Source organism: Poecile atricapillus, chromosome 18 (genome assembly GCF_030490865.1).
Source record: "Poecile atricapillus isolate bPoeAtr1 chromosome 18, bPoeAtr1.hap1, whole genome shotgun sequence".
In the NCBI taxonomy this organism is placed as follows: Eukaryota; Metazoa; Chordata; class Aves; order Passeriformes; family Paridae; genus Poecile; species Poecile atricapillus.
Window position 1 is genome coordinate 6,151,009 of NC_081266.1, and position 512,697 is coordinate 6,663,705.

Below are 512,697 nucleotides of genomic sequence, written 5' to 3' on the forward strand. Positions count from 1 at the left end.
CTGCCTGTAATTTCCAGTGTGCAGTAACTATTGCAAAATGCTGAGATTTACTGATCAGAGAGAAGAAAGAACCCAGTCCTTCTCACTGGCTTGCTTTGTGTAATGAAATAGCACCTCCTCAGCTTCTTCACCCTGACTGAAACATCCCAGGGGAGATGCCAATGGGGCATTGGCCATCGCCCCAAGGGGAGTTCCACCCAAAGACAAATTCCCCAGCAGAACTGAAGGAATGTCAAATTAGCTGACCTGACGAGATGAGGGGGAAATTTCAAAACCAAAACGTCTCTTAAATAAGCTTCTTTTAATTATTATCACCATCTGTTTATTTATACAAATATAAAATATATTTATATAGATTTATATAATATAGATTTGTTGCTTTGGCGGCTCCTTTCATTTACAGACGTACTGGTCGACGATCTCTGTGCACTTTTTACACTTGACATAACAGCACCAGTGAAACTTGCAGTGGCAGCGCTCCACCTGCACGCTCTTGAACTGGTCGTAGCCCCGTCCGCAGCACATCAGCTCGCAGCCATCCATGCCCTCCGAGGTCTTGTTGCACAGCCGGCCCTGCGTGCCCAGCGAGCCCGTGGTCTCGTTGCGGAGGCAATAGTCCGGGCTGGGGTCCACGTAGACCAGGTCCTCCTGGGTGGGCATGTTGAAGCGGTTGTTGACCAGCTCCAGCTTGCCCTTGCGGCTGATCCTCATGGCCGCGGCGCTGTCGTACTTCTCCTTCAGCAGGTCGCCCACCTTGCGGAAGTCGGCCAGCTGCAGCCAGCAGGTCTTGAGGCTGCACGAGCCCGACACGCCGTGGCACTTGCAGGCCACATCTGCCAGCTTGTACACGGCCTGTGGGGGAAAGGAACGCCATCAGGAGGAGGAGCTGCGTTTGTTCCCGCTGCACTGGCAGCTGCCTTAATTACAGCGAATTCATCGCGCCTCCAGAACCGCTTTGATTATCCCGCAATTTCTGTTGTTTCGCCCTTCAGAGGAGACAGAGGTCTTCTCCTCCCCCTGTTGCGACTGCTGTGCTGCTGTTCCCTAAATATTTCTATTTCTGGTCACGCTGCCTGCAAACACGACTTCCTCACCCCACCATCTTTCCCTCTGGCAGATTTCTGGCTTGACAGCAGGGCCAAGAGCAGGAGAGAAAGAGAAGGAGCCCTCTTTGCGTGGACTCTGGAAATTCCCCAGCTCACAGACCACCAGGGTGTGGCGTGTTTTTCCCGTTCAGTGCTGCAGAACACCTGGGAACCAGCCCATTTCCTACCGCCCGCACCAGGAACCGACGCTACCGTCGCAGGGATACATCTGCATCCTTTGGAAACCAGCCCATGGACCCACACCCTTCCCCTCCATCCTCCCAAGAGCAGCTCATCTGGGGGGTGTCCAGAGAGGGGCAGGCAGGGGTGGTGCTGGACAGATGGACACATTTCCCTGGAAGGCAGCTGGAGAGAGCCGGGAGCCCTCGCTGCCTTCCTGCGCCATCTCCTGCCTGGCTCCCTCCACCAGCAGGGCACAACAGCCACGATTTCCACAGCACACCCAAGCTTCCCGCCCTGGCTCTCCCCAGACACTTCCAGCTACATTTTCAGGAGCCTGCAGATGCATCATACCCCCTGAAAATCCAGCATCAAAGTTAGCAAAGAGCCTTGAAAGTTCAGAGTGTAAAGCACTCATCGGAGCGAGCGCAGGATGTGAAGGGAAAGGGTGTTTACTCTCCTCCTCCCCTCTCTAGCTGGGAGGTGAGAGAAATACTGAGAAATCAAAAAAAAAAGCAAGGAAAGGAAACTGAAATGCAGGTTGGGTTTGTTCTTCCCATTCATTTCAGAGCCAGGTACAGAAGTGCAATGCTTTGGGAGCTGACAGAGCTTGCAAAGATCCCCTCCCCATCAGAGCTACTCTGTGCTACAGCAGCTTGATCCCCCAGCCCTTGGCTCCTCATCCTCTCACCATCAGGCTCACATCTGCTCTCCCAAGACCATCCTGCATCCTGCAGTGCTTTTGCCAGATCCCACATGCCAAGCAGAGATGTTTGGCATCAGCTGCAAAATTACCACCAGCTGTATCTGGTGGGGGAGAGGGAGGAACATGAGAACAAAACAGGGCGCTCTGAAAGAGATGGCCATGTGTCTTCCAGCCAGGTTTTCTGCTGGAAAAAAGCAGCCAAACACAGAGGTTTCTTTTTTGCCTCACTCACTGACACAGAAGGAAGCTTCCCAGCTCCCTGCTTTCACGTGCCAAGGGGATTAAGGCAATTGAGCATACTGCAAGCAAAACCTTCTGCCTACAACAACGTTCTGGACCAGCAGGGAGAGGTCAGAGTTCTCCTACAGCAACTGGTTGCTCCTTGCCCAGCTAAATGTCTACTGCTTTTGACAGCTAGTGAAGATTCAATTTGGCTTAATGGCTAAATCACATGGAGGCCAATCCAGCTCCTGAGAAAGTCAATGGAGTGAGTCCTTGAAACAGAAAAGCTTTAGTTCTGCTCCTCAGAGCTCAATTTACCAAGGCAATCCCTCACGGTGCAATGTAACAGCTACAAGCTGGGAGTCTTGGATCAAACTACAACTGCAGAGGACCAACCACACCGTTACTTAAGGATTCCTGCTCTACTGTGAGCAGACAGGCTACAGCTGAATTTCCTGAGCACCAGACACTCACTATATCCTCACTGCACTGCCAGCCTGCTTGTTATAAGCCTGTGTTAGCACTTTTTCGTTATGGTTCTGTCAAATCCCAGGCCACTCATGCCTCCCTTGCCCTTGCATGTGTTTTTATAAAGTATTATGATTCTGCCTAATCCTGGGCTTTGTTCCTTTAGAAAAACACTGCAACCCAATCCCCCTCAGTTAATGTCAGGGGAATGAGTTCACTCTGACTTGGCTTGAGGCAACTGATGCTCAAAACATCTGGCCCACGTGGGCAGTAGCTGCTGTGGGGAAGGCGAGCGCTGCCAGCGATCACAGGTGAGCACACGGTGCCACTGAGCCCCCCCAGACTCTCCCACTCTCCCCCTCCACTGCCCAGATGAGGAGAAAGCAGAGGAAATTGGAGAATTCCTCCCCAGCCAGGCTGGGGTCAAGGTAAAGAATAACAGACCCCACATGCAGCTCTGAGGGCAGGGTGTGATCGATGGCCATGCCACCTAAACAGGTCGAAAATGCCTCTAATGGAAAAAACCCCTCCATAAGCCCAAGGTCTCTTCCAATTCTTTTTGTGCAGGAATGGGAACAGGAGGAGAACAAATGGGTCATTCCTATGTGGTCAATTAGGCAGACCCCCTTCCCCAGGCTCTTGTGGCAGTGGCTGAAGTGCCTGCTGAGTGAGGGCTGCCATGTGCTGACTGCATAAACAGCCTGGAAGGACAGACTGCCACAGCCAGACAGAGCCACAGATAGGGAAGGGGGGCAGTAGGAGAGGCTAATGGAGACCAACTGGAAGAAAAGACAGATGGAAGGAAAGGACATGTTGAGATAACAGCCAAAGACAAACAAACAAGAGCAATAAAGCCAGAAGCCACTGGCCCAAGGACTGCAATGTGGAGTGAAGGGGTGATGGGGTCAGGACTGCCTGAAAGATAAAAGACCTCTGATTCCCTCCTGTCCCCCCCAGCTCCTTCTGAGAACCACAGAGAGAAGGGACAATCCCCTCTCCTGCCACCAGAGCTCCTCAGGATTCAAGAACTTTCTCACTCATAGGAAACTGAGTGAAGGGACATGCCAAAAATCTGCCTGTAAATCAGAAGGCATCGGCTGAAACCCTGGCTGTGAAAGCAGGGCGAGGCTGCAGTGGGATGGCAGCTGGTGCTCACTGCTGGGTGTCCAGCAGTCCTTTCTTCCAGCATAAACTGGTGGGAATGAGGGGTTACATATGCACCTTCCTGCTTACAAAACCAGTATCTCAGAAGTTTAGGAATGCAGGACTAGACAGGACCCCCTGGGTTATTAAGCATGATCTCTTGCTATTGTAGGCACCGCTTCAAGTAACATTTTCCCTAAATGCAGAGGATGCCCTTCTAAAAGCAATTAAGTTTTCAGCCACCATTATTCTTATTGCCATTCCAACAAAAAATATCTTTTTCTGATTTTCAGCCTATATGTATTTACTTTATGCCCATTTGCTACTGTGCCAAATTGGCCTTTTGCTTACAAAGTACTTTTCCTTCCCTGTTATTTCTCCCATGAACACAGACATCAGTCATATCCTCCCTCCACTTTCACTTTACTAGGTTAAATATGGCAAGCTGCTCTAGCACACTTTCTTAAGAAAAGATTCCTATCCCTTGGGTCAGCCCTAACAAGCCTTTTCTAGTCTGAGGTCATTTTACTTGGGAATATGAGAACACACAATACTTTGGGGCCTCACGAGAGCCCAATACAATGGCATTAGTATTCCCCCATGCTGTATAAAAAGCCTTATGTCTGCTGTGTTACAGGATATTTACCACCTTCCAAGCCACATTGCATCTGCAGCCATTTGCAGCCGACTGCTGCCACCAATTCTTTCCTGCTCTTGTCCTGATGACTAAAGATGTGTCTCATACGAGGTCTCGGTGTTGTTTCACTGAGTGTCACCAGCTGCTGTACAAAATTCACATCCTCCTCTCTGTAGTCATAATATCTGCCACCTTTGCATCAACAGCAAAGTTCATCAGCCCATTTCTAGCGCCTGTGTTGAGGCTGAGAAACAAAAATCCTCAGGGCAAGTCCTTGATGAGCTCTGCTAATTAAGCTCCATTAAAATCAAGCTCCATTCTTTCACACAACTTACTGACGTCTTTCCTCCAACTGGTTTCTTGTCCATCTCACAGCTACTGCAACTTTCATTTTATTTCCCAGTTTAACCAAGAATTTCCCAGGGGGGAAATACCTCAGATGTTTCACAGAAGTTCACATCAATGAGGCCTATCAGATCTAGTCTGCTTTTAGAAAGTCAGTGATGTTCTAAATGACTGAGGGATCAACCTTTGGAAAAAAAGTCTTCTCAAATGATTTTCTATTTTCCCCTGAGATATCCAAGGCTCTCCACTCCAACTCGAAGCCCCAGGCAAAGCACTCACTCACGTTGGGTACCAAAACTTCTCTGCCTTTAGACTCAGCCCCATCCTCACTGGCTGTCTCCTTTCTTCTCTGATTTGCAAAGTTTAAAAAACTTTTGCTGTTTATTTTATTAGCCTTTGCAAGGTCTGACTCAGCATGATTTTTCCTGTTCTCACCTCCTCTTTCCACTTCTTGACCTCTAAGACAGAGCTTTTTGTATTTATTTGCTATCTTTTCCCTTCATTCTTGGTCTTTTCCTAACAGCTTCTTTGTGGCAGTTATTCATTCAGTGAGGTCTGGATATTCTTTCTACAACCTTTTTTCTCTTGTTGGCATGCAGAGTTGTAATGGCTTTAGCATCTTTGACTTGAAAAAGTTCCAGACCTCCTCCACATCCATTTCCTAGGCTGAGCTTATTAATCAGCTCCCTTAGTTTATCAGAGTTTGTTTTTTTGGTTGTTTGTATTTTTTTTTTTTAAATCCACAATCTTAATTACGCACTGGTTTATACTTCCATTTAATTTAATCTAATCTAAAATGATTTGTGCTCATTTAATCTGTTACTGCAGTTCACCTGGCACCTCAGACTGGGGGCCAGACTCTGTCTCTGGACCCCTCAATGCTGCTGGGATCTCATGTTCACTCCTTGCTTTAGGCAGGGGATTTATTTGTAGTAATCCAAGTTCATGCTCCAGATATGTAGGATGTCCAAAGCAAGAAATGCAGAAAAGAATGTCACACTCCACCCCACACAGCCCCCATCTCTAAGCAAATGCAGAGCCTCTGCCCATCCAAGCCAAAAAAAAACCCCAATCCCAAACCAAAACTCAGCTTTCAAGTTTTTCACCTACTGCAAATTTAACCAATTTGATTTTGCAAAGGAAGCATGAAGTACTTGCAATGCTTCAACCTGACACACTGATTTCACAACCAAAAAAAAAATTGAACAAATCATCTTTGGTGTCAAAATGAAGCTGAAATTACATGCAGCAAAGACAGACATCCAAAGGAAAGGGAAAGATAATTCAGTAACAATTAGAAGAAAGGGCAGAAAATCGATAAGGAAACTAAGGATGTCAGTTAGGAATGTGCAGAAGAGCAAGACTAAGTACACTTAATGGGATTTTTTTTAACATGAATTAGAAATAAAATTAACCTTTGAAAAGCTTACTTCTAGGGAAGAATGATAAAAATTTAAAACACCCTGGGGAAAATGCACCAATGTTCAGGTTAGTATTCCTGTTCTACTTTTGGAAAGAGGCAGGATTACACAGCTGCACTGCATATGAATGATGCTACACCTTCCAGGCTATTAATCACAGACACAGGAATTGTGTGAAAAGCAAAAGTGCATACACTGAATGCATACAAAAGGGATGTGGGAAAATGGGAAAGGGTACACTAAAGTGACAGGAAAATGATTTGATGGCTGATGAGAACCTCTGCAAGTGAGAGAGTCTTCAGTGCTCTATCTAGTTTGTCAAGAAAGAATGGTGAATAAATGACAGTAGATAAATACTTGTATGCCAAGGAAATTCTGATTACTAAGAGGGTTTTGGATTTAAGCTGTACAAGTCAGAAAAAGAAGTGACTGGAAGCCGGTGCCAGCTAAATTCAAATGATCATTAGGTTCAGAGCTGAAAGAGTGATTAATGCTGGTATCATACTACAAAGGGAAGTGATGGATTCTCCATCCCTAGGGGTCCCCAGATCAAAACTGTGAATCTTCTCAGATAATGTTTGTCACCTAAATGTGAGCTATTTATTGTGCCCAGTACCAAGGTAACTGAGCAAGGCCTGAGTTTCAGAGATAGCCAGGCTCCTGGCCTTATATTCCCAAAAATCTAAATGATGGTGGCAAAGACAACTCTACATGCCAGAAGTTCTTTTCACCGCCAGCCTGTCACTCTCACAGCTCTGGAAACTGATTTCTTAGACATAAACCTTAAAAATGGGCTGTAACAGCACCCAGTTTATTTGGAAAGGGCTGAACTGTCTGCATATGTGTGTTGTACAGTATCTCAAGAGACCCCAAATTTAACTGGTTTAGCTGGCAATGGAAGCCTGACCCTGGAACACTGTCAATATTGTCTGTAATATTCACAGAAAACGCGTCTGTACGCTTTTCCTGGGGCATGGCTGGATTATCCCCCAGCAAACCCCCCGGGAATGTGATCTCCAGCCACCCCCAGCCTTCAGACCCTGTCTCTGAGGAAGAGGAAAGAGGAAAGAGGAAGAGGAAAGAGGAAGAAGAAGAAGAAGAGGGAGAGGGAGAGGGAGAGGGAGAGGGAGAGGGAGAGGGAGAGGGAGAGGAAAGAAGAAAGAAGAAGAGGGAGAGGGAGAGGGAGAGGAAGAGGAAGAGGAAGAGGAAGAGGAAGAGGAAAGAGGAAAGAGGAAAAGGAAGAGGAAGAGGAAGAGGAAGAGGAAGAAGAAAGAAGAAAGAAGAAAGAAGAAAGAAGAAAGAAGAAAAGGGAGAGGGAGAGGGAGAGGGAGAGGGAGAGGGAGAGGGAGAGGAAGAGGAAGAGGAAGAGGAAGAGGAAGAGGAAGAGGAAGAGGAAGAGGAAGAGGAAGAGGAAGAGGAAGAGGAAGAGGAAGAGGAAGAGGAAGAGGAAGAGGAAGAGGAAGAGGAAGAGGCCAGCACTGCTCTTACCCTGCGGCCAGCCTCGTTGTTCTGCAGGTTCATCAGCATGCGCGCCTGCTCCTCCGATCCTCGCACGTAGTTCTTCTCCCTCTCCTTGGCATCCACGAACTCCTTGGCGAAGCGGTATCCGTACTCCACGTTGTCCCCGCAGCCTCCCCACAGCCAGTCCCGGGGCAGGTCCTTGGGCCGGGCGGTGCGGCTGCAGCCGCAGCTGGACAGTTCTCCCTCGCGACACGCGCGGCTGATGGCGTTCACCACCCCTGCCGCGCTCACCGCGTACGTGAACGCCGTCTCCCGGCTGCCTGGGGACACGGGGGGGGACACCGGGTTAATTCACAATATGGGAGGTCAATTAAATGCAAGCAAATCAAATCGCATTTTATGTTTTAGCTTTTCTATTTTTCGTATTCTGCGCTGCCCAGGTGTGGAGTTTTGAGCTTCGTGTTCAGTGTCAGTGAGCTCTCTTCACAGACAAAACAATTCCTTTTCCAGCTCCATGCCAAGGACAGTCTTTACAAGTTTCAGTCCCAAAAGCAGGAACAGCGCTGGGCTGAAGGGAGAAAACAAGGATGGGACTCCATAACCTGGAGCTGAGACTGGACAATGAACCCTGATATGCAGATGGACCAAAACTTCTAAAAATGTGAGCCCTGGTGAGCAATCATCCATTTTGGGACCATTTTTGGTCCTTCTTGGGTGTAGCCCTGGCCAGGCTCCTGCACTACCCCAGATGTGTCCTTTAGGGACTTTCAATAAAACCCTGCTTTATCCTGAACCCTGTCCAGCCTCTGCTCCAGGCCAGCCCTCTCCAGGCATCACCAGGAGCACACAAACCACGGTGTGTGAATCTACTGGGATCAAGAGCAAGGGCTCCATCCCGTTCTGGATAGCAATTCCAAAGGCAGGGATTGCTCATCCTTGTTCCCCATCACTTATCCTTCCATTCTAACCTGGAGGAAACCCTCAAGCAGCAGGAGGGTTCTTCACTTGCTGAAAATACAGCCACGTTGGCATTTGCCAATTGTTCATTAAGAACAAGTAACGAGGCTGGGTCTGTGCAAAAGGAGCACTCTGGTTAAGCCAGTTATCGCTCTGGAATGGCTTCATTTAATTGGGACATGCAGTCTTTATGGGCTCCTCTTCAGTGAACTTATTTTAGTTTACAGCTGAAAATTATTTGTAGGCAAAGTGATGGAAACTCATTTTTACACTGCAATATCAAGGCAGGATCTCTTCCACTGCCTGCAGAAGCACGGTGCTGGAAGAAGTAAAACTCCCATGTAGATCATAATAAAGGAAAAGACTTTCCATTAGCAGGTTTTCCAGAGACTGCCCTGCTTGGCGAGCATGCCCTAGGCAGCCCAGCAGCAGAGCTGAGCGGCTGGATCAGGTCTCCAGCTCGGTGTTCCTGGCAGGGATTGAGCCTCAGTGTGAGTGTGAGCACAGCCAGGGCACTGCATGAGGCCAAGCCCCAGGAGTGCTGAGTGTCTGCACGCAGGGAGAGGGACAAGGAGGCAATCCACACCCTGCCACATGTCCAATAAATAGCTGAACCAAGGCCTTTGGAACCATTGTGCTCATCACCAAACTTGCAGGTGATAAAGAGAGCAGCTGCCAAAGCTTCATCAGGATAAGCAATCTAATTGTGAAGGGCTACTTACACCAAACCCCAGCAAGATGCTCTCAAGGAAATTTTAACGACTTCAAAGGGCAGATCCTCAAAGAATAGTTTATCACCAGCTCAGGAGGCTCTGAGTGCCAGCTCCCTCAGCGGGTCCGAGCTGTCACATTTGGTGTGCTCTTGTTCCAATTTGCATGTGCTGACAATCCCTAATTAATAGCAGCTTATCACCAGCTTAGTGCTAATGACCCAAGACAAAGGCAAGGCTGTAAATGGCATCCACCTCGCAGAACAACTTTTGATTTTTTTACCCCACCTAAATGAGAGATGAACACTGGGGGTTTCTGCTCTGGAACACAAAATGCTACAGGACACACCATACAGAAGGGAGATCCTTCCTCGCAGGTCATTGGAAGAGAACTGTGCTCACCAAACCTCCCTGGCCCAAGAAATACAGAGGATGTGACTCCTCGTTAAGGCAGCTCAGATGAGACTGGCCCATAAGGGAATTAGGGTTAATTCTTCAGTAGCCAAAATCAAGCTTTTACTCATCTGGTTTGTGTTGCACGTTATGGGTCTCCTAAGGTAAGAGTCCAGTGTGCAGTTTTGCCCCTACCTGCATGGAGAAAGCCCTGAGGACACACCAATCATCCTTTTAAGGAGAGCACTCCCCTGTCTGTAGAGATTAAAATACCTGCAAGGAAAGGACCTCACACCGTGACAGCTCGTTCAACAGAGCCTGCATGGCTCCAGGTGCTTAGCATCCTTACAGCCTGACAGGGATCCGGGAAAAGACACCGGGATTTACACTTTTACCGGCCGGATTTCAACTGGCTCCACCTGTCAGATGGAGAATCCCACTCAGACACTGCATCTGCTCGACTTCTTCAGGCTGCTGAGGACAGTGGTGGGACAAGAGGCTACAACAAGTCACAGCAGGGTGAGGGCTTTTTACATCCCTCCTCTTGCTGCCCACGAAGCAAACGCTTGGAAAAGTACTTGGGTATATAACCCAAATACTGGGTATAACCCAAATACTGGGTATAACCCAAATCCTGGGGTTTTCACTCGTCCCCTCAAAGTTCCGCCCAGTCCCGCACCTCTGTGCTGTCATCTCAAAGGACTGGGCTGTTATTCCCGAATTTGTTCCGGCCTCCGTCCCGTGGCTGCGGGTCCCGGGAGCCGTGCCCGGCGCCGGGGAGCTCTGCGGAGCTCTGCTGCCCTCCTGTGCCCGCCCGCCGGGAGCCGCGGCTGCTCCCGGGCACCGCATCCACATCCCGGGCACATCCCGGGCACCGCATCCGCATCCCGGGCACATCCCGGGCACCGCATCCGCATCCCGGGCACCGCATCCACATCCCGGGCACATCCCGGGCACCGCATCCGCATCCCGGGCACCGCATCCCGGCACAGCATCGGCATCCCGGGCACCGCATCCCAGCACAGCATCGGCATCCTGGGCACATCCCGGCACAGCATCCACATCCCGGGCACTGCATCCCGGGGCACCGCATCGGCATTCCGGGCACACCAACACCCCAAGGCACCACATCCCAGGGTTGCAGCCCCCGGCCAGGGCTTGGCTCCCACAGCCCCTCTGGAGCTGCTCCAGAAGGAAATGGGAGAAGAACGGACCCCGTACTTTAACTTTTTTTTTTTTTTTAATGAAAATGTTTTCGTTTCAACTCGTTGGTTTTAAAAGCGTTACCCTAAAGTTTGCAGATCTCAAAGAAAAACAAGGAAAAAAAATTCTCTTTGTTCTCTGTTTTTATGACTGTCTTTCTTTTTCCCCCTTTTAGCATTTGAAAAGACAGAAGAGATAAGATCTTTGGCTCCAGAAATGACTGGACTAACCTGGAAATCCCAGCCTTGCATTTAGGATTCTGCTGGAGGAGATATACTCTCTCCACCCCTGAGGAAATTCTAACATGACCTTTTGGGGTGCTCTGTGCTCTCCCCCTCATAAATGTAGCAGTGAGGAATGTGTCTGTATATAATGCATCGAGCTACACACACACATCTGCAGTCTAAAATCTGCATTGACAGACCAGGAAGCAACTTTGGAAGGGTAATTTTTTACATCATTAAATATTGTTATTGAATAAACCACATTTAAGAGCTAAGAGCAAGTCTCATAACAACACAAACAGGAGAAAACAATGCTCCAAAACTTCAGTGCCCCTCCAAAAGCTTTGTGTCACTGGACTGCCTCACTGCCATGAGAAGCATGAAATGAAGGTGTAATGATTAAACACAGCCCAACCAGCTCTCCTGCTTCTGAGCTGAGTCAAGTTCTGTGAAGGGGGAAGGAAACTGATCTTCCAGGTTTCTGAGGGAATGCTCTCACACGGATCTCCCAGGCTCTGGCCAAGGCAGGTTCTCCTCCCCTCTCACAATCCAGTGCAGCTCCAGAAATCATGTCATACACGCCACGCTCGCATGGGTGGGTGGGCAGCGAGGCTTGCTGGCACACTGTGCACCTTCTGGGTGCCTCTTATCTCCTTTCCCCTCCCTCTCCACAACAATCTGGCATGGCTGTGCACTCTTGCAGATATTCTGCTCTCCAGGCCTTTCTCGTGCCATTGGCACAGAGTACAGAAAAAGGGCTGTGGTCCAGATTTGGGGCTCAGAGGTTGAAAACAGGAGACAGACACACAGTACAAACCCAGGGAAAAATGGCTTTATATCTGGCATAACCTAGGAGATTGAAAGGTTTTATCTTCTTCCCCAGTGTGGAAAATATATTTGCTGAAATGATGAGCAAAGACTCATTATGAATAAGAAAATGTAAAATCGGAAGGTGAAGCTATTAGAAAGGAGAGGCAGCATCTCCCTCCACAGCAGCTCATCCCTGACACAAACAGCCACGAATCACCAAAGATCCAGGAATACCCCAGGACACCTTCAGTGAGATTTTTCTTTTGTGCAGTCTCCTGCTGGAGTATAAACATCTGAACGTGCTCTAGCTGAGCAGAGAATGGTTTCCAAACTGCTGGCATAGGTTTTTGGAGAGTGGGCAACTGCAGGCAGTCACCTCAGACACTGCCATCAGCACATTCCTGCCACAGACACAGCAAATGCACACACAAACCAAGCAGCAGGAGCAATGGTCACACCCATCACACACCCACAACACCTCTGCCTTCACCAAAACGTGAAGAAATCCACTCCCAATCTTAACTCAGAATCAGATTCATTTTAGAGAGGAGAAATCCTCCCACTTCCACTATCCACTCTAGTTCCTTCTGCCTCTACACATTCTGATTCCTCCTGACAGCTTTTCATCCTTCAGCTCTCTTAGTTCACCCTTCTCCACTTGTGGACCCTCTCACAGCACCAACCCAGAGCTGCAGGAAGCTCCTGGAGAATGAGGATTGCTCCAGAAGGAGAGATTCCTATTTTATTGCATCCCTATGGAGTCACAAGCAATTCTTTGGGGATTTGAAATTTACACCATTCTTTAGGAGAAGTTACACGTGAGGGAGTGACATCAGAAAGGAGAGATGAGAGTGTATTTTCTGTCCTTTGGTGGATGAAATTTCAGTTTTTATCCCTCAAAGTACATGTTTTAACAATCTGAGATTGCATGCAGCCCCATCTGGCCACCACCCTTGCTATCAGAAAGTGAGAGATCAAGGATGCACAGATGCCTTGGATGTGTGACAGGAACTGGAAGTATGTGTCAGGAAACAGCATTTTCCAGAGAAGAACTCTTGGGGTATGAGCTGGGCAGAAAGGGAGGACTTAGAATAGCTCTGGTTAGGGCTGAAATAGGAATTCTGCAAGATGGAGTAACACGTGCAGAAATATCCCTGGAATTCTCTAGGAGGACACACGAATTTCAGGATCAAACGGGGGAGATCACAGGACTTTGTGCCCTATCGCCTGAACGCCCCAGAGGTATTAAAGGTGCATCTCTTGGTGTCCTGCTGCTCCTGAAGCTTTTTTGAGAGTGAAGCCAAAACCAGTGTGAGCAATACCGGGGGTACAGGAGCTGAAGGTCTTTTTCCATCCCTCGAGCTCACAACCGAGAAATAGTTCTGATTCTTCAGTGTAAATGATTGGCTTTGTGGGTGGGAAACGAAACCTTCAGACAGGGGCTGTGGAGAGTGAGTGTGTGTGTGTGTGTGTGTGGCTGTTTTAACACCTTTTCTTTATTGGCCTGCCTGTCGGACATTTCAAACCCAGCCCGGATTTCTCAGTTTCTTGCCATCAGATGATTGCATTTCAAAAGGAGCTGGGACAATGTGGCTAGGTCACACCTCAATTCAAGTGCAGCAATGGCCTGTCAATGTGCCTCTTACGGCCAGCAGGGCAGGAATTATAAAAATCTCTTAGGTTTACACAGAAAGTGGCAGTAAGGGGGGAGTGGGGGAATTTCCATGCGCGGAGGGTCCGTATTTCCCACATCTCAGGGCTGCATTCCCTGTCCGAGATGCTGGGAACGATAACACGGGGCCATTGTTCCTGCCTCCAGCTTCTTCCTTCACCACCTTTAAAGAAGCACAGCGAACTTTTCCTGACCTTCCCGTGCTCCCCCCGAAAGAATCGCTGTCCCCTTGTCCCCAGCCCAGGGGTATCGGTGCCCCCAGGCAGTGCCTGCACACCAGGGAAGGGGAAAGCTCCTTGAAGGCAGCTCCAGGAGCCGCCCCTGGGGCTCATCACTCCTGCGGGTGTATCTGGAGGTGCAGGGGGACAACCCTTCTGAATTTCCAGGTGCTCCTACCTATTTTCATGACCCTCCCAAAGACAGAAGTGTTGTCCACCGTGCTGCAGTTCCACCGCCGCTGCCGAAACTGGTACTGGCACTCCTTGATGGCGCTGCGGGCCCCTTCCCCGATGAACACCATGTGCTCCTGGTAGAGCTGGCAGAGCTTGCGCTGCCCGGGGGACAGCCCCGGCAGCTGGCTGCACACCGGCTGGGCGCCGATGATGTACATCTCCGGCCTCTGGATGGGGTTCATGGCCAAAGACCTGCGATGAGAAAAACATCCCAAGGGAGTCTGGAGGGAGAGGCCAAGCGCCCGACACCTCTCGCCAGCAGCCCAGCCCAGCCCAGCCCCGCTGCGGAGCCCATTTCTCGTGTCAGCCGCCTCCCTCCGCAGCTCCGCCACATGCGGGGCTCTCCAGGGCTCCAGCGGCAGCAACACTGCTCGTCTGTGAGCCGAGTTTAAACACCGAGGCCGGGATGGGGAGGGGGCAGAGGGAGAGCTGAGCACTTTCCCCGCAGAAGAAAGCGAGCAGCTATTTTACACAGCGCCAGCGAGCGATGCCTGCCTTAGAGCCAGGCTATTTTCCGCTCTTCGGGGGAAGGGGGCTCCGCGGCTGCTCCCAGCGCTTTTGGCAGCGGCTGGGAAACCTTACCCATCCACTCCCTACGCATTCCCCACATCCTAGAGCCCGGACGGCATTTCAGCGAGCCCGTACAAAAGGAGCCCAGAAGCGCCTGGAGGAGAGGGGCAGCGTCCGCCACTCCCGAAACTGGGCAGGGACAGCGGGAGGGGGAACCCTGCAGAGAAGGGAAAGAAACAGGGAGGGAGGGAAGGAGGGAAGGAGGGAAGGAGGGAAGGAGGGAAGGAGGGAAGGAGGGAAGGAGGGAGGGAAGCTCCCGGGGCAGGAGCTGCCGCACGGCCCCGGACGGTCCCGGTCCCCTGTTCCCGGTCCCCGGTCCCCGGCCCGCGGCGGACAAAGGCGCCGCCGGCTCCCCTCACTTACCACCAGGAGTTGGCGTCGGCCACGGGCGAGGTGCAGCTGCAGAGGAGCGCGGCGGCGAGGGCCAGCCTCGGGCCGCTCATGGTGGGCTGCGGGGGCAGCCCCCGCCGAGCCGGCCGCCGGGACGGGGCGCCCTGCGGAGAAGCGCCGAGGAGAAGCCCTGGAGCGGGGCCTGCGAGCGGCGGGGGCGCGGCGAGCTCGGCCCGGCTGCCGCCCCCTCCCACCCCGCAGGACCCTCCCCCGGCCGCCGCCTCCCGGGGGCTCCGGCGGCGGCCCTGCCTCCCTCCCGCCCCCGGCCCCGGGCAGGGACCGGCTGCCCGAGCCTCCCGGAGCAGGGACAGGGGTACCCGAGCCTCCCGGGGCAGGGACCGCACTACCCGAGCCTCCCGGGGCAGGGACCGGCTGCCCGAGCCTCCCGGGGCAGGGACAGGGGTACCCGAGCCTCCCGGGGCAGGGACCGGCTGCCCGAGCCTCCCGGAGCAGGGACAGGGGTACCCGAGCCTCCCGGGGCAGGGACCGCACTACCCGAGCCTCCCGGGGCAGGGACCGCACTACCCGAGCCTCCCGGGGCAGGGACCGGCTGCCCGAGCCTCCCGGGGCAGGGACAGGGGTACCCGAGCCTCCCGGGGCAGGGACCGGCTGCCCGAGCCTCCCGGGGCAGGGACAGGGGTACCCGAGCCTCCCGGGGCAGGGACCGGCTGCCCGAGACTCCCGGGGCAGGGACAGCGGTGCCCGAGCCTCCCGGGGCAGGGACCGAGGTTCCCGATGTTCCCGAGCCTCCCGGGGCAGGGACCGAGGTTCCCGATGTTCCCGAGCCTCCCGGGGCAGGGGCTCTCGCCCTCCCGGCCGTCGGGAGCGCTCCCCGGAGCTCTCGGCCCGGAGCCCCGCGGCCGCAGGTGTGCGGGAGCATCAAAGCCCCGCTGCCTTTGTAGTGCAGAGGCGGCTCGGAAATGCTGCCCAGAATCGCCTCCCCAAGGGCCCCATGGCCCCGTGTCCCGCCCGGGGGGTCTGCGAGGATCGGCCGGGCCGCCAGCCACGAGTGCGGATAGGGCTGGCACCGGAGCCTAATGGCTTTAGGGGCAGGGGAGGTGGACAGGAGAAAAGCTTCAAAGGCTCCCCTGGTCCAAACTCCGCTGGAATGGCCGCGAACCTCAAAGGCAGGACAAGCAGCTCCTCAGCCCTGCCCCGGACACGGGCAGGAAGCAAATGCGGGCATCCCGCATTGTGCAGGTATTTCTGACCTGAGAGGTGCTCCTCTCACCCTGCCTGGCTCAGGTGTAGGGAAACAGCACCTCAGCACACCACCACTGCTGCCTCCATCTCCACAAGGCTTCCCGCTGTCCCATCCCACCCTGCTCCACACGGTTCCCACCTTTCCTCCACGGAAAAATGCCCACCCCAGCCTTCTCAGCAGGCTGAGCGTGCAGATCCCCCCAGGCTGTGGGGTACAGGGGGTACAGGGGGTACAGGGGGTACCCGGGTACCCAGCCTTGCCGTCTGCCTCACCAGCAGCACCCGAGACATGAATCACCAGCCCCGGCAGCTCAGACTGCTCAAGTATATTTTTTATCGAATTCCTTGCACCCGCCACGGTGGACTTGCTGTGTTTGTTTGCAGCACGCTTGGCTTCCTCCCCCATCCAGATGTGCTGTACCTGCAGCTGGTGGCCCATCTCACCTGGCAGGCAGATGTGGGGCTGCAAGTGCCAGAATTAGCCTCGGGACAAAAAAGCCTTGTGTGACCCGGCACCGCAGCGGGAGGGGAGCTCTACTGCTCGGGCACAGCGGGATCCATGTCTGAAGAAAACAGGGTGACTTTATTCCCATCTTCTCTATCCTCCCTTCTCCTCCCCCAGCCCCGAGCGTGACGGAGGGGTGGCGAGGTGTGTGTGTGTTTTGGGTCTGTTTCTATAGGGAATAGACAGAATGGAAAGTTTATCTCCCCGAGTCTGGGGAGGAAGGAAGTTGTGTATGGATGAATGGCTTTTCCATGACAAACAATGAGTCTGCACAGACATGGTGTGATGTCACCTAAAGAATTTCCAAGCCAGCCTCAGATACAGAAAACCTTTTCGCTGGCAGAGAGGAGAGCGTCCCACCTTTCCATCTCATCACAGCCAGAAAGAAGAAGTAGGGCAGGGGAGGAAAAAGAAAAGCCCTGGCTGTCTCCCACACGCACAAGGCATGTGCCATGTAAATAGATGACACGATGGGAGAAGTGCATCTCCAAGCTTTGCCCTCACCCTGCGGATTCTGAGGAAGGAGTAAACCGTGGCGAGGCGCCCGGCTGCCTCTCCCAGCCAGGAATGTGAGACGGCAGCAGCTGCTGAGGCAGTTCCACAAATCCAGGTGATGTCAATGGCAGTGTGAGCTTCTCTGAGCACATGTAGCCAGGACACGGCAGCACGCACCGCTGGCCCACCGGCAGCACCGCGGCCTGCGGGGAACAAAAACCTTCCCAGCCGGGAAAGCCTGGGAGATGCTCACGTGAAACTTGCTCCAGAAACACATGGCACTAATTAAATATCTCGTTTCAAGCATTAATATGCACAGGCAGACGATGATTAACAACAGTGAAGTGTTATGAATACTGCTGGTAGCAGCTTGACTGCCAATGAGCACGAGAAGCGCTTGAGATCTTGTTTTGAAACACGGGACCCAAGTATTGCTGTATGGGATAAGATGGCTTATCCAGCCAGCCTAATATCCTCTCTAAGGTGGCAACTAAAGCAGTTCCTTCAGCAGGAGAGTTCTCAAACTCTGAATCCTACCTAAAATCTGCTGCTGGTAAGAGCAACAGCCATTCAGCTCATACGTGAATTATGGAAGCGAGTCCTTTTTGAGGTGCTGGAAATAATTTCTTTGCTGGCTGTGTTTATGAGTTCAGATAAAGTGATAACAGCAGGTGAGGCATTGCTGCAGGGATTTAGCCTCAGCCAGCAACTTCCACACCAAAAGCTGAAAAGCTCTTGGCTGGTGGTCTGAAGAATGTGGTCTTCCACTCTTGCGCCTGTTTCTACTTGTCACCAAAATCCTGAATGAGAGGTTTTGATTTTATAAACAAAAAGCTTGGGTTATCTTTTGAGCCCGACTGCAGGGCTGGATCAAACAGCTTTGTGAGGTTGTTTGCCCAAGCAGGGCTGGGTGGCAGATATCAGGGACATTCTGTGAGGATCAGAGGTGGGGTGAAGCGGGGCTGCCGTGGGCTGGGATGGATGGAGCTGGTGAAGCACCAGGTAGGACAGCCCAACCTCACTGCAGGTGGAGCAGCCCTTCTGGCCACCATCCTGCCCATCCTTCCCCATCCAGGTGACTCCCACCTTCACCCCAAACCATCCTTCCCCTGCAGCAGCCCACTCACACCAGCTCAGACCACTCCTGCTACTCTGGGGGATGAAGGAGCAGGAGGAAGAACTCCGAAAGCACAGGTTGCTGTAACTCCTGTGGGAAAAGGTCCCATCCCACCCCTTCCAGTGGACATGGATCACTCAAAGAGCAGAAGAGAACCTGCTCGAGCACTGCAGATGCTTGTACCCAGAGCAAGCATCACCTGGGCCAAGTGAGGAGCTGTTGCCTGAAAACAGGACATGAATCTCAACCCTCAGATAAAAGGTCTAATGCCTCTTAGAGGGCAGAGCAGCGGCAGCAAGCCTTCCTCTTCCTAAAGCCTTGGCATTCTGCTGCATTCAACAGTCTGCTGCCCGAGGCAACTGTCTACTGTGCTGGCTGCCTGCCTGAAATTTGTACCTGTGTTTGCCTTTGTTCTCTTTTCAGAGGTGACAAGTGTGCACGAAGCATAAATTTACACATCCAGTTTCCAAAGGTGCATTGAAGCAGTTGGAGAGCTCTCACTGCTTTCCCAGCACTGTCCCTGCCATGTTTGCTGCAGGGAAGCTGCAGGACTCCAAGAAAGGGAGGTCATGTCCATGAGATCGTTTTTGCAAAGATTTGGCAGAGCCTGCAAAGGGTTGAACCCTCACTGGAAGACAGCTCTGACAAATGAGAAAGGGAGGGTTACTCATGCAAATTCCTTGTCCTACCCTTATTGTTTCTTAAAAACTCGGGATGTCCCCAGATGTGACCCAGATCTTTATCGAGTGAAAGGAAACATCACTTCCACATAACTCCAGTGTTCCTCATTTCTGCAACGTGTCTGATTTCTTCTGCTCTGGGGAGAGCTGGACATACATTCTTCCTCCAGTGATCAGGAGCTTCTTTTGAGTTCCTGTTTACTCTTGCAGCTTGACTGCAGCTCAATGCTTGCTTTGAATGCCTCGCAGTGTCCAGTGCATCCAGAAACAGTTACTGCTTTCTCTGACACAAGGCACTTACTCCAGATGTGAAGGATGCTCACTGGAGTAGAGTCTCTCTGCTTCAGGAGCCAGTAGAGATGCACTGCCCAGTGTTGTGTTTAACCCCTCTTCCTCCTCCTCCTCCTGCTGCTGGTCCCAGCTGGTTCTCCTGGGCAAAACATCAGCTCTGGGGTACCCTTTGGCCCAGCTGTGTCCATTCCCAGCTCCTCCTGCACCCCCAGCCCATTCCCTGGCAGGGTGGGGCAAGAGGCAGGAAAGGCCTTGACTGTGCGAGCCCTGCTGGGCAATAACCAAAATATCCCGGAGTTATCAGCGCTGTTTTCAGCACTAATCCAAAACACAGCCCCCTACCAGCTACTATGACGAAAATTAACTTCAGCCAAAAGCAGCACACCCAGGAAGGAGACTTTCCATGTGCTGCTCCAAGGGGAATCCCTGCCCTCTGCTTGTGTGCCATGGAGCTGCTGCTGCTGACAGCATCAGGAGATGTATCAGAATGTCCTGCTCTCCATCTGCTTCTGGCAGACAGACTCTAACCACAGCTCTTACTAAGACTTCAGGAATCTCATTAAAGTCACATACTTGCCCATTCAGCTGAACCAGTTTTAGAGGGAGTGTAGATTAAAAAAAAAAAAAAAAAAAAAAAAAAAAAGAAAGAAAAGAAAAAGAAAAAAAATTAAAAAAAAAAAAAACCGAATCACTTGAAGCTAAATTTCAGTCTTCACACAGAAACCTAAATCATCTTTTATCTCACCACTCCCTGACTAGTCTGGTTCTGTGCTGTTCCCCTGCTGCCCTGTCCTCTCTCAGCACTGTGCCACCACATCGCTGCACTGGTGTCAACCTTCCCAGATCTAAAGGTGTTTATTTATTTGTACTGCAATTATTACTTAACCAGCACCTGGAGCCACCTCCATAGGTCCAGACACAGCTGGGCTGTTAGAAAAGATGTAATAAAACCTTCTTGAAGTATCCCAGCACATCAGTCCTTCATGCCTGCCCTTTTGCCTTGCCTCACTGAATTGTCACGCACTGTCTGTCTCTGCTGGAAAAGCAGATTATTCCTGTTACATCCTGCTTGTTTCTTTTGGTGCTTACAGGCTCGGTTTTATCTCCTGATGTGCTCATGCACTACCTTTTCCTGCATCTCATCACCTGTCACCCCTGCTGACAGATCCAGATTTCCTTTCACCACTACCTTGCTGTCCCATTTTTGCATGGCTCCCCTGGCCAATGGCATCCAGCCTGGCTGTCACCAGGGCATGTAGTGCAGCAAGTGCCAAGATATACCTGCCAGTCCCAGCACACCCAGTGACAGCTGGCCCTGAAGTGCCTCACCAAGGACAGCAACACTGGAGGAAGCTTGCAAATAAAGCAGAAGTGCTAGACAACAAAAGTGGCCAGATACTGAACATTTTCACCATTCAAAACCAGAATATGTACAAAGGATAATTATTCTATGAACAAAACCATTTCTCAGCTACAGAATATATGTATAGCCTAATGAACAGTGTCATTTCCAGCACAGGGTTTCATGACAGGCAATGAGCTCACTTGGAGCAAGCCCATCTCACCCAGTACAAGAAAAAAGCAAACTCCAAAGATTAATCAGGACACGATCCTCCTTCCTCTCAAGGGGATTCTGTGGTACTTGCACTCACTCTTCCAGCAGATTAAATCTGAGTGTTGAGCCAACCTGGTCCGCTGAGACCAGCACAAGATGTCCCAAAGAAAAGTGCAACAGACTCAGCAAAAGCTGCATATGCTGAAACAAAATTGATTTAGATTTTTTGAAATGGAGAAAGAAGCACCACAGCCCCATCCCTGCAGGTATAAGGCTGTCTGGAAGATCTCCACATCCATGATATTCCCATGGACAGATCCAAGCCATCCGGTTCCACTTTACATGAGGAGGTTATTTGCATGCTGGCAGCCCCAGCTGAGAGCCAGAGTCCTAAACCATGTCTAGCCCAAATTCTGCACTTCTCGTTCCCACGACTGCTGAAATACCAGGGTTTCTGGGGCTGCAGCAATCATCCCTAATCACAAACTGAAACCTTCTCAGCGTCCTCTATTTGTATGGGAAAGCCCCATAAGAAATTAGACCAGTTCTACTGTGCATAATTATAAACCCAACAAATCACTAGATACAGATATTTGAAAGGAGCACCAGGCATTTTCCTCTGCTGACCGCTCAGCAGCTTATTTAAGATGCCCACGGTGTCACAGCTCCCTTGCCAGACAAGCACCCCATCTCCTTCAATTGCATTAATGATTTCACCTTCAGAAAATGTTCCCCAGGCCCCCCCAAAGGAGCCACGGGGGTCAGGTTGGGACACAAGGCCAGGCAGGATTAGGAAGCCCAAGCTGCTGCTCCCCAACATCAGATTGCCAAGAATGAAAGACTCCATCCCTTAAAGGCCATTTAGCTGACGTCTAGCTTTCCCAAATGTTAAATTTACACAAAGGATTAACCATCCTAGAGGGGAGTAAGATGTGAGAAAAGTGAAGAACATCCGTCCCTCCTTTGTTTTCCAGAGGCCAGTCCTGACCATCCTAGAGGGGAGTAAGACATGAGAAAAGTGAAGAGAAGAACATCCATCCCTCCTTTGTTTCCCAGAGGCCAGTCCTGGGAGCTGGTGAGCTCCCTGCTGTATCTGAGCAGGGCACAGACCCCTCAGGCAGTGACAGGAGGGCAGCTCTGCTCCTGCTGGGGGAGCTGATGCTGCTGCAGGGTTTGTGTGAGAGCTCTGGGCTCAGCCCATGGTGGTTATGAGCACACACATCAGCCCTCCTCGAAGGTTACGAAGCACAAGAACACAAAGTTCTCTGACAACATCAGCAAGGAGGCAGAGCAAGGCTATCCAAGTCAAAGCAACTTCTCTGCAGAGATTTTAGGACAGGCCAGGGGATGGAAAGAGTTGGATGACTTTAAGTGTTCTCTTCCTCACTCTGAGCTTGGAGAACACAGTGCACCTTCATCCTCCCTAAAGGGGTGTCCAGCTCCCCCAGCCCCCGTGGAGCCATCCCAAACTGAGATTTATGTCTCAGCATCTCACAGGCCTGGAGCTCATTTTTGCCCTGGAAGTATGTTCCTTTCAGCTTGTTCCCTACTCTGTAAGAATTACATCAACTGCCAAAAGAAATCAAATATTCAAAGTACGGTTAAACTGCTGCTGCAGTGGTTCTTAATTCTCCAGGAGTGAATGACTGGAGGAAATGGAGATTCACTGTTTGCTGCTGTGCCTTGGACATTCTGCACCTCAGTGCAGGTCACAGCATCAGATCAAGACCCTCCTGCCAGTTAAACCACAGCCAGCAAAGCTTGACTTGTCCATTTCCAAAGGAAACAATAAACCATTGGAATAAATCCAAGTTCATTATAATTTTTCTCTTTCCAAACAGACTCTTCAAAGAGGTTCTTACAAAGTCTAGTCTAATAAAAATAATAATGGCCAGCTTTTCCTCCACTCCAGACTTGCAAAGCGAGCACATACACCCATCCCTTAGACCCCACAGCCCTGAGAGCCACTATTTTTCCTCTACCTCACAGAAAGGGAAAGAGAGGTGCAGGAGGGGGTGAGTGACAGGTTGAAAACAGGAAATCTGTGGGGCAGATTTACCTTCATTCAGTAAAGCATTAAACCAGGTGCCTGAAAGCAAGAATATCCCTACTCATTTTTGCTGAATTTGGATCAAAATGAAAATCTGCTTGCTTTTTCCACTCTTTCAACCATCAAATATTTCTGCCATCAATTAAATGACGTTCCTGCTCAAATACAGTGGGTTCAAATACAGAACATTTTGGGAATAATGCCCAAGTGTATAATTGTATCATCTTCATAGTTCTCACAGTTTCCAAACCAAAGAGGAAAAACCTTTTTTTCAAGCATGCTTACTGTGTTTTATATTAAAAATAAACTATAGTAAAGGTTGAAGCACTATAAATAAAGCCCTGCCTACATCAGGAGGTTACACCCATTTAACCAATTTCAGAACTTATCTTCTATACCCTCACACTTCAGTGAAGGAATTTCCTGTTAATTCTGGGTGCAACAGATTTCAGCTAAACCTATTCAAACTGTCTGGGGAATAGACTGCATATACATTTGTACCAAAAAGGAGATCATTTTATAACTCAACCTCATTCTAACATGATCACTTATGTGCAATTTGAGCTGCAGAAAATAGAGGTATCCTGTTACAGACCTTGTTTTAAGTTCACTGCCAGAGGCTGAGGGCACAGGGAGTGAACATCAGACTCCAGGACAGGAACTACATCAAGCTCTGATGATGCCAAAGCCCCTCTGTTATCAGGGCAAGGCCTGAAGTGCAAGAACACAACAGCAAAGAAGGGAAAAAAATAAAAATCTATGTGTTAAAAAAAATGAGAACAAAGCATTAGTTTGAAAGATGGCTCTGTGTAAAATTATCTGGTTTGTAACAGATGAGGTTTCCACTCTTTGTGCTAGCATTTGCTGCTTTGTAAATCCTTCCCAAAATGGAACAAAAGAACAACTGGAAAAGTAACTGAAGCCTCTAGAGCAACTTTACTCCAATTTGTTCATTTTCATTGACTTTGCCTCAGTTTTCAAAGCACATTATACAGATATTTTAACTGCCAAAGCTATCCAAAAGCTTTCCAAAAGAAGTTGTGGTTTTTTTTCCCTGTTTCTCTCGCCAGCACGAACTCTAATGTGACATTTTGGTACAGACTCTAGAATAGCATCCATCTCCTCCTCCCACAGCTCTGCCTGCCCAGCAGGGCTAACCAAAATCAAAACTTGCTTTACATCAACACAGCCAGTGCAAGTTGTCACCAGACCGACTTTGCACCCACGGCGAGGCTTTCTGAGCACATCCTGCACTCCACCAGTGGCAACTTCATCCTCCAAACAGCTCAGCCCACACCTAGGCTTCAAAACAAGGAATCAGATTTCAGAGGTGCCTGTGAAAAATTGTGGTTTTTCCTTTTCTGCTTCAGACATGAAAAATGTTGTGGCCACCAGAAACGTAACTCCAAGGGGTTAAATTATCTGGTGCTTATCTAACAGCTCATCTCCTCAGAAAGCAGTGCACAAACCCAGGAATGACTGGCACCAGAGAATTTGGCCCTGAGTTGTTCTGAGAGTGTAACACCCACATTCTGCAGCCCTTCAAACAGGGAATTAAAAGTCTCTGTTCCCACAGCAGGTGCAGCTGGGCTGGAGGAGGCTGCCCAGTTCAGACCATCACCATCCTGCAAACCTCACAAAGGCACTGGGATATTCTGATGGCAACCAGCTCTCGGTCCAGTTTGCCACGGGGAGCTGAGGGAGGGCAGGAATGCTCCCTTTGCCATGGCATGGCTTGATGTCATCTTTGAAATTCATCTTTGAAATTCATCTTTGAAATGTCATCTTTGAAAGATCACACCCCTACAGCATCCTGCAGCAGGGCTCAGAATCACACCTGCAGAAGGGAATGAGCAGGAACTGAGTGATTCTCATTCCTGGTGGAAATTCAGAGAGAAAGGTGTTTTCCTAGTGCTTGGAGGAGTGAGGCTTTGGCCTCTCCTCTGGACATCAGGCCAGGTGTCCTGCAGGGACACAGTGCCTGCCCCACTCTCCATCACATCTTCATGCTAATGGCACTCTCTGGCCACACTTTCCATAACATCCTGCATAAATTTATATTGATTTAAAATTTATATTCATTTAAAATTTATATTAATTTAAAATTTATATTAATTTAAAATTTATATTATTTTAAAATGTATATTAATTTAAAATTTATATTATTTTAAAATCTATATTAATTTAAATTTTGTATTATTTTAAAATTTATATTAATAAAGAAAATATTTATATTAAAATATTAATAAAATAATATAACAAATAATAATTATTTAATAATAAAATATTTCCATAAATATCATGCATAAATTTATATTAATTTAAAATTTATATTAATAAATGAAATATTTATATTAATCGATAAAAATAATAAGAGAATACAATAATAATTATTTTAATAATAAATTATTCTCCATAATATCCTGCATAAATTTATAGTAATTTAAAATTTATATTAATAAATGAAATATTTATATTAATCAATAAAAATAATAAAATAATACAATAATAGTTATTTTAATAATAAATTATTTTCCATAATATCCTGCACAAATTTATAATTTAAAATTTGTATTAATTAAAATTTTTTATTAATTCAAAATTTTGATTAATTTAAAATTTATATTAATAACGAAAATATTTATATTAATAAATAGAAATAATAAAATAATAAAAATATTTATTTTAGTAATAAAACAAATTGTTAAAATAGTTATTAAAATAGTAAAATATCAAAGATTTTAATATTTTGATAAATATTGTAAATATATATTAAAGAATAGAAATATTAGTAATAAAATATAGTTATAAAATATAGTTATAAAATATATTGTAATATCTATATATTAATATAAAATGTTAAAATAAATTATTTCAATAATGAAATAAAAATAATTAAAGTTTCTATTAATAAATACAATATTTATTTTGCATAAATATCCTCCAGAGAAAACATGTAAATATTGTCACCATTTAGTCCATGCTCACACTAAACCTTGTGCAGAATTTACCACACACAGCTGGACAGTCCACAGGAGATGGCTTTTTTTAAGAGAAAGAAATGTGTTCATTTTTCCCTTGATGCTAAAGGGGAAACATGCACTCAGTGGGAAAAATCCAGGAGGGAGAAATTCTTCCAACTGCCACTCAAATAGAGAAAATTAAAATTATCTATTTTACATTACAATCCAATATTTACAGTCCTGGAGATTCTTTCCCCAACCTCTCTGGCAATATTAAGTCTACTGGACAGGACTAGGCAATTTCTGTAGGTGGAACATCTGGAAAGCAACCTTTGCTTTTTTGGACAACTACAAAGTTTTTACAAAGAAAAATATATTTATCCTGCAGAAAAACCCCAGTGTACCTGCAGAGGAGATAGGAATTGCTTGTCTTGCAGGAGGGGGAAGCATGGGCCACTGCACAGGGGCTGAGAGGCTCGGCTGCTGCACGAGGAGATGCTCACCATCCTCGCAGCAGGCAAGGTGTAGGATGAAAGAGGGAATTGCCTGAGTCTCTACACTGCAGGGGAAGCAAGAAATCCTATTAAGGATTTATGCTGTTCCAGCAAAATAACTTCCTCACTTGAAGCAGAAGCAGCTTTTTCTCTGTCGTGACTCCGCTCGTGCTGACAGCGCGCGGTTCTTCCGTCCAGCGCCAGCTTTGTGCAGAGATTTGGCATCGGGGATGGGCCAGCAAGGATCCTACTCCTGCTCTCAGGTACAACTTCATCTGAGATGCCTCTGAGATGCACTGCTTTGAACAGCCCTCCTGTTTCTGAACACGTGTAGAGAGGAAGAAGTTATTTACTACATGAAGGGGTCTGAAAATACAGCGATGTTCACATGCTAAAATATGTATAGACAGGGCATGGATGGTTCTGAGAGGACAAAAATGTTCTAGACATGGTATGTATGGGTCTGAGAGGACAAAAATATGTTCTAGACACGGTATGTATGGGTCTGAGAGGACATTTCTGCGTGGTGTGTAACAATTATAATGTGTTTTCATTTACACAGTGTCTCCTCCACGCACAAGGGAATGTAACAAAATGTAACTAAAACCACATATCCTTACAAATAAAGGGACAGAGAGAGAGTTTCACATAAAGGTTAAACAAAAAAATCTGTTTAATGTCACTTTGGGGATTACAGGAACTGGAGTAAAACAAACATCCAGAAAAAGCTTTGAGGGGTTGCTTCAGGAAAAGCACGTGTGTGCCACCACATCTGAATATTCAATATGTCTTGCTGGGACAGCTTGGGGAAAATAGGAAGCTGGAAATTTTCAGTGTGGGAATTAGATGGAAGAATGTGAACCATTCTAAACAAAACAGAGTGGAGTTGCCAGCTGACTTGCTCAAATGCCAGTGCTCTCTAGGATCCCTTGAAACAGAGCTGGGGACCGGCCTTGGCGCTCAGGGAGTGGGTAGGGAGCCAGGAGATCTGGGCTGGATTCCTGGCCCTGCAACAAACCCAGCATGTGACGCTGGGAAGTCATTCAGTTCTCAGTTTCCAAAACCTGATTTCATGCCTACACTCCTGGGCACCCAGAGCGAGGCAGCGTGAGCCCAAACATCCCAGATTTCAAACAAAGTCCAGCCCCAGGTGCTCCCTCCCCATCCATGAAGAACACACAGTTTGGCATTGGTTCCACCATGGATGAAGCAGGGCTAAAAACTACAAAGGAACCTGAAATGCTACAAAAATCCAGGTATTCCATGATTAGATATCTTTTGCCACAGGAGAGGTGCTCTGGATATGCAAAGGACCATTATTGAGTTACCTGTTGCTTCCCACATCCTGTGGCAACTGTTGCCATTCTAGAAATATTTTCACTATTTCAATAGTCAATTTCAGTCAATCTGAAAACAATTTTCAGATTTCAATACATCTCAAGACTTTTGTTTATGTTTCCTGCTTCAGGGCACCAAGGAATAATTTTCTCACAAAAGGATTCACGGTCCAAAAGGAACCTAAAGAATACAGATCAGGATTGCTGGCAAAAAGCGTGGAACACTGACAAGACTAGGAAAATACTAGATCTCAAGGGTGAAATAGTGGGAAGAAAGAGGCTTTTCCACATAATTTAGTCAGTATGTATGTTGGGGGGAATAAACCCAAAAAAACAGAAGTAAATGCCATATTTCTAGCTTATACTTTTCTGTTTAAAAATAAAAATTGGAACCATCAGAACTAGAGAAAGCTGTATTCTATTGTACATGAGGGAGTCTGATCATGCTGATTAATTTACATTACACTGTAGGCAAAGGTTTATTATGTTTTGTTTTTTTTAATGAAAAGTGTAGACACAAGTTGAAAGAACAAGTGTAAAGCACAGATTTTGTTCTACATATTTATATTTCCACCTCCAGCATGGTGAGCTTTATATTTTCTTCCTGCCCTGCTTGTGTCTGCCCTTCATTTTACCCCTGCATTTCCAGAGAGGATTTCCAAGATTTTTGTCCTGTACAGATAGTTAACACGTGTTGGTGAATTTAGCTGCCTTAATGGGGTTTTAGAGTTTCCAGATGAACACAAGAACAGAAGCAGGAACAAAAGAAGTTTCTGAAAGGGACCTGGTCCCTTTGCAACCATTTTTCTGTGCATCCATTACACTTGCACCGGATAACTTGCAGAAAATCAGGGGAATTTAGCACAGTTTCTGCGTGGTTACTTCTAGGAATAAAATGTTACATTAACCTTCCTCTGGCCAGAAATAATCCAAATTATCCATTAAGTATCACATTGTATTTTGTATTTTAGCCTGTCTTCCTTTTAAAACTGCATTTTCTAACTCTCACCTTTGTGCAAAACTCGAACTGTGAATCTCATTTTCACAGCGTGTTTCCAAAACAGTATTGCCCTATTTTCCAGTTTTCCTCCAAGAACTTACTTCAGAGCCGGTGCTCATGAGGCAGGTGACATAACTTGGTCCAGTTCAAGAGAATTGCCAATTTTAGAATGCCATTTACTACCTGAAAATGTGCTGGTGGCCACAGTCCAGAGAGGGAGGAGTCAATGGTTAAAAGTGATGCTGCAGTAATCCACGGGTACAAAAATCTTTTGTTTTAAGAGCCACGTTTTAAAACCTTTTGTTTTAAGAGGCCATCAGTGCCCTCCCAAAGTGAGCTTTCCCTCTTGTGAGTTTACCTGTCACACCACTGTGAAATATGAATTACCTGTCCCTGGACACTCTGGTGAGGTCCCTGTGCAAGGTTTGACTGGAAAGCCCAGGGACTGATGTCTTTTCTTCCTTGCAGCTTCTGACAGAGAGCACAGGGAGAAGTTTCCCTGGCACCCCTTAGCCACGAGCTGGCCAGTATTGCCCCATCTGCCCTGCCTGCAGAGAGCAGGCTCAGCCAAAGGCCACAGCCTCTCCCCATCCCAGGCTGAGCTTGTTTTATATATTTATATTTATATAAATATATATTTTTATAAATATAAATATATATTTATAATATATATAATATATTATATATAATATATATTGTATTATATAATATATAATATATAATAATATAGCTCCAGCTGGCACTGGAGCTCCACACAGAGCATCCATCCATCTCTGCTGGGTTTTGGACGACACAGCTGTTAGAAAGGAAGATTTCACAGAGCTGCTGCTGTAACAGGTACCACACAGCATGTCAGCCACACATGTTTCTGCTGTGACTGCAGGGGCTGTCCCTTTTAGATCAAGTTGTAGAGGTCACAGAGTTCAATCCCCAGGAATGGCTTATGAAAGCAATTACCACCTGAAAGGTCTCTTTGTTTTTGTGCCACTGCTTTTAATAATAACGATTGCATCAGGTATTTTCTGCCATCTCAACCTTCTTTGGTACTGCTAAGGAAGGAATGACAAAGCCCAACACTTAAAATAGCACCCAATACAACGAACTGCAAACACAGGTTTGAGGTTTTACATGCTGCCCTCCCAAAGCACTTTCCCTTTGATGATTTTAACCACTTTAACAGCGAAGCTGGGAATACAACCCCGAGCTCCCCCACTTCACACCCTCTGACCTCATGACATGGAGTTATGTTCTTGTCAGCTACTGACTGACAAGTAAAAACACGACCTGAAGAAAATACCCAAATCCCAAAGGCTCAAATCTATAGCTGGAGTCTGCACTGAGACATTAGCTCTGAATTTTGCCCCAGCATTTAACCACGTATCCACAGTACATTGTATTTTGACTAAACCACCCAATTCCAGGAAATACATGCCAGATGAGAATTACTTTGTGCAGGACAAACCACGTAGTTGTAAAATACAGCCTCATGTAGCACCTATTAGAGACATGAAGCCTGCAAAGTACAAAAACCCACTTTCCTTTTCAGGAAAGCTTCATAGTGACCTAGTCTTCCAAACAAAGCTCAACAGGCAAAAGGATCCCAGTATTACAATTTCCAAATAACCCTCTGATACATTTTCTTTATATTCTCTGATCAAAGAATGAAAGGTCACAGCCAGCATGAATTCCAAAGGGAATCCATTCACTGAACACCCTAGGCTGATTTATATATGAGCGGATCCATGCACACAGGTATGGACACATGCAATGCAGAATCACTCAAGAGTTTGGTTTGGAAGGGACCTTAAAAGCCACCTAGTCCAGCCCCCTGCAATGAGTAGGGACATCTTCAACTAGAGCAGGTTGATCAGAGTCCTGTCCAACCTGACCTTTAATGTTTCCAGGAATGCAGCAGGCAGCACCTCTCCAGGCACCCTGTGTCAGCGTTTCACCATCCTCAGTGTAAAAATCTTGTATCCAGTCTAAACTGACTCTCCTTTGGTTTAAAACCATGAACTGTTGTCCTATTGCAACAGTCCCAAAAGGACCCTTTTGGTTTCATTCATACACAAAAAAACATTCCCCAAACTGAATTTGAAGAAGCTCCACTAAACCAACTTTAAACCTGGTTTAAGACCATGGATTGTATCAAACTTGGTTGATTTTTGTGGTCATGGTTTGAATCTGATGGAGAAGATCTGGAGGCCAACTTGTAAAGGACAACTATAGGCTCATGGAGTGTGGCTGCATCTAAGTTTAAATGGTTCAAAAGAGAGAGAAGGGTTAGCTGGGCACAGGCTTTATTGTCCAAGCGTTTTTGCCTCACTTCTGTCCTGCAGTCCCAATGGCCACTGCCCTTAGGCAAAAAAATCCCAAAGGCTAAAAAGATTCCTGTGGGCAAATTCACAAGTTCTTCATTCCTCAGCTGAAGCTATGAAAAGGCAGAAAGCACATGGAATAGGGTGGGGCAGAAGAAAAGAAAGGATAAAGAAGAACTCTGTTATCTCTTAAATTTGAGCCAGAAGTTACTCTGCAAACTGACAGGCAAAAGCAACAAACAAGGGCAGGCTGAGATGGGAGCTAGAGAAAGACCTGGTAGATGTTACACCCAACATGCAATAAAAGATGCAGGACAGACAAGAGTGCAGCTTTATCAGCATGAGCTGCTTCCAATCATAGAAGCCACGAGTGAGTTATGTGGATCCTCCTGAACCCCAGCCAAGCAAAACTCTACAGCCTCCACTGAACACCAGTATAACTGGGGGGGAAAAAAAGAGAAGCATTTATCTGGCAAGTGCTTTCTAAAAGAGAGCGTGGCTGTTGGGAGCTGCTCGAGGGGCTGGAATGCTAGAGATGGTTCCAGGGGTATGGAGCAGCCATCAGAGCACATAGGAGTCAGGCAGGGATTTTTAATAAAATGCAGTTTATCACACGGTGATTACCACCTCCTATTTATACCACATGAGATCATGAAAAACACGGCACATATTCCTTTACTGCTGGAAACACAAAGTCAACTGAACAACCATGTGACAAATTGGCCCTTTTTCATGCACTTTGTTCTTTGTCTTTCTAAACCTCTATTTCCAAATATCTGTCACTTACACTGAGAAATGAAAATCTGCTAGAACAGTAATTTCTGTGCCCTCCTCTCCCCCAGCTCAACACTACAGTAGATTAGGAATACGAATCCAAATTCCAGGCTGTTCCACTCAACATGTAAACCTTAACTGTTCACAAGGAAGGACAGATGGTCTAAGCACATAACACGTGAGAAAGAGAACTTCAGTCTCCAGAAAATGCATCATCTATTTCCAGCTTCTGCTGGCTACACACAAGAGGCATTACAGACACAATGTGCCAAGACATGAAGAAAAAAGTATTTCAGGTAAGCTTTTCTGCCTTGAAGAGCACACCTTTCCCTACTCCCCTTCAAATGTGGTTTGAAAGGCTTAGGGAGAGGAAATACCACATTATTTCCATGGCAAGATTCCGCAGCTGAACTTGGGATAATACGGTGAAAGCCTTCATCAGCACTCTTTGAGAATGACTTGTAGAACTTGCTCGTAGCTTTGCCAGTTGTGAGTAACACAATCGCCAAGATCCACCAACACTTCTGTGTCCCATTTCCTTCACACGTTGCCTGATGTGTGCTGGACTCAGCCTTCTTGTGAGCGATCCCGCTGCCTCCAGACAAGGAATCCCTGCCACGACAGGCCCGTGAGATGCCACACCTTTCACCTGCTCCTCACTCCATGGAAATTCCCCTTTTCAGTTGCCATGCTCTACAACTGATCTGAGCACAGCCAAGCTGCAGAGAAAAAAAATCTATTGCCCCTAATCTTTTGCTTATTAGCCCGATGGCTAACCGACCTCCAAACAGCAAATATATGTATTTCCAAAAATAGTGCTACAAAGGTAGTTCATACAGTACAGCTCCTGTGTGTGACTGAGGCTCCACAATCACTAAAAGCAGGTTGCTGGATCACCCAGGAGTACAAATTTCATCGGGATCGGGCCAAGGCATGTGATCAGGCTGCTGCGGAACGAGCCAGAGCGCAGGATGCGGGGCCAGCGCCAATCCTGCTCTGGCCACGTGCCAAACACAGGGGTGCAGACGATACCTGATCTGGCTGGAGCTGAGCACACTGACACCTGAGCCGGCATAAAGTCTGCTAGTAAAAAGTTAACCTGTCAAAAAACTTCTTGAATTAACTTGAGCAGGCAGGGTGAATGAATAGCAGGTCAGCGCTTCACATCATGTGGCCAGCCCATTTTGGAGCCAATAATAGGAGCTGTGCTGCTGGCTTTTGTGCGCTGCCAAACCGCAGCCTAATGTCGATAGTGATGTTTATATGCATGGGGAACTCGGTGCAGGATCAGGGCCTCCGAGTCCTTCAACTCGCACTGCCTCCAACTTAAAGCAAAAAGGAAAGAGAAAAGCAGAGTGAAACCTAAATGTTTCACCTCCAAGTATTCACCAGAACCTGACAATATGGAATCTGTACGTGAAGGCAGAGCCACGACTGCTTCTGTAGCAGATAAATTTAAATGATGATTAAAATAGAACCTATTCCTTCGTGTTAGTGGAGGCATCAGTACAGCAAACACATCAGTAACTAGGATGATTTAGCGATCCAGACAGTATTAAAAACACACCCTGTCATGTTGAACAAATGCAAACTTTATTTTTTCTTTACAAAGAAAGGGCAGTCCTGCTCTTCTGAAACTGTTTTGAAAAGCCTTCCCTGATCTCTGGTAGAACTTGAGCCATTTTTAACACTGCTGCAATACTGCCCAGTGTTGAGATCTCCACAGTTACCATTACACAGGCTACAGACACATAGGAAACACGGTTTTCAAACATTCTTTCTTGAAATTGCTGGAAGTCACTGGAAATTACTTGGTTTATGTGACTACTTCAACGATTTTCAGAACTAGTTCAAGGAGGCCATTAGCTGAAAGCCATTTTGAGATTTTCCATTCCCCATTACAGAGGCCCTAAAACGGTCTGTGCAGAGATGTACAGCAACCTTGACAGCTAGCCCGCTCTCTGAGCTGTTTACAGCCCTGTGCTATCGCTCCCGCAGGCATGCCCGGACACAGGCTTCCCAAACTTTGGTCCTCAAGGCTGTCACACCGCCTCACAGACTGCAGCAGCCGGTGATCCAGCAGGCAAGGCTGGGACAGCCATCCGCTCTCCCTTTGCCACCTTCTGCAGCTGTACAAACCCCTGTTCCTCCTCATGGGACCCGGGGCTCCCAGAGAGCTCCAGGAGTTACCAGCCAGCCCAGCATGGCCTTGGCCAGCCTCAATGCAGAGGTGGCCCAGTGGCAAACGCGGGTGAAGTGAGGGGGTGGCTGGAGCATGGCACAGTACCGAGCTGGAGTCTCCAGCTGAGCCACGGGAGATTTTAGGTCGGACATTAGGAGGAATTTCTTCACAGCAAATGGTGATTAGACACTGGAAGGGACTGCCCAGGGAAGCGGTGGAGTCACCGTCCCTGGAGGTGTTAAGACTGGATGTGGCACTGGTCTGGGTGACAGGATGGTGTCTGGTCACAGGTTGGAGACGATGATCTCCGAGGTCTTTTCCAAGCTGACTGAGTCTGTAATTCTGTAAAGCAGCGCTGCTCTGCATCCCTGCCACCACTGTCCTGGTGGGGACCTGTCACCCATGGGTGGCAACACCGCACCCATCGTGGCTTCTCTGCACTGACAGGGCAGGAATTAGGATTAGTAATGCATTAGGGAAAGTACTGCCAGCAGGTTGAGGGAGCTGATCCTGCTCCTTTACTCAGCCCTGGTGTGCTGCACCCAGTTTGGGGCTGCCCAGTACAAGAGAGATATGGAGCTCCTGGAGAGGGCCCAGTGAAGAGTAAGATAGATCATGAGGGGACTGGAGCATCGCTGTTATGAGAAAAAGCTGAGAAGATTTGGCCTGCTCAGTCTCAAGAAGAGATGCCTGAGAAAGGACCCCATCGATGCCTGTAAGTGTATGAAAGATGAGTCAAGAGGATGGAGCCAGGCTCTTCTTGGTGACACCAAGCAATAGGACAGGAGGCAGGTATAAACTGACAAGAGAAAGTTCCTCCTGAAAACAAGGAATAACTTCTTTCCTGTGCGGGTTGCCCGTGCATTGCACCGGGCTGCCCAGAGAGGTTGTGACTTCTCTCTCTCTGGACACTCCAGAACCGTCTTGATGTCACTCTGGATGCCACCCTGTGCCATGTGCAGGAGTCGGGAGTGGCTCCGGTGAGGGCTGAGGGCGCAGGGGCCGGGTCCCGGGGAGCGCTGAGGGCGCTGAGGGCGCAGGGGCCGGGTCCCGGGGAGCGCTGAGGGCGCACGGGCCGGGTCCCGGGGAGCGGTGAAGGCGCAGGGGCCGGGTCCCGGGGAGCGCTGAGGGCGCAGGGGCCGGGTCCCGGGGAGCGCTGAGGGCGCAGGGGCCGGGCCCGGGTCCCGGGGAGCGCTGAGGGCGCAGGGGCCGGGCCCGGGTCCCGGGGAGCGCTGAGGGCGCAGGGGCCGGGCCCGGGTCCCGGGAGGGCGCAGGGGCCGGGTCCCGGGGAGCGCTGAGGGCGCAGGGGCCGGGCCCGGGTCCCGGGGAGTGCTGAGGGCGCAGGGGCCGGGTCCCGGGGAGCGCTGAGGGCCGGGTCCCGGGCCGCGGTGACGCCCCCGGTGGCGGCGCGGGGCAGCGCGGCTCGCGCGGGGGCGCCCGGCGCTGTTTCCAGGGCGACGGCCGGCCGTGTTCCGGACCGTACCATTGCGCAAGCGGCGCGGGTGGGGGCGGGCGGGGGAAACAGGCCGGGCCCGGCGCCGCCTCCTCCCCGGCTGCCTCCTCCCCCCCGCCTGGCCGCGCCTCCCCCCTCCCGCGGGCCGGAGCGGCGCCGGGCCCAGCAGCGCGCGGCGCGGAGCGGAGCGGGCGGGCCCGGAGCGGCGGAGTCGGTACCGGCGGCGGGCGGGCCGGGCCGGGCCGGGCCGGGCCGCGCCACCCCCTGCCCTCGCTGCCTCACCGCCGGCGCGGGATGCGGGCGGCGCGGGGCCGCGGGCTGTGAGCGGCGGCAGCGCGGAGACAAAGGGAGGCGGCGGCGGCGGCGGCGGGGCTCGGCGGCCGGCGCTGGGCACGGGGCGCGGGGGCCGCCGCCGGGGCGCGCCCGCCGGGATGCGGCGCGGGGCGGCGCGGCCGCGGCAGCAGCGCGGCGGCGGCAGCGGCGCGGCCCGCCCGGCGCGGCGGTAGAGGCGGCGGGGCCGGGCCGGCGGTCGCGCAGTAGCGTCTCCCGCGCCGCCCGCGCCGGCGATGTGAGGGCGGCGGCGGCGGCGGCGGCGGCAGGAGGAGCGCGGCGCGGAGCGGAAGGCGGGCGGGCCCCGGGCGGAAGCGGGCCGGGCCCGGCGGCGAGGGGCAGCAGCGCGGCGCCGGCGGGGGCGGCCGGGCGCGGGCGGGCGTGCGATGGAAACGCACATCTCGTGCCTGTTCCCCGAGCTGCTCGCCATGATCTTCGGGTACCTGGAGGTGCGCGACAAGGGCCGCGCGGCGCAGGTGTGCACGGCCTGGCGGGACGCCGCCTACCACCGCTCGGTGTGGCGGGGCGTGGAGGCCAAGCTGCACCTGCGCCGCGCCAACCCCTCGCTCTTCCCCAGCCTGGCGGCGCGGGGCATCCGGCGGGTGCAGATCCTGTCGCTGCGGCGCAGCCTGAGCTACGTGGTCCAGGGCATGGCGGACATCGAGAGCCTCAACCTCAGCGGCTGCTACAACCTCACCGACAACGGGCTGAGCCACGCCTTCGTGGCGGAGATCAGCTCCCTGCGCTCGCTCAACCTGAGCCTCTGCAAGCAGATCACGGACAGCAGCCTGGGCCGCATCGCCCAGTACCTCAAGGGCCTGGAGGTGCTCGAGCTCGGAGGCTGCAGTAACATCACCAACACCGGCCTCCTGCTCATCGCCTGGGGCCTGCAGCGCCTCAAGAGCCTCAACCTGCGCTCCTGCCGGCACCTCTCCGACGTGGGCATCGGGCACCTGGCGGGCATGACCCGCAGCGCGGCCGAGGGCTGCCTGGGCCTGGAGCAGCTCACGCTGCAGGACTGCCAGAAGCTCAGCGACCTCTCGCTCAAGCACCTGGCCCGCGGGCTGGGCCGCCTCCGCCAGCTCAACCTCAGCTTCTGCGGGGGCATCTCGGACGCGGGGCTGCTGCACCTGTCGCACATGAGCAGCCTGCGGAGCCTCAACCTGCGCTCCTGCGACAACATCAGCGACACGGGCATCATGCACCTGGCCATGGGCAGCCTGCGGCTGTCCGGCCTCGACGTCTCCTTCTGCGACAAGGTGGGAGACCAGAGCCTAGCCTACATCGCGCAGGGCCTCGACGGGCTGCGCTCGCTGTCCCTCTGCTCCTGCCACATCAGCGACGAGGGCATCAACCGCATGGTGCGGCAAATGCACGGGCTGCGCACCCTCAACATCGGCCAGTGCGTCCGCATCACCGACAAGGGCCTGGAGCTCATCGCAGAACACCTCAGCCAGCTCACGGGCATCGACCTCTACGGCTGCACCCGCATCACCAAGCGGGGCCTGGAGCGCATCACCCAGCTGCCCTGCCTCAAGGTGCTCAACCTGGGACTTTGGGAAATGACTGAGAGTGAGAAGGTCAGGTGAGAGGAGGAGGAGGGTGCCCCGAGACCTCCATCTCCTCTGGAGGGACTCACTGACTGACTGACTGACTGCTGCAGAGGAGGAGAGAAAGAGAGAGGGGCATGCACAGAGACATGCTACCCACGCACTCTGGCACCGCAGGGAGGAACACAGAAAAAGAGGGTATATCCTCGACCCTTCTGTGCTGCCTACCTATCCTTGCTGTGGAGGAGGAGGAGGAGGGAGGGGGAGCAGGAGGACAGAGAGAAAGCACCTATCCATTTTCCAGGTCATGCCTCAAGCTCCGTGCTGGGGAGACAGAGCTCTCCCTTCCCACAGCATCCTTCCCTGCGGAAGAGGTAGAAGCCCACACTCTTATGCACTGGGGCTAGAGACACCCCTCTTTATCCCCACTCCCACATTCCATCCCCTCAAGCACTAAGGATGGATAAAGAAAGACCCTTGTTCTGCCATGTATTCAGAATAGATTATTTTTGGTTTATATAAAGGAGAGTGGGAATGGAGATGGGAACAAAAAATAGTAACAGCAGAAAAGGCTTCCTAGCTACACTCGTGTACCCAGCCACCCAGTCATCCTGCGCTGGGCACAGACACAGCTTTTGATAAAACAACCATTCCACCTCTGTGCTTGCCCCCCCCTTGTCAACACATTTGTGACAGAAATACTGCTTCCTAGGTACATTGATTTTTATTTTTTTTTTTTTTTTCCCCTTTTAAATCTCTCTTCATTCTCCAGTTTCATATTATTCTCTGCTGTGGGTGGATACAACCTCCCACTATTCCAGTTCTCCACTGCACTGAGACTAGCGATAGCTACAGCCTCCCCTTTTGTCAGTACGTTTCCATGTCATCCTGCACTATGGGTAATGGAAAAGTCCAGGCACTCCATGCTCTCTCCCCATCTCTCCACTGGAGATGAATTAATTCACCATTTCCTCCTTCCCCTGTCTCTGTGGGGGCTGGACACAGACCCCCCTCTCTTAAGCCCTCCTGTGCACTGGGGGACACAGAGAGTTACTGAGACTTGTCTTCCCTTTCATCCTTCTCTCTTTTTCTCCCCTCCTCCTCCTTGGCAACAGGGATAGACATATCCAGCCACATATCCATTCCTCTCTGGGTCGGGGGTGAGCAGGTAGAGAAGGGAGTTCTAACTCCTCTCTACCTGGGGGACATGAGGAAGAATCTCCAGCTTCATTTCTGCTTCATTTGAGATACTGTGACCTGTTTTTATTTTGAAACGCATAAAAAAAATTACTGCTACAAAAACAGCCTCTTACTCTCCCATCTATCCCTTGCTTACATCCTGTAATTGATCCCAGTTTTCCTCACTCATTCTCCCCTTTACAGTATTCATTTTCTTACATGGTTTTATTTTTAAAGACATATGAAGTTGCTGTTCTTGTGGATTTTTAAGTACATTTTTTTTCTGCTGAATATATTCTATATATATAAATATATATATGATGTCTGGCTACCTCGTTTTAATTTGTTACTTTTTTTTTCCCCTCCTCAAAAGCCCTGGAATTCTTACAGGAAAGAGATTTTGAGACTGAAACATTTTTGTGCCTAGACTGGAATAATGCCCCATGGGTTTGTTCTTATTTTTTGCCCCTCCTCTACCCCCACCCCTTTTTTTAAATTTTTTTTTAATTTTTAATTTTTGTTTTTAGGCTTACCCTACTGTGTCCCACCTTCACATTCTGGTTGTGCCTCTCCCTCCCTCTTCACTAGGAACTGGGGACCCAAACTGTGCTTCTGCATTTTTACTCTTCTAGCACAAATATGTAAAGTGAGAATCCATGCTGAGGATTGGGCTACTGTTAACAGAAATATGTAAAATGCAAGTTTGTTTTTAAAAAAAAAAATTATATATATGGATATATGCAAATGTTTTCCCCTCCTAAGCCATCTACAAAAGGTCACTATGCCAGGCTTCTTGTTTGTAGGTGGAGAGGAGCAGAGCTGGCCTACAGGCCCCAGGGCTGCCATGTGAAGGGGAGGAGACTGAAGTTCATCTGTCTTAACTCTGTTCTGTCAATAAAATGGAGCTGGGTCTTTAGATTATTTTTTAATTATTATTTTAAAGAGGAAGAGTAAGTTTGGGTTTTGTTTTTGTTGTTGTTTTTTTTGTTTTGTTTTGTTTTGAATATCTTGGCTTTTTTTTTGCTTATCTGTTCAAAATCTCAAATCCTCCACAGTAACAGGCCAGACCACCGAGTTAACGCAAACCCAGAGACCCCTATGGATTAATTGTACTGTTTGTGAATTTGTATAAAAAAATAACAAAGATCCTCTTAAAACATTTTATATTCTTACAGTAAAAGGTTAAACATATTTATATAATAAAAGAGGAAATATGAAGTATGTTTTTGAAAAAAAAAAAAAAAAAGCCGTATCTGTGTTGTCTGTGCTTATTGAAGACGTGAATCTGTTGGGTTTGGTAAGAGCAGCCTTGTGGCTGATGGTGGGATTTGGGGCTGGCTCTGCTGAGCGATGGAGGAGGAGGAGGAGGAGGAGGAAGGAGGGGAGCCCAGTGCCTCCTCCCAGGCAGGGTGTCAAGTAAGAACACAGTGAGGAGCTGGTGAGGATGGCCCATGGAGTAAGATCACCATGAGGAGTTGGTGAGGAAGGCCTTTGGAGTAAGATCACCATGAGGAGTGGGTGAGGAAGGCCCATGGAGTTAGATCACTGTGAGCTGGTGAGGAAGGCCGATGGAGTAAGATCACCATGAGGAGTTGGTGAGGAAGGCCCATGGAGTTAGATCACCATGAGGAGTTGGTGAGGATGGCCCATGGAGTAAGATCACTGTGAGGAGTTGGTGAGGAAGGCCCATGGAGTAAGATCACAGTGAGTTGGTGAGGAAGGCCCATGGAGTAAGATCACCATGAGGAGTTGGTGAGGAAGGCCCATGGAGTTAGATCACTGTGAGCTGGTGAGGATGGCCCATGGAGTAAGATCACTGTGAGTTGGTGAGGATGGCCCATGGAGTAAGATCACAGTGAGGAGTTGGTGAGGATGGCCCATGGAGTAAGATCACAGTGAGGAGCTGGTGAGGAACGCCCATGGAGTAAGATCACCATGAGGAGTTGGTGAGGAAGGCCCATGGAGTTAGATCACCATGAGGAGCTGGTGAGGAAGGCCTTTGTGGTAAGATCACCATGAGGAGTTGGTGAGGAAGGCCCATGGAGTTAGATCACTGTGAGCTGGTGAGGATGGCCCATGGAGTAAGATCACCATGAGGAGTTGGTGAGGAAGGCCCATGGAGTAAGATCACAGTGAGTTGGTGAGGATGGCCCATGGAGTAAGATCACCATGAGGAGCTGGTGAGGAAGGCCCATGGAGTAAGATCACCATGAGGAGCTGGTGAGGATGGCCCATGGAGTAAGATCACCATGAGGAGTTGGTGAGGAAGGCCCATGGAGTAAGATCACAGTGAGTTGGTGAGGATGGCCCATGGAGTAAGATCACCATGAGGAGCTGGTGAGGAAGGCCCATGGAGTAAGATCACCATGAGGAGCTGGTGAGGAAGGCCCATGGAGTAAGATCACCATGAGGAGCTGGTGAGGAAGGCCCATGGAGTAAGATCACCATGAGGAGCTGGTGAGGAAGGCCCATGGAGTAAGATCACCATGAGGAGCTGGTGAGGAAGGCCCATGGAGTAAGATCACAGTGAGGAGTTGGTGAGGAAGGCCTTTGGCAGGACCAGCCATGGCCGTGAGGGTGCTGGCACATCCCTGGGGACAGGCCCGGTTCAGCTGCCGAGTCTGAGGGCAGACTGAAGTGCTGGAACTTGGCTCAATCGACTGCTTGCTGATCGAGGACAGCATTTGTGAGGGGGGAAGAAAGCCTGTGTATCTTTTATTTTTTTAAGCTACAGATAAATTGCATGGTGGAGGATTTTTCAGTGATTTAAAGTGTGGATGGAAGACCCATCAAATAAAACCATTTCCCAGCAGTGCCAACCACCAAAAACCCTTCTCCTTGTAGACCTGGGAAATCTGAAATATCTTGGTTGATTTCCACTGCCCAGCCGAAGATTAAAGAGAAAGTAAAAAGCGGGACCGTGTTTATAAAAAAAAAAAAAAAAAAAAAAAAGAAGTTAGAATAATCTAAAGTGTCCTTTGTCCTCCACCATAATCTTTCTCCTCAACGTGATGACTTTTAACCCGCTGCGGTCCCTTTTTAGGCTGCCCGACGTGGGGTGTTTTATTGTTGCGGGAGACGGAGCTTAAGCGGTGTTGATAGGGCACAAAGCCCGTCTCCCCCAGCCCGGCTCGCCCGCTGCCCCCTTGCTGCCTCCAAGGAGGGGAATGCGAAATGGTGGAAGAAGGCAGAGCCATTGTTCAGCAAAGTTAAAAGAGGAGCTGTCCTTGCTTGCTTGCTCAGTCATGCATACTCAATCTGGCCGGGCCCGGGTCCCTATGGAAAGGAGGAGGGCGATTCTTCCCCTCTTTTTAACATTCCTCTCCAGGCCTGGCTGTATTTAAGCTGCTTTCCTCCGCGCCGAGGAGGAGGGAGGGGGATGGTCTGAAGTTCCTGTACATTTGCATTTTAAGCACTTCCAGCGCTGAGCTGGCCACTTTGTTCGCCGCTCGGGCAGCCCTGGCTGGGTGCAGCTCCAGGTGGGATGTGCTCCCAGAGGAGATGCCCTGCCCCACCTCTGCCCCCACAGCTATCCTGCCTGAAGCTGGACCTCAGCATGCTCCTGCTGCCAGCTCTACCCACCTCACCTCTTTTATGTCAGCGCTGCATTTCAAAGTGCCTGACTCCAGCCCTCATAAAATGAAACGCCATCTCTGAATCCCAAGGACCTGGGCTATCTCAGGGTCTGTGCTTTGGGACGTGTGTTGTTCTAGTCCCTCCTTTCCAAGACTTCCAAGCTTTCTGCTGGGAGTCCATTCACAAAAGGTGCATTGTTCGCTTTAGGGAAAGCCACCACAATTGGATCTAATTGAGCCTGACACTATATCCATCTTCCTCTGCTTGGAAGGAGGTGTTGGGTTCTGTCCTTCCTGCTTTAAGAAAAGCGATTACAGTAACTTCTTGATGGCAAAAGAGCACGTATGTATGAGTGTTACAAACAACAGGAATCCCAGATCAGGTTCCCATAACAGCTGAAAACGTAATTGCTGCTGGGGTTATGCAGCCAAGGATGGGGAATGATAAACCTCTCATAAAGTAAGTTTGTTGCTGCTGGGTTTGGGTGAAAATGGCATCTCCTTATTAAGCCCCATGCTCACAGGGATAACAGTGGGACATCTGTGTTTCAATGTAATGTGTGTGCTCATAAGCTCCGTAATCAGAACTAGAATGGGTTTGTTTTTTTCCTCCCTAAAAATTCCCCTGAACTTCTTCTCTCAACTTAGGAAAAAACCCAAACCAAAAGCACTGCCCACATGGCCCAACATCCTCTTTTAAGTGAACACAAGCCAAAGGAAGTTGCCAAAACCAAAGCCCAGTTCTTAGACACCCTGGGCTGTTCCCGTAGATGGAGCAAGTGCTCCTCATACCTTCCTCTCATGCTCCATTGTGCCAGCACCTCCCTGGACACAAACTGCAGCCCAACCACCATAGACCAATTGCCACATAACTTCTCAGTATAACCAACCACTCCTGAATTTTTGAATTGGCAACTGGGCAACCAGGGTAGACAAACCACGAAAAACACTCCAATATTTGGGTTGGAAATGAGCTGGAAGTCTCCTGCCCGTGTCAGTGAGCTCAGGGTGCTCCAGCAGTGGCTTTGGTGCCCAGCAGAAGCGGTGGGGCAGCAGGGCCCCTTGCCTACACCTGCACCAGGCAGGGCACAGAGGGTGACCCAGGGACCCTCTTTATGGAGTGGCAGCTCTGAGGAGCAGAGGGGCCACGCTCAAGAAGTGGTGCCAGAAAGCAGAGCAGAGCAGCAATGATCTGGAGGAGGGATGAAGCGACTGAGCAGGAGAGGAGGCGGCAGGGACCGAGGGGCAGACGCTAGCTTGCAAACCACAGTGAAGTCCTGAGTGTGAGTGGGGTCCCTGGGCTGCTGCAGCAGCTGCCCCCCTCGCCAGATCCACGGCTGGCTCCTCTCCCTGCAATACAGGAGGAAAAGCAGGCTCCACCTGGGTCCTACTGCCCTTGGACTAGCACATGGGAGGTCCATGCGTGACAGATTTATACATTTTATACCTTCCCGCTGCACACTGCGGGTTGGGCTGAATCAGTTTGTCATGGTGGCTCTGGGGTCCTTTGTTCCGCGGTAATAAATAACGGGGTCACGGGGCAGCTGTCAGCCAAACCACCTGGGGCCTGCGCTACGGCCACAGACGTGATCTCCGTGCTGCACAGCATCGGGCTTGCCACTCAACCTGCCCTTTGGGGGTCAGGGAAGGGTTAAAATGAGACCTGGGTGGCCAAGACACAGATTTTGGAACCAAAGCTAGAAGTTAGCACAGGCTGCCATAAACAGCTCAAGGGGAGATGTCCCTGGGCCTGGCAGCCTCGCTGTGTACGCGTGTGGGATGCTCCAAGCAAAGTGAACCCTTTTTTTGTTTTCTCTCTCTCCCTCCTCTACCTTAAATGCCACTCTTTCAGCCAGCAGCTCTTTAACAGTGCCTTCTGTGGAGGAAAAAGATAAATGGATAAACTCGATTGGGTGGTGCAGGCTGGACCCCTCAGGACATCGGCGAGGCCCCGCGCCAGAGCTGCTGGCTGGGCTGCACTGACACTCCCCGCCGTGGCCAGCCAGCCAGGCTGTCCTGCTCAATTCCCCAGCCCCAAGCTGCACGAAAGAAAGAGCTGGAGAGGGTTCATCAGGCTCCTGTGCCAGAACTTAAGCCTCCAGCCACATTTGGCAGGGACGCTAGTGCTTCTCCCCCTTCTTTAATTAAATTTACCATATGCACTAGCTCAATGACAGCCCAAACTGAAATCGCATGATGGAGATTTTGAAAGATCCGAATCTGATCTGTCCCTGCAAGATGAATGGAAATGGGATTTTCCTACAAAATTTCCTAAAATCTGGGGTGTTTCTTAGAAAAAGGTGTCCAAACTTCAATACCAGTGCCTCGACACATGCCCTGAGCCAGTGTGTCCACATGAGAGGGTTACTGAGACATAAACCAAACTCATATTCTGCTACAGAAACTCAGATCTAGAAATGGGAACCTCCTCCTAGTTATTTTCCTTTTTCTGAGTCTTGTTTCTCTGGGCACAGTCTAGTGATTTCATGATGAAGCAATTTCCCCTCCCAGTTTTGGGAAAAGAAAAAAAAAAAAAAAGAAAAAATAAAATCCAAAACAAATTTTATCTGAGCTTGGTCCTGTTCATCCCTCTCCTTTGCCTTTTTCTCTCCCCAGATGTCCCAGCTTTACAACCCTTGGATGCCTTTAGGGGTTTGGCAGCTGGCACACAGCACCACAGAGGCACAGAGATCCCAGCTCTGCAGCCAGCAGCCTCTCTCCTTGCTCAGTGAGCTGAAATGCCAATAAATCCGTGCCATTATCTCCCTTGGTGACAGCTGCGGTGGCACTCCTGGCTCCCCAGCTTCAGCGGGAACCAGGTGCATCCTTCAGTGTCATAAACTCGGGGGTAGAAGCCTTGTGAGGCAGCGGTACCACAGGTGAGCTGGTTCCCTCTGCTCCCCCGGGCTCCTGGAGCTGCCAGGGATGCAGTGGAGCAGATCTCCATCCGCTTGGCCCAGGCCCCCTATGCAAATTGACCAGAGGTGACGGGGATAACGAGATCCCTGGGGTCACTCGTCTCCCTAGGAAAACCAGGAAAACAGATGGAGAGCAGGCTGCTGCCTGTGGTGCTGGCGCGGCCCCTGCAGTTGCACGGGCTGGGCGGTGCATCCTCATCCTCATCCTCATCCCCATCCCCACCCCAATCCTGTTCCCAATCCCCATCCCGATCCAGATCCCGATCCTGTTCCTCTTCCCGTTCCCAATCCCCGTCCTGATCCAGATCCTGATCCTGTTCCCATTCCCAATCCCCATCCTGATCCTGTTCTCATTCCTGATCCCCATCTCCATCCCCAATCCTATCATGATCCCGTCCTGGATCCCCAACCCAATTAACATCCCTATCCCCATCCCATTCCCGATCCCATTCCTGATCCCCATTTCATTTGCAATCCCGTTCCCAATCCCCATCCCCATCCCCATCCCGATCCCGTTCCCGATCCCGATCCCGATCCCGTTCCCGATCCCGATCCCGATCCCGATCCCGTTCCCGATCCCGTTCCCGATCCCGATCCCGATCCCGATCCCGTTCCCGATCCCGATCCTGGAGCTGCAGTGCGCGGCCGGCCCGCCAGGCGGCAGCATTGCCCGCCGAGTGCCGCGCCCGGCACCGCGCGGAATTATCCGCAGTTAATGAACGGCTCCGCAGCCGCGGAATTATCCACAGTTAATGAACGGCTCCGCACCGCGCGGAATTATCCACAGTTAATGAACGGCTCTGCACTGCGCGGAATTATCCACAGTTAATGAACGGCTCCGCAGCCGCGGAATTATCCGCAGTTAATGAACGGCTCCGCAGCCGCGGAATTATCCACAGTTAATGAACGGCTCCGCACCGCGCGGAATTATCCGCAGTTAATGAACGGCTCCGCAGCCGCGCGGAATTATCCACAGTTAATGAACGGCTCCGCAGCCGCGGAATTATCCGCAGTTAATGAACGGCTCCGCAGCCGCGGAATTATCCACAGTTAATGAACGGCTCCGCACCGCGCGGAATTATCCACAGTTAATGAACGGCTCCGCACCGCGCGGAATTATCCACAGTTAATGAACGGCTCCGCACCGCGCGGAATTATCCACAATTAATGAACGGCTCCGCACCGCGCGGAATTATCCGCAGTTAATGAACGGCTCCGCACCGCGCGGAATTATCCACAGTTAATGAACGGCTCCGCACCGCGCGGAATTATCCGCAGTTAATGAACGGCTCCGCACCGCGGAATTATCCGCAGTTAATGAACGGCTCCACAGCTGCGGAATTATCCACAATTAATGAACGGCTCCGCACCGCGCGGAATTATCCGCAATTAATGAACGGCTCCGCAGCCGCGGAATTATCCGCAGTTAATGAACGGCTCCGCACTGCGCGGAATTATCCGCAGTTAATGAACGGCTCCGCACCGCGCGGAATTATCCACAATTAATGAACGGCTCCACAGCCGCAGAATTATCCATAATTAATGAACGGCTCCGCAGCCGCGGAATTCTCTGCAATTAATGAATGGCTCCGCAGCGCAGCCACGGAATTATCTGCAATTAATGAACGGCTCTGCACCGTGTGGAATTATCAGCAATTAATGAATGGCTCCGCACTGCACAGAATTAACGGTAATTAATGAACGGCTGTGGGGCTGCCGGGAGCCTGCTCTGCACCTACACGCGTGTCTTAGGGGTCACCCATGGCACCAAGTGGGAGTGCTGAGAAATCAGATGGGCTAAAGGGCTCACCTGTCCAGCCCTGGACAGCTGGGGCAGGAGGTGCAAAGGGATGGGGAACTTCAGGCTGCTCATCAGCACTTGGCAGTGGTGCCCAGTCCTGAGGGTTTGCACGATAAACCAAACTGGAAAGCCACACTTGGTGTAGCTGAACTGGGAGTCAGTTATAGAACCAGTGATGGTTTGGGCTGGAATCCAATCCCCCTGCCATGGGCTGGAACACCTTCTGCTATGAAAGTTGCTTAAAGCCCGATCCAGCCTTGTCTTGAACACTTCCAGGGACTGAACATCCACACTTCTCTAGGCAACCCATTCCAGGGCCTCCCCACCCTCACAATAAAGACTTTCTTCCTAGTAAGTAATTTAAATCCAACCTCTTCCATTTTAAAGCCACCCTCCCTCGTCCTATCACTACATGTCCTAGCCAGAACTCCCTTTCCAGCTCTCTCATGGCCGATCTAGGTAGTGGAAAGTGCTCCAAGGCCTCCCCAGAGCTTGCCCTTCTCCTGGCTCTACAACCCCAACTCCCTCAGGCTGTCTTCACAGAAATGCTTCAGCCCTCCGACCACTTCCATGGCCCTCCACTCCAACAGGTTCATCTCCTTCTTATGCTGGGGTGTGCATAAATGCTCCCCATCCTGCAGGAACTTCACAGCCCAGCCTGAAGAGCTGCCTCCTGGAAACCATCCATCCTAGACTTAGCACTTCTGCTCTAAAACTCCATCTCTTGACATCTATAGCTTGACAGCAAAAACAATATTTTTTTTTTAAAGCATGTATGTGTGAGAATGGTAATGGAGCAAGACCAAACTTAAAGTAATACTTAGATTATTTTATTTCAGTTTTGTTGTGCAGGGTTTTGCTGTGTTGTTGGCACAGTTACTCCACTGGATACCTCTGTAGTGATGAAGGTATCTGGAGCTCTATGTGTGTGTCCCTTCTAGCACATAAATTTAAACAGTTTTTTATCCAGTTCTCACACTGCTGCTACAGGTACAGTGATGGTGTCTTTTTCAGAAGCATATACACCTTATAATTCACAGAGTTTTAATAATTAGCTTCTGCAGACTCATGACATACACAGACATCAAAAAGGGAAAATCAGCACTAATGGGGGAAGAGAGGTGGAAACAACCTGACTAAGGTGATGTCCCAGATCCGTGCGTGGCCAAACAGTGCCTGGCGTCCACCCTTTCCATCTCCAGTCCTGTTGTTTCTGCCATTTGGAGCAGCAAAAATGGAAATGAGTTTTCCAGCCCAAGGTAGTCCTGGAGAGGGAGGGTCAGGACAAAGAACATCTTCCTCGTCTTCCACACCAGACTCACTCAGCCTGGAAACGCTGGTGCACAGGTGTGGGCTGTGGAAGAGCAGCAGGAGCCCTTCCAAGAAGCCATTTCTCCCTCTCTCTGTGCAAACTCCTCAGCTGCCACAGCTTTTATTCCAGGCAATGGGCAGCCTGACCCAACAAAGTCAGAGCTGGCAGCCCTGCAGGGACACGTCCCTGCACACCACCAGGTACGGCACTGCTGCAGCCCTGCAGCCGCTCCCCGGACATCTCCCCCAGGACTGGCCCTGCAGCAGAGACCACCCATGTGGATCAAAGGCACCACACAGCCCTGAAGGCTGCAAATGCTCTCTCCTCTCGTGTCTCCCTTCCCCAGAGCTACCTGTCCATTAGCACTTGCCCAGACCACACACCGAAGGCCAACCGAGCAACAGCGACTTCTGCCCTCCACAGCCAGAGCACAGGGCACGAGGGCTGGTGCTGGGCTGCCTGCTCCCTTCCCCTCACCTCCCCTGGGCTCCAGTGCAGCGAGCCAGGAGAACACCAAGGGGAACATGGGGAAACACCATCTCCCACCCACACCTGCCAGGGAGTCAGCGGGGCAGGGACGGCTGCATGTGAGCGGCCGGGTGTAACTTCCACCCTGTCCCTAGTGCCAAAAACAAGCATGTTAAAGCTAATCTACCCCTGTCTCAGCTCAACCGCTTTTCTGTGACTAAGCCCCTTAAAATGGTTTTACTAAAATCCCCTTTTGATGGAAAAAATCCCAGCTGGAAGTTTCGGGCAGCAGCACAATGTGCAAGTCTGCGTGTCCCTTTCCCCGGCTTCACAAAAGCCTCTAATCGAGTGGAAAATTTGCTGGAGGCCAGAGGTTTAGGCCTGCAATTATTTTTTAAGGGATTATCAGGAGAGAATGGCGGTACTTCTGACCCTCCCTCTCTTTGTGCTCTGCTCTGTGCCGCTTTCAGATGGACTCAGCCAGAAACCTAAACCACCGCAGCTGGATCCAGCAAAACCAGGGCTTGGCTGGGCAGCTTGCCTCCTCTCTGTCTCACAGGACACATCCCAGACTCCAGGTTACAGGAGTCCCACTCCAGCAGCATGCAATGAACAGAAGTGCTTTTCCACAGAAGCAACACTCTCAGATTCTTTTTTTTAAAGGCAAGCTTGAGAAAAAGCAAACGATTCCAGCCCCGTGAGCCTCAGTGGACTGAAAAACCAAGGAGCCAGGAGGGATGAGGTCCATTGGACAGGCTGAGCTTTGGCTCTGCAAAGCCATTATGTAGGAGGTCTTACACAAGTTCCTTGCAGCAAGCTCCAAAAAAGACCTGGCACGGAAGATGTGGACACTGTAACACCCAGCTTTGAAGGGCTTTGCTCCAAGGGTGTGATGCCTTAAGTTTTAGCTTTTCTATTTTTCGTATTCTGCACTGCCCAGGTGTGGAGTTTTGAGCTTTGTGTTCAGTGTCAGTGAGCTCTCTTCACAGACAAAACAATTCATTTTCCAGCTTGATACCAAGGACAGTCTTTACAAGTTTCAGTCCCAAAAGCAGGAACAACGCTGGGCTGAAGGGAGAAAACAAGGATGGGATTCCATAACCTGGAGCTGGGACTGGACAATGAACCCTGATATGCAGATGGACCAAAACTTACAAAAATGTGAGCCCTGGTGAGCAATCATCCATTTTGGGACCATTTTTGGTCCTTGGGTGTAGCTGTGGCCAGGCTCCTGCAGTGCCCCAGGTGTGTCCTTTAAGGCCTTTCAATAAATCCCTGCTTTATTCTGAACCCTGTCCAGCCTCTGTTCCAGGCCAGCCCTCTCCAGGCATCAGTTCTGGCAACCACGAAGGGACAGAAGGCATCTGGAAAACCCCTGGAGTGAGGAACACCCAGCTCCTGATCCCCCACTCCTGCCAGCACTCCCAGGGGTGCCCAGCTGTGGTCCAGAAGGCATCAGGTGGCTCCTGGCTTTGAGGTGCTTTCTGTGACCTCTGAGACAGCCAGACACCACTAAGCATCCAAAACAACTCCTTGCTGGGCACCAGGGGCAGGCAGAGGAGAGGCACTGCAGGCTCTCCTGCCCGAGGGGCTCTGTGCCTTGCTCAGGGCTCCCAGGAGCTGCCTGTGCTCACATGGGGCCCAAAAACATGAAACTGCCCCATCCCACCTGCCCAGCAGCAGGTGAGCCATGGCCAGAGGCAGCAGCAGGGCTCCTGCTTCCCAACAGCAGCCCGAGGAAGAAGGAGAGCTGCTCTAATTCCTGCCTCCCTTCCCTTCCAACCCATCCCTTCTGGAGAAGGCACAACCACAGGAAAACAGGCTGCTCTTCCCTGCTCCCATGCAAGCCACAGTGTGGATGGTTATTCCAGGCTTGGAGCAAGAAAGGAAACATGTGAGGGAAGCAAGGGCTGAAGAGCTCTCAACATGTGGCATCGAGCAGCTGCTGGCTAAAAGGGAGAAGCAGGTTGTGCTCCCTGGGCTTTCCTGTGTCGGATGTTTCGAGACAAAGTGGCAGCTTTTAAGTAAAAAACTCTGCACTCAAAGGGTGTTAAACCAGAAATTATTTAAAAACCCCAGACAAGCACAGAGGAAAAGTCAAATGAGGCATTCGTGGAATTATGATGCCTCCAGGAGCTAGGTGGTGCCTAAGCTTGGGATTTTGATTTTGCACTTTTGAGTGCTGCACTTTTGAGTGCTTTTTGATTTTGCACTTTTGAGTGCTTTGTTTTGGTTTTTACTTGGATCAGGGTTTTTTTTTGCCCCTCTCTACCTCATACTCTCCACCCACATGGACACTGTTTCTGTAGGATTTTAAGACAGTAAGATAAAAAGACAAATGGCCAATCCTGCTCAAAATTGAGGCTGATGTGCTTTGGAAATACTGAGCCTGCCTCTCCAAGACAGCTTGTGAACTCCAGCTGTCCCAGGATAAGGAATGCACAGTCACCAGTAAGCAGCAGCTTGGGATGTGACCTGTGTGACTCACCAGAAGTGTAAGAGCAGGTGAAGAGTCAGCTCCAGCCCCAAATTCTCACCCCAACAAATGGAGCAGCGTGCACAGTGCCACAGCAGAGCCATCCTTCACCACCTCCAGGGATGCAGATCCTCCCCCAGCCTGCTGCTCCTGGGTACCACTGGTGAGCCCTGCTGTTGGAGTCCTTCTGCTTACACCAGGTCTGCTGGCCACAGATAACCTTGAAAAGCCCTGCTTAGAGCATCACTGAAACACCACAGGCTTCCAGAGGTCAGCATTCAAATTCTGCACAGAGGTAGGATCACATATACTTGGATCATTTCTGAAAAGGGTTTATCTTACTTGTATGTAGCCAGCAACCCCCTTACTCAACCACTTCCAGTTTACTTCTCATCATTTTTCATCCTATCCACCTCAAATATTTTATTTTTTCCCCCAGATTAAGCTGTGTTTTTAGTGCTCTCCATAGCTGGCAGCAGAAAAAAAGCTGAGTTTTCAGTTTCAGAGAGGCTCTTCTGTCCTGGATGAACATTCCCTTCCCCGAGTGCTCGCACTCAGCTCCCTGCAGAGGCACCTCAGATGCTTCAGCTCCACCTCTGTGCAGGTCAGCCTTGTGAAGAGCCCAGTTATCATGCTGCACAGTACAGGTGGATTTCTAGATGTATGATAAACATGCCTGGAAACCATTCCTATCCTCAGCAATATCTGTGTCCCACGGGAGGTGAAACCAGCATCCCAACAATGTCAAGAGATTTACCCCACCAGGAAAGGTTTCACATGCTTCAACATTCTAATATTGAGAAGGTATATATTGTAATAAAGATACAACCTGTCACATGTTCTCCTGTGTGTTCATTTCTGTCCCCTGCAGACAGAAGGGTTCCCAAACACATCTGCAATTACTGCTCTGGAGCTGAGCTGTGTCAGACAGAGGCTGGGTGTTGAAATGACTGTCTCTATCTTCAGCTGCACACTGTTACCAACATTCAGAGGAGCTGCTGTTTCCAGAAAGGAAGGACAAGTTGGTATTATTACTATTATTATTATTATTATTATTATTATTATGAAAGCTGGGGGGTTTCCAGGGTTGCTAGTGTGCCAGCAGAGGATCCAGAGCCAGAACATAATCACGACAAGAGAATCTAAAAGTGCCTGAGGACCACCGATGCAACATCTGCGTGTCTCATGCACCAGGTGTTGCTCCCTGGAGCACAAAATTTGGACACACACTCAGTGTGCCACTCCTACCAGCTCCTGGCTCCCACCAGAACAAGCTCACGTGCTGCCTACAGCGCCGTGCAGAGCCAGCCCCAGCTCACAGAAATCTGTCCTTCACCAGGAATATGAAAATGGTGTCAGTGCAAAGCCAGCCCCCAGCTGGGAACTGGCAGGACACACTTGAGGCATCACACTCACGGGAGAGCAGGAACAGAAAAACTGCTTTACCCACAACTACCCCAAAACTACAGGCACTTTAAAAGACTTCAAAGGAGGCACACAGAGAAGTTGGGGGCTCCAAGACAGACACAGATTCAGAGCCCAGGAAAGAGGCTGCAGAGAGGAGCTCATCCCAGCACTGAGTGGCACACTGCACACTGAGGAGCTCTCTCTACAGAGGTGAAAGCACCTAGCACAGCTCTGGCCACTTACTCCATGGATCCTACACACTTAAGGATGGGAATTCATCTCCTTTATGCATGAGCTGTTCCCAAAAGCTAAGGCTGAAATCCTGGCAATAGTTCCCCACTTTCTTTAAAAGTGAAAGAAAAAAACTCCCACCCAATACAACAAAGAAAAATAATCAAAGAAAAATAATCCCAAGTCAAGAGTCTCCTGCAGCACAGAATGAAAAAGTGCTTACTCTTCTTCAGGAACAGATTACATTCCTTATATCAGGCTGAAGGTGGCCAGGGAATGGGATTCAGCACATGGATGCACTTCTGGAGGATCTTTAATAAATATGCAGAGGGAAAAGCTCTGTCAATACAAATCCTATGGAAAATATTGCTCCTGCAGACAGAAGAGAGACCAGTTCTGTTTGTGTACTCAGGCACTGCATATATGAAGATATTTTAGAGGCCTCTATACTTAGCCAGTGTGGTTTCAATCTCTCCCAGGCCAGAGGTAGCTGTGTAAGCATATAGTCAGCACTGGCTAAACAAGTACTTTTGAAACCATACTATTATTACCCAATTAGTTAAAGAAGGTCTTTTGTTTTTTGGGGTTTTTTTTGGGTTGTTTTTTTGGGTTTGTTTTTTTTATTTTTGAGGAGAGGAAAGGGGAAAATCTAGACTTTAATATAAAAGCATAAAAAAGCTCACAAAAGAACAAAAAAAACCCCAAAAACCCAAAACAAAACCCCATCACCCTTCTAACCCTTAAGAGTGAGATGTGTTTTTTTCAACATCTCCTTTCATTTAACTGCAGCCAGATCACTCGGTGCTCCAGGGCCACCAGGGTCCTTCAGGAAGCCACGTGTGTGACTCAGGCAGAGCAGCTCCATCCTCTGAGTCAAAGCTCCACACGCCGAGGGCGCTGACCTGGTGTCTTTCAGAGGAAATAAATGGGTGCCTGACCACACTGGTGGTTGCTAAAGACAACACCAAGCTTTGCACAAACACTGGCGTTTGGCTACGTGACCGCTCCCCGTGTGTGTAATTACACCTCTGCCTTCCTCCCCGCTCTGTCCTGAACGCTTTCAATGCCTGCTGTGTTTCACCCAGCCCCAAATGCAACCTGGGGCTTGGAGGAACAGCTCCAGCACCACCCAAAATGAAGGACCTGCAACTTTCCTGCTGACCCCACCTTTGGTTGGCTGCATGACCTAAGCATGTCTCTCCTATCTTCTCCTCTCCCTCGCTTTCCCCACGTGCAAAAGGGAGATCAGGAGAAGAATCTCTTCTGGAAAATGCACTGAAAGACACTGGTGGAAAACCCTGTGCAAGAGAGCACCACAAAGGTGAATGATGTGATTGCACTATTAATTAGGTCTGCTGATTAAACATTCTGGGACCTTCTTCAGCAGAAAGGGCATTAGGAAAAATAAGGAAGATTTGTAAAGAAAGAAATTAAGGCTTTGGATTTGATATAATCAAGACCTGTGGTCTTTCTTTAATCCAGGAGAGCCTTGGATTAAGGACCAGTCAGGTATTTCCCCCTTTGATGTGAGTGCTGCCTACTCTACAGGAAATTCCCAAAAGGTGCTGAGCATTAGCAGCAGGTTTTTTTCCATAGGCAACTCAGCTGCCTATAATTACCTGAAGAAAAATTCATCCTCTCCTTCCCTAATCCCAGGGCTCTGATCACATTCTACATTTGCTCTGGGGACTCCGCTTTGGAGCCAAGTGACATCTACAACGCAGAGTCTGAACAACACACCCGGATCTGACATTTAGCACAAGCTTGCTGAAGGTTCACCAAAAGCTTTGTGATCCTTCTCAGCACAACTGGGAGCAAGTCTGGCACTGCATCTTGCAGCTTGGACAGGCAAAAAATGTGATCAAACTCAGGAGCTTTGACCAAGATGCACTTGGAGAGTTTTGGTTCGGTTTAGGCACAAGCCCAGTTCCAAAGCCACGGGCTGGAACAGAGCAGCCAAAGGATCTGCACCCGCCTGGAAAGGTTCAGCTCAGCACAGGTGACGGGGACTCAGAGCACACCTGGCCACTACCAGCACAGAGACAGGAACAGCAGCACTGGAGCTCAAACAGGGACTCAGTGCTGAAGCAAATCCCACCCCCATGCAAGTGGTTTGCTGCTTTGAGCAGCTCCAGAGCTCACAAATGGGATTCTCTGGGTGAAACTGCACAGCAGACCGTGCCTGAGGAGGACACTGTGCATTCTCCACATCCATGGCATCAGATAAAAGCCAGCCCAGACTAACACTCCCCCACCCCACAGTGGCACTGCAGGGTGCCAGGTCCTGTGTGTCCCCTCCAGCTCCGCTCCTCACAGCCCACGGTGCCAGCAGGAACCGGGACACCGGGAGCACAGAACCCAGGTATTTGGGATATCTGCTTCTGAGCACCCTCTGCTGGGGGTGACAATTCAGAATCCCCCAGTGATGCTGGCAGGGTACCTGTGATCCCCCAGCCAGCTGCTGGGAGCCTGCCCGGGATGCCCTGGCACACACAGAGTGCTGTGTGAGGGCACTTCAGTGCAGAAAGCAGCTGAAATCAAACCAGGAGCCCACAGACACACCCACCACCGAGAAAACTCAAAGCCAGCAAAAGCCTTCCCTGCCTGCCTGGGCTGCTTCCAGCTCACTGAGTCTGGAGGAAACACGCTGCTGCAGGAAGATGCCGCCAGGAACACCCAAATGCGCTGTTCCCCAGGAGGATGGAGCTGCCCCGGCCCTGATGATGGAACATTTCCTCCTGCACAGCTCACCTGCCCACCACAGCGCCAGGTGAGAGGCAAAGAGACAACTGAGACAGGTGGTTTGACAAGATGGGCAATTGTCACCTTGAATCTGCAGTCCAGGAGGAAAACTTCAGCAGCCTCCTGTCCTACATTGCAGCCTGCAGGTGACTAGAATTTGTGTCCCCCTCTGATGCCAGTAATCATTCCGTGCAGAGATGCTCTGGAAGGCAAGGCTTAGGCTCTCTAAGCTAGTGTCCACTGCCAGATGTCTCAGAGGAAGGCACTGGAGGTTTACAGAGCCAGGAAGAGCTTTAAACTGGCTGCAGCTGCAAGACTGTCCAGGAGAAGGAAGCCCCATACCTTCTAAATGAGCTAGAATAAAATTAATAAACTGTGGGCAGGATTTTTATCCATAGATCTAATCCTTTCTGCACTCTGCTATGTTCTCAGTCTCAATTATTTATGTGCTGCAACGAAAAAAATAAGTTTCACGTGTGTCAGATGTTTTATTTCAATTCCACTGGAAACCTTGCATTACATAAAAGTATACACAGGAATGCCTGGTTTACCTCTCTGTACTTCTAAGTTTATATACTTCTGTCATGTTGATTTTTATGACTCTTTGCTCTAATGAAGGATGCATAATCTTTTTCAGTCTTTCCACACCTCCAGGCATTTTCATCACCTTGTTCTGTTAAATATTTGTAGCAGGGTGATCAGAAATGAGTATTTTATTTTTAAGACCCTCTTGTCCGTCCACCAAGGAGATCCCATCCCCATCCCCATCTCCAGCAGGCTCCTCCTCAGCCAAGGCCAGGAGAGAGATGGAGCAAGCAGGGCTTCTTCCACCCTTCCCCAGTGCAGAATTCAGCTACTGGAGGAGCTCTGTGCTCCCTCCCGTGCCAGCCAGCCTCAGCTGTGGTAAGGCAAGCGAGAAGGCATCAACCCTGCTCCCTGTGAGGAAACAAAGCTTCCCACTCATTCGGGAGCAAAGTTAAAGGTGCTCATTCTGAGGGACTTGCGGCGTGGGCAGGCACGGCGCAGCTCTCCAAAGATAGCTCCAAAATAACCTGGGAGGATCCCAGATGAAGGCTGGGTGTCTTCTTACATCTGTCTGGTTTCCGAGATGGAGTGTAAACAGCGGCACATTAGCTCAGATTAATTACAGGCTGCCGGTGTTCTGCTTTCATGTAGCGAGCTCTGGGAACATAACACCGCTGATAATTAAACAGCGCCTGCCATCAAAGGGCTCCAAAGCTCTGCCAGGGCTGCTGGGGTGGCACACAGGAACAGCAGGACACAGGAACACAGCAGGCTTGTTTGGGAAATGAGAGATTTCTACTGAAACTACAGAAGGAATCATCACGTGTTTTACATTAAGGACTGTACAGTCAGACCAGGGCAGGATCAGTGCTGGGAGACCTTCACCATTTACACACTAAGTTTTATATCCCATGAGAAAGGTAATTTCTCCCATGATATGGCTCCCTACTTTTTTTTTTTTTCTTTTTATTATTTTTTTTTTCCTGGAACAATGGCTCATTAATGACTGAAAAATAAAATAAAAAAAAAGTTATCTCCCACTTTGTTTTCTGCAGGGTGAAAAAATACACAACCAGAGGTAGATGCCAAGAGAGAAAAACTCATGGGAGTGGAGTTAATTCTCTGTGTCACCACATCCCCTCCTTCCCCAGCTCCTTCCACACACACCACCCACTGGTTATGTGAGATTTTGTGCCAGGCTCGCCAGCGTAGCAGTGTCAACACTGGGCTGGACAGTCAAACCTTCCCTCTCTTGTGCCATATCCCATCTGGGTTACCACATCCCCGCTCATTTCCTTTGCTGCCCCTGCTTTTTCCAGACCCAAAGCTGCTTTTCTGCTCTTGCCCCATCCCCTGGAGTCAATGCCCACCAAGGTGAGGGGAGCCCACGGCTGCTTTGCAGGTGGGATTGACACACTGAAACACACCCCACATCCCTTTAGTATTCCCAGAGTAACCCAGAAACTCCAGCTGGAGCAGCAGCAGCACTACCAAAGAGCAATAACAGCATCATCACACAGGGTTTCACACATCCTGCCCTCTGTGCAGTGCCAGGGACCCATTCAGCCCATTTCACCTTGCCCAGATTTAAGGATGCTCCCCAAAACCCACTGGGGCTGCAGCCTGCCTGCTGACAGGAGAATTCCTGGCCAGGGGGACACCCACAGCAATGGCTCGAGGGGCAAGGAAGGGAGGGAGCAAAGTTCACACAGGAGGAGCAACACTGATTTTTGAATGGTTAATTGCATGTTGCTGTGGTTTAGGTAAAAATCTGAAGTGAGACACACACTGCCATGCAGCATCTCCTCACCTAACAGAGGCATCTTCTTGACACTGTCACAGAGCTGGTGAATCAGAGCCATGAATATTAAAAATCATGAATATTAATATATATCATGCACATAATGTACATGAATATATTAATAAATATAGATATAGAGATATAGATTATATAAATATTTATATTTGTATGCTTTTATGTTTATATAAATAATATAATTATTTATATAATTATATATAATCATATAACTAATTATATTATTAATTATTATTAACTATAACAATTATATTAATACCATAGATTAATATTATATCTATATTATGCACAATATCCACACCCACAGCATTTGATACAGCAGCTATAAGGCACCAAGCAATGAAGTACAAGGAGACAGAAAGCTGCCAATTTTCTACAATACCTGCCAGTATTGTTCAATTATCTACCACCTTCCTATGAACCATGGACAGCCAAAAGAGCAGGACCAGAGCCCACAAACAAAGCTAAAGGAAGGTGTTTCTCTGCTCTCTCACACTCCTAAATGATGCCTTAACTTTTAGCTTTTGTGTTTTTCCCTAGGTTGTAGTCTTTCATAGGAAATGTTGGTGAGCCCTCTCCACAGAGCAGGTAGACAAGGTAAGTTTCAGTCCCAAAAGCAGGAACAACGCTGGGCTGAAGGGAGAAAACAAGGATGGGACTCCATAACCTGGAGCTGGGACTGGACAATGAACCCCGATATGCAGATGGACCAAAACTTACAAAAATGTGAGCCCTGGTGAGCAATCATCCATTTTGGGACCATTTTTGGTCCTTCTTGGGTGTAGCCCTGGCCAGGCTCCTGCACTGCCCCAGGTGTGTCCTTTAAGGCCTTTCAATAAATCCCTGCTTTATCCTGAACCCTGTCCAGCCTCTGTTCCAGGCCAGCCCTCTCCAGGCATCAGAGTAACAGAGGATAAACCAGACCTGGGCTGCTTTAAATGAATTGTAATCCTGTGGACACTCTGCTGCTCACAGCTGCAGTGTCCAGGTAAAGCCACCAAGGGAAGGAGCCTCGCAGGCTTCACAGAAGGCACAGTTTGCTCTGCAGCCTGTGCCTTGTGCTGCAGGAATATTCTGGCCCCAATGTGCTAGGTGCTAGAAAGCACCTAAATTAATCTGTCCTCCTAGATAAATGCAAAATCTCACACTCAAGTGTTTTCTCACCTCCTTTTTCAGCAGGACAATCACACAGCAGTACTGGCATTCCTCTCACTTACAGTGGCATAAGGGAGAACACCAAAACACATCCTCAGCTGCCAGGGATGTGACTGCAGCATGTCAGTGTGCAGGCAGGTGAGCCTGGAGAGCTGATGGAGGAAGAGCAGGAGTTTCCACCCTTTGTCACTTTGCCTATGTCCCCAAGAGCCCCAGCAGATTCCTGTCACCAGTGCAGCCACACTTGCCCTGCTGCTGTTGTTTGGGTGTGCAGAGCTCACAGCGAGCTCAGGTGGGCTGTGTCCCCCCCAGCACTTCCACACATCAGGAATATCTTCCTTTCTCCTGAAATCACTCCCATGCACTAGCAGGAACAGCAGAGGAGGACAAAACAAAAAGAGCCAGAAACTGCAGAACCCCAGCCTTCTTTAGTCACCAGGCTGCATCTGTTCCTCACACATTTCGTGGAGGGATCCATTTCTGTTCACCACCAGTGCGAGCCCAAGGGCTCCAGCTGCCAGCGTGCTGCCAGCACCGGGGCTCCTTCTGATATATTTAGAGCTCACAGCACCACACCAGCTCCTCTACTCATTAAGCCATGATATTTGAGCTATGACTTTCATTGCTGCTCTCAAGGTAATCCGTCTGAACGAGCTCTCAGACTGTAAATCTGGTTGCCGAGCAAGAAAAATATGGTTGCCCCAATGTGATTTTGTTGCCGTGATGAGCCTGGCTTTTTATTTAGAGAGCAGGTTTATGTCTGTCTTGCAAGGACAAACTCCTGATCAAGACTAAAAATCTGAGTGAGACAACTGACCAATGCATCTGACCCAAGGCTGAAAATAAAAGCTGGCTTCCCACCTTAGTTTCCAAGTAAAAGCCACCAAATGACGCAGCACCCCATACTGCATTTCACAGGCAGCACAGATATATTTAGCCCAGAATGCCCCTCCCAAAGCACAGTGTGGGGCACAACTGGCTGAGCAAAAGCCAGCCAGGAACACAGGAAAATAAACCAGGCAAACCATCCTCTCCTGCTCGGGAGCGTGGCTCTTGTTCCCTTGCTTTGCTTAACGTAAACAAACAAGCAAAACCCCAAAACAAGGAAACCTCGCAAGAGGAGTTGTATTTTCAGGTCAGGCAGCAAACCCAACCGTTGTAATTAGGTCCTGGAAATTAGCACTTTAATTTACTTGTGTTGTTGGGTGTTCTTTGTATTTCCACCTCAGAGTCAGGGAAAACCAGGATCTGTCCTTTCCCCAGAGGCTTGTGAGAGAAAATGATGTGAACAGCACACGAGCATCACTGCACTGGGCATGGAATCTCCTTTCATGGATGTGAAAGTGGAGAACAGGCCACTTGAAGGCACTTGGGTGCCTGAAGGGGCACCCTGGCTGCTTTTGGGACCTAGAAAAGTGCCCAAGGGCAAGGAATTTTAGAGGTGTAAAGGCAACTAACCTGCAAATGACTGGGTGTATTTCAGAAGACACCTCCCCTGCAAGATGGTTCCAGGGGGTCACCCCAGGGCTGTGGGAGGTTTAGAAAATAAATGTAGCTCTAGGAAGCTGAGGTTGTGCCCTCAGGGCCCTGGGAAGGGATCTCCTCCCTCCAACAAATCAGACAACAAAGGAGCTGAACTATTGTGATCAGAATGCCAGAAGGCAGTGGCTGCTCAGGAGCATCCACAGGCAGGGTTTTGGCACCAGCTGGCTGTACCAGGTGAAGAACCAGAGATGTTTCCAGGCAGAAAGCTACAGGAGGGCTGTCTGTCTTCTCCAGAAGGGCTCTCTGCCCCTCAGGAACACAGAGCATCCTTTTGGCTTCCATGTGGGGCAATCTCCTGGTCCTGAAGGAGAAATTACACACTGAAGTCTCAGTCATGCAAGACCTCTCGAATCAGGAAAATGATCCATTTGAATCAAGAAATCACAGCAGAACATAACAAAGCTGCATGGACAGGAGTAGCTTATCAAGATCTGGCTTTAGATCAAGCCTTTGGGAAACTCTCACTCCCAAGGATGAGCTTTCAGTTCCGAGCCGGCCCAAGCAGAGCGCGATTCCTCAAGGAGCCCTCAGTGCAAAACACAAACCCATTCCTCCTACCGCTTTCCCCATCCCCAAAAGGGAGGCAAGGTGGAGCCAGGGAAGATTCATGGCCATGATAAGCCTTTAATGTCTGAGTAACACTACAGGCACAGAGACTTTTGATTTCTCACACTTGCACTACCTCATCCTCTCCTGTGGATTTAAGAGGCTGAGCAGAGCGGCTGTCTCCTGAACCTTCCCCTGAATTGTGCTCTCTTCAGGCCTTGGATCCACGTCCTTCCCTCAGCCAAGAGAGGCCAGACACAGCTTTTTGCTCATTTTATTCTGCCCCAGCCATCCAGGAGAGGAGGCTATTCTTTAAAGAGGTAGAGAGTGAGCCTGGGGTATGGTTGGAATTACTGACCCTGGGCACCACGGTGAGATGTGAATAACCCCCCTCCTGTGGGAGAGCTGAGGAAACCTCTTCTCCTTACCAAACTTCTTCAGGAAGCATGGATTTTCTCTCATTAGAGGTAAAAAATAGTTTTTAAGGTTGTGTGTGTTTCACTGGTAATGTCTATCACCCAAACACAGAAGAATGACTTCTTATCCCTGGCTGGGTGAGTGCAATGCTCGGAACCAAATTTCTGATGCAAATATTTGAAGTTAAGATGTCAAAATTCACTCCCTTCGGTAGTGCCTGCTTTAGCACTCTACCACTGCATCCACAATGAAAAATCACTTGTTAAAATACAAAGAGCATGGCAAGCTCTTCAAACACAATCAAACAGCACTCTTCCTGCAAATATTGGCCAAAAAGGTTAACACACTCACCTAGCCCATCCCTGTCCCGGAGATGTCATGTTTGTAACAGTCCCACCATACACAAGGGGAGGTTTCTGTGAGAACCAGGCTTTTTCTCCTTCAAGAACAAGTCTCCTGCTCATTTAGATTAATTGATTTCACACACAGTTGTTTATGTGTGTGGCCTCCCTTGATTTTCTGAGCTCTCCTCGCTCCAAACAAAACAGCTTAGGGATGCAGATGGAGCCAATTGCATTTGGGAAGAGGGAAGATAACACCTCAAAGCCAGACAGAAAAGGACATTTCTTGCTTCAGAAGCTTTTCTTGCTTTGACAAAAGCCTGCTTGGGGGGAACACCATAAAACTGCTCCAGAAATACTGCACAGAGCAGGAAAAACCTCCCCACAGGGCTGCAAACGGGGGAAAGCAACTTCTGAGCAGGAAGATACACGGCAAGCTGTGAGATTGCAAACAACAGACAAAACTGTCCTAAATTTTAAAACATCCTGATTTCATAGAACAGCTTGTAGCTAGGCTGGGAGAGCACCAGGATCCTCTTTTGTGCATGGAATGTGTATCAGGCAGCTGTGCAGGGCACTACCAAATGCTGGCTCAGAAGGAAAATTTATCTTTGGAAAGAAATGTGAATATTAATTTGAAAGCACAACACAGAGCAAGAAAGATTAACTGCCCTCAGCCTCTCCAGCCATGTGGACACACCACAGGTTCAATCTGCACTGAATTATAAGTCATCACTGACAAAGTACTGAAGTAGCCAGCCAGCAGAACCAGTGGAAATATACTTTTGTGGATCTGGTGAGAAAATAGAGCCTCAGTTCCCCAAGAAGGGCTGGGATTTCAGCGTTTGCCTGCATCCCAAATAGGGATGAAAGGCCAAAATATGACACTATTTCATAGTAGGAACAACTCCAAATGCTCCTGATTTGAAAATCAGGGTGGGAAGGAAGATATTATGGATAGAAGCAAAACATTCAAAATGTTTGAACAGAATTTTCTCTGTTTACCAGCACAGTACAAATGTATGGGCCCTGGAATTCTGTCTTCCATTTTGGTGCCTGCTGTGCAAAAAATAAAATAAAATAAAAATACATGGACAGGCTGGAGAGGATCTAGAGAAGGGCCACAAAGATGGCAAAAAGAGTGGGAAACCTGTCAGTGAGGAGAGGCTGAGAGAAAAGGGCCTTGGGAAAAGAAGGCTTAGGGGAGATCTTGTCACCATATTCCAATATTTAAATGGTGGCTACAGAGAAAATGGAGACTCCCTTCTTACAAGGAGCCACATGGAAAAGATACAGGGTAATGGGTACAAGTTACTCCTGAGGGAGATTCCAGCTGGAACAGAAAAGGGAAATTTCACACAATGGAAACAATCAGCCATTGGAAAAATCTCCCTGGGGAAACGGTGGATTCCCCAACATTGGACACTTTTAAGACTCGCTGGACACGGTGCTGGGCCATCTTGTTCAGACTGTGCTTCTGCCAAGAAGGGCTGGATCAGATGATCCTCCATGTCCCTTCCAACCTCTTGTTCTGTGATTCTGTGAAAATTCAATGTTGATCCAAAATCTGAGATTTTGGGGTGTTGACCTGAAATTTAAACTCTTGTTCTGGATTTCAACATAGAATGACATTTAAGTGGAAATGTCAATTGGAAACAGAAATCATTAGGTTTTGAAAACACCACTACAGAAAAGCATGTTTTTCTTCTGAAAATTTCAATTTAGGTCAAACCCATGCTTTTTTTCTGGGAGCTTTTTTCCCCACTTTGCCAGCTCTGTGTTTGTTTGCTGTGCTGCTCGAGGACCGGACATTTGCTCCAGGCATGTCTGCACTGGGGTTATCCACACTGGAGATTCCTTATAGAAATCCAGGAATACACCTGCACCCAGACTTTCTTAGGAACCTGAACTATTACAGAGTAATTAGCTATTTTAATTTAGGGAAATGGTCCAAGGTGTCAGGTGAGTAGCAAACAGAAACTCATTTTGCACACAGAGGAGGAGTGGGGTCTGCAGATACTTCTGGATGCCCTCCAAAACATCTCCTCTTCATCAGCATCCAGGATTACACACCTCTCTCCAAAGGCTCATGGACAATGATGGATAAATCCTTTTGCAAAGCCTGGCTTTGCAAAACCTTTGAGAGGAAAAGGCAAGCAGGCCTCTGGAAGCACTAAAATGCCTCTAAAAACTCATTTAATATTTTTCCTTCACAGGAACAAACCCTACAAACAAAAGGCTAACTGCAACCTCAGTAACCCAGAAGATTTCTGAGCATCTTTGGGCAGATGTGCAGCAGTCCCTGTGCAGGAAGAAGCAGCCAGAGCCTGCTGAGGAAGCAGGGATGATGCCAGAAAGCAGCATTCCCTGCTCCACACCCACAGCACAATTTACAGGGACTAGTCACCCATGTGAGGCTCACACTGCCACTCGTCAGGGTGGCCTGGCAGAGCCAGCCAGCACAATGCTGAGCTGTGCCAAGCCTTGCCAAGGCAGCAGCGACAGGAGCAGGTGAATCTGATGTGGAGATGCTGGCACTGAGAGCCAAAGGCGTCGGCACACGTGCACAGAACAGATGAAGGGAAGAGTGAAATGTATTTAGGTGCAGTCCCCACTGAGCAGACCAGCAGCATTTGCCTGAAACCAAATGGAGAACAGGTCATGTTCAAGCAGCTCTGGAGCTTTTAACATCCAGCACCTGCGAGTGGATGGACTTTCTGGATGTCATCCTACAACTTGGGAATGGGCATTGCTTCGGAGCTCCTTCAATGCCAGGCTGAGTTTAAGAAGCTGTGACCACCCCATGGCAGCCTCTGACACCTGTCCCAAGGTGTCAGTGAGGCACAATTTCCACAATTTCCCTATCCCTGCTCCAGCCCCCAGCACACACATCCTCTTGCACATCTCTGCCAGATAATCCTTCCCTGGCTGTGGATGAAGGTTTTGGGCTTTGTGAAGATCGTCTCCTTTTTTTAGCAGGAGGAAGAATGAGTTCCTGAGGATAACATTCCTTGTTGCCTCAGGGGGGTGCAGGAATTAGCAGGTAAAGCTTTCTGTGCCTACTTTGAGGCATCCTGTGGTGGCTGACTTCCATCTGCTCAGCTGGGATGGACTGCACGAAGCACCAGCTTTGCCAACTCACATCTCACCCAGCTTTACCAAAAGCAGCAACAAACTGGCAGAACTTTCTGAAAACATTTATTATTTAAAACACATTTCCTAGTTCAGCCTCATCCAAAAGCTACAGTAAGGCTTAGGTAGCACAAACTAACTCTGTCTAAACTTAACTGCTGTTCCTATTGCTTCTAGCTTGGTTTTAAGTTTGACCTGAAAGCATTACCTGGCCTCTCTAAGCAGGACCTGGTCCAGACTTTCAAGGTTACCCCACAAAACTTTTTTTAGTTCAAGAAATTAAAAAAAAATAAAAAAATACAAATTTCTCCCAACACCCCAGTGTCAGCTGTGCTGACAAAGATGCCTCCATGGTCACAGCTGTGCCCACAGAAAATGCTGTGGCTCCCCTTCTTTCATGGGCTATGGCATAGACACAAACTCAGACAGTAAATTGCTCCTGGTGTGTGAGCCTGACCTAATTGGCACCATTTGCTTGGAAGATAAAGAAGTTTTACGTTAAAAGTTTGGGTTGTTTCCTGCAATGGGGTTTTCTACCACCGGGGTGAAACTGCTGTCGTGCAGAAATACAAACCCTTACATCTTCTCAGTAAAAAACAAACAAAGCCAATGCTGCACTTACCAAACTTATCCAGCTGAAAAACCTCCTTGCCATTCATAAAAAAAATGATTAGGAGTTCATTTTGAACACTGGCAAAACTCCCAAAGAGCTAGTTAGGAATAGATGGAAATGGGGAATAGTTCTAAAAACAGAAGAGAAATTGGGACAGGTAATTGGTGATAATTCACAGGAGCACCCCCTGTAAATTATCACCAATCACCAGCCACCCACAAGGCTGCAGATGTTGCTGAGAAACCTGGTTTGTGCACACTTCCACACACGGGATGTGTGACAGAGCTGACATTCTGCTCCAAAACCAGAAACTTCCATCAGAGTCAAAAAACAATGGGGCTGCCCCATGAATATCTGCAGCATCTCAGGGTAAGACTGGAAAGCTTCAGTCAGTCTGCAAAGATGCAAAACTGGGCAAAATTGACAGTGATGACAGCCCCAGGACACTACAAACCTTCCCAGCTGTGACACAGAAACGATAATGGCAAAATATTTACTAAACAAAAGCCTGACACCCTGCCAGGACCAATATTTACAGTAATTATTAGCAAATCTGGGCCATAGAATATAATAAAGGAACCTGTAGGATTGTTCAAGCTGTAAACAGAGAGGAAGGGGGAAAAAAAGGAACTTAATTTTCCTTTGCACAGTATCAATTTTTTATGATTGGAGACAATTTTGAAGCACTCAGCAACACCTCAGGGAGTAATGAACCCGACAGTCACAAAATTATTTTTTCTGAAAAATGTTCCATTAATGAAGACATCCTTGGGCTCATGTGTCTCTCTCGACACTCTGTGATACATAACAAAGCTCAGAGAAGTTTTCCAGTTAAGCAAGGGAGACTGTCATTTAATTTGCTTTACAGCTCCAACTTGTCCATAACAGAGGTGCTACAATGCTTCAGGACTCAGTTAAACAATGATACCAAACCAGCCAAAAAGTTAAGTACAGAACAACTGGAAAGGGAAGACAAATTTAGAGAGACCACTGAAATATTAGTATTGCTGTGACTTTAACCCTCTGCCCTTAATGATGGATAAACACAAATCTGAAACACATGTTCCACCCAATCACTGAGTCTCCCTCACCTCCAACAGTGATGGCAGAGTTTACAGGTATTTTTCCCTCAAATCCTTCAAATAAATTGAGGCTTAAACTTCCTATGTGTTCACAAATCTCTCTCTTCATAAAGACACAGTGTTGCTCTGCTTTTCTTCCCCCGAGACAAAAACTATCAAACCCTTTGAGCCTTTCCCACCAGCTACTTAAAACCACAAATTAATCTAAACCAAGAGCTCTTTACCCATCCCTGCACGCAACAGTGCCATGAGCTCTCTGGCCACAGACTGATTCCCAGGAAAATTCACTCTGTTTGAGCATCCCTGGTACGTTCTGCATTAATTCATCTCGTTCTGTTTTGCTCCAGAGGCCGAGATGAAGCAAAATGGACTTAGTCACTTGGAGTAATCAAGTCCAGACTACTCAAGAATGCCCAAGTATCCCAAACAGCTGAACCTCGGGGAAAAACAGGACCTTTGACAGCATTTGGAGTTGGCTACCCCAAATCAGCAGTCATGAAAGCCCTGCCTGCCTTACCTTAGCTCTGAATATGGGAGTATTAAAGCCCAGGCCACCGGGTTAGCTCAAAGAGGGGCCGAGGAGGGCTCAAACCATCTCTGTCATGTGGCAGAGCACAGCATCAGCTGCAGGCATGCCTGGAGAGAGAGCTCACGCACAGGTCTCCTGCAGGACACCAAGATTTGATCCCCAGGGTTTTATTTAGATGCAGAAGGCTGCCAGGCTGGGCTGCATTTATCGTCCCAAACTCAGAAATTCTGAAGAAAGCCAATTCTACCCAGCCCGACAGAAACAGGAGCTCCCTTTCCTCTGCTTGTCCCTCTCTCCAGCTCCTCTGAGGATGAGGGGCACATCACCACTTCCCAAAGCAAGAAAAGCCAGCTCTGAAGTGAAATAAGGAAGATGTCCTTGCAGGGATGAACCCCACTGCTGGATCCCTGTGGGGGCAGAAAGAGGCTCTGTCCCTTCAGAGCAACCACAGCCAGGGAGGAAAACTGCGGCCTGCAGCGGGACAAGGGGAGATTTCCTGAAGCCCGCTGCAGAATAAACACTCCGAGATGAGAGGACAAGGCACCCTCCAGTCCTGAGGGCTGTGCAACCAGATTTAAAAATAAATCTACAAGAGGCAGAGCTGGCTTGCTCAGGACCTTGAAAGAGCCGAGCAGAGGGAGCGAGCAGCAAAGCTGCACCCGAGGCGGGCAGGAAAGGCGGCAGCAGCCGGAGCCACAGCCCGGCCACAAGAGAACAGGTCGGCTTAGGAGGGATGAAGCCGGCTGGGGAGTTAAATTTAGCCAGGTAAACATTCCGAGGGGAAGAGATGGGGATCACACAGCCCTGGTGTCTGGCACTGCGGCCCCTGGGGACAGCCCTTCAAAGGGCTGCTGGGGGCTGCGGGGCCAGGGGCTGGCAGCACACGGCTCTGTGGGCATTTCTGCCCCAGCATCTTCCTGCCTGGCAGCATCCCCAGCAAGCAGGAGAGCTGTGGAGAGAAGCTCTGCAGCGCAAGGAAAGGTGCAGATGCTGGGTACACGGCGTGCAAAGGGACCTTGCCAAGGAAAGGTACCGGGAACCCCAGGCAGCAATAGGGGCCACGGCATCAGCGAAGCCATCTGGGTGTCACAGCCCTTCCCAGCTCCCTTCTGGAGGGCAAAAAACGAGTAAAAGAACCAAAACCAAGGAGTTAACCTTGCGAACTCAGCCAGCCTCTGGAGCCTGAGCCATGCTGAGCCCACAACCTGGAGGGACATGCAGTGCTCCCCCTGCCCTGCAGCCTCCTGCAAGCCACGGGAGCTCAGCTCTGCCCTGCAGCTCCAAGGACGATGAGGAGGATGAGGGCAGCATCCCTCAGACAGGCACAGGGTGCCATGTGTGCTGTGCCAAGGGCAGCATCCCTCAGACAGGCACAGGAGGCCATGTGTGCCATGCCAGCAGCTGTGCAGGGACAGCATCCCTCAGACAGGCACAGGGTGCCATGTGTGCTGTGCCAAGGACAGCATCCCTCAGACAGGCACAGGAGACCATGTGTGCCATGCCAGCAGCTGTGCCAAGGGCAGCATCCCTCAGGCAGGCACAGGGTGCCATGTGTGCCATGCCAGCAGCTGTGCCAAGGGCAGCATCCCTCAGACAGGCACAGGGGCCATGTGTGCTGTGCCAAGGGCAGCATCCCTCAGACAGGCACAGGGTGCCATGTGTGCCATGCCAGCAGCTGTGCAGGGACAGCATCCCTCAGACAGGCACAGGAGGCCATGTGTGCCATGCCAGCAGCTGTGCCAAGGGCAGCATCCCTCAGACAGGCACAGGGTGCCATGTGTGCCATGCCAGCAGCTGTGCCAAGGGCAGCATCCCTCAGACAGGCACAGGGTGCCATGTGTGCCATGCCAGCAGCTGTGCCAAGGGCAGCATCCCTGCTCCAGGACCGCTGTGCCCAGGGGGAACACGGCTGCAAGGACCCTGCTCCACCTGGCTCTGAGCAGGGCAGAGCCTGCCTGAGCTTCAGCAAGCCCCAAGGCAAAGCTCAGGAGATCCCAGGGTCTGCTCCCATCTGGAATTTCGTCCATATGGCCCCAGCCAGTTGTACTTGCACTTCAGTAAAGCATCCCTTCCACAGCGACACCCCATCTTTATTGGAAGGTTGTAAGAGCTGGAGAAGCAAATGCTGCCTTTGGTGGTTTGTTCTGAAGGTTAATCACCCTGCTGTTAAAAACACCGCCTGTTTCTAACAGAATTTCAATGCCCAACCACATGCCTCAAGTTCTCCTCTTGAATTAGAAAGCTCTCCAAGCACCAGCTCCTCTCAGAGCTGCTGAAAGCAGTCACGTATCCCACCATGCTACATCTTAATGTTCTTTCTGAAATCCTACCCAGATTCCTTAAATCTCCCATTAGAAAAGGATTTTTTTAGTCCAGGAGAAATTCCCCTGAGTCCTCTCTGCACCGCCTTCAGCTTTAATAAAGCCTGTGTGCCTTCTCCCAGGAAGCGAAGCTCCCTTTCTATGCAAAAGTGGAATCAAATCACAGACTGCCCTGTCTTACATAACATGCCTTGGCTGTCCACATCCTGATTTTACAAGTACTGAGTTCAAAAGTCTCTCTGAAATGCTCTGTGTGTGTGTGTGTGTGTCCAATTTATTTGGAAATGATGAAATGGTTTTCATTCGAACTTTGATCAGCTGCTAGGAAAAAAAAAAATCTTATGAATAGAAACAATTTATATTCATTTAAATGAGTAATCATGCAGTTTTCAGAAAAGAGCTGATTTCCCTGTGTGCCTTGAAACCCAAACCCAACAACTTCAGGACAAAAGAGTCAAGATATGAAGCAGTCCAGAAACAGAGGGGCCTACTGGGCTAGAGAAAGGGACTAATAGCTTAAAGGTAACTTTAAATTTCACAGTATTTGATCTCTTCCTAAAAGAACAAGCTCCTGGAGATTCGCTATACAAGAATGTTAATTATTCTTTAAAACATAGTACCCCAAACTTTCTAGAACCAGCTCTTTCCAAATTTCTATATTTTTTTTTTTTCCCCAACTGATGTAATGAAGTCTGGCAGACTGGGAGGGAAAGGGCTGAGAAAGAAGACTTCTCAGGGCTGGGAGCCTGCAGCCACAACTTCAGTTTCAGCTTTCCTAAACAGAGATCAGTCACATGTGGAAGGACATTTTCAATGTCCAGGCACCAGAGACAAGGGGAAGGACACAGGGGCTGCTCACAGCTCCTGAGAGGAGAGGTGTGCTGATACTGAAGGAGCCTGGGAGTGTCTCCTTTCCCAAGGGAAGGGATCTGTTGCAGACACTCCTGGGCACAGAAATGTGAGTGAGCAACAGAGCCTGTAAGCAGAGGAAACCCAAGGCTGGAGTGGGGCCAGCTCACTTCCCCAGCTCTGCCTCCTGACCTACACTGGCAGCTCATCCTCATGCTTCTCTCCTCAGAGACTCAGCTATTTTCTCCAAAGAAAGACAAAACCCTGAATAGTTGGGCTATAGCTTCTCTGCACACGTGGCAACTCATCCCAGACCTTGGATGTTTGGGGTGAAAAACATTCCACCTGAATTCCTGCAGAGCCCAGCCTTCACCTTGGCTAAATCCATCACTTCCACGCACAGGATCCTGGTTTAGGAGGAGTCTCTCTCCTGCCAACCTTGAGAAAGCTCACTTCTTTCTCTTTTGGGAAGAGGAACGTGCACCCAGCTTGGATCTCCATTTCCAGCTTTGTGCCAGGAGACAGGCACCCGCAGGTGGAACTGCCACCACCCAAAAAAGCTGTCCCTTCATCTCACATGTCCATGCCAGCAGCACACGTGGGAGGAAAGGGCAGTGACAGGCTCACACCTGGGCACTGGCGTGGGGAAGGAAGGTGGGGGAGGCACTGGAGATGTGCACGCACCAGGAGGGCTCCAAAGGGACAGACGGACAAAGGTGAGGGGAAAGGACAGAGAGACACCTTGTGTGTGCCCAGTGGAGTGTGGGGACAAGGACCCTCATAAAGGGCACCAAGAAAGAGCCCTCGACACCCAGGCAGATGAGCAAGCATCGATGCACACAGTCCCCACGTGCAGGTGATGTGGAGCAGAGCACTTCACACTAGAAATGTGCAGGTGCACACAAGGAACACGACACAGCAAGGTTTTGGATATGAAGAAACTGAAGAGCTTAAGTGCCAGTATACAGAAACAGTGTACAGTGTGTGAGAAACAGCTCTGTCCCAAAAAACCCCGACCCCAAAGGTGAACAGGTGAGCAGATGGGTGCAGGCAGCAGGGCAAGAGTGATGATGATGATGATGATGATGATGACACACTGTAGCACAGCCAGAAATGCACTAAGAGGCAGGTGAAAGTTGGATAGAGACACTTACAGGGACACTCACCTGATGGCAGAGGAAAACTATCAGAAACATGGGGCAAAGTGCATGAGAACACACAAAAATACATTTGGGGAAGTTGTTTTATCTGTACCACTAAGGGAAGTATTGCACCACAATTCCCAGAACAAAAACCAAGTTTCATTAAACAGCGTGTCTGTCACAGACATAAATGGGATGCTCATGCCCTGGTGCTGTGAAACGGGGCACACTTCTCATCTGTGTTTCCAAGAGCACCAGGACCCTTCCCCACGCCTCATGCCATGACTCGTGCTGGCACATGCAGCCACCCCACACGCTCACGGGTGAGAGGGACACCGTGGCTGCTCCCAGGAAAGCATCCTCATCTGACGGCAAAATCCCTCTGCTCGCAGCAAGGTCCACCCCACTGGAGCAACATCTGTTTTGTGAACTCATGTCTGTCACGCCTGAGGAACATCTGTTTCACCGGCACAGCGTCTGCCACCCCGGAGAGCATCCCTCTGGCCCCAGCGACATCCCTCATAGCAGAGGGCGGCCCCTCGCAGCCCGGCAGCGTCTGTCACGACACGGCGGGTCTCTCCCGGTGCGGTAACACCAGCGAGGCCCCAGCCCCGCGCTCCGGGGGCTCCTCCGGGGGCTGCTGCCCGGCCCGGCCCCCGACGGTCCCTGCCCGCGATGGTCCCGCGGGGGCTCCGCGCAGCCCGATCCCCGCAGCCCCCGCTCGGCCCCGGGGCTGGGCGGCAGAGCTCGCCCGCCGGGCTGGGAGAAGCGGCGGAGCCCCGCCGGAGCCTCCCGCCCCTTCGGGGGCCGCGCAGGGAGGCGGCCGGGCCGGGACGAGCCGAGCCCGGGGGTCCCCGGCGCCCGGCGCGGCCGAACGCCTCCCCCGGCGGCCGGGGCCGCTCCTACCTGCATCTCCCGGGCGCCGCGGTCCCGGGCGGCGGCGGCAGGTGAGCGGGCGGCGGGCACGGGGCTCCGCGTCCCGCCGGGCGGCGGCGGCCGGAGACCGCGAGGGGACGCACCTGCCCCGGGGCCGCCGCGCCGGGCCGAGCCCCCGCCGGCTGCCCGAGGGGAGCGGGGACGCTGCCGGCGCTGCCCTCCCCGCGGCGCCGCCGGGCTCCGGAGCGGCGGCACCGAGCGCGGCTCCCGGCCGAAGTTGGCGGCGGCGGCGAGTGCCGGGCCCGGGAGGTGCCGGCGGATCCCGGGGGCTCCGGCCGCCTCCGCCCCGCCTCCCCCCGCCCCGCGCCCGCCCCCCGCGCCCTGCGCCCGCCCCGCCGCGGGCACCGCCGGCCTGGGGCTCGCCGGAGGGGCCGCACGGAGTCCCCGCCGGGCCCGGGGCCGAGCTGCGGAGCCGCTGCCGTCGGGGGGGCGGGGGGCCCGAGCAGGGGGGCGATGGGGACGGAACGGCGCGGCCCGAGCGGGCTGGGTTCCTCCCCGGCCGGCAGCGCGGCCCCCCCCGACACTGGGGCAGGGACATCCCGGTGCTCCCTCCCCAGCTCTCAGCGTCCGGCCCGCTCCGCCGCCCTGAGCTGCGGAGAGCTCCGGAGAGCTCCGTGCCCTCCGCTTCTCGCTGTGCGGGCTGACGAGCACCCTGCTCCTGTGGCTCCGGGCCCAGGAGACAACGTGCCGGGAGCCAAAACCCCTCCGCTACGGGCTGCGGGCTTCCTGGCTTGACTTTCTTTGACTTGGTGCCCTGCTGCCTCATCCCAGAAGGGATTTTTGGCATCTGTTCGCTCCCAGCGCGGGCGGGCGGCTGGGCTGCAGTGAAGGTGCGAATGAGGCAGAACCCGGTTCGGGGATGTTGTTAAAACAGACTGGCAAAGTTTGGCACAGGAGACAGCGCACGAAGCTCTTGATGGGGCTGGCGCTCAACAAGCGCATCCATCCCTTGCCTGCAACACCAGGAATCACACTGGGGGCTGTCCCCCGCCCTCCTCCCCATAAAACTTCACAGATTCACTGCCAGATCCCGTTCTCACTTTTCCTGGCAGAAGCAGGGAGTAGCTGCACAGGCATTAGCGGGATCACCGCGAATTTATGTCGATGTAACTGCAGGCGGTGCCCAGCCCCCGGGACTGCCGGGCAGCTCGGTGCACGGGGGGAGACAGGATTTACGTGCCTGGTCTCCGAGCTTGGTGGCAGCTCTGCAGCAGCCAGAAGTTACACTTGTCGTGTGCGGGTCCCCCATCTCTGGGCCCCACATCGTCAGGCATCCCAAGTCCCCACACAGCAGGAGCTGCAGAGCCTCACAGGCAGCGCAAAGAGCGCCTCGCTGCTCCTACACGTGCACACACTCACACATAGAGGGATCCAAATGGAATTACATCGGGGAGGCATTTGGCCCCCTGGAATTCCTCAGGTTTCTACTGGCTCGGGACAAAATGCAGCTCGAGACACCCACCCCGACACAAAGCATCTTGTTTCAAACAGTCCATTTGGGTTCAGAGTGGAAATAGGTGAGCATTTTTAGAGGAGCAGGTAAGTGTTTGAATACAGGCTGCACACTGCAAGTAATTGAAGGCTCCAACTGTCTTAATTTACGACCAAGTGCGCCAGTGTTTCCCATCACCGCAGTCATTAATGGCCCTTGCTTTTAATGGGAATAGGAGATAGAGGAGGTACAGCTAGAGGTAAATAGTAACCCGGTGTTTGTGGCAGGAAATAAGGAGCCATTGTCCTCAGCGCTGTGTAACTAGAAAGATAATAGTTGCTACAGCAGATGCCAACTAATTAGAGGGCAAAGGAAGACTTGAAATTGCATCTGGCTGCAGGAACTTTGAGGTGCCATGTTTTCACTCCCAGGAAGAGCCTGTTTGCCACACGGGCTGCTGTTCCCTGCTTGTCTGTCAGACTCCCAGCTTGCACGTAAAGGCTGCACAGGAGAGGCAGGGTGCTGCTTTGGGGACCCAACAAACAGCAGGGACCCCTCCTGGGGACCTGGAGGTGTGAAGGGGAGTGTCACAGAGCTGAGGCTCCGTAACAAATTGCTTGGTCTGTAGAGTGACAGTGCTTTTGCACATTTGGTGCTACAAGGGACAGCTGGCCACAGCAGGTCAGCAGGCCAGAGATCCTCATCCATTCTCATGAGAATCCTCTTGGGGCTGGCACTGCTTCCCAGCCCAGGATGGTGTCTTACAGCAGGGCTAGAGGGAGCAGACAGGGAAGGCAGCACTGGCAGAGGTGGATGGGCAGCTCTGGATACCCGTGTTCCTTCAAACCTTCAGCTATGGGCCGTGTGGATTATTCCAAAAAGAGACCAGGTTACTGAAATACCATACTGGCCTCAGCGTAGTCTGTGAGGAAGACGTTTATTCCTGCAGCTTTATCCATCCTTGATGTCTCCACTCTGCTATGGGGGGATGAGGAGGGCCACAGGGAGATACAGATGTGTGTGTCAGGGTGTGCTGGGTGCCAGGAGGGGCAGGAGGGACAGCTGGGCATCTGGTCATCTCCAAAACTGGGTGGGAGTGATTTCCCAGCTGGCCGCTTGGAGGGCTTGAGAAGAGGTGAAGTGTCCTGAGCCAGCAGGAACGAGGTGCACGGCACACCTCAGAGGTCTGTGTCTCACAAGAGGGATGCCTTGGCAGTGCTGCCACTGCTGAGGACAAAAAACCCCACAGAATGAGTTGTTGGTGTTGGTGTGGGTGGGTGACAGGAGACCCCCAATTGCTTTACCTTACCATGTCCTCTCTGCTGAAATGTCTTTGTATTCTTCCTGGAAGGAAAAACATTGATTGCCTTCTTTTATCCTAGTCTCCCCCCCAAGATTGCTTTGTCCTCCACCAAAACACCACCCCATGGATGCCATTCCATGGTTTTTGTCCCCTGAAGCTATTCCTCCATCTACAGAGCAGGGCAGGTAAGAGAAGGGTGCTTGGGGTGATCCTTGCTTGGTGTTGGGAGCTGCCAGTAAAGAGGGGCTCCTGTCTCGTCCCAGCTGCCAAAGGTGCTGTCCATGTGTTCTTTACGTGGCCCAATATGATTAAACCCCTCTGATTTAATAGTGGGCAGGATCCACAAGTGGGTCTGGGCAGGATGTGGACTCTAGTCTGTGACCAGAGTCTGGGATGTGACTAATACTGGTGGGAGACACTGCACAGCACAGCCAAGGAAGATGTTCCATCTGCTCCGTTGCGAACAGCAGTTTAACCTGCACAGCACAAGCTGTTTTATTTCTCTTCATCTCACTGCAACATTCCTATGGCTCCAATTGTCCTCATGCTCCTCCTGCTCTTCTGCTACAGCAGTGGATCTTGTGCCTCTCCCCTCACTGGTCTCTGCTACCAGTGAGCAGGAGGAGGATGGGGAAGAGCTCAAACCCTTTGAGATGTGGAAACGCTAAGCTCACTCTGCAGAGGAGGAGAGCAATTTAAAATGTATTAAGGAATATGAATCCCTCTCAGTTAAGGGCAGGACCCTGCAGAATACACTGAGAAACAGAAGACCTTATCACTGGAAACTCAGCCACGTGGCTCCAACTTCTCTTAACGCAGGTGTAGCCCAGCCTAGCAGTCCTGTGGTGCTCATAAGCTCTCATCTCTTGGGAAGTTTTTTCCATCCCTGTTGCACCTGCACAATCATCTTCCCCCTGGCCAGCCCATCCTGTGTGCTCTCTCCATCCAGGGTAGGGCTGAGGCTGAGATGATGCCTATCCTGGGACAGCTTTCAAGGAGAAGGAATAGTCTCCCTTCTTCTTTCATTGACATGCACCTTTTTTTGTCCCTTACCACTTGCCCCTGATGGGGGCAATCCCTGTGCTGGGATTACTACCAGTAGTAGAAGCAAGTGAAAAGAAGTGAATTTGTGAGGAGCTGGACACGTTTCCAGCAGTGAGATTGTTATGAGTCAAGGTGGAATTCGCGGAATAAAAATCTGGAAATGGAAAAAAAAAAAAAAAAAAAGGAAAAAGAAAAAATCTTGAGCTCCTGCCAAAGGAGAGCTCGTTCCAGACAAGCTACCTGATCTGACCTGCCTTGCAGGTGTGAAATCCTTCATTGACCCACCCCCACATTCCCTACCTGCCCCTGCAGACACCGAAGGAAAGCACGGCCCCGTTCCCGGCCTGCCCTCGTGGGAAGCAGCCACTTTCCTCGGAGCGTCAAGCTCATCACCTGAGAATCTGTGGCACTCCACAAAAGGAAATATAGGCTGAACTTCTGAAACATTTTCTAATGTTGACGTCTTTCAAATGATGGAATTGTCTCCCCAGGGACACGCGGATGCTCTGCTCCTTGAGTCAGAGGCAGGACCCGACAAAGCAGGGGAGGCGTTGGGAGCCTCCCTGCCCCTGTGCCAGGGACAGACAGCGAGGGGGAGAGAAAATAAATTAGATGACTTGAATCATTTCCAGCTTTAATTGCTATGATTTTGCAGTAGTTTTCCCAGCCCCAAGTATAACATTAACCATCAAAGAACGATTTCACTCACGGTCAATTAAACCAGGATTCATCTGGCTTGACATCACCGAGAAAAATCCATCCTGGACCCAGGGACACCCTGCTGAGAAAAGACAGGAGCCAGACAGGGGCTGGGCACTGGTCATCCTGTGGGATAGGGAGAAGCTGCTGCCTTATGGGTGGACATCTCCAGGCGTTCTCTTCCCTTCTGCCAGCGCAGGACACAAAGGGAATGCGGCAGCTGAGCAATGTGCAAACACCTTTCCTCACCTCAGGGATGCACTAGTAGGGTCCCTGGGATTGATCTCCCTGCCTGGACGGTCCTGCTGGCTGGGGGCTGCTCCAGAGGTCAGATGGAGACAGCCTGCAATGCTGGCTGCCATGTGCAGCCCTGCCAGAGCCAGGCTACCTCTCCACGGTCCGTGGCTACATGTCACCCTCTGGCCCTCCTGGTCCTGCAACACACAGATCTGGGAACCCATCAGGGGGTTCAGTGTCTGGAGCTGTGCTCCTGAATGCCAAGAGCTGGAGAGCAGGCCAGGGAATGGCTCTCCCACGGCTGCAGCTCTCCTCCTTGCTCTTCCTCCCCAGTCCTGGTGCGAAGGGGTGAGCCAAGCCATCTACTGGGTTTAGGAAGCCAAGAGATGAGATAACCAGGGAAGAATCCGGGGTTTAAAGGATGCAGCAGTCACCAGGCTGGCCTGGCAGCCGCAGTGGGGTGAAGCCCTGGCTCGCCTGTCTCCACAGAAGCTGGCAGCAGGGCTGGGGAGAGCACAGGGAGTTCAGGTCTCCTCATTTAGCCCTTTAATCATTAGACAGGCACTCCCAGCAGTGGCTTCTGTGGGCTGGCTGGGTTAAAGTGTAACTGCCCCCCTCGGCGGCCCCCAGCAGCACCGCTGGCCCCAGGGAGCAGGGCAGCTCCCAGGCAGCCCCAGCAGCCCTCACTGCTGCTGCAGGGACAGCCCGAGCACAGGCTGCTCTGGGAGAGCTGCTCTGCATCCCCTGTGGCCTAGGGATGGACAGGGCCCTGGCAGCTTCTGTTCCAAGGAGCTGGGAGAGATCCCCAGTCCCTCCCTCCTGTGGGCAGACGAGTGTCACCTGTGCCATGGCACTGCTGGCAAAGGGGACAGGAGGTGGCCCTGAGGCCAGCTCAGGCTCCCAAGGCCTGTGCCACCACAGCTGCGTGCTTTGGGGAGGCACGGGGCCACGGCCATAGCCAGACAGTGAGGTAATCTGCCCCTCAACTCCCCTCCTCTCCGACCAAGTCCCTCAGTCTCTCCTAGCTGGCTTAAACCCCGAGGTGAGGAGTTGTACATCCTTTCCAAAATTGTTATCAGCATGAGTTATGACAACTCTGGATATTCTTGTTGTCCGTTCGAATGGCCCATCCCGCTCTAAAGCCTTCGTTCTTGGCCTCCCCCGCTTCCTGTGGTAACGAGCTCCGCCGTGTAATTAAACACGGGTGTGCTGCTAACCTGGGATGGGCTTCAGCAGGGGCCACAGCACGTGGCTGTGCAGCAGAGAGCAGCGAAACCCAAAGGGGATGGTTGCCCTGCCAGCCCTCTCCCTCCAGATTAGCGGGGTGATGCTCAAGTCCCACGAATCTGGCAGGAAGACGTCTCCCAACAGCTGAGCATCCACAGGTGGTTTTGGGGAAAGTGCACACAAGGCCCTGGCTGGTATCTGTCAGAGATCTTCTGTTCCTTCCTTCCTTCCTTCCTTCCTTCCTTCCTTCCTTCCTTCCTTCCTTCCTTCCTTCCTTCCTTCCTTCCTTCCTTCCTTCCTTCCTTCCTTCCTTCCTTCCTTCCTTCCTTCCTTCCTTCCTTCCTTCCTTCCTTCCTTCCTTCCTTCCTTCCTTCCTTCCTTCCTTCCTTCCTTCCTTCCTTCCTTCCTTCCTCCCTTCCTCCCTTCCTCCCTTCCTCCCTTCCTCCCTCCCTCCCTCCCTCCCTCCCTCCCTCCCTCCCTCCCTCCCTCCCTCCCTCCCTCCCTCCCTCCCTCCCTCCCTCCCTCCCTCCCTCCCTCCCTTCCTTCCTCCCTCCCTCCCTCCCTTCCCTTCCTTCCCTTCCTTCCCTTCCTTCCCTTCCCTCCCTTCCCTCCCTTCCTTCCCTTCCTTCCCCCCACCTCTGGCTGGATCTAGCACTGATGAGGTGAAAAGGGGATTATTCTCCTGATGATCACTGGGTTTACACCCCACAGAGCAATGTCAGCTAAAGGAGGAAACAAACACAGTTCAGATATTACATCCAGCTTTCCCATGGAGACGTGTTGGGTGCTGCCAGTGGAGAGAGGCACAGGATGGGTGAAGAGGGTCCAGCCTCCTCTCCCTGCCTGGCCCCACAGGCTGCAGGTGGCCATGGAGGGCAGAGCCCCACAAACCCCAAAGCTGGGGTGAGAGCCACTCCCTGGGCTCGCTGGGTGTCTCTGCGTCCCTGCTGGCTCGGCACTCCTGTCTGTGGGGCCAGCCTGACGCCCTGCTGGCCCTGGGGACACACAGGTGACGCAGCTGGCTTCTGGGGAGGGTGGCACGTCCTCTGTGGCCTGGCAGCTGGAAGGGAAGGAAATGAAATGTGCTGAAACACCAAGCCAGGAGGGTGCGACCAGTGCTGCCCTGCCACCAGTGCCACCAGTGCTGCCAGTGCCACCAGTGCCACCAGTGCCACCAGTGCTGCCAGTGCCACCAGTGCCACCCTGGCAGCAGGCAGCTGAGGCAGTGCCAGAGGCTGCTGAGCTGGGAGCAGCAGTGTGCAGAGCAGGATGGTGTTAGGAGGTGTTAGGAGGGCAGCAGGCAGGGAGATGTGTGATATGATGTGTGATACAATGTGTGTCTGCCAGGTGTGCGGTGGCTGCTGCTGCCTGGGAGGGTGTCACAGCCTGGGGACAGGCGCTGTTTACAGCACATTTCCTGGTTTTATTTCTGGGTCCCACAAATCCCAAACTGGAGGGTGTCAGCGAGGCTCTGCAGCTCCTGGCTGTGCTGCTCTCACGTCCTCCTGCAAACCAGCCTGGTGACAATAAAGCCTTTGTATGAAAACCACTGTGTTTTGTAGGCTCCAAAGCGATGACAAATGCCTTTGCTTAATAGTCTCACCTTCACAGTGAGAGCTGAAGGGAACACAAATATAATCCCTGGACACTGTGGCTTCTAAATAAATAAATTTATTAATTGACTGATAGCATGGGTAATGTATGGGCTTGCACAAACAGCAGCACTAAAACACACCAAGTAGGCAGAGATGGAAACTTCACTAACCAAAGCCCCAGTGCAGTCACAAGATACAAAGAAGGAAGAAACCACATGGCAATAAATGGTTTTCTTCCAAGGCACTCAGATGTTGTCATGAATGTGGTCCTGGGGCCCAGCCACCAGAAAAAGGATGGATGTGCATGGATACTGATGCTCCCATGGCACACACAGCCCTTGGGCCACCTCAAGGGCTTGCTCATGAAAAAAAAAAAAGTGTCTGTGTGCATTTGCACATTCAAGAAACTAAAGATGTAGAAACCAATGAGTTCTAGCTCAGAATCCTGTCATGTACTTTTGAAAAGGTAAAGCCAGAGTTCCCTCATGTAATTTAAGTGCAATCATGTATGTATTCTGTATTTTCTGTGGTTGACATCCTGAAGCAATAACTCTGAATTTTCAGCTTGAGACATGGATTTTCCAGGATGTGCACAGCACCTACCTGCCAGCACCACCTGTGGCAGCTGAAGTTACACCAAATCACTAAATGTCTCATCACATCCTGGGACTGTAATTATACACAACTGCAAAAACCCAAAGAAAAACTCCCCCAAAAAACCCAAAGGAAAAAAATCCCCCAAACCCAAAGAAGCCCACAAAACCAGAGGACACCATGATTCATGCCCCAAAACGTATTTGCTCATGTGCTTAAGTTCTTGTTTTTCACTCAGGAGTTTTTTTGTGGATTTGATTCTTGTTTCTGAGCCTTTACTGTTCTCTGAGTCTACATTTTTCTTTATTTCCCTCCAGCAATGAGAGCTGGAATTATTTTCTTGGGTTTCTTTTTTTTTTTTGGTAAATGCAGATGGGGACTCCCTTTCCATCACAGAGCTTCAGGGGCTGTGTTTGGAAGAACCAAATGCCATGGAAGATCGTAACCTTGTGTTTTGACACCCTTCAAGATGCGGCTTGTATAGAATCCCTTTCACAGCAGCATGAATGATGTCAGGCACAGAGATCTGTGGAGAGCAAACAAGCTCTTGTGAGCTCCAAAGCTGCCTCTTGTGGACCTTCACGAGGATATAAAATTGGGTTTTATGGGGGCCTCATCATTCATTGTCTGTGAGTTACAGGAACCTTCCCAAGCACACGGTGCCTAAACCCCCAGGCATGGGAGCTCCATTTAGAGGCCTGAACTGCAGCTGGTACGAGCAGACAGAGCAGGGGGAGCTGCCCTTTGACACATCTTTGCTTGATTTGCTGTGTATTTTCATATATTTCCTCAGCTCTTCCGTGTTGAGAAGCTGCCAGCAGTTAATGGAGTCGGTGCTGCAGCAAGGCCCAGGTCAGGTCTGGCTCCAAGCTGGGCATCAGGTGTTGGCTGGCAGTGACTCCTCACACATGCCCACACCTTCCCGAGGGATCTGCGACGCCCTGGCTGCCCAGCGCCCGCAGCACGCCCACGGCGACAGCCCCGCGGCTGCGGCCTGCCCCAGCTCGCCCAGCTACTGCTGCAGATTGCCCAGGACGGGCCCAGGCCATGGAGCTGTGCTGAACGAGGCCTCCTGCCAGGAAAACCAGCCCAGGGAGAGCTGGCGTCACCCTGGCCGAGCGCCGTCACCGCGGAGCAGACGCGCAGGGAGGCTCTGGCTCAGCGCTAGGCCGGTCCCTTTCTGCGCCCATCCAGGGCTGCTTTCATGGTGAACTCATGCTCCTGGCTGTCACTCACTCACTCAGGCCCTGGTGGCGTGTGTCTGCAGCTCCATCGGTGGCTTTGAGCTGCTCTTCTGAGCATGGAGCATCGTGTCCGGGCTCCTGTGGTCGGGAGTCATCGCTCCATTAACGGGGGCAGTCAGAGCCCCTGACCCCGAGGGTGAGGAGCAGCCTTTCCCTGGCACCCTGAGGTGACTGTGCCTGCCTCAGGCTGCTGGCCAGGCTGCAAACCTGCCATTGCCTCCACATCTCCAGCAGCCTCCATCTGCAGAGTGCTCATTCCCTCTATGGGGCCAGCAGCTGCTGCCCATCCCTGGCACACCGGGCCTGGGGGCTGAGCGGCCAAACCCTCCCCAGGCCCATGAGGAACCGGGGGGACAAGAATCCATCCCTCCCTGCCACACCAGGGACGGCTGTGCACATGCATTCCTGATGGGAGATGAGAACTTGCATTATAATTAGCTGGCAAATCCCAGTTTTTCATTTCTTCTGGGTTTTTCCAGGGTGTAGTGAGGGATCTATTTTGGATGAAAGGTGTCATGGTGCTGCCAAGCTGACAGGAGAGGAGCCTTCAGAGGGCACCAATCTGTAGTGTGCAGTGATGGAAGGTTTTGAATGCACAAGGGGAAAGGCTTTTTATCATCTTTCTTTTATCTGTTTCACACTTCTCATATCACTGGGGCAGGAAAAAGAGGCCTCTTACAGTATTGTACTAGAAATGGTCACAAAGGAGTTGGCAGGAGACACCAGCTTGTTCCCACCACCTCCTCCTGAAGGAGCACCAAGTGCTTTGGGGCAGCAGTTCTTGTGTTTGCCACGCCTGCCAGATGTCTGAAGGCTGTCAAAAGTAACCAGCAAACCCCTCCTGTGTAACTGCTTTGGATTAAAAAATAACGATGACAGAAGCGGGTGCTGCTTTGTGAGACACGCGGAAAGTTGGCAGAACTGAAAAATTGGGCACTACTGCCTCAAAGCATTTTGCTGGTTTGTCATCTGAGGAGACAATGGGAACCATGGAGCTACCACTGCTGAAAGGACATCATTCTCATGGATTTATACACAGGAGAGCAGCTCCTCAAATAAATTCCTTGGTAGAGTCAAAAATATTGCAAAGGAGTGGCTCAGGTGTCAGACTGGGTGAGAGAGCAGCAATGCAGACACCCATTTGTGATGCTGTGTTACAGCTGAACCTCCCTGCCTTTGGTGGGTGCCACGAGCCTCTGGCTGCTCCTGCTGCTGAGCCCCAGCTCTCACTGAAAACCACCCTACACAGTCACCACTTGGATTGGGCAAAACATACCCAAATCCAAAATATCCTACTTTTAAATGAAGGATATTAGCAAAAGTGACAACAACAAAAAAATCTCTATCTCTATCTCTATCTCTATCTCTATCTCTATCTCTATCTCTATCTCTATCTCTATCTCTATCTCTATCTCTACCTCTACCTCTACCTCTACCTCTACCTCTACCTCTACCTCTACCTCTACCTCTACCTCTACCTCTACCTCTACCTCTATCTCTATCTCTATCTCTATCTCTATCTCTATCTCTATCTCTATCTCTATCTCTATCTCTATCTCTATCTCTACCTCTACCTCTACCTCTACCTCTACCTCTACCTCTACCTCTACCTCTACCTCTACCTCTACCTCTGTCTCTGTCTCTATCTCTATCTCTATCTCTATCTCTATCTCTATCTCTATCTCTATCTCTATCTCTATCTCTATCTCTATCTCTATCTCTATCTCTATCTCTATCTCTATCTCTACTCTATCTCTATCTCTATCTCTATCTCTATCTCTATCTCTATCTCTATCACTATCTCTATCTCTATCTCTATCTCTATCTCTGTATCTATATATCTATATCTATATAGATAGAAATGAATTGAATATATTGAATATATTGGATAGATAGAATAGATAGATCTATTCAATCTATATATTGATATATATCAATATATCTATACAATATATATCAATATATATTGATATATATCAATATATCTATATATAGATAATGTATCTATTGATAAATATATCTCAATATGTATATTGATATATATATGTATTAATATATAGGAGGAGCTTTCTCAAACTTCACTCACCACCACCACCACCATACTCATAGCAACTATTAATGTTAAATTAATTAAATCATAGATGAATGGCATGAACTGCTGGTTGAAGTCATGTGAGGACTAAAAAAAATCAGATGCTGAAATTAAATTTACCTCCTTCTGCCCTTTGCACTCAGTCTTTGAATCCCACATGCAAATATTGCACGTTGTCCAGTCACTGAGTATCTGATGCAGCATTTTGGAGCTCTTTGCAACTGCAGCCTACAAGTGTCTGCAAACACGAGCCCCTTCTGATGTGACAGTCACTTCAGCTGTCAGGTATTCTCAAATATTTCATATGGGACCTTGGAAAGGCTTGTGGTGCTGCCAGGAATGACCTGGCTGGGAAAGTCCATGTGCTTTGTAGACAATAAGGAAGAACTGAGGAAGAACATCCATTTAGCTCCACTTTAATGTCAAATCCCATCTCCAAGTCTTTGAATTCCTGACAAGCCTCAGGCACTCTATGGTGTCTGATCACAGTTAATGCTCAGCTCTGTGGCTGAAGAAACAGAACTCCTCTTTGCTAGGTGAAGAGTTGGATTGTCAAACCCACCAGAAATAAGTGGGGCAATTACAGGTCAGACATACGGGCATGGGGAATTGCTGGAATGCCCAGGGAGCAACAGCACATCAGGAGCAGCCCTCCTAATGTCTAAGCTACCAGCAGCATGAGGGACAATTTAAAGAACCAAAGTACTGGGAGGCTTGTGACAAGATCTGCTGCTCTTGGGTGGCAGCAGTGGTGGGGTTTGTACAATCACCAGTTTGAAGAAATCGATTCATCCCGTACACTTAACAACAGAAGCATCAGGCAAAAACCAGTTACATAAATACCTCACTGAAAATGGCATCATGGACACATGAGGCATGAAGTCACGTAGATTTTCTAATTTGCCACTGCAGGTTTGGTGCTCCTGAAGCACGGTTTCCAGCGGGCAGCTCTGTGTGTTTATCTGGGATCACACAGATGGGCACAGACACATAGATGCACACGTGCACTTCAGGGCACTGGGCTACAAGAGGATACACTGCCTAGAGCTAAAACCAGCCTCTGTGCATTATATAAGAAAGCTTAAGAGCGTTCATATACATTCCAAGACTTGTGGTTCCCCCAAATGGTGTGCCCTTACAGAAAATGAAGGGTTTACTCAAGCTGGACAAAAATCCTTCTAGGATGGATTTGGAGCTACAGCAGCCACCCATCCTTTTTAGCAATCCATAAAGAAGCCAAAGGTTTTTTTAACTTGTCACAAGATTTGTGTCCACAGACATTTTTGGAGCTGAATTCCCACTGAAGTAAGCGACAGCTTCACACAAATGGCCTGCAGTACCTGGGCCTAAATATTTAACTTCTTAGTCAACCTTCTGGAACAGTTTTAACATTTGCAGTTGTAAACATTGTGGAAAGCTACTGCTCATGTACTTAAAACCAGATGGACTTAAAGCCCACACCCTGAGAATCACTTGCTGAAACCCCACAGCTACACCCAAGCTGGTCCCAGCTGTTCCACTTACGTTTTACAATACATCACCAGGATATTCAGAAATAAGCTCTACCAACACAAGGTGTAGGGCTCTGTTTGCTCAATATGCAAAAAAGTTGTTTGCACCTAATTTTAGTATATCCACCTACAAAACATTTGGTTTCCCAGGTCATATGCCCTGCTTGAGTTTGAGGGTTTTTAAAGACATTAAAGAAAGAGGAGGTTTCCTATTTTCCTGAGGTTTCTAAACATCCTGAAGCCCAGTGAGAAGACCTACTTGATGTCTCAAAATGCCACTCTAAAGGTCACTAGTCACATACAGATCATTAGCACGGGCAATTGGCTTTAATTACTCTTTTGGGGTAATCTTTGGGCTGGCTGATGCAGCCCTACAGCTTCAATCCACATAAGCAAAAGGCATCAGCAGTGCAGCAGATCCTGTCAGAAACAGGAGATCCTAAATAGGTAGGATCCACTTCTCCCAGTGGATTGCAGATGTGGTTTCAGCAGTTTCCCTGACTGGTGTGATTTAGAAAAACAGGTTTTCCCAAGTCATCCTGGCTAGGGCACTGCAGAAAGACCATATTTAATCAGGAGCCTGGGCAACACCGAGGCTGTGCACACCTCTATGAACCTATCTGCAAAGGAAAACCTTTCAAATCTGTGTGTGTGCTTAATCCCAGGGCTGACCATTTGCTGTTTCCACTGCTGCCTTGCCTGTTCAGTGTCACAGTAGCTGCAGTCAACACAGACAGTTCTGTTTGGATGCCTCGTGTTTTACTGCACAATGCATAAAATGTAACCTGATAACGCACAAAAGGCGTTTGGCATCTTCTCTTTTCAGCACGAACAGTGTTATTGTTCTGGGCCATCCAAAACATGAGTCAGCCTGCGGGGACATGGCCCTGCAACTCACCCAGCAGCAGAGCCAGCGTGGGCTGCAGAGCTCAGCTCAGCTCTCCCTGCAGATGTGCTGCTCTCCCTGCAGATGTGCTGACCCAGACCCAGACTCCTGCCCTTTCACTGCTCCTTTGGAAAGGACAGGTCCTTCAGCAGTGGTGTTCGTGCCATTAGCAGGCTGGTGGGTACCCTGCTGTGCAGTAACTGGTTAAATTTATGTGGCATGTGGTTTCATTCAGCTGATCTGGACTGTGCTGCAGAAGCCAGGCACACCCTGGCCTGACAGGAATCACGAATCCCCTTCTCAGCCAAAGACGCTCGAGCGAACATAAACCAGACTGGGAACCAAGGGGCTGATGGACTCTTCCTTTCAAAGCTCCTGAGACCCTTAATCCCCATGCATCCTTTTTCCACACACTGCTTTACGTGCCTGATTGAAGCCCAAGTGATTGAAATCCAACCAGCAGAGGGGAGGGGAGCGTCCAGGCACTGAGATCAGGATGCCTGTTCCTGTTACACATGTGGTCACTTGTACTGAAACAACGAGTCAGGACCTCAAGAGCCTCATGAAATGATGAATCGAGGGAAGGCAGAAGGGACAAGGCCAGCAAGAAAGTCGAGAGAAAAACTGGCTGTACAGACAGACAAAAGGAAAAAGAAACGGAGAGAAATTGGTTAGAAAGTGTCCCAGCTTGGGGAGGTCTGTGCTGTCAGGGCTCGAGGATAGCTGCGGAGAATCTGGTGGAGTGTGTTTAGCATGGACATTGTTCTACCAGTGGGACCCAGTGTTGCAATGCTATTCTCTTTAGAACAGTCAAAACCAGCAGAAAAATGAGATTTTTATGGTGACATTACTCAGGCAATTTCCCATGTCATCAGAACACGTCTGGAGACTGGACACCGGGTAGAGCCCATTTCCGCCAGCGCTGCAGGGAGCACAGCTCATCCTGTGTCACAAAGCCACCACTCTCCTCTGCTCCTGAGGGACAGGACCCACATCCAGGTTTCACCAGGAGCATGTTCAGCAGGACAGCCCTGCTGGCCTTTCCACAGCAAGGCTTTCTGGGCACGTTGCTCTGGAAGATGCGATCCCCACGCTGACTCAACACGGGATGCACATCTGGAATTCAGTCACCCATTAGCAACATTTAATCACTGACGTGGAAAACAGGCAGGAGAGACAAAGGGGACGGCTGACTGCAGCAGCAGCTGTTTTATCTCCACTCACCTGATCTGTGAGGGGTACCTGGGACACCCCTGGGATTGCCAGTGCCTCACCTTCACCTTGCAGGCAGCCCCCGCTGTGCCCATCAGCCCTGCCAGGGACGTGGTGCATCCAAACCCCAGCACGCTCGTCCCCAACAACTGGGACCTCAAGCTTGGTCTCAGGGAACAGCCCTGCAGCCACTCAGCCCTCCTACCTGTCCTCCCACCCTGGGCACGCAGGAGAGGACACCAAACAACACACACTGAAATCAAAACACGGCACAGAATTTTTAAATAATTTTATAATTTCCTGATGAACTTAGTCTGTGAATAAAAAAAGAAGAAAAAAAAAAAAAAAAGAACAAAGTGTTTATATTATCAAGGCAAAGTTGAATATAACACATTTTCTTTGCAATTTCATTATCCTGTCAGTAACATGACTCCAGCAATAAAACACATACAAGTTGAAGGCAGCGTGCGCACTTGCATCACGGACACCAATGTCTCCCGCTGCTGTCATTTCCAAAAGGAATTCAAGTACACTAGATCCCATCCCTAAAGCCTGCCTCCCCCTCCACTAAAGTGCAACACGTCTCTTCCAAAGCAAATGAGAGATCTGTGTGTGTGGAGGGCACGGAGCATCCCACAGAACCCAACTCCACAGATGATTTGTGCAGCTCTCCTCATTCGCTGCCTTGGAAGGAAACGGCAATTTACTGTTTTAGTGGGCTTGGAGCAGCATGTTGGGCTAGCACAGAAGTTATTCCCCTGTTTGTGGTCCCATTGGATTCGTCCTCCTCCAGCATCTGAACAAATAAAGGCATCTTACAGGAGAGCCTCCCCAGTTATACTGTCATGAGTGTGGAATGAGGGGCCAAATGCAGCCACCCCTGGGCAGGGAGGACTTGGCCTTGTCTGCAGAGGGTTGGGAAGATGGGGCAGATAAAATGAACAATGTCTACTTTTAAAATTTGGCTTTGAATTTGGTTTTTAAGGTAACCCCATTTTATAACAAATAAGAGTATACATGACCAATGGATCCATTTTTTGCTAGTTTCCAAGTGGAAGAAGCCAATGTTTTGAACAAAAAGCCCTACCAAAGCACCAAGAGCCTAATGGGAATACCTGCTTAAAAGCAAACCACATGGACTTGATTTTCAAGATGTGAACCTAGCTTGCAAAATGGGGACACACAGCATATGGTTAAGTTTGCAAATAAAAATACATCTGCTTACTGAAATTCTTTACCTGTGTTGATAGCTAAAGCCATTTGTCAGGGGTTTTTTGTTAACTTTACACGCCAGTTTAACCTCATGTTGCTCCTTTCAAGCAATGCAAGTCTTTGGTACAACCAGAGCAGAAAGTGGCTGCTGGTCTTTTCCTGCCCCACAACGCTTGGGTACCAACACCAGAGGCAAGGAAATCCAACCTTGAGAATGAACCTACACAAAACTACCTGCACTAGCTGATCTTCACTTGATTGTGTCCCTGCCATAAGGGGTGGGATGGAGAATACAGAACATTTGTCCAACGCTTTTGGCCAGTGGTTCCCATTTTAGGGGACAGCTGGTGTTGATAACTGTCACCAGAAAAGACTGACTTCCAAAATACTGTTTCATTCTGCCCATTTCTGTCTTACACATGTACAGTATAAACCTGGGAAAGCAGGAATTCATACAGGGTTTGTAACATTTCCTAAGAGGCCAAGCTGTCTTGGACCTCAAAAGCCTGTGAAAGGCAACTGGTTATAATTATAAGCCCACAAATCCTTTTCCGTACAATCCTGAGAGGAGGAGTCATGGCTTTGTTGCTTCTTTACTTGAATTCCTTTTAATGAAATTTATTTTTATATATTTTTTAAAACACATCTTTTTCAGTTCTACTACTATCTTTTTTTTTTTTCAATCCGACAACAGACACACATTGTTGGTAACTGCCCCAGCCTTAGGACCACACAGACAATATCGACAAGCAGAAAACAAAACAGGAGAAAAAAACACCCCTGAAAAAGTCAGGGGAGATACTGATGACAGGGTTACAGCACTCACCACACACACTGGAAAAAGTCAGGATTTCTGAGTTTATGCTTTTGACACTAAAAAGTTTTGAAACAGTTTTTCTCTTTTTTTTCTTTTTTTCTTTTTTTTTTTTTTTTTTTGTTTTAAAAATAGTCAGCGGACACAGCCATTTTGTTCAGAAGGATCTGCTGTTGCATAAGGTTCCTTCCATTTTTTTGTGGAAAAAACAATTAAAAACATCGTTGTGTTTAAAAAAACCCCCTGACACTCCTCTTCCTCACCACGTGGATGAGAGGGGTCAGCAGAGTTGGCCCCTGGTGCCCCGTGCCCGACCCTCCCACCCCGCTGGGGCAGTGTTGGTTATCCACACTGAGTGTTGGTTATCCACAGCCTTCCACAGCCTCTCCAGGTCCCTCTTCCAGTGCTGGCGTGGAGCTGAGGAGAGGCTTCCTCTCAGTATCAGATGCCTTGATTGTACTTTTCCCTTCAGCACTTCACTGGAGTCATTCGAGGGACGTACATGTTACGTATGGAGTGACATTTCTGCTTTAAAAGGGTATCAGAGCATGACTCTACATCCTTTGTAAAGAGCCCTGCAGTGGCAGCGATTGGCAATTAGTACAGGAGTGGGGACTCAACCCTGTCAACCCTCTTCAGATGTGAAAATTTCCCAACAAATTGAGCCCTAGCAGCAGAACGGGTGGGAATTACAGGGAAAATGAAAAGAGGTACCCCTTTGGTTCAAAAACCGGGGTTATCTCTGCAAGATCTATGACATTTATGCTCCCTTGTGCAAATTTCAGAGCCCAGAAGTACCAGGAAATTTTCTAGAGAAGGGATATTCCAGCCGTGCAACGAGAAACAGCGCACGCGGTTCCGCGCGTCACGTCAGACCTTCTGTCCCCAGGACTTGGCAAAAACTGGATACTCCAAAGAGGGTTTGGCATTTTCTGGAGTGAAAGCTGGTTAAAGGCAGTCAAAACAAGAGAGAGTACTTGGAGAAGCTTAGAGCTTCATCTGGGAGCATGCCAGGTAATTCTTCTTCCAATGGCAAACAGTGCTCATGTCCTCACCCTGCAATTCTAGTGTTATGTCCTTTTAGTGTTTTACATGAGGTTGGATTCAGAGGAAAATATGGACTTGGACTGGTGGATAGCATGAACAAGTGTGGTTGCAGTGTCAGCTTTTGCAGTGTACATTGGCTTCAGGCTTCAGTTATTTTTTAGCCCAAACCCTGCCAAAATGACCTTATTAATTTTCTACAAACAGTTCCTAGAGTCCTTACATCTCTCAGCTTCTCTACAAATGAAGAGAAGCTCAGAAGGAAAAAAAGTAGTATCAAAGCAGCTGAAACTTCCACTGCTCCTGGAGAGAATGGAACTTCATTCAACAGGAGAAGAAGGAGCAAATTTCCCTGGGGTCCCTGGGAAGGGCCCCTGATTTCCTAGAGCTGCTGCACTGCAGGACTGCTGTGGTAGGAAACTGCATCTGCCTGGCTGCTGACACTTGGGAATACGATCCTAAAAGAGCAGTGGTGGGTTAGGCAGCTGGATCAGCACTGCAGGGTATGCCACATAAGGCCCTTCTCCCATGTGCCTCATATTCAATTCCATGATGGGTTATGAGAATAAAATCCCTTTGTTGCCTTAAGGCCAATGGTGTGGCACTCCATACGAGGGAAAAGAAAAAGCTTTCAGTGGTCATGTTCAGCACTAAATGGTGGCCAGCAGTACCTCCCAAAGCCCAAAGCTCCTCGAGCTGTTCACCACAGGATCTCTGTTGACACAGGATCAGAGAGATTACCTGAAACAGTTCAGTGGAGATCAAGTCGGATCAAGACTGTTCCTGAAGGAGATCTGCTCCCTCCCTGAAAGCACTTTACAGAGGTCTAAGATCCATCTTTAAGATGGGAAGCCTACAAGACCTAGGAGATAGCAGTGGTTAACAAGAAAATCGCCAGGGCCCAACAATTCAGATGGAAGGAACAGCAGGTGTGTGGCTGGCAGATAAAGGACCAAATGGCCAGCGTGAAAACCAGCCAGGCTTGACGAATCCTCCCTGGGAAGAGGCCAGGAGATGTGTAAACAACGAGCTTCACCGGGCTGCCGACGCACAGATCCTGCACGCGCTGCCGTGACAGCACCGGGCCTTCAGCTGGGGCACTTGGAAATACAGAAATGCAGCCACAAGCTGACTTGGAGATGCTGAGGGAGCAGCAGCACTTCCCTGCCATGTGTGGGCAATGCAGGAGAGCCAGGGAATTGAAATAACAGCCTGAAGTGATGGCCCCTGGCTCCCATCCCCTCCCCCTGCCTCCAGCAGAAACGCTATCAAGGAACATCTCAGTAAGAGGTTTACAAGCAGGAGTCATTTGAACCATCGATAAGGGAAATTCCACAGCTTCTCACAGAGGAAGGATTGTTTTACAGCAGGGAACCAGGGCAGCTGGAGGTTTGACCATATAAGTTAATGAGAGAGTCAGGAGGGGTGGCGGAGGCCGATGATGCTGGGCTGATGGCTCTGATGCTTTTACAGGCGGCATTAAATTCCTTGAGTGAGTAATTAGGGGTGATGAAGAAAAAGCAAGAGGAAAGATTTCAAAACAACAGCTCCTATCGAAACGTGCTGACTCAAATAATGGGAGCAAAGGGGTGGTTGTGGCATGAGGCACGGCCCAGCAGTGTGTACAGTCACTGTCTGCTGGCCTTCCGGCATTCCCCCCCTTCCACACATTCAGCTTCCCATTACTCTCCTCACAAATGACACACAAAAAAGGCTTCAGACACAGGCTGCTATGACAGGAAGAACTAAAGCTAGCTCTCCTGATTTGCAAAGCACTGGCAATTCCAAAGTTGGAAAAGTTGAAAATTGCCTCTTCTTTTGAGACATATTCCTAGACACCCTGGCTATGAATGCAGCTCCTTCTGCCGAATTATTACAGTAGAATCAATGGGGATGTGATTTATTTTAAATAAGATAATTCTCAATAGAGTCTACATAAGGTTTTAGTTTTTCCCGATTTTCAGTTCTTGTTTGGAAGATCTACAGGGTACATCTTCCCTTACTCAAACTTTTGCTGATCTCCTTTCTGCTGGAAGCCATTGGTCACTTCTAAAGATAAAAACAAGGTGTGGAAGACCTACAGGAGAGCTGTGCCGTGGATCTGAGAGAAACAAGAAATGCAGTTTTCTTGAAAGGGCCTGCAACATTTTCCTTAGCTAACAGCTTAGTGATTAAGCCCAAAATATAGTAAGCCACATGGAATTAAACTGCAGGCTGTGAATGGGAGGTTTACTGAGAGGATCCATAATTAGCTAGTGACTAGAAAACCAGGATTTCTTCCACTGCTGTGTTGATATTTGGTCTCCTTTTGCCTTCCCCTTGCTCTCTGAAGTGAATATGAGCCAGCCAAAGGGAGCAGCTCCTTTAAGGAGCACGTGGGGACGTGTTACAGGGTTCTGTCCTGCAGATGCCCCCAGACACACATAACCACTGGCAGCCAGGAAAAAACGTGTCTCTCCATTAATGCATAGCCCAAGAATGAACACCCAAGTCCTACCCATAAAATAGGATTTCTGACTTGCTACAATGACAAACTGACCTGGGATTTCAGGTCATGTTACCTATCAGCAGGAGCTGTAAAGAGTGTCAAAGGTGGATGGGAATAGAACTAAGGCCTCTCATACACACAGAAGAATTGCACTGGTTTAAGTAAAGCTGTGATTTTACACCTATCTACTCAGCTGGGTGCCAACTCCAGCAGAGATGCTCCTCTTCATAAGGGTTATTGCTCTGAACTCAAACTCAATGTAAGCTAAACAAAAATAAATTAAATTATAATTATAGTAAGGACTATGCTACTGATTTACCTAACTTAGCTTTAAAATTCTACTTTTAAGCTAAATGATGCAAATTTCTCATTTACAGAATGCCTAAGACTATTCTGATGACAGCTAGTGTTCACAGAGTTATGGCCTGAAAAACTGGACAAACTATACAAGTTAAAGCTGGGAACTGACCTGTTGACCACACCTGCTCCAAGGGAGAGAGCTCTCTATAAAGTAAGAACTTAGGAGACACAGAACTATGATGAGAAAACTCATCTAAAACCCCCCCCAAAAATCAACAGATGAAAACAGTTACCTCAAAAAAAATGCCCCACCTAGCACTTCAGAGTCAGACCAGTGAAGAATCAAAACCCAAGTTAAGTAAACAGAAAGTACCAGTATCCCTACCTTTCTCCTCAGCTGCTAGATGAAACGACTAACAGGAGCAAGTAGGGAAACTTTCCTCTCCTCACTCTGTTATTTAAGAACATAAGAAGCATTGAGACAGGCAGCAAGACCTGAGCTAGCTGATGCTGGCCAGCCATGAGCCATAATCAGGGCACACTCAGGTTTGGCTTTAGCACTATGAAATTCAGGCTTTCAGCTTTCATGAAAATAAAAAACAGGAAGAAGGAAAGAAGATAAGAAGGAAAAAGCAATGTATTAATGAAAGGTGAGGGCTACTCTTCTGCAACCTCATGGAGAACTAGAGCTGCTTGTGTTCAGCGGATCCCCTCTTCTTTGCTCAGTAGACTTGGAAGAGCTCTGCTTAGCTGTATCCAAAAGTCACAACCAACAAAGTCACTGAGGAACTGGGTTCTAAAGTAGAAAGGCAGTGAGAAGATGAATACAAAAATGGCTGATTAATCATAGACTGGAAGAACCTAGAGAGCATGAAGTTTTTAGAAGGGTTTTTTTTTGCCTTTGTTTTCTTTGTCAAAGGTGCACCGGAAGTTTCTGTTCCACGTTCTGTCTTTCACATTGCTCTCCACTGCCACGGCTCCGTGGACTGGCTGGGCTTGGCTGCTGGTGTGCTGCTCCGTGGACTGGTGGCCGAGGTCAGGAGGACTCCTCCAGGGCGTTGACGACCTGCTCCAGGATGTCGGGGCAGTGATCCGCGATCTGCTGCAGGATGGCGTTGGCGAACTCCTGCAGCTCCGCGTTCTCCCTCTCCCCCTTCTCCAGCTCATCGTGCAGCTGCAAGGACACACAGACACACGGTCACCACCATGCCTGAGCTTCAGCTCTCCTGTTTTCCAGGTTCTGCACTGCATTAGGATGGAACTCTGAGCTTCACATAAAGTGTCAGCAAGTTCTCCTCACAGCTCAGGCAGACACGACAATTTCCAGCCCCAGAACCGAGGACATCATTGCAGCTTCAGGCCCAAAATGTTTAAACAACAGTGAACTGAGGGGAGCAACCTGGGAGGATGAGAATTCATAACCTGAAACTGTAATTGGAGAATTAACCCCAATATGGACATAGACCAAAACTTAACAAAGTGTGAAAACTCCTGACCCAGGGTCCATCCTGAGTGTAGCCACAGCCAGGCTCTTGCACTGCCCAAGGTGCATCCTTTGAAGGATCTTTAATAAATACCTCCTTTACTCCTTTAACAAGGAATAAAATACAAAATGCTTCTAGAATCATCTCCAGCCCACTGGAATTCAAAGCTCCTTCAGTTCTGAAAGCCTGTCCTGCTGCACTGCTTTCACCTGAGCAGGGATGGCCACAAATCCTCCTCCACCCTCCCAAACACCCTCACAGGCACATCCAGAGCAGCAAACACTGATCCATGGGCAGAACCCACATTCTGCCCACCACTGACACCTGAGCTTTCAGCTCTCCTGTTTTCCAGATTCTGCACTGCATTAGGATGGAACTCTGAGCTTCACATAAAGTGTCAGCAAGTTCTCCTCACAGCTCAGGCAGACACGACAATTTCCAGCCCCAGAACCGAGGACATCATTGCAGCTTCAGGCCCAAAATGTTTAAACAACAGTGAACTGAGGGGAGAAATCTTCAGCATCACCTGAAGCTGTAATTGGAGAATTAACCCGAATATGGACATAGACCAAAACTGATCAAAGTGTGAAAACTCCTGACCTGTGGTGATCTTGAGTGGAGCCACAGCCAGGCTCTTGTACTGCTCAAGGCAATCCTTGGAAGGGTTTTTAATAAATATCCACTTTATTCCTTTAACTCTGTCCAGCCTCAGCTCCAGGGAGCCTCTCAAGGCATCAGCTCCCTGCTCTGAGATGTGCTTGCTGTGGGACAGCCCTGCCCAGCAGGGAACTAACAGAGGTGACACATGCTGGGCACTTCCAGCACCCACATCTTCCCTCAGTAACTCCCTCACCTGAAACTGAACGCTCTCCATCCTCTTCATTTCACTTTTTCATTCTACAGGTTTTGTCACCTCCTCAGTAAAGACCATGCCCACATGACTTTACTCCTGAATACATTGTTCTATGATAAATGTAAGAAAAACTTCCTCTCTAGAATGTTTTTCTGAAGGCAGCCATATCCCAGCAGCAATACAGCAGCTTGCCAGTGTATTGCTTTAAAGTTTGACTTTTATTCATGAACAATGGCATGTTTCATAGGTCATTGCTCGAGAATTATTCCTGATATGAAATCAATAGGAATGTCATATAATTGTACATAATGCACCCAGAGTTAACCAGAATTCTCTTTTTCCTGAGGGATTATTAATTTTCAGAAACTCTCTTTCCTAACTCAGTCAGAAGATGACTCCACACAATTGCTGTGGAACATACACGATTTTTGTTTACTAACTCTGCATTTCCTGTTGTGTCATTTCGTTCTTCAGATCACTATAACTGGCTCAGAACAGGACCCAGAATTTCAAACTTTATATTATTCACTCTGTCTACAGTTTATAAACAGTTTCTCCAACAAGTGGTGTCCCAAACTATGTCACACAACATATGCAAACACAGCTTCCAGCTTTGAGCCTAATGCCATTGCCAGATTTAGGGGCCCAGAGAGTCTCAATAAAGAGCAGGAAACATCTGCCTTCAGTAACCTGTTTAGCTGCCCAGCAATTGATAAAGTCCCTGCTGGCCTGTGAACTGTGCAAAGTCCCGAGGAGAGCTGTAATTGGTGTAATTTCAGGGATTCCAGTGCTCACAGTGCTCTAAGGACCTCAGGGGAGAAGGAGAAGCAGCATCCCTTTCTAGGTCAGGTGATATGGACAGACAGACTGGATAAGCTTTCAAGCCCTGCCCTGTACTTTATACCAAAAAGTTCTTCTATTTTTAGTGAATAAAGTATATTCCCTATGAATACAAGCATATATGTAGGAGGTACTTACACTTAAAATTCTGAAGCTTATTTCCAGCTTCTTTGTCACTTTGAGCTGCTGTGAGCAACTACCTTATCTTGTTTGAACCTTCTTTTAAATTTTGCATGGTTTTTAAAAATGTAATGTTATCTGTCAGTCCTGTAACATTTCTTGTTCCTAACTGATTAGTATTTTTATTGGAACTCTACTATGTTAATACATGACATGGAAAGGATGTCAAACTGGCATTTTTCGTGCCTGAAGGGATAACTGTTCATCAGGATTCAAATTTCTTGATCTGTGTTTTGCACTCCTGTAACACTGCTCAATGCAGGTTTTAAAAAGAGAAAACTATCAGGCAGCAGCACAGCAGGGGTCATTTTACCACTTTAAGATCACAATGCCGTGGCAAAGGTTAGATTTGTACAATTAAAATTCTAATCAGATACAACAGCACGTCTCTGTTTAGTGATGGTATCAAGCAAAGCACAGCAGATTGCTTCTGCAAGGAACACTGCTTCAAAACAAACAGCCTAAGAACGACCATGGAATAAATAAAAATGCTTTTTAAGGAAGTTATGGTGCAGGCTTCTGTAGACAAAAGTGTGAGAAAGGAAATTAAAAGGGCAAGCGAGCTCCCCTGTTCCCTCTCCTAGGCAGGGTAGCATATAGTAAATTATATATATATATATATATACAGTAAATTACTGGGGCTCTGCAGGCTGAATGTTGGTTTAATGTGCTCTCATGTGCTCATGTAGTCACAGAACAGCCAGAGGAACCCGAGAGGGGCTCCTGCCAAGAATCACAATGCAAAGGCAACCTGATCCCACTCTGTGGAGTGACATGAGCTGGGGAAGAGAGGGAGGGGAGCACTCTGGGGGAGAAGGGGACCCAGCAGTGACCCACAGTGGCTCAGGAGCAGCAGGGTGTGGATGGTGCTCAGCCTGCCAGAGGCACTGGCAGGAAGCTGCAGTGCATGGAAAAGCCCAGGAATCTCAGTCCAAGCAGGATGGAGAGGCTCAGAACAAGCAGGCAGGAGTGGTGCTGGATGTTAAAAGCCAGGGGATTGGGATTCAGGGAGTGCCTGTGGGGTTGTGAGGCTGGTGAGATGCCAGGTCCAGCAGCCTGCCAGCCACCCAGAATGGTGCATTCCTGGGAATGCTCTGAGCCCTGAACTCAGAGACAGAGCTGCCTTGTGCCCTCCTGGGCCAGCACAAGGATTGCTCCTGCCATCCCCCAGAAGGATGGGAGGCTGGAGAGGTGGGAGAGAGCAAGAAACAGGAGAAACAGCCAATGTTATCATTCTCCTCCTCTTGTCTGGCACCTGCGAGGGTCCTGGGCTCCCGGTCCACAGGAGGAGAACCAGGAGAGGGCAGTGTTAACAGGGAAAGCAGAGATCCTGCACCACCAACACCTGCCCAGCCAGCATCCCTCTTCCCTGCCTTCCAGCCAAATCCTCCAGGTGAAGCTCCAGGAAAGGACAAAGCAACTAAAATAATGAAATAGAAAAGCACCTGCAAGAGACTGAACTTCAAAACTGAAAGAGGGTTGGTGGGCAAGGGAGAATCCTGAAGGATGTTGTCTTCAGTGGGGCCATACTGCAACATCAGTGAAGTCTCAGTTTCTTGCTCTACTGGTCAGCATTTATGTATTTATAAGATGCCTTATAAAATCAAAATAAGCCCAACAGAATAATTTCATGCCAAAGGCAATAAATCAAGTGCAACCAAACAAAAGTAACCAACTTAACCAGAGGAAGAAAATATTTCCAAGAAAAGAGTTTTTGACCATCAAGAGCCCAAAAGGAGATGGCTCTGAATGCTAAAGGCCAGCAACAATATTTTACAAATCAGCACAGACAGAAAGCCCACACAGCTGGCTGGCAGATGTCTGTGCTGAAACATCTTTGGAAAAATAGCAAAGATAGCCTTGAGTTGAGTTTGCTAGCTCCACAACAGCTAGATTTAATAATGTGATTCCTACTGCAACAAAGACATCTTAATTGGCTCTGTGGCTGGTGGCAGCATCTCTGGATCAGGGATATCATCTCCACTGATGTCACTGCTCTCACAGCAGCACGCCAGGCCTCCTTCAGCCCAGGGAACAGACACTTCTCAGTGCCATAACTCGATTCACCTGCATGTTTGGAAGTCCAAATTCCTCTGAAAGTATTAATATCAGTCCTGGTTTCCTAGATTTTTTTCTTGTGAATTCAAGCTGACATGTTGTTATCTTCCCTATGCCATTTTTCCAAGAAAATAAAGAAATGTAAACAATCCTTTTAATTTTTTTTTTTTCTTTTTGGCATTTCCAGTTGAGGATATGAGGAGATTCACATACTTGTCTCACAGAAATGAGCAAAAATGAGAAGGCAAAGCCAGATATGTTCTTTGTCCAGCTGATAACAAGTTAAGAATAAACAGCTCAGAAAGAAAAGGACAGCAAAGACTGCAGAGGTGCTTCATAGTATTTATCTTTGGACAGAAGAACAGAAATAGCCTTCAGCATCTCAGGGGAAAGAAAGCTTGCAGATAATCTGCAATAGCTTCAGACACTTTTCAGCACTGCTCCCTTCCTTCCTGGGTTTAGAGCAAGCCATGATAGGAATAATTTTCCATTTATAATTAAACTCCATCACTGAAAAAAAAAAATCCCTAACAATTCACCATGAATTTAGCTTCTCTGCTCCAAGATATTTCAGAACTTATTTAAAGATTAGCAGATATTCAGAGTTGCATGAAGATAACTTCACAGTTAAGAAATAGGATGCTAAGGTTTTATAGGTACACTGGGGGAATTGTGCAGAACCTTTCTGGCCTCTGCTTTTGCCATAATGCAAAGAAGGCAAAATGAAATTAAAAATCAAACTGAGATCCTTTAAAACTTATTTATACTCCCCAGTGTGATTTTTACCTCATTAACAATTCCACAGAAACACTGATGACAAAAGGCAAACACAGATAAATTGTATATCATCCTGGGCTATGGACAGTAAAGATGAATAGAGAATATGGAGAGCTTGTAGAGCAGCACAAAAAGTGCTCTTTATGTAGAGCAGCACAAAAAGTGAGTTAGTGGAGAGCTCCTATAAGGATACAACACCAAGATATAGAATTATATTCCTCCAAAGTTCAAGTGTTTCTGGATCAGGTTATGGTTAGTCTGAAAAATACACTCAGAGCTTAAAGGAACACAAGTAAGCATCAATAAGAAATTTCACTGATTTAATCTAAACCTTTGTTTTGTCTCAAGTTAAACTTCACTGTAGCTCAGGTAAATTTTGCATCTACCCACACAAACCAGTGTAAATATGTGTTTGATGCAGTGAGAGCTAATTGCATATAAACCTTTATTTCTGAACTATATACCTATAAAAGAGCCAAAAGAAAGGGTTGTGAGTATGGAAATCCAGTCTGACAAATTTCAAAACCAAAAAAAACCAAACCATTTTTAATGTCAACCCTTTAATATTTCTGCCCTATCTGGAAATTTGGGGTTTATATCTTTCAAAAGATTTAAAAAACATGCATTTAAAAATAGAAGTAAGATTTCAAAAGAAACAGTTTTGTCTTTTTAAATAATATCCACAATGCCATAACATTGCCCATTTTTATTTGTGCATGGAATTACTAATTTTAATCAAAATCTATACTAGCCATTACTAACATTAACTATTCCTAACTTGAAAAGAGATAGAGAGGCAAGCAGAATGCACAGCTCAGCATCAGGAGATGCTGCAGAAAGCTTTCACAAGGACCACAGGGTATGAGCAAGGCCTGGAGTAACAGAACTTGCTGCTGAGAGTAAAACATGAGAGAGGTGAACTGCCCTGGAGAAAAGCAGGGAACAGCTCGGGGTGGGAGCTCCTGCTTCAAGTGACACCACTCTCATTTTCTGACACCCCACACACACACAAAACGCTCAGTGGTGTCCTGAAATCAGTGCTTTTCCCTTTAGATCTCATTTCAAGTTAGGAATTGTTAATGTTCCTGATTGATAGTGTGTAATTTAATTAATATTAGCAATTTCATGGATAAATAAAAATGAATTATATTATGGCATTATGGACATGGCTAGCTTACAGATAATGTTTGTGATTTTAACCAGTATTTAAGAACTATGGCACTGTTCTCATCCTCACCCAAACCATAATAAATATGTTTTATATTGCATAGAAAAATTTAAAATGCTTTAAAATGCAACAATTTTAGAGAGTTCCCATATCCATTGCTTTCTCAACCAAACTCAGGAAACAGACTTGCACATGAAGAAGGATATAAATTGTTGCAATTATTACTTCTAATTTCTAACAGAGACCAGAAGTGGACTGTTTAACTTTAAAATACATTATGCATTCCCATAAGATTACAAATTAAAAATAAATGACATAAATCAAGTGGGGGAAGATAACAAGTTAATAGAAGAGCAGTCAGAGATGGAAGACAAGGGTAAACTCTGAAGTAATAGAGTAATTTAGAATGACTAAATGCAAATCATAGCAGAGTAATTTCTTTACAGAAACTAAGTAAGCTGAGTAATTCCTCATAGATGACACAGAAGAACACAAGCAGAATCTGAGCAGAGAAGTACACAGGATGTTTATAAAATGGTTATTCGTAATTTAGAGTGAAGTTTATCCCACTTGCAATATTGCGTGTAAAACAAATCAAAATACGTGTTGAATATTTTCAGAGTTTAGCAATCGAATGTGCAGTTTTAAAATGAAATTTGACAGCTACAGATACGAGGTTTGGTGTCCTTTTGCACAAAAAGCTTACATTGCTCTGTGGAGACCGAAATGTGAATTAAGTGCAAGGTAAATGTTGCTCCTTGGAATGGAGCCATGAGCATTGAGCTGACACAGCAGGTTGTGAGTGCTGCAGTGAAGTGACATTATCACCTTCCTCCCTCCTGAGCTCCAGGCAGCCCAGCAGAACCAGCATTCCTGATTCCTTGGGAGAGGATTAGTGAGCAGGAATCCCTAGCAGGTCTGTGCTTTGGCTGAAGCTGGTGCACAGGGAGAGGGAAGAAAACCTTCCTGCACAGTGAAGGCTCTTGGATGATCACAGAGATTTTCCACAAGTGCCTCTCTCTGTAACTCCCAGCAGGTGACTTCTGAGACAGCCTCTGATGGAAATGCACCTGCCCAGCTGTCCAGGACTGCACTGCTGCCCAGGTCACGCTGCAAACCTTCCAGAAACACCTCTGGGGAAGGAGGGAGTGTGCAGGGAACAAACCTGGGGGCCAGCAGAACCCCCAGCAGCCTGAGGAAGCCAGGATGTGCTGGATGTGGCTGCAAAGAGCCTCTGATGGCAGGAGCCAGGGGGAAAATGCCTCCTACTCCTAGGGTTAAAAAAGTTATTTTAATTGTATAACTCTTCTGTTGGAAGAAATAGTTTTTCCAAATATCAGTGCAGGACCTATTGAAAATAAGGAATTCTCTGTAACACAAGGTTCTGCACATTTACAGCTGGATTTGGAAAGAGTGCTGATAGTCCTTAAGCTGTTAACAAACCTCACACTGCTGCCTGCTTCTAACATCTGGTTGCTCTGTTTCTTTTTCTGTTTTCTCTTTACTTTCTCACACTGCTGCCCCTCAAGCCCAGTGCACTGCACCACCTCTGACACACTCAAGTGAGGATTTTCAGCAAATTCCAGTTTCTACTCCACTCTCTTCTTCTGTACAGGCAAGAGCAAGACAAAACCAAAACTATAAATAAAAGTGTGCACCATGTAATTATGTTCTTAATGCCATTTCCTTTCATTGAGGACTAAAATTCTGCACTTGCAGGCAGCTATCTGAAATGTGAAACGGAGCAGCAGTTCCACAGAGCTCAGGGATATCAACATAATGATACCTCTAGGACAAAGGGAAAGAAAATATGGTATTTAAGAGAAATTGCTAGGATAATGCAATTATTTATAATGAATGAATGGAATTTTTATTTCTTAGTGTTAAGACTTGGGACATTCCCCTTTCTTTCTGGTAGCTGCAGTTTTTTAATAAGAAAAGTCAAATAGGACAGAACTGGTTGAAGGATGACAGTTCCAGAAACAGTACTGAGTAGCTTATTTGGGGACATTGGGTCAGAACTGACTCAAAGGGACATTTTCCACCACAGGAATAATTTAATGACACGGTTCTGAGCACTTTAGAGTCTTTACTGTCCACAGCTTAGTCTACTATATTATTTTAGATTAGGTTTTGAGACACCATATACTCCTAAGTACTGGCTTCAGTTCTTCACTACAAATGGAGCACAGTTTTACCACAGTAAGTCAGCCTTACAAAATGTCTTTGATAAAATGCCTGCAAAGAATGATCCAGTATCTTGGCCCCATAGCTTGATTACAATCAATCTTCCCCAGGGACCTGGTCGCAGCCCCAAGCCTGACAGAGTTCAAGAAGTGTTTGGATAATGCTCTCAGGCACCTGCTGTGATTCTTGGGAATGTTTTGTGCAGGGATAAGAGTTGGACTGGATGGTCCTTGTGGCTCCTTCCCAACTCAGCATATTCTGTAATCACTTGAAGTCCCTAAGGAATACCACTGAACTTCATGGTAGTGTCAAGACACTATTGTGCATAAGAGGCATTGATATCAGTCAAACTTTGAGACTACAAAATTATTTTTGTGGCAATAAATTTGCCTTGGATCCATGGTGTTGGTGCTGGAGGACACTTTTCCAACAGCTGTTTGTACATTAGTTTCCATGGCTCTCCGTGGATGCACTGGAAGAGTGGAAAGGTTAAATCCATTTCATACACCAGTTGTATCTACCAAAAAGAAGCCACAGAAAACTCCTGCTGTTCATACCTGAGCCCCAGCAGGTGTGAAAGATGCACCCACCAAGTAATTGGCTGTGATGAAACACAGCAAACCAACCTCTGGCAATGAAAGCTGCTGCAGTGGGAAATAACAGCTCCAAAAGCAGCAGTAGGAAAATGAATTCTTAACTATTTATAATAAAACCCCCAAAACAACCAAACCAGACTGGGTAATCTCATTGGTGAGAAGTGGATACGTTGGCATCACGCTTAAATATTATTGGTGCTGGTTAAATGTATCCTCCCTAATCACGTTAGCACTTCTTAACATTCAAGAGGATTAATTTTTTCCCACTGAGGCTTGTAAAGCATTATCTACAGAAGATCATATTAGAAGGGACAGGAGTGAATTTAATGCACTGGATTTGAAGTAATTTACAAAACTCATTAAAATTCCAAAGATGCAAAATGGGTGTTCTGTGATGGGCTTCTGCAAATCTGGAGAACTGATTCCCACCCCCCATGGGAACACTTGAGGCACAAAGGAAACTCTGCAGCTAGAAACAGAAAAGCTCCATGGCTTAAATGAGAAGTCTGCTTTGTAAATTGAAATATATCATTAGTTTGTGTTTTGCAACTGAAGCTTCTGAAATACCATCCCAGTGAGTATGGGAAAGCAGAAAAGACAGCTACATTTTATTTTAGCTGACATTATTTATGCTTGGGAATCGTGAATGGAGAAGTAACTTTAAACAACTGTGGTGACTGCACTGCAGAATTAAGACAATAATGTGAGGGGGTAGAAAAAGAATTCTTTTCTCTTTCCAGAACAACTTAGGTAATTCCCTTTTTCCACAATTTCTCACAAAGCTTTCTTTACTGTGTAGCCCATAAATGTGGCTAACAGACTAGCAAAGTTTTAATGGGAAATATTATTTTTGGGATTACTATTCACAAGAACTTGACATAGAAAGCCTTTCCTATCTTCTTTACCCACATCTCTTGATCAACTAGATCCTGATCCCCACAGATCCTGATTGTATACAGCTATAATTAATGAGGTAATTTATATCCAAACTTTGCCCACATCCACTGTCATTTTCAGAGGTGCCTCCCATACATGTGACAGGTTTTGTCTCCCACTGCTTCATCCCAAATCTGACAGACAAGGTGGTTCAAAATAATGTGTCTTGTGCTTTGATTTATACCATAGGAGCTGTAAGGCTTTAACAGAGGAGGATGGCTTGCATAAAACTGAGGAAATTTTAATCCTGTATCAGTGATTACAGAAGGCAGGAGGCTCTGAAGGGAAAGGGAATGTGTCATGCCCATAGAGGCACATCACTATCAAGGGAGGCACAGGGCACATGCTGGATCAGTAAATGGATGAAGACAGGTACAGAGGGAGAGCATGACTGTCTTGTACCATCTCAGCCCTGTTACAGACATATTTATCTCCAGAGGTCTGCTCTTTCTGCATTTGCAGACATGCTTCTGGTGGTTTCCTGCAATTTGGCTGCTCTCTCCAATTTTTGAATCAAAATTCAGTCTTGAGTCAAAAGTTCAAGGAAATTAGTTTTAAAATCACAAAGGAAGAAAACCAGAGCTGAAGTGTTCAAGATAGGCTCAGGATATGTTCACTGACCCACAAAAATCACCTTTTAACTGTGTAGGCTATTGTGTACACTGGATAGAGTTTGGTATAAAACATATGAAAGTGAATAGTGAAAGAATTGGCATTATAATCAAAGTCAGGGTTAAAAAGACAAAACTAGTCACATTTAGCTCTGGTACAAGTTCCTTGTAGTAGTTTAATTTAAAGAAAAAAAAAAGGTATTCAGGAATATAGGACTAGAAAGTTAAAGTAAAAAAAAAAAGTTGAAAAGAGAAATAGGAACAAATTAGAAAAAAGGTTGTAGTGAATGGTGAATTACAGTCCAGAAACAAGAGACAAAAAACTGCCAATGAAGGGATTAAGGAATGCAAGACAAGCTGGGAGGGAGATTATTTCAGTAGATGACTTATAACTAGACTGACAGCCTCTTCTGGAGACTTCATCTGACAAACTCTTATTAAACCCTCTCAGTTCTGTATTCCAGAACTCCTGGTAATATACAGTTGGGTTTCTGAAGTCACTGTGTATGTGGATATAAACATGGGTGTGTCACATCCAGCACACTGAGTCCAAAAGGTGGGTAAGCAGTAGAAATTACTGGCAGAATATTTTGTAACATGGACACTGCATTCACTTATACAAAACCACTCATAAAAACGCGTCAATTAAAATAGAAATGGTTTACAGAACTAAAGTAAGACTTAAGATCTTGATGGCTACACTGAATTATAGAGAACAGCTAAAATTTAACAGTTAAAACATGGCAAAAGCGATATCTTGCAATTTGATTCCCACGAGTGTGGAGATGCATGGCTCCAAGTACGGATAAAAGAGCAGATGAAATTCCATAATAAATAATAAATCAGAAAAATTTATTATTATTATTTATTAAAAATAGATTAAAAAAATGACTGCCTCCTTTTATCAGCTGAAGAGTTGATCTTTGCTACCTGCTCTCAGCGCTCAGCACGCGGTGACACTGTGGACGCGGTGTCAGCACATTTTGGCGCGGCACGCGAGCAGAGGCTGAGCGGGCAGGCTCAGGTCCTTGTGAGGAAGCTGAGGCCACCAACTCACCTGTTCCTGGCTCATCCTGCGCAGTTCCCTCTCCCAGGCTGCCTGGTCGTTGTCCAGGTGGTAGGAGGCGGGCGGGGTGAGGCCCTGCAGGATCAGGGGGTCGCGGTCGTGGCACAGGGCTGTCAGATGGCCGATGTACAACTTCAACTTGCTGCGGTTCTGCTCGAGTTCTAACAGGGGCTGAATTATCTGAAATAAGAGAGACAGACAGAGAGCACAGCCTGAGACCCAAGCAGTGATGAAGGCAAAGATCAGCCCCTCAGTTACAATCCTGCCCAGCTTTCAGTGGGAGAAACCTGCCCACTCTTTCCCTGGTCCGTAACACACCGAGCATCCAGGAGGAAACCACACTCTGAAAGGGTGCAGTGATGACAGCTGAGTGATTAGATGGGGAAATAATGGTGATATGGGTGAAAAATGAAACAATGAATGCATTAACTCTACTGATTACCCAACAGTACTTCACTTTAACTACTTAAAAGAAGATTTTTCTGACAAAAGGTGTCTGTCCACAACTCGTTCGTAAGGCAATGTCAATAAAGATTTTTAGCTCGTTTTGCCAACAAACATTTCACTGCAAATTAAGTATGCAATAAACATGTTCTAAAGAGAATAGTTTCAAATTATGCCAAAACACAATTCTAAGACGATCACATCTCTGCTTGCAGAAATTGGATAGAGACATATCTTCACCAGAAAGTTAAAAATTTATTTTCTATAATGTTTTATAAGGTACAGTCTTCTATAGTTTTGAAAAGGCAATGACTTTTATTATACAAGCCAGATTCTATGTAACAAACCAAAAAACTGAAATCAATAATAAAGTACTATTTTATTTCATTATACTTTACCCAATCTGAATCTAATCACTGTTCCTCAATGCAATCCAAACTAGAGTCATCCAGCTCCCATAAAAAGTATCTGAAGAACCATTTCTCATTTTTTTAACAAAAATACAGAGCTCAAGTGCGTAAATACTGACCGGGATCCTCCGCTGTGACCTTCCACAAGAACACTGCCTCATTTGCTCTGGATGTTTGTGGGCACATATTCAAAACCTCAGTAATGCAAACCTCTAAGGTTTGCAGCTGATGAAAAATTAGGGAAGAGCTGGGCTTAGGGCGTCCTTTCCATAAAATGAGGTGCAGGGCAGGGAGAGCTGGGGAGCCTCCCAGGCAATTTCTGTTTGAGCTCCCAGGCAGAGGCTGCACCTGCTGGGGACAGCTTCAATAGGACACCTCTGACCCTGCTAACGAAGGGCTGAGATAATCTCTGACACAACAAAACAAGGTGCTGGCATTACTTTCAACAAGGACTCGGGATTTGACCCCGTTTAACAAGGCTGGCAGGGCTCACTAGTTTTGTTTCCAACGCTGTTTTATGTGGATTAGTTTGTGCAGGCTGTGAGGATCTGGGAGGCATGGCTGAGCAGCTAGCTAATGTCAGGCTCTGCGTCCTGCCAACCTCTGCAGCCCCCACCAGCACATCTGCCATGGGACAGGAGACAGGAGAGAAACCTGAAAGGGAAGGAGAGAGCTCACGTGCTTTAGTGAAAGCCATGGAGCCTGGGGCAGCCTCTGGTTGCAGATATAAACACACATAAATAATGCTTTGTTTTATCAGGATGGGATGAGTGGACGAGGAGCTGGATGGAGAACTGGCTGAGGGCCGATCCCAGAGGGTTGTAATTAGTGGCACAGGGTCTAGTTGGAGGCCTGTCATTAATGATATTCTCCAAGGCTCAGTATTGTTCAAATTATTCACCAATGACTCGGCTGAAGGGGCAGATGCCTCCTCAGCAAGTTCACTGCTGACACAAAGCTGGCAGGAGTGGCTGATAGCCCAGAGAGCCGTGTGGGCCCTCAGAGAGACCTCAACAGGTTGGAGAGATGGGCAGGGAAGAAGTGTCTGAAATTCAGCAAAGACAAGGCCCTGTACCTGGGGAGGGATAAGCCCATGGACCATCACAGGCTGGGAAGCAGCTCTGCAGAGGAGCTGGGGCTCCTGCTGGACAACAAGCTGGCCATGAGCCAGCAGCGTGTCTTTGTGGGCAGCAGTGTCCTGGGGTGGATTAGGAAGAGCTCCAAGGGAAGCCTGGAAGATCCTGCCCCTCTGCTCTGCCCTGGTGAGGCCATACTGGAGTGCCATGTCCAGTTCTGGGCTCCTCAGCACAAGGAGCTCCTGGAGAGGGGCCAGGGAAGAGCAGCAAAAATGCTGAGGGGACTGGAGCATCCCTCTTATCTTATCAGGACAGGCTGAGGGAGCTGGGCCTGGGCAGCCTGGAGAAGACTGAGAGGACCCCATCAGTGGCTGAGGATCTGCAGGGAGGCTGCCAGAGGATGGAGCCAGGGTTTTGGCGGTGCCAGGCAATAGGACAAGAGGCCATGAGCAGACACCGATGCTCAGAAGTTCCACCTGAACATGAGGAAGAACTTCTTTCCTGTGCAGTGACCGTGCACTGGAACAGAATGTGCAGAGAGGGTGTGAAATCTCCCTTTGGGGAGATGTTCCAGAACCATCTGGAGGCAATGCTGTGTCCCATGTGCTCTGGGGTGGCCCTGCTTGAGCAGATGTCCCACTGTGGTCCCCTCCAGCCTGACCCAGTCTGTGATTCTGTGACTGCAAACTGCAGCAGGGCAGAACACTCTGCTGTCCTGTACACAGGGCAAGAGCATTTTAACAGAATCAACAGTTACATTTTACTTCCATCACCAAGTAAAACTGCCTTTAGCCAATTACATCCATCAGCTTTGGTTATTTACTGAATGCAGTGACTAATGTAACTAATTCAGTAACCATGCACCCCAATTTCAGATAATATCTGTTACCAAGATTCTGATCTGAAAATGGATTGCCTGTGCAAGTGAAAACCAGTGATGCTTCTAACTTAATGGATGGCTTTCCTATCTTTCTTACTATTTGATTTGCCCACAGAGGGTAAAATGATGGATTATCACACCTTAAGAAAATACTGTTCTGTAAAAATGTAACAGTCAATGTCTAGATAATAGATAATAACTAGCCCAATCAATGTAGTATCTGCCTTGTATTCATTTCAGATACCACAATCTCTTTAGTATCTGTCAGATGTGCAGATTCCAGTCTGAAAAGGACCTGTCTGGGTAACTTTCCTGGCTACTCTCTGTGAACAGAAACCCTCCTTGATGAAGAGAAAGCAGAGCTATCTAGCAAGTAAGAATGGAATATTTTCATCCAACAGTTGAATTTGACTGCTCAGGGATAAATCCCCTTTCCAAGCACATTCCTCCTGCACCCTTCCCCCTTTTACCTCGAGCTGGAAAGAGGCCAAATGAGGCGTGTGAAAGTTCTTAACTAGCAGCCCTCCCAACGCTGTTCACAGATCAATCACTGCCCTCACTTGGGATCCATTAAACGCTGCCAGTGGAGTAGGAAGTGCCCTGGTATCTGAATTCCTGCCATATCTAACTGGAGCTGGCCCTGAGCAAGAGGCACTGAGCTTCCCACACAGCACAGCTGCCCTGCCTTATCTCAAGAGGGTGGAAGAGCATTGGCTAAGTGGAAAAGCAGGGTTCATAACCCACATGGTGTTCTCAGGATCAGCTCAGAGCTGCAGAGCTTTCTAGGAAAACAGTGGGTGAACAGACCAAACCCAGGAGTGTCTTCTAAAGCAGCCCTGGTTCATTAATTGCCCTGATAGGTTTAGGCCATCCTCATCAATGTGTGGAATGGAGTCTGCTTAATGTACCCTCAACCTCAGAATATTGCTAATGGCCAGCTAGGTTTGACAACATCTCACTAAAAAAGGCAATCACTACAGCTCTGAGGCAGAAACGTGGAATGTTGGAGTCAGAGGCACAGAGTGTGTGCCCTTATCTCTGATACCTGGCTCTGACATCCAGGAAAACACTGAATTTCATATCACACCCTGAAAACGACTGTTAAAGTTAAATAGAAAAGCTAGGAGTGTAAGTGTGTAAATTAGAAAGTTTTCTTAAGTCACTGGGTGAAAAAGTTAAAGTTTGGAGTTTAAATTAGTTTAGAGAACAGAAGATGGAGGATTTAGGATGTTGTCTCTTGTCCTTCTTTCCTCTTCATCTTCTTCTTCCAGAGGCTTTTGGGTAGCAGTAGGTGATTGGATAGGTAAAAAAATGCTGCAGTGCAGCACACAGGTGTTGGATCATTGGGTCACTTAGAAAAACAATTTACTTGGCATTTGTTAATTGGGTAAATGGACATATGAAAGACCTTGAAGATCTCTGATGGTCATTTTGTACCTTTCTATCTTAGTGCACGTAGCTCCTTGTACTCTGTATATATTTAATATAGATAAAAGAAGAATAAACAACCAAGTCAGAACAAGAGAAAACTGCCTCTCCATCATCAATCTCAGTCCAAGGGGAAAAGAACCCAACCATGAATGTCCTGTCAAGACAGTGGAAAGCCTGAGAAATCTCTCATGCAAACCCAACCAACCTCAACTGACTAATAAAGATATTTGAGAACATATTCCAAATTTGACTTGAAAACAACACGTTCAGGTTTTTGGAGATTTCGTACATTGTTTTAAAATCTCTATGACAAATGTGAATCTAGCTGTAGTTTTACACGTCATTGGGGCAAAAAAGCTTTAGAATGAAATGAGATTGCTTCTTCACTGCTAGTCCTACTGCTGCTGGACAATGGTCAACTGAAATGTGGGTAACTGAATTTCAAGTTTTATATGCTAAATCTCTGCATTTCAATACCTATCTATGCAAGTACAGTGTGTACTGGAAGTATGCAAAAATACATAGGTGGTTATTTGGAAAAGAAAACCAGCAAATGTCCACAGACATCTGCAGAAGAAAGAGTGAGTTTAATCAGTGTGAAATTCTCCACAAGCACCAGCTTTAAGTGATTCCTTCTCCAGGCAGAAGGGTCAATGACCTGGTCACCTTTCTCCCTGCTAACAATCCCTTTTTCTCTGAAGGAACCAACCACTTTTCTTTTTCAGAACCAAGCAATTAACTTTATTAATTTCAGAAAATATCTTCTAAATTTCTACTTAAAAGAACCTGCAGCTGCCATTTTGAAATAAAGTCTTAGAGACACCCCTAAAAGCCTGCCTGTCTGCAACTGCATCACTTGACCTTGTAAAAGTTATCTCCTTACACAGCTTTGCCTTACTTGTCAGAATAATTCATCAGTGTGGAGGTTGATCATGGATCAACAGCAGTTATCTTTGAAAAAGAAGGGAGAAAATAGCATTTTTTGACACAGCAAGGGCTATAAAGTGCCATATTTACCTTTGACATATTTACATTTGCTGCCATACCCCCCTGTTAACCCAACTGCTTTGTGTGCACAGACTCTGTGTACATACCCATCACAGAACCCTACAACACAGGGTGATGCTGCTAAGTGGTCTTCATTTTGCAATCAATTAATTCAAAGATTAATTCAAAAGAAAATACCTGAGAAAAAAAAAAAATCCCTGGAAGTGCAGCTAGATCAAGAAGAAAATAAAATAGAACTGACAAGAAATCTCAGTTGTCAAAGTAAACAATGACAGTGTTTTTGTTATTCAAGGTGCCACAAAGAAGTGTAGGTGGAATAAATCTGAAAGTTTCCAAGGAATTAAGTAATTTGAGAAATGATCTAGCTTGCCAACCTGATCTACACACTGTGAGTGCTCATGGTAAATCCTGCACAGCACAAATAAAGAAGGAATTCTGAAAAAAAATCCAAGCAGAAACCCAAAGCACCACCAAACACCTCCTCAAAACTTCAGACTGGACATAACAAATATATTTGGGAACACAGTGCAGGTAGTCCTTTATCTCCTATCAACCACATCCACAGGAGAGTGGAAAATTAATTTCAAACTTTGTTACATACAATTGCAGCTATGCTACCCACCAAAATCTACTTCCCAAACTACCAGAGCACAGGAGAGGATGGGGCCAAAGATTGTGTAAGCACATATGTTTGTTAAAAAGGAATTATTTCAAAAGGACCTGACAAATCTCTGTATACCTCCCTGGATCTGGGTTTTATTATAGATATTGCCAGACAAGGATATTTTGCCTCTACAGCTAAATATCTTATAATGAGAGATATGAAAATAAACTAAGATAGTGAGTGACACAGTCTGGAAGTATTTGCATGGCAAATTGAATTATGCCTTCTTGCTCAGACCATTTGTGTTTGTTTGGCAACAAACAGAAGGGTTCAACAATAATATTATAACCACTGAATGCAAAGGAGTTTTATGAGGCATGAATTTGGCTCAGAATGTGCAAAGCTTTCCCAAATTCAGAGCAATTTATCACTGATGTCTTCCCTTCATTATTTTAAATGGAAACAGAAGAAAGTTCTCCAAAAGACACGTCTTGACCTCAGTTCAGTTCAGCTCAGTTCACTGATACAGAGAAACTTGGTTTCTTCAGAAGACCCCCACACAAAAGCTCAAGGACAGGCTCAGTATTCTTTAGATTATTTTAAAGACAAAAATAAAATAAAATAAAGGATTTAACTCTAACCTTCAAAATTTTCCCCTCATAAACCAGAACAATATATGTGAGGAGCTAAAAGAGATTCTGGCTATTTTGACAGAGCTGTCTTACTCAGTTCCTTTCTGACAGAATCAATTAGGAAATCATTTTTATATAGCAAATTATTTTTGAAATTTTTATACACCATGAACAAATCCCATGGATTAATGATTTCCAGAGTTCACCCTCTTCACCTTGGGAAAAATCCAGACCAGAAAAAAATAACAGAAAAAAAACAAACTGGGGAAAGGAGTTTTGTCATTAGCTCCCTGAGTTTAAATAAAAACCTTTCCCCATCATGTAGGTGAGGCAGAGAATTGCAGAGGGTTGGTTGGGTTCCTAAAGCACTCAAAAAGAGCGAGTAGTGCTAAAATATTTTTATACATAACAAATGCAGAAGTGCTTTCCATGACACTGGCAACTTGCACTGTGCACACCTCACACCTCTTTATTATTAAAATCTTCATTTGAACACTTCACCCCTGTAAGTTGTGTTACTTTTGAATAATAAATTAAATTATAGAAAGCTGTGAAACTGGGTAGTCAGTGACAATTATCATCAAGGAAAAAAAGGAGTCCCACAGCAAGCAAAAATAATTTAACTGCAATGTTTGCAGCTTGGATTTAAACAGCATTCTCCTGATCAAACCTTCCTAGGTGTAACTAGGCAAGTGTTGATTTCGCAGAACCAGTCAGATTTTATGCTGATTCCTTCTCTACAAAAATACAGCAGCTAGAAGATAAGTAAGAACAACCTGCTTATATTTTTATTGCACTCAAGCTTTCTAGGTCTTGTGAATGAGCAAGTACCCACATTTCTTGGTGTGCTGTATTCTTCTTGTGATAAGGGGTAAAAGGAACTGTGCCCACATTTCTTGGTGTGCTGTATTCCTCCTGTGACAAGGGGTAAAAGGAACTGTGCCCACATTTCTTGGTGTGCTGTATTCCTCCTGTGACAAGGGGTAAAAGGAACTGTGCCCACATTTCTTGCTGTGCTGTATTCCTGCTGTGACAAGGGGTAAAAAGGAACTGTGCCCACATTTCTTGCTGTGCTATTCCTGCTGTGACAAGGGGTAAAAGGAAATGGTACCCACATTTCTTGCTGTGCTGTATTCCTGCTGTGACAAGGGGAAATAGGAAATGGTGCCCACATTTCTTGCTGTGCTATTCCTGCTGTGACAAGGGGTAAAAGGAAACTGTGCCTTTTTTTGTCTGACAGCAGGATGTGGCAGCACGGTGCTGGGGAGCGTGGCCGTGGTGATGCTGATGCACCAGGGCTGTGCTCTGCTGTCTCCCTGCTGCCAACACAAAGCAGGAGGTGTTTCCCAAGTACCAGAGAACACCATCAGCTTCTCCTGTTCACATGAACTGTAACCTCCCTGTCTGCAGGTGACAGCAAGCTCGGTGCTCTCCAACTCTGGGTCTTCATTCTGCCGTGGCAGCTCTCTACCTGCTGAAACCTCCAAAGCAAAGACTTGTGAAGGTTTATCTGCCTTTAGGAAGTCTTTTTTCCAAAGCAAAGACTTGTGAAGGCTTATCTGCCTTTAGGAAGTCTTTCTGGAGTTGCAAATGCGAAATCCCATGAATAAATACACCTATTTATACATATATGTAGTTGTTCTTACCTAAAAGTTACTGTGACAATCAGATGTAGCTGGAGAGCCCACAGTGAGTACTGTGAGATGGAACTGGAAATCCTGACCTGTCCACCAGTCATCAGCAACTTCACCAGCCAGGAAAATGCAGTGTCTAAACTGGCTCCATGTTTTTATTTTAGTTACCATTCTCTGGAGCTTGTTTTCATAGTTAATACACTGGAAAGCAGGTTTGGGCTCGATTCTTCTAACATTGTTCATCTCCCCTGTCCCTCAGTTTCTTTCTTTCTAAGTGACAGCTGCTCATCCTCTGAGTGTCCTGCCTAGGAGTGCCAGAGCTCAGAATGGCTGGGAGATATTACAGAATATCACACAAGCTGCAAGGAACAACTCTCCTGGAAGTGGCCAGAAACAAAAATGTTTGAGTGCAGAATCCCTACTTGCTACAAAGACCAAGCCACCAGTAGAAGATTATGTTCAGCTGCAAATCAAAAGGGAAAATAAGACACAGACCTGGCATAATCTCATCTGGCAGAAATGAATGATGGCCCTTTTGCAATTGTTTTGTTGAAAAGCACAAATCTCTACAAAAAGAAACCAGCCATCTGTTTTGAATGTTTTAGACTGTAAGTATCTACTTGTGTTTTTCTTTGATCTGTAAGAATAATAGGAAGACAGTGATACAGTCCAGTTACACCTCTGTTGTGAGTGTTTAATTCATCCCAGAGCTGCAGATTACAAAATTCCATCTGGAAATTTTAGTTTTATCATTGTGGGATCAGAAAGAAGATGAACAATGTACCAAGATCAGTTCTTTTGTGCTCATAGATATAACATTCTTGGACAGAGAATATATTCTTCTGACAGAAATTAGTTATTAAACAGCAAAATAATAGCTTTAGGGGAAAAAAAAGCTAGCAGTAGAATTGTTCTCCAAAAGGAAAGGACCAGGAGTGGAAGCTGACTTTGTCTCAAGGAAAACATTCTTCCCAAACCCTCCTAAGGATAAATTTGTTACATCATCTTATTTGAGTGCATCACATTAGGGTTCTTACTAAAAGGTTGCCCACCCAAAAAAGGGGAGTGAAGAGCCCTGATTGTCACCAACATCTGGTGACAAAAATGAATCCAGCCTCTCTCTCTCTGTCAGGACAAGTTTAAGCAATGTAAGATTATCTCATGTAGCTGCCTTCAAATTTTGCACAGGGTATGTCTCCAAGGCAAGCACAAGACACTTTCACAATGCTTTTACAGCCCTGGATGAAGAATTGTAATAATATCATTATTGTACTACACAATTAGTTTATAGATTTTTAGAGAGGGGAAGAAATGACTCTTCAGAAGACAAGAGATGACAGTAAAGAACAAGAGACAGTGGTTGAAAGAGCTTTGTCCAGCATGCTGGAATGGCAGCTCCTAAAAAATATGGGTTATTTTCCCTTTTTTTGGGAAGGAATAGGATCTTGGAAAAAAAATAGGAAGTAGTAATAGAGTCAAACACAAACCTAACATAATTTCAGGAACAATTTCAAAATGAGGTATTAGAATCATATCATATCACTTTAACAAGACAATTTCCAAGTATCTCACAGTAATAATACCTAGCACTTACTCAGCACTTCTCCCAGGCAGAACCTGCACTTTTACAAAAACTTCAGCTCCTTTTGCAATTAGAGAATTTGAGACAGGGAGAAAGAGAACAAGTGAGTGGTTGGAGACGGTGCCAGATATGAATTTATCTTCTGAATCGTGGTCTAGAAGTGTGTCCAGTAAATAACAATTTAATATGAGTCAGGAATGAAGGCCTGGTGGTTTTGACCATTTTGCATCATCTAACAATTAAAAAGAGCATATTGAAAATAAATCTAGTCAAAAGGCTTATGAGGTCACAGTGTAGTGAGTGACAATATTGAGAAGCTCAAAAGTGACAGCAGGACAAGCAGTTCCGTACAAAATGTGTCTTGTGGAGAGGAGATCACATTTATGTAGTGAATGAATGCTGTGTAATTTAAACATGAAACTCACCATGGAAAACCATTTACTTCACTAAAAGAAATCAGAAGTTTCTTCACTAAATTTTACTTCACTAAAATTTAATCAGAAATTAAAAGAAATAATGTAGAAAAAGAAAAATAATGTTCTCCTCCAGCTTCCCAAAGAATAGACACTTTTAGTGGTGTAGTGATCCCAATGAGAACTTCACGTGGTTTGACTGCTCTGGCAAAGATTACATTAAGCCTTGAGATTAGCCAAATATTTTCCTGTAATGATTTACCCCCTCTTTCCACCACAGACATCACCTCTGAAATCTGAATTTTGTGAGTGCCCTCAGTGCCCAGCTCACAGTGTTTACTGCTTCTGAGTTAAACCTGCTGAGCTCGAGTATCAAAGAAAAATGTCACAAAGAAAAACCATTTTTGTCTTACAATATTTTTACAGTCATAGGAATTGTCAATATTTTCATCATCTTGAAATATCCCCGTTGTTATGCACTCCAGTTCCACGCTAGCTCTTTGACCATTCCACTGTTGCTCTAATAAGCATAATAATATTTTTATTTTTTATTTTTACTGGATGAAGCAGATTTCTGAACCACACCCACTCTTTCTCCCATTTTAGGGAGCACAGCTGTGCTTCACAAGACAACTGGATGAATTGAGCAGCTTGGGAAATTTCTGTATGGAAATTTTCTCCTTCCCCCACGTGGCACAGATTTACAAGAGGATACACCCACACACACACCTGTCTTTTTACATGTATTAGATCTCTTAAGGTGTAAATTCTTATTATTCTAGATCAAAGGGAGTAATAACTAATTAAGCCATTGGCCAGAGCACTTTGGCATGTGAGAGAGACCCAAGAGCATCCTCATGTGAAAGCACACTGGAACTGACTGGGATGTGGAGGGGGATAGAGCTCCATCTGGGGAATAAAAGGAGTCATAAGAAATCCAGACAGCAAGGAAACGAGCCCAGTGAAAAATGCAAGGAAGGACTATTTCAGGGTGAAAGATGGTATTTACACTGAACTATAAACTGAAATGTAAACTACCATCCTCAGAAATGACAGGCAGGGTGCAGATGTTTATGAACAGTGCTCCATTTCAGGGGACCTCTACCTGATAATGCTGTCATGTACAGACTTGGCATAAGTAAATATTAAATTCAAGTCAATTCCAGAATGCTGGAGGGGAAAAACCTTAAGACCTAAACCATAAAAATAAAATAATGTAGTTAATTATTGTACATAGTTTTTTGGTCTCCATTTAATCTTCAGTATTGACTGGAGCCGATTCCATCCACAGACCTGAAGGAACCTTAAAAAACAAACTTATTGCCAAGTCCCCTGCTATTAGTTACATTTTATCATTGTAATACATAAATTTAATTTAACACATGGAGGTTAGGGACTCTGTAACTTACATCATCTTAGCTTTTACAAAGAGAATAAGGGCTTTTTTTTTTAAATGAACATGGAATATCACAGTAAAAACATGTGCTCTGTTGGGAATAACTGGTTTGGGAAGCATCCATCACCTTTACACCCTCCCTGCTGATGTATGCATGACAGTCTCGAGGCTGACAAGTTTCTGGGGTGTGTGTGGAAGGCAAGGCTGCTGGCTGACTCTTTATTTTGACTGGGATGCTCTGTAACAGCTTTCCTGAGGAAAGTGCCTCCAACTGGAGAGAGAAGCTGTATTTAATGTCAGCCACCCATTAATTCAGAAAACTATGAAGAACCATACTCAGAGCACAGCTGCATTCTTAAATGCATCAGCACATGGGAAAGACACAGATCTTTCCCTCAGTGTTTCCTACACAAACTCCATGTTTGCTCCAGAAGGAAAATCAGAATTATTCCTACCTTCATAGTGAGTGTCCTCATCCTTTTCATCATTTACTTACCTGATCTCTCCTGTTTAATTTCTGTGCTTCAGCTGATCTTTTTTACAAGCATTATCTCTAAAGCATTTAACAACATCCCCGAGAGCACAACCATTGCAAGAGCGGTGATTCAAAAAAAGAATGTGAAATCAACAGCGAGTGGAAATTAATGAAGCACTTTATCAATTTGTCCACTAAAGAGATTTTCTCAGTTCAAACCCCAAGGCATGAAATTCAAGTTTGACACTGTCACAGTTGGATTAAATTTTTCAGATGGTTTGCTTGAAAAGAGGGATTTGATCTATACAGTCAGACAGACTCTAAGTCTGTGGTTAATTGAGCGAGTGCAAGAGATGAGAGTTCCTTATTCTCTCATGAATGTTTTACAAATCTAATACAAAGCAACAATTTTCAGAAATTCAAGAGTCCAAGACTGCCACAGAATTTTTCAGTTTTCTTTCAAATAGCTGATACGAAAAAAATCAAATTCTTAGAAAAAAGTGCACAGAAACTCGTGTGGAATATTTGTTTCTTAAAAGGATAAGTGAAGGAGGAAAAAGTTTCATGTAGATTTTTAAAATACTGACATCAGTCCTTTAAAACACCTCAAGTACTTCAGAGAAATGTATTCTGCTTTAAAACTGCTACTCCAAGGCATAAATGAATCCCATGTACTGTAGTGTCATAGTCAGTATTTGACTCCTGGCCAGTAAGAGGTTTTTTGCTAAAGAACAGGCGTGAGGAGAAAGGCTCTGTCCTCTCTAGTGTCCTCCTTTTTGGAAATGGGAGTCGTTGTGGGGACAATTTGACAGCAGAAAAGAAAAAATTGTGGACACAGAGAAACAAAATGCACTTTAAATGAAAAACAGCTCCTAATTTCTCCCCCATTGTTTTGAAAGAATGAGGGAGATGGAAGGGAGAGGAAGGTTAAGGGGATATTCCCCTTTGCCTTCACATTTACAAATAATTTGTACTCCTGGTCCATCTAGAGAATCCTGTATTGTGAGTTGAGAAATATCTGTGACTAGGTAGGACAGTGTGCATGGCAGCAATCTCAGCAGCAGATCTCAACTTGCTTAAAACCTTCAGGAGGAACATTGTCTTCAGGAGGAACATTGTCTTCAGGAGGAACACTATCTTCAGGAGGAACATTGTCTTCAGGAGGAACATTGTCTTCAGGAGGAACACTATCTTCAGGAGGAACATTGTCTTCAGGAGGAAATTACCTTCAGGAGGAACATTGTCTTCAGGAGGAACATTTCCTTCAGGAGGAACATTACCTTGAGGAGGAACACTGTCTTCAGGAGGAACACTGTCTTCAGAAGGAACACTATCTTCAGGAGGAACATTACCTTCAGGAGGAACATTGTCTTCAGGAGGAACACTATCTTCAGGAGGAACATTGTCTTCAGGAGGAACACTGTCTTCAGGAGGAACACTGTCTTCAGAAGGAACACTATCTTCAGGAGGAACACTGTCTTCAGGAGGAACACTGTCTTCAGGAGGAACATTGTCTTCAGGAGGAACATTGTCTTCAGGAGGAACATTGTCTTCAGGAGGAACATTGTCTTCAGGAGGAACATTGTCTTCAGGAGGAACATTATCTACCTCAAATCCAATTCTTTACCAGCCAGAATGGAAAAAGCACACACAGGTTTGGCTGTGGTGCAAACTGCTTTGAACAAGAATCCGACTGAAAACGTTTCCTCCACGAGGTCAATGCTAAATGATATGAAAGACATTTGCTGTTCTCTCGTGCTGGCACAGAAACTCGATTCCATGCCCTGGAAAGTTCTCCCCACAGCAGGGTGAAACAATGATGGGATGATTAGAAGAAGAGAATCACAAAGTGCACACAAGCAGGTGAGAAACCCCTTCATGCACAGCCAGGGAGCAAGGGGAGGGAGCACAGCCAGGTCTCACAAGGCACACGAGGGAGGTGTGGGAGTGACTCTGGGAACTCTGCTGTTGGCAGGAGAGGTTGGTTCTCACCGTTCTGAACAAAATGGCTGAGCTAAGAGCATCTGACTGGTTATGCCCAAATACCCTCCTCCTCATCCTACAGGTGCACAGGTGGCAGTGGGAGGAGAGCCCCAGAGCAGCATGGGAATGAAAGAAAGACTTGGTTAGTATTTAAAGCACATTGGCAAGTACAAACAGCAGTACAAAGCAATTCCTTATGCAGTATTCCGAGCTACCTCAGTTTCCTTCTCTCCCCTGCAGGCTTTGGCAGCTTCCAAAAATACCCCTTTGCAGAGGGGAAATGCAGGCAGAGCCTCTTCCCAACCCCTCTCTTCCCTACTGCCCTTCCCTGCAGGGTCTTTGCAAGAATTTCTGATTTTAGAATATCTAAATTTTATTTTGTTTTTACATATTACCTTTTCATTTCATCTAGGCTGCATTCATCTGCGAGCATGTACCAGTTACGAGCTGGAAATGGCTTCAGCCCTTTAGATTGCAATATAGAAACAACAGGTATTCTAACATTCGTGGCAAATTAAGAAAAATTAATTAAAAAAATTCCTAAGAAATTAGGAAATCCTTTTAATCCTCAGTATTAACGATTTCACCCCTCTTGAAAAAGGAGGGTGAAACAGCAACACCTTCCAAGCACACTGCAGAAAATTCAAGCCAGTCAACATAAAGTGGAGGAAGGTACTAATTAACATGCAAAGGGAAGCTCCCTTGATAAAGGGAATTTTTCTGTTAGTTTCTTTGGATGCAGACATGAATGGAGACCTTTCAAGATCTCTTTTTGCAGGGGGAATAAGCAATTGGCTTTTGCCATTTTCCTCTTGTACTTTACTCATTATTTCTGTGTATCATTAGGCTGGCATTTAAAGGTCTAGAGTGAGATGCTTCCCTTCAGATCTCACCAAATTCTACATGAGTCAGAGGGCAAAGAGAAGCATTCCTTCACTCCATTGAGGCAGTGATTAATGATGGCTAATATTTTAATTAAACTGCAGTGGATGAGATTGCAGCATGGGATGTGCAATTATGTTGGTATTTTCTGAGCTGCCCAAGGGATGGTTAATCTCTCTAATAGTTAGCAAGCACACGGCTGTGCTTTGTAAATGCCACAGGAGGTTCCTCACTGCTTTGGAGATGGTAAATTGATTTCCCTTCAGCTCATGGCCCATTGAGTTTGGGAGGGAGCAGTCTGTGCTCATTTGGCACGGGGATTTCCTCGTGGGGAATGGAGGGAGCTGCTGGTGTGCAATCCACAGATCAGAAAGCTGATCCCACAGCAACATTTCCTGCTGCTGGAGACAAGAAACTCTCCTGGGCACTCCACACACTCAAGCAGTGAACCTGAGCTACTAAAACCTGAATATGTCATACAGGACTCGAGTCTCGCATTTCAGGAAAGTTTTTGTTCCTTTTTTACATCCCTCCTCCTCTCCACCCACCTAACAACAATTGGTACCAGGAACTGTTCATTCACATTTCAGGAGCTTTACACAAAGCCAACACAACAGCAACATCCAGTTCTGGTTTCTAACTGAGTTCTGAAATGCTACTTTTGTTCTGAGGTACTGCAAGCATGTCAGGGAAAACTGCTTATGACACAAAAGCATCAGCCCCCACAGTAAAAATTACTTTAAAAACAAACAAACAAACAAACAAAAAAAATAGAGACATTACCTGGTCAGGGGAGGGCTTGTGGTTGGTTTGGTTGGAATGGGATGAGGATTTGAGGTGGTCATCCTCATAGTTGTCAGCCATCAGCTTCATACGGTTCTGAGTCTATTTAATAAAAGCAAGAAGAAAGAATCTCAGTCTACCCTCTCATGTTATCATGGGGACTGAAGGGAGCAGGGTTCTCATACAACTGCATATCCAGAATCCATACAAGACACATGCCTGGACATCAGCTGGAATTACCACAGAGAATTGGTAAAAGCAATGCAGATGTATTCCAACCTGTTCCATTGAAGGCGGAATTAATTTTGCAATTATGTGGATCATTTGACTTGTACCTACTAAAACTTGTGCTGTACAAGAAATTAATTTCATCTTATAGAGGAATAGATCCTTCTTCACTACAAGATTCTTGGGATTACAGTTCAGACACCAACTTGGGGGAGAATTCAACGAAAATGTGAGTTAGGTGTCCCTAAATCAATTAAGAAGCTCCCAATGAAGCCCTCAGAAAGCAGTGAGTTTAAAAAATCAAAAAGTAAACAAATTAAAAACAGGTTACTACTTCAGAAGTCCATCTAGTTTCAATATGCAAATCAGTTTTCAATTGATATATCAAAGAACAGAAAAATTCTGAGACTGGTCAGAAAAATATGAATTATACAAAAGCTAACCTGTGAGGAAATGAAAAAGTTAATAAAATAGATATTGGGGAAGAAAAACTGTCATAATGAAGGCTTATAAAATTAAAACCAGGACACAGTCAAGTAAAGAATTAGCAAAGTATGGAACAAGTTTCTTTGTTTTTCTTCAACTTCTTAGGAAATTTCAAGTTCCAGAGGAGATAGGAGCTTTAAAAACACAAGATAGAAAATAAATTGTGTAAGAATAAATGGAATACCTGATTTTAACAATACCATTCTAAATAAGCAATTGCAAAGAACATTAAATACATGACCTGGCTGTGTCTGCAAAGGAGAGTGAGACACACTTTGTGCTACCCTGACCTATATTAGAAATGATACAGAGCAAATTATCTACAGCTAGACAAATGAAATCATCAGAGAAGCACTAAAATTAAATGTCTTAAATGAAAGCTCAAAGCTGATAGAAATGCCAGCTCTTGATTCAATCCCTTCATAACTCTACGGTTTCTCACTGAAAACTCTAAGTTTAATGAGCATCTCGAGGCTAGAGAATGTAGATTCTACTTGTGTCTATTCAGATCATGAGACAGAAGGTCCAGGCTTTGAATCTGGATTTGATTTTATTTTGGAATAATGTAACAAAAGCTAATCGTAAATTGAGCTTAAGCAATAAGCAATTTAATCATGCAAAATTTTTATATTGTTTGCTCTGCTTTGTCAAGCAAGTTCTGAATTCCAAGTCTGACTCATCATTCATAAATCACTACTTGAAACATGCTACATTAATCCTTAAACAACCAGTTTATTGTAAAGGCACTTTCTTAGTGTTTATTATTTATTATATTTAAGGTTGCCTCGTCAACAGTTTCTTCTTTGCAATGAGAACAATTGATTTGAAACCATTTCACATTTCCTTGGAAATTTATTGTTTTGATAATAAATAATAAATTCTTACATGACTTTCAGTGTGTGTGTGTGGAGAAAATCTATTGAAACCCAGATGTTTAGCAGAATGCTAGTACAGCACATTAACCTTCCTGAGAGAAAACACAGCTCTCCTCAGCTAGAGACAGCATGTTTTATATTATGTGAGAAAAAAAGCCCCAAACAAACTGTGTTAGCTGGTACAGGTAGAGAAGAATATAAACATTGCAGAGAATCACAGACTGGGTCAGGCTGGAGGGGACCACAGAGGATCATCTGCTCAAGCAGGGCCACCCCAGAGCACATGGGACACAGCATTGCCTCCAGATGGTTCTGGAATATCTCCCCAAAGGGAGATTTCACACCCTCTCTGCACATTCTGTTCCAGTGCACGGTCACTGCACAGGAAAGAAGTTCTTCCTCATGTTCAGGTGGAGCTTCTGAGCATCAGTGTCTGCCCATGGCCTCTTGTCCTACTGCCTGGCACCACCAAAACCCTGGCTCCATCCTCTGGCAGCCTCCCTGCAGATCCTCAGCCACTGATGGGATCCTCTCAGTCTTCTCCAGGCTGCCCAGGCCCAGCTCCCTCAGCCTGTCCTGATAAGATAAGAGGGATGCTCCAGTCCTTTCATTATCTGTGTCCCTCTGCACTGGGCTCACTGCAGGAGCTCTGTGTCCCTCTTGTCTTGAGGAGCCCAGAACTGGACATGGCACTCCAGGAGTGGCCTCACCAGGGCTGAGTAGAGGAGCAGGATCACCCCCATGCTGCTGACAGTGCTCTTCCTAATGTATCCCAGGACACCCTTCCTGGCTTCCAGGACACCCTTTTTGGATTCCAGGGCACCATTCCTGGCTTCCAGGACACCATTCCTGGCTTCCAGGACACCCTTTTTGGATTCCAGGGCACCATTCCTGGCTTCCAGGACACCATTCCTGTTTCCAGGACACCATTCCTGACTTCCAGGACACCCTTCCTGTTTCCAGGACACCCTTCCTGGCTTCCAGGACACCCTTCCTGGCTTCCAGGACACCATTCCTGTTTCCAGGACACCCTTCCTGGCTTCCAGGACACCATTCCTGTTTCCAGGACACCATTCCTGACTTCCAGGACACCATTCCTGTTTCCAGGACACCATTCCTGGCTTCCAGGACACCATTCCTGGCTTCCAGGACACCATTCCTGGCTTTCAGGACACCATTCCTGACTTCCAGGACACCATTCCTGTTTCCAGGACACCCTTCCTGGCTTCCAGGACACCCTTCCTGGCTTCCAGGACACCATTCCTGTTTCCAGGACACCATTCCTGACTTCCAGGACACCCTTCCTGGCTTTCAGGACACCATTCCTGGTTTCCAGGACACCCTTCCTGGCTTCCAGGACACCATTCCTGGTTTCCAGGACACCATTCCTGGTTTCTAGGACACCATTCCTGGCTTCCAGGATACCATTCCTGGTTTCCAGGACACGCTGCCGGCTCATGGACAGCTTGCTGTCCACCAGGACCCCCAGGGCCTTCTCCTCAGAGCTGCTTCCCAGTGGGTTGGTCCCACCTTATCTCTGTCGAGCCTGGCTATGCCCTGTCCCAGTTCAAATCTGATTTAAAGTGAGCCCTGCTGAGTCCTGAGCCAAGACCCCTTTTCCCTTCAGGTCCAGGTGGAGCCCATTTGCTGCCAGGAGCTCAGTGTTGTATAAACTGACCCAGGATCAAAAACCACAAAATGCTGCTGTTTACACCGGTCTTGAAGCCAGGTGTTCATCTGCACGACCTTCCTGCCTCTTGCTCCATCACTCCCTGCAAATGGCAGCAAGAACAGAACACAACTCGTGCTCCAGATCCCTTGGCCACTTTTCCCAAGGCTCAGAGGCCCCTTCTCATTGTCCTCATCCTTTCTGACTTTGTTGCTGCCCGCTCAGAGAACCGTAGGAGGGTAAGAGCCGCTGGGCCGTGCCAGGCCGGGATGTTCCTTGGTGATGTGATCCCCAGGCTCAGGGCAGCCACACGCCTCCCTCTGGGCTGGGCATGGCCAGCAAAAAGCACAGAGCCCCTCAGAGAGAATTCTGGAGTCAAAAGGAAGAGGTTGTGTGCTTCTGTCACTCCACTCCAGGTGGAACAAGCTGCTATCAACACTGGGCAGCAGCTATCGAGAAGTGGCTGATGGAATTGGGCTGGTTCAGCCTGAAAAAGAGGAGGCTTCTTTAAAATTGCTCTGCAGAAGGAAATAGAGGGCATGAAGCCATTGGAGGGGACAGGACAGGAGATGACAGATGTAAAATGGAACACAGAAAATTCTGATTAGAGATCAGGGAAATTCTTTTCATAATGAGGTGCACCAAATGCCAGAACAGGCTGCCAAGAGACTGTGGCATCTCCATCCTTGAAGATACTGAAAATGCAGCTGGACAAGGCCTTGAGCAGGCTGCTTTAATTAGTGATGTTCTCTGCTGGACACAGAGGTCTACTCCAACCTAAAACATGCTGCAATTCTTATTATTTGGAATTTCCATCAGATCATTTGAGAGCTCAACTCTTCAGAAGAAGAGGGAGACACAATCCAAAATCCCTCCTACTTGCCAAGTCCGGTTTAGTTGCTTGGTTCCATTGCAGCCCTTTGAACATTCAAACCCAGAACATTCCCTGCAGTGTCCTGCTGATGAAACCTATGGGATCAGTTCACCTAGAAGGACATTTTCTATGTTCCCCCTTTAATTCAACCTGAGCTCCCACTGCAGCTGTTGTTCATTTCAGTGTGCATGTTTGTGACAAGTCTTGGCAAGAAAATGCCAAAATCAGTATTGTGATTCCATTAAAGGAACTAATTTATGCATATATTGTTGGAATTAGGCAAAAAATCAAAAGGTGGAAGAAAAGCAGCTTATTTCCTGATGGATATCACACTAAGAATTATTTTCCAGCATTTAAAGTCCAAGCAGTGTTGCAAATACAATATGTGATATTATAATATTTTTACAATTCTTCTTATATCAAACATATAAATAAAAAGCTTCTGCTTAGGGCTGGACTACTAATGATAAACTTTTACTTAGAAATTTAAAAAATAACTGTGAGTTTCTCTCCTATTGCTCCTCCACAGGAAAAAAAAAAAAAAGTCCAAAAGGATGGAAATTTCTAGAGCAAATGGCTGTTGTAACGATTTAAAAACAAACCATTTACTTTTCTGTGGGGAACCACTCCAACATCCTGCAGTCCTGAGCTGGTTTGTCATGGTGCTATTATACAATCCTCTCCCACCTCATGAGGTTATGGCTCAGATCCTAGGGCAAGCATTTCTACATCGCTGTAAAAAGTATCAACAACAAAGTGGTTTAACCACGGGGTCCTGTGAGAAAATAAATGAGCAGTGCAGACAAATCAGTTGTGTCAGGAGTGCTTTTGTCTAAAACCTCCAGAGCTGGAAGCACAACTAGCAATGATAGGAACAGGATGTCAGATTCAAATTTTGCTTATAAAAAATACCATGTGCCCCTGACAGGTACCTTCTTCATGAATGTGCAGAAAAAATGCTGGAATGAAGGAAAGTGGATAAAAATCCACAACCCAATAGGTTTTGTGATTTTTTTTTTTCCAGAAGGTACCTTCATTTCACTTTTTTTTTGGACAGATTTCATAAAATTACTTCTGGCCCACCAACTGTACCTTCCCCAAAGCCCCCACAGCTTGTCAAAGCCCTTAACAATGCTCTTCTTTTCTTCCAAAAATCACCATGAAAAAGAGCAGTCCCAAACCCTTCAGACTGGTGTAAATTCTCAAAATTACTCCAGAGCCACCACACACTCTCCAGCCCCTAACTGGAATTACTGTGGAGGCCTTGGCTCTGCACACCAGAGTCTATGAACTGCAGATCTAAAGCATAACATCTGCAAGGGGTCTAAAAAACTCTCCAATCTAAACTGCATCTAAAAAAAACTTCAACTTCCCCATGTCATATATTAGACTTTAACCTAGAAATAGCAGATCTTGCCCACCCCTGCCTTTTTGCACCCCAGAATTTCTGCAATTATCCTTTTGCCTATTTGATACATTTATTATTAATGCCTTTTTTACTTCCTGTCATTATTTAAATATTTCTTCTTCCTTATGCCTTGCTACAGCAGGCAATTGTATTAAAAGAAAAAAGCACCAGGAGAAAACATGAGATAAACCTGTTTTGATTATGAATGTGAACAATCAACATCAGAACTTCTTTAAGCATGCTCTCGCTGATTGTCTCATGGTCCTGTCATGATTTCACTGTATTTTCATTGTTTTTTTTTTTTTTACCATATAGTTCACTGTATTCTATAATTTATAGATCCTGTATTCTATAATCACTAAATGTTTGGGTAAACAAGGAAATTACCAGGTTTAAACTGTTTCTAACACAACCAACACCTGAAAACTTTCATTGCAAATTGCACATTGTACACTATTTTACCTGCCAAAACTGTAGCCATAGTTAATTTTTACAGAATCACTCAGTTCCTCCTTCATGGAGGTACTGCTGCAAAGCACAACATGTAGGTTGCCAAAAGTAAGTTATTTTATGTTCATTGATGTGCACCTCAGCACTAAAGACCAAATTAATAGATTTTATCACACTTAAATTATTACATGACAAAAACCAGAACTGATGCTGATCCACGAAGTTTAGGGGAAAGTCAGAGACATACTCTGCAAAACAGCTGGTAAAGCCTAGAGGAGTGCTGCCCAGGTCTGACAAACTCTTTATTGTGGAATCCCACATATAAATTTGAAAGCCACAGATTTCACTCCAGCCATTGTTTATAATACATTTTACAGAATGTTTTTATTTGAAAGCTTGCACGAAGCTGTGTGTTCTAATGAGAGTACAAACCTCTCCTAAGCATTTCTGCAGGACAGCTCGTGTTCTGGTACCCATTACCCTGGAAAGCTTTGAAACCACGTTCTGTTCATGGGGCTCACACATTTCTGTAGCTCTAGAGAAGCTCTCTAAGAACCAGCAGATAGCAGCTCATGAGCTGTGCATTCTCCCTCTAATCCAGACTGCTTCACGTGCTCAGTGCAGAAACTCTCAGAGTTTCCATCAAATCTGTTCCTCCACCATGAAACCCAGCACAAACCATGACATCAGTGACTCTTTTCTCCTTTCCTGTAGACTATTTGCGTGGGGTAATTTTGGTTTTGCTAACCAGTCTAAACAAGCTTTATTAATCCTTTAATGTAGAGTTTAAAAAACCCCACGTTAAGTAAATATTAATATAATGACTGTACTTGTGACAAATGAGTATGTGGTGGAGGCAGTGTGTCGGTGCATCAAAGGAGTTATCCCATTTTAATCTCAGTTGAATGTTTCACTGGAAGCACATGCAAAAGCAACAGTCTAGAAACATTTTTGTCACTAATAACATAAAAAAACAAAGGAAAAACTCAGGTGATTGTTCTTTCAAAGTGTGGGCCAAATTCAGTATCTCTGAAAATTATGCACTTGTGGAGGCTTTCAGATAGTTCTTTTCTACTTGTTAGAAACCTGCAGTGAGCCACAATCCCTGTTAATGTGCAACCAGCTCTCTGCTGGAATCTGGCTGTCAGAAACAGAGAGAATAATCCCTGCTATTCCAATATGATGTCCTGCATGACTACTTTATATCTACACCTACATAAACATACTACCTTGAGTCCATACCCACCCCAGACATACTACCTTGAGTTCAAAGCTACTCCAAACATACTACCTTGAGTCCATCCCCACCCCAGACATACTACCTTGAGTTCAAAGCTACTCCAAACATACTACCTTGAGTCCATCCCCACCCCAAACATACTACCTTGAGTCCATACTCACCCCAAACATACTACCTTGAGTCCATACTCACCCCAAACATACTACCTTGAGTCCATACTCACCCCAAACATACTACCTTGAGTCCATACTCACCCCAAACATACTACCTTGAGTCCATACCTACCTAGAGCCTTAGGACTCTGAAAGACTCTTAAAGTATTTAACTCTGTGCCCCCTTCCCACTCGTGATACTTAGTGAAATGAAATGGGAGACATTTCTCAAATTTGTAAAGAGATGGCACACACATCTTTGTAAGGTTTAGAAGACACATCATTAGTTAGGCTTGGCTTTCCTTTTGGCCTGTGTTTAAGATTAGAAACTGAGATTTCTCCATGAGCAGCAAACCAGCACAAATTTCAACTGCATAGACACGAAACCCATTCCTGTTACTGCATTTCTGTGTTTTTGGGAGCCCAGCAAAGAGTGTGTGCAGCTGCTGGGGTTTGTCAAAGCCTGCAGGATTTAACACAGTTCTACCTGAGATGCTGCCTTCTGCATTGGCTGCTGGCAATGTTCCAACAGTGTTCCTTTATAAAGTGAAAGACTTTATCAGTCCAGCTCATTTCTATGTTTAAAGATGTCATTTTCCTGTTCATCTCCCCACATGTGATAATTACTGAAAAGCTTTATCTTGAAGAATTCGTACTCTACAAGCCTTTGAACTAAACTAAAGGAGGCAGATCATCTAGATATGGCATGCTCTGTGAGACTTGACATACATAGACATATGTGGATGGGATTAAAAATAAACTTGGAACTGAAATTTTCCCTGCACAGGAATGTGTCTCTTGGAACTTAGCTCCTTAGGAGATGAACAAGCTAACCATGGAATTGCCCAAAATGACAAAGTTTATTGAAATCAATTGCTCTGATTCCTGTATGAAGAAAACCAGTGACACACACACAAAAAAAATCCAGATCAGATCTGTATTTGGGATTCCTTTTTGTGTTATACCATACAATCATGACAGTATATGTTCCTTTAGCTCTCTTTTACTCCCTTTAGAGATCCCTCAAGATGTGTTTAAGATCTGCCTTTCTCAATTACTTGCTCCACAAAGGCTGGAACCTGCCCAGTCACAGGTTTGAAAGGAAACTGAAAATAAAAAAGATCTCCTCTCATGGTTAACTGCTCAGGAACCAGCCAAATGTGTTATTTCTCTGTCATCTTTCCACTGCATGTAAAGGTCTTAGGCAGAAATATCAAGATACCCTGTATCTTGAAGATGTCTGAGCAGGTGCTGTGGTCTGAGGACATTTACAACCATACAGGAAAACTAATTTGTAGAGAATGGGTGGGCTATGCAGCAAGGACCTGCATTCAGGCAGGGTCAGCAGAACAAATGGTAACCCATAACAACACCCTCAAAGAATCCTGGATCTCTCACACAACAGAAAAACCAAGAAATCATTGATTGAAACTGATCTGAAGACAGAACAGCAAACAAAATGAGCTGCTGTTTCAATTCTTGAGGTAAAGTAAGAGAACTGGTTAAGTTCACATTCCAGTTTTGAGCAGATAAAATCACTAGGTTTAAAATAAGCAGGTATTTTTTGGGTTATGAGCCTGCCCTGTGGTGCAGTTTGTCAGGGCAAATCTGATCTTGATTCCATGTCATGGAAGAGAAGGGTCTTGCTGCAGAAGAGAATATAAGATCACTATCTTCTGCTACCACATGCCCCTAAAACAGAAAAGGCTAATTGATTTAAATAAGCTTAACAACTGGGGGTTTTTGTTAATTATGCTGCTACATCCACTCTTGGACTATTGTGCAGTCTTCACTAGTTCTTTAATCAGTAAAGTGATTTCTTTTGCAGACAGCATGGCTACCCTTGAAGAGCATGTGAGTCCACTCTACTACCCCTTTTATACTGACTAATGAAATCTGCATTGCATTTGTATTCTCCATCTTCTAAGCATGGCCTTCAACCCTGTAACAATCCCTCTCTGCAGCCTGCCTCCCCCGTGGTGTCTCCAGGCAGGACTCAGCTGGGAGCAGTGTGAAAGTCTGTGTGTTCTGAGTGGCCAAACATTGGTGTGTGCTACAGCCAAACCAAATCCAGCCCAGCTCCCTCCTCCTCACCTTCCCCTGGGTGGGAGCTCTGCTGCGGGCTCCTCTGGCCTCCAGACAGCTGTGCATGTTCATTCAGCTCCTGTCAATTACCAAATCTTTGAGACTTCTTTTCCTCTGTCAAATTTGGCTGAAAATGGTCAATAAATGGGAAAGTTACTGGGTAGGAACTGCAGCTCAGCTAAGGAGATGGATGGCACTGTCATTTGAGCTCCTTTTCTGTGGAGTGCAAACTGATGCATTTTGTTGGAATTGTAAGAGTCTGGCTGTGGACTCTCAGGATGTCCTTTCACTAAATGCCACACAAAGTGGAATTTTTTGGTACATGCCTTTCTTTTGGATTCTGGGAGACTGACCTGCTAGAAATTCTCCAGTGGTTAGCATTAGCTCATGTGTCTGCTGAATGTTTAATAGATACAGTTTATTGTCTCTTTAAACTCCTTTGATATTTACCACTAAATACAACCCATTTTAAGAAAAAAGTGAAATGCTACTTCTCCAACAATGCAAAAGGAAATACCTATCTCTGCCATGGTCCTCATTAATCAATCTGTTGAAAACTTCTGATTGTACTTTCCTCCTTGCTCATTTTTCCCCCCCTCACTGTGTATTTGTGGGTCCAAACCAAAAATTTAATCTGATGTTTTACAGAATAATAGAAAAGCACAGACAAAAAAGCAGTGAGAAAAACAAGTTGAAATGTACTCTTCCTAAAAACTTTGATAGGTTGGTAACATGTTTTACAAAGCGAAATGTAAAAGGTATCTCAGGTTATGCTAAGGTTGAAATGCAAATCAACAATTTACTGATCTTGTGATTACTTTGATCTTGTGCAATTTAAGCATCAACACTAAGCACTACAGGTAAGGTTAGAAATCTGCAGACAACCCCCCTTAAATTACCTATGTTATATCCTACAGAACAGGAAAATATTTCCATCAAATATGGAACAAACTTTGCTCGACATTGTTGGTGGGACTCCTGTTTTGTTCTATTTGCCTGAAATTTCTCCTTCTCTTTTAACTTCTGCTTCACTCCACACCCTGCTCATCTTACCCTCAACTACCTTACTCTGTTCCCCTTTCCTTTGTTATTCTATCTGCTTCTCCTTTCCAAAATAAATCCACTTGCATATGCTCAACTTCACAAAGCTGCCCATCTAACACAACCACTTCAGTCACTCTGCTTTTGTCTCAGTCTTCCTCCTGGCCTCAAACAAGGAACTTTCTCACTCCAGTGGTATCTGTGAACCCCAGCTCACCTAGGAATTTCCATACAAGATGTATGTTTGCATCCTACCGCAAAATCTTAAAAGCTCAACAAAAATCATTTGTGTATCTACACCTTTCCTAGCTGAAGAGATTTGGAAGTCTTACAATCTTTGTCTATTGTGACTGTGCTGTTACAATAAATACAGCAAAAGAATTCTTTTACCCAGCAAGTTTTAATTTTGGAAAGTATATGCCAGTGTTTTGACCACAGACCTTTTATTGTTACATTTTTTTATTGTTCTGTGACTACAACTGCATTTGCCTGCAGCTTCAAAGAGCTGTTAATAGCAAACCCCCCTCCCCTCTATACATGCTGTTCTTGGCAAAAAAAAGGAGTTATGTACAGATACAAATTCCTAGATGCTAAAGTGATGGGAGCTGCTCAGCATCATCTCAGCACAGACTGTCTGTGACTGCCCAGAGCCCAGCTCTGGGTGTATACACCAATGGATCTGTGTCTACATCATATAAACAGTGTTGATAGCAACTTGAAAAAAACACACACAGAGAAAACTCAAGACTATTTGAGCTTGCTCTGAAATTAATTTTAAAAGCTGTTACGTATAAAAGAAAAAGAAACCCCGGTATTATTCTTTTTGTGCTTTGCTTTCATCTTTGAATCCAGGCAAAAATCCTGCATGCTAACTGCTGGAGGGAAGAGTTGAAAGGGCATTTCCTTTGACAACCAGCAGAGCTTTGCTACCCCCAGCTAAATAAAAGTGAAGAATTTTTTCTGCACGGCCAATTATTAGGTTTGACGTGCACCTAGAAGTGCCCTGCCTCATTATTCCTGTCTGTCTGTCTGTCTGTCCTGTCTGTCCACACCATGTGTGTGTGGTCTGCACACACAGGATTCCTGTCCATCCTCACTGTCCCTGGCCCACTGGGACAGGGTTCCACACACCAGCACTGCAGAGCTGGACAGATGATTCCTGTCCCTCCCTCTGCTCTTGCACTCACTACACAACCAAGGAGAAACACAATAAAACAACATTTATATTTTTTTTCCCTTGTTATTCCAGCAGAGCTTGATTTTTCCTATTAAATCTGCATCAAAGCTTAGGTACTAAGCTGGAGAGGCTGAAAAAACATTCTGATTTTCTATTGTATTCGTGCCAAAATCATTCTTACCAAGGAAAGAAATTCTCTTATTCTCTACAAAACTGATGGCACACTGTGTGTAGAGATGTGGCAGCTTGGCCAGCTGCATTTCTCAAAGGTGTCTGCATTCCAGTATTCCCATCTTTGCCTGCTCTGCTCCTAATCTGTTGTCTTGTGTGATTTACATTATACAATGCCATTACACATGGGTAGAGGCCCACCCTATGGGCACCATAAAGCACTCTGTAAAGCTTAGGGAAAAAATCAGAGAATTCTCTCTGCTACAAGACCACTCCAAGAAAAAAAAAGATCTGTGGAACAAGATGAGAAAAAAGCCAGTCATACCTCTGGTGAGTTTTTCTTAACAATCCTTTTATTGCTAAGTCATTAAAGTTAAGATAGGTGATTCCACTTGTTAAAGAGCCCTGACAAAGCAGAGGAAGAAGCAGAAAAGAATGAATGGAAGGACAAGAGCAACCTTGATTAGTTGATTAGAAGACCTAGGAGGAAACAAGGAAGCCTTCATATTTTTAAGTCCTCTTTATATCACAGAGCAGCTTTCTGGCTAACAGTGGAGAAGGACTGGCTGGTTGTGGTAATCAGGAAAGGGGGGAAGAGAAAAACCTTTCTGTAATCTGATGGTGATGAAAAGGTCCAGGAAAATAAGGAATTTGTCTTAGTCTGCACTTCCCAGTCTGTGGATCCTTCCCACTAGATCTGTGAATTTTTCATTTTCTAATGCAGAAGAACACACATCTTGCATGCCTCCATATGAGACAGAGAAGACACTTGAAAGATGATCAAAGATCTGTGTATATATAAGTAAATATATTTCCCCTTAGACAAAATAAAAAAAAAAAAACAGGGAAAAACTACAATGAGAAGGTACAGTCCTTAATACTTCCAGAAAGCAAATAAACTTGTGCAGGCTTCCAAGTTTTAAACAACCTGTGAGTGTGTATGTTCTTAAGGATCACTATATTGCTTTTATTATTTTTTCAGCACCATTACTGTCAGCAGCTGGCAGAGCTTTGGGTTGCCAGCTGTAATAAAGGAGGAGAAGCCAAGGTTGCATCTGCTGGTGTTTAGGGGATGGAGGACTGGCCTGGTGTCATAAATTATGGTAATGTTTCATGTTAAGGTGAAAACAGTGAGAAGAGTAACTTCTGAGCTATTAAAAGGATTAAGAGTGGTAGACTGGTGAAACAGAATGTTTAAAAATGTTAAGTTTCCCACCCCAAGCAAAAACCCACTGTAAAAACAAGAGATACCTAGGCTGTTCAAGTCCTGAGGAAAAACTTGCCTGGAGTCAGCTGTGAGACCTCCATTTATTTTTTGTTTACTCAGCTACAGGAAATATTTGTATTCACACTAAGACAGGCAGACATTGGTGGTAAACAAACAGAAAGAGAAGAAAGGACTGGGTTCTGTGACTGTAAAATTGTACTCAAATAAAGAGAACAAAGGCTCTAATAAAATGGCAACCCCTTAACCAGGGCTGTATTGAACATAAAAGGCCTCTGCTTCCTCCAGGCACCAGCCCTGGGAGGAGAGTTTAACATAAATTTGGGAGTAGAGCTTTACAAGAGTTGAGAGATGAACAGTCACCTCTACTACTGATCATCTAAACTTCTACAACATGTAATTGCAAAGGTAAATGACTTGCATTTGAAATTGAGGGTACATAATCAGCAAGCTTTTCTTATATCCACATGATAAATGTTTGATTATGCCAGGTAAAATCAGACAGCAATCTTTAGATAGCTGAGTTTGAGACTTACTTTGTCTTCATGAAAAAATGTGGACTAATCCCTAAAAACACTTGTTGCTACTGCAAGGACTCAAAACCTTTGGTGACATCCTCAAGGCAAAAAAGGGCACACAGAAACTGTGCCTTTATTCTCTGTGTTCCATATAGAATATTCTGTAATTCTGTGTTCCATTCAGCTGCTCAGGGACAGCTGAACACAAGTTCCCTGAAGAGATCTGCCAAAATCACACATTCATGTTGAACAGAATTGTCTCCAGACCTCCAGTTCAGCACAATCTCCATCAGCTTCCTCATCTTGTACCTTTTGGAGACGGCAGCTGTTTCCAGACTCCTCACAGCTCCCAAGTTGGGAGACAGCAGAAAAATCTCCATCCCCTCTTTGCATTCACTAATGGCAAGTGGCATTTGTGCAAATCTAAGGAAAATCTGCACACTTTTTCTTAGGTCATGAGTATTTCTTCATCTTAGAAAAGGGCTGCAGAAAACAACATGTACTTGTTGAGGAATAAATGCATCATTCTTTTAAGACTTGGACTCTTCAGAACATAACACGAGGAATTTAACAGAACTGAGAGGAACCTGAAGGCACCAGCACCCCTCCATTTGCAATTTTTAATTTCTATTTCTATTATTATAATAGAATTATAATTTCTAATTTCATAAATCTGCCTCTCATTTTGACAAACCTGCTACGCTGTCCTATCAATTTCCACAACGTGGTATGTAAATTAACAAAGGATTATTATCAAGAAACTACTCCTAATTAACAGCATCTTAGATTTCCAACTGCAAGATGAAACCTCTGTTTTCCCCTGCCTTAGCCATTCATTTGCCTGAGATATGATGCACTGGACCAGGCTCAGTCAGACAGTTTCAGAAAGGGAAATGATTTTCAGAATTTAATGATCTTAATACAGTGGGTGAGAAAAAAATCAGTAGTCTGAGAGATATTTCAGTGCATAAGCTCCAAAATACCTGAGATCACTGTTCATCAACAGTTCACTGTTTACTGAAGCTGAAGTTCATTCCATGCAGTTAAGACTTAGTTTTTTCCATTATCAATTTTTAAAATGGTGAGGATTAAAATTCTCCTTTGCAGTCTACGCATTTCCCTCTTTTCAAGCAAAAAAAGAGCAGTGATTTATTATGTTACTCCCAAAATAACACAGCAAAATCACAAATATGCAATATATTCTATCTTATAGATCATTAATTTTCATTACATATTCTAGGTGTACAATTCTTTCCATCATTCATTCCTCCTCCAAGTAAAGAACACATCACTAACACATTAAGTCATACAACTGTTAATCTGTAATCTACTTGAAACCTTCTACATATTTAGTTTATGAACCCAATCACTCACCTCATATCTCTGACTTCACCTTCTCCTTACATGTTTTTGGAACACACCTTGAATCATCTATCACCTCACCAGTTACAAGTCTTACACAAATTAAAACCAATAGCAAAGCTGGAAAAATGCCTTTCAGCTTTCTGCCACTATGTTTTAACTGACTATCAATGTGTGAATTGGGTTTTTTATGTGATGTCACAGGTTCCTTAGGCTTTTCATCCAAAGTAACCACAAATAAAGTTTTACTTTATAGCTTTAGAATGAAACTGTTTGGTGTGTGGCATGCTCCCTGAGGAGTAATATTAAATACAGGGAGAGATAAGCATAATGTACCAAGTTAGCAGATATTGAATGGAGATTTGGTGAAGGGACACGTGTCTCCTAGACAATGTCAAACAGCCCAGCTGAACGGGAATCATTTAGCACAGAAAAACCTGCATCCCATCAGTGAAATACCTGTAAGGATGCTTACACACCCATCTTCACCAAATTCAAGCAATTCAAAATCCTCCTGAAGCTGAAATTTTGATGTGAAATTTCTGTTTCTTCACACACATTCAAAAAAAAAATAAAATCTATTTGTGGGTTTATCTCATCGTGACTTTTTATACGTTTAAGTGGAATTCTCCCTGTCACCAGCACTGCAGAGTTGCCCAAACAATGGGTCTAAATGATACAATTTAAATGTAATCATAACTCACTGTGTTTTCCGGTCATCCCTCAGACATCATCAGTTCAAATACCAAGAGAGATGCCAAACCAGCCCAGCCACAAGGAGCCATGGCTGGAAAATCTCAAATATTTTACTCCTGAGGCACATCCTGCCACTGGACAACAATCAGGAGCAGTTGTGGATGGGTCTTTCCCAGCTACCCCACAAACCATGGGCAATCCTGAGCTGTTCTAAACCACTCTTTCTGAGATTTTGCATCCATCTCATGACTCATCAGCCAAGAGAAATATTGTCAGGAACTATGTTCGACATAATATCTGCAGCAAAGGGACAGGATGAATTCCATAACTACTCTGTGGAAGGTATGTACCACAGAGAGCTGCTCTAATATATTCTCTTTATTTAACTGCAGACCATCAGAGCAGTGGTTCAGGCCACAATAACTGCAGGAAATCACCACATGGTGCAACTGTGATGTCAAATGACCATTTTCACATTGCACCAATACCCAGCAGCACCATTCACAGACCAAGGAATGATTATTTTTCAGGCCCAACTTAGATCTTCTAGTGCAGGCTTCTGAGGAAGCGAGCTCAGTGAGCATTCTCACCTCTTTAATAGTGCTAATTATTAAAGTTAATAATCCCCTCTCCCAGGGGAGGCTTAACTATCTTCCCTGATAATCAACACCAGCAAGTTGGTCACTTACAGGAATGGGATACTAGCCTAGACTTGTCCAGCAATCCTGATTTTCTAGAAAGAGGCAACATTGCTTAAATAATTTCCTATAGGAGTTCTAAGCCTTGAATGAGAGCTAGTGTATATGTGGCACTAAATGCTGTTGGTAATTATCCAATTAATTTAAATTAATGTGTGAGTTTTTAGTCACTTAAAGAGCTGTAAAACTAGAATATGAAAATCTTAATATATTCAATAAATGCAGGTATATTTCTAATGGAGTGAAATATGTTTTTAAAATCTGAGTTCAAACTTGGGAAATATTAGTTGTATTTTAAAAAATGTTACAGATGTCTAGAAAGAAAGGGTACCAAGTACTGTATTGTTCCATAATACTTCTATAAATCACCAAGCCCTCTCTCTCAGTGGGGTAAAAGCACCTTCCCTCCCCAGCAATCCTACACAGACCTAGAAAGAGACTTAGAGACTTAGAAAGAAAGTTAGGTTTGGAAAGCCCTGGGAAAAGCAGGCCCTGAGAAATATGAGGCCTTGTGCTTGCTAAAGATCAGGTCAAACTGCACCTGTGTGGTCAGTATATGATAAATGATAGAATTGTTAGATGTGATTAGATATAATTATTGTTTAAAGAACATGAGGAACAATGTTAGGGGGCTGGGGGGATCACGAGAAATCCGTGCTTGGGTAAAAACAATGCTTACAATAGAACAATGTAAGTTTAATAATTAATATGTAAGTTGTATAATGATAGAGTATAAAACATGTTCAGCTCAAAACCAAGATGGGTCAGATTTGTGTATGTGCACCCCTGACACCCAGAGCTCTTCAATAAAGCACCTTCATATAATCATTTGTGATTATGTGTGTTCCTGAATGCTAACACAGAGAGCAGACAGGGCTGTTTGCAGCAGGTCCAGCAGGCACCAGAAGATGCTCTGACACTTCCAGCAGGCACCAGAAGATGCTCTGACATGGTTCCAGCAGGCACCAGAAGATGCTCTGATGCTTCCAGCAGGCACCAGAAGATGCTCTGACACGGTTTCAGCAGGCACCAGAGGATGCTCTGACACGGTTCCAGCAGGCACCAGAAGATGCTCTGACGCTTCCAGCAGGCACCAGAAGATGCTCTGACACGGTTTCAGCAGGCACTGCCCTCCCTGGCATGCTGCAGCCAGCCACAGCCAGGGCTCCCTCGAACACACAATTTTATTTAGTCATTTGCAAGAGGCAAAGGGTGAAGGTGGAGGAGGAGGGAGAGAGGAAAGAGTGTAAGTAATACCAGGGAAAGATGAAATGCTGCCCCAGCAAAGACTGCTGACGCTGCACCGAGCGCTGTTCCTGTGCTAATAGATGATTAAAAATGATGGGAAAAAAGTCTGGAACACATGGCAGGGAGAAGGTGCTTTCTTTTAATCTGTGAGGGCTCCTAGTGCTGTGCTCCAGGAAGCAGTGCTCAAGGGCATGACAAAGCCTTGCTTTCTGTGCCTGCTGTCAGGGTGCTGGGGTCAGCTTCTGGCAGAGCCTTCCCCCTTGACAGAAACAATTACTGAGGAGCAAAGCCTGGCAAAACAAGCAGGGCTGTGATTGATAATCTGGGTGTGTTACAGCCCTTCGACAAAAGCCACCATGCCTAAATTTGACAGCTGGCAATGCTTGATGAGAGCCAATTAGTGGATATATATTCACTTCAGCCAGAAGTTTCTTCAGTTTCTAGTCCAACAGCTTCCTGAATAGGAAGTGTACAGAGTGATTTCCCCCACTTCTGCATGCTCACATCTACACTGCCAGCACAGCTAAGAATATTCTGTAATAACTACATATTTTGGCACCTTTGTGCATTGAACCAGTGAGTGAAAAGCTGCAAGTGACCTTCCAGACACTGCTGGTACAAGAACCTGGAAAAAGGTGACTTTACTTTGACTGGATAGTGAGGCTGGGACTGCACTGTGAATCTAACAACTCCACTGCACGTGATAATCATTCTTGAAATGCTTTGCTGTTCCTTGAAAAGCTTCTGGCAAAGTACATTAATCTGTTTGCTCCTGCTTCAAATTGATTAAGCTGGCATTCAGAGAGCACCAGAACTCAGAGTACTTTCTGTTCTGCCCGTGAAGAGATCTCTGACACGGCACCTTCAAGCTCCTCTGCCTGTTCTGAGCTTTCTTACCACAAAAGCTTTCTATCCCCACTTGTACATCTATTTTCACTCTTGCCAGTGCAAGTACATGGCTACAGTGGTAAAGAGATCAATGAACAAAGATGGATCCAAGAGCCCTGAATCTCATCACTCATTTCAAACATTGACTCCTCTTCCTCTGCTATGAAGAAGCCACCACCACCACACTCAGATTACATGAATATTCCTAGAGTTCCTACTGACAGTGGTTTGAGAGATGCCTCCCCTGACTGAACTGGAACCTTCCAGAGAGCAACAGGGGCTCTGTCCCAGCCACACCACGTGTAGGTAATTAGCTAACCAGGTAATTAGCTGCAGTGATTGTACCCTTGCTAACAGGGTCATCACTCTCCCCACACGTGGCTCCAAGTCAGGAGAGCTGAGGTAAAGCCTCCCAACCTGCATCACTTCATGGGGCAGGGAGGGAACTGGGCATGCTGAAACAGCTCCACAGCAAGGGGAACACATCTGTCTGTCTGTCTGTCTGTCTGTCTGTCTGTCTGTCTGTCTATCCCCTTTCCCTGTTTCACTTCTCTCCTTAGGAACAGAAATGGCTCCAGCCACTGCAACTTCAGCTTGGAAAAGTTCACAGCAGAGGAGTCTCAGGTGTCAGTGTGCAGGGTTTCCAGGGAAACAAGTAACAGTGGAAAAATATAATTTTGGGGTGAGAAGCTACTCTGGAATCTACAATTCTTTCCTTTTTCTCATGATCCCATAAACCACATTAACTTGGGAAACCAGTCTTTGCAGTAACTTGGCCTCGTAAAGGAAGGCAGTCAAAATCTTACAGGGAAGAGGCACAAAGTGGCACAGGAAAAACCGCTTTGGTACTTTCTTAGATAAAATGTGCATTCAATATTGCATAAATACTATTATTACCAGTCAATTATTAGTTATTTGACCATTGCCAAATAAATCCTCTCCATTTGTGGGAATGTTCAATAACAGACCCTCAGATTCATGCTGGCCCTCAGAGGAAGGCACAATCTTGATGAGGATACAGAAACAGAAGGGAAAAACAGATATTAAAGATTCCTCTGAATGGCAAGGCTGACTACAAAACCCACACTTAGAACAGCATGGGGCTTCTTATCTCCCTTTATTAAAATAGAGAATTTTTTGAACTGAATTTTTGAGTGAATAGAACTCAATAGAATGAGTGAACTTTTTGAGTGAACAGAAGAGTGTCTACAGCAAGAACATGATAGGTGGTAAATTCTTTTTTCTATGTCCCTAATAGAAAAAAAAACCAGCAATGAGCTTAAATTGCAGTAAGGGACATTACATATAATGATGAAGACAGATAAGGTATAAAAAAGACTTCCCAGGACTGAAAGTCTCCTCCACCTAAAGTCTTTAAGAACAGATTAGAGGTCTAACTGGATAAATCAACTCTGCTGCACAGAGCTCTCTCCTGAGGCCACACTATTCACTATTTTTATCATTATATGTATTTTTATCATTAACAGTTTGCCTGACAAAAGAAAATGCATATTTTTGGAACACGTGGAGAAAGCTGAAGCTGGGTGGTTCTCTGAGCATGCTGAAGTATAGAATTAAAACTCAGCATCTTCTTAAAAGACTGAGGAACTGGTCTGAAAGTAACTTTTATTTAGGCATAGGCAGCATAATAAACCACATGTTGTATTAATCTAACCTGAAGTCACACGATTTCAAATGAAAATCTTGAGATCCTGTCATGAGTAACATTGATTCAAGCTAGTTTCTGGTAACTTCTGCTATGATGATGATGATGATGATGATGATGATAATAATAATAATAATATTGAAATTATGTAATGATGTGAATATGGCTGTTTAAAACAATTAATTTGAATGATAAGCCAAGCTGTCAGCAAACACTAATACTGTTCAGAGCCTCCTAAAGCTTAACACTTCACATTTACAGCATGGCAGTGACAGAGGTGCTGGTCAAGTCAGGCACCCACTCTGCACAAACACAGACAATGACAGTCTTTGCTGCAAACAGCTCCTGGCAGGAAATCCCAGCTGTTTAAGGCTCAAAGCCCACGGGCAGGAAAACCTCAGCCCCTCCAGTCACAGCTTCCCTTCAGCACCCCAAACTGCAGAGCAGCGCTCTGCTCCGCTCCAGTAAATAGAAGCTGCTATCAAGACTTAGCTTGATGAGGAAAGGGATAAATAAAAGGCAAGCAGGCAGTTTTCTGTCAGCTGAGCAGCTGATAGAGAACTCTCAGAGCGGGGCCCTCTGTGTGCCACATCTGGAGCTGCTTACACAGCTCCAGCTCTCTGCTCCGGCAGCCGCCGCCTCTCCAGGAGCTCCCCACGGACACACAGCCCTGGGAGGAATAACTGGGACCACATTAGCTGCTGACCCTCGCCCTGCAGTGGCCCTGCCTGTCTGATGCCAGAGGAAATCCCTCATCCAAGCTGACAACCAATATGGAACAGGCAGCTGCGTTTGCTGCTCAACGCCGAGCGCCTCGTTAGGAAATGGGCTCTGTATTGAGGCACATTCCTGCCATTCAGAGCCTAGAAACTCTAAATTAAAACAACATTGATGCCATATCCTCTTTCCAAAATGCTTCTCTTCATCCAAACTTTAGTGCACGTACTTAGAGAAATTAAAGAACCAAAATGTCTTTGGCAGGGCTCCTTCCCCGTGCGAGCGACCAGGAACGTGACAGAGCTGGGAAAGGAGAAATCAGCAGAGCCCTCCAGATTCTGGATACCCTTCCCTTGATGGACCTGTGTGTCTTCATGGATATTTGTAATTAATTAATTAATGAAATAATGAAATACATAAATAATGAAATAAATAACAAAATAATGAAATAATGAAATAATGGAATAATGAAATGAATGAATGAATGAATAAATAAATAAATAAATAAATAAAATTAAGAAGTAAATAAATATCACGGGAAATCACTGGAACAAGTTTTTGGTTTTTGAGTGTTGTACCTTTCCACACTCTAAGAAATGTCAATTAACAGCAAGCCAGCTGATGGGATTACAGGTCTAACTGGATAAATCAACTCTGTTGCACAGAGCTCTCTCCTGAGACCACACTATTCACTATTTTTATCATTATATGTATTTTTATCATTAACAGTTTGCCTGACAAAAGAAAATGCATGTGTTTGGAATACATGGAGAAAGCTTATGAAATGAAGTCTAAGAAATGTCAATTAACAGCAAGGCAGCCGATGGGAACCAGCAGAAGCAGTGAAAAGCCACGATACAAATCCTGCTTTTCACTGCTGTCCTACAGCTCTGTGTCAGAGCTCTTGGCAGCCTCTGTTCCCAGCAGGGACACCCAGCAGTGCTGCTCCATCCCACAAACCACCCCTTCCCACCTTGCTCAGCATTTCCTACACACGTGGACACGGGAATCTTTCACTCAGCTGTGCCTGACCACCAACACAAAGAGCTCTAAGCATTTCCTAGCAATGGCATGGACTGAAACACCAAATACTTATCAGGGGGCTCAGCAGCTCTGAAACACGAATGACTGAGGTCAGGATCCCAGCTCTGAACCCAAAGGGTTGAATTTTGGGTTCCACAACTGCTTTTCAAAGTCTTCCAGAATATCTTGATTTGTGGCATCACTCTCCTTCCTTGAACAGCTGTGTTCAATACATCTGCGAGTCTGAAAGACTTTTCATTCACTGTTTCTGCTGTAAATTTCAGAATTACAGCTAAACTCTTAGGAAGTTCCTGAAAGGTGACACGGTTCTGTGGAGCTGGCAAGCACAGATGGACCCTTGTTCTCCAGATGCAGAAAGGGGTCCGTGTAGAGGAGGCTTAAACTGAGGAAGCAGCAGAGTTGTTTTGTTGGAAAATATGAGGCTGGTGACCTGGAACAGCTGAAGAGGAGTGCAAGGGCCAAGTACACAGAATATTTGCAAAGCGTGTAGAAAAATGAGATTCCCCTTGACTACATCAGGATCCTGTAAAATCTCACAGCCATCTCTTCTGACCCATCTCCTGTTTCTGGAGCTGTCAAAATTGGTGTGATTTGAATTTATTCAGAAAAAGTACATCCCACAACTACTGGCACTGAAAAAATAGATGGAATTTTTGATTCTCTGCAACTCATGGAGGTGGTGAGTAATGCTCTCCTGTAATAAGCAATGAGGAGTTTTTCTATCCATGTGTTGAAAGCTGCACACACACACACAAAAAAAAAAGGATATAAAATGACACATCCCTAAAGCACAGGATAGAATTTAGGGAGGATGTGTCAAATCTCTGCTTGGTCACATAAATATTTCTCAGGTATGCTTTAAATATAGTTTAGATTGTTTATAGGTAAACATAATTGGAGATTATGGATGTACTGGAGAATACCTGTGATTTTATACTACACATAAAACTTTTATTTGTACTACTCACAGCACAGATGTGTTGAGGAGATTGCTTTCTGCTTTCTTCATTATTTTTAAGATTAAAATCTTAAACAAGCTTAAACAGTGACAAGTCTTTATAGCTGATGGCAGTTTTGGAAACAGAATCTTCAAAGGCATTTCAACAGTCCAATGAATTATTTGAAAAAGGACTGTTGCTCCAACCTCAGATCATATCTGGTCTCACTACATACCAAGAACAATTTCAAATTATTCTCCTTTGCAATTTTCGTTTTTTGGGAAATTAAACAGAAAATTGGGAAATTAAATAGGAAATACAGAGAAAAACACTTAGAACTGGCATCCTTAAGGGAAACTGCCACGACTTTTTAGGAAGAGTTTATGATGCTGTAAGACTTATCAGCACTGAAGGATAACAACTGGAACTACAAATGTTTTAAAAAAATCATTTACCTGAAACCTAAGTCATTACAGATAAGCACAATGTTGATATGTTGATTAAATACACACAAATTTTCAGCAGAAAAAAAATCACCACAAAATTCAGATTGTTCCAGGTACTCACAAAAGATAATCAGAAGGACACTGGGAAGGGCAAGGGACATGAAAGCACCTGAATTTAAGCTCAGGACAACAAGAACTAAGAAGAAGTGCTAATTTCTCTTAGAATGAGTGGTACCATAAATTACAGCTGCTGCATCAACAATTACATGAACAAAACAAGAACCTGACATTGCTGTGACCACTTCTGATTCCTGTTTCAGTTTTCGCCTGGCTGACCAGGGACAGTAATTATGACTGTTGCTCAAAAGTAAATAATCCAAGACTTTAACCTGCACTTCTTGCTCATTCTGAAGCTGGTACACAGCACCTTCAAAAATACTGTTCTTAAATTAAACCATAAATAATTCTCTTAAACAACATGCTAAAAACATGTAAAAAAAACATGGTAAGGTGTAAAAAACCCCTTAAAAACATGTGAGTGTAACAATAATCTACTGGTGTTTGCTAAGGAAGAGGCAGAGAAATCCCTCATCACACTGCTGACCTGTTTTTGTCTCACAGTCTCTGACAGCAGCAGAAATCACCTGGCTGACAGATGAAATGTTGGACATAAAACTTTATGAAGATGGAAATGGTGGCACTGAAGAAGTTGATACTGGATTGGCAGCAGCAGATGTGCTATTACGAGGAATGTGGCAAGGGAATAACTCAGGAAAAACCCAGCAGAAGTGCTGAAGTGAAAAATCTACACAGATTTTTTCAGATCCTAAATCTCCTATTGCCAGGGATGCCTTTTGCTTCCTCTGTGTTTTATTGGCCAAGTACTTTTCCCATTGCATTTGTTACTGGAATGTAATACTAAATGCTTGAACAGAAACACACTTTTGCTAATTGTTATGCCAACACAGAAAGATCTTAGAAACAGGAAAAATCAGACATAGGAAGGGACCAATCTCCTCACAAGCACAAGACCTCCCAGAGTTTTTTGGGGTGTTCTCATGTTTGTCTCTATCCCAGTCAGCACAGAGGACACCTGTGGCTGTTGCTGGAGTTTTTGGCTGTCCCTGCTGTGCTTGAAGTGTGGTGATAAATTGCACTGCAGCTCTGGCCATATCCCATGCAGAATGGCTGTGCTGCCCCCCAGAATACTGAAATGTTTGATTTGATCAATCTCCTTCTCAGCAAATGAGAGAATGATAAAGGTGATTAGGAAGAAAGGTAGGTACTCTTCTTGGGTGTCTGTATAAAGATCTGGAAATTTGAGACTCAAGGACTGGAATGGCCTCCTTGAAGCATTATGTTGTACACATCTTTCTCACTGGCACAATGTGTATTTGGTTTCATTCCAAAACCAAGCAGTTTGGCTCTTGGGGAAAAGATGTGTGGTTTGCTAGTGTAGGAATGCAGATCAACTTTCAAAATGCAACTCTTTTGCCTACAGTATTATGAAGTGGTGTCAAGGATGTGGGGCATGGTGCTCCTGCTGCAGTCAGAAACCACAGGAGAGGCTGAGAGCTGCAACATTCATATTTGAGCTCTACAGCTGAGAGAAGTTTCTCCCAAATAGGTTTCTTCCCCAGCACAGCAACTACAAACCCCCAAGGGAAGTATCACTGCTTTGCCCTGAGCCTGTGGCTCTGCAGGCTGCAGAGGACAATAACCAATGTCCTCCTCATTCACAGCTTCCTCCACATCCCATCACACATTTACCACTCAGGCAGCCACACAAAGGAACTTCCCTCCACGCCGAGCCCAGCAGCTCGTTTGGAATTGTTATTTATGCACTTGCTGGCCTAACACATGACAGGATTATACATTATTAGTTCCATAAATCAAGATAATAATCCCACAGCAGATTATGAGCTGGGTTTTTTCCTGGCCCTCCTGTACCCACCTGCTGCTTGAGCTGTTGCACAAGACGGTCTTTCTCTCGTTTCAGTGCAGCCACTTCATCCTGAGTCTTCTTCTTGGAGGATGAAAGCTCTAGCAGAGCAATATTGGCATCTTTTTCACTAATGGCAGCAAGAAGGGCTTCTTGTCTGAAAAACAAAACAACAAACACATTATTATCCTGCAAAACTTAGAGGACTCCTCTAGAAAGATTTGGATATGCCATCAATGCTGTACCAGTGTGCAACTCTGAAAAGCAGGAATAAATATTTTTGTCTGGGCTACACATCTGTTGGTGGAACAGCAAGTCAAAACCCACACACCTCCCCCTAAACAACTGTGCTGATACCAAATTGCAGCTTGCAGGGTAAGAAAAACACATTTTGTTCTTCTGCTCTCACCTTCTCAGCTTTTAATAACTACCATTTATTATTACTTTGGCTGAACATTTTCCCATACTCTTTCCCTCTAGCAGAAAATTACAAATAGAATTCAGAAACATTTTATACATACTGGGAAGAAAGGAGACAAAGATAATCACCCTAACTGTAAAACAGCAGTTCTCAAAGGAACACAAAGGATTGATTATATTAGGGAAAACTTTTTATGTCCTTTGACCTTAATTCTCTAGCTGGTGATGTGCAACAGGATTTCAAAGAAAACCTTGGCCTTATTGCCCAGTAGTGTTGGCTTGTCTCACCTCTCATCACCTTGCAAAGAAGGAATAAAATGAGGTCCTAAACATGTGGCATCATGCAGGAGAGATGAGAGAGACAAGCCAAATACTGCACATTTCTGATCTACATTTCATCTCAAAAGAAAGTTGTAAGAGCACTTCAAGGTTTGCTGCAGCCCTCAGTATCCAGAAATTCATTACCAGGATCCCAATTGAAACCAGTGTCTCTAAAATGTGAACAAATCATGTATTTCAAGAGGAAAAGGGGCATTTCAACAGACACAATTGTTCATCTAACAGGACAGTGGACTTACACAATGGACTTTCTGTGGCTGGAATTTCTCTCTGGGTTTACACAGGTGTTTCTTGTGCAGTCCAAGAGAGTTAGCTTGCTTTAAATGAACTACCAGCATATCAAAAACCTCACAGATCCAGTGTAGAGAGTACTTGGATCCTGCCTAGATCATATCTAGAAAAACATTATTGCTTCCCTTTCAGAATGTAATACCATAGAGTAAAGCAAATTTTTTTTAGATACTTTAGGATAAAGTATTTTAAATACATTTGTGCTATGAAGAAATAGAAATATTCTGGTGACTTAATGGAGGCAAAGAGTAGAAGAAAGGAAAAGGTGCACATCAGATTCCCAGATGGAGTGTCAAGATTGTAGGTGTGGGAACGATGGATAATGGGCATGTGATTATTGCCATTTTGTTTCTGCTGCTTTTGCTTTATGGAAAAGTATCCAATTTTGGATGTCTGCCTGAAACATGAAAAATACCAATAGGGTGAAGTGACAGAACATGATCCATGACCTCTGCTTTTTTCCAGCTATCGGTATCCTGGGAAAGACAGGCTGGCTTGGAGCTCTGGTCATTTTCACTTGCTTTAGAGTAATCTGTTTTGATTATAAAGAAACACTTATTCTTTTAATAGTAAGCCCCCAATCCTCGCTGATGATTCAGGACCAGAGCCAAGAATATCTCCGTAACTCTATCTATGGGGCCATTACTCTGGTATGGAAATTGGAGGTGCCTCAAATAGCCTGTAAGCCATATACCTCCTGCAATCAAATCCTTTGTTGCCCATCTCTGCTCCCTAAGTGCCAACCCCAAGGCCAGGAAAATGAGATATGGATAGCAGTCCATTCCTTTTCCTTTCTGGTGAAAAATCTTTGCCACCATGTCTTAGAGGAGAACTTCCTCCTGGCCAAAACTCCAGCGCCGTGCTGTGACAGGAGGCTGCTGGTCAAGAAGTGGAGAGAAAGCCTCTGTGGCTTTCTGACTGTTTTCTGGAACTGAAACAAGGTGAGGTTTGAGCAAAAGGAAGAAAAATACCCTGTGGTAAGTGCATTGTAGTGCATTTTTCACTCTAGCAGGATAAAGGTGAGCTGCTCCACGTGGGAGAGGTGCAGGTGTCACAGCCAGCTCTGCTGGAGGGGACAGGGCTGCAGTGGCAAGCTGTTCTCAGCAGAGCTTGCCAATGATTCCAACACCATAGAAAGGGCATTCTACCAAGCAAAAGACAAGGCTTCTGATTAAAGAGCGTGACAAAAGTGACTTATTTCCCTTCCTGAGAGCTTTCTCCCAGGGGAACATGCTGTGAGACAGCTGATGTGGCAAGGGGGAGAAAAGGGGCTGCTGTGTGAAGGGTGGTGGCAGCATGTGAACAATCCCATCCATCAGCACTGTGCAGACACTCCTGGAGGCTCTGGCACTGCCACAGCCTTGGCTTCTTCAGCAAAATGCTTCTCCTCAGCCCACAGCATCCTGAAAGGTTCTCATGAGCAGGCAAAACGTGCTGCACATCCCAAGGATGCTGATCTCCTGAAATGCTGGCCAGGGCACTGAGCAGACACAGCTCACTTCAGCTAATTCAGGTATTTCAGAGGCTGGTACTAGTGTAGCTGTGCCAACATCAACTCAGCAGGGGCCAGCTGAACATTTATCTCTCTGCAGCCCCAGCTGAGCTGCTCGGGCTCACAAGGGGTAAGCAGACTCTGTCACAGACTGAATCCTACCAAACAGAACCTGAAATGGAAACAGAAAAATCCACTGAGAACAGGTCCCACTTTTACTCCAGACTGGACAAAAAAGGGAGATGAGTTTTTTCCTTCTGTCACCAGTGAAGCCTTTCACTGAATGTGGATCATGATGGATACAGACTGCAGTGGTATCCAGAGCAGTAGCTTTCATTCCTAAGAGATATTTGTGGATACAATCTCAAGATCAATACCACCATTATTTTCTCTGTTTGCAGTCTTCAAAAAAGAATGCAAGGAAAGATGGGCTTGCCTTTTTAAAATAGATGGCTACACAATAGTTACAGGCCAGGAGAGCACAGAGATTTGACAACACACACAAAAAATAGTGGGCAAATGCATATCTCCTTCACCTCTTGAATAGAAATGTCTGATTTGGGGAAGATAACTGGGCAATAATTTACTATTACACTCCTGCTAATTACTAATACTAATAGAATCAGGCTGTCTTCAAATGGGTTTCTATGGCACTTGGTTTCAGGAGACTACAGAATTCCTTCACAGCCCTTTCCTAGTAAAAGAGAAGAATCCTTTTGGTAAAACACAAGAGGAGGTGAGCTTTAAAAAGCAGTCTTGTACTTTGCAGTACTGTTCCCAGGGTCATGGCACTGGAATATTTATCAGCTGTATAATTAGAAAGAATAACAGGCTGTAAACAGTGCTGAATTAATGATGCTTCAAAACATGAAAACTATACATATTCATTAAAGGAATATGTTTACATATGTCAGGGAGATCTCTCATTCCATATAGAAATGTTATAAATATATTATTCTATAAAATTTTATTTCAAATTATGAAATGTCTTCCTATCTGGAGTATTTCTGAAAGTGTGCATGGGATAACATGAGAGCAATATTGATATCAGCAGCAGCTTTGATTTTAATGTCCCAGAGGAAATGGGGTAATTCCATCAGCCCTAGTTGCATTACAGGGATCAAATCTGGTTTCCTTCTGACTGGCATGAAAGCAAAGTATTTCGAGGTCTGACAGCAATTTGAGGAGCTCAGGTGGCTACAAGCTCACAGTGACCCAGTCAGTTCCTTCAACAGAGACTGCTGCTCTTCCATGAGCAATGATTAAATGTTTCCATCCTGGCATTTCAAGAGGAGCTGCAGTTATGGCTGTTGTGCCTGTAGTACTCAAGGAAAGATTCTCCTGTTTCATCAGCTGCTTGCTCATGGTACCACAGAACAACAGAGGTGCTGCTCCTGCAGGACTTGTCTCTCTTGTCTGATTTTTGTCCATTTGCTCCAAGCCTACAGAAAATGCTGCTGAAAGCTTTGAATGCTTTCCTGGCAGAGACACCTGTCAGACTTACCCTGGTGAATCACCATCACAATAACAACTGTATTATTTGCATATGAATTAAAAACCCTCCCACAATGAGACAACAACAGAAAGGACTCACAGGCAGAGAATCAGATACAGCAATGAGAGCTGGACAGACACACAACAGCTCAGAACATAAAAGCACTGGCACAGGGCATTCAGTAATTTCATGAGTTTAGCAGGATGACAGGGTTTGGGTGGCTCTCACTCAATAAACTCTTAGAAAGTAATTAGGAGTACAACACACCAAACCATGGATTCAATGGGACATCATCCTTTCCACCATAAACCATGTTTTCCTCTACAACAGCACTTCTGAACTGCATGATTTTTCCCTTTTTTTTTTTTCTGGTTATAGGACATCTTCAGAAAATTAAGAAACTGTCTTGCAGTACCCCAGAGGGAGAAGACAGTCCTTGCAGAGCTCTGGGTATCAGGATTTGGTTCTTAAAAGTAACCTTGAAAAAGGCAATTATACCAGAGAATGACATTTCATGATGCTAACAGACGAGTAACTCAATATGCAAGCTGCCAAATTCTGCACTGGCTGTAATTTCTGCAGCATTTAAGATGCAGCTCGAAGTATCCCAGAGTGAGCAAACTTTTATCCAAAAGAAACAGCAGCTACCTCTTACTGCAAGAGAGTGGGAAAAAATTTTTACTTGGCAATAGGTACTACCTGCTTTTTTTAATTACAGCTGGGAATAATCAAACCTCAGGCTGCAAATTAATTTCCAAAGCACAGCCTTAAACCTTCAGTCAAAAGGGATAATACCACACTCCTTCCATTGCAGTACTTGTTTCCTGAATCAGAATGTCACCTTTGCCTGGCCTGGCTGGCACATCAGCAGCTTGTCTAATCTCTGGTCTATGCTCTTACAGCTATGAAAACACAAATTCAGAATTCAAGCAAACCAAATGAGATGAAAACAAGAACTTTTTGTCATCAGAAAATTGAAGCTCCCCAAATGAACAGATTTCCACTGGTCTCTTCAATGTCATTGCATACATGTGACCACAACTGGAAAACAAGATAAAAATACAAACTCTTGGTGTATGCAGTTGTGTGGTCACAAAAGTGATGTCCCTTTAATTTTCCATTAAAAGATTGGCATGATAATAATCAATATGAATTCCACCACACAGGAAGCATTACCACTTCTACTGCCCTTGTTTAAAAAAAAGCTGCTGATTATATATTTAGACTTTCCTACATGTATTTTCTCTAACATCCCAATAGTCTAGAAGCACAGAATCCTTACTAGGATCAATAAGCAATGCTTGCAAAAGTCCTTTCCCTCAACATGTTTGATAAAGTCACAAGTAGTCTTATAAATATTTTATATTACCTTTCCCATCAGTGTTTTAGCCCTTCTTGTACTTAAGCTTCCATCTTCATTTTATCACTTTGGCACCAGAGGTAAAGATTTGCAATTCCTCAGTCCTGCTCATGTCTCAGCTCTGAGCAGCCAGAATTGCAGTGCCAGCTTATCTAGAAAAAAATCTAACACTTTCACAGAGAACTTTCAAACCCACTGCTAATTTCCTGAACTATTTTTATTGACGAATAGCTCTGTGAAAAGCTGGTTGCTGCACATCACAGCTGCTGAACTGGCAGTGCCAGAGCCTTCCCCAGGTGTCTGTGAGGAGTGGAAGTTCCCCAGGATGGCACATTTTAGAAGGAACTTTCAATCCTGGCACCCCATTTATGGGGGGATCTGTCCCTATGAAAGGCAGAATTTTTTTCCAGACAATCTCCCCTGTTTTAGCAGCCTTCAGAGCAGAATGTGGATCAGAGCAGCAGTACTCACAAGGCTCTCGAGCTCCCCAGAGCTGGCTTTGCTGAGAAGGGAGTCCTGACACGGGCGCTCTCTCCATCTGCAGTTTACCAGCAGTGCACACAGAACACAAACCCAAGGCTTGTTTCTCATCCAGGCAACAGAGGCCACCAGAATTCATCCCCCAGCTTTTGAAAAAAGACCTTATAAGAAAGGCAGCTCCAATTTCTTTTCCTGGGACATGGTGAAGCACAGGTTGAGCTTTAGCTGAGCTGGTGGTTTCACAATCGGCTTAAGCTGACACAAGACAGGCTCTTGTGGCAAGAGATGGTTCTGCCCTCCCATTCCCAGGTTCCTGCCCCTCCCTGGTGTCAGCAGCACTGGCTGTGGATCCCTGCAGCCTGAGGAACCAGTTCCAACCCTGGATCAACACCACGAGCCCAGGTTCCTGATCCCTGGAGGAGCTGCAGCTCCTCCTGACGCTGTGACACTGTCAAAGCCTTCCCTGCCACAGCCAGCACTGCCAGAATGGAAGAATGGAAAATGAATCATGGAATTCACACTGATTATAACATATCAAACAACCACAATTGCTACAGAGAAAACAATTGTCTTGATGTCTTTGTGAATCTGGCCCGGGTTGAATGATGGTAGAAGGAAATTTCAGCTTTATCAGTCAAACTTTGACAGCAATGCTGCAATCTTACTGTGCTTCTGATCACGTCAAAAACTCCAGTCATGACTTACAACACAGCTGTTGGAAGAAAATGGTACAGTCTTTGCACTCAAATCAAACAGATTTGAGATCAAACCTCCTTGCTGAACTCCTAGCACGTTATTTCTGATGAGTGTGATTTATCTCACTGCCACATCCACTCATTTCCACTGCTGATGTTCTGATCATACCTGCCTTGCTCTGTATTTTATCAGCTCACTGGAAAACAAGGCAAAGGCATTAACTTAGTTTTGGGACCAAATTCATACTATCCCTATTCTCAGTGCATTGTGGTTCCACTCCCTTTCCCGACCTTTCTGTAGCAGTGGCTATAGAATATTTATTATTTATTTTTATTTCTTTTGGGAGGTCTCATTCAGCATGAGTTTTCACAATTCTCACTTTATTCCTAAAATTTCTGCTTCCCTTAAATGTCTCTTTCTCTTGACCAGTTTTTAAGGCTGCTGCCAATTCCTTTTTGGATACAGATACACAGCTTTGTAACTTTCTTCAGCTTTTACCCTTTTGTTTGGGATGCAAAGACCTCAGAGTTTTTGACTTTTAATTTAAATAAATGCTCTGTTTCCCCTACATGAGCCTCCTGTATTCCTCTGTCCAATTGTTACCTAGTAGTCTCCATTTTTCAGTCTATTACTTTTAAATTGAAAACTTCACTTTTCTAGCATAGTTTTTTTTATTTGAATACAGGTTTTATCAATTTGTGACCACTACAGCTGAAGTCAGTTTTGGTGATAGTTTCTTCTCTAGTGTCATCACCACTTACTACAATCCTGAAGTCTCACACCATCACATCTTGGTGATCCAGTCATTATTAACAAGCCTGGCAGTTTCTCTGATTTGTATCCAGTGAATAGACACATACTACTAAAACACATTTCTCCATTATTACTTACATTTAACACATTATACCTAAAATCCATAGCAGGATACCATCCACTCTCTTTGTGCAACTTTTATGATCCTCACATTATTTTGACTCAAAGTTATGCTATAATTTATACTCTCTTTTATTTCCTCAAAACCTCCAGTATAATTAATTTACAACACCACTACTTTCATTTTTACCTTTCCTGAACTAGTACCCACATTCCAGCTCTGAATATTACTCTATTTCTCACCAATTGCTGTTATCCCTGTGACATCCAGTTTCATGTTACATACCAGATGTGCAGAGCTGCTTCATTTTGTTGTTCTCTTACAAGCATCTAAATATTCTTCCACGTGTACCATTTCAACAAATTTTTTTTGTCAGAGCTCTGGATTGCTTTCATTATTAATTGTCTGACTACAAACCTGGTAACTTCCACCTAACTCTTACTCCTAACTTCCTACTCCTTCTTCTCTGAGGGTTCTTTTGTATATTTGGTCAAGCTTCTTTTCCAGAACCACTTTGATTTCTAAAAAGAAGCATTTACTTCAAGGTCAAACCTTTTTATATTAATTCTGCAAAGGATGTGTTTGGGCTTTGGTGGCAGTAACAGCACCACTAATGCTGATTTCTATTCCATCCTAACTCGAACTCTACCTGTATTTCAGTCTTCTCTGGTTGCTGCTGCTGCCCAGGAGAGGGATTAAAAAAGGAGCACAAGAAATGCCAAGTGTCTGGATAAGGAGAGGAATAGCAGCATCAGGGGAAGCAGAGGCTGGAAGCAGTTCCATTAAACACCGAGGCATTGCTTTGCCTCCTGCTCCTGGTAGCTGCTGCTTAAGTAGTGCCAAAAGAAGTGTTTCTAAGCAAGCAGGACTTGTTGAAAGGGTTGAGGACAGAAATGGAGCAGGTGTCAGGGGCTATGGATAAAATTTGGATATATTTAGTTCTGTAATTGCAGCAGAAGGGGCCTGAGAGGTTTCATTTAATTTCCTTTTTCAGATCCAGGTCTGAAAGCAGGTGTAGCTACTGGCAGTCCCTGAGTGCAGATTTGTTTGAATGGGCACTACAGCATTTCCTGATGAGTTCTGAAGATAACTTTCCAGATGCTTGAAGACACTGGCATTCTACAGGAACTAGGGAGCATCCTAGCACCTTCCTTTCTGGTTTTACCTCTCTCCACTGCCTGCTCTTCACCAGATGAAACCAGAGCTGCATGCAGCAAAATGTTTAAGGGGCTGAGTGTGTGTGCTCTGCTGAGCCTGACCTAAACCATGCAAACAGATCTTTGAGAACCCTTCAGCAGATCCCTGCTCAGCACAGTAATGATACCCTCCCATCCAAAGCCTTTTTCCATGTACAGACCTAAAGAGTTTTACTGAAATAAAGAGAAGCTCAACCATCTCAAAGCAAGCTGTTAGTGCCTGACTTGTAATGAGACACAAGGTATGTGAGCCTGCACAGAAAGTGAGAGAGCAGGTCATTCAGATGTGAGGAAATTGGAAAATCCTCAATGGAGCACATTCCAGCAACCAACACCTTTTCAAGTGAACAAATCTGAAGCTGTGTTTATGCTGTAGTTTAAACAAAAATCCCGCCCAAGCTGCCCTACTGAAGAAACATGATCACAGATAAATTTACAGATGTAACTCTCAGCATCTTAGAAAAAGTAATAAACCTCCAATTTCAAGGCTATGAAATAGAAGAAACAGAATTAAACCAGCTTGTATCACACAAGAAACTGGCTGTCATGAAAACCTGTCTATACTACAGAGAAATTAAAGTTCCCCAACCTTCCTCTAAGAAACATCTTGCTTATTTTGGTAAAGTTGACCTTTCATTTATTGTACAATTGTTAAGAATTGTCATTTGGTGTCTACTCAGTTATTAAGATGTGTGGCAAGGTTTATTTCTTGCAAAAAAAATTTGCTGTATTTTAAGATGTTTAAATTTTATCTACTTTATTAAAAACAAACAAAAAAATAAATAAAAAAGTAAAGGGGCAGAAAAATAACTGGAAGGCAGGGTGAACATGTATGACGTGGGCAACTTTTAATCCTGAAACTATCCTTAAGAAATAGGTATTTTGGACAGAAATAAAAGTTTTGAGCATTTTCTGAAGAGTACACACTCATGAATTTAGAGGAAAATACCAGGATGCTTCACGCAGAAAATGTATTTCAAAAACTGAAAGACCAGCACCAAAGCAAATTTTTAAACTAACAATTTCCAAACACAAAACATGTAAACAAAGTGTCAATTGGAACAAAAGTTGGCTTGGCAGAGCTGAGAGTCAGGAGCTGCTCTCCACTCCTGACATCTGAGATTCCACCAAAAGCACATCCCTTAACTGCCTCTGTAAATGCAAATGCTGCTATTTCCCAAAGAGCACATCTGGCAACATCTGTGAAACTGCAACATTCTGAGCTAAAAGAGAGGGGTCTCTTTCTTTTGTGGTTGTTTATTGTTATCTGAAAGGAAAAAAGGGGATTACCAAAGACTTGCACGCTCCTTATTTCTGCTGGGAGCGCCGCGACTGCGCCGAGGTTTCCATCTCTTCGCACAAGGAGCTGGGAAGGAAACACCTGAGCACAAGAGGATTCCCCAGCAGACACAGAGGGGCTGGCAGCCCCGAGCAGAGCTGCCTGCATGGATTTATGGCAGCCTCCCAGTCCATCTGCTTGGGAAGGGGGAGGATGGGAAGACCATGCGCCGCTCGCATTTTTGCCATTCCTGCTGCGGTATGGCGAGAATAAATCACAGGGCTGAGGTCAGAACAGCCAGCCCATAAAGTGATTCATGGGCCCAGCAGCACATTCCCCCAGGACTGTGTACTTTATTACAGTAAACCTCAGAACAAGATACAATTTCCTGTCTCAAGGAGCAGCCTTTAAATCAGGACACCTGGACAGCCCTCACGGAACAATGGGGCTGAGCCTCTCCTGCCTTCACCCAAACACCACCTTCAGAGAGCCCACGTTGCTGTGCTGACAGCACCATGGGCAACACACTGATATAATCCTGTTCTTCAGCCACAGCTCCCCACCCAAGGAATAAATACTCTCCATATGTTGTTTTTTTCACTCCATTTTAGCTTTTAGGTCTCTTCTGCGCTGTAAAAAATGGACTCAAAACGTTAAGGCAACAGAGGAATTGAAAGGGAAATCATTGGTTTCTCTGTTTGCAGGCAGACCCTGGAACTGGGAGGGTTTTTTTTCTTCTTTGGAAGCTGAAGAATCTGACATGCAATTTAGGCTGTAATATGGATGTTCTCACTGTGATCAAGGGCTGTGATCTGAGATTTGGGTTTGGCATCTGGAAAGAAACTGAGGTGGTGACAGAGATGATGGTATTGTCAGACTCCTGAGAAATCTCCCTCCCAGCTAGGAGTAACGCTGCTCTCACACCACAGGTTACGTTTCCAGGGGAAAGAGAACTCATTTGGAGGCACAAAACAAAGCAGTGGGTATTTCCCACTCTCAATATGCTGTGGAGTGGGTATTTCCCACTCTCAATATGCTGTGGAGATGGCTCCTCTGAACATTCCAGGCTCCCAGAGCTTGCAGGAGGAACAAGCTGCCAGGGCTGCCTGGGGTTCCAGCTGTCCCCAGGTAAGGTCCAGGTGTGTCCTGGCTGCATTCCTGCTGCTCTCCCTGCAAACAACACTCCTCAAATGGGAGCTTTGTGTTCACACAAAACAGGACAGAATAAAAACTTGCTTTGCCTCCTTCAGATCCACCATGGATCAAAAAACCAGAGCTAAACTCGAGTGTGTTTTTGTTCACTACGCATCACTCACGACTAAGAAAAGGGAAGAGAAGCTTCCCTTGGAGCATTTAAAGGCAAGATTTTCCTGCAGCTTGGATGGCAGGAGGTTATTCTGTACAATCACTGGAAAAAATCCTGGTAATTTTTACTCTTCAAAGTTCTTTTGGATCTTAAAACTCCATCCATAACAAGGTAACGTGTCCCTGGGAAGCTGCTTCATGGAAAACAGACACACCTGAAAGATGTTCAGAGGACAAAAACATGAGAAAAAGTGATAGAGCAGAGGAAGTTTAGGGAAAATTTAGATGGGAATTCATCAAATACTGTAAGTTAAGAATGCTATTGAACTGGTCAAACTAAAAAAAAAAAGAATAATCTAGGTAAGGAAAGAGGAGAAGGATGGATAAAACAGATGTAAGCAGCAATAAACCCATCTGATTTATCCAAGACTGAACCTCCTGAAGCTATTTGTTTCACTATTACTTTTCCTCAGTTGTGTGGAAAATAACTTCTTCTACCTGCTTATTTTATTTTGTTTTATGCTACTTAAAGCATCTCCTTGACTTCTGTGGATTGTTTCAGAGCTTACAGTAGGCAGAATTAAGGCTCATTGATTTTATCCTTCCTGTACAGAATAAATATTTACATCATAAACAGTTGCTCCCAATAATTGATTTTGGGGGGGCTTAGGAAAAGGACATCCACTTGGGACTGAAAGCCATGAGGAAATGGCTGCTCTCCTTGTGAGTTTGTCCCAGTGGTAAAGAATTTCCACTGTCACAGTCTTATGTCTTTCTATTTCCAACCCTTCTGTTCTCAGTTTCTGGATAATGATCCTTGTTTTGACTGTCTCTGCTTGAATAAAGTGTTTTAATACTATTATTATTTTATTTTCTAGATATTTCTATACAGAGTCTTACAACTCTATCAATTATCCTATAACACAGAACTAAAATCTTCATTCTATTCATACTCCTTAATCCTATTTTTATGAAGCCAAAGTCCTTTTTCTGCCAAGATCACACTTTTTTTCCATAACATGGCCAAACCTTTTCCAAGTCACTCCTTTCCAAAGAGTGCACGTAGACCTCACATTGTTCTGGTTTCTGTGCTCCATGTTCAGTGCACTTTGTGTAAATGAATTTCCTTGCATTAGGAAACCATTTCACTGGCATGTCTGCTCTCACCATTAGGGAACACCACCCCATTTTCTGTTTCACCTCCACTGTCATTTTCCACTTGCTTCCAGGTCATTGATCTAATCATTATCAGCATCAAGCCCAGCACAGAATCTGTTGAGCTCAAAAATGAACGTTTTAAGTGTAATGGGAAAATGCAGAGAGCCAATGCTCACTTTGAGCACATTGTCCACACAGGTGACATGAAAGGACTCTGAGCAAGGGCATGGAGTGACAGCACAAGGGGTGATGCCTTCAGACTGACAGGGTGGGAGGAGATGAGATGTGAGGAAGATATTCCTCACTGTGAGGATGGGCAGACCCTGGCACAGCTGCCCAGAGAAGCTGTGGATGCCCCTGGGTCCCTGGAAGTGTCCCAAGGCTGGGCTGGATGGGAGCAGGATGGAGCCTGGGCTCGTGGAAGGTTTGGAACTGGATGATCTTTAAGGTCCCTTCCAACCCAAACTGTTCTGTGTTTCTGTGATAATGCTGGGACTTGGTCTTCTGCAGAAGATTAATTATACTTCATGCAAAAAGTTACTTACATTAAACAAGGTTGGGTTTTTTTAACCAAACTTCAGAGATAATCAAGGAACTGTATCACATTTTTTTGGCATTACACATCTTACACAAAGTAATTGGGCTGGTATTAATTAAAAGCCTATTCTTTATGTTATCAGAATATTTTATCAGCTTATTCATCACTCTGCTCATGAATTGTAGCAGTTAATCAATTCATAGCACGTTAGCCACCCTCTGCCTGTTCTTCTGCAACACTTCCAGGACTTCAGCATTTCCATAACTTCTAGAATTTCACCAGAATTCCAGTATTTATTAAACCTTCAAGGAGCCAAAATTCCCTTTGGCCAACTTCTCTAGTGTTCTTAGATACCAAAAACAGTGGCAGGCTAACCCCCAACACATGTGTAACTTCTTCAGCAGCTTCTTATGTTGGAAAGAGAAATATGGAATGCCACAGTGCCTTTCTAAGAAGAGAGGTAAAACCATTTCTGTTCTAGTCCTGTTAGATCCAAATTAATAATAATGTTACAAACCAGTAAAGTAACATTTTAGGCATACTGCAAATACTTCAAGTGGCCCAATAAACTGGAAAAAAAATCTTGATTTTGTTTTTTTCAGTAATTCTAATTATGCTGGCTATGTTACTATCAATAGTAAGCAGCAGTTTTTGCTAATTGAACAGGGATTTTTGAATGCTGGCATTAAGAAAAAAAAAGAGGTCTTTCATCACTATAGCAAATACAAATGGTTTCCCTTCTGAAGCCAAAGACAAAATTACCACTGACTTCATATAGTAAGAGCTGTATTAAGGGACCAGACTCTCACTTCCTTCCAAGTGGCTTCAAATATTCAATGAAAGTTCCCAAAAAACTTTCAGCATTTCATCTATCTACTTAAAAACACACATAAAATCATACTTAGTAAAAAGCTCCAAATATTTTACTGTTGCAAAGTGAAATTTGCAGACATTGAGATACATAATTTTAGCTCTAAATGCTTCTGGGGATGCTTTAGGCTGTGTCACTGTTAAATGAATGTGTGCAGGTTTGGCCAAAGGACTTATTTTTCATTTCATCTTCAAGACCTTATTTACATGAGCCAGTATCACATTCAGGGACTATGGCAGGACAGCACCTTAAGTTGCTTAGCAAAATCACCTTCAGCTAGAGCAGAAATTAGCACAGGCACACCCCTAAAAATCTTCTGGCTAATCATTTGCAGCAAAGTGCTGAACTGTGACACAGAGTGGCTTCAAGGGTGGAGTGGAAAAGCAAATTTTGATTTTTAGGTTCTGTCTAGAATGTGTCATCTCCAATCCTATTTTAAAAAAATCTGACAGCTAATATTTTTCTATTACTATTCTATTACTATTCTATTACTAACATGATTTCACTGCAAAACAAAGTAAGAAAGCAAAAGGAAATGCAAGCTGTTTTTTTTCTCACACACATCCTGCTTTTTTACTTACTGGTGAGATAGGAACAGAGGAAAAATAAAGGTGATTAAGCAGAATAAATGCAGAAATGAGAAACATCTCCTCTGTCCTCTCCCCTTGAAGGCAGCACCCTATATAATGTAAATAATTTTAACCATTTCACAGCTGTGTCCATCAAGACATCCATTTACAGTCTCTTGACCCGAGAGCTCGTTTGTGCAGCGTGCCAGGGATGCCATGAAAAGCTGAGTGAAGACTCTGGATGAGCAGGTGATGTTCTCTGCTTCCAGCAAACACCAAGGGAACCTTTTCTCCTGCCCTGCAGACAAGCACATCCTATGAGAGCATTACCTGGGGAGAGGCCAGCACCGCCCAGCACCAGCCCTGCAGAGGGATTAACACCTCTGCCATTCATGTGGCTGCAGAGCTGGGCTGTGCTGCTCACAGACAGCAGTGCCTTCCCTCCTGCTGCCAGGGAGAGCTCCTGTTCCCTCCTGGTGCCAGGGAGAGCTCCTGTTCCCTCCTGCTGCCAGGGAGAGCTCCTGTTCCCTCCTGCTGCCAGGGAGAGCTCCTGTTCCCTCCTGGTGCCAGGGAGAGCTCCTGTTCCCTCCTGCTGCCAGGGGAGAGCCCCTGTTCTCTCCTGGCTCCCAGGAATGCTGTGCCCATCCCCTGTTCTCTCCTGGCTCCCAGGAATGCTGTGCCCAGCCCCTGCTCTCTCCTGGCTCCCAGGAATGCTGTGCCCATCTCCTGTTCTCTCCTGGCTCCCAGGAATGCTGTGCCATCCCCTGTTCTCTCCTGGCTCCCAGGAATGCTGTGCCAGCCCCTGTTCTCTCCTGGCTCCCAGGGGATGCTGTGCCCATCTCCTGCTCTCTCCTGGCTCCCAGGAATGCTGTGCCATCCCCTGTTCTCTCCTGGCTCCCAGGAATGCTGTGCCATCCCCTGTTCTCTCCTGGCTCCCAGGGAATGCTGTGCCCATCCCTTGTTCTCTCCTGGCTCCCAGGGAATGCTGTGCCAGCCCCTGCTCTCTCCTGGCTCCCAGGAATGCTGTGCCCATCCCTTGTTCTCTCCTGGCTCCCAGGGGATGCTGTGCCAGCCCCTGCTCTCTCCTGGCTCCCAGGAATGCTGTGCCCATCCCCTGCTCTCTCCTGGCTCCCAGGAATGCTGTGCCCATCCCCTGTTCTCTCCTGGCTCCCAGGAATGCTGTGCCCATCCCCTGCTCTCTCCTGGCTCCCAGGAATGCTGTGCCCATCCCCTGTTCTCTCCTGGCTCCCAGGAATGCTGTGCCCATCCCTTGTTCTCTCCTGGCTCCCAGGAATGCTGTGCCAGCCCCTGCTCTCTCCTGGCTCCCAGGAATGCTGTGCCCATCCCCTGTTCTCTCCTGGCTCCCAGGAATGCTGTGCCATCCCCTGTTCTCTCCTGGCTCCCAGGAATGCTGTGCCCATTCCCTGTTCTCTCCTGGCTCCCAGGAATGCTGTGCCCATTCCCTGTTCTCTCCTGGCTCCCAGGGGATGCTGTGCCATCCCCTGCTCCCTCCTGGCTCCCAGGAATGCTGTGCCCATCCCCTGTTCCCTCCTGGCTCCCAGGAATGCTGTGCCAGCCCCTGTTCTCTCCTGGCTCCCAGGAATGCTGTGCCCATCTCCTGTTCCCTCCTGGCTCCCAGGAATGCTGTGCCCATCCCCTGTTCCCTCCTGGCTCCCAGGGGATGCTGTGCCAGCCCCTGCTCTCTCCTGGCTCCCAGGAATGCTGTACCAGCCCCTGTTCTCTCCTGGCTCCCAGGAATGCTGTGCCCATCCCCTGTTCCCTCCTGGCTCCCAGGGGATGCTGTACCAGCCCCTGTTCTCTCCTGGCTCCCAGGAATGCTGTGCCCATCCCCTGTTCCCTCCTGGCTCCCAGGGGATGCTGTACCAGCCCCTGTTCCCTCCTGGCTCCCAGGGGATGCTGTACCAGCCCCTGTTCTCTCCTGGCTCCCAGGAATGCTGTACCAGCCCCTGGTCTCTCCTGGCTCCCAGAGGATGCTGTGCCAGCCCCTGTTCTCTCCTGGCTCCCAGGAATGCTGTGCCCATCCCCTGCTCTCTCCTGGCTCCCAGGAATGCTGTGCCATCCCCTGTTCTCTCCTGGCTCCCAGGAATGCTGTGCCAGCCCCTGGAGAGTCTCTGGATGGGGCCATGCTCCCAGCAGAGGTCACTCTGAGGGGAGGAAAGCAGAAAGAACCTGGCTGGAACAGACACCTTCTTCACAGAAAAGCCTCTCATTTATGTTTTCGGTCTCGCACGCCTCACTGCAAAGGGTTTTGAAGTAGTTAATTTAAAAATAGAGCAGGAGAGGCAGCTCTAGAAGCAGAAATAAAGTACCCACACTAAATATAACCTATTCCAGCCTACAAAAAATACTGCTGGGAGTAATGGCCGAAAAGACTCTGGGAAAAAGAATGTTCTAGGAGGCTATCACACTGTAACAGCTTTACAACATTAAAGTCAATGGCTGCTTTTCATTAATACAGCTGGTCAATATTATTCTGTTTAAATTAGCATTTCACTGTTTTTGATGTCTTGAATTAGCTGCCTAGCTGTAGACATTTTCTCTTCCTTTTCCTCAGCTGAGACTCCTGGAAAGAGGGAAAGAATGCTGCCTACAGAAGAGCTTTTGGTTTCTATTAAACCCTTCCAGAGCAAGGAGTGATGTTGGCATAAACCAGAGCAGTTGGACAAAATAAAATGGCAGCTGAGAAGAGATCCCAGGCTTTCCTAGCAGAGGATGACTGTGTGACCTCAGACACTGCATTGCTCCCTCAAAAAATGTGATTTATGGCTGATGAGCAATGTAACCAGTATCAGACAATGTGCCTCCCCAAAGGACACAGACAAAAGCTGTGTTTAGATTAACGTACTCTCCTTAATTTTCCGTGTACTTGAATCACTCTGAGCCCTCAAATATTCTGCAGCTCTCCAATTATGAAAAAAACCAATTAAAATCCAACAACTTGTTCAAATGAGTGTGTATGACACACACTCCATGCATGGGAGTTCAAACAAGCACATCCGAATGGGACAATAACCCTTCCTAAATCTAAATGGCATTTTCTTACAAAATGTGAGAACTTTTCCAGGTTCAGAATAAATAAAGGAGGTACATCCATGCTACTCAGTAATTTTGGGAGGGGAGGGTGTGGGTAGAAGGGGGTTTTCACTGCAATTTAGTTCCAAAGCTTGTTTGCACAGGGCTGTGCTGGCCTGATGGTGGCTATTCATAAGAGATCCCCAGAAGAGCTGTAAAGTCTGCCTAGAGCCCAGGTGCTATAATTGCTGTCTGTCAAAACAGAGCTGTTTTCTCAGCAAACATTTCAGAATGCCCAATGCTAAGTTGATTAGTTAGTGGGTTTCTGGGGAGGAGTATAAGGATGATGGCTGAGAGACAGAGCAAAACGGATGACTCGGAGACAAAACATGGATTTCATTAAAACACTCCAGAGAGCGTTTAATTACTCCAAGAGAATTCCTGCCATTGAAAGGGAAGCAGGTCCTAGGAAGGAGTTATTGCCACTGATGTCTAATTCCCACTGCAAGGAACACGAATCAGAGAACCAGAGAGGTGTTATCAGTGCAGAATCCGGCTCAGAATGGCTCTTCCTACAGAGACACCATTCCCATGCCAGGGGTGTTATCAGTGCAGAATCCAGCTCAGAATGGCTCTTCCTACAGAGACACCATTCCCATGCCAGAGGTGTTATCAGTGCAGAATCTGGCTCAGAATGGCTCTTCCTACAGAGACACCATTCCCATGCCAGAGGTGTTATCAGTGCAGAATCTGGCTCAGAATGGCTCTTCCTACAGAGACACCATTCCAGAGACACCATTCCCATGCCAGAGGTGTTATCAGTGCAGAATCCAGCTCAGAATGGCTCTCCCTACAGAGACACCATTCCAGAGACACCATTCCCATGCCAGAGGTGTTATCAGTGCAGAATCCAGCTCAGAATGGCTCTCCCTACAGAGACACCATTCCCATGCCAGGGGTGTTATCAGTGCAGAATCCAGCTCAGAATGGCTCTTCCTACAGAGACACCATTCCAGAGACACCATTCCCATGCCAGGGGTGTTATCAGTGCAGAATCTGGCTCAGAATGGCTCTTCCTACAGAGACACCATTCCCATGCCAGGGGTGTCTCCCTTGCAGCTCTCCCAGCAATCTGGTGAGGCACAGGAGCTTTGAGCAGCACCTCCACCTTCAGCAGACCTTCAGCAGACTGCTCTGGGCTGGCTGTGGGGAGAGACACACTTGGATCCCCCAGGTTCCAGCCACACAGAGCCCTCTGAAGCACAACATCAGCTCATCTGGTGGAGCTGGACACCTGAGCTTGTGAACCCTGGGAAAAACACAAAATGTTTTTGTGTTTCCCTGTTGTGTGGAAACATCAGGGCTGGGAGAGGGGGAGCAGGAGGAGCTGGCATGAGAGAAATGGGAAGGAAATTAGGGGAACACAGCACAGCAAGGCTTCAGCCATCTTCTGCAATTAAAGAAACTCCTCACAGACCCTTAACACAGCAGAAGGCATTAGGGGTGTGCTCAGGCTGTGACTTACACATCCCACCTCCACAGCCTGATGGAACTCATTGTTGGAGTCTGGAATACAGAGTGTGTGCCCTTGTTTCTGATACTTAGTTATAAGATCTAGAAAAACACTGAATTTCATATAATATGAAATATTATATGTGCTTTTTTAGAGAAAAGTTACACTCATCCACGAGCACAGCAGCCCCTTACAGACCCCTTCAGGAAGGGCTTGGTGAAGCAAGTTCATAAAGGCTCTTCCTGCACTTTATCTGTGTTTTCCATTAGCAATCACTGCTCCTGAACATGCACAGAATTAAAGCATCGTCATCTGTACTGCTCAGGTTACATCAGTGTCAGCACTTGCTCAGAGTCCTTGGCTTTCAGGGCTTTGGAATTCTGCCATCAAGCTTCCCCTCAGGCATGGCAAAGTGTGGCTCTGCCCATCCTCCTCTCCCAGGCACCTTCACATAAGGATTTTTACAAAAATCCCTCTGCAAGCATTAAAGATGCTTTTGTTTTTTCTCCAACTAGAAATCTCTTTGATTATTACTGTTGCTATTATATTTGACAAGGGTTAATTGTCTCAAAATGTACATTAAATGATACAACTAAAACACAGCACTTTGTTAAATCCAGTGCAGCACAAGTTCCTGCTAGAGTGCACCTCTTTATTTTAGTGTTAGCTGCCACATCTAAGACTACAGAGGGCATGAAAATGGGTAATTACAGGGGTAGCTCAAATAGTAAAACCAAAGAACAGTAACTTTTCATGATCACTTAGGAAAAAAATGTTGAATTGATAACAAACCTTAAGCACTGCAGTAATTTGAATAAAAATTCTAATGATGCAATGGACTGATATAACAATTTCTGAGATTTAATACTGATTAACTAATTTAATGATTTTTAACAACACCCTGAGGAATACAAAGCTAAAATATTTTTCTCTATTTTCTATCTCACTCTATTTTTTTCAAGCTACCAGTCATTACAGAGCACTCTGGGAATGCACCTGAATGAAGCAGACATTGTGCCAAAAGGCCTTCAGCAAGCTCTCTGGCCCACTTGAAAAGGCATTTATTTATGTTATTGCTCCCAGCTTTGCCTCAAACTGGCTGCCCAAGCAGAATTCACCACCCAGAAGGACATGCCCAGGTTCCCTCCACAGCTCCTAAGCCATGCACCTCATATGGAATCAGTGCTGGGCAAAACGATGAGGAGCACAGGAATGAACAGAAGAACAAGAGAATCCCTGTTTTGCTCCCAGGAATTTTTTTTTATTTTATTTATTGTTAATTATTTTTTTATTTATTGTTCCCAGGAATTTTTTTTTAAACAAAAAAAAAAATTTTGTTTAGGAATTAAAACTACTGCAGAGAGAGGATCCATTGTAGAATTGGGATCCACAGCCCATGGGTGCTCAGAGGACGCTCACCTGACCCAGACAATCACACATGATGGCAACTGCAGCGAGCTGAACTCTGGAATGAGAGTGTCACTGGAATGGTGACCCATGGGGACAGGGCTGATCACCTCACTGACAGCTGCTTTTTGCCAGCTTGCTCTAGAACCTTCCCCAGGAGCTGGGAGGTTTTGTCTCACAACTCCAAACCCACCCCTAGGGTGCCTGCTGCAGTAACCAGGCTGTGTGATGTGTTTTGGGATGACTTTTCATTTCCTCTGCAGAAGGAAATACAAAACTGGGACACTTTACTGACAATACTCAACAAGGTCCTCACCTCATATCAAGCTATTTTGAATATTTTCTTTTTTTATTATCTTGATGTTGCACTTCTAATCTTTATGTCATTAAACCAGCTCATACCAGGTCAACAAATTGTTTTCCACTTTAACAAAGTGCAGAAGACAGTTTTGCATTTAAAAAAGGAAGAAGGACAGGTGGGCTCTGCAAAGTCTCCTTTGCACATCCAACCAAAGGTGGGGTTTAAAAGTTAGTCCTCTGCATTCCAAAAACAAACACATCAGATATAGGGAATTGCCACAGGAAATACTCTGTTCTTCAGGGTTATTTTCTAGATTAACCATTGGTTTATTGATTGATTCTTAAGGATTAAGCCCCCTCAACTTCCCCATTTTGCTTCAAACCATAGTGACCACAAGTGCATAACAGAAGCTGTTCCACCCAGAGGGATCCAGCTGTTCCAGAAGGATCAGGAACAGCCTCTGAAACACCACACAGCTGAGCCTGGACTGCTGTGCTCACCAAAACCAAGCACTGCCAAAATCTGCAGCTAATGCCACTGTAAAGATGGAAGACCTGAGGAGCAGTCAAATTATCCATCAGTGCAGTGGACTTGGTAAGTGCCCAAGGGCATTTTTCAGTGGGATAGGAGATTATGCAATGCAAATGCAACTCAATGGAAAAACTGGATCCAATTAGAAATACAGGATTTTATTAGATAGTTTCTAGCACATGTTGAAGAACAATAGTCTAACTTGTTGATTTCTGTGCTAGAATTTGTTTTTCTTCCAGCTAAGTTGCATGCAGACATTCCTCTTTTTGAATCTAGGGGCAACCACACTGCTAAAAATTATCTCTGTCTCCTTTTGTATGAAGTTCCCAAATCAAAGTTACCAGGGTTGCACATTGCATGATAACATCAATATGTCTGAAATTGAGCCTACAGCTGACTCCTGAACTGGCACAGGACCTGAGGGCTCCAGATTCAACACTGCAGTGTTCCAGAATCAAATACTTTTCTGTAACACACGCTGTGATGAAGACCTTACAGTACCTGCCAAGAAGCTACAGGATTCTGGATTTTTGTGTCTCTCAAAAGAGACAAATAACAGACTTCATGTGGCTCTTGATGGATATCATTTCAATCACAGCTTAGGGCATAAAAAGGTGGCCAAAATGAATTATTGAATTAATGTCTTATCATCTAAATGGCTGCCACCCACACTGATCTTTCTGTCTAATCCTGTTTTAGTGGTGTCACCAAGTTCATTGCCTTGCAAACAAACACAACCACGCCACATAACCACTTTCAAGTGCAGTACAGCTCCTCTGCAACCACTAGCTACCAGAAGATTTCCATAAATTCTAATTCCATTTCCAGGACTCTAACCAGAACCAGACTGGGGCCCAGAGCTTGAATGTAAAAAGATTTTCTGAGGCTTGATGCACAAGAAATTCAGAGCTACTCTCCCTGAGTTTGAATTTGTAGTTAGGAATTTCCAGTCAGAATCACATCATGCTGCAAGTTGTGGTAGCATCATACATAACATGGGGAACAGCAGGTAGGAGAACTTTTCTTATTAATTTCCTTGAATAATCTGGATTCCTTTGTAGTGGAGAGGTAATAAGCTCCCAAATACACTAGAACTCTTGACTGGCACGCAAATGGAAATCCCTCCATATGTTCAACAGCTTCCAGTGAAAATTACACAGCTGAAAACATCCTACACAAGAACCTGGAATACTGCAGCAGCACCTCTTAATTACTAAAATTGAATAGATGCAAGACTGGGCTCCAGTCATTTCTGAAGCCCCTCTGGTATGATGGATATAAATTCTCATGTTCTTACATTTCAGCAGACTAAAGGATTTCTGTGATAACCTTTCACAGCCCAAAGATGCTTCCTCTGGATACAGCTTGCACTGCCATTTGTATTCACACTAACAGTAGCAAACAGGATATGGTGGGGAAAGTTCACCCTGCACAAGCTGAGATGCCTCACTGCTGCAGCCACAAGACAATAAAAGAGATTGGTTGTGATTTTTACAAGTTCTGACAGCCAATTCCACTACTGCTGGCTGGCTCATAGGATTTAAATATCTGCATCTCAAGTTTTATAACTTGCCTCCCTAAGGAATTCCTAAGCTTCTTTCCAGAGACTGTTTAGAAGGGAAAGCATTCACTTTGGAAAAGACAGGTCTAATGCCCTTACTCTGGGGGCTCTGGTTTTGGCTTAGTCCCCTCTGTTCCCTGTCAGACACAACAAGAGTGAAGCTGATTGCTGTGAGTCAACAATTCTAATCCATAAAGTTCAAACATCAGGATGCCAAGGACCAGGCTTCACTCACAAGCATTACCATGTCAGGCTCTTGTTTCCTGAAATTAATGGAAAAATCTGAGGTAAAGCAAGATAAAGTTACAATAAGGAGGAATAAAAACGTGATTGCAATTGTAGCAAAAGGCAATCAGATAGATATTTCCATTATAGGGAAACTTAAAGCAAAGAATCCCTGTGTGATCAAACTTCTTAAAAACTGTTTGTAGGCACTTCTGAAAGAACTCCAAATCTGCTTCCTCCAATCAAGCCTTGCTGTTTTCAGCAGCAATCAGGGTAATTGAAGCGACCTCAACTCCAGCTAACCACTTAGATCTGATCCACTTTGACACTTGATAATACACAGAAACATTGCAAGAGGCAATTCTTAGGAGAACCAGGATTAAAGCCATATGACAAAAATACCTGTAGATTCTTAGTGTTATACCACACTCACCTATGGCACAAACTGAATTCTGCCTCTTGCCTTTCTAGGCTAAAGTCCATGATTTTCTCGGCATCTTCCTTGAACAATTCCGAATTCATTTGGGCTCAATTTTGTCTCCTTAATTTCAGCCTTTCAGACCTCAGTGCCATGCTTTTCTCTTGGTTGCATTTCTTCAGCTCTGTTATAAGCTGTATCACAGCCTGTTGGCTCAGTCACTCGTATTTTGCCAGCTTTGAGAATTACAGTATTAAGGATATTACACAGCACATCCCTATCTAAGCTCATTCCAATATCCACTTATGGAGCTGTTGTCCAGGAATGTGTCTGAGCCACATTTGATCCTGCAGACACTGTCTCCACAGTGCAGACTTCTCTGTGGCCACAAAGCCTCAGGACCTGCTGCACAAAGAAGGGTTTTCCCATATTTTAACCATGTTTGACACTTAGCAGAAGAGCCTGCCCGTGTAGCTCTGACCTCCTGTACCAGCAGCCTTGTCTACATCTGTGCAAGAGTTAAAACCCAACATGGAAAATAAATTCCTTCTTCCCACGAAGAAAACATTCTCTGTCACTCAGCAAGTGGCACGGTAGTGCGTTAGTAAGCATTGTTACGCTCTCGTAATTTCCCTGTAACGAAAATTTTAAATATCATTTGATGCTCTATTAGGTATCCATGAGGAGGTGTTGGCAGCTGAGGGATTGCAGGAGCCTCTGGGAGAAGAGACCAGGACACAGGCGGTTCCTGGTGGCTCCAGAGGATCCACAGCAGGACACTGCTCACCCCTCAGCCCAGCTGCTGAAACCACACTGTTCCATTTCTGGGAAAACCTCCTCTAAAAAGGGCAAAACCTTTCACAAAGCACAGGCAAAGGAAGGGGCATGGAGGAAAAGGGTGAGGAACAGCACTGGGAGGAGCAAGATGAGAGAAGGAGGAGGGGAAAGAGGTGCTCCAGGTACAAAACACAGATCTGCTGATGCCCACGGCCAGCCCATGCTGGAGCAGAGAGCCACTGCTGCCCTCTGAGAGCCCACACGAGAGCAGAACTTCTCCTGAAGGACTGCAGCCCCACACTGCTGCAAGGAAAGAGCTGCCTGCCTGCAGAAGGCTCTCACAGACAGTGGATGAAATACTGTGAGGCTACTCTGCTTGCCCTGCTAAATTTGGGGGAAAAGTTGGGATTTGGTGAGACACTGCAGCAGGTTTCTCAGAGAAGCTGTGGATGCCCAGTCCCTGGAGCTGTTCTGGGTGTGGCTTGGAGCAATCTGGTCTAGTGGAAGGTGTCCTTGCTCATGGCAGAGGGGTTGGAACCAGATGACCTTGAAGGTGCCTTCAAAACCAACCTTTGAACCCTCAGAGAAACTGTGCTGACCATACCCAGCCCATCCCTCCCTGCACAGAGACAGCAGAGGAGTCTGAGGGCTGGGCTGCAGGAGAACATGGCAGATGGCACTGGAAAGGTGTTGTTTGATTGTTAGACTTGGTTTCTCACTACCCAAACCTTTAGTTGGCAAGACATTCACCTTCTCCATGCTGAGTTTGTTTTGCCCATGACACCAATCACATCTCCCTGTCTTTACCATGATGCATGAGCCTCCTCATCCTATTTTCTACTCCTGTTGTGTTGAGGAGGGTGAGGAGTGAGGGGCTGGGTGGGAGTTTGGCCCTTAGCCGAAGTTAACCCACCATAGACATATTTTTATGTCCCAAGAGCAGCTTAGAAATGAACTTGTAACACGAGAAGGAAAAGTCTCATTGGAAGTAAGCCCACACATTCCCATGCCAGAGGTGGCTCTTAAAGCTGTTGGTAGAATTCTAGCTATGAATTTGGGCTCAGAAGTGGAGTTCCTCAACTCTTCAGGCTGGAGAAGGAAAAGATCAGCTTTTATGAGAAGAGACTGATTGCAGCCATGGGCATTATGGAACGTGAAGAACTGTCACCACGCCCCCTGCACAGAAGGAAAACTGTGCTGGATGAAGGAAGATGCAACTGAGCCAGCAGGGAAGATCAGGGGCACCTGCTCTTCAAAACAGAATTCCCAAAAAGCAGTGAACCACAGCAGGGAAGTGCACTCAATTTACTTTCTACCTGTTCTATGTATTCAGTAAGGGAATGTTATTTCTTAAATGCTGCCTCACCCAGCACCTCTGCCATGAACTGTACTGAAAATTGTGGTGTCAAAAAATTAGCTTCAATTCTAGCATGATACCAGGATACAACAATCATATTTTTTTTTTTTCCCTGCCAAAAACATTTTCATACTCTTTTTTCCTACTCAGCCAAAAGAAACAGTGATTTTGGCTCTATGCCATCACAATAATCAGCAATACCAAGAAACTTAATCACAATGGCAGCAATGTCAATAAAGCCCTGGAAGAAGCCAGAGGTTCTGTACAACCTGATTCAAAAGGAAATGTTTCCTAGGCTGAAGTGCTTCCCTTTAGCTCTACAGGATGGCATGAAACATGCTCTCACTCTATTCCCAAACTTCTGTGGAAAGCAGCCACCCAGGTTCTGAGGATCTTCCAGGACTGGAAAATCATTAAACTGAGAATTGGTAAGAAACTGAAGCAGATTGGAATGGTCACTGTGCAGGATCAGCAACTCTGACACACCCTGACTTGTGAGTATAGTCAACAAAAAAGAGAAGGGGGGAAAAAAAGGACTGAAGGAAAAACAATTTCTGGGTAGAAAATAACTTGGCATTTTCCAAGCCACAGTCAAGTTTAAAAACGGTGCTGGTTTCCTTGAGAGTAAAAATATGGGAAGCTTAATCTGAATGGTCTGTGAAAGTTTGATGGTATTCATCAACAGAAGTTGCTACCTAGAGTTCTAAGAGATGCTTCTAATCAACATACAGCAGCTTTTCTACTTGATTTTTTCAAAAATCAAGCTGTCCTAATTATCACAAGAATTAGAAGATCTTACCTGGAAGCTATAAACCCAGAAAATACTGAAACCAAGAGACATTAAATAGAAGATCAAACTGAATAATAAAAGTGAATGCCTTTACACCCAAGTCTTGCATAGAAGAAATTTGGAGGTGACTTTTGATTTTTAATGTAGTGGCTCCAGTTTCCAGAGTCTGCTTCTCCATAAAGTGAGAAGAGGGAGAAGACAAGGCTCATAAGGATAATGTGATCAGGATGACATCAGTATCATTCTGAAATCTACACAACAGTTGTTTTTCTATGGCAAAAATTTCTTTTGTGCTCTTTGTATCAAAATGGTTTCTATTTTAGACATGAATAGACACGAACATATCACCACCAAGTGAAAGTAATACAAAATAAATCCAGTAGTATATCCTTACTATATAATCACAGAACAGATGACTGAATTTTCATCTGTCCAGACAAGAACATTTCAATCTGTTGCTCTGAGATATTCTAGGAGAAATTCTGACAATGCTGATCTGATCAAAACAGAAAAAAATCCCTTTCCTGTGACAGCTTCAAGGATGCCATTTGGTAACCTTCCACCCTTTCTATTAGAAGAAAAGGAACATTTTAAGATAGAATGGCTGTAAGATTCTTAGCAGCTCTGCTCAATGTCACTCCTGGTTTTATTTGAGGAAGACTCTTGAGAAAGGGCTTCATGGGACAGATTACTTTTTGAGATTAGTGAGCAGTCACAAACCACACCTCATTTTATATCCTAAAATTTTGATTTTGAACAAATACCCTTTCCCCTCAAAGTAAAAAAATGAGAAAACATACATCATTTTTAATTAAATTGAAAACTACAAACTACATCCATAATGCACATGACAGAGACTGCTTTTTGCCAGTCATAACAGTCCAGGGTGCCAACTCCTTGGTACTTCTTCCACATATATCAGGTTAAAAACTATTCCCTCCTCCCTTCAATCACAACATTCATGGTACAGATGAGTAAGGAGGGATTTTTTTGGTAGCAAAGAAGGTTTTTGGAGCCCTGGTCACACCAGATGATGGGCACTGGTAGAGCCAGCAGAGCACCTTGCCAAGTAAAGAGGGACACATCCAATCTGAAATGACTGTATGAGCAGGACTATTTGCATCCCCATGTTTTCAAACACTGCTAAAAGTCTATGTGAACAAGGCAGATGAAGTAAGAAATTCTGAAATTCCTGAGTTTCTGCCTCTGAATAACGGAGACATCAAATAAAGAGTATGAAAATATTTACTTCAGTCTTTCTGACTGCTAACAATTAAACACACAAATTAAGTTTTTTTGATACAGTTCCCAACATCCCTCACATCCAATCCCACCCATTAGAGTTGCTGTCTTTTCTCAAGGCTGAACTTACAATTTTTTTCCTTTTTGGATTGGTTTGTACCTACAGAATCTATTCCTGCAATTGGCATGGGCATGCCCATGAATGCAGACATTGATACAGTCGTGCAGACACACACATGCAGAGACAGCTCAGGCCTAAGGCTTAGGAGAAGAAGCTGTATCTCAATTTAAGTCATATTTATAATGACAAAATTGCATTCAGTCTGAGGGTCACACTAACGATTGTGCTGAGTTAGCCCTTTTGGTAGGATCAGAAGGGGGGCAGGGGAAGAAACACCTTTTACCAAAATAGTTAAAATGCTGTAAAAAAAAGAAGTCAGTCTATGCAGCCCGGGCCTTATAAGGAAGTGTTTTTAAACATTTATTTCTTGAAACACAAGGTTTCAATCAAGAGCCACCGGAGACTCTGGGGTCACGATCTTCCCCCTCAATGTTCTGCACAAAGGTCAGAGAGGTTTTCCCTCCATGAATGAAGCTGCCTTCCAAACACTTCAGCCACGGAATAAACAGCTTCCAACCCAGCCTGCAAAACTCAGCATTGTTGTCCACAAAAAAGACAAACTCTCGCTAGGATATTTCATGCTCTTACTCTCTGCAGACTCTTTACAAATTAAAGGCCTGTAAAATCTTGAACCTTTATTAAGTCTGTCAGCAACAAGTAAGTTGAGAAGAACACCATATGTCAATGTAAGAAGCCTGGTGAGTGCCTACACTGTATTCCTCAGCTACCCAAGCAGCTCGAAATGCTCCCTACACCTTGACACGGCAGTAGATGTGTTAGCACAGACAAATAATGAACACTCACGCTTGGCATTAGCTGGGCTGGTGTCAAATGGGAAATACAGTGAGCTCACAGGCAATCTGGAATGTGTTCTAATGAAAGACAGAGGTCTAAAGAGAAAGTAAGAAAAACAAATTCTTTGTAGCATTTAAAGCAACGAAGGGAAAACACAAAGCAACGCCTTTAGGATGTACCTCAGATCCTGACTGGGATATTTCAGGGATCATTGGATACGGTCAAAAATGTTAATAAGTGGAACTAAAATGGAAGGGGTGTGCTCTGCACAACCTCAGATGGCATTTTAAAAGAAGTTATTGTGCATCCTATTGTCCAAACCCTCTTGTTGGTGCCACCGCCACTGCTGGAGCTGCAGACGTCGCCGTGCGGATTTCTCCCGCGATAAGTTACGCTACTGAAACTGCTCCAGGAACGTACACTTGTTAATTTCGCTTTAGATGGGTTCTATTAAAACGTGAAAACCTTGGCAAGGAGCGGGGTGAGACTTGCCCACTGTCTGGGTCCCTTTCCCACCCAGCCAACAGGGCAGACTTTTTAGTTCATTATCACCTCATCAGTGCTCCTGTCAGCTGCCAGCAGTGAGAACTGGACTAAGCCACTCACTAATTCCTGGCCCTCCTGCCTCCACTGGAGCAGCAGTAAATCCAGAACAGATGGATGCTCTTTAACCCTCTCAATCCAGACACTTACTTTAATCAGGCTAATCAAGCCACCCAGCTCAGAGTGAGGAGTGACTGGCAGAGGGAGGATGAGGTGGGATGGAACTGCTGCAGATCCTGAGCAGAAAACACCACCCTGCATCTCAGCACTGCTGATAAGGGACACAGCTGGCCAAGGCAGAAGGTCAGGAGCAGGAGAAACCTTCTACCAAGAGGGAAAGCTGAAGAGGGATGGGTTATAAAGCAGGGCAAGTTCACCACACAGAGATCTCAGCCCTTTACCCAAGCCATGGATGAAGACCCGAAGGCAAGGGGTGGATTTTGGTTTTGCAGCTGGAGTCGCAGTTCAGGCCACTCCAGCAGCTTGCTGACACTCATCTCCTTCCTTGACATGAGACATGAGATTCAAACCTTGCCTCGTGCTGTCTGAGAGTTATGGATTGCCGCTTCCGTGCACTGAGCCAGCAGAAAAGTAACTTCAGAAAAATGTGGACATTTTATTGCTGTGGAGCGTCCCAAAGCAGTGCAGTGGAGCTCTGTGGGCTGCAGGAGGAGCTGGGAGAGGGGAGCAGGAGCAGATGGCTCTGCAGCTCAGCCTGCCCTGCAGTCAGACCACAGCTCCTCATCTTCCCAAAAATGTATTTTCAGTCTTGGCCTGCAGACCGCAGAGCACAGCTTCATTCCCGCAGCAGGGCAGGACCAGAAACTGCATGTGAAACTCAAAATGCTTCTGAAAGTGGATTTCACTGTATTGGAACATCAAGAGAAACTCTTCTGTTTATTTGCATACTCCTGTATTTCAATAAGACCTAAACAACTGTGGAGAATGTGGCTAAGTGTAATATTCAGATAGACTGAATTTTTTTTTTTTAAGATTTTCTGTATGATTTTGTATTCCATAGTCTGGCACAGAAGGCACAAATGAAAAAAAAATAAAAAAACATTACAGTGTTCTGGCATCTCTGATAGTTTCATACACTTAAAGGCTTCAAGAAAACCTTCCCTGAGTTATGAAAAAAAAGCAAGAAAAAGTAGTTGTATATTCATTTTAGAGTCTGGAAACCAAAAAAGGGTCTTTGGCTAAGGTAAAATTACACATCTAGAAGAAGTTATGGATGCCATTTAAAACATGCACTTCCAGTCTTGCCATTCTGTAGCACCTTATGTATAAAGAAGGAAAACAAATTCAAAGTGCAGTAACAAAATGATGGCATTTTGTTACTTTTGCAAATGATGCAAACCCAAAGCCCAGGACAAAATCCCCAAGTGCTGGCTCTGAATACAGATCAGCACATGGCATGAATTATTAGGAGCATAAATGCAGCTTCACTGTCCCAGTCAGGCTGTTTTAACCTGAGAAGTTGTGTGATTGCAGCCTCTCTGCTGTGCCTTTCCTACATGTACATGAAATAGAAGAAGAGAAATGAAAGAGTCAATTAGCCTCTTGCCCTGTACCATGTAAACAATGACTCCTGTTTACCCCAGGGCCCAAACTGAAACCACTTTCCTGAAACCAGGAGAGCTTGACAGGAACAATATGAAAAATAAAGCTTTTAAAAAAAACCAAAAAATATTTGTTTTACCACTTTTACAAAAATGCTTGATTGAACCTTTTAAAACCATCCTGCTCTTGCATCTTTCACAAGAAAAGTGTGTCCTTAGCAATTTTTTAAATTATAAGCCATACACACAAATTTCGATCTAAATCTCTACAAGATTTTGCATTTACTTTTATAACTGCCAACTTTAAAAGTTATGAATGAGGAATATATAACCTCCCAATTATTAACCAACACAATGAATTTAGTCACAGAATTGGCTTTCCATTTTGTATCATTTTGTTAAAATTTATAATTTTGCTCTTTAGCTAACACAGAGCAGCATTTGCAGGATTAGACAGTGGTAGAGAACAGAAGAACAGTCAGCTATGTGGAAGAGAAAAACTGTTTTGGCAACTGGCCAATGAAACCAGAAGTCCCAAACAACTTTAAGGACCACTGAAAAGCTTAGTAATTATAGAAAAACACATTCAAAGCTGGCTTCTCCTTAAGGATGATTACCATAACAATCAAAAAGACAAAAACATAGCTGAATTTAGTGTAACTGTGAAACAGGCTGGGAAAATATTTGTGCATGTGGCTGTCACAATTTTGTGAGTTTCCAGTGAAAAGACAATTGAGGACCAAAAAATTATCTAGAAAAAAATGTTAGAATGACATTGAGAGCTACTGTTCTTTGTTAAATAATAATGTGCTAAAATTACACGAGAAAGAAATCCTGATGTAGGTTTGGGTTTTTTTTTTTCAAGTACATAGTTCAGCCCTGCAATGAGCTATCAAACACATCCTCAAAGGAGACAGGGAAAGACTCAGCTGTTAGCAGTGTTTTAGGAATAAAATATTCTTCCATAATATGAAGAAGAAACATTTCATTAAAAGACCTTTCCAGCCTTGGTGATAGTGACTACCCTACCCTGAAACCAGAGCCTTCTGATTGTTAAAACATTGTTTATTCTCTTTGTTATTTTCCTTTTTGCATGTTTTGAATATTGTTCATTTTCTCTGTTCATTTTTATTTTTATTTTTTTTTGGTCAGAACAGAAAAGCAGTACCTTTATTCTCTGACTCCAGTATTTATAAATTCTCAACAATGACCAGGGATTGGATAATTAAGTTTCCACCTTCCCAAGCCCACTGGTCAGGCAAAACATCCATCAAAAGACATTTCTTAGAAGGAATGTGTTTTTATGTTTGTATAATTATATATTATATAAATCAGCAAATGAGGGATCAACAGGTGCCTCAAAGCTGGCAATGAGCTCCTTTCTGTTCCAACACACATCTTGTGTGTCTTAAAAAACCTTTTTTGGAGTCCAGTGTAAATCACAGACCACCACAGGTAGGCAGAGGAAAAGGTTCTGAAGATCAGCCAGAGAAAAGGAAGTGGAGACTTGGGAAAGATAGAAAAGAACCTCACTGTGGATCTCCTGCTCTCTGTCCTATTCAAAACAATTTTCTATCATGAGCAAGAAAATTAATTTTAATTCTGCCCTTTGAACAACACTTGAGTAACAGAACTTTGTTAATTTACAACAACAAATGAAATCTTATTTTGGGAGTGCAAGATACAGTTGAATTACTCGAGTGTGGTCTGAAAGTCACTCTACTACAAGCAGCTTAGACAATTCATTCATGCCAGTTGAATTTTTCTGCGTTGAGTTTCCCTTATTCCTAAATAAGATAAACACTTTATTTATTTTTTTTTTAAACAAAGGCTTATTTCAGGAGTTAACATGGACTTTGCAACTGCTTTAACATCCCCAGATGGGAAGTGCTATACCCTGTCAAATATCATATTGAGAACTGAGGGCCAGAGCATAAACTGAAATTATAGAAGGCTGCACAATTTAAACAAAAAAAAAAATTTAAAAACTAAAAATTAAAAATAAAAAGATAAAAAATAAAAAATAAAAATTAATAAAAATTTAAAAATAAAAATAATAAAAAATAGAAATAAAAAATTAAAATTAAAAGAAAAAAATATTAAAAAAGAATAATATTATTAATAAAATAATAATAAAATAATAAAATTAAAAAATAGAAATTAAAAAATAAATATTAAAAATATTAAAAAATAATAAAATAATAAAAAATAAAAAATAAAAAATAAAAAATAAGAAGTAAAAAATAAAAAGTCTATTTCTAGAATGTGGAGAGAAGTTATTGTAACCCATTCTGATCAGCAAACTCCTCTTGTTCATTATAGGTGTAGGTGTGCATTTCCAAGTCCCAACAGACTGTCACCAACCTCAGCTGAGGCGCTGGGAAGTTCAGTAATGAAATACTTCCACTGGGCTATCCTGACTCTTGCCTCAAATCAAAACACAATCTTTATATTTAAGACATAAACTAGAAAAATGGGCAGTGCACAAATTCCAAAGAGAGGAATGAGAACTTTTTTTTTTTTTTTAATTTTTGTGCATTCCTACAGTTCATATTTTTAAAAGGTTTTTTTCTAAGACTTGTAGGATTTCCTTGGGAATAGAGCACCTGAAAGGTGGATTTTGTCCTTTACTGTGCATGTTCCAGAGCAGCCATATCAGTATTCAGAATGGGAATGGAAGTTTAACTGAAAATCTCTGCCTGTTGGTCATGAGGAGTTAAATTTTCCATCTTTACCAAGCAGGCATTTCATGATGATAGTCTGCTGATTTATGTACAATTGCTTCCAAACTGACTTGGCAGTGGGAACAGGGGGTAAAGCAACTCTGAAGAGCTGAGGCTTTTATTCCATGCATCAGACTACAACTTGACAGCTCTTAAAAAGTATTCCTACCTTGAAAAGACATTACATTTTCATTAAATCATTAATCTGCTAAGAAACAGAGCTTATCAGAGCCTACAGAAAATTAACTGTACTTATTTCTAAAATAAAAACCAGCCATACACTAGGCAAGTCAAAGAAAACACCAGTGATGCACACACATTGCAGCCATGGGAGTGTCTGCACCAGGAAAATGTGCAAGCACAGCTGGACTAAGGCAGGTGGACTCCAAAAAGCATTAGGCATAACTTCCTACACTACTTACATATTAATATCACATTGCTACTTTGAGAGTCAGTAAGAAGAAAATGAAAGTACAGCAGAGATCTGTTAAAAGACAGTGCATCTCCCACTTTTGGGAATAAAGCTTTTGTGCTATTTGTAGCACTGAGATGAAAACCATATAGCTGCCCAAAGCAATTTCTGTCCCTCTAAAATGATTTTCATGACAAGCAACAAGTTCTGTCTCAGGAACAGCAACTAAAGATGAAGTTCTTATGCTCAGCTGTATTTAAGTTGCACTGGGATGGTATTTGCCCATCCAACAGAACAAGAAATTCAGTATCTGTATAAAACCAGGCAGTGAGGATGAATCCATGCAGGTCATGAAGTAACATGGAGCACCCTGTCAGCCCAAAAGAAGAGCCCCAAAGGTGTGGAGAGAGCTCTTGTGAGCTGTGCTGTGTCCAGCACTGCTGCCCTCCATCCATGCATGCAGGGAATGCATTCATGCTTCGTGCTGCAGTGGAGCCAGGAGCTGCAGAGCTGCATTCCCTTCCTGCAGGGAAAACTCACTGGGACATCATTCCATGATCCCTGCTCTGTAATGGGCCAAGTGCTGCACTGACACCCTGAGCAGCTCAGCCCCAAACCTTCCCCTTCCCCAGCACTGAATTTGCATTTCTGCCTCCAAGTGCTGCTTTCTTTTGGCTCCAAAGCCTCACCTGCAGGGTTTCATTTCTCTGTTCCACACCTTGCTGCTGGTTTTCCCTTCCTGCACAAAAGAACTTGCTCCAGTGCCTCTTCCACAACTGCTTCTTTGTAGTAAATGAAAGCCTCAATAATTGCATTTGGATTGTAGAGTTGATTAATTTTGACTTTGTTTAATTTGTGGCCTTTGCTGAGATCTTTGGGGCTGAGAATTAGGGAGCACACTGTACCACTGTGCTTTGGACACAAGGGCTTTGCCAATTTATTTCTTGCCTCATTTGTCACAGAACCTATGAAACTGCAGTCCAAAGCCAGCTTCATATTTCTAAAGGCAAGGCAAAAATGGATTTGTTTTTATTCTAAATTAACATCTCCCGGCTAAATTAATCTTAAAACCAGAACCCTCAGTAACCATGAGACTCTAGTGAGCAAGATAAATCCAGAGATCAGCTCAGCAAAACAGAGCAGATTGCTTCTCTCCAATTACAGCACTGAAGTGGCAAGAAATGCACACTCAACTTCAGGTACAGACATATAAAACAAAAAATGAGGATGTAGAGAGGATCTGTATGAGAACATGTTAGAAGAGAGAAATACATGAAGAACTCTGTATTTTACATGCACATTTCCCATGAAACATTTGTGTCTCAAACTGTTAAGACATCAAAAAACACCCCACAAACTCAATATCTTCAGATTTTAATTCCTGAAGTTTTAATCACTAAAGTTCTGTGGCTATAGGTGAACAAGTGACTTCATGTTTTGCTTTTCAGTTTACTCCTTTGAGGAACAGCAATGGCATTTCTCTGTTTTTATTTAAAAAAGATGATTTTGAAATGCAAAATCCTTCAGTGAAAAGAATTAAACTAAAAAACACTATTATTATTTTATAATAATATTAATATTATAATAATATTAATATAATTATAATATTATTAATAGTCAGATTAATAATATTTTTGATGGAAGTGTGGCTAGATGAGATAAAGGCTTTTTCCAACTATAAGAAGATATCCCTGGCATTCTTTATAACCATTTCAGGTTTCCTGCCTAATGAGGGTTTGAAAAGCAGCAAAAGTTGTGCAGCTACCTCAAACCAATTAATTGAGTTCTTTTTATTCCTTCCAATAAAAAAAAGAAGTTTCCTTTGCATGGAGAATACTCAACATGAATTACCTACAAAAGCAGTTTCTCTTCAGAAATGGAATCTGCAAGCCAAAGATGGAATTAAGAGACAGAACTGAGCCCACATCACATGAGGAACAAGCTCAGGCACATGACACATTTTTACAGGATGCATTTTTCATTCTTACAGACATTCAGAAGGGAAATGATCTGTGCTGAAGAATCACAAAACCAGCAAGATAACACAGACTCCATCCCCCACTTCACCCACAGCACCTTCAGCTCTGTTGAAGATATTTGTGATATGCTGATGTAAAAACCTTCCTCCATCCCCTCTTCCCTTTACTGAGATCAGTTTGAATTCTCATCTTGCTCCCCAGATCCCCTGAACACCCACCATGGCATTTTGGCACTTCACACCCTTTGGTTTTGGCTTTTATAATAAAAAATATAAAAATATATTTTTTATTATAAAAAATAAAATACTTTTTATGTTTTTTATAAATTTTATTTATTTTTTATTCTTTTCCAGCTACCCACTCACTGACTTCACAGTGGTTTAATAATGAATACAATCCCCACCACCCGGTTGATTTGTCATGATTTAGTCTCAACAATGTCTCTGCTATTCAACACTTTACTATTTTCTAAACATTTCAAGAGATCTTTGACCATTTACTTCAGTCCTTTTGTGATGAAATCCCTCACTCCTCAAAGCACCTCATCTTTTCACAACAGTCTCAGGTGACTAAAATATTTATCCATGAAATTAAACTTAATGATCAAGCTAGTTGATTGTATAGCAAATATAAACTGTATCATTTAGTTTAACTTCATATGCAAAGTCTGATTCCTAGATTACATAGTGGCAATAAACTATGTTTATTAATGTGATCCTGTAGTTTTCAATTTAACATGAATTTTAAAGCTGTAGAAGGCCAGAAGACTGAAAGGTCTAGAGAGGTGCAGAGAAAGCCACAGCCATTTCTATTTAGTGCTTGAAGCAGGGCTGAAAAAGGGGTTTAGGAAACACCTAAATTAGCATTGTGTCAAATGATTTTTGAGAATTCCCTACATTCCTTTATGTTCCTAGTAGAGGAAGATAGCTCTCCTTATCCTGCAATCTGCAGAAAACTATTATAAACTACTGAACTGGGGAGAAATTACTTAATAATAGTGACTTTAATAGTTTTCTAAAAGAAAGACAATTTCATCTTGCTTAGTGCCATCCTTTAGGATTTGTGAATGAACAGTTCTGGTCAATTTTCATGTTTTTGGCTGCAGTGAAGTGGAATCACTTTCATTGCACACAAGGTATCACCAGACAAACCCAAACCAACAATCCTGAATCCTGTCACTGTGGAGCTTTCTCAGAAATTCCAGACCTGCAGATGATGCTTCTTATTTTGTCTAAAATCAAAATCAAATCAAAAGTGTTGTTTTGGGAAGGGAAGAAAACCAAGAAGACACCACGGATATTCCCACACAGTATAAAGACAAAGACTGTGTGTACTGCCAACAACTTGACTCAAATCTCCAGTTTTTCTTACTCAACTCCCACTTGTTGCCCTGCAGGACTGCAGGGAAGCAATTACTTGCTCCAGACGTTATTTCTGTAATTAAAGCAAACTGACCTCACTTTTTAAAAAAAGCAGGAATTTCTGTTCCACTCCAGAAAACAGAGTGGGGTTAGACTTTGCCTTACCTACACCCTGCAAAGCTCCACTGTTATTTTAAACCCAATAAAAGAGTGACTTGCACATGCACAGTGACCATGGGAGCACATCCACCCTTTGGGAGCTCCCTCCTCCCACCCTGAGCTGTGCTGACCATGTCTGGATGGGATTTACAATTGCTCAAAGCTACTATTGTTCACACTACATTAAATCTACAATATATGCAATGAGATACCATAATATTTTCACTTGGAACTTCTATTAACCCGCAACTTGACTGGATTTAATGAAATATGTAGTGCTCACAGAGTTGATTTATATGCATTACTATTTACAGTTCATGTTTATAAAAGAGGAAAAAGCACCCTAAGGAACTCATGGTTCTTTTGACTTGAACAGAAAGGAAAAAGTGCCTGATTTGGTTTAGCTCAGTCACACCCCTGGAAGCTCCAGAATCTTACAGCTGGATTAGGGATGGCGACAGGAATCACTGATGCAGCTGAAATAGCCAGCATAGGAAATCTACTTTTGCTATCAACCCTGAGCCAAAACATTCCTGCACATTTTAAAGCAAAAATCACCGTCAGATTTATGCTTCTTGTGTATAGAATTATGCACAAACCATGTCTTTGCATGCAGAAAACTTGGAAATGTGTCAAGTGTTCTAGAGCTAAGTGGTGTGGAGGATTCATAGTTCCAAGGGAAAATGACACAGATTCCCTTGAACAGAGAAACTTTTACCTCTGGCAGAACTTTAGAGTGTGTTTAATGGTACAAAATAAAGGCATACAGAATCAGTCAGCAGAAGGGAGTATACTGGTACCCTTGTAGCTATCTTAAAAGCAATCTGTTCTATATATTAATCAACATAAAGCCATCACTCTCCCTATTCCTCGAACAATTTAACAGTTTCTCTAGGAAAAAAAAAACAATTCTTTTTCTTTTAGACAACATGATCTGCATACAGCTTATGCTAAAAGCAAACTTTTACCAAAGCAATGCCCTCTGGACAGTAAAAAACATGAAACTTCCTTGTGCTGCACCTGCTCCCTAAGATAGTTTGCAATAATGACTAAGAAAACTGAGAGAAGACAAGAAGGGCATTCATTCTCTAGAGTTTTGTGTAAGCCTAAAAAGTCATACATTTTAGTATTCAGTATGTACATACATGCCAAGGGCTCTATTGATGAGATCTTTCAGAGCAATTTCTGTGAGAATGTTGTAATTTCTTAATAGAAAACGAAAGCATGACAAAACCTCTACATTTTTAACACCGAGGCTAAATTTTTCACATTCTCATCTGAAAGAGGTTTAATTTTCTTTCACCATCTAGAAAACTATGATCACTTACACTAAACCCAGCCCCTGGAAAAATCCATCCAGAAAAAGAATCTCCCAGGGAAAGGCATGGGAACAAGAGCACAGTGTAGCTGAATTCTCCAGAAGTTAATGACTGGATCTCTTTTCCTCAGCTCCTCCCTACAACATCAATAGTCTTAGAAATTACAGAGGGGAGCAAAATGCTTTAACACCACCTGGTGTAGTTTTCAGCAGTTGGTTTTGCTTCCAGGCCTGTCATGGCTCATTAAGATAGTACAGTACTTTCTGTCTGCAGGATTGTTCTCAGGGAACTCAGAATTCAAGATAAAATGGGATCCAGAGGTTTTATCACAAGACAGAACAGGACTGTGACGCATCATGCCAAAGTTTTAGTGTCTGAAAAGCTACAGAAGGAAAAGATTTCCAAGGCAGGTTCAGAGAAACAACAAACCAGTTAGAAAAGGTAAATATAACTTCCCAACATGAGCACTCTGCAGGCTCGTGGACAGCTCATGAGGAGAAAAGGACTTTATTCCTAATTAAGGACTCATTCCTTAATTGCCAAGAGAAAAACAAGAGTGAAGGAAATGATGTTTCACTCGAGTTTTCACCTGAATTTAAAAAATAGTAACAAAAGCCACCAAATTTGCAGGTAACCATGATCTTTCATTAAACTTCGGCCTCAAAAGTCACACAATATATCTGCATCCTGTATTGCAGCTTTGCTATTGCATTCTGTACCATTCACCTGGAGGTTAACAGCAGTTCCAAGGCCAGTCCATTTCTAATTATTTAAATGTGAGGCCTGTAGTGTTTTGTAATTAGAAATGGATTCTTTTCCATATTTCAGACTATTTCAACTGGAGCAGTTACAATTTAATGGGGAGACAATATAGAATTAAAATAAACATATATGATTCAATATTTTATGCTTGAAAAGGACAAAACTAAATTTGCAAAGGACAAAACAATGGTAACAGGACACTAGCATGTTAATTTTCACTCTGTGCCCTGAAAAAGACATTTTAAAAGAAATTTCCAAAGCTAATAGGAGGAAAAGGGACTGACAGGGATGCACTTGCTCAGCTTTGCCCCAGACAGTGAATCCTACAGACACAGAGTGCCCCCTGTGGGATTTAAACAACTGTGTCAATTAATCAGTTCCCTTTGGATTCCTTTCAACTTCAGCTTCCCACTCATACCTCCAGACAATGCTGCTTTACTGCTGGGCAGATGAACTTTTCAGAAGATAAACAACCTCAGCTTCCCCTGATTTCATTTTCAGTTGTGAGTGCTCATGTACATGCCTTTCTATTTGTCTTATCTGAGAGCCAGACAATGAAAATGTGGATTTCTCCATCTAGCAAGTATTTTTCAGTCATATCATGCAGAGCTGTAGCAGAGGTGTGGGTGAAGAATCTTCCAGCACAGCCCTGCCCAGGCTGGCATCTCATTTTCATGAGCATCCCTCCTGTAGCTCTGAGATGAGATGAAGGCATGCAATAATGCAATAAACTCATTAAACTGCACAGGTCTGGCTCATTTCTGATCACCACCTACACTCTCTATCAAAGAAACACTACCTGTGGGATGAACTCATCCCACTAGAAACTACTGGGATAACAACTCAAAAGAGGACTCATGTACAGTCAGGCAAGAAATCAAAAGATGTTTTCTGACAGCTTGGTTTTGAAACATAAATTATTTGCTGTGATAACAACTGATTCATCTCCAATATCCTTGATTATTTTTCAAGAAACAAGAGGATAGTAAATTATTCTCAGACAAGTAATAATCCTTCTGTAGTGAGCCAGCAGGATGAAAGAGTGGACTCTGAAGAGCCAGCTACATTATGTAAGCCTGCATACCTTGAATTATAGGGCTAGCAGCAATTGCAATTAGCAGGAGAAGGCATAATTCAGGCTATTGGATCATTTTCCAGGTCTGAAAGAACAGCTTGAGAAATGCCCCAAGTGGGACTTTTCAATCCTGAAGGAAGACCCTTCTGACCATAACAAAAGGCCTGTCTAGTAAAAAAACCCTGCAGACACGGTGTCTGTTCCCCTTCCCTGTAAGTGCAGTGTTTGCTGCTGCAGATTTGGCAGTGGCATGAGCTTGGCCTCAGATTAGACTGTTTGTGCTTGGTTATTTTCACACACTGCCAAAATTTGCTGACAACACCAGGGGAAAAAAAAAAAAAAAAAAATAAAAAAAAAAAAGGAAAGTAAAACTGGTGATTTTCAACAGTTTATAACTCAGCTCAGCCTAAGCAGGTTTTTATGGGACAAAGAACAGAGATTTCTCTGTAGACAGCACTTTATTCCTGCCTAATTTAAAAGATTTGCTGTGAATGATGGAAACATTAGAACTTCTTAAAGAAAACATAACAAAACAAAAATCCTAGCAGTTCACTAGTATTTCTCTACAGTAGATCAGATTTGGTGATATAAATAGAGACCATTATCTGCCTCTCTCATAATTATTCGCAATAAAGTTTTTTTAAAGAAAATGAAAATATTAGACTTAAAGGAAGAGGGCTTAAAAATACATAGTATTTCTTCAAGGAGTGAAATTCCTTGCTTGGAGTAATTCACACTTGAGCTATTCTAGTGCCACACTATTCCCTAAGGAGTGTGAAATGATCTTCTCAGGGTTACAGAGTCAGTAGTAAACACAAGTTCTACTCCAAGAAACAGCATTTTAAACATGTATTTTCACTAGCATTATATCTAACAACTTCCTATTGAAACCCAGAGGTAACTTTCTGCAGTCCCCTTGTTGCTTTAACACTTTATTTCACTGTGTATCTAGAATCTCCTCAGCTGTTTTTCTTGTCTGCTCCCCAGCCCCATGAGCTGATCAAACACCTTGATCAAATCTCAAATTTAATCAGTGCTCCTTTGAGCACCTCAGACTTGTCCCATTCGCTGAAGCATGCTCTAAAACTTAGGAAACAATATTGCTTCACTGTCCCTTTGAACACCATCTGTACAACAGCTATTTCTCTCCTTAAGAGCTCCAAAAGCAGCCAATTGCTTCACAAAACTCACCACTCATTCAATTCCTGTTGTTTTTCAGTTGAAATAGTAATAAATACTTCAACAAAAGGAGAAAAATTTTGCAAAACTAGAAAACAAATGAGTGCTTTTCCTAAAGGACATAGGCTGGGAAAGCAGGGCAAGAAAGAATACACTGGAGTTTCTGTATATAAAAGAAGATATTTAATTGACTGGGAGTCCTCAGTAGAGACTTGTTTGCAACAGAGTCTCATGGTGAGGGTGAGTTTTTGAAGTTTGGATGCCTTTGGCAGCTTTATAGAACTTTAAGACAGAGCAGCTATGAGTAAAACACGCTCAGCTAGTTAACCATACAAATGTAATGCTTTTTCCATCTCTCTCTCCATGTGCTGACAGCATTACCATTCTCTCCAGTGTTCTTCCTTCTGAGCTACAATGGATCTACCAGCTCATGCAGTCCCTGATACCACATTTCACTGCAAAAACTTTCCAACAATAACTTACACAGCTAAGAGAGGTCATCATTTAGAAGTGAGTAGTTATATTAAAGGATCTCCACAATTCCAAATACATTTCAGGATACAGAGTACACTGCGTGTAGATTTTAATGAGGAGGTTTGGCAGAGCAGTTTGGCAGAAGAAAGCACTGTCAAGTGACTGGATATGGGATACATCTCCAGTTGCTTTGGATTCCCACATCACCTCAAGAGCTATTCTTCCCATCCCCCCATACAGCAACTCTCAAGGCAGTCAAATTTATAGCTCAATAAATTTTTTTATTAAAAATAAAAAGTGTGGCTTTTAAGTACTGCAGTCTTCCAACATCCTTATGCCAGGTCCAGATCAAACTGTTGTAGCTGAATATGAAGCTGGGGAAGCTTGGCCCACTTTATACAGCACTTCTAAGTTAAAGTTTCAAGATCTAAGCCACCTCTTTCCATTTTGTAACAGCTGTTTTTCTATCCTTTCATTAAATTAAAAAAAAAAAAAAAAAAAAAGGAAAGGAAAGAAACCAGTGTAGAATAGTTAAATAAATAAATAATGGCTCACAAAACCACAGTGGAGGAACCACTGCTAGCCCTGCCAATAAAAATGTTCCTTCTCTTCAGGGCTGGCTAAACAACTGAAAGTGTTTCTAATGAACTGCTGGCAGCACTATCCATCATTGCACTAAATGGATTCATGTCTCCCTAAACTGAGGGTAACTATTTATCTGTAATGCAGAGTCAGAAATGAGGAAGTATTTAAGCCTGAGAAGTCTAATCCCTCTCTTCTCCCCAGCTCCTCAAAGCTTGGTTTTATCCAGGCTTCCTTGTGTAAGATGATTAGAAAAGTTTGACTGTTAGAGAACTTCAAACTGCTCCAGTGCTAATGAACCATCTGCACGAGTTTGAAAAATCCTTGAGCAGACCAGACATCTGCAGTCTGATTTTAGCATTACAAACACCTGACATGATGTTTATCTTCTCCCTCTTTCTGTTGTCATTTGCTACACTGACTTGGCACCTTACCTTGAAGCAGTTACAGGCTGCTCAAAGCAAGATGGCACTTTCATTAGACACAGAAAAATCCAGTCCCAATAGCTGCTTAGGATCTTTGAAGATGCTGTTGTGCAAATAACAGAAGCCTACTGTAAACAATGAAAAGGAAGAAATGTTTTTGAGCTCTGGAGGGAGTGTGAAAGTGATGTCAGCAATCTCTGGAGGTCAGCTCTGAAGGCTTGACTGATCTCAGATCGCTGCTATCTGCAGAGACCTACCCATGCAGGGGCTGTCTTTAGAACAGGGATCACAAAGAAATGCAGAGACACCAATAAAACACACCCACAAATAATAAAAGAAGACACTTACTTCATTTCTAGGACCTCCTCCAAATGTTTCCTTCTCTCAGCTCGGAGGTTGGTCAGGTGGGTTTCCTTCTCAGCCAAAGACTGTTGTGTGGAGGACAGCTTTGCTTTCATGGACTCCAGCTCCTGTTTGACCTTCTCCATAGCCATCATCAGCTCTTCTACCTGAAACATCATTGGAGAAGACAGGAGGAGAGAAGAATTGATGTGAGCAGCTGGAACTTACTGAATGTCCCAGGTAAAGTGGAGCAGAAAGGTGAGCAGGGCACAGATCCAGGGCTGTGGACAGGAACAAAGCACACTTGAATAAAGCACAGCTCAGGAGTCAGCTTGCTTTGGTCACTGCAACACAACCACTGCAATACAAACCTTCACCTCCTCTGTATTTCTGTTTTAGATGCAGCTCAGGGAGAAGAGGATGGCCTGTGAATGTCAACCCTGGCCCACAAAAATACGAGGTATTAAATGAAACACGTTGGTAAAACAGCCAAAGGATTAAAAACTTCCACTGTAAATGAGGCCTAAAGAGAAGCTACACATGCATTTCAAGAACAAAGGTAACATTTCTGAAGCAGGGAGAGGAATGGGTTCCCATAAAAATGTGAGGCCATTTCCCTCAAGATACCATTTGAACAATGCTTTTTAGGCACATGTTGGGATTTAGCAACATAAGACATTCAAAGAGTTGCTGATGGCAGAGGAGTACAGCAGAACAATGCTCTTACCTTCAGCAAACTGCAAAGATTCAGAGTCAACATGATTATAAATTCTGCCATACATTTTCCACAAATGCAGTCATTTTATTTTACACTCAGAACATGTTCTGTCTCAGGTGAAATTTATTGCTTTCACGCAAAATCACAATACATGCTTTAATCCAGCTACATATAGAATTTAAAAACTTCTGGATGTGCTTTAATAATTTTATAATAAAGCTCAATGGCACACATTACTTTCACTGACTTCTTCCATGTAGGTTTTCTCTTTCCATCACAACCAAGTGTTCATAAACAATTTTATAATGTGCTTTTAATGGGAGAAATTCAGATGCTACCTCTGTGCAAAACCAAATAGTTGTATAAATTTAGTATGCAAGCACAGCACTAAATTGCCTTTAAACCCCCCCATAACAATCAACTCGTGATCCATCCTGAAAGTGAATTATTGAATTTACAACAAGTTCAGTTTCTAATTGTATGTTTTTACAGGGAGAGTTGAGTATGTCATTTGCTATGTAGGTGCTGTAGGAGGGAAGTATGTAACATGCTTTAATAAATGCTGTACTCCTAAAGGCAGAGCTAATGGCTCAGGACAAACATGGATAATAAGACTGGTTTTCATCCTCAATTGGTGCCAGAGCAAGAAATATTGCAACTGAGAATTAGGAGATTTATAAAAATCTAGCATAGACACGCTGCAGTGTTTACTGCAGAAAGCCTTTCTACTTCCATTCAGATGCAGCTGCCAAAAGGTGGTATTTTTATGCTTAGCAAACTAAATTAAAAAAAAATTAAAATATGCAATTATCACAACCTATTCAAAATGAACAGCCAAGAATTCATCTGGTAATCACCAGACCAAAGGAGAACCTCAGTGAGAAGCCGTCCAAACTGGCAAGCATGGATATAATAACCAAACTTTCTTTTTTTATTAGTGTTTAGTGCACAAAACAAGATCAGAAAATCTGCCAATTTTTAAAACTAAGGGAAAACTCCATAAAATGAAATAGAGAAAATGTATCAGGAAAGAATGCAAAGAAGAGCTGCAGAAATAATGAATAGCAAAAATACTGCTGGGACAGAAGCTGATTATTAAAAAATGATGGGGTAATGAAGGTGCACTTGAGCATCTGGAGTATGAGTTTCTGCTTCTTGTGGGTGGATCAGAAATAGCCCCACAAATTCCTACCCAGATATTTTCCTTTAAAGAGGCACACCAGCTCTAAACCCCTGGGCTTGAACAGAAACCCACCTCCCATCAAACAGCCCCCAGCCAAGTGCAGCAGACAAAAGTGTCAATCTGTCAGCTGCCAAGATAAAACAATCTCTGCAGCAACATCTTCTCCATCAGCAGATCTGAAATATTTCTGACAGGCTTCCTCCCCCTGCCAGCCCTCAGGGGCTGTGATGCTGACACCCAAGGACTGCTCTGCCTGATCTGTGACAACTCTGAGCTGTTTGGAAAACATGAGCCTGATACCAAGGCTCCCAGGGAGAGGTGGCAAGGGCTGACTCTGTCTCCTATCAGTGCTTACTGCAGGTACTTTAGCTCCTGCTCTGTTTGATAACTCTTTGGATTCTCAGGTTATAGTTCCTATTTCTGCAGGCCAACAGAAAATTGATCTAATCATGTATTAGGAATGGCTGGAATGTGAGGAGCTTTTAAACTGTGCCAACAGCTTGGTTTACAGAACTGTCATTACCTTCCAAGCTCTCCAGCAAGGGCCATTTGTCAAATAATTCACTAAAGACAAAGTTCACCAAAATAGCGATGATTGTATTCACAGCAAAGACTTCATTGTTCAGATTCATCAGCTTGTAGATAGTCCAAGGGCCTATTTCAATTAAACTGCTACAAAACAAAACATTTTATTTGGCAGCTTCTGAATCTTAGTGCAGACCTGTCCCAGTAAGGAGTCCTGTGGGAAACGATGGAGGAATATTCACCAGAAGCAAACTACTTCCAATGCACATCTAATTTAGCCTACACAAAAAACTTCACATCTACTCTTGGATTTTGTCCCCTGAGAGCAGATAATTATATAATAAAGACAAAATATTTGCCAAAACCAGAGCTCTTGGCACGCTGAGGCATTTTCAGAGACATGCTGTTGACATTTTCAATTTAGCTGTGGGTAAGCTCGTGCCCTGTCAGTCGTAGCTGGAAAGTCTCCACCCATTTCAGAAGATGCAAAGAGTGAACTCTTGCCACTCTTTGCTCAAATGACAGTATATAAAGTAAGGTGTATCTTCAACTTAGCCACAATTCAGTTCTCTGCAGACAGGCCAGAAAGGTCTTCATGTATTCTGAGCAGAGAACTTCAATGGAGACTTTATTTGTTCATTGTTTTTAGGCCTTAAGTGACCTGAGCAGGTGACAGCTTATCTTTAAGGAAGAACATCATGCTGAAATAAGCTTCCATTAGAGGAAAGATTTCCTGAGAGACTGAACAAACTATGTGAAAGAAGGTAAAGAATGTCAATTAGATCAGGATGGGATTCAGAGCAGCAGAAAAGGGAAATGTCAAGGCAGGACAAATAGTTTGCATAGAATTGTGTCTCCTTCCTTAGGAAACATGAAAGCAAGGTGGAGAGAAATGGCAATGCAACAGAAGTTCATCTATCATGTCAAAGAAATTATTTAATAACAAAAAAAACAATTCTGAAGCTCTTTTCAGGATTCTATCTACTATCTTAACCTCTCTGCTCCTACAGACTTTTATTTCAGGCTCCTGCAAATGCAAATCAAAACCCAGCCTTTTGCACAGAGCCATTATCCATTATCTCCAAATATTGTGGTTGCAGTAAACCTTTCTGGCCATTGGGCAATGTCAAGCCAGGGGCTTGCAAAGAACTTGGTGAAGTTCCCCAAAAGCCAGCAAAAACCCAGCAAAATTGAGAAAGGGGCTGTATATACAAAATATTCCTGAGGCTGGAAATCCTGCCAACCTCTGCCCCTGGGATGATTTCTGGTGATCAGGACAGGTGAGCTGCAGTTCCCTCACCTGCTACATGAGAACTAATGCACTGCTAAGAATTCCTGAGCCACAATTGATATTTCAGGCCAGGAAGAACGCTTGTATCAGCTGATGTGCTTGTTACTGTTTGCCTCAGAAGATCAGAGCCCAAAGACTGACCTGAAGCAGACAGGTGGCTCACTGATGGCACCTCAGCATCCCCAAACACTTCAGCTTCTTCACATCACAATGCACCTTTTTTCTTCCCACAGAGAGCTCTCCTCAGTGATAAAGCATCACCTGAAGATAACTTTTCCACTGCACAAAAAACTGGAAGAGGCTTCTCTAGCCCTCTTAGAGGATAGTTCTAGAGATTAATTTTCTGCTTGCAGCTTTTTAGAGAAGCAGAGCAATCCTGGGTCATGATCCAAGCCACAAATGCATCATGAATGATGGTAACACCATGTCAGTCACTACAGAGGGACTGTGCCAGCCTAAAGAGACAATGGCAGAGCCATCAGAGTGGAGGAAAAAGAGCACAATGCTGTGCACTTGAAAAAACACTTGGAGGGGCAGAGGCTCTGTCCTGAAATGGTGACCCATGCAATCCCTGTTTAGAGACCAAGAATGAGGAAAAGGCTAAAGAATGCCCTGCACAAAGGAGAATGTTCCAGGCTCAAGTGATGGGATATGAATCCATCCAAATCCACATGGATATGACTGGCATTAAAGACAGCAAATCACTGGTGCACTATCTAAAATACACTTTGTGTCAGGTGAGGCTTTTTCTCACCTGAGGATTATCAGTCTTTACAGAAGACACTGTGTTTCTTTTTTTGGTTTTCATTTTTGCACAGAAGGGTTTGGGTTGGCAGGGACCTTTAAGGACCATGCAGAAAAACCCTCCTGCCATTCCCTTCACTGGATTAATGAAATCAAAGCCCCATCCAACCCAGCCCTGATAATTCCAGTGATGGCACATCCACAACTTCTCAGGGCAATCTCTTCCAGGGTCTCACTGTGCTCATTATGTAGAACTTCCTCCCTATGTCCAGTCCAAACTTATTCTCTTTCAGTTTAAAACCATTGTCCTGTTATCTAGAGACCTTGGAGGAGAATCTCTCTCTCTTTCAAGTCCCCTTTTTATACTTCAAGGTTGCAATGCAGACTGTCCAGAGCCTTCTCCACACTGAGCAGTTGAGTTTCCCAGGCTTTCCTCACAGTAGAGATGCTCCTCTGACCATCCTGGTCCCCTCTGGACCTGCTCCAGCAGGGTGGTGTCCTCCCTGTGCTGGGGCTCCAGAGCTGGGCTCTCTCCAGAGCCAGAGGGGCAGAATCCCCTCCCTCTCCCTTCCCAGCCTGGAATTTAAACTCTCAAAAAGACTCTTACACTGAGATCCCTGCTCCCAGGCTGCAGATACAGTGTTTTAGGTCAAATGTAAGAAACACACTTTAATATTTAATTGCATTCCTGGAATCAGAGTTGTTTTTATGCTTCTGACTGAAGGAAAGAAATTCCAGTTCTTTCAATATCCATACAGACACAGCAGGCTATGGGATAGCTGTTTTGATATTTGTGATTGTGTTCAGAAGTTCCAGGCAGAATACAAAGTGCTGAACCTTCAGAGGACACAGGTACCAACCAAACAGGTCATTTTCCATGATCTGTGTATAAATCAATCACTAGAGATCTTTTCAAAACCACCTCAGCAGGCTCACAAGTATATTTAAAATTATTTATTTGCTAAACACAGACCTGTTTTGTATAAACAAGGAATTAGCATTGCAAGACAAAATGCAATAGGAATCTGTAGTTTTGCCCAAAATTAATTAGGCAAGCAAAACAAAAATCTTGCAGTTAAAAGTCAGTAGAAAGAATTTCAGAAGGACTGAAAAAATAATTAACATTTCTCAAAGTGTCACTCTCAGATGACAGTCTCCTATTTATCTTCAGCTCTTGAGGTTTTAAAGCATTGTTTATCTCACTATATACATTGCTGAAATGATAAAGGGACTGCAAATTTCTGCATTATCTTTTACTTGGTTGAACTGATTAGCCTGCACAAAAGGCAAAGAAATAGACATGAAAAGAAGGACAAGAGATCTGGCTCCATCTGAACTTGTTTGGATCCCAGAAAAATTTCCTAGAACAGATGTTAAGACATGGAAAAAGCACAGGCCAGACTTGGGACTTAGGCATGTAATTTAACTGCCTGCAGTAACATATTACAGGGAGAAAGCTCTGAGTCTGACATAACTTGGACTGCCAGCAGGACCAGATGGTTTGCTTAAATCACAAGCTAATAAACCTTTACACAAAATAAGAGGGAAATGAATTATGGTTTCATCATAGCCCCATTTTCCTTAAAGCAGTAGGGTGGCTTTAAGGTACTCCTAAAAACTACATCCAAGACACTTAACTAAATGCTTGGCTATTCTGAATTGAGGGAACAAAATTCAAACTCCCATAGATATTGGGAAAACTGTTAGGCATAGCTTTTTCAGAGCTAAAAATATCAGGGGAAAAGGAGAGAAATCAGTAAATAATAACAAGAAAAATCTTCCAGCAATGTCTGATTTGTAAGGCAAGGACATCCCTCAAGCACAGAAGAGCTGAAAGCTCTGCCCCACTGACAGCAGAGGGGTGCAGAGCAGGATGGCTCTGTCCCAGCACACAGGCTGGAGCTCTGCCTTCCATTCAAGCCCCTCTTATTCATCACCAGTGCACAGGATGCAGTAATTGAGATGTTTCTATCCATCACTTCTACCTGCACCTCAAAGGGGAGGCCAGAGCAGGCAGAGTCACAGGGAGGAGGATTCTGTTTGCAGGAAAGAGGGGAGGGAGTGCTGAAGCTGTGAAAATGGCTGGTGGATTACCACTTCTCCAGGGTCTTTTGAGCATCTGTAATATACAGCAGTAATTTTAGGGATGAACTTTCTCATTCTGTACATTACTGTGTGGCTTCCTTAAGTCTTTGTGCCTTTGTTTTTTAGGTGGTTTGGATTTTGGACATCCAGCATCCCTGATAAAATTGAGTGTCTTGGTGGCTTAACTGGTGCCACTGTTCTGCTCTTACCTTATTAAATGGGGAAAAGGAGAGGAGCAAGATAAAGAGAACAAAAGCCTGTGCTCTGAAAAGCTGCAGGATACTGCAGATGAATGCGATTTTTCTTATCACTGTGCAACTGAGATATTTAGACAGCTGATGGCTCTTATTTCCATGAGCTGGTCTCCCAACAAAAACTTCATTATAACAAGAGCATCTGATAATAAAAAGGAGTTAATGCTCTCTATTGCTCCTTGCTGTCCCCACTGATGGCTCTAGGCAAGGAAGAACACCGATGAGATTGAGCAGAGACATCTGCCATGACCGTGTTCCTCCTGCAGAAACCACACAAACATCAACAGAAGCTTCTGCCAAGGGGTTTCTCACTCCAGGATTCATCAAGAGCTTTTTGCTCCTACAGCCAGAGTGCTGAGTTTTTGTGTGAAGAAAGAGGAATCAGGATTCCCAGATGTTCTGAAAAGAGAAAACTCCAAAGCCTTCAGGACTCAGTGAGTCACAGCTGTGTCCTGTTAGGGTGTTTGGAGGTAGCTTTGACAGTTCTATCTCCTAAATGTGGGCTACAACCTACAAAAATAGGCAACAGCCTCCTGCTGGGACAAGAGCTCCTGAGAAGGAAACAGTAATTGCCTCTGCTGAACACAAAATATTTGAGTCAGGCCTTGAAAAAAAGCAAGTGAAAACTGAATTCTGATTTCTACTGAGGAAAAGAAAACTTCGTTTGAAGACTGTAACAAGTTACAATTCTATTTCCACATTTTCCTCGAGTGAAACCATTATCCAACAAAACATTCTCATTATGTTTTTTAATCCACACAACCATACCAAAGGAAGCTGTCCTGTTTTACTTTACATGGATCTACAGTCTCAGGAAACTGCTTTGTGTTTACCTTCCATGGCTAGCAATTCCCAGCCCTTGGGAATACAGCAGCAACCACCAGGAATAACAATCCACCTTGAAAAAAACTGGATTTTGATCACCTTTTAAAAATCTCTGGATTTTTAAAGTGCCCCTGGAATGCAGCACACGGAGCAGATCCTGTGCAGCACTGCTCACGCTCGTTTGGCACAATTTATCACACCCAAACAAAACTCCCTGCTTAATTCCATGGTTAATTCAAGATATTCCAGCCACAACTCTAAACATGGCCACCTTGGAAAGAAATTGCCTTTTCTCAGCTTACATCTGCTGCTGCTAAGGTAGAAGCAAGACTAATTGCCCAAGGATTTTGGCAGGTTTTTAGCAGCTTTCTGCAGAGCATGCTGATTGCCATTTTGCTGCATTTTAGACAGTTTCAGGTTAACTAGGATATGTCACTATGGCAGACAGTTTAGACCTAACTGAATAATATTCAAAGTAAATATTTAATTGACAGCAGAGACTGTCAATTTATATAGCCCAGCTTGATTTTTCCAAAGAGAAAAATTCTGGGATGATGTATTAACTCACTACAAGCAGTGAAAAACTGATTCCACACACAACTTTAACACTCTTTTCCCAAAAGACATTAAGGATCATGAACATAAATAAATGAAAGCACATGCACTGCCATGTGGAGGCTGAACATGTGGCAAACTGAAGAATCACAGTCTCATTGGCAAGCTCAGGAAAGTTTCCACCACTACAAACCTGTGGAAGCAGATCTTTAGCATTGTAGTTAACAGAAAGCAAATAGCAGAACCTAACTGCAATAAATAACTTTAAATATTTCTATAATAAATATAAATAAATATAATAAATATTAATATTTATATGTAATATTTATATTATATTAATAAATCTAATAAATTACTTTAAACAAATAAATAAAGAACTTCCACTATTTAGAGCCAACTGAATTCAGACTGAAATTCAGTGAAGGGTTGAAGGAATCAGATCAGGCAAACAGCAGTACAGGAAAGTCTGGAAGTTTTTGTGTGAGTAGGAAATATTTCAAAATGAAGAGAATTTCATCCTCAATTTCATGAACCTCAAGCTTGCCACTCTTCTGTGTTTCTCTGTATAGGAGAATGCTCTGGAGAGGAAAACAATTTCTGTTCTTGCACTTCACGGATTTGGGGGAAAAATCAATTATGTCAGAAAAAGAACATATATTTTCCAATTTATGAATCTAATGTTCAAGTCTAATGGGCTTTTCTAATGCTTTAACATACATATTATTGGATCACGCTTGCATTTAAGATCCCAGAGAATGCAACAGGAAAAGAAATGGAAATGGAAAAAGCACAAGACAAGCTTAAACAAATATTAACAAAAGCATTTGCCTGCTTTTTTACAATTTTTACAATTACAAGCAAGCATTAATGTAACCAAGCCTGCAAGAATTTGATTTTCTCTTGAGCCACAGCAAACCAAATGCTGTCCAGAGGTAGCAGCTCAAGAAAATAATGTAACAGGCAGAGAGATGCCAAGATAGAGCTTTGTCTAGAACACCTGACTTAGTAAAAGGCATCATGTGGAATCAGTATTTATCTATTAAACAATAAAAAGAGATAAAAAACCAGACAAAAGGATCTTAAAATCAGCACTTGCACCAAATTTATATGGAACATTTTCCGTCAGCATTTCTCATTTCATTAAATGAAAAGGTGAGTTATGTGGAGGAATGCTCAATGTATATTTTGCACAGAGGTTAATTATGCTTTCAGTGTCCCCAATTCTCCTGAAAGTCGTCAAATTTTGACACTTTGCAACCTTAAACGAGAGCAACAAATTAAACAAAAACAAAGTCATCATCCCTGGAGGAATTTAAAAGACAGGTAGATGTGGTGCTTAGGGACATGGAAAGTGGTGGCTTGGCAGTGTCAGGTTCCATGATCTTAAAGGTCTTTTCTAACCTAAACAGTTCCATGATTCTAAAAGATTTACAAGTTTTTTTTGTCCCTAATGTTAGAAAAAGATCTCTGTCTCAAAGTCATTAGGAATGATTTTCTAGTCATCATTTCTCTGTTCATTCTGCAAAAAAAGCCTCCCAAGCCCCCAGCTCAGCCCAGCTGAACACAACTGAGACAGAAAAAATTCCACTCCTCTTCCACCTCTTCAAAGGCACATTACTGAATGCAGAGGGAATTACAAACCCAATTACCTCTCCCTTGCAGGGAGTGGGACTCAGGACAAATCTGTGGATTTTTAAAGGAAAAGGTTATGTAATCCATTGAAATATCCAGGGAAAAGAAGCAACATTAGGGAGACGCAGAGCTCCTAAAACTCACTGCAAACATTTTCACTGACAGGGACCCAGTGCAAACCTCAGTTACACAAAATGCTTTCTCTAACCAAAACAGAACAATCAGACAGAAGAACAGAGTAAATCTCTTGGAAAACAATGCTAAGATTATACTTTGGGCTGACACTGACTTAAAAAGCTCTTCAAAATTTTTATCAGGAAAACAAACCATAAATTTTTAGCACAGAATTTTACTTAATATGAACTAAGTACTCGAATTACTTTGCACATGTACATGTATACACACACTCAAAAGCCAAAATGATTTTGGCAGACTTTTACAGAAAAGAGCTTTTCAGAAGATATTCAAGAGAAGTTCAGCCAAAAAAATGTAAACTCCCTAAAAGAATCTTAGGAAAAACCTCCAGCACCTTCACCCCCAAGCCATACCTTGGATTGCTGCCTTGATCTCCAGTCTCTTAGTTTATCAAATTTCTCATTAGGAGATACAGGAGACAAAAACATTCATTAAAAGCAAACTGTCCAGCATGTATTACAGAGCAATCAGAACTCTGACATTTCTGTGGTGCTCAGAAAACATCTACAGGTAAGTGGTTCCTGAGAAATTCCACTTTGTGGTTTTCATTTACAGGGACCTGCTGGAAGTAACTTTGTGTGTCAGAATTTGTGCTGTGAAATAATTCCAATTATTTCCCAACATATGTGAGAAATATTTCAGATCAATTTCAGTAACAGAATGCTCAGAAAAAAAAAAAAAGATGTGTTTTAATTTGTTTTGCATTTTTAGAAGGTACTTGACAGGACAGCATCCAATATATGATAAATCTGTTGTAAATGTAGTTTCTAGTCCATTCTTACAATGCATTGTAGTCTAAACTGTATTTTCCAGGGAGTTAAAACCAGAGTGGTGTTGAATTCAACCATTCAATTCAACCAGGTACCATCCAAAACCTGGTGAGAATTCCTGTACAGTGACTCACAGGTGAGACAGAAAGCTCCTGGAGGCTCTGCTCTACATTCAAACCCTTGCAGAGCTTGTATTTACAGCAGAGAAACAGGAGAGGACTGGGAAGGAGGTTCTGGTTGAGTTATTAACCTATTTCATCTTCATTTTCCTTAACAAACACATACCAATTTGGAAGTAGGCATATGTGAATTAGAGACTAGAAGAATTCAGAATAGAGAATTTCAGGAGCCTTTTTATCAATATATTTGACATGTAATGTGTACCTGCTGAAATAATTTATAGACACAGTAGGAGAAAGGAATGAGAGTAAGAAAATACATTTAAAGAATACATTGCTTTTACAATATTCAGTCTTATTTTTTCCTTAAGAAAGGAAAGCAGAAAAATCTGCCCTGTGTAGGATAAAAAGACACAGTTTATGAACAAAGATAGCTATTTAAGCTCATTTAAAATGTCCTGCTGAGAACTTTAAACTTCAAAAAACATTGATGGAAAGTGTCAAGATCAGACTGCCAACTTCAAAATTTCAGTTTAAGTAGCTACTGAAGGAAGGAGGGAATGATGAGGTAATGGCCATTTTTTTATGTGTTTATTTGCCATTACATTTTAGGGTAAGGAGTTAAATGTTAGCTGATACTATACAGAGTATAATACACATTTAAGCAGGAGTATATATTCACCAGAGAACAGAGCTGCACTGCTATCAGCAGGAATGTTATTTAAATTTCTAAAATCTTCTGCTTTTCCAATCTGAAGGAAATAAAATAAGCCAGAGAAATGTATGTTGTGGTCAGGCAATGCACCATCTCACTCAAAGAAATAGGAGCCCATTGTAGAGGCTGCAATAAGTTTCTGGTAAAAATATTTTTAGTAATAATATTCAGTAACTCCTGCCTTCCCTTCTCAGTCCAGCCCCCACAGGTCAATGATTCCTCAGCTGTCAGGAGGTATTTTAGGTCAGAAAACATTTGTGAACTATGCCCTCCAAAAAGGAGGGCTAAAAATGCCATTTATCCTAATTTGTGCTCCTTGAGACAAGAACCTGCCAGCAATCATTGATCAACATGGAACCTGAACTTGTGTTTCACAAAAAGGGTCCCACTCTTCCATGGAGATCAAAGCAGCTTTCCAGGGAAGCAGGAGAAGGGAAGGTGAGATGCACCAGGACAGTGAACAAGACAGGGGCCTCTTGTCAAAGAAAACTTCCAAGAGTTTTCCTCAGGGAGCAAAACTCCTGCTGGATTTCTGAGCAGGGAAAGACTTCTATGGAATTTCCTTCCCCTCCTGAGGAACATAATGATAGCTTTTCTAAAATAAACTCAGATTTGGTTAAATCTTTGCAGAAAGAGTGCCTGAATCTCCATTTTCCATCTCTAATAAAAAACCCTTTATGATAGAAGTGTTTATCTGAGAAATCCTACCTGCAGCCTTATGGGAGCACTTAAAAAGCAGTCTGCACTCACCTTCAGAGGGCTCAACTGGTGGGCCCAGCCACAGGACTACATATTTAGGTATTTCCATAGGTGTTTACATAGAGAATTCAGCAGGTGAACCATCAAAACCAGTATTATTCAAAAGAAACATCCATCTATGCAAGACTGCCTCGTCTGCCCTGTGTATGGCAGGGTCAGCAGGGATAATAAAACCATGCCAAATTCAATGCTCCCAACAGGAAATGCCCAATTTCAGTTTTGGGAAAGATGAAAGAAAGATCAGGTTTAAAATCCTGAAATAAACAGAAAGCTTTAGTGAGCAGGAGACATCTTGCATCCACAGATTGTTAACACAATCTGTGTTAATTGTAAGTTAACACAATTAACCCACTGGCACAGTTGATGCACACTGACAGGATATTTCCAAACACTGCATTAACCAGAGGATAATTTTAATCTAGAAGGGATATATGAGCACCATGAAAGCCAGGGGGGCTCTGTGGACACTGTCATTGAAATGTGAAGCCTATAAAATAGCATAACAACACACATGATGAGGTGATGGAGGGTGGGATCACAGCACCAGGTGACACTGACACCACCAGATATCGGGGCAGAGGCACACACAAATGAGATGTCCTCATACCTTGAACCACCTAAAGCCAAAATGGTTGATCTCATGCACTGATTCATTAAAAAGCTTCAGACAGGCAGTGAAGTGGCAGAATGGTAGAAAACAAGGTAAACAAAAGAGGGGGAAAAAAAAGCATGCAGTTAAAAGCAAATTACAATCAGTAACAACAACAACATTTTAAAAATCACACACATCACTCACACTTGGTCTGAGAATATTCATAACCTATTTTATGGTTTGTGAAAGTCCATTTTTTCTTCACTTTGCCACTGACAGTACATGGAACATGGAGTCTTGCATTTTAAAACTCTAGTATTACCTGTGTCTATCTTCCAAAATTCTACAAAGAACTTCCACAGGCCATAATAAAACAAAGAGGACATTCCTTAAAAGTAATTGAAGGAATGTGCACTGAAAAACATTTGAAGGGAAGTCTCCTCTGCACCTTGGGAAAACAGCTCCTTGCCACCACTCTCAATACACCTGGCAGCACTGAACTGACAGCAGAACAAAATCCTGAGGCCAAAGTGGGGCTCAGCAGGTCTAGAACAAGACTCTGCACATCCTTTCCCATTGTGCAGATTTGTTGCTCACATTTTAAAAACCATAACTGGTCTGAGGTGCACTTTAATTCTTTTTTATTTAATTTTAATTCTCTTTAATTCTGTTGCAGTAAGTCCCTGCTCTCATAGATGTCAACTTTTTTTTTCTTCCAATATTGCTGCTCTCATTCCATCCTCCCTCCTCCTCCTCACTCCTGTATGCACTGCTACATCCAAATTATTGTCCTTTTATTGTCCTTTTTTATGCTGTTACCTACCATATTCCATCAATCTTTACCCACAAATCTTCCTCATCTTGGCTCTCTTCCTCTGTTCTCAATCTCCCTCTTGACCCTGATGGTTTATTGATCTTCTGGCTGTGCATTTCCCTTCCTCATTACACCCAATTCCAACAATCTATTTGTTATATTTATATATATAAAATACATTTTTATAGTTATATATTCTTTATATTCTTTGAGTTCTAGGTGCTCAAAGAGAAGCACCAGCTTCTAGGTGCTCAAAGGATATAAAAATGGTCACTTTGTCTTGAAACTAATTAATTAAAATATTGTAACACCTAGGCATGAAATCACATAGCACTTTGATGACTTTTGTGCCTCATCACAGAACCCAATGCTTTGTCAGGTGTTTTCCTTTCAAGGAGATCTAAACTTTGAAGTGGCATTCAACAGGCGACATTTCTATTTCATGCTATTTTTTTAAAGGCTACAAGAAGTTTGTACATTCATTCAAAGTGGGTTCCATCACACTGTCTAGGATGCTAAAATACAGCAACCAGAATTATCCTCAGCACATCTCTCAGCAAACAGCTGAGCTTGACTCCAGCTCACAGAGAAACAATTCAGGAAAACTTGGATTTTTACTTCTTTTTCATAAAGCCTGTGATACAAGAACGCATGACAAGAAAAAAACTCTTAAAATGTTTTAAAGTGCACTTGATCAGAGGTGTTGTTAAGTAAATAACAAAGACAAAGGAGATTCTTCCACTGAAATGCAATTACCCAAATGCTCCTGTTTGCTAATTCCTGTCCTGAGGAGCAGTGAAAAACACTGAAGAGGCTCACAAAAAGTAAGAGTTTTCAGCTTCTGCTTCACAAGCTTTATCAAAGCCTCATGGATTTATCCATCCCTTAGGGTGTGTTTTCTGGATGATCACTTACCTGAGCTAAAATCAGGCATGTCTGTGATTCTTCACTTCCCAGTGGCACAGAATCAATTAACACCTGAAAGCTTCTGCTGCTGCCTTCAGTACACAAATGTGTATTTTCTGTGTGTGTGCTTGGCTCCAGCCAAGGGATTTGTCTTTTTAAACAGCTGCTTTACAAGTGCAAGGAGATTGTGCTCCATAAACACAACCAGGCTAATAAAAACCATTGTTTTTCAAATGCATTCAATGAACAAGACAGTAAATGTAAGTAAACCTTACACAGAGGAAGGCAGATTTCACAGGCAAGACAGAGCAGGAGAGTCACTACTCACACCAGCATTTCAAAAGCTCAGGACAGGTTATATTTTGATTTTAATCTCAGGAAAATCTTACCTATGAAATACAGTTTTCTAGGAAAGCTTTGCAGGTTTTATGAGCTCTGTTACCTAACAGTGGGACAGACACACGGGATCAGCAAAGAAAGCCAGCTGTGTTTCAGGCAGAAAAGCAGGGAAATTAGTACTTTACTGTCTGGTTACTTTCCTAGGAGGGCTAGCAGTGACTTCACAAGATTGCAGACCTGTTTCTCAGCATTGATCCTGGCTGACTCCTCTTGTGCTAGCACCATTTCCCGCTCTGCAGTTATCTGAACACTTTCTCTGAGTGCCTCTTCCAATTCTTCGATGCGATCATCCTTTTTACGCAGGTTGTCCTGGAAAATGACGGGACACGAGGTGAAGACCACTTGTTTGGAAGCACAGCCTTTTAACCAAGCAAGCTTTAAGCCAACCAAAAACGTGTTTCTCCCTCCCAAGGCACATTGCAGGCAAATAATCTTCCCACAAAGGAAAGAATGATGAAGGGATGCAAGAGGAAGAGGAAGATTGCAGTAAAGAGAAGGAGAAATCCAGCAAAGTGGATATACCACAGTCCTGGCAGGTTATACAGCACAGAGAAGCAAGGATTGTTGGAAAGTAAGGATTAGTAAGCAGTTGTGGAGAAGCAGAGATGCCAGAAGTGGCAGGAAGGTGCCAGGTGCTCACACACTCTGCAGCAGGCAGGGCAAGAAGGGAAACTGAGCTTTGGAATTCGCCATTTCCACGTGAAGAGGGAGGAAAGCAAACATTGACCCAACAGAGTTTTCCACTGTTCAGATTAAGTCTTAAAGGAAGCTTTACACCCAAGGCTCTCTAGGAACTATGAAGGATTCATCTGGGCTGTCTGAATCTCAGACATTCAAGTACTCCCTAAAAACTTAATTCTTTGATGAAGAGCATCTTCACAGCTGTGAGCTCAGATGTGCCTCATATGTTCAGGCCACTGAAGAAAACTTACTGCTCCTCAGAAAACAGCTTTGATTGGCTTCTACAAGCAGCAGAACTTAAATATATATATATATACAAAAAAAACCAAAAACGGTATTGTTATTTGTGAAGGAGACTCTCCTAACTTTAGTCTCGCAAGGAAAATAAATGTGTCCCTCTTGCTTCTGCAGGAGAATACCTGGAATGCCCTGGACTATGAATGCCCTGCACCATGAATGCCCTGGACCATGGCTGCTGACAAATCCACTGCAAGGGAGCAGCTTGACCCAAGATTTCTGCATTTCTTGTCTTGCAGATTGGTTTAGATCACAGGGTTCTGGTGATCTAAATGATACTAATGCATACTGAAGTTAATACGTGGATTTTTAGCCATCCCAGCAGCAGTGGAAGAATCAAAAATGCTTTTATTTGTTGGCATCTCGCTCTTTGTCAGATGTACCCCTTTTGGCTTCTGTCCTTTTGTATTTAGGATTTTAATTTTCCACTTACACCAGAAGAGTTTTGAGCTATATAAAGAATAAGGAAAAAGAGGACTGACTCGGAAAAAAATTGTCTTTGCAACCTTCATGATGAAAAAATTAGTCACTGGAATGTAACAAACAAATTTTATTCCTTGATTCCTGCTTTCTAGCCCCATACCCCCAAAGGCAGCTGCAGGAAAACCATTTCTGACAGTCTCAAAACCGCTCCTTTCAAGGAGAGAGTTCAAGCAGAGATGCAAAGGTTTCTGTCAGGCACCACTGCCCTGCTAAGAGAGCAAGGCTGCAGCTCAGCCACCAGCACAGCAGCAGGAGCTGCCAGGCTCTGCAAGCAGAGCAGCTTTCTGCTCAGGGGCACATCCCAAGGTGCATCCACAGGGAAAGAAATTGGTGTTTTCTAAAGGAACAAATGGAGAGATCTGCATTTCAAAAATAGGAGTGGCTTAACGTGTTTTTGTACTTCCAGAGTCTTTCAGGAACACTGATAGCATCTTCCAAAAGTACTTTATGGTTATGAGAAGCAAAAATGAAGTCTCATCAAAAAAATGAATAACAAGGTTACAAAAAGCTCTGCAAGGAATACTGACCATTTCAGATATAGGGAATATTTATTTGCCTATCAGCATGGCAGAGTAATTATGAACTTTACTCCTTGATGCATCATTCATGGACAGCCAAGTGAATGTCAATTAATAGGAATGGGAATTGTACATTTGAATAGTGGCATTTAAAATGGAAACTCCTTTAAAATAAGAATGCAGAATAAAACATTCTAACACATCCAGTCTTCATTCCAGGCAAACATTTCAGAGGTGAATTCAACACTGTATTAACCATGACACCATACAGTGCTCTAGTCAGACAGGTGAACTCTTGAGGGACAGGAGGAAGAACAACTGGTGATACCAAAAATACAGTGCCACATTACCTGCATTTGAAAAATCTATATTCACACATAATTACTTTCCCTAAAATAATACATAAACTTTTACCTATCTGATAGATGGTTACAAGTTAAAAATCCAGGCTGACTTGGAATGAACTGCCTAGAAATGGTGAATTTTAATACCAAAAACCCACCCAGTAAGGAAAGACTGAGTACAAGGTTTTCCACCTCCATTAGTGCAGCATAGCCTGAAAAGACTCTTAAAGAGTTATTTTGTTTTTCAGCCCATTGATTTGTGACTGACTGGTATGTCAGTGACTTTTTAAAATAGAAGCTGCTGTCTCATATTAGTAGATAAACCTGAAGTCAGCCCTTTGACACACCATGTTTATCCAACTGTTCAGCCCTGAACTCTAAAACAGGACAGGCTCATGCTGACCTGTGCTGCTTCTTCTTTCCTCCATTTCATTACATGAGGTATTCTACCTTTATTGTGATAAGAATTCAACTCTGGAAAAAGATCTTCTATCATTTTGAACTACAGTTATAACATTTTTCCTACAGTGATTGTTCCTCTGTAGCAATCACACCTTTGAGCATCACACTAATGGCAAATCTTCCTGTATTTTGATAAAATATCAGAATTATAAACAGTGACAGCCTCTTTTCAGGAATCTTCTACAGATGACTACTCAGAAAGAAAAAGTTATCACCTACCTGTACAGGAACTGCATTCTTTAAGGTTTATTACCCACCCAAATGTTTCTGTGCCCTCCTTCCCTTCCCTCCTGCATCCCCCGTGCAGGAGATTGCTCAGCACAGCTGGAATTAGACTGGGATCCAGGAGACAGCTCTGCCTTTATGCTCACTGGTGGCAGCACACAGAAAATGAAAAACCCATTTGACACTGTGGGAGTGCCAAGAGTTGAGGCACAATAAAAATTTTTGCTACCTATGCTGTGATGCAGCTGCTGATCCGCATGCAAAACTAATTCCACACGTGCCTGTGGGAAAGGCTGAAAGGAAAAGGAGCTGTGGCTCACACACATTTCTGGGCTTTTCCTTTCACTTCAGGAAGGAAGGGGTGGGATGGCCAAGTGATGCATGTTAGAATGATCTATCAATTTAATCCATCCTGCATTGGTGTGATGTGTAATCTGCCACCATGTGTTATGGGGGTGCCTGAAATAGGATACAGGCTTTCACCAAGGCATTTAGGTTCAATTAAATCTGAGCTATCCTGGCAAACTTCATAACCATTGTCTTCAACTACACTCACAAAGATCTTTATGGCCTAATTGCACTCTTGGAATTAAGGTGGATTTCTCCAGTCAGCTCTTGGGGAAGATTAGTTAACAGTTTGAGAAGGCAATGAAATGATTCTTTTAACTGCTGAAAGTATTTCTAGGACTAGAGAATCACCTTGATAGGGAAAGCATTTTATCATTTAGCCCTGTAAATAATGCAGTAGCACATTTTACCTGTGCACTTTCATAGATCAGATGGGAAGAATGCAATACTGGAACTGCACTAGGAATCAATTCCATCTTAAACAGTGAAATCATTACATCATTACCAGCCTTTATTCCTCTGAACTACTGCTTTTGCTTATCATGAATTTCCTCAAGAAGCCAGGACCTAGATAAAGAACTTAATGACCTCAGTCCATTCCAGGTAGAATAAAACTCTCCCTAGAAAGAAAACCCCTCCTTTGTGAACTGACCTTCCACTGGGTAAGAACCTGGAATTCAACATTGAACATTTGGAGACAGTCCATCCAGAAATGTTAAGATTTTTTCCCAGTTAAAAATATGAGGGCCTGATAAACTGTAACTCTAAAGTACATGCAAATGAATATGAAAAATGGAAATCTTCTTCAAAGACTTTTCAAAATCTTCCATAAAGTTCCCTTGCTTCCTCTTTTTGGCCATAACCAGGACCAAATAAGAAGAAGAAAAATTGATTCTACTTATAGTTAGCCCATTTCTGAGAACTTCTGGTTTGCAATCTCAGGAATCTACCAAAAGATGCCAAAAGACTTACAAAATTATTGAAGGTGGGTTTCTGCAGCGTTGGTTGAACTACTGAACCCAGAAGGAAAGATACTACACCAAATACCAACTCTTCAGAAGAGGACAATTGGTGAAAATAAATCAGTTAGTTAAATAAAGTCTGCTTTTCTCTGAAAAATACCTGTCAAGACCTGTTTTCCTAAGGTCCTGGAGCTCAAAGGGAATATACAACGTGGTGCTACCACAAGGAAGGATTACAGTTCCATTTGAGTTCAGGAGCAAACAATCCTAGGGCCTTAAAGCTCAGCAGAGCATGGAGGATCTCCCTCATTCAGTTCCTCGTGCTGATCAACTATTCCTGAACGAGAAAAGCACACAAAATTGTCACTGATAAATGGGGAAATACCTCTTACACTGAGGAGACAATACTGGGACTGCTGGGGTTTTCAAGACATCAGGTAAATGCTGAAGAACCCCATGGCACAAAAGCCAAATGGTAGTTGTGACACAATCTACCTCAAAAAGAATGTTTGGGGTCCTTCTGCAACTCATCCAGAGCAACAGATGTCCACAGAAAATCCTTTAATTCATTACCATTTCCTGAACCAAGTGGCAATATAAAAAAACCCCAAACCTCCAAAAACATATTTCCTTGAAAAGTGGAATGAAAGAAGAGTTTATAAACTCCTGAAGAAGGAAATACCTTCAGGGCAGTGTACAGCTTGGTACCAAGATGTAGCATAAACCCCAAATAAACACAGATCCAACACTAAAGACTGCAAATAAAGTCACAGAGAGGCAAAGCTGCTGCTATAAATACTGCAGGGCATGAAGAGCAGTGGGGTTACACCAACCACAGATGCTAACACTGGCTGTGTGCAGCTGGGGAGGTGATCTCAATGGGTAAAATTAAAAAAAACAGTGTATTTGGGGTTATCTGTGATGGGGGATAAATCCCTGGCTGTTTGGCAGAAGCTGGGTATATCCAAGTATTGGGTTTATATGAAGTCCTCGTTTCTCACAGAGGGAGATGAAGAGAGATTTTTGTAAGCACAGCAACAGCAGATGCAATTATCAGGAGCTGCTGAATGAAAGGAGCAGCCTGAGAGCTACAAGGCACAAAGTGCCAAGCAGGAGCTCCTTGATCAACATTTCCTCATCTTTGGAGATCAGACCTGAGCTACACGACAATTCTGTCATTAGAACAACACATGGCAGCATCTGGAGGGCTGAATCTGCCAAATGAGACACATGGATTGGAATTCAGGCCTGACAAGTTACATAAATACAGGAAAATAACTCCAGGAGAAAAAAGGAGAAAGACTGCAGTAGAAGAATTTAATTCCAGTAGGAGCTGAGAGGCAAAGCTGGGCACAGCACTTCACATGCTGCACTGAAAACATGAGGAACTGCAGAAGGTGATGAGAACATTTTTCTGAGAATACCACAGTGGAAAAGGAGAATATGTGGACATCCACAGTTTGTGTGCACTTGTGGATCATAAGCTGCAGAAAGAACAAAAATATATTTGCAGTAAAAAGAAAAAAATGGATAAATATTATTTCTAGAGATGATAGGTTTGATACCAGCCCATTAAAATTAGCATGTGAAAAAAAAACCAACTGTACAGAAGCCAATACTTTATGAGAAATGGCCATTTCATTTTTAAATAGAAAGGTAGAAAATGGAGTGATGTTTCAACTGCACAGTCCCTGGAGTATAGTTTCAGATATACTATTCCTTGAAAATACTCCAGAGTGATGCAGGACTATGAATGATGCTGCCAACAAAAATATGTGCTCTTCTGTACATGGGAATTATGCACACAAAAATCTATTTACATGGGAAAAAACCCACCCAAACCCATGGAAGTTGGAAAAGAAATGTATCAACTCTAGAGATAGATTGCAATAACAATAACCAGATAGATACAAATTACTATCAATGGATCTAATTAAATGAAAGGGGAAGGAAATGAGAGGGGAAAAAAATCCTAGTGAAAACTTAATAAAAATAAAGGCTTAATCTTTCATATTGTCTTTTTCTTAGATATACATAAAAACCTTAATAAAAATCATGCTTATTGCTATAATTGCCTGACAATAAATTGTATAAAAAAATGTGTCAATAACTCCAGACATTTCCACTTTTTCCTCCCAGGATATTTTACATCTCACCAGCCAGATGTGTTACAACATTTCTGTCAAACCACAGCACAGAGCATTGAAAGGGGACCCAAAGCTGACAATACAGCTGTGAAAATGACCTGAAGTGAGCAAAAGCCATGGATATCTCTAATTGTTATGGGGCTTTGTGGGGTTTTTTGTTTATTTGGTTTGTCTTGCTGTTTTTGGGGTTGTGTGGTGCTTTTTGGAGAGGCTAATTGGAGAAATGCTACTGTAACAAGATTTGTTCTTCTCTCAAAAATCAATACAATGACTCAAGGCTCCTACATTGATACAGAATTACAGAAAAAACCAGCAGCAGTTCCAACTCACTGCACTATTAACACAGAGCTCAAACCCATTTGTTATTCCCTTGATGGAGCTTTATTTGCCTGAACTCTCTTTGCAAATGTCAGTCCTGTCATCATCACTGTACCAATATATCACAAAACCTACCTTTCTTTGCTCATTTTCAATCCTTCAGCAGATAAAACCATCAGAGCACCACCCATGGACAGATATAAAAGAACACTTCTCTTGTTTTCTCTCTTTTTCACAGTTGAATATAGGACAAAAATTGCTGCTGATAAAAACAGCACTGAGGAAATGCTTACTGAGCAGTTGATCCCATTCAATCTCTCCCACTCCCTCGATTCTGAAGGGAATTCCTGCAGTCATCTCTGCTTTTTGATTTTAGCCTCTGATGCCTCTTTCTTGATGTTCATTTTAGTAGAGCAGCTCTTGTATTTGTGCCATGATGTGCTTCCTTTAAAATAGCCATCAATCAAGATCCTACTGTTAACCACCAAACATTTTAAGCTAAAAAAATCCCTTTCTTAACTTCACTCCATGCAGACATTCTCCTTTCTCCCCACCTTCAAATCAGTACAACAATTTCCCATCAGAAATAAATTCTCACTCTATTTCCATCCCCAATGCACCCACAATCCCCCTGAAAGTCAGATGCATCAAGGGAAGGTAATCTCAAGGAAAAAAATCTGCCTGGTACAACATGGATTCAGCCAAGAACCAGAAATAGACATATTGATTTAGGGAAATGCTTGGCTTAAAATATTAAAAGCTGTTCTCAGTATCTTTACTAGGAAATGCCCAATCAGCTGTACCACTGTAATCAGAGAAAAAAGATACATTTGAAGATGATGAGAATAGAATAAAGCAGAGAAAATGTAAAAATCTGACAATTAAATAGCAATGTAATCAGAAAATATTGAGCTTAAAAATACTGAAATAAGGTGTTTGAAAATAAAAGCTTCTCATTTGTGGATTTGCAGAGTTACACTGACAGTGGCTTTAAACAGGCAACATTCATAAAGATCACCATTAAAATTAACTGCCTTAAAACCCCAAAGAATGAGAAAATGGAAACACTTCACATTCTGAGAGATTCTCACTTCTTTGTATGAAAATTCCAATTGTTTCTATAAAAGCCTGAACTAATTCAAAGGAATGGGAAAAACAGTTATTGTTTTCCTTTAGCCCCAAATATTCCAAAATGATCCTCTATTATTCTCAGCCTGAAAAGACAGCTCTCCTATAGAACCCATTATTGTGCACATATATATATATATATTCATTTATATAAATAAACATACATATTTATTTTATTATATATATGCTTCTCCTGGCATACATAAATAAATATATGCTGAATTTCACCTGCTCTTTTATCCAGGGGTTCCAGTTATGAGGTACTTGTGGAGCTATATAGGTTATCTTTCACTTAAATGTCTTAAATAAATACATATTATTTGGAATTGCACAAAAATTTAGTCTAATTTGCAGAAAATATTACATCTCTCATTTTTTAGCTGTGCTAGAAGACATGGATGCCTGTTGTTAGGACACTGTGTTCCTCCAGCTTTTATTCCTTTTTTCTTTTGCTTTTCATGCTTTGGAAAACCATCTGACCCCAATAATATCAAACTTTAGGAAGAATTCAAACAGAAGCAACAAAAGCAAAATGTTTTAAGTGACTTTGTTGATGAATTTTAATTTCCAGCATGTTCATATCCTCCTCCTTTAATCCTCAGACTAAGTGATTCCAAAATAGTGAAGTTTTTCCCATGCCTGCACTGAGAGCTGAGTGCATATCAAACATTCACATTAAGCTGATGAAAGGACTGGTGCTGACTTTTAGTGTGTTACAACTTTCTATCAGTTCTGAACACAATTTTCAGCCTAAGTTTCAATTCCAGTTAATATTTGCAGATCTCAGTAAGAGCAGTTGTTCTGATACCTCCTAAGAATGTGTAAATTTTAGACAAAGAGAAAAAAATTTAATAGGAAAAGTGCTAATTAAAGACAGAATAGGCTGATTTCTATATAGAAAAAAAATAGTTTTAGGGTGTCACCGATTTGGGCAGTTTAGTAAGCAAGATTAAAGAATAATACTGTTTTAGAATGAAATTAATTAGGTTTAGTACTATTTGAAATTAATTTGAGAAAATATTTTTAAGAAAATGCTTGAGTATTTGTTCCCACAGTATAGAACTAGAAAAAAAAAATAAATCCATGAGTATTATTTTTTAAAAATAAGCTTTTAATTCTATCTGAGGTCCTCATCATCACCCCATCTTCCTTTCTTTTTCTATTGTGCAGAAGAAGAATAAAAAGAATAGCAATTTTATTAAACAATGAGACTATGAAATGAGCCATGGCAATTGGGCATTTTTATTCTTGGGGAGAGATGAGTTAGAAACCACTTTCAACACAGCAAGTAGGGAAAAAAAAAACAACTTATGAGAGAGACAGAAAAAAAAATCAAGAAGAAGGAAAAAATGCAAATTTATTACCATTTCTCAGGCTCATGAAATAAGACACCAGAATGAAAAGAGAGCTGTTCTTCCCCTTCAATGTGCTCCTATTGTTTTGTTTAAATCTGGCCCTCAATGTTTTCTGCTCTCAGGAGAGAGCTCCTCACAGGAACCACACCACGCTGTCAACAGATCCATTAATCTCTCTGACAGCTTTTAGGAAAGCAGTTTGAACTCAGATATAATCTTGGGGGAAAAAAAAAAGCCTGTGCAAAAAGCATGCAGTGGTTGAGGCTGCTGGCACACACTGAGTGAGCTGTGCTCAGGGTCTGGGGTTTCAGGAAGGGTACCAAGCCTTCCCCTGGCCAAACTGCAGCTTCATCTTCCACTCACACATCATGCTTCTGCAGAAAACTCTGGGGAAAGTGTGCCTGGGGAATAATGCTCCTGATGGATCACAGGAAAATGGGAGGATGCAGGGAGTCTTCTTTCCTCTGTTAAAAACTCTCGGGGTGTATAATGGCTTTCTCTCACCACAAATCTCAATTTGCAGTTAGGGGAATACTGGGATAACTGGGAGACTGCCTAATGCTGGCTGTAAATAGTGACTTCCACAAAGTCTTTCCTGTTCAAAACTGTAGAGCATTTTTACTTTACATAAGAAGACAAAGTCAAAAGGTTCACCTTTTTTAAAGATGTGAAAGCAATGAATTAATCTAAGCTGACATAATAAATGTACAGTAAACTGAACCAAACCATAAAGTGAAAACTGATAGAGCAGATGGCCAAGTGTCTGTCCAGGAAAATGCTTCTCCATTCCAGCTGCCAGGGCCCTCCAAGTTTCCTTTCTGGAAATGTTATGGTGACAAATATTCTGAATGGAGCACTCCCTCCTGGTCAGACACAAGGAAAGGTAATTCCTCAACAACTCATTTCATGTCCCAAACATCAATTATGTACAATGACAGATTCTGTCTCTGGAAGGACTGCCATATCAAATTAAGAACAAGCTCTATGTATTTATTCTGTATTTATATATGTATTTATATATGTATTTATATATGTGTTTATATATGTATTCATATATATATTTATTCTGATACTCTATTTTAGACAGAGAAAAAAGCTACACCTTCTTTCTACAATTCATTTCTGAGACAAATTGTTTCCCATGTTCAAAAGTGTCTATTTTTTATTGGTGCTTCAGCATGCAATATTTCACACATGAGCAAAAATCAAGTTAGACCTTGCAAATAATCATCAAAAAAATGGCTTCAGTAAAACTGGAGACATGACTGTTTGTGGATCACAGCTCACATTGTAAGAATGTTAATGCCTAACAAATCCAAGAAAACTAAGAAATGAGAGAGGTAAATATAAACTTTTTTAATATTTTCCCCTCTTACCATATACTTTGTATGCAGTTGTTTGGAGAAACAGGTACAGGATTTCTACCAGGAAAAGCTGGAAACTGGTATTAGAAACAGACCCAGGTAAATTTACCCAGGTAAATACACCTAAGCTTTAAAGTGTATGAAAGCTTGTCTTGATGAGCTTCCTTTAAGTAAATAATTAGTGTCTTGCTGAGCCTGCCAGGCACACATGTGAAATCACAAGAGATAAAATGACTGATCTCTGTAGGAACAGAACATCTGAGCAGATGCTGTGGGGCTTCTTGTTGGTCTTTGTTGGCTTTTCTTTCCTTGTTGAGCTTACATTCTGGCAATCTGATTGTAAATCTTCATGCCCTTCCTTGAAATCCACATTGCACTTCTTCATTTCAATAGAGAAAATCTCTTTTTTTGCAAGACAGAAGTTCATTTTTATGTGCACTACTGTCTTGCTGGGATGCAAATCCAAGAGTGCAACTTTTACATGATAATATAATGGCACAACAGTGCTATTTCATATTATGTGCTGATTGCTAGCACTGTGCAGTATTCCCCCACTGCCAATGAACTTTTCAGTCCTGTTTCTGTCTTGCTGAATAATAAAAATGATTAAGGCACTAACTGTGAAAATGTCTAAGCCTTTCTTCAGTTAGAGAGCATTAAAAATGAAGAATAACTGAGTCTTGTCTGTAATTCCTATATTTCACATATATATATTGAAGTGAGGCCCTCTACTCATCATTTTCTTGCATTATCTATGCTGTAAAAGTAGATGTATCCAGGAGTACTTAATTACGATTTTTAATTCCCAAAAAAGGGCTACAATTCAAATTAATTCCTCCTCACCTCACCTCAAGAAAACTCTCCTTGCTCTAAGTAATGAAATGTGTAGCTAAAAGGTCATGATTTTTGGAACTTCTCCCAGACATCCAGGAAAGATAACAAAAAGCTCTCTTGACAGAGGGCTATGACATGATCAGAACAAGAGGTAGCTTTTCTCCAAGCATCTGCCAGGGTTATATTTATGCCTGTATCTCCACTAACTGCAACACACTGTGCTGAAAATCACAACAAAGAGAATGAAAAGTTTGTAAACTCTATATTTTCTGTAATGTATTGTCAAAGCTGATAGAAATGAAAATTCCTACTGGAATCTGACATCACTAATGAATCATGATGCATATTGATGTTTCTACATTTGATATATGTATATCCTGTTTTGTAATGAAAAGCCAGCTCTCACAGAATCTCTGAGAGAAAGAGCTGGAGGATAAGTTGATCCCAAAACTATTGGTACCACCACCCAAATAAAAGAGGAGGGAAAATTTGCATACAGCTATTTCAATTAGATTTTTATGATGTGTCACTGAGCCTGTATTTGTTCATACTTGCTGCATTTTCACTAACAAAAGTCCCACATAACCCTGAGAAGCAGCCACTGAAACACCGACCCACATTACCTCAGAACCACATTTAGCTAAATTATTGAGAACATGGAACAATATTAAGTTTCATCCTATTTGGTAACTGACAAGAAAAACTCATCCTCTCAAAAACTACTAAAAAAATTTCCTTTAGAAATGAATTGCAAAATGAATTGGAATCCTTTCAGCAATTGATGCCATGAGCTGTGTCCTGGAGGATGAGGATGACCTAGACCTGAATTCCTTAAGTGGAATTGCAGGCACTTGCGTAAGTGCTGATGGCCCAAGGAGCACTGACACCCCCAAGGCTGGGCAGCACAGGGAATTATCCAGGGACAGCGAGGCCAAAACCTCCCCATGATGTCATTAATGTCTAAAAGGGACTGGGAGAGGAAAAGAGAGAGAAAAAGAACATTTGGATGTGAGTAATTCCCCAAGGTGCATGTGAGCTCAGCGAGCAGATCCACGTTTGATATGTCAGGCTGTTCTCTGTGCAAACCCTGCAGATGCCAGGTGGCTTTAAAGAACACATTTCTGCCAGGCTGACTGTGTTCTGTCCCAGCTTGAGCTGTACACTCTACATCTGGCAGGCAAGGATGGAATCTGATATGGCAGTGTTCTATATGGAAGAGAAATTACAGAGGAACTCCACACTTGAAAGTCACTTACCCAGGAAAACACCTAATGTATTTAATTAGCATAACCAATTTGCTCCAAATCTGATGATGCCTAGAAAGTTTTCAAGATCTTGAATTTTAAGCTTGGAAAGGTTTACTTTAACCATTTCTTCAAAAATTTTGTCCTCACTGTCCAAAAGCAAGTTCAGAGATTAATTAGGAAAGCATAATCTTTCTTTACTAATAGCCAAAGGAGAACACAACATAATTTTCATTTAGTATTACTGTTAAGAGATGAAAAAACTTCATCCACCCCTTGAAATCCACATTGTACTTCTTCATTTCAATAGAGAAAATCTTTTTTGCAAGACAGCAGCTCATTTTTATGTCTTGCTGGGATGGAAATCCAATCACAGCGTGTCAGGAGGAAACTCTTCAGTGATTTTAGCTCAGAAGTGCTGGGCTCCACTTGTGTTTTCAGGTTTTGGGGTGTTGGCAGTGCACTTGCTGTGGTGTTTGTAACAAACACTTAACCCCAACAAAGAACCTGCAGCAGCCAGCTCAGGGCTGGCAAAAGTTAAAGATGCTGCTGAGGGCATTGTCCAAATGCCTCTAAAACACTTGGCAGCCCTGGGGCACTGTGGCTGATATTTAATCAATTTAGAAGGTTCATTTGATGGGAAGGTATTTGTTTATCTCTCCATTTCATTGAGCTTTGCCTGGATCACAGTAAAAAACATTACTGAACATAAAGTTGCATATTTGTTCAGATTAAAAGTAGAGCTCTCTCCCCTGGAAGGATAGGTTTTTCCAATATGATAAAAGAAAATAAAAGTATCACAGCATACACTTGCATGTACAATTCATGGATTAGGAATACACATTAAATAATTTAAACTTAATTTAAATAATAAAACCCCAAAAGAACTAATAAGTTTACTTTCTTTCTACAGTTGCTCACTGAAGTACTCAAAGCTATCTTACACATCATCTGGACAGCAATTAGAGACTGATGGGTACCTGCTGCAACACAGATTCATTAGTACACAAACCCACAGCACAGATATTCTGAAAACTCTGGAAAAAAAACTCCAGAAGATGCTGGAGTGATAGAACAAGAAAATATGCATCCTTCCTTTCAGAAGCCAGCTTGAAATATCCATTCAAATATAATGAAATTTCAGTGTTACCCTTCTAGGACTAAACAGCAATTATTTTTCATAATTAATTATTTCATAATAGGCAAGCTTTAGTCACGTCAAGCAAAAATGTTCTGCTCCAACCCAACAATTTGTTTGGTTTTTTATCCTCCTTGTAGACCAGGCACTCATCAACCTCTCAGGTCTCTGGAGAGCTGTGGCTTCAGGGAACCCAGGAGGAAAAGACAAATTTGGAAAGCCATTTATCCATCTCACTAGAACTGAGACGTTATGGTTTTCATCCTTCCCCCTCTCCCCAAAATACCAAATTTCCATCATCAGAGCCCTGAGAATAAACAAACATTTTGTTAGTGGGCTCAGGAAGAAGGAAAGCACAGGGCTGTTGGGGACAGAGAGGAGAGGAGGGCACTGTGTGCTCGGGAGTTTATTTGTTTATTTGACTGCATTGCAGACAGTCAACCAAAGAACATGCAGATCATATATTTTTAAGCATTTCATAATGTCTTATTATTAATTCCAGCCAAAACCACCAAGACCAAAATTATCTGAAATTGGTGCTTGTGTATCCTGACCCCAAAGCCAACAATGGTTGTATAAAAATAAAAATGTTAAATATCTACAGTCCTCTCAGGTTGAATTTTTTTTCAACCTCCCTTTAAGAGTCTAGAGAGAAGACAGGTCTCCACAACCAACAAACTGAAATGTGGTCCTGGGTAAATTTTACTTCCAGGAAACCAAAATGTTGCAGTCCTTGAGAGAGGGAGGCTATAAGCAGAGGGCTCTTCTAAAGGAAGGAGCTTTTATTGAAGCTGTCACTTGTCATTAAACACTCCATATTTTACCTTAGCTGATATTTTCATTAGAGCATACAGACCTTTTTCATCTGTGAATGAAAGCATTCCCTTCAGCCTTGTGCTGAATATGGGGAAAGGCTCTCTAAAATCCAGCCCACACAAACAGGACAATTATGTTCACAAAAGCAGGAAAAGCACTAGGGAAAGTCAAGTAACATTAATACCATGATAACTTGGACACTTCAGTGTTGTCTATCACATCACACTTCAACCTTAAACTATTTAATATATTTAATAATTATTTAATACATATATAATATGTAATTAAAATAAATATAAAATATATTAAATATAAATATAAAATATATTAAATATAAATATATAAAATATATAAAACATATTTATATAAATATATAAATATATAATATGTAATTAAATATATAAGTATAAATATACAAATATATTATATATATAAATATATAATATGTAATTAAAATAAAATGTAATAATTATTTAATACATTTAATAATGCCCACTTTTAATGTCAGAAAAACTTGCATGTAATTATATAGAAAGCACAGACACCAGTGCAGAATAAAACACAACATAAGGAAAATGCAAAAAACTGTGCACTGCTCTACAGAGATCTCTAGCTGGAAAACCTGAATGGAAAAAGGTAAAGATATCCATGCTATTCCTATTTTTATATCTATGATCTCTCAACTGCTTAAAACACTTTATAAGTAAAGAATTGGATAATTGCAAGGGTGGCTATACATTCTTAAAGAACTCTGATATAAAGCAGCATAATTTATTTTCACCATTTTTTTCTGACCACTGCTACCACCAAAGCTGGACCATCTCCTTGATGTAGCAGAAACTGGTCTAAAAGAGTTTTAACAGGACTTAAAGTCCTCAGTCACTGAAATATCACTCTCTGCTCATTACTGTGTAGTACAAACATTTTACATAGTTTAGTGTTTCTTATAGAAAAAAAAATAAAAGACAAAAAAAAGAAGAAAGAAAAAGTGGTTTCAGTATGCAAATAGAAGCTGAGACAAAACACATTTCAGGCTTTTTTTCAGTGTATTACATATGTGAAGGAGGTAGAAAAATGAAAAGGAAAATAATTATTTGTAGGGGAGAGCCAGAAAAGGAAGCCATCCCTTTTAAAATCTGGAAGTGTTACATAAAAACAAAGATGATGGTCTGATGGAATGGTGTCACTCAATAAATAAACACGTAATTGCAAGGCAAATGTCAAGCACCAGCTGTCTTTTCAGACTTGAAATATAGATTTACTCAAAGAAATCTAACCAAATCTTGTAGTAGTTTTAGGAATTTTTAAAGACATTTCAGTAATACCAGGAGGATTGTGTTATTTAAACGTAGCTGCCACACAACGAGAGCCTTGTGAACTGCCACAGCACTACAGCCACAAAAGCCATCAGCAGATGTAGAAATGCCACATTCCTGCCTTTTGTAAGGGTCTGCACTTAGGAAATCATTTTCATACACTTGGAACTTAACTCTTTCAGTGCCCTGGACATACAGGACTGGAGCTGATGGATAAAACCACAAAATCTGGGAAAATTCCCCATGGACAAATGTTTCTGTGGTTCTCCCAAAGCTTTAGCTGAAAACATCCCCCCAGCATCCCACAGAACAAAGTCAAGGAGTTTCTGTTTGAAATAAGGAGAGAATTTATCTTTACTAGAGAACCCTTAGGATGTGTTCTGTGTCTTCACTGTAGATGTGTTAATACTGGTGGCTGATAAAAAGAAACAGGGTTTAACCTATTATAACAAAGGAAAACACTAAAGAAAGGCTTGCTCTTTAAAGATTTACAAAATGAAAGACTGCAGGGTAGGGTGCAGTTTCCATGTTTATATTCACTCACCAAAAAGAAAGTTATTTTTGTAAATTAAAGAAAACACGGTCAAAATGTTTATTATCTCCACACTTAACATCATGGTATCTTTGCTCTACTCCAAGCCACTAATTCAATATTTTTATGACAGCAATTGAAAACTTACCGTTTGATCAACCTCCTGCAGCTAATCTCAACACACAGCACACACTGGGGAATATTTCACTTTTATGAATATTTCACTTTTATACCAGTGACTTGCTTATTCCTGGGCAGATTTGAGCTGACCAGATAACTCTGTGGGGCAGCAGCATGATCACCTCAAAAATAAAGCCAACTGACCAGTAAGAACACCAAGAATTCATGAGGTAAACAAGGATGACTTCACTTAGAAAACACCTCCAGTTAGCCCACAACAATTCCAGCTTTCTCTAAGAATACTCACCTCCTTATCTTTCATTTACTGAAGAAAAGACACCAGTATAAGGTAGAAACAGCTGGGAAAATACACAAAACAGCTAAAGAAAAAGGCTGTTAGGAGAGCAGAGAAGAAAGAAATGTCACACCAATCTCAACACAGAATTGATATCATTATTTCAACGATGCACTTCATAACCAAGCTGACAGTTAAAGGTATATTTTCCTCTTATGAAAACTGAGCAGGATAGGAAGGCAATGAGACAGGCTGCTTGCTTTGAAATGCTGTAGGATAGATGTGTCCTTTTAAACAATCAGTAAAAAGTTGTGAGGTAAGAGAAATGAGAAGAGATGAGCCAGCTCAGCCTGCCCCCATCCCAGTTGTGTTAATTCAGTTCCCACGTTACCTGAAGCTGTTGGGAGCTGTCATTAAGGTTATCCTCTCGTCTCCTGGCCTCCTCCAGCATCTGTGCACTCTTCTTTTTCTCCACTTGTTCTTTGTGCTTCAGATTTGCTACTTTCTTATTCTGATCTTTAACTTGCCTGCAAAAGAGAGGAGCACTCAGAGCGTGGTCCAGAGCTGCTTACATCAGCCAGGCCAGGGGACAGGCAGCACCAAACTCATCCTCCAGCATCACCCTCAACTGTTACAAAAGCACTATTTATTATTTATTATCTATTATTTATTATTTATTATTTAGTCCTTATTCTATATTCTATACTCTATATAATATATTCTATATTCTATATAATATATTCTATATTCTATATTATTTATTATATATTATTATTCATTATTTATTATTAATTATTCATTTTTTGGGGGGGTATAGATATTATTATTCACTACATATTATTCATTAATACTATTATTCATTACTATTAATCAAAAGATGCACCTGTCCTCTTCTGACTTTGGGGAAGAAAACTCTTCTCTGCACACACACACACACACACATGTACATATAAAACCACAGACATCTAATAACCTATTTTGTTTTGGGTACCACTGTATCTAATGTGAGGGAAACAGGAGGAGTGAAAGGAAAAACTACTGAATTTACTAAATAAAAAATACTGAAAAGTGACTTGAATATAAAGGATTACAAGAATTAGGCAATCTGTTTCCAACCTCAAGATCTATCCATTTTCCTGATATTTTGAGGGATTTCCCATCCCTTCTTTTTTACACAAACAAGACACAACAAGTAAGCACAAACTGTTTGAGGAAGTGTGTATAATTTCCTTTTTCACTTGCATCTATGGACTATTTTTGAAGATCCTGGCAGCTGCCATTGCCTGCAGCCAGGGTTTGGCCTTTCAGGGCATTAAGACACATGGAGTATTGAATCTAATTACAGACCCTTTCATCTCAGCCTCCTCACCACAGAGAACTTAAGTCTAAAGTTTTATTCCAATCAAAACAAAACAGGCTAGCTTTGCTTCGTCAGCCTTTTTCTCCATAATTATATCTGGAGTTTGGATTTTGGAATAAGAGACAGATTCTTGGGTTGCAAGATTTCCCCAAAACATCATGCAAGTAGTGGAGATGGCTCTTTAATTTAGTGTTTAGAAAACAGAATGATATACCAGCTTCAGATCTGGTATGTTATCCACACAGACAGGGAAGAATGTTCCTTCTGTATTTCAGAAATACTTTTAGAACAGATGACAAACAACCCTTCCTTAATATTTTCTTCAGAACTCATAACAGAAGTATGATCAAGAGCACATCTCTTTGTGATATATTTATGTTCAAATTATGACCAGTCAGTGTTCTGAGTTCCTCCAAAAACACTTAGGTTCAGCTCTGAGCTCTGAATTTTTCCAGTGTAAGCCAACTGAGGCTGGGAAAATTTTCCTTTTTTCAGCAAGTTTTCCTTGGTGCTAAAACAAACCACGAGGGTGAGAAAGCTCTGATGGCCTCTAGAGACCAATAAAAAAGGAAAGTCCTTTTCTGAGGATGTTAAAAGATTATTGGCATATTTAACTACCCTGTCCAGGAGTTCCAGCTGATTTGAGTCAGGATGCTTTTTAAACACAACCAGTGTAATTGTTGAGTTATTCTAACCCAGTGCTGGCACTGGGAACATTGCCCAGTTTGAAAGCAGACTTGCTCAGTGATTAAACAACTTATTGGAAATATTATGCTGGCACCAGCTCAGCTTGTACAATACATGGTTCTATTTGTCCAATAAAATAAACATAGAAAGCACAGCTATATCGATGCAGAAAATGAAAATATGTCAGTCCAACACTTTCAATTCCGTATGAGAATTTTTACTCAACTTTTAAATTAAAATTAAAAAATTAAGATTTTTTTTTTTATATATAAATTTGCAAAGCCAGGTTCACATATTGGGAAAATGATCTTTATTACTATAACCACCTAGTTAGATAAGACAACAATGTTAATAAAGCCCCAACCCTCATGAAAATATGTCTGAAATCAATAATCTCCTACATTGTCCAAAATATTTTCAAACAAGTATTTCAAATAAAGGAGTAATTATAAAGATAACTAGTACTGACATTTTCCTTCTCATGTCTGAACCAAAATTAATGACATTCTAATATATTAGGTAGATGTTTTGAGACAAAGATAAGCTTTATTAAAGTTAAATCTGGAAGTTACCTAGTGTTTGTGATACTGAGATCAATCTTCACAAAACCTACTAGACCAGGTTGCTCCATTTAAAAAGAAAAAAGCTACAACTATCCCTGTGCATCTCTGATATCAAAAAGGAACAAAAGTTGGGCCATAAACTTTTCAAGCAATGCAGGTATCTGTGGCATTAACTAAAATTTCCCAAATTGTTTAATTATATAAATCTGAGACGGTCACGTGAAACTCCAAATCCATAAACCTAAAAAAGCTTGGAGTAATTTGAGACATGAAAAACACATTTCATCTCATCTCAATGCCTGTGCTAGCAATGAAAATTCTCACTTTTACAATCCCTCATGCAGAGAATGATGCAAAAGGTTCAGCACACACAAGTTCAGCCCTTGGATGTTTGCACAATAAAAGTTCTGTGAAGCTCTAAAAACTTCTTAAATACTGTGGTTCTGTAAGGAATGCTCTTCCTTCTCTGCCAGATAACTTCCAGTCTTCAAAGCCAGTCACAGAATCATCTTTTCATATATGCAAACAATCTCTTAAAATATTTAAATACTTACTCATATTTTTAATATCAAGAGACCTCTTGATAATAATGGTTTATTAGGTATCACCCCATTAACTGCTCAATGAGACAGTTCTGTTGCTATTTTAAACCCTGCAGTACTACTGCTGATTGTTATAAACAATTTCATCTTCACACCACCACTGAACAATGTGCAGAACTGGACCACATACTGAACTGGCACAATAAAATAGAATAAAATAAAATAAACTACAGAAAGTACGTGACTGAAGTCAGCGTGCTGCAACTGGGACATTTTATGAGGAGGAAAGTTTTTCATAATATATGTGCATAAGGAAGCTTGTTAGGAAGAAAGAAACAGAAAGAAAGAAACAAAACTCTGTAACTGCCTCAGTCTGAGAGCTTAATTTTGTAAGCTTGATGTTCTTTTAACTCTTTTGAATGCAATTGCACAAATATAGATATAGATTGATATAGAGCACATATCCCTATCAAAGGGACAGTTAAGCTTAAAAAAAAACCCCTTACTCTCTGAGAGTATTTTTATTAAAACTGGAAGAACCTGCACAAGATTAAAAATAGTAAAAAGAGAATGACTTATGTACAATGATGGCAAGAGCTTAGAGGTTTATGGATGTTTTTAGAATGCTGTTTGAATGTACAGCAAACAGCAATTTGCAATGTGCACGTGGGCTTCTCATCCAAAATAAAGAGCTAATGAAGTTCTGAGAGACACATTAAATATTACCATAAATACACATTCCTACCAAAACATCTCTGCAAAAACAGGACTGCAAAAGAGAGAAAGGATTCTGGCAATTTTAATTAAAGCTGGAGAGCCAGATCACGTTCAGTGAGATAAAGCTTTGAAGAAGGTATCAACTGGAACCAGTAGAAACAACAACAAAACTAACAAGAGCAAAAGTACCTCATCCCAAAAGATATTTATTCTCAGAGTCACCTCAAATCCAATAATAAAAATGTTATAGTCATATATAAAAGAAGAAAAATCTAATGAGAAAGTTTATGTTGAATTACAGTGAAGAATCCCACTCATTTTGGAAATCACAATTTCTTTTGCATTTTTAATAGCAATTTTAAGATAACTATCCTTTTTTGAGAGTCCAGCTGCTAAAACATTTTGCCCTCAAAAGTGAAAACTCTTTTCCATTATTTTGAATTTTTCTCCATTTCACAATAAGTCACACCAAGTACTGTTACAGTGTAATGTATCAGATACAAGGAAGTAGAATCAAATTCAGGGTTCTGATTTAAAAACATATGCTCCAAGGTGTTTCAACTAAAGACAGGCCAAGCTATTCAGAATAAATCATTTCACATCCTTTGATTTTGGGTGCCTGGTTTAGTCCATGTGCCTGATGAAAAAATCCCCTGAGATTTCCTAATTTGAGCACTGAAGCCAACTGTTAATGTCTATGGCTTTACTCTTTCTTTAATAAAACAAAATAAAACAAAAAATCACTTTTAAGAAGACACACCTTCCCACTTCTCTGTGAAATTCTTGAATTTCCAGTGATGAAATACAGCCCAAAACCATGGGGGATAAAGTCAAACAATCACAATAAGCAATAAAAAATTTCAGATGCAAAGATTTCCCATTTTAAAATGATTTCAGAAGAGGAAGACAAATATAAACAATAGAAGAGCAGTGGAGCACTCCTGAAAAGTGGAAAGTGACTTTGTTACCCATCACTCCTTGGCAAAACCTTTCCTCACTAAGACCAATTGCAATATAGGCACTTTTATTTATTAATGCTTTCATGAAATCATTTTTTTTCTGTACTAATGTCAACATTTCTTTTCATTTTGACACTAATCTCATTATCTTTTACTGTAATGTACATCAGCATACATCCAGCCGCTAATTCTCTCCTCCTCACATGGATTTTCATGCTACACATTCAGCTATTATCTGCATCTGGTTATCTTTTCTGATATAATTTCAGATGTTATTCTTGTAAAAGAGAAGTTCATAAAATGTTAACTGAGAATATAAGTTAATTTGAATTTTAATATTATATTTTATATATATAAATATATAAAAAGTATATTTTTTTTTTCTTCACATTTACATGGCTAACACACAACAGTTTTTTTTTAGAACAATCCAGGTTAAGCAAACATTTAGAATGCTTTAAACCACCACAGAAAACAGAACCTGCAACACGAAGTGTCCACACACACAGGTTGTATTTCACAGTGAATCAGGAACAAACCTTGTGCTCTGCTACAGAAAAAACCTCATTTGACTCATCTGGCTCACAAATATTTCATGTCAGAGGCATTGCTGAGCTCCAGCCCTCACTGCTGAAGCATTACCACCACCCACAGGATGCTGCAGCTACTGATCCTGGTGGACAGATGAACTTTAAAGAACTTTAAAGAACTTTAAAGAAATTTAAATAACACAGTACATCTCAACATGACTTAAATTGGTAAAATAGTCAATGTTACTGAGAAAGCCTACACAGAAAACTGGATGCAATGTCCTAATAAGTTACTTTATTTTGAATTTCCAGAGCACCTTGTGCTATGAAGTGTTAGGCTCTACAATGTGTAGTGTAGAATTACAGAGCATCTCAAGTTGGGAGATATAAGAATATAAGGATCACTGAGTCCAACTCCCTGCTTGTTTCAGGACTGCCTAAAACTGAACCATTCCCCTGAGAGCATTGTCCTTCTCATCCAAAATAAAGAGCCAATGAACTTCTGAGAGACACATTAAATATCACCATAAATAACACATTCCTGCTGGAACTCTGCCAGCCTGGGAGCTGTGACCACTGCTCTGCTCCAGTGTCCCCATGGTGTTCCTCAGCCTGTTCCTGGTGTCCTGAACATCCTCTGGAGCAGCTCCATTCCTCCTCCTCCTCCTGTCCTGTCACTGCTCCCATGGACCTGCTCCTCCTCCCCACAGCCCTCCCTGAGGATGCTGCTATCACTGCTAACATCTCCAAGCACTTTGCAGTCCTAAGAGACACACAGAAGTGTCCAAATTATGATATTTACCCCAAAATTTCCTTTGTCTTTGTTTCTAAGGTCTGCCCCCACAAAATATTTTAGCTGGCTGTATCTTTAACCACAACTTCTGAATTTAAAAGATCATGAATGCAGAGGCACAGCTGAGTTGTTTGTGTTTTATTGGGTTTTTTTTCAGGGTTTTTTTGTAGTTTTGGTACACAAAGAAAAATATTGACATTCTGGGGCATATAGCAGAAGGAAACCAAGGAAAAAACTCTGCCCAAAAATGCTGCTTTGTTTTGAAAATAAGGGAAAAAAACTGCTCTGAAAGGTTTTGACTTGGCTTTTAATTGCTCCAAACTCCTTAGGGTCACCACATCATGGGGAATGATGGCACTGTTTGGAAAGCCCAACTGTCTGACCTCAAGAAAAAGCAAGTGATGAAAGGAAGATAAATAAGCAAGGAAGGAAACAGGACTGACCACATCTCACAGCCCCATCACCACAACTGGCCAAGTTCTTCATTTTAGGCATTGAAAAACCAGGATCAGGGGAATTCCACACTGCTGAAGGTCTACATGGAATTTCCTAAGCTTGGGGTTTTTTTTTTAAGGACTGCAAGTGTTATCTGGGCCTGCTCCTTGGCTTTGGCTGCACACAGCAGTTCCAGCCCTCGAGTAGTTTATTATAACAAGATCAAAATATTATTTTCAATAATATATTAATATATATTTAATATATTCAATAATATATTAATATATATAATATAATAATATATATATATTTCAACTTTCAATATTATAACAAGATCAAAAATGGTGCTTTAAATTACTGCCTAAAAGAAGTAATCATTTCACTGTGCTTCAGAAACTCGGTTTAATATCACCACCTCCTTTGCTCATTGCATCCAGGCTAAAAGACCAATCACCACATTTAAACTGTTCCTGTTCAGCACTCAGCTGCCCCTTCTGCCTGTGAACCTCTCCCAAAACCTCTCATCATTTTGCTCCTTCCACAAGGTGAGGAATGCCAAGGTAAATATTCCCAGATCCTGAAGATTTAACTGGGCTGCTGCATGTGAGTCCAATTGTCCCACGGTGGCTTTAAGGGATGGGGGGTGAACTTCATTTCCTGAGGTTTGGAAACTTTGATTCCTAAAAACAAAGTGTGTGTTCAGCTCAGCACTGGAGGAGGCAAGGGATGAAGGCTGTGGGAAATTCGCCCCAAATTTTAGGAACAGGAGCCCAAGAGTGTCTGAACCAAGAGGTGCTGAAGTCAGGGCTTCAAGGAGATCTCGACTTTACTGCCTTTCCTCAGTGATAAGAATTATTTGCATGATATAATGCACATTTCCTGATGCAGCCAGCACAGCAGCACATCCCTGCAGCTGAAACAACACCAAGGTTTTCTTCCAGAAACAGCTGATGGAAGATACCAGATAGGGGAGCACACGCCAGAGGAACCTAGAAACTCAATAATAATAATAAAAATGTTATCCCAACCCTCCCCTAATTTAGAGACACCTTGGAAAAGAAATCTACCACCTGATTCATTAGCAACAGATGAGGTTTACCAAGTAATAATGTGGAATTAAGTTCTAAATGCATTAATCTCCATGGAATATTTCATGAGGGCATTAAAAAAACACCACCAGAATTAATCAGGGTGCTCTCCAGTCACTCCAGCTACATACAATGGCAGCCAAATGCTGCTGTCTGAGCATTCTCAAAAAAAAAATATAAGAAAAGAAAAATTGCTCCAACCAACTGGCTAAAATTGAGGGATTATCAGCAGAGATTAAACAAAATGCTGAGTGCAACAAGTCCCTATCAAATCAAGCAAACCAAAGGTTTACTTTCAGACAGGGCCAAATACAAGACATTAAATATTTCTGGTAAACATCTATAGCACCTCATGTTTCCATTAATCTCTAATTACGGTTTTGTAGATAAAATCCTTTGCACCTATTTGTCCAGCTAATGTGCAGCTAAAAAAAAGATTAATAAAACAAATGTGCAGCTTCCCAAACACTTAAATTCTCCAGCACCTATTTCCTAGGAAGCAAATTCTGTGCTGAAAATAATGAATACCTGAATTAATACATATGATGTATTCATTGATGATGAATACATAATTTCATAACTGGTGTAGAATTTTAAATCAAACTTCAGAGATTAAATATCAAGTTAATTATATGTCAGGTTTGATAACTATTTTTGAAAGATGACACCAGTTGAACTAGAAATGAAACCTTTAACCTCAAAACCTTGCAACTTTTTATTGTTGCTAGGAACATTAAAAACACAAACTTCAGGTGAACTCTGAAATAAACCTGTAACACATTGGCATGGGTGTTCCTTTGTTAAGAAAAACACTTTATAATTATAAAATACTAATATTTTAAGGACCTTAATAAAAGCATTCAGTAGTTCAACAGATAAGTTGGTCCTGTTGTATTTTTTTGCCTGCTTTTGTTAATTGAGCAAAGAGATGCAAAGCCAAAAATGACATTTTTAAAAGGGCTGATGAGGCTTTGGTGTGGATTCCTTGCCCCTGCACCACGCTGGGTGAGTTGAATTTGGCCCTAAGAGTGTGGGAAGAAGTCCCAAAGGTGATTTTCCCTTTCCCTTTAACTCAGCTCACAAACCAACTGCCCTGGGAGCACATCACACACAGCCAGCCCCTCTCTGCTCCAAAAAGGGTTTCCAAACAGCAATAAAATCTTCCTTATGAATGGCATTTTATGGAGCTTTCAGAGGGTATTTCTGTGATCTAAGATAACATGTGTCTTTTTTAACTGCACTCCCACTAGCCAGAAGAGAAAACAAATCACAATACAGCAGTTGTTTTCTCTCAGACAGGCATGAGATCTTTTAATTCCTTCCAGAACAATACCCAATACAAACAATAATTAAAAACAAAAATCAAACATAAAAATTAGCTGTTGTAACCAACCAAAAAATTTATGTAAGGAGAAGAAAATTTGAAAACTAGGCATTTAAGAACCATGCTAGAGTTGCTTAAAACATCTGTATGTATGTAAACAAGCTATGAAGAGAGGAAAGTCCTTTCTAAAAATTTGCAGGAATTTGGGATAACAGTTGAACATTATTATTCTGTCCTCTTGATAGCTGTATGTTCAAAAAAAACAAAACAAGATATGTCTCACACATTTAAGCTGACAAATACTGAAAATCCAGACTTCAAGCAAAAAGCATTAAACTTAGCAGTTGTTATTAAACTTTAAAACCAAAAGCACCATGAATGCAGTAACTCAGTGCATGAGGATTCCTGATATAAAGAGAAATACATTCACAAGAGCATTCAGTCTTGTAAAAAATAAAGGAAAAGATATAAGGAAGCAATGCCAGCAGGATCATTCTGAAATCATGTAAACCTGTCCATTTTGGGGGTAAAAGGCTGATGATTTTATGTCACTGAGATATAAATAAATATATTTACATTTACATTTACATTTACATTTATATTTATATTTATATTTATATTTATATTTATATTTATATTTATATTTTATATTTATAATTTATATTTTTTATATTCTATTTAATATATTTATAATATATTTATAATATATTTATTTATAGATAAATAGCCCAAATAAAAATCTGATACAATTACAGGGATCTGATACAGAACAAGTATGTCCACGAGTATTATGAATACATACTTTAATTTTTTAATGTATGATGAAGGAGCACATTAAAGAAAACCTCCAGTGACAAGATGCCCCACGTGTCAGATATCTGAAATATGCTCCCACTGATACCCTCAGAGATCAGAAGGCTGGCTAATTAAATTAGCTCTAGTTTGGAGTGTGGACTCAGACAGAGATATTCTTTATCTAGGCAATTACACTACTCCAGTGAACCACTTTTTATTTGGTGACCTTGAGACAAATGAGGCAAAATTAAGATTTTAATTGAGCTGATCTCCCTGGCAGGGCAACTGCCTTGATGCAAGATGTCACTGAGAGATTTTCTGCTTCCCTTCAATGAACTGATTTTCCAAGTCATTGGGGAACACTCCTAACCATCAGGAAATATCAGCAAACAACAGCCTTTCTTGTCAAGAAGAATATTATTAACAAAAATATAATATGTTTTCTATAAATCATCTCTCTTTTTATATGAAGACATACATTGGAGGTTGAGAGACATAAACAGCGTTGAAAATCTAATTCATATTAATGAGGCTATGGTCAAAACAGGAAAAAGAAAGACAAGAGGAGCTTTTGAGTCCCTTTCTACTTAGAAATAAAATTTCCCTACCTTTAATTCAAGAAACAGCTATTCCAAGATGCAGAAGAAAACACACAACACACTCTTTCCCCTCTGGAATTTTCAATAAACCAAATGTGCATTTACAGAGAACATTTTGCCACTCCAGTTTGTCATTCTTGGTCACTTTTGGTTTTGTATAAAAAGAATTAAGTCACTTGTAATGGTAAAGTTCATTCCAAAGTGCCTGAAGGAAGGAAGTTGGAAGTGAATCATTCCAAGCCCACTGCCTCCCCAAAAGTACCAATATTTGTGATGCCAGTTTCTATCAGATCTGTTCAGTATTGTAAATAGATACAAAGGAATTAAAAAAATTAAAAGCACTTTACAAGACAAGAGTGCTGGGTCACTAAAGGGATAGGAGGCACTTTACCCCTTGGAGATGGGAGTTAATTACTCAGCCAGGAACAGAAAGTGACAACTGGAAACACTTTGTTCTCTAAGGAAGTGAAAAAAAACCCCATTTCTTTTAATTAAGAAGAATGGGCTATCTGCTGGATAAGCAGGAAATTAAGTAAGTTACTGAGAGCTTGATTAAATCTGTCTGAATTGCCTGGGGTACCTCAAGAAGAGTATCTAGAAAAGCTGAATATTCCAGTATGAAAGGGCCCTCTATTGTCTGCAGATGAAGAACACGTTCTGCAGAGGAGGGAATACTTGAATACACCACCCTGCAAAAACAATGAAATGGAACAGAGCCATAGAAGAGAAAGGGGGGGAAAAAAGAGCTTTCTAATTTAATTTTAGCCTAAGAATGTTAAGCATGTTTTTATCTTGCAGTATCTCTAATAGCCTACTTGGGATTTCATGGGTAAGAAATTTTGTTTTCATTTTACAGTAAAGAGATTAAGAATGATTTCCAATTAACTGACTGATAGCAACAGAACTGCTCACTGAATCTATCAACTGTATGACTGCAATAAATATCTCTGCTTATCTAACATATTTTTCCTGCAAAAGATGAGGAATTATTTGCAGAGGTGATGGATGCATGGGCCTGTTAGAGAAGCTGGTTTCACAGGAATGAGGATGGAAAATGGGAGCTAAGTGGAGTGATGGCCTCAGCTGGGAAGGGAAGCAGTGGAAGGCACACCTGAAACAGGAGGGTTTGGGCATCTGAGGGACACCTTGTGTAATGATTCACTCCTGCACACTTCACCATTCATGTGCAGGAATCTGAAAGGAGTCTTTTACCAGGAAAAATGGAGGAAAAGCAGATACTGAGCTGCTCATCTTTTTCAGCAGCTTTTTAAAAAGTTCTGCCTGACTGCATTCTCTGTAAATATCATATTATTACATTAATATCATATTATTACATTAATATCATATTATTGCTGAGTGCAGGGCCTGTTAAAGCTTGTGCTTCTGTCACTTATGGAATCCTCTGCCATAGATATACACATTCACTGCCTGGCTTTTAGAATTTGAACAGAAATAAAAATCTAGCCATTTGGGGGGATAAAATTTTGCAAGGAAGCTAGCCATTAAAGAGGGAAAATAACCTTCAGGTTTTATTCCTTAGACTAAATGTGATGGGACACATATGGGTTAGTCCAAATGTGTAATGTTGCATGAAGTTTGAGTGATCATTTCATTTAATCTTCTGATGATGACATGCTATGTAATTTGTTAGCTTTGGGATACAGGAAGATTAAGACACGTTTTAAAATGTCTTCTAGAAATAATGTCGTCTTTTGATGTTTCAAATAATATGGTAAAAAGTCCACCTTTTGGTTATCAATGTGTTTTTTCCTGAAAAAAAAAAAAGGAAATTGTGAAGGATTTCTCTTCTCAGAGTATTTGACTCAGACTCAGAATTCAAAATTCCCAGCATAGTGAGACACACACAAATCCTCCCTAGTGCCATGTCATTTGTCTTTCCAGTGCTACCTCAGTTCAAAATCCCTCTGGAAAGCTGAACATTTTGTGAATTTGTGTGCTGAAAAGAAAGGAATAACACCAAGAGAAAAACGCCTGGTTGTTTTTTCATGTAATTAAATTAATTTCAGCAGGTAGTAGGAAATTAATCAGACCACGTAAGACCACAGAAAACTGAGAATTCTGAGATGATGTACAGCTGTGAATAATTTTGCTTAATTTTGCAGTCAAATGAGGCAAGAAGAGAGGACCTTTGACAGGAAAGGTACAGATTCCACTGCAGATAGAGGAGGAAAGCTCTGATAATCACTATATATATAAAGAAAATTTCAAAGGCTACAACAATGACTTCTTTTAAGGAAAACCACAGTTCTATTTTGTGACCTACTCATCACCACCTGATGCCTTCACTGTTTCCCTTCCCCACTGTCATCTCTAAGATGCCTTATTTCTCCTCACTGACAAGGATCAGATAACTCTAAAATAAAAAAAGAGTATTTCTTAGTGTCAATATTTCCACAAAGCCATTTTTGCTCTAAGTAGAATTACAGGAAACATATTCTGAATAGAAAACAACTACTACAGATTACTGCTTTTTGGAGACAGCCAAGGAAATTTAAGTGGAAACTTCTTTGAAGACAACATTTCTGTCTCTGCTGAGCTAAAACCACTGCTGACTCAACACACTTGAAATTTTTATCACTTCCTGGCACGGTTAATGACCAACATTGTGGCACAGGGAGGACCTGGAGCCTTCTGGAGGTATAAAACTGGAGAGTCAGGAAGCAGAGGAACTTCTCCTGCCCTGCTGTCAGCTCCTGTCAGTGTGCAGAGGAATTTCCAGCACTACACACCTGCCACTGAGTGCTCTGCTGCTTTCTGCCTGTTAAAAAGGACTACTGAATAGTGTTGGAGTCTGAAATACAGAGTGTGTGCCCTTGTTTCTGATACTTAGTTATAAGATCTAGAAAAACACTGAATTTCATTTAATGTGAAATTCATGAGCGTGTTTTCATGGTGATACATGAGAACAAATGTTAAAGTTAGATAGGAAAAGTGGAAGTGTGTAGATTAGAAAGTTTCTTAAATCACTGGGTGAAAAAGTAGTTTAGAGAACAGGAGACAAGATGGAGGATTTAGGGTGTTGTCTCTTGTCCTTCTTCTTTCTTCTTCATGTTCTTCTCCTAGGGGTTTTTGGGTAGGAGTAGTGATTGGATAGAAAATACTGGAGTGCAGCACACAGGTGTTGGGTCATTGGGTCACTAAGAAAAATAATTGAGTTGGCATCTGTTAATTGGGTAAATGGACATATAAAAGACCTTGAAGAGGATCTTTGTGAGCCATTTTACCCCTTTCTATCATAGTGCACATAGCTCCTTGTACCTTGTAATGCTGATAAGAAAAAAATAAACAACTGTGACCGAACAAGATAAAACTGCCTCCCTCTCGTCAATCTTCAGTTCAAAGGGAAAAAGAACCCAAACCCAAAAGTCCTTAACGAGACAGAATAGCACCCTGAGTTTCCTGTACTTGCTGAATGTTTTATGCACTATTATCTGTTATTTTGTTATAGAAGGATGATATTTTAAATATTTCTTTGGTGGTTAGACTTGTTCTGTTTAATATACGTTTAGGACTCTGGAAAAAAAGACTGAAATAATCCCCTCAGATTTAGTATTTTGTTTTTACTTTGATTTTATAAGGCTACACTTGAGTTGCTACACTGACATTTAATTTTATGTGGACACTCTTAGTAGACTTTTACCTGGATTCACGCCACCAGCCTGTACTCCTCTAATCACCAAACCACTTGGCTTGTGGAAATAAGGTTTACAGGATTTCATTAGAAACTTCCTACAGTGTCAAATTCTCCCCAGTATATCAAAAAATCCACAAAATGTTCTTCTAAGAACTGGATTACTTGCTTTAAAATATGGCAGACAGTACAATCAATTATGTGATTTAAACTAAGAGAAAATGTGAGAGTAGAAAGCAAGAACACTTAAAGACAAGCCTGCTGTGGGATATCTCCTGTCCTGTTAAGCTCTTTGTTACCTAGTTTGGGGCTGGAATAGCTTATTTCTGCATTTTTTATTCTATATTTTTATTATATATATATTTTATATTATTTCTGCATTATTTCTTCCCTTGAAAAGTATGCAGTTGCTCACATGATTCTTTTTATCTTTATCTATCTCAACTTTCATGACACATATGCAGAAGAACAGCTTAGAAGAACTGGAACATATGAATTTATGGCATTTTTTCTATTTTTTTTTGCTGCTGCAGGTAATGCAATGTTATTTGGCTTGTTCCTCTTGAACTCAGCCAGCACTGGGGAATTCTTTCTGGGAAGCTGTCACCAGCAGAGATGCTTAGCAAAAACCTTCTCACAGCAAACTGCTTTAATCACCGTGCTTTCCACGACCATTTTATTTCCTGTGAGTCAGCAGTAAGTGCATGTCACAACCAAACACTGATGTGGATTATTAATTAATTAATTATGTAATTAATATAACCAAAGCTGCTCTTGATGAGAACAGAAATAATTCAGAGGATTTTTTCCTGTTAAGAGGACAGACATACCTAACACTCTTTTCACATATTCAGTTCTTTTCCAGGAGACACATTTGCTTTGATGTCTGAAAAAATTGCTTTACATCATTCACAGAAAAATAAAGTTATGACTCCTGTAGTAGCTTCCAAGGTAGCCTGTAACTTCACAAAACAGCTATTTCTTCACATGTTGCAGTCAATAGTAATTAGACAAAGTCTGAAATGCTTAGGAAAGAAACTAGAGTACTTCAACCACTGTAATTTTCCTGTTTGCCCTGAGGAGAATATTTTTATTTGTTTCTGGCCAGCAGAGATTTTGTAGTTCCAAAAGCAGTCATTCCACCTATTTCCTTACACTCTTGATTTATTTCAACAAATAAATGAAAACCTCAGCAACTAACCATCATCATTTTAAAAATGGAAAAAAAAAATAATCCAAAATAATCAATAAACAGAGTAAGAAACTGTGAGGACAGAATGGACAATCTCTTTAACACCTCAGAAAACTCTTCCAAGTTCCTGCTCCTGACACTTGGTCACCTCAAATCACATCCAGATCTTCTCTAGCCACATTTTACATTATGCTCTAAATGTGAGAAATTAAAGTTGTGGTTATATTGTTTGTGAAAAGAGAAACCACGCCAGGTCTCAGAAACACCACAACCAAACACCAGCACCCTGAAATTGTTTATCGTTAATTCCAGCACAGGAACTGATAAAACCCTGCAGCCACAGGGACTGAAGTCACAACATTCACATTTTCAATTCAACATTTACAATTTAACATCTCCATCATCCAAAGCAGCCCAAGCTGCTCCTGTGCTGTAGCAGGAGAATTCCCTGCTCGAGCAAGAGGCACAGCGCTCACTCCAGAGGAGAACACGGCACCAAGAGCTCCCTGCCACTCGTGATTTTGGGATCTGGAGGGGTCATCCAAGGCCAGGCCTCCTCTCCCCAGTAATTCCAAGTGTGCCAGTGTGACCCACTGAGAGAGGAAGGTATTGATGGATGACAACAGCAGGATTAACTTCCCATCTTTCCCCAGTTTGTGGGAGGAAGGAAAGCGCACAGCAGGGCCGCGAGCGCGGCGCCCGCGCCAAACCAGGGTCAGGACGCTGACACGATTGAGAGGCGTCAGCAGCACCCCAGCACCGGGGGATTCCTGCCAGCAGCACATTTTTCAGTGCTAACCATCAACAGCAAAGCCAGATGTTGGTTGGTAACTCAGAGTTTCAGTCATTAAGTAGTGGCTGGCTGGGCAAAGACGCTGCCTGGAACAATTATGATTGTTCCTTCCTCAGGAGTCACGGATGGTTTCTACCAACAGACTTTATCAGCAAAGACTAAAATCCAGCATGGTTGCAGAGCTCTCAAAGGCAAATGAGAGTCATTAAATAATGTATTTTTGCTTGTATTATTTAGGCCACAGACGTTTACTCCGAGCTACTCTATTGAAATCCCAAAATCTGTGGTCAGCAACTGCTTTTCAAATACAAAAACAGGAAAAAAAGCCATGGCTGAAATTCTTTTCAGTGGTTTATGACTTTGTGTCTTCACAAATTCATCCTCTTGCTAATTCACTTATCTTTAACCCTCAGCCCTTGGCTCTTTCTGACAGAACAGCACCAAAACCAGTTCTGCAGCACCACTGTCAGGTTTCAGATGCAATGATAAAGATCCAGCAGTTAAAGTTTCTACAGGCAGTATTCCACTGTGGAAATGGAATTTTCACTCCATAACCTGTGTGTGTATCACAGCACGTGGCTAATGGCCAATCTCTTCTCAAAGTAACAGATAAAACCAGTGATATTTAAACTGTCCTGCTCCAGCTTCCTGTTCCTGCAGTTTTTTTTTCCCTTTAAAAACTTCATTGGTTAGCCTTCCCCCTTCCTGCCAGTGCACCACAGCATTGATTTACAATGGTTTGATATAAATTCTTTCCTTCTAAACATGCACCCTATTCAACCCATCCTCCTACACAGACTTAACCGATCCTCTGATCTTTTATTTTGCAATCATGTAATTGGATGTGCAATCTTCTGTAAGATCTCAATTTTAGCTGAATAGACAGTCTTATAAACACCCTTTCAAAAGTGGATACTGACCTTGAGGTGAGGCTGAAGGGAGCAGCAAATCCAGGAAGGAGATGCGAAAGAGAAAGAGTTAGAGTTTGTGAAAACAGAGTCCAGAGATAAAGCAGTTCGAGAATAAAGGACAAAACAAGCAGATATAAATCAGGTAATGACACACAGACACACACAATCATTCACAAACACAGAGCTGCATGTTTTATAGACATCTAAAAAAAAAAAAGGACCTTTAGATTAGATTACACCATTTCAATTAGAGGCAACTTTCTGTAGAGAAAATAGTCTCCAATATTTAAAAGTTCTTGGAAAAAGAAAATAAGCCATCTTACAAGAAAACTCTGGATTTACATCACATCATTAGCAAGCACCCTTCTTCCAGAATTCTAATGAACATTTTGAAAACACAGAGTTTGACAATCTGAGATGAAACCTATTGTCTTCCTTCACAACATCATCTAAGGGCTTATTTTCTCTCCATGAGCAAGACAAGCAATTTTTTCACCTTTCCTGCAGATGATCCCAACTTGTCTAAAGGGACTGAACAGAAAGGAGAAAAAACCCAACCTCTGAGTGAAGTCCTCGAGACCTGAAGACTTGTCAAAGCTAAAAGCTCATCTTTCTTAATTTTGACATTGGAGTCACCCCTTCCAAAGAGAAACAAAAAAAGCAGCTGCCTCTTCTTCCTACCACATCATTCTCCTGTACAAGGTGCAATCTAAAAACAATAATGACCAAACAGGTAATTTTTGACAGTTCTCTCCAACATTGTTCAACAGCAGAACTGACCAAGACAAAATGCTGGAGTCCCCTGCAGAGCACGAGGTCCCATAGGTTCATTATTGCTTTTTTTTCCCCAAATGTCTCCCGTATCTTTCATAGGCATCTGCTGTCAATTTCACTGATAACAGCAAGGTAAGGCACCAAGGAACCATAAATACACATCTTTTCAATCTGGTTTTAAATTTCATGGTTTTTCAGTCGATAGAAGAGAGGCAAAGGAAATGTCCTTCTGTCCAAAGTAGCAATTTGGCTTTTACAACATTTGTTGTACTTCTCCCATGGCAAAATTTCACTCTAAAAAGGCAGGATACAGGCTGGATAAAAATATTTCTATAGGACAGCCTAACTGCTATATTCTTTATTACTCTTGGTAGATGGAGGCATGTAAATGAAATTTGAAGTCCTTATTTATGGCATAAATTTTACTATCAACCGTGCAGGGTGTTGAATTTGTACAAGCAGCTGTTGTTGGTCTGTAACAGATTAACCAGTGCAAAGGTACTTTTCTTTGGCTTCTGAACCAACATTCCTCAAATCCAGCTCTTCAAGGACAGCTGTTGTAAAGGCTTTATTATTTGGGGATTTGGGGAAAGATGAGACTTGTAAAATGCAAATACCACATCTCAGCGTTTGATCTTGAAGTAACTTATAAGGTTCCAAAAGCCTTGGTTAATTCATAAAGAAAAATGTGTAAGCAACAATTCTGACTGAAATCCAAGACTGCAAACAGATTTAACAAAAGGGAACAAAAATATGAAAATAAAAAATTGGTTAAATATGGGAATAAATATGGTAAGGGGGAAAATGTAGGACTTCTCATTTTGTGTTTCAGGGATCCTTTGGTTAAGTGTTGTAATGATGTGATATTGTTTCTTCAGTTTAACAGTGAAAAACATACAGGCCACAACTCAGAACAGCCCAGGGGGATTTAAATGAACCATACAGTTCTTCCAACTGCTGTTAAAGGTAGCATCTTTTGCTGGCACGGGATGAAGGCAAAACAGTACGTACAGCACTATGCTGAGGTCACTTGCAATTTTCTGTGTGATACTGAAATATTATTTAACCAGCTGCATGGGTTTTAAACAGAATAATTATTGCTACATCTCCATTTTGTTATGGAATAATTCATTCTTCCAAAGAAAAATACATTTTGTGTAATTGCTAGCCCCTTTTCCAAGCTTTTGTTACAGAAGTACAAAGTACTTTTCAGAAGTGTGGATTTTTAGAATTACCATAATATTTATACAAACAAAAATAGGGACTATGTCTGAAAGCACATTTAAATTAGAAAATAAAGGTCTGTAAATGTGCTGTGACTCCAACTAAAAGCAAGGCAGACACCTGCAAGTGTCAGCTCTTGGCAGGTAAATGGAGATCTGCCATGGGCTGGGGCTGGAGCTCAGTTCATGGGCTACAAATCAGTGAAATTGAACAGGAGCACAGCAGGCAGCAGCCCCAAGCAAGCAGGAGCAGGGACACACCAGACATGCTCATCACAGAGCAGAATCACAACTTCTATTTGCACCTTCTTCCAGCAAGAACACACACTGGCAGCGTTCCTCCCAAAATCCAGCAGCAGCAACACTCACACAGGGACACCAGACAATGGTAATGCCAGCTGGCAGGCTCACAGAAACCTCCTTGAAAACACCATCTCCTTAACTTTAAAGGTTGACTTGAATCTGATCACTGGGTGAGGATCAAAAAAAACCTTCATTTAAATTAAGAAATCTATATTTTAACCAAAGCTGTTGGTTATTCCAGCTACAATTTTTTTCCACACGCTTGTGTATTACAGGGAGTGGAATGAGCCTGCTACATTTGTCTGAGATGTACTTAGGATGGAGTTTATGTAATGGTTTGCAGTCAACTTTTGAATTCCCCTTGTCTGGCAGTGAGTGGTTGTGTATATTTATTACTCTGTCACTCCTTCAAAGCAATCTGACAGGGAACAACAGGCATTTGATCTTCCTTGTGTCTGCCAGAGCAGAAAGGCTATTTATGTTTACCCCTTTTGAAATGTTCTCTTGATACAAAGAATGATGGCTGCTCTCTTTTCTAGGTTGGTATTTGGAGGGATAGGGAAGAGATGGAAGGCAGAGGCAGAAGGTTTGTGCATGCATCCATGCACACATGTGTGCATGGGTCTAAGAGCACAAACCCAGCCACAGATGGCCACAATGGAGCACTAAAATTACTATTTCACTGGCAATTACTGAATATTCCCTTTGTTCTTTCTGTACTCCAAGACAATGCCAGGACCTGACACCTTTATTTTTACTGTATCAGTTGTATAAAAGACGGTTTTGGTGGGGTTTTTATTTGCTCCTTTCACAGGAGGTCGTGAGTATGGTTGAGTTGAGTGAAATAAAGCTACAGAACAGCTTTTGAAGGGATGTAATAAAGGCAGGTAACAATGAAACTGATATGCAGACTAGGCTCATTATTTACCTGATGCACTTTCTCCTCACGTTTGTAATTATTTTAATTATATCACAGCTCTTACACTCTGCTGATCTAACAGCTGGATTAGGAGATATCTGCTAAACAAAATCCATTATTGCTACAATATAAGGCAGATGACAACTCCTACACTCTTTACAGATAATAGACATGAGAGGGAGTGCTGGAAAACCACCTTGATTTAATGATAAAAACAAGCAGCACTTCAGCTGTTTTACAGATTTACAGAAAATGTGGCAGGAAAAGAAGCCTTGAAGAAAGCTGACAATCAGTGCTTCTCATTTCTGGCATTTCTCTAGTGCAGGGTCCTTCCTGGAGGGTCCGAGGTCAGATCCTCAGTCTCAGATTAGCAGACAAACCACGCTCTGAGCCAGCCCAGTGCTGAAGGTTGCCAAGGAGCTGGTGTGCTCTCAGTGCCATGGAATCCATGGAATCACTCTGTGTAGGACAGGGTAGGACAGTCCAGGGCTGCTGGGACAGGGAGGGAACACCAGGTCTGGGTGGCAGCTCCTCCAGCCCCACTGCTCACCACACCTGGGGCTCTCTGACCTTCTATTTCAGAACTGCGATATCACAAATTGCAGCTTCTCCCAAAACACAGGAGGAGGGGAAGAATGGGAAATAAAGGAGAGCTGAATAAAGAACAGATCAAAGGAGGGCATCCCATTGTATGAGAAAGGTGGGGATGCACTGAGGAGTCACCAGAAAATCACTGTGGTGGGGTTTTTATCTGCTGCTCTCTACAGAGGGATTTGCAATTACTGGCAGTGTCTCTGTGTCTCTCTTTTCCTCCTCAGATGTAGGTTTCAAAAGCAATTAGTGAGTGAGTCTGCTCCTAAGGCCCTTTAACAAAGGCTGATTCCAGGGGGCAGGAGCTCTCTGAAAGTCAGCACACTTTCAGGTGTCTGCAGTTAAATACCTGTAAGCAAACGTGCCTGCATCTTTTATTCCTATCTGCTCCAACAAGTTATGTTCATATGAAATGTTTTTTGTTTTCCCCCTGTGAAACTTGATAGGGGACTTGAGGTGAAATGCTGATCTTGTATGCAGATACAGCCAGGCTGAGAAGAAAGAAATTACTTCTTCCTTTCCTAGCTTGGAAATGATGAAAATCTTAATATTCAACAGATCTGTGTGCTCAGAGGTGGAGCTGGACTAACTGTGGGCCTGATCACTTCTTTCCATTACAAAACCCTGTCCTCACTTGCTTGCCAAATGTTCAAAAGTTGTGCTGCTATTTCCCATGACAGGTTCAACCTAACTGGGGATTTTTGTGAAGAATTTCAGCTGTGTCCTTCACAAGAGGCAGCATTTTTATGGAAAAAGTTTGTTCATATATGGTTAAAGATTGTATCATTTCACATAAAATGTGAATTAAAATTATAAAGCAATCTTCTTTTCAGAATATCCTAAGTTTTGAGTGATTCACCTTAGAATTTTAATGTTCACTTAAGCTACAGGTTTTTGAGGGAAGTGGATGAAAACCACAACAGATTCTGCCTTGTAATAATGCCATGCAACTAGAAGATAAATATATTTGATTTGCTGTTATGTTTTATGGCATCAAAATGGATTGAAGTATTTTAAAATAATATTTAATTGTTTCAGGTTTTCCAATGCCTGAATCAGAGTTCAATTTATTTTTGGAGGACTATAATCAGTTAAGATGATACAGAATTACAGCTATACCATCTCTCAAGGTTAACTTTAGCAGTGATGATTATGACTTTTTAAACACCTTTCCTTAAATTTGACAACATATCTTTAAATTATTAATATGCCTTGATGTGGTTCTTCCCTAGGAATGCTCTAAAAAACTTTAAAAATTCACAGAAACAATAAACTTGAAAACCAAAGACAATTATTGAAGATATGAGTAGCAGTTTGAAAGTAAGTATTTCAGCTTCAAACTGCTGACTTAACTTAGGGCTTAATTTACTAGTACAGTTTCCTTTACACTATTCTAGGAAACTGTAAAGCTGATGGAAAATACAGCTAATTTCTCTCTCCTTCTGTCCTTCATAGAACACTACACAAATATATCTGTCTTAAAGACAGACAAAATGGGATGCTGCATTCTTCTGTCCACATTTTTCAGCACTCCTTTGAGATCCTCCAGTGTTTTTTTAATCTTTTATTTACTGTTGAGAAGAAATATTTAAGATGAGAGGTATACCTTTTGGCTTCTACAAATCAAAAGTTGGAAGGCTTCTTGAAAAGGGCATCCTTAAATTCTTTTCAGGGAAGCTCTCTAAATTCTCTTTCTTAAAATAGCCACTAATTCCAGCTGTCCTTAACAGGACTGCTGGTATTCCACAGCTGAGTGCTGTCTTCCTTTGCTCCCAAAGGATCGTTTCCTTCAGGAAAAAAACAAGCCCTGTGTCCTTACAAGAACTACCTATCTTATATAGTGAGTGTGGCAAATGAAAATCAATTTTCAGCCTGCAGCTGGAAGCAGGAGCTCCATGTGTGCTCACTCAGTGCTGGCTGCTGGAGACACATACACAGATATTCTTCATCCACCTCTGAGTACAGAGCCAGCTCTTATTTGCTTTCCAACAGAGCTTTCTACAAACTACTCTGAAGGCTGTGATGGCCATGTCCCAGATAAAGAGCATTACCTTTTGTTTGTTATTACAGGATACTCATCACAATAAAACTCAATAATAAGTCAATACTGACCTCTATCAATGACACCTTTTAGAACACTTGGAGAACACTGAGTTTTAGCTGGTTCAGGCAGAAGTGGTAGCAAGAGATTAGGACCAAGGGTAAAACACAGCAAGAGGATTGGGATTAAATAGCAACAGGTTCTGTAGGGTTGGAATCAGGGAGAGCAGCAGCCAAGTTCCTCTGGAGCGTGGTCACCAGCAGCCACACGAGCAGGTCCTGTTTGAGCTGGGGGAGAAGCGGCATGGCAGCAGCCCCAGACAACAGCAGCAGCAGCAGCATGGCCACATTCCAGCCCAGAGGAGGACACAGGAGCCTGGAGGACACTCACTTTCCCAGGAGGTCCCACACAAACCCCCCCAGGTGCTGTGGAGAGGGGACAGACACCTGGCAGGGAGGGGGCAGCTTGGGGGAGCCGTGATTCCTGCCAAACACCCCCACAAAACCAAACAGAACCACAGCCGTGGGACAGGGGAGGGAACGGCAAGGGAGGAAACAGAACACAGAGTGAAAAGTTACAGAGAGACAGGAGGTTATGGAATGGCAATACAAAAAGCAAACAGTTAGTTACAAAGGAAGAGAATAACCAGACAGCTACAAAACCCTCCACACCACCACCTCAGGGGACAGAAACAAAACTTATGGGGCTGCTCACCCACAGAAGAAATGTGGAATTAGGGCCCACCTTCCCAAAAGAAAAAGCAAAATCCTCCCCACAGAGAATATATATACACCAATGAGCTCGTGTTTTCAAGCTTGTGTTGACTTTAGTATATTTTTCAACTCTTGCATAGCATGCACCATACTTAACACGTTTTTTTTTTAATATCTTTCATCTGAAAAGCGATGTCTCCCACTCAGTAATTGCTACTGAAGAGTGGAAGCATTTCCCTTCATGTTAACTTCAGCACAAGGCATTGCCTGCATTGAAAAGGTTAAAAGAACAGTTTTCTGCTTTTAATTTCATCTTCCTCTCCTTTCTGTCTTTTTTTCTGTCCCTCTGTGCACACCTCCCCAACAGGTGACACATCTCTTGTGTGGATGGAAGTGTGGTGCCACCTCCCTGCCCCTGCCAGCACACGGTGCAGCTGTCACAGAGAGCTGGCAAAAGGGAAATCCACAGGGAAGAGAGACTCTCTTTTGAAAAATCCCATTTGTTTCAGTACCCTGAGTCTCTGGATGTGACTTCTCACCTTGCTGCAGGTGGAACACTGACTGTTCCTCACAGGCACAGCAATATTTGCTGTTCAGCTCGCTGACAATTGCTTCTGCAGGCACTAAAGCTCTTCTTTGCACAAGAGTTTGATCAGCTGTAGAAGCACTAGAAGTCAAGATAATTTCTAGCTTGCTCTGCATGGACCACAGCTTAGGAAAGACTTTGAAAAGAGAATATTGTCTATTTTTATTCTCCTGGAAAGCAAGACTCTTCTAGCTCTAAAACATGAATGTAACATGCCTGGATATACAGGTTCAGCCATGAAAGAATATTTTATAAACAAGCATTGTAGATAAAAAGAGGACCAACCTATATGTGAAATAGGCATGATGAAATCTCTGCTTTGTGCAAAAACTCACAAGAAGAAAGCAAGCTTTCAGGGAATAATTGTTTGGGGGAGCAGTTGAAAACAACTAAGGTCAAAGAGAAATTCCAACAATTATTCAGAAAAAGAGAAATTACGAGTCAAAACCTCACCATAAAGTATCTGGAAGTTTCTATCTCCTTCTCCAGTGATGTGTTTAAATTACAGTTCTGCCTGAAAAATCACTTCAGGGGTTGATAACTTGGCTAATTCACCACACTAACAGATTAGATCTTTAGATCTTGAAGACTTTTTCCATTTCCACTTAGAGTGGTTATAGAACATGAATAGTTTTAGATTTTTCTCCTCCCCTTGATTTATTCAGCTGCTGGCAGCCACACCATAACAAAAGCAGTCTTTTCTTTACATGGTCAAAATACCTATTCTAATTATTAGAAATAAAACATATTCTGTCTTACCTCAGTACTGGTAGAAAAGATAAGTTGAAATGAGATGAGGACCACTCAATTTTTTGTAAGACAGAAGATCAAGTGGTAAGAAGGAATGGATAAAACTGAATAGTCAAAGTATTTACCAAATTGTTATGGAATTTGGGGGTTTTATGCTTTCGTTGTAAGACTTTAGTCTCTGACTGAAACATCAAGAAACTACAAACAGGACAAACAAGAACTGCTTTGCAGATGTCTTGAAGTGCATTTTTTCCAAGAAAAAGCTTGCTTTCTAACTCTTTGAAGATGGTGCAATCATTTCTATCTATAAAAGAGGACACTCATCCTAATTTCTCTTCCTTGTTACTTTTCCTTTGTAGACTATAAATTTCTTTGTTTATAGGACACTTGTGCCTACTCAATTTTTGAAGCTGCAAGTCAAATCATTATTAGTTTCTAATGCTAATGTAATAAAAAAGTCAGCCTGCATTAAAAGCATCTGTGAGAGAATTCTCTTCCTGCCATTTTGGTCTCCTCTAGGAATCAGGCTGAGGAATGATGAATATTTCTGACTTTCTTTTCCAAAACAGTAGTTACTTCTCCACAAAGAAAAAAAACTATTAAGGCACTATGAATACATTTCTTTGTTATCTTCTATGTTATTTCTGATAGAAGTAAGGAGATAGCTTGCACCTGTTCCCTGGCCAACTTGCCTGCCCTAAAGAGGATGTCACACCTGAGATGGGGACCCCAACAGGACTGAAAAAAATCACACACACGAATGACTTGTAGCTTTTTCATGTCTATACTCAACAATAGCAGCCTGAATGTTCTGCTGATTACATTATGTACCAACAGGCTGAATAATGCATCACTTAGGAGAAAAGGGAAGACATTTAAAAAGAATATATCCTCACTTCTGGGTGTTTGAGCTAATGTCGTGGGTACAAAGTATTTTGGTTAAAGAAAACTAACAGGGTTTTGCTTACAGTCACAAAGAGAGAAGAAGCCCAGCTGGCCAGCTGAAATGTTCCAGAGCTCTGTACATTTCAAGGAAAAGAGAATGGATTCTTTAAAAAAGAGTTTTTCAAATCATTCAGAGGAGCCCATAATTTGACAATCAGCAAGCCATGAAAAATAGCTACTGATTGCAGAACCTGAAATGTTCTCCACTTAGCTGCCCTAGTCCTCCTGAGACTAAATTGTAGAGTAGTTAAATAGTGAAAAGACAGAAATTAGAAAGACTATTCTGGCACAAGGCAAATGGGAATAACCAAATTTCCATTTTGCTGCTCCAAGTTAGTGATTTTTTTCATTGGGAATGGTAAAGTAAACAAAAAACCCCAAACAGGTATCACTGCCCAGAAATTTGCCCTTGGCCCACTGCAAGATGAGAAAATGACAGAACACAGAATCTAATTCAGGTCTTTCCCAAGATCTATTACTTATATTAGTGATACAAATGTCATTAAATCATAATTAATTATAATTTTTCCTTGGGACATTACAGTTTTGAGTCTCCTGGCTCCAAGAAAAAGATGGAAAATGTTGAAAAGTGCTGAATGAAGTTTTGCTTGGACAAAAGCAAATCTGCTCATCAGGCTTCACTTGGGCCAAAGTTTACCTGTGTCCCTACCAGAACTGTATTATGGAGCCACTTGTCAGAAGAATCTGAGTAAATAATATCAGAAGTGCTGAAAAGGCATTTTTCTTATTTTTTTTTGTGAAATCAATGCCTGAGGAATTTATTGTATCAAAACAACAAACTGCTTTACAAACACACCAAAATATCAGCAGCTTTTCCTACCCTTCTCCATTCCCTTCCAGCTCTATCTGCCTTTCTAGTTCTACCTATAGCAGCACTATTTCTGAGTCAACAGGGAAGAAAAAGCACATGGTAAGTGTCTTTTCCTAACAATGTATCACAACAAAGGACCAAAGACAGAAAAACTCCAAAAAGACTTTCCCAAAACAGACACTTGAAGGTTTTTAAGACAAGAAAAACGACCGATATTTAACGACCAGAAAAACGACCGATATTTAACATTAATTAAATCTTTTGGTCCTCTTCTAACTTGCCAGCACTCTCACCTTTCCAGTTCTGCTATCTTCTTGTCCTTGTCATTCTTCTCGTTTTCCATCTCCTTGAGGATGTCCAGGAGCCGATCCACCTCCGCCTGAGCCTTGCCGGACTCCTCGCGGTAGCGCGCCACGTCCCGCTCCAGCTGCTGCGTGTGCTCGCTCAGCTCGGGGCTGGCCCTCGCCTCCAGGGCTGCCTCGTGAGCCTGCCACAAACAGGTCCAACAAAAAACACACCTCAGTCACCTCCACCTGTTCTACAGCTGCTCTTTACCTGTGATGCTGTTCCAATTCCGGGATGCTGTCCAGGTACCTATCTCAAAATGGCCAGATTAATTTAATTATTGCACAGCCTATGCTGTTTTGAAGTATGGGGAAATACCATGCAGGAAAATAAAAAATTAAAACAAATTTAGTTGGTTTGTTTTTTGTTTTTTTTTTATTAAGCCTAAAAGAAATACCTGATTTTTAATCTGAAACAGAATCGAGAAAGAAACAGAAATGTGGAAAAAAATGTTTAACTTCTTTGGAAGAAAAAAAAATTAAAAGCAAGTGTGAGTGTAAAAGGTCCTAAAATACACTTTTAAAACAGTGATAGGACAATAGATTCAGTTATTTAAGGTATTTTAACCTATATATTCTAGAAGAAGAAATCACAGGTTAATGGCCTCATCAATATGCAAAGTGTCAGACCTTGGCACAGATGGTGCTGATGTGCTCAAGCCCAGCTAACTACTGAAATTAGCTTTGCTTACTAATCTAGGAAATACATTTTCCACATCAGGCTGTTGGGACAAAAAGTACACCTGGACTGAGGATGACACGGTCCCAATGCAGAGATAGTTTGGGGAGGTTTTCCAATGGTTTGGTTTGTTACAAAAATCACTAATTTATTAGTAAACCTAATTCAGTAGTTCCCAGTGTTGTAAGAGACAGGAGGAATGCAGAATTCATGCTGGAAGTTAAACCAGCAGACTAAGGACTGTCCTTTTCCTCTCACCCTGCCCCTCTGCTCTTGGGGGCAGGGTGAGGGGAAAAGGATCTTGCTCTCAAATTGAACTGCAATTTGATATCAATTAAAGCTATTTCAGAATTGCTCAGAATTGCTCCAGTGAATAGCAAGTTTGATGGAGCTATGCTGCTGATCAGGATTGCCTGCAGAACCCAAGGCCTTGCTCTTCTCAAAACAAACCCACAGCAGAAAATAACACTACAGATTTTTCTTCCCTCTGTGAGCAGCTGTGGAAAGTTGTTTTACAAGCTGCCAACCTTCTGCTCCAAAGCACACTAAGTCTAGATCTGATAGAATAGGACTCTGTTGCTTTTAAAGGTAATTGGAGAGAACTGCAGCAGTAAAAAACTCAGGGCAGAAAGCTGCTGCTTCCAAAGAACCAAACAGCAAAATTACATTTGGCTAAATCTGTTTAGTTATTCAGTAAAATAAGACTGGAGGAAAATATCCATTCGTTGACCCCAACATTTTTTGCCTTGAAGTGTCTAGTTTTTAATTAGCTTATTTAAAGCCAAGGCCACATTCTAGCAGAATGCAGGAGACTCCTGGAGCAGAATTATTCTGGGACTGTGGAACGTCTTGATGCCTGTTTTTAATGGGACTGACCTTGTTCCAGGGCCTTAGCCTTGGTCAATACTAAGCTGTTGTGGCTGGTTTTTTTTTAAAAAACAAGAATTCCAGCAAGCTGATTAAGCTGGACAGTATTTTATCCTAGAACAAAATGCCTGGCACTCCCCAGGTCTCCCAGACAGATGTCAGCAATAGTGCCCAATAACCAAAACTCATTGAAGAGTGGAGCCCTTTCCTCAGGTAACACATTTAGCAGCATTTAGGAGGATCCCTGGTTCTGAGTGACTTTCCAGTCAAACTCTGACACTCCAGAGCCACTGAGCTGCAGGACTGAAACCCTGTCCAGGGCTGAGGCTGGCCCCAAGCGCATCCCCGTGAGCCTGGAGGCTTCGGGAAGCTTTCTGGGGTTAGGGATGTCACTGCTTCCAGATTGCTCACTGCCCCAGAAGCACAAATCCCACACCCTTGGAAGGAAGGGGCTCTCCACAGCGAGTGGAAGTGTAATTCATGCCCTGCCAAGAGGATGCAGGCTCCAGGAGGATGTGGCAGCAGTGAGAGTGACAAGCGTGGCAGCTCCGTCAGCGGCCGCGAGCACCAGGGGACACACTTGACTTTGGTGTTTCTGAAATGCTTCTTTGGGATTTCCAGCCTGCAGGAAATCTGAAATACTTGACTTCATTTCCTTTTCAACTACACCTTCAATTTCAAGCAAACCCCTCCAATCCTTCCTTCCCAAACAGAGGGAATTGGGAATGCTGTTTTTGGGGGCACCTATACATCATTTGTATTCTTCTAAGGGACATTGAGTATAGAGTTCAGTCTGGTTTTCACCAGACAGAGCCTGAGTTCTTCTGTACTGGATTTAGATATGTCTCCAACATCTCAAAGAGTTTGTTTTAACAAATACTCCTCCAGGCTCTTTAAAGTCATCCAAAATACATGATCAGATTATCAAGAAACTTCTTTTAAAAGAAAGCAAAGTTAGGCTGTTAGCCTGGCTTGTTAAACTCACTAATTCAAAAGAAGTTATAAGAACTAATGCAATCTGACTGTCAGAACAGCCCTGATTTATTTTACTCTGCTAATAAAAGCATCTCCACAACAACCCAAGAGACACTGCTGAGAAGAGGAAATAAATTTTCTTTTCTAGAGAATTAGCCAGCAAGTCAGAGTGTCTGGTTCTTATAGAAGCAAAGGGCTATTTACAGGACATAAATTCTGAGTAAAGACACGTAACACATGTTATTTGTATATAATGCACACAAGTTTGGATACTTTCACCTAACACAAAGTGATGTGCTGTAAATTGGAGACCACTTCCTGCACTGTGAGTTACTGACTGAGTGACTTTGGTCCATTTTGTGGGTTTTGTACCAAATACGTGTTTCACCAGCGGATCTAAAATCCTACAGGATTCATTTATTGTATAAGGGAGAAAACCAATGCATTTAGAGGTTTCCCACAAACTCACATCAAGATCTGGAACAGATGAAATTGGCTGCCTTCCCAATGCAACACTGTGCAAAATAATTCATCTTGTTTTTTTTTTTTTTTTCTTTAACCAAAAAGCTAAACACAAGTAATGAATTCCTATATTCACAGAAAAAAAACCAACAAAACCTCACATACAACTTGCCCCACCCATCTAAGGTGTACAGAGATTCCAAAATAAGTAGTAATTTCATTTTTGAAGCAGAATCAACATCCAAAATGACAAATGCACTGAGAGTTTCTCCTGTATTAAGATACTATAAGAGTATTTCAGTAAGTTTGACTTTCATCTCTGCCTGACACAGTATTTATAAATCTGCTGTCTTTCAATACAGTTACATTTACAACACAGCTAGAAACAAATGTGATAATGTATAAAAGAAGTGTGATAGAAATTAAATCAATTTATCAATTTTAATAGAAATAATAATTTAATATAAATAATTTAAATTAATAAATAGTTTTAATTAATAATAAATTTAAATTAATAAATAATTTAATAGCAATTAATTTCTCAATTAAATCAAAAGCAGCTTGCTGAGGGTGAAGGCCATTGAGTTTAGCTGATTAAAGGTTATTTAAACCCTTCAGCTGTCACTCCTGAGCCTGTCCTTAGCTCTCTGTGCTCCTGTGTGGCATCAAACAGATGAATTTGTGAGCACAGCCAAGCCTGCACCTTTCATTCTGATCTGTGTGAGAAAAAGTCACATTTTAGCTGGGAAGCAGCACCTTCTTAAGCTCTGCTTTTATTAGCAAAGCTCATCTGATCAGTGTTAATCTTTGCCAGTGTGAATTCAGTGTCAAAGTGGTTCAGGACTGAGAACAGTTTAAGTTTACAACTCTGGATATGCTCTCCCAGTTCTTAAGAGGGACTATAAACTCAGAGGTGGTTTAACAGCTTTCTTGCTTTTTTCTGCTTTCCTGCTCTTAGCCATCATTTCCCATCTGGAATGTGGTAAATGATGGGGTGACTGCTGCAGGTACCTGAAGAGCATAAGAAAGAGTGATTGTTCCTGAAATATATAAATGTACTCTAACTTCTATTGCTTCCACAGAAAATCAGCTGACAAAGCCAACTTCTACAACTAAAACAAAGATGACCAAAGTTTCATAGAAATAACCAATATTTACAGATGGAGAGGAATGGAAGACAAAACACATTAAAAAGAATTTTCTAAGTTGATATTTCTCCTGCCAAAAACCTCTCTTTTAAGAGGTAAAATAATCTTACACAGCTTAAACTGTGGCAGAGACAGGGAACATAACAATAGCACAGATCTAACTGAAAGGTTCTAAAATGTAAATAAAAATTCCAAACATTATGACCAAGACTCCAAATCAATATGCCTAAAATATTAACCAAATCAAACAGCAAATAACTCACAGCAAACACTTTCTACTTTTACCTATGAATTGAGACAGTAAATTCAGTTTAACATTTCACATACAAATGTTGCCAAGAACTTTTGGCCATGAAGTTAAAGTTCCCAAGAATCTGAAATCCCATTTTAATCACCCTCCTACCTCCAAGGGTGCCTCATGTCTCCTAAAAATAGTAAATGCACGCACAAATACAAAAATATATTACAATTATTTACTGCAAAAGACAAACACTTTACCCACCTTCTGTACTTTTCCTACCACAAAGGCAGAAATTCAACTGATAAAACATCTGTGCTGTCTTCTAACAGGCTTTTATGAGTTCTAACAAAATTGTAAATTTTAAAAACAACCAGACTTTCTCCTCCTTTAGTTTCAAGGCTCTACACAACGCAAACTGCAAAAAAAAAAACTTTTTGGAAAGGCTGTAATAGAAGTAAAAGGCTTAAGAAATTCTCTGATGTACTATGTAAACCTGAGTGTGTCACAGAGAGATATTTGCTGTCTTTTAGCCATCTCTACATGGCTAATCTTTGTTAAAATGCAAATTTTGGACACTGAATAAGCAAGTGTTCAGTTGGAATCAATTCATAAACAAATGATTTTCTTTATGAAGAACCATAAAGACAGGAAGACACCTCAAGAGAGGCAATTTCCATTACTTAAAAAAAAAAGATGGAAATTTTAAAAGTAAATTCCATTAAAAAATGGAAAAGTGATCTCTTCAGAGAGATACAAGTTCCCACAGATGTCATTAAACATTAACAATTTGCTCTGCTTGGATTTGCCCCAACACAGAGCGTGCAAAATGAGGAGGGAAATGCCCACAGGACATTTCTCTTTGTGAGGGAATTTTAACGCCTCACCTGGCTCCTCTGAGATGGTCCCTACTCACCTGACCAAGTTCTGTTTTACAGAAACAGGACTCAAGTGGTGAACACACATTTAGTGCCACTTTTTGGATATTCAGTGTATGGCTCTATATGCTGTTTGTTCTGAACTGCAACATGACATTAAAAGAAATAATTCCCCAATTTTCTTTCTGTCATGCTAATCACAATTAATCACTTCTTAACACCACCAGTGAGAAATGAGGATGCATTATCATACCTGTTGTGCAAGGGGAAAAGCAGAATGTAAATGTATCCTGCCTTATACACAGTGCTTTCTTACTATATAAAAAGTATTTTATCCTCTAATTCCTCTAGATGAATATCATCTTTCTCATATATACATGGCTCACTCTTGGAGCATTTGTCATGCAATATTGAAAACATCAAGACTCTAGCAGACAATAATTTAGTTATTAAATTCTACACAAATGACCTCCCAAGGAAAAATGAGAAAGACCACACAGTGTGACACTGGCCATTTCCTAAATTTTGAATGTTTATTTTTTTTTTAAATGACTGTTATCTTCACAAGTTTTTCTGAGAGGGGTAGATTAGGTAAATTTAATTTTTTTTTTTTTTTTTTTAGGTACAAGAAGATCAGGGAGGAGAAAACCTGTCCAACTTTGTGCTGCATGAGGTGATGCTGACATTGTCATCCTCAGGATGGAACATTAAAAGCCATCACAGAACAGTGGGATGGTTTGGGCTGGAAGGGTCCTTAAAGATCACTGCTGTGGGGTGGTTTGGGTTGGAAGGGTCCTTAAAGATCACTGCTGTGGGGTGGTTTGGGCTGGAAGGGTCCTTAAAGATCACTGCTGTGGGATGGTTTGGGCTGGAAGGGTCCTTAAAGATCACTGCTGTGGGATGGATTGGGTTGGAAGGGTCCTTAAAGATCACTGCTGTGGGATGGATTGGGTTGGAAGGGTCCTTAAAGATCATTGCTGTGGGGTGGTTTGGGCTGGAAGGGTCCTTGAAGATCATTGCTGTGGGCAGGGACACCTTCCAGCAGAGCAGGCTGCTCACCACCCCACCCAAGCTGGTCTTCACAAAGCCTCCTGTCCCTTATCCTGTGTGTTTGCTGTATCATACTGCAGAATAAAATACACAGCTCGCTCCCCAGCTTCTCTCTCTCTTCACAGTCCCAAAAATTTTGCATGCTAGTAAAAGTTTTGTAGACAATGTGCTCTCCTGACACAAATTCTTCTGCTTATTTGCACCAAGTACAATCTTTTTGTATTATATCTTATTTTCTCAACTCCTTATCGACACTATTTAGCCAGGTTTAAAGAATTTCTGGTATGGGATGGCACAAAAACTGAACAATTGCAAGCCCCAGCATTTCTTTGACTTTCAGACAATGATAGACAAGTTCATTTACAAGTCCTGAACATTACCAAGAGTAACACAGGTATCAGACTCCTGAAAGTTCTGTAACACCACTTTTTCTGCACAGAGCCACAAAAGAAATCTCTGATGAAAACCACCTCGGATTACACAATTTACAGATATTATATTACACAATATTACAAGATATTATTGTACAAACACTCCTTGACAGGAGTGCTCTCTGACACCAAACAGGAGGCTGGAAATAGGATCCAAAATGAAATTGCTGTGGTACCAGTGAGATGAATGGTTACACCAGTTTTTGAGCAGCCTTTCAGCAGCTGGAACTTTGTTGTTATTTCTGATGTGCTGCTGTGCCCGGTGTTACAGAACAAGCAAGAAGCTCGATTTGCATGGAAATTCCACCTTCTTGCTCTGAAAGTGCACGGACAATGGAGGTGACAGAAAAGCTACAGGACAATTCAAGCACCAGCAGCAAAGGGAAACAAAACACTGACACAATATTAAGCTGTCCAAACAAAAATGCAGTTAGAGGCAGTCAAAGAGTGAAAACATCTCAGAAAGCTTTTTGGAACGTGACTGGTCAGACATCCCACTGCTTTTTGTTTGTATCCACTCTGTCCATCCCCACCACTAAAGGAATTCACCAATGCACTCTGTGTTGGTCCAACTACAAAAGCACAGGTGAATACACATGCAACACAAAAAATTCAATGTGCTGGTAACAGCCTCTCAGATTGCCAGGGAACTTACTAGCTTGGATGGATGACTCAATAAAACTTCAGGGTGCTAAAGGGAGAAAGAAGATAGGAAAAGATGGAGCAAATTTGGGATAGGAACAGTGTGAGAGAGAAACAGAAAAGATGCAACAAGAAAAGAATTCAAAATAATAACTGCAACATTCATTTACTGAGAAGACAGAATCTTAATTAGTGGTTTTAGCATGCATTACTAACCAGCTTCTGGAACATGAGAAATGTGTGGAGTTACCCTCGTGCAAGTTCCAAATTTCAGCTTGATTTTTTTTCACTTTAACAGATTTGTCCAGTCCCCACATATTTAATGTAGTTCTTTCTTTGGGTTTACAGATGAGTTTCACAGATTGAGGACTTTAATTGCTGGTGCTTCCCTTGTATCATTTTCAAGACAGCTGAATGGTTCAGTAAACTGATTCAGTAACTGAATCACAATTGCTCTGTTTCTACTTTTAGTGTTACAAAAAATCCTGATTTCCCTGGCAGCCATTTTCTTTCTATGTAGAATACACTATTTATTGTCCCTTCTTCAAAAAAAATCAAAAATAAAATAATCAGCTGAGAACAAGTCTCATCTACCAATACTATTTTCAGCTGTGGGAGAAAATCAATGTTCACAAAATAAAAATCAGCAGAGTCTGTATTAGACTAGCCAAGCTAATTCAATTTTCTTTCTGGGAAAGACAGAATTTGGACCTACACTTCATTCAGTCATTTTTTTTTCCTGTTTTTTGAAAGATATTATCCTCTTGAATTTGAAGAAAGAACACCACAGCAGATTTTAAAAAAAACAACAAAATAAAAAAAATAACCTCTGAGTGAGCCTGTTGAATGTAGAGGTATTTTCCTGGCAAGGAATCACTGCTAACATTTTCTGGTGAAAAGTTCCTAGAACTGCAGAAAGGGGAAGTTTGTTAACATATGGTTTTCACTCTTTTTCCTCCCCAAAAATAAGGAGTATATCTGTAGGGAGAAAAACTATGCACTGGAAATGAAGATGGACAAAAATACACCCATCTTTCCTGGAAAAACTTCTAATATTAGTTGGTCTCTCCCAGATTAGAAAAAACAAAATTAAAGTATAGTGGCTGGGAAAGACAAGACAGAAAATGCTGGGAAAAGAGTGTCCTGAAGAAAAACAACTAAAGGAAAACTTTTTCACTATAAAACCAATACATTAAAATAGAAGTTTGGACAAAGATTTTCCTAAAGAAAAGAAAAACCACCAGAGAGCATAACAGCACTTCACAGAAAAACAGGGAGAGAACCTGCTGTGTGTGATTTGCCTCTGATGATTCCCTCTGAGCCAAAATGAAGACAGGACACCAGGCCATGTAAACTCAACATTTATGAGATGGGATTTATGATCTGCTTTCAGCCTTCAGAATCTCCCCCTGCATCTCCTGCTGGCAGCAGGATGACAGCTGAGCACACAAGCACTGAATGTAGAATAATTAGAACAGAGAGCACACAGATTTGCATAACCATGGTGTGATTATCTGAAAATAAAACCCCCAATATGAAAACCACAGCAGTTTCAGTCACTAAGTTAAGGATCAATATAGAACAGTTATTAGTGAGAAGAGGAATTAGGGAGAAGAGGAATAGCAACAAGAAGTGGGTACTTCAGTGGAGACACTGACATGGAACTAAAACCACTATCAACAACTTTTCAGCACCCTTGTGCTCCACTTGGTTCATTTTTTTGTTTAGTGTGAAGTTAAATCCCTTTTACAGAAGAAGGGGAAGCTTGCATGGTTCACAATTTCTCTCAGGCTCTGAGGTTAGCAAGAGATTTTTGCAAGGACTACCCAAGTCATTTTTATTTAATGCTTTAACAGTAGTCCAGTTCAGGCTCCTCTGCCAGCTTTTTAACTTCTAGGGCTCTAGGTTTGACTGCAAATACCCAAACTGTTCACTGGGAACACGAGGCAAGGGAAGCAAGATTGATGTTAAAAATTTCTCCATTCAAACTGTCAGGGAAGAACCTAAAAAAAAAAGCTTTTAGCCATTTAATCTTGAGGAGCTACATGAGACCTTATTTCCTGCATGTGTCTCATTCAAACCTGCACTAAGATAATGTAATAACACTCCACAGAATGAACCTCTAATTCAGTTTTAAACTGAATGCTCTCACACAGCCATTAAAGGTTAATTATGACAATTATTTGCAATTGATAACAATACAGAGGTGCAAAAACGAGTTTTTAGAAGTTCTAAAATGGAGTTGGATTATCTTTCATAATTATTTCTTATTTCATCTTGAAAATGTCAAACTGCCTGAATAAATACCTGCAATGCATTTAAAAACTGAAAGCCTTTAAAATAATTTTTTTTTACTTCTGTGCAAGCTACAGCAAAACCCATTAAGAAATTAAAAACAGCTGGAAAAAGTGTTATTAAGGAAATATGCAAAAATATAGGTATAAAACATATTCAAGTGAATCTTTGCTATATATTCTTGAGTAACTAGAAGTTACTTCACACATGTAATGGTAGGCTACCAATTTTTTATATTTTTTATATTTATTTTTATATTTATTTTTGTATTTATTTTTATTTTTTTTCATATTTTCTTGAGTAACTAGAAATTACTTCACACATGTAATGGTAGGCTACCAATTTTTTGTATTTTTTATATTTATTTTTATTTTTTTTTATATTTCCTTGAGTAACTAGAAGTTACTCCACATGTAATAGTAGGCTATAATTTTTTTTGTATTTTTTATATTTATTTTTATATATTTTTAATTTTTTTCATACTTTCTTGAGTAACTAGAAGTTATTTCACACATGGAATGGTAGGCTACCAATTTTTTATATTTTTTTATATTTATTTTTAATTTTTTTTCATATTTTCTTGAGTAACTAGAAATTACTTCACATCTTTTAGACATGGGCAATGTGTTTAGAACTGTGTGCTTACAACACATTTATAAACATGCACTAAGATTACCTTCTTCAGTTGTGTTTCCATCTTCAAACATTCCTCCTTTTTCTGTTCTAATGCAATTTCCAGTGTCTTGAGTCTCGAATCTTTCTTCAGTCCAGATGAAGCTAATGATGAGGCGTGTTCCTTAAGATCCAGTAATGATGTCTAAATATAAAGATGTGAAATAATTATCAAGTAAGTGCAATAGTTAATTTCTTTCCTGTCTTTATCTCCCTCCTATCCCTTCACACTATGTTCAGGACCTAATTTAGAACACGTTATTCAGGTTGTTTGTGTCACTGACTTAAGACAGCTTCAATTAATTCAGGCTTTCAGTATCAAAATAAAATCTAAATTAATTTTAAAATAATCCTTAAAGATGGACAATTCTGCAAAATGGAACTTGTGCTCCAGTGACAGTCACGTTTAAGAAAAACTGGTTTTCAATAAAATTGTATTTAAAATTGTATGTGGGTAGAAGATTTAGCCACTGAGAGAGTTGAAAGCATTTCTGTATACAGCTTCCATGGCATGATTCATGCCACCTTACTCACATCCCAACTTCTTTCTGAACAATTTTCCTGTTTGCTTTTTTCTTTTCCCCTGTCAAATGTTGATTTCCATGTAGACAAAATCTTAGTACTTTCTTGGTATGTATTTTTGTACTGTTTTGAGTTTTGAAAAAAAAGATTGCCAAATTCTCCAGTGATGTACTCTACCAGCTCAGCTTTGTCCAAGGACAATCACTACAAAGGCACAGTTTTCCTCATCTCCAATGTAACCCAAACAGAGACAATAAATAATTCTGTCACAATAGATTGGGATTGCTGGTCAACCTCTTTCTCTGTGAGATCTCCTTGTAAAATGCTGACTCTCTCTTTCAGGTCCTTAATGTCTTTCTTGTAGTTGTCGATCTCTTCCTGTTTTTCTCGTTCATCTCTGTCACGCTGCTCCTTTAAACGCTCAATGGTCTTTTCCTGACAAAAGAAAGCACTCTGTGAAGGAAATCCCTCTTAGTCAACTCAGCTTCTCAGGCTTCAAGTGTGCCATTTTCTTTTCTTTTCTTTACAGCTCCAAAGATCCTCAAGAAGGAGCAAACTTGAGGAATCTCTGGATTTGTGGCTGTGAAACACCAGGGTTTCTGGATCCCTGAAAGTTCACAGTGCTGTTCAAATGCAACCCAATTCATCTGCTTCTGATGATCAAAATCAGCCTAAACCAGGATGTATTAGATATTGCCTCCTGACTTACTGAAATCTTATTTTTCTAAAATGTACAGTTAAATCAGTGGTTCTTCAGAGAAGAAGGGGTGTAGTGCCTACGGGATGCTGGGATTTATATACAGTAAGAAAAAGCAACAAAATAACTTTTTGGTACACCTGATATCAGTGGAGCTCTGGATATTTTGGAATCTGAAAGGATGTAAGCAAATTCAGGTCAAATTTAACCACAGTTCATAGGATCTGACAGGATAAGGAGCTGTAGGAATCTAGAAGAATATATTTATTCTCTGGGAATCTAGAAGAATATATTTAATTAGCCCAAGATGTTATCCCACCAAAAGAGAATGGGACAGTCTGTTATCTCTGGAGCATTACAAAAATTTATCACTAAATGAATTTACAAGAATTTAAAATTTTAAAATAAAATTACAAGAATTTATCACTAAATACTAGATATAATTTATAGTCAGTATTTATAGTGTGTATATAAGTGTATAGTGTATGTATTTATTTATTATCAATATTTGTACTCGGGGATAATCCCCGCGCGTCCTGCAGCGCGCCCTTGCGGGGATGGCCCCGCCGCCATGGACGGGCACCGGGAACGGGAACGGGAACGGGAACGGGAATGGGAACGGGAATGGGAATGGGAATGGGAATGGGATCGGGAATGGGAATGGGAATGGGAATGGGAATGGGAATGGGAACGGGAATGGGAACGGGAATGGAATGGGAATGGGGATGGGAACGGGGATGGGAATGGGAATGGGAATGGGAATGGGAATGGGAATGGGATTGGGAATGGGAATGGGAACGGGAACGGGAATGGGAATGGGAATGGGAACGGGAATGGGAACGGGAATGGGAATGGGATCGGGAATGGGAACGGGAATGGGATCAGGAATGGGAATGGGAACGGGAACGGGAATGGGATCGGGAATGGGAACGGGAATGGGATCGGGAATGGGAACGGGAATGGGAACGGGAATGGGAATGGGATCGGGAATGGGAACGGGAATGGGAACGGGAATGGGAACGGGAATGGGAATGGGAACGGGAATGGGATCGGGAATGGGAATAAGATTGGGATCGGGAATGGGATAGGGAATGGGAACAGGAATGGGACCAGGATCGGGAATGGGAACGGGAATGGGATTGGGAAATGGGAATGGGATCAGAAATGGGAATGGGAATGGGATCAGGAACAGGATCAGGAATGGGAACGGGACCAGGAACGGGATCAGGAATGGAATGGGATCGTGAATGGAACAGGACCGGGAACGGGAATGGGAACAGGCACGGGACTGGGGAAGGGGATTGGGCATGGGAATAAGCACAGGATCAGGATCAGGATGGGGCACTGGAAAAGGCACAGGAATGAGTACAGGAACAGGATTGGGAATGGGAAGGGGCACAGGACTGGGATTAGGATCAGGCATGGGAACAAGTACGGGATAAGGATCGGGATGGGGCACAGGACTGGGATCAGGATCGGGCACGGGACTGGGATCGGGATCAGAATCAGGCATGGGATCGGGATCAGGATCGGGATCGGGCACAGGATCGGGATTGGGATCAGGATCGGGACTGGGACCAGGACCAGGATCAGGATCAGGATCGGGATCAGGATCTGGACCAGGACCAGGACCAGGATCAGGATCAGGATCAGGATCGGGATCAGGACCAAGATCAGGATCAGGATCAGGACCGGGATCAGGATCAGGACCAGGATTGGGATCAGGATCAGGACCAGGATTGGGATCAGGACCAAGATCAGGATCAGGACCAGGACCGGGATCAGGATCAGGACCAGGATCAGAACCAGGATTGGGATCAGGATCAGGACCGGGATCAGGATCAGGACCAAGATCAAGATCAGGACCAGGATCGGGACCAGGACCAGGATCGGGATCAGGACCAAGACCAGGGTCGGGATCAGGATCAGGACCAGGGTCGGGATCAGGATCAGGACCAGGATCGGGACCAGGACCAGGATCGGGATCAGGACCAAGATCAGGATCAGGACCAGGGTCGGGATCAGGATCAGGACCAGGATCAGGACCAGGATCAGGATCAGGATCAGGATCAGGACCAGGACCAGGATCAGGATCAGGACCAGGATCAGGACCAGGATCAGGATCAGGATCAGGACCAGGATCAGGACCAGGATCAGGACCAGGATCAGGATCAGGATCAGGATCAGGATCGGGATCAGGACCAGGATCAGGATCAGGATCAGGACCAGGATCAGGATCAGGACCAGGATCAGGACCAGGATCAGGACCAGGACCAGGACCAGGACCAGGATCAGGATCAGGATCAGGATCAGGACCAGGACCAGGATCAGGATCAGGACCAGGATTGGGATCAGGATCAGGATCAGGATCAGGACCGGGATCAGGACCAGGATCAGGATCAGGATCAGGACCAGGATTGGGATCAGCATCAGGACCAGGATCAGGACCAGGATCAGGATCAGGACCAGGATCAGGATCAGGATCAGGACCAGGATCAGGATCAGGATCAGGATCAGGATCAGGATCAGGATCAGGACCAGGATCAGGACCAGGATCAGGATCAGGATCAGGATCAGGACCAGGATCAGGATCAGGACCAGGATCGGGATCAGGATCAGGACCAGGATCAGGACCAGGATCAGGATCAGGATCAGGATCAGGATCAGGATCAGGACCAGGATCAGGATCAGGATCAGGACCGGGCAGGGGCAGCAGTGGCCAGGACGCCGCAGGGAAGGAGCAGCGCTTTTCCCAAGCTCACTTTCTCCGCCAGCGCCTCTTCCAGCGTGGTCAGGGCAGTGTCGGTGTTGGTGGTGTCGGCCTGCAGGGATTTCACTCGATCCTTTAAGCTGCTCATCTGCTTCTCCTTGTCCCTCAGCTGCTCTTGCAGGTTCTCAATCTTCAACAAAAGGAGCCCGTTGTAAGACAACAGCAAGGAAAACCAGCCAAAATCATCTTAGGGCACATTAGATGATTAAAATTATTCTTAAGGAAAATAAAGCCTAGTTCTTATAATCCTCCCTCAAAACATCAAGTGACGTAACCAAACCCATCAAATATAACAAGGAATCGGTAAACTTCCCAACAATCGGGAATAAATTCAGAGCAAGCAAGTTCTGAAGAGTATTATTCACAAGAACAGCATAAAGAAAAGCCATTATTCCAAATTTCTGAGGATGCTGGGCACTGTGTCACAGAAGGATGATCAACACATGAACAACGAAACACATTAAGGAAAGAAAGAAACTGACAGAAAGCTTACTGCAGACATAAACTAAAAAAAGCACTTGATAATTAAGAGACTTGTGAAGAGGTTTTATTATTTTTAAATAATCTTTTTATTTTTAAATAATTTTATTATTTTATATTATTTAATATTATTATTTTAAGTATTTTCTTTGAAGCCATCATAATTTTTGCTACACTGGCGAGTTGCTTGTTTATCTTACACGGTGCCTTGCTATGTGATGGACCAACACAAAGTGCCATCCCCTGGGGGGAAAATGTATCAGCTTTGATTTCTGTGGGTGTAGAATTTCATCTGATTAGGAGTTCTGAACATCTCTTCTGATACTCTGAGAAGATCTAATGCCAACCCCCTTTCATGCATATCCACACATCAAAAGAAACAGGTACACTAACACGATGATAACACCTCAAAAACAAATTTATCAACAAAGGAGTGAAGTGCACACAGATTTCTCAGCTGTTTCCTTTTTGTGTTGTTCTGACAATTCTTGCATCAGCAAAGGCACATTGTAAACTAATGAATGACATGGGGCATGTGAGGCACCCAACTCCAAAACACTCCGAGTAAGAGGCTCTTTCAAAGATATTTGTAAGAAATATTGCCCCCAGACAACCCCAAAAGCTACCTGGCCCCATATTCATCATGATAAATTAAAGCATTAATTAGTCTTCTCTTTCACCTATTGAACAGCAGTTTGCTGCTGCTTGGTTACTGGAAATACAGCAACTGCACTGTTTTACTCTTCAGCCCTGGAAAACCAGAGTTTCTGTCATTACAGAGCAAATGGCTCTGTGACACATGCACTACAATGCCATCTGTACTGAAATTACACCTGGAGCACAGCAGAACAGGGGGATTGCTTTATCTTCATCATTCGTTTCTCTTAGGAAAAGAAAAAAGTTCTAAGCCTTCAATTTATGCTCAAAAACTGAATTTGGGCACAACACCACGAAACAAAATTAAAGCCCACCAAAAAACCATAACCAGAGCCATGTCACAGCAGTCAGAAATAAGTGTAAGAATTGAAAATTCCTTTTTTATACACTCACATCAGCTGTTTAATGAAGCTCTGAAGCTCCATTAAGCCATGGAGCTGCAGAGAGAGCCCCAGCAGCCCTGAGTGCAAGGTTCTGGTGCCCAAGGGTGGCTGATTCAGACCTCAGCAGCTCCCATCAGCTGTCTAGACAGGCTGGGACAGCTAACCATGAAAATACACTACAGAAAAGGCTGAGTTATTCTTAGACTGGTGTTTACTCCTGGAGGAGAAGGGCTCTGGCCAAAGCTCTGGCTGCCTGGAGAGGGTTGTGCAGAGCAGCTTTCTGCTGGGAGCAAAGCACACACAAGAGAGGCAGCTAAATAATAAATAATTCAGAAAAGAAAGAAAGAAATAAAAGCTCAATAATCCAGCTTCAGCACGTGTGAAGGTGCTTAGCAAGGCAGCACAAGCATTTCTTAGCACGAGCCCAGCGCGCATTTTCATGCTTCAGTGACAATGTTTTCTGTGGGATTTTCCCATTTTCACCAAAAATGGGATGTGTGTGGAGCGTGGAGCTGTCTGTTCCTGCTGGCTACATGCATCCTTTCCAGTCTGGAGCAATGAAAGGTGGGCTTTGGTGTCACTGAGGGAACAGCAGCTGTGCCAGAATATCCCCAGTCACATCTGGGCACTGCCTGAAATCCCACTGCAGCTCCAGCTGTGCCTTTTCAGGGTCAGACAAATGAAGGACCTGGCCCTCAGGCTACAGAAAACATTATGGCATTATGGGGCAAAGATGAAATATTTCTGTAATAATAAATGCAAAATTTCCCTGTGAAATGGGATAAATTGCCTTCATTCCATTTTTCTCCTAAATCTGCAATATGATATACTAATAAATATACTGAAATAAGTACAGGCTCTCCACATAACCTGAAGAAGAAAGCAAATAGTCTACACTATGTCCATATAGTTAATTAATGAAGAAATTTGCTTTTATGTCCTTGCAAGTAGTTTGAGAATCCTTTCAAAAAAGAATAGGCAATGCATTCCTAACCAAAAAAAAAAGAAAAAAAAGGAAATTCTGAACAAATTCTCAAATAACTGATGAAAATGAAACAGGTAACCAGAATAGGGTCTCTTTGCTACCCAAGAAGAGATGAGATAAACCTTAATGGAATCTCCAAGCCTTGTGGAACACAGAGAAGGATTGAATGAGCACTGTTTATTCTTGTAATACTCTGAGATGACAGATCTCAGAAATGTTCCACAAACCAAAGGAATATCCATATATCTATTACTGTACCATATTTCTAAAAAAAACCCCAAAATAAAAATGAAAAGTATATACTGTTTTTAATTATTAACCATCTTTTTTCCTTGCCATATTTACTTATTCTGCAGGTAAAGGCAGTGATCTGTGGCTCAGTTAGCAACATTTTCCTTAGTGTAAAGGTGCACAAGGCATCATCTGCTCTGCACACCCATTTCCCTGTCAATAATGATTTACTGGAGTATTTTTTCCAACATTACCAGTTGTCAGGCACTATCATCTTTCAACTTGGGTGATTTATTCTTAGTTGTGTGGAACTAATTATTTTGCCTTCCAGCCCTGAAGCACAGAGTGGAGGCAAGAGAAGCTTCCTCTGGCATTCTGCTCCAAGGGCAAGGAACGTTCTGCTGCTTGCAAACACAGGCTCAGTGAAAAGCCCATGCAAATGCAAATTAAAAGCAGCCCAGGGATTTAAAGGAAACACATCTAGTTAAATATCCATCTAGATTCCCAGATTCCTGTAGTGAGAGGTTCCCAGATCCTGTGCATTATGCTTCAGCTGAGAAACTCTTCCACAGAGTCAGTGTCCACCCTCTTGCCATGCCCTGGGGAGTGAGGAAATTGCAAAAACAATAAAAACAATTTCTGTTCTATCAGTGACCTCTGAATAAATGAAGTGGGTTTATGAACTGCTCATTAAACCTCTTCCACCATCAATTTAACACTTGATAGTATTCCTGCAGAGTGGTACAGGAGCAGATGTGCAAAAGAACATCTCCAGGTTCTGTTTAGCCTCCCACTTTTTTGTTCCCAGCTTTCCCCTGGGAGGAGCAGGGAACAAATAATTAAATTAAATAAAATAAATGTGTAAATGGGATCTCAACAATCAGAGGGGTTTCAGAAGGTTTCTGTTCCATTCCTGTGGCACAGCCATCCAAATAAACAACAACTTCACATAAGCTGTTACTTCTCCTAACAGTTCTTCCCTGGTGCTGTAAAAGGCACTCTTGGTCACCCCAGCTCCAGGGTCAGTGACCACAAGGAGATGATGGATTATCACCAATCCCAGGCAGAAATGTTCCCTTCACATCAGGAGTACTAACATGGGGACAAAAGATGCATTTTTGGAAGGGAGGACAGGTGAGTAAGCAGCCATGTGATGATAGAACAGCTACAGCTCTGTCTAGGTGGAGACATGCCACTCCCTTCAAGGTAAAATTACTAATGTAATAATAAAAATTTGAGAGCCTACAGTCATACTTGAATTGTTGGAGTCCCACAGTATTTGAGAAGCTGAAAAAGATGGGCTTGCATCAAAATCAAAATGACAACATCACAGTTAAAACAGACATGATTGCATAAAAAAAATATTTTAAAAAATACTGCTGTGGGGAAAAAGGAAAGAGGTTATTGAGAGATCACCTCAAGTACTAGAGACTGTTCTGAGCTGTACTGCTGGATTTATAATTATTGCTCTATTTCTGAAAGTCATGTTTTGGAGAACATAATGGAAACCTGTAAGCAGATATTACTGGGAAGTTTCCTAAGATTAAGGTCCATGTCACACTGAAAACCTCACCATTTTAATTGTCTTCCTATTGCAAATCCTGCAGAAGTACTGCTAGAACAGTCCTGCATGAATCTCAGAACTGTGTATTTAATTCAGCATGTAGAGATTCTCTGTCACAGGGGTGATTTTCACTCACAGCACTGCACTGAACCATTCCACTGACAGGAACATTCCTGATATTCATTTTAAAGGTTAAATTCCCAAGACTAACAACAATGTGAAGCTTTAGGCAAAGCTTGTCTTCTTGCAAGGCTGAGATTTTTAAGTTGTTTTAAAGTTCAGGGCAGATAAAACAACTTCCCTTTTTTTTCAATTAGATTTTGGCAAATGCAAATCAGAGTTTCATCCAAAGTTCATCTGCACTCAGTAAGATTTTTTTTATTTTACTTTTAGATCCAAACAATTGATATGAATATGGTCACATTGTTGTCAAGTTATATTCTTCTTGAACCATCAGACTAAAAGCCATCCCAGGGAGAACACTGGATTCATTTTTATTTTGCTCCCCAATAAAGTTTTCTTTTTACTGCTCCTCTGCTTCAACGCTCACGTGGAACATCACTGCCTTTGCAACATCACACTGGAATATTGGGCACCTTGGAAATGTCCTGATGTTGCTGACTTTAAAATGGAGGGGTTTTGTAACACCTTGATACAGGGAGTCTTAGATGGGCTAGCAAAGGAACACACAGTTACTTTAAGAAAAAGAACCAGGCTAGAAAGGGTGAGGACAGCGTAGAGGACTAAAAGTGAATTTTAAATGGTTAAACTCCAGCATTCTGCTGCATCTTAGATATTCATACTTATGTACTGCTACATGGGGTCCAGTTAAATTTCTAAACAGCTCCCAGTTAAAAGCAGCCCAAAGTTGCTTGCTTTTCCACGTGATAAAATCTTTCTGTCATTCTTACTCTTGTGATCTCCAATCTGCAAAAAGTCCTTTGAAATTGGCATAAAGCTCTACAGAATTTAGCTTTACAAATAAAGTACTTTGTTGTTATGCAGCTTAGGAAGGACAAAGAATTCAGTTTTGTGATTTCTACTTAAAGAAAAACCTTAATTGTCAGATAAATAGATGGCTCACAGACAGACAGGTTGCTACTGCTTCAAAAGGAAGCAACTTGCAGGCAGAGGAAAAAGAAATTTAGGAATTGCAGGACACTTCATGAAATTAGTGCCTTATTCTTGACCTGAGCTTGCAATCAGGGTGACTTGAGAAAAGAATGGTGTGCAGGAAGAAGTGTTGATTCAAGAAAAATTGACTTGCACAGACAGTTAATATTTTTGTGCCTCTAATAAAGGAGCAACAAAGAATTGACACTGATCCAACAGACTATTCTCTTTCTTTTCATACAAGGGTGCTTTGTAAGTATATTTATACCAGCCAGAAAAACAGTTAATATATATTGTTAATTAATTAATTAATTTATATTAAATATTATATATTATAATAATTATTATAACATTAATATTATAATATATAATATTATAATATATAATATTATGATATATAATATTATAGTAATATTATTAATAATCTATATTATTATTAATCTCTAAGGATATCTATTTGTATCCCTTTTTCTTTCATCCTCCTTTCTTTTCCATACCCAGCCAACCTCTGGTAGCACCAGTTTGCAAGCAGAATTAAGAACAAGAATCACCATGAATTGTAATTCCAGTATCTTCTAGATAGTAAAGGATTTTTCTGTACTGTCACATTCCCTGTAACAAGCAGTATTTAAAGCAGATCTTTCAAATCATGTTCTCAAAATATTACTATCATGTTTGCAAGCCTTCTCTTCTGCTAATAAATAGCTTGAATTTCCTTCAAACCTAACACAATCTGTCACTAAAGTTTGCTTTTTCTGAGAAGTGACACTGAGAGAAGTTTTCCTTACAAGCTTCTAAAGATACTCCAGCACAATTCAAATCAGGGGAAAAAAAAATAAATTAGCACCCCAAGAATTAAAACTGGTTTTGAGTTGGTAAATGTCCTGAAATTCACATTTTCTGAGGAGCCAATGTATGTGTTGATCTTAAGCATTGTCTCAGTTCCAAAGCACTGCCTAGAAAATATTACTCATTAGCAATGACTCACATCCTCAGACAGCTGTAAACCAGTTAAATTTAGTTGTGGAATTGCTCCATTCTGAGGAGGCTCAATAATATCAATAGGCTGAGGCAGTTAAAGGCAGTGCTGGAATGAGAACCCTGCTGTGGACACTGGAGAGAACTGGGCAGGGCTTTGACACTTTCTAACCCACTGCCACTGCCTCAAAGCACAGACATTGATGTCACTGGGCAATACTTGATGTCAAATGCTATCAAATAACACAAAACCTGCTCAGAAGAGATTGGATTTGGCAATATGTGAGGCAGTTGCTTGGTTGCATATGGTTAATTACATAATCCATTAAAAATTCTCATTTATCTCACAGCTTCTCTGGGTGACCTTTGTTGGTATTCACCAGGCAGGAGACTGCAGCCATTATCCAGCACCAAGATTTCAACCTTGGTTCTTCATCAAGGCAATCTCTTGGTTCCAACTTGAGTCTGATACTTCCATTCCCTCAAGTAATTTAAAACAAAACACTGCTACCACAAATACCAAAACAAAATAGTTTAAACTCTGATGCTCCTCTTTGATGAAGTTTAGGTATTACTCATTTATTTAATATATATTAAAATGTCATCATACTGAGAGCCATAATTGAAATCATCTGGTAATTAATTTCCCAATCTAATTATGAATAACATCCATTTTGTTGAAATCCTGGCCTAATCACGCAGAATAACATCATGCTAATTCTCCTTTCAGCTGTGTCCTGACATTATGAAGCAATCTCTAAGGCTGTGTTTTCCAAAGTTTTACTCCTGTGACCTACCAAACACAAAAGGATTAAAAACCCAACTATTCTGAGGACATTTACTGCTGTTCCAAGACTCTGAATAGGCTTTGACAAAATTGTGCAGAGATTTGACTTAGGAATTTCATTACAGAGAAAACACAGATACTACAAATTGGAATAATTTCATATTGATGGATCCCAAGTGTTCAAAAAAAAGAAAAAACAAAAGTACTTTATTGTGCAAGGCTGGTAAAACAAGGGGGGAAATTAAACCTAGCAATTGTTAAGTTATTAATTCTGATATTCTGTTTTGTAAGAAGCAGAATAAAACTAACAAGCTGGGACACTGCTTTTAGAACATCTCAAGGTTCATAAGGTTAACACTTAAAGTAACATTTTAGAAGTGTAAAGAGAAAAAGTTCCTACACTTTTAAAATTAAAATTAAACTTCTTTACTTAGATAAACGCTGTGCCTCATTTCATTGCTAATTACTGTGAAACCAACAGTCCTTGTTCTATGGCAGCTTGATCTCTGTTACTCAGCAATAGTGATGATGCTTTCCTGACTTGCTGGAGATGTTTGGTTTTGGTTCCAGACAGAGCAAGGATAATAATTCCTGTGTCACATTAATACTGATACCTCCCTGGTTAGGGACACACAGCACAGTGCTGCATATCACACTCCCATAGCAGCAAAAAAGGTCAAAAAAGACACAAAGAGAGGAAAGGCTGAACTCCTCAGGGCACTGAAACAGCCAAGAATGGAAATCAGGGAGCAGAAAAGACCAACCATTGAGGCAGACCAATGGACAGGATGGAAAAATGGGATTTAATGCTGATTATAAAGGCAATCCTCACAGCAAACTAAACTCCATTCACATTATCATTTAGGCTTGCTCAAGCAGAAGGCTGTACAACTTGAACAAAGATTTTAAATTAAATTACAATTCAGACACTGAATTACTTTGCCCAAACCACTGATTTATTATGATCAAAGATACACTGCAGGGTAAAACTGTGCAAACCCTGAGGGAAGAGCTCCAGAAAGGAGGGATGCTTTAAATCCCAGTGCAAAACATGGCCAGTCAGCTGTGATTGTCCTGCCTCATTCTCCTGGAAAGGACAGGGACTGATGAATAGCAAGGGATCAGGAAGTCACACTGTAAATACTAAATATGAGTGTGTGTGTTTGTATTTTTCAGTATTTAGCTACCACTGCTCTTACAGAATTACTTCAGAACACAATGACAGGTGACTAAATATCAAACTCTCACATTAGTTAGTGATCCATACTCATAAACCCCTAAAAATGTTAAGAACTTAATGTATTAAATTAGTACCATCATTTGCTGGAACCTCTTCACCATGCAGAGGAGCATCCTAAGTATGAAATGTGTGCTATTCTGAGACAAAGGGACCTCAGTTTCCTCTGCTGACACTCCCCCAGTTCTCTTACCCTCTGGGTGAAATCACAGATTTGAAAGCTGTTGATATGTTTGTGCCTTATGACACTCCTAAATTAATTAGTATTAATTTATTATTAATTAATAAATTTGTCCAGAGACCCAGCTCTGGAACTGTTGAGCCTAGTGGGTGCAAAATTCACTCCTGAATCCCAGAAACTCTCGATTTAAACTGGAAAACCACTCCTTCCTTGTTCTAGTGAAGATCCCTAAGCTGACTAACACAACCACTGATGATGTTCCAGACACAGCTCAGACAAAACCCCCAGGGGCAGAAAGGGCTGGAAATTGTGAAGCCTGGCAGGCCAGAGAGCAAGGAAAAGCTATGTGAGGAAGAGTGATGTAAGCAGCCTCAAAAATGGCACACACCCTTGCTTTTCCTGCCTCTTCAATCATGGGGAAGTTTGTGTTTGTCTTGCACCACGGTGAATACACCAACAAGGCTTATTAGCTTTATCTTGCCAGGAAAACTACACTTTTAATTCATTATGAAGGCAAGGGGCCCAGAGCTGGCTGTCTTCCCAGATCCCTTCAAGAAACCAGAATTTGTCACTCCCCCTACCTATGAGTGATGTCCTGTCTTGAAGGACATCATATTAAAGTGACTTCTCCTCTTTGAGGGATACTAGAAAAGTTCCTCCCATATACATGACAGATTTGCTGAGTTGTGGCTCCAGATAATACCAGAAACTTCTTGTAACTGAGCTCTTGTCCTCAATCTCGTGTGCATCAGTTTAAAATCCCTCCTCACCCAGCTGCAATAGTGGAACCAACACCATTAACCTGCTTTCTGTCTTTGTGTGAGACTGATACCTACAGGGGTTATTTCAGATAAAAAAAAGCAATCAAGCACTTTAGCTGCTAAAGTCAAAAGGAGAGATTCTTTAATAACATTATTAAATACATATATATTAATTATATATATTAATATCACCAGTATAGAGAGAGTATTCTTTACATAAGTTCTCAAAATAAGAAACTAACTTGCTATCTTCCACACAGAGCAACATTTGATTTTTAAAAAGAATATTAGCATACATCTGGGAATACAGGTACATCTGCTACATATAATCCAGATGTTTTTCTTTTTATTGTGGTATCACAAAATGCTCAAAAAAAAATAAAAATATAAAAATAAAGAAGCACATTCTCCACTAAAAAATTCTAAATTGTAACATAGGTAGGCATAAAACCTTATTTTGAATCCAGTAGGTTTGTCTGCCATAGATGCTGCAATAGCAGGAGGAACTGTGCAATAAAAATTACTGCAATAGAATAAACAGTGTATTCCTTGGGGAAATCCCTGGAGAACTCACTGTCACCTCTACAAACACCTGCAAACTATGGACTATCTGCCATGGAAAATACTGTCTTAAACTAAGCTTGGGGAGCTTTTAGGATCCATATTCCAGTCAGAAAAATGTATGTTATTAAATGTTATTAACTGACTCAAAAGAATCAAAGATACCAAATCTTTGGGATCTGCCTGAAGCTGCTGTAACAAACTCAGACACCTTACTTCAGCAAGGAGCTGAAAAATGAGATGAAGACATGAAGAAACTGTGTTGTTCCCCTGCCCTAATGTCATCTTATTAGTTGTCCATTCATGGAAGGAAAAATAAAACAACTACACACCGTGTCACCTGAGCTGGGCTGCAATTACTCTGAAAGGTCTTGGCAGATTGTCTGAGAGCTGGAAACTCAAGATTCCTGCTTTCAAACTGGTCATGGCTCACTGTAAAATGAAAATAAATTCTGTGTTGTGTCCTGATTTTCCACGTGGAGATTAACTCATCTACCTGGGTGGCTGGAAAGAATCTCACATGATAATTATGCTGAATCAGAACTTACATAATGAAGCCTCTTCAGTCTTCTTTGGCACTTTCATTGCTGCCACAGGTAGTATTGTGAGAGAGGGGAGGGATTAAAAGCCTGTCTAATTTTTCCTCTTATTCCTCTAACTGAAGATAAAACTATTATCTAAAAACCCCACCCCACATGGTAGAGCAATTCTCAAAGTACCCTGGTGAAAAGAGAGGCTACTGTAGGCAGCACCTTGGACACAAAGGGTAACCAATAAGCCAGAATAGCTTCTAGAAATCTCTAAAAGAGAAATTTGAATTTTGTCTTGTTCAGTGGTCAGCAAGGCTGTGACAGAAGGGCCTGAATGAAAGAAAAAGCAGCAGCAGCAGAGCTCTGAGCTCCCCTCAGGGAGAAGCTCCCCATGGCCCTCCAGGACACATCTGGGAGGTCACATCTGTCAGGTTTAATAAAGAAGCTGACGCAAGCCTGTGGGGATGTTTGGTCTTTTTTTGTGGCATTTGAAATCTCTGAATTTGGTGTAGAACCTGTTCAGTGGCATGACTGGAGACCTGGAGCAAAAAAGAGCACAGCTCTGCCAGGGACTCCCAGAAATGCTCTTGTAACTGGGCTGGATAAACCATCGAGCTCCTGAGGAAAAATTCCCATTTCATCAACCCTGGGAGAGCAGAAAGTGCAGCACATCCACCTTTACCAACCTGCAGAAGCTGGGCTGATGAGCTGGGGCTGGGTGCTGCCTCTCCTGCACTGTGTGTGTGTTCAAGCACATTAAAAACAGGATAAACTCGCCCACAGGAATGGTACAGAGGCAAAAACCTTCCAGTGAGAGGCAGGAGGACACATGCTCACCCTCTTTGTGAACCAAGGTGCAATTAGAGAGGTAAAAACCTCTTCAGTGAGAGGCAGGAGAGCACATGCTCACCTTCTTTGTGAATGAAGGTGCAGTTACAGAGGTAAAAACCCCTGCAGTGAGAGGAAGGAGAGCACATGCTCACCTTTGTGAATGAAGGTGTAATTAGAGAGGTAAAAACCGCTCCAGTGAGAGGCAGGAGGACACTGCACATCCTGGTTGTGAACCAAGGTGCAATTAGAGAGGTAAAAACCCCTGCAGTGAGAGGCAGGAGAGCACATGGACACCCTGGTTGTGAATGAAGGTGCATTTACAGAGGTAAAAACCTCTCCAGTGAGAGGCAGGAGGGCACATGCTCACCCTGGTTGTGAATGAAGGTGTAATTAGAGAGGTAAAAACCCCTGCAGTGAGAGGAAGGAGAGCACATGCTCACCTTTGTGAATGAAGGTGTAATTAGAGAGGTAAAAACCTCTCCAGTGAGAGGCAGGAGAGCACACACACACCCTGGTTGTGAACCAAGGTTCAATTACAGAGGTAAAAACCCCTCCAGTGAGAGGCAGGAGAGCACACACACACCCTGGTTGTGAATGAAGGTGAAATTACAGAGGTAAAAACCCCTCCAGTGAGAGGCAGGAGAGCACACACACACCCTGGTTGTGAACCAAGGTTCAATTAGAGAGGTAAAATCCCCTGCAGTGAGAGGCAGGAGAGCACACACACACCCTGGCTGTGAACCAAGGTGCAGCCCAGCTTTGCTGGACCCTGTGATGCTGAATTATTCTTTGCTGCACAGCTCACACGAGGGGAATGACCAAGCCAACACCTGCAGTGTGGGCACTGAGTGACTCCTAACCATGAAATGCCATCATGGGGAGGCTCAGAGGGATGGCTCAAAGGCCAGCCTGCATTTTATAATTTTATACATTTTATAAATTCTATAAATTCTTAGGAAACCATCTCTTCATTAGCTTGGTAGGCAAGTTCAAGGTCACACCTTGGATGAAACGACCATAAATCAGATCTTTGAAAATGCAGTTCCTTCCTTCTCTGAGCTCTCTCACCTCCTCAGGGCCGTGGCAGAAGGGCTGGGCAGGTATTCAGAGATGAGAGAATAGAAAATAAAATAAAAATAAACTTTAAGGTACAAAGACTGCACTTCAAGGTTAGGAATACTAAACCAGTGCTGCTGTTGTAGTAACTATGAGCAGCACTGATTTTAAACAAACACATTTTGTTTGCAGCCCCTCTCTCCTGCCACACAGTTTTTCTAATCACTGAGCACAAGATGTTTATTCTGATTTCCAAGTTTTCATGGATTTCCTGTGGAGAAAGGCAATGCTTCTTACTCAAAAGTGCAGGAGCATTTGAAACCTTCCCAAATTTTAGCTAAACAAGTCAGCACAGCCAGCAAAGAAAAAAATCAATCTGTGTTCTTCCTTTATCACAGGTCAATTATCACACAGAGCAAGGGGAGCTGCCAAAAACACTGCTACATTCAGACACTAAAACTTGCATTTTATTTGCCTGCAGCTGCATTGCACAAAGAAGGGAGTGTTAACCCCCCTGCCCAAGACAAAACATGACCTATCTCCAAAGCAAGAGGTGATTGATTCCCTGGTTTGGGTTTTTTTTCCTCCTTTCAGTGTATTATTACTTATCTTTTGTTCCAAATGCTATTTCCTTAAAATGCTTTGATTGCAAAATATTGATTTTTTTTTCCTCATTTCTTTCCACCCTTGTCTGCCAGCACAGATGGACAGAGGTAGCAAAAAGAGTAATTAAGCACCATTTAATGTTTTTCAGGTTCAGATTTCAAATTTGCCCAGCATGGTCCCTACTTTATTTTCAAAGACGCTTTCCCCTGGCCTTGAGTTCTACAAATTTAAAATGAGATTTTATTCAAGATCTATTTTCAATGAAATGAGAAAAAAAAAAAATAATCCTGAAGCTCTAAAAAACGAAGTTTTTGCATTAAATTTTCAGACATAAAGCCAAAGTCTTCAAATTTCTACCTTATGCCCTACTTCTATTGTCTAAAATAAAGGTACTGCCTTTATATACAGCATCTCTGCATGAGCTTAACTGGGAAGACTTCAGGATTTAAAATGTGAAGCATGTGGTTTCCTCAGCAACCTGGAAAATGTATTTTGGTGCCTACTGGGTATCAGTGATGATGCCAATTGTTATGTTAATTTTTCAGATCTTTGTTGTTCATAATCTTCTTCTGTGTCTTTCAACTGATCTCTGTTCAGTGAACTTCCAGTACTTCCTTCACCTTGATTTTTGGATGAGTGAAAAAGAATACTTTATAGTTCACCACCTTATCCAATGCCACAAAAATAATGGCTCATAAAGCAAACCATGAGGGGATCTGTGTCAGTGAATCCACACAGAGACCCAAAGATAAAGGGTGCATTTTAAATAATGTTTTGTTTCAACAGCAGCAATTTGGGATAGCACAGCTTTGGGCACCAATCCAAACAAATCCCTGTCAGTGTCACAGGTGACAGATCAAAAACAGGCACAGAAAATAAAAAAAAAAATCAATAATAATATAAATAATATATATTATATAATGTATCTAATAATATATATTTAAAAATACCCATTTGACTACGGCTACACTCTGGTACAGGCAATCTCTAAATTTCAAAAGAATTAATCAAGAATGCTTCTCAAATGGCTGGGTCATGCAAGTTAATGATTTTATAATAAATTCTGTTCTTGTCAGATCTTTATCACTTTAGCTTATGCTACACATTTTCTTTGTACCTAGCATTGAAAAATATTAGTGTGCAAAATTTAGTTGATTAGAATCCAATTTCAAAAATATCCAACTTCAAAAATATCTGAGCACCTTTTGAGGGAAGAGTACTTGGCTGAAAACTGAATGGTATCTACTGACCCAAGTCATGATTTGGTTAAATTCCTTCAGTGTGCCACATCTTCACCCTGCTCCTTCTCATAACTTCCAAATACATATTATTTCCATATAAAAATACTAATTAAAACTATACAAGAAAAGCACTTTTTGTACCAGGTACCTTTCATGATCTTCCACTCTGCTCAATTAAAATGTCTGAATACCATTTAAACCATGTCAGTAAATATAAAACAAACATTTACTGTCAGATAACTAAGCCAGCACAAGAAAAAACCCAAACTACTACCCATAATATCTGACCTCTGAAAATACTTTAAACTGGACTTTCAGATCTTTAACTGGAATATAAGATTAAAAAACCTGCTCTGTCTGAACAAAACAATTTGTAACCAAAAAAAAAAAAAGATTATTGTGCATGGAGGTAAAATTTAAAGACTTCTTTTTTTTTTTTATGGCAATAAAATTCCAAACTTCCCTGGAAGATCTGAAAGATAGCATTTGGATAAAGCAGAAAACAAGGTGTGTTCTTTAATAAGATGCACTCTAGAAATGCAAAAAAAGAAAAAAATAAATCAGAGTTTACAAGGATTAAGAGGAAAATGTTTATATGAGAGGAGCTACAGGCTTCTGAGTTTCCAGGCAGAGGGCAGAAATAGCTATCTGTGCATGAAAGGACAGCCAGATAAAAATGAGACTTCATCATTTTTCCTGAAACACTTGAAAAAGATTTTATGCAAGTTCCCAGAACTTCTACAATAATACATATTAAAAAATCAGGCAAGTCCTTCCTTAGGTATTTTCTCAAGCTCTGCTTTTCTGTGAAAAAATGTTAAAGATGTGAAAAAATGTTAAAGAGAACAAGAAAATGCAAAGCCGTCTCTATAGAAAATCCCACACCTAGTCTTCAATTCCAGGTCTGGACAAGTAATTAAAAATCTGAGTTAAAGACAGCAACCCTCAAACTTTAAAGGCCTGAACTTCCAGTTATTTACCCCAGGCTGTACAAAAAATAAAAAGGAATTCCATATTGCACCACAAACCTCATATAAAAGAACTGTCACCTGGATTCTCCACAAGAATATTCTGTTAGCTAGATACAGAAACAGAAAAAAAAAACCTTTGAATTTACAGCTCTCACAATTTAACTGCTCATGTTAAAGAAAATGCCTCCAGCAACTTCAAGGCTAAAGCAAATTCAAATTTCTGCAGGTGATTCTACAGGAAATATCTATTTTTCTAGAGCTAGGTTATGTGTTTTTGTAGAGAACAGGCTGCCCAGAGAAGCTGTGGATGCTCCATCCCTGGAGCATTCGATGCCTGATTGGACAGGGCTTGGAGCACCCTGCTCTGCTGGAAGAGGGGGAGCTGGAGGGTCTTTAAAGTCCCTTTCAGCATTTTATGGTGCTTTGTTTCATGGGGCTCCTTTGTTTTGTTATTTTAGGAAGCTCAGAGACAGGAGAACACCACAAAATGCAATTTATTATGGCACTGTTATCCTCAGCAGAGCTGTCCAGGAGAACAGGACCTTAAAGCTTTCACACTTAAAAGCCTGGGTCCTTTCTTTCCAACCTGAAAAGTCCAGGTGATTTTACTTGAAAGCAGCAGGGAACAGTCCTGAAAAAGCAGGTCAGATGCACAAAGACACAAAATGAAACTGTCTCAATATGGATTACAGTGCTCTCAAAAAAACAAATATTAAAAAAGAACCTTTAGAGCTGCCTAGAAATGATCTAATGAAAGATCATTCTCAAGTGTCAAGCAGAGCAAGAAAAGGTGTGAAAAAGCAGTGGAGGAGCGAATGGAAATAAAAGAAGCTCAGTGCCATTTAACATTTACACAAATGTCAGACTCCCCACCTCTTGGTTAAACACTCAGCTGGGATCTCAATCTGGGTCTGGAGGCTGCAACACCAATTTTGTAAAACAAAAAGAAACACAGCACAAAAATCAGGAATCTGTGTTTCTGAAAGGATGAACAGTCAGAAAAATGAGACTGGGAAGATGGGGAATTAGGGCTGTGCTCTAGAATTATTAATGACTTATTTGTGGCTGAAGTCCATGCCTGAACTTCCATTCCTGCGTGAGGTTTGCTGTAACAGAGCTGATCACGACCTAAACCCTCGTTATTTACACTTACAGACAAGAAGAAAAGGCATTGGCCAAGTGTCAGAAATCAGTCAATATTCTGAGCTATTAACACACAAGAATTCTGTAGAATTGATTAAAGGTCTAGGAAAAAACAGAACAAAAGCCCCCACATCCTCAGCCTAATACACTGAATAAGAGCTCTAAGAGCAGCTTCTCTAAAGATACAGAGAAAAAAAATGTTCTTCAAATTAAAATTTATTGCAGTGCACACTTTTCTGCCTTTTTACCCTGTGTAGAGGAAAATTGGGATATATTGTGTGTGCAATTTTCCAACAATCATCCATAATGACATCCATTCCCTAGGACTCAATAGCCTTTGGGAAACCTCTCTAATTTGTCTGACACAGTCTACATGGTTTTTTACCCAGACCTCCCCCAGTTCACTGATAAGGGCTACATTTTCTTATCCAAAAAAATACAGATAGTCTGATTATCCAATTCTAGCACTTCCCAAGAAATATTAAGTATGCTAATACAGCTTTTCTAAGGAAAGTTATACAAAGTTCTCCACAAACTTTCCAAGTATGTTACAGAGAAATCATCCCAATTGCTTCTGCTGCCACAAGCCCTCACTCATTCAGTCCCACACTGAAGTCATCATCAGCCCTGTGCTTCAAACTGGCTTTGGTGAGGTGCTGGGTGGGAAAGGATTGGTTTCCCAGATCATGTGCCCTGCTACAAATGCCTCAGCCACAGGTAATATTCAGATGGAAGCAGAAGCAGCACATGGAGTCACTGAAAGACAACAACCTCTGTTTTGAATTCTATTTTCTTTGTCGAAAATTCAAACAAATTCATCCTCCAGCATATTCCCATGGCATCAATGGACTCTTAATCTCCAGAATGTACATTCCAGCTCAGACTCTTTGACAGCCTTGGAAACTGAGATGCATCAGATTTGTTTATCTGACCTAGAGCTCTCCAGCCTTACCTTCTTCTGCAGAACGTTAACTTTGCGTTCCTTCACCTCCAGCATGTCCTTGAGGTCGTGGATCTCGCCTGCCTGAGTGCCCTTCTCCTCTGCCATCTCCTGGATCTGCTTTGTCTTCTTGTTCAGCATGGTCTCCTTCTCCTCCAGACGCAACCGCAGCGCATCCACCTGCATCCAGAAGGGCAGAACAAGCTTTGTTACACCTCCACAGGGGAAATATTACAAACAGGTTCAGAAATCTAACACCCCTTTCTTGAAGAATTCAACACACATAAGGTTGGGATAAAGCAGTTATCATAAGAGAGACTAAACAGAAAAAATAACCAAGCCTGTTATTCCCAAGTATATGGGAATAATTCTCCTTCTGGGAAAACCTCAAATCACACTTCTCACAAAACTCAGGCTTGTATCACACAACACTGAATTACTTTTCCTCAAAGTAGAAGCCAGCACAATGTGTTGTGGAGAAGTTCTCTCACATGCAGGGAAAATGACCCCTTTATTTGAAACATTACTAATAATCAGAGAATAAACATTGACTCGCTGCACCAGGCAGTCACTTTTTATTCCAGGTTTTAAGCACAGTAACAGCTGAGGCTGAAGGTAATGAAAGAAGAGCTCTTTGCAGCCACTGCAGATCACAACTGGAAAGAGGTTACCTTAGGATGCCTAAGAATATTTTGGCTCAGAAAGCAAAGTAATAGTTTAAATATAACGTGTTTTCCACAGCATGCAGTGTTATATTAAGGGTAGAATTGAACAAATGACACAGTACAGGATATTGTGGGTGCAGTTTGGAATCACAAACACACTTAGAGCTCCCAGGGCCTGAGTGAATTTAGAAACACTCTGGGAACTCTGCTGTGACCTCAAGCTTCAAAACTGAACCTTCAGCATCTTTTGCTTTTCCTTCTGCATTTCCCTTCCATATGTGAAACAGAGCTCACAAGACAAAGGAAACGGGAGAAGGAATCAGAGCTACCTGAATATAAATACAAAGAGAAGAGCAAGGTCAGCACAGAGCACAGACTGATCTCCAAGACTATTGTGGAATAGGAAATCCAGCAGCAGCAAGCTGCCCACAATAGCAGAGGAACCCTGTGACCCCTCTCCACTCAGCACTCAGACACAGCTCCAATCTGCCAGCCTGGCTGTAATCTCATTTGACAGTATCAGATTTGGTTCCTGTGAGCTGAATCCATTCCAGGACATCAGTCACACAGAGTAAACAGGCTGATCAATGGATTTCTTGCTCCTTCTGCAGAGCACAGACTGGCAGAGACGTGAGGTGAGAGGATGACAACCGCTGGACAGCCCCAGCTGGGGTAGGAGTTTTAGGAACTCACTCTGCTCATGGTATTCCGAGCAGCATTTAGCTTTAACATGTTATTCTAACTCCATTTCATTTTGAGTTGCTAATGGAAAATTGTCTCTGAGGCTCTGCATTTGCAGTGTTCACCCCCAAAACCCTGTGGTGCTGTGTGTGCCTCTTCTGACACGGAGCAGTGAGTGCTGCAACCCCGCTGCCACCTCTGTGTCTGGAGCCTTCTCACTTACACATCCCTGATTAAAATCACACTCCTGACCTCTCACCCAGCAAGGGGAGCATGGAGTGTGAGCTGCAGGGATATCAGAGTACCAGGCCTTACCCAAACAGGATTTATAGGATGGATAGTGTTTGCAATGAAAGGTTTAGCAGGTGGATCACGCTTCATCTTCTTTCTTAAAACATACAGTTCTGTAGATTGATTAGGTATGTTCTTCCCTGGGAATCTTTGATATTAAAGCTAAGAGTCACTTCTATTAATTCTTGAAGGGAAACTGAAAATCTCCCTCACAAGAAAATACACCTACTCTCTACAGTTGTGTTGCAAAATATTTGAGACAGTCCAGATGCCTACAGCCCAGTAGTGCTCTTAAGTGAAAAGAGAACATCTGCAAATAGAAATTTATCCACAGAAAGCTTTCCATTTTCTGATTGATTATGCTCTTTGAGCTCTATATTAGCTTATGGTTTGGGGTAAATTGCATTGCTGGTTTTATTTGTGTGAGGTCCTTGCCTAGAAAACCATAGAAAAGACTTTGGAAAGCATTTTCAAAGGCTGGCAGGACACACAGTCATCACCTCAGCACTATTCCTGGCAGAACACTGCCCTTGTTTATCCATGTCAGCTCAGCTCATGCATGGCATCCTCCCACAGTGACAAGAACTGAGCTCTGTGGGAGTCAGGCAATGCCAGCTTCAACAGAGGCAGCTCAGGATTTTCTGAGTACATGGAAACCATCAGGCCAACACTACCGAGGTGCTGACGCCCCTTCTCCCCAATTTTGTGTCTTGGATGGTTTTGTCTTAACCCTGGGTTAACCTAACAGCTTTCCCAGTAATGGGATTTCCTTCCCATTAATGCCATTTCCCAATTCTGCAGGGCAGGAGGAGCCTGGCAGGGCAGCTCAGGCTCACTCACCTGCCCTGCCTGCAGCACCCAGAGGCTCCAGCACACCCAGAACATCCCCAACCCTCCCAGGTACAGAGCAAAAACACCTCTCTGCAGCTGGATACCACCCACAGGACTTCAACTCCTTCACTGTAAGACTGAGAGATGAAAACCTGTCTTGGGAACCACTGATATGTTTTCATAGGAGCTGTAAATAACATTCTATGCCTCTGTTCTCTGTGTGTCTGGTCATACATTAAATATGTAGACGTCAAATTTCTAAGGGAAATTAGTCCATTAGTAGTTCAAATTACTGCCAAAAAAAGCACAATATAAAAAAATAATATTTAATATAAATCTCATCTTAAGCCTTTTTTAGAATCTTGAATTCTGTAATGACAGTCTTAGCTTTAGAATATTCCCAAACTATAGGGAAATCATTTAAATTTTCACAAGTCCACAGTCAGTTTCAGACCTCACTGTGTTTCTCACTGTGCTCCTGAGTTTCAGGAGCTTGCATTAATTGAACTGAGATTGAAAACAAGAGGTTTTTTCCCTGAGTTGTATCATCCTCTCCACTGTACAGCAGCAAGCAGCTTATTCTGGCCCTGGTGATTCCCACTTGGCTTGAAGAAGATGTCAGTGATGCCCAGAAAAAACAGCATTCTACTCTTTTCCTGAGTGATGCTTCACATCTGCCTGTCCCCTGTTCAAACCATGGCTGGACCATAATTTAGATCAGGGGAACCCAGCCATCCTTCCCTCAGTGGTACCAGGGGGTAAAACCTCCCCCAAAAATTCAAAAAAGTTCAATTTCAAGCAAAATTCCAAAGTTTAATTCTCTGTAGGCCTGACTACAGCAGAGGCAGCAGAAGGAACAGATGGAAATCCCAAAATGTGTTCAGAGAAATGAATGTGTTCAGAGCCTGCAAAGGTTTCTAACAGGAGCCAGCCACTTTTTAAAGCAGATGTTGAAGTGATTCTATGTCAGCATTCAGAATTCAAAGATCATTGAGAAATGCACAGAGACATGAAATTAAAATTGGTATGTGAGGTGAGAGTTGCTTTTTACCTACTGTAGCTATTTTTAGGTCAAGTCTCCAAGTATGAGAGCACATTTTAAAAAAATCAGGTTCATGACATTTTCCATTTCTGACTGGCAAATATATATAAATCAAAAAAAAGGAGTTCAGCCTTTTTACTGATAGCAGTCTGAAATTAAGACTTTAAAGCTATGTTTATTGACTGATTTGAATGCAGTGGTAGTTCACAAGACAATTTAATTCTCTAGTTTTGACACTGATCTTTCTTTTTAACTAGATTAGAGTTGACTCTTCACCTCCCCCAGACCAATGGCAGCAGTTCAGATCCAGCATGGTCTGTAGATGAAAGCGAATTCCTCATGAATTCTTATGTTCTAATGAGACATTCAAAGCAAATAAAAACCTCCACGTGATTAGATTCATTTTTCTACTAAATATTAATCTGATTTTACCATAGGAACAGAGCAGTTACAGAACCATGCCAGCTTGGGCAGCATACAGAAATAAAGGAGAACATTCTCACTGGTTAATTTCTCACTGTGGCCACATAACTTCTGGCACTGACCTAAGCTGAAGGGCTGAAAACTTTATATGGATAAAGCCTTAATTCCAACATAAATACTGACTTGTTTTTTGTTTTGTTTACAAAGTGACTGTACCATTTTAGAGCTATTTTTAGAGGTTTCTACACCAATTGAAGAGTTAACCACAATATCCTCTCCTCCCCATAACCTTCAGGATAAACACCCCACCAAGAGCTCGTGTGGCAGGTGGCAAATCCATTTCTGAGCTATTTTATCAACACTTTTCCCCACCTGTGAGCAGCTTCTTTAACAGGAGACTAAATGAGAGGCTCATGGAGGCATTCTCTTTCCATTTAAAATGTTTATTTAAATGTGACTTTCAAGAACTGGTCCCCTCAGAGGATGAAGGACAATGAATGTCAGACACTGCAGCTCTCCTCCTCCTCCTCACAACTCCCTCCAGGTGTCTTGAGAGAAGTAAATTGTGTTCTAACCCTGACCAGCGCTGTCAAGAAGCGAGGCCAAGCAGGACCTCACATTCCTTCCTCATTCCCAAAGAAAAACCTTGCTTGGAAAGACATCCCTTCCTTTAAAAAACCCCAATCATCCCAGGATGATGGGATGACGATGGGATGACATTGGGATGACAAACATCTCAACACTCTGTTCTCAGTTTCAATCCTCTACTGAAGAGGATCACCTGTGAACACAGGAAAAAGTAACTCTGTGATAATTTAATTGTTCAGCTTTCTGACAAGAACTCCAACAGGGGTGAAAGAGATGAGATTATCTTTCCAAAAGTATAAATAACATCCTGGAAGGACGAATCCAGCTTGGTTTTGTGAAGTTCTTGAGAACTTCATTTAGAAGCAGCCAATGAAGAACAAATATTCTCAATTATTATTTAGTAATATTACTAGTTAGAGAATGGAATCATTTTCTGTATTCAAGTACTCTGGCCTTTAGGTAAAATAAAATCAAGGTGTTCTGAATAACTGTCAGGAGTTTCTATCAGTGGTATATAACCATGTCACCTTGGTTTTAAATACTCTGTTTCAATTCTGGACATTTTAATTGAATAAACATGTCTATCTACCACACCAGCTGAAATTATCACCCTCTACTGAAGTCTTTTAGCTTATTAATAATGTAAATTTGTTCAAGAAATTAATTTCTTATGCCTGCAAAAGTACTACTGTTTATTACTTAGAAGTGAGAAACATGTTTCTAGCTTTGCAGGTTTGTCACAGTGCTGCACATTTAACATATTTATATTCTTTTAAACCACTGCAATGGACCAAAGCCTGCATTTTACCTTTGAAAATGTTTATTTACCTCACACCTCCTTTCAATGAGATTCTGAAATTTAAATATTTCTTTTAAATAGACATGTACTAACCTAGAGTACATTCCTGAATTAGCAAAAAGGAATGAACAAATTTAACAGGAGGTTTTGGATTCTAAACTGGAACACTTTCCCAGTTATACCCACAATCTCAGCTTATTATTATTATTATTATTATTATTATTATTATTATTATTATTATTATTATTATTATTATTATTATTATTATTATTATATCATTGTTATTATTATATTATGATACATATTAAATGTATTAATATAATATAATATAATATAATATAATATAATATAATATAATATAATATAATATAATATAATATAATATAATATAATATAATATAATATAATATAATATAATATAATATAATATAATATAAGCAATTGTAATTGCAATATTAATTGTAATATTAATATATCTTTATTCTGAGAATAATCAGAAAAGCCATCCTGGAACATAAAAAAATATTTACTGTGTAACTTCATTACTGCAGGTCAACAAGGGCATGGGCACCCACAGATTTACCAATTTTGGCAAAGGAAAGCTAAATTAGGGTAAAAACCTCAGAGCAATTCTCTCATGCTCTTGTAATAAGGAACCTTGTACCAGTGTCAGCCACAAGTTTCCTGCACGCCTTTCCACAGCTCCTTTGGCTTTGAATCCTTTACTGCAACAACACAAAGTTTCTGATGCATCACTGCCATCTTTTGGACTCCCACTAACACTGCAATCTTCCTGCTTGCTCCTCAAGAACGTCCAGAAGCAACACATTTGTGTTACATTTATTATCTGTTTGATATATTGATATATAGATATTGATTTGTTCAGGTATACACCTGGGTCTTACATAATGTTGATTAATTAATAAATATTTTAATTGATTATAAGTAGTTAATAATAATCTAATATAATCTATAATAATATATATACTTAAAAGATTGTAAATAATTTAATATTTATTGTTAATATATTATATTAATGTAATTTAATATATAATATTAAATAGATATTATATATGATATGTGATACAGTATATATGATATGTGATATATATAATATATAATGTAATACAGAATAATATATATAATATATTATATATATTATATATATAATACATATTATATATGATATATATAATATATAATGTAATACAGAACAATATATATTATATATTATATATTTTATATATTATATATATGATATATGATATATATAATATATAATGTAATACAGAATAATATATATGATATATTATATATATATATATTATATATAATATGAAATCTTTAAAATCCTATACAATATTATAATTTATTAAGCATTTGTCATCAAAACACAGTTTCAAAAATATTCTTCCTTTTCCTTGGAATATATAATAATGTATCATATAATATATATATAAATATATTTTATATATAATAAATTATATATATAATTAATTATATAACACATAAATATAATTTATATATATTTATATATATACATATATATATATACACACACACACACACATATATATATATATGTATAGAATAAACCACCCAAGTCCATATTTTAGGTGTAAGCACAGGCCCACAAGAAGATTATCTTCCTTTTTCTTCTCTCCTCTAGCTACAAGGTGACTGCAAATCACTGCTCCAGCTCAGCCCCTGCAGCTCCTAATTCAGCCAGGCATTTGTGCACATTCTCAAATATTCTCAATGGTTATTTAGCAATATTGCTAGTTAGAGAGTGGAATAATTTTCTGTATTCAAATATTTTGGCCTTTATATAAAATAAAATCAAGGTGTTCTGAATAACTGCCAGGAGTATCTATCAGTGGTCTGTAACCACGTGTTCCTGGTTTTAAACACTCTGTTCAATGCTCACAGGAGCAAGAAGGGGACTGCACAACCTCAGAGCAGGAGAAATAATGGGATTTGTGTGTGTGTGCACCCAGCAGGTGCAGAATGGCCACGTCACCTCTGTCTGCAGGATGGCAGCTCGCTGCTCCTTCGCTGTCAGTGACTCCTTGAGCACCTCGATGTGCTGCTTGCTGTCAGAGAACTGGTTGGTCAGGGTCTCCAGCTTGGTCTGCAGAGCCAGCAGCTCCGTGTCCTTACGGGACAGCTCCTGCTTCACCTGCCCAATCTGCAACACAGGGGGACAAAGAGAGACTCAGTTCACACCTGCCCAATCTGGAACACAGGGGGACACAGGCAAAGAGAGACACAATTCACACCTGCCCAATCTGGAACACACAGGCAAAGAGAGACTCAGTTCACACCTGCCCAATCTGGAACACAGGGGGACAAAGAGAGACACAATTCACACCTGCCCAATCTGGAACACACAGGCAAAGAGAGACACAGTTCACACCTGCCCAATCTGGAACACACACAGGGACACAGGCAAAGAGAGACACAATTCACACCTGCCCAATCTGGAACACACACAGGGACACAGGCAAAGAGAGACACAATTCACACCTGCCCAATCTGGAACACACACAGGACACAGGCAGAGAGAGACACAATTCACACCTGCCCAATCTGGAACACAGGGGGACAAAGAGAGACACAATTCACACCTGCCCAATCTGAAACACAGGGGGACACAGGCAGAGAGAGACACAATTCACACCTGCCCAATCTGGAACACACAGGCAAAGAGAGACTCAGTTCACACCTGCCCAATCTGAAACACACACAGGGGGACAGGCAAAGAGAGACTCAGTTCACACCTGCCCAATCTGGAACACAGGGACACAGGCAGAGAGAGACACAATTCACACCTGCCCAATCTGAAACACACAGGCAAAGAGAGACACAATTCACACCTGCCCAATCTGAAACACACACAGGGACACAGGCAGAGAGAGACACAATTCACACCTGCCCAATCTGAAACACAGGGGGACAGGCAAAGAGAGACACAATTCACACCTGCCCAATCTGGAACACACAGGACACAGGCAAAGAGAGACACAGTTCACACCTGCCCAATCTGGAACACACACAGGGACACAGGCAAAGAGAGACTCAGTTCACACCTGCCCTGTCTGGAACACACACAGGACACAGGCAGAGAGAGACACAATTCACACCTGCCCAATCTGGAACACACAGGGGGACACAGGCAAAGAGAGACACAGTTCACACCTGCCCAATCTGAAACACACACAGGACACAGGCAAAGAGAGACACAGTTCACACCTGCCCAATCTGGAACACACACAGGACACAGGCAAAGAGAGACACAATTCACACCTGCCCAATCTGAAACACAGGGGGACAGGCAAAGAGAGACACAATTCACACCTGCCCAATCTGGAACACAGGGACACAGGCAAAGAGAGACACAATTCACACCTGCCCAATCTGAAACACAGGGGGACAGGCAAAGAGAGACACAATTCACACCTGCCCAATCTGGAACACAGGGACACAGGCAGAGAGAGACACAATTCACACCTGCCCAATCTGGAACACACACAGGGACACAGGCAAAGAGAGACACAGTTCACACCTGCCCAATCTGGAACACACAGGCAGAGAGAGACACAATTCACACCTGCCCAATCTGGAACATTTACAGGACACAGGCAAAGAGAGACACAATTCACACCTGCCCAATCTGGAACACACAGGCAAAGAGAGACACAGTTCACACCTGCCCAATCTGGAACACACAGGCAAAGAGAGACACAATTCACACCTGCCCAATCTGAAACACACAGGCAAAGAGAGACACAATTCACACCTGCCCAATCTGAAACACAGGGGGACACAGGCAGAGAGAGACACAATTCACACCTGCCCTGCAAAAACTGCTACAAACACTCAAAAATATCACCAAACAGTCTGGTGCTCAGAAATTATCCCACAGCCTGTGCCTATCTTGAGTGGCAAAAATTTGTGTCATCAGCAAAGGATAGCAGGATAAAGAGAGGGGAGCACTGTCATCAATTTGTCAAGGGATAAATTTGTCCCTTTTTATCAGTGGCAATCTGTTGTTATTGATCCTCCAGAGGACTGACCAAAGCCACGGAGCAGGGATAAGTTTTTAATGAAGATAAAGCAGAACTGAAATGATAAAGTGCCCCTAGCCTGTGACATCAGAGCAGGTGAGACACCTGCAGGTCTCTCAGCAGCACAATGTTTGCTTTGAAATTATAAAAATAGTGTTTTAAAAATGGGATGGAATTATAAAAAACAATCAGCAAGCTTCCCTCCAGCTCCTCACCTTTCAATCCAGCACTTAGAGAGGATGAAAGGCACCTTTACTTTGCCCACTGTTCACAAAACCAGCATTTTATTCTATGAAACTTTATAGTTTGGGGAAGCTTCTAAAAGCAGATGCAAATATTCATCAAAACAACATGAAAACTCTTTGTGGAACTGAATTTGTTGAGAGCATTTTCCCCAACGTAATTTGGTCGATTAAATCAGCAGGGAAATGCAAATTAATTTTAACAAATGCACACTGGATTATTATTTTTTAAAAAAAACAAATAGTAAAAAATGGGAAAATGAAGCAATGATATTAGGTAAAATCTTCCTTGAAGTGCAATCATTACTCAGGACAATTTTTATTATGTCTGAGAAAAAAAAAATAATAAAAGAAGACAGGGAAGCCTAAATGTAGTTTTAAATCCAAGTTTGTAACCAACTTCCTGGTTTGCTCCCTATCTCCCAGAATAGCAATATTTTACTGTATAATACAATTATTATACTGTAATATAAAATGTAATTTTCTATTACATTACATGGATGTATTTCTAAAAACTAAAGTTTTCCCTCTCTTAACTTGAATAATTCTGTTTGTGACATAAAAAAACCCTTAGCCCCAAAATACATTGCCCAGTGCTTCAAAACAGAAATTAAATATTAAAAAATAATCCAAGTCACTGTTCATGTTTGGAAACCTGGCACATGAACAAAATAATAGCATCATTTATAATTAATTTTTAAAGGTTTTGATTAGAATAAATGCACACACTTGCTAGAAATAACTGAGAAAAAAAAGCTTGGGGAAATGCAGTTTTATATTGACAACACTGTTTCAATAATGGGCAATTGAAAGAAGAAAACTCTTTACCAAAGAGTATTAAAATGGTAAAATTTGTGATGAAGGACTCCTGTGTTCCAGTGTGAAACAAGAATTGGAAAGAAGGAGGACATGCTCTCCAAAAATCTCTGAAACTCATTTTATTAAATGGAACAATGAGAATTGTTGGTTTGTAAGAATTTCTGGAACTACTCAACAGTTTATTTTTCACTCAATTCAAACCTGCTAGGTTCTTTTTTTGCCATATTTTAGGAAAAGCAAATACGCACAGAGGATGATTCTGACGATATTTCAATTCCAATTCAGCAGCAAGGTGTTGATGTCAGCAGCACAATTTCTGCTGTCAGCCAGCAGCTGCACAGAACTGCCAGGCACAGGACAACTGCTGGGAGGAGCTGAATTATTTATATTTTCTGGGGTATCTAAACAAAAAATCCTTCAAAAATCTCAGCTGACACAAACTTTTTCAATTAGCAGGTAGCCCAAATCAGAGTGAAACTTTCTGAAAAGGACAGATTGCTTTCGGGCTCATCTCAGACATGATAAAATCATGATGTCACCCTGAGATTCTTGTCTCTAAACAAGATTCTTGTCTCCCATTCCAGAGCTGCAAGCCCACGTGTGCCAAAGCTCTTTAGTAAGAAAACACCATCCACACTTGCAGAGAATCAAGACAGCATCAAGTGCTCACATCTCCTCTGTTGATGAGAAACCCTGTTCAGTCTTTGGAGTGAAACTCTGACTTCAGAGCACAGCAATAACCTAAATTCATGCTGCTAAAATCGAGCAATCAGTTTTAAAAGCGTTCAGCATCCAGCTTTCGTTATCTTTTGTGAAACAAGGTTCAACACAAGTTTCCAAATTAGTTTTTTTTCACTAGGAAAAGCAAATCTCTTTGAAAGTCTGTCCCCAAAATGGGTGCTGAATGCTTCTGAAAATCTGCTTCAGTAGAGAAGAGTAGGTTATTGCTCAAAGAGCTCATACCATTAAAAAACAGCAACAAAACAAATACAGATGTTCAGCTGGAGAGAGATGTTATTTGTGGACACCAAAGTGAACAAAAGGCTGAGCAGGCTGTTAGTTCTACTTGTTACATCAAGTCAGGAGGAAGGCAAGAGAAGAAAGGCAGAGGAGCTAGCAAGGCCCAGAGCATGGCCACTGCACACAAAGGAGAGATCTTACTGCAGAGACCTCGGTCTGGAGACCAGCCACTCTCTTTTTCAGGTCCTCCCCTTGAGCCTCTTTGGCATTTAGCTCTTCCTTCAGTTGCTCTACCTGTCACGACATTGTTATGTTTTAAATATTTATTATCTGTCAGCTTCTGGTCAGCCTGTTTCAGCCCAAGGAACTGCAAGTGCCAAAGAACTGAAGGATCAACACTGGTCACTCATTTTCTCCTCCATTCTTCATTAGGTCTTCTGAAAAGTTTAATGACTGTGGAATTTCCTACAGGCTGCCAGACAAGAATTTGGTTATGAAACAGAAGATAGATGTTATGGTTATGTTTGCATACATCAAACTTGTGGCACTCATCCCAAGGGTTTTGAAACTGCAGCTCACGAGGAAATGACGACAGGAAAAAGGACATTCTGCAGCTTAAGAGAAATAATGTTAATTGTCAAGCCACAGATTACTTCTACAATTCAAGGCTGAAAAAAGAAATGCTGTGCAATTCCAGAGCAAGGCAGGACAGCAGGGCTGGAGATGGCCATGAGTCATGAGCAAACAGCAAAAAGGAACAGATTGTCTGCAGGAGGCAGAAGAGACAGAAATGGAGGAGCTGAACAGATCTGTAGCTCCACAGAGGGAGAGGACAAGGGGAAACTGAAGAGCTGCTGACAGTGAGAGGAGGAAAGATGGAAGGATGGAAGGAATTAGATGTTGCTCTGATCTGCTGCCCCATTCCATGTGCACAGGGCACCCTTCAGCTCCCAGAAGCAGCAGAGAGGGACAAGGAGCAGCAGTGAGAGCAGCTGTAGCTATCCCCAGCTGTTCCAGGGGGAAGAACACACACCTGCTCTGGGGCAAGGTGTGCTGATTCCTGCACACACCTCACCCAGCCTCTGCTTCCCACCAATAATCACAAGCAGGACAAATGCAGTGAGTTACAGCTGCTCAGCACCTAGCAGAGGAATTTTCCACCTCTGTTCCAGGGTTTGGATACTGCTTGCAGGGAGTGCACAAAAGCTAATCAAGAAAGGCAGGACTGTTCACAATAATCTTAAATTTACTGTACAAGAGGGCCTGAACCTTCACTAAAGAATGTCAGGACCCACTAAAAGACTGAGAAACAAAGAATGGATTGACTTTTGCCTATAGACAATTCAATTGCCAATGTCTGCCTTTACACCTGAGGGCCTCTCACTGCTGTATTGTCAATACAATATTGACACTGTACGATATGAAATGAAATTAAAATGAAATTAATGTCAGCACCACCATTCTCATAGACTCTACTCTGATGCTGACTCCAATCCTGGAAGGAGAGTGTGATGGAAAGCCATTATTGTGACAGGACACACTCTTCTCAGCTTTTATAGCATGAAAGGAGACAAGCAGCTACACAACAGCAGCTGCAGAAAGAAATATCCTTTCTTCAGCAAACTACCTTTGGAAAGACTTCAGACCAAATAAAACCTGAACCAATAATGGATTAGCAATGGTCTAAAAATGAGAGGAGGAAGGGAAAGGGAAAGGGAAAGGGAAAGGGAAAGGGAAAGGGAAAGGGAAAGGGAAAGGGAAAGGGAAAGGGAAAGGGAAAGGGAAAGGGAAAGGGAAAGGGAAAGGGAAAGGGAAAGGGAAAGGGAAAAGGGAAAAGGGAAAGGGAAGTGGAAAAGGAAATGGAAAAGGAATCAGGTGTGACAATGAAAGGAGAATTTGGGCCACTGATCCTACTGAAACACCATTACAATATTTTCAAATAGGAATTTAAAATTATATCTTTAAGTTATTTTAGTGGCTTCAGGGCAGGTATTACATCAGTTCTGTTTCCCAGCACTTGACTGGGAGCCAGCCCACACCTCCTAACGAAAGCATGAACATTTCTGTCCTCTGTCCACTCAGCTCAGGGTAACATGGGGCTGTCATTTGTTTCCTCATACCTTATTTTTCATGAATTTGGAATGGCTTCGGTACACCTCCATTTGCTTCATTTCCTCCTCACGTTCCTCTGTGCTCAGGGCTCCGTTTGACTTCAACATCTGAATCTCCTCCTCCAAATCCCGGAGGCCACGCTCCATGGAAGAAATTTTTGAATCCTGAAAATGATTAGAGGAGACAGGTAAAGACACACAGTTAAATGATTTGTTAATCATTTAATTAATTTGCTCATTTGGAGCAAAACAAAAGGAAATACATGTCCAATAAATTACCTGCCCTTGAAATTTACTTAGGAAGTTCTTAGAGAAATCAGCATTCAATTCTTTACATATGAGTGCTCAGATACTCAGTTTTTAATTCATGGTTTTTTACCTTCCAAGGAAAGCAAGAGTTTAGTACTGAAAAAAAGATGGTTCAGGGCAGGAACACCATGTAGGATGAGTAAATAAAGGAACATGAGGAAATGTTGTCTTTTCAAAGAGAAATTTAATTCTCATTGAAGGGACAGCAAAATGTGAGTGCAAGAATGGCAAGAAATTGGGTTTGTGCCACTATTGCATTAAAGTGGGGTCACAAATGAGGAAGAGCAAAACACCAAAAGCAAGGAAAATGTGTAACAATCTATTTTTGATTGGATAAAGCAGTAAAGGATTCTGGCTCATATGTACAACGTACGAAAGATTTCAGAGGGTTAAAAATAACCATCTGGAAAAACAAAGAAGTCAATCCATCATTATCCTCATACTTCTACAGGATGATCAGAGGTATTCATTCTGTGCACCTGGTTTGCTGTTTCTTTAGAAGCCTTTTGTGCTAGGGAGAGCAAGAACAGATTCACACAGCACACAGAGCTTCACACATCCTCATGATCATGGATCTGGATTTAGGAACCATAATCTCTTAAAGCAGCCTATTTTTTCTTATTTCATTTCCCCAAAATATTTAGTCTTTCCTGACAGATCTGATTTGAAGATACACTGCAGATTTTTATAATCAAAACCCTTCTCTTTCTTTGTCTGATAAGCAAAGCACAGCTGAACAAAAATACATTATTTTTACATATATAGTTTTTTTATTTATGAAATTAGACTTTTTCAAAGCATCATTAGGAAGATCTAATTGGATCTTCATAATGTTTGATACTTAAGTTTAAAAATGATAAAGCAGATAAAAAATTTGAGGTAGTAAGGTGAAGTGAAACTCTGAAATTGCCAGCAGTATTTAGTTCCATACCCACATCATTTCCCAGAAATGCTCCTGTGTTCCTCTCTTGGTGGTAAAGACACTTAATGTTACCAGATGATCAATTAGTTTGCATTACTATGGACCACAAAGATGACTAATAAAAGAGGGACAGCAAATGAAAGCTTCAGAGTAGAAAGATGGGATGTAAATAAGGAAAACACTGATACAGAATGGAAAAAGTTGCAGGAGAAAAAAAGGAAAGAATACAAAATAAAAAGGAGGGATACAAAGTGGAAAAGAACAGCTTGCAAAGCCAGTTTTCCATTTTTCAACTCTACTTATCCAACCCCTGTCTGATGTACTTTATGAGCAATACAAGATGAAATATGATTGCACAAAGCTGTGTAAACCACACACTTGATTGTGGCTCCTGAGCTCTTGGCCAGTTGCCATCAGTCCATTAAACACTTAAGCTAATGGTTTAAGAATTCAATCACAAATTCATCAGAAAAACTAGCTTTATGATGCCATACAGATGTATTTCTAGCTATATGAAGACCATTCTTTAAGTGGGTGTTGAGTTTGCTAACTTTGTTGATACACAGAATGCAAAGCAGCATTTCAAATGTTGGTAACATGAAAAGAACCCACATCATAAAACCCCACAAATCATCCATATTAATCTATCATTCCCATTCTTGGAATATAATGAACTTTTGGTGTAAGAAATCTGGATCTGCTGCTGCAGGCAGACAGAAGACAAGTTTCTACTGTGTCTGTCCCTTCAGTGATCAACAGTAACAAATAAAATAGTAAGAGATAATAAAACAACATAAAAACATACTTCTTTTAAATTACAAGACTGACAGAAGCATATGGCACTTGGTAGAGCCACCTCTCCCATGAAAAGCCATTTCCCAAACCCTCCTGCTGCCCCTGCAGGGTGATTTACCTTCATCTCAATAACAGTTTGGAGAGCCTTTGTCTTGGCCGTGTCGGGAGCGTTCTCGAAGCGACGGTGGATTTCCTGGGCCAGCAGAAATGAAAGCAAGAGTTACACTCATGGCAGTGTCCCAGTACAAACATAATTACCAGAAGCTTCTCTTTCTAATACAGAGCATAAGTCAATGGTGCTTTCTGATGTTGCCAGCTCACACGTTCTATCACTTCTGGTATCGCACAAAGGATTGCCAAGAGCTCATTCAGCGCAATCCCAGCCTCAGTTACAGCACAAGCTGCAACCTCTGACAACCCTCAAACTCAAAATAAACTTGAAATAGAAGCTGGGTCTGCTACAAAGCTCTATCACCTGCCTGCTGAACTGCTCTGAACTCTGGATTGTTCTCATGGAAGATGTGCACAGAATTCACTGCACCTGAGGCGTTCTGAGAACACCAACACCAGGGCTTCTATTCCAACATTTACACGGTGCAGCTGCTGTTAACTCTCTTCTTCCAGCATTTTTTACACCAGAGTGGCAACATTTAACCAGAGAGGATGAAAATCTTTCTCAAGGCTCTTGGCCTTGAGCCCAGCTGTAAATACAGGACTGAAATACAGGATGCAGACAGGAGGTCCATGTGATATTTCTGCTGATGTAAATTCAAACTGCTTGCTAAGGAATACAATTACAGAAAGTTGAAACAACTTGTTCTGTCATATAAAGCTGGGCTTTCAAGCCAACATGTGTAAAAAGAGGAGAAACAATGACACAAACTATTTAAACACTTTGTTTTCGAGCAGTATTGTCCCTACAGCACACTGTAATGTCAACTGCAGGAGTGTGAATTCTGATAGTTAATTCTGTTAATCTTATATGCCAGAAAAATACTTTGGTGCTCTTAGAGCACAAATTGTGATGCCAACAATGGATTGTGTTACGTGCCCACACACACAGTTTATCCATCCACTCCCCTCAAACACCTGAAAGACAAATCCCAAGAGCAATCCACACATTTGTATTTCCAACAGACATGGTGAAGAGTTAAAATTCTGTATGGCTGTCACCCATGTAACCAGCTCCACATGTTTAATTATTTGAATGCAAAAGGCAGAGCTGCACAGTGCTTTTTAAAAACACTGAAAACACTGTGTGTAAAATTGTGAAGCTCTTACACAGCTCTGGAGTGAGCAAGACTGAAATGTGCTGTGTGACAGGACAAGGGCCACAGGAATCTTGCAGAAGTCTGGCATAAAACCATTTGCATAAGTTGATGCCCATGAATGGTAGCAACAAAATCCAATAGAAGGTTTCTCTGGTTTTATATATTGTATTTTGTATTTTCTGAGAAGCTGTTTTTACAAGTGTGTTTTCAGTGTAATCACTGAAATTAAAAAAATCCTCCAGAAAAAAATAAAGCTGAAAACCCCTCTAAATATATTTATTTCTCCTAGAGTCAAGAGAAAACTTGACAGCCTCTGCACAAATATTATTGGCACCAAACAGACAGAGTGGAGCAATGGCATTATTATTCTACTTACCTGTACCTACATTCCCAAAATGGATTTACTCAAAGAAATCAAAACTTGTGAGCTTTTAGCAACCAAGAAAATAAAGGATAAGAAAGTCAAAAATGAACATGCCATACATATGTTTTGGCCACTGTGTTATTTTTATTTGTCAGGTAATTTCCACTGCTGCAGAGCCATTGTTTCTGACCTGAGAACAGAAAATCAGCTGCTGCTGTGGAAGTGGGATGGGTGGAATGGAAGTGCATGTCTGTAGTGTCTGCTTCCACCACTGCTCAGGGTTTTCCCAAGGAGAAAATTCTTCTGAGCTGCTTCTTGAGCAATGCCTGCACCTCCTCTGTCTGGAGCAAAGGAAATGTCCTACTGCCTCAAGTCATTCCACTGGCATTTGGATGACACAACCTGCTGAAAAATAACACCTCCCAACTCCTGACTGCACAGAAGGGCTTCATGCTGGCACCATGCCCTGTGATCCTGGAGAAACTGGGAGAAAACAGCTCCGGAGCACAGAGGGAAGAGCTGAAGGAGAGCAGAGCACAGATCCCCCTCTGAACTCTGAAATCCAGGCTGCATCCCTGCCTCCCATGGCAGAATGGAAAAATACTGACATTTCTGATCAGGAAACACACCCCACAGATGGGTGAAAATTAAGATTTGAACCTGTAAAACGGGATTTTGTGCAATGGTTAAAAACATAGGGTCACACACAAATGTCAGGATCAGAAATCCAGAATTCCAGTCCTTCATTCCTTGCAAGTTATCCATTCTGATAAAGTAATACAGGACTTTTCCTTTACATCCATTTATTGTTTCCTAACAGGTTAGTAAAATTTAGCATCTTTGAGTGCCAATTCAATTATTATAACAAGGGGTGGCTCATATAAATCTCTTTTATGGTTTTATTGCTTTCATATGTTCAATGACTCCTTCATTTAAAAGTGACAGGAAGGAGGAAAAACAAAATTATGGTGCAGATGGATTCCAACTCTGAAGTACATTCACAGACAACAGAATTCCAAAATTAATTACAAATTCAAAAAAAATTCTTTAAGATCCAATAACTAGAAACTGAAGGCTAGAACTAGTCAGAAGTTCTAAACAAGGTGGGCACCTTCTCCAGAGTTGGAGTTTCATCTTAATTTCATATTTCATCTTATGATGATGATAATAATATGGTTAATATTATTGATATAATTATTAATATTCCTATTAATATTTCACCTTAATTTTTAATTAAGAATATCTATTTTCCTTTTCCATAAAATCTACCCCAGAAGAAGATGTGAGCTGAAGGTGTGTGATTATCACATCTGCAGGGCAGCACAGTGCCCCTGTGAGGAACAGTATTCTGATTTTCTGCTCAGCCCAACACAGAACAGCTGATCAAACACACTGGGAACACTGCACATGTAAATAGCTGTGATAAAGTCATTTTAACACACCACAAATAGTTACAAAGTCCATGGGTGTTTTTTGAAAATAATTCAAAACTAGAGAATTTTGTTTAGAACTGAAGGATTTGACAATACTGAGCAGTGTTCTCACTGCAGATTATAAACATGTGCATAAAAATGAGGGCTGAATTTAGTCCAGACCTTTTCTTCCCTCATACCCTGGCCAAATCATTCATTGTTATTCCCTCAGCTGCTCCTGGGTCTGATTGTGCACAGGATTTAGAACAAAAGTGAAGGTGCACTCTGAAGCAATAATGTTTTTATACATTAAAAAATACAGGCTCAGAAATACAGCAACTTGGCTCTCAGCAGCCACAAGACCAGCACTAATATTATTCTATTTATAATAGTTATTTTACACAATTTCTATATTATATATTATATAATTTATTTATAATATTATTAATATAAAAATAATAAAAAGAAAATAAATAAATGTCAAACTGCCACAATATCTTTGAGTAATCAATTATGACGTCCTGGGCTGGATCTTTGCATCATTCATTTTGACTAAAAACTGGTTTTATTCTCCAGCCTTATCCTCCAGGCCTTACTAGATGAATGTTTTATCTTTTGTACTTCAAGTTCAGTCTCTCAGATGGCTTTTCTGCCTGCCTAGATTTTAGCAACCTGCTCTAATTAATTACAGTGAAATGCAAATGTTACAACCAAAGGAAAACTTCAGGAGGATCCATCAGCTCAGTATTAATGATAACTGTTAATTAAAAACCATATTTAGTAGCTCTAGAAGATAAAATAGATTTTCACTTGTGCAGAAGGACAAATCACTCCTGACTAACCTGATTTTCCTCTACCTCAGTTAGAAGAAAAGAGGTTGTGGAATCCCCACGGCTTGAAATTGCTGGTTTGAGCAGAAGGTTGCATGAAATAACCTGTGGGAGAGCCCTTTAATCTGCATGACTCATTTATATAAATATCTTCACTACCTGCTGCCAGAAGGTGACTGGATGGTATCACAATTCTTTGGTTTCAGGATTTTTTTATTCATTGTTTCCAAAAATGAATAAAATTCATAAAATTCCATACCACTAATTTTAACTTCTATTTCAGCAAGATGTAAAAATGAACTGAAAAAAAAAACATGTAAGAATCCTGTAGAATTTATTTCATTGCTATTAAGAATTTTTGCTACTAAAATGATAGAATTATACAAGTCTGGAAGCAGTAATCGTAGCAGTTCCTTCAGAAATGATTTCTGCATTTTTCCACTTGTCATTTCCTGCAAAAATGCAAACCCAATCAAGATAATTCCCTGCAAAAAGCAAAGTATTTTTCATAAAGAGCATGACTTGGAGAGATGTGCTGGCAGTTGCACACACTCTGAGGATGGAGGGTGCCAGTTCCTTTGAAGCTCACTTACCCCTGGCTAAAAAAGTCATCTCTGATTTGCAATTGTATTAATCCATTGAGACGATTATTGCTAAATCCAATTAAAACCTCAGATATTAGGACACTTAAGTTTGTTAACAAAGGAGTCACCAAAAGTGAAAATTAAAGCTCAGCTTCCTGCTCATCTCAGTATTTCAATCAGCAGGAAACAAAAGCAAAATCCCCCAAAACTTTGGCATTAGAGTAAAAGCAAGGTAAGATGAGAACTAATTCAAGCCATTCAATTAGCTGTAAGTACAAAAAATTGTGTTGAAATCTGAACACAGAAGAGTGAATTCAAAAGCTGAAGAAAAGTGAATTAAAAATTAAAATCTTAATCTTGTAGAACTTCATTTACATATGTGCTATTAATATTTTTTTTTTTTTCTCTTTCCCCTTATTTAAGGTGCAAAAACACTCATTTTGTACTCAAATTAGCTTCCAGCTTGGTCATGGAATTTTTAGGATTTTTTTTTTTTCCTTCCACTACAAAGTCTCACATTTTGGAAACAAACTTCCCCAAATGTCATTTCTGCAGGATGATGTGACCATCTCCAAGGAAAGCATACATAGGATGTAATTTGTAAACAAAGCAAATCATGGAACAGGCACTGAGAAAGAAAATCTTCCAATATCAGAACATCAAAAGACATTGAAGTTTAAGCATTTTAAACCTCTAATCAGATTTATGCTTTGTTTCAAATATAAAATCCTATCTGAAGGGCATGGGAGTGCTAAAATGAAATAGAAAGAAATTTTCCTGCATGCTGAAGACTAGCCCATTCACATAGAAAATAAATTGTTTTGAAATAAGCACAGGAATTAAATAATTTACCCCCCATGCTAGAAAAATATGAAGAAACCTACTGAAATTTTATTTTTAATAAATTAATTTTTAATTAATTTTTTAATTTTTAATTTAATCTAATTTTTAATTAATTAATTAATTTTATTAATTGTTTCACTTTGATGAGACCATAATATATACAGAATAATATAATATATAATTTATAATACAGATAAAACATCCTGACAGATAACTGGACTTCTGCTTTTTTTCCATTTACTTCATACCCACACATTATTTAACTACCATATAAAAACCATATATTAACTACCATATAATAATATAGAAATTTTCCATGCTAGAATAAGGTGTTTCAGATTTTTTTTTTGTTGTCTGGAAAACCAGAAAATTAATACATTATTTTCCAACCTAATTTTTCAACTCTTGGAAGAATTATGAAGCTACCAACCTCTGTACTGAGGAAAGCTGAAAATAATTTCATATATGTTTGAACATTTTTAACTGTCATTCTTTCCTAAGGTGACATATAGAATATTCCAAACTAAAATGGTATTTAAAGAAATTTAAATACATAAAAAGTACATTATGAATGCTTTCAAGTTGCAATAGCCCATTTTCTCAAATTTTGACCTACAAAGCCTCTGCATGTTTTAAAACTACCTGCAGACCACACAAGCAATTCTAATAAATACATAATTATTTAAATTATCTTGATTAAAATCACTTCTCCCTTTGCTTCTAAAAGGTCAAAAGCATGAAGCAGCGATGAAAAAGGAGAAACTTCATTTTTTACTTCATCAGAAAGACATCCCCTGGTATGATGGTAGTGAGAGTTCCAGTTACTGAACCCATCCAGTCCTGCAAAAACAAAACTTCTCTCTTGAAGTGTCTTATTTATGTTGCAAAATACTGGCACGGGACAAAAGCGTTCTTTGAGTTAACTCTAATTGCTCCAATTAAAATTTCTAAATCCTCCTCTGAGCCTGGAGCAGAAAAGGGTGAGAATTTGAACACACCCATGGAATAAGAATTTGTTTGCAAAACTTGTTGTGGCTCATTAAAATGGGGTCAGAGAAGGGAGCCAAGCTCACAGCACGTCCTTCCATCCCCAGCAGCTCCTGCTGCTCCCTGGCCACCAGATGGGTGGAGAGGACAAATCCATCCCAGAGAACCTGGGGCACATCACAAACAGAGCTTTGAGGAGATGCTTTTGGAGTCTGAGACACAGAGTGTGTGTTCTTATCTCTGATACCTGGCTCTGACACCCAGGAAAATGAAATTTATGGGCATCCCAGAGAACCTGGTGCACCTCCCAGACAACACTGAGGGGATGCTGGTGGAGCCTGAGACACAGAGTGTGTGCCCTTATCTCTGATACCTGGCTCTGACACCCAGGAGAACACTGAATTTCATAGAACATGAAATTTATGGGCGTGTTTTCATGGTGTTAGAAGATTCAGGGTGTTGTCTCTTCTCCTTCTTCTTCATCCTCTTCCTCTACAAGTTTTTAAGTAGCAGTAGGTGACTGGATGGAGAATGCCACAGTGCAGCACACAGGTGTTGGGTCATCAGGTCATTAAGAAAAATAATTTACATGTCTATTGTTAATTGGGTAAAAATGGGTATAAAGATAAAAGAACTGCGTGGTTTGGGGCCATTTTGTGCCTTTTGAGGCAAAGTGAACCAAAACTATGGTTGGTTGAACTTGAGCAAAAAGGTCTGGGGAAGACCTGCCAAGTCTTTTGATAATATATGAACATAATTTATAATATAATAATATATAATATAATAATGTATAATATAATAATATATAATAAATAATATAATAATATATAATATATATTTTATATTTTATATTTTATATTTTATATTTATATATATAATTTTATCTATATATATACATAAAATATTATATATATATTAATAACCATGAGAAACAAGGAGCTAAGGAGTCTTTGGAGAATCCTTTCTGAAACAGAACTGAGATAAGAGAAACTCCCCATGAGGGAATATCCCAAGGGGCTCAGCCCTGAGGAGATGAAAATCACCTCAAACATGGACACACCACGTCCCTCCTTCCTCAGCAGCTCCTGCTGCTCCCTGGCCACCAGATGGGTGGAGAGGGCAAGTCCATCCCAGAAAGGAAAAGAAATAATGCTCAGAATGTACTCAGAAAGGAAAGAAATAATAGCTTTTTCTGCCACAGCCCCTTTCCTTGAGCTCATTGTGAATGAGTGCCCTCATGAACCACTCGTTTTACACACAAAACCTCTTTATTTGTTAAGCACTCCATCCCTGACTCCTTCATTCAGTTTTGTACTCGGCTGGAATAAAAATCCCTCTTATTTCAATGGGTCAAATTATAAATAAATAAATAAATAAATAAATAAATAAATAAATAAATAAATATTAAAGTTTAAACTGTAATTTACTACCAAACAGTTTCTGGACACAAAAGTATAAAGCTCCTGTCAGTTCTTCCCTCATCCCACACTACTGTAACCTGCAAGCCTGGACTCTAGAACTGCTTTCTGAATTAAAAAACCTTCAGGATAAACAGCCTTCTTTGTGTTTCCAAAGGAATTATTGTGGTCAGCTGTCACTGCTGGACATGAAATAAGTCACACAGACACAGCTCAAGGTATGATGAAGGAAAGAGAGAAGTTTATTTGTTCTCTCACAATTTATAGGTTTCTGACCATGACCAGGGATTGGATGGTCAGGTTAACACCTTTCCAACCACACTGGTGAGAGATGTCCATCACAAGACGTGGATCAGAAAGAATGTACACATATCTGTGTTTACAGTCACTGTCTTTAGAAGCTCCAAAAGCTGAGTTTTCAGGGTGACAATCAGCCATCTGTACTGAGATCCCTGCTGGGCTGTCCTTACAAACACCAGCCTGCCCACAGCACTCCCAGTGTTGGGAACAGCAGCTATGGATGCACTCACATCCCCTTCTGCCACAGCCTGCTCTGATATTTGGGTTATTGATCCGTGATCCCATTTCCAATCACCCTTTGGGGAGTGGGGAGGCTCAGCAAGCTCAGTTACCTCTGCAGCCCAGCACTGCTAACTCTGCAGCAGGTCTGGAACAAAGGGCACACTTAATGCAGCCTGGCAGCTATTCTGGAAGCTGGACTCCAGCTGCTGGCTTTCAGCAAGTGTTTCTTCCTGCTATGAAAATAATTTTGTTGCTGAAAGTTAAGTCTAGAATACCAACAACCATAATTGTCACTAAGACTGAAGAAGGGGTATTAATAATTAAAATAGCAGCCATCTTTTGCTAAGCTATGAAGCTTAAGCTTGTTTTCCAGGGTAGAGGAATGTGATGCAGCCACACTGCAATCTGCTGCACTCAGGGAATTCTGATGTTCAACGAGACATTTAAGTTCTAATTATTTGTGTTAATGAGAGAATGCCCTCTGTATCAGTTGCTGGATACATCCTGTGCTGGATATAGGAACTTTCCCATGGATTTACATGAATAATTTCTTGAGATCCTCAGAAGTCAGGGCAATTGGGAACAGCCCAAGAGAGTCAAATTGCTTATGGAGATACCTCTCAGAAGCTGCAGGAGAATCCATTTTACAATCTGGATTTGGGAGACTGAGACAGTGCCCTGGGAGGTGATCAAAAATAAGTCTTTTATATGAGGAACAATTAAGCAGCACTGGAGTTTTCAGCCTAGAAAAAGGGATAACGTGGAATGGATATAACAGCCTAAAACTGTGTGAGTGGCACACAGTTATTATCTCATCAGAACCACAACTCTGACCTCTCTTAGAACTTATTTTCCTTAGGAAATTCGTGCAATTTTTAGTACAATAATGACAATAGGAAAAGCTGATGAAATCTATTAATTCACATTTAATTTTCAAGGTCATACTGCTGGCCACTGTAACTGCACTGTGCCTGCAAAACTGTCTGATGACCTTGAGTATCAACATCACACTTTGAATCACATTTTTAGGTTTTAAAGTTGGAAAACTGAGGGATACCTTTTTGCCTCAAGATGTAGATCTTTAGTATTATTTCCAGCAAACTTTCTATCAGAAATCTAACACCCTTGCAGAGTCAGAAGCAGTACTAGTGGGTTCTGACATCTCAGAACTTCTTCTGCTAAGATGATCAAGACTGCTATTAAAATTTTCTGAAGTGTTAGGACATGAAATAGAAAGTGACCTCCCAAGCTCTTGTGAATCCCTTTGAGATATTAATGCTTCCTTTAGCAGCAATATTTAGAGAAGAGTTCAGCGTGTCTTTATTTAGAGAAGAGTTTAGCATGCCTTTCCAGACACTGGGAATGCTAGATATAGAACCATCAAGAAAGTAGATCCATTCCTTCAAGGCAGCTCAAAAATTCCACCATTGGTTTCTGGGGTAGCAAAGGGCTAAAATAACCTGCAGCTATGGAAATACATGAGAACATGGGAGAAGGTCAGCTGAGGAGGGTGATGCAGACACACCTAACAGGTGCCACACCTTGGAGACAACATCCCAGTGTGAAACATGGACAGCAGCTGTGAACCACATCCTGCAGAGCTCAGGCAGGCAGGTGCAATCAGCTGCCAGCTCCTCTGATTTTCTCCAGGCTGCCAGAGCCCCAGGCATGAGACCTGAGTGTGATGCAGGTAAGTCTGAGCTCACTCGGCTCAGCCTCGCTCAGAGCCCAAGGACAAGACAAGACAAACAAAACCATTCCTGTTGTCACCCAGCTCCTGAAGGAGAGAACGTGGAACCTCACTGCTGAGGGTGCTCAGCTTCCTGGCTGGATCCCACTTCATAGCCATGGTTTGAGCTACAAATTACATTATACTCATTACACTTCTCGATGAATCGGGGTAAGCAGCAAGGAGTAATTGATTTTAGAACATTTGATAAATTGCATTTGCACTTTCAAGTCAGTAGGTCATCCCTACCTCCTCAAGGAAGTCTTTTACCATAAAGGCTAGGACTGAAATGACAGATGATTTCCAAATCCACATGAATGAAACAAGAATTCCTATCTCACAACATCTACTCATCAGCAGCAGGAACAAACGCCACCACGTTCCTGAAAAATTGCACATCTCCTGCCAGCTTCTCATTTATGTTGCTGGACTTAGAGCAGAAACAAATGGAAGCCATTTGAGGCTCTTCCTGAAATAGTTACAAGAATTGGAACAGAATTATTATTGGTTGCTAAATAAAGGAAAAAACTGTAGTGCGGAAACTCTGGAATCATATTATGTTCACTCCAGACACTCAAGAGATTACTGCTCTAAAAAAATAAATCTGGCCTAAATCTGGCTCAGAAATGCAATGGGCTCCAGCTTTCTTATATAAATGCTCACAAGAGCACAAGCACTATGGGTCAGGCCCTGGAAAACATATGAATAAGAGGTATTAAGAAGTATTTATGTGCTGCATACACTCATCTCAAAAAACTCTTCCAGGTCTTGCTTTCCTGACTTCTTAGAGAGGGGTTTTAAATCTTGTGTACACATAGAGCTTTCCTAAAAATGCTGAACCATGAGATGGACACCAGTGTGCAGAACAGATGATTAGATTCAAACCCATGGTACACATACATGGACAGCCATCAATTCATGCCTTCAGCTGACAGATGTAAAATAATCTTCACACAGGATCTTAGCAGGAGTGAATCCATCTATGCACATATTTATCTGTGCATCTACACAATCCATGCTGAACCACCAGCCTTTTAGAACTTAATATTCAATTACTTTAGGAGGCTGGTTGACAAGAGGAAAATGCATTTAATAATATCAAAAAATGTAAGGACACTGGCTACACAATAACTCATTTTCTTTCTTTTCTTTTCCTTCGTTTTACCAAAATATTCGTATTCTATACAGACTACACTTTGTTACAATTAGGTTAAAATGATTAATAGTGAAGAATGCCTGCCATTGTGCTCTTTTCAGGTACAATACAGACATGACAATAGTTCTCCTGTTTTCAGAAGGATGGGGAGAAGGGGTTACCACGTGTGCAGCAGTGTCCCTTTAAGAATTTTTTTTTCAGCTGTGCATCCAGGGCAGCTAATAGTTTTATCAAATACCCTTCACAGCAAGATGACTGTTCCCATGGAAACTGTAGAGCAATCATCCATTACTCTTGCAAAGATTTCTCTCTCTGCTCTCACCTAAACACAGGTAGCTGCTTTCTCTCTAACTACAATGGAACAGAAGAATTCATTTTACAGGCTCTGTGATAATTCACCTCCAGAGCTTCCTATGGAGACTACAGGGAAAGTGGGGCCCACAGCACAAAACCCTGAAAGGTACATGCAAGGAAGCCATAAGTAAGTTTTGAAAAAGGCACAAATTCTGTTGAATCAAATGCAAAATACAGCTTTTAGAGAAGATGGAAGAATCTTTCCTTACAGCTGTGGAATGGCTAGGAGACAGAGGGGAGTTTGAGATTGGAGATGAATGCTGAGTTTGGTCACTCACCTCTCTCAGCATGTTGTTCTCCTTTTCCTTCTGTTCAAGAAGGCTTTCCAAGTGGTGCACGTGCATCTCTGCCTCAGCCAGCCGCCGCGTCCGCTCGTGGTCCTCCTCGGTGGCTTTTGCTGACAGACCTTTACTCTGCAGCATCTCCAGCAGCTTTTTGATGGACTCATCCCGTGCATTCAAGGTCTGTTTCTGCGTCTCAATCCTCAGTTCCATCTCCTCCAAGGTTTTCCGCAGCAGGAACAGCTCCTTGGCCTGGCGCTCGTGCTCGGCGTGCAGGCGCTGGAAGTTCTCCTCGGTCAGCTCTGCCACCAAGGGCTCGCTGCTCCTGCTGCTGCTGTCCTGCTGGAACAGCTGGTTCAGGTCCCTCTGGATCCGCAGCTCGTCCTGGAGAGCCTGGATAGTCATCTGCATGTGCTGCAAGGGAAAATCAGACATGTCAGAGGGTCACCCCCACTGGAGAAATACAGAGAACAGTGTGAGCCACATCAGACCTCCTGAGCCACCAACCCAGAGGAAACCACAACACCAGCAGAGCAACACTGAGAGTTTATAACCAGAACTGAGGTGGAACTGGGTTATTCTACAGAAAGTTCAAGTTCTCCTTCTATGCCTGGCAGAGGTTGCTTAACGCTTAGCAGACTCTTCTCTGAGTGATGCTTCCACTTGCATCAACTTGACAGAGCGACTGTTTCAAACAGGAAAACATCAGCAGCTTCCAGCAACTTGTGTCAGCACCCTTCCAAATGTCCTGGAGAACAGTTCTGCAGAAGCCCCAGACTTACTACAGAATTGCTATCTTGGCAAAGCAGAGGGGCACAGCACTGTTAGAATGCACATATCACCCACAAAACGTCATCGGCTGTGAAGGCTCCCAAGGTCTGCAGCACTAAATCTACACCCAGCACAGATTTCTCATCTGACTCAGAGAATAAATTTCAGTATTTAATGAAGAGACACAGAAAACTGGGTAAATGCTGCACAGGGAAAAGGGTCACATCATAAAATGCAAGGCATGAGGATTTTAGCACAGAAGTTACCACCTCACAAACAGGAATATGAAGTCAATCCAATGATCGGCAGTAATTTGTTGTGCAAGACAATAAATCCTGTCTCAATGACTGAATACAGTGGGTTAATATAATGGGACAGTACAGGAAAAGCACAGTCTGCCCCCAGAAAAGTCCTCCCTTTATATTTAAATAAATAGGTTTTCTCTTCTCTGCAAGACAGAAGTATCAAACCAGTAACAGAGAAGTACAAACACTGCACAAAGATTTGATTGCCAGAAATGAGATGCACACTGAGTGATTTATCTCTTCTCCCTTAAGTGAGGCAGACATGCCTACAATTTAGTCTGAGTGTGAATAAGTCAGGTACACTGATCCCTGGGGTCTACATTTCTATTACAAAATCCAGTGTCTGCAATACAGCTACTTGCAGTATTCACTAGGCTGAAGGACTAAAATAAATTCTGTTCTATGATCAAGCTTGATGCAGAGACACACTGGTGAGGTCTAAAATGTAAAGATGGTGCAAAATTAATGTTTTCTATAAATCCAAGTACTTCATTTTACTCGAGCATTTGTAAAAAGAGAAACTAAGAAGATTTGGGTTGAAGCATTACTTCCAGAATATGTTTGTCACAGTTCTTATGTAAAATGCCTTGAAGATGTTAAAAAGCTGTCTGGACATGGCCTTGGGCAAGAGGGGTTGGACCAGCTGAGCTCCCACCAAGCTCAAGCACACTATGAAAAGACAGCAGACAGTATTTACAGCAGTTACCCACCTTTAATCTGTTTTAGAAACACAAAGGGTCAGGTTGGTTGTACACAATGGTGCCATGAAGGCAGTCCAAAGCCATTTTCTTGGCAGAATCAGTATTTTAGACCAAGTGCTTTCCCTCCATTTGTGTTCTGGCCTAGGGGTGGCAAGGAGCTGGCAGAGAAGAAAATGGATCCTTCACAGCATCAGCATAAACTGAAATCAGCTTAATTGCAAAGCTCCGTGGTTGGTTTAGGATGCTGTAATTGCCTTTTCTTCTATTCCAATTACACAATACCTGGCAGTTAGCAATTTGGTTCATCTAAAACTACATTTCAGCTTAGAGAATCTGTGTGACAACATAGCACAGGTGTATTAGGTGAGAGAACAAGAAATTCCTCTGTTCCAAAAGGTACATTGTGTTTATATATTGGTGGATGCTCAGATTTATTTTCAAGTAAGAGATGAAAAATAGCTGAAGGGAATTCATATGGATTTCCAAAATGTTTTCAGAAATCACTTCCTTTTTAATTAAAGGTTTCAACTTTCAGTTATTGACTGTGGTTTGGAGAAATGACAAAGTGAGAATGCCACAACCACATCCAAGCCTTGAAACTGAGGCACTACAGGTAGGCAATGAAAACTGCTACATCTGTTCAATTTCTGAATGATGAGCTGTAAGAGGAAGCCTACTGCACTCAATAAAACATTTGCCTCACCTGAACCTATCCCCCACCTATAAAGTCAGTAGGGCTACACCAGCAGCAGTGAGGAAATGTCCTCAAATTTTGTTAGAATTAAACAATAACCCCACTAGATACAACTTTCCAGTCCCCCACATGAGTTAATTCCATTTGTATTTGAGAAGCCCTTCTTACCCACAGCCCAGCTGTGTGTTGTTCCTCCAGCTACCAAACAAATTCCCACCTGGCTCTCCACAGACTGCAACTTCAGCATTTCCTTTCTCCCAGGCCAGAAAAGAGCTTCTTCTGAACAACCACATCATCTATTAAATGAAATTATTTCCTCTACTCAACGTTGTCTCGGAATCAAACTTGGGTTATTTATAAACATCAACGGCCTAAATCACCACAACCAAATTCTTGCATTTTTACCATCTGATCTGCTGGGAAATGTCATTTCAGGTTACATAGACAAAAACCATGTCTCAGACCCACAGAAATTATTTCCCCTAAATATGGAAATGCCTCCATGGAACTTTTGGGTCACTGAGCCAAAATCTATTTAATGATTCAAATACACGATGTGGAAAAAATAAAATAATACCAGTGACAAACAGGATTTACTGATATCCATCAGTCTGTGAAATAAAGACAGGGGAATTTGGAATACCCAACAATTGGTCAGCAACTGCCTGTAATTCAGTTTCCCAGGAAAAATGAAGAGGTGGGCTTAGAGGAAAAGTTAGAGCTGAGCTTATGAATAACTCCCACTGTTCTCTGAACTGCTGCTCAGTCAAGAACAAACTTTAATGTGTGAAAGGTAACTGGAAAACACCCCACAGAAAATTATTCTGTGCTTTTGACACCCACTCCTTTCCAACATGCAAAATGGATGCAAAATGGGTTCTTTTTTCTGCTTTCCAAATTATTTTTATGGTTCTCAGAATAACAGAACAATATTCTTTACTAGCTGGTATCATAACTGAATTACTTTTAAGGTTAAAATTTCTTGTCTTCATATAATTTCAGAGAAAACATCCTTTTCCCCCTGAAGGAGCAGGCAAGCTTTACTAGCTTCTCATCCATTTTTTAGACTTCAGTTTTAAATCAGCAACTATCCTAATAAGCCAAAATATTTTCCAGGTTCATGCAACACCAGCCACTGATACTTAATGCTATGTCTAAGACCTGACTAGAGATCTGAAGAAAACTTGGAAAATTACTGTTGAAACAGTCTTATCTAGAAATAAACATGTAAAAATACTTTTAATACCACTGAGCTTTGTTATGTCATGTAAGTAACAGCCATGCTTTTGTGTGAAACAGTTTCATGCAGGTAATGTAATTAAAGTCAAAGCAATTATGCTGAACTTGTACTTTGTTTGAAATTTATTGCTCTTATCTCAAATCTTGAGGATTCCCTGTTTTTTTTTACAAGGAATGAGATCTGTCTTTAAGCCTCACTACAAATGATAACAACACCTGCAAACCACAAAGGTGTTTTTGTGAGCACGCTTCTGTAGTTATGGTTATGTCCAACAAATTGTTCTCCTGACAGAGCCAAGCACCTTCAGGCTCATCTCAAACACAAGTCCTAAAGGCCATGGTGCAAACATCACCCCTTACACCAGGTGTTCCTCTGCCTGTACTCCCTGCACAGGTCACCTTCCCAACCAGGCTCTGCATCATTCACATTACAGCCCCAAATTTACATCCCCAAGCAGCAGAACACGATTCAGGCTTTGCCTCCACCTGCCAGGACTCCAAACTGGCATTTCCCAGCCCTTGGCAGGTTGGTGAGCTCCCAGGACTCCAAACTGGCATTTCCCAGCCCTTGGCAGGTTGGTGAGCTCCCAGGACTCCAAACTGGCATTTCCCAGCCCTTGGCAGGTTGGTGAGCTCCCAGGCTGCAGATGATGGAGGAGCTCCTGGTGCTTGGTTCCCAAAGCTGTGCTGCTGTTGCAGTCTCAGGCTGATCCAAGGCACCTGCAGCTGCTCTGGTGAGTTTGGGAACCTTGCTGCAGGCAGCTCTTTTCATCTCTGGCTGCTGAAGCTTTTCCTTTTTGCATAAAATATTTAAAGATTCGGTAGGCCTGACAGAAAAGTATTAAAGAGAGCACAGCTTCTTATTCTAATTGGTAGAACACATAAGAACAGAAAGACCTGAATAGCAATACTTCCAACTAACTTAAATGTTTATCATCTCACCATTCCAAAGGAAGTGGGGATGTGCATTTTAACTGTCTCAGTCAGAAAAAGAAATTTAATTGATATTCTACAGCAGAGACCTGTATTCTAGCCCTACATTTTAGATGAAAAGGAGGCAGCCACTGCTACTACCATGATTTTGAAAGAAAGGATTAAATTGTGATGTGCTTTTTAAAGAAAGGATTCCCACATTCACCTTTGCAAGACAGAGCTTGACCTACCAAGCTCCAGCATTTAATATTCCAATATGCATTTGTCCATTTGGGTTTGGATGCCTGATTTAGATTATTCATACTGCAGATACTGCCTGTCTAACTGCTGTAATCAGACACACAACTTATCCCATAATTTATTCAAGAAGTCTAAATGCCTAAATTAGACCTCTGGGTTCTGCAGTGCAAGCAAGGCACCTAGACACCAAATGCTCCCATAGTTAAATTCCTCTTAATCTCCTCTATTTAAATTCTAAGTAGGTTAAACCGAGAAAATTCCTTTAATTTTTGAACACCAAGAAAAAAATATAGTATGTTCAAGAGAAGCCTGAAAAAAATCAGCAATAAGAAGGAGAATGTACTCTTTCTCAGAACCAAGGGGAAAACATAACACACAATTATATGGCAGTGTCACAGAAATGTGTCACAACTGAACATTGTTACATTCTGCAAGACTCAACCACTCAAAAAAAATTCCCTGACACTGGGAGAACAGTGAGGACTCAATCATGGGCAGGAGAATGTAGGGTGGTGGTAAGGACAGGGAGGAAAAGAGAGGTTCTATTGGAATATTTAGTGGTGTGAAAGCTTTCACCTGGAAGAGAGAGAGAGAACTTCAAACTCTTTCTCATCTTCATATGAGCCACAGGAGGCTCCAGTCAAAGCAGTGAGATGTTCTTGGGCAGATCTCTAACCAGGCATTGTTACAGAAAGCACTGAGAGAGATTCTGCTTTGCACAAATATCTGAATATTGACTGACTTCAAAACTCAGGCTTGTATTCCTGCTCCATAAAGGGAAAAGGCTCATTGTTCAAATTAGCCAAGAGACCCCTTAGCAACTCCCACACCCTATTTCCTGCTTGGGGTAATCTCATCTCACCTCACTCTTACCAAATTTTTAATCAAAAATTCCACTCCACAGGAAAAAAAAAACAACCCTAACAAGAGTTTTGCTGAAATCAGCAGATTTGATAAAAGCTTCTTATAAAAAAATTACTGACAAATTTAAGAGATTGAAAAGTTCCTGGTCACTTCCACTGTTGACCCACAAATCCAGTAGATCCTGGACTGAATGAGCTTTATGAGACTGCAGATTTGTTTTCTGGCAATCTGGCTGCTCTTCACGCAGGAAACCCTTCATGCTTGGACACCACAGGCCAGGTGTGCTGCTCCTGCCTGGGGTGGAGTTATTTCCCTTGCTAGGAGCTGCTAGGGGGCTGTGTTTTGGATTAATGCTGAAAACAGTGCTGATAACTCACAAACAACAAGTTTATCTCAACCCACAAGCTGTCCCATTTTTACCCACCAGGGAAAGAGTGAGTGGCTGTGTGGTAGTAAATTGCTGGCTGAGGTTAAACCACAACACCATGTTTCCTTTTTTTATTATATATCATAATATAGTTCTGTATTTGTTTTTCAGGATCCAACCCAGGAATAAAAAAAAAAACAACAAAAAAACACAACAAAATTTTAAAAAAGAGACAAATGTCATTTGTTAATCAAACAAAAATTAAGTGTTGGAAGATGCCAGCTAATCTGTCCTTCAGCCAATTATTTTTACAGCTGGCAAAGAAAGACAAGGTACACAAGCTTGCAGCTACAAAAGGCATTGCAGGTCTGAAATGTACTTGTACTACATTAAACACTGCCTTACTTTGTTTTTAGTTCACCATGCCTACAATGCTATTTCTCTAGAAAGGAAAGACACAGTAATGAGGATATATTTTATTTCAGAAGGCCAATTCTGTAAGGTCTATTCCTCAAGCATACATCACCACAAAACAAGAGAATGTAAAGGTGCTTTTTGTGTTTGTGTGTTTGATTTGCTCAGCAAATCCACAGGCACAAACTTTTGCATGATGACAACAATTCTCACACTTTTTTACAACAGCATTTCCAACATTTGTAAGAGGATGAACCACGCTCAGCTCCAAAGAGACCACATGCAAAATGATAGAGAACAGGATCTGGTCACTGTGAAATCACTGCCTCCCGTGCTGAAAGAGCTGAAATTCTGGCAGCATTTGTGGGAAGTGGATCCTGCAGAATGCAGGAAAAGCCTGGCTGTCTGAGGGAGTCCCTGCTGACATTCAGCTGCAGCCCACGCAGAGACATTGGGAAAAGGGCTAATGTCAGGTGTCCAGCAGGGCTGAGAAGAAACTCAGCTTGCTGATTCCAGAAATGCTATGTGCTCCCTGTGAGATGGATCAGGGGCTTCAAAACCCTCACTGAAGTGGAAATGAGTGGGTGATTTTTATGGTGTTAAGCTTAGATACAAAATACTGCTATGATTTTAATAGGATTTAATTTGTGAGAGTCAAAGGAAGAGACCTGGATTTTAAAGACAACCCTACGGAGCATTATCTCTGAGCCAGCACAAGGGTTTGATGGTAAAAAAGTGCTACAGATAAAGAGCTTAAGTTGTCAGTAATAAATTTGTCAGCTGAACTAGACTCACACCAAATGACTCATTTAAGGGGGCAGCATGCAGCAGCCTAATTCCTTTGCTCCTGCTTGTACAAAAAAATCCCCAACAAACCCCAAACAAGCTGCAGGAATGAATTTAGAGTCCTAAAGGCAGCAGATCAGGAATCAGGAGCAGCCTGCTAACACTGTAGCCACAAAAGAACCAAAACTGTGATGAAACCAACACATACACAGTTCTTTTCATGCATATCCATGAAAAGAATGCAAGGTAAAACAGAGCAAGTGCAGTACACCAGCTCTCAGTGCTAAATGTCAACACACAAGATTTTATCCATGGCAAACATCAAACAGCTCACCAAGAATAAAGGTAGGCTATTTCTATGGTCAAAGTATAGATGTGGGCAGTTTCTACAGAATATCTCATGCACAGTAAAAACAAGACTTATTCTAAAAAAGAATTTTGTGCACATTCTAAATATTCTAAAGAAATTTGTGCACGTACCTGTGTGGTATGTAATTCTGATTAGGCATAGGCAAACCTACCAAAATCTAAAACCCACACATTTATCAGTTTTTCAGCTATGAATATAATTCTGAAAGTTCTCTGACTTCCTAAGGGAATTTGAGCCCTCTGTCAGACACTAGAAATGGTCTACTAGGCAACAGAACTCAAAGGAAATTTATTTTTGAAGTCATATCAGTAAGTCCCAGCTATTCTGTGTTTACATTTCCAAAGGTAGGTACTTCTACATCAGCAGTTTACTGCGCTTCAAAAGCTTCTTCTCATGCAAATCTTCCAAGAATCTGCATTTCTCACCCTTTGAATGTCAGCATGGTATGATCCTGGAGCTAAGAAACTGGATTCTTTTTAAGTGCCCCTCATCTTTCTTGAGAATAGGCCTTTTGGGATTGGGGAATACGTTTGGAATTTCTCACCGGAATCAAAAATTTACATACTGACTTTAACCTCTATTTCCCACCAGGCTGTCCAAACTGGGTTAGCATTACACTACTTAAACACCATGTTTTATTTATTTACAAATATAAGCTTTGATTTTTTGCTCTTAGGCTGCTAAAGAAACAAGAGCCCTTGCATATTTGCAGTTTCCTACACTGCAGGAAGATAATTCTTTGCAGATTCTGTCTCCCCTGGCTGGCAAGCAGAAGTTTCTTTTGTCACAAACTGTGTTGATAAAATGGATGCTTGTGCACCAGGTTTTTGTTAAAAAAAAAATAAAATAAAAGCCAATAGCCAAACATCAAACTGATCTATATTCAGACCAGCCATGACAGAACTTGTAGAGTTCAATCTTATCCCATTTTGCATGTGTATACAACACACCCAATTTCATCCACAGTACGGATTACTATGAAATTGCATCTGTGAAATAGGTGCTTAAGTGCCAAATTCAGCTTCTGTGAACCTCTCATCCCATGAAAGTAATTATAAATTGTTATGGCACTTATGGGAAGGAGAATTTTAACATTTACATATGTATGAAAGTCTAATATTTTCAAATTAATAGCATCTACATGAAAGATGACTCATTTGTTAATAGATTAGGAGCCTTTCTGCAAAAATGTATTATTAGTCACCTCACCCAGGGAGGTCAGCAAATCCATCTTTCCATTAGCTGACACAGGGAATCAATCCAAGATAAAAGGTGCTCTGCTACACAACCTTTGATCTTGTGTTCAGTGCTTTCCAACATATCAGTATACATCAACAACATGCTCTAAAAAGGAAAAACAGCTGCTGAATTCTGGTAAGGGAGTACAACATGAAAAACTGATGCACAAAAAAGCTGCTGATTACTTTACCCACAGCACCCATCTCACCCAGACTCAAACCTTCCTCTACACCAGCTGGAATATAAATCTCAGTGCACACATCCACGTATCCCCAAAGTATCCAAGGATATTTTGACCAAAATACCTTGAATAACTGCATTTGTATGCATAAACCAACCAACTACCTCTCCTATAAGAATATAAAGTTGGGAGTGGCCTGGATCTTTAAAGTTTATGGAGCAGCTCAAGATTGTGACTGCTGAGGGCTGAATATTTCAAATAATTAGTTTCAGTGTAAAACAGCAAGTTTTCAACTTCTGCTTGCCCACAGTAATATAACAACTTTGTTCTTGCTGTCAATTCGGAATTCATCCTTCATCTGCAAGCCAGTGGGAAATCTGAGCCACCCAATGCTCAGAGACTCTGGACTGGTGACTACAGCAGAAAGAGTTCTTTCCACGCTGTGCCTCCAGAAATCGAGTTCTCAGCCCAAAAAATGAAGTATTTGTAAGCCCCATCAGACTGATCTACCAAACCTGGACAGCAATTTGCAAACATTGAAATTTACTGATGGTTTGTTTGCTGGTTGTTTCAATGCATTTTCTTGAGCAGGGAAGACATCAGATGATCAGATACACCCATAAATGTGAGAATACTGCACACAGGACTTGGAACAATAGAGCACCTGATATTCAGCATCTCATAAACAACATTTGGCTGTACTGAGACACATGGAAAGTTCTTGGAGCCTTTGCCCAATGTTCAACCAGGAAGGAGAGAAGCAAAGCAAAAATGGCCCCTCAGCTGCACTGACCATGGCTGTGCCACTCTTCTTACAGTTTTCCTTGCAATGATTACTTGGCAACATTGCAAGGCAGAAATTATCTTAGGGAGATGATCAGAGAGCAGAGACCCTGTTTCACTGCAAGACAGAACCAGTTTTACCATTGTGCCTCTTGTCCTGCTTGCTCACCGTCTCTCTGATGTGCCTTCCCTACCTGCAGTCTATCCCACACATAATTTTAACTGTTCTCACATTTGCTTTGTCATTCAATTCTTCAGGGACAGCAAACCAAGCTTCCTGGAAAAGTGCCTGCACGTGGTTTTCTTGTTTGAAGCCACAATAAGGAAAGTTCCTAGTCAAAAATCCAAAAGGCCTAAAATGATTGCTGAAACAAGAGCAGTACCCAGGAACATCATCAGCTGCTGTAGGGGACTACACTATGTGCACTGCTACACACAGGAAAAAAAAGGAACAAAACAAAAGCAATTCTTTCACTGTCCTTCCTTGAACTAAAAACTATAGGCCCTTTCTGAAGTTATCAATGCACTACAATCAACCTCAATGGCAGCAATTATTTTAAGTTATTTTGCATGATTACGGCTTGAAGTTCTCGCCTAAGACAATTCTTAAGAGGATTAATTGAGACAATGTTCTCAATCAAGACAAGTTCATGCCAGACAGAAGATATGCATCCCTTCCATCCCTGCAACTTCTTTTTATTTTCTTCAAAACGTTAAGGAGCAGGAAAATAGGAATCTCTTTAACAAAATTTACAGAAGCAACAATTGTGGATAAAACTGAGCTAAACCTGTGGCTTTTGACATGATACATGGTGTTTTCAGCCCTCTGCCATGAAATATTGGCTACACTCACAAAGGAGCAGACTGAAAATCTTGAAAATCTTCTTGTCTGGATATGTCAAGTCTCTTACACCAAGTACCACTCTGAGAAGACAGGCAGTTCAAATGAATTACTACAATTTCAGGATAAATTTAGAATATGGCTGCAGCAACCACTGTCCCTGTGAAAGAACATTAAAAAAAAAAACCTCTGATCAAAATGTTCTGGCACTTACCCTCATGTTGAAATGACAGCACCTCTGACAGCAAAGCAGAACACAGCACATTACACTCAGTTCTAAAGGAGCTTTGTGTGACTTTTAGGAGGCTGAGCAGCTTTAAGAGATAAGCGACAGAAAAGCATTAAGAACTTGAAGAGCTCTGGAAAAGGGAAGGCCTAGCACAACACACCTTAATAGAAAGCATTGAAACTTCTGGTAGATGCAGTGATGGATGCAGCTTTCCAAGTACAGATTCAAGGATTTTCATTATTAAGATCTTTACTAGATCCTGGAATGCAATGGAAAACACCCAAACAGAAACGTTTTTCCATTCAGAAGATTGGTTCTTTGCCACAGACATCTTCCTGCTAGCTACAAGGATTTTCAGAGCAAGAGGCAATTCCCTCTGGCAGCAGTGCTCACTCACCCACCACTGCAGACATCAGGTGCAGGAAGCTCAACTCTTAGCAGGCATCAGAAACCCATCTGCTCAGAATGTCAACCAGACAAGCTAAAACGAGTATCTACAACAGGACTGACAGCTAGAACGACTTTTGTCAGTGAAAAGCTTTAGTGCTGTCCTGTCTAACCTTGCACATCCCTGTGGGAATCGAGGGAATAGAGAAGAACATCAAGGAGCTCTGACTTCACGGCAATAAGTATAAAGATATCCAACAATATTCTTGCATTGCCCATGGATCAAAATGGACAGTTGGTACAGACAGCGTTGATAAAGTCATTTAGGGTAAATCTCTAACTGAACAAATACTGGCTCTTTATAAATCTTTTCAGGAGCTGCTTACTCATGAATTAGTACAGCCATTCAAGCAGTTTGTCATGCTGCTGGGTTTCTTGCAGAGCAATGGCTGAGCTCTTGCTTCTCTATAGACCAGGCTGAGAATACACAAATGTCCAAGATCTGCAATAATAGAGATCATTCGGACAGAAATGCTGGCCAATAAAGTCCTTTTGGTTCTTTATGCATCCTGTAACAAAGTGCTCTGCTTTTAAACACTGTTCAGAGAAACATCTTCATCTGCTGATAGAGCTGTATGATCAACTGTCAAGACAGAAAGGAGAATGGAATTCCCTGTTGTGAGTTTGAGGCATCAATCCACCAATTGTAGCAAGAGCTCACACTTGTCTGAACGCAGACAGTCATCTCAGAATTTTATAAGTTTGATATGTTTTATAAGGGTCTGTTAATTCGGAAATTAAAAAAAAAATAATGGAAAGGGGCATGTAGCATTGAAAATCTGGAACTCTCACTTGTCTGTTAAGAGATTTCATCTCAGGGCAACACAACAAGCTGGCTCTGAAGACCCAAATTTTACTCATCTCTTGGACATGTTCTGGGACCTAGAAAGAATTCTGGAAAGGATTTATCCATCTCAATGCAAGGCCAAAGGAGCAATGGTGGTACTTATTTAAATGCTAAGTTTAAGGTACATTTCAGAACACCTTTCTGTGCCTTTCCAGATAAATACATCCATATGTTAATTAAAAGCAGAGTTTAGCTCTTTTTTTTTCACTCAAATGGATGCTTAGATTAGCCTTACTAGACAGAAGATTCATACACCTAATTAACACAGAAACCCTGAATGCATACTAAGAAACCACCCCACAAGCCTGGATTTCATAATCCTCACACTCCTTTTAGATTTCTCCTAACATTAGCATATGTTTTACTCATCATTAAAACACTCTCTTGGCAATGCTTTTTTGAGATACTTTTGCAGTAGAGATTCAGGACTGGTTAAAGGATGAGGAGCACATGAAGTGTTTCAGGGAATGAGGAGGAAGAAGCAGGAGGAAGCAGCAGATCAATACCTGGCTGCGAGCCTGCTGTCCCTGGCAGGATTTGGAGGTTTTTAATTATAGATCAGTTTACATGACAGCAGGCCTGCTGGCAAGAGCCAGGGTACACCTGTCTCCAAGGGGAAACAGGATCTCTGCACAGGAGCCGGCAGGGCTCGGCAAGGGCTCTAAACCACATTGCAAGGGGGAAGGGAAAACAAAGAGATTCACTGGAGAGACGCCTGGGAGCAGGCACTGTCTGGGGGATGCACTGTCAGGTTCTTCTGTGGAACTGTGAGGATCTTCTGTGGAACTGTGAGGATCTTCTGTGGCACTGTCAGGTTCTTCTGTGGAACTGTCAGGTTCTTCTGTGGCACTGCTGAGGTTCTTCTGTGGAACTGTCAGGTTCTTCTGTGGAACTGTCAGGTTCTTCTGTGGCACTGCTGAGGTTCTTCTGTGGAACTGTCAGGTTCTTCTGTGGCACTCCTGAGGTTCTTCTGTGGAACTGTGAGGATCTTCTGTGGAACTGTGAGGATCTTCTGTGGCACTGCTGAGGTTCTTCTGTGGAACTGTCAGGTTCTTCTGTGGAACTGTCAGGTTCTTCTGTGACACTGCTGAGGTTCTTCTGTGGCACTGTGAGGATCTTCTGTGACACTGTGAGGTTCTTCTGTGGAACTGCTGAGGTTCTGTCACACTGTGAGGTTCTGTCACACTGTGAGGTTCTGTCACACTGTGAGGTTCTGTCACACTGTGAGGTTCTGTGACACTGCTGAGGTTCTGTCACACTGTGAGGTTCTGTCACACTGTGAGGTTCTGTGGCACTGCTGAGGTTCTGTCACACTGTGAGGTTCTGTGACACTGTGAGGTTCTGTCACACTGTGAGGTTCTGTCACACTGTGAGGTTCTGTCACACTGTGAGGTTCTGTGACACTGCTGAGGTTCTGTCACACTGTGAGGTTCTGTCACTGTGAGGTTCTGTGGCACTGTGAGGTTCTGTGGCACTGCTGAGGTTCTGTCACACTGTGAGGTTCTGTCACTGTGAGGTTCTGTGACACTGTGAGGTTCTGTGGCACTGTGAGGTTCTGTGACACTGTGAGGTTCTGTGACACTGAGGTTCTGTCACACTGTGAGGTTCTGTGGCACTGTGAGGTTCTGTCACACTGCTGAGGTTCTGTCACACTGTGAGGTTCTGTGGCACTGCTGAGGTTCTGTCACACTGTGAGGTTCTGTCACACTGTGAGGTTCTGTGGCACTGCTGAGGTTCTGTCACACTGTGAGGTTCTGTCACACTGTGAGGTTCTGTGGCACTGCTGAGGTTCTGTCACACTGTGAGGTTCTGTCACACTGCTGAGGTTCTGTGGCACTGTGAGGTTCTGTCACACTGAGGTTCTGTGGCACTGTGAGGTTCTGTGAATATTTAACTGTACCCTGAAAAAGCTGCACTATGGCAGCACAGACAGGACTGGTACAGCTTTGTAACAACCTCCAGCATCTCTTTTAAAGAAAACATAATAGGTCAAGCCTGTTGCTAATAGAGATTTGTATCTGAGTTGTCTTCCAGAAACTAATTTCCTTGAAACAAATCTGTGCATTACTGATGTAATAATGAACAACACATAGACACAGTGGCGCCTAGACACTAAACATACCTTAATTTTCCCAGAAGACAGACTGATAACCTTACTGGACAGTGTGACAATTTATCTGGAGGAAGAATTTAACCCTCCAGCTCTCTGTGCATCACTCTGGAGCAGCAGAGTGGCCATGAGTCAGTGCTGTCACCAGGCAGTGGCACGGACAGTAACCTGGCAGTGACTCACCAGCGGCTCCACTCAGGCCAACAATTCCTGGGATGCAGCTCCTGTGCCCTCTCTGCTTCACACACCCAGCATCCCCAGGCAGGGAAGAACCGTGGTACCCCACATCCTGCCTCTTGGACACAAAAATAACAACCCAAAGCCCTGGGTACATTTGGACACTACTAAAATAAACACAACGTGGGACTCAATCTTCAAAAGAACTAAGACATTTATGGGTTCTCTTATTTCTCTCCCTCTGTCTTGGTTTGGAAGACAGGTGTCTGGTAGGGAGGGCAGGAGCCTCCCTTGGAATGAAAATGTAGACCCCCTCCCTCTGAATTATTATCAAATTTGAAATCAAGGGCTCTCAGGCAGAGATCTGGAGACAGGAATAACAGTTCTTTATTGGTATGCACAACAAGGCACACAAACAACAATAACTACAGCGTTAACAAGAAAACAGAACCAGGGAGCCCGTGACAGCTTTCTGGGCTGAGATGGGAAGGGATGGAGGAGAGGCTTTGCTTCACAGGCAGTGCTGGTGCTCCTGCAGGGCTCTGAGGAACACTCAGCTGGAACAGCAGGGATGAGCTGAGATCCTGGGCTGGTGGAACAGCAGGGATGAGCTGAGATCCCGGGATGGTGGAACAGCAGGGATGAGCTGAGATCCCGGGATGGTGGATGAGGTGGAACAGTAGGGATGAGCTGAGATCCCGGGATGGTGGATGAGGTGGAACAGCAGGGATGAGCTGAGATCCTGGGCTGGTGGATGAGGTGGAACAGCAGGGATGAGCTGAGATCCCGGGATGGTGGAACAGCAGGGATGAGCTGAGATCCTGGGCTGGTGGATGAGGTGGAACAGCAGGGATGAGCTGAGATCCTGGGCTGGTGGATGAGGTGGAACAGCAGGGATGAGCTGAGATCCTGGGCTGGTGGATCAGCAGGGATGAGCTGAGATCCTGGGCTGGTGGATGAGGTGGATCAGCAGGGATGAGCTGAGATCCTGGGCTGGTGGATGAGGTGGATCAGCAGCTCCACGGAGGTGCCTGGCACTGCCACACGTCCCGGCAGGACAGGGGTGAGAGGCCACCAACGAAGAGGGAAGAAGAAGAAGCAGCAGCTCCGCCTGGGTGATGCTGAATTCCCTTCTCTCCACAGCAACAGCTCCAGCAAAGTGTCCTTCTCTGAAGAAGCTGCCAAACTGTCCCCATTCCCCCCTTTTCCTGCCCCCTTCCCCCTGAACTGAACTCTCTGTGTTTCTCAAGCACCCACCAGGTACCAGCAGTGAGATTTCCCTGCCACTGAAGGGTAAAAATCCCACAGGTGAGGCAGAGCTAAAGGAAGGACACCCAGCTCCCTCCTCACAGCAGAATCTGTGCTAGGGGTTCAAAAGATCAAACACTTGGCTTAACCAACCACGTTTAAGATTCCTCACAAGTTTCATAGAGCCTCAATTTTTCTATTGGTGTGTCTGCTCTAAAAACATTTTCAGTGAAGGAATAAAGCACAAACAGTAAGTCACCAAAAATAAATAACTGTGCTGACACGGTGCCTTAAATGAAAAATCAAGTATTCTTCATAAGCAGTTTTAATAGAAAATAACCACAATTATGTTAAATTAGTCTGACAGAAAAATTCCTTTTATTACTTAGAAAAAACCTTGACCCCTTCAAAACCAACCAGAAGTCAATTTAAATATATAATATAAATAGATAACAGCTGAGTAATGAATTCAAAGGTGAACCAATGACTCCATTGATCCACTCAATCCATTTATTACCTTCTGAATTTTGCTACAAAAGTGTACACTAAAATTTATGAATAGAGCATTTCCTTTCCCATGACATAATTAATTAAACTGGAAATAACTTAAAAATAAACTGAATTACAAATTACATTAAAATCAAACTACACTACAAGTTAATATTAAAAATATATTGGCAAAATAGGATATATTTAAAAAATTAAAAAGTTTAACAGACGTGCTGCAAAAATGTGAAACTTTGGAAGCAGCTATCTTGCATGGAAAAAGGTATTCAATATTCAATATTCTCAGTTTCTGCTTACCTACTAAATCTTAAGAAATAAAGTCCTCCATGTGTTTGAGTCTTACCATAGATTTTAGAAGTATTTGTAATATTTTTAAAGCACATTGCCCATGTATAAGGAGTAGTCCTCACTGGCAAGACTGGCTACAAGTGAAAGGAACAAAAAACTAGAGAAAATACCAAAGTGTTGAGGAGACAGTTTCTTGATTTCAGTACTAAAACCAGCTCTAGAAATCACACGTAAAACCCCTGAAAGAACGAGATTCTCTTATGGGAAATAATGAAAAGAGTTCCTACATAGGTCAAGAAAGTATGAAAACAGTATTTCCCAGTTAGTTCTTTTTTCAGGGATCCTGATTCTATTGGAAAATCAACAAGAAACATCAGCCTCACACTTTGGCTTTCCTGAAAAAATCTTCTCGATCCATCCCATTCTTGCATGGGAGATTTCAGTAACCCATCTTTTACTCCCCATGAGTTTAATAACTACACAATGTGTCAGGAGCCAGCCCAGAGAATGTGTTTACATCTGTCCACAGGAGAATGATGCAAAGCAAACTGCCCAGAGCAGTTCAAGAGCAGAAACGTCTCCATTCTCAAAGCTGAACTCCTGCAGTGTCCATGACTGTGAAGACACAGCGAGTTCAGGACTTCTCTGCCCATTTCTGCTTTGTCAGGGAAGAGGCAAAGCCTAAAACACTGTGCCTCTTCTTGCCAGGAAAGCTGCATCAACACTAACGTTTTTATTTAATAGCTATGCCTTCTTTCTAGTAGCAGGAACTTTCTTGTTCTCCTTGCCAACAGAGCTCTGCATGTGATGTTCAAGAGATGACTGATCCCTACTAGTGACATTTTGCAAGGTCTGAAGCACTCAAAACTGACACTTCTAACCCTAAGGGAACCTCCCAAGTGCCCTCCAAATGTTCCATTTCCACCACTTGTTCAAGAAAAGCCTCACACTCCTCTCCCACATTCCACTCAATCATGGGGAAATCCCTGTCTCAAAGGGATACTGTAAGAATGAGAGCTCCATAAAAGCTGACAGCACATACAGGAGGTGCACATAAACAGAGAATGAACATTTTGGATAATCTCCATTCACAGTTCCTGTTTTATTTAAATATCACCACAGTACAGGAGGTGCCTGCAGTAGCTGTACATTCCATGGATTATCAGAAAGCCCTGAGACTCTGGATAGTTACAGCTTCTCTGCTGCCTGGACACTTCCATCAGTGCCATGCTTAACAAATGAATGAATGAAAGAGTTCTTGCAGCTCTGTGGGTCTCCCAAAGGATAATTTTTCTGAAATGCTACAGATAGTGTTTGTCCCCAGACTACAAATTTTTCTCTCTGTTCTATTACAACACCCCCCAGTGACCCAGAAGAACAGACTAAAGAGGAACTGTCAAACCCAGAGTGTTCCCACGAGGGGAAAAAACAATCAAAACACAAAAAAGGGCATGTTTTTAAAAACACCAAGTTATAGATAAATATGATGATGAAACTCATTAGAAGGTAGCTCATGCAGTGCTGTCTCTGGTAAGGATAAACAGGATATTTTGATACAGGCAAAGAAAAATCCTTCACAGGAAGAGCAATTCTACCTGGGTTTCAGGTATGTACAAAGTTCAACTGTATACTGAAGGAACGAGGCAGAGGGCAGAAGAGGATCAGTCCTCAGGTCTGATCTTAATTTCTACAGTCCAGCCTGCTGAGATTACAGCTATTAATACAGCCCTCCTGTGGACAGATAAAAGAGAAAATGCCTTCAGCTCCAATGGTCATTCCCTGTTAATTCTTGTCTCGTGAGTCACTGTGTGTTTCCAGCACTGATTCTGGCACCCAGCAGCTAACAGCACAAGACAGAACCAAAGGACAGCCAGGGCTGGGGGGAGATGATGATGGAGAGGATGATCTGGAGATCTTCCATTCCAACACCCCTGCCAAGGCAGGGTCACCTGGAGCAGGTGACACAGGAATACACCCAGGGGTTTGGAAAGTCTCCAGAGATGGAGACTCCACACCCATCCCAGTGCTCTGCAACCCTCAATGCAATGAAGTTCTTGCTCATGTTAAGGTGCAAACTTCTTGTGTTTTAGTTTATGACCACAAATTCCAAAGAGGATGAATATCAAAGGTTATTTATTTACTCCAAGCCTGTTGGTATTTTGTAACTGCATTCCATCCGGATAGCAATTAAGAATTAGTAATCAGCTACATTCATTTAGCTACATTCATTTAGATATTTGTATCAAATACATTTGCTAATGAATAGATTAAATTTTTTCAAGTTCAGGACATGGAGACATTTATCAGGTGCTAAATCTCAAAAATACATGTAGGACTCTTACTGAGTCAATCAATCAATCAACCAATCCAGAACAAGAGACAACATCTGGTCCAAAATGCAGCACTTACATCCTCAGGAAGATGAATGGTGCTTATTTTAGTTAGAGCAGAACTTCTTTAGAAGTTCTAATTAAATTTCTGAATGAAAGAATCAGCAACAGGAAAATTTCAATCTGTCTGGACAGCACAGAAGACTCAACAAGGCTCTCAATTATAAAAACTAATGCTACACCAGGATGAATTTCTCCTTAGTGCACACAAAGTGAGGCGTGGGGGATGCAGAGACAAACCACCCAAAGCAGCACAGCTCACCTAGAGGCAGATCTGCAGTGTACCAGCTGCATCTCCTGCAAAGGAGATGCGGGGTAGAAATGCTCTGAGATTCAGTTTGGGCATAAACAGATTAAGGAGATTTCTAATTCTGTGCACTGCTCTTTCATAAACCATTTATAATGGTGTTAGTTCATATTCAGTCACACCATTTATTTACTTTTAACAAAGGATTTGTGAAGTGAGTCTCAGAGGTAGCTTAGTTACAGATCATTCCTCACTTGAGGCTGTAACAAGCTGCTGAACAGAACACTGTTTAGTGTGGGAACTGAAGTGTGCTCAGCCCTTTCTGAGCACCCAGGTGATGAGCACTCTCACAGAGCCTGCACACACAGGGTAAAGCACTGCAAGAAAAGTCTTCCAACCAGCAGTGGGAACAATGAAGGCTCCCCAGCACAAGGCACAGCACAGCAACACCTAACAGCCACTGAATTTCCTAAGCACTGGTCAGAAACACTGTGAAAGAACACTTGGACACAAGAATGAAAGAAAACTGAAGTCCTAAAATGGTTGTTAAAAGAACCTGGATGAAGCTAACAGGCAAGCTAATGTTCTTAACTTTGAAATCATAACAGAGAGGGACTTTCTGAAGAGCAACAGACCTGCCTAGAAACTCAAAGAAAGCCTCAACACTTGATGATATATCCATGTAAGTATAGTTCATAAAGAAGAAAGAAGGAGGCTCTCTGGAATTCTGAGACAATCCTACTATAATCTCAAGTAAACACACTATGAAATACAGATGTTCTACCTTGGGACATATTTTCAGCACTCCAAGTTCCTGAAAAGGAAAGCTGTTCATAAAAGCTTCATGCAGTCAAGGTATCTGCATAAAGAGATGAAGATTCCAAATCCATGAGGATCTCAGTCATGCCAGTGTAGCTGAAACCACACCAGGCACACCCTGCATTCCCTTCTGCACAACCCTATGTGCAGGAGACACACACATCAGCCAGCCCTGGAAACAGACTTGTGGAACAGGAGAATCAGTGTTATTCTCCTGGATTTTAAAGAGGTCCTTCCTTAATGCCAAATGGAAAACAAACAAACAAAAAAAAAATAAAAATCCCAACAACAAAAACAAACACAAGGCAAAAAAGCCAGTACCCTGCACTGAGGCCTCAGTCATGATACAGCAACTAAAATGTTTTATACAGGGACAGCCAGGGCTCCCTGCAGAGTGCTGGTTCCAATCACAGGTTAAGTCAGGAACCAGTGAAACTCCAAGTGTTGTAAGAGGGAAAATTTTGAAGTCTCTTTATTTCCTGAAACTGCTTTGGTCATGTTCAGTCATCACGTGCAGCTGATACCTTGCAGGAAGGGAAACCCATCATATGTTTTCTGAACTCCCTGTACCTTGAGAACATTTATGCAAGACAGGCATCTTGAGCAGACCAAGAGCCCCAAGCAGCATGAGCTGAACCCTGAGCTTGGACACCAGCAGAACGTGGTATCCTTTCACCAGAGGTACAGCCTGAGTCTGCCTGTCTGGTACTCCTGCACACTGACAGCAGGGCCTCATTAAAAGGGAGGGTAAGCAAAAAGCAGGATGTTACATTAATGACTCTTGGTATCCTGCAGACAGAAACTCAACATAAAGGCATTTCAGCCAGGAACATGACTAACCAAAAGTGACTGCTGAAGGGGACAGAGACTGAGGCAAGATGAGTCATATGCTTCCCAAAGAACACTCAAAACATGCCAGTGAGAGAACTCCAACTGAGCAAGTGACTGTGGGGAACTGACAGCCTGCAAATAAAGATCAGCAACAGATGACATTCAGGTAAACCATGATGTCTGCCCAATATTGAAGAGGATAAAGTAGGAGATATGGTGGGCTCCTCTATGCAGCAGCCTCATCAAAACCCTTCATGAGAGCAAGCCTCCAGCTTGGGCTTATTTATGAGCAGCTTTCTGGGCAGGGGAACCATCCAGGAGTGCTCTGAGTTGATTCAGCTGAAAGTAAATATAAACAGGTCTGAAGAGCTTCAAATGTTCTACAGTCCTGCACAGAATAATCCTAGGAGAGGCTCCATCCATCCATCCATCCATCCATCCATCAATGCCTCATCAATCCCTCATCCATCATCCATCCATCAATCATCCATCCATCCATCCATCCATCAATCCCTCATCCATCCATCATCCATCCATCCATCAATCCCTCCATCATCCATCAATCCCTCATCCATCCATCCCTCATCCCTCCATCATCCCTCCATCATCCCTCCATCATCCATCCATCCATCAATCCCTCATCCATCATCCATCCATCAATCCCTCATCCATCCATCCATCCATCAATCCCTCATCCATCCATCATCCATCCATCAATCCCTCATCCATCCCTCATCCATCCCTCATCCATCCCTCATCCATCAATCCCTCATCCATCCATCATCCATCCATCATCCCTCCATCATCCATCCATCCCTCATCCATCCATCCACCATCCATCCATCAATCCCTCATCCATCCATCATCCATCCATCATCCATCCATCCCAACTCCTTTTGTCCATGCTGCTAAGACCTGTAAATCCCTCTGTTCTCAGTACTGTGACGAAGTAATTCAAGGACAGATGTGAAAAAAGGCATTTTGCCTCCATCTCCAGATTTAAACACACTGGTCCCACTCAAGGTTGTATGGAAGCAGCAATATCCCACAGGAACAAACCAAAAAAGGCAGCTCCATCAAACATCATCTGGCAGAGCAGGCAGTTTGGAGAAAGCCTGTGGAACAGGCTGGAGCAGCAAGGAGGGAGCAGCAGGAAGGGCTCTGCACAGGCTGGGATGTAACTGGAGTCCAGTGACCACTCGGCACAACAGCCCCAGCAAGCAGTCTGGTCTGCTCTGAGGGATCCAGGCAGAGGAAAAGGGGTCTCAGTCATTGAACAAGGTCATCAGCTCAGGTGGGAACGCCGGTGTAGACACAGATGATTGTTCTCTGATCCACCTCTTGGGCTTGCTCATGCACAGGATGGAACTGAAGCCTTTCAAGATGGGAAGATCTCCCCTTGATGCCCTGAAGGAAGCCTTGGAAACACAACCATGCAGAGAGACTGCCAAAGATCTACACTTCATGCTAGGCTTCCATGACAGACACTCTGCCTGCGAGCTGGAGGAGGAATCACGAGCTGAGTGTTCACACAGATCCCAAACATTAAAGATTACTCTGACTCAAGGCCAAAGCTGATGGATGTGTCCAGAAAATAATTAAGTAGTCTCCCCTCCCTTACTTGAAAGGCATTAAACTGGAAGTCTTTGTAAACCAAATATTTCCTCAGGGATCTGGTCCTCCAAGAAAACATAAGTATTTGGCACTCCTGCTGGGCAAGAGCATAATGATGCCATTTAAAATAAGCTTCAGGAAATGAGACAGACACATGAAAGCAAAGAGAAAGAATGACTTAAAACCAGCTAAACAGCAGAAAAACAGAAGTCTATGCAATGCAAGCTGTTGCTGAGCCCTGTGCCACCGAAGGTCCCATGCCAGCTGAGTGCTTGACAGGGGCACTACATGTTTCTTATACAATTTCCATTTTAAAAATAAAAAAAAAAAAATTTTGGTTGGAACCTAGTCCAACATCTCACTTAAAGCAGGGCTAGAAGCAACACTAGATCACCTCAGCTCCTCCCAAATATTTATCCTTGTGCCATAACCATGGATTAGCAACTTCATATATATATATATTTCAAGCATGACATAGACTAGCAAAACTTTCAGTTTGTTTAAATAGGAAATAAGTTGGATGGCATTTGTGCAGAGACAGTCACAAATTTCAGTCTCACTCATATACACATGCAGTAATTCAAGCCAGAATTCCACAGCCTGTGTGTACTGCATATATGTAATAATATTAACCAGAGATCATCTCTGTTTGCCTAGAACTGTTCAAGGTAACTGTAACAAATTAAAGTTTTAGTCTACAGACCTGTATTACACAGAAAAACTGCCTTCATCTTAAAAAAACCAAGAATTCTCACAGATGATGGAGAGTATGAGAGTACCAAAATGGAAGAATGCTGAGTGCTCAGATTCAGCTGCTTTTCTACCTCAGTGTTTTTCCCAATTTATCTTGGCCAAATCCAAACCAGTGCAAAAGAAGCAAAGTTACTACATGTAAAAATGTTCACCAACTCCTCACACCAGCAGTTTCCAAGTTAAAAAAAAACAAACCTAGAAAAAAAAAAATCAGTTAATAAATATTTATGCTTTCTAGACCACAACAATGCTGCAGTTTTCACCAAAGATCAATAGTACCACATCTTTCAATGCACCATCTCCTACTTTTGCAAAGGCCTCTGCACTCCCTCAGGCAACCTCATTTCCTTTTCTCTTTATCTGTTCTGAACACAGCCAACTTCTATGCAATGGAAAACAGAAACCAGCTTAGTAAAAGACAGGTTTAACCAACCTAACAGGCAAGAGGAGCTTGCCTGGAAGACAAATAAAAAATCATTAATTTACCAGAATAACCATCAGCACTGTTGGGATCTGTAGGAAAGTATCTGCCCATAAATCAGTGCAAAAGGAAAATTACACAAGCTTCAATATGGTAAGCCAAACAATTTTCAGAGGAATCACAAGAGACCTTTGCTTTCCTTCAACTAATATTCCAGGCTTCTTGTTATAGATTAATATGATGTGCCTAAGACTTTGCTGCTCCCTGCCTCTCCTCCCAAACTGGTTTTCAAGAAGAGTTTTCATACAGCAAGGAACAGAGTTTGTGTTATGGCATGACAGACTAACCTGAGATTCAGCAGGTCAGGCTATGCACAGCTAATGACAGCAGCTATCGAGGACACATTTCAGACCACTGACTTCTTTAATAAACCTTTTGGGCCACACTGAGTTCAAATGGATAAAACTGATCTCAGAGCAGCTGCTTACCTAAAAAAGTCAATATTCTCTGCATAAATCCCACCGGGGAGAAACTGATTAGTAAGAAATAAGCAACTAAAACCTCAAAAAAATATTGTTCCATCTTGAGAACATCCCATTATCACTGTGATGTTTCCTGAAGAAAAACTGGGTTTTCCAAATTCAGAACATTTGTTCAGAGACACCTGGTGCTGAAGGAAGATATCTATCCACTGAATGCACATTCCAGCAGCAATGGCTATGAGAACTGCTATGTAGGCAAGACATTTTTTACTGCTTCCCTGGTCTTTTTACACCATCTATTGTTTCTCCTGGAAATCCCTTTTAAGAGTTCTTTATCTCTGTTTCACAGACATAAATATATATGTCTATATAAAAATTCACATATATTTATATATGAAGTAAAAATTTAAAGAATGCTGGTTAACAATGATTTGAGAAGTTTTATTACAAAATAAATGATGTTCCAAAGCACATTAAATTTTCAGTGCTGCTATTGGGCAAATAGCATCTCACACACTTTTTATTTCATGTAGAGACAGAAACAGAAAACCTTCATTTCTTCTAGCCTCATCCATGAGGCAGGAAGTTTTCTTTCTTCCACAGCTTATGCAAAGGAAGTAGTAACTACAGAAATATTCCATTTCTTCCACCAACAGATATGACAAGAGGACTTTGCTGGGGCTCATTTGTTTGTAAGCACTAACTTAGAATTACTGCCTGTGGTATTTTTGAGTCAAGTTGATTCTGTGAGATTAAATTCTCAGCTGATAGGATTTTTTTAGTATTATTTTTTATGTTTTGGGAGGGGAAAAAAGCCTTCATGGCTTGAATTGTAGCTGCAGCAAGCTAGGGCCTGAATGGCAGCAGCTGCAGACTCCCCATGTACGAACACAAAGCAGGATGGATCCTCTGGAACATCCCCAGGCTGCCAGGGATGCCAGGTGCCAGCTGAGAGCCCCCCACTCAGTGGCACGCTAGGAAATGCCTGTGCATCGAAAAGCAGAACAAAATTTCATTTGTTTGTGAATTAAAAATGCCATTCGGAGTGAAATCACACAAACTCAGGGGAGATGTGCCCCAAAAAGCTCATTCAAAAGTCACTCCACTCGTGTGTGCTCCTCTCCTCTTGTCTACCTGGGCTAGAGACACAAAAGTCACAAGAGGAAAGGAAGCTTTTGATCACTTGCCCATCAGCAGCTAATCTTTAACTTGTGCTCAGTTCAACTGGCCAGAGACAGAAGATAACAAGTGAAAAGTCTGTACATTTTGTTTAACATTCATTTTATAACAGGGATTACGGCATCACACCACTAAAGAGATATTGATTTAAAATTCACACAGATCTTCTGAAATCTGTATCATTCATAAAGCTGTATCCAGCATTGAAGTCTTCAATATAAACACCAATAATTACCTGACCATTAATCATTAATTTTTTGTTGATTTTTGGTAATTAACGCCATCTCTTCTTGCTCTCCTTTTCCACTAACTTGGGGGCACATGAAGGAAATATTAACTTTGAAGTCAGTCAGTCATTTTGAGCAGCTCAAAGTGCTGGTATGAACAATAAGACCCTGACACAGGTAGGACAGCCTATTCCCATGGGGTTTTGGGTGCATTTATTGAGACCTGGAGAGGACCCTGACTTGGAACACACTGTGACTTGGTTGCTACAAAAACTCACATTCTACCCCTTGACCACCCCAAATTCCTCCCACAGAAAGATATTCATAGAGGTAAAAAGAAGTCTGCTAAAAATGCAAATTGACTTTCAGCATGCAGCATTATTTGACAGCAATGGAACATAATTACAAGTGCAGAAAGAAGCATTCCTTCCCAAATAAACAGCAGCAGGCTAAGGGATCAGTCCATTTCCTAGACTCTGATGAACAAATACCCTTCAAAAAGCCTCTGCTCTGACTGTACAAACACTGAAATTTTATTGTTGCTTTGGAAATTAGCTGGTAAACACTTCAGGCATTTGAAGCTCACACATTTACATTTTCTGACACCTTGAGCATAAATTGGCACAATATTCCACCTCTGCAAGTTTCACGTCCTTCGACAATAAATTGAGAATAGAGGTCAGGAATTCTTTGTTTCTGATAAACCTAACATAGATCTTTAATTTTTAAGAACCTGAACAGCTAAAGAAATCCAGAATGAGCCAGTCAGCAGGGCCTAGACAAAGGGAGATTGTGGATATCCACAAAGGTGCTCTGATGGACTTCCACAGAGATACCTGAATATTCCAAATATAAAAGAGAATATACTTTTAGCTTCAAATTTTTAATGAGTATATTGAATGCTGTGAAATATTCAGTGAATAAGATACCACTGCTACTTTTAAGAGATCATATATGCCTCTGAGGAAGTTAAACAAGGAACTAAGTTCTCTGTACATCTGAAAATTAAGTTATTAAAATAATAACTGAAAAATATTTGCTAAAAGTTTTTCTTCTTACAGTATAATTTTAAAGAGCAAAGCAATATTCTATAGTATACTGTTTATTTTTCAGGATACTCAATTTCTACTAAGGAAGTTTTTTCCCTCTTTAAAACTTCAAAAGTATCTCTGAATTTAAACAAAAAATGTGCCTATCCAAGTTAGATATAGCATATAATTAATTTTATTTTTACTGGTAAACTTTTTATTATTTATCAATAAAAAATAACTTCAAAAAAAGTCACTATTACTGTAGAATATAACATCTAGATCCCAAGATACTGTAAAGTAGTTTCTCAGTATGCCCATGCCACACCTTCATCTTGTTCAGCTCCAGACTGCTCAATTAAATTAAATTAAATTAATTTCTGCTCACAGAAAGCTCCAAATTCTGCCTTTCACATTTGCTGGATAATAAAATATCACTTTATTCCATGATTTTATCACAACAGTATTGACTGCAGTGAAATCACTCCTATGTTTCTGAGTCAGGTAGACAAAAAACATCTAAAGTATTTTAGAAATAAAACATTTACCAGCTCAGCCACTGAACAGCTCACCAAAACCACATCTGATTGAGGAAGCAATCCAGTCTCACATGAAATTGCAAGAAAGCAGGAGACAACATGAGCTTCTAATAATAAAATACTTTAATATTTTAGGAATATTTAGCCCAGCACTTCCTTTTCCACATTTCCAGAACATTTTTAGCTGGCACACCAAGCTCTAGTCACAATTGTGTTTGTGCAGGAGTTGAGGTGCTGCTCCAGCAGAGACCCCACAGGGCACAGCTGGAGCTCTCAAACACCTCTGGGTGCTTAAATGAAAATAAATCTGAGAAAGGGCATAGAAGAACAGCAGAAAAGGGGGAACCTCTGGGTGCTTTAATGAAAATACATCTGAGAAAGGGCACAGAAGAACAGCAGAAAAGGGGGAACCGACAGAGGGCATGAGAGAACAAACTCAGGGGAAGGAGAGGAGGAAGAGGAAGAGAAGATGCCCAGAGCAGGGCACTGTCAAAGGGACCCACAGCACAGCCAAGGCAAACAAAACCAGAGAGCAGCAGAAAAAGTGAAACCCCCTGAGTGCAGCCCCCTGAATCCCACCTGGCCTCACTGAAGGGACCCTGGGGTGCTGCCAAGGCAGGGAAGAGATGTCTGGAGTGAAGCTGAGGCTGGGAGAGGAGGAGGGATGGATTCCCCCAAGTGTTTTAATGTTTGTCTTTTCTGTTACCCAGTAATTAAATATTTATGTTAATCTGCAATAAATTAAGTTGAATTCCCCAAGCTGAATTTGCTTTACCCATGACAGCAATTGGGTAGTGATTTCCCTTTCTTTATTTCAACCCTGGAGCATTGTGAGCCCTGTTCTCCCCCTTTGCTCCCCATCCCTCTGCAGCAGGGAATGAGGAATCAGCTGTGTGGGTGCCAGGGCCAGCCCACCCCAGGGATGTAACAGCATTATCACAGTAAAATATAACAGTAACATCATTACATTCCACCCAATTTTCACTTACCATCCTTAGAACTGTGTTAACTCACTACCAGAAGCAGTGAGATATTCTTCAGTGGGGAAACTGAACAGCAGATAACCAGGAGTGCTTGTACTCAGGAAGAAATCTTTATTTCCCTGAGCCACATCTCCAAGGGCCTGAGCATTTAAACACGGATTTCTTCACAGCAAATGCAGAGTACAGGCAGCACAGAAAAGACATGCATGTGGGAAAGTGCCTATGACAAATATCTCCAAAAAATCCTTCAAGATACCTATCCATAGTGGATTAAATCTGCCCACCAGTCTGACCTGACCAATTAGTATAAATAATGAACACTCATGGGGCAGCTTCACGTTCCCACCAGCTGGGCACAGGCTTCAAACAGTGACATAAACATACAAGTATCTTGTTTCTACATTTTCTTAAATAGTTTTATGGTTTCTGAAATAACATGCCATAAAAAAAAGGCCAAAAGAGCAAAATTCCAGCAAACTTAAGTGTCACCTGTTAAAAACCTACGTGAAATACTGTGAATGTAAGAATTAATTCAACTTCAACACAAAGAAAAATATAGTTTACCACTAGTTTCTTTGGAGAAAAGTGATCTTTATGTCCAGGCACACTGTGGGTATGGAAAGGACACACATATATTTTGGAAATACAGCTATAAAAAACCATAGAAGAATATAGGCTGGGACAAGTGGAATAAATCTAACACAGCATCCTGCTCAGAGCAGGGGAGTGGAATCAGTTTGCTCAACAGCTTCCACAATCAAGCTCTGACATCTCCAGGATCAGAGATGCTGATAACTTTAATTGTTTAATTACTCTAATGAAGAAAATGATGTTCCTTGTGCCTGGTCAGAAGGAACCTCTCATGTTACAGCTTGTGATCACTGCCACATCTCTCCCACCACACATCCCTAAGAAGTCCAGCTGCATCTTCACAGCTCCCCTTTAGGCAGGTGGGAGCCACACTAAGGCACCCTGAACCTCATTTTCATCAGACTATGCCAGAACAGTTCTTAGAGCCCCTGGTTATATGCCAAAGATACAGTTCCCATATAAATAATTCATTTCCTAGCAGCCCATCAGTGCTGGGGACTGGCCATGGTGCTCTGGATGTGCCCTCAAGTGAAAAACACCAGTGAGCAAATAACAATTAGTGCTGCTTCCCACCCTTTGAACCTGCCAGTCCAGCCACACATTTGCTTTTTTACACTTGCCAGATTGAAAAGAATGAGTGGGAAAAGTGGGCCAAAGTGCAAAAAAAGGGATAGCAAGGTAGGAGACAGCTGGATGGAACACAACCACACAAATAAGATCCTGATTATTCAGAAGGTGGTATCAGGTACAATGTACCCCTCAAAGCCAAACCAAGATCAAAGGGAAACTAATTCACATCATTTACTCACAGAGTGAATGTCTCTTGTGCTTTGAATGATAGCCCACATACATTCACACCCATAAAGTACTGAATGTCAAAATATCCACCAGTGTCTTTCATGTGGCACTGACCATTTCTTGCTGAGTAGCACAGATCAGATAAGAGCCTCTCAAAGCCTGGCAGCTGGACAGGAGACTTTTAAACACTTCACAAGCACCAGTTCCCATAGGGATGCTCTCTCCACAGAGAAGCCAGGGATTCTACACTTGCTGACACAAAGCAGGGTGGCAGCAGTGTTTGTGTCTAACATCAGACAGGTTTACATACAGCAGTAATCAAAGATAAATAATATGCAAAACATTATTATGGCATTGACTTTTTTTACTTTAACCCTGGAAGATAAAACAATAGCAAAGCAACAAAAGGCAGAATGAAATCAGCAGTTTCCCTTTTTGGAATTCATGCCATTACAGGTATCATCCCCTTCAAAGACAGGCTGGCAACTCAGCAATCCCAGTAAAGATATTTCTTGTTACAGAGTGGCTGGAGGAAAACACTTTGAATTGACAAGCAGTAATCCTGAATAATGAATAACTGCAAATATTTTCTTACACAATTTGGCCATTATGCTAGAGAAGATCAGGCTCCAGGGAGACCTGGCTGTGTATTCCAGTACCTAAAGGGGCTACATGAAAACCAGAGAGGAAATTTTTACAAGGGCATGTAGTGAGGGGGCAAGTGGTGATGGTTTTAAACTGGAAGAGGGGAGATTTAGATTAGATATCAGGAAGAAATTCTTCCCTGTGAGGGTGGTGAGGCCCTGGCAAAGGGGGCCCAGAGCAGCTGCAGTGCCCATCCCTGGCAGTGTCCCACGCTGGATGGGGCTTGGAGCAGCCTGGTGTAGTGGAAGGGTCCCTGCCATGGCAGGGAGCTTGGAAATACATCTCCTTTAAGGTCCCTTCCAACCCAAACCACTCCATGATTCTATGAACAAATTACCTGCAAGCTGAGAGAGATGAATCAGCTCTTGCACTGGAGGTACTCAGTGGCAATATTATCATTATGAACTTGAAATTCAAGCAGGATGTACTAAATCCTCTTAAAAGGGGGATGGACATCCATCACTGGTTTCCTCAGACTCCTTAACAGGCTCCTTAGAACAGTTGTGAAAGAACAAGTTTCAATTTCTCAATAAATGGTTAAGAAAGGAAGACTTTCAAACCCCATCTCATCTCTTGAGAAAGGTCCCTGGAGGTGGATAACTGAAGGGTCTGAAACTACACAGAAATGTCAAACCCTTACAAATACACTCTCTCTGCTGAGCAAATTCTTTACAAAAATGGTCTAGTTTCTTGAAACAAAAGCCTCTTTTCCAAAGAGGGATAATAAATGTGGGAAGGAAAAAATATTTAAAAAAAAAAAATTAATTGTACCTCTTGGACACATCAAATCTGCTACTTCAACACAAAAATCTCAGAAGACTGAGCATTTCCACCACAATAAACTCTGGCACTAAAAGTTAAATGCTGGTCAGGAGCATGATCTCAGTATGAGGGAGGATCTCTGGAGAGATTCACTGAGCTGGACTCAGCTGGAACTATTTCAGCAGGTGCAGACAGGTACAGGCAATACAGAGAGCAGGGTGTGATTGCAACAGTGTTCTTGCACCTGATGGTGCACAAATATCAGCAACACAGGAGTGAGACATCACCTGAACAAATCCAAACACTCTGAACACAAAGAGAATTCAGGCATGCAAGAAAGAACAACAAAACTTGTGAGAATAAAACAACTTCACCAGCAGACAGTGAAACTACAGAGGGGAAAATTCAAAGTCAGCCAGCCAGACAGTGGTAAATCAGTTGTGTGTTTTCAACTGAGATATGTTAAAGAGATTTAAAGTATTCAAAATAAATGTATGTTTTTATGTATACACATATGCACACACAAACTCACATATAAACATATTTAATAGAAAATAAACAGAAAAGAATGTCCTGACACATCCCAAAGAAAAAACCTGAGACTTGTAAGGGAAATAAAAAGGTCCAATTAAATGCCTTTAAAGCCTAAAAAAAAATCGAGCAGGGGAAAAAAATTATCAGGAGAGCAGTTCCTGATCAGGATCTCCAGATCCAGCTGAATGCTAGACTTGGAAAGCTGAAGATATCCATATAAATAAATGAAGGTGAGTTACCAAATAAATATCTTTCACAGCATAAAATCAAGAAAGAAATCAAATTTGCCAGGTACTTACACAACCTAGCATTTTAAAAGATTGCAATAAGGAAGATGAAGCAATGGGGAATCTAAATTAGCGGTGATAGATGAAAAAGTCAGATTGCTTGCTGCATGTTTACTTCACAAGCTTTGGAAGAGCTTAAGATAACATGAATGCTTAATCTGGAGAGCAAGGGGAGAGTGCTGAAAGCTGGAACATTGCAGCAATATCCTGTGCTGAGCTCCAGAGCCATGGCAGAGCCCATTCCCAGGGCAGGGGCTCTGTGCCAGCCTGCCAAGGGCTTGGCAGTGGGGTGGCCTCAGGGGAGATGGGCAGCTGAACCCCTGGCACACAGCTGGAAGGGCTGGGAAGGAGGGGGTGAAGTCAAAAGAAGGGGGACAGGAAGGTGTTTTCTCACTTTATCAGCCTACTGTTTTTAACTGGGGGAAATAAACTCCATTAATTTTCCAAGGTGAGTCTGTTGTGCCCGTAGCAGTAATTGCTAAGTGATCTCCCTGTGTTTATCTCCAAATTTTTTCTTTATTTTCTCCTCCTGGTCCTGCAGAGGAAGAGGGCCAGGACAGTTTTGGCGAGGATCTGCCAGCTGGCCATGGTCAGCCCCCAAAGAAGTTGTGAAGAAGTGCTTGTGCCACTGGACAAACAAATCTTGGACATGTTGGGAACATTCAGGGGCAATGAGAAACACTTCTCTTCTACCACCTCAGAATGTGGTGGTAACTCAGCTAAGCCCACTTATAGCAAAAGAAAAACTACAAATCCCAAATTAAAATGTAGATTTTTTTAACAAGAAGTAACAGGGTTTTTTTTGCATGTAAGATTTTTCTGATAAATATTTTTTATCTGATATATATTGATACATGATGTTTATTTTGTATCGGATATACAAAAGGTTTTTTTTTTTTAAATCAGGTCTTTAACTTCTAAAAACTGATTGTAAGCATGCATTTTATAAATTGGTTAAACAGACAGTGCATGAAGAACTGAAGTGTAGATCAGAATAAAATGGCTAACTACACTCTGAAAAATTCAACTGTAAAGCTAGAGAAAACCCTCCAGAAACTTGGATGGCAAAATTATTGAAAAAACTAACATGGTCTGACCTGAATTGAAACTGAACACTGAGCCAAAGGCAGAGCAGCTACAGAACTGTCATAAAGACTAAACACTTCTTGAAGTTAAAAAAAGATCAAGTGACAACATAAGGCTCACCACAAAACTCTCATACAGATATGCCTACATGCTGATTAATATTTTAAATGCACCAATACCATCTGTAACATAATGACTTCCTCCCTCAGAGACATATTTAAAAATAAATGATAGTCATGACCATGAAGTTCAGTTGCTTTGGAACTGAAAAACTGTTCCTAGAAGTTTACATTAAACTTACAGAAAAATTTGAGAGAAACACATCTAGTAAAGAAACCAACGAACGTTTAAAAATAAATCCGCGATAGAATGGAGGCTAAAGAAAAGGTGGGAGGCAAAGCAAATCAAAAATATCTGTATTTTAGCACTGTCACAAGCCCAGCCACTCTGCAAGGACGAGATCTTGGGCTGCTACCAAGGCTTACACTGGAAAACTGAGGCCTTTATTTAGACTGGAAACCTGAGCACACAAAATGCATTATGCCAATCCATGAAAACAGAGTTATGATACAAAAATTCAGATTGAAAAGGACAGCAGGGGGTCAGCTAGTTTAACCTCTTACTCCAGGCATAGTCATCCATGAGATCAAATCAATTTGCCAAGAAATTTATCCAGTCACATCTTGAAAATCTTGTATCTATATCCATTATTTCTCATCCTCCCACCATGCAGCATTCCAGCCTGGGTTCTCATCTCAAAAACAGCCTCATCATAGGGGGAGGCTGCTGTTAATCCTCTTGAGCCTTCTCTTCACCAAATCAACCCATTCCACAGCCTCTTCATCCTCAGTGCCCACCAGTGACTCTGGCAGCCCTCCTAGAAGATCAGCAATGTTTCCTGCACTGGGCAGGTGAAAGTTGGAGCATTCTGCATGTGGCTGAACAAGTGGGAAGCTGAAGGAAATAATCACTGCACAAACTTCTCTGCTGTCCCAAGGCATCCCTGCCTCATGTTCACCTTGCTGCCCACTTTTCCACCCAGTCACACCCTAAGCTCCGTCTTCTCTGATATTTCATTCCTTTTATTCCCACCATCCCTGCTGAATCTCACGAGGCTCCTGCCCATTCACTGCTGCAGACTGAGGAACACACAGCAGCTCTGTCCTTCAGCAGAAGAACCACACTGCTCAGGGTGCTGCCATCTCAATCAATGGGACCTTGGCTCCCCCATCCAGTCCCCAAAGATGTCAAGCACAACTCAGCTTGTCACAGGCAGCTGTGGAGTGATCAAACCCTTCCTTCATCACTCTGAGGCTCAGCAGCTTTTACCCAGCCCCCAGAGCGCGCCATCCCAGCTGGGAATGACAGGAGTGCCGAGTGAAACACTGAGGAAAACCTGACTGGAGGCAAGGTAAAGGACAGCCACTGCTCCTTCCTCATCCACAAACCCTGACATTTTAGCACAGAAGACACTGAGATCAGGCATGATTAATCCTTGACAAATCCATCCTGACTGTGCCCAACCACGATCCTGTCGTTGGCACGCTCAGAAATGTGTTCCAAAAGGACTCACCCACAGGCACTGAAGCAAGAAGAAACACCATCCCCTAACTCCAAAGCTTGTTCTATGGCTTGTTTTGAAGACTGTGGAACAGGAAACCCCTCCCCAGTTTCTTTAGTGGTTGAAGGATGATAGAAATGAGCATTCCAGCAGCATCAAACAGGAATCCCCCGAGCCTCACTCATCCCGGGGTCTTGCACGGATCAAGTCCTCTCAAGGAAGCCCTGATCCAATTCATGGCTGCTAGTTCCTCTCCCCAAAGCACATCTCTGATCACAGAGGCCTGCAGATCTCCTCTGGAACCTGAGATTGGCATCTGACAGAATGCTGTGACATTCTGTTCACACGTGTTCTCTATTTGCATACTGTGGGAGACCGGGGGAGGGATGAAAAAATTGAGTAATCTGTCTGGGGGACCAACAGAGCTCTACATTTCACAGAGTTCCACAAGCAGGAGCTGGGAAAAAAACCAAGCAAAAAACACCAGCCTTCTTTATTCCTTTCCTTAATATTTGCCCAAGAATAGGAACCTTCAGAAAACCAAGCGTAATGAGTTTATAAAATCCAAAGAAAATTCAATACTCATTTATTACTTCCAACCAAACTGTTCTGAACACAGATGTTGTGAGCAAAGGGTAAATGATTCACAAGTGTTGGCATAAGCAAGACTGATTTCATTCTAGAGTTCATTAAAAACCATGCTCTATGTAATAAAAATACATTTACAGTTCTAAGGTTATACATTTTCATCTTGTTTCCCTGCAGTTTAAGGAACACAGTCATGTGAAAATCAACCTCTTGCCCAGTCACTCCTTGGTGAGAGCAGTTCCCCAACTAAATTCACCCAAAGAATTCACTCAGCTCTCTAAAACCTGTACCAGCAAAAGGGGACAGCGACAAATATTCTGAGATTAATGATTGTGGCAACACAGCATTTTTAAAACAAATTCCATCCAAGAACTACGTTAAAAAATATTTGTACCGTTCAGGACTTCCTAATATTTGGATTGACTCATGCTGAATTGGCTCACTTTATAAAATACCAACTGCAACTCCTGTGATGGGCACTAGAGGGGAAAAAAAACTGTAGAAATGTTAATTACTGATACTTCTCAGTGGACCTGGAATTTCATTGCAGAAAAGCAAGATACATCAAAAATGAGCAGAAAATTGAGATTAATGGGGAAATACAATTAAGACAACAGCTAAGTGATTTTTCCAGAGGGTTTCTGTCAGGTGTTGATTGTCAGTTTGGTTTATTTCCCTACAGTTTATGATATCCACACTTTTGCTGCTGATCTGCCTTTTTGGGCATTCAGAGGATGCACAAAAAATTTGTTAGGATGAAATCAACAGCAAAGTGTGCTTTGAACAGGAGGTATTGTAGGAACTGCAGGAGAAACAGGGCCCTCCTTGTTTCCAGGTTAGCCATGAGAACAAGCAGCTTGGATACACAATGTGTGTGTGCCCTAGGGCATAACCTGTTACACAAAACTGAACCTGTGCAATTGAAATGATTCCAACATCAAAAATGACATAAAAACAATTATGCTACTCATCTCCCACCAGCGTTGAAGGGTGAAAAGAAAGGAAATGTGCTTAAGCAAGAGGAAACCAGCCTAAAAGAATACAAGAGATAAAATTATTTGGGAAGAAAAAAAATCCATTTTAGCTACAGATTAAATATTGTACATGATGGTACAACCATTTAGTTCTAATAAAATACTTCTCCAATATATTATACCTCATGCTCTAGATAAGCTCCTATTATCTGGATTTAATAGCACTGTTAAAAGTGCTAATAAACATACTGGTTAACAGCACCTCTTAATGACAAAAAACCTGATGTGATAGACAAGAGTTGTGAAAATAACTGAGATGTTAATTCAGAGCATGTTCCCACAGGTTAAAAGGGAGGAAGATTCCTGCTGGAAACTGAATCTCTTTAAGGCCTTTACAGCAGTTCTGTAAGTTGGAAGCAGCAGCAGCACAGTCTCTCACTCCTCGTAATTCAGGTTTATCACGCAGTGTACAAGGGATGCAAAGGATCACTCACACCTGGCAGAGCCTCAGCCTCACTTCTGAACTAACTGAGATCATAAACCACCAAATTCAGGTGCTCAGCTCTGCCTTTTCAACTACAAAATGCTTTAATAGTTACTCTACTGTGTGCAAATCTGCCCAATCCAGTCCAGAAAGTGCCTTTCATAAATTAAGGACAGCCTTTATACCAGGCCTCCCATCACCCCAAAAATGTGAAGACTAATACAAAGTAATTCACATGTTGAGTTCTGCAAGTTAAACACCATTACTGTTTGCAATACATAACTATGAATAAAAACCTAGGCAGCACTGATTTTCACAGCTTAAAGATCCACAAAAGAAGCCTGGCTGAATGGAAGACTAAGGGCAGAAATAACCATCCAGGGAGAAAAATAAAATTAAAAAATTAAAAAAACCCCCAAAAATAAATAAAAAATAAAAAAAACAAAAACAAACAAAAACCACCCAAAAAACAACACAAAAAACAAACAAAACAAACAAAAAAACCACTAAAAATAAACTAAAAAAATAAACTAAAAAATAAACAAAACTAAAAAAAACCTAAAAAATAAAAACAAAAACCCCAAAAAATAAACTAAAAAAAACCCTAAATAATAATAATAAAAATTGAAAAATAAAATAAATAAAAATTTAAAAAAATAAAAATAAATAAAAATTGAAAAATAAAATAAATAAAAATTTAAAAAATAGAAAATAAAAATAAATAAAAATAAAAAATTAAAATTCATAAAATTAATAAAATAAAACATAAAAATGAAATAAAATTAAGAAATAAAATTAAAAAATAAAATAAAATATAGAAAATAAAGTTTAAAAAAATTAAATAAAATACAGCACCTTCCCCCTTAAAATGAAAAAGCAGTGACAATATAAAAATATTGAGGTAAAATAACCTATTTTTATGCAAAAAACATTACTTCTGCATTTTTGCAGTGAAGCCTGCTACTGATGAAATTCCATTGGACAGAGCAGAATTTCAGAAAATGAAGTTCTTAGCAGCAAACCCTCACCTAAATTTCAGCTGTATAAAAGCCTGTATAGCACACTGACCTTGTTGTTGGTACAGCACTAGAATTGGTGCCCTCACTCAAGTGTTAATCAGCACAATTCGATGCAGAGCATATGAAGGGATCACAGCATCAGCTACTGCCTGTCTTTAATAATCTGCACCAAGTCACCTCCAACAAGCTCAACCTGTGAACATCCCTTCCCAGATCAATCTTCAAAGACTGTCTAGCATTCAGCAATTCACAAAGAAACATTAACAAGCATATTAAATATAAAAGAAAGTGAATTAATGATTTTGTCCATAAATTCCCAGACTTACAGATTAAAGAAGCTCGACATGAAACACTAGAAAAAGTTAATTAACAACAAAAAAAAAGTGATGCTAAATATAAATGAATGACAATTCTCACACAGTCAGAAAGGAGACAGAGCTCAGGCCTCTCAAAGGCACACAAACCTCAGCTAATTCAACCAGATGGAAAAGAGGAGAGGGATCATTTTTTATTATGTACACTAAATGGATTCTGCATTGAGGAAACACAGCACACAGTTTTAAAAGGGATGTCTTGAATACATGCCCAGCTTTAGCAGAAAAATAAAGAAAAAAAGTTTTTCCTGGAGAGAAGCTATAACCTGGAACCCTCTTTAAGTGACAAAGATTGGATTTTGAACCCTACCCCTGGAGGATGGAGGAGAGAAAATGTCACAGCAGCACAACCACTTGCACAACTGTTGTATATTAAGTGCAAAGCCCAATTTTAAAGTAAGTTGTAAACATATTTAGGGGCTTACAACCAAAAAGTTTAAACAAAATAAGGTGGGTTTTGTAAAAAGCAATTTGAAGGTACACAATTTCCAACTAAAATGGATTACAAGGTCTAATTAGTAGAGGAAATAGCAGAAGAATCTCACTGGGATAAAAAGTATTATAAATCATAACCTGAGCACACACAGCAGTACCCACACCTACTTCAACTCTTTGGTCAAGCATGTGCACAGACCTTCTCACAAATCCTGGCCAAAGCACGCTTCTTAAAACATTTCTGTCATCCTCTCAAAAGCATCTGCTAGCTCATGCCAAAATTACATCTGTGCTAAGATAAATCCACGTTACTCGCTTTATTGCAAGGTGATTTTTCAGGTTCCCTCCCCCCAAATAAGTTACTGCAGATAATTCCATATTTTGGAACATTCCAGTCACAGGGAAGTGATGAGAAAGTCCAAACACATCCCTGCAAAGAGGATCATAAAACAGCTGAGTTAATTTTCCCTCACCCATAAAAAGTGCTGCTGGCTGCACGTATAGAGCACACTATTTACTTTCTCATGTGAAAAACCTAGTAAAACCTAGGGTTTCTTACTCCTTTGAGTAACCAAGCTCTCAGATCTATGTCAATGGTTACACATTAACAGGCTCACAACCACACCACCAAACCTCACCCATCAGACACCAGCTGAGGGAAGAAGGTTTAAATGCCACCCTCCAAATCAAAGCTTCCACAAACAGAGAAATTTGACTTTACTCAACAGATACACAGGCTGAGAAGATTGGGAAATTCCTCTACCCTTAATAAAAAAAAGGCACACATATGGCTGTATGCCTTTTGTGCAGCTACTCTGGATAAATTATTAATCCTCACAAGCAACATCTGTTAAAATTAACCTATGTGCACACCAAAGGAAGATTTCAGAAAAGTACATTTATGTGTTATGCTAATGTAAGCCACACAAGTGTGCCATAGGTAGAGATCAAAAACTTCTCTAGAATTTTACCTCTGTCCTCTCCCTTCTCATCAGTCACTGAGCAGCACAATCAGAAAAACACTGGAATACTGGTATTTAACCAAGCTGCACCTAGCAATCACAACACTGTTATTTGCACTCCCAAACTGAACAGAGGTGAATAATGAATCATGAAGAATCTTACTCTCCACATCCACCCAACTGAGGGAACTCGGTTACCTCCCAAGTCTCCAGTGCAGGGCACAACATTTCCCAACAATCTATTTCAAATCCTTTATTCTGCTCGTTCTTTCTGCCCATTTCCTTTTTCCAGGATTATTCTGAGATCCTTTGTTTCACTTACTAGCACGAATTCTCAGCCTAAAACTTTTGTCATCCTCCTCATGGATCTCCTTCCCTCATCCAACAAACAAACACTGAAACCTCTTGCCACAGAAGCCAAAAACACTTTCAGAACTTCATGTAAAATTTTTAGTCAATACCAAATTCCAAAGTCTGAGCACTCTTAAAGAGCACATCTCTCTCTCAATCACATCTCTCAATCAATCAATCAACTGCTTCTGCACATCAGCTCCAAGGCACTCACCGACTACACAGCACTATTATCTTCCACAGGGACATTTTACTTTCCAAACAGGTTGGTGCTCCTTAGCTGTGTTGATTTTGACATTTATAACATTTTAAGAGCTTTGCTATGATGCCCTGAATCCTTCAGCAAAGCAAATGTTTATTTTTAAATGTTCCCATCTCTCCAAAGAGACAGAGATGTAAGATGAGCCTCGTGGCTGTGAGATCAGATGCTGTGTGGGTACCTCGAATGAGGAAAGCTCCACTCACCTCCAGTTTCTTTTAGAGCCTCATGGTTTGTTTCTGCTCATCCAAGAACTGATACAACTTGTGAAGTCCCGGAACTCACACCAACAGGAAAATTTAAACAAAAAAGAGAACAAGTCTAACAACAGGTTAAGCATGAAACTAGAACCTGCAGGAGCAAGATTGCTCAAAGACAATTTGCTACAACACAGAGGTTCAGAAAGCTTTTCCTTCCCCTCAGTCCAAAGTATTTGTCACCTGAGACACGATTCCACTAAAAATCAGACCATTACTCAGACAATTCTGTGATTCCTGTAAGGGAAAAAGGTATGTAAGCCTCATCTCACTGCATTAAAAAAGGGCAGGATTTGTGTGGGGGTGTATATACACACACTATATCTATTAATACATAATAATATATATTAATGCCAGGAGCAATCAGCTACTATGGAAGAGGTAGATCCTGTACAAAGTACCTGAAGAAAGAAGGTTTTCATTTCTGAATGATGGCAGTTCATGTGCTGGCTTGTTTTAATCTCAGGAACAAGCGACAAGCATCACAGGAAGTCTGTGCCCCATATTCTTTGGAATCCACATCCAATATAATTAGAAGACCATCTGTTCTCCAAATTTAACCACCCAAGGTAGCTGGTACCTGATCATTTGATAAGAAAGATCCAAAACACCCATAAGAAGTCGGTGTCAAGGCTGGTGTCTGGTGTGGAAGGCTGCAGCTGAAATGTTTCAGCGGAGTGCCTGCTCCTCCATGTGCTGCTCGTGAGCGCTCCATGACACCCCAGCCACAGCCAGGGAAAATGCTCTGGCTTTTTTAATTCATTCATTCATTTTGGACTACCATTTATTGCTTGTTCTCCCTGGCTGGCTGTCACCCTGCAGCCCACTGAAGCAGGGGGAGGAGAAGGGAGGAAGCAGGAGGGGGCACCAGTGCAGGAACAGAAACAGGTAACAACAAACTACAGAACCTGATGGCAATGGAGACAGCACAGGGGAACGGGCATTAAACAAAGCACCTGAAAGGAAAACCTATTCTTCACCTCTCTGCCACATTCACAAAGCATTGAAAACTCTATTTTTATTGGACAGCTGATCTCCATCCCTTCCTCCCTCCAAAAAGAAGTGTCTTCTGTGTTACACCTGAAATTCAGAAAGTCATCACCTGGTGACCTGATGTTATTTTGTGTGCGTGCAGTGAACTGCCCAGGATGGTTAGAAATCCACACTCTGCCTTCAGGTTCCTTTTGATGCTGTGAAATCAAATTCTGGAAGAACCCAACTGCCTCCAAACAGTTGCTCACCCTTGTTGGCTTATACTACTTATTTTCCAAAATAGTGGTAACAACCATTTGATTTGCAAAGCAGCCCTTAACAGGAATTGCATGCAGCACAGAGCAGCAAGGATTCCATCTTCCCCTCTGGTTTAAGGAGATCCTGGACCAGGGAAGAGCAAAAGCAGCCCACTGCTCACACACTTTAATCATTTCAACAACAACAGGAATAAGAAGTAGTACATTAATTAATTTTAAAACCTTGTACACAGCTCAACAAACAGCTTAAAAGCAACAAGCTCTTTAGGTTTACTGATGATTGTACATTACTTAGCATTCCAGTTTACAAAGCAAGTTGCTAAAATTAAACTGAAGAAGGCAGTCACATGGCATTTATTCCTGTAACTGTTATACAGAAGTTTAACTCCTCTGATTTCTAAAGCAATGATCACCAGAAAAAGCCACAATGGTGTTCTGTGCCAGTATTTTGGCATCTGATCACGCTCATTTTGGGGAGCACACATGCAATACAAGACTATTTTATGCTTTTGGGGAGTTGGGGGTTCTTTTTTTGATTGGTTGGTTTTGGGGTTTGGGTTGGGGGTTTTTTGGGGGGTAGTTTGTTTGGGGTGTTGTGGGTTGTTTCTTCCTTAAAGAATACAATCTCTTCCTCAGGTGAATCTGAAGGAAGGCTTTCTTAATGGAGGTCAACTGATAAAAATTTGAATTATCATGAGATCTTTTCAAATACTGATCTAAATATTGATAAAAGTTCCTTCCTTTCTTTTCTTTATGGTTTAAATGTCAATATTGCCTTAGCAATTACTAAACATGATTCATATTGGAATGCCTCAAATTCCCCCAAATAAAGCAGAAGTTTTTAGTGTTTAATCCAAGGTTATTAATAGAGAAAAAAAAAAGTAAAGTTCTCTCAGGATAATTAAGGGAAAACCAGATTATTTAATATTCTTTGGAATTAAAATCATCACTAAATCAAGGAGGTTTTTTGTGATTTACTAAGATCTCTCAGTTCCAAGGGCACTTTGCAAAACCCTGAGTTGCTACCTGCTTCTCAAGGCTGCCAATATAACCCAGCACCCATTTCTGCTTCACAGTCCAAGGTGCTGCTACTGCAAGCACCCAGCAAATCACTCAGACAGGACAACTGCTATCACCACAGAAGGAAACTAAATACACTTTGTCCTTGTATTTTTTTCCACTACAGATGGTGACTCTGACCTTTCCAAGGGAACCAATATCAATCTGAAAATACTACGCAAAAAACGTAATTATGTAGATCGTGTGGGTTATGAAACTAAGTTGTGCTGAAAAGATTTTCAAGGTCTACTGATTGTTATCTTCAGACAAAAAATGGAGATGTAATTATGATCCACTACTTTTAGCAGATGCTGTCATTTTTCTGTGTGTTCAACAGATTATGTCAAAAATTATACTGAAGAACTACAAAGCATTATCCATTCAAGGGAAAAAATGTGTAATCCTCAATAGCTGTGCTACCTGCTGGCAAGCAGTTGTAATCTGATTTCTGTGGAGGATCTCAAATCACCACAAATCACTACTGAAAACAATGTTTCTACATTGTGTCCCCTAAACAGGAGTGTACACAGAAAATATATTCAAAGGAGTTCTCCACTGAGTTTATTCCCTTAGTCCACCCCTGCCAGCTGAGCCTGAAGTGTCATTTCCCAATGTTTCTTTCTTCAATGACTACTTCAGATAGTTGGCATGGCTACTCTTCACAGGTTATCCAACACATGTTCTATTTTCAGAGTACAGAAATGTCCCCTCTAAACTCTTTTGGTCTCCAGCTTTAGCCTCAGAGTATACATATATACAAATATTTATCCTAAATACAAAAGTTCCTCTGTCTTACTAATGTCTTAAGAATTGAATGGGCTGTTAAGAGTGTCCTATAAACCTATTTTGCTGAAAATAAAATATTATTTCTCACAGTTTAGTCGTGGTGGCTCATCTTCATATCTCTGAGGCTTCCCAGTACCACCCAGCTGAAAAGAGTTTAAAAAAAGGCTCCATTTCAGTGTTTGATCCTGGAGGCATACCTGAAAGACTGACATGCACCAGCACAACTAGAACCTTTTTCCTGTGGCCTGGCAGTTCCACCTAAAGCTCTCCTTTCTGTTTAAATCAATCCCAGGCATGGTGAGGCTGGTGTGTGAGAAGCTGAATCTGGCACTGGAAAGCTGCAAAATCAGCAGGAATTACCTGTAAGGAGGAGCACCTCTGCTCTGCTGCCATCATCCATCACTGGGAACCCTCCACTGGCTGAGTGAGAAAGAGGAAGCCTGTGTAATATAGACACAGTTTCTTGTTCATCCTTTAGAAAGCAACAACACTGAAGGGAAAAAATTACTAACTCGCCACAAATATGGGAATGTTGAAAGGTGCAATGGCTTCTAGAGAAATAGAGCATTACAGACAAGATTCTTCATGAATAAAAAGACTAAATGCTGGAATAACACACTGCCACCCTAGTTAGGAGTCTAATATCAGAACAGACTCAATATATACCAGAGAAAATCCCAGCAGCAAGAGTCTGCTCTAAGTTCTGCAGAATTTGAAGTAATCCCTGCTCCAGCTTAACAGCAAAAAAAGCACAGTTAAACTACTCAGTTCAACAGCACCACTGACGTCACCTGTTTCACTGCAAGCTGCTTTTGAGTTGGTACTATTCCCTTTCTATGTTTAATGGATCAAGTAGAGAGCAGCTGTTCAGCCTGTGCTACAGCTCAAAGCAACCCAAGGTGTTAGATCCTACCTCCACAGCAAACACCGGGCAAAAGGAGCCCTGGGGAGCAGAGATAACCACAAAATGTCTACTTTTATTGCCTTAAAGAACTGAAAAAGAGACAGAACATGGGGTGTTCTCCTGGGTGATCACATGAAGATTTCTGAGGTCCTAACAACGTGCTGCAAATTGCTAACTGCTTCAGACACCAAGCACTCTTGAGGAGGTAGTTTGGAGTTCTTCTGAAAGAGAACTGAATTATAATTTCATGCTGCAGCTGGGGAAAGACAGAAGGAACCTTAAAGCTGGCAGAATTCTAGAGAGCCAACAGGCATCTGCCACTGAAGGAATTATTTAAATGCAATGCTCTGGGATACAGAGAATGCCTTTAAGCAATGCCTATGGAACCATGCATTGCACAATTAAACACCCAGAATGGAAGAAAGCTGTTTTATATCAATAACCAACTCAGGAATGGGGCTAAAAGTAGAATGACACAGCACTTAGACATGCCAAAAAAAATTTTTAATACATCATTAGAAAAAAACTAAACCAATGAAGAAGGGAGAATCAATCTGATTTTCAGAGAAGGAATGTACTCATTAGAAGCTCAGCCAGTCTCACAACAGCAGCACCCAATGCACTTAAGAGGTTAACACATGGACAAGTACATTTTTGAGACTGAGATGCTCATTACACACCACTAAGAAATGGAAAATACTTCTGACTCTGAATGCTGGTGAAATGCTGGAACACCTCCATCACAACAAAGTACAATGTTCTTCAAGTGCTTACCCCAAGCCAGGTGAAATTCCTTTCAGAAATACTTTCTTGGTTAAACTCTGCCTCAGACATGCGAGGTCTCTAACCACAAAAAAGACCACAGAAATGCATCAAAGTAAAAAGATGTTTTCAGCAGTACCACACAATTTTAGCTGAAACATAAATCTGATCTTAAAAGTAGATCAGTCAAATGTGGGGAATTTCAATGCAGGGCATTAGACATCAAATTTACATTACACTACTTGTTTTAAGGCACAGTCACCTTGTCACAAAGCAAGTTTCAACTGAGAGGAATTCCTGTGTCCCTGACTTTCACATCACCCCACCACTGCCCAGTTTTTAGGCACATTATTTCTACTGTGGTGCAAAACATACTCACTGTCTTTCCTTTCCTCTTCTGGCTTCTGATGAAGAGGTTTCCAGGGAAACTTTAAACCACACACACTAAAAAATTATTTTTCAACTCAGAAAAATACAGCTCCCACTAAAACATGCTGAGGAGAGTGATACCATGCCAAAATCAAACTCCTGTTTACTGGTTTCATCAATTCCTCCTTGAATATGCATGGGTTTGCATAACTGAGCAATCATTTGCACTCTCCTCTGGGCGTCTCGCAAAGAATGATTGGTTAACTCATCCACCCTGCACTGAAAACTGTCGTGTTTTTCCATGTTAAGTACAGGAATACTTTCCATGTTTAGTTTTGAGCTCTTCAAAGTGAGCTTTCAATGACATTCCCCACTTCTGAAAAGAAAGGATTTTCTGTCTCTTCAGGATGGGTAACAAAGGATGAAAATAAAGCTCCACTCTCCAGCTGTAGCATCTGCTCAGAGCAGCTGATGAATCCAGCTGTGCTGGGGAAAGACCACAGCTGGACACTGACCCCCACGGCACAGCTACTGAGAGCACGTGCATGGCATTCCCAGGGTTATACCCAGGATATCCCTCCTACCCACTGCCTCTTTAACCTCCCCACTCATTCCCTGAGCTTTACTGGACACAGAGAACTTGCTGGAAATCAACAAGCAGTACATTCATTTGTACACATTCCCAAGAAACAGGAAAGAAAACTGCCTTTACTCACAGAAGCTGAAGAAGCAATCAAGCAGGGCTCACATTTTCAGGTATTCTGAACAACTCCCAAACCCAAGGGGTAATTCAGTCACTCCAGAGGTGACACAAACAGCAATACATCAATTTGGGAAAAAGGGACAATCGAGTGTGTGCAGAAGAATAAAGAGCAGTGACCACAGGAGAGAGACTGAGATGCCCATCAGGTAATGGCATGAGTCAGCCAGGTGCTGGCTCCATGAGCTGAGTCCATTTTTAACCACACAGCTGCTCTGAGATTAACTTCATACAAAACACAAGCACTACACGTGCAACAAGTCTTTTTAAAAAGTGGTGTGCTGAATTACTCACAATTAAGTGAAATTCCAGTTCCTGTAATTATACTGGAGCTCATTTTAGAAATAGGCTGAAGGGGTAATGAAGATATTTTCTGGTCCCCCAACAGATCTGGGAAATTCCTTGTTCAGAGTCTAAACAGAGAAGTCTGTTTAATTACAGAAAATCCTATTAAACTGATCTTCCACATGAAGGGCTGAAGTGACCAACTCCAAAAGGCTATAGAAGACCCAATGAATTCAGAATTTAATTAGAACACACTGTTAGCTAACTATAATCTATTAATTAGCATTCTTAGTTTTTACAGCTCAATGCAATAATACCCCTTTACTTTTAAATTGTACCCTTCTTTTGGACCAAAGTTATACAATTCTACTGGTGTGGTAGTAATTACAGGGATTTCCTGGAGAACAGCAACCTAGAAATATCTGTAAATGTTTAATTAGGGGATAAAGGAAAGACAAAGAGAAAAAAAAGATCTAAGAGAAATCTTCTCTCTTCTCTGTTCTCTAATGTATTCATATTTAGTAACTTAGTTTAGTATTAATCCATTCTAAACCATATATTCATGGTGTTTTCCTTGAAGGATTTCCAAAGCATCCTCAAATGTCAAAACTGATTTCAGAAAAAAATGTTATTGTATTCCAAGACAGTCTCTTCAATATGAAAACAGGTCAAAAATGAAAAAAAAAAAAAAAGAATTAAAAGACTTACCTGAAACTGAAATACAGAGAACACCAGAAAAATTGAGTGATTGGTATTCCAGGTATTTGTTATCCTGCTACTGCACCATTATAACTAAAATTTTCATTACATTACTGCTTCTAAAGAAATCCTACCTTTGCAATAAAAATTCTTTACCTTCAGGTTTTCTGCATTCCAAGATGACAAAAGCAAATGAAGACAAAGTGTCACACACCTTAACCAATCCCAGGCTGTGATATTTACATTTGGTAAGAATACACCTATAAAGCTGAATGACCATTAAATGATTGCATACTATCTCAGGAAAAACAACTTACTGTCTTCAACACAAGCTCTTTAAAAGGTGAAAATTGCAGACAGGTTCAGTGTAGTAGACCAATCACTAGCCAAAAGTAATTTACTATTTCAGACAGGCTACCTGGGAGTACAAGAAGCACCACCAGCACAACCCTTCTCCTCCAGCATTTCCCTCTCTCCTTCACCTTCTAAAGCAATCTTACAAAAAGCACTGCCTAAAATAGCAACCATACCTTAAAAGCTACAGCAACATGGCCACGTTTGAATTATGGAAATTTTCATCAAATGAGCTTGGATACTTTAAAAGCTCAGTAGGGAAAGTAATTTTGTCATGATGAAAGCTGACTCACATTTACTTGAAGGAACTTGTGAAGCTGGACACTGGGTCTGTTTTCCATAAGAATTGTGATTTACCTGGCAGTCCAGAGAGGTGCTGAGCTCACATCTGGCCAGAAATAACAAAACAGGAGGACATTCATCCAAAGACAAATATTTACTTCAGGACTAAGGCAGCAAGGAGGTCTAGGTGGGAGAACTTTAAGAAAGCTTTTAATCAGTAGAACTAAGTACAAAGAGACCTCAATTTTAACCAACCTCTCAGTTTTATTTTAATTTGGAGATGCTTTTAAGATGCACAAGACCAAAGACCTAGACACCTGAGAATCTCTGTTCTGCCTATTCTGTAACTGGCCAGACCACTACAAAAAAAACCTGTAGGATGCTTTAGGGTAGTTGCATAACAAGATATGAAGTTTATGACAAAATAATTACAAGCACGTATTAAACAGTGTTACTTAAATGTAGCCAAGAACACAAATTATCTTTGTTTGTGAAAACTGCAGATCTGGAGGTTTGAACTCTAAATACCGGTGAGTGTAACCTTAACTCTGTTTTCAATGGCAATCTGTCAGTTATAATGGCAACAGTGCAGTTATACTGGGGGTCAGCAGTTAGTACATTCTGCTACTCAGAGAACACTTCAAGAGGTAAACAGCACAGAAATATCAATTATGAGCTGAACAGATACTCCCAAAAGGAAAACGAGTGGTTACCATCAGTCTTAGGGGGGAAAAAACTCACGTGACCCCAAAGGAAAAATGAGCACTGGAGGTAGTTTACAAGTCTGACAAGAAACATCTAGAAACAGGCTTGCAAGCTGAAAACACATCTTAGCCACATCCATTACCCAAGAAAAGCACCCAGCTAATTTAGCTGCTCAAGTGTAACATGCAAGTTTATTAAAGTCATTAGATCATGCTACCACACTAACACAGCAGCGACATTAGATGACAAACCTGGTTCTCCTCTTGCAAAACTCTATATTGTTCCTTCCAAATGGTGATTTTCGAAGCTTCGTCCTTCCTCAGAGCTCTCTCCTTTTTGAGCTCGGGACTCCAGAAGGTCTTGATGCTGTTCATGGAAGAACTGAGCTTGCTCTCCTTCACCTCCACGTCCTTGCGGAGCAGATCGTTCTCCCTCAGCACCTCCTTGAGCTGCGTCTGCAGGTCCATGATGGTGTTATCCCTGGCCTGGCGCAGCGAGTGCGGCACGGTGGACGCCATGCTCACGGGGGGCAGGTGGTGCTCCCCGAAGGCGATGGTGTCGCTGGCCACGCCGCTGCTGCTGGCGATGTTGGGGCTGCTGCCCATGGCCGTCATGCGAACCCCGTAAGGCAGCCGTCCCCCCGAGCGCCCCAAGGTCATGGTGCTCTTGGGCGTGTCCGCGCCCACGTTCTCGTGGTCGCTCAGGTACATGGGGCCGGAGGTGGCGTAGGCGGCGTTTAAGGACTGGATGTTTTCCATGGAAAGGGTTTTCCCGCTGGCGGCCCCGGCGCTGCTCCCCGAGCTGCCCCCCGTGCTGTTGGTGCGCCGGTGGCCCAGGCGCGGCGAGCGCGGCAGGCGCGGCGAGCGCCCGGGGCTCTGCGCGCTGGGCTCTGCCTTGCCCACCGAGCGAGCGCTGCCGTACATGATGCAGCTGCAGCGGCGAGGCCAGAGGACAGGCAAAAACCAGGAATGAGAGAATTCCTGCGAGCTCTGCACTGCTTTTCAGTCAACTTAAGGCCAAATCACGACTTGGAACGGATCCGGTTGTCCATCTCCGAAGTCATGTGCTCACCACCTTCAGGACCATATCTGTATCAAGAAGAAGAACATATTATAAACTACATCAAAAAAACCACACATTAAATACCTAGTTTATCACCAAATGTCTGTCCCACATTAGAATATATTCTACTGTATTTATACTTCTCCGGTATTTTCCAATTCCTCCTAATAAAAAAAGCAACGCTTTATTTAAACCCTTACAGTTAAACTTAAAAAGAAACTTCAATTCTTGCTTTTCTGTTGTTCACAGTAGAGAGGGAAGGAAAGAAAATCCATCAGTCTTCAAGCTGTAATTTTGTTGGCCATGACAAAACCCTTCAGATGTCATCTGCTCTTTCTTCCTAGTTCTAACTGGCTGTAACACTTTACCTGTTACCTTTCTGAGGAAGAGAGACTATAAAGAATTTTAAAAGCACTCAGTCGTGTATCTTTCCTTCAATCACTGCCAGGACATGGTTTCTAAACCTTTGTGCTGGGAAATCATCCTGCACACGGGAAGGGAGGACAGACTGAAATGACTCTGCCCACCATCTCAACCAGCAGCTTCCTCAGCACTGCTGCCAGCCACACTTCAAATGCAGAAGTCACAACCAAAAGTAAGAATAATCATGAAATCACTGCTGACCACACAACTTAAGCAAGCACAGATGCAGATCTGAAAGAGGAGCAATGACCCAGCAACAAGACCAATGATGTTAAGAGGAACAAGAGAATCCCAATCCACTGAAAACTGGTTCTAGACTCTCCTCTCAAACTAAATGTAACTTAAATCTTTGTTCAGGTTAAGAAAAGATTTTGATTGAAATATACTTCTCATGAACCAGCTGAGATTAATTCCATTAAATGATATTTTAACAGCAGAGACCTCTTAAAACACAGAACAGTAGGACCTCATCCTGCTGCTGTTCCTTCTCCCCTCTGCTTTTCCTTTAAATACAGACTCTGGTGGCATATGCAATAGAATTCCTTATTTTTGCAGTGCAATATGATTCTGTTGTACAAGTGCTGGCAGGAAACTCCTTAGCACAGGGGCTCTGGGCTGGGATCTCAGTTAGTAGCCAAGATCTAGCAGAGAAGCAAGAAATGTAACTAAACCACTGCACTGTAAAATTTACCCCACTGTAAAACTTACCCCACTACACAATTCTCACTCTTCTTTTCTCCACTGTTTTTATTCCAGTGTAAACTATTTCATGTGACTGCTGGGCTCAACTGACATCAAAACTAGAACACTGAAACATTCCTGATCCCATCAGGATGAAAGAATATCAGCCAGTGTCCAAAGAGCAGCAGCATCTAATATATCCCAACATCTTGCTTTTCACACCAGCTTTCATCTACCTGTCCCTCCTGCTCAGAAGTCAGGTTTGCCATATATTAGGAATAAACTTCTCCAAACCAGCATGTTTGTGAGATAATAACTGGGCAAACAGGTTAAAGATTAGGTTTAAAACAGGGATACACTTACAAAAGCATTTTTAGCAACAGTGCAAGTGGCTGGAAGGAAGAGACCGAAAGGTAATATTGCAAAAAAATACTGGGAAAGGGTAGAAAGAAAAAATTAAAATCCAGGAAGAAAAGACAGAACTTTTTTTTTTTCCTTTTGGAATGAGTTAGTACAGGAAAAGATACAAGAAGAAATAGTTTCACAATGTTTAGCTTAACCTTAATCTTTAAATGGAAAACATGGAAAGATGAGGGCAAGCCAGCATTTTGTCATTTTCACACAATTTCCTAGAAGGTACAATGAGGAACATCACAAAGCTTATGGAAATTGCCACTGCTTTGTGAGCAGATCTCGCCATGTTCAAGTGCTAACTCTGGTTTTTCTAAATGACAAGAAAAGCTAGCAACAATATTGCTAGAGAATATTTTAGAGCACATATGTAAAGAAGAAGCGGCCAAGGAAAAACAGCCACCAGCATCAACTGAAATTATCTGCCAAAGCAACACCTACAGATGTATTCTTTTAATACAAGTTACATTTCTTCTATCTCAACTACGTATCTTTATGCAAAACAGTACAGAAATATAAACTGTGCAACAAAGTCTGCAGTGTCCCACTGAAGCTGCTTCAATAAGCAAGACACTGTGCCCCAGATCTGCAAGAAAAACACTTCTTCCAAACAGAAAGGCTACTTCACACTGGCCTCGCTGTTTGAGATGTCAAAATGCTAAAAATGCTGCTGTGACACCACTTGAGCACTCAAAACAAGTCAGATATGATTCCTTAGACGCTGCATAAAGTACATTCCACCCAGAGCTTGCATTCATTAGGATTCTCCTGGAAATTAATCCAAATCACAGCTCTTAATTCACTCGCTAAAAACTCCCCGCAGTAAAACAGGGCAAACACTCGTTAACAGCTTTAGATGAGTTTAACCTGAACCAAAATATCAGATTTGTGTGTGTGTTTCAGTTAAAGGACTTCACCCCAAACCCACTAAGTTTAACAGCTGCCGGAGGTACATCACTGCTGCACACAGAAATATCATCTGGTGGAGTCCTTAACAACATACCTGAGGAGCTCAAAAGGTTTCAGATCACCTCTAAAGAGTCCCTCACCCTCAACATGGAAAATCTGCCATGGAGAACTGCCTTCTCCTTGTGTTAGCAGATGGTTTGTTAAGCTCTGGATACTTGCAGCAAAGGGAAGTGGCTGCTGTCCCTGGGAAGAGCAGAGAGGGGCAGGCAGCACTGCAGGTTATCCTGGACAGAGCAGAAAGGAGCAGGTATCACTGCAGGTTATCCTGGGCAGAACAGGTATCACTGCAGGTTATCCTGGACAGAGCAGGCAGCACTGCAGGTTATCCTGGGAAGAGCAGGTATCACTGCAGGTTATCCTGGGCACAGCAGGAATCACTGCAGGTTATCCTGGGCAGAACAGAGAGGAGCAGGTATCACTGCAGGTTATCCTGGACAGAACAGGAATCACTGCAGGTTAGCCTGGGCAGAGCAGAGAGGAGCAGGTATCACTGCAGGTTATCCTGGGCAGAACAGGTATCACTGCAGGTTATCCTGGGCAGAACAGGTATCACTGCAGGTTATCCTGGGCAGAACAGGAATCACTGCAGGTTATCCTGGGCAGAACAGGAATCACTGCAGGTTATCCTGGGCAGAACAGGAATCACTGCAGGTTATCCTGGGCAGAACAGGCAGCACTGCAGGTTATCCTGGACAGAACAGGCAGCACTGCAGGTTATCCTGGACAGAGCAGGAATCACTGCAGGTTATCCTGGACAGAGCAGGTATCACTGCAGGTTGTCCTGGGCAGAACAGGTATCACTGCAGGTTATCCTGGGCAGAACAGGCAGCACTGCAGGTTATCCTGGGCAGAACAGGAATCACTGCAGGTTATCCTGGGCAGAACAGGCAGCACTGCAGGTTATCCTGGACAGAGCAGGAATCACTGCAGGTTATCCTGGGCACAGCAGGAATCACTGCAGGTTATCCTGGGCACAGCAGGCAGCACTGCAGGTTATCCTGGGCAGAACAGGCAGCACTGCAGGTTATCCTGGGCAGAACAGGTATCACTGCAGGTTATCCTGGGCAGAACAGGAATCACTGCAGGTTATCCTGGGCAGAACAGGTATCACTGCAGGTTATCCTGGGCACAGCAGGAATCACTGCAGGTTATCCTGGGCAGAACAGGCAGCACTGCAGGTTATCCTGGGCAGAACAGGTATCACTGCAGGTTATCCTGGGCAGAACAGGAATCACTGCAGGTTATCCTGGACAGAGCAGGAATCACTGCAGGTTATCCTGGGCAGAACAGGTATCACTGCAGGTTATCCTGGGCAGAACAGGTATCACTGCAGGTTATCCTGGGCAGAACAGGCAGCACTGCAGGTTATCCTGGGCAGAACAGGCAGCACTGCAGGTTATCCTGGGCAGAACAGGTATCACTGCAGGTTATCCTGGGCAGAACAGGCAGCACTGCAGGTTATCCTGGGCACAGCAGGAATCACTGCAGGTTATCCTGGGCACAGCAGGTATCACTGCAGGTTATCCTGGGCAGAGCAGGTATCACTGCAGGTTATCCTGGGCACAGCAGGAATCACTGCAGGTTATCCTGGGCACAGCAGGAATCACTGCAGGTTATCCTGGGCAGGGACATCCTGGGCAGCTCTCAGCTGGGAACAGCAGCCCAGCGCTCACTCAGCTCTGAGCTCTGCTTGCCAGGCAGGCACCAGCCCCTCTGCTGCTCCAGAAACATCAAATAACTCCAGCTAGGAAAGCCAAGCGCTGGAATTAGCTGTTGATCAGGGTTATGGGAAGGGTTCCCAGAGCTGGCACAGCTGGAACTCCGGGAGAAGAGCTCTGCTATTGCTGCCATGCATCACACTGCCCTCACTTCTCTCACAAAAGCAGAAGATTAGGATGAAAAGTTCTCTTTGGAAACAAGCAAATGTAACCCTGCAGTACTTTTCTTGAAATGACAACTCTGACTACAGCATTGTTAGACTTCAAAATTGTGAATATTCCAACTACTAACTAAATACATTCTTCCACACGTGCAGCCAGTTTCAGTATTTCCACTGATACAGATCTGCCACAGTTCAAGATGAAAAAAGAATTACAAGATAAATCTTAGCTCTTTTCTTTTTCCCCTAGTAGCATTTATCACTGACCACATCACTTTGTTGTAAGAGCAGATATTAATACAATTCACACTAGGAAAAAATCTTTCATGAAAACAGCAAAGTGAGGGAAGTGACAAAAGAATCTTTTCTTTTTTGCAATACCAATTAATCAGGAAGAAGAAATAATTCCAGTTTCCCCCCCAGAGTCCAAGCAAAAGTACATTGAAGACTTCTTTCAGATAACATCATAACCAGAAAAGTTAGTTTTTCAATATTCTGACCCACACTAGCATTTTACTGGGAATCTCACAAGTATGGTCTCTTATCTTCCATGAGGCCAGCATGCAGCACTGTTCCTATTTTCCTCCTCTACTGAGACTAAATTTAGTCACAAATAAATCATCCCTTAACCCTACAAGATGGTGGTAAGCACAAGGAACAGTGTCCCACTGTGAATGTACTAAATGTACTAACCATCTTCCCTTGGCAAATTCTCCTGTGGATTTCAAGAACCTTTGTTTTTTCTGCTGATATAAGAACCCTTACCCAAGATTACAAAAAAAAAAAAAAATACACTCCCAACACAAAGAGTTTAAAAAAACAAAGAAACAAAGCAGCTGAAGCCAGTGCTAAACCATTTTCCTCAAGACAGCTTGCAGAACTTCACAATTGTGAAACAAAATTCTCTTGTTTGCCGTTCATTAAGAGAACAAAACTTCAAAGAGCATCCTATATGCAAGCCAAATTAAAAAATTATAAAAAAAGAATCACATCAGCCCAAGTAAAAACTTTATATGTATATTTTTATATCTTTAAATTGGCATAGCACCTTTGCAGGCACAAAGACCTGACCTGCTTTAGCATAAGTTGAAAATGCTATCTAGAGATTATGGAAAAACTTGTAAGAAGGACTACCAGAAAAAGAACAGGCAAAAATTACCCAATACTGAAGAAAAAGGTTTGGGAAAGGACAGTTATGTACCCATTTTCTGTATAAAAAAATTAAAATAGGTAACATCACACCCTGCTTGAAGTGCCAGCTAAGAAAAATGTCTTCTCAGCTCACAGGTGACTGTCCAAAACAACTCAGAGACCATCAACGGTGGGAAATGTTTATAATCTGGCAGCAGACAATTAATGTACTGCAGTGCAACCTGCAGCAACTAAAACCCACCTGTTTCCTTACACCAGCCCAGTCCTAGGCAGTGAAAAGCAATGGAGAACCTGGCTTCCCTCGAGACATGCCAGGATCAGGACCTGGTATGTGAAAAGCACAGTCAAAAGCCACCTGCACAACTCCAAGGAGTTTTATTGGGAAGGTAATTGTGGCACCAGAGAGGGCAGGAACACAAGTCTTGTCAAAAGATCTGGTGGTTTTCAATAAAAGCCATATTGGGGCATAGCAGAAATGTAAGAAATTCTGGAGGGATGACTTGAACATCAAACTTCAGGATAAAGAATCCAGTAAGATGAGCTGTGTCTAGCAGGGCTGTCACACTCAGCCCCTGTACCTATGGCTTTTGTGAACCAGTGGCTCAGAGGGCAGGTGCTCCTGGCTGCAGCTGACAGAAAACAGAAGATTCATTTCAAAAAAAAAAAAAGGTTTGTAACCTTCTGGAAGATCTCTCTGTCACATAAATTAATAATGCCTTTCATGTCTCCCACAACTCCAAGACAAACACTAATTGCACATTAGCTACTTCTAAGTAAGCAAGCAACCAACTATACACAACTGTGCTGCAGAAATACAGGGAAAATCCAACCTGCATTTCTTAAAACAAAAAGAATTTCAGAGTACCTCCTGCAGCCTTCAGCAAGTCCTGTGAATTTCTTTGCTTTGATTTCTGTTCAGGACTGACACCAGCTGACAAACTGCAACATCCATGGAGCCAATTCCTCAAGAGCATCACTGCCTGAGAGTCAGGAGTGGGGCAGTGGGAGCATGGAGCAGGCACAAGCACATCTCCCAGCCCAGGAACACCTCATGCCCCTGCTGCACACACCAAGCCACAGATCAGCTCCCACACTGAGTCCTGGGTGCACAAGGAAAGCTTTGAATGGCAGTTTCATAATAAAGGCAAAGTCAGCCTTTACAAGAGGCATTTTAATCTGATAATGGTCTGCAGCAGACACATTAGACTTCATTGACAGAGGTAGCAATTGTTGCCATTTACATAATTGACACCCGAATGGTTAATGGCAAGTACGTCTGGATTACACGGTAGGACAGAGACTGCAGAGTAGACAGAACAGAGGGGGGGACAGGTAGGAAAGATGGAATTCCAAAAAAAAAAAAAGCTTACATTCCCACAAAACCCTGCCAGGAATCCAAATAGTGGGTATAATGAGAGAACTGACACAATTCACAACTTAGTGTCACACTGTGTTAGGAACAGCAAAAGTACGACACAGACTCTCTGGCTTGGTTGCAAAGGAGAGCAAGTTTTATTCTTCAAATCTTCTTTTATTGACAGTTCCAAAAGGTAAAACTCATTAGTCATGAAACCAACACATCACCATCATTGGACAGTCAGGAACAACACCCCCTGACTGCCACAAGTAAACAACAAGGCACAAACAACCCCTGCAAAGGTTGTTTTCCTTCTCCAAGGATTGTTTGGATTCTTCCTTATCATTTCTCAGGCCAGAGTGAGAAAGTTCCGTGACTTGGTTTCACACGGGCTCAAACTAATGCCTGAAGCCTAAAAATCTCTTATTTGACCACTGTCAGTTCCCATAACTTAGGAGGTGTGCTAACCAAGGGAAAAAATGAATTCCTGTTACTTCCTAGTCCACATCACAGCTACAGAACCCATGGTTGCTACATGACTTTGGATAAAAAGTATGGAGCCTCTGTCTCTTAGGGCTGTTTTAGGTTTGACTAGTTTTGGAAGGTAGGAAGGCTCACTACTTTTCATGTTAAAGAAATGACTATTTCACACAAAAAGGACAGAAGAAAGTGGATTTTGGAAACTGCAAGCCATCCAATGCTGGACACGAGACACTGAACCCATGGAATTCAGGCTTGTTGGTCAAAATGTCCTTGTGGCCAAGAAAGCAAAAAGGATGAATGAAATTAAGAGAGAAATAAAACAAAAAACAAACCGTTCATATTAGGATTGATTCTCATTCCTAAAGAGCACATATATAAATGCTGCCATCTGTTTCTATCCAATCCTTTTTAAAAGCTGGGGGGATGGTGGTGGTGGTGTTTGTTTTGTATTTTTTAAATTAAATTCACCTACTTGCACATCTGCTAGGTTCACTGACTGTAACAGAGCCTTTGTTCTGTCTCACCAAACAAAATGTGAATTAATACATTCTCCCCCAAATACACAGGCAGGGAAATCGTCCCAGAAAAGCATCTCAGAAATCCCCAACATTCTTCAGGTGACTTTGACATATTAAAAAAACATGTTTTGTAAAAGGCAGGTCATCAACCCTGACACTAGCAGTTTTAGGGAAAAAAACAGCAATCATTTGTCAAGGTAGGGTTTTGTTCCTAACCAGACAGTGACACTGCTGTTAAACACTTGTTACACCTGAAAGCTTAGCAGAAATGGCACCCACACACTTTAAATCACCACAGAACACGAGAACACCTTGATTCCCTGTCCTTTTCAGACCCCTTTCTGTTTCCCATTCCTGAAGGTATCCCATCCACCAAACACAACCTGCAGCTCTGTAAATGACAGCCAGAAATATTCATTCATCAGTTTCCTAGTCAGTTTCTCTCTCATGTGTACACAATTCCTTTCATGGCATCTACTTACTCAACAAGGAGGGCATAACACAGCACATGCTCTGTTCCACTCTACAGCACCTTCTCTGCAAAAGCAATTCTAACTCCCAGCAAGTTTTGTTTCTTCTAACACCCTTAAATTCAAAAGAACAGCATAAAGGTTTTGCTGTCACCACCACACTTCCATTCCTTTCTCCCTTTCCAAAAAAACAAGACCACAAAAAAAAAAAGGCTTATTATTATTATAATAAATACATATATTTCAGCTAAACCTTTATTTACTCATGTCTGGCTAGGTGCACCAGGATTTCTTTCGTGCAGTGACTGGGATATAATTGTAAGTCTCTAAATTTAAAGCAGATGTGAAGAAAAAAATAATCATGTGCTCTTTTTAAAGGCAAAACACAAAAAGCAACAGGTATCAGAACTTCAACATATCACTTATATCACATATATCACCTCCTAGGGATAAACTGATTAAAGTAACTCTGGCTCTTCTAATCTAGAAGACTGAAGACCTGTGGATGGTAATTTTCTGTCACTTCATGGCTGAAGAGCTTGTAGGCTCATTTTAGAGTATAAAATCAGTAAGTATTATGTGATTGCATCCATGGCTGTTTCTCTGTTTCCCATAGGTGGCATGCAACTTCCTGATAGCAGAAACAAAATGTTAAAGGCACTGCAGGTATTTCAGCAGCCCAGAAGTACCCAGGAGCACCGGTGACCCCACACAGCCAGCCTAAAGTCACCAAGGGCAACATCCCAGTGCAAGGCAAAGCAGCTCCAGCTCCAGAAATTCCATCATAACCTCACCCTGACAACAGCACCCATATTGACACAAGGCACGTGCAGAGAGCATCACTGCTACATCAGCACTGCATTTTCCAGGATCTCCTGCCCCACTGCACGCCAAACTCCTGCCTTCAACAGGCAGCAATGGATGGGACCCTGCTCTCCTCACCTCTCCAGCCACCCTCTTGCAGCAGGGTGGCCAGCAAGGGTCAAGAACCCCCACTCTGGGTTTAGTTCTATTATTTAAAAAGCCACATGCATCCCTCCACATTTACACTTCTGACCAAACCATACCCGGCTAAAGCAAGCCAGACCCTCCCAACAGAAGGCAGCTCTCCAGTGGCTTAGCCAGGTAAGAGCTGTAACAAAACTCTCACCCCAGAGAGGTTTTCAGAACAGGCTGGAAAAGAGAGAGGGGTGAGGGGATGAGAGATAACAATGGGAGATTATCCTGCTCCACAAAGTAAGGAATAGCAGCAAGGAACTCACGCACTGGTTAGGATAACGTGGTGAAATACTTCTGTTCCTACAGCAGCACACATAACTGCTGTCAGGAACTGAAAAAGCAGCAGGTTCAAAGAGAAACAGCAAACAAAAAAACCAAACAAACAACAAAAAAAAATTAAAGAAAAAAACAAAGAACCCACTAAATACCAAAGCCCCCTAAAAACACAGCCAGGGTTTCTCTCATCACCAAGATTTGCAATTCAGTAAAAGGGAACAGGCCACATAAATACAAAACCTGCCTTTTCTGCTAATCATACCATTAGCCACATATTAGAGATGAAAAGTTACGTGAATGGAATCTCAGAAAAAGCTCATGACAGGATCAAAAAGAATGCTAAAAATTATGAAAAACATGATGCTTTAATACAGCCCAGAGAGCAGGTTTTCTTCAGTTCAGGCTTCTGCTAACATCCCAACAGTGATTTCATTACAGTTAAATTGGTTTCCCAGAAGTGGTGGAAGAAGTTCAATATATACCAAAGATTATGATAAACTCACATTTCATTCAGCAGATCCCAACCTTTTTGTAGCTGCAGCCCCTCCTGCAGCTTGATGGAATCAGACAATTCCAAATTTCTGGATGATACAGTAGGCATAGACTCGACTATTCTGGGAACTGCCGTTCTGGGATAAAGTTGTGAACTGTGCTTCCAGAACTGAACTCCATTCAGTACAGCTGTTAACTAAATAATCACTGCTGAAAAACATCCCCTATTTTACTACCAACTCCAGTCCCAGCAGCACGGCCAAGGCGGTGATTTCTCTGTGCCCATCCTATTCGGAATGGCTCTAAGGGTGCAGACTCAGGAGTGACCCCGAATTGGGGCACACATGAGAGCAGCTTCCAACACAAACCCCAGAGCTGTGTCAGCCTGGGGCTCAGGAGGGGATGTGTGTGCAGCCACCTACGGCTACAGACGCAATAATCTCAGGGAGCAAAGGAGGTTACAGCTGCTGGAGGTTACTGCTGCAGACATCCCTGCCCAGCTGGCCATTGTTTGAGAATTACAACCCCTCGGCCAAAGCAGACAAGTTTCAGTGCCTGTTGGATCTCAGGTAACATCTTATCCAGCTACAACCACCCTGGATACTTGAGCGTGGCCCCCAAAACGCAAAACACACATTGTTCTTCGGAACAATTCTATTTTTATCCATTTGCTTTCATTCGCTTGGCTCCTGTACTGCTTCCCACCACCAGCAGCACCTCCATAGGTGTTTCCTTATGTCTTTGCATCTCCCATTTCCACCGGGGCTTCCCTTAAAACCATTCCACACCGGATCAGCACAAACCAGAACACGAAACTCGCAGAGCGCACGCAACAATCCAGGTTAAATAAACCGTGCGCTTCCCAATTAACCTTCAGCTCTCTGGCTACAAACGAGCCAGATGTGGAAGGGCAGCAATTCCCGAGCCAGGCTTCAGGATGGCAGCACACTCAGAAACAAAGCACGGTGTCAGCTGACGCTGCTCGTAGTAGATGCAGTAAAATACACGGAACTGACCAGGCAGCTCACGGAGGAACCACAGCAAAGCCAGCACGGCCAGAGCTCTGGGCAGAGAGAGGCAGCGCTCAGCAGCACCTCGGAGGAGGTGACTGAGACAACAAAAGCGTGCGCTCCCCAAGGGCAGCCCGAACGAGGAGGGGCGGAGAGCCAGGGCCGGGAAGGGGAATGGGCAGAGCAGCAATGACCGCCCGTGCGAGGCACGGCCGAACCCCGCCCGGCCGCCGGCAGGACGCGGCCCGCGGGGCGCTGAGGCCGCGCTCCCCGAGGCCGGACCGGGGCCGCCCCGCCCCGGGCGGTGACAGCGTGCGGGGCCCGCCGGGGAGAGGCCCCGACCCACCCCCCCGGCCGCCCCCTCCCTCCGCCCGGCCACAGCCCGCGCACCCCCGGGGCGAGCCGCCCGCGGGCCCGGACCCACCTGCGCGGCGGCTGGGCGGCCGCAGCCCCGCCGGAGCCGGAGGCTGGCCAGCGCGGCGGCGGCTCCCGCAGATACCGGCGCCCGCAGGCCCCGCCCCGCCCCGGGCTCCCCCCAGCGGCCGGCGAGGCGCGTTAACCCGACCCCCCCGGCCCGAGCGCGGCCCCTCACCTGCCTGTCAGCCCGCGGGGAGGGCACGGGCGGCGCCGGCCGCGCCCGGCTCGCTGGGCTGCGCTGGGCCCCGCTGGGCTGGGCTCAGCTCGGCTCAGCTCGGCTCGGCTCGGCTCGGCTCGGCTCGGCTCGGCTCGGATCCGCTCCCGCCGCTTCTCCTCCGCCGCTCCCTCCCTCCCTCCCGCGCCCCCGGCGCGAGACACGCGCACGCCCCGCCCCCGCCGCCGCCACGCCCCGCCCCCGGCGTTACGTCACCGCCCGCGAGCGCCCCCAGGGAAGTTTGGCCGCTCTCCGGCGCCGTAGCGGCCGCTCCGGGCGGGAACTACGAACGGGAACTACGAACGGGCCGCGGCGGGGCTCAGGTACGGCGGGCAGGGCCCGGCGGGGCCTGGGAACCGGGCACAGAACCGGGGCAGAACCGGGGCAGAACCCGGCACAGAACCCGGCACAGAACCCGGCACAGAACCGGCACAGAACCCGGTACAGAAGCGGGGCCTCCCCTGCGGGCGGCGGGCCAGCGGCGCGCGCGGGGCCGGTGTTTCCTGAGGGAGCCTCGGGCAGACAGCACCTGACCCCATCAAGAATCCTTCCAAGCTGGATTTGCTATGATCTCGGGGTGTAAGGAGCCAACAGCAGCACTGGCTCCCTCAGCCCTTACTCCCAGGGAACACTAAAGTGAGAGATGGCAAACGGGTCAGGTCTGCCAGACTGCACAAGGAGTGGCACTTACTGACATGTGAATTATCACTGCTTAAATTAGCACCTCCTTGCAATGAATACGGCTTATATTGTGATTATGTTGTTTAATCATTTTACATATTACCTGTATTGTATATTTTATATATTATTATACTACTGCATTTTTTATATTATAATTATCGCTTTTATTATAATTCAGACCTCTGGCAGGCTGATATCCACTGAGGTCTCGCTAACTTGAACTTCCCTTTCAACTGCTGAAGCAGAGAGTCCTTTTTAAATTAATTTCTGTAGAATAATATAGTGCATATATGTGCATGCTATACTACCTAAGCCCTTCTGTCAAGCCAAAGGTATTCCCCCAAAAAAGAGATAGTTTATAGTTATATTGCTGGCTAAGGAGGCTACAGGATGGAAATAGACCGGTGCCTCAAGTATCCTGCCAATTTCAAGTGTAAATGATTTTCCATTTAACAATATGCAAGTGTCAACCTGGAGCAAAACAGAGCCTAAGAGCTTTAGGTTTTTCGTCCCAGCTTAATTAGTGTGTCATGTTAATAGGGTCTTGGTGGCAGAGGTGTCATCTCTGTGATCTCTGTAGGGTTTGTGCTGCACAGTTTGACAGATCTCCCACGGCGCTCACAGGGTTCAGATGCTTTCGTTTCCAGGCTGGATTAATTGCTTGCCTGGTAATTGCATTTGGGAGATCTGCAGGCTTTCTGCTCACAACTGGCCAGGTTGCTTTTCCCTGCAAGTCCCTAACCATTACTCTTGGGTTAAAAACTCTGCTGTCTCTGCCCTGCAAGGGCTGAAGTGACTCGTACATAAATGATGTGCTGATAAATCAATCTGACAGGCTTTTAGAAAGAAGTGCCCACGTAAATAATTGATGATATTTGAGTAATATTCCTGCCTGGCCTGGTGTCCAGAACAGGCTCTTTTCTTTTACTCTGCCTGCATGGATGTAAAACTCCTTGAAGAGCAGATTGTTCATTTTTGGTTTTGTGACTCTGAGGTGTTTGATACCTGGAAAAAAACCTAGCATGACAGAGTTGTTTTCTTTCAGCGCTACCCCTTGGTCACTGTTCATCGTGATGAGGATTTTTATTTTTTTATATAATATCAAAAAGGTTATTTGTGCAGGAGTACCAGTTAATCCCTTTGATGAAATATTTTTTATACACGTGAGTTAATGCAAAGGAATTGAGTAATGTGGGAAATGAAACAGGATTTAAATTTTTGGAAAGCAAATTTATTTCAAATTTAGAATTGTTTGGAATGACCTGTTTCTTAGAATGCTGTTGGTGCATTTTTAACCATCTAAACTTTTTTGGACCATTTGTAAGGCAAAAATTGCAACAGGCAATGGACTTGAAAACAGCAAACAAAATTACATAGCAAAGGAGTAATTGACACCCACCACTGCTGTTACAGAAAATGTTTGGAGGCATAACCAGGAAAATTTGAAAAACATTAAAAACTAAGCAGTCTGGGCTGGATTTGTAATTATTGGGAGAGCAGGCCCCTGAACAACTCCCAGCAGTTACACTGATGTTCAGTGAATTTGTGGCAGATGTGTAAAGGCTGCCATGGCAGGAAACAGCGAGTTTCTCATCCTGTGCTCCAAAAATACAGGCATTGGCCAGGTAGGTTTTGTTTCAGATGTTAGGTGTACCCAAAAAATCTTAAATTTTTGAAACACACCCCCACAAGTGCACTCTTACTCTTCCAAAATTGTATAAAGGAAGAGAGAGCTTTACCCTGTGCTCATTAAAATGTTTAAAAAGTGGAACCAGAATTAGTGATTTCTGTTCAGTGCAGGGAGGAGTGTGATCCTAGATGTGCCAAGAGTAAACCTAGCAGTGCCTGATAAATCGTGATCCTAGATGTGCCAAGAGCAAACCTAGCAGTGCCTGATAAATCGTGATCCTAGATGTGCCAAGAGCAAGCCTAGCAGTGCCTGATAAGTCAGAGTTCAGCTGTGCTTTTGGAGCCACAGAGATTGCAGTGGAACACGTGGGACTGGGTGGAGGTGTCCACCTGCTGTAACTGAGCAGCAATTGTCAGAGTGGTGCTTGGATGCCTTGAAAGCAAGTATGTTTCAGCTAGGGCAGGGAGCTCAAACATGCTGTTACACCTTTTTTTCTCTTGCTACAGAATGTGGCCTGAATGAGTGAGGGGCATGAAAGAGCAACTGGCAGCACCAGAGGCCAGCTGTAGTCTGCAGCAGACACCCAGTCTCCTGAGCTGCCCCTGCATTTCCATGTTTAACCCACCAGTGAGTATCTTTTCCTTCTGTTGAAGTTAGCAGAACATTACCTCGCTTTTCTCAAGTCATCAATGTTGTTTAGCTAGCCATATCAGAAATCAAAACTGGGGACTTCTATTGTGTGCAGCTTTTCCACAAGTGATTGCATCATCTCTTTTCCACTCCTTTTGAACTGTGGAGTAGCACAGGCCTGTCCTGATGAGGAACATCTGCTCCATTACACTTGAAAGAGTGTAACACACTCAGCTGTGTGTTCAAACAGCCTTTGCATAACAGGTAAATCAACTTACAAAATAGTTTGGGTTTCCCAGAGGAGAGAAAACTCCACAGAAGTATAAAACTTGTAAAGTTTTTTGGATGTTTTATCAGAGTAATACAAAGCATAGGTTAAACATGCGGCATTATCTTCAGTGCTTGCTGAATCACTTGTCGATGCCTGTGTAACTCTTTCCTCTTGCTGGCCTCAGTGGAATTGCATTTATTGGAAGAATGTTGAAGATTTTTACTCAGCAGACCAAAGCAGATTAAATTCAGGATTTTCTGAATCTGGAGTAAGATTGGTTTATTTCTTGCACAGGAATTTGTGTACACACACATTTTTCTCAGCAGTGCTCAATTTCACTACCATGCAAATAAATACCTACTTGTAGAGTGCTGTTGATAATTAGTATTTCGTATCCAATTTCCCAAAACAGAGATTGTTTTTTTCTGATTATGTACATAATCTGTTCAAATTTTGAATGACAAGATCAAAATATGGTAGTAGTAAAAGGTGTTAAGTTTCTTTACCTGTTCTAGTGTGTCAAGGCAATGTTTTGGAGCACAGTGCAGCACCTCTAGTCTTGTGTGGATTCTTTCTCAGTGACAAGAAAACTTCCTGAGAACATGACAGCTAAACTCCAAAGAATTCCTTGCAAATAAGAAATAATTGTCCCAGAGATAGTAAATTATAATTCCTAGGTGCCTTTAAACTGATAAACTGCTTGCATCATCCTGCATATTCAAATGCATACTTGAACTTGAATTTTTAGTCTTTCTGGTTTAAAAATAGGGCATTTTTTAACACTGGTTAATGAGTCAGGCAGCCTCCTACCACAGAGGGTGTCTGGGGCTCTTGGGCTCTCCAGTCAACAGTTCATTATCTACTTCAGCATTAATGTTTCATGTGAGTTAAAACGTTGTGGGGAGAGGGCAGGGCAGTGAGGAAATCATATTCCAGTGAGGAATGGAAGCACCTTGCTTTCCCTGGATCTGGCACTGAGATGGATTTATAGCTCCATTTGCAGAATTAACTTCTCTCTCCTCCCAGCTCCTACTCTAATAATTTTTGATATCGAAGTCCTGTCACTCTGAAATGCTCAGACAATTGCTTTGAGACACAGGGCTTGGCTGTGCTGCAAAACCCCCCACATTGCTCTGATGGAGGGTTTGGTTTAAACAAGGCTCTCACCTGAAGCTGCTCCTGCAGGTAAAGCCTGAAACTAAACTGGCATCCTGTGTCTCCATCACTCAAACTGGATTCACGCATCATTTGAATACAAAGCACTGACAACCAAATTTAGACTGATAATGCTGCACACCATAAAAAAACTTGAAGAACTTTATCTAAGACCAGTATTAAGCAATTTTGCATCAAAGTGGCACCCACCTACTTTGCATAAATTGGTCATAGTGTTTGTAGGCAAGTGACATTTCAGTCATTGTTTCTTCCCAAGGGCTCACAGTGATTAAGATCTGATTGAGGCAGCTTGGGGGTGTGAGTGGAGGCAACAGTATTGTTCAAATTTCAATTCCCTTGGCCACACACACTATTTATGTCTCTGTGATTGTCTCCCTCCCCATGCAATGAACTCTTTGCTGAGCAGAGGAAATAGCCTGCTTAAATCACAAGTGTTTCTCCTGGTAATGTTGCTTTCTGTTTGCTTTTTTCCAAAGCCAAACGTATTTACAAATTGCTGCTAACTTCTGATTGAAACACATTCAAGTGTGTGAACACTGTACAATTATACAAGTTTGGGACTGAAGAGGAGTAATTCTAGCCAACCAAAATTAAGGAGAATTTTAGCTACACTTGGCATAATTGCCAGTGCTCACGCTTGCCAAGGAAACAACTGGTATCCTTTTTCTGAAAATTGTTTGCCAAGCCCTCAGTAAACTTTGGATTTCTTGTTTAGAGACTGGAAAAACAACTTATTTTAAAAAGTGCCACACCTGGAATTCATTAGCAAAGGAGAGTACTAGCCAAGTGCTGTCTGACTGGCAAATCATGCTATCTGCTCAGGATTTTAGGCTTTCTCAAACTGTTTTGCTATCTCCAGCTCTCTTGTATGTCTGATTTTGTCTTGTATTTGAATTGCCTACAGAAGTCTGAGTGCTGGGCTTTCGGTTGTGCTCAGCAGTGGTGGAAGCAGAATGAAAGATTCTCTCTGTGGGTTATTTGGGAGTGCTGCTGCAGCCCCTGGCACAGCTGGATCCACAATCTCCTCAGGGCAGGGGGGAGTGGCTGTGCAGTGCTGGGAAGTGTTGGCTACTGGCTTGGAAAAGGGTGCCATCTACTGAACTCTTGGTACCACTTCTCCCAGTTCTGACAGCTCCTGTGGTTCTCAGCTCTGCACCGTTTATGTGGCACCATATAGCACCAGGCAGGGTGATTACAGATTAAACAGCAATCTAAAATAGAACTGACAACTCAGGGCACAGCTGAGTAAAGTTGTCCCCACTTTTTATCAAAGTATTAATGGATATTGAAAGTGGTGCAGGAAGACAGTGCTGAAGGATCCAAAAGAAGGAAATATTTTCTTCTTCCTTCCCTGGCATGGTACAGTGCCTTCACATTTACCTAAAAGGAAAAAACACACATTTATCATTTTTCACCTGTGTGCTATTTAGAATAAGCTTTTTGCCATGTCTTCATATGGACTGGCAATTCTGTTCTCCTCAGTGATTCATTTTCTCTCATCTCCAGGGATGCCTGAGAGCCAGGGGAAGGATGGTGAGAGCTACAGCAGCAGCAGCAGCTCCAACACTGGGGACTCTGTGGCTTCCTTTGGACAGGTCAGCTCCTTTTGCCTGAGAGGGAAATGCAAGCTGCATGCTCACACTACTGGAAATCTGCTCTGCATGTTTGTTCCTTTTAAACTTGGGTCCAGCAAGGCTGGAATCGTGCTACACCCTATTGTACTTCACATTTTTTCTCTGCAATAGTCTTGGCATGGCCCGAGTTATAATAAACTGCTCTGGATTCTTCTCAAAAGGTTTTCAAATCTTTTAAACCTTAAAAGTGGGTCTCATTTTATTCTCTCTTATTCCCAGATGGCCTGAGTCATGCTTACACATATTTTCAGCACAGGAAAAGCCAACTACTTTCAGCTATTAAAAAATAATCTTGAAAAGTTGTAAAACAGTTGGAAAAAAAGAAAACTGTCTGGATTGAACAGAATTCTCCTCTCCATGATAGGCATTTCTACACAGTTCCTGAATGTGGCACAAGCTTCTGCATTCTCCCTTTCTCCTTAGGCTTTTTGGTTACAGGCTTGCATTCTAGAGTCAGCAAAAGATAAAGCTTTCACTCTTAAGTTTAAATAGAACTAAATACAAATTAGAGTGGTTTGGCAGGAGTTGGAATTTATATGGCACACACACACTAGAAGTTTCTGTGTTCTGTTGAATTGTTAGGGCAAGCCAGTACATGTATACACAATATTTATGGTTTAAGTGGTGAAACCTCTGTTCTGTCTAACTTCAGGCTGTAAAAACACGAGCTTTTCAGTTCTCAAATCTTTAAATGTACATTTAGGTTTCACTACATTTTGGAAATTGGATTTCTACTAAGACAAACCTAAACTTACAACACTTTAGGCTTCCCATCATGCTGGTGTTCTCCAATGATGCCAGTGATGTTGGAGTTAGCCAAAGAAACTGGATAGCTCAAGAAATTCCTATTCTGCCTGCTTTCCTGAGCTGCTGTCCTCCCTGCCCTGGTGACATGTGCCAGTGGAGTACAGTTAATCTTCAGTTTTGTTGGAGTCTTTAAATACACTTTTCTTGTTACACAGACACCATGTTTTGGTTTAGAGCAGTAAAGCAGAAACTTACATGTGTGTGTGGCTAGGATTATTAATGAAAAATAATTGCTGCAGCACAGTAATTAATGCCTGTATCCATCAAGAGTAAGAGGAAAAAAGAACAGTCTCATGTGTGTAGGTGTTTCCTTGCCACATCCTTGCCTTTCCTTGCCTCGTTACATCCCAATTCCAAAACCTGGATGATGCCCAGGTTGGCAGGACTGGGCTAGAGCAGTGCTTTGGGAGAAGAGGGAAGCTGGGAGAGGGAGAGTGAGATGTGTTGCCTTGTTCTTGCCCAGTATCAGTACACAGCTGGCGAGTACCGAGCTATCCAGCACGCCCTGCGGCAGAGGCTGGGCCCAGACTACATCAGCAGCCGGCAGGCAGGAGGAGGGCAAAAGGTAGGAACAAGCATCATCTTTCAACTCCATTTTTCCCAGGAAACTAGGGTTTAAATTGGTACATTCCTTATTTTTCTGAAGTTTATTTCCCTCTAGTAGTTTACTATGCAGATATGAATGCAAAGTGAGCATGGCATAAGTTCTGGCTTTTATTGAGACACAGATTTTCCTTTTACACTTAAAAAGAGACTTGATTTTTCAGTGCTTCATCCTTTACAAATGAATATTTATCTACTTGTGCAACACTGAGCTGTTTTCCCTATTTTTTTCCCCAGAATTGGACTATATGAAACATTATACAATAGTGACTGCATTTACCATCTTCAGTGCTCACTCTGCCTTCTGTTGATCAAGTCATATTTGTTGTTATATTAATCCCCACCACATTTGCTGGAAGAGAGTGCACCTGAAGCTGCACCATCAGCCTTTTATTCACACTATCTGAACCTTGAATTTAGCTGGGTTTCCTCAGTGTAAGATGATATGTGTAATCTCTGTTAAAAGTAAATTGTGCAGAGATGTGTGCACAAGGCTATGTATTTATTTATAGATATTTATGTGTATGTGCTCTTTTCAGGTCTGTTACATTGAGGGTCACAAGGTAATCAGTCTGGCCAATGAAATGTTTGGCTTCAATGGCTGGGCTCATTCGGTCACTCAGCAGAATGTTGGTAAGGATCTTGGGGGGCAAAGAAGGCTTTGCTCCCTCTTGTTTCACTGGGAAGGAAAATTCTCTCAGATAAGGGCCAGGGTTTCCATCACAGAACCACAGAGCATGATTGGAAGGGACCCTCAGGAGCACCGATCCCAGCGCCCGGCCCTGCACAGCACCATCCCCAGAGTCCCAACACCCCAGGAGCTCTGGCAGGCTGGGGCTGTGCCCGCTGCCCTGGGGAGCTGTTCCCAAAACACCCTCTGGGGGAAAAACCTTTTCCTGATACCCCAAACCTGCCCTGGCCCAGCTCCTGCCCATCCCTCGGCTCCTGTCAGTGTCAGCACAGAGAGGAGATCAGTGCCTGCCCCTGTTCCTCTCGCAGGGAAGCTGTGAGTGCACTGAGGGCTCCCCTCGGTCTCCTCCAGCCTGAACAGACCAAGAGACCTCAGCTGCTACAACTTCATCACTTCAAAGCACCTGGGCAGAGGCAGGAGCAGCTTCCAGGTGTCTTACCAGTGAAAATGAGAGAAATTGAATAATAATGGAGCTTCTGTTTTCATTTTAGATCTGTCACAGTCGTTATTCTCAGTGTGTTTATGATTATTCTTGAGCTATTCTAATCGAGTCTGATCTCTATGGGTACACTCAGTCAAGAGTAATTACAATTAAACTATTTAACACCCAGCAGTCCTGAGCCAACTTTCATACTCACCTGTAATTTTTAGACTCTAACCAGTTCATATTCTCAGTTAATATTCCCCTAATCTTTTGGGACCCATCTTTTTCTGCAGATTTCTCTTCTAGCTAATACCCAGTACTGAGGTTTTTACAACAGAAAACTTTGGGAAAATTTTTCAACTATGACATGATGTTCAGATGATCTTAAAGCTTCAGCCTCTTCCATGTTGATAGCTGAAATAGTACCTGCCAGGGGAGTGTTGTCCTTGTTTGCAGATCTGCTGTGCTTATGCTGAGACTGGTTGTTGAAGTAGGTCAAAGCAGCATCTTAAATTACCTTCTCCCTTCTACCCCACCTTCAGAAATCTTTTCTTAACTCAGGCTGGTAGATTCTAGAAATAGAACAACTTACTTCATTGCTTTCCATCTATTCTGCACCACGGTTTTCATTCCCCCTTTTCAGTCAAGAAAGGAAGTTTGACATCCTTCAAACTTCTGCCTTTTTCAGATAATGCCATAATTAGTCATTCCTTAGAAATTCAGACATGCTGTCTGTGATAAAACCTTGTGCAAATTATTTGCAAACTGCAGACTTCTACTAGATCATAGGAAAGAAATTACTTTCATAGACAACAGCTGCTTTCTCACTACCGTTTTTATAAATTAACACTTAAAACGTCTCCTTCCAGACTTTGTCGACCTCAACAATGGCAGGTTCTATGTGGGTGTCTGTGCTTTTGTGAAAGTTCAGCTTAAGGTAAGTGTTTTTTTGTGTTGGCTCTGACTGTAGCTGAGCAGTTGCCTGAAGCTGTGAATGCGAGTCCTTGCATGGGTCAGAGCACAGTCCTCAGTACTGCCCTGCATTAGGGAACCTGCTGCTGTCCTAAACATTGACCTTGCTGTGGAACAAACAGCCAAGGGCAAGGAACCAGGCTTGGGAAAGCACAGCACCTGCGTCTATAAAATCCCCTTACACTTGAAATTGTTCTGCAGGACGGGTCATACCATGAAGATGTGGGATATGGAGTCAGTGAAGGCCTCAAGTCTAAGGCCTTATCCTTAGAAAAGGCAAGAAAGGAGGCAGTAACAGATGGACTGAAGAGAGCGCTCAAGTGAGTGAAGATCAGCACTTGTACATTTTCAGAAGCTGTGTGGGAATGCAGGGTTTTCAGTCACAGTGAGCCCCTCTTGTTCCTCAGGTGCTTTGGGAATGCTCTTGGCAACTGCATCCTGGACAAGGACTACCTGCGAGCCGTGAACAAGCTTCCCCGGCAGGTGCAGTACAGGGGCTGCAGAGCCCCCACTCCTGCACTCACAGAGTGCATCCCATTCCTGAGAGCTCCTGACACCAGCAGCCTTCCTAACAAACATCTCCCACACAAAGCAGCTCCTCAAGTGGCACCTGCCAGCTCCTGCTGTGCACCAGCTGGGCCACGAGGCTTCTAGGCAGGGATCTGCCTGCTGGCAGGAGGGAAAAGGAAAGCCTTCTGCAACTGCTGATCCATGGGCTCTCATAGCAAAGCTGCTTTCAGTCACAGTAGGACTTGCCAAACTCTGCTAGAGGCCTAGAGCTGCAAGGCAGTCCTTCAAAGAGTGTAGGAGCAGATCCAAAGGGACACCTCACCAGGTGAAGATGGCCCAGATCTCTGGTTTGCCAGAGTCTGTTAGAGGCACTGCCACAAACCTGTAAGGTGACAGAGCCAAAACATCCCATCTTTAATAAACTGGAATGGTGTACCTTCCTCAGAACTCAGAAAAGGCTGGCCTTGCCCTTTAGCACAAGCAGGAGAATGGACTGCTAGAAATAAACTCTCTCAGCAGCAGCCTTGTGGGGCTGTGAGAAGCTGTAAAACCCTGCATCGATCACCAGCACCTGTTCTCGTTTGCAGAGCAGTGTGGGGAGACCTCACCATCTGCCCTGCAGCACTGAACAATTAAACCAACACAAAGTCACAGGAATTCAATGATTAACTGACTCAATTACTGGGTACTGAAAGAGCAGGTCAGGTTTCTAACTGACTGTTCCACTTAGAGCAAACACAACAGATTTTTAACCAGTGCTTATTTCATTAACTCAATGATGGAAATTTGTGAACCTTCTCTTTTTTCTCCTCTACTCCTTTACCAGGTACCCCCTGAGTTAGACTTGGTCAGAGCTAAAATACAGGACTATGAGCCTGAAATAGAGAAAGCAAGATACAGCAGCTATGTGGACAGGCAGAACGCAGCAGGGAGACAGCACTGTGAGGTGACACCAGGCTGTAAGCCTGTCCAGACAGAGGCTGCTGTAGTGACAGCAGATCAGAAACAGCCCAACGCTCCCAGGTGAGACTGCTGGCATAAATGTGTTTTTTAAGCTGTATTAGAAATCACTGAGCCTGTTAAAACATGTAGACAGCTCTATTCCAAAGATGCCATAAAGCACTAGTTCAGTGGTTTTCCTTTACTGTTTTCTCTTAATGAATTTTTTCTTCACAAAATGTAATTGCTGAGGTCCTGTTTAACTTTGTGTTTCTGGGGGGAGGACAGAAGCACAGAGTCCCTGGCCATGGAGTGTGATGCCACTTACCAGAGGAAACTGCGCCAGAAGCGGCTGCAGCAGCAGTTCCGGGAGCAGATGGAGAGAAAGCAGCAGGTGCCAGGAGTTAGTCCCAGCAGCAAACAGGGTGAGAAGTGGCATTCAAAACTGGCACCTCCCATGAGAGCTGCTGGCAGGCACAGGTTACCCCCAGTACAGGAGCCTGGCCAGCTTCATGTGCTGTGCCACCAACACATCTTTGAGGCCAGAGGCAGGAGCATTGTCATATATTCCCTCTCTGTGTTCCAAGAGTGTCAGGAATGTCAGCTCTAAACCTGCATCACTAAATCTGCAGCTTTCCAGCCACCCTAAAGCAGCTGTTGCCAGCACCATTAACCTGCTGGGGCTGCAGCACTTGGCTGTGGTAGCTGCAGGCAAACACATGTTGCCTGAGCTGCTGATGTGTTGTCCTTGGCTCATGGGGAAGTCTGGGGCCATGTGGGAGCAGGAAGATGAAGGACAGGCTAAAAACCACATTAAAGTAGCACAGCTGCTCCTCAGATGTCAGCAGGTACAGAATGTTACTTCCCACATTCTGCTTCCAAGCCTTAGCCAGCTGTAGGACAAAGAGGGTACCTGGTGGCAGTGCTGGCTGCCATTTCAGCCTCGTGCTCTGCTAAGAAGGAGCCAAAGGGCATTTCTGTATTTCTGGTATTAATCTCTTCTTGTGTTGCCTCCCTGCAGCAGCATCTGATCCTCCCGTGAAGCTCAGCACTCCAGCAGAAGTGCAACAGGAGCTGGCAATAGAAGAGGAGTTCTTTGCAGGTCAGCCAGAGTGATGAGAAACAAAGTGTTAAAGCACTGGCATTTAAACCAGGTCAATTCAGAATACAGCATAAGGGTGAAGGCTCTGAAGAATTGGAATAACACAAGTGTGAGTGTGATTGTGACCTTAACAATACAAACTTTGTCTGAGTGGCAGGGAGATGATGTCCATCACTTTGGGGGTTGTTACAAAGTTGTGACACCTGTGTGATAAACCACGTTCCTGAGGTGACACTGCACAACACAGAACTGGGGGGTTTGGGGTGTGTCTTTTCTCAATAGAGCCATGGATATTTGGGGCACACACCGTGGTGCTGCACACACACACAAGAGATGCTTTACAGTTTAAATGTTATAGTGGTCACTGCTTGTAGGAAAAGTGTGCTGGTGTTGGAGCTGCTGCCCCTCCTGTGGCACAGTACTGTGTCATGGATCCCCTTCTTTCTTTCCAGATGATCCTGAGCTTTGGGACATCTCCTTGGAGAGCACTGACCTAAAGGTACCGGGTGCCAAAGTGTCAGAGCCCTCCTCGGCGGCACAGCAGCCCCCCGGGACACCCCGAGGGCAGCAGCAGATGAGCAGGACACCCCGCAGGGGCAGCCAGCACAGAGCTGCTGCCAGGCTGGCACAGCTGCAGCCCCCTGCTGCAGCCCCCAGCACCAGCTGTGCCCACCAGCACACCCCAGGTACTGCCACAGCTGACTGGGCTCCTGGGAGATGGGGAAAGTCCAGTGGGAGAAATTTTCCTTTCTTTTGGACCTGGCTGCAGATGCTGGGACAGGGGGCTTGCAAAACTGCTTTTTTCCATACTGCTGTCCTTTCAAGGAAGAGTTAGAAAAAGAATTGAGGAACACATTTAGAAAAGAGAAATAAAACCCCCTAAATTTCTCACTTTCTCCCTGTGTGGCAGGGTGCAGCCCACTCAGGAGAAGTCAGAGCCTGAAGAAAAGGAGGCTGGAGCCTACGTGAGGCACCCGGTGGGATCTGTGCCTCTCTCGTGGGTTACATCACAAGGCTGCAGCTGGCTTTCCAAATTGTGGCACATGGACTCTGCTGTACATTAAGGGGAAGCAACAGAGAAGAGTTTCATACAATCAGCAAGAATTTAATGTACTCTCAGGTTGTTGTGTATTTCAGATACACAATAACCTTTCTCTATAACCACGCTACCATTTGTGCTTCTGCAGCACGAGGCTTGTGGCCCTATTAGCAGTGGGCAGTACCTGTCAATTGCCTGAAGCAGGAACAGAATGAATTGTTACAAATGAGAAGCACAGAGAGCACTCCAGCACAGAGAGGAGAGATTTTCCCCAGGGCGGGGAGCGGGGGCTTGTGGCCAGGGGACAGAAGGGACGAGCTGCACCCCCAGGCCAGGGGTGAGCCTGGCTCTGGCTGCATGGGCAGGGCAGAGCCCCTCGCTCCTCCCAAGCCTCTTTCCCAACCTGTTCCATTCCCCTTCCCCAACCTGTTCCATTCCCCTTTCCCAACCTGTTCCATTCCCCTTCCCCAAGCGTTCCCCTCCTGAGCCGCTGCCAGCCCGCAGCCCCGTGCCTTTGGAACATGACTGGCAGCTGCACTGCTGTTTTTAAATAAGCTTTCAACCCCTTTCAACACAGAAATAAACACGAGTTTGAAAACAAACCCCGCTGGGAGCTGTCGGTGCCTCTCTGCCCTGCCAGCCGTCCCACCTCGTTCCTGCTGACCGGCCCCAAAGGGCAGCGCTGCACCTGCACTGCCTCCTTTGCTTTGGGACAAACAGAACCAGCCAGAGCTCCAGAGCTGCCAGCAAAGGCAGCAGCTGCTGCCAAAGGAAGGATTTGTAAGCGCTATTGGAATAGTCCGTGCAGGAGAGGGAGCAGTTCTGGGCTGGCTGGTTCTGTTCCTGTGCAGGGCACTCCTGGCACAGTCCAGGGGGGAGGCAAGCAGAATTGTGCCACAGGACTGGGAGTGAGAGTTGAACCAGGAAAATTTACACAAACTCTGGGATTAGTCCAACCCTGAAATCAGTTTCAGGCTTCAAACGGGACTTTACTCTCACGGTTTGCCTCCCTGCTCTAACTCTAAAGACATTTGGAATATTCAGCATTTATTCCTCTTCCTCCTATTCTGCCTTCATCCCTTAAGAGTCCTTTTCCCTTAAAATATCCTTTACTATCCACTTACCTCCTGGACAGAACAAAGAACAGGGATTGACTTCAGCATGGAAAGGCAGGACAAGCCCTAATTAACGGGACTAGATTAGATCTAGAAAACAGCTCCACATTTCACCGGACTTGTTTCTGGCCAATTCGGGGCTGCCTTCAGAAGAGCCGGGGAAGAGGCACATTCCACATGTTTGAGTCATGGCTGACACCACGTACCTGCCAGCAAGGGAGACCTTCCCAGTTACTGAATCCAGAGCCGCTCCAAACCTCTACAGTGAAAAAAATTCAAAAGTCTGAAACAAAAATGTAACGGCCTCGGCTTCCTCTGCTCTGGGAACAGAGCAGATACAGCTGTGCCTCCTCTGACAGTCATGCAAGGAGCCTCTCGGGATTGGGCCCTTTGAAAAGGGCAGGAAAACTTACACTGGGAGCTTTTTTATTCCCTTCGAGGCTTGCGCAGCATGACTCAGAACAGAAGCTGTTCTTAAAATGGAAAGAAATGCAGCAGCAATTGGTGTTTAGAAATACCAAACTCCTGCAGTCTGCAGTTGAGAATGATGCTGGAAGTTTCACTCCAAGGAGTGAATCCCTGGCTCTGAGGTGGCACATCCCGGGCAGGGGAGCACAGGAGAGCCGGGACAGGAGCAAGCACAGGAGCCTCCCTCCAGCTCTGCTGCCCCAGCTCAGGCACTCGGCAGCTCCCAGCGGAGCCCTTCTCCTCCCTGAGGCCTCCCCCTTCTCAAATCCATTCAGGAATTTCTCTGCAGCCAAAGGCTGTTTTGAGCAGTTAAAGTTCTCATTAAATTTGGTTTCTTGCATTTCCTGTGACAAAGGGGTAAACTGGGTACCAGTGACATCACTGCAGGATGAGGACAGAGGGGCTGGGACCTGCTGTTCCACAGCTCAACCAAAAAGTGTTTGGTTTATCTGAATGGCTTCATTCAATATTCTACAAAGGTCATGAGAGAAGGGTTCGGTGCAAAACACAACTAACTACGGCCAGGGAAGCCCAAAGTTTCAATTAATTTTATTTTTTTTATTTTTATTTTTTACAGTGTACATTGTTAAATAATGTAAAGAAAACGCTTGTAATTCAGAAACAGATTTTATGTGGAAAAAGATACTCAAAGTGTAATATTAAACAAAATAATTTAACAGTTCAGTAGCATTAGTTTATTCCTCTAGACTTCAGTTATTCATCCACAGGAGGAGAGGGAGGGAGAAAACAAAAATCAATGGTAAATAAAACCAGTTCTTGCATAACATTAAGTGAAAAAACGGCTTCAAACTCATCAGATCAAATTTAAATAACCACGTGCTGCATCCAGCTGCCCAGTTCCCCTGCCATGACCATTGCCCTCGTCTCATTACTGCCTCAGCTCTGTCCCTGCTCAGGAGCCTCCCCTGCATCCATCCCCCTTCACACAGGGGCTCCCACCCACCTGGCCTCAGCCCTGGCACTGCTGCTCTCCTGTGCCCTGGAGCCTCTCCTGTGCCCTGGAGCCTCTCCTGTCCCTCCAGAGCCTCTCCTGTGCCCTGGAGCCTCTCCTGTCCCTCCGGAGCCTCTCCTGTCCCTCTGGAGCATCTCCTGTCCCTCCGGAGCCTCTCCTGTCCCTCTGGAGCATCTCCTGTCCCTCCAGAGCCTCTCCTGTGCCCTGGAGCCTCTCTTGTCCCTCTGGAGCATCTCCTGTGCCTCCAGAGCCTCTCCTGTGCCTCCAGAGCCTCTCCTCTCCCTCCAGAGCCTCTCCTGTGCCTCCAGAGCCTCTCCTCTCCCTCCAGAGCCTCTCCTGTGCCTCCAGAGCCTCTCCTGTGCCTCTGGAGCCTCTCCTGTCCCTCCAGGGCCCCTCCTGTGCCTCTGGAGCCTCTCCTCTCCCTCCAGATCCTCTCCTGTCCCCCACAGCCTCTCCTGTCCCCCAGAACCACCCTGGCCTGGAGCTGCTCCTCTCCAGGCTGGGCCTGCCCTGCTGCCACAGAACAAGGGACAGAAGAGAAAGGATCTCACAGGTTGCTGTGTGGAAATGGAAGCCTGAGAACATCTGCAGGCACAGAAGCTCCCTAGGGAGGCCCCAGCAGGGAACAGCGCTCTGAAATTAAAGCCACCGTGGACAAGTGACATCCCTGTGACACACCGGCCTCCAGGACACCGGGAGCTGCTCCCAAGCCCCTGGAAGCTGCACCCTCACCCTCACAGCTTTCTGCAGCACTGCAAAAATACTGGCTGGAACTATTTTGACTTTGAAGAGGAAACCAGTATTTCTTAAATACAAAAAGGGAAGAATGACCAAAGCAGAAGATACAGTACAGGTACTAAGAGGTGACAAGTGACAGACAGTGACAGTCCTGGTACCAGCTTGAAATTTGTTAAGAGTGAACAAAATTGTAAATCCTCCAAGTAAGAGAGAGGAAACTTCTTGATGCCGGCTGTTTCAAGTACATCCATTGCCGGCAATGGACGTTGCACCAGGACAGTCTGTTCCTGGCTTAAATGAATTTTACCAAAAGAAAAGGTAAGAAAAGCAATCCCAGCAGACCAGCCCATGCCAACGAGCAATGGCACCTCTCCCTCGAGTCACATCCTGACCAAACATCTTCACCACTTCGCAGGTGGAGTCAAACCGCATCTCAAGTAGGGCCCAAGATACACGTTCTCCCCCTCCTCTCTCCGTTTCTGACCCAGCCCTCCTGCCTCCAGAGCCAATATTGCTTCAGTCTCGTTGTAGCTTCACCTGCCCCCCTCTGTCCCAGCCCACCTGGCCCCTGTCACCCCACACCTTCAGCTCTGCCCGCCTGGACAAGTTTCCCCACACCCAGAACTGCTCCGAGCCGCGGCCCCGGTGCCTCCCCTGCCCGCTGCTGCTCCCAGCAGGGGCTGGCCCGGGCGCTGGGCACAAACACCCTGCCCTCACCTTGCCCTCTGCCCACCTGGGCTCTGCTGGGAAGACGATGCTAAACTGCAGAAGCGAGAGAAGTCCAAGGCACTAAAATATCCAGCAAGCATACTGGGAGAACAGACAAGTATTCAAGTACATTAATTTATACAATTTTACATTCACATTTATTTATCTAATACAATGAAAATACAAAGGAAAAAGTTAAAGTGTCTCCAATAAGTATAAGGATATAGCTAGCTTTTTTTCCCATTTTTTCTTTTTAACTTTTTTAACCCTCTATATTCCACTCATTTTTAAACTACTGTTGTCCAACAACATTTATATATCACAGTGTTTCCACATCAAAACTGATGGTAAGTACATGTCCGCAGGGAACTTTTAAAATTTTTTTTTAACAATTTAACAATGCTCTAATGCTGCAGTCAAAGCTGTTAATATCTTACTTAAAGCAGTAATGACCTATCAAGCACGGGCTGCACCGCAAGTCCATTCGTGTGCCCCATCATGTTTCAGAGCCAGATACGATTGACTGGGGAGAGGGAGAGGAGGGGGATTTGGACAGCTTTCTCCTGATCTTGGTTCCTCTGCAAGAGGCGAGAAGCCTGCCAAAGCCTCATGCTAGGGTTCAGCTCTGCCTCCACACTCGTGTGGGTTCAGCCTCCAACCAGAAACATTTTACAGCAAGACCGTATGAACCGAGCCCACGGCCTCTCCCCACACGAGAGCAGCCCCCGGTGAAAAGCACCGTCCCATCACAAGGATGCTCATCACCCTCCTCCCCCTTCCCAGCGTGTGGGGAAACTCCCGCTACAGAGAGTCGACAGCAATGGTTGGAAAAGAGAAATTCATTCCCAGTCTGGCAAGCCAGCAGTTCATTGCAGCACTGGTGTGATACAGGGCCCCATCTCCCTCCCCACGTCCTGTCCCCAGGCGCAGCCAGCAGGGGCTCCGGGCCCGGCTAAGTGGTCCGCAGGTTGGAGCCTGGAGGGTTGCTGACGGACTTTTGCAAATTGCTGATGTTGAAGCTCTGCAAAGAGGCGGCAGCCACGGGCTGGAACTGGCCGAGCTGCGGCTGCGCCGAGCCCCCCGCGCCGCTCCAGGGCGGGGGGAAGGACGCTGCTGGGTAACCGTACTGCTGCGGGGGACACATGGCCTTGCTGAAGGGACCTAAAGAGGTAGCTGATGCTGCAGGGATGGGCGTAGCACCCAGGGAAGATGTCATAGAGATACAGAGCTGACCTGGTGCTGAGAATTTTCTTGCCATTCCAGGGCCCTGAAAGGCAATCCAACCAGCGACAGAAGTTACGCGAGTGGCTTTAAAAAGCACGCTCCGCCCCGGGTGCTCCCAGCAGAGGATGTGCCTCGGCCTTTAGTTTTGCCCCTCCCTTGCAGAGCAGGCAGTACATCCTCCACAGTGCTCTGGAGCTGCTGCCCCAGCCGTGCTCTGGCTGTGTTTGGAACCCCAGGGAGACAGGAGGACACCCTCAGCCACTCGCCACAAGCCCTCCCGAGCCACACTCACCTCGTAGCTGCTGTGCCCTTTGCCAACTTTCTTGCCAGAGAGGTTCATGGCGTCCCGGGCCCAGTTATCCACCAGCTTGTGCAGGTCATCCGTGAAGGTGCCCTTGCGGCTCGAGGCCATGGCCGGGGGCTGGGGCTGGGGGGCCTGGCTGTTCACTGCAGCCCCCACGGTGTTGGTGCTGCTGGTCCCTAAAACACAAACACAGCCATCAGCACCTGGCTCCACGCTCAGCTGTGCCCAGCGCATTCAGGAACTGTGGAAATGGCACACCAGGAGTTAAAATGCCATGCAGATTAATTCTGACTTTCAGTTCCAGGACACACTGAAGTGGGAACTGCAAGGACTCCTACAGGCATTTGCTCAGATTCTGAGTGTTTCACAGAGAGCTTTACTCTGCAGGAAGTGCTGCAAGTGGTCATCCTAAGAGGGGAGTGGTAGCAGCCCACAGGCCTTTGTAGAAGGAGAAGGATGTTAGATTCCAGCACTGAGTGACAGCACAGGCTCTCTCACCTACACCTTTTAATCAGTCAGTTCCACCTTGGAGGACGATGCTGAATAAGGAGCAGTAAAATCAGCATCGCCAGCTGCTCTGTAGCAATTTATCTCCACTTTGTGAAACGAAGAGAAAAATTCACCCAGTTAAAAAACCAAAGAAGCCCCAGTCAGAAACAGCAACTGTTGTTTCCAATAGCTGCCATACTCATGTTCTTGAGGACAACCAGATGGGGCTTGTCTTCATCCACCCAAACAGCCACCAGCAGCAGGGAAGGTCTGCACTGCATTAAATTCTGCTTTTTGCCTCTAAAACATATTTTTGCCACTATGTTCAGATTTCCTAAGTCAGAAGAAGAAGCATTTGAGATGCAAACTAGTAATACAGCTTCAAGAAGGCAGAGTATTCCTCAGACAAGCTCTGACAAGTTTCTCTTTTCACTGCAAGAACACAAAACCCCTTCACATAAATGCCAGGTTTCAGTTCTGCTAGAAAGCTTGCTGAACATTATGCTCTGGGGGGAACCAACCTAGAAGCTTTGTTTTGGATAGCCTTCCTGTGCCTCATAAACAAGCAACTGCACTCCAGTCTAGGCTTTTAAAAGGCAGACCTCACAGCAGGAAGCAAAGAAAGCATGGATTACCTAGGATCCTAAACTCCCAGCAGTACTGCAAAGTATCCTCATTACAGACTTGGAGGTGCCAGTTAACCACAAGGGCAGATCCAACCATCTCACCTATTCCTGAAGTTCCTCAAACATTCCTACTTGCTCCCTCAGGACACTGCACCTGGGAAATCCATGAAAAGCTGAGTTTCTGGCAGGCATTTCTGACGGGAAGCCATTTAGAGGTGGGTCACAGAAATGCCAGCAATGAACATCACGTCTCCATTGCCAAGGCCACACGACAGAGTCGCTGGCTCTTGCCTGGCAGCTCCTTCACCTGTCCCACTTTCCCTGGCCATCAGCCACATTCCACCACCACTGTATCAAAGAAAGAACTGGTTCCAAACCCCTGCAGGAATGTTTCGTACTGAGGAGTGGATTAGGAAGGTGACATACTTACTATGCAGGACAAATAAATAAAGTGTTACTGCCTCGAGTAGTGCTGAGGAGGGGAGGAACGGATCCATCCCACAGTTCCAGCTCAAGCACAGCCGTGGCTCCCGGGCTGGTGGCCACAGGAGCTGTTAGTGGGGGCACACACATGCCAGAACACACCAAGAGGGAAGAGAGAGGCTCCCTGAGCAGGGAGTGAGGCTGCAGCACCGATGGGGAGGAGCAGGAACACTCTGGGTGGTGCAGGGAAAGTCTGCTGTGATGGAACAAGAACTTAAAGCATGCATCACGTGGAGAGGGCTCTGGAGACAAGCGTTTCATAAGAGCAATGATGTGAAAGGTGAGAATAAATACAAATGAGGCAAAAGCAAGGAAGAGGTACTTGGGGAGGGGGAACACTGCCAAAACCAGCAATAATCACATTCCACCATGAGGGTTCATGCAGGAATTGACACACTTGCTCTCGTCCTCTTCAGGATGGCCAGCATCCACTTGTGTTATTTCACATTTCCACTTTAATCACTAAGTACTCTGGATCCTGCACCTACACTGGAGAGCTTCCTCAGGCTAGGGAAGGGGGAGAGTCCATCAAGGCATTAACTACAGCACATTCAGCTGAAGAGATCACTTAGGAAAGTTTAAGAGTTTTCCAAAGAACTAGACTGGTTCAGGGTGACAAAGGCTGCCAGAGCTTTGTCTCCCAAAGTGACTCTGTCCAGGAGCTCCCACCTCGGGTCTCAGCTGTACCAGCCCACAGCATCTGAGCTGAGCTCTCACGAAATGTCCATTTGAAACTGACTCGTCAGGAATGTCACATTTAACTGGGACACACTCCCTGCCTGCAGAAACTGCCATCCAGAGGAGGCTGGAAAGCAAGTGCTTCAACTTGTAGCATTCCATGGAAACAACCCCCACATTCCTGCTCGGTCACAGCAGCCGTCCCCAGTTCTGCTCTGACATGAGGGATCTGAAGTCAAACAGGCTCTCTCTCTCCAGCCCACTACCTATAATGCCTTCATTCTGCCCTTGGAGTTTTTCCCCCATAAACCACAGTCAGATGACACCTTTAAAACAGTCTTAAATGGCATGTGCACACACAGGCTTTTCTGAACATCTCTCTCTTTGGGAGACACACTGGAGATCTCTGATGGTTTACTCTTTGGCTCTCAGAACGTTGCAGGAGTGTCTGCAATTGGATCCATCACTGAGGTGACAAGCCCCATCAAATCCCAAACCCAGCAGCTGCTCTGGGTACAACTCCAGCACATTACAGTGAGCAACAGGCCCTGGTGTCGCTCGCGGTAGCGAGAGCAGAGCTCCACAGGGAAGGGGAGGCTCTGCCTGCCTACCCCGGCTGCAGGAGCAGCACCAGACTCGTCAATGGACTAAGGACAGAGCACACATCAGAGGGCATCACACAGACAGACAGATGCTGTGCTGGAGACAGAGTCAGGGACGTAAGGCTTCGGTGACCAGGAAAAGCTGATGAATAGATTTACAATCAGGAATCGGAGATAACAGAAATAAGATAATTACTACAGAGCTGGTTGCAAGGACAGACTTTTTTCACCATCTTCCCTGAAGCACAAAGAGAGAGTAATTTGTTAAAGATAAGAGAAACAGTGAGAAATGTTTAGTATCAGGAAACATTACAAAAAGCTCGGTGAGAAACAGAGGACACAGCACAGCAGGGCTTTAACAGTCACTACTGGGACATTCTAGACAAACTCGAGGACTCATCTGACAGTTTCATCACAAAGAGAAGAGGCCCAGCCTCCTACATTTATTCTTCATAATTCCCCAACCATTGTGAAGAATGCCAGGAGATACTGAGGTCACAACTGTTATCACACAGTCACAACTGTGGCTGTTACCACAAGAAGAAAAGCAAGTACATCTTCCATTTCTGCCAGGACGTAGGAAGCATTTTACAACTATCAAATTTCAACCAGCAACAGATTTATTGGATAGGTCAAGCGCTTTTTGTTTGTCACCCTCTTTTCTCAGACGTGTGAAAACAGTTCAGACATTCCCTGCCAAGCTGTAGCACTCTGTTTCTCCAGCTGCACAGTTAAAAGCATCAATCACTGCGCTGTTTCCTCAACACCGCCGATTCCAGCCCAGGATCTTCTGCAGCTGCCGCTCTCCAGGGGCAGCAGCACTCCAAGGACAAGGCTCCAGGAGCAAGCAGCCTGCAGCAAGCCACGTGCCAGGCCAAGCTGAGCCATGCCAAGCATTACCTGCTTTCACAGGACAGCTGCAACACACTTTTCAAGAGGAATCTGTTTCAATTAGCAAGAGATTCACGTGCCAAAGTACTCCTAGAGCCACATGATGGCAAATTTACAGCAAGACAAGGCAGCCTTGGAAGTAAATTGTACTCTCATATATTCAGCTCAATGTCAATTCCAAAACCAGACTCTTCTTCATATTCCCTTCCCCCAAAAAAGGGACAGGCCAGACTAACAATTTTAAATTAGCTTTGGTAAGAATTTAACTTCTTCCAAGAAAGGAACATTAAATCTCAAGGGTGCAGATGTCAGTGCACATCTGCCCATCAATATAAACAGCAAAAACATTTAAAGCTGCTAAATTTGAAGAAGTAAATCATTTTAGTGCTTAATCCCAAATGCAGTGAAGTGGGATAGAGTTAGTGCAGAACTGAGCAGCCAGGAAGAAGTTTCCCTTGCTGTGCCTGCCCTCCTTTCTCAGAGGATGGGGCTGGGTGCATTGCAGCTGTCCCTGCACAAGGCCACATGCAGCTCTGGCTCAGCACAGCAAGACAGATGATGCAGATGTGTGGCACTGCCAGGAGCACAGGAGGTACAGGAGGGCTCCTGACAGCTCTCCAAACCTCCTCAGATCGAGTCATTCCAGAGGGTGGGAAACAAATGTCACACATTTAAAGGGTCCAGCCTGCAGAAGCAGCATGGGAGATGTTACAGCACTGCTGATAAAAAGCATCACACCAGCAGCCTTGGCTCAAGCATATTGTTATTTCAGCCACATCAGAAGTTTGAGGCTCTCCTGTAAGTCTGGCCTAATGTAAGTGCAAATGAGAGGATTCTGAAAAGAGCTGCAAGCTAGCTTGTGAGGGCTGACAGGATGTCTGAAAACATCTATTTACCCACCTTTACTGCTATTTGTTTTACATTTACTGCATCTCCACAGGAAAACCTAAACCTGAGCCCATTAGTAGGGAAGGTTCTTTGAGTTTGCCTGGGATTATTCTCTAACCATTTGAAACCCATTTAACACTCGGCTCTCCAGTTGATGAACAGGAGCTGCCTACAGGTGGCACCGGAGCTCTGCAGTGCCAGCAGAGAGCTCGGGGACACTCACACCCACCCGGTGCTGCCAGCACACTGCCAGGGAGGGCAACACCCCCTGCTCCTGCCAGCTGAGGGAAAACCTGCAACACAAACCCCCCTGGCTCTTCCACACCAAGGTCCCCCCTGCAAGCCTCTAACATACGCTGAATTCCCAGCTAAGGCCCTGCTAAGGCTCCCCAGTTTGTGCCATTCCACTGAGCTGCCTTCAGTTTCCTCCCAAGGTTTGGGGAAAACGAGTGCTGGTCACAGCAAGCTCCACAGCTGAGAACACCTAACACGAGAACCCAAACTTCTAAAGGTGTGCTAAGAGCAGCTGAGCCGAGCCATGGCACGGGAGGGAATGAATACAAGGTGGCAGATGAGGATGGGCTGCATGAGACAGATCCGAGCAGCAGAAACAAAACCCAAAAAGACAAAACAAAAAACAGACAAGGAAGGAGTAAAGGTGTTACACACAAAGAGCCAAGCAGGGCGTACTCAGAAATCGGGTCCTCCTGCCACCAGGCTTGAAGGTCACTCTCTCAGATGCACAGTTAAACTTCGCACAGCCTGTGAGAAAACAAGAACGGGGAGAACAGAGAAAGGAGAGGAGAAGAGACAGAACACCACTACAAGATGTTAGCAACCTGAAGTTGGAAGGGTGAAATGCAATCACGACACACAAGAAAAAGTCTCTGAGTGCGGACCAAGGAGTACAGAGACGATATACGGAGTGAAGAGACTCCCTCCAGCACCGCCGGACACGGGGCCAAGCCTGCACTGCCACTCTCCAGAGCATAACCCAACTATGAAGCTGCAATCTACAGGAAAGCCAAATCCTGGCAAAAGTACCTAATTATTAAATGGTACTGCACAACTCTGGATGCAGGGAGATGATTCAAGTCACTCCAAAATGCCTGAAAGAGTTCATTAAACAAAAAACTCTTCAGAAAATTCTTCCTTAAAGTCTGTTTCCATTTTCTGTATGTACTTCTCCAGTTTCAGCAAAACCACACGTTAGAATTTATGTATTCAAACTGTCTATGGCAAAGCTTTTCGAAAAGATGTGCAAGGAGAAAAAACCTAGAACAGCTGAGTCCAGGTGAGTAAAGGACTCATCACCCTGTTGACAAGCAAAAAGCCCTCCTTACTGAATAAATCAGAGCTGTGCCTGAGAAATTATTTGATAACATACTAATAACAAGCAACCCACAACTTGAGAAACCTCAGAACACAAACAATTTACTACTTCCACCATTCCATCCTCCTACACTGACTCTTCCTTCCAGGATAATTCACAATTAAAGAACATGAGCCCTTTTTTACCTTTTACTGTTAAAAACTCCATTGACAGAAACAAACCACTTAGGAAGTCTAAAAGGACTGAGACTCCAAGTCTTTGGAAACTTCCAACCATTTCAGTTATCTGTTAACATCAAACCTGTCCCTTCCTTGATCTCCCTTCTGATTTCCACCTCCCCAGCCTCATCTGGCTCTTTTCCTCTGAGCCAACACCGCTCCCAGGTCAGCAGAACTTTGCTGGCACCACCTCACTGCACTCTCTGTGCTGTCCTTGGCTTTCAGGCCTCCAAACACCTCACACCCCAGTGATTTGCAACAAATTCAGTTGCAGGCAACATCCTCATCAGCCTCCATGCATAAGCTGGGGACCCCAAAGCGACTTTGCACCAGGTATTAAAAATCAGGTGTCACAAAGCCAATCATTCATTTCCAGTGCTAATTACACTAATTGCATTTGGAGTCTTACCTTGGCCCGGCGCCGAGAGGCTCGGTACCGAGAGGGCACCGTCACTGGTGAAGGCAGAGTAGAGATTTTCACTGGAAGGTGAAGGTTTGAGGGGCTGTAACAAATGGTTCTGCCCTGTCTCTGGCACACTGCCAGGAGGATGAAGGGTCTGCTGAGGGGGCAGGACTGATGGTGCACTTTGAGCTGACAGGTTGCCTAGAGGAAAAAGGAAGGCAGAAAGTTTTTGTTTCCATACATTTTTGAACCTGATCAAGCCTGACAGTCCAGGCAAGAGAAGGGGAGGCAGCATGAGAAGAACTGCTCCAGTTTCTGAGAAAGCAGTAAGACCAGCAAATTCCTGAGTTTTAAGACAACTTTGTGCTGGTTTATGTGCTCACAGAGCTCCACTATCACACAGCAAAGCAGAAGTAAAGCATGGTGACTGGATACAGAAATCTCAGCATGACATGGAATTAACAAAGTGAACACACAAGAAGCAGTAACAAATATTTCTGCTGGCCCTCCAATACTGTTTGCTCCTGCTACAGGATTAGAGCAACATCTCCAATTACCCAGAGAGTATCTGTCACCCATGTCACTCAATCAGTAAACAGAACTAGCTCCTGAGTCCTGGTCATTAGAAAAATGGTCTCAGTAAGAAAGGAAGCCTTGACAATTGAAACTGATTCTCAATTTTTAAGAACAACAAATCTTCAGTTCCATTAAAAAAAGACATTATTTTAACCATCCATCAGCTGTAAGTTTCTGCAGTATAAGGACACGAGTAATATCATGCTTAAAGTGGGACTAAATTAGACCAAAAAAAAAAATCTATGCAGATGACTGAAGAGACCAGACCCATTCTCCAAAATCAGTTTCAGGAGGGAACAAACACAGTTTATCTTTGAAAAAAAAGTTTTCTGCCATACTGAAAATTTACACTTTTCTTCCTAGTCAGAGCCTAATGACCAATATCTAAAAAATACAAATAATAGCTTTAGAACTGCTCTTACAGAACAGTGTCACAGCACCTTTCAGTGGACTGCAAAAGTCCCAAGCAAGCCTACCAAACAGCCGAAGTCACTTCAAAATTGATAAAAGAAATCCAGGGAGGAATTGGTACACGCACACTGTCCTCAAAAGAAAAGACAGAGAGACAGACACAGATCTAAGAATGAGAGATGGCACTTGGTCCATTTTATCTGCTAAAAATACTGAAGAGGCAGCCTTACCTGATAGCTGAGGGCTTTTATGTCCCTGGGAGCTGCTCCGACTGGATTTGCTGCCTTTTCCTTTCGTGGGTCGTCTCCTTCTCCCTGACAGGGGCGCAGCTGGGGGAATAATGACTGCAGGTGGGGCCTTTCCCAGCTTCACGTAGAGGGACTCAATCTCCTGCTTCTGGCGGCTCTGCAGCTCCTGGATCTCTTTAAGGTGCCTAACAAGGCACAAAACACAGGGATTTACATGAATTCTATCTATACACATACATGCAAACAATTCCTCCCCTCCAGTCAAGCCTGAGCTGCACCTTTGGCTAGACTCTCCAATATTTAAGAAAGCAGGAAATTAATCTTTTCCACAAATAACCACATGGCAGAACACTTGCTGTTTCCCAGTGTGCTCTAGCCCTGGCTAGGATTCCAAAACTAAGTTCCCAACGTTGCAATCACAAAACCAGAATAAACAGAAGTACAAAAAAAGCATTTAAATGCTACAGGAATAGCTAGATTACTCATTTTCTCAGACATATGGCCTTGGAGACTTCTACACTGGTTTTGCCTTACAATTTGTTTCAGAGCACAGGCAGGATTTAAAACTGCTGGCTACCCTAAAAAAAAGGTACTAATTCATTTACACTGAAAAACTTTCAGTGTAAATAAATTAGAAGGTCACATTGCTTCACTTCTAAATTCTTTTTCTGAGCCAACAAGGTCTCTTCAGGAAAAGAGCTGCTAGAAATGCCAGAAATGCATATTAGAAATGCAGAGACTTGTGTGTCATTTTCAAACAAGACTCTGATTTTCCCACTAACTCCAGTGCTATACCAAACCTTCCTTAGACCCACAGTCTCATCCATAGTGCAATCCACATACAACAAGGTGACAGGGTAGAAAACTCAGCCCAGCAAACACGTGCATTCCTCTTTTGTTATATCTGCATGCTGCTTTCCCACTAAGGAACCTCACTTCCCACATCAGTGCTGACCATGGCTCCTGACACTTAGCAAAGGCTAAGGAAGTACAGGTGACATTCCTGTTCACCCTGTTCCATCTGCTCCATCCACAACCTCCCAAAGGAAAATCCTTACTTCTCCCGTAACCGGCGCAGCTCCAACTTCAAGTCTTCATCTTCAATATCCGACTCATTGTCGCTGCTCATGTAGGAAGAGTTGAAGGAATTGCTAAGGCTCTGAACGGGGAGGCTGATCTTCGATCCCAGGTGCTGGACAGAGTCCGGGCTCCCTGAGCCATCATCCAAATCCTTCGCCATCCCGCTCAGAAAGGCGGCCTCCGGATCAGAGGACGGACCATTCATGTGTGGGGACCGCCTCGACTCCAACTCTTTCTTCGGAGCTGCAGCCGAAGAAGCAACTTGTTCCAAGCCCACAGAGAGAGGAAGAGTCATTGGCTCTTTCTGGGCACAGCTGACCTCATCCCGAGCCTTGGACACGGAGAAGCGTCCCACCTGATCCGCCGTCGTGGTCACCTGGAAGCGCCCGACCTGCGTGGCCGGAGCGGCGTCTCCCGGCAGCGGCAGCCCGGGAGCAGCCTCGGGAACACCATCCACCACATCCAGGGAGCTGGCAGCCACCATGGCATCCACCACGGGCAGGGAGCTGGCAGCCACCATGGCATCCACCACGGGCAGGGAGCTGGCAGCCACAGCCCCGCTCTTCCGGCTCTCCGCCTGCTTCACCAGCGTGCTCTCCGGGCTGCTGCCAGACAGGCTTGAAGAATCACTGGAGGTGGTTTCAAATTGCACTGGCTTAGCATCAGGCTTGTCACCCTCTTTTAGCACATCATCCACTGCCACAGATACCTAGAATAGAAACACCATCATGCAGACTTCCTTAGTTTTGCCTTAACACAATGCTTTTATTTCCCTTAATGGTAAGATGCATCTGAGAGGGGAAAATAACTCATTTCCTAGGTATGCCACAAAGCTGCTGCTTCCCTCCAGGCAGAACACTGCCACCCAAAGCAGCACCTCTGGGTCACCTGGAGGATTCACTCCAAGAAACAGCAGCCTCACATGGGGCTTCCTTCACTGAAACCTTTTCTGCTGCTTTATGCTGCACTTTTTGAAATGGATTTCTGGGTCTCTTCTGAGCCGAGCTCCTTCAGGACACTCCCTCAAGGGGAGCTCCATTTATCTCAGTTCTCTGGGTCAGGAAGAAAACTCTAAAGCTCATTAGGATCTTGTTTCTCTTGTTTATTAGGATGTTATCAAAGACTTGGCAGCTCTCTCCAGACTTTCTGCACAAGTTCAGTTCACCATAACCTGCCTCACTTTGGCTCTGATGGCACAAAATGGCCTCGAACCACGTGGCTGTTTCATCTTTATATCCACTTTTACCCAATTAACAATAGACAAGTGTATTGTTCTTATATATTAACAAATAAATTTTCTATATCTACTTATGAAACTAAAACTGCAACTAACTTTCAACCAATCACTCTGTGCTTTTATAAACTGCAGAATCATGGAGAAGAAGGAAGAAGGAGAGCTAAGAACCACACCCTTTTTCCCCATCTTTACTCCATGTATTAAACACTCTAAAATCTATATTTTTCACTTCAATGATATATTAAACATTATACTAATTTCTACTTAATTTTTTTATAACTCCTGGTTTACCCAGGGATATTTGGAAGCCTTTCTGTCAGCGACAGACAAGATTAATACCTTTTTGGAGAACAGGACAAACAGAGAAATGTTTCTCCATTTCTGGATTCCTACACTTCACCATCAGGACGTAACACAGTGAACATCCCAGCACAAGCCATGATGAAACCCTGTGCTCACAGCTCCAGAGCTGCACAGACTGTGCAATCTCTGCCTGGATGCAAACAGCACCTGCAGACCTGCTGCCACAAGCTCCATGTGGACAGCCAGGTCCTGCACAAGGGACACGGAGCTGGCACCACCAGGAACCCCCCAGGATGCTGTGCACCACCAGGAACCCCCCAGGATGCTGTGCACCACCAGGAACTCCCCAGGATGCTGTGCACCACCAGGAACCCCCCAGGATGCTGTGCACCAGCAGGAACCCCCCAGGATGCTGTGCACCAGCAGGAACCCCCCAGGATGCTGTGCACCACCAGGAACCCCCCAGGATGCTGTGCACCAGCAGGAACCCCCCAGGATGCTGTGCACCACCAGGAACCCCCCAGGATGCTGTGCCAGGAGCCAGGTGAGCTGAGCAGCTCCTACCTGAAAGCGGCCCATCTTCAGCACGCTGCCTCCTGCTGCAGCAGCCACAGCACTGCTCTCCCCATCACCTGCTGCCACAAAGGAGGAAAAGGAGAATGCCATTAAGACAACAATGAGCAGCAAATTATTGTGTTTCTTTATTTATATGTACTTCAAATTCAACTATCTGGTAACCCCAAAGAGGCTTCTGGACTCACAGCACCATATTAATATTGTTAATTATTAATGTTAAGTTGAAGCATTTTTCTACAAAGCTTCCCTGCACAGTGCATTTGCCAAAATTTGCTACACTTTTAGGCAACAGTAAAAAAAGCACACTGATTTTGAACAGGGATGTGAAAAAGACAAATAATAAAGAATAAGAACTGAAATTTATGAAAGAAAAAGCTTATTTTGATTCAATACCCAGAGTGACTACCTAAATTTCACAAGGACTGGGGACAATTTATTCACAGAAAAGGGGCAAGCTGAAGAAATTTTATAAACAATATTTTCTCAAAGCAGTCTATCTGAAGTTTTCCAAGCTGGACTCTTAGGTGTCAGCTCCTAATTTTATTTCTCTGTGCACTGGCAGCATAAAGTAACAAAGCTGAGAAATAACATTCTATTTTTATGTCAGTTCTATTGGACAGCTTGCTCTGTTTATTAAGCAACTACCCAGTTTGTTTACCTTTACCTTCTAAATTTAAAAGACAAAACCCAACTCATTCTATAGCAGACTAATGAATTCTACATTATAATTCACCAGTATCCCAAAATGAGAGTAATTCCTTTATTTTCCTTCACGGTTTAATTGGCTTCTGAAGGTTAGTTATTCAGCTTCAGAGGCACATGCATGTTAAACAGGGTTTACTAGACAGCTCAAGAAAAAAAATCAGCTCTGTATTAACAGCTTCTTTTAAGGACAGAAGATTTCAAAAATTAAAACAATTAGGTGAATACTGACAGGAAAATCTCAGATTATTTTGCAAGTGTTTGGATTCCCCCCCAATAACTCAATTCATACAGATTTGAAAGTCATTGCTCATCCAGACTTTAACTGGTGATCATCCAGCTAACCTCCAGTTGATCTAAAGCAGACAGAAGGAACTCTGGGTTTCTTACTACCTTTCTTTAATTTTTAGTAATTTAACCATGGTTTCTGTGTTCAAACAGAAGTGAAACCCCTTTAGGTAAGGGAGAGGTGTCCTACATGTAGAACACAGTGTGATGACACAAAGTGAGTCCTGCTGCTGCTGCCAGGAATGTAACACATGACAGAAAACAGTTCCTTCAAGTCCTGATGCTGTACCTTAGCAGCACTGTGGAGACTCTGAGTCTTAATTTAGCATTTTGGACAGCTTTAAATCCTAAATGAGTCACTACAACACACATGTATCTATCATCCCCCTCCTCCTGGCCACAGGGGAAAATTTCAGTCTGGCTACTCTAAACTAGTAAGATCCCCTCAAGGAGCTGCCACTCTGTGACTTGGTAGAAAAGGCTATATATAACCTTCCAAGTGGTTACTCTGTTCCATTTTGATTTCTATTTCATGCTGAGAAATCACCTAAAGCAGTCATGGCTGCCTTACCATCCTTCAGACACTGCGTCGCTGCGGACACCGGCCCAGTAACTGTTGTTGATGCTACTGAGGGCACAGACTGCAGGTTCAGGGAGGAAAACAAAAGAAATTAAAATAATTAGCAGTTTCATTGAATACCAACAAATCTGATGTACTGCATATTACATGGGTTTTTTTGCTTCCAACAGGGACTGAGTATGACCCATGAGAAGACAAAAAAAAGAGATTTTGCAGGCCTTTTTTATAACCCTGAGGCTGTGAGCAGATCACCCCCTTGGCCTGTGTAGAAATAATGCATAAATAGCCACTTGGATAGTCAACCATTTATCTTTGTTCAGTATCCAAACTCTTTAATAGGAGCTTTTAAAATTTCAGATCCACACTTGAAACATCCCTCCCAAATTAAGACTGACATATGACATATTGCTTGTTTAGTGCTCCTTCCCTTTATTCCACAGTCACTTCCATTTCTACTTTGGTGACATCACCAGAAAAGCTGGAATAACAACTAATACCAGAAAACAGCCTCAGGAAATTACATAATCTATTGCAATAATACCAACTTTCCCGATTTTGGTTGACTCAGTCCCACAAACTGGAAGATGACTCTGAATTTTTATTTTTACAAGTCTAAATGCTGGTGTAGTGATATTAAAGGCAGTGACCTAAGAGCACAACTTGGACAAAACACTGAGGTTTTTCAAGACTACTGAACTGCCAACATTGCAAACATACACAGGCAGGAGCAGATGTCACTGGGACGGTCTCTGGGCTAAGGGTTCTTCTCAGCTGAGCATCCAGATCTTCCAGTGGCTGTTGGGACTGAGAAAGAAAAGAGTAAAACCATGTCCCAGCTCAGGAAAAAGCAACGCATTGCTGAGAAACAGACATATTTAATACCAAAATTTAAAGCACTCAGTACAGCTTCCATATTTCTATCAAGCTTCCTTCCTACACATTTAGACTTAACATGTATAGTACAGGAAGATTTAAACAAACATGCAACATGTTTGTTTAAAAGCAACAGAACAGGAAAATTAACTGGAACTTAAAAGAAAAGAAAAAGAAAAAACTCTGCAAGGCCACTCAAAACCAATCAAGAGGGGCAGAACCTCTCAAGTATGCTTATGACTTATATTTCAGTAAGAATCCAAGATCTTTGCTAACATGGTCAGTTGGACTGGGGAGAAGAAGAGAAGGTAATTTTACCTAAAAATATCTTTAAGATAAAAAAAAGTACCAGTCTCAAAATGATTAAATTAGGACCATGCTCTTAAGATATGTTGAAAGAAGAATGCATTGTCAGATACCATTAAGTCACAATTCTGACCCTACAGAACAGAAATTTTCATCCAATCTTTAGCATTATTAATCTTTACAAGTCTTTCACATTTAAAAAAAAAGCTGTATCTCTTTTTAAAACTGAAGCAGAGATCATGATAACACAAAAATACTAATTTCCACTGGAAGTTAGAGGGACACAATAGCATAAAGATGCTTTCAACAGGTTGCCAGGATAACATTCTTCCTGACCTGTGGATTTCAAAGCAACACTAAAACCCCTAAGAACAATAAAGCCTGTATCAATTCCATTATACAAAAAAAAGCAGATGTAGACTTCTATGACTCCATTCAGAAATTCAACTGCTTAGAAACTAGTGAGGTAATTTAATCTAACACTGTAAAATAAAGGGGACATATCACCTGAAATACTAAATAATTCTTATCACTTATGTTCACAAGAAGATATTTGCTTCAAGAAAACAAAGAGCTATCAGAATGATCAGGAAATAAAGATTTCCCTGCGGAACAAGGGGACCAGAATGAAGCTTGAGAGATTAATCTAAATACACTTTAAAAAGCAATTAAGGAATAAATAGAACAGGCATTTAAGATTATGGAACAGACTGTTCAAAACTGGTCTTGAGATGACGTGTACTCTGCAAATTACGAGGCTGCTGCTAAGGGAAGGGGAAAAGTTGTGTAATCACCTACTGGTGACAGAAGCAGCACGGAAGGCACGCCTGTCTACTTTAAGGCAGGCCAGTAATTTTCCAGATACTATTATGTGATAGCAGCAAATGCTCTCAACAGTCAATTAGATTTGATCCAGTTGGTCTGCTCCAATTTTGTCTCACTCCTAGACAATCCTTCAGAGTTCAAATGAGAAGTGAAATTGGGTAAGTTGCTTGGAAAGGACAAGAAGCAAGGGATCTCTATTTGTGACTCTTCCATGCCACAGATGCTGCCAGAAATACCCATGACAAACAGGAAGCAGCTTTTTGCAGTGGTACCATGGCCTGAGTCACAGGAGTGGCTACAACTGCTTTGGAGCTAAGGGGAAAATACTGCTAATAAATACACTGAGCTTCCAGCAATGAAAATGAACTCCACATGACTGATTTTTACCCAGCTGTCTCCTAATCCATCTGATACCTGCCCATGGGAAGAATGCAGGTATCACCAAATTGTTGTCATTCTTCTCTTCAGTAAAACCATAATTCAGAAAGAACTGACTAAAAGATAAACCAGCTTTTGCCTCTGGAGGTGGGGGAAAAACAAGTGTTTTTTTCTTGCCCAGTCTGGAGAAAGAAGATACCCATTTCCTTGCTATTCACAGGGCAGGAATATGGCTTATGGCTCGAAGATCAAGATGTAAAAATGAGCTACTTTTGGAAAATACTTAATTTGAATAAGCCTTCTTCCAAATTCACATGTCATCTGCCTTAGCTGTACAAGCCACACAGAATCACAGACTGGGTCAGGCTGGAGGGAACCACAGTGGGACATCTGCCCGAGCAGGGCTACCCCAGAGCACACGGGACACAGCATTGCCTCCAGATGGTTCTGGAATATCTCCCCAAAGGGAGATTTCACACCCTCTCTGCACATTCTGTTCCAGTGCACGGTCACTGCACAGGAAAGAAGTTCTTCCTCATGTTCAGGTGGAACTTCTGAGCATCAGTGTCTGCTCATTGCCTCTTGTTCTATTGCCTGGCACCTCCATTCACACACAAAATATCCCAGCTAACTGCTGTGTCCAAGGACAGAAGCCAAGCAGGGGAAGCCACTGCTGCATTTCAAGTCATGTTTATGATAAGGAACTTCAAATACCTTCTGCAAATCTTAAAGCCTAGTGAAATCAGAATGTAGCAATAATCACAAAAAAAACAATATGAAACAAAAAAACAAACAAAAAGAACAAACAACCAAACAAAAAGGCAATCATCAAAAGAAACAACCAAACCCCAAATCTTCATGATGAATTCACAGAGGCAATTTTACATTTTCATAAACATTTCACAGCAATATATAGTTTTTTGTATTATTTTGCTACTGTTTAATTTTCAAGGAGAAAACAGGTTCAAGTTTTATGCACACACTCCGCTGCATTATATATATTTTTTTTAAAAAAATATTTCAAATTCAGATTAACACACTAAAACCCCTAAGCCTGATTAGGCACTGGGTACAGCACCCCAAAGGGAAAGCTGCACAGAAGCACAGAATGGTTTGGGTTGGAAGGGACCTTCAAGGTGATCCAGTTCCAAGGCCCTGCCATGGGCAGGGATGCCTTCCCCAGACCAGGTGGCTCCCAGCCAGTGCTGAAGGCACTCGGGCTGCAGCTGCACTTACACAAAAGGGGTTACTCAGTCAAAAGGAAAGAAAACCGAGAACATTAATGACATGCAGTGGAGAGTTTAATTGAAACATGCTCTCTGAAGGGAAAAGAAGCAGATCAAATCTGCCAAGTTGTGTAGCACCTGAGTTAGTGAAGGTCCTGGAAAGGGTGGCAGCTGCTCACTGGATGGAGTGCCAGCCGGAAGGTCAGAACCTATTGGGAGCACCTACGGATAACGAAGAGGAAACGCGCGTCCATCAGACATGGAACAACAGAGGATCAGATACCAAGCTACAGTCAGTCATGTCACACAACAGAAGCATTAACTGGTTCTTTTTCCTAGAGAATTCCCTCCTGGACAGTTAGCATAGAGTCATTAGGGACTTTTGCAACCAAACTGGGGGAAGTTTGCTGTGTTTTTGTTTTATAATCCAGATTATCCTTGGAACAATTTCCAGTTTAAACAAGCTGTAGTATCCAGCAACAAAGTATCTTGGGGACATTATTTCCAAGTCTGGAAGAAATGCTAAAATAATTCTCCCAAGAAGCTTAATTTCTAAAATGGTGCAAGAATGTACTCAGTCTCCTTACCACAGATCTATGCTAACTGTCCATTAGAACTGCGAGCTGCATGCTTCCAGCAACTTGTTCCAAGCACCATGACTTAAGAACAGGAACTGTGAGTCCCTGAGGATGTCTCCACTTGTTGAGAAACGGATTTGTAGAGCTCTTACACCAATCTTTTGATCCATCACTTCTTTTTGAGCCTGAAGGGTGTTGATGACCCACAGAAGGTGATTAGGCCATGCAGCTGGGTAGGGGGAAGTCATCCAGGTTATGTGGAGGAGGTTAGAGAGACTGGAAAGGTTAGAAGGGGGCATCAAAGCCTCCTCACCAGGTCAGACAGCACATTCCAGTTAGTCATTTCCATTGTTAGGGAAGTGGGAAGTTGTAGGAATTAAGCAACACTTTAGACAATTTGCAATTCTTATTCCCAGCTGTCATGTGGAGGTCTGACAGTGGCCATGGAGCCTGAGCACACAGCCTGGTGAGTTCCTGTGCTGGCCAGCTGGCTGTGCCTGCTCTGCAGCACAGGGGGACAGCCCAGAGTGCTCCAGAAGCACTGCAGGCCTGCAGTGTGCTGCCACAGCTCAAACTAATGCTGCCAATTGCAGGAGGTGCACTCCCAGAGTTATCTATCCTCCCAAAACACTCCAGCAGGAGCCAGGCCTAGGTGCATTAGCTCAGCTTCTTTGTGCAGCAGGAACACGTGTGAGGACGTTACCTGTTCTGAAGCATGATGAATTTTAAGTGCTAACTTCACCATTTAGTTTATAAATAAGAGGCAAAAAACACTTTAAATACATTTGTAAGACAAGCTGAAACACATTTAACTGTCTAGGTTAACAGTCTGGCCATAAACAGAATAAATACACAGAGTCTAGCAAACCCCAGAAGTCTAAAGCAATAAGCTCCTTAATGCTCAGCAACAACACAAAGTGAAGCTAAAATTCAGCTTTGTAAAAAAACAAACTAATTTTAAAATGAAAACTTCAGAGAGGAGGTAGGATTTCTACAACTGACAATCAAAAACTCTGTAACATTCATTACACTTAAACTCGTGTCTTTGTAATTAAAGGTTTGCAATTAGCAATTTTCTAACTGCTCCAGCTGTTCCTGAGCAAATACCAGTTCCCATTTTTTTTCTAATATTTCTTTTCTAATTTTCAATTTCATTGAGGTATTAATGGATGCCTTGGTGTCTGGATTTCCTTAAGTTTTTTGGCATGTATTCCCACTGTTCCATAGCAGAGATTTTCTACTGTCTTTGCCGACAAGGAGTACATGGGAAAACAATGAATGGAGACACTGGGGGCGCTGGCTCAATCTGAATGGCCTCAAACTGGCTGACAGCAAGGCTGGCTAAGGACAACCAACACAAAGTGTTGATGAGCACAAAAAAACATCACAGAAACAAAAAGAAGTGAGTATTATAGTTTTTGGTCTGTTAAATACCTGAAAATTTCTTCAATTTATTTCCATTTAAGGGCTACCTTTTCATTTAAGGAAAGGACTACCAAAATAGTTTAAAGTACTGAAAAATTCTGTGTCCCCACACAGGCAGACATTTAAGAGAAAATTTCACATATTGATATATCTGGTTGGTGAGCAGGTAACAACATCCAGAGCACCTCTCAAGTTGTTACTGTGAGTCATTATTTCTTTGTGAAAGAGTGCTTTGCTTGAAGAGCATGAGTGAGTAAACAAAAGAAAAAACAAAATCAAAAAACCAAACAAACAAAAAAAAAGTTTGTTTTCAGGTATCTCTTAAATTTCTCAAAATTCTGCTCTCATAAATGTTACATTTGAAAGGAAAACAGCATCCATGTATCAAATTAGTAGCAGAGAACTTTTTTCAAAAAAAAAAAACCTTTCAGTCAGGTTCACCATTGACTGCAAGGAACAGGCTCATGACGGGAAACAAAACTACGCTACCTCAAATCCACCACTTTGTGAAATATGCAACCAACCATCTCGGTCTAGTGCTCGTGTACAAGATAAAAAGCTATTTAAAGCAAAACATCCGAATTCTATTTGGAAAAAAAAATCAGTATCAAGAAAAAAACCCAAACAAACAGCAAAAGCAAGCCACAGTTGCTTCACCCTTTGTAGTTTAAGGAGAAGAAAAATCAACAGTGACATAAGAGACATCTCTCAGAAGCATAAAACAGAACTGGATCTTTTTTTGCACATCAGGGACAAAACAGAACACCTCTTGGGACACATAAAAACAAGCAGAGCACAAACCTTTCAACACTACATTAAATGAAGAAACTTCTTCCTGAATAACTCTTTTGCTTTACAAAAAGCATCCTGCCCAAGAAGGCAGATTCCCACCAGAGCTGTTCTTACCGGTACCCTGCTGAGAGGGGCCTTGGAAGGAGAGGTCCCCGCTTTCACCGCGGCCGTGGCGATGCTGCTCGAGGCCGAGATGTAGCTGGCAGGGGTGATCACCTGCCCAGGAGTGGCAACTGGAGTCAGCACTGGCAAGCCAGTTGGTCCAAGAGGCAAACTGCTCGGAGGTATACAAGTGCTAATGGATGTCAGGGGTTTGCTTGGTGCAACTGCAGTGGTTGGGATGCCAGGAACAACAGTGGTCTCCATCAGCAGCGAGGTCTCCAGGGACACCGACGGGTGCACCGTGCCCACGTTCCCGTGCTCGCTGAACAGAGAGCGCAGCTTTTCTTCCAGGGTCTTGATATCATCAATACCAGGGGCTTTAGACTGAGCATCAGCATCAGCCTCCAGACAGTGAACGTGAGGCTGGTTGGGCAATGGAGCTGGTTGAGGCTGGCTGTGGATCAAAGTCTGCTGCACTGCAGGCAAGTTAGTGACTGGTTGTGGCAAGACACCAGGCAAGGGAACCTGGGGCAACATGGGTGTTGCACCTGAAATCTGGGGTAGGACAGGTGTTGATGTAATTCCTGATGGAACAAGCAAGGGATGGATCAGCGGCTGAGAGACTGACCCACATATGCTTGATGCTACGGAGGATGATAAAGGTGCCGAGATTGGCAGAGATAAGCCAGCTGCATTGCAGGGATGAGATTTATCCAGAGAGTGCCCGGTCTCAGGTAGCGACTGCGGGGCGCTTACGACTGTTGTTTCTGCCAGACTGGACACAGAGCCGCTGCTGCTGAGCTGGGGAAGCTGCAAAGCCACGTTCTGAGCCAGAGACAGGGCAACAGACGCCTGTGGTGCTGCCATACTGCTCACAATCTGAGGGGCGGACTGAGACGTCACAGCCGGTGCGGCAGCACCGAGGGCAGTGGCACCAGGAAGCTGGGAAGGTGGCAGTGCTGAGGATGATGGTGTGCTGATGCTGGGGACAATGTCTGCAGCCACCGCTTGGGCAGGCTGGGACGTGGCAGATAAGGAGAAAGAAGCAGAGGCGCTGACGCTGGAAGCGACGCCAGTCGATTGCTGTGCGGACTGTGAGGCTGGAGGTGGAGAAATAGAGCTTGGCACGCTTGTGCTTGGTGCAGCTCCAACAGCTGCATTTTCTGAAGGCAAAGTAACAGGTCCTGGCAGAGAAACACCAGTGCTGGAGGAAACGGATACTGAAGAAGTAGCCACGGATGCAGGAGTTGCAGCGCTGCCCGCCATGGTAGAAAGTGCAGGTGGAAACGGTGGGATTGTTTGATTGAACACTGGAGGAGCTGTGCTAGGTCCTTCTGTCATCTGAGCGTGCCCCATCTCAGAGAAAGCTTGCTGCAAGCTCAGTGATGATGCTGAGTGGGAGAGATTCATTCCAGGACCATGTACAGGAGATGCTGCAACTGGAAGAAAAGAAAATTATCAGTCCACCTGAAACAGTTCATTACCGTATTATTGTCTATGGCTAGACTAAGACCACATTTACTTCTTAACATTAAAAAAAACCAAACCAAACCAAAAACCCACACCAAAACAACAAAACACACAAATCTGGGCTTATATTAAAGCAGAGAATTAAGGTTTCAGAGTCCTGCAGACAGATCACCAGCAGTTTTCCTCCAAGAATCCTACGTGGTATGACACAAATTATGGTCACCTCTTACCAGCACGGGCAGTCCCCTACTTCCCCACATACTTTGAGAGGTCTTCAGAACAGTTTAGTTACCTGGCTTCAGAGTTTTAATGAACATGTCCTTAGGCATCAGCTTGTAAGAGTTTGGACAACTCACCCATATCTGAAGTTTCGCTTCCTCCAACAACAGCAGATGTGAAAAAGCCCTGTTCTTTCAACCGGCTCTCGGGGACGGGGCTGACAATGAAGCGTCTTCCCGCAGAATGAACAACCTGGGTAAAGGAGCTAGAGGGAACCCCTAAACAGAAAGAAGGTGCATGTTTAGTGACACAGGGTTGTAACTAAATACACAACCTGCAATATGGAATGTGCACTCCATCATACAAAATAAAAACTTGGCTGCACCCATCCGCTGAAACAGAAAAAGGTAACTGTTGAAAAAAAATCACAAAAGACTTACCTATTCTTTGTGGCATGGAAGATGTAGGATCTGGCTGTTTGAACTCTAATTTCTGTAAAGTAAGATAAAATTTAAACTTCTATTCTGAAACAGAAACCCACAAGATAGTTCTTAAAATGCTAACCTACTGAAATGTGGGCATTTAAGGGAAGCAGAACCTGGGACCCAAGCACCATCACCAAACTAGAGGAATTCTGCCCAGATAAATGTCAGCTACAGTGTTTTTAGAGACTCTCAGCTTAGTGAGTGTCAATGTAACAAACTGATCTAAAAATTCTTTTGGAAATCCAACTGATTACTTTAAACATCCTACAGATAAATGGATGTTCCAAACTAGTTCTGGGTGTAATTAAGACAGAGATTCAGGAAATGCCACCACTTTCAGCACCCAGCAAACAGTTTCAAAACCTGTGTTTCCTAAGCAAGCTATCCAGTCTCTCAGTACTTCACTGGGTGCAGGGCCTGAGAGCAGACTCTCAGTGTTTAGTGAGCAGCACAGGGTTGGGGTTTTACTCTCCTACCTCACAATAATCTCAAATCCAAGAAGCATCAGCATTTAAGACTGTCTGTTTAGTGGACTGTTAGGAGATTCAGCGGCTTCGGAAGTCTTCAAACACACCAAAAAGTAAGAGGTCTGTTATTTAGCTTTCTAACTTCATCTTAGGCACTCACTCTGATATGAAGCTTTCTCTTTTTGTCTTTTAATTATTGTCCTTTCCTATCTCTCATGACAGGAAGTTTCTGTTTCTAGCTAGCTCTACTCACACAACCATACCACCCAAAATGGAATACAGCAACAGCTGAGGCAGTGTGTCCTTCACATACCTGTGACCCCGGGAAGAAGCCGTCATCTTTTGTGCGCATGCTCTCCAAGGCCTGATCCCCCTCTGGCTCCACGCTTGCGTCCTCACTGAGCATTTCATCTGCTTTCTCAATAATCTCTCGTACCTGTTCTACAAATGAGTCTCGCTCTGTTGCTAAAATAAACTCATTCTGCACCTGTAAAAGAACAAAGCAACATTCCTTTTCCACAAACAATTTCAAAACAATGTATTGAATAACTACAACTTACTCTTGGTGCTAATGTTTGTCTTCCCTTTGCTGCTCTTCTGAACAAGATGAAGTGATGACACCTTAGAGAAAAACAACTGTTTCTCCAATTATTTCCAGCACAGAAGTGTGTGCCCTGGTTTAATCTTTGCTGTGGAACAACATTAAATCTCACTTCTTCATCAGACTGTCACCTCAATCTCTGCTTAGCACAGGGAAATTTAAAATTAGCAGCCTTATCTTACTGCAATTCCTCCTGTCTAATCAATGCAATGTGCATTAAAAGATACATTTAAAGAGAATTCTAATATAAAAGAAATTGAAAATTCTGTATTGCAAGATGTCTTCTGTGCTTCTCTCTTCCCATGGCATGTACAACTTCTCCTCTATGCAGGTTGCACATCACTGATTTAATGTCTGGTTGTGTTACATGAAAGCCAGTATGAATTTTGTTCCCAAATACAGGGAGGGGAAGATGGCTCAGCCTATCTAGTTCCAACACATTGTATTGCTTCACAAAAATAACTTCTCTTGCTTATGTTGGACAAAACTAGTTTAAACAAGTATACTTGGTAGTTAGAAAGGTATTTTTGATTTGGTCTAACCCATGAGAGTATTCTGCCTCCTGAAATTACGCAGGGCAAAACTCGCAGAGGCAGTCTATGAAACAGAAGTAGAGCTGTCAGCCACAGAGCCTCTGCTGGAAAAGAGAGCAAGTGCCTTAGGGGTAAAGCTTGAAATTACTGCTTTTACTCCTTTACCCCAAACTCCTGGGAAGCTGGTTCAAGAAAAGGAAAGTCAGGTGTGCTGTGCTTAGATCAGCCTTTGCAATGCAGAATATTAGCTAAAGAAATCTTCAGTACTTTTAGCTTAGGACCTACAAGCACCTATATGGGGTATGCCTAACAGTAGTATCATGATTAAAAAGAAACAGAGTCTTGCAATCTAAAGTTTGCTCAATATTCAACAATGAGCCCATGAGCACAGTGCTCCAGATTCAGATGTTTAAATTAGTTCTGCACACTTTTAACTACATGACTGCATTTTGGATGCAAGCTTCACTTACTTTGCTTCCACTCATCTTCAAATATTTACAACTTTTGTTGCTTGGAGAGTGTTTGTCTCTTAGTTTTGGTTTTGCTTGTTTAGTTTTCACAAATCAAACATACTCTTTTTCTCTCCATAGGCTCACTTTAGGTTTAAGGTGAAGAAAGCCACCTGTGTACTCTGTATTTCCTGGCACATGACCTCATGGTATTGACTGTGCATATGTTGGCTATGCTCTTAGCCAAGAACCAACTTCTTCCTCTTTCTCAGAAAGCCATTAGTGGCAGAGAATTTCTCCAATATCACTGTTTGGTTCCTTCTGACAAGTACAAACCCAGCACACACCAATTCAGACTCTGCCAATTCTCTAAGCAAAAGATAAACACTGCATAGGTGCCCAAGAAGCTGCAAAAGATACTGTGTTTTGTCATTCTCCCCCACTTCAGTAACACTAAAACCATCTCAGGCTCATTTAGACTGTACCAGACCAAAAACAAGAGTCTAAGATACAAAATAAAAGAAATAGGGGATTCTATTCTATGCTACTCAATACTCTCCTTTAAATGTATCTCTATAGGACAAATTCTTCCCTGTGCCTGGCCATCATACATGGAATGGAGAAGCTTTTCCTTTTGATAAAAGTCAAAAGGAGCATCAATCACTAGGTACCTTCAAAATGCAATTCCCCTTTCTTACTTTAATGGAAGAATCCTCCCATTTTAATTGACAACAATGGTGAAATGCTTGAAGAAAAAGAAAATAAGATGATGTAGCAATACCTGCTCTTAGAAAAGCAAACAGAATTTTTTTAACCTGGCACTTCCAGAAGGTTGCTTGTAGTTTTGAAAATTCAGATTGAAAAAAAACCAAAAACGACCAACCAAAACAACAGAAACAGTTTGATGAAAACTTGATAAAAACCTCAATTCTAAGGTAAAAACTGACACGAATTTTCCTGAGATTTGTACATGCAGTATTAATTAATAATCAGACTGCTAAACCACTCTGTGCCAAATTTCTAGTTGTGGTGGTGTACCAGTAAGGTGAACACACACCATGCTACATGGGAGACCAATTCTAAACCATAAACAAAAAAATACAAGTGACTGGATTCTTCATCTCTAAAATATATCTTACCATAATTGTAGCTATTTCCTCAGGGTTATCACCATCCAAATCAAATTTGAAAGTAACCATTTTCCGATTGTGTGTCTCTAGCTGGCATTCCACTACCCGATCACCTTTGTTTGAAACCTAAAGCAAAGAAAATAATACTTCAAACCAAAAGCACAAGGATCTAAGTTCACTGAGATTTGAAAGTTCACTGAGACAAACCAACAGTACTGGTGTAAGACAAACATGTTCTATCTTTCCAGGCTAATAAATGGTGTCTGAGGATACATTGAATATTCTGCAGTAGTCTGTGGAACCACTGGTAGCTAAGCAATCCCATTTTTCCGTATCTAATGCTCCAAAAAGCTCTAAACAGATGATACTTGGAATGCTTATAGAGGCTCAGAAACACATCATTACTACTGAACTGTCCCTGAAATAAAAAATACTCACATTTAGAATTCTCAGTTTCGGCCTAGAAGTCTTCTCATGGCGAGAGCGACTGCGGACAGACCTCCGCATGTGACGTTTCGTGGTCCTCCCTTCGTGCCTTCCACTAGAGGCTGGCACATTCTCGTTGCCATCACTCAGTCCTGAAGCAACATCAGAATGTGCACTAGAAACAAAAGGCAACTTCCTGTTGATATCCATGTATATGCATAACTGCAACAATACTCTTTAACCTACCACATGATCTTCTGTTCTGGGAAGTGGTAGATGGGTGTTAATCATCGAGTTGTCAACACTTCAGGTTGCTTAAATAAAAATTCTAACTAATTATTTTGCTACACCTCTTGCAAGCTGTGTTGTGCAAATCTATCTTTGGAGTTTGAATTCTGCTCAAGTGCCAAAAAGACAAAAAAACTGTCACTTATGATCTATTTGACATGACAATTGAAAAAGTTAATCACTACACACAACCTTACTTACTCCCTCCATAAATCACAACCTACTCCACACCCTTCATGACTCTGTTTTTCCTCTAGGAACTTTAGTTACTCATATCCTCAAGAATATTCCCAGTGAAAAAAAATATATCCCTGGTGAAAAAATGCATCTAAAGATTATCCACAGAAGTATTAGATGACGTTGGAACTCAGTTTGGTGGAAAGGAGCAATGCTCACCTATCCATGGAAGAAGCCAAAGGGGTGGACTGAGCAGGCTGTGTCGCTGGCAGAGTCTCTGAAGAAGCAGTCTGTGAGACTCCCTGAGTACCCTATGGATAGAAACCTACAATCAAAACCCCCCCAGAGAGTACAGTTCCTCTTCAAGCCACCCAATAGTCTTCAGGGTTTCCTCCCAAAGCAGTTGTAAAGCTGAAAGCTCTGCCTTTTTAGAAGTTTAAACAGCTGGCTTCTAGGACAGCTTTAGTTTCCAAAGTACTCTAGAGCAAACTGCAGTGAAGCAAAATGTCATCCGAGGAGGGGTGAGGAGAGGAAACCAGCCACACATCCTTTCTACTGCCACGTGTCACTACAGCTGGCCATGCAGTCAGTCTTACCAACAGAATGTGCAAAAGGCAAGCCAATGCAGAACACAAAGACAACTCCAATTCTCCCTGCAAGAACCACGCTGCAGGGAATAGGCATAACGACAGATTCCCAAAGGCTATCGACTGCAGCTTGTCTCTGATATGGCAAAAATGTTCTACGGTACTAGCAAGAAGTGAAGTGTTTTACTGCTTTTTGCCTGCAGGATGCACACTCACTTCCCAACAGAACAACCAGTGGCAACAAGGTCCCCACATTGGCATGACATTCTGCTGTAAGAAAAAGGTAATTTGAAATATTAACTTCCAACTGAAGACAAGCACAGGAGGGATTAGTTCCCCACAGAGAAACACCGTTGCACGAGTCCAACATCCAAAATCTACTGTTACATTACACTCCGTGTATTTACCTCCACCACTGCCTGCTGGGAGGAGGCAGATGAGGCCTGTTGGGGCAGACTCCCGGGAGGCTGGGGCACCTGGACCTGCCCTCCCAGGCTGCCCATGGAAACTAGAACGTTCTGCTCCCCATAGGGCTGCCCAACAGGAGCGAGGTAGCCTGGCTGGGCCATGGCCTCTGTGGGCAGGGGAGGGGACAGCACAGCAGCAGGAAGGCTGGTGGCGGCCGCAGCCGAGGACGGCGCGGCGGTCGAGTCCCCCGCGTACTGCGGTGTCGGCCGAGATGGGAAGCCCTGCAACAGAAAACGAGGGAATCAAGTCAGTGAAGGGCAGAGATAACTGGGAAACCAGACAGTAATAAAAAATGGATCGGTTCCAAGGGCACGTTCCAACCTTCTGTATTTTTTCAAGCACTCCCAAAATCCTCCCAAAGAAGTGGAGCAAACTGCTCATGCAGCCAGCATGCAAGTCACCATGCCCCAACAAGCAAATCCCCACTCACAGTCCCAAGTCTTAGGCAAAACAATTTTCATCTCCCAACTCTTGCAGCTGCCTACATAGCTTAAGATTTTAAAGCCTGAGATTAGAAATGAGCTTGAAGAATTCTCAGGCTGAACAACTATGGCTCAGATGTTACACAACTGCTGCTGATTCTTGAGATTAAATAGCAAAAACACTCTGGTGTTCTTCCTGTCCTCTCGTAATGAGCTGACCCAGAAACAAGGAACACTTTTATCATTAATCAGGTTGCCACTTTTACAGTGAGTGATCACACAGTCGCTGGAGCAGTCCATGCCCACCGGTCCAGCAGTTCACTACCAGCATCAGGTACTTACGTCACATCCAAGATCCATGCAGCCTGACTGATTTCTATGAATTCCCTGTCCCACCCCTTCCCAGACTCTCAATGAAATACTGACATTGTTGAATATGCCACCATTGATTTTTTTTTTTTCCAACACACATCTCCTATTTTTAAAGTTACAATTTCTTATGTTTTTTTTTCCCCAAGCTGACAGATCTCATGAATATATGGCTGCTCTCTCTCACACAGTGGTTGAACAAAGCCCTGCACTACCATTCTGTCATTTTACACCAATTCCAGTGCCAAATATGAAAAATCCAAAACACACGGGTGTCCAAGGACTTTTTTTTCTTCTCTCCTCCTTAAAACGGTTCTTTGTGGCACAACAGAATTTATCCTCGTGGCTCAATGGCTCTCATATGAGAAGTGAGCTGGCCAGGGCACGCGGCTCAGGTCTGGTACCTTAGAGGAACGGGCAAAAATGTGGAGAAGAGGTCTGCTGGCTTGCAACTATACCTGGTAAAGAGCATCTGCAGCAGGAAGTGAAGCTTCAGCAGCTTGTCCAATGCTGACTGGCAATCCCACGGCCTGGCCAGGCGGCTGCAGGAGAACCTGGCTGGGCAGCTGAGCCACAGGCTGCATCAGGCTGGGCAGCTGGCTAGGGACAGCGCTCGCTCCCACAGGAACAGCGGCTGCGGACGTGGCCAGCGGGAGCAGCGGCTGACTGATGCCAGCTGCCATGGAAATGGGCAGCGACTGGAAAGCTGGCTGAGCCACTGTCACGTGAGGAGCTGCTACAGGCAACTGAGACACGGGGAACTGGGGAACCACGGAAGCTGGCAAGGCCTGTCCCACGGGCAGAAAATGAGAGCCAATGGGGACTGATGGGGCAACTGAAGGCTGAGGGAGAGAAGATGCTGCAACAGGTAATTGAGGCTCGCCTTGGATGATCGACACTGGTTGGGAAACAGGAAGCTGGGGAGGTAAAGAAAATAGAGATAGATTTTTTTTTTTAAAGCAGGGTTGCGGAAAGCAGAGTTTTACACATTAGTCAAAGAAAGCATTATTCAAGTTACAGCACTCTGTTAAAGTGGCTGGGGAGCACAGTTGGCAGAGTGGCTGGGAAGCTGGCTGGAGTTCCAAACAATCCTCACTTTGCAACACTTCCCTTGAAGAACTCAACGGGCTCTTGAAACAGACACCCCCAGAGGGTGAAAGAGCAGCATCTGAATGCCCTGAAGCGCCGATTTGTGCACAAACAGAATCAAATTCCCCTCAACTCTGTCCCCAGCCCAAAGCCTGCCTTCTTACAGCAAACAAGTGCAAACAAATCTGCCAGCTTTGAGTATGGGGGCTAAAGCACAGGAGAATCAAATCCACTATGCCAGCATTCAGAGAATGGCAGGGAATATGTCAATTAAAGCCAGCAAACGATGCAACTGGAAAGGCGGTTTAGATGAACAAGCAACAAAACAATAATTTTAAAAACAAAATTGCGGCTCACATATTCAACAGAGATACGAGCCAAAATGAAGCAATACTCAGTAACAGAAGCTTCTTGATCAGGAAGTAAAGGAGAAGAGCTGGGTCAGAAAGATGACAGAATGAAGAAAGGAGTCCTATAGTTCACTGCCTAAATAAGTGAATATGTTTTACATGTGTAATGGTGCAGAGGATAGACAGTGGATGGGAAACAGAGAAATGACAAGTTCCTGAAAATCTGTTCACAATACACCATTTATCAATATGCCTCCTGATATTTTTGACAATTTAAAGATCTTTGTGCATGGAAGTGCTCTCTTTCCCTCAAATTACTCACGACTGCCACATGTAAAAGGGTTTCCAACACATTTTTTCAACAAAATTGACAGTTATAGTACAGTAAGAATACTCTTGTTTGGATGAATGTTTTGAAACCATTAGGAAAGATGACAAAAGTGAAAGCAGCAGCATATTGAATCTACCAGCTGTGAAGAAGAAGAAAAAAAAATCTTCTGCTAGAAAGAATTTTGTTTACCTGTGACCCAGCTGCTGCCTGAGGCATTGGCATGATCTGTGAAGTCTGAGTTTGAGAGACGGTTTGTGCAGGAGTGGGGCTGGCAGAAACTGAGGGCTGCTGCAGCTGGTATTGTCCAGGCTGTTGGGAAGAGGCTGGCTGCTGTGCACTCTGTAGCAGGAAAAAGAGCAAGAAGCTGTATTAAGCCCCCAACAGAAGTTTTTAAAAGCGTATCCCACTTAAATTCTGCTTTTTACTCTCTCCTAAAGTGATATCAGTGGTTCTTCAGAATATGCCAAGTCAGTTAAGCTTTAGCAATTACTTATTAGCAATACTAATACAATTCCATTATTGACACCAAATCTTGCTAGAGATTTCTTTCACCTGTGAAACCAAGAATGAAGATTCTATAAAGGAAGACAAGGCAGTTAAGAGAAGAGAACATGGCAGATCAGATTTCCAGTTAGAAGAAATCGTGAGAATAAAGTCTGCCTGTCCAGACAGTCTAATCTGCAAATCCTGACTTGTCTCCCCTAGAACAGGACCACCACTGCAAGCTCAGGTGGATGTTGGGGAAGACAGGCATGGGAAAACAAGCATTAACATGATTTTTAAAATAAATCTCAGTAAGTCAAAAGTGTATCTCATAGCATATGTTAGACTGGGTGGGAACCAGGATTCCTTTGCTGCAAAACTATGGGTCAAATGGTGACAGAGGTCGTAAATTGCTCTTAAAAGTCACCAAAATTCTATACTATGAGAACTTGAGTCCTGAGCTTAGGAACTGTGACCTTACCTGAGTGTGTTGAGTAGGCTGGGATGGCACTGATGCATTGCTTGAGGCTGGCTGGCCTTGCACCTGTGTCTGGGGGGACAAAAAAGGGGAATCAGCTGAGAAATTTCTCTATGGTTTCTGCTGCAGGCAGTTAAAATCATTTCTGCCTGGAATGATCTGGCTGGAATAGGTTTCTAGCTTGTCCTTTTGGACAAGCAGTCCTTCTGGCCAAATTCCATTACGACAACCAGAACAAAGCAGAGCGATCTGGAGGAGTTCTGAACGTCACTTTCAGTCTTCCAAAATAACCAATACAGAAAGGTCTGCAACCCACACACCCCTCAACATGAGACAGATCAGCCTACCAGCTTCTTCTTCCACTGGTGATGCTTTAAGAGCAGGATGCCTTGGTAGGGTAACTGGAAACAGATGCATTACATTTTACCTTTACATGGGTTCTAAGCACAGCCAGCTGGGGCAATAAAAGGAGGCTACATGGAAATAAAACTATCCATAAAAAACCAAGCACAAAGATATACAGAATTCTAGACCAATTACAAAGCACCCAGTACACATAAATGTCATGAGTTTCCTTTGAGAGGCATGTCAAAACACAGGCTAATAATAACTTCCAGAGTCACTACCATTCAAAGGCTACCAGGACTTGGATATGGAGGAGTAAGAGGGTTCACATTCTAGCTAAGACAGAATTTTCGAGTAAGCAACGAAAAAAAATGGATGAGCGGCATACAAATGAACGTGGAAGATGCAGAGGAAAATGGAATGGACTTTCATTATTATTTTTGTGGCTAAAATTTTTTTAATCAGATCCCAGGATCTGCATTATTGTTTTTGTGACAACTGTATTTCTTTATCAGCTCCTGGGGGAGAACTAGACAAAGACCTCCAGATGAGTTCCCTGAGCATGCACCACTTGGGTGAACTGCCTCTGTAAGAAGCATGTCTGGTGCCTATGCATCATATCAGAAATATCTAAGAAAATTCCTTCATGCTGTGATCATTCAGCTTCCAGAAGTTCATTAGGAACAAGTCTGTTAAAATTCCATACTTTCCTAATTATGGAAACTTTGGGGAAAGCAGACTGCCGATGAAGAGAACCATTTTTTTCTTTGCTGTTTTAGAAGCTTCAGGCCTTTACTGGCAAGGATCTAAACATGTGCTAAGTCCCACTGCTGTAACATCTGTTCACATTGACTCAGTTTGGGTTTCAAATTCTAATCTTCTAATGAATTAGGTAAAAGATCCCAGAACTTATATTCTGCAAAAGAAGTGACCCCTTTTTTTTGTTGTTTTCCAGATGTATTTTATATCCATCAGAATTCACCTCCAGAGTTTAACAATGGTTTATGGAGAAAAAAAAATCTCCATGTAGTTTTCAAAGTTCTTGAGTAGGAGATTCATTCTACAAATTCTACTGCACAGCAATTGCTACCTATTAGACTAGTGATGAAAGCTGTTCCAGCTTTACTACAACACCTTTAATATCCCTTACAGAAAGCCTTACATACTTAGCTCTTGATCTTAACACAGAGAGCAAAATTATTCTCCTTCACACAAATCCCAAAGCTGCTAATACTACAGCAACTAAAATGTCAAAGCCCCTAGCTCCAAGGACAAAAAAGGTAAGAGAGAAATCCACTTAAAGTAAATCCTCTCTTTTCACAGAAAGTTATGAGAAATCAGACTAGGAGTGCAGACACAATGTATATAGACACACACCTCACAGTGCACAGAAAAGCGACCACTGCAAATGCAAATAGCACATATGCTGATAAAACACACATCTCCAAACTAAGCTTCAGGCCTCAAATTTTGCTATTTAAAAGGACACCATATAAGGCTTATAGGAGGGCAATACCAATTAGCAGCAGTTGCTTGTGCCATTAATTAATTACTCAGCCTTTTTAGCTTCTTCAATAAATACATTTCCAAACCCACATACACATACATAACACAGCTCCTTCCATTCCTCTCTTCCCACTTCCTTTCCCCAAGCCTAGAAAAAGCTCTGCATTTTGGAGAGTCACCAAAATAACCTTGTTGTCTAATGAAACATTATTTGCATGAAAGTTCAACCTCAAATAACACATTAAAATGGCTAAAGAGCAGCAACAGAAACACAAAGCAAGTTGTACTACCGCTGCTGATTCTAACTGTGCAGAAGATACATTTCATTAAAACCACTGTTTAAAAGCCAATTTGGTACTCCAGCAATCTCTCACCAAAAGAACAGCTAGACCCAGGAAGAACACTGACCATTTTTTACTTATAACAAAAAAGCCCTGCCAATATTTCAGCCGAATCTGAACACAGACCAAATGGTTGCTAATGCCTCATTATTCCACAGCAACCTGGATAAGTTAAAGAGATCCTACTACAGACTTGGTGGAAAGACACCCCCACCAATGCTAATTCTTAGAACCACGAGGAGCAGGTCTAAAAGCAAGGTTTCCCTTTCAGTATGACTTATAAAAAGCAGTGAAATTGTGGAAGGGTTTGCTCCTGTAACCTGAGGATAGGATGCAGGTGGTCCTGATGAAAGCGAGGTGGACAAGGCCTGCTGAGTTGAGGCGCCCTGGGGGAAGCAGATGAAGAGCTGCGACTCTTGCAACACCTTCTGAGGCAGCTGAACAATGGGCAATGAGAAGTCTGAACCAAAAGCAGAAGATGATCCCCCTGTAGGGGGAGGAGACTGGAAATCACCAGTGTCAGAGGAAGTCAGCTGTGAGGAATCACTGGAGTACTCTGGGCTTCCTTCTGGCCAGCTGCGCCTGGCAGAGCCCGCTCTGGGAGCCGCTAGGCCGGCACCAAGATAGCTGCAGTGCTCCTCTGTCACGGGCTGGAGCCGACCGTGCGAGCCTATGCCTGGGGCCGACTCCTCTTGGCTGCTCTCCATAGAGCCCCGGCGACTTCTGTAGGCCCGCGGGGGCAAAGCCCCTTCAGCCGCAGCAGGGCCGGGAGCGTGCACATGGAACTCAAAGACACAGCTGGCCCTGCCGTCAGCACTGTGGGACAGCACGGCCGGGGCCGAGTGCGGAACAAATACCTGCTGCAACGTCATCTGAGCCGGCTCTGCGCTCAGGGGAGCCGAAACACTGGATAATGGAGAAAGGGGACCCATGCCAGAATCCAGCCTCAGGTTCTGAATGTGTCTTGCCAGGAATGTTTGCCCCGATTGGAAGTCGAACACAGAGCTTTGTGGAGGACCACCTCGCCCATGGTTTGACTCAGAGACCTGCTTCAAATGCTGTTCGGCCGCGTGAGAGTTATGAGCTACTTGATCATACTGCTCCGATACCTGTGATGGATAGTGCATGCCCACCAAATACACAGCTTCCGGATGCATCCTGTAGTGAGCATCCTCTGGAGGTGTTGGTCCAGATCTATAGTCACTGTGGACGGGAGCTTGCTCAAACACGGGATTTACTTGCACATGCAGAGGCTCTCCAGCGACTCTCTGAGCTGCTGTGCCCAGCATAACAAATGCCTCTGGAGTCCAATTGGTGGGACTACCCCCAGGTGGAACTAAACTCTGGCCAGTCTTCAGCAATGGCTGGAAGTGGCAAGTTTGGGCTTCCAAAAATGAAGTGCTCTTGCGCCGCTGAGCAATTGCCACCTTCGGCGGGCAGACAGGTGGTGGTGAGAAAGACACCGGCCGTTCATGAACGGTTGGGAAAAATATCTGTGAATCTGGGAACGGTGGTGTTCCCCCACGAGGATGCTGAGGCTGTATTGACATGAACAAGACAGGTAATTCATACATTAAAAGTGAAAGCACATCAACATGCACAGTTCACTAGGCAGTTCTGTGAAGTAACTTTATAGAATTCATACTCAATTCATGGTCAAAAACATACAGTACTTAGGAAATTTAGGTGAGTTGTAAATATCCATTAAATACATCCATGGCAGGCATAGCTACAATTGGGAACATTTGCTGGTGTTAGAGCTGCTTTTCCAGTTCAATTCCAACAGTTCACAAAGAGAAATCAATTTTGCTCCTGACAATGGAATGAGACTTGTTGTCACTGCCTATCCATTGTGATCAGTGCTTGAAATCCAATCAACCCCCTGAGGCCACTGCCAGATGTGGAATATGAAATTCAGAACCTGAGAGCAGCAACACTGCAGAGCCTCTGATTTGCAATTAAAAGATGATGTTAGATGTTAGTATTTTCAAATACAAAAACCACGTTGCTACTGTCCTGTATGCTATTCAAAAAGCTAAAAGGAAATATTTTATAAGACAAAATTGACTGTTTAATCACTTATGAGCATACCTTTTCATATAGAAAATTAGCACTCATTGAAACAAACTTAACTCTTGCCTGGACAATAAAACATTCACAGGTTCAGTAACAGCAGAGTCCTCAGGCAATTCCACTCCATCTGAGGTACTACTTCAGAGGAGGCTCATCTCATACAAGACTTGCAGGGAATATTTCACTACAGAGCTCCATGTAGGAGTATCAAACAATTTAGTAATTTTGCATCGTTTCATCTCTGCCTGCAGTATGCCCAGAGACAATGTATTCTCTTCCCTAAAGGAAAAAAAACTTGCAAGGAGTCAGTAGTAAATATACTGTCCAAGACAAATGGCATTTCTGACTTTTTCAAGTTGCAGTTTCCACATTGTTTACTTTCTCCCCAGCCTCTTTTGTCCGGAAAAGCAGCAGCAAATTTCCATGCTGACCAACGCTAATGAGAAGGTCTGATAGATGAAGTACCTTTCCTGTGTTCTAAGCCTGCTTCCACTTACTTCATTTACACAAAAATGCTTCTCAAAACTTATTTTGTGTAAACTGAAGCTCAAAATTGAAAAGCAACTACCTCTTCTACTGCACATGATCTTTGTATCTGACTTTCTAAGAAACATGAAACTACTGCTTCTTCCCATTAAGAAGCAGTTGAAGTGGCATTTCTGATAAGAATTTACAGAAAAAGCCCCAAAGGTGTTCATACTCTAAATATCTAATATCAGCATCACAGCTAGTCAAAGGTTTAAGAATAAGCAGCCACAGCAATCAGGCTTTAAAAGCTGGTTGTTCTGTGCAGGGCTTAATTAACATTCAAAGTTTACTTAGAAGTTGAAAAATGAAAAGTCTTCTGACTTTGGGTAATAAGAACTAGACTTCCCTTTGCCTTCTGTGGTACAACTGGGTAATTTACATTTATACTACTCTAAAAGACATGAAACAAGCAGTCAGCCACTTTTTGATAACGTACTGCTTCATAGAAATAAATAAAAATAACAAAATCAACATTGCAGCAGCACAGTATAAGGAATTACCTCTTCAGTTTCTCCCTTTAGAAATGCCCAGAGCCCAGGATGTATTTAATGATAACTTATCTTACTGTGCCAGGAGGCAAATGGTAACACATACAGGACTGACAGAGAGGGAGGGCAGGCTGGAGCGTCGATGCTTGCGTGGAGAGGCAGAGTGCATGGGCAGGACACTTTCCAGGGCTTTAGAAAGCTTTTCTGCAAAGGTTTCTTCAGGGACAGTCCGAAGGTAGAAAGGAGAGAGAGGTGCAGACAGCGCTGGTGGTGGGGTGCAAGGAGCACTGAGAGGGATGCAGGACATACAGGGAAGAGCAGGAAGGTGGGGGACACAAACTGACATGCTACGACCACGTTGAGGCTAAAGGAGGAAAACAAAAGTTTAGAATCGAACACTTCAAAAAAAACCAAAACAAAAAACGTAATAACAAAACCAGTAAAAACTATAATGAGGTAGAAAAGAAATGAAGACACGCAATGGAAGGCCCAGTATTGACTAATATGTGGTACCATGAGATATGAGAATGCTGAATGGATGCCAGGACACACTGGGAACAGGCTGTGTGCACCTCTGAGGAGCCCAGCTGGCCTGAGCTCACTGAGCAGTGCAGAGAGCTCCCTCCTACCCTCGTGAGAAACACGTGCAAGGCAGCTCTGAACGCTCTCTCTGGGGCCACAGCCCATGCTGAGTGTACTCAAAGCATCTGACAAATAAAATCCTAGATACTAATGAGCTTTCAAACATTAGTTTGTTTTTAGAGTGAATGTGTGTTTACAGGCATCACCCAGTTCCTCTGCTGGGCAGCCCCTCTGCCTGAACTGAGAGCTAAATATGTGCAGCTGGCTCTTTATTAACTGAAACATTACCAGAAAAATTTAAACCTTACACATGAGTTGTGGAAAAATCTCCATTTAATCTGTGGAAAATTCTGTAAAATTAGTCTTAGACAAGCATCATCCAGATGCTGGGCCAAGAAAAACATCCGAATTTTTTTAATCTTGCTACAATCCAGAATGCTACAGGTCAAAATCCAATCAAATCACAAGAAACAGAATAAAGTTTTGAGCTGGGATTTGCATTTTTTTTTTTTGTTTGGGGGGTTTCATTATTGCTTTTTTCTTGGTGTTGTATTGTGTTTTGCTGTGGGTTTTTTAAGTGAAGGGAAACGTGATGTTTTTAAAGAGGCAGCATATACTTCTTATGGAGGTAATCCACAATATCTTAAACTAATTAAAATCAAATACAGACCTCCAGAGAGAAGACAGCAAGCTATTCAGTGGAGATCTGACTTCCAAGATTTCTGTTGTGAGAAATCTTGCTAAATTGATTAAAATTTTGGGAGAGAGGTAGAACTCAAATGGTTAACTATATACATCTTCATCTATTCCAAGGCAGGCGTAGTTATACATCATTCCTGACTCTAATTTAATCTAAATAGTTCAGAAACATCTCCACTGTCGGAGACTATGATACTTATCTTTGTTAAGTATTAAAAAAAACCTTCCCAAACAATCATTCCATGCTGTAATTTAGGCTTATTATTCCTTATTCTATCTAACAACAATGTTGTGATCTGATTATCCTCCCCTTATTTCATAGCAGTCTTTTACAGCTTTCTCTCTCCTCAAGCTTAGCTTGTATAGACTCGATTATTTCAGTCTTCCCACAGAAGCCACATTTTTTGTATTTTTCCTGGGGTTTTTTAACACTCTCTTCTGGATTTTCTCCCAAGCCACCCTCCAATTCACTCAACCAAGGTGTCCAGGATAGACTTACCAATAGCCAAGAGCAGAACTACTGTTTCATATAATGGGATGTTTGCCTTTTTCATGACAGCATGATGTTTTTGACCATGTCCAGCTTGTGGTCCAATGTAATCCCTGACTTTTTTTAAAATTTATTTTGCAAAATGGCTGCCTAGCCAGTGGTTACTCATTATGTACTTGTGTAGCTGATTCTTCCAGTTTAAGCACCAACCTTGTTCTTGTCCTGATCAAATTGCATTCTGTGATTCTTTTTAAGGCCATTCCTTCAGTTGTCAGTATAATTTCTTCCCAACACAGGGATAGTAGTCCCTGTAGTGTGTCAGCCTCCTGGTGCCACTGTTGGCATACAGCATGAGCACGTGTTTGCAGCAAACCTAGCAGCTCAGCTCTACACCTCTAGCAGATGCTGCTTCTCCTTCCTCCTCCCAAAAGACTCAGGGCTTTCAACCTGGAAGCCATCCACCCCAAGAGAGTGACATGGCTTCTGGTCCACTGTGTGCCCACACACCAAAACATGGCTTACCCAGAAGAGCAGCTTGTTTAGAGGGATTAAGAACCCATCATCAAGGATTAAGAGTACCACACACCTCGGGTTGAGTGTCTTTGGAAAAGATGGAGATGCTTTGATTGTGAGTGACAGCAGCCTGTTTGCCAAAATCCTAGTTACACCAGTGATTCTGTAATAAAGCCTACAACCACAGGTACCAGAAGTGAGGACCCTCAATCTTAAGTGTCACATCTTCTCCTTTATGGTATTACTACATTATACCATAATGTCTGCCTCAGTCTTGGATTGTTATTGGTGTAAAAAAACAAGCAACAAGGTAACCACTGAAGACAATATAAAAGTAGCAGAAGTTCTACTCCAGAGTAAGAATAGACTTCTGCGTACTCTCTCACTCAGATCTAAAAACATACCAAGGGAAAAACATACCAAAATAAAAGGGCAACACAAATGAACATAGTAGGAAAAGTATTTGTGCCCAGTGCAGACTTTCCAGGGAAAAGGAATACGCATGATGAGCAAATCAACACAAGCTAGAAATAAAACTGGGAACAAGGATGTGGGGTCTTTTCAGTCTGGAGTTCTCACATGCAACATTCTGGAACAGTTAAAAAGGTCTTACCTGCAAAATCTGTAATCAAAGCCTCACAAGAACACACACAGCAATTTCATACAGTGCCTTCAACTACTCTAATCCCTTCTTCAAACTAAACCAGCAGCTTGATCCCTGGTAACTTCATATACACATGCACACACCACCTTCCCAAGCGAGATTAAATGCTTATTTTTATGAGGTTGTCTTGTTCTGAGGATGGCATTCCACCCACAAAAACAATTAACCATCATTCTGCTCAACTGCAGCCAAGATTAAATAAAAGCTTTAAAGACAAAGGTACACTTTTCTCTCCCCCTCTAAAATCAGTCACCTTGCAAAAACAGAGCCCCTGAACTCCTCCCACACACAATCTGTATGCTATGCAAAACAAAACACACAGGGAAGATGGCCTGGCAGATTTCCTCTCACCAGACACACAGAATGAAGGGATCCATGCATTTGCAGGGCTGTAAGGTGTGGCTTACCGCTGCAGGTGGCTGAAATCCTCCGTGCTGCTGGGACTGCACTTGGCCAACTGAGGCTGGGTATCCCTGGACTCCGGTGCTCGAGACCGACTGCTCATGCTGGGAACCATAGGACACAGTCTGCTGACTGCTCACAGATTCAGTGTACACAGATGACCCCTGGCCACTGTCAACTGTTCCATCAGCTGGAAGAGTTAAGGATAAAAATCTGCATTTCAAGAACTGTGGTCTGGATTCAAAATTTCAAAGATCCTATAATTGATCAAGTGTTAAACTGATTTTCGTGCCGTGTCACGTGGCCCTTTATTAGCACTTTACCTCTTGTAATATTTAAGCTGATTTTAAAATCTCTTTTTCCTCCTTATGCCTTTCCCTAAAACCCTGAAAAAATTACTCATTTCAGGAGTTCTTTGGGAAGATATTTATGAATAAACTTTATTTCCTACAAAAGGCTAGACTAGAAATAGAAACCTAAATTCCTCATTGTTATGAATGATCTTTCAAGGTTTATGAGTCATTATTTTTATTTCATTTTACACAGACATTTAAAACAGGTGTGTTGTGCTGGCTGGCAGATGCACCATGTAGGCACAGTAGTGAACTAGGCATAATAGTCAAATTAAAATCTCTGTTATCTAACGAGCAGACAGCAATTTGCTTTTTAACTTCAATATTCTAATATGGAAGTTGTCATCTTCCATCATGATTCAAATGCTGGCATGGCAGAAGAGGAAAAGACAAGATTATTAATTCATCTTTTCATGTACAGTATGTAAAACAAAATAAGACTTTTCAGAAAGGAAATTATAAGCCGAACTACTTGTAGTTTAATCTCATTTACACTTTAAATGTAAATTAACAAGGATTGAAGTAAATGGTTTTAATAGCCTGATCTGCACTGGTGCAGGAGCACACAATATACTGTCCCTGTAGGAGGGCAGCAAAACCAAGGGCACGTGTTTGTGCTTCAGGTGCCCCAGTTCATCCAGTGTAGTACCCTGGAACAAAGAGAAACTATTTAGTGCCAGGACACTGGGCTGTGGATTGTGCCAAGCCAAGCCACAGGAACACATCTTACGTTGCTGTGCTTTCTAGTGGCCTACTGTTCTTCAGCAGCAGCAATGGCAGACAGCATCACCCTGAGCTATTTACTGCTGTGCCCACCAAAAGGGTAGGATGAGGGGAGGAACTGTGTAAGTGCAAGAGTTCCTAAAGAAACCAGCTGAGGCACTTACAAAGAACAGATATACTGGGTTGCTGGAACTGCAGCTGTTGGTGCTGGTCAGCTTCCGGCTCTTCAGGCTCCACTTGTGTAGAAACCGATGCTGAAGCAGTGGGGACAGGAGTGGTACCAGTGACAGACTGGGGATGCTTTGACCCTGCATGGGAAGCACTTGATGGCTGCTGTTGCTCCAGCTGCTGCTTCTGACTACCTTCTTCCTGAAGTATGTTCTCCTGTTCTTCTTGCACCGACTGGCGCTGCTCTCGCTTGCGCTTAATCAAAGATACCCTGTCCTTGATTGCCTTCGCCATTGTCTTGTGATCCCCTTCACAGACATAGCCAGACTCCACCTGAAGGAGGATACATTCACACAATTCACACTGCCACAGACAGCCCCTGTCCCAGTGCTAGGACAGAGCTGCCTCTCTCTGGCACTACCTTCTCCTCTACGCGCTTCGGAACCCGTTTGTTTCTACGCGGTGACGGCAAGAGCAGAGGCTGACACATTTACTGTCACAGCACCAGCACTTACCATTTCCTGTGCTACATCCTCTGGGACATCTCTTTCCAAATCAAATGAAAACTCTATTGCCTCGTTATCTTTGTATTTGCCCTTGAGTTTTTTGATGTCTTCAATTCGCAGCCAGAGTTTAATGGCAATTTTTTCTCCATCATCTTCCTCTGCAAGTTCTACCCGTACTCCAGTCTCTTCTTGGAAGAAAGCATGATTTAAAAGGTCCTTAATAGCATATCTAGATATTGGGAAAGAATATAGAAAGCACATTCAGTTATCAGGATTACATAAAATATTAAGGAATAACCTTGCCAGATGCTCCCCTGATTTAATCTCTAAGTTTTACGCTGTTTTGAACCACCTCATGTTCATTCTGTTGGGTGTAATTAGAAGCTTTGTCCTGAAGGTACAAAAGAGATTTATGAGCACATCATTAACAATAGTAGTTAGCAGCCTAAACTAAATGGCAAGAAATAAGTGATGTGCAGCAACAAAATTAATTTCAAATGAGACAAAAATACTAAATTGTTTAAAAGCAAGAAAAAGAACTGAAACTAAAAATGCACAGCAAGATCATCAGATGTAAAATTTCAAGAGTAAGTAAAAGAGGAGGAATAAACATCCATGAACAAAACTAGTTCTGAATGGAATAGAGGGCAGCTAGAGGGTGGAAAAAAGCTGAGACAGTCTGAAATCAGACATTCAGTAAGCAACAACCACGTAAAAGCAAAAAACAAAACAAATCCCACAAATAAGCCATCAGAGCAGTAAGATATTTCCTATAATGGAGTAAGTTAACCACCTGAAGTAGAAATAATCTTGCAGAATATGTGTATAAAAATGAGCAGCAAGAATTTAAAACAGAGTCCTCAAAATGTTCAATCATACCAACAGAATCAAAGGGACAAAAAAAATCACAAAGGATTACAGAACAAGCAACGAACCAATCCAAATACCTGGAAACCCAGAAGGATTGTCCTCCACTACACTGCTGACTGGTCAAAGTCTTAACAAAAGCAATAGAATTTCTGAATAAACTGACATGGATGGTTACTATGGCATTTGCACTTTTCCTGCTACTGTTAATTCTCTAACACTGTAATACTGGCTTCCCAACTTTCACCAGAACAAAGAAGACCCCAGGAACTAACTGGGTTTGATATCAGACACACAAAGGACTCAGGCAGCAGTTAATGCCTTTATCTGCAAAGCAAGGACTCACCTTTCGCCTTTGTTTTGCCGAATGCATCCCTCAATGATCTCCTTCACCTCAGGGATTGCTACTTTATCAAAGCTGGCTGGCTTGACACCCTGAAACACACAAGTTACAACTGAGAAACTGCAAGGTCCACTTGATTTAAGTTTTGATTGTGTTGACAAACCACCTATTTTTGCTCTCTAGATAACTGACCTAAATAACTAGTGCAAATTAAGGCAAAGTCTGACCTCAGTACTTCACTTGTTTGTTAGTGACTTCTGCAAATGTTCCACACACACCCCCTTCCCATTTCCCAGCCACATTTCTGTAACAGAAGGCATTGGCACTTGGGTGTTATGATGGGAGAACTGTTTAGTTTCCATGGCAGTTGTGCTGGTTAGAGGGAAGTATACAGACTGGACTGAGAATGGAAGGAAATGGCTCCTGTGTAACACTAATGCAGGAAACTACAGGATTCATTTAACAGTCTTCAAAAGCATTCTGCTGCTTCCCAGAACGTTTCCAACTTGCCATTATATGAAGCACTTTATTTCCAGGAAAAACCTTAGCCCAGGTTGATCTGACTGGATCATTAAATAACTTGTCCAATGTTAGAAAAACTAAACATGTTCCAGTATTTTAGTTCTCCCCAAAGGCCTGCTATGCCCAAACCACACTCCTTCATCACTGCTGCTGGCAGTTCAGGGAAAAGAGATGAGCAATACAGGCCTGTACAAAAGCCCTTCCACAATACACAGCAACCCTTTTCCAATACACACTAACACCACAGGGGGAGAGCAAAACAAAATCTAAATATCAACCACCCAAAGCAGTAAAACAAACATGCCATGAGATGTTACCATCTGAGAATTCTGAAAAACATTTCAGGCAGAGAGCCAAGCTTCATCACTTAATCATGGCCAAGAGTGGTATTTTGGGGTCAATTGTCCACAACAACAAAATCTGGCACCCAATTTTACTTGATTCAGCCTTTCATTTCAAACTCTGTATTTGAGACAGCAGCATGAGAGAGGATAAAGACATGCTGTTCAAATGTTTGAACAGAGCTGGTGTGTTCAAGCTGAACAATCCTGAAATTACACACCTGATAAATCTGACCATGGGTCACTGCTGAATGACAACTAAACACAAAGTGAAAACCACAGCTCTGAAGTACAGAAAGCAGTGAAGGAGCAGTGCAAGCATTGTGATTCGTGCCCTAAACAGAAAGTACTTCTCCAAATATCCTACAAAATACTACTGACATCAGGGCATGATCCTTCCCCATTCCTCTGTTGTGAGCAGGAAACAAGCCTTGAAACAGAAAAGTTTGTGTTTAAACCCCAGCCTTTGTAACTACTGACCCTGTACTCAGAGTTCTTAAAAGGAAAAAATAGCCAAGACAAAACCCCCACACACAGAAAGGAAACAATTTATTTGATAAAAAACAGTATGCTCTTATCTATAGGTTATCTATTTCTTTGGTCTAAAATTTGCCCTTGTGAAACTCTAGCAACTGAAATTTAGAGAGCTGCAGACTATGCTGTGACTAGAATAAGCACTGAAACACAGGCTGCCAGTGAACATTAGCTGAATGCTTTTAGAAGCTTTGCTGATTATTAGGCCTTAAGAAAATCAATGCCCCAGGTGATAAAACATCAGACCCAAGTTTGTATGGGTGTCAGACTGTAACCAGGCTTCCAAGCAGGACAGAGAGCTCTCCACTCTAAAGGGATTTATAAAACTCTGCTCATATAGCTGACTTGTCAAAGGTGCCTACCTTTCATTATGACCACACTTAAAACAGTCCCACAAGTTCAGGTTTATATATGCAGTATAGATATTTCTATATATAATTCAATGCTCTCCTGTATAACATATATAACCTATGCAATAATTATTAAACTCCTTATTGCATGTATTCCCATCTAAATTTGCCCAAATTTAACACATGTAAGTCTCCTTAACAGCTGAAGCCTCAGACATAGCAGCCTGCGCTGACATTCATTTACACCGTGGCAGCAGAAGGATAATGTCAGATCTGTGACAATCTCATTTCAGAAAACTGAAAGTTAACATGAGGAGGACAACTGGTACAGAAAAATATCAGCCTAACGAAGCCAGGATATGATTTTTCCTGTTAATCATTGTACCACATGCTCTGTTCTTGCACAGAGCCTGAAAAGTTAAAACTAAGGATAGATTTTAAAATCAGTAATTCAGTCTGCTACCCTGAGTTTCTCACTGCTGAAAGAAATTAAACACTTGTCCAAAAATCTTCAGGCTCTGGACAAGCACTCCCCACAAACTGAAGTTCATCAGCTTTTCAAACACCTTTGTTCCTTCCCGTAAGCACTAATGGAAGTGTCAAACTATTTTATACAACAAGACCGGGGTACTATAAATGATTAAAAATCAATGAATCAGTGAACTCTTTTCTCCCAGAGCTGCCTACACAGCTCCATCTGCCATCACACAGAAACCCAAGGGAGGCCAGGCCCTGCAATTCACCTTGATGTGTTCTCAAGAGTGCACGAGCTGGGCAGCCAAGCACACCTTCAGCACTTTCTGAACCCAAAGGCTCCCAAGGAAACGTTAAGCCAGCCAGCGTTAACTGGTTTTACCACACTCAAATTGGTCACATTCCTGTGTGCCTCTCCTGGTCCCCCAGCTCCTTAGGAGAGCCACAGGACAACCCAATTGCTAATCCACTAGTCCTGTTTCCCAGTGGCAGTTCATTAAGAACTGAACAGCCAAATCCCACTGGCATCATTCCAGCTTGCAGAAGGAACAGCAGGAAGAGCTCTCGCAAAGGAAAGCGTAGCCAGGTGTGACAGGCACACATGAAAATCAACATTTTCTCAAGCTACTGTTCTAAAACTGCACAAACTGGCAGTGCTGCTGAAAGCAACAGCCTCCTTTTCTCCACTTCCCATTCCCACAGCCGTGTAATTTCCTCTCTTGCCAGCAAACACATTTATACAGTTGCATAATGAACCAAATCACAGCGTGGATCAGACTTGAAACAAATCCAACCAAAAAAGGCTGCAGCAGCTTCCAGTGAGCTGAAGTTCCCCACACTGCTGCACGAGCTCTCAGGCTCACAGAGGGACAGTCAGAACTGCTTATTTTGAAAGAAATAGCAACTTAAAACTCACTGAACACTTAGATTTTGAGAATACCTCTACAACATGGATATTTATGTAGGCAGCCACAGACACAAACTAAAAACTCACAGTTTGCATGTTAAGCCTAAGAAAGATTCCATATTTCACTTATCTTACAAGTGATGAAATTTGTGATTTTATCACATTTTAACCAGGTGAAGAAACATGTTCCAAAATTCAACACATACGGTTATTTGATCAACTAAGTTAAGAATTAGGTATTCTTAAAAACACTAATTTTCCAGGAAACTTTTAAATCCCAAAGTATAAGCTATCCAGAACTCTTCTTCACAACTTTTGCCTAGAAACATGTAGTATTTTGCATTAGTTAGATCACCAGATTACTGAGTCAGTAGTTTAATATCTTGTTCTAATGCAAGAGATACTGAAAATATCATCTACTTCATTAGAGAAGGTACAATCAATGCTGGGTTACTTCTACAACAAATCAAAATGAATGCAGGTGAAGTGTTACCTACCCTCAGACATTCGAAATTTAAGAAAAATACTTAGATTTGGAACAAAACCATAGGTGGAAAATAACAGTATCAATTAATGTTCTACCCTTGATGGTCAGGATTTAAATTTACATTTAAAAAAACTACAGGGGAAAAAGTAAAGTATAAAAGCAAAAGAACCAAGCTATGCAAATGCAAAGCACTTCAAATCATTCGTAGAGAACTCTAATTCACCTCCAAAATACTTTCCTGTGGCTACAAGCACCTGAGAGAGCTGAAATTCTTACTTACCTCTTTAGCACAATCCTTGTGAGAGCAGCAACAGTGGGAATTAACAATTACAAATATGGGACAGAGCTCTCTCTTTGTGAAATCCATGGGGAAAAGAGAGGCAGGCACAGCACAGAGTTAGCAAGGTGCTATTTTCCAACGGGACTCCGCTGGGCCATGGATTTAACGCACAGCAGAAGGAAAGCAGACATCAAGGTTACAAGGGAGCATTGTTTGACACCTCTTGTTATTTTCCAAGTCCAGTACATGAGGCTGCAGAGATGTGAGCTCAGGATCTGCTTTTGTCACTCTGCCAGTGAACAGAAAGCAGCAGCAGAAGCCAGAGGTGCCCCTCACTGCCTGCCCAGCAGCTGCAAGATGAGGAAGAGGTGACCCAGAGGGATCCTTTACTGCCGGCTGTCCCCGCCCTTGCACCGGGCTGCTCTGCCTCTCTCCACCCAGGTGCTCTGCCTCTTCTCTCCACCCAGGTGTTCTCCACCCAGCTGTTCTGCCTCTTCTCTCCACCCAGCTGTTCTGCCTCTCTCCACCCAGGTGCTCTGCCTCTTCTCTCCACCCAGGTGTTCTCCACCCAGCTGTTCTCCCTCTTCTCTCCACCCAGCTGTTCTGCCTCTTCTCTCCACCCAGCTGCTCTGCCCCTCTCCACCCAGCTGTTCTGCCTCTTCTCTCCACCCAGCTGTTCTGCCTCTTCTCTCCACCCAGGTGTTGTGCAGGAGCTGAAGGCTGTGTGCTCCTGCTGCTGCACAAGCTCCTCTGTGACCAGCACAAGTGACAGGCAGTGAGCTGTGCAGGGGATGAAGGCAGCTGCTGTTTCTGCAGACACGCACTGCCATTCCATCTAACCAACCACAAGGCAGCACTAAGATAGCAGAATGCATTTTGCTACCAGTGGCAACACCATCCAATTTCCTTTTGAAGGTGATTTTTCAACTGCTGGACAATGTCAGAAAGCTGCCCTGGTGCTTGGCTGACACCATGTGCACACAAACAGAGCTCTATTTTCTAGTTCCTCTCGCTAGACTTCAGACTTCAACCTGAAGTTGGACTTTCTTTTCTTTTGATATCTAGTTCCAAGCAACCATTGTAAAATCTGTTTATTAATCAAATGAGCCAGCCACAGCTTCAGGGTTTGGGATTTTGTATTGTAAAAAATAAGGAGCAAAGCTAAGGAAGATCACACACCCCGTTTTAAAGATGAAGTTAGCAAACTAATTTTGACAAACTAGTGGTGATGAACTGTGATAAATTTCAATTTAGAATTATCAAGATCACTTTTCACCCCAAAATAACATCCTCAGTCCCTCAAGCATGCCACAATCATACCAGTCGTGTTTTTATAGTATACACCATCAGTGTTGCAAAAGCAACATTCCACACACTTAATTATGGCTACACTTTTCTGGGGTACATGGTATGACCTGCAAAGAACATTCAACATTTCAGCTTTTGACACATCCAGTTACCTGTCCCAGTCTAACCACAACTCCTGCTTGGCTCTTTTCAAAGATGCTGTGACTCTAAGAGCCTGAAAAGCATTCTACAGCAGCTGATTAATCTTCTCCAAGAAAATGTTCTAACATTGCAGTCCAGAAGCTAATAGCACCAGCAGCAAAGTCAAATCACACAAAGTAATTAAAGTGTCTGTATTTCCTTCGGCTAAGTTGTTACCATTCCAGTTTGAGCCAGTCCCAGGCTGCCACAAACCATTAATTCAGGAATTTAGAAAGAGAGTATGATTGCAGTGGAAAAAAAGATCTGACCTCTTTCCCCCAGTCCCAAAGAAGCCCTCAGGCAATGGCATATATATAGCATTTAAATTGGTTTACCCCGTGATCTCCTAAATTTCACTACCTGCAATCAGTAACTCACCCACAGCCCTCAAAACCTGCATGTTTAACCATTTCCCTCAAAACCTGCATGTTTAACCATTTCCCTCAAAACCTGCATGTTTAACCATTTCCCTCAAAACCTGCATGTTTAACCATTTCCCTCAAAACCTGCATGTTTAACCATTTCACCACCTCTAATGCCTCATTTTAGTCCTGCTGCCTGTTCCAAGAACGATCTTTCAGATTTAGTTCTTCCCTTATTTCTCACAGGATGCACCTGAAACTGTTCGATAAGTCTCACCCCAGTTCAACTGAATACATACTATGGGAAGAAAGACTTCAGTTTAAGATTTATTCAGTTCAACAGACACATGGTTTGCCTACAGAGGATTGATTTTCTTGTTCTGGTTAAAAACCAAACTAGAATAGTTTTTTTAAGAAAATAGAAATGCAACATATTAAACAGAAGTAAAAATCTAGCTTCACTGATGTCAGTATTTTCATAGCAATTAATTCTGGACAATTGATAATTCTGCCAAGAATTAAATTGGTAAATCCAGCAGAATAAGCTCTGTAGCAGATCAGTATCCCAGCAGAGTAAACAGCATTACTGCAATACAAGCAGAGGAAGCAGATGAAAGCTTTAGTGAGGCAGGGCCAGCTCCTGTGGCTCTGCTCAGCCCTCGCTGTCCTCCCTCCTGACCAAAAGCAACAACTGCACATTTTGAACCCAAAACCTTTTGAACGGGACGGATCTACCATCACCCCCATCAAGATTTCCCATCTCAGCTATGTGAGAGCTCTATGCCACAGAAACACCTTAACCAAGTGGCTTTCCCCCTCTGCAGTGCAGCTGTGTAATTATTAGAGTCTCATGATCCTGAACTTTCCCAAACACCAAGCACGTGTGCCCCGAGTCCAGAATCACACTGTCAGGACAATGGCAACACTGTCAAATTCCTACAGGCCTGCTGCCTACAACCTCACTGATCACCATTTAGAAGCTCTTCCTCTTCAATTTACCACCTAACATCAAAAAAATGTTGAGGCATTCATTAAAAAATTAGAGGTCAATCACAACAACAAATTGGCAGACGTACAGAATTAAAATTGTTATACACACACGGCATATCTGTATTTTGATTGACACACTCAAACCAATTGCTTCTTCCTAAAGCTAAATTTGTATGAGAGAAGTTTTGCTGAGAAAAGAGACTCCTCATTCAGCCAGCAATCACTGCTCACTATCACCTTCACACACATCCTCTCCAAGAGCTGGAGAACACTGACACTGTCTGCTCAACTCCTCAGTCAGTGCCTCAATACTGCACTTTACCCACTGAAGTCATTACATTTTACAGCATTCAAAGCCTTACAAGACTGCTATAGTAGGCTACAGCTCTGAGACTTTGCTCCCACACATTGAAGTTTGAACAGGAACTACTCACAGCTCCTCTTAGAAATCACTGGCTGCACTCTCACGTAAAGGCAGTAACTCAAGTCAAAACCCACTGAATTTGTGATAATACTGAAATGCTATGCACTACTGCAGAATATGTGAGTACTATGGCTCAGAGCTACCCCACTGACAAGTCATCCAGCCCAGCAAAACAGCTATTTTAAGTCTTCACTTAAGACATGGAGGTCCACAGTTCTTCAGAACCACTAGGTAAATAAAGTATCACTTTATTTTAGAAGTCCAAAGAATCTGAATTTAAGAACATTAATTAAATTTCTTTTTTAACTGAAACAATCACATGAACTACTGTAATTGCAGCAATTCTGATGTATAGAAGAAATTAACCAAGCTCCAGAACAGGAAATTTTGTAACCAGGACACAGTTTCTTTGTGCACAGCTGGCAAACAATTAGCATATTGGTGCAGGGAACAATGAAAAGGGCTTTGTTTAGAAATGCACAGTATGAGAACAGAGGTTCCTCTGAAACACTAAAGTCTGATTGGACAAGTAATCCAGGTATTAACTGTTTTACTCTTGCACAGAAGCACAAAGGTAAGATCAGCTGCATCTATCATGCACAGTTCTTGAACCTCACCCTTAGAAACAGGGATGCTACCTCTGTAACACCTTGAGCTAGCTCAATAACCCTTTGCTTTATTGGGACTTCAGCTTGAAAATGACTTTCAAAAAAAAAAACAAACCCAAAACCAGACATGCCTAGACACACATTTCAGTTATATAAATTTAGAAATGCCACAGTGACACAATACTAGAAGTGTCTGTCTTCTATATTCAGTATGGAAAACATGTTTTTGAAAAATAAAATTGTATTAGTTGCACTCCCTGCTTAAATCTGCTCCCACTGTGGTAGGAAATCATTGTTCTGCACTCATTTTTAAGTTCACGTACAGTAACTCAGAAGCCACAGATTAGTTCCACTGGACTTTGAACTGAATTTTAAAAAGTGATGTAACGGGCCACAAAACCCATTTGGTACCACCTAAGGTAATACTGCAAACACCAAAAATAGTGCACAATTCCAGCAACGCACAAAAAGTCACCATGCCTTTTATTTTCAGACTTATTCTAATGGGGGTGAAGACTTTCCTGGAGTTATCCCATTCCCAGCCCTTGCAGCTATAGCAGTACAGCTGGCAGGACAAGAAATAGCAGCCTATGCATTCTTAGTGTCAGTATTTTTAACCAGTGGCACTCTGTGACAAGTGACACTGAGCCATCAGTCTCCCCACAGGAATGCTTCAGTGATTCACCAATCACAGAATTATAATGGATCTCATCACACTGCAGAGCCAGGCCTTTTAAAAACACTTCTCCCTGTTCCCAGGAGCCACCTTCCCAAACCCTGTTCAATTAACCTCACCTAATGTAGGAGCTAAATGCATGGCAGTGCAGGACAGAATATTACATACCAGGATCATAGTTTTAAGAAACTTGATCCTTAAAAGATACTTTAAAAACTTCTCAAATTTTTAAAGATACATTGTTTAGCCCATATTCTGTGAACTTTCTTAGGTTTCTAAAAATACATTTAGAAACTCCACATTAGTACTACATTTCAGAACTTAAATTACACATGATTTTATGCAACTCAACCAGTGTTCACAATCCTCCACTCCTTTTAAATCCTGAGCATCTTAAAATCATATCCTGTTCAAAACTGCCAAAAGACACAATCCAGGCTCATCAGTGAGCAACCTAAGGAAGAAATAGCTCCCTTTACTTCAAACCAAGTTTGTTTCACATCAGAATTGACAAAAACCATTTTAGCTGTAATCATAAGGCTTTTGATGCTGAACAGTGAGCTACTTTCAGAAAATAATTCAGTTGAATAAGCCTTTTCCCTTCCAAACTCAGGCATCATCTGACTTAGCTGTGCAAACAACACAGAAGCACCATTTGGGTCAGGCTGGAGGGGACCACAGTGGGACATCTGCTCAAGCAGGGCCACCCCAGAGCACATGGGACACAGCATTGCCTCCAGATGCTTCTGGAACATCTCCCCAAAGGGAGATTTCACACCCTCTCTGCACATTCTGTTCCAGTGCACGGTCACTGCACAGGAAAGAAGTTCTTCCTCATGTTCAGGTGGAGCTTCTGAGCATCAGTGTCTGCCCATGGCCTCTTGTCCTATTGCCTGGCACCACCAAAAACCCTGGCTCCATCCTCTGGCAGCCTCCCTGCAGATCCTCAGCCACTGATGGGGTCCTCTCAGTCTTCTCCAGGCTGCCCAGGCCCAGCTCCCTCAGCCTGTCCTGATAAGATAAGAGGGATGCTCCAGTCCCCTCATCACTTTAGTGCTGCCTGAGAGCTCAAGCTGATCACTGCTTTTCCTTACTTGGATCATTGTAACTTGGCAAAGAGGACTTCCAAAGTAACATGCAAGGCTGCTTAAGATATTAATGCATCAAATCTTTGAACTCCCACCTTCCACTTTGAAGGCTCTACACTTCTGAATTGATGAGTCAGTGCCTGGACCCCCACACAGGAAGATTCTGCACTTTTAAAGCTCTTACAGCAAAATGCTTGTGATGGAGTTGAACAGCTACAAGAGGCAAGGGCTCCAAGCTTCAGCATTCTTTAGTTCAGTCGGTGTAAGGGAAAGAATTGCAAATGTTGTGCAATTTTTTTTACGTTTCACACTCTACTGCCAGAAGTTTCTTCTTTGAAGGAATACAAGAGTTTACCCTTTCTTACAATGAATCTGTTTCCTGCACTCAGTTGAAGGTTTGTGGCTTTTCAATACCTGCTTCCACAGAAGATCACCTTCTCTGTTGGAGGGTTTCCTCCTCTAACTTTTCCATTGATTTCTTTTTCCAATGCTTTTTTTGCTAAATAAGTTGATAGGAAGGATATCTCTGCATCTATTTAAACCAGGTCAAGAAACCAAGTCATTCAAGGTAAAGAAAACAGTTTTATTCATGCCTAAAAAATGCCAGATATTGCTTCCAGGAAGTAGAAGAGGAAATTAATCATCACTCATTAAGCACTGCAAGTAAAATTAATCATATGCCTAAAGTTTAGCATTTTTTATTTGCTACTTAAGAGCCCTCAGGAAGAAGAAGAATAAACTAAGAGCTGGAATACTTTGCCTACTGCATCTCTAGTGAAAATGAAGCAGTTGACAGCTCTAGACAGTTATGACACCTAACTTTTAAAACACTAAAGAAAAGATTCATTTTATCTCAACTGAGCCAACTACAGCACTTTGTAACTGCCTTGTTTCCAGCAAAGAGAATGACCTTCACCCTAACCAGTGAGTTCCAGTTCCCACCAGTTTGGGAGATTAAGGGGTTTTAAACCAGTTAGACACTGCCTGGTCAGGTTACTCATTATGTGCCTTGTTCCCTTAGGCCCTTTTTTAAGCTCTGGAGAACAGAGAAGAAAAATGTTATGCCTGATGTGGAACATTTTAGTACAGGACAACCTTTTTTTTAAAAGTCAAAATGCAAATGCTTTTTTTTTTTCCCCTTCTCATCTCAAGGCCAGCTCAGACAACAGACATTTGTTTAGAGAGAAGAGACTGGACTTTTGGTGAAAGAAAAGACAACTACAAAACATCACCTGGTCAAAGAAAGCGTGGAGAAAATCAAGTACAGAGCACAAGTCCATCAGGAAAGCTTACAAGGTAAGTTCATATGATGGGAGGGGGAGAAAGAAAAATGGAGTTTTCTGCTCATACTCAGATGACTGGTACATTTCAAACTGAAGATATTTCTGTTTTGCAATGAACATACTTGGATTTTTATGTCAGTGGTAGATATGCACGAAGAAGAAAAATCTGCACAATAAACATAGTGATTGTCTTTACTAGTCCTAGGACTAGTCAATCACCTAGCAAATTTAAGCCTTGGGACACCCAAGTATCAAAAATTGAGATTTTGAGGCAACAGCTTGGGTTTCCGTGGTCCCACCAGAGGCTGAGGCAAAGCAGCTGAAGTTACTGCAGTCAGTTATTCCTTCCTTGCATTGATTCCCAAACAGACTATATTAAGAAATCATACTTAAGCTGTCTGCTCTATAAATATCTCTTTTTCCATTTAAATGCACGTGTAGCCCATTTTAAATATCTCCTGTGACAAACTGTTTAATTGCAATATGCATGGAACACGAACCAGTCTCCTGAGAAGAACAAAGACAGGGAAACCCTCCTGAATTTTACCAAGCTTTTTTTTTTGGTTTAGCTTTTTATGCAAGCAAGTACACAACAGAATTACGTATCTTGATTTCATTTTGCACTGTCACTCTCTGCATTACTTGGCTACAGAGCAGAACTGTAAAAAATAAAAAACCCAAACAAAAAAAGGGGGACCTATTCCTTAATCTAGCAGCATGCCACACAGACAGCTGTGCTTGCACGAGAGGGCAGAGGAAAAAAATAACCAAAGGAGAGGGAAAGAGTACTTTAACAATAGTGCAGCTTGTGATCAATTCACTGCAGGCTTAGATGATTTCTTTTCTGAGGTCAAGGAGGCATCAGTAAGTGCTCACTGGACACACTCAGTCCCAGCTGCACAGATGTACTGCTTAAAGCTCAGATTTCCCCATTCCACAGGAAGGTAAAAATCCAAAGAGATGCAATTTCTCTAAGCACTGTCTATTAATTTATTTGGAACCATTTCTAAAGAAGAGCAGAGGATGGCTTCAATAAAGAACACGGGGTTTGGAGACAGAATTGCAGCACTGTGATTAAATGAAAACAAAGAGCAAGGCTAGGTTCCTTTATGCTTGAGTGACAAGCCATGCAGATGTCTTTCCTTTCTAAAGGAACTGCTGGTGAAAGGGTCTGGACTGAGTATGCTAAAGGGTGCAAGTACCAACAGAGGTCAATATTCTGTGTCAAACTGCTGATTTCCTTACCAGAATGGTAAAACAGTTCAGCATAACACCTTCAGCCCTACAAATTCTGCACAGTTGTGTTTTTTAAGCCAAATATATATATATACCCAGATTACTCTGTTAAAAGATTTTTTCTAGATAAAGTGATCCAGAATAACAGTTTAATTGCACTTGTGTTTCTTGGGCCAGAGAAAATTCAAGAACATTATCCTAGGACTGTTTTAAGGAAATACAGGAACTTCCCAGTGAGACAATGCAGACAGTATAAACAAGCATCTTAGGAACAGCAGGCTCATGCAGCAATGCTATTGTCCAAGATGTGAAGCAAGAATTACTGCCTGGGCCAAAAAATGTCTCATCTGTGAGAGGAACTTCAGCCTTTAGACCCAAATTCTAAATCTGTGCTTGCCAAGGTGCATTATTTAACAAAATACTGCTTCCAACCATGAGGAAAGACCCTGAACCAGAGAAGCAGAATAGGAATGAGTACTCTGAGCAATTCTGCAAAGCTGCAGTGTCTGGACATCAGCTAGGGCCATCCTTGTCACAAAAGGTGTCAGGTCAAAACACAAAGCATGCTGAAAGCCCCCTAAAAAAGAGCCCACTGCACAGCCAAAATGGGAGAAAACATCAGCTGGTGCTACCGAGAGGTTCTGAAAGGACATCTGGGCATTAAGACACCTTTTACAGGATTCTGTCCTAAGCAACAGCAAGGACTTAAGATAATGCAGCAACTTTGCTTTTTACTAAGCCTAACAGTTCCTGCAAAGAGGGTGAGGGAGATTAACTAATTTAAATACATATGGCCTGCAGTGAGTGGCTGCACATTTTGATCTCACTGCCTTTGCAGTTTCAATGGTTTTTAAGCTCCAACATGGTATGATTTTTCATGACTTTCATAGCAGACCATTCCTATTGTCCCTCCTGCTCTCTGTGTGCACCTAGATAAAATAATCCTTTCAATTTAAGGCACAACAGGACTGTAGCTGCTACCTCAAAACACCCCTAAAACCTCCAGGGAGGTTGCAATGGAGGGGCTGGAATGGAGAGACAAAACATCTTCCACAAAACACACTCACCTTCCAACACAGATTAGAAGATGTGCTGGTAAGAACTGCTGCAGTCACCTTTGCAGGAGGATCTTTTCTGCCTCCACTCTGTTACTGAGGGTTCACACACTGGCTTTTCAAGTACTGAATCTGGCAAATGGTTCACTCCTCACCCACAACTGCACACACGGTCTAAACTTCTAAAATCTGTAAAATCTTCTACATCTAAAACTACCTGGCTCTTCAAAGGAATGCCAGGAGTATTTTACTTCATTTTCATAACACAGGTCTCTTTCTCCTTTATAAAACACCAAATCCTGCATTATCAGTTAAAACAGGATTGTGCTTTATTTCCAGAAAATGTTGTCTTGCTTCATTGAAAGCCTCCCTTGAAAATTCTTCACATCTTGCTTCATTGGTTTTGTTTTGAACAAACTGCTCTGCAACTCCACTGAAATAAACCCCAAATATACCAAAGCACACAGCCTTTCGGAGCAGACAATGTACATTTCAGTTTCTTTACCTCCCTGTCCTTTGCTCCTTCTGAAAGAAAATGAGATCTGCTGGATTTCATATCAAAGTATATCTTAAGAGCTCTCAAGCAGTAAATTAAATAGTTGGGAAAATAAATCAACCAATAAATTTGATTTGTGAACCATCAGCAGAGCACAATAAAAGGTGGTGTGGGACAGACCAAAAAATTACCAGTGTTGCTCATCAACTCAGAATTTCCACCGTCAGCCAAAAACTACAGGGAGAAAGGAGCAGCACAAACAATAAACAAGTGGTAAGTGGAACCCTGCTAAGTCTCTAGCTAACTTTTCCTGCTGCAAGCCCCAAAGCTTTCCAGTTCTGTACTTCAACGAGTGGGGAAAGGACAAATCTGTGAGACCTGGGGATTTCCAAAGCTGAGATTGTCTCAGCAGCTGATTCTCACCAACAGCCCAGTTCCCAGCACTTCTTAAGGAACAGGCAGGACAGTTCCATTAGGCAATGTCCATCCAAATTCTGCTGCTTTGGCTCTGTCCAAGACACATCCAGAAGCACAGTAAAAGGTACCACAGAGACTGTTCTAGTAAGATATGTAGCTTTCTTTCACTGGTCCCAGCTGCCTGCAGGTCAATTATGCTGCACACAGAGTAAGGACTAGCCTTTAGCCTAGTTCTTAAATTCTATTTAGAAAATAACAGGTAAGTTTGCCAACATACAAAAAGAAACCAAATCAAAACAATCAGCAACTCTGTATGTATATATATGTATATAAAAACTTATTCTAACATCTGTGCAAAAAACCAAAGTGACCGCTTAAGCTTTTTTTTTTCCTTCTTCTGTACCCCTCCAATATTTCCCTGAAAAAATGGGATAGTCTTATTTCACACCAAGCCTCTTTTCAAAATTCATTGCTTCTCACACAAATACTCTTCTCCAAGTCTAAGTCAGGAATTATATCTGCCTTTTGCAGTATGAGGCATGAGGAACAGGAGAGCATTTTATTTTTCTAAAGCTAAGCAAGTAGCTATTAAATCTCCAACTTCTCTGAAATAACATGCACAGAAGATTAACAGAATTCATTTGTCTATGGATGAAGAGGTAAGTCTGGCTTGTTTTTTCCTCCTCTGCACATGTGCACAGGTATTCTGAGAAATCCAATGTGAGTTTTCACTTCCCCAAGCAGCCACCTCACTGTTCTGAGTGCCTGGGTCACAAGGTTGAAGGAGTTTGTTTCACTGCACTGGTACAGTCTTCACAACACACCTCAGACAGCACAGATTAAATCTAACCACACCAGTACTGCACATTTCTGCTTCCTACACTCAAGGTCTGCATGTTCCCCTCAGTCTGGTCAGATGGGCCAGCTCTAATCTCTTGATTGCCTCCTCAGCTGTATTTGTTTTCTCCCACAGTGCCTCCACCACTACACTTGCCCAGCACTTACCAGGGTGGAATAGCTTCCTGCTATTTATCAAGTGTTTCCACTTCATCATAATAAGAAGTGCCCCAAAACACAGGAGCTAAGGACCACTCAGAGTTCAATAAACCATTAAAATCACTCTAGGTAACTGGCAGACAGCTAAGCCAGTGCTCAAATCTGTTATCCAGCTTTATTGCAGAGAACAAGGTTACCAGCTCCTCTTCAGACAGGACTACTTCCACCATCCCCCAAGTGGCTTAGAAAATAATCTGTTATTATTCTAGTGCATTTTGTTATTTGGTTTGGGCGGTTGGTTTCTTCATATTTTTTTTTTAAACCCTATATAATACCTACTTACATACTGAAAGAAGAGTATGAACAAATGCACAATTTTATTTCCATTCACGTATTTTACAAGCTTTGGACAGATGTTCCACGAGTTCAACCAGCACTCATCCCAACATAACCTCTTTTGAGCTCTTCTTCCCTGCACACACTTGCACAGCACTGCTGGCAGCAGCAGCTTTGGGCTGGGGTGAGGAGGGACTTACGCTGGTCACTCGGCGGTAGATCTGCGCGGCATTTTGGCACTCGGAATAAGGATACTCAGACGTGGCCATCTCTAGCATACACATCCCAAAAGCATATACATCAACGGACTCATCATATTTCTCCTCATACATCTCGGGGGCCATGAACTCTGGGGTACCTTAAATTAAAAGAACGATTCAGACTCTAAATGTCTCAAAGCGAGCAGAGGCTGCTGGCGTTACTCACCGCAGGGCCACGCGGCTGGGCAGACCTGTGAGACAAGAGAAAGTGGAGGCAAAAAGAAGAGGGAGGAAACCCTTAGTGACTCTGTTGCACCAATGCACTTTGTGAGTCTTCCATTGCAAGGCCTTGGTGGAATAACAATGGCATGTGAGATGTGATGCGATTCCTGGTTTAGGTACGTTAGCTGATACCAATATCAGAACAGACTGCATCAGCCTGAAATCCAACGGGAGGGGAGGGGACGAGAAGAGGCAAAAACTGCAGACTAGCCATAGGCTGCAAACCAAATACTAAGGAGAGTTAAGGCACTTACCTTTTCTCCCTGTAAGGAAAGAGGCACATTAAAGCTTGTTTCACAGATTACCTGACTGCCCTCTGCTGCAAAAGCAGTAGTACTGGTAAGAGCCCACAGCTAGTCTCTGACTGGTGCTCTCCATCTACTTGCTCAAGTAGAATGGTTCGGGTAAGGCCTTGCAATGAAAAGCTCTGTTGTTACAAATACAAATCGCCGTGAAAAGAGGATAAAAGGTAATTTTCTGCAAAGGCCACTCACCAGAGCCCTTTTCTTCATATACTTACCTTCCCACCTGCAGTATATTTATAGGCCTACTGCAGATACAGGCATTAGTGAGGGACATCCTACAGTCAAAAATACTCAGAAATACAGAGAGATTGAGTTACAGGCATAGAGCGTGAGATTCAACAAGTCCCATTTAAATAGTGTGCAGAAAATTATGGCCCAGTGAAGCACCACAGATCCCCTCTGCAAACAAAGGGACTGCACTGTATGATCAGATTTACTTTAAGCCAGAGATGCAAGTTTGCTTTTTGTAAATTTAAGCACAGAATTATTTCCTGCAGACACCAGATTCCAGACAATTTACAGATCACTCTACAGCCCATTGCTTGTTTTCATCACGCCAAACCAAAAAGAATGTAACTGCAGTCATTTATCCAAAGGCTAATCGTTAGCAGATAACTATGTAACAGATGGTAATTTTCCAGTGATAAATTTGAAGATTTGACAAATATGCTTAAGAAATTATGGTTTTTAACACCATTCTTTTTTTCCCTATTAATACTTTGACCTGGTTAAGAAGCAGGAAATATTTCAGTGACAGCTTGCGAGAAAATTTACAGGTATACACCATTGATCCCAGCTAGGAATCTGGCACAGGACTGTTGAGTAATGCTGAATTTTAGCAAGCTCTAAATACTGAGAGTGAAAGAAACTTCATTCCCTGCAGTCTATCCACCCAACCATAAAAACAAAGCTGATAAAACCAATTCTTTCAATAATCCACAAGAAAAATTACTCTAGTTCCACCAAACCAATTTCTGAAAAAGGTTATGAATGGATACACAGGGACAGAGCCAGAATAAAGCAGTATTTCCCAATGCACCCTCCTAACTCACACAAATCCACATTCTACAGACCTCCTGAATAAGGCATTAGACCACAGTCTGTGTTATTATTTAAATACATATTTATAATATTGACTTTGGTATACCTCAGTTTCTGATTATTCACGAGCTGCAAGAGATTCAATATTAACCCCTGGTGACAATTAAAAAAAATTTGGCCGTATGAACTAATGCTACACTAAATATCAAAATGTTGTTTGGTCACCAAAATGCATTTGTACATTTCTTGAAGCAGCACCACATCAAAGGTAAGATTTATACATAGTAAAGAGTGGTTTTATCAACAATGTTGCACTAGATTGTTGGGCAGGACAAGAACTCCATATTCTGAAATAGCTAATGTTAATATATAGATAACAAAAGCACAACCAAAATTTCACCATGTCTTTGCATTAGGAACACAGAATGACCTCAGCAACCAAGAGACAAAGCCTCCACACTTTCAGGCTTTGACCATGTACCTTTGTAAGCATGTTTTTTGGGAAAGTTCTTAAAACACTTAAGTCTCTAAAGAGGTAGGCTGGCTCAGCAGCCTCCGAAACAGGAGAGGCTTACCTATCACACTTTTGGCAAAAGAAGCTCGTTTCAGGGTTGCCAGACCAAGGTCTCCAATCTTGACTGATCCAGTGGGGCCAGTAATGAAGATGTTGTCACATTTTAAGTCTCTATGAATGATGGGAGGAGTGCGTGTGTGTAGAAATTGTAAGCCTTTCAGTATCTGACGGCACCAGCTTCGTAGTACTTTAATTTTCATCACTTTAAATCTTTTCAAATACCTAATGAAAAAAGTAACAATAGGTTAAAGAGATTCTGCTAACAGACAGTAGATTCAACTATACCATTTGCTGTCTGGAAGCAAAGAAACAGTAATTAAAGACATGTATAAATTTAAACCTCTATTTTAAATCTACCTGGGTGTTTCAGGACTTCAGAGGAGCTAAAGATGATTCCCCTTTACAAAACCCATCCCCTTTCTTCTAGCCAGCAGACTATAATGATGAAACAAAAGTGTGAAAGCTTGGTGTACATAGCTGATAACTCCTCTGCATACAAAATCATTCTATGGTAATTAGACAGCTGGATTGCTAAATTTCAAGGTACTGCTTCAATGACAAATAAGTCAGGGCTTGTAAATTACAGGTCTTTATCTATTTTATTTCTGAAACACTTAAAACATCTACCTCATTTAATTGTAACTGGTTGGGGAGGTGGGTCACTAGATCCAGAGTGTTAATAATCAACAAAGTATAGAGCTGTGGAAAACTGCAAGAGCTCTGAAATCGGCACTCCCTTGTTTACAGGAGGGGTCCAAGCACTCTGTTCAAGGTTTCCACATTACATTTTAAATCTGCTTCAAATTTAACTGTGGAGTTATCAAGTAAATTAGAAATTCTCAGAGATCCCCTCCCTGGTGCAGGACAGGGTTTGATCACCTGAATCCAACTGGTATTACTCATTACTCCAAAACTATGGACAGACACAGAGAGGGCAGAGAAACCTCTAAAAAGGCTCTGTCGAATAGCTGAGGTGGAAGAGCTCATACCAGTCTGCATCCCTTTGCAGGTAGAATGCTACCCAACCTTAACTGCTCTATCTTTGCCACTCCTTGAAACCCCATGGCAGAAGAGTCAAATGTCATACCAAAAATATTTTTTCAACATGCATGACCTAAGACTACCATCTTATTCCATTACTTAACTTCAGCAGATTAGAGATGCCACAAGGTGAATAACCTCTGACAGTTTTCAAGTGCCTTCCAGCAAGGTTTTATCTCCAGCTCTCTTTGGGTAACAATTTGAAGTGAAGAGCTGTTTTGCTCCTTCTGAAAAAGTATGGGCTGGACTACATGTAGAGAATAGCATGTTCCATAGAGCAAGGGCTTTATTCTTGTCCAGGCAATGTTACTCAGCCAGAGTCTCAGATAAAGACCAGTTCCACACTACAGCAAGACTGCTGGTAAATTCTGTAACCAGCATGGAATCCAGCAACTGCAATCTTAAAACTAAAAGCAAGTTGTGTTCAATTATTCCATGGTAGTGATCAGTCTCTTCTACAGATTCACTTCAATAGGAGATACAGCCTGCTGAAATCACTTCAATCAGCTCCAACACAGAAATGCAGTGTATTCATCCCTTTTATTTTAATTTTTCCAGTTCAAAACAAGATGTGGAAAATGAAGTTGCTAGGAATGATCCTACTGTGAAAACAAATCTGTAAAAGCAATTGAGACAGTTCCAGAGGAAATCAGGTCTCAGAATGTAAAGAAAGGCAGGGGAAAAGCCAAGCCAAGGAGGAGACAAGCTGAAGGAGGTTCTGAATCCATCAGCTACCACTTGAATTCTGGCTATTGACACAACCCTCATTCATCTCTCTTGAGCCTGTTCCAAAGATCACATGGTAGGGGCACTTCAGTTCAGCATCTGGAATCCCTAAGTACATTCTTGGTTACAAATATGCTAGAACACTGCCAGCTTCTCCCTGTTAAAGGACCTGCATCCAACCATCACCCAGCATTGTGCAGTGTGGCTGTCACTGTTCCCAAACACTGCCCCAAATTAAGTCACATGTCACTTAGTGCAGAGAACAATTTAAAATGGAAACAGATATAAATACACAAAAATAGACAAGCCTACTAGCCTGTATGTTTTCACTTTTCCTACTACCATAGAATAACCTGGGCTCAAAGAGACCTCAGGAGGTTTCCAGTCTAAGTTTCTGTAATTAGTTACACACAGCTCAAGGAGCTATAGGAATCCTTACTAAAAAAAAGGTAAGAGAAAACTTCCTTTAAGGTACCATCACACTTGTATTCTGTTCACTTTTTTACATCAAGTGGCAACAATGTCTGTGGCCCAAGTACCAAAACAAGAAAGGCATTGCTTTAATCAAATGCAGGTAATGTAAACATACTGAAAAAAAAGATATGGAAGTAATAGTCAAATATATGCAAACACAATTGTACAGTGTAAATCTAGGAATTTGCCACAAGCACATGAAATAATTAAGGCACACCTGAAATCTCCCATACAGTTTACTTGTCAAGTCTTGAGTAAGTGGACTAGAATAAACTAAATCACAATTATAACACCAGCTATAAAAGAGTGGGGAAAAACCCTAGCCAGAACTCTACAGTCTAAAAGATCTTCAATTAAAGAGCATTTTTTTTTTTTTTTGATTAAATGAAAAAGCTTTCTTATTTCAAGGTACAAAATAATCCCACAGACAGAAAACCTGGGGTATTTCTTCCTACCAACACCTTACTTTATAATTGTCTATTATTACTTCATCTTGGTTATCGTATCACACAAGCCAATCCAAATATTAAAATCTGTAAGAGGGATAAAGGAGTAAAAAATGGAGAAAAAAATCTAGCACTACACATTCAGCAGAAAATTAGGTAAACTTTATTTAAAGGCATCTGTACAGAGCTGCAAAACCATTAACTTATTACTTGTCTGAAAACAGCACATGAAGCAGCAGATCTATTTTTTTATCTGAAATACCTTAAACAACCTGAGCAATGTCTCCACTGAACACACAACTAGAGAATGTTGTCGTATCCTGAGCCATCCAGTACTATTCCAAGGGAAATACCTCCCTGTAACTGCAGCCCAGAGTCCCAAAGAGCCATTTTCCTGCTGCAGAAGGTGCACTGGTAGCCATCAATGAGCCCAGTGAAAAGCACAGCCACTCACAGGCTGTTTCAGCCACAGCAACAGCAAACTGCTCCTGCTCCCATGGCCAGGGGGGATTTCTCTCCAAGGGAGAGCCAGGCATGGAGCAGAGGCTGCAGAGCCCCTTCACTGCAGGGCTGCAGCGCTGCTCCCAGCACAGGGATGGCAGAGAGGGACACAGCCCTGTTATTGCAGGCCAGCATTCCCAGCACAGGGATGGCAGCTGGAGCTCAGAACAGCTCCAGGAGAGGGGCACAGCCCCGTTATTGCAGGCCAGCATTCCCAGCACAGGGATGGCAGAGAGGGACACAGCCCCGTTATTGCAGGCCAGCATTCCCAGCACAGGGATGGCAGCTGGAGCTCAGAATAGCTCCAGGAGAGGGGCACAGCCCCGTTATTCCAGGCCAGCATTCCCAGCACAGGGATGGCACATGGCTCCCCAGCCCCCAGCAGCCCCACACACCGCTAGAGGCCCTCACAGTGGCTGCAGCTCCTGCATTCTGCTTTTCACTGAGCTTTCAACTTTACAAACTAGCTCATTCTAAATGAAAAGCAGCTGGAGGCAAAAAAAAAAAAAATCTGTGAAAAAGTGAAAACTGAGTATTGCTTTCCTGAGCTCTTGAAGTCCAGAAGTCTTGTGCATGTGCTTACTGGGACATCCCAAGAAAGAACTGACGAGCTTGCTAACTTAAAAGATGTTCTACCAAACCCACAATGCTAATAATGCTCCTTTTTATCAAGAGTGTTCCTGCAGTAGGTTATCCCTCAGCAAAAGGGCTCTGTTGTCATCCACTCTAAACAGCACCAATTTCTGGTGCTCTGTTGTTGTGCTAATGAAACGGAATCGCTGTGACTTGTCTTCATTTACTTACGTTTTTAATGTTCCAGACGTCATGAGTTCTGTCACAAGAACAATACACTTTTTTCCTTTGACTGTAGACTCCCAGGAATCATAGAACCTGACAATATTGGGATGCTGAAGCCCTTTCAGCATCCCAGCTTCCTCTTTAAATCTTTGTCGCTCTGACTTGGACAGCTTCCGATCCTAATGGAAAAGAAAAGGTGCATCAGAAAGTTGTGCTTTATTTTCTCATTGAGAGGCAGCAGCTTGAAAACTGTTAGGTACACACAAGAATCAGGTGTCTTAAATGCCTTTTGGTTTGCAATTACCTTTAAATACTCGGTTTTGAACACATCCTATTGCACTCTTTTTATAATATGTTGTTCTTTATAATTCTACTGCTCTCAGGGTTAAGGACTGCAGGTCTGTAGATTAACTCTTCTTTCTGCTTCCTCCTGCATTATTCTTAATAACTTCAGCTGCTGCCTGACTTGGGGTGGAATGGGGACATAATGTCTTGAACACTTCAGTGTTTGAGAATGCAATCAGATCATTTAAAGCATCTCCCTCTCCTGCTGTACACAGCAACAACCTTTCATTACTCCTGGACGTCTACGCAGACCACTGGTAACAGATGGGATGAGCCACCCATAGAGGGGGTTAAGATCAAACCCCTGCTAACACACAGTATGTTCCTGTAGCTGTAGACCATCAAGTGAATGAATTGGGTTTTCTTTGATTAAAAGCAGACCCTCATCATTGAGCAAGTTTCCTGTAATCTCACATCAACAAAACCAAAAACTCCCAGTATAGACAGAGAGCAATCTTTTGGCCAGAGACAGAATAGGAAAAAGCATTCCTGGACCATCCTGTTGCATTACCTACCAACAGCTGGCTCTCAGCTACCACCAGGACTCCAAGCAGCTATTACCTGAGTGAGCAGCACATCTCAAAGAGAAGACATCTCCTTGTGCCATGCAGTGCTCTCAGCTGAGCAATGCACTGCTCACACCAGTCTGACTGGCACAAACTGGCTCCACAGCCAGTTTGCATTAAAAAACCAAAATATTTCAGCATATGCTTAAAGCAAAGAATTTCAGAAGCATTGTTTCTAACAGTTATTTAGCAATAACCAAAGACCTATTTGTCAGATCTAAGTATTAATTTTAAGTCACTTGATTTCACATTGTCTTTTCCATTAAAAGGAGGCAGTAAAAACATGCAGGATTTACTTATACTCCCATTGTCCTCCAGACAGTAATTCCTCTTCCTTTGTTTACAGGTCATGTGTTTTCTCAATACAATTCAGCCATGTAATATCTAAACCATTCTACATTCACTAAGATCATCAACTTCTAAAAGGTTCACAGGGTATTTTCAGGCATGGACAAACTTCTTTTTCAGATGAAGCTCCAATTTGCAGAAGGATACAATTTCCCCAGGTAGAAGTCTGCAAACAGGTTTGAAATAACTCAGGGATTTCCTATGGGCATCTATGAACGTCACTCACCTTTACAATTCTTAGGAAAATGCAAAATCCTTAAGTATGACTAATTTAATCTACAGACATCCAAAAGCATTCAATCCTACAACTCCTTCACTCTGCAGAACAGCATTGCCACCCCTTCCCATTCTTTCATAAACGTACTAGCACAAGTTTTGATACAGCATTTGCACAAACACTGCACCAACAACTGAGCATTCGTGTCTGCTTAGGTGCTGCAGGGGTTTTCATATGCAATTGGTACCCCCATTTGAGCTGTCTTACCCACCTAATAGCTTTCCTTTCATTACAATGAACAAGGCAGCACAAGCTCTGCTTCAAACCTCACCTTAACTGCTTTCTACTGCTGTGAGACAGAAAAGCAGTGAGCAGCAAGAGGTACAGCTGACCATACACACACACTCCTAAGCAACAGTGCTTCAAACAACACAATCCCAATATCATCTTTCCTACAGGAAAATAAAGCACTATTCTCAGCCTCTGCACTTGACCCATTTAATTCACTTTTTTAAACCACTCTATTTAGCTGTAAATTGAGCTTTATATATGGTCATTATATAAAAAAGGCTGTAATAATCACTCTTCTATCACTTTTAAATAGTCAATATGAACACCTGCATTCATTTTTGTCCAAACCCAAGATTTTAGATACACACTTGGATTACATTTTCTTTATTGCGTGCATACTAACAAGTTATCTACCACAAACACCGTTAACCTGTTTTAGATCTAAATTTAACATCAAGTCAAATATATTTCATTTCATTCTCATTTTAATCCACATAACCCAATCTCCCTTAAGGGCTTTATTCAGTTTTCCCTCCCCTGTACTGCTGTCCCCAGCTAGAAACCAACAAGTTCTGATGACTCTTATCAATGAGCAGAGGCACCCACACCTTTCTCATTTCTCTCTCTGGTCACATCCAGGGCAGCAGCACCATGTTCCTGCAAACACAGCTGTGACATTCAGCACAGACACTCAACACTTCAGTGCTGGCATTAAAAACCCACCAGGACCTGCAATAGACTGAGTGAAACAACGCTGCTTTGAAAGCCACGGTGCCCCGGTGATCTGCGACAAGTTTGGACAAAGCACAGGCCAAAAACCTTCACCCAGGAACACTGCAATGTTTTTGCAACCAAGGAAACCCTGCACCCTTCAGTACATAACTGCAGCAGCAGAAGGGAACATTAAACAGAGCTGGAAGAAAAAGACAGAGAGGCCACTTGTTTCCTAAGCCCAGCGATGCATACTACCTTTTACTACCCTCATTTCCTTGGACACACAACCCACACCCTCATCCAAAACAGGTTTTTTATATTCTTCTCCTAAAGGAACACTAATGCTAGGTTACAGAAGACTGTCAATATACTTTAAAAGAACCCACAGCCCTAACATTCAGGGAAATACTGGATCTCCTGTACAATTATACCTACAAAGTCTGTACACACAGTGACTGGTCTTAGCTGTACAAATTACATTCTAATGCAACTTGCAAACAGTTGGCCTGCAGGCTGACATACAATTTAAAATGACATGTCCACCTTCAAAACGTGAGTAATTAAAAATATCAGACAGCAAGATCTCCCAGGCTGCACAGAGACAGACTAGAGCCCATCCCAAATGCATGCTGGCATCCTTTGAGCTGTTAATATGGGCAAAAGCAACAACTTCACCTCATGCCTGTACAAAAATGCAACTTAAGCAGCTGCAGCTACGAAAATATTGAAATAAGCAAATGAAATAGAGTGCTGTATGTAATTTGGGAGACTGAGATGTTACTAGCCATGTTAGGTATAAATAGCTCAGGAAAAGCAGGGGAATGAGAGTATTGGGCATCACCTGGAATCCAGAAAGTGGCTGTACAGCGTGGCAGAGAGAAAGAAGCCATCATCACTTAGTGAGAATTTCAGAGTGTTTTGCAAGACTTTGGGAACAGTTTTCACTGTCCTCAGCTCTAACTGCATACTCCAAAGGACTCTCAAGCCCAGAAGTGTCATCCCAGCAAGGCAGCTACTGGGGGCAATACTCAGAATCCACCGTGGCCTCTGAGCTGGAGTCTGCAGAATTGCAACACCCTCAGCTCTATCTCCACTTCTAAAGATGTCATGAAGTCTGTGGCCAATCACTCAAAATATGCCCTCTTTTTGATTCAATTACTGTAAGTGTGAATCAGATAAGCAGATTTATCCCCTGCAGCCTTTTTCCTATAACTCATGCTGTAAACAGGTACATAGATGAATCGTTTCCACACGTATTTGCTGTTCTCATTTGAAAGCAGAAATATAGGCTTCACAGATTAACATTCCAGTTTCAGCAAGTACAAGATTAGTTAGACAATTTTAATGTTTTTGTTGATTTCTTTGATTTTATTTTTAATCAAACACCCAGAAACTAAACAAAGTAGAAGACTCACTGGTAGTTTTCCATAAGCCTAGGAAACTTGAACAATTTTATAAAGAAGCCAGCACTTTAAGAACAGTTAATAATACACAGCTTGATACCCTATCCTTCAAAAACCAAATCATTTTGGAATTCCCACTAATAAAATTTAAAAAAGGACATACTCTCTCCTTTCTCAGTATTTTTTAACCATAAGCAACCTTAGGCAGACAAGACAAAGTCCTAAATCTAGAAGTTAGCAAATCACATTCCTGTAGTAGCTCAGTTGGCACATGCTGAGCACATATAGCCCAAATATTTTTAAAAATATACAAAGCTGTCAAACCATAGGAGAGCTTGTTTCCTAAAATGGATTTAACTGCCTTATAAAATGGACAGCATTGTTCTTCCTAAACTGACAGCTTCCCTGGAGGACCTAAGTGTCACATCCCAATCACTGGGCTGCCCTTTGAACAAACTGAAACAGATGCATCAAGCCTACTCCGCTCATTTCATTCATTCCTTTCCACCTACATTAAATTGTTTTGACAAGCCAGGACAAACAGCAAGGCTTCCCAGCACGTGACTCGGGGTTCTGCAGTGCCAGGGGCCTGGAAGGAGACAAGCAGCAAATGAACGATTGTTCAGCTCAGAGTGATTCAATAAGCTTTTTCTTGGCTGTTTCCATTTCTCCAGCTCCTTCCCATCAGATTTGTTTTGGGCAGGAAAGAGCTATCAAAGGTGTTTACATTTTGTGTAAAACAGGGATCTTGGGCATTCATGATAAACCAGGTATGGGTTTACTCTGCCACTAATTTCCTTAATGTACAGCAGCATGAATTACACGCAGCACTGTTCCTACCCTCTTTCTACCCCTGTACCTACATGTCTTATATAAAGGAAAAACAAACCGACCCAAAACCAAAACAACTCCCTTCCCCTGCTAAGATCAGCTATTGTACCAAGCCACAAAAAACAAAGCTCATCAGCAAAAAATGCCTATATTCCTCTGGTGATTTGTTTCAGCCAAGACTTACTATCTACTCAGCATCCTTAATGAGGAAAGAAAATACATTTCTGGCACCTAAATTAATCTTAAATTTCAACTGGGAGACTCACATAGTCACCGAGCCTATTGAGTAATTTCTCGTGTGTTTTCCTTTCCATGTGTCCCCATCAGGACAAGACATGGCACATGTGCAGGCTGGTGGTGAGGCAGCAGGGCAGCTCCTCAGCGAGGCACCGCTCTCTGCTCACACGGCTCAGCTCCCTCCAGCCGCCACAAGCCCGAGCAAGGAGCCCACTGTTGTTACTGACTGACACCAAAAGGCCTGAGCTAAACCCTGGGACACTTCAGACAGCATCAAACAGACACAGTTTTGCACTGGTAGCACAGGGCACCTCACCCTCAACCACCTACTACAGGATACCAAGCAAATGCCACTGAGATAAATACTCTACATGGATGGAACTACATCTGCCAACTCTGCTGTGCATCCTCCAAGGTGATTTTCACTTCCCTAACATCATGTACAACTGAATTGCAGAAGTGCTGGGGAACCTTCATACACAGAACAAGCCAGACTCAGAAAACTTCCCGTGATCTCCATCTAGAAATTGTAGACTCATAAGCGATATAGGTCAACTTTAAACTGTTTGGGTTTTGGTTTCTCAAAATAAAAACAACTCAGTGGATGAGCTGCGACACAATTTAGAGCTCTTCCATCTTCCACAATATTAGGAAGATAAGCAGGAAAGAGGAAACAAAGACTGGACACTCCATGTACTACAGACAGGTTTTAGTAGCTTTCTGCATAAAACCCCACCAGATCCAGAAATGATACACAGCTGTAGTGCAGGGACAGTGAGTGGCTTGCTGTTTTGTGGGGAGGGTTAACTAGACTACAGCAGCAGTATGTCATTCTCATCCAGACATGCACTAGAAAAAATTAGTAGCGATGAACTGCCTTGAAGTGATGTGATCTGTAAATGTACAGCCATGAGAGACTTCAAAGTGCTGTTGAATTATAGATAGTTTGAATCACAACCCAGGTGAATTATCTATCTGTGCTGAGGTTACACTGAGCAGCATTTTATCAGGCATCCAAATGTCTGAAAATCTGAGTGAAGACACTGCGGCTCCCAGCCTATTATTTGGAGGAAGAAGAAGCATACAGAACAGACAAATGTTCTTCTGTGTGCATTTCTGCAGCATATGAGAAAGGCTTTGCAAGCCTTTAAGCAAGGTTAATGAGGGGTCATCAGAGGAGAAGCTAGCAAGACTGTGCTCTGATATTCAGCACTGTTAATGGAACTGAGGCTTTGTGGGCTGCAGTGTTCTCATCCTGAAAAAATCTAGCAGCTAAGAGGAAAAAAGAGCACAGTAACCATTGAGCTAGATTAACAAAATATCAACAAAGAGTCCACTGAGCTTAAAAATCATCCAGCATGACACAGTTGGTGACTAGAAATGGAAGTCTCAGTGCACTAGCACTGCATCTATTTTTCTATGTTAACACATAAACCATTTAATACTTTCCAGCATTAAACACTAGGTAGAGAGATAAAAGGGAGAGGAAAGAGACTGTGCAGCAGCAGACAAAAAACAAAACTGATCGAAGATCTGCACAGATCCTTCCACCACTCTACTTTCTACAAACCACTGAAGACAAAAAACTGATTAAATAGATCTGAACAGCTGCTGTTCCAAAAGTACATACCCAGGCTAAAAAACGCCAGCTTCCCCAGCCCCTCCTCGTAAGGCTTGTGCTCTGCACCCACTGCCAGCCTTGCTGCTCTTCATCTCACATGCTCCAGCACCTCAGTGCTCTTCTCTTCGTGAGAGCTCCAGAACCTTCCAGTCACTTTCCTGCTCATCCCAGTTTCAAGATGGAATACAAAGCTTCTGACAGGTAGCAAAATGCTATGCAAGGCCAAGTTGGTGCTTATTGAAAGAATGATTTCACCCTGCTCCTTGGCAAGTCACCACAAGAAGAATCAATTTTGTATAAGCTATGGACAATCTTCATGAAGCATGCAAATAACCTAAAGAAAGGTAACTGTGAAGTATAAAATATGTCTCTAACACAATAAAAAAGAATAGGCTTGAAATAGTTACACACTTTCAGGTTCCTGATTAAGGGTAAATATTTGCTGTAGGTTTCCTCTTACACAAGGTATTAAAAACGCTCCAAGTTTCAGGAAAGTACACAAGCAGGCAACCCAAGTGAAACACTGAGGGATAATTCCCATTACTTGTTAGTCTCCCAGTGAAAAGCAACTGCCTTCAACATTTTTCACCACTGGTTATGTCAAAGGCAAAGGCAAATGGGTAATCAATCAGATAATTCTCTTCTGTGTTTTAATTTCTGGCATTTCAATGCACTACAATAGTAACTAAACAGAAAATTCACTGAAAGATGAAGTTGATTTGTTAAAAACAAAAAATACAAGTGCTTCTCGTCTTTTCTCTTAAAATTGTTGCAGTTAAATGATACAGCAAATGTACACAGCTTTACTTATGCTGCTCAAATGTTAGGAATTAAGAAACAAATTATATATAACCTGACAGATAACTGATGGAAGGAGGAAGGAAAGGAGGGAAATGAAACTCTAAATGATCAAACAAAAGGAGGACAGAAGTCTTCATCAGTCACCATTTAGTCTGAGTAAGTCAATTATACATATCCTGAAAGAACTTGTACTTGAGTAAGCTTGAGCAAATAAAAAATTCATCTTTGTCTCAGCACTGCAGAGGAAATATCTGCAAACTCCAGCCCACATATGTGACCAAAAGATTCCAGCAGCACTCGCCATTTGATGCTGTGATTGTCTCCGTTTTGCTGAAGCTGTGACTCACCCCCACAGGGCAAGGAGGCAGAACACCACCAAGAATTCTATTCCTCTTATGTGCTCACTTTCCTGCTTTTACACTTGCAGTAGCCCCTGTGCCAACAGTAGCAGTGGCAGCATCTAAGACACCTGGTGGCAGTAATGTCATGGACTTTTAACCTACGCTTGAAGAGATCCTCAGTGAGAGTCTCCCGGTAACACCAAGGGTATCAGAACTGAGCTCTGCCTGCTTGCACCAAGCTCTGGCATCACTGCAAACACAATCTTCATCAAGAACACAACAGCAGAAAAACACTGTAACAGTACATGAGAATGTTTCTTCTTTATATAAGGTCATGAGAGTTTTGGAAGTACCTTTCCCAATACCAAAGTTTTTCTTTTGTTACAGTAGCAGCGTGGGAATTTTTATTTTCAGCAATGCCGAAGGCGACCGCACTGCTGGGATATTGCACTTGGATACTGTTTGCAATATTAGATGGAAGGCTCATGGTCAGGGCTCACCAGAGACAGAGAGGTGCAAGCACACAGCTTCCAAAAAATTCAGCCAAAATTGTTAGGTTACCACTAAAACGTTAAGGGGCATTAATAATCTGTACAAATGAAGTCTGGAGTGGATGCTTGCTTTCCTGAGCTGTGTAAGGTGTGAATATACACATTAACACACACCTGCACCCCTCCTCTCCCCAGTCTCTCCCAGCAGCAGCAACAGCCACAGGCAAAGCATGAACCAAACCTGAACCCAAATCTGAACCAAGTTCCCCTTCCAAAGAAAACAATGACCGAGCTGCACATCATCTAATCAGAGCACATTAAATACCATACTCATACTTCTTTGCTCTCCACAAAACCAGCAAGCAAAAAAATTCAAACAGTAGATAGATATATGGAACCTAAAGCTTAGACATGACCTTCCCTGGAATCTTCCAGGTCCTCAGGAATCTGCACTAAGAATGGCAAGCAACTGTTTAGGCTTCAGTCATTTCTATTCTAGGGTTGCTCTAGGCAGCATTTGTGTTTCCTCACATAGAAGTCATGGGGGGGAAAAAAAAAGATTGCTACAAGTTTTATTCAATTTATCCATCCTGAGAGGCTGAACATTAAGGGACAGGAATCAAAATGCTGGGCTATACACAAATCAGTAAAAGAACAGAGATCTCATCTATTTATTTTCACTTCTAAACTGTTATTTGATCCGTGCATTTATGGAAAATAAATTGATAAGTTTGCTTTCTGAGAGCAGTTCTCAATAAGGCTTATGTTTATTACATACAGCTTATTAGAGAATTGAAGTGTTGGCTGAACTGAATTCTTGATGAGCTATTAACCAGCTGGACCATCTTGTCACTTGGCTCAGATGCCTCATTAAAAGTTTTGAAGTGCGTGTCAGTTCTCATTTTGCACTGAACTGATGGTCTTGTCAGTGAGAGGGAAGGTACACCCAATCACCTCAGTTTTATTTTACTATGAAAACCCAGTTCTCCACTCAGGGGTGACTTCAGGGAAAAAAGCCTTCCCCACAATCCATTCTGGTGACATCACAGATTTCTTAATTCAATGCATTAGAAATGCAATTGTAGCTTTTTGTTTCATGTACTTCTGTATGGCTCAGAGTCCTTTCATGAGTAGCTGCACGTCTAGAACATTAGGGTAAACCCTTAACTGAATCTGATAGAGGCAAACCAACTAAGCAAATCAAACCCATATTACAATTCCTCATCTCATATTCTTCACAAAGCTAAAGGCACACAGGAAAAGTTAGCTATAGCCACCTTTCAGCATCAATATGCTGCCTGGAAAACATGCAGGAATTTCAAGATGACTGCAAGGATTCACTAATAATGAACACAGTAAGGGTTCAGAAGAACAAGAAATGTTCTTGTGCCTCTGAGCACCTCCCTTGCAAAAATCCCAGCATAAATCCTAGAGGCAAGTATCAAACCAGCCTTCCCTCTCCCCCACACTCCTCCAGTAGTAAAATGAATTCCCATCAGCCTACAGCACACATTGGCTCCAGCACTGGTGTACACATTGTGTTTGCAGCCTGGTCACCCTACAGGAGTTACTCTTCCCAGCTTCTCTCCTTTTCCTGCAAACACATCCAAAAAAAGTACTTCAATTAACTTACAAAACTGTGGATTACCAGCAGTTATGTCAGGATGACATATGAAGTGTATGCCAAGTACTGGCAGGCAAGAGAAAATCCTTACAATAATCACTAGAGAACTCCATGCCAGACTCCTCTCCTTCAGAGACAGATCTCACTGAGAGACCCTTCAGGGATCCATGAAAATAAACCACAAATAATTGCCAGGTGTTCTGCATGTTCTTGCAAGACAGAAAGGGATCTCCTGCAGGGAAAGACTAAAGAGATCCAGAAACAGTGAGTTTTATGGGGTGTCCAGAATTTGTGCTCTAGATGAGGGCTCGGAAATACTTTCTATAAATACCAGTATTAGCACTATCATTCCACAAATATGAAAGTCCTAAAACACATTGGAGGAGCACTTTCAAATTTTTTTAAGTATTACTGCTGTAACTTTCCTGTGACCTACAGAATGCCCATCTTCACCTCAGGGTTCTCATAAAGGGAAGCATTAATAATTCTTCCATGCTTACCCAAAAGGTTGAATTATGAAATCAGTCTCTTGCATCACTTGCATGTTTACTATAGACTTTCACAATAGTACCATATACATCAAAGACACTCCACCAGCACACTGCACACATCTTTCTTGGCTAACACCATCCATGATCTGCATCTAAGAAGTTACTCACAAAGTCACAAATACTTCAAACAGTACCAAATGAACCACTAATATTTTAATTTACTAATATATCAACTTTAAAATATGCATATTATCTTTCAAAGAGCAAAGAATTTGAGTATAATTGAGTCAGGAGAGAGAAAACACTCAAATTTTTAACAGTGGATGAGTGGTAGAATGAACAACTAGGAAAACTGGCATAATGAAGCATACTCTGCATCCAGAAGCTTAACTGGCTTTGTAATTCAATCCTGAACAATTTTAAAACACATTAAAATATAAGAGAAAACATGGTGTAATTGAAATGCAGGTGAAGAGACCACTCAGCTCTTATTATCTAATGCAACACAGGATACAATACATAAAAACAGCCGGGGTTTGCTGTATTTTAAATCAAAGTAATAACATGGACAACTTGGACACAGAAGTACTATTTTTACAGGGGATGAAATGAAAAAAAAAAAAAAAAACAACAAACCCACACAAACCCTTTAAGTGTTGGACTTAAGTCCAACAGAAAGAAAAGCCATGGACAACTAAAATTCAGTATTGTCAAATGGGTGAGATGAAAGTGCCAAGAGAATGATCTCCAAAGGGAGACAAAAAAACACAGCTAGGAAAAAGCACTAGAGGAAGTTTAAGATGAACAGTTAAAGCTTTTTTTCCCTTGGAATTTGGGAACTACATACATAGAATTCCCACTGGCAAGGCTATCCTGTACTAATCCAGGCATTTTTTCCAAAGAATACTACTGGGAATATCCCACACTGCCAGAAGACCAACCATGACCTAGAAGGCCTCAGATACTCAACATGTTATCTCTGAATCAGCTATTCAAACTGCTACAGCTTATCCAAAAAGTCTGTTTCTCATTACATTGTGCTTTAGTCACATACTGTCTGTCCTTGGTCTGGTGCCACTTCATTTCAATTGTTCGAACAGGAACACTGGAAGGAATTTCTTGAAGACAAACTATAATGCCTGTGCATGTCATGGTCCAAGGGGCCTGCCTTAAATGGGTCATCACAACCTGTAAACAGGCTTCTTTGTCTTCAATTTACCTCCTACTTTGTCCCACTGAAGAATTCTACATGCAGTTCAAAATTCAGTTTAGTTGTAAACTAAAGCACTTTATGAAAAAAAAAACCCACAAAAAAATCATTTAAAATATTCAAATAATGTATCCATACAGTGAAATACCTGGTATTCTGTGCATCACATACAAAAACTACTAACTAGTGATCATGTTTAACATTAACAAGTTCCCTTAGCCAAAAAGGGTATCTGAAAACTTTTTCAGTGAAATGGCTCTGTCTGAAACACTCAAGGTGTTCAGCACACACAAAAAGCTATGGAAGCTGGAACTCAAAGGAAAGCAGTTTGTCATTAAAATTGCTCTGTACTGCATCCCTTGCTTCACTGGAAACAACTGCACTTCTGTGGGGATGAGTGGGGAAGAGAATTTGACATATTCTGTATTTCTGTTTAATTTAAACTCCTTGCCCTGCCACACAACCCCAAACAACATCCCAGTAAAACCATTTTAATTAAGGTGAAGACAGTATCATAAAGATAACGAACACTTGGAGCTGGTTTTAGCCTGAAATCCAGTAAAATAGGACTTTACCAAGTACACAGGCTTGCTCTTGCTAGAAAGGGTCGGTATTTTCTTCAATTAATTCAAGAACAATCCTAGCGCCAAAACAAACTTTCCAAATAAAATTCTAATGTTTGAATGCTTATTATTAGAGGTATTGATGAAAACCTCACCTGTTCCTTTCAAAGGCTATCAGGCAGCTTTGTAATTGCTTCCTCCTGAAGACCCAATCGCTACAACATAAAATCATTTTTCCACAGAATGGCTACGATCCAAACACAGATCTCAGGACTTTGGAGGGACAGCTGTGTGAAAATCTCTGGAGAGCTCAATCTAAGGCCTCTTTTCGTAGGGGATTGAGAGGTGGAAGTGTCGTTAAGTAGTCTTAAAATCCTCAAAACTTAAGAATGTTTCTAACATAATTATCTTGCTATTACCACGGGGGTTTTTTGTTTATCTCTTGTTTCTTAGTTTGGACCCCTGAAACTGAATTATTTCAAAGGAAACAGAAGGAAGACAAGGACTTTAATCCTTGTTCTCTAATTGTTTACTAAAAATGAGAGCCAAGTGTAAGCTTGGCTGCTGTTGCAGCACCTCAGAATTATTGGAAGGAGGCTTCAGTAGCCAGCAAATACAGTAGAGAGCCGCAAGTGTTAAAACTCAAAATGAACTGCACCAGCTTCGATATTTAACAGCCTAGAATTGTGAAAGAGGAACAAAACCAACAGACCATCCAATGGGCAGGAGCTGCATAGATGAATCACAGCCTCAGAGTTACAGTCCTATCTTCAAAGCTGTTAGCAGGCTGAAAAATTTATGAACAGGCATTTTCAGAATGAGTTGCAACATATCTGTCCATCAGAAGCAGACATTCCCCCTGTGATTTCACTGTGCAAGTAATAAAATCCAGACTGCACTGCAAACAAAGAAGTGCAGTTCCCCCCTCAGTTGCTCTTGCCCTGAGCGCTCTGGCTGCAGAGCCTGAGAGGGTTTTGATGCTATTTTAATCTCTCCTACACCTCCAACACACACCAATTGTGCAGATCTTTCCTGTCATTTCCTATTTCAAAGCCCATTCTCTCAGAGACCTGGTCCATCCTTCAGGCACCTTCTCTGGAGGTTCCCACAAGCGTTTGGTTTGGCTCTGTGTACAGACCAGACCGAGACAGCTTGAGCACATCCACCACACTGAACTGCTGACTCAGTGCAAATGACTCCATTTCACAATTAGTCACACATGTGAGGATGTGAGATGGAAACTGAAATTTATGCCACTATGAACTCTTCTTATCTCAACCATGCTTGTGTCTAAATAAGGATTTCACCAGAGATCTACTGGCAGTGATCAGGCTTGTGGAAACAGGATGCTTTTCCAAGACAGCCGGTGGATTGGGATGGTATTGTAAGTACACAGTGAAATCCTAAAACCATTGAAGAGATTGTAGCTTCATACCACAATTATCAAAGTTCTAGCCAGAATTTCATTTTTAAAACTGAAGATAACAATACTCATGCAATCCAGGGGATAAATGCCTTTTCCTATCCTGAGCTCCTGCCACTCCTTCCCTCCAGAACATGATTTTAAGTTTTCACTTCACAGGAAAGGCAAACATTAGACACAGCACAGACCAGGCTCTGAGCTAAATAAAAAGGAATTCCCATCCAATGTTTTAGACACTAAACACTAAGACTAAAAGCCGTCAAGTACTACTCTGATTATAGCTATGTTCAGATTGTTAATAGATTTTTTTGTTTCATTTACATACATTTCTTTGGATTTTTATCTTCCCCTCCTTCTGTACAATCATGGCTTCTATCATAAAAAAGGGGAAAAAATAACACACCACAAACATTTCTCTAACTGAGCCATCTGTGTAACAACACCACTTGCTGGTAGCTGTTTTACTTAAACCCTGAACATCAAGAGTCAGATTTGATGTGAAAAATCCAAAAGGCATTTAAAAGAACAAACTATAAATATACAAACTTCTACATTTTAGAATACATTAAACAAAAAAGGATTGAAAAGGACATAAAAAAGGACTTTCACCAAATCTGGTAAAAATCAAAGTTACATGTTTCATTCTTTCTATACCATTTTTCCCCTCAAAACTCACAGGAAAGCAGACATTTTGACTAGGGCATTTGCTTTTAAAATAATTCAAAATGCACCTTTCAAGATCTGAATTTACTACCCTAAAGTCATTTGAGCAGTGTATTTTCACAGATGCTTCCTTCAGACAAATTACAACATATTGGTACCAAAGCTGCTGCTCCATATCTGACTCTGGAGATTAACAGCTGCAAAGTCTGCTGCTTGTACAAACAGAGAAGCTGCTGTTCCACAAAAGACTTTCTGCTTGAAAACCTCAATTCCTATTTCTCCAGAGAAACTTACAACATGATGAAGCAAGCCATTTCTGAGGATATTAAAATTTCCTAGCTTCAACAGTAGCAACATGAACAAGTGAACTGAATTACACTGCATGGCTTTGTACCCTGCATTTCCCATGCTGAGGGTTTGACTGGCACATGCTCTACAAAAGGTAATTACACATTTGTAAAACAAAGCAAACACACTTTGAGTAAGTACAACAAACTGCTTCATATGGCATCATATAGATGCTGACACACATTATTCACAGGCTAGAACATGGAGCAAGTCTTCAGAGCTTAAAAAAAGGTAATTTCCAAGTAAAAATATCACTTTTAAAGTTTTTTGATCTGAAAACTCTACTTAGAGATACTTCCTCAGCACAGAGACATCACACCTGTCTCAACACTGCTTTTAGGTCCCCGTTTCCCAGCTCTCAAGTGTAAAAAATTAAGGTGCCAGTGGATACAATAAGCAAGCGTTCTTCTCTAAAGCACCTGTAACAGCTTGGCTGAAGCTTCTTAATACAATTAAACTCAAGACAGACACTTGGCTTGAAAATTTGCAGCCCAGGTAGCTAAGGGACACAGCAGCTGGGCAACTGGGAACAGGCTCTTGTGACAGGACTCCATCTGAAGTGCTGCTGCCTAATGAATTAGTCCCATGTGTAGCAATAAAGAATTTAAAAGCAGATGACCACTATGTAAATATAGAACATTACTAAGCCACTTCTTCCAAAGACAGCTTGTAAAATTACAGACCTAAACTGCAGTATGAACATGAGACAAATATGCTAATTTTCATACTTTCAGAAGAAGTAAGGTGAGCATCAACTGACACATTATGCCACCTGAGGGGTGGTAATGCAAAGAAATTCAGTCATATGGAGCTTATAAATAATTTTAACCAACATTTTAGGCATCATTACTAAGGCTCAGACTGAACATTTAAATATTAAATTGCTGTAGCAGGATTTTGGACAGCAACACACAGAGGGGCTGAAAAAGTAAGCAAGGGGTCATCTCCTATCACTTCACCCAAGGAAGTCCCCAGCACAACTTCCCTTTGGCAGCTTCATCTCACTGCATCCAATGCTTGGATTTCCAGTTACTCAGCGTGAGAGCACACCCCTCCAACACTTTTACAATCCAGTTACTGGAAAGATCTAACAGCAACTATTGCTTCACTTGCAGATCCTTCCTGAGTGCAAACAGAAAGCTGTTGATGCACTCACTTTGCCTTTTCTAAAGCCCAACACTCCAAAAACAACATGTGAAGCTCTCTGCTTCGAGCTACCCTTCAGTAACTCCAAAAGTTGTTTCCTAGCCAAAGCTCCACAGCTGCAACATCCAAACTGGATCCACAAGTGATTCTCCCTAGGAGAAGACAAGAGGAAACAGCAAGGTGGGAGACTTGACAACACACATGTCCTCAACCCTCACAATCAAAGCAAACCACACTTGAAGTCCACAGTCTCTAGGGAACAGCAGCCTAATGTTGTCCCCAGTCAGCAATAACTATGGAAAGTGGCTGCAGTGCCTCTCAAGCCTACTGGGAAACCACCTTCTGTCCTTAAGTTTATTCTGCATCCCTTTTTTCAGGGAAACTGGAATACCTGTCATGGAAGTCCTAGCTGGTTCCCTATAGTTAACTTACACATTAGTGCTAGTCAGACACTGAATTAGAAATAGAGTTACAAAACAGATAAACCAAGATTCCTCATCCAGTCAACCTTTTTCTTTTTCCAAAGCTGTTACAGCAGGAACTGCTAGGAACACAGGAGGAAACAAAAAATCCTGACAAGGATTTCAATAGGAAAAGGATAAAACAAACAAACCAACCCCACAAACAGCAAAGTGTGATTATTTGGAGTCTCCAAGTTATACCATCACCAGCCACAGTCCTATTGGATACTCTGGGCTAACGTGGGGCATGTGGCTGGATACAAACCTCTGCTAGCAGCATTCAGGAAGAACTAAAAATCAAACAATGCAACAGCCACAGAAGCCTACAATAAAGTGAAACTAAACTGATAAAAAGGGAAATTAATTCAGCTCTGTTTCCCCAATAATACAATCAACCCCTCTTATCTTTGATGAATGTGTCCCAGGATATGCCAAAGTGCACAGCACCACGACCCTTGGTCTCTGCTTGACACAAGTCACCATTCAAGGCACAAGATATGCTGCTACCCCAGTGTGTGCAACAGACTGTCCAAACCCACACAACACAGCCAGGCCAACTGCTGTACTTGCTGCTTTTGAGAGTACACACTCCAGATTCTCACTGTAAACCTGACACAAAACCACAAAATGACCAATCACATGAGGTTCCAGATGAAAGACTTCCCAGCTTGCTGCCACCAAAGCAAGAGATCACATGCCAATAAACAGCTGAAAAAACACCAACATTTATCAGAATATGAACTATCCCACACAAGTTATTTAACAGAAAGTCATACAACAGGGAAAACTGAAGTCCCTCATGATTTTGAGGCAAAGGTCCACACTTTTTTAAAAGTCAATCTATGTCCATAAACACCACCAATATGTCAAAGGAAAGCACATTCTTCATTCCTGGCATCTAGGCCAACTGCATGGATGCAAACACAGTGGAGTTTTCCACTGAAGAAGGCTTGTGCTTCAAAGGCCACAAAATCCTCACTGTAAGACTCCAGCACAGCCTCAGCCTCCCTCACTCCCACCAAACTCCCCAAACCTGTGGAGCTGCAATCATTTATTTTAGAGTGGCCACATGGGTGAACTCAAGTTGGAAACTGCTCCTGAAACACAGCGTACTGTGAGATCTATGCAGCAACACAACCTGACAATGTTTTGGGGTTTTCTTTTTGGTTTTTTTGGTGGGTTGTTTCAGGGGGTTATTTCTTGAAGCCCTGCAGAGACTAGGAGCTAGCAGTGGGGTCAACTGCATTTACTGCTGTTGTCTAAAAGCATAGACGTGAAAAATGTCTTAGCTGCCCCTTTGAACAAGAAGGCTTTTCAGAGCAACACGCACCATTCCACTCAAGGTTTGAGAAACAGGTGGTTTCAGTAGATCGTGGTCAATTTCTCTGTTTGTTTACGGTTTTTAATAGTCTTTACTTACTGCAAATTTTTGTTTCCTTCCTAATTCAGTTTCAGTCCTATGCACTGCAGTCTTCATTAGTCAAGAACTACAATCTTGCTTTACAATAGGTCTCTGCACAGAAACTATTTTAAGTTAATGACCATGCCCATTCTCCCATTAAAGTGTTTTTTCAGTCATGGACTTAGCACTCAACATTTTTTTTATGGCACTTTGTTTCACATTATGCTCAGCAGCCCATGCAGCGCATGACATTTTGTAACCAAACAGCCAATGGCCATTGGCAGCCTTCCCCACCCCTCCCTCTCTCAATATTATTGGAACAAATAGCCTTATTTGCACAAAAAACCCTCTGCAACCTGCAAAATCAAGTTAACCCCCTTAATAATCTGTGTCAAGCAGATTTATTACAACTTTCATTACACTCAATTCATTGCTAGCCAGAATCACACAGGTACCTCAGCTTTTTTGCCAGAAATACGTATTGAAACACAGGCTGAGGATTATCAGCTGGCCAAAAGACCGGGGGTGATATTCTGGGTAAATGTTCTTACCTAGTAAAACTAGCAAAGGAAAGGAGACTTAAAATTCAGAGTAATCCTTTAGCTACTTTAAAAACAGTGTCAGTAGAATGCAGGATCAGCAGACAAAATGTTTTCATCAGCCTAGGAAGACTTCTGTAATACTCTAGAAAAAAATTATAACTTCATCTTAAAAAAAAAAGGATTTTGCATTTAAATTGTTCATTTTTTCTTCTTTAATTTGGTCTTGGACTATTTCTAACATTTTCATGGCACAGCTTTATTTTGAGCTAGAGTAATGCTCATGGCCCTCTAAACAAACAATTTGGTCACCAACTTGTGATCCCAGTGACTCCTGATAAACTCACAGCTGTTGGACTGAATATTTATACATGAAACAACTGATGTATTTCCATCTGGTCTTTATGACAAGAGGATGACTATATAAAACAGCAAATCACTCCTGCTTCCAAACCAAACTCAGGGAAGAGGAAAGGGAAACTGCTGAGCTGGACTGCCCTTGACCCATGACAAACAGACAACTCAGCTGTCACTTATGTTTTGGTCATTTGAGTAGCTGCAGAAAGTGTAGCTGAAATAAGACACCCTATTCAGCTGAAGCTCAATCTAGTCCATGGATTTTTTTCCCTTCCTGGAAAGAAATTTGGCTTGAGAAGGGGGAAGGGAGAAGGCAAGAGTATAAAGCAAATTCCCAAGAGAACAGTAAGCACATTTCCATGGATAAGATTGACTTACCAGCTGGAAAATCTAAGTTTGGATGAGGCAGTTCCAGGAGTCAAAGCTTAGATGCAGGTTTTAAACACACTCATTCTTCTTTTACATAGGGTAACTGAACACAGATAACAAAATCTGCTTCAGTCCAGAGTGCAAGAGGGGACAGAGGGAGAAAAGAAAATCCTTGTTTTGCCAGATGGCTTATACTGGGACCACAGGAGGATTCAGGAAGGCCAAGGTTAGAAAATAAAGCAAAAAATGACATTGGCAATGACTGATACACTGTTTTGTTGGAGGGGGGAGGAATGAGGATATTTCCTGAACAGGTAAGAAGCAAGAACAATTACTATTCCCACACAGGAACAAGAGAAACAAAAGATACCATTTCCCTGAATATTACTGCCGGAGAAGATAAGGACAGAAGTCAAAGGGAAAGTGGAAAATAGTTCTCCACATCATCAACCAACTCATTCTTTCCATTCTAAATTCCAATGCCAACTTCCTCAGATTTCATCCCCCCCTTAAGTGACAAATTATAGTTAAAACATTGCTACATTCACAGCCTGCTGCTTTTTAACTGCAGTCATCCACACCGACTCAGTTAAGGCTTATCACTTGCGTCATTACCTGCTAGCTATCAGCTCTTTATTTCAAACCTTACACTTACCCAAACCATGCGGTTTGTTGCAAAAAGTGATCAAGACCAGAAGTTGAGCAATACACGGTTTTGGACATGCTACAACAGCACAATCGCACATCACCATCATACTTCAGAAATTCGGTATTATCTTATAAGCTGCCACATTAGAAGCCACAACTGTTTTCTGGCAGAGGTCAAACCACTGCAGAAGTGCAGCAAACAAACCTTGAGCTGAACAATTCAGAACACAAACCAGCAATCTGCAGTAATAGTAAATACCAGAGCCCTCCACAGAAGAATTTTAGGAGTTATTTTGCTGATGTTGGAAGTACAGCCAGCTGCTTTAGCACAGCTGATCCTGGCTCACTTCCTTTGGTTAGCCCAACCTAATCTAAAGCTACTTAAGCTTTCTTCACAAAACTGAACCATTTCTCTGCTTCACCACTTGACATAATCACTGTTTGCAATAGTGTTAGTTCTCCTGTATTCCAGTTTATCACCCATTTGCAATCCATAACCCTATCACTCACAGGTTAGAATTTAAGGGTGCCTTCTCCCAGAGGCCAACAAATAATGGATTGTTACAGTACAGGTTTATCAGGCAGAAACCATTTATAGCTTGGGTATGCTGGGAATTTTCCCAAAATCTCTACATTTGGAGCACAAGACTATAAAGTTTTTCTCACTCTTGTTCAACTCCACACTTCAAACCAATTCAGCTACGAATTTTAGAAACTGACCCAGAAAACCTTCTGGAGCACTTAGTCATCTACCCACTAACTAGGCCACAGATGCTGGTTTGGGATAGATGGCTCTCCAGCACCAAAACATTTCTTTCAAATACTTAAATTATGAGCTCACAGTTTTTCAAAGACAAAATATGCACATTTCACAATCTACTACAAAATGCCAAAAAACCCATAACAAATAGGAACAAAATGCTCAACCTTACAGGCTGCTGGGCTTATGCAGCTCAAAGCATGAATGCATCCATGATATGATTTTACCTGTTTGTGAAAGTTACACACATATTTAATCTGTAGAGAAAACACAAACTGATGCATATCCCCAGAAGGAGCTCACTCAATAAGAGATCACTAATCTAAGATGATAAAAGGGAAGCACTTTGGCAAACAGCAGGCAAGAAACCCACAAACTTCAGCACAAGTATTAAAATGATACTTTCATCAACTAACCATTCACAGCAACAGGAACTCTCAGAATCAATTGATAGTTTTAAACCAGCCTGGTCCTAATGAAATGTCATGTACACCCTAAGAAACAAAGTTTTTTATTGTTCCTCACCTTTGTCTTGTAAATGCTTTTTAACTCTCAAAGTTTGTTGGGAAAAAAACACTAAAGTCAACAATAAAACCAGTTTTTAGGCTTTCCAACACAAATCAAACTTTAATTCTGCTAGGTTTTCTGTGACTCACCCAACTTTTAGAAATAAGTTTCCATACTGGACGGCAGGAAGAACACCACTTTTTTTTTTTAACCAAAGTCCTAAAGTAAAAATCAAGGCAGCTGGCTATTTTTCCTCTCTGAAGTGTTATCATACCATTAGTCACATTCAGTCACACTGAAATGCTGGAAGGAAACCTGAGTGTTAAAGACAATTTGTGACAGATCTTCAGGTATAGAACACACACAATACTCTAGGGTGCTACTGCACTCAAGTCTTCAGCAGCAACCTTGAGGCTCTTCATTTTCTTGATTTGGTTCCTGAGGGTAAATACTGAACCTTTCAGGTATGTTCAGCCTTGTAGAAAAAGATCAGCAAAAGAAATCATACCATCACCTAACTGACTCACAGTTGCCATCAAGAGGCAAAACATTTCAAATTCAAACACCCAGTGTAATTCACCACCAACCCTCCTGGCACAAATAACCTAAAATACATTTCTGCTTTTGAGTCTGCAGAAAGAAGCTCAAGCTGCACATAAAGGAAGTAGAGAAAGCCACAGGAAGAAAAAAAAAATTCTAAAACTAAACTTCAAGTCTTATTTTTGTATCAGACAGTTCTGTTTTCTCTCCCCTTTCAGCATATTCTTCCTGGCAAACCAAACAACTGACTAAGCCCCAAATCATGATAAATGCAAACAAAAAGCCTGCCCTCAAAGGCCATTCTACATACTGTCAATCTCTACTTGTCTACATCCAGAGGGAACAATATTCTAAAAAAAGGGAAAAAAAATAACTTCTCAGACACTATTTCTTACAGTAGGATATTTATCCAAATGAACTGCTTCAAGAACTCTCTAACTCAAGTTTAGCCTCATAATGACATTTCTAATTTAAGGAGGACTTGTAGACTGAGCTCAAATTAGCTATTAGAAAGAACATTAACTTTATATCTTACATTTTCACATGGATAACCTACATTTCCCAAATGAAAGCATACCATAAGCAGCTGAATAATGATCAAGACAAACCAAAAATAGTTATATATGTTGGAAAACATTTGTGAGAATAAAAGTCTCATTTAAAAGAGGCAGATTTGAAAACAGACATGGTAACATTTTGTAACATTTAAGCAAAACCTGCTAATGGTTCAGAAATTGCCATTAACAGATGCATATTACATAAGCTCACATAGATTTGCAGATCCTTAAGATATTATCAGCCTGGATTGCTAAAGCTTTTAATAGGAATATTTGGGGGTTATTGTTTGCATGTCGTTAGTCTATCAGAATATTAGGGACAGAAGCAGTCAAAATACATTCAGGCTGGGGTCACAACCTTGCCACCACCAATGAGCAGAGGAGAAGCAAGTCACAGGTTACCCTAAGAGAGAAAAATGTCCAAGGAAAGCTGGGTAACCCCATCAACTGGGTAGTTTTAAACTATCACAAGACCACATTAACTGGCCAAAACCAGACAAAATGCACATGGCTGTTGGTATCAGCTTTGTCCTATCTTCCACTTAGCTCAGCCAAGCTGTTTCAGATTTGCCCCAGTTACATACAAAGACACTGGTATTCCTACTGTTTTCAAACTCTGCTAAGCACTGAACTCACAAGTGCGTAGTTGGGTTTTTCCATCTGCACCTTTCTGCCCCAGCCCCAAAGGCGCTATCAGAACCCTCTATCTTCATCTGATGCAGCGAAAGCAGACATGGCTGAGACATGCACTGAAAGGGGTCACCCAGAGCAGCCCCATGGAAACAATACAACTCCTAGCTCATAGCAGAGGTGGAACAAAGCTTATTTCCCACACTGGCTGCTGTGTTCCTATAGCAGGAGCAGAGCAGCTCCACACAGAGCCGCCGGGAAGGTTCTGTGGCTGAGTGCTTCTTTAACAAAGGCAACAGCATCGGAACCACTCTGGGCCATGGCTCCAAACACAGCTTGTGATGTGCATGCTAGCACAGTCCCCAAAGCTTCCTCTTTTCTCCAATCTCTCTGGTAACATCTGAGCAGTCCTGCTAACCACCCACAAAATGAGGAGACTTCAAGTGCACCACAGTGATCCTGTCCTGAGAACAGACTCCAGAGAAACGCTGCTCACCCAGATTCCCAACAGATGAACCAGGTGACTTCAGAACCATGTTCTGGGGCACACACATCATGAAGAAGAAATGGCACCACCTACATTTAAACACATCTATTCTGGTGTCATTGACACATCACTTTGAAAGCTCACAGATGTTTTAGTTACAAGGCCATCAACTATACAACATCCTTTCTAAAGGATTTCTAAGTGTATAGGCAGCATTCCCAAAGATTCTCAGACCTAAAATCACAAACTCAAATGGAGCAGCTTGTGTGATTTAGAATAAGCTACCCTTGTAAAAACTGCTTACTGCTTTAGATACATATTAATACTCACATAGCTTCTGGAAGGCTATGATATAACAACATAACACTACCAGTCCAATTTTTATCAGGCTTTTATATCCATTTCCTTTGCAAAAGAATCACCTGTGAGAATGGTAAATTATTTGTGAGCCAGGCAAAGTAAGGAAGTGCTGCTTGGAACTCCCCAAGCAAATCTTGAAGCACTTCAGAATAATCTGCATATTTGCAATATACCAGCCATCACCAGGTGAAAATGACAGGTGGGATGAAGTTCAGAAGTATGCCTAAGAACAGAATCTGAGTTTTGGTCACTGCGTTCCACCCATTACTTTATTCTGACTTTTGAGATAAGAGTACTTGCCATCACCTGTGATGAACTTGCTGCATGGATCTCCTTTTGGGTGAAGAGGAGATTGTAGCACAAACCATCATTAACACGAAGTTTATCATCTGTGGCACAGAGTTAAGGGGTGCTGTGCAGGATGTACCCACAAGACAACACAGGATGCACAGCTCCCTCTCTCAAACGTGTCCTCAAGTGAGGCACAAATTCAATCCTCGTCACCTCTCTGCTCCCCCCAGCTCTCACAAAGGGAATGAGGGCAACCAGAACCATACATTGACAAGTGTTGGTGTGACAATTTGTAAATATACTGAGGAAACTGGAAATCGAGTAGAAACAAGGATATCTGTAGTATCTTGGCCAAAAGCATTCTAAAGCTGTTTAAGGTTCAATGATTCTCAAAAGTACCTACAAGACAGTCCAGGGAATGTAAGCTGCTTCCACAAAAATATGTATGAAGCCAGGATAAAAACTGAGTCTTGTTCATTTGGACAAGAATTTAAATAACAGATTTTAGAAGATATGCAGATGGTTCATGTTAGATAAAAGCCTTCAACTACTCCAAGAAATCAATTTTCAGCACGACAAATCCTGCTGTTTAGAATACAAACTGTTCCAAGTGTACTGGAAGAGCGTTTCTCCAAGTGTGGTGTACATACATCATGATCTAGTTAAAACCACAGTATCATTATTTGAAGTTTTAAGAGTCAAAACCAGTAACTTCCTACCATCTGCTATTAAAAATTAACACCACCAACAACCAAACCCACAAACACATGCTAAGTCAAGAGAAAGTCCTATGCCAAGCTGCAGGAGCACTGCAAATTTACATGATATTTATTACCTTTCTTATAACTTAAATGTTACACCCATCATGTAGACTGACAAACTGAACAGGAAAACACTTAACTTTTATTTCAACTCAACCACAATTTGAAAGAAGCAAATAGTAATCTCAAGAAAAGGTTGATAATCTTTACAGGAAATGCATGACAGGAAGCATCAAGACTGCCACTGCTTGGCACCAGCTTTGTCACATGCAGCATGGAGAACCTGGGTGTCAGTCAGAGCTGGGATGTTTAACAAGCTGCTGCATGAAACAAAGCCAACAAAGACAAAATAACAAAAAGAACATGTGGCCCAGAGGGATGTTGCTAACCAAAAGGGATTGAAAACGGCACTGTACCGTGCACTGCATCCATGGAGACTACCACAGATCTATTACTGCTTGTTTTATTTATTACTCTGCTCTCAAAGGACTCTCTATACAGGATGTCTCCAGGGAGCTTTTATCAGGTGGGGTTTTTTTCCCTTACAAAGTAAGACTATAGACCTGGTACTTTTCCTCAGCCCTCTAAAGTTTTGTTATGAAGCTAAGTGTTTTAAACCACAACAGCCCAAAACAAATCTCATTTAAGAGATTTAATTCTTCACCTCTCAAACCCACACAAAACTGACAAATAAGAGCCTGTTTATTTCCATCAGAAATGCTGCATTTTCAGAACGTACTTATCCGATTATATTTATTGCCTCACAAGCAGCCGGTTACAAATTGAACCACAGCCATCTCCAAAAGTGATATCCCTTTGAGGTAAGATTATTTTCCTAAGTAGAGGTCTCCTAACAGCTGCAGCTCCAGAATGTACTTCAAAAGCTCCCTTCTCTCTTTCAGGGTCACCTTTGTGGAGTCTGAGGGAGCCTGACCAGTGTTTATACTTCTGCAGGTAATTAGTCTGGCTCCTTTCCCATGTCATTTATCAAGTTGTCAATTGTATCAATTACAGCACAAACACTCAAGAATATGGCTGGGTTTTCATCTTTAGCTAAAGGAGAAGCTTTCACATCAGACATCTGAAGGCAGTAAGTACCAGTAATTTGTTCTGCCCTATGACATAGAAAGCCAGCAAAAATTTAGACTTTACTGCACAAAATTTCAAGTTCCCTGCACACACACACTTGGAAATCCAGCATCCTGAAAGTGCCATAAGCCCGTTGTACACTTACAGTTTTACAGCTTTTACTTTCAGCATTTTGCAATTTTCAGAGCTGAAAACAGAAGATATAATAAGGACAGCATGATGTTGGCAGATTGTCACATACCTTGATTAATCTACATTTGTGACAATGACACAGCTGTCCCAGAAGCAGTCCCAAACAGGAGGCACACTGCTGCTGCAGCCACATAACTACTCTCACCAACTAGTAAAACATTATAAACACTGATGGGAGCTACAGGGTAGGCATGGGAGTCAGCATGCTACATTAGACTTGGCCTTGATCTTCCAGTTAAAGTCTCAGAAAATGTATTTTTAAATAATCAGAATTAAACCACAGTCAGAGCTTTCAAAGAATGTGTATTTGTTCCAGGATATTGACTATTTCTCCAGAGCTAACAGAATGTAATTGTTTTCCAACAGTGCTTGACAGATGAATTCCAGGTTCACACTCCTGAGCTTCCTCTCACTGCAGAAAGGTCTAGATCTGGTTTTCCATTTTGCTTTAATGTAGCTACATGATTGTGCATCTTTGCAGTCAGGACTCCTAGTGAGCAATATGCAACCAGCTTTTTAAAAAGGGAAAAAAAAAAAAAAGACTACAGGATGCCACAGTTATGTGATACAAGACCTTTTTTGGTTGTCAGACTCGAATGCGCAACTTCTGAAACATTCTCAGCTCTGCCAGTCCAGAAAGAATGGAGAATTTTAAGAATTATACATTGACTTCAGCAAGCTGATATTTATCATGGTAAGTCTGCAGTTGAGTCTATACTCCAGAGTACAGAAACTGCATTCCATTGTTGTCTGCTGACCTAAAAACCACCATTAAATATAGCTTTAAGACCACGAGATAAAAAAAGGCATCGTTAAATCTGAAGTGTCACTAAAAGCAAAGCTATACATCACATCCAAGCTACTTCCTGCACTGTGAGTTTCAAGTTAACATTGTTAGACTCAGAAAAATTCTGACAGATGGAAATATTATTTAGTGCCTCGCTGTTTCCTGCTACAAAGTGTCAGCTGCATTATCATTTTCACCAGAGTGCACTATAGAATCTCATGGTTCACATCCAGTTCTGGCATTATGCTTGGTCCCAGCTGATTTTTCATTGCTATTTCCTATGTAAGAAAAATCCATTTGTAAGCTGGAGTGTTTGTACACTACACTTGGTTTGTAGTTAGACATCTGCTAGAGAACTGCACCAATTTATTACTCAATGATTTATAACTGAAGGTAACCAAATTCACAGTCAAGCTTTCCCTCAAAGCAGTAATGAGTACAACAAACTCCATGCACCACCTTCACCTGTCCAACTCGTTTCTTACCCCTGGAGACTGTGCTGCTCAGGGGGAGCCCTCTGGTTCCTTCTCAATCCTTGAGCAGCTCACGTGTTGAGCAGAATAACCTGACACCACACTGAAGGCAGAGCAGGAATGGCAAAGCCATGTATCAGCAAGGTGAACTCATGAACCAGGTGCTGACTGCCCAGCCACCCCTCAGTCAGAGAACACGAGGGACAGGAGGGACACAGCTCACACCAGAACGTGTTTTCAACCACTGCAAACACCTTCACAGAACCAGTTCATAGATGGTGTTTCTTTAAGAGAACACACCAGAGCCCAGATAAAAGAGGGAAGTCTTCAGATGCCTGACAAATACACAGTTCAAAAGAGCCCCATTTACCTCCACATCATCAAGCACGTTCCTATTTGAAAAGTTACTAATTTGAATAACCCAGAGTAATAACTCTAGACAGAAGATTTTGCAGTCCAGCAAGTGACTGCACCAATCTGTACTGCTCAGTAAATCAGCAGTTAAATTACAGTCTTGATTTAAAACCACTCACAGGGGCTCAGAGGGATGACACAACAGCACTCAGATTTGGCTTTTGCAGCCAACTGTGTGACTTGCTGCTTCTGGCATATGAGTATTACTTTGCAAACTCAGAGCACCAGGGGAAGGCATCACATCTCAGCCACAACGTCACCTGAACTGGACAGAGGTGACAAACTCACTGCTCAAACGTAACTTAAAAAGAACACTTTTGTCAATGTCCACCTACTTAAAAGCCCTTTAATTAGCAACCCTAACGACTATTTTAGTCAATTTATGAGATGTGCTAATGACAACAGTAGGAGGCACACTTGACTCAGAATAACTAGAGCTGAGATGAATACATACAAAGGGAATAAAAGCATTTGAAGGCCAACACTACCCTAACAATTTCCTTGCAGCAACTGAAGCTGAGCACAGGCATGAAGCAATAGCTGCTGAGCTCTTCACAGCAGGGCAGGTATTTCACATTTAAACACCTGCACACAGTATTTTAAAATAAGTTCAGCTACAATTTGCTTCATATGGACAGGTCACAAGGTGAACTAGGATAGTCCAACAGTCACACCTCTGTTGGGTTTTTGTTACATTCAACAAAATTGATTCATCTTCCACAGATCCAGAAAAATGAAGAGTCTTGGCCAGGACCTCAGCTTGCTGGAGATACTAAGAACACCAGTAGGCCACCCAGTCAACTTCAGCTCTTCCCCCTTCTACTTCCTCCACAGTTCAATTTATCAAGCAGAAGGGACAGTTCAATTACAAGGCAATTCAAGAGCTTGAGGACATGAGCAATATCCTCCACAGTTTCACTAACTTGGGAACACAAGCTGCATTTCATATTTCATAAACAGCATCTAAACTTCCTTTGAAAGGAAGCATAGTCATAGTCTCAGGTTTTGATCTTCATTGCTATAGAGCACATGCAAAAAAAAAAAAAAAACATAGTTGCATTATTCAGAATTTAAGTCATTCTGCCAGACACCAACACAAAATCTTCAGCAGTGCTATTTAGAAGACTCTGGGGAGGTGGGACACCTCAGATGCCTACGCAGGAATATAAAGAAAAACTGCTATTGTTGAGGAACATTATTTCAAGATAATTAAAAGCAACCATCAGTTAGTTATGGTTACTGTAACACAGCATGGAAAAGAAATCATTAATGTTTCCCTAATAAAGTAATTATGCTTTGAAGGTTCACCAGTCCTCAACCCATGGCATCCTAAAAAACCAGTAACATCTGAGTTTCAGTTCATCTTTGTGAATGCAGATTTCATTTTGATACAAATCATGCATAACAAATACCAACCCATCAACAATTGCATTTTCCTATATAAGGGGATATACCCACCATCCCAATAAATAGCAAGTTCCTCCTTCTCTTCCTAGTCACAAACAATAAAACAGGACTTAAAATATTCTACTAGCTGTAGAGTCTAGCTCCTTCAGCAAATACTTTTAAAAGCTATAAAATGAACATTCCCGTCTTAAACTCATCACTTTGTATTGTCTCCTGAGAGGAAGAACACAGCCTTTGGAATCAGACTGAACTTAACCCACAAGGCACTTCTGCAATGCAGTTCCCCTCTGAGCAATACATCAAGCATTTCCCCCTTGCAAACACTTCCATTCATGCTTTTTGCAACTTGTCTATTCCAATACTACTCATTCAATTCACCAATCAAGTGAAGGGCCAGCAACATGCCCTTTAAAAATGAGCTTCTTCAGTAAATTCCTTCAAAGGTAGTGATTCTTCACACGGTTTGTCCACATGGTACTGATGAAGATTAAGACACTTCAAGAGACAACATTAGTGAAAAGCAACTGACGCCAAGCTGAGGTTAGCTTCTGATCAGTAAGTGTAAAGATTAAAACACAGAGATTAAAGTCACAGAGCTCGAAAATTGAAAAGATTAAAATTTCAAATAAAAGTCGTATAATTTTGATGGGTTATTAATCTCCTCACAGTTCAAATTGCACGAGTAAACCTTCAGCAGAGCCCAGCACTTGATCATTTCACTTTTAATTTAAAATCAATGCTGAAACAGACCACCACAGCAAGTATGCAGCTAGCTAGGAGGAGCAGGGCATGCAGAAGGGTGACAAAGAAAAGTGGAAGCTTTCTTCCACAGTTAGCAAGCACAGAGTAACGGCAATAACATAACAAACCAAGATACTGGCAGAATGCTTGAGCAACCATCCAAAAGCAAACATGAATATAAATTAAGAAATCTTTTAATAAATTCCCTCAGCTTGACTGGAACAAATATATAAGTGCTTTTGAGAAAGTTCTGGTGCAGTTACTGCAATCAATCATTTGTGAGCGAGCCACTGACTGCTTAAAAACCCTACAAAGAGTTTTGGGATTTTCACCCAGTGCTCTTTTATCTGCCCTAAATTGGATGGGAACACAAACAATAATAAAGACATACTACATGAGCCCTTCTACAAACTGCACCAAAACCCAACACTAAAAAACAAACACTAAACCTTTTACCTTAACTCTGAGGCTTTGAAAACAAACCAGAACACCAGGTATTTGTTCCTGGTACTCCAAGCTCTTCCCACTTCTTTTCAGGTTGTTGCACAGCAACCTGCGTCTGTTACACAAGCTCTGACTCGCAGGGAACACTAAGGGTGTTCTTGCCATCCTCGGACTGGGCTCCTACACAGCTCTGACTCTACTCGCTCTAGAAACTCGATCAAAGAGCAGCCTCTTAGCCCAGTTTAATCCACCAGTCATCTAGAAAGGCTAAACTTTAGGGCGTTTTCTAAAGCTTCAGAAAGAAGATCGTTTCTTTCTTTCCTTGTCCCTGTTAACAAGCATGAACCCTGGAAGTTGGAATGAAAAATACAGCTTTGCAAAACTAAATGGTGTGATACACTACATGACTTGTGTGTATTCTACAGTTATCTATCCCACAAGAATCCTATGCCACTACCTATGAAATGTCCGTGAAATTATCGTTTTCACATTTTTTCCTAAGAAAAGCACCTAAAAAAAATTCTGAAAAATTAAGGGTAGTTAAAGTCAAGTCAACATTCACTTACACGTCTCCCTCACCCTCCCTGAAGCTGCACCGAAGTGATTTTACAATCCTCCAAGCTACCTTTTGGAGGCATAAAATGCAAGACGCTATACGAAACAGAACTGTAGCACATTTTGTGATGATAAAGCTAAAAGACACTTCAGAGAACGCAGTAATTAAAATAATTAAAAGGCAAACTGACTCTCTGGAAAGGATGCAGCTTTCTTCCAAAGGACTGCCTCAGGTAAGGTCTGCAGTTCCTTCCGAATTAAGTAGACCTCGAGCTGATAGGTTTTACCCCCTTCGAGCACAATGACTAGCACCTGGGAGAGTGACTGCGCTGTGATAATTCACATTTTTTACTTATTTTACCTGTAGCTCGCACCAGGCAACTTCCACAGTGGTTTCAGTATCCAGTCCTTTATAGACAGTTTTGAAAGAGCCTCTTCCAATCTCGATGTCAAACTTCAGGAAGCGGCCATCCGGGGAGATGCCCACCGCCTTGGTCTCAAGCTCTTCGATGTCTTCCTGCTGCGTCCTCCGCTCCTCAAATTCCCGGCTGGCAGCTGACAGGCTGCCGGCGGCGCTGGTAGGGGGTAGCGCAGCTGCCTCATCCCCCTCCTCCTCCTCCTTGGGCAGCAGCGGGGCGGCATCCTTGGCGGCCGGGGGCTCCTCGGCAGCCGGTCCTTCCAACGGGAGCGGGGCGGGAGGCGGCGGCCGCGAGTCGGCCTCGGTGGCGGCCGCAGGGGCGTACGGGGCCCGGCCGGTCCCCTCGGGAGGGAACACCGAGGGAGCCGCGCTGCCTCCCGAGACAGGGGCCGAGGGCGCTGCGGGCTGCAAGCTGGGCAGCTCCAAGGCCGTGGCGTTGGAGTCGCAGATCACGCTCCGGCGGAAGAAGCGGTGCTCGGTGGCTGCCGCCCCTCGGCTGTCCTTGTCCATGGTGTGGCGGCGGCGCCGGTACTCCTCGCTGCGGCCTCCGCTCCCCGGCCCGCCGCCCGCTCCACCGGCGCCGGAGGCTCCGTGCTCGGCGGCTCCCAGCCTGTCTCCGACGGAGCTGTCCGAGCTGGAGCCGTTCTTGGGCGGCGGCGGCGGCGGCACCAGGAAGCGGGGGCTCGGGGGGCCGCTGCCGGTGGTGCCCCCCGACATGGTGCCCCGGGGGAGCGCGGCTGCGGCGGGGCGGCGGCGGGAGGCGAGACAAGGGCCGGTCACTGAGCGGGGAGCGCGCCCGGCCGCGGCTGCCGTTGCAGCTGCAACAGAGGAGGGTCCCAAGGGCTCCTCGCGGCGGAGCTGGGAGGTTGGGCCGGCGGGGTGGATCCCCGGTCAGCGTCTGCATCCATCCTGCAGCGGGGAGCCGGGCAGCGGGGCCGACATGGAGCACCGGGAGCGGACGCGGGGCGCCGGGTCGGAGTGGGGGACGGCGAGGGAAGGGAAAGCCCGAGCACCGGGGAGGCCCCCGAGCGGGGAGACGCCGGTGCCTCGCCGGCCGCAGTTAGTGCCGGCGATGGAGAGCGAGCGGGGCCGGCCCGGGTGCGGGGAGGGGAGGGAAAGGGGCCGGGACGCGAGGAGGGAGCGGGGCGCAGGCCCGCACGCCAAGAAAGCCGCCGCGCTCAGTCACTCGCTCCGAGCGGCAGAGGCCCGGGCAGGCCCAGGGCAGGGAAAGGGGTCCCGGGGGCTCAGCCCCGCCTCACCGGGTCGCCCATGGCGGCCGCGGCCTCTCCACCGCCCGGCAGGCGCAGCCACCGCCCGCGCGGCCGGGCCGCGCTCTCTCCAACAGCCGCGGCCGCCTCGCGCGGAGCCGGAAACCCTCCTCCTCCTCCTCCCTCTTCTTCTTCTCCTGCTACTGCTCCCGCTGCCCGCGGCCCACAGCCGCCGCTCCCCCGGGCCGCCGCTCCCCGGGGCCGCCGCCGAGCTGAGTCCGGGTGGCGCCCGGCGGGCAGGACCGAGCGCGGCCGCCCGGCGACGCCTCGGCGCTAAATGGCGACGGCGGGAGCCCCAACCGACACACGGTCCGCGGGGGGAGGAGCGGCCGCGCCGCCGGCCACGCCCCGCCCGAGCCCGGGCCGCGCGTCGTCCCCTCCCCCCGCCGTTGAGGGGAGGTGGCCGCGCCCGCCTCGCGCGGGGCACTATGGGAGCTGTAGTTTGCAGCGGCCGCGCCGCAGCGGGGGAGCCGCCCATGGATTCCCCCAGGATGGGAGAAAGGGAGCTAGAGAGCGGGGAAGGAAATAGGGGAGGGAAGGGAGCGACGAAGGAGGATGCACGAAGGAGGATGCACGAAGGAGGTGCGCCCGGGGTCGGGCGGCTCATGTGGTGTGGGGAAGCTCGTCCTGCGCGGCCGCCCCTTCCTCCACCCGCCCTGCGGGTCAAAAGGCACCGGGGCTGCTTGCACTGCTCGTTTCAAGTCCTGCGTTACACCCACAAGTCAAATATTTTGAATGTACCTATTTATTCAGATATTGTCTATAAGTAGTTAAATACATTTCACAGGATATCGCGAGTTGGAAGGGACCCCCAGAACCACCGATCCCAGCGCCCGGCCCTGCACAGCACCATCCCCAGAGTCCCAACACCCCGGGAGCGCTGGCAGGCTGGGGCTGTGCCCGCTGCCCTGGGGAGCTGTTCCCAAAACACCCTCTGGGGGAAAAACCTTTTCCTGATACCCCAAACCTGCCCTGGCCCAGCTCCGGGCCATCCCTCGGCTCCTGTCGCTGTCAGCAGATGGAAGAGGTCAGTGCTGCCTCTCCACTTCCCCTGGTGATGAAGCTCTAGCTAACAATGAGCTCATGTTTTCCAGCAGCCTCTAAAGTTCTTTAAAATCATGGACAGCAAAGAGTCCGTGTAGCAGAGTACTGTATGAACAAGTAGGGGTTTGGGTTTTTCCTCCATTTAGGCCATTTGGCACTAAGTGGCCAAGCAATCTGAAATGCAGTTACCTGCTCTGTAAATTGTTCAAAAGAAAGAGAATTTGCAGCCCCCACCTTTAACACGAGTGTTATCTGCTGAACCTGAGCTGTACAAAACCCAGCCTGTACAGCAGCCAGAGCCCACGGGAACCCCGACACGAATTGGGAACTTTCAGCTTTGGCAAAGACGAGTCATCTAAATTATTTATATCATGTTCCTCTTTTGTATCAATAAACCAAAACCAAGCACTTTCCTTCTTACGGCAGCAGTCTTTTGAAGTCAACTGGAATGTACTGCAGAAGGAGTAAATGATTTTGTACCATGATTTTCAGGCAGCTACAAAGCAAAAATTACATTAAGAAAGAAAAAGAAAAGTAAGAAAATTCCCTGAGTAAGTAATATGTTCCCAGCAAACACACTGTTGTTTTAAATACTTTTTCTAAAGTTATTTTAGAAGTTTAGAGGAAGTTGTGAGCTGCTGATGCGAGGCCTTAACTCCTTCTGCAGAAAGTGGCCCAAGAGTGTTTAGAGCTCCACAGCTCCCAGCCACAAATCATCAGCCTGGGCAGTTCTCATGTGCTTGTGTTCCTCACAAATAAAATTTGACACAGTAGTCAGCAGACTGTTGTTCTCCTTACATCCTTCTGTCCTACTTTTGAACCCTTGCAACAACAAACAAACTAACGCTACAGTCCTCACAAAGATGACGAGAAGCGTTTGGCTGTACCAATCTACAGTGGAGATTTCTGCATGGCTTAGGCCTTCTGGGGCCTGCCTTCACCAAAAACGTGGTGTTTGAATAAAAAAGTTCATGTGTTCATCAGAGTGCCACCCGAATGGCATCAGCACCGAGAGCAGACACGCTCCAAAGCAGCGCTGAGCTGAGCAGCGTCATTTGATTAGCAGCAGAGTGGCTGGATGGAAACTGATTAACTCCTAATTCAATCTGCCTCATCCCCCTGCCACAGCAGCACCAGCAGGCTCCATCCAGCGTGTTCCTGCGTGTCTCTGTTCATTTGCAGCAGCAGCAGCAGCTGTCTCCACGCTGCCTTTATGCTGTAAAGAGCAGCAGGACACAGTGGCAGGGCTGCAGCCACTGCCTGCAGCAGCAGCGATTGCACTGCTTGCTCCAGTGAGAGCCCAAAGCAGCGCCCCGAAATCTCTGAATGGCTGAACCCCTGCGGCTGGGGGTGAACCCTGGGCAGAGCAGGATGGGCAGGAGGCATCTCCTGCATCTCCTGCATCTCCTGCATCTCCTGCATCATCTCCTGCATCTCCTGCATCATGTTCTGCATCATCTCCTGCATCATCTCCTGCATCTTTTCCTGCATCATGTTCTGCATCATCTCCTGCATCACCTCCTGCATCTTTTCCTGCATCATGTTCTGCATCATGTTCTGCATCATCTCCTGCATCTCATCTCCTGCATCTCCTGCATCATCTCCTGCATCATCTCCTGCATCTCCTGCATCTCCTGCATCATGTTCTGCATCATGTTCTGCATCATCTCCTGCATCTTCTCCTGCATCATGTTTTGCATCATCTGCATCTCATCTCCTGCATCTTCTCCTGCATCTCATCTCCTGCATCTCCTGCATCTTCTCCTGCATCATCTCCTGCATCATGTTCTGCATCATCTCCTGCATCTCCTGCATCTCCTGCATCATGTTCTGCATCATCTCCTGCATCATCTCCTGCATCTTCTCCTGCATCATGTTTTTCATCATCTGCATCTCATCTCCTGCATCAACTTCTGCATAATCTCCTGCATCTCCTGCATCATCTCCTGCACCTCATCTCCTGCACCTCATCTCCCGCATCATCTCCCACATCTCATGTCCCGCATCATCTCCCTCACCTCCAGCATGTGCTGCTCACCACTCCTCTCCCCATCCCCTCCTCACTCCTCGCTCTCGGCCGTTCCTCTCCATCACCTTTCCCCCCAGTTAACTCTCCAAAAGCCTGGCAGAAGAGGCTGCAGCAGAGCCACGGGGGCCCGGGGCGGTGTTTGACTAAGAAATGGTGTTAATTATGTCCAAAGGCACCTCCCCGGTGCCTGATCCAGCACATTCCCAAACACTCTGGAAAGTCAGGGAATCCTCGGTGCGAGGTCCCTAAGAGCTGCTCCCCTCACTGGCTCCTCTCCTGGGCAGAGGAAGGCAGAGCACTCATCCTGGCAGGCAAAAAGAGCCGAGCAGCTGACCTGGAGGTGGGAATGATGGATTTTTGTCTTCTTTGGCTCTGAAAAAAGAAGCGGTATGATATTGGCAATTATATTTTATGTGGGTGCTGATTTAATTTTGTCATTCTAAAAAAAGATGAATGTAATAAAGAGTGTGGGCTTGCTTTCCCTTCAATTTTATTTCTTTTAATCTGTAAAGCTCTGTTTAGGCTAAATGGAAAATTTCAGTATTGCAGCAAGATTTAATAAGCCTGAAGTAAATTCTATATGTATTCTATGTTTAGAAACAATTAATTTAAATAGTTTCAGTGCCAGAGCTCCTCAACCAATTAAAAATATTTCTTTTGCCTTTTGCTGTAAAAAAACCCACAGAAATAAGGAGCCTGACTACACTTGAGAAATTACAGGCGAAGAGACTTGAACGATCTTTTGATTGAATCCAAAGGGCTTACACTTGACATCGTAAAAATATCCTTCTGTCAAGCCTTTTATAGTTACAATCATCTTGGTTGGAACAATAATGGTTTAAAAAATTACTTTGAATGAAGTGTGATTTTGGAAGTTGACCGAATCAAATTTATTTTTTTTTTTCAGTTTTGCTTTCTCCGGTGGAATTTCATCCACTGTTGGCATCCATGACCTGTCCATGTGACAAAGTCTTAATGGGAAGCAGCTATTCTCTATTTTCTCTTATGCAATACATTATGCAATACATAATTTTGATGCATGTTATTTTATTCCATAACCTAAGTGCTCTTCAAAGCAAACTCCTCATCTCAGTTTTATTGCCCATTACCAGATTGCAGCTACGGTGCCATATTACAGCAGTGACAATACAAGTTTTTCTACAGCAGTTTCTTCTTCTTTGACATTTCTTAAATCTAGACCTCTGCCAGTGTTCACTCCTGTTTCTTAAAGCAGAAAACAAGTGAAAATATTTCAAGACCTCATGCTTGAGAAATGAGAGAGTGTAACTTGCCAGATACTCTGTTTTGCTTTGTTTTTTCCCCTAGCAAGTCAAAGTTAATTGGAAACTTAATCTAAAACCTTTCATTTCTTTTCCTTCAAGTAAGGTTTTGTGCTTGCAAGTAGCTCTGGAAGTTGGCTTGGTTATGAGATGGCTGTAGCCATCGCTGGGACCTGGAGGCAGTGCAGGTCCTCAGGCTCTGTAGTGGGTGGTCTGTCAGACAGCGTTGGGTGCTGAGTCCTGCCCAAACCTCTGAGCCTGGCTGCTCTCTCCACCAGCAGGACCCATGGAACTGGAAAGAGGAAGAACTGCAAGTCTTAAAACCCAGGCATCCTTCTTGATGCCATCCTGGCTTACACAGTCTGCAAGTTCTGAGAGCCAAAACACCTGAGCAAAGCCTGAGCCGTAGCTGAAGGACCAGGGAAAGAGGCAGCCAGACTGTATAAGAAGGACTAAATCCAGGAATGATGAATTATGTGACATTTCTTATTTATTGCTTGAGAAAATGCCAACAACCCTGCACCATCAAACTGGAGCAGAGCATGTGCTTCTTCATCAGCTTGAAGCATTCGTTTCCCTTTCACCCACCCATCCACCCCCATTCTAGCTGCTAGAATAGAAAGCACAACCCTTTTGCTTTCCTTTTTTTCACTCTCCTCTTGAGCTACTCTAACAAATGGATCCCAAGCATGTGAGAACAAACCGGTGAGGGAGCCAGCAGAAGGATGTATCCCTGCTTTGTCACCTGTGCTTTTGAAGGAACAAAGCACGACTTTCCACTGTGTTAGCAACCACTTTTAGCCTAGAGTTCATCGTAGGCTGTGCTGCTGGCTGCCTGTTGTTTGTATCTAATCAATTATTGTATTTATTATTAGCATATTTATCTCTGTACATGCTCCAGACATAATCCATTCAGATAAAGCTGAGCAACAGGAACGGGACAGAAGAGCATTGAGAGTAACTCAAACACTGAATTTTATCAGAGATGAGGTTCAGTTATTGTTCATGCTGACATATATTGCAAACTGTATCAAATCATAATGGCAGATGCTGTGGCCAAATTCAACAGTGGTCCTGTTGGGAGCAGAGGAAAAACGTGGCTCACTGCTTTCTTCATCATTTTCATGGCTATTCTTGCAATGTTTCCTTATATAACGAGTTTCTGGAGTAGTCTAACTGTGAGTAAGTGTTGTGGAAGCACAGAGATTTGCTGAAATCAGCATTGTGATCTTCCTTTTTTCTGTCTTTAGTCAATTGCCCAGGATGCCTCATTTATCTTTTCCCCTTCTGAGGCTTTAGGGAATTCTGTGCTTCACAGCAGTGTCATAACACTTCTAAAGCAAGCACAGAGGCAGGGGCACTGCTTTAATGAAGAGGAGCTGTTTGATGGAGGTGGGTGGAGGGAAGTGTGAAGAAGATGGTGATGCTGGGTGTGCAGCTGACTAATGCTGTGCAGCATCAACCTGCCCTGCTTTCTGCTCACCACTCACAAGCTGATGAAAATCAATCACTCTCACAGCAGGTCCAGTCCTGCTCCTCTCTACATCAAAGCACAAATATAAAATACTACTCACTTCAGTCAAAGCAGGAGCAGGCTCATATCCACCACAATGAACTTCCTCGTGTCCTTCAAAAGCACAGCCCGGTCCAAACACAAAACACTGGTCTGCCCTGGTGCCATTTCTGCCAGATCCAGTCCTGGAAGGTGCCTGCCATTCCTGAAACGTGTGGGATGCTCCTGAGGATGAGGAGTGTTCTCCATGGCCATGGGCACTGTGGAGAGGAGAGCACTCCCCGCTCCCAGCAGGGCTCAAAGCCTTGCAGAACAGAGCCCCTGGCGAGGCAGGATTGCTGGGGGAAAGGGAACATGTCATCATGTGGCTGAAGGGAGCCATAGAAGCCTGGAGTAACCCCCTCAGGCCACTTCTCTCCTGGCCAGATAGTCAGAGTGAGGAGGGATTGGCAAGTTGGGCACATCACAGAGCTCCCAGCCTTGGGCAGCTCTCGCAGCCTGCCAGGACCAGGAGCCCAGGCACAGAGCTGGAACCTCACACGTGCTGGCAACCCACAGCAGAGGCATGGCCTGCTGCAGTGCCCTGGCAGCAGTGAGAGGCTCTACTGACAGCAAAAGCACACTGCTGTTAAAACTGACCAAAGCTCTGGACCCTGATGGCTCCTGCTCCTCACCTGCAAAGCTTCCCCACTCAGGTAATTTCAGCCGTGTAATTATAATCCCATGAAAAAATATCCTGGGTAAACAAGCTCCTGGGGGCCACTGCCAGATGACACAGGTCACTGCAGCTCTCATGTTGCTCAAATCTGTGTCCAAGACTGGGAAGAGAATCAGGGAGCTGCAGCTGCCTTGCAGATAGCACCAGATCTTCTGCTGCGCTTGATCTCAAGTGAAATGCTCCAAGGAATCTACTTCATGTTTCTCAGAGACCTTGGGAGGCTGATGAGTGTCCTAAGGTTCCAGGTGAGAAGGGAGAGGTGATCTGAGTGTATTTGATAATTGGAAAAGCTCTTTGTTTCCTTTTCATGCCTGTGGTACTACCTAAACGTGGACAACCATATCCAAATAGTTACAAATAGTTAATGCCACAGTTAATGACTGACTCCATCCCAGAGCAGCAGCCTCTCCAAAGTAATTGACATACACAAGAACTCACCAAGAGGCCTCAAATACAGCAGAATGGAAATCAATAGTTCAATGACAAAATCTTTTCAGAAGTATTTCAACTACATGTGTGTGTGTGTTTGTGTGTGTGTATGAGACACCTCTATTTTTATGTCTTCCTCTGAGAAACAGCTTGCTCAATCTATCTGTCTCTGGTACCAACACAGTGCTTCTGCTGTTTCGATCCTGAAACATCAGTCTTTTAAAGTCTTTCTGTTTCATATTCTCATTTTCTGAGAGCAGCTTCCCCTTCTCGTCCATGAGCTATAAACTGCCACTGGCAGCTGGGAAGCAAAGACACTGCCTTCTGGGGACACAGGAAAGTGTGTTTTACCCACAGGAAAACCAGACTATGGGGGACAGTGGGAGCAATGTCCTTCTGCTCAGCCAGCTCCCCGAGTGCCCCAGGCAGGCAGCACAAAGGCTCAGGAAGCAGGTGTCTATAGATACAGTCACGGCTGCAAAAAGTGCAGCTGCACTGAGATCAGGCAGGTTTGCTACAGCACTACCAAAATAAAGGACAAATCATTAAAACTTTTTGGATGAGTCAGAGTAATTCCCTGGAGATCCCACTTTGGGATGCAGTGCTTAACTCCCCTGGGTGCCTGCAGCCTGAACCACAAGCTGTTTACTGCCAGTACCATCTCCTCCCCATCAGGAGCCTCTCCACTGTGCTGGAGACGGGCACACAGACCTGCATGGTCACACAAAGTGCAGCTGGGAGAGTGCAGCCAGTCCTGTGAGCACCAACAGATGAATGTCCACCTGCATTTCACATCCCACCAGCAGCAGGGCTCTGGAGGATCAGGCTCTTGGTGATTTTGTGATTTACAGGTGTGTCACTTCAGGTTCAAAACAATGCTGGTCATAGAAAGGCAAATAATTCTGGTCTCTCTTAAAGTAGTAAAAATCCCCCAAATCAAACACCAGTGCCTAAAATTAGATCCACAAGCAAGTGACAGAGATTACACAACATTCATTACAAGGTTGGCCAGGATTTTCCAGCAGAAAAGACCCAGAAGGAAGTACAGATCCACTCATTAGGACTTCTAATATCACAGTGAGTAAATTACTTTTTAAAAACATCTTGCATTACAGGGAATATTCAATCTCAGGGGAAACAAACAGTCTCTGAGCAGCTTACACTTTTGGCAGCAGCCCAAGATAGCATGAGGCACAAATCACACAAATGCCTGAGTTTGTGTAAATTCTGTGCTCAACATCTGCACGAGCTTTCTTCATAGCTGTAAAAAAATCGTAGTGCATGTTTGTTTCTTTGTCCAAGTTTCAAACATCAATGATGTTATTAGACACATCAGGAAAATTATGATTGATCCTTGGATCTGAATCTTTCTTATCCCTTCCCTCTACCAGATATGGAACACCCCATGTGACTGATCTTCTACTGACAGTCAATTAAAACCAACAAAATCCAACAAAAAAAGGCCGATCACTATGCTGGGGTTTGCCTTCTTTAAGGGACTAATTTCTGTTAATTTAATTACATTGATTTAAAAGGCCTAATTTCTGTTAAAATGTAGGTGTTATTACCATGCAGGAGGTATTGAGGACTAGAAATGTGATTATTTGGGTATTACAACAGTCTATAAATATTTAAAGCATTAAACCCCAGAGAATGTTAATGTAACACGGGAAAGTAACATTAGAACTACTCGGGTGAATTGTTGAATGGAAAAATGAACAAGTCTGAATATATTTGAATGTGGGATAATGTCCTGATAAGACAAAGCTGATACTGTATTATTTGACATTGTTTCAGTGACAATCCCTGAAGAGCATTCAAAATCTCCTGCGTTAAAACATGCAAAATGAGAGATGCATTAGAGCATGAAACTGATTACTTATGCAATCTGTAATAAACAGAACTCATCACCCTGATTTTAAGAGTAATAATTTCATCATTGTAAATAAAACACATCATTGGAAACACTGGCTTGAGAACAAAAACACCCACCCTGACCTATAGCCATTTTCTTGGTCATCCTGTTTGCAAAGCAGCACATTCACCCTGTTCAGTGCCTGTCAGACTGGTAGCACCTGTACACCACGCCAGGACATGAAGCTGTTGATATGGTTTTATCGATGCTGCTGAGATCTGTGTGCAGGGAGGATGCTAACCACGGCTGTGCTGTGCTTCCTCACCTGCCTGGGAGCAGCTCAGCCAACTCAGCCGGCTGCTGTGGGCTTTTTAAAAATGCAAGCTGACAACAACGTGCTCTAAATGTTGGACTAAGCAATTTCAGAGTGCATGTCTAGCTCCCTGTCTTGATTCCTTTTTCTTTCAAGCTTGCTTGGTAAGAGAGAAATATTCTTGCCTTAGAAAAGCTGATCATAGGCAGACAGGCAGCATTTATCTGTATTTATTTATCTCTAGTACACAGTACAGGCTCTGCTTGAGCAGGGAGCACTCAGTCTGGACACATGATATTAGGAATGCTAGAATCCTAACACAGCCCTAACTACTTTTTGTTTGAATCCCATTAATCCCTCCCAAAATGAGCCAAAAACTGTATGTGGGAGCTTTCCTTGTCAAGTCTTCTGTTACCACTCAGAGATTTACTCGGTGGATTTTGAGAAAAATTTGGATCCTTGCTCAGGATCACTAAATGTTTCCCTCCAAAGGGGGTTCTGTACCTGAAGGATTTTGAGAGGACTCCCACAAAGCCCTTCAGAGAGAGGTACAATTGAGTAGGAAGTTCTGATACCTCGGCCCAAGAGCAAAGCAGCAGAAAGGCAGCTCTCAGATTTCTGGGGCATTGTGAATTCAGGAGGAAAATGAAGTACTAAGGCAGCAGGTAGGGGAAAAAAAAAAATAGTTACAAGCCCATTCATAAGGTTTTTGGTTTTTTATAGTACAAATAGACGTCACCAGTGACACTACATGCTGGATCAGACCTGTCAGAAGGACAGGCAATTGCTGTAGGCAGACCACAGCACATTTTTGTGCCATGAGAGAAACGAGAACTTAGCTGAACACAAATAACTCACATTTCCTTCTGTCAGTTTTCAGCTTCCAGCCCCAAAACTACGCCTTCTTGTTCCTCACACTTAGCTCTGTGAAGTTGTCCCACTAACCCGTTCAACCCTGTCCCTTCTCCGTGGTCCTCCAGCAGTTCACGCCTTATTCAGATTATTGAGACACACAGTACTTCTCTCTTAGCCATCTATGGATTGTTTTCCTACCTGAATCCCAGATTGCACAATGGGGATGATTGCTGCTTACCTAATGTTTGTTATAAAACCTGTGACAGCATTTTTTCCTCGCTGCTCCAGGAGAGGAAATAGCATTTTATTTGAAACTCTGTGCTGAGTGTCAACATGAGAGGTGTTTTAAAAGAGCTGAGAAGTATGCTGTCAGGAAAATGTTTCCAGGCCTACCTTCCCTCCCACATCCAACTGTGTTGAAATAACCCAATGCTGTCCCACTCATACTTGGGAAGAGGATGACTAACTGCAGCTAATTACTGCTCAATCTGTTGCCCTCAGCAGCTCTTGCTGTGAATCACAGCCCCTGGCACCCAGGGCCACCCCAGTCTTCTTCGGGCTCTTCCTTGGGAGGCAGCAGGAGCTTCAGGAGCTGCTCACATGAAGGTGCTATCACAGAGGCTGCTGTCACTGTTCCTGGCTGAGCAGATGTGCTGAGCAGCCTGGCTCGGAGCCCCTGTGGCTCAGCCCTGTCCTGCTGGGGCTCTGGGCACACTGCACGGGGAGGAGAAGGTGCTCCTCGCTCATCCCTTCCTCCTGCTCCATCCTGTGCAGCAGGGACTGAACCTCGTTCTGTGCCACTGGAGACTGGCTCCTGCTCTGGAGACTGGCTCCTGCTCTGGAGACTGGCTCCTGCTCTGGAGACTGGCTCCTGCTCTCTCCCAGTGCCACTGGAGACTGGCTCCTGCTCTGGAGACTGGCTCCTGCTCCCTCCCAGTGCTACTGAGACTGGCTCCTGCTCTTCCAGTGCCACTGGAGACTGGCTCCTGCTCTCTTCCAGATTGCTGCTGGAGACTGGCTCCTGCTCTGGAGACTGGCTCCTGCTCTCTTCCAGATTGCTGCTGGAGACTGGCTCCTGCTCTGGAGACTGGCTCCTGCTCTCTCCCAGTGCTCCTGGAGACTGGCTCCTGCTCCCTCCCAGTGCTACTGAGACTGGCTCCTGCTCTTCCAGTGCTGCTGGAGACTGGCTCCTGCTCTCTCCCAGTGCCACTGGAGACTGGCTCCTGCTCTCTTCCCAGTTTGCTGCTGGAGACTGGCTCCTGCTCTCTCCCAGTGCTATTGGAGACTGGCTCCTGGTCTCTTCCAGATTGCTGCTGGAGACTGGCTCCTGCTCTGGAGACTGGCTCCTGCTCTCTCCCAGTGCTGCTGGAGACTGGCTCAAGCTCTCTTCCCAGTTTGCTGCTGGAGACTGGCTCCTGCTCTGGAGACTGCCTCCTGCTCTCTCCCAGTGCCACTGGAGACTGGCTCCTGCTCTCTTCCAGTTTGCTGCTGGAGACTGGCTCAAGCTCTCTTCCCAGTTTGCTGCTGGAGACTGGCTCAAGCTCTCTTCCCAGTTTGCTGCTGGAGACTGCCTCCTGCTCTCTTCCAGATTGCTGCTGGAGACTGGCTCCTGCTCTCTCCCAGTGCTATTGGAGACTGGCTCAAGCTCTCTTCCCAGTTTGCTGCTGGAGACTGGCTCCTGCTCTCTTCCCAGTTTGCTGCTGGAGACTGGCTCCTGCTCTCTTCCCAGTTTGCTGCTGGAGACTGGCTCCTGCTCTCTCCCAGTGCCACTGGAGACTGGCTCCTGCTCTCTCCCAGTGCTGCTGGAGACTGGCTCCTGCTCTCTCCCAGTGCTGCTGGAGACTGGCTCCTGCTCTCTCCCAGTGCTGCTGGAGACTGGCTCCTGCTCTCTTCCAGTTTGCTGCTGGAGACTGGCTCCTGCTCTGGAGACTGGCTCCTGCTCTCTTCCCAGTTTGCTGCTGGAGACTGGCTCCTGCTCTCTCCCAGTGCTGCTGGAGACTGGCTCCTGCTCTCTCCCAGTGCTATTGGAGACTGGCTCCTGCTCTCTCCCAGTGCTGCTGGAGACTGGCTCAAGCTCTCTTCCCAGTTTGCTGCTGGAGACTGGCTCCTGCTCTCTTCCCAGTTTGCTGCTGCGGTAGCAGAGAGTTGGCAGAGGGCCTCCTGTATCACATTTGATCTGTTGACTCTTGCAGCAGTGCTGGACTCTGACGCTGTAGGAGTTTCCGTCTGCAGAAATATGGTAGCCCTTCCTGCCTCCTCATTCCACTCCCTACGGAAAACCTCCCTTTTGTTTTCCCAAATTCTGGGCCAAATAAAATACACCAAAATAACACTGGAGACACAGAAGGAATCTCTTGCCTCAAACTTGGCCTCGGAGCGGGACATGCAACCATTAGTTGTCTCACGAGTGAAGTCATGCGGGTGGAATCCAGGCAGGGTTTCAGCAGCAGGGACTGCGGGTTTGCCCTGGCTGCTCTGCAAACAGGTACCCCCTTGTTTGTGGTGGCCACAATGAGCACTCACTCTGTTTCCATGCTAGGAGAGTCCAGCATGAGACTCTGCAGCTGGTTGATTTAAAACTTTCTAGGAAAGATGGACAGAAGGTCTGGAGCTGTGGCATTGTAGCTGCCTGCTGGCCAACATGCTGTGACATTCCAGTGTTGCACAGAAAAAAGGCAGGAAAGCAACACTTTCATCAGTCATTAGCATTCCTGCCTCACTGCTGAAGCTTTTTATTATTTCAGGAATATCACAGAATGATCAGGTTAGAAGAGACTTCCAAGATCATTGAGTCCATCCCAGCCCTAACACCTCAACTAAACCATGGCACTGAATGCCATATCCAGTCTGTTTTTAAACATCCAGGGATGGTGACTGCACCACCTCCCCAGGCAGAGTATTCCAGTGTTTTATCACCCTTTCTGTAAAAAACTTTTTCCTAATATCCAACCTGTGTTTCCCTTGGCACAGCTCGAGGCTGTGTTCTCTGATCTGTCAGTGCTGCCTGGAGAAGGAGACTGACCCCACCTGAACACAACCACTTCAACTTTACAACTTCCAGGGAGCTGTAGAGAGGGATAAGGTCACCTCTGAGTCTCCTTTTCTCCAGGCTGAACAACCCCAGCTCCCTCAGCTGTTCCTCACAGGGTTTGTGTACCAGCCCCTCACCAGCCTCCTTGCCTGCCCTGGAAGTGCTCAAGTGTCCCAATGTCCTTCCTGAACGAATATTCTCCTGATTAATCAGGTCATTCTGCTGCACCCATAGAAAGTCCTGAACACCTGAGAGCTGGGCCAGAGGCTGGCTGTGCACAGCACCACCCACCTGCACAGAGGCACCAGCAGCATGGTGTCTGTGCAGAGCACAGCTCTCTCACAGGGAGAGCTCACGTCTGGGACAGCCAGGCCAGCACAGAGATATTACAGAGCCTCCTTCCTCACTCAGGACTCCTCAGTGTCATTCCAGGCTCAAGCACTACACCAGGAAGGGATCTGGGATTTGGCCTAGAGCTGATGATGCAGAATGGTTCTGTTCTTTGCTTGGAAGTGAGCTGAGCATTGTTATCAAGCTTGTGTCATCGCTGTCTCACCTCCAGTGCATCCCAGCTCTGCACAGTTAGTGCTGCAGCCCCTTTAGCACAAGGCACTTAGAGAAGGTTTCTCTAAAATGGAGCTTCTCTGCTTCTGCTCTGTTTGAAAAGCATATTAGTAAGTAAAACCTGTTTAATTTATCCTACCTTGTAGAGATTTCCCCCCCATGTGCAATCAGTGTCGAGACAATACGTCTGGTGATAATGAGCAGCCGCACACTGTGTGCTGTGACTTCAATTTTCTTTATGGAGCTTTAATCTGCCCGATTCCATCTGCCTCCTGGTCTAACAAAGGCCATATGGCTCTTCAGAGCCACCTATGTGCTGCTTGGGTGGGATGCAAGTGTCTGAAGAGGCACCTGCTCTTCTGAGGAAATTTCCAGTTCAGGTACAGGCTGGGGATGGGGTCACCCACTGCTTGTGGGCGCTTCTGGGACACTTGGCCTTAAAGGCCAAAAGGGATGCTCCCCACAGCCTGGCTGGACACACTGAGCTCTGCTAAACATGAGAAGCCTAACTGGCTGAACATCATTATTACTGTAGAGGTATTCAGCCCCTAACCTGGGTCCTGAGGATGCCCCTCTGCAGCCTATCTCCAGCCTGGCATGGAGAATGTCGAGTCATCTAGTACAGACAGCAAGATAATTTATACCAAGTGAAGTGCTCAGCCTCCTTTTTCTCCTCCTTTCTCTACGTTCCCCTCCTCATCTCACTGGTCTACTGTTCTTAGATGCAAATTGCTTGTGAAAATGGATATTTCAAATATTTTGTCTTAGAAAGAAGTTCTCCCTAATGGTCCAGCAGCTTCTCAGTGGCAGCATTATTTGAGAGTTGTTCAGGAGAGAACTTTATGTCTCTAGCTAGGCTTTCACACTTGACTAGAATGTGTTCTCACCTTTGTATGGAAACACTTGGGTGCTGACAAAGAGGCCCTTATTCATGGATGTAGCAGACACAGCAGCCAGCAGCAGCTCATCAAGTGTGCTCTGGGTATCTGCAGGGAATTCAAGGTAACAACTGCATGAATGTTCATAGGATCACTGGTTAACTAACAAGAAGAATAATGTTATTTAAAAAATCAAATAATATAATGTGTGAAGGTTCCACTTTTCCTGCTGTACTCCTCCTCTTACCTAACTTCCTCTTGTATGAACTCCAGGTTTCCTCAAGTAATTCCTGACAAACAGCCTTGCTCTGGCTTGTGTGTCCTATGCTCCACATTCTTTAGATTCTTCTTATAGATGTTATGGCTGAGATTTTTCCCCTTTTTTGCTTCTTTTGATCACATTCCCTTGCTCTTGCACCCAGCTCCTCCTGGTTTTCCACCTCTGTCTGCCTTTCCATCCTGCCTTCCCACCTTGGTGTCATGTGTCCCCTGCTCTGAGCCCACCATCAGAGGGACCTTTGAGAACAGGTTAGACTCACATTTACCAGAAATAGCATAAGCACAGTTCACTCTGCCTTCGGGCAGGAAACCAATTAAAGGGCTCAGCGAGGCCCCTTCCAGAGCTGCTCTTTCTGATTCTATTATCCTTTGCATTAGTGGCAGAGCAGTAATGGAGCCACCCTTCTTGGCACAGCCCTTCCCCAGTGATGCTATCTGCCACTCCTGGGCCTGCAGCGGGAGCTCCCCTGTTGGCTGCATGTGCCAGGGCTCATGACTTCAATAGCCGAGCCTCTGCTTCCCATAGGCTTAGCAAATCACCCTCATTTTCACTGATTCTCTGTCTTACAAGTAAGAGAATTTATACTTATATATTATCTTACAAACATTATATATTATACTTATATATTATATATATAAATTATAAATTTTTAATATATAAATTATATATAATATATATTATACATATATTATATAATTATATATAATAAATTTTAATATATAAATTATTTTAATATATAGATTATATATTATATAAACTATATATAAATTATAAATTTTATATATAAATATATAATATATACTATATACTATATACTATATACTATATACTATATACTATATACTATATACTATATACTATATTATATATTATATATTATATATTATATATTATATAAACTATATATAAATTATAAATTTTATATATAATTATATAATATATAATATATAATATATAATATATAATATATAATATATAATATATAATATATAATATATAATATATATTATATATTATATAATGTATATTATATAATATATTATATATACTATATATTATATTATATATACATTATATAATATATTCTATATAAATCTTATATATTATACTTATAAATTATTTACAAGTAAGATAATTTATACTGCTTTATACTATCATTGGTTTTATTATTAAAATAAGGGGTCTTTCCTCATTCTTTTTGTCTCTGTGGATAATTCTACAGGTGGCACACAATGCTCCTCCACTTTACATTGCTCTCAATCAGCCAGTGAACTCGCTGTCAGGTGGGCAGGTAGGATATCCCAGTTAAGAAATTCAGCCCTTTCAAAATTATTAATTTTCCCTTGTATTAAATTCTTTGGTAAATAGCTTTATAAAGAGAAAAATAAAATAAATGGCATGTAAAAACATTCTGGAATGAATGCCCCATTATACCCATCCAGCTGCAAACTGCTGTTATCTATTCAGAACAATTAGCCTATTATCCATCCTCTTAAAACCTGACACCAGCCCATCATCTTGGAGCCCGAAGAATAAAGCCATCCATTAACTTCCTTCTACTTTGGCTCAGCCCCCAAAAGCAGCTCAGAGTTCCAGCATCCCTCTCGGTGGGGCTGCTCATTAGCAGCTCGCACAAGCCAAAGGGCTCGCCTGCCCTTCTCTATTATTTTAAACGCTTTGGCCTCAACTTACATCAATATTGTTACTGGTGTACTTAAAATAATAGTCGAAAGAATAGATGACTGGAAAAAGGTGAGGTGGTTTGGGGAGGAGGAGGAAATACCGATGCTGCTGGAAAAACAACTTTTTTTTTTATAAAAAAACACAGTGTTTCAGTGAGGCAGCTTTTACAACAAGCACCACTGACTTCTGTGGAGTTGCTCCTAAATTGTACTGAGAAAACTGAGGAAGGAGCAGAAATTTTATAGAGGTGTGAACCAGTTAAAATACACAAAACATTTCAAACAAAATGGATCTTTGAAACAATCAGAAGTTTTCAGAACTCTGGTACAGACAGTCCAAAGCTCAAAGGCTTTCGGGCTTGTGTAACCCTCTGAAGTAAATCCATGCAGCTCACTGGGCAGAGAACTCATAGAAAGCATTTTCAAAATCAAAGGCCTGGCTACTATATCGTTTCCTTGGAAAATTGGGCTGTCCTTGTGCTGCTTGCCAGTCTTTAGTCACCTATAAATTACAACATGATGTGTACTTGTGGGTCATAGCAATTAATTTAATTTCTTTCTGCCTATTCCTTGAAAGTACTCCTGGCTAGCTGTTGCCTGAGAGGGAATTTGTGAGTGTAGAACACGATTTGTTTTTAAAGTTGTGCTCTATATTGTTTCCTTATATTTCTGTGGTTTTCTCATTGTTTTTATTTTCCTTTGGATCTCTGGTTTGCCAGAACACAGGAGCACAGATACAGCAAGGCATGGCCAAAAAACACCTGAAAATAAAATCTTGTGAGCAGAATTTCTCTTTTTCTTCCCTTTGCTTCCAGAGGAGAGCTGTTTGCAGTCCTGGGCTGCTGAGAGCAGCAGAGATGCTGGGTACCAGCTCTGGCTGGCCAGGAGCACCACAGGGATTTGTCCTGTTTGCTGGGATGAATTGTTCCTTGCCTTATTATGGGGAAAAGTCTCAAACTGAGATGCTCTCAGGCCAGTGCCCGTGGTGCTCGTTGCCAGGAGCTGGCAGGAGGCAGGGCTGTCCTGGGATGGCAAAGAACAGAACTTCCCTCATTCAGCATCTTTCCCTCCCAGCTGCTGGTAAAGGGATTCCGCTCTCTTCCCCCGTTTTCACCCTCCTGGCTGAGGGATGCACAGTGCCAGCAGCCCTCAGAGGGGGAAAACATCTGCTGGTGATGTTCCAAAGCAGGGAGCAGGCAGAGAAGGCTCAGAGCCTCTGTCTGCAGGTGACCTGGATAAAATTCCTGTTTCCAAGGATGCTGCTTTCATTCTGATGTCAGGTGCTGTCTGACAGGAAAAATTCCTTTCTGTACCAGTTTTGGAAGAAGAAGGACTACTCTTCAAACAGTAATTCTGCTATAATGAGGAGGAAAAAAGCTCCAGTGAGTCAGGATGAAGTTAGTTATTTATAAATTGTTGATTTTGGAATCCTGTTTCAGGCACCCAAAAGCAAGATGGTTGCATTTTCATGCTAACTCATAATTCCCAGTATGCTTTCAATTTACAATGGATTATCTATTGGGCAAGACTGTGATTCTCTTTTGCCTTAGATCGAGGTAAGCTTGTAACTCTACACCATGGGCAGCCACAGATGCCTGCTGCCCTGTGTCTCCTGGTCAGCTTTTACACAATACTGGAGAAGTTTGTGAGAAATGCTGTTGTTATCATATTTCTTGGCTTCCACTGCATGGGTTTGTTTTTTTTTTTTGGTAAGAATTATAACAAATGAAACCACTCTTCATATTAGTTAATGGGTGCAGAAAAAGAGATTCCTGTGGGAGGAATTATTTTTCTAGCATAATGATAGATTTCACTAGGAAAAAATTCTGTTTATTCCAAAATAAACTGTTAGCATTCTAAGCCTTTTCTGGGGGGTTTTATCTATCATAATCTAATCAGAACTATTTTTAGAACAGCAGTGCATAATAATATTAGGCGGCACTGATCTCTGAGACAATCTGAGACTCCCAGTCGAGATTCTGCCAGAGATGCTTGCCATGAAAAGCCCCATCACAGCTTTGCCCCTTTGTTACAGGGGCTGCCAGACAGATCAAGGGCTTCCAGGGCCTGCCATTTGAAGTGTGTGCATTTGAAGATGTGCTGTCAGGGCTCAGTGTGGAGAAGGCTTTTGTTCTGCTGCTCCAGTCAGCGTTTGGAGATGAAAGGAGAACGCCTGCGCCTGGGCCATCAACCTGACACTTCTCCAGACATGAAACTCACTCAGAACTGAGCATGGGATGGTGCACTGGAAAATAACACATATTTATTTTGCCTTTGCTTACCGCTCTGAGGAGCGTCCCAATCACTTCATAAAGGAATAGTGACTACTGGAACATAAATAACCTGCTGGAATGGAGCATTCCCAGCACAAAGAGCAGACCTTTGAAACCGCACAAAGTTCTGGGGCTACCTTGCACTCATTGTTTCCATTGCTTTCAGTGTGTTTTGATCAAGCCCTTGGCACTTCTGGAGGAGAGGTATTTGGTCATCTGTCAAAAAAATCTGTGTCACGGGGCCATCACAGTAGTAGGATTTTTTAAACATGAACATAGATATGATGTGGGGTTTAATTCCTCAAATAAACCCCTCAGGTCCCAGGGGAAATGCAACAGGAAGTACTTTTAAGTCCACAGAGATTACTTCATTTTTATAATGTCTTTGACACCTTTAAGTTACTCAAGGATGTGTAGCAATGTAATTTCTTTTGTGACCCTGCAAAACTGAATATGAAAAGAGGAGAAAGGGAGGGTCACTAAATCCTCAGCTTATGTTGTCAGCACACCTGGCTGACAATCCTCACCTCACCCATCATCCAGAGCCCCCAGGTACTCCTGCCAAGGAGAGAATAACTTGGTGCTGTATCCTCTGGCCAAAGATCTCCAAGCACCCAATGCTGTTCACCACCTGATTATTTGCTGTAGACATCATTATTTGCTCATCACTGCAATTCAGCCACCCTGGGATGAGAGACAGTGTTTCAGGCAGAGAGCAAGAATTACACAAGGGATCTAAGCACAGAGTACTGAATTCCATGTTCTTAATAAAACTGAGAGGGAGTTTTGGACAGAGAAAAACAAGGAGATTTACAAAGAAAGTGATCCAGAATTTTAACTGACACAAATAGTTAAGTCCCTGATTTTATTTCTGAGCTTAAAGCACCACCATATCAAACATTGCCTGCTAAATAACGTGTTGGAGATGGGCTCAGGAGAAAATGCTGCCAACACTATTTTCTAATATTTTTTAGGAGAAAGAAGGACTGACCCTGTCTACATTTTGAGTACCTTGTAAGAAGGCCTTGTGCCCAGAGAAGCAGATGCAATGGGTGACTGACAGATGTAATCCCACCAGTCGGTGTCTACCACAAAGCTCTGCTTTCTGCCAGAGGATGAGTCAATTATGGCAAATCAAGGCTGTTATCAAGCACAGCACCTTCTCCTCCTCTCTCCTGTCCTGGCAGCCCGTGTTTCCTGGCCCAGCTAGGCTGGACACACCTTGGCACCCCGGTGCTTTCACTCCAGCACACACAGGGAGAGGTTTGATCTCTCCCCCGTGGCTGGATCTCAGTGAGATTCAGGGGTGCAGCAGAAGGAGCCCCACTGCAGAAGGTGCTGGCATCTTTTGTACCAGCAGCCATTTGAGGTCAATTTCTGACACTAAGTGCCCTGCTCCAATTATATTGCACCCTAAATGAGAACAAAACATTACTGCAAAGTATGAAATTTACTGTTACATAAGGAAACAACTCTCCCTAACTTCCATAATCAGTGAGGGCACCTCAGCCCTCTGAGGCTCTGTGAGTAGCTGGTTTGTGAGTGAGGCTGTGAGTAGCTGGTTTGTGAGTGAAGCTCTGTGAGTAGCTGATTGGTGAGACTGTGAGTAGCTGGTTGGTGAGGCTGTGAGTAGCTGGTTGGTGAGTAGAGCTGTGTGAGTAGCTGGCTGGTGAGACTGTGAGTAGCTGGTTTGTGGATGAAGCTGTGTGAGTAGCTGGCTGGAGCAGCCCATCCCTCTCTGGAGCCCAGCAGAGCACAGGAGACCCCAGCAGAGCACAGGTGACCCCAGCAGAGCACAGGTGAGCCCAGCAGAGCACAGGAGAGCCCAGCAGAGCACAGGTGAGCCCAGCAGAGCACAGGTGACCCCAGCAGAGCACAGGAGACCCCAGCAGAGCACAGGTGACCCCAGCAGAGCACAGGTGAGCCCAGCAGAGCACAGGAGAGCCCAGCAGAGCACAGGTGAGCCCAGCAGAGCACAGGAGACCCCAGCAGAGCACAGGTGAGCCCAGCAGAGCACAGGTGACCCCAGCAGAGCACAGGAGACCCCAGCAGAGCACAGGTGAGCCCAGCAGAGCACAGGTGAGCCCAGCAGAGCACAGGTGAGCCCAGCAGAGCACAGGAGACCCCAGCAGAGCACAGGTGAGCCCAGCAGAGCACAGGTGAGCCCAGCAGAGCACAGGTGAGCCCAGGCAGCCCCGCTGTGCCCCCAGGCTCAGGAGCAGAGGGGCTGTGAGCTCACATCACTCACCCACTAAAGCTCAGCACTGTGATTAATGCTTTGCTGTCTGACACTGGAGGGGCCAGCACGCTGCAGATTTGAACCTGTCCCTCCTACCACAGCAAAGGAACCTGGACACTGGGCCAGATTTGCTTTAACTGGTATAAACCATGTGATAACTGGGAACTCAACTGTGTGCAGTAACCACATCACTTAAGATCTCCAAGCACCAAATACAAGCACTAAGCAAGTAGTGAAAGAGCTCTAAAGCCCACACTACTTTGAAGCAGTAACAGTAACATAGTGATTGAAATATTGAAAGTGTGATTTGAAACCCAGAATTTTCACAAAATAATACTGAGCATCAGTCACTGTACAAGCTAATACTGAGCATAATGCAGTGATCCTGTTAAGTACTTAGGCCAGGAAGGGTTTACAGCTTCATTTCCCAGTGGTAATCAGAAACAGTCCTGTAGAAATAAATGCAGTTATACTGGTGTAAAAGCCCAGAATTCAGACTACAGGGCAAAAGAAGATCATGTGTTATTTAGTGATTCGCTGCAATCTATTTTTTTGCTGCATTCCCTCATCTCACAAGCACATCTGGTGTTTTAGGAACATTGTATTCAACAGTGGTAAAAGGACACTAGGGCCAAGAATAACAAGTGAAAAATGAAAACAGTGGGGCCTAATGCTGATCTCATATGGGTGTAAATCAGAGGGATTCCAGCAAGGCCTTTGGAACCACCCCAGTGAAATACTTGTGTCTGATTCAGGATCAAAACTGTGCAGACCAGGGATTTTCACTGTCAGGCCTGAAATTCTTCCATTCCACTGGGAAAATTTGCTGCAAAATATCTTTAAAAGAGCTTCTCACCAATATCAGAAATGCTGAGGAGGTGACCAAGCACAGCAGAAAGGCTTTAAGCAGCTCCTGTGTCTGCACCAGGCAATGTAAAACACACATCAAACCAGATGAGGCACAAGTATTTGATTTGCAATTTGCAGCACAAAAAGTGGAGTTTGACCACAAATAAATAGATATTTTATACATAGTTACTGGATCAGTACAGAATGTGTTTGCTCTTAAGCCCTTGAAAGCCAGAGAAAGACTTTCCACTGACTGCAGGGTGAGTTGTCCTCAGTAAATAACCTCCTGAATAACATACATTATTGTTGCACTTTGTGTTTCTGATCCTGACCTGAGGCACTGCCATAACCACAACACTTGTAACACTTGGCAATTTAACTAAGCAGACTGTCTTTAAAATGTAAACAAATCCCAGCTGCTTGTTGACAAAATTGTTTGAAGACACCAGACTTTAAAACCTCTCAGTCCCCATTTGTTGTAGGGAGATCCTGGCAGGGAGGGAAAATGTGTGTATAAATGTCTGTGCAGAAACCACCTCTGAGCCTGAAAAATTCTGTTTGCCCTTGGAACACCACAGGAAAATCCCAGAAGTACATTCAAGACACAAATCCAATAACTACACTGAATTTCCTAATCCCACCTTCCACCGATTATTTTCCCCGGTTGCTGCACACTTCTCAAACCACATCAAATTAGAAACATTGTAAAATCATCGTGTCTTTACATTGTAAAGATGCCAAAACATCGGTAAATTTTGTGTTTGTCATTGTCAGGTGCTGCTGCTTTTATTCCATCCCACCCTACTTGTATTTTTACCTCGTTCCATAACTTCCCTCCTCCCTCCTCTTTCAAACGCTGATGGAATCTCCCCCTGTCTCCCTTCAGGCTGCTGTAAAGGTGGCAGCAAAAGAGACTTTTTGTGGATTTAGAGGGGCTTTGTTGGAGGTACCGGCTTTATTTATTATTTATTTATTTATTAATCCATTTATTTATTTATCCACGTGCTTTTCTTTTAAAACCCTTCTTAGCAGATGAGGTTTTGGAGCCTGGCGGTCCCTGCTGCCCATCCATCCTCCCTGTGAGAGCTCCGGGTCCTGCTACAGAATCCTTCTTCATTTTCCTCCGTGCCCCTTGGGGTGAGGATGCCCTTTTAAACCGCACTTTGCCACAAGTCAGCAAGCTGATTTCCTTTATAAACACGAGGAATAACCCAGCCAGGGCTGCCCCTTGTGTGGCTTTGTGCTCAGCGAGCAGAGCAGCAGTGAGAATGCCTGAGCTCAAACACTGAGGCTCAGGAAGAAACCCCGAGATCTTGAGGAGGAGAAGGGTTTCAGATTACTGACTCCGCTGTCTTCCATTGATCAGACGTTTTACAACTGATAGTGGCTTTCAAGGTTTATTTGGAAACCTTGTCAGGAGGGCAGAGATGGGGGAAGGGACAGAGTCAGCAAGGCTGAGGGCTTTTTGTCTATTTAATGTGTGCCATCAGGATGGGAATAAACAGGAGGGAATGCCATTGCCACTCCATTCCCAGCTTTAGCCCTGGGTTTACCGCTGGCTCAGGTCTCTGTGGCTGGAGGAGGAGAGATGGGCTGAGCACTGCCAAGGAGGGAGGGTGCAGGAGAAGGAATCTGGGAGTTGTTCATTGCACAGGATTTATTCCCTTCCTGCTCTCAAAACGCTTTGGGCTCCAGCTGAAGTGCCCCAGAGTGATTTGAATATTGGGAATTGGTCTGTGTGAACACCCCAGCTCTGCTCCAGCCTCAGATCCTGGGTCTGATGTCCTCCAGCTGAAGTGCCCCAGAGTGATCTGAATATTGGGAATTGGTCTGTGTGAACACCCCAGCTCTGTTCCAGCCTCAGATCCTGGGTCTGATGCCCTCCAGGTGAAGTGTCCCAGAGTGATCTGAATATTGGGAATTGGTCTGTGTGAACACCCCAGTTCTGCTCCAGCCTCAGATCCGATGGCCTCCAGGTGGAGTGCCCCACTGGAGCCAGGCAGCATCTGCACAATGTGCTGCAGGGAGCATCTGCTGCCAGGGCCAGGGACGCCTGGGTCAAGAAAAAAGGGAGAAGAGAGGAAAAATCTTATTTTTCCCAGGTCCCAAGGGCCAGATTCAGAGACTTTCAGAAGAAAAGTTCCAGGAGCTTGTAAGAGGGACTCTGGAGTTTTCCAGGATTTACCTTTCAAAGCTGCCAGGCACAGCAAGGCTGGGAAACTCTGCTGAGGCCAAACCCAGATATGGACCAAGGCTGTAAGCACTGGAGTCAATAAAAACATCCAGAGGGAAGCTCAGGTGTCAGGGAGTTTTGGTGAAGGTTTTGGTGATGGGTTGAGGAGCCAGCAGCAGAGTTTGTGGTGTGGCTCCCTGCAGGATCCTGCAGTGAGGACAGGGATGGTGGAAGGGGAGATGTGGGCAGGGGCTGTGCCTCCTCACCCTCTGCTGCTGGGAAAGCTCCAAGTGTCCCGAGCTAAGGAGACAAAAAGAGAGCACAAAGCAACCTTTACCTTCTGCAGGCTGTGGCTGTGCTGCTAAAGAGAGGGGGGTGTGCTGGAATGCACATAACCCTGCTCTAACCTCTCACACCTCCCCGTGTTGGAGATAAGGGTTGACATGGGAGTTATTTGTCCACTCAAGCTCTCAAAGAGCTCAAGAAACTGCCAGTCAGGCTGTAGTCAAACCAAACTCCCTGTTTCTGGAGTGATATCTTCTGCCAGGGTTAATTAATGTTCTTAATCTACATTTCAAGTGCAAATTTTTTGACTAAGGGAGAAAAAAAATTCGAATAATCTAGCAAGCAGGTAAAAACACTGAGGCTTCAGAAACTGCTCTCCAAATGGGACAAATCCTTCTTCTGTCAGACAAAGCAAGTCTGGGCTGCTAGGATTTCTGGGAATCATCAATAATTATGTGAGCTTCAGGAGGTGACCTTGGACTCCTTACAACCTGATCCACCTTTATTCTCTCTCTCACCGTGGTTTACCACAACATTTTAAAAAGTTGAAGAGCGCTAAAAGAATTTTTCTCATCTAGAATCTGTCCTCGCCTTCTGGAGGAAAATAGTGATTTTCTCTCAAGGACAAACAGAAAACTACTCCTCAGTCAGACCCCACAAAAATTACAGTCTCTGCCCCAGACTCCCATTATCAATCCAAATACACAGAAGATTATTCCTCTATTATTTCTCCCACTTGCACCCCTATGACCATTTCACCTGTGTTACTGCAGACTCCCAACAGCCCCAAACTCTCTGATAATTTAACAGGAAAGAGTTCAGATAGCACCAACAGCGCTCAGAGACCTGTGAAATACAGCCTATGAGGAGATGGCAGAAGAATTATTGTTTTCTTCAACACAGAGAAGACTGCACAGAGACATGATAACAGTCCTCAAAAATGTAAACAACTGTAGCAAAAGGAAGGAAATAATCTCTTCTCTCCCACGTGGAGAGGATAAGAATAACAGGCTAAAATTGCAGCAGGGACTGGACTTTTTTTTTTTTTTTTTTTTCTTTTTTCTTTTTTAATTAAGTATCAGCAGAACCACTTGTGACTATTAGAATGGTGTTACTGAAGCACTGGGAGAGGTTGTCTCAGAAATCAACATATCTGGAGCACTTTGAGAGCAGGCTGGACCAACACCTGTGCTAACAGGGCAGGAGCTGGAGAAGGAATGGGGGACTCTTTAATATCCTTTCCAGCCTTGCTTTCATAAAGTTTAACAATTCCTTGGAGAATCACGTTCATTTATCACCCTCTGGGAGACTTTTAGAAGCAGTGCTTGCACGTGTGTGTTCCTTGCCTCCAGAGCCTTCCTTGGGATTATTTCTCTTCCAAACATGAGGCTGCTCTCTGCTCTCTCTCCTGTATCAGGTGAAGCTGCTCTGGCCAACCAGGACCTACAGTCCTACCAATACTTGAAAGGACAAATATTCCTAAAGAAACCACAGCAAATGGGCCTTTGCCTGCCTGGTCTCTTGCCTTCACTCGTGCAGGAGCATGCACACAGTTCTGCTGAGCTCTTCCCGCAGTGAAACACAGCAAACAGGAGCTGGGATGAGAATGCAGGGCAGTCCCTGGCTGTCACAGGCAGCTGCAGCAGGTAATCCTTGTGGCAAACTCAGCAAACTCCATCCCCAGTCCGCTTCACTTGCTTGTCCTTGCTGCTCTCACTGGCTGGCTTCTTCAGAGCATCAGCACTTAGGCAGCCAAGAACCTTCCTCTGCTTTCTAACCCAGCATTTTTCCCTGGCCAGTTTATTAATTAGTTCCCGTGCTGTTGCTGCATTTCCATGTCTCTAGAGCCTTCCAGTTCAGTAGCTGGCATCAGGATCCCTCTTGGTTAAACAGGTCAGGCTGTGTTCTTGTCTTGCCAGGGAGTCAGGGGAACGCATCCACGGCACATCAGCAGCGCTCCTGGCTCCTGAGACAGAGCAGAGGCCACCCAAAATTACAGGGTGGACAAGGAGTGTCCCAGAAGTGAGCCTGAAGCACTGACACAAGATGAGGGCTCTGGGGGAGTCAAGAAGCGAGGCTAGAAGTGCTGCAGTGGGGCTGCAGAGGCTGCTGCCTCCCTGCATGCCCCAAACCCAGAGCAGGGGGACAGCAGCTCCTACCAGGAGCTCAGCCTTGCTGGGGTGGGCTCCCTGCTGCTGGCTGTGCCCAGGGCTGGAGCTCAGCCCCAGCTCCATCTGCCCTTGCCCAGCCTCCCCTGCCCCAGCTGCTTTTCCCATCCCCTCCCTGCTGCCAGTGGAGGTGTTTGTGCAGAACCAGCTCGGGGAGCCCATCCCAGCCAACAAAATATCCTGCAAGTTCATTTTTCCATCCGGCTGGAAGAAGTTCTGTCTGGTTCCTCGGGTGGCTGCCCAGGCCCTCGGGCTGGCACAGGGGAGAGAAGGGATGGGGCTGTGCCATGAGTGCTGCTCCCGAGTGAAAATCACCCACTTGGGGCTGATCCAGAGCCTGCCCTGGCTGCTCCCGTGGAAAATCACCCACTTGCTGTCCCTCAGATCCCCCCCAGGCTCCTCTCATGGCCCCGGACAGCAGGACCCCCATGGGAACAGCCAGGTCTCCAGGGTGTCCCCCCTTGTCCTGCCCTGCAGAAGAACAGAGCTCAGGGGATGCTCAGTGGAAAACTGGGGAGTGCTGCTGCTCACTTCTAGAATCCTGCATTTTCTGTGTCTGAGCCTCTGGACCATTACAGTGCTGCATTCTTGCATCATAATTAACAGTTGCTGCAAAGATATTTTGGAAAATGTGGTTCTTTGTAATCACATTTAGCAATGAGTATATCTAAATAATTGTGTTTGTTGAGGCACTCCTTTCTTGGGCAGTTGTTATAACCCACTTTAAAATAAACATGCTCCCCTCACAGATTTTGGAGCTGAGCTTTGCTATAAATGACGTAGACAAACCATTTCCAAGAGTAATTTCAAAATCTAGAGTTTTCTCATTTTAATATGTTTGACACTGACACTTGCAGGGAGGCTGGTACACATTACCACTCACACACCTTGCAGAGAGCCTCTCTCATGTTGTCCTGGTTTGATTGAAGGAATTACAGGGGCTGCCATAAGTTTTGGCTGATTTCTGTACTCATTCTGTGGGCACAGAACAAGATTGCTGCTCTTTGCAATACATCTCTGGAGAGTGTGTTAAAAGAAAAAGCTCCTACCATTTCATTTAGTTATATTCAGAAAAAATAGTTTTAAAAAGGCAGATTGTTATGTCTCGTGCAGTCCTGCCTGAAATTTATGTACTGGTAATATTTGTTTATCTGCTAAATGAAATCATGGATACTTCATTCCTATCTGACATCTAGAAAATATTTTGTAGTTGGTTTGATGCTTATGTCACATATAGAAACTCAGAAAACCTTGGCCAGCTTTCATGGGCTGTTCACAAAGGACCTGTACAAGATGAAGTCCTTTTAACTCCCAGGAATGCTTTAATGAATACTGTTGGCACCCACCCAGGGTAAATTATCTATTAATAAGCAACATATATTTATAACTTGATCAACCATAACATCTTTTTATGGATTATGGTAAAATAAAATAAAAAAAATCAAGTTATAGCAGGTAATTGTGTATATTAGCATCTGTGCAATAATGTACTCACAGAGAATTTTAGTTAACACACAGGTTCCTGTCAGGCCAGCCAGGCAGATGCCTGCATTTGGGGTTAAATGCTCTTTATACCACGGGGAAAAAAAAAGGCAGAAGCCAACAAAGGCGCTGGAAATCAGCAGATGAGTTACCTCTTTCCCCTCACCTCCACTTCCCTGCAGAATTCAAACAATCACTTCAGTGATGACGAGAAGCAGGGACCTCAATTTTCATTCAAAAGTAGGAACCTCGGTGGTGGCTTTTGATTGTAGAATCAGCCTGGTGGCTCCTGATGGGCTTTCAGCCTCAGGCCAAACCCCAAAGCTGAAAGGAGCTGTATCCTGACCCTGCTTTCCTGGCCAGCACCAGCCCAGTCCCCAAACACACCTCCCTGCTCCAGCCCATGCATCCCTACCTCCAAAAAAACTCAAAAAAAAGCTGTTTAAGAGCAATGCAGAGAGGTTAAATTCATCAGCACTTTGAAGTGAACTTGCAGAACTAAGCACTAGTATTTTCACTGCAAAATGAGTCCTTTTGCTGGGAAGCATCAATGCAACAGGATCATCTACTGACAAACTTGTCAGCACTTTCAGGCAGGCTGGAGTATTAGAACACGCATTTGGCTGAACATTTAAACAGAATATATTCCTTACCATAAATTTTCTGTGCCTCTGTAACTACAGAAATTCTCCTTCAAAAGGCAAACACGCCTACCTGATTTGCAAGTAGCACAAAGCAGCGCTTTCTCTAAAATCTAGAGAGTTATTGCTGATATTTCTGCCCAAGGAACCCACCTAATAATAACAACATGTTTTTCTGCCCTGTGACTTGGTTCTGGCTGCACACATTTCCATTCCGGTGTCGTTCGTAGCTGTTTTTAACTTCAGCGAAAAGCAAGCCTTCCTTTCAGCTAAGACCAGACATATCAAGTTCAACTAAAAAAAAAGTGTTGGGAGGGGAAAGGAAGGGCATTTTGGCTGGGGAGAAAAACGAGAGGAAGGGACTGTAAAAAGAGAAAAGTGCCAATTCTCTCTGAGATGTGACACCATCTTAGCAGCAGCAGCAAACAGCAGGCACAACTTTGTGGACCTCGCTTCTTGGCCCCTTGATTTTTCATCCCTACATCCAGCAGTGCACTGGGGAGGGAGGGAGGGAGGGAAGAGGTTGGGATGGCTGCTGTGGTGCAAAACCATGCCAGGAGCCCTGGATCTGGGGCAGAACTGTGCCAGGAGCCCTGGCTGTGGTGTAGAACCATGCCAGGAGCCCTGTTTGTGGTGTAGAACCATACCAGGAGCCCTGGCTGTGGTGTAGAACCATACCAGGAGCCCTGTTTGTGGTGTAGAACCATACCAGGAGGCTCTCAGAGTCCTGGTTATGATGTAGAACCATGCCAGGAGGCTCTCAGAGCCCTGTTTATGATGTTGTTCCATACCAGGAGGCTCTCAGAGCCCTGTTTGTGGTGTAGAACCATACCAGGAGCCTCTCAGAGCCCTGGTTATGA

At 43.3% G+C, this 512,697-nt stretch overlaps 6 protein-coding genes and 1 long non-coding RNA gene across 28 annotated transcripts; 4 read left to right on the forward strand and 3 right to left on the reverse strand.

Moving 5' to 3' along the window:
* Positions 1-267: 267 nt before the first annotated feature.
* Positions 268-72,678, reverse strand: WNT5B (Wnt family member 5B). Of its 2 annotated transcripts, none has more exons than XM_058852872.1 (5): positions 72,375-72,678; positions 15,023-15,153; positions 14,034-14,281; positions 7,696-7,988; positions 268-852 (listed from the first exon to the last, which is right to left on the reverse strand). In XM_058852872.1, the coding sequence occupies exons 1-5, from the start codon at positions 72,378-72,380 to the stop codon at positions 394-396; spliced, it is 1,137 nt and encodes a 378-aa protein (XP_058708855.1). In that variant the 5' UTR covers positions 72,381-72,678; the 3' UTR covers positions 268-393. The 2 variants fall into 2 exon arrangements, with proteins under 2 accessions (XP_058708855.1, XP_058708856.1); XM_058852873.1 differs by having other exon boundaries at positions 269-852; positions 72,488-72,678.
* FBXL14 (F-box and leucine rich repeat protein 14) lies at positions 35,963-39,754 on the forward strand. Its single transcript, XM_058852871.1, has one exon. It carries the CDS (start codon positions 36,183-36,185, stop codon positions 37,383-37,385), a length of 1,203 nt encoding a protein of 400 aa, XP_058708854.1. The 5' UTR covers positions 35,963-36,182; the 3' UTR covers positions 37,386-39,754.
* A 15,081-nt stretch (positions 72,679-87,759) lies between the features above and the next one.
* On the reverse strand, positions 87,760-369,369 carry ERC1 (ELKS/RAB6-interacting/CAST family member 1). Of its 9 annotated transcripts, none has more exons than XM_058853107.1 (20): positions 369,180-369,368; positions 356,657-357,493; positions 308,127-308,543; positions 296,497-296,571; positions 294,362-294,517; positions 292,452-292,535; positions 288,174-288,341; positions 280,846-281,013; positions 263,590-263,727; positions 260,425-260,565; positions 259,613-259,753; positions 256,655-256,690; positions 249,221-249,414; positions 222,702-222,837; positions 205,561-205,692; positions 190,309-190,469; positions 146,984-147,128; positions 121,728-121,829; positions 106,086-106,274; positions 87,760-94,512 (listed from the first exon to the last, which is right to left on the reverse strand). In XM_058853107.1, the coding sequence occupies exons 2-20, from the start codon at positions 357,326-357,328 to the stop codon at positions 94,375-94,377; spliced, it is 3,393 nt and encodes a 1,130-aa protein (XP_058709090.1). In that variant the 5' UTR covers positions 357,329-357,493; positions 369,180-369,368; the 3' UTR covers positions 87,760-94,374. The 9 variants fall into 9 exon arrangements, with proteins under 9 accessions (XP_058709090.1, XP_058709091.1, XP_058709095.1 ...); XM_058853108.1 differs by lacking the exon at positions 369,180-369,368 and adding an exon at positions 369,012-369,111; XM_058853113.1 differs by lacking the exon at positions 87,760-94,512 and adding an exon at positions 120,072-120,138 and having other exon boundaries at positions 106,150-106,274.
* RAD52 (RAD52 homolog, DNA repair protein) lies at positions 368,504-382,548 on the forward strand. The gene is made up of 13 exons (XM_058853117.1): positions 368,504-368,681; positions 372,036-372,156; positions 375,113-375,201; positions 376,511-376,612; positions 377,190-377,283; positions 378,635-378,702; positions 378,939-379,057; positions 379,145-379,220; positions 380,074-380,270; positions 380,475-380,611; positions 381,208-381,288; positions 381,741-381,974; positions 382,199-382,548. Exons 3-13 carry the CDS (start codon positions 375,115-375,117, stop codon positions 382,255-382,257), a joined length of 1,254 nt encoding a protein of 417 aa, XP_058709100.1. The 5' UTR covers positions 368,504-368,681; positions 372,036-372,156; positions 375,113-375,114; the 3' UTR covers positions 382,258-382,548.
* On the forward strand, positions 368,777-369,751 carry LOC131586055 (proline-rich protein HaeIII subfamily 1-like). The gene has a single exon (XM_058852794.1). It carries the CDS (start codon positions 368,777-368,779, stop codon positions 369,749-369,751), a length of 975 nt encoding a protein of 324 aa, XP_058708777.1.
* Positions 382,549-386,460: 3,912 nt separating the features above from the next.
* WNK1 (WNK lysine deficient protein kinase 1) lies at positions 386,461-482,854 on the reverse strand. 13 transcript variants are annotated; one of them, XM_058852997.1, is made up of 31 exons: positions 481,932-482,854; positions 451,132-451,304; positions 447,141-447,361; positions 444,938-445,095; positions 429,391-429,479; positions 428,187-428,406; positions 427,668-428,004; positions 426,433-426,617; positions 417,800-417,868; positions 417,025-417,174; positions 415,524-415,982; positions 414,214-414,495; positions 414,023-414,076; positions 413,439-413,530; positions 412,767-412,929; positions 412,338-412,454; positions 409,929-410,102; positions 409,104-409,155; positions 408,801-408,941; positions 406,987-408,413; positions 404,216-404,299; positions 401,187-401,273; positions 400,461-400,530; positions 398,888-398,955; positions 396,762-397,492; positions 395,686-395,888; positions 394,475-394,669; positions 393,184-393,276; positions 390,932-390,973; positions 387,846-388,033; positions 386,461-387,596 (listed from the first exon to the last, which is right to left on the reverse strand). In XM_058852997.1, the coding sequence occupies exons 1-31, from the start codon at positions 482,703-482,705 to the stop codon at positions 387,282-387,284; spliced, it is 7,413 nt and encodes a 2,470-aa protein (XP_058708980.1). In that variant the 5' UTR covers positions 482,706-482,854; the 3' UTR covers positions 386,461-387,281. The 13 variants fall into 13 exon arrangements, with proteins under 13 accessions (XP_058708980.1, XP_058708981.1, XP_058708979.1 ...); XM_058852998.1 differs by having other exon boundaries at positions 393,205-393,276; positions 398,888-398,958; XM_058852996.1 differs by having other exon boundaries at positions 398,888-398,958.
* On the forward strand, positions 440,020-455,309 carry LOC131586162 (uncharacterized). Its single transcript, XR_009279097.1, has 3 exons — positions 440,020-440,214; positions 443,937-444,064; positions 453,532-455,309. It is a non-coding gene; the product is annotated as an uncharacterized LOC131586162 (long non-coding RNA).
* Positions 482,855-512,697: the final 29,843 nt, after the last annotated feature.

Excerpts from the sequence above, each read along its gene's own strand:
- FBXL14 (XM_058852871.1), top strand. The coding sequence starts at position 36,183 with ATGGAAACGCACATCTCGTGCCTGTTCCCCGAGCTGCTCGCCATGATC.
- WNK1 (XM_058852996.1), bottom strand. The coding sequence starts at position 482,705 with ATGTCGGGGGGCACCACCGGCAGCGGCCCCCCGAGCCCCCGCTTCCTG. Across the intron at positions 414,496-415,523 it reads CTGCAGATGCTCTTTACCAG|GGCTTCCCATCTCGGCCGAC; the intron begins GTATAGTTGCAA and ends TTTCTGTTGCAG. Across the intron at positions 387,597-387,845 it reads AAGGGCACAGCAGCTACGAG|GGCCCTGGAATGGCAAGAAA; the intron begins GTGAGTGTGGCT and ends ATTGCCTTTCAG.
- ERC1 (XM_058853107.1), bottom strand. The coding sequence starts at position 357,328 with ATGTACGGCAGCGCTCGCTCGGTGGGCAAGGCAGAGCCCAGCGCGCAG. Across the intron at positions 263,728-280,845 it reads TTAACGTTCTGCAGAAGAAG|ATTGAGAACCTGCAAGAGCA; the intron begins GTAAGGCTGGAG and ends CTTTTGTTGAAG. Across the intron at positions 205,693-222,701 it reads ACAGCTCCCAACAGCTTCAG|GACAACCTGCGTAAAAAGGA; the intron begins GTAACGTGGGAA and ends GTCATTTTCCAG.
- LOC131586055 (XM_058852794.1), top strand. The coding sequence starts at position 368,777 with ATGACCGCCCGTGCGAGGCACGGCCGAACCCCGCCCGGCCGCCGGCAG.
- RAD52 (XM_058853117.1), top strand. The coding sequence starts at position 375,115 with ATGCCTGAGAGCCAGGGGAAGGATGGTGAGAGCTACAGCAGCAGCAGC. Across the intron at positions 380,612-381,207 it reads TAGTCCCAGCAGCAAACAGG|CAGCATCTGATCCTCCCGTG; the intron begins GTGAGAAGTGGC and ends GCCTCCCTGCAG. Across the intron at positions 381,289-381,740 it reads AGAAGAGGAGTTCTTTGCAG|ATGATCCTGAGCTTTGGGAC; the intron begins GTCAGCCAGAGT and ends CTTTCTTTCCAG.
- WNT5B (XM_058852872.1), bottom strand. Across the intron at positions 14,282-15,022 it reads GCCGACGCCAACTCCTGGTG|GTCTTTGGCCATGAACCCCA; the intron begins GTAAGTGAGGGG and ends TTCTCATCGCAG. Across the intron at positions 7,989-14,033 it reads TGGGAGGGTCATGAAAATAG|GCAGCCGGGAGACGGCGTTC; the intron begins GTAGGAGCACCT and ends CCGTGTCCCCAG.